The following is a 487,587-nucleotide window of genomic DNA, read 5'->3' as shown; positions in this document are numbered from 1 at the left end:
CCGCTGCCAATTTAGTTTTCAATGTTATTTTTTATATTGAAGAATATATCATTTCGCCTGGAGGCCTGATTGAATGTGTGCAGAATTTATCTGTCTATTTTTTCGTTATAAAAGTTTTAATAAAAATTAAATATTAATGTAAATATATTGCAAAAACAAAAAACTGCATTCGGATGGACCAAGTGGCAGTTGCTGCCATATGCATTTTATATGAGGGTTTGACGTTCTGCAGATGTTATTTTCTTGATTATTAATGTTTAAAAGCCCTAAAAGAACAGTTTGAAAGTGTTTTTGCTAATTATTGAGATGAAATATAGGGAAAAGTGACATACCTTTAAATGCGTCAAAATCAGAATGCTTCAATTTTTCTCTTATTTCCCGAAGCTAAAATTCCATTTTGTTAAGTGAAGTTAATAGAAAATAGTTAATAGTATTAACTATTGTTCATAAAGTAGAATTTTTGCTTTTAAAAATAAGAGAAAAATCAAAAGTTCAAAGGCTGCCGTATTAAAAGGCAGACCACGTTCCCCTACTCCATGATTCTGATAAAGATGAAAACATCGAATGGTTAGAAATCTTTAGATACAGTACCCAAGGAGATAAAATTTCTGATTCAGACACCAGAAAAGAACTGACTGAGGCTCCGAATGTTAAAATATATGTAAAAATATTAAAACATTGTGTAAAATCCGATAAGTGGCAGCGGCTGCCACTTGGTCCATCCGTGACACTTTTAGTTAGGGCTCTACGAAGTGTTAATACAAATTATGCAAGTGTCTGGAAGTGGTGTACACATTTTTATTCAATATCTCCCCCTTGTCTTTTGGAAAATGGTTCTGAAAGCGCGTATTTTCTATTGTGTCAAAGGTAAATAATTTCGGCTAAGTTGTAAAGTAGTAAATTTCCTATCAGAATATGCTCAGAAATCATTCAGATTCTCTGTTTACTAGTGAAAAAGTAAAATATCCGTTTTGGCAAATTTTGCCCCAGTCTCTCCTACTGAATAAAGGGATTTTAAAATTAGGAAATAAAATTAGAAATCTGTAATTTTCCTATAGAGTATTTAATTTTTTTTTATGAGAGGCTTGAGCGTTTAATCTTTAATTTGATACGGTTTTTCTCATTGAATTGGATTGCTTCGTGATTGTGAATTGAATCCGAGATTTGTTTAGCGTATAAACGGGTCCATTGTTGGTCTCCTTCTGTCGTTCGGAGTTGCATGAGAGTGATTGAGAAAGGTAATGTGTTGCTGGGATTTATCGTACAGTGGCGCTGCTGTCCATCGGAGGGGAAGTATTCAGTGCTAACTTCATGCAGTTGAAATGAGGACATTTCCATGTGTTTTGGTGGAATTTTCTGTGAAGTGTCTGTGGTGTTTGTGTGTTCAGCTGTTGGCGCTGGCGTCGGCAAACAGCTGTCAGCGCCCCCATGGGCAGCGGCCAATGCCGAAGCCAGACGTCTTGGCAGATTCGGAGTTTAGTTTTGAGTTTGCCTTTGTGACAAGAAGTTGTGGAAGAGAGAAAAATCCGAGAAACGAGTCGCCTCGCTCAGTCATCGAAACATTCAAAAAAAGCCAAATATCACATCGTGATCACGCACGCTTTGACCCCCAAACAATTGCAAATCGCGCGACACTTTTGTTCCAACCCGCCCCCACGAATTTCTCCACCGATAGCGCCCCCGTGTGAGCGAGAAAGCGTTTTTTTGCGGTCCACTTTAGAGGGAGAAAGAGAGAGTTTGTGTGTTTTTGTTCTCGGTTTCGAGAGAAGAAGAATTTTAAAGGAAAAAAAAGTGACGCGTCGTCCATTGAAGGGCAAGGAAAAATCACCGGAAAAGAGCTCCAAACACCAGGCCAATTGCATTTTAGCCTGAAGCCCGTGCTAGCTCAAGAGTTTACACACAATTTTTGTCCAAAGAAAGTTGCCTTGAAAGTCCTGGGAAAAGGTCATAGGAGTCCCCCGGAAAAAAAAGTAAAAGTGTTTTTGTGGTGTCCGCGCGCGTTTTTTCTCAATAAAAACAAAGTTTGTGCTGAAAATTGAGGGACTTTTCCGCTGGAAAATCACATTTTTGCCTTTTGTGTATCACCTCCGTGGCCACCAGGAACATCAACAGCTCCAAAATCATAAAAAAAAAGTTGCCTAAAGTTCAGTGTGTTTACAAAAATAAAAAAAAAAGTGTTACAGAAAGGAAAACAAAAGCTTTCCCGGAATCCTCTTGGAAGAAAAGCATCACAAAGGAGCCCCCACAAGTGAAATTTCCAGCAGAAAATCCACGTAAAAATGAGCATCGATGCATTACTAAAGGCTGCTGAGTACTTGGATAGACGCGAAAGAGGTAAATAGGCATTGTTCCCTCCTTTCTCTCCTCTGCCCACTCCGGAGCCCTTTCCCGGTTTGTCCGGGAACGTGTTTCTTTGTTCTCTCTGCCCTCAATGCCACTTTTCCCCGTGACTTCTTGCCCTTTGCATTGTCAGAGGACCAGGGACCGGTAAGTTTTCCGGTTCCTTGCTGACAATCCTCCACAGAATCCTCTCCAAATGCTTTTCTGATAAGATTCCCAGAAGGACAAGAGCCGGTCAATTAGGGAAAAATGTGCTAATCAAGTGCCAAAGAAAAAGTGCTAAAAAGTGTTTCAGTGAATTTTCCCCAAAGAAAAAGTGCTACGTGACTTCTTGCAGCTGGACTGAGAGGTTCAGGTCCAGCTATTCAGTGATTCCCTGGGAAAGTTAGAGAAAAGCATGGGAAAGGATTCATGGGGAAACGTTCAGAATTGACTGATTTAATGCAATTTGAGAAAATTAAAAGTATCCTAAAGAAAATTTGAGAAATCTTTGAAGAAAATCAACCGGGCAGGAAGTTGGGGAATCTGGGATTTGAGGAAGTGGAATCGTATTGGCAAATTTATTTCTGATCAGTAGAAATGGGAAGAAGTGAAAGGGTATTGAAGATTCTGGATAGGAGCTTTAATTCTGAGACAAATACTGTCTTTAAGCTTGATGATAAACCCTTGGAAATTAGTGAGTTTTAAAGGAAAAGAGCTTTAGGCCAGTTATACGGGCTTCAGACCTAGGGCCTAAGCCACCTGCTTCAAACCTACGGCCTAAGCCACCTGCTTCAGACCTAGGGCCTAAGCCAACTGGCTTATTTTTTCTAATAATTTGTTATCGGTCAAGATTTTTTTTGCGGAAAATTCAATAAAATCGGTCGGTGTTGAGAGCCTCGGGAACTAGGCTAAACCTCTGTTTCGAAGACGGTTTTATACGGGTTTCAGATCTAATAGTGTTTACACACTAGAAGCAATTTTCGTCAAAAATTGCCTTTTTTAAAAAAAAAATTGACGTTCCTGTTTACAAGCATAGGGTAAATGTCCTAATTCAAAACCATTTCCAGACGCTTTAACTTTGACAGAAGATTCAACACATTAAGATTATATTTTTTCTGAAGAGAGTTACATAAATTTTCTCCTTGACTCTTCTAGAATGTTACTGTTTCGTGAAAATTCTTTAGATATAATTTGAAAACTTTTTAAATACAACTAAAATAAACGAGTGTAAAATGCTCCTATTGGAAACAAATTAATCCAAATGGAGACAAGGGAAAGTTTCTAATTGGAGACAAACAGTGTAAGTGAAACCGGGACGAAAGGCATTCAAAACCTTGTTGATTTGCTCTTGAGTGTAGGATTTGTTCTTATTCCTAGTCTTTTCTCCTTTTCCATTGGATACAATAAGAAAATCTCTTTAAAAAATCATATGTCCGGTGTTTCCAATTGGAACATTTGCAGACACTTCAGAAAAACCCTTTTTGTTCACGAAATATGTAATTATTTCATTTGCAAACTTCACCTACTGTTAACAATAAAGATTAACACATAGGTTCACATAATTTTTCCAGAAATATTACATAAATGTAAAAAAAAAACGAATAAAGAACAATCACCTTTTTTGTTTTTCATTAGAAAATATGGTTGATTGATGAAAAATTCGATGGTGAAAAAGTCTACTTTTAATTTTTCTAAAAAAAATTATAAATTAAAATTTGTGAATATAAATGGATTTTCGCTTTATTTGGAGCAAGATTAACTAAATAATGAAAATGAGGCATAGAAAATATATAAATCAAAATTTAATATTGTATTTATCATGGAAAAAAATTATGTTTCCATTTGGAGTAGCGAAAAGTCTCCATTTGGAACAGGTTTTGAATTAGCTTAATTTACCCTAAACCCTTGATGAGTTTTAAAGGAAAATAGTTTTAGGCCAGTTATACGGGCTTCAGACCTAGGAATTAAGCTATCTGGCTTAATTTCTCTAATTTCTTATCGGTCAAGTGTTTTTTTCGGAAAATTCAATAAAATCGGTTGCTGTTGAAGGTTTTGAGGGTTTTGAGAGCCTCGGGAACTAGGCTAAACCTTTGTTTCAAAGACTTTTTTATACGGGTTTCAGACACAAAGCTTTGCCATCTGGCTTAACTCAGATAATTCATTATCAGGCATGATTTTTTTTTTAAAGAAAATTGTTGTTTTGGATTCGATATTAAGGGCAAATGATCCATTTAGGTTTTCCAAAATCAATAAATTTTGAGCGATCGGGAATCTTCGTTTATTCCATTTTGTTTTTTACACTTTTGTTTTTCCCAATTTGTCTTTGGAATCCTTGTCTTCGGTAATTTTTGTTTTTTTGGAAACTTCGTCTTTGGAAATCTTGTCTTTCCAAGACGGTCTTAATTCTGTTAAATTTGGGATTGATTAAGAACAATTACTTTTATTCTGCAATTGAATTTCAAAATTCATGATAACCTGGGTCAAAAAGTGACAAAACGAATAGTTCAGCTTATCCAAGAATGTCTTAGAAGTCTCTAATTAGCAAGTTCTTATAAGAATTTTTGGTATTGGTTTTCGAATTGGATAAAAACCATTTTTTCTACAGACACTTGGACGGTTTCATTTAAAATGTTTAACATAATTTTGTTTACGTTTTACACATTTTATCTATTAAGTCTTTTTTTAAGAAATTGATTATAAAAAACTAAGATTTCTCTAATAATCAGTTTTTTTTTAATTTCATTCTAATCTTTCAATCTTATATTATTTTCGAAACGTTGTTGTACAAATTCAAAAAAATCTATCTGAATAGCGAAGTGGACATCTGTCATTTTGTCTCTCAATTTATTCGAATAAGAAATCCGGCATTGTATCTTCTTACGAACGAATTTCGAACAAATTGACAGAAGAAAGAGAGTTAAAGTTCTTTAATCAAATTAAAAAAAAAAAACTAGGAAAAATCTTTCAGGAATTAAACGGATAACAGATTCAAATTATAGTGGAAACACTCATTAATGCTGTAATTTTCGAAAACCAATTTGTCAAAATTTTCTTATAAGGAAAACCCAGGAGAAAAAATTGTGAACTTATTTCTTTCATTCATTCCTTACTCGAATCTCTTGAAGCTCTTGAGCTACTTGAAGCCAGCTCCTTTACTCACTCACAGAGCTGATCGGGAAAAGTGATTCAGACAGAAATTTAGTATATTTAACCCTCCACAGGGCTCAGTAATTTCCGGAAAGGGAACAGTCTATGGTTAATATTTGAAATCCTAAGTCTCATTAGTCTTTAAAAAAAAATCTCATTTCGAAGTTTTCGATTTGTTACATTTTGCCCCATGTGCCCCCTACTGAAGATTTTTTATAACAGATTCGAGCTTCAGTTTTAGAAAGGTTTATAAAGGATTGAAGGTTTAGCCCTGTTCCTAAAAAAAATACAGGTAAAAAATATTTCGTTGTTTTGATCAGCATATGTCGTAATTTAGAATGCGTGTGATTTTGCTTATTGATAAAGGGAAAATTTTATTGAAACGATGAAGAATAACTTTAAATAGGAAGTCTTTCATTAGTAAAGTATTTGTCGTAAGTTCCATTTTTTTTTTGTAAAGTTTTCGACAAATTTCCGTACAAAATTAATGTTTTCCATTCATGTTTAAATTTACAATTAATAAAACTGAATTAAAAGTCTCCTCCGATAAATTGATAGAAGTGAAGATTTTTTCAGCGGAAAATTAAATTTGGATAATAGGCCTTAATGCAAGAAAGACTCTTGCAGACATTGTAGTCTTATTTCAGTTTTTTAATAAAACTTGTAATGCATTTCCAACGTACGATAGTTTTACTAAAAAAAATAGTTTTAGGTGATTTATAATATATACATTTTAAGGACAAATAAAATAAATTGATTTGCATTTGTAAATACATTCCGTATCAGGTCTAAAGCTTTCACTGCTTGAAGTCCACAGAGAGCAGTGTATATAAAGTCCCTCAATTTTTTCAACCCCCAAAATTTGGATCAGTTCGTAACTCATAACAGATATTGGTAATCGTGGGCTGGGAAATGGTTTTAGTGATTTGAACCGATTATAAACCGATAAATAATTTTTATCTGAAAATTAATTTTATTACCCCTTTATATTTTAGATAGATATTTTAGGATATCTTGCGTGATAATCGGTTGATTTACCGATTGGGAACCGGTAAACTGTAAACCGTAACGTATAGCATCTATTACACGAGTTCGATAACTTTGCAAAGCCTGGGACATTTTGTCACATTGCCACCCCTTCTTGAAGAATAAAGCACTTTTTTTCGATGTTTTTTTCTAAGATTCATTTTTAAAGACAAATTCCTTTGGTTTATTCTTTTGGTGACAAATTCCTTTAGTTCAACTAGAAGACAATTTTATACTGAAGAGAATGAGCCTTTTTTCGTTGAATACGATCAATAAGTTTTTTCTTAATTTTTCCCACCAATTTGAAGTAATTGTCAAAATGAGAAGTGGAGAAATGCACTTCAAAGGTTTGAATGTTCGCCTGACTGCTTCTGCTTGGCGGTCTTGCTTTTCGACTCTATATCTTCGAAAATACTTTGAATAGGGTTCTAAGATTCTTATAGCATATTCTTAGATAGTCTATGTACCTTTTTAAACAATAAAAAGTATAGATCTCTTTTGACCTTATACCTAATGAGTATCCCCTTAATAAATAAAGCTTTCTTAAGACCGTCTTCAGAGTAGAGGTTTAGCCTAGTTTAAAAAGGTCTCAAAATCCTAATTTGTTCTTCAGATTTAAATAGATTAATTTCCCTTAATAATGCATTTCTAAGTCAAAATTTTCAAAAAACTTTCGACTGATATGAAATTTGAGAAGTTAAGCCTTATGGCCAAGTCTTATGCTAGCTTCAGACCTAAGGCTCAGCCCAGTTCCCGGTGATCGCAAAATTCAAAATAGCAACATATTTCAGCGGTTTTTCAAAATGTAATGGATCACTTGCCTATATTGTCCAATCTTAAGTGATAATTTTCCAAAAAATCTTGATTGATAAAAAATTAGGAAAGTTAAGCCATATGACTAAGCCTAAGCCTTACATCTGAAGCTGGTATTAGGTTTGAAGCCCGTATAATCGTATGATAACGTAGAACAAATTGGAAAATTCAGTATCAGTATTTTTAGGAATCAAAAAATAATAATGATGCTGTGATTTTTAAGATTAGAATTGTTTTAATTTAAAATTTTAAAGCTTTAGACCATGTTATTCTTTTTCTGCTAAATTACTGACCAAACATTCCTTTGAAACGTAATTTAAAAGATTCTTTTAATTTTAATGTGAAGCCAAACATAATGAAAATCCATTTAAATCAATTAATTGGTTCAGGTAGAGAATTAAGCCCAATAAGAAATTAAATCTAGTCTCTAGTCAGTAATTTCATTGGAAAATTCTTTATATTGAAAAACTTTAATAATTCAAAATTTCATACGATAAACATATTCAAAGCTTTTGAGAACGAAAGAGGTTAATTAAAATTTTAATTTCATAAAATTTTATCGATTCACAAAACGTACCGGAGACATCGGAAATATGTTTCTGAAAATTAATTTTGTTTTATACATTAAATGCTCTTTATTTTTATTTTGTCAAGGTTTTCAAAAAGAGTTTATCACTTTTAAAGTTCTAATTAAGAAAATTCCACTAAACTGATTTTTGAAGGTATATTATTTTTTTTTTATTCAAAATGTCCTTAAAAACTGCCTTTCATGAAATTATAGATGTTAAAGTGTATGGCTAATCTTGGTCTTCAGACTTGACAATTAAAAGTAATTATTCCTTCAGAATCTTTAATCTCTGTCCTGATTGTTGTTTAAAACTCAGGGACCTTCGTGTACAAGGTTAATCCTTCTGAGAATTCTGTTAAAGTTCTAAACCGATAAGATACTTTCTGATGAATATGTAAAAAAAAATTAAGTAAAAAAAGAGATAATTTCCAAAATTGAAATTGTGTATCGTAGCAAATTTTCGTTTAATATTTATTTTATGCTATTGTATAAATGAGAAGTAAAAATTAAATTACATTTTCAAAAAATTGAATTTAAATAGTTTTGATTCCGGCACACCTTTTATTTTATTTTATTTTTATTAAACAAAAAAAAAAACATAATAAATAGGGTGCAACCCTCTTACAAATGTGTGGCAGTGAAAGAAGAAAAAAAGTAAAAGGAAACATGGAAAATGAAGAAAAAAAGCAAAGAAAATTTTATCTAGATTTCTAGATCTAGAATTTTATTTAGATCATTAAAATTTTATAAAATAAAATTTCACTTAACTTTTTTTTCTCAAAAAATTTGCATTAGTTTATCCCACTCTTTCGGTCTCAAAATTGGTCTGAACTAAATCTAATTTGCAAAAGAAGAAGAAGAGTACAAAAGAGTAGGATAGACATATACATGTCTGAGAAAGATAGAGATGTGAATTTTGATTTCATGAAACTTTCCTGATCGCAAAGGTGTGCCAGAGGTATTAGTACACAATTTAGAACATTAGAAGCAGTGACGTTTTCATGCAAGTCTTGGGAAAACAAAAATATTGAAAGTTTTGTTTAATCTGCAGCAATCTTAAATCTTGATTATTTAAATTAGACCCATTAAAGATTAAGGTTTCTACTGACAAAACTGTATTTAAAGCTTGTGTATGCAATTTTTCCTGAAAGAAGAACATGTAGAGTAATATGGCTTTTTCATATGTGTTTCACTTGCAATTTTATTCAAACTAGATCAATCTGAAGTGCAAGAAAGTGTTTTAGATTGTGGAAGACATTCCCAAGAGTCATTCTAATCTTATTTGGTTTACGTATAAAATCAAAACCAAATGATAGTAGATAGAAAATTTGATTAGAATTCTACAATTCTTCCCTCTTTATTCTTTGCCAAAATTAGTCAGAATACTAACAAAATTGTTTGTTGGATTTTCGTATAATTGCTCTTCTTGGAAGAGGAACGCTTTAAATTGAGTGTTAAAATATTCTTTAGCCCCCTGATATGAAATATTGATTTAGAAAACGGAGCAATTTGGTCTATGAAAAGAATGGCTTTTAAGTTATTTTACGATTGAACATGTCAATGGAATCTACGTTGAAAATTGATCTATAAATATCACAGTACTGGTCAAATGAATAATATTGGGGTAATTAAATTGGTTATGATACTGCAGAATAACAATAAAAGCTGAAATATATAGGCAAAAAGTGCCATAAAATTTCAATTAAATTCATTATTTTTCGAAGCGATGAGGTATACTGTTTTGTTGAATAAAAGTTCATTAACACACACACACACACGCCCCAGAACATTTATTTAATTCATTTTCTAGAAACTCTTTAAGAATTCAGTAGGTGCTTCTATTGGAAAAATATTATTTTTCTAATAAAAGTTATCTGAAAAATAAATCAAAACTTTTGGGTCTTACAGAAATTGTGATACATTTTCAATGAGATTTCTATTTATGGAAAAAGCATTGTTTCTCAATAATTAAGTTTAAAAAATTATAAGTAAGGTTGCACGTAGAATTAATTGTGTTTTGTCAACAAAAAGTTTGAAGTGAGGTCGATATAATTGCGATTTTTTGTTAATAAAACAAGTGCAATTGAATTTTATGTGAAACTGTGCAAAATTGGATAATGGGGAACGCACAATTATTTCTGTTTTTGTAAACATTTTCTTTAAAAATATGACATGAGGCTGTTTTAGACGACTGGAATTAGATGTCGCCACTATTCGCTGAATTGTCAAAATTTTAGTAAGAACGAATGACAGTTAAATCTAGTCATCTCGCTCACTCTCGTAGGCAGTAGGCAGTTTCGAAGACATGTTTACAAAACAAAAGTTCTTGTCTGTCAAATATAATGCTCAACGTATAATAAATTTCGTCCTGTCAAGATGTTTTCGAAACTGCTTATAGGAGTGTGCAAGATAGCTAGATTTGTTTGTCATTCATTCTCACTGAAATGTCAAAAACATGCTTACAAAACAAAAGTTTTTGAGTGCTTAGGATAATGCCTAATGCCCAACGCACAATAACATTTGTTTTGTAAACATGTTTTTGACATTTCAATGAGAGTGAATGAAATGTAGATCTAGTCATCTCGCTCACTCATATAGGCCATCTGAAAAACATGTTTACAAAACAAGAGTAACTGATCATCTAATGACCAGGGCACAATTTTTTTTGTTTTGTAAACATATTTTTGACATTTCAATAAGAGTTAATGAAATCTACATCTAGTCATCTCGCTCTCTCTCATAGGAAATTTCAAAAACATGTTTACAAACAGAAGTTATTGTGCGCTGAGCATAACATAATACCCAGCAAACTTTTGTATGTAAAGATGTTTTCAGAAAGTGTGAGCGAGATGACTAGATCTAGATCTCACTCACTCTCATTGAAATGTCAAAAACATGTTTACAAAGCAAAAGTTATTGTGCGCTGGGTATAAAGCTCAACGCTCAATAAGTTTTGTCCTGTAAACATATTTTCGAAACTGTATATGAGAGTGAATGAGATTACTATATTAGGCTGTAATTCACTCTTACTGAAACGTCAAAAACATGTTTACAAACAACATGTTTACATTGTGCGTTGCGAGTAATGACCAGCGCACAATAATTTTTGTTTTAAATATGTTTTCAAAATTGTCTATGAGAGTGAAAGAGATGACTAGATCTAGATCTCAATCGCTCTCATTGAAATGTCAAAAACATGTTTACAAAACAAAACATATTGTGCGTTGCGCATAATGCCCAGCGCATAATAACTTTTATTTCGTAAACATGTTTTTGACATTTCAATGAGAGTGAATGAAACCGACAGCTAGTTATCTTTCTCTCTCTCATAGGAAATTTTAAAAACATGTTTACAAAACAAAACATTGTGCATTGCGCATAATACCGAACGTACATTAACGTGTCTTGTAAATATCTTTTTGATGTTTCAGTGCGTGTGATTGACAGCTAAATATAGTCATCTCGCTCACTTTCGCAGAAAGTCACAAATACATGTTCCCAAAACAAAGACAATTCTTCAATGTCCTTTACTTTTGATGATTCTCAACCATTTGAAAATAATTCCTAAATAAAAAAAGCTTTAAGTTTTCTATAGACTAAAGTAAAGCTACAGGAGATTTAGCAATATTTTTGTAAATGACTAAGAATAGCGAAATATTCTTAACACAGGAAAAATAATGATAAATAATATTCCGTTTGATATAAAGGAATTTGCAGGGACTTACAGTTAGAGTGACAACGAACTGCTGAAAGGCTTTCATATAAATTATCTTCTTACAAACTGTTGGCGTCAAAACGTTTTGCATACATTATGGCGTTTCTGTTACTTGTTCCAGGAATATCTCCTGTAGCTATGCAATTTTTCTGTGTCGTAGGAGTGAATTCACGGGCTTTTTTCGGTCCTGAAAATGTCTTTGGGAACAAAATTCATGTTATTATCACTTTTTACCTCGTTTGCATTCGGAAATAGGATTGTTATCGCTCAGGCATACCTTTTAGATCAAGAAAATTTCATAAAGTCAAAATTCACATCCTTTTCTTTCCTAAAAGCTTTGTATATGTCTATCCCACTATTTCGTACCCTTCTTCTTCTTCTGAACGTCTGACCAAATTAAATTTAGTTCAGTCAAGTTTTGAGACGACCGAAAGAATGGGATAGACTTAGGCAAATCTTTTGAGAAAGAAAGGGACGTGAATTTTGACTTCATGAAATTTTCTTGATCTAGGTGTGCCGGAGCCATTACTGACCATTTTGATTTATTTATGCCTCCGGCACACCTTTTAGATCGGTAAAATTTCATGAAAACAAAATTCGCGTCCATTTCTTTTTCAAAAGATTTGCATAGGTTTATCCCATTCTTTCAGTCTGAAAATTGGACTTAACTAAATCTAATTTGGTGTGATTTGCAAGAAAAGAATAAGAGTACAAAAGAGTAGGATAGACATATGCAAAGCGTGTGAAAAAGGGATTCGAATTTCGACTGCATGAAATTTTCTTGATCTAAAGCGTGTGCCGAAGCCATTAGGATATGCCAATTTACGTGAAATCAAAATTCACATTCCTTTCTTTCTCAAATGTATTGCATTTGCTTGTTCAACTATTTTTCATACTGAAAATTAGATTAAACTAAATTGAATTTGTATGACGATCAAAAGAAGAAGAAGAAGACGAAAGAGCAGAATAGACATATGCAAAACTCTTGAGAAAGAAATTGATGTGAATTTTGATTTCATGAAAATTTTCCTTATCTAAAAGGGATCTAGGGTTTGCGAAATTGTCAAACTGCTGACAGATGCTATACCTCAAAAGTACTTTCGCATCACTCATTTTATCCCGTTTACCGGTTCACAACAGATTTAAACCGATTTATAAATCACTCAAAAGATCCCCCAAAATGGCTTTAGGGGTATTATGCCTTCGGCACACCTTTTAGATCGGTAGAATTTCATGAAAGCTAAATTCGCGTCCCTTTCTTTACCAAAAGATTTGCATAAGTATGTCCCACTCTTTCGGGTTCGAATTTAGACTGAACTAAATTTAATTTGGTATGATGTTCAAAAGAAAAAGAAGAGTACAAAAGAGCAGGATAGACATATGCTAAACTTTTATGAATGAATGGGATGTGAATTTCGATTTTATGAAATTTTCCTGATCTAAAAGGTGTGCTGGAGCCATTATAATTGAATTTCAGATAAAAAAATAGTTTTCGGTTCATAATCGGTTCATTACCGGTTCAGAAGCGATTAGAACCGGTTCGGAATTGTCGGAAATTCCAGGATCTTTTCCATCTTTTCTGTGGAGTTCTGATAGTAAAATCACAAAGCACAATTTTATTCGGTTGAATTCCACTGAACCGTAAAGATGTGCGAGCAGGACAAATAGAGTTATCCCACTCACTCTCACAACAAATGCCTGAAATTTGTTTACCAAACAAAATTACCTCTGCTTACCCCATCATTCTTGAACTTTTAAAATAAAATAACTTATGAAAAAGTCAATAAAGTTGAATCATCATAAAATGAAATTAGAAAATATTATCACATTAATATTTTTTTTTCAAGAAAAGAAAGAAATTCACGTCAAATGACTTGCTTAAGGAATTTGTTTCTCTCTTTCTCTCTGACTGTGTTTTTTTATGTAATAATTTTCACTATCTTATCAGCTTCTTTTTGTGAGTGAAGGGGAAAAGTGCAAGAGAAAGAGAGAGAGAAGAGACACAAAAACATTGAGTAACAGACGAATTTTGTGAAGAGAGAAAAATAAGTAAAAGAAAAAAAGATTCAATGCGTGGGCTTTAAAATAATCATAATCACTTAAAGAATATTTACAGAGTGATTTGTTTTTTTTTTTGGAGTTTTTTCCTCTCGTTCCATCTTTTATTTTATTTATTTGTTATTTTCTTGTATATTTCTGTTTAACGATCAATTGTCTAATTTGTTCTTTTCTCTTTCTCTCCCTATTTTTTTTGTGTCGACTTGTTCCTGGGATGCGGTTCACAGAGCAAGAGCATGGCTATGCATCGAGCCTCCCGATGCCAGACAAAACCAATAGAAATTCCAGCAACAGGAAGGCCAAGTCGAAGAAGTCATCAGGGAACCGGTAAGCATATTTTTTTTCTTCTTATTCCACCTACCTCGTAGACTCTTCTTTTGTTCTGCCGTGGAGAGAATGGCATAAATTAGGGAATTTTACAGTCACTTACGTGTTCTTTTTTTTTGCTGTTTTTGTTGTTTTTTTCTGTTCATCAAACTTGTTGTGGGTGAAAAAAATTCACATGACACTCCTTAGTCAAAAAAAAAGAAGAAAGAAAGATATGTTCACAAGACCTTCACAATTTCCACCGGAGTTTCTCACAAGTGAAATATTATCGGGGAGAAATTTATCTGGGGAATTGTGTGAAATTGAAAAGAAAGCACTTAATGGGGCACTTTCTGGGCTGATAAGAAAATTGCTTCTATGATGTAATTTTAGAGTGTATTTGAGTGTTCTTGAAATCAAAAACATTTCACTGTTTTCTATTTATTGTTGTTGGGGAAGAGCAAAAGTGTCCGGAAATAGTCATTTAGGTAGGTTTTTACCTGTTGAAAAGTGTTAGAAAATTTTGAAAGTTACCAGGATGATTTTTTTTAAAAATAATTTTGACAGATTGACAGATGTCAAATTGACATATCGTCGGTTAGATCATAAACTGCGCTAAATGCATTTCCTCTGTGTCTACATTCGTTGCATTCAAAACAAAACGAGAATTCGTTCCCAACGAATGCAGAAAGAACGCAAATGCAGTTAGAACACTTGCTGATTCAACCGACGATTTGTCAGTATTTTATTTATTCATTTAAAACTTAAAAAAACACGAAAGAAATTATTCATTATGAAATTGCTTGCAAACTTGTCAAATAGACTTTAATTTATCGTTACGTAGGTTTTTAAAAATTTTTCTATTTGATAGATTGACAGATGCCAGAAACGTCAATGTGACGTTTTACAGTTTTTTCGAGTTCAGAAATTTGAAAAAAACTACTCGAAAAACTTTGTAATATTTGTTGGAAGCTTTTTATTCGATTTTTATGACTATTACGCGGATGACGTTTCACGTTTCTGTGTGATAGGGTTACACATGTCAGAAACGTCAATGTGACGTTTAGTAGTTTTTTCGAATTCAGAAATGAAAAAACTACTCGAAAAGCTTTATAATGATATTTGTTGGAAGCTTTTTATTAGATTTTTATTACTATCACGCGGATAACGTTTCACGTTTCTTTGCTTGATAGAGTGACAGATGTCAGAAACGTCAATGTGACGTTTTGCAGTTTTTTCGAATTGAGAAATGAAAAAAAAACTACTCGAAAAGCTTTATAATGATATTTATTGGAAGCTTTTTATTAGATTTTTATGATTATTGCGCGGATAACGTTTCACGTTTCTGTGTGACAGGGTGACAGATGTTAGAAACGTCAATGTGACGTTTAGTAGTTTTTTCGAATTCAGAAATGAAAAAACTACTCGAAAATCTTTATAATGATATTTGTTGGAAGCTTTTTATTAGATTTTTATGACTATCACGCGGATGATGTTTCACGTTTCTGTGTGATAGGGTGACAGATGTCAAAAACGTCAATGTGACGTTTTTTTTCAGTTTTTCAAATAAGCAATTAAAACAATATACTATAAAAGAATGTCTTTGTAATGATCTTTGTCATAAGTTTCTTCATTAGAGTTTTATGACTATATGGACGACTTTTCACGTTTCTGCTTGATAGATTGACAGATGTAAAAAATGTCAATCTGACGTTTTACATTTTTTCGAATTCTGAGTTTAAAGAAAAATACTTGAAAAGCTTTGTAATGATGTTTCGTGGAAGTTTTTATTAGATTTTTATAACTATTACGCTGATAACTTTTCACGTTTATGTTTGAAAGGTTGATAGATGTCAAAAACGTCAATGTGACGTATTACATTTTTTTTCGAATTCAGATTTCAAAAAAAAACTCGGAAAGTAAAGCTGTGTAATGATATTTGTTGGAAGTTTGTTGTAACGTTCTTGTTGGATAGATTGTATACACGTCAAAAACGTCAAAAAATGTTTTACAGTTTTTACGAATTCAGGATTACAAAAAAGCATGCTCTAAAATAAAAGCTTTGTAATGTTCTTTGTTGGAAACTTGTCCAAGTTTTATTACTACTACGCGGAGGACTTTCTTTTCTAAAAATATTTTTGCTTGAGATTGACAAATGTCACAATGTGATGTGATACAGTCCTTTACTGATACGTTTCGTATTTAAAATGAAACACTCTGACAAACTTTGTATTGATGTTTGTTAGAAGCTTGCCAATTAAGAGTTCTATGATCGTTATGCAAATGACATTTATGTTATTTTGACAGATGTCAAAGTGACGTTTTCCACTATTTTCAAATTCAAAATAAACAAAACAAATTGTGGAAGAAAAGTTTTGTAATGGTATTTGTTAGACGATTGTCCATTGGAGTTCTGGTACATTTCTATTGGCTTTTTGACGTTTAAGTTTGACAGATTGACGATTGTCAAAGTGACGTCAGTCATGTTTTTCAAAATCAAACCGTAAAGCACTGTAATGTATTTATTAAAAGTTTTCTAACTAAAGTTCAATGGATGTTAGATGGATGATTTTTATGACATTACCTTTTGACAGATTGACAGAAGTCAAAGTGACATCTAATTTTTTCTCCATTTTGCTGGCTCAATAAAAAATATCTGAACACCTATTGTATAAGCTTGTCAATTCCAATTGTTTTTAACATAAAATTCTTGTTTAGTTGCGCAAAATATCGTGTCATCTATCGATTTGCCATTTTAAATTAAATTTGAAAAAAAAACTTTAATTGCCAAACTTCAGGGTAGGGGTATGTCCAAAAATAACCATTTTCGTATATGAATCTACTTTGCATTTAAATTGAATATTTCTAATTTGAAAGTTGTTATCATTTGTTTATTTTTTTGTGCAATGTATTGGAATTAAATACATAAGAAGAGTTTATTATTGGAATCGTGTTTGTTATTTTTAGTCGAAGTATTTAGAGATTGTATATATAACCATATTATATATTTTGGTATTTGCGAAAAACAAACGTGACTCAAATTGAGAATTTTATTATCTCTATTTTTAATCAATGTAATTCTTCTGGGAAAGTCGTTTTTTTTTGTCAGGGGAGTTCGATTTTGCTTAAAAACTCTTCTTAATTTTTGATAAATATGAAAAAAGGGAGTTTTGAATAATTTGTGTTTGATTTTTGAAAAATTCAAAGTTTGGAGAACATTTGAACTTTGTCAAAATGGCACTCGTGGCGCTGCTGTCTTTCGCTTATTTTAAAATAACTAAGTTGATATTCTGTCATACGACGTGCACAACTTGCTAATTGCGCCATCTAGTGTAGAACATTTTTTTCTGTAATTGAAAATTTATTAGGTTAGAAGCAGATAACCTTAAAATGATCAATAATCTTTAAGCTTTTAAAGGAAGAAAGCTATTACAATATTGCTCTAAGATTATGTTGTTTTTCTAAATAGCAATTATTTGTGAAAAAAAAACTGTGAAAATTCTTTACTTTTCACATCGAACATTGCGGTGAATGTACGATTAATTGCATCTCTCAAGGCAAATGCAATTCACCTTTTTCACATATCTTTTTTTATCTCTTTTCACCTGTCTCACCTACCTCTCTTTCAACATTTATATCCTCCTCACAATTCTTTACTATCTATTGGTCAACTGATAAGAGACTTGTTCAATATTAAATTTTTTTAATATATTTCTTCAATGAGAAAATCCCATGTATTTAAGTGGATGTGTCTTGTAAATCCGATGGATAAAAATAACTTGTGCAATAAGAAAGATGTTTTCTGTTGTATTGCTTTATACTTTTTTTCACCATATTGGAGCAATATGTTTACCTGTATAAATGCAAAACACGCGCAAGGAAGCAATTTTTGGTGTTGAACATGAGGCAGTTGGTGGTATGTTGAAGACGTTGAAAGAAAAAAAGGCAGCATAAGAAAATTAAGTGATAAATTGTGGTAATTTATGAGAGTTGTTGAGGAGGGAGGGGAGAACATTGCCCAAAAAAGTAGTATTTTAACCTATAAGGTGAGATAAAAGATACAATGTGAAGGTGTGTAATTGCAAAAATGTTGAAGATACCTCAAGGAAAAAAAATATATTAATGGCCAATAAAAATGTGCATCGCGGAGGGAAGAAAAAAATTCACGACATACATTTTTCAATATTTGACCGATGTGGCAGAAAGAGAAGGAAAAGACCTTGTGAAGGTTGTTGTTGGGCCTTCTGATAACGATGTCATACACAACATTGTCCGTTTAACTTAACATGTCGCTATTTTTGTTTTGGTACTTAGGTGCTGCGCATAGATAACTAATGTGTATATAATGTTTTACTAATTTCTTTGGAAAATGTCGAATATTCTTTACAAAATTCCGTTTAAAAGTGACTTTAGACCACGCCCCCTTCGGGAATAATTCTCAAGAGAAAATTTCTTGAAATAAAAGTGATGTAAATGGTTAGAAATCTGATGAAAAAACTCGTTTGGTAAGCTACAAATTTCTTTGGGAAAGAGCAGGGTGTGCTTTACAAAATTCAACTTAAAAAGTAACTTTAGGCCACGCCCTCTTTAGGAGTGATTCCTAAGTGAAACCTTGCGGTAAAAGTAATATAAATACTGGGAAAACTGTTGAAAAAAGTCATTTGGAAAGCTTTAAATTTCTTTGAAAACTAGAAGGTTGTTCTTTATAAAATTCCACTTAAAAGCATCTTTAGGCCACTCCCTATTAGGCAGTAACTTCCATCTGAAAACTTGTTCTGATAAAAGTGAAGTAAATGGATAGAGAACTGTTGTAAAAATAGCAGGAAAATTGTAAAAGAAATAGTGGGATGTTCTTTACAAAATTCGACTTGCAAGTATTTTTAGGTCACGCCCTTTTCAGGAGCAATTCCGAATTTAAAGCATCTTTCGGTACAAATTATGTAAATCGTCACCAAAACTGTTGGAAAAGCTTGTTTAGTAAGCTAATAATCTCTTTAAGTAGCAGGATATTCTTTATAAAATTCCTTCCAAAATTAATTTTAGACCACGCCCTCTTAGAGATTAATTATCATGTGAAGAGTTTTGGTTATGAAAGATATGTAATTTACAACAAAACGTAAAAAAAAACATTAAGCTAATTATTTCTTTGGATTGAAAGCAGGCTATCTTTTACAAAATTTGTCTTCAAATAATTTTATACCACAAGGAATAATCCCAACTGAAAAGTTCTTGCGATAAAAGTGATGTAAGTGGTCAGCAAACTGTTGGAAAATCTCGTTTAGCGAGCTGTAAATGTATTTGAAAAATAGTAAAATATTCTTCAGAAAATTCTATCGAAAAGTATTTTTAAGTCACGCCATCTTTAACAATATTTCCCATATAAAGCAACTGTTGCAATGTACGCGGTGTAAATGTCATAAAACTGTTAATAAAGCTCGCCTATAATAAGCAATATATTTTTGTATGGAAAAGAGTTAGATATTCTTTGTAAAATTACTTACAGAAATATTTTTTAGCCCCGCCCTCTTCGGGAATATTTCCAAGTAAGATACTGTAACGATGAAAGAGATGCCAATGTTTGTAACTATTGAAAAGGCTCAAAATGAGCTATGCATTTCTTTGGAAATATGCAGGTTATTCTACGCAAAAAGTAATTTCAGGCCACGCTTTCTTAGGAAATGTTTCCGAACTATAGAACTATTGAAAGAGATGAAAATGTCATAGAATTCTTAAATGCAATTTTTTAATGAATTAACCATTCTTTGGAAAAATTGGGGCATTCTCCACAAAATTTTGTCTAAATTTATTTTTTGACCACGCCTACTCTTACGGAAACACAAAATAATGTGATGAAAATGATGTAAATATCAGCAAACTGATAGAAGACGTTGCTTAATTAATTGCATATTTCGCAAATTCAACTAAATTTTAGTTTTCAACAGAATTTCATGAAATGACTTTTAGGCCACGCCTTCTTTGATAGTAATTCATAACCAAATTTTAATGTAGAATTACATATTATCAGTATAAGTATTACTAGAAATTTTCAGGCTAATCCAAAAATAAACCACGCCCCCATAGTTCCCATATCTTTTGCATTACCCAGAAGTTCTTGTCCTCCTGAAAATAGCAAATAATACAAACTAATGGTCGTGGTTTTCTTTTGCGTATATATAACTTGACAGTCAATTTTTAATTTTGCTATCTACTTTTAACAATCCTATATTGTTCTTTTTAGCTCTTTGAGGCTCCATAATTAACAAATAAGTCAAAAACAATTGTTTTATTGAGTTATAAATTTTATAAAGAGACATTAATTGCACAAAATATATATCTGTCTCCTGGCTAAAAACATTTTTTACGAGCAGATTATTCATGAGAGTGATTGATGATCCTTTCATTGTGGCACTTTCTCACAAATATTAAATTTTTCAATTCCTCTGAAACTTTCTATTGCAAAATTATAGCTTCCGGTGCAAAAATATAATAGGAATCACTGATTTTAAATTACAGAGATTCAAAATTAAAAGAAATGGTTTTTTTTGCTATCCCTGGCTTATTTAATATTTCTATAAATTAAACTGTATTCTAAAACAAATTTCGATTATTAAGAAAAATCAAATTTGGTTTGGAAAAAATCAATTTTAGATTGTAGATCAAATTTCGGTCAGTATAGAAAATCAAATTTGGTTAGCTAAATAGCGATTTCGTTTTATAAATTAATTTCACTTAGATAAAAAATCAATTTTGACCTATAAAAATTAGGATGATAAAAAACAATTTTGGTTTCTTAAAGGCCGACTTTGTTGAGTTAATTAATTTATTTCAGTAAATAAATAGAATTTGGTTAGTTGAAAGTAAATTTTGTTTAATGTATTAATTTCATTGAGTAAAAAGCAAATATGGTTAGTTTAAAATTGATATTCAAAGAGTAAATTTCGGTTAGTAAACAAATTAATTTTGACCTATGAAAAAATTAGGATGGTAAAAAAACAATTTTAGTTTTTTAAATGTCGACTTTGTTCAGTAAATTAATTTAATTCACTATATAAATCGAATTTGGTTAGTTGAAAGTAAATTTTGTTAATTGAATTAATTTCATTGAGTAAAAAGCAAATATGGTTAGTTTAAAATCGATATTGATCAAAGAAAAAAATTCGGTTAGTAAACAAATTAATTTTGACCCATGAAAAAATTAGGATAGTAAAAATCAATTTTGGTTGGTTAATTTTGATCAATGAAATGGTTTCTTTGAGTAAATAAATCAAATTTGGTTGGTTAAAAAATCGATTTCAGTCAGTAAATTAAATTCGGTGACCAAAAATCAATTTTGGTTAGTTCAATGTTAACTTTGGTCTGTAAATTAATTGAATTCAGTAAAGTGTAGTTGAATTGTAGTTTGATTCAGTGTAGTTAATGCCTCCGGCACACCTTTTAGATCAGGAAAATTTCATTCAGTCGAAATTCGCATCCTTCAATTTCCCAAATCTATTGCATATGTCTATCCCACTCTTTCGCATTCTTTTTTTTTAATCTTAATGGCTCCGGCACACCTTTTAGATCGAGAAAATTTCATGTAATCGAAATTCACATCATTTTCTTTCTTAAACATTTTGTATATATCTATTCCAGTCTTTCGGACTCTTCTTCTTCTTCTTTTGAACTTCACGCCAAATTAAATTTAGTTCAATCGAATTTTGAGTGCGAAAGAATAAAACATCTATTTCAATCACATGAAATTTTACCGATCTAAAAGGTGTGCCCGAGCCATAACAAATTAAATTTAGCTCGACCGAATTTGGAGTGCGTGAGAATGAGATTGACATATGCAAAACTTTTGAGAAGGCAAGGGATGTGAATTTTGATTTCATGAAATCTTCCTGATCTAAAAGGTGTGCCGTATTAATAAAAGTAAATCTTGTTTAATGAATTAATTTTAGTTAGTTGAAAGTAAATTGAACTCAATGAATTAATTTCATTCGGTAAAAAGCAAATTTCGTTAGTTAAAAAATCTATTTTGTTCAATAAATTAATTCAGTTAGCAAAGAAAACAATTTTAACATAGCAGGATGGTAAAAATCAATTTTGGTATGTTCAAAGTCAATTTTGTTCGATGAATTTGTTTCATTTAGTATAAAATCAAATATGGGCTCTAAAACAAATTTAGGTTAGTAAAGGAAATTTAAATTTGGTTAGTTACAAAATCAATTTGGTTCAATGAATCAATTTCGGTTAGTAAACAAGTCAATTTTAACCTATTAAAGGTTAGGATGGTACAAATCATTTTTTGAAGCGCATAACCGTTTGATAAGTCCAACATAAGCTAGATATTTATTATTTTACTACAGGCAATCGATATTTTTTTACTTCTAAGTAAATTCGTCGATGTAAAGAATAGCATCAATTCAAATTATTCAAGACACACTTTTCTATTACAAAAATGCAATTTAAGAGCGGAAGAAGTTAATAATTCATTCAAATTAGGTGAACATTAGTGTTTTTGTCCATAACCTGCAGAATTTTATCTTCTCCAGAGCTAAAAGAGAGAGAGAGAGAGAAAAATGAAAAGGCAGTAAATACGATCATACAGCATTATTCTAATAAATATTATTACTTGCTGCGGAGTAATGAACGTCAAACACTTGTACTCTGGATGTTACAGAGATTTATATTGCCACAAATGCAGTTGGTAGAAAGATAAATTAAAATGCTGGAATCGTGATTAAAATTTAAGGAATATATCACAGACACTTTTAATGTATCTTGTTTTTCTTTTATACTTTTATCATTTGCAGAGCTCTTCTTGCATAAAATTTCCCCTTCTTTTGTAGATTGGAAAAAGAGGAAAAGAAGTATGACTTTTAAATGCAATTTTCAAAATTGCATTTTCTCTCGTATCTATTCTATTTTTGCCCTCGTCATATCGTATTTTCCTAACACAGACTAATGTCAATTGCGGTGACTTGAAGTCGACAGAGAGTCTAGTCGATTCATTATCAATTTCTCGGCAAAAATTGAGGCAAATTTTATCATTTTATATTTTCATTTTATTCTTCGGTGTTTATGTTGTATTTTTTTTCGAATTCTCCCTGAACAAACAAAAACACACACAGATAACAATAGTCACGCCATTTTTCAGCAAACATCGAGCACATAATGGAAAGAAAAATAATACCAATACAGATGAGAATATGTTTGTTATTTAATTTTTACTTCAGGTTGAATTGCAAGTTTTTTTTTAATCTGAAAAAAAAAACAATTGCTTTTCTTCAGAATAAAATATGAAATTGTATTTTAATTGATATTAAAAACAAATATTTGCAAATGAAATACAAAAATAACAATCTTCCACCGTATAAAAAAGTATATTAGAATTTACTTAAATTTTGAATAATTACTTAAATTATTTCTCTATTTGTTTTATTTGATTGTTAAATAGTTGATGAGCTACAAGAAAAAAATTGGAGAAGTATTAAATTTAATGTGCAAAAATTAATCAACTGAATGATAAGGAGTTATGAGCAGTGAAAATTATTTTTTATTGAAAAAAAAAAAAAAACAATTTTGGTCAGTAAAAATAATCAATTTTGGTTTGAAGAAGAAAACATTTTTTAAGGCTTTTTGTTCAGTGTAAAAATAAATATTAATATTGATTTATTTCTCTATTTCAATGCATTGCAAAACAAATCAGTCATCTTTTCATTGAGCAAATTTGATTTTTTTACCGACCTAAATTGATTTTTGTACTATCTGAAATTAACTTATTGGATAAAATTGACTTTACTAATCAAAATTTATTTGCCTAGTAACTGAATTAGTATATTGTCAAAAATGATTTTTTTTATTTTCCAAAGTTAATTTTTTGCCAACCTAAATTGATTTGTTTTACAGATGTAAATTGATATTTTTATTGACCAAATTTAATTTTTTCTTCATTTTAATGAATTTGTAGAAAAATATATATTTTTGCTGACAGCAATTTATATTTCTTCAAGAAAATGTTCTTTTTTGTCTAGGCTAAATTGATTTTTCACCAATTCAAATTGATCTTTTATCGACCCAAATTGGTTTTTGTTCTAACCAGACAAATTACTTTATTGAACGAAATCCATTTTTTAATTAATCAAATTTGATCTATATAGCTCCGGCACACCTTTTAGATCAGGAAAAATTCATAAAGTCAAAATTCATATCTATTTCTTTCTTAAAAATTTAGCATATGTCTATCTCCTTCTTTCGTACCCTTCTTCTTCTTTTGAACATCGTACCAAATTAAATTTAGTTTGGTACAATTTTGTATCCGAGGGATTGTATTGCAAATCACACCAAATTAAATTTAGTTCAGTCCAATTTTCAGACCGAAAGAATAGGATAAACCTATGCAAATCTTTTGAGAAAGAAAGGGACATGAATTTTGATTTTATGAAATTTCATCGATCGCAAAGATGTGCGGGAGGCGCAATCATCCTAATTTTTTTCTAAGAGCAAAATTAAATTGTTTACTAACTGAAATTAATTTGTCGAATGAAATCGATTTTTAATTAACCAAATGTTTGTACTACCTAAAATTTTTTCCAACCAAATTTGATTTTTTGACCGCATGGAATTAATTTATTAAACAAAATTGATTCTTATCGTCCTTTTTTTATAGACCAAAGATTTTTTTTTGAAAGTAAGTTTTTTAATTATTGGAATTTGTTTTTGTTTACTAATTTATATTCCTTTTACAGACGGAAATTAATATTTTCCTAATCAAATTAGATTTTTACCATCCTAGTTTTTTCGAATGTTAAATTCGATTTACTAACTAATTGAAATCTAACTGACATCGAAATTCACATTCTTTTCCTTCTCAAATTGCAAATTGAATAAGACCGTCTTACTCATTCGCACTTTTGAATATCACATCAAATTAAATTTAGTTCAAACTAATTTTGAGGGGGAAAAAGTGAGATAGAGATAAGGAAAACGTTTAAGAAAAAAAAGGAAAGTAAATTTTGATTTCATGAAATTTTCCTGGTCTAAAATGTAATCAAATTTGTTTTTTTTACTTACCTAAATTATAGGTCAAAATTGATTTTTTTACTGAATGAAATTAATTGATTGAACTAAATCGATTTTTAAGTAACCAAATTTGGTTTTTTGCCGAATGAATTTATTTTGTTCAAGAAAGTCGATTTTTAACTGACCAAAACTGAATTCTTTTATTCAGCAGGCCAATTTTTTTTTTTTAAATTTCCGAAATTAGTTATTTGCTGTTGAGTCTAACGTTTTATCAGACCAAATTTATTTTTCACTACCCAAGTACGATTTTTAGCGTACAAAATTTTATTAATTACTGATTAAGTAAATTTTCGTTGACCAATTTTTATCAAATTTCTAACCAATTTTTTTTTTATCGTAACAAAATAAATGAAAATCGATTTAATTTTCCAGGTATTTTTATTCTTTCGGAAACATTAAGACTCACAGTTTAAACCAATTTAAATCTGTATTTAAAAATATAATAAATCTTATTATAGAAAATATTAAATTATTATTTTAATAATTTAATAAAAAAATAACAAAAAATGTTGCTCGAGAAAAACATTTTATAAGTCGAATTTTCATTCCAATTTTTGATTAGAATTAAAATTTAGATTTTGTCATGGAAAAAAAGATCAGCGTGTCCTAACTAAATGACTACATGGTGTTTGTCATGGCTAATTGAAAATAACTTTTTTCTCATTTGAATAAATAGCTTCAGCAATTTATTAATCTAATTTTTGACTTTTTGAAAATCTCGTAATGATCCTATAAATTCCTTTAAAAAAAAACACGTGATTAAATTGTCTTTTTCTGTTGAAATTTGATAAGGAAAAATAGTAGTGTTAACATTGGGGTTTTGCTCAACGAAACGGCAAAATTAAAGTGACTCAATATGTTTCAATATACAGCAGTACATGTATGTGGTATTGTGTAAAAATAGATGGAGATATGGTATTTATGTGGAATAAATGAATTTAATCGTAGTGCTCAATATACAGTGAATTGTGTGTTGATGGAAAAAGAAGAGAGAAAGATAGAGAGAGATGGGGAGTGTGTGTGAAGGAGAAAGGAAAAATTTCAGAGTGGTTATAACTATGGAAAAAACATGAAATTCACAGTTTCTGCTGAAGACACTATTTTTTGTCTAGCATATTTCAGCATAGAGACTCTTAAATAATATTTTTTTGTCTAAAAAAATGAATTTCTATTTTTAAAATGATTTGTCTTGGTGTCAAAAACATTCCAAAAAGCACTAAAAAAATGTCTTATGTACCTCGTTAAAGGTAGATTGTTTGTAATCTTTCGCAAGGCACTGTTGTTATTCATTTCGATTCACTTATGGATGTGAAATAGAAAGACACACAAATACAGTGAAGCGTAAAGAACGATAAAAAAAGTCCACATTGTCACATATGATTAGTAATAACAAAATAGTGAAACGAGTATTTCTTGCCAAGTATGTAAAAGTCAAGTCACTTTTATGTACATGTGGACTTTTTCGCTAAGAAATGGCGAGTGTAAGCTTCGATGAGAGTTAAATTGCCCGTTTTGCTGCGACACCATGTCAATCGGACGATGAAGGTGAATTTCTGCAAAAGAGAGATACAGGCTCTTTCATCTGGAAGATATAGGGCTTTTGTGTAATGCCTTTGCAAGATACAGACTTTGCTTTTTGCTCTTTTAGATTATATTGAAGATACATCTGCAGTCTGTACAGTTGAGTTGAAGAGGACAAGTTTAAAGTGAAACAACATTTACCCTTGTTCAAATATCTCTGACTTGAAACATTATTTTTCAAAAATGAATCCCAAAATGACCATAATTTCTGTTCTAATAGTCAGAACTTTATCAACCGTGGCGTAAATGAAAGGTCTTGTGAAATAGAAGCCTTTGGAGCTCTTGAACTTTATGTGATCACCGCTAGGGGCATTAGAGTCGAAAAATTAACTTTTTAAATTTAAAAGCTAGATATTTTTAAAACCAGATACTTATAGAGTCAATACAACTTTTGTAGATGTAGTTTAATTCTTTTAAATAAACGCCAAGGAAGAAATGAATAACTTATGAGTTATCTTGGCATCTTAACCGTTGTTTTAGAGGTGATTTTTTTTAAAATTGTTTTTGAGTTCACCGAGAAAAAATTGGATGGTATTTTCTACAAATAGTGTCTTTAAATTCTACTGCCTCAAAGGATAGTAGAAAATACCATCCTCCATAGAAACTTTCCTTTAGAATCTACCATCTTGACATTTTAAAATTTACTATCCTATGGATAGTAAATTCTAATAGCCGGATAGTAAAATCTACTATCCTCCTTTAGATTTTACCTTGACCTCTCTTAGATTCTAATATCCGGGAAGTAAATTTTACTGGCCAATTTCAAAGTTCGACTAATTTCAAAGTTCTGAAATATCTAGGATTAAGATTAAGATTAAGTCCATGGATCGGCTTAACCCTTTAAGGACGAATGGGATACCGGTGTCCCAAAAATAAAAACTGAATTTCGAACTATTCAGAGGACAAAATAACTTCCAATGGTCCAAAAAATTGCTTTTGAATCTGGGACACCGGTGTTTCACTTTTCCTCAAATGCTTAAGGTCCGCTGCACCCATGCCGCCCAGGCCACTTGTTCAGGCCCACTACACATTCCCTATTTCCCTAGTCTATCTTAATCCCCAAGGCGGTTCCGTCTTGGTTGGATCAGTTGCAGTGAATGTGTATTTGTATCGACTGAACTCTTCATGCTGAAGTTGTTTCTATACCAGCCTATCTTGTTGTAGGCGGTTCTTTGCCAATGCATTGGCATTACTTTTCATTCTATTTTTTGGACTAATTCGATACGGCTGCTGAAAAATCTGCAGCTGCCGAATGTCGAACCCGAGATTTCACAATCATAGAGACAACCACTCTACAAGGGTGGATGTAGGGTCAGTTTCACGCACTTGGAGTTTTTTTTTAATACTACTGAAGAGGGCACTCAATCAAGTCAAGTGGTAGAGCACTTGCTCTGATACAAGTATCTCGAGTTCAAATCTCTCTTTAGGTCATTAGAAAATCAATTTCATTTCTCTTTAATCTAGTTTGTGGAGTCTTTTGAGTGATTTATGAATCGTTATAAATCGGTTGAGAACCGGTAAATATTAAATGATGCAAAAGGACTATTAGGGTATAGCATCTAAGTCAAGAGTTCGAGCACTTTGCAAATTTTCATAATTTTCGAATGTCATGGATGCGTGAAAGTGCCCCATCCTCCCCTATTGCTCTTTCAGTAGAGTTCGAGCAATAGTAGGTGATAGCAGTGGTTGGTGAAGGGGTCGGTCAGGTGATGAAGGAAGGCAGATGAGAAATATTGGAAGAATACTTGGCTATACATAGCCAATTACAGTGAGAAAACAGTTGAAGAAATGATGCGGTTTTTATTTATATTTCTCGTATTTTATTCTTTGCGATATTTTTAAATTCTTAAAGTTTTTTTTTCTTCTATCTCCACCTGTTTACTCACAGAAAATTCACACAGAGCGTTTGTGATTCATTTAAGGAAGTTGCTCGTCTTTTTTTCTTTCTTCACCTTTTGCTCTTAATTCAATTATATATGTCTTGAGACTCTTTTCTTTTCTTTTCTTTTTTTGCTGTTGCAACACTTATTCTGAGTGTCGTCTCTTCTTGTGTGATGTTGCAGGATTAGCTGGGCATAAGAGAAAGAAAACGGTTATAAGAAAGTTTGAGTAATAGATGAAAGTTTTCTTTCAAGGGTTGAAATGGTTCTAATTGAAAATATTAGAACTTTCACCTTCATTATTTTTTTTTATAGTGATTTTCATAAGTTGAAAGTTGTCTTGTGAGAGATTAAATGGTTTCAAGACAATTTCCTTTTGCAATGTCTCAACTGTCTTAAACAAGAACAATATTAAAAGAAAAAAAAAACTAGAAGGTGAATTTCCTTCCAAATGGAAATTTCCTTTAGTGTTTCGTGTTATAAATTTTCCACTTTGAATGGAAATTTTCCTTAGGAGTCCTTGTCTCTTGTGTGTGGTTCTATATTATTTCTTCTTCTTTTTTTTTCGTGAAGTTTCTGCCTCACGCCACATTTTCCACATATTTCTCAAGATGGTATTTCGATTGAGTGGTGAATCAATTTGCAATTTCAATTTTTGTGTCCATTGAAGATTTTATAAATATTTTATCTAAAGTCCCATATGTCAGATCTAATATATCTATATATGTATTATATATATATATATTTTTCGGGATGTATATCACAAACATTTGTATTCAATATTAAATGCAATTGAATATAGGACTGTGATTTATATTTATTCTTGTGGGGATTTTTCCGTGTGCCAGACCTGTGTTAGTGGGGGGAAAAAGAAAAGAAAATTGCATATGGATCAATTTTCTTTCAAAGATTGAAATGCTTTGTATATGTTCTGCCTTTAGAGATATTAGTTCTTTTTTTTCATTCTCTCTCTCTCTTCTTCCATTCTATTCAATTTCAAAAAGTCTTGCTCTTGTAGTGCCTTTTCAATATTGCAACTCCAATGCAATTCTGTGATTGCCAATTTTTCGATTGAGGGAAAATTGCACAGGAGATACTGTACTGAGAAATACATTGTGATTTTCTTGGAAAAAAAGTGTTCTTTTGAGGCTTTCTGTGAATTTTTATTCTCTTCAGAATTGAGGTGAATATTTTAGTAATTCTTGATTTGCATTTTTGCTTATTTGTTTAACTTAGGATAAGCTCTGATTACGGAACAATATAGGTTTATTAGGCTGTGGCCTAGATGTTCTTATTATCCCAACAGATTTGAACCGATTTATAAACCACTCAAAAGATTACCCCAAACTGCTTAGGAGTACGATAATCAGTTCGTTACCGGTTCAAAACCGATTGGAACCGGTTTAGAATTGTCAGAAATTCCAAGACCTACAACAAGCTCAAACATTACCCATTCGGTTGAGAAATAGGCTCTGTAGAGCCATTTAAAATTTGACCTTGAAAAATCATTATTAGGAATGATTGAACTGTATTTTCGCATATGGACGAAATGCCTGTCTACTTAATTTCTAAAAAAAATGCCAAAAATATCGTTTGTTGAGAAATTACAGCAGTTAAGTCATAAGACAAAGCCTTATAAGTGTGAAGCCCGTTTAATGTGAGTTTCAGACGGAGGTTGTTAACCGCAGGGGCCTCTTGACATTTCATTTTTCCATACGTTTTTGCACATAGGCACTGAAGACTATTGGCAAGTTTTTACCTAAAGAGAATTGACTTATTAGTCTGATATATTTCGAAATCGTGCATTAAAAGCTATCTAAAAATACATATTTCATTATGCTCGCCAAAATAATACAAGAACTACAAGCAAATTTGTTTAAGTCGCTGTGCAATATCTACAAAATTTTTACAAGGAAAAGTGAAAAATAGCTTCACTTTTTATTAGGCTTTATGTGCCACTGTTAACCGTATAAATTCGTGTTTAAAATGTTACTTGGATATGCAAATTGCCTTGACTTACTCGTCAACCAAATCAGTAGTTCGTTTTAAATCTAATTCTCTTATACGGGCTTCAGACCTAAAGTGCAAAATAGACACAGGCATCGATTTAGGGATCAGCCCAAAATTCAAAGGATCAGTCTGATCTTCTAAATTCACGTGGTTTAGTGAAATTATGAGGATTAGGCAATATCAGCGCCAGTGCCGAAAATAAAAAGCTTCACTTTAGGTATTTTTGAGTGCTTTTCGAAATGCTATCTGGATTAAAAAAAAAAATGTAGAGTAATGCTACGCAATGTTGCGAAACTTTAAACCGTATTAATATTGGAGTAATGGGAATGTCAGAGTGCTTCTATCGGTATAAAAGATACATTGATATTGCGCTTAAGAAGTCTTTTAGCAATCAATTTATTTCAAAAACGGCTCCTACGAAATATTTCATTTTAGCCTTGTAGTCAAGGCGAATACTGCGTCCTTGGACACCTATGTTCGAAAACCATTTCAATATTGAATTTTCGAAAATTAAAGTTTAACCAAGGGCCTATTTTTCAACCGATTTGCTTGATCTTGAAATTTCCAACCCGACTGCATCGAACTTAATCGGTCATGAGTCGGTATAGTACCCGTAAATGATTTACCTTTCTCGGATTTACTTTTTTATTTGATCGAAAGCTTGCTTCTCATGATAAAATACTCTAAAAGGTAATTTTCTTAAACAATTTCTTACTTAGGAATGATTTATTATTTATTTTTTTTTAATTAATTTAATCAGTAGTAAAGCGGTATGTACCCAAAGACCTTGTGAGTTCAAGCACTACGCAAAGCTACGGTTGTCATCTCTTTTTTTGTTGGAAATTTTTGACAGGATTGGATAATTAAGGGCAAATGACCTATTAGATATTGAAAAAACCAATAAAATTAGCTGCTATTTAGGATTTTGAGACTTTTGGAAACTCGTCTAATTTAAAGACCGCTTCACGAAAATTGATGATTTGCGGACAAAGTATGCTACGTCAAATTCTGATCCAGGCACTGGAAAGTCTTAATTCCCCTAAAGTAAAATGCAATAAGTTCAAAATTTAACTAAAAGACTTAACTGGGTCTCTGGACAACCTAGTATCCAATTCGCAAGACCCAGGACACGGAGCTCAAACACCAATTCCCTTTTCCATGGCTTTTCCAATACTGTCCTCCTCTTCACACGAACGCTCTTTTCGGTCTCGTTCTATTGACCGGAATTGGTTGAAACAAATAGTACTGTTGAACATCGAACTATTTAACATTGGGTACTTAATTAAGGACCTTCAACTAAGCACTTTTTAAGTAATTACCTTAAATTATTTTGTAGCCTTTTAAAGAGGTGTCTCCGGTGATTGCCAGTGAAAAGTTAGATGAAAACACTTTTTTGGTTTTTCCACTTCTTTTTTTGGTTTTATGGAAAAACCAAAAAAGTGTTTTCATCTTAGGGTGACTAACTTTTCACTGGCAATCACCGGAGACACCTCTTTAAAATCATTTGCACCAGTTCATTATTGATAAAACTATTTTGTAGCCCTTCTGGAGCTACTGACGCTTACTATCGACATGTGGTGACCCTTTTTTTGGCTATCGCCGGCTCAGCTATGGAACTCTGTGCCCTCCCATGACACTGTGACTCTACCATACATGGCGCCAGGGTATCATACCTCTCACTCTGAAGTAGGTCAGGAAGGCAACCTTAAAATTCCAAACGACACGATCGCTACTTCTATAATTGAGCAGAACATTTAGTTTTTAATTCTTCTTATTTTCGGGTCCAGAATCTGGAATTTGTCTTTAATGAGTCACTAATGGTCTCATTATCTGAGGTCTGCCGTAAGGCCTAATTTACGTTGTACACTACGACGCTTACTGACTTTCACTATCAGGCAGATCAGACTCCTCTTTGTTAGAACCTTGATAATCTGGGATTTGGAAACTTCGTATTTTACATATTCGTATTGCACATTTGGTATTGTGGAAACTTCGTATTCTAGGATATTTCATATTTTACATTTCGTCTTTCATACATTTGTACAAAAATTGACCAGGCGATACTGATAGCTTCTCAAATCACAGAAAATTTTCCTTTATCCCAACAGACGCTACTAATAGCTTCGTTTGCGAACTCCGCAAATATTATCGTGTTTCTGCTTTCGTTGATTCCATTCTCGGTCTACCATTATTATCCTGTCTTGAGGATCATTTAGTGGACTTTATTTCCCGGCTTCTTTTTACAACGGGAGACCCTGGTACCTTGTTGAATTCTAAATAATAAAATTATTGATACGTTTTAAGCTTTACAACTTTATGTAAAACCTTATGAGATCTTATTTAAGCTTGGCCGTTACTAGAGTTAGAGGCCAAACAGTTAGAGATAGCATCATAAGGCCTTCCGAGGACCTTTGACAATAAATGGACTCAAAGTTTTAGCCTAGTTTTAATGATAAGAAATTTTTGGCTAGCTAAAGGGGATTCGACACTTGAACGTATGTAATAGAGCCAGCGGTCTTCTATACGGGCTTCAGACCTAAGGCTTAGCCATCTGGCTTTACTCCTCTAATTCCTTATCAGGCACGATGTTTTAGGAAATCGTTGTTTAGAATTGGATATTAAGAACAAATGATCCATTAGATTTTGAACGGGGCTAAACCTTCAGTCTGAAGCCGGCACTCTTTAACCTATTGCTCTTCTGGCCCTTCGTCTTCAAACTTTATTATTCCTACAGAAATAATAGCATAGGACTTACAATAGCTTACTTTATATCGAAACCTACCTCCAAGATTAAAATCATGCATTGGGTGTTATGAGTTGAGAGTAGTGTAAAAGATCATGAGAGGTATGGACAGATTGCATCTTATCCTTTTCCACAATCAAACAACATTGAAATATGATTTTGGTTTTCTAATGTTTGAGTGGGTGGTGGGGGAGGGAGAGGTGTATCATGTGTTTTGTTGAAAAGTTTCATGTTTTGTTGGAGAGAGAAAAGAAGTTGACCCAAAATGTTTGATTACTAATTGATAAACATCATTTACATTTATGTGCACTTTTTCTTATATACAAAAAAGAGTATCTCTCTCTCTCTTTCTTTCTTATGCCTCCCAGTGTTTATGTGTTGTATATATTTTCCGTGGAGCTTTGCACATATAATAAAAAGCAGGCAAATGTTGTATGTTTTGAGAGAGTATGTGCTCGAATGTAACATTGGACGACGGCGACGATGTGCTGCTGCTGTTGTTGTTGGTTAAGAGAGCTATATGGGGAGGTTATTCACCTCCCAAGCTTTACAACACTAAATCTACACTGTTGTACAATATTCTCATATATTATTATGTATATATATAAATATATATAATGTGGAAAAAGTAGAGAGGGAGATTGAGGGGGGCAAAGGAGGAGAAGTTGAAGAAGAAGAAAAAAAAGAGGCACACATCGTGCAATGGATAGAGAAAATGAATGAGTGAGAAAATGGCATAACATAGAAGTTTGTTTACTTCAAAATTGTGCAAAAGGATGGATGGTGTTGGAGTGTAATTTCATAGAATACTGATTGTCCATTTGTCCTGAGATGTATGAGATTTAAGACTTCCTAGGAAGCTCTAGAAAGAACAATTCTAGTGTTGAATGAAATATATGCAAAAAAACAGAAAATTAGTTTGAGACTGAGACAAAATAATAAAAGGTCAGAACTAAGCAGATTAAACATTAAAAGTTAAATACTTTAAGCCGAGACACATACCAGATAGTCCTTGCGTCTTTTGGGTCTTCGTGTCTTATCGTTCTGAGATCGTTTTTTCGTTTCTTTTAAGTGACAGCTTTTTGATTTTCTACCAACAACAAGAATTATAAAACGAAATTATGTCTTTTACTTCAGTTTGTACATACACCTATGTTTTTTTGGCTTGAGTCTTGACTTAATATTGCATAACACGTGATGCAAAAATACTACATAATCTTTCCGTACAGAAGTAGATCTTGAAAAATTCGAAAATCTATTTGAAGATTCAAAAAAGAGACTTTCTTACTTCTTGATAATTCCGCAAGGTGACTGAGGTACATCCTGTTCAGATTTCGAAGTGCTCAAGTGTCAAATTGTGACGGTCTTCACATTGTTGTGAAGAAAAAAACAGAACAACGACATTTACCGTTCTTGCCCAAGTATTTAATCACTCCATAATTACTGAGTAACTCTTTTGCCAGTTTTCTAGTGTGATTTTTCATAAAATTTCCCCACCTTGTTCGAAAATTTAGTATGAAAATTCAAAATTGAATTTGAATTCTTCGAACTTCAACGACTTTTTGTACAAATAGAGTTCTATTTACCTTTTATCCAAGACACTATTGGAGAATCAAAATCTACTTCTGTTTGGGCTCAATATGTATAACTATAAAACTTTGAAATTGATTTTACCGTCGTATTTTAATTATTATGTCGTACGCACAATATTGAAATGCTTTTCAACCAAACAGTGATATCTTAGGGCCTTGACAGACCTCAGGATTAGCCGAGAGACGGCTTAGCGTGATTATACTCGACATAATGGTAAAACATAATTTCCATCATTTTCCACTAAGTTGTCTCTCGGCTTAAGTCGTAAATGTGTCTAGGGCATTAGTCACTCACCCTAATATTAATTATTATGGTTTAGATTTAGACGAGTTGTTCACCTCTTACACAATAATTAGCTGGTTTTTTTCCAACAAAACTACTCTGAAATATGAAAATGTTTTGATACTTTAACGAGGCAAGTTTATCAAAAGGATGTTTTTTTTGCAATGTTATTAAAAGTTTGCAATTTTGTAAGAACCCGTATAATCGTGGTTCGTATCTCTGATATTTTTTATACGCGTATATAAAGTTTTATCATTTTAACGAGTCAAGTATATCACAAGAGTGTTTATAATCTTAATAGAAGAACATTATTTCGATAAACGTCTTGCTAAAATGACAAAACTTTTTTTAAGTATAAAAGATATCAGAGATACCCACCACGATTATGGTTTTTATGGTTTGGACCGTTTGAACCGTTTAGACCAGTTCTTTGTAATGTTCGAGAATAACATTAAGGAATTGATAGCAAATTAATTCAAGCATCTGAATGCTTTTTATAGAAACCATTGTTGTGTAATTGGCATCAAGGTACAAAACTATCGATATTCTAATTGCCAAAATTGCGAACACGTTAACATTTTTTCGATTATAGCACCTAATAATTGAACCAAAGAAATTTACATCAAGTTTTAGCAACAAGGGGAGCCCGTGGTGCAATTGGTAAGAGCGTTCGACTCTTGAACGGTGTGATCCCCGGCTCGACTGTCACAGTTGTGTTTCACGAAACATTGCAAACCGAATAATAAATTTGTAAACTGAACAATGTACAAAATGACAGTGTTATTTCTAAGGAAAACTGTAACAGCTTACTTACTGTCTAATTCAACCCCTAACTAATTCTGCTCCGGTCTCCTCTACTCATGCTTTTGATGTTACATTGTATAATAATATGCTGGGATTATCTAGGTTTTTTTTAATGTAAGAATATTCAGCATTCGGATAGATCACACTGGCAGTTGCTGTCAAAACGCATTTTTTAACGTTGTCTTGCTCCCGAATTTACCACGAAAACCTGTCATGTGACATTGTGATATTGTTACACAATTCCCCTCTTACAGGTACTTCTTTTAATGAAAAACTGTTCGTCCTAATACGAATAATTACGTTAACAAATATATCCTATCGGACTTTCTCTATAAAAAAAAAGACTCAAAGACCAATCTCATGGTAATATGTTGCAAGAAATAAAACAAAAAAAAATTAACTAAAAGAGAGAAGTAATGCTAACGACACAACATGAAACCGAATTAAATGAACCATTCACTATAATTAATAGACATCAATTAATGTCACTATTGTACCTTCTCGTGACCCAGAAATGTTAATCCAAACGACCACAAAACTGCATTCGATGTTTACGATGGTGTTTGTGTTTTTTGCTAATACGGACAGGCCAATGCTCTCTATCTCAATTTCTTTGTCTTCTCAGCGGCGGACACAATATTCAGGGGGGATTGGGCAACGAGAGAAATTTTAATATGACCGTTTTTTCGTATAGTTCGTATTTCCAACATTACGCGACAAATGGTTGGGTCAGGGAAGGTGGAAGGTGGAGTGGGATTTGGATGGGTGGTGAGGTGAATATATATGCAAAGAATATATTGTTGGGAGAAAAGTCACAGTATTTGCCATCCAGTGAGTCACGCGCGCGAGCGCGAAAAGTGGCCCATTTGACATGACAATTTTAACAATAAAGCAAATATTGTGGAAATCATCCATAGCGTGAAGGAGGTTAATCATTCTACCAGAAACTGTGAATTCTACAATCATGAGCATACAGTATACTGCTCTTCTCTTTTGTTGTTTTCGACAGACTGAATAATTATCTCGTCATGGAAAAGAATATCGTGTTTTTTCATCTAGATTTTCTGTTAAATTCTAGTTGGAGTTTTTTTTTCATGCAAAAAAATAGATTTTGCAGAGTTTATGTAGGAAAAATTTGAATTTCAAACATTGACAACTGTCAAGCTTATTGACAGATGTTATTTTACCTGTCAGATGTCACTGTCAAATAAATGTCAACCGAGTTTTTCGGCATTTTCAATGGTACAAACATTTGTTTTCTGTGAAATATTTCATCAAGGTGCTTAATAATTTAATTATCCCTTTGTCAATATTTTACTATTATGATGGAGTGAAGATTTTTTATTGAACAATTAAGAACTGGTACATATTTTCTGACAATTTTCACAATTTTGCTGCCCAATCTGCCATGTAGCCATATTTAATTTAAAAAAAAAACTATTTAAGTCTATTTAAAAATTGAGCTAGTTTCTGTGCCGAAAGTCGGACTTTGGAAGATAGCTATAGCACACAAATATACATATGAACTTGAGCTCTTTCTTAAGTGTCGGCCTTTCCGAATGCTACCCTTGTTGTTCATTTTTGTATTATAAAGTAATATTTTCAATTTAAAGACTTTTAGAATGTTTTGTTTTTGGATTTCATCAAATAAATTTAAATTACAATAGATATAAATCTATTTTGCAGTAATCACTTTCAAAAGTGGTCAGCTTTTGCTTATATTCTACGCAATTTAATCTCTTTTCTGAATTAATTATTAGCGTTTATCAAGAAAATAATATAAAAGATGACAGCTGTTAATTTATCTGTCAGCTGTCAATGTCTAATGGAGGAGTTTCATCAAAATAAATCCTGAGAAATAGACTAGCTACTAGTCTTGCTTATCGTTTGGATTACAATATGATTTTGTGACAGTTAACTGAAAAAAAATTCAAATATTGAATTTGCCATTTGTCATCGAAGTTGTCATCTGTCAATGTCTAATATCTACTAATAGAGTTTTCGTGACTTAAACGGATATTTTTAACTCAGGGCTCAGGGGTAACCGAAATTATTGAATTATGCAAAACTGACAGCTTGTCATATTGACTGTCAATTTGTTTACCATCTACGAGGTAACCATGTAGTCATTATTAGCTAGAATAACCGGTTACTGCTTAATCCCTAAAGCTGTCTACACAGGAGCAATTAAAAAAAAAAAGCTTTTTTAAAGAAAATTTCCCCTATCATTGTAGGCAGAAACGTAACATTTTTTTTAAATGGCAATTTTTGACGAAAATTGCTTCTAGAGTGTAGACGCCATAAGTTTTTTTTCAATGAAAGGGATCACAAAATAAATGAATATAAACATGACTAAAGAGATTAAATATGTCAAATTGTCGTTCATCTGTCAATAATTTTGTAAATCATAACATCTCCTTCAATCTGAATATTATGAAATTAACTTTTCGTCAAATTAATATAACAACTTGACAAATTTTATCACTAAGAATTGTTACTAATTAAAACAATTATGATCTTGACATCTGTCATCTATCAACTTCGAAGATCTATCAAAAAGTTTCCGTAACCCAAAAAGTAATTTCTCAAGAAGATCTCAGGAACAGCGGATAATATTGGACTATGCAAAAGTGACAGCTTGTCATATTGACTGTCAGTTTGTATATGCCTAACTTTTATAACGTATTAGTCCTTTTTACTAGCATACATGATTACTGCTTAATTCTTAAGTTTTCTTCAGTAAATAAAATCTCAATCTGATATGAACATAAATTGAGCGATCCAATTCAAATACGTCAAATATTACCGATTAGCTGTCATTATATGATTAGTCTTCATCTCAACCTCTAAACCGTGTAATTATTTTTTCGTCAATTTATGAATTTTCGTTACATTGGCAAAGCTTGACGAATTTTAATGCATTAAATATTCGTCAAGTACACAGTAATTTTGAATCTGACAGCTGTCAACTTATCTGTAGTGACTGTTTGTCTTTATTATTTTAAAATACAGTAGAGTTCCTCAAATTTGAACATTTGGGGGGTATAGATGACATTTCTCACTCCTCAAATTTGAACAATATTTTCAAAAACATAACGGAAATTATGTGAAATTCACTTTCCCTAAATTAAGATAAACAACTTTAGAAAATATATTAATGTAATTTATTGTGAAATAGATGGAATTAGTTGCGGAAGTTAATATAATACGATAACATTGAGGAAAAATCAAAGAAAAATGGAACTGCACGCAAAACTTTCTTCACATAACCTCAAATTTTACATTTTGAACTCAACCGTCGTTCAAATTTGAGGAGTTCAAATTTGAGGAACTCGACTGTATTAGACATTTTTCAGTAACAAAAAGAGATTATCGTTGAAAAATTTAAATTTTGCTTAAGCACAAGTACGTTAACTAAAAAAATTCTCACTTTAAAAAAAAGAAAGAATATCAGCTTGGCTATTGTCACTGTCTCACAATATATCTTTCTTCGTGTTGTTTACTACCCTTTATCCCTTTTTCCTTTCAATTTTAATTAAATGCACGAAATCGTCCGTAAATGTTTACAAAAGAGTGATTTGACTTTTCCCCAGCAGCATGACTTTCCAAGAAATTCCATCGAAATTCCCTTTCCCTCCTCTTGTTTTTCACAATCGAACTTGGCGAAAAGATCCAATTGATGGATTTGGTATTCGAATGTGTTGTATGAAAAGCCCCTGTGAATTACAATCAATTTTATTCACTTAGATGTGTTTGTGTGTTGAATTACAATGGATAAAACCCAAAAGCAAAATGTTTATATGGAGGAATGAGAGATGCCTTGGTGAAGAAGAGATGGGTGAAGAAGTGAGCTAAGAAAGAAGAAAAATAAAAAAAAAAAAACTATTTTTCTTTGTCTCACCAAGAATACAATTCAATAGATGGATAAATTGTAGGGTAATTTTATTGTATATTGAATATTTTTATAGTTCTCATTCTTATTTCTCTGGCACTTTTTGATTCTCTTGCCCTCTGTGATGTTGTCTTTCAATTGAACAAGAAATAGGAAAAGACATTTTGTGTGCACAAATGTTTGAGGAGATTTCTTGGATTCATTTTGATCCCTTTTCCTCTTCCTTCTTGTTCTTTTTTTTTTTTGTTCTTTTTGTTTTGATATTCGGTGGATTTTTTGGGGAGTAATATGGGTGGTGATTGGTGCTTCGTGTTTTCTACTCTAAATCCACATTATAAAGTGCTTTTCTCTGACGAGGGTGTGGACAAAAGTTTTAATTACAAAATAGAGACTCGGTCACACACAGGGTGGTTTTAAATATAAATCAAAAGGACATAGAACCAATAGGTTTTTTTACAGTAGTTTTCTGTGATTTTCTATGTTATTCTATATTTTCTATGTTTTGTTTTCTTTGAAAAGCATTTGTCAAAATATCAATCACTTTTTTGTTGAAACTTTGTAATGGCATAGCCGTAATGCCCGGTTCTCATTAGGGACGCCTTATTCGGGCTTCAGTCAGGAGGTTTAACCCAGTTACCAAAGGTCCTGAAAAATCTTGCCTGTTGAGAAATTAGTTAAGTGTTATGGATAAACCTTTGGTCTGATGACCGTTTTAGTTACCAAAATGAGGTTTGAGAAGTTTCTACTTTTTCTTTAGAGGATCAGAAAGGCCTATTCACTTAGGAGAGGTTCTCTGACAAGATCTTTTCTCTCAACCTTAAACTCAGAATTGAAAATGCAGAATTATTTGTATACTGTCGGGAGAAATGACAAAATTTCGTGAAAAAGTCATTTTTTACGAGGATTTCTCCAAATGTGCCAAGGCCGTACAATTCCATATGTGTTGCTCACAAGAATTATAGCATTAATATGAAAAGTCGTTTTTCATAGAAAGAACACTGCACATGTTTCAACACAGTTTCAACACAAGAAAACTGCATCAGTACTTGACAGAATAAGGAAATATAAGTATTTATCATTATTGAGTGATCTTAGAAGTGGAAATCCAAAATTTTTGGCAAAATTATTAGAGCAATTCTCAAAAAACTGAAGCAACTGTAGGGCTGTTTCTGATGAGCAACGCATAATTGATTGATTTGTGCTACTGTGTAATGTTAACCTAATAACTTCTAAAAATGCTAGAATTTTCTTTATGCCTTACCTATCAAAACTAATATTCAATTAAAGAGCTTGATGTTCGATTTTAAATTCAGACCTGAAATGCATAACGCCCTATGGCGTTTATATAGTTGAAATTCTTTTATTTTATTGGTTGATATTCTTATGTGAAATGTAGTTCTTTGGAATTTTATCTATCCTAGATTTCGACTAATTCGGAATTTTAGTCCATTCAGTATTTGGGCTTTTCGGGAATTTGACCCATTAAGGACTATGGCCTTTTCGGAGTTTTCACTTTTGGGATTTTGGCTTTTTAAGACTTCGGTCCGTGCAGGATTTTGATCCATTCGGAATTTAGTCTTTTCGGAAATTTGACCCATTCCGGATTTTGTCTTTCGGGATTATAGTTATTTCGGAATTTTGGCGTCTAGGATTTTGGTTTCTTTGGAGTTTGATCCATTCGGGATTTTGGTCCATTCGCAATTTGGGCTTTTCGAGAATTTGCCCCAATTTGAAATTTGGCTTTCGGAATTATGGCCTTTTCAGAATGTTGGCGTTCAGGTTTTGGCTTTTCGGGATTTTGACCCATTAGGAATTTTGGTCTATTGGGAATTTGGTCGTTTTTGGAATTTGACTTATTCAGGATTTTAGCTTACATTGTTAAGACCTTTTCGGAATTTTGGCGTTCAGGATTTTGGTTTTTCGCTGTTTTGACCTATTAGGAATTTTGGTCTATTCGGAATTTAGTCGTTTTGGGAATTTGACTTATTCAGGATTTTGGCTTTCGTAGTTAAGACCTTTTCGGAATTTTGGCGTTCAGGATTTTGGCTTTTTTCTGGAATTTGGGCTTTTCAGGAATTTCACCCATTCAGGATTTTGGCTTTTCGAGATTTCGACCCATTTGGAATTTCGGTTTCATTCGGAATTTGGGCTTTTCGGGTATTTGTCTTATTTAGGATTTTGGCTTACGTGGTTAAGACCTTTTCTGAATTTTTGCGATCATGATTTTGGCTTTTCGAGATTTCAAGCCATTCGGAATTTAGAGTTATCGGGTATTTGATCCATTCGGGATTTCAGCTTTCGAGATTCTGGCCTTTTCAGAAATTTGGCTTTCGGAATTTTGGTTTTTTCAGGAGTTTGACTCATTCGGAATTTTGTCTTTCAGAACTATGGCCTTTTCGGAATTTCGATATTCAGGATATTAACTTTTCGGAATTTTGGTCATTCCGTAACAAAATAATATGTTTTTAGCAACGAGAATGTACTATTTATAATTGGAGCCTTCCATTAAATTAAGTACTTATTAAGTGCTTAATAAGTACTTAATGAGTTTTCTGGGAAATTAAATCAATTGAAAGTCGGTCAAATAACAAATTTTGTAATTCCATGGCTATGTTACATTTCTTGATACACCCTGTAGTGTAAAGTTATTCTCTCAAGTGCATTATTAGTTGTACGCTTTTTCAACTTGTTGTCGAGTTTATTAGTAATACTTGTAAAAGGATTCTACTAAAAGTGCACTATTAGATTTTCCTGCTAAAGGACTAATTTCGCTTTTTCACACAGTTTCTGCAGAGTTATTGTGCCAAAAACAAAAGTGGATAAGTGAAAATTTAAAGCATTTCTAATGTGAATTTGTAAGTTTTCATCTCGGATTTTGAGATGAGTGCAAGCTGTGTGAAATTACCATTAAATTATAGTTGAGAATTTCTCATTGTATTTTATTTTAGAAAATTTATATGGAAAATGGTGAAATAATCCAATACTTTTGCGTATAAACTTTTCTTCAGAAATGTAGAACATAATTAATAAACACAAGTGAGATAAATTCTAGAACTATTTTAGATGGGGTTAGAGGGGAAAAAGGAGAATATATGGAATTTTGATGAAATGTATGCAACTGTTGAAATATTTTATATACACCTTCTCTACACATGAAGAAAAAGTTTTTGGGTGTTGTGTATTTATGGTTCTTAATTGACTCAACAAATAAATATCTTTTCCAACATTGGTTTTCCTCTCCATTAAATATTGATGATGCTTTATCAACTATTTTTCACCTGATTTATTTGTTTGTAATTACAGAACGACGCACAACGAGTTGGAGAAAAACAGGTATGTTCACTTGGCTTTTATTATTAATAAGTTTTTTTTATTGAGTTATTTTTTCCCTTGTCATATGTATTTTTTTTCATTTTTTTTTTATATTGGGGTGAAGTTATTTTTCACAAAAAAAATACTATAACCAATGAATAAACATTAATGTCTTATACGATAATAATCTCTTCTGAGAGAGACTTATAGATTAGATTTTGGAATTGCTTTTGATGGGGGTGTTTGTGTGTGGTTTTGCCGATGAAAGACTTTGAACATTATAAGTGATTTTCCATGTGTCCGTATTCCCACAAAACCAGAGAGTTTCCTTGATAAATATTTGATAAATACGAGTATAAGAGTTTATAATCGATAAAATGCATATTTCAGTATTAAGCTTCAACACATAATTTAGGGTAATTAGTTGGCGGAAAAATGCCAAATGAATCTGCTGCATTATTTATAGATTTATTTCAACTTCTTTCACTCCTCGTCACTCTGGAATTTTCCAGTGTTATTTCTCTCTCTCCAACTGATTTTCTTGTGGTGACAATTTTCATTGATTTTGCATTCTAAATAGCAAAGAGAGAGGTATTTGATAGAATTATACGTCCTTGTTGGATAAAAGTTGTAGTTTTTTTTCAAATGGTGTTTTGTTGTTTGGGGTTGGAATTGTTGGTTTTATTTATTTATAGATTGCATTGATTTTCTGAAAGAATACCTGTATGTTTCACTAAATTATCTAACAAATTCGCAAGAATATCTCAGCTAACACCTGTTGATTGGAATGCTAAATTTTCAGCTAAGCAGCTGTCAATTTTTCTCCACGTGAGGGCGCTGTGTTTTTTCACGATAGGCTCTGACGACAGTTGTCAAAATGTCAAAATAAATTGAATACAGAATTGTGGCACTTTTTTAAGGAATCTCGGTAATTCAAAGTGCTGGCTTTGTGTTGGAGAGGCCCTCGGTTCGATTCTTGTTCGAAAACACTTACGACTTAAGCCGAGAGACAGCTTAACGTATTTATAATCAAAGAAATGAGTAGATTACATTTCCATCAGTTTCTGACTAAGCCATGTTTTGGCTTAAGCTGAGAAACGGCTTAGTTAGGCCGTTATGTCCTTGACGCACTTAAGACTAAAGCCGAGATATGGCTTAAAGTAATTATAATAGAAATAATGAATATTTTATATTTCTATCACTTTCTGACTAATCGGTCTCTCGGTTTAAGCTGAGCAACAGACTAGTTAGTACGAAACTGATGGGAATTCAGTTAAATCATTATTTTGATTATAATTACGCTAAGTCGTCTCTCGGCTTAAGTCGTAAGTGAGTACAGCACATTGAGGCTAGAAATTTAACACAAAACTAGGGTAGAGTCAGCCCTTTTGACCATGTAAGCCAGAGGAGTGCAAGAACCGAATAAACGTCAAATGAAACATGCACGTCAATGGTAAAAACGCTACCAGAACAAACTTATTTTGACGTTTATTCGGTTTCAACCGTTTTTACACACCTCTGATGTAAGCACTTTTGGCCACCTAAAGTGAAATCACGTTGTAATGCAATTATGAGTTCATTTAGAACAGGAAAATGGGTCTTATTTCGTGATCTCTAATCTAACGAATCAGAAAACCTTATTTGATTTTGTATCGACTTGATTAATTCTAAGTTATTGAAAGAAATTCTCGACAAGGTAAACAATCACTAAAAAAAAACATGGGATTCTTAGGAAACTTGTTAATGTTAAGAGAAATTGTGTTGCATTATTTCATATTTTTGATGAAAATATTTGATGTTATTCAATGAAAGTCCATTTGTTAACCCTCTTACGGTGTTTTCTTTAATATCCAAAAAAAAGTAGTTAAATAATTTTGTCAAGGGTAACTAATAGTCCAATGAACTCAAAAATACCACCCATTCTTCATTATCTCTTTCCGTTTGGGCGCCAGGTGAGAAAAGGTAAAGACCGTCTGGAGGCGGTCATATCGGTTTAAGGCATAAAAAGACTGAATTTTTTTTTAGTAAAAAATAGTGAACAAATAGTAAAATAAATGAATTTTAAACGTTTTTTATGGATGAATGTTGTATGATTATCTAAAAAATAATAATTTTTAGGAAAAAAACGTTTATAATTTTTATAATTAGACGTTAACGAAGCTCAAGGTTTTTCAATAAGACTGATTTTTAACGAATAAGTCATAGATCAGCTATGAAAACGTCACTAGATCAGCTATGAAAACGTCACCAGATCAGCTATGAAAACGTCACCAGATCAGCTATGAAAACGTTGTATAATTTGAAGGTCCTTTGAATGACATTGCGCATCTTCTGGTTTTATTTCACCATCTGGGGCATTTAAGGACGAATTAGGAAATTCATCCTCACTGTTGAAGTCTGCTTCTTTATCAGTTTCGCTTAATTCGCAGAAATCGACCATTTTACTAATTTTGGACAGTCTTCGTGTAATCTCAATTGTTTTCCATGATTAATATATTGCAAAATAATAATATATTTTAAAAGAACAACCAAATCAATTAAATAAAAAAAATGGTAATTTTTGAAAATTTACCCTTGAACGGATAAGACCGCCCACAGGCGGTTTTCCTTTTTTTCTTCTAAAACTCTTACTACTAGTTTTTTCACACTATCAATTAAAATATACAAACTAGAAGAACATATCTTTCAGAAAATAAGATTCTTACTACAGTTAGATTACTTTAAAACAATCTTTTTTGCATTTGAAAACGCAAAATATCGCGAGCGACATTTTGTTGTTTTTTCTCTGACCTGTTACACAAAACTGAAGATTGTAAGCAAACGTAAGGTCAAAATGAGTTCAGCTTCAGAAAATAAGTTAGTAAGACTATAACTGAGGGCACTGTAGATATTTCAACTTCAAATAAGTAATGTTATCGCAGTAAATGCGATTTATAGAATGACCGCCTGGAGGCGGTCTTACCCGTTAGAGGGTTAACATATGTAAAATTCAAAAACATCTAAGACCATGAAGGGTACCCCTATGGTTGTCTTGAGATGGATCGGCCCATATACAAATGAAATCTGCTCCTCTATCTGCGTTGAATTCTGCCAGTTTACTGTGACAGGATCTGTTATTTGCCAGAAGCGCCAAAAGTTGTCACTTTGACAGGATCTGTCACATGTATTTTTGACAGTGTTTCACTGTTTTTGAAAGGAATTCACCACAAAACTTTTGAACAGTTCAAATGATCTACAAAAATATTGCTCAACAATTACTTGCAAGAAAATAAAAATGACTGTAATTGCTGTGAAAATGTTTTGAGTATATGAATGATTAAAGAGAGAAGTAACAAAAAAAAAATAGCGAGTCGTGCAGAAAAGTTCAAATGTGGTTTTACTTTCAATTTTGACGATCACGATTTTTTTTTTCATAGCTCAATCTCAATTATCTGATCATACAAAACAGAAAATTCTAACAATTTTTTTTCTTCATGGTTCACAGTTGTACTTAAGAGAGAAGTCATCGTTATTTCGAACTAGTTAGAGAGAATCATGAATTGAGAATTTTTTTTTGGGTGTAATGTTCGTGTGCCTCTTGTTGATGACTTTCAAGGCGATCGAGTTCTGGTATATTTTTCTAGGTTAACATTCAAGTTTTTCTTTTTTTTTCTTCTTAAATGTAATTTCTTTAGACAAGCATACAATGCAGAAAAAAAGTGTAAATTTTGTATTATTTTGTGCTATTCTGCATTTATATCAATTATTATGGATATTTTTTTTTTGGCATTTATTTAACTCTATTCATAAAATTTTCTGTGGAAAAATATTTCGTGCAGAGAAAATGGCTTTTTTTTAGTATTTGTCAGCAATTGCTCCCTTGATGGTGATTTTAGTTGCGAATATGATGTTTTGTGTGAATGTCGAGGAAGGAAAAATCTATGTGATATATGCTACTATATATAATGAAAGATATCATGTGATTGAAGTGAGTACGACACACAAATTGTATACATGCCATTATGCTTTTGTGGCTTTTCTATCCATGGAAAATTGCCTCCCACACTAGATGTTAGATGATCATTTGTAATTTTGCGAGAATTCTACCATATATATATATGTATGCTCTTTCTCTCCCTCCCCCTCGCCCCCCTCCCCCTTTTTATTCATATCTAATAAAATGATGGGAGAGATGGGAGGCAAATTGAAAATAGTGCTCGCAGGTATTTAATTAAAGCCTTTTGCTAGATTCCCGATGCCAATGTAGAGAATATGTTAGCCTGTAATTTACAATTATGTCTATATTCTATTCTGCATATAATTGCATTTGAAATGAATGAATTAACCATCCCCCAGTCTCTCATCTATTTTATATATTGTTTTGTTGCCTCCTAACAACACTTTGGTACATCATCAATTTGCTACGCGAATTTCTATATAAACAATATTGTGCCCATAGAACTCACTTGAATGTGTACAACTCATTGTGTTAAACAAAAGCATAAAGTTGATTTAAAATGACATTGGGGGGTGGTGTTTAAAAATAAAATCCATTTTGGGAAATTGTTTCTTTTTTTTCCTACTTTATTGCTTTATAATCTATTATTAGTTTCTTTTTTTTTTACAAAATTGCTGCACATCTACAAAATAAAAAAAAATAAAAAACAAGAAATAAAATAAAATCATTTGTTGTCTCGTGCCGTTCTTCTCTCAATACAATGAACGATATTTTTAATTTGTGTTTTAGCTATTCTCAGCGTGAATATTCAAAAGATTAGTAGATGATTGTTGATGGTTTTTGATGCCAAAAAATTTGTTCACCTCTGTTCCCAATTTTTTTCTCATTTCTTAGAAAAAAAACTGTATAGCATAAATGACAGAACAGAACCTTATGCTATGTCTATGCTAAAAATAGTACACAAAAGATATTCTACCTATTTACAACTCGAATATGCACAAAAGAAAGCATATTCGAAGGTCAGTTTCGAAAACCGGAAAATAAATTTTCGAATTTAGAAGTTTCTTGATTGTCAGTTTTCGAAAATCGAAGCAATGACACCCATATGTTCCATTTGTTAAACCTCTTCTTTCGGCCCACCTTGGACTCAAATATAATTTAAGATTTCGAAAATTATTTTGAATTCTCCGAAATTCAACGATATTTGCCCAACGCACAATCACTTTTGTTTACTAAACATGTTTTTGACATTTCAATGAGAGTGAGTGAGATCTAGATCTAGTCATCTCGCTCTCTCTTTTAGAAAATATTGGAAACATGTTTACAAATAAAAGTTATTGTGCGCTGCTCAATTTTCTGCAAATGGAGTTCCATTTAGGGTGAAAGGAACGCCTATTGACACTTTAAGAAGTCGAGTCAGGACTTATTGACACCCTACTTTGTACCATTTGGAATACACAATTTGAACACCTATCCTTATCAAAAAACGTAGATTAAGAAAAAAACGTCATATTATTTACATTTTATTAGAAACTTTAAATAAATTTCAAGATTTTGGTAAAAGTGTCAATAGGGGTTCTCCGTCAAAGATATGTTCCTTCGACCCTACCTTTTAAGCAGAAACATCTACTGGAGAATCATGATTTAGAAAATTATTTGGAAAGTATTATTAAAATTGATCAAAGGAACACTTACCCAAGTAGCAAAACATGACCAGGAGGGAATTCTGTAACGCTCTGGCAATGCCATATGACAAATTGGGTTCGAATCTTAGGAGAGCTTTTTCGAAAATGCGATTCTGTAGTCGTTACATTGCCATTTCAGCTCACGTGGCATTGTCAGAAGTCACATATTTGAGATTTCTGGCAAGTCAAATGACTATGAATTTTGTTAACCAAATCAACCAAGTCGTACTGTATTTTCACAAAATCATCAAGTAAAGGGATTTCATTAAAAATTCAATGAAGTGCATTTTCGAACTCATATGATATGACAAAAAAAAGCTCGAATGGCATTGTCAGGTTTCGAACTCACGCGTGGCAATGTCACGAAAATTACAGAATTCCCCTACAGGGGAAGACTTTTCGGTTTTGCACATACTCTGGTTTCAAACACTTAATTTTTTCCCGTAGACTGCCAAAATCCCTAAAGCCAAAATCTTGAATGTTCTAAATCCTGAAAGGAGTGAAATTATATGAAGGATAATGTGTAGAATAATTTTCCAAGACACAGAAAATTTCCCTTTGCATCCAGCAAGCGCGGATGCAATCGTGAGTAGCTGACATTTTTAAGAATTTAGTATTTTGGCTTTCGAGATTTTGGCCCATTCGGGATTTTGGCGTTCAGGCTTTTGGCTTTCAGGATTTCGGCTTTAGGAATTTTGGCTGTCGGGATTTCGGCTTTCTGGATTTTGACGGGGACCCATTTTTTTCCATATTCGCGATAGGCCTTACTAAATGATTGAAACTTCCAAAGGTTCTATCCACTAGTTTTATTCCAATTGTTTTTAAACTTGATTTAGAAAACAGTTTTTGACAAGTTGCACATAGAAATTTCAAAAGCCTTCTAGCACTTTAAAGCAGCATCTACGAAATGACCAAAATTTTGCTAATTTGACAGCATTCGAAATTGACTATATAGTGTTCTTATTCCTTTTTTCACACTCTAATATTTCCATCAGAATATGTTGCGAACGACGAAGGCTCGTAACAAATTTGAGGAGGAACTCTAAACCTTGTAATCAATTATTTTAGGTCAAAATTTTGCTGTTGCACATTCATTGTCCACGTCACCAAAATGACTAATATATTACTACTTCTATAGCAATGAAAATTAATTGTTTGTAACGAAACGCCGAAGCGAAGTCATGGTGACTATGAATTATAAAACCTTATTTAATGGTCATTTAAGGGTCACAGACTGACCATTTAAAATTCTGATGAGAACTTACATAGAGAATTGACATTTCTTTGAGTATGATAAATCCTTGTTTTAATTTTTGTACATTTTAACATGTCCACCAGCAAACATTTAGAGTAGAAAATGCTCATTATCAATGTTGACAGGAATTTAAAAGAAAAATTTGAAATCCCGGACAAATCAATTTTGAAGTTCGGTCTTTGATAATCTGGTAAAATTCTACTCTGAAAAAAAAATGTTTTGTTAAACGAACAAATGGATTTTGTTGAAATTTTGTCAAAAGGATGTTATTTACCAATTTTACAAAACTTTTTCTTGCATTTTATATCGAAAAACACCCTTTTGACAAACTTTTAACAAGATCCAGTTGGCCGCCGATTTGATAAAACTTTTCCATATTCTGTATGGAAGAACATCCTTTTTACAAACTTGTCTTGTTAATTTGACAAAAAAATTTTTCAGAGTAGTAATCATGCAATTTTAGAGTACTTTTAGATTATTTATTGTTAGCCTAGAGTTCCGCGGTAGAAAATGTATTTGGAACGTTAAGCATAACATCGACAGCATTGTCAACATTCGGTGAAAGTCGGTAGTCATCAAGGGTGTCTTCAGTTAGAAAATTTGACATGGTTATTCTTCTTAAAGGCTTCTCTTCTTCAGTTATTTCTCGTTCATGGGTTGTAGATATGACAAGGTTAATGTTTCATATAGTCAGACTTACTAAAAATTTACATCTTGAGGTGTAGGTTTTGCTACTTGGGTAAGGTCTTTCAATTTAATGTTCTCATATCCATCCAGTCAATGACAAGTGCCAAAATATTCAAAATATTGCCAAAATATTCTCACTTGAACCAGCAATATCCCAAAATTTTCCCAACGTATACCAATGAAAATTTTCTTTAAAAAAAAATGAAAATTAAATAGAAAAATTCTTTGATGGGGAAAATATCTATTGTGTTCACAAATGGATTAATCTGTCCACTCTGTGAATTGAAAATCAACCCCAAAATTTCCCATTTTCATTTTTACATCTCTTTCTCTCCCTCCTATATCTTTCATTCTTTCTCACTCAAATCAAAATGAAATGAATTTCAAAACCACCCACCACGAAAGACATTATGAATGTCATACACAAAAAGGGAAGAAAATATATTTTCATCTCCATAATGAAACATTCATTGTGATGGTAATAAAAACTTTTAATTCTTCGCCTAGTATAGTAGCTCTCTCACTCTCTTCCGTGTTCATTTCAACCCCCATTACCATAATTAGAAAATTAACAAATTAAGAATGAAAAGGAGACAACCAAAATTGGTGTTTGAAAAAGGACGACACCTTTCACATGTACAAACCTTTTATGACAAATGCACGCGAGAACTTTATCTCCGAAATGGAGGATTGTAATTGAACGTGCAATAAGAATAATGCTGAATTAAACAAGGAAAAAAAACAGAGCTTTCAGTTTGCAGAGGTAGAGCTTTTTCAGTGGAATCAACACAAAAAGCACCCTTCCCCAACCGCCAAAAAAAAAACCTTAAAGCAATGTAGGTATGGGAAAATCAATAGAACAAAATATTCAATGCAGAATTATTTTCAAGCGTCACAATTGGCTCAATGATTACCCGCTAGGAGGGTATTTTCCGGCACACACAAACCCAGCCCAATTTGCAAAAAAGCCACACATATAGACCAACCCCCAACAAACCAACCCCTACCCCCTAACCCCCCAAAATCCCAACCCCCAAAGGCTGGAAATGAAAACAGTAAATTCCCCGGTGAAAACTATAATAATTGCCCAACTTTGTGCGTATTGCAACAATTTGCTCCATAGAAATTAAACAATATTTTCAATTAATTACATAACACACTACACATACATGTAGTCAAAACCACCATTATGAGGTTATGCAAGTCAGGTTATTATTATTCCGTTCACAAGTGCAAAGAATTTTGCTATGTTAATGACTTGTGGTAAGAGGGAGAAACCAAATAGGGGTTAAACGAACTAGTTCGAATGGTGTAAGGGGGTAATTTTAGACACTGCAATTTTCACATAAGCCATAGAGAACTTGTTAAAATCAAATTAACGTACAATAACGTTAAATATTAATTCAAAACTCCGACATTATTATATACAAAAAATAAGCGCATACTCCTAACGAGAAAATTGTGGGGCAGTTTCACGCAGTACGTTTTTTAAGGGCACTTAAAGATGTTCTAAAGATTATTCTTAAGTGCTGGACTTAAAGAAAAGTTTACGAATGGTAAGCGTCCAACCCGTAGGGGAAAATGGGGTACTTTTAAATTGAGGCAGATTTGAAATTTGGCTTTCATTTCCTATTTTTAATTGAAAATTACCCTTATAGGGGAAGGTTTTGCACCTTCGTAATGTTGCAGCTTCGTAAAAGCTGATTTTTTTTTTAAATAATTAAATGAATTTCATTCATGGACATATAATCTAAAAGCTAGTCATACATCTCACATTTCCTGACAAACTTGGGAGCCTAGGCCTTTTTTCCTGGGTCCAAAAGGCAAAAATAAAAAGAAATGTGCCTAAAATCGTAATTCTAATGAGTAATATTTTATGCATTTTTGCACACTGCAAGTGTCTTTTCGAAAAAGCAACTATTCGAAGTTATGGAGGATTTATTGGAGTTAATATTTACCGTGAAAATCTTTTGCTTGAAGGGGGTCGTTTTTGTGGGTGGAGGAAAATTCATATAAATTACCACCCTTGCAGCTCAGTAAAATTTAATTTTGCAGCTTCGTAAAAATATCTGTCAAAATTATTGACCACCGAGTTTGAGAATTCCTCACTGTTTTGGGTCACACTATGCACGCCGCTCGGGATATTTGACTCATCAGAGATTCCACTGAATAAATTCACAAGAAAATTGGGATATTAAACAATTTTCACTAAAATCTCGAAGGAAAACACGCACTTCCCCATCAAAATGAAACTTTATCAGATGTTTTTATTTCACTTCTGTTAAATTAAACATTAAGCCTGAATCTGCTTATGGTATATGTGATTCTTTCATCCAATTTGCTTTGTTTTCAAGCGGAATTTTTCACATTTTGCTTTAAATTAATCACTGGTAATTTTAAGAAACACTGATGTTCAAAAAATGTTCTGTAAGACAGATTAGAGAAGTTAGAGAAAAAACAAGGATTACAATGGGTGTGATTATTACTTTATGAATTGTGCAGTGATGACACTAGACTGCTTATGGTAGATGTGATTCTTTAATTGCCACTTCGATGTATTTTGAGTATTTCTCATTCAATTTTCCTTGTTTTAAAGTGGAACTTCCCACATTTATGAGTGTGATTATGAGAGAATCATACCTAACCAAGCTCTTAACTGACTGTCAGAATGCAGGGAAATAATGGTTTTCCTAGTGTCAAAAAACATGTGTCAGAAAAATAGCTTAAAATTGATATTTAATGCGTGATACCTCCTACAAATTGTGAAAACAAGTAGATGAAAGTTCCATCTAAGTAGTGGTGCCCAAATTTTTGTGTCCGGTGTAATATTTTCGGGGAAAATGAGGCCTACAGAGGTGAGAAAAAATGGTACGAAGCTGAGTTAACCAGCGCACATTCGTAAAAAATGCAGCTACATTTTCATTTTCCTGTAGAGGGAAATCCAAGGACTTGCAGGAATTTTGTGAGGCAGAATTATGAACCCAATAAGTAAGAGATTTTACTTCATATAGTGATATAATTGATTCGGTGTGTGTGTCATTCAGTAAAAAATCTTAAATCTTGGACTCCTTTTTTAATACGAACCTTCAAAACCTTCCCCTATACTGCATATTTTAGCTTCACAATTTATTGATCTGTAGAGCTAAATTATTATGTTGGTAAGGTCCAGCTTTATTTTAAAATAGGAGAAAAAGCTCTATTTTAAAGCTGCTATAATTTATTGCCCGATTTCCCCCTATCTACGATAGCCAAAAATAAATTTGCAAAAATATCGGATAAATTATTAACCCATTCCTTACCATGCAATTACATATCATACGCAAATTGAGTGATTTTAGATGATTTATTTCTTGGAGTTGGAGAAATAAAACGAAAATTCGATAAACGGTGAGCCAAAAAAAATGTAAGAGAAGTAATTCGTACAGTTTTTTTACTCATCGTTTATCGAATTTTCGTTTTATTTCTTCAATTTTATTATATTATTTCCACCTAGGGCCACCGAGTATGACATAAGGTAATACGGTAATGGAAAATTTGCGTAAGAATTGCAATGAAAATGAGTAAATTAACAAAATACGGTGAGGCTACGGCGAGCATTTTATTGTCAATGTGATTCTGCCCTAATCCATTTTTTCGACTCTTATGAATTTTATCTAATTGTCCATCAATTCATCTGGGCATGAGCAGTTCTAGAGGCGAAACGGTAAAAGAGAGCAACTTGTGGTTTTTGTTGCAACGGACCTCCATATCGTTAGCATTTCAAAGATTTTTTGCAAGTTTTTTCCTATGTTCTGAATAAATATGACTCTGTAATATATTTTTAAAAACTGTGCAACTTCCCCTAGTTTTTAAAATATGGGTGCGATGATTCATATTTATTGAGAAACATACCAAAAATTTATTCATTACAAAGCTTGGGATAGTACGAAGTATGGGCACTTTCCTGCTTTTCTCCAATAATTTGTTACATCTTCCCTTATAAATTTTATTTCAAACTTAAATGCTTCTCTCCACCCCATTCCCAATCAATAATTTTGTAGATAAATTACGTTGACTCTATAATTGAGACATTTTAGACATATACAACAAAATCATTTCCCTGCTGTCGTCATCAATGCTAATGACGGAAACATGATGGGGTTGACCCATTCTCCCCTGTTTCTTCTTCTTCTTGGGGAAAAGTAATACTCCGAGTTTTGAGGAAAGAACACGAACAACATCGGCAAATGAAGTAAATTATATTACTCAACAACTTGATATCTTCTCAAATTTCTCCATCTTCTCCATCCATCGTCATATTAAACACCCCTTCCCCGCCTTCCATTTCCATATAGCAGAAAAGCATCAAGAGAGAAAATTCATCATCATACAAACCCAATTCAATATAAACCCAGTGGCACAACACTCGAGAAAAGGGTTTGAATTGAGGTGACGTCAATTTCAAAATTAATTGTTACAGAATGTGGCAGACACACAAAATCCCCAACTTCACGTATTTTCACCCGAAAAACACAAAACCCATTCACATGGGAATTTCATCCGCAACTCTCGAGGAAATTGCCATTATTGTGAACTCAAGGAGTCATCGCAATGTATGTGGTTTTATGCTCTACCCCCTTATCAACCCCAACCCCGATACCCCCCTCTTAGTTCACCGAAAATGGGAAGTATTGTGCGAAAACTCATTTCGCGGATTGATTGTAATCATTTGAAGCGATACATTAAGAGCACATTTTACAAACTTCAAGATTTTAACATCAAGAAATAAAAGTATTCCCGGGGAAAATTACTGTAAGAGCTTTATGGGATAAAGCTCCTCTGGGACTTAAAAGCTTGATATTTTGTTTGAAATGAGAAAACTTCTTCACAATTGAGAAATGTCTGTATGAGACATAGGAAATTAAATACATGATTATAAGAACTTTCGAAACGATCGTAATAACATAACCTCAAGAGTGCATATTTTCATTCGGAAAATAAATCTCACATTAATTGTCGCTGTTGAGAGACCAAATGTGTAATTTGTGTGTTTAAATCATTTTATATTCAAAATTTGATCTATTTGTTGATAAAAAGGTAGACTTGGCCCGCAAAATTTGATATAAATTGATTTATAGCATTAATGCGAAAAATTAATGCGATTTTCTCTTTAATTTTTTAATGTGAAAAATATTTATGCTTATTTTTGCAGGCCAAGTCCACTTCTTTATCAATAAATAGAAAAACCCCAAATATTAAGTGGCTCAAAGACACAAATAACATATTTGGACGCTCATACGCGATAATTAATGTGAATCACATTAAAATTTTAATGTGATTTAACTTTTTTAGTAAGGTGTTTAAGGCTTTCAAGAGCCTTCTTAAAATGTTAAAAAATATTTAAATCGATTAGGAATCGAACGATTGGTAATTGTTTTAGTTTTAGGACTTCTTGAATGATACGAGACCGTTTTCATTACATTCTCTTGCTAAAAAAAACTTTTTTAATGCATTGTAAAAATATGTTGCAAAGTAAAATGTTTTTTTTTGGTAGGTTGCGATCAGAAAAATTACTGTCAAGAGTATCTCAGACTCTGCTTGACCACTAGAAGATTTATTGACAATTTCTTTTGACAATGTTTGTCAGATTAGAATTTGAATTAATTCGGTTATAAACGTTCTACCGAGCTTGGGCTGTTCAATAATTTGTTAATATAATAACAGAATTGTGCGTTGCCCATTACCATGAAGATGTGAATATTCGTTCTTCTTTACTTGTATAAATATAATTTGTGAGGTACATAAAGTTTGAAGTTAATGCCACATAACATATAACATTATGCGATTTCTTAGTTTAGGTGAAATGTGGTGAAAATTATATTGCTATTTCTTTGCTGAATTGTTTTAGAACATTAACTTGTTTGTATTTGTTCTTTAATTTACGACTCTATGAATATTCAAATTTTCATAGAAGATACTGGGTGTTAATATTGGAGTTGTTTTATTTCAAATGTCACTTTGGAGATGGAAAAATATCCGTGTTTCATACAATTTACTGTACCGTCGTTGCGGGTGACTTTGCACGTTTTTTCGCTGTTTTTCAACTTTGCCCTCTAAAAGTGGATAGTTAAAGTGAAGGGAGGGGGGTTTTTGAGTAAAATTATTTGTATTCAGTTGTTAATGAATACATTTTGTGCCAATAGCATTAATTTTATAAAATTTTACTATGTTTAAAAAAATCAAGAAAAAAGGCTTGCACTGGGGATAAGGTGCGGGTGACTTTGCACTTTTTAATAAATACTAAAAAATCAACAATTTCTGATAATAAACGGCAATGAAGATCTTCACATCTAAGGGTAAGATGCACGAGATCTACAAGATGACATGCTCGCCATCTTGATTTGACGTTTCTGTCCGCCATTTTGAATAACTGTCAAAATCTAAAACTGGTTCGATTGGGTTGAAATTTTAGTATGTTGTAGCTGATATCAAGACCTTTTCAGAACGTATCTATGTTCCGGTCTACGTCAAGTATTTACCTTGATACAGAGGCTCAAAGTTTAAAAATTTGAAATATTCATATTTTGGCGATCTTTATTTTCTAATCCGGAATTTTAAAATATAAACGAAATGCCTCTGTAACCATTAGAAATGGTTGAGGTTTTTATTTTATATATTTATTTACTCTTACATAATTAAAAAAATGAAAAGTGCATTTATTTATTTTTTTATTTTTTCATATTTGCAAAAGTTTTTCAGATCTTCAAATAATATGCTGTTATAAAGAAAAACATTACTTTTCTTTTTGTTTGTTATTTAGATCTCATCACCTAACGATAATACTGCCTTTTTTGTGATGGTTTCGATAAAAGAAGCTCTCCGTAGTTCTGTATTAATGAAAATGTCAAAATTTTGAACTTGGAGCCCCAGTATCCAGACAATCGCTTGACCTAGGTCGGATTTTATATATGTTCTGAAAAGGTCTTGACATCAGCCAGAACATACTAAAATTTCAGCTCAATCGGATGAGATTTTTGTTTTGACAGTTATTCAAAATGGCGGACAGAATCGTCAAATCAAGATGGCGACCACACCATCTTGTAGATCTCGATCATTTTATCTTAAGTTATAAAATAATTTGATAATTTTTGGCCAAATACTTCTATAATAAAGCTTAAGAAAGTCCATTATATGCAATTTTTTAATATAAATCATGCGTTCTTAGGAAGACTATAGTGAAAAAAAGGAATTTACTAAAAATAATGATCAAAATCGAAGTGAATTATTCTAGCCAGATAAATTTAGAATAGATTTGGGCAATTTACTTCTCTGAAATCGATTTTGAAATTGCATCTTCAGATAACTTTTTCGCGGAGTCGTTTTTTGGCAAAATACCTATACTAGGATTTCATTGACTATTACTGAAACTACAAGAATCCTTTTGAGGATCATTGTACCTTACTTGGTACTTAACATATCCCTTTATACTTTGACATGGTAGACCGGATCGGCGAAGACTATCAATAAGTGCTAGAATTGTTCAAAGTCTCACAAACAGCAGAGTGCAAAGTCACCCCCCGAGTGCAAAGTCACCCGCAACGACGGTACCATGCATTTTTTTTTATTGTTAAATTTGCTTTTTGCAAAAAGAAAGACATAGAGAGGGATTTGAACTAAAATGATACACTAATTATTTGTTTGAATGTCATGGGATGGTTGTGTGTTTTTTTTTTCTATAATGATATTCGAGTCAAAAGCGAGCAATTGATGTTAATGAGACACTTTTCGCCGATTTTTTTCCCTGCACTATACTTTGTGTATATTTTGTGTTGTATAATTTTAATTACAAGGTTGATGAGTTGTTTATATGCACAAGTCTTTTCTTTTTTTTCCTTTTTTTTGCTCTCGGAGCTGTAATTGCCTTATGGATGGTCTAAAAGAAAATATAAAATGAGAGAGAAAAACAGCGTAGTATGTTTTTTTATTGCTCGAATTTAGTGGGGGAATAATGATGTATAATTCATCGATTTTTAGTTATGGATATTGAGATTGTGATTATTTGTCATATTTTTCTGTTTGTTCGTTTGGGAGCTACTTGCGTAGAGACCAAACGATAAGAGTTATCGTGCTGTGTATTTCGATGGTCCTCTACAAGTGAAGGTTTCCCAGAGGCGTTCTTCTCGCTTTCTGCACCTCGTTCTACTCGGTACAGAATATTTCATACTTTATCCTTAAGTACCGCTAACTAGAAAATTCGGTATATTGAATTTTTAAAGATTTAATGTTAAATGACTCAATAGACGGTTCATTTAATAACCGATTTGGTTAAATTTGGATTCATTGTAAAGGTCTTCGATTCACGAGATAATTAATATCGGTTAAAATTGATTCATACCGGAAATAAATCTATATCTCACGAAATCGAGCACTCTGCGAATTTTCTTTCGCTACTATTGTTTTTTTTTGTAGATTGTGCGTTAGATTGGGACTGTTTGGAATACTATATTGGGGAAGAGATGGTTTGATATGAGATTCTCAACTGTCCTCCTTCCTCATCTTGCGGCGGTCTTTTTTTAATTCTTGTTCTTCTCAATACATAAATATGGTGAAAAATATTCTCTGGGTGATTCTGTGCCCATTTTCATCCAAGATGTTGTGTATATAAATTCATATGTTGATATAGATTAACGGCATATACAGCAGAGTGTCTCAGGAAGAATAAGTATAAGAAGAAGTAAAAAAAAAGAGTTGAAGTGCGGGGGGAAAACATGAAAAGAAGTTAAAACCTACGACAGCCACATCATCAAGACACAAAGAACAACAAGAATCAAGTCAACGTGCGACGAGGAAGAAGAGACTCTTTTTCTCTTCATAGAACTCTTGGGGTCTTCAACGTATAATATTACTATATGTGCTACAAACAGTGAGAAATTGGTATAAGAAGAGAGGGAAAAGAGGAAAGAAGAGAAGACAAGACTTTTAAACTATATAAAAGATATATATGCTTTGATTACCTATGGAGCTTGAACAATTTTCTTCATCTCTGACTTACACATTTTGTGTATTTTAATAAACTATACGTTACATCTTACATGCAATTTAACATTGGATTGGAAAAACCTTCCAAACAATATTTTCAATATTATTGCAGAAGTTGGAGAAAAAAAAGAAGAAGAAGAAGAGGATGAGGGTCACTTATTCTTCTTTTTATCGTAAAACTGTGGTTGAGATTTAAGAAGTTATCAGCTTTAATAAACAATAGCTATAATTACATTCCGAAAGCTTTACTGTTAGGTAATTTCTCTATTGAAATTTGTGCCTGTGATGTGATATTTTGGGATACAAATTGTCGTTTGTAATAGCAATATTGTTGCAACTGCTGTTTCTGCAATCATTCTGTCGTCTGCGTCGACTGTTGTCGTATCCACATTTTCTCTATTTTCTCTTTTTAAATGTTCTTGATTTTTTTTTTTTCAATATAGTCTTTAGTTTCGAGATCAAAATCAAAATTCGAAGCTATCAAATATTTCCAAGATGAAAATTTCATATTCTGACGTGATGTATTTGTGGAACTTAAATGTCTTAGGTTCAAACCAAAATTTCAAGGATTTCCAGACTTAATGAAACGTCACATTAGTAAAAACATCTCAATTTCCCTGCAGAATATTTTAAATTTTCGCTATAGAAATTATAAAAAATAATATTGGACCTTATTAAACATGTACAAGAGGTAGTAAGGTAAGATGGGGTAATTTGAAATCAAGTACATTTTGGAATTTTGAGATTTTCTCGCTGTTTCAGATTCAATTCAAATAATTTTTTTTAAAGAATAAATAGGACAGTAATTCCTCTATACAAAAGTTAGCCCTAAACATTATGATTGTGATGTTGAACTTGAGGAATGAGTCAAGAAGATGGTCAAAGATGGTCAAAGAGAAAAACTAGACCACGAATAAGTTCAAGACTTTACATTCGAGAGTACTTCTTCGTTGCTTTTTTTCCTTTTGCCATGTGAAATTGTTAGGAAATCTCACTGTTCCAAATTAGACATGATTCCAAATTACCCCATTTTACCCTACTGGCAGTATTCTATGACTAAGATAAATATCAAAGCAAAGATAATTTCAAAATCTTAGTATTCTTAAAGCAAAAAATCAAGATTAAGATGTGAGACGTTTTGGGACTTAGGTCCTTGACAGACTTACGACTTAAGCCGAGACACGGCTTAGTAGAAAATGAAGGAAAAGTGGTTTAACCATTATTTCCAATATAATTACACTAACCCGTCTCTCGACTTATCATCGGGTCTGTCAAGACCCTTAAAATCTGAGACACAAACCTCGAAAATTTCAAGATTCGTCAATTATTTTTTTTTATATTTTGAAAGTTTTTTTTTAAATGATTTCTTAGGTTTTGAACAGTTTTACATAGAATTACCATGAAATTACTGGAATTCGGAAAAGGAAATTTTTATAAGTGATATTTCGTTTGGTGCGGATATTCATAAAACCGTAATTCTTAGCTAAGACACTTAAGTTCCACAAATAGGGAAAAGTACTCTCCCTTCGAAAGTTCATACCTGCGAATAATGTGAATTTCCTTTACTTTTCTTAAAAGATTTCTACATGATTGTCACATAATTATCAATAATTGATTATAAGCTAACTAATATTTAATTGAAATGTTTAAGTCTTTTAGGAAAAATAAAAGAAAACTCATATTATTCGAAGGTATGAACGTTCGAAGGGAGAGTACTTTCCCCTACATCTCATTAGAAAAGTAGATTTTGACCTTGGAATTTTTTGACTAATTTTGATCTTGTTCGAAGTATTCAATTTAGATAAGCAATTTAGAATAAAAAATTTTTAATGTCATTGTGATATATTTTTTATTCAGCAATTAAAACTCCCAATGAAAAAGAGTATAGGAGGAGGTGGGGCTACATTGAAAATGCTATTTTTTCGCATATTTTTAAAGGAGAACGGACTTTAATGTAATAATAATTTAGATAGGCAAAACAATTGTTGATCTAAATTAATTTATGACTTGGTCAAGCTGCATTTAGAAATATGCAAAAATATTGTTTTTAATGTAGCCGCACCAGCCCCCATTACGTTAAAGAAAGAAAATGTGCCTAATTACAAAATTATAGATTATCTTGGCATTACTTTGTCCATTCTATTAGTTCATTATAAAGGAAAATTTTTAAGTTTACCATATTCCATGAACTTCCCATATTTTCAAGACTGTACTTCTGCTTAGTATGGAGATGTAGGGCTTCTTTTAATGCTGGGCAACTTTGAGATTGGGATTTTTCTACTATGTTTACGTGGAACTGACCCCTATCATGATGTAATTTAGCTTCTCAATCTGTGCAGCTAAATTGTATCATGATAAGGCTCAATTTTATTTTAAAATTGATGAAAAATTCTAATATTAAATCTGCCCCTCATTCAAAGGTGCTCCACTACCCCCTACTCCATCAGGTGGGTAATTTTAGGTTATGCCCCTTATTTACGGCCAACTATAGTTTACGTTTATTGGGTTTAAAACTTATAATGAAGAAATGGAAGGAGACTGTTAAAAAACAACCACGGTCCTCATTATAATTTGGTCAAACTTACGAAAATAGTTATCAAAAAATTACATTTTAGGGTTGAAGGAACACCTCTTCGACAGGGAACACCTATTGACACTTTTGTCAAAATGTTGAAATTTATTTAATCATTTAATGCATCCAATAAAATCTGAGTAGGGGAGACTGGGGCAAAACGCATATTTAATTCTTTCATGAGCTCTGAGAAAACTTAAACGTTTTATAATGAGCATATTCTTATAGGAAATTTACTGCTCTACAACATTGCAGAAGACTATTTTCCTCTATCTCGAAAGAAATGTGATTTTCGAATCATTTTCTAAAAGTCGATTTTGTGGAGATTCTCAAAATTTCTGGGGAAAATTTTGTCAGTCCTCAGATAATTTGTGACGTTTTATTCTCGCAAACGTTAAAAATATCAATTAGACATATTTTTATAGGAAATTTATTCCTCTACACCTTTGTCGAAGTTAATTTTTCTCTATATTAAGGAGAATTGTGCTTAAATTGGACTAATCAGTATTGATATTTTCTGTAAGCCAAATATTCCAAAAATAGGGCTCAAAATTTCATTATTTTTTTATTTTACATAATCCTTAATTGAATCCCGTGAAATTTTGTAAGTTTAAGAAGGTTCATGAAGGCTATATATAATAAAAATTTCAAGCCTCAGTCTCTTTTATTTTAGAAAATAGTGAATATTGAAATTTTCGTTTTGACAAATTTTGCCCCAGTCTCCCCTAGTGTAACGTTTTTTCAATAATCTAAGGTTTTCGATTAGGATAAGTGTTCGAATTTCGTATTCCAAGTGGTACAGAATAGGATGTCAGTAAGTCCTGACACGAGTTCTTAAAGTGTCAATAGGTGTCCTTTTCACTCTACATTTGTGCCTTTTTTTAATCTAAATAAATGAGCATGGCTTCCTAGGGGGCGTGGCTTACCTACGACTTCTAAGTTTACCTCTACCTAGTAGTATTTCTTAAAATTTTCAATAATTTGTTCACTGCATGGCATATTTAATACTAGATGGATTCTTTAGGTCTCTCCCATTTTACTGTTTGAAATTTAATTTAGTTGTTTCTTCGTAAGGCGTGGCCTAAATATTTTTTGCATCAAACTTGTTTGGAGAATTCAAACTAATTTTTTCAAGTGTAAAATAATTTAAAAAAAACTTACTGTTTTTTTTAATGGTTTCAAAGTCATTCAAAAAAATAGATATTAAAATACAGTTTTGGGTTACAACAATTGCAGCTGCAAGTGACAATAGACTATTGTTCAATAGTATTCTCGTTTTGAGCTTCTTCATATAATTTTCTTTCTAACAAACAGTATTTTTACAATTCTTTCTCATACTAAACACCAATGTAAAATTTAAACATGTAAATTTTGTAAATGAAGTGAGGGAGGAATATTTATAAGAAAAAGAACCAAAAAAACTGTCTTTCTTACATTTTTTTTCCTTTCCAAAAAGAAAGAAAGAACCAATATGGCTCAAGTTGGATATGAAAAAGACTACATAAAATACAAGAGACTTAAAGAGTAAGAGAGGGAATATTCACGGCAAAACACATCAACAAAACACAACAAGAGAAGATCTTGATAAAAATAAAATTACAATTCAGTAAAGCGAGGAATTTATAAGAAATTGCGTTCGTTTTTCTGTATATTTTATAATTTTTCTCCACTTTTGTGGTCTCATATACAATCCATCTCACTTCACCTCCCCCTGAACACTTCTTTACTTCCAACGTGGTATACTTATTCTTTTTTCTCTTTTCCTTATGGCGAAAGATGAAAATCAAGAGAGGCTCTATTGTTGATTCTTATTTTTCCTCTTTCCCAAAAAAAAAACGTCTCTATCTTCTATTCAATTCACTCGAGAATATTTCTTAATGTATTCCGAAAAAATGTTTCCATCTGAGTGGGAATTGGATTTATTGATTGTGGATTTTCTTGCAAAAAAAAACATTTTGCAAAAGATCAGTCATATATTGGTATTTTGCGGGAAATTTTCAAAAGTATGTTGTGGAAGGAAATTCCTGGAAATGGGGAAGAACATGGGGACTTTTCGTTGTAACGTTGCGTTCTTACGCGGAAATGGTAAAACGCAACTTGTGCCCCTATGAATTGGATTTTTCTTACTTTATAACAGTTGTATAACACTTTATAACAATCGTATAACACTTTGTACATGGATTCGAACTGTGGATACTTGTGTGACAGGTTCTAATGGATAGTTCAAGATCTCTATTTTTTAATCATTGTTTAATCCGCAAAAAAATTTCCCATTAACTATATACTTCGGCCGAGATGGTTTTATTTGCAAAAAAAAGACATTGTAATGAAGTTGAGTTTTGTTCGTTTTAGAATTTTTTTTGCATTATTTGATATATTAATAGGTAGTTTTACAACAGTATGGCAAAATTAATTGAAGATTTTTATCTTTAATTATTTATAGTGATTACTGTACAATTAGTTTGATATTACATATTTTGTTATCTAATAATTTGATAATTTAATGTTTTGTTTTTTAATTTAAGCTTGTTCAGTCCAAGCATTCCTATCTTTTATCTATTAATAAATTTATTTTAATCATAAATAACTATCACTGATGTTTATTCGGCAATCAAATTGACTTTTTTTTCGACAATTTTTCATTGAAAACTTAATATTATTAAATGTCAATGTATCGGAGAATTTTTCAATGTACAATAAAACATCAAATTTATATGTTGATGGGGGGCTTTTGTATAGTAAAAGAGAAAACCAATCAATGTAATATTCCGTGTTCCACTAATTAGCTTTCAATTGAAGAGTGCTTTTACACACGAATCTATTTTTTTCCCTCCCATAGTAGTACTGCATCACCCTCAGTACTATACACTGCAACATTATTGAAATCAATTGAATAGAAATAACACTGAATACATGTAGCAATTATTGATGTGAACTATATTACCATTGCAATTCAATGAGAGAACAAGAATATTCCCTTTTAATTACTCTACCACATATATATATATATATAAATATATATATAGATAAAACCAGGGGCGTCGCAATGAAGAGAATAAGAATGGTTGCACCAAAGGCACAAATGATCTTTCTTGCTAATCTCTATTAAATCCACTTGAATAACTCACTGTCTCAGTGCCTTTAGCCATCGGCATCAATTCACCCAAGCACATACCACATTTTATGCACAAAGTCTAAAGGTAACAACCAAAGACTTTCCAAAGAGAATGAGACAAGAGGAGAAGAAAGAGTGATAGGGGTTTGGGGGGGAGAGGAAGAACCTTCAATACCGGGGAGGACAAATAGGTGTGGAAATGTGATTATTATAGAAGCAGGAGCTCTGACCCGTCAATAATTTCACTTCGAAAACCACCCACAATCCACCATTTGCCCAGGCAGAGAATCATCGAGCGTGTGGAACGATAAATGCAAACCCCTTTACGTGGAAATGGGGTTGGTATTGTGGTGACAACACTATTCTCACTGTTTCTCATCCAACATTCAAATTGCACCATCCCCAAATCTAACCTCATTCATATTCTGAGCTATACTAACAAAGACCCCTACATGTCTAGGCCTACATGTCCAATTAACAAGAAAAAAAAAACCGTTTTAGTAGATTTTGGGATTGAAAATGTGACCAATTGGGATTGAATTTTAATGCTACTCTAGCAGTGGGATTGAGTTTTTTGTAAAATTTGGGATTGAATGAATACCAAAAAATTGTATTGAATCAATCCCAAAGTTGAATTGGTACATTTCCCAAATAAAATAAAATTATTTCTAAGATGAGATTGTACGTATTTTGAAATGGGATTGAGGTTTTAGACAACTTTGAGATTGAATGAATACCAAAAATAATATTGATTTAATCATAAAGTGGAATTGGCTAATTTATAAAATAAAATAAAATTATTTCAAGGATGGGATTGCACTAATTTTTAAATGGGATTGAGTTTTTAGGCAATTTGGGATTGAATTGGTACAAAAGAAATTTATAAGCAATCCCAAAGTAAAAATAAATTAGTCTTAAAACAAGGTTGAGGCAACATTCAATTTTAGTATTACTCTATCTGTGGGATTGAGTTTTTAGCCACCTTTCGGATTGAATTGATACCATAAAATAAAATTGAATCAATCTCAAAACGGAATAGGCTAAGCCCTAAAATAAAATTATTTCTAGGATGGGATTGCAAAAATTTTGAAATGCGATTCAGATTTTAAACAATTTGGGTTTTAAATCGATACTAAAAATAGTTTATAGTCAATGCCAAAGTAAATTCTTTGTAGAATGGGATTACACTAATTGGCTGACTGTCAAATGGGATTGAGTATTTAGACAGCTTTGGGTTTGAATTGATACTAAAAAATAGTTTGCAAAAGAGAAAAGAATGTGTCCTTAAACAGAATTATATTGTTTCTAGAATGGGGTTGCATTAATCTCGAAATGGGACTGAAGCAACATTCAATTTTAATATTACTTTAGGATTGAATTGATACCAAAAATATTATGGAATCAATCCCAAAGTGGCATAACCTTTGCCCTAAATAAAGTTAAAAAAAACTTGGATGGGATTGCACTTTTTTTTTTAAATGGGATTGAGACTACGTTTATAGTTTTAATTTATATATGGGATTGAGTATTCAAAGTATTTGAGACTCAATAAACGTCCATAATAAAATTTGATAACTCCTAAAATACAATCGATAAACTCCTTAAATAAAATTGATCTCAAGTGTAGAATGGAATTGCATTAATATCAAAATGGGATTGAGAATCTCTATCTGTGGGATTGAGTTTTCAAACAATTTGGAATTGTTTTGATACTAAAAATACTACGTAATCAATCCCAAATTAGAATAGGCTAAATTAGATGGATAAACTTATGAAATAAAATTGAATTCTTTGTAGAATGGGAGTGCAGTAATCTCGAAATGGGATTGAGACTACATTTAATTGAAATTTAACTCCATCTGTGGGATTGTGTCATTAAACAATTTTGAATTGAATGAACAAGGAAAATATCATTTAATCAATCCCAAAGTGAAATTGAATAAATCCTAAAACAAGATTGAACTCTTTGTAGAAAGGGATTGCAATAATCTCGAAGTGGGATTGAGACTATCTGTTGGATTGAGTTTTTAAACAATTTGGGATTGAATTAATATCAAAAATAAAAAGTAATCAATTCCAAAAATGAAACATAATGCATTTAGAATAACTATAGGTGTGAAATTATTTTGGATATGGCCTTGAATCATTTCATGCCCATGCTTACTTTTATTCTGCTTTAAAGCTGATTTTATTCTTAACTGGGATATAATTCCTGGAACAGAATAGAAATTATTCTAGTGCATAATTTTAGCTGAGATTTTTTACAATGTCTTTTTCATCTTTTTAAAATTGTAGAATTGTCTTCTATTATTACTAATTAGGATTGAAGCTTTTATTTTTAAATAATGTAGAATTATTTCTAGTGCCGAAGTATTTCTATTCCACTTTCGGAATAGATCTAATCGACCTTGAAATAACTATGTCCGATGTCATTTTGAAACCACTTAAACACCTATTTGGGATTCGGTAAATGGCGCTAAGATAAATTTAAAAACGATATACATTGAATCACAAAAGGTAAAAGCTCAATCCCACATGATGAGACAGAATGACTCTCAAAATATTTCAAATTATTCTAAGATGAAATAAGAACAATCCCAACGACGAAAAAACACTTTCGTAAAAATATTGTTGTTTAGTCTCTTAAGAGATAAACATCCCTGACGCATCCGGAATGAAGCTATTGCCCTATTGCATTATAAGTATTCCTCGTTAGTTCCCCTTGTCTTGAATGATATGGTATTGCACTGCTCCTATATTGGGGTAGAATCAAGCCCAGAATTGGGATTGATTTTACTCCTGTCTAAATTAATGTGATAGAATTAATCCCAAAATGGGATAAAGTCAATCCCAAGATATTCTAGAATTAGTCAAATTATTTTTTTTTTTTTAGAAATTAGCGAAATTGTCAGGCAAATTGAGTAAACATAACCTTAAAAGGGAGTGTATTGTATTCCTTTTTTATCGAATTTTGTGTTGCAACGTCTCAGTTTTATAAATAATATTTCCTTTTTTTTATGAATGAAGTGCACTTTGGCTTTTCATTAACCTACTGTAACCTCAATATTTTCCTCCAAATTGAGTTTTCCCAGAGAAATTTTTGCATTAAGCTTCACTATACATTAGGTTTACGCAAAATTCTATATATTACAATTAGATTCACCCTCAATAGAATATAATAAATTCATGGAATTCTCATCCTCTGTCATTTTTGATATTATTCTGTAAATGAGGATCACTGCATGAAATGAGGAAGAAGTAAAAGGAATCTCGGGAATTTTCCATTAATTCTTTGTCTTTTGGTACCATATCCCACATTTTGATTTTCTTTTTTTTTCCTCCAAGGGGAAGGAGGTAGGGATTCACGGAAAGGGATAAAATGTAAGGGAAAATTTGGGGGTGGTACGGGGAGGAGAAAAAGGCACAAGATGAATTCCCAAGTAGGGATAATAAATCGAGAACAACCCAATTTTCTTTTCTCATCTACCATGTGATTTTAAAATTACCCTTTGCAAGTTTTATTTTTTTTTGCTATGTACATCTTTTTCTTTGTTCTTGGAATAACAAATTTATCTAAATTTTGTTGGGAAATAATTATCAAACTGTTAAGGACATGAATACATTAAAAATAAGACAAATTGAATAATTCAGAATGAAGATGTTATCAGTTTGGATTTCTTTTGCTAAAAAAATAATGTTCTATGAAGAAACCAAATGTTTTGATGTAAGGGGTGGTTTTTTCTTTGGTTTAAAAAATCTCTGAAGAGTTAACTCATCCAAGAATATTTTTTCTTGGATTTTTGTATACTCTTTTCGACGGTGCTGTAATATTTTAATATTTATATATTATAAATTTTCTTTGAACTCACTAACAATTTTTTCCCTTATTACTACATACTGTATCTTTTTTTCTATATTTTCTTAACAACAATTCACCATACCAACCATCATCTTGGGTATTCATTTCATTAATAAAAAAAGCAAAGTATAATATAGTTTTTTTCTGGTGATTTTAAGAGAAATGTTGTATCATTTTCTGCAAACAGTCGTTTAGCAAAATTTAATAAAAGAAAAGAAAGATCAAAATGAGAAAGATGAAAAGTGTATAGAGGGATATATATAAAAAATGCACTATGAGATGGAGAAAAGTTATTATAAATGTACCTAAAAGATGAGGAAAAATTTTAAGCTGATTACTTTGTCTCTTTAGCTTGGACAAATGCAAATAGATGAAGAATTCAGAGATGAGAAGGATGAAAAAGTAAGAGTGGTTTACAGAGTATCTTTTTTCTTAAAAAAAATTTGTGTGATTTTTGTTTGTTTGTGTAGAATAGGGGCGAACGGGGTAATATTGGAAATGAAGAAATGTCGAATAAAATCATATTCTTAAAATAAAAGATTTGAGAAAAAAAACGTTTAAGCAAGGTAAAATTTGAAATTCGACTAAACGGTTGAGAATTTGAAATTGAGAACATTTTCCAGCGCCCCTCGCGGAGGCATATAGCGCCCTCATGTGGAGAAAAGGGTTGCTAATAAAATGATAACCGAGAGGAAAAATGAACCAATGATTAGCGTTAAATTAGATAGAGCATAAAAAAACAAATAAATTAATAAACTTATAAATTAAAAAAGATAAATATGCGGCAAAAAATAGAAATGCTATTCTCAACAAAGAATTCAAAATTCTAGTTAAGAATCATTAAGAGGATTTTCACAATTGAAAAATTGAAATTTTATATAGTTTCTGTTTTAAGAAAAGATTTGTAGATTTAGAAAGCAGAAAATTAAGTGAAATCCATGTTTAATTTAATATAGATAATTGAGAATTAAAAATTGAGAACAGTTCCGAGCGCCACTCGTGGGAGAAAACAGTGCCCTCAAGCAGAAGATCAAGTTTCTAATGTCTGTGAATTTTTGGCATTTCTTCACGTTAATTTATAGTGAAAATTTTTTTTATACTTTCAAAAATTGTAAAAAAAATGAAAATATTGATGATAGTGGGTTATTTCCAGCAGAAAAATTTCAAATTTTTGTTCTTCTCATTTCACATGAGAATTCACTAGAAGCCAATTTTTGAATCCGAATATATCTTTGACAATTGGTTGTTTTGATTTAGTTTCATAGTAAAAAAGGATAGAAACAATCGAAACCTTTGTGAAATCACAGCCAAAGGATATCTTTAGTCTTTTTGTATGCAAATTGAAGGATTGAAAGAGATAATTAGGGAAAATTGTAACTATTATCATTTTCAAACAGCAACGATATTTTTTTTGACACACTTCTCACACTCTGCCCGTTTTTACCGTAAATCAAAGTACAGGGAATGCTGTATCCTACGCACAGTGACATTTTCTCACTGAAAGTACTATTTTCACTTCCAAGGAACCCACAATTACTAGAATTTCATTTAAAAACGTCTTCACTGTGAAATGAAAACAAGTTTTTTTTATGGGCATTCGCTCAACTGACAACTCACTGGTATGCAAGTGCCAGAAAAAAAACTCGTTAGGTGGCGCTGTACACGGTGGGAACAGTGTGGAAACTGTTTCCAATTTTTATTTTTAAACTTTTATGCGCAAAAGTTTAACCAATTGAAATTTTCTTATAAAAGCACCCTTACAGAGTTGAATTTCAACAAATTTGTTGAAAAATTTCATAATGGAAATGGCCCATAACTCGTAAACTGTTCTTATTTGACAATAATATTGTGATATGTATAAAATTGAAATATAAGTTGCTGAGATGCTAAGACTACAACTGCCAAAAATTCCGAATTTATTTTCAATAAGAATATTATGAGGATTACTAGTAAAAAAAAAAAGAATATTGGAAATGTGGAGAGCTTTCTGATAAACTTATGAAATATAAATTGACACATTTAATTACATTTCGATTTTATGTTTTCCTGGCATGTCATATTCTATCAATTGGTTAATATGTGTCCATCGTATTCTCTATTCCAGTTTTTTCACTTTTTCCCACCAAATGTCACTACTAACTGTCACCCAAAAATAACCTTAATTAAGTACTTAATAAGTACTTATTAAGGACTTATTTTATGCAATTGGACAAAGCTCCTAGTGAAAAGCATTGACAATGCGTTTTAGCTAATGGGAGTGTTTAAGACATTTATAAAATGTTCAACTGGTGAATCTTATGATATGCACTTTTAGTTATGGATTAGTTCTCAAAATTAAGTACCTTGTTGATAAATTGGAAATGACCCAAAACTGCCCTGTTCTCATCTATTCAAATCCCCAGGAGATTTTTTTTGTTGTAACATATACCAATTTGGAGAAAAGTGTCTCTCTTTCAGTCCCATAAAATATATCTCTTTTATATGTGTATTATTTCAATTTTCCTGGGTGCTTTTCCATTATACCTTCGTCATTTCAATATTATTTCTCCTATTTATACATTACTTTTTTGTAAGAATGTTGATCCTGCCTTAAGGTTTTCATGGATAAGTAGATGAACCATGTATAAAGTCCATAATCCATAATATTTTGTTTGCTGTACTGTGATGTGTGTGCTTTTAAGGGTTGGATGGTACTTTGGAATTTCCTATATGGATTCAATCTGTGTGTATTAAAGGGATTTTATCGAGCAAGTACACTTGAACATATTCTGCTTTTTATGTAACTATTTTTTGAAGTTTTCAAGGGATATGTACAAAAAAAAAGAAATCGTTGAATGTGTCAAATTTAAATTTGACCGATCGAAAAATTTCACATTTTTGACATTTATTTTGACACTTGTTGTTGTCGTACAGAGAATTGTCAGTTAGTAGAGAGAGACTTCTATATGTGACTCAATATTCATCAGATTAGAGACAGGATAAATTTTAGTGTAACACTGGCAGTGAGAAAGTTTTCCTCCGTATGAGGGCTCTGCGTTCTCCCGCATGTGGCGCTGGCAACTGTTCTCAATTTTAAATTCTCAACCCTAGTCGAAAACTTCTTTTAGGTTATTTTTTTGTATGTGGAACTTCTTTTATTTCTATATTTTTAAACTTTTCTACAATTTTTTATACAAATCTCGTTTATCCAAGGATAGTTTCCACAAAGTAATTATGTAATAATAGTAGTTTTTTTTTCATTTAAACATTTAGTTTATCTTTTTAAAATTAAAAAATGCGAGTTAGCAGTAAAGGTTCGTTCAATTCAAGCCTGTGACATTGACAAGCATTTTCGCCGCATGAGGGCGCTGTCTTCTCCCGCGAGAGGTGCTATAGCAGCTGTTTCTAATTTTCGAGTTTTAAGTCAAAAACTTCGGTGTGTATTAAGCAATTTTTTTTCTAAAAGAGTTCATTATTTTTCTCTATTTCTGTATTTTGACATTTTTCTACAATATTCTTAAAAATGTTCAAATAAATATCTTCATTTAAAAACAGTTTCTACAAAATAAATATAGAAAAACTGTTCCTGTTTTTTTCTTGTTAAATTTGTATTATTTTTCTAATGTTGAAAAACGCAACTTAGAAGGATACGTGTGTTCATTTTAATTCTATGACACTAGCTTTCTTTTTCGCCACAGGAGGGCTCTGTTTTTTTCCACGAGAGGCGCTGATAGTTCTCCTCGATTTCAAATACACAAGTCTTTAGTCCAAAAATTGCTGGAATTGAGTATTTTTTTCTCTAAACAAACTTAATAAACACACATATCTTAGGAGTGTGCATAAAAAAGATAATTTACTTATCAAAATTACCAAAGTGCTGTGAGCCACAAATGATGGGGACTTTATCATCTTTCTCAAACGTCTCTTGTCTCTCCCACCCCAAACATATACACCGCACTTGATGATTTCTGCACAATGACGATTATTGAAGTGAAAGCTAGAGACAACACCACAAGATTGAAGATATGAAAATGGCAAATACAAACGAATGACACACTAAAAGACACGATAAGAGCGCAAAAAAAAGAGAAATAAAGCTTCCTGCTTTTCTAGAATCTCAATGATTGTCAAGTTCTTCAATCCTGAAGCAAAAGCTGCAGCAGTAAGCAAAAACAATAAAGGTCCCCTCCCCTGCCCCTATGTTCTTCATAGGAATAATGCTATTCTTAGAGAGGATTCACCCACTTGAGCAAGTACCACGAAAAAAAAAGAACGCAGAAATCGTCCAAGCAAGCAATCTCAAAAATTGCATACTATCCTCACAATCTTGAGAGAAAAATACCGCCACGAATATTCTCAGAATTGCAAACACTCGGAAATTGTACACATTTTGCACACACCCAAAACGTAAGAGAGAAAATGAAGATGAAAATAATGAGTTTACATTTGAAATTTATATTTTTTGTACATTTCTTTTTTCTCGCTGTTTTTCTTACCTCACACCAAAGAATATTTCTCTTCCCAGTAGCCCTTTAATAATTGGGGTGGTTTGTATAATTTATTCTCCTTTAACTTTTTCTCTCAGTGCTTGAGAACATATCAAAAGTTCAAAGTTAGAGGAACTTTTGCACTTTGTCCTAGAAAACAACTCGAAACAAGAAGATTCTAAATTGAAACAACTTTAACATTTGATAATTATGCTCTGCATCTTATGATAATTACTTTATGAGGAGTACGTACAATTTTACAATTTTGATGTTTTAACAGCTTGTATATATTTGACAATGTTAATCTAAAAAGATTTTACTTAAATGTTCAACATTTACATCATATTTCACACAAGAACATTTGCCAAGGATCAAATATCAAACACTGTCACTTATAATATGAAAACTCCAATAAACAAGAATTTCAAAGTTCTTTGTGAATCTGTACTTAATTAGACGAAATTTTAAGGTTAAAAATTTAGGAACTGAAAACTGAAATCAGTTGCCAGCGCCCTCAGGCGGAAAAAGTTGCCATTATCACTGAACCGAATTGTTTAAACGAAAAAAAACGCTTATCTTTATATATTTTGTAAACAGTATAGGATATTTGTTAAAAAGACTTGAGACCTGAGAATTTGAAATTGAGAACAGATGCCAGCACCAGCTGTTCTCACGCCTATTTTCTACACCTTCAGCCGGAGATAAAGGTAGATAGTCTGACAAAATTTAAATGAACACACGTATTCTGCTAAATTTCATTTTGTAACATAAAGGAGATATTTTAAATAGAGTAAATGAACTAATTCAAAACCATTTCCAGACGCTTTAACCCTTTAAGGGCGATTGGGTCACCGGTGACCCAAAAATGAAATTTTTCCTACGATCTTCTAAAGTTATGTTTTGCTCTAAAAAGTCAGAAAAATTGTTTTTTTCTGACCTTCGATTTTTGACCTTCTCGTCCTTAAAGGGTTAACTTTGACAGAAGATTCACCACATTAAGTTCGTATTTTTTCCGAAGAAAATTACATAAATATGCTCCATGACTCTTATAAAATGTTACTGTTTAATGAAAATTCTTCAGATATAATTTGAAAACTTCTTAAATACAAGTAAAATACGCAAGCGTAAAATGATTCTATTGGAAGCATATTGATTCAAATGGAGACAAGGGAAAGTTTCTAATTGGAGACAAACACTGTAAGTGGTGAAACCGCGACGAAAGGCTTCCAAAATCTTGTTGAGTTGCTCCTGAGTGCAGGATTTCTTATTATTCCTGGTCTTTTCTCCTTTCCCTTCTAAAACAATAAGAAAATGTCTCAAAAAAATCATATTTCCGGGGTTTCCTATTGAAGCATTTGCAGACACTTCAGAAAAACTCATTTTGTTCACGAAATAGGTAATTATTTCATTTGAAAACTTTACGTACCGGTAACAATAAAGATTAGCACTTTTAACTAAACTTAGCCGGAAATATGACATAAATGTTAAACAAAACGAATAAACAACAGTCACCTCATTGTGTTTTTCATTGGGAAACATGGTCGACCGATGAAAAATTCGATGGTGAAAAGGTACACTTTTAATTTTTCTGAGAAATTAACAAATAAAATTTTGTGAATATGAATGAATTTGTGGTTATGAATAATTTAGTACTGTATTTATCATGAAAACAATGACGTTTCCATTTGGAATAGCGAAAAATTTCCATTTGGAGCAGGTTTTGAATTAGCTTAATTTACCCTACATTGGAAAAAAGCAAGGATTTTTCCATATTTACTTTGTGGAAACTGTTCTTAGATGAAGATATTTGTTTGAAAATTTAAGAAAAGGCTTGGCAAAGTGTCTTTGGCTTTCCGAAGTGTTCGAACTCGCGACTTTTGGATTATATTCCTCAAAAGTACTTTCGCACCATTTACCGGTTCCCGGTTCTGAACCTATTCATAAATCAGTCAAAAAATTCCACAAAATAATTTTAAAAAAAAATGATTTTCGGACAAGAATTATTTATTGGTTTATAACCGGTTTATTACTAGTTCACAACCGATTTGTACCGATTTATAAATCACTCAGAATATTTCCCAAAATACACCTCAGGAGTAATTTAATTGAATTTTGTATAAGAATTGGTCATCAGTTATGAACCTGTTCAAAACCGATTGGAACCGGTTTAGTTTTTTTTTTTTTTTTTAGAAATTCCAAGACCTTTCCAACGAGCCCAAACTTTGCCCGGCTGGGTAATCTCTAAGTCATATTCAAAGTGAAAAATTCGCGACTGAACTCTGTCTCGGCATTATTCACTTCGTGTGTTGTTAATTTATGAAATCATTCTTGAAATATGCCTGAATGTATACTATTTTGTGACGCGAGAAATTTGAGAACACTATGCTTATTTTTCATAATAAAACTTTAATTTCTTTTATTAAGGTAACATTTTTAAATATTCTAACCATTTATTGAAGAACTCTGGCCAAAATGTATTGTTTTTTAATGCATTTCTTTTAAACAGTTGAAACTTTTTGTTTTGACTACTTTTACTCCGCGCGAAATTTGTTCTACGGCCGATTTATTCAAAAGAAAGCCCCTGTGGGTATATGCAAATTTTCTCGATGCATATTTTTATTTCGCGTGTTTGTTTTGGGTCCCGAAAATGTGCATAATCCCGGGAATGAGTGTACGCTGGAAGATGATTGGCCCGATTACACGTTTTAGAGCAATCCCAAAAAATATGGTTTTGTTGGGGAAGGGGAGGGGTAGGGGGAAAATAAGGGGCATGTTAACGATCCTTGGGTTGATTTATGGGGGGTGTCCTCCTTATGTCCCAAGTCTCTATCTCTAACCGTTTGGCCTCTAGAGCTGGCGACAGACGGACAAACAGCATATGACGACATTTCTCAGAAATCGTCTGAAACGCGAAGATTTGCAGAGAAAAGTGGTGTCCGGGGGGTGAAAGGCGAAAATTTGGGAAATTGAAGAAAGAGTTTTCCACAGTTTCACAATAGAAGTTGGTTACCAACGCTAAGACGGCGGTGGCTGCTATCACACAAACATTGAATTACTTGTACCCATATATCTGTCCAAATTATGCTTTCAAGAGCTCTAGGTCAAATGCAGTATTCGAAATAAATAAACAAAAAAAAATTATATGCTGCACTCTTCGTGGAGTTCGAGTAGTAAAATAATTTCCAATCAATCCAATTGACTTTTAGTTGTTGACAGTTTAGAAATAAAAGTCAAAATTCAAATTTAAAATTGATTTAACGGCATAACGACAAGTCGTTAGAGGTTCTAATGAAAGATAAACAATTCTCAAGGGAAGGGATAGGGAGGGTGTGGAAAATTAATAAGAAAAGCTGTGAGGTTGTCTTTCTCTGGGAGAAACACCGGCACTTGGTAACCTTGGGCGTTGGAATGGCACAAGCTAATGCCTCAGTGTGGTGTAAATTTGATTATATCGGGCCAGCAGCAGTGTCGCATACATATATTTATTCCTTCCACTGATACACCCCCGTAAAAGCACTGAGGAAAATTGTCTATATATAAATAAATGAATGATATATAATGTTTTGTATATAAGTTAGAAATATGGCCTTATTTTGTGTTTTCCAAATGATGCTAATAATAAGTATAAGAATCCAGAGGAAATTACATTTGTGTGTATGTGTGTACGTATTTATGCGCTTTAACATTGGCACGCGCATCCAAAGGGGGTGATTCAATGGATAAATGCGAGGAATGTGAGTCAGGAGCTGAAATTTGTTTCGAAAACTAAGGCCCAAAAACCAAATGAAGGTCGAGGGGGAAGTTTTGTAACACAAAAGCCCAGAGTTTTTGGGTTGTGTCGTACGTTTTCGGGGGTTGTTGTTGTCGTATTTTATTTGGGGTGAGAGGAAGAAAAGGGGAATGGAAATATTGGTGCAGAAATGTGTGAGCTCTCTGAGGCATAGAGAAAATTCCTGGGCAATTTTGCTTTTTCTCCGGAATATTTTCTGTGATGTGTGTGTGCTGTACATATATAATTTTCTAAGGGTAAATGACTACAAGCATGATATAATTTACGATGATTTCCCCCTTCTTGTTCCTTCATAATTTTTTTCGACTTTATTTATTTTCCAATCCTTACATTTTTTTTAGTTTGGTTTGGTTTTATTTCCTCATCCCCTTGAAATTATTCAGTTGTGTCACCCTCTCCTGGTGTATTAATATTTTCAGGATGAAAAAAACATAATCAGACTGGATGTGAATGGGAAAGCAATAGGGTGGTGTCACCACTTCTCGCCAGTGACCCACTTCTCGCCACCTATAGTTAAATCGAAGAAAAATCATATAATACAAGTAATAAAAAGGATATCAGGAAGAAAAAGCAACGCTGAATATATTTTTTAATAATTTTGTCCAAAATAATTGAGTTTGGGCCTTTTCAAGTAGGTGGCGAAAAGTGGTTATTTTTGAATTTTTAATAAAAATAAATATTTTTAGATGATCCACCGTTAAATTGAGGGACTATTAGTCTGATATATCTATAGACAACATATCTAAGAAACTTTGTGTCAAATTTGAGTTACTTTATAATAAGGGTTTAAAAATTACAATAAAATTAAGTTCAGTTTTTCCTAAAAGTGGCGATAAGTGGTTACTCCACCCTAAGATGGAAGTTTAAGGGATAGTTTGAAATTAAAATAGATCTAAATTTTATCGAATCTTATTATGGGTTTTGAGCTTTGGCATTAATGTCCTAATTGCATTATTTATTGCCTTTAATCACCAGATATTAGCTGGGCTCAATAATTATCATGTAGGGGAAGTGCTTATAATTTTGGACAGTCTGCTTATAAGCATCGGAGTTCCAAGTTTGAAGTGCGATATTTTCTATACTAATTGACATTTCTTGTTACTCTCTTTTCAGAAGGATTGTTTAGAAACTTGGCAAGCTATTTATCATCTCATTTTTACTAAAATTAGTTTTAATACGTTTAAAAATGAATTGATATGTAGAGGTGAATTTGACTCTTATTTTGGACAACTTGGTTATTAATTTTTACAACTTGTCTGTAAATTTGGACAGTTAATCCGCCTCAACAGGATGCCCATTGTTCTTCATTTCATGAACCAATCTTACCAAGTCCTCTTCCTGTTCATGTAAGGGAAACGTAGAATGTCACAGAAGCCCGGAAACTTTCCATATCATTCATTAAAGTGAGTTGACTTCGATACTCCCAGTACGTGCAGATTCGCTCATTCCCTGACCTTTCCGGGAGCCTTTCAAGGCATTTCTCGCTACATCTCTTTCGTAAAGATGATGCTCCTTTGTTTCTCCAGGCATTTGTCCAACCTAGTCATCACAAAAGCTAAAACTTCACGAAATTTCGTGAGAAAAACACCTGTCCAAAATAAGAACCATCACCTCACTGGTAAATGTCTTAAAACATTTCCCATTTTTCACACGAAAAATCTAATTCACAAGGCAAATCTCACTTCAGGTCAAATGTACAAATCATCAGTAACGTGAATCAACACAATATTCAATGAATATTCAATAATATAACTCAAAAACAGCGAAAAAACTTTGTTAGTACTTCACCAAAACTAAATAAGACTGAAGTAAGCCACGAAGTTCTGTCATATTTCTCGTAAGCAATTGCTCACACTGAATTTTCAACAAAGCAATTTCAACTCAAATCATATTCAAAATTTAACGTATTTAGTGTCAAAATCTTCCAAAAAGAACAAATATTTAGATAGAATTCATTTTTCATCAAATATTGGAATAAAAATCCATCATTTTAATCAATTTATTTTTAGTGTCCAATTTTACCCTCAAAGTGTCCAAATTTAGAAACTGTCCAAAATTATGAACACTTACCCTATGTATTTTAATTCTGAGAATTTCTTCCATATTTGAAGAATTTAAACATCCTTTTACCGCATTACACAGAGAAATCCGAAAAAGTTAAAATAACATTCCGGAAATGTTTATTTTACCCTGCATTTTTGAACCGAAATCGGTGTAAATATTATGCTTTACAGGTGTATTAGGGGTTAAAGTTACCCTTTTTAATGTTAATTTTACCCTTAAAAAGGTGTAAAATTAACATTAAAAAATGTTGATATATAATATTTTTACACATAAAAAGTGTTAAAATTATAAGGAAAAAAAGTTAATCGCACCCCAGTTTTTTCTCAGTGTACCTAGATATTTAGCGAAGGGAAATATCTATAATACTTACATTTATTTAGTTTTTAGTACAAGTAGAAGCCAAACGCTTAGTGATAACGACTTGGGATTTTTGAGGGGCCTCAAAATAAAATAAAATTAAAATGATAGTTTTTAAATTTTATATATAAATCCTATAAATCTATTTATTCAATATTCTGATATATTTAAAAAAATCTGACTGATTTACTAATTCTTTTAATATTTTTCTTCTCATTTCAGGTATGTTGAAGAGTTTTTACAAAATGATGAAGATGCTAATTCATAAGGGTATAAGGGGACTACGTTGTAAGTTAATTCAAAAAATACTCTGCTCTTTTAAAATTATTCAATAGATTTTTTTTGGATGGCGTATCCCTTAAGAAAAAACAAAATATACGACGGTTTTGTAGATTTATTTTTTCATTTAACAATTTTTTTTTTAATTATTGTGCAAACGATTCAGTTTTCGTTTTAATAGTATATTACAATTTTAAAGGCATTGATAAGCTATTATTTTAGGTTTTTGCAAGTAATACATGTTACTTTTATTATTTTACCTTACATGTAGGGTATCAAATTCCCATTTGATGTATACAAGGGCTTTAAACGAACCTTATGATACGGCTTTGGCTAATGAAAGCTACGGTATATCGATTGAAGTGAATGATAGAGTAATGATATAAAAGCACCTGACCAATAAGTATTTAGTTATTCTCGTGACATTAATATTTAAAGAGAAGTGTTTTAGAAAATATTGCCTAATATACCTAATTTCCTTACGATGGGTGACACAGGTTCGGGATTGGTCGAAGCTCAAACATCACTTAATAGACCCTCTCAAAAATTGTGGCCAGGAAAAAAGGTTTCTGTCTCAAACACATTTTGTGTGTAATTATATAAAATTTGACTGAATTATTTAATAAAGACAAAAGTTTTTGACCACTATTTTGTGTGTGGATTGTGTGTAAGTGTTGGTTTTTTCGGTATTTTTAGGTATACTACATTTATAGAAATTTATTTGTGAGGGGGTGGTATTTTTGCCTCTTTAGCATTGGAGGTTTTTGTGTTAGATGGTAGAGTTATTTTGCTTCTAGGTGGGAAGTAGAAGTGAATTAAAACATTTCAGGGTGGAGAAAATTTAGTAGAATAGTGGTGATAGTGGTTGTGGGTGAAAATAGGCAATAAAGTAAGAATATTTTGATCCACGCAACACAACGAATTAAATCCAATTTAAATGCACATAAACTTAGTGACCAAAAGTTTATTAAGCTTCCATATAATATGCTTAATATCTCAACTCTCTCCAAGTCCCCAGCCTCCCCCCGCCCCACCAGAAGTGTCTCTCTGTGCCATATTATTACATATATTTTCCAGGTATAAAACAAAGCACATAACTATGGCACAATTCCATTCTCTATTGTCTCCTGTTGCGGTTGGGATTAGGGGTTGCTTGTTATTACTGGACGGATTAATATTAATGCAGGCATTGTGAACTATACCATTTCATATAATTGAAAGGGGTTTTTATTCATATAACCAAATATATATATGTACATAATGTACATATGAATGAAAGAGACAGAGAGAGAAAGAAATGAAACATATTTCATCGTTTTGCAAAGTTATTTTTATTCAATGTGAATGATACGTTAGATTGAAAATATGCGTTTCATTCATAATGTTATAAGCAGATTTTTTTTTCTTTCTTTCTGTTTTGCCATCTCGGCTACGTGCGTGCGAAAATTGGATGAATGCATGAGAAGAAGGGGTGAAGAATTTTTTTTTTCGATAGAGAGAGAGAGAAAGAGAGAAAATGAAAAATCATTGAGTCGTGAAAATTGTTCGAAAATCACGTTTGTGGCTTTTCTTTTCGTTTGTTAACTCCATACAATTGATATATGTACTTTACTTCTACATATAATAATCATGTATATAAGTCTTATATTTTCTCAATTTTTCTTCAATTCCATTTTTCATTAATTTAAAAAAAAAAAAAAATGTGTGTACCTTTGGAATTTTGTTCATTCTTGACTGAATTTCTTTTATTGCTCTTACTCCTGAGAGAGAGGAATATGTACAATTGATTAATTTGGGTTTAGGGGAAGATAGGGCTACTTTGAGCTGCGGGCCTATATTGTAATATGATTTTTTCAATTAAGCTTTCACTTAATGTAATTCAATTTTAAAAATATATTATGGAATTAAGTAAAGTGATTTATTGCCCAGCTTTCTTTAAAAATATGCAAATAAACCGTATTACAACAATGTAGCCCCACAGCTCAAACTAGTCCTACTCTACTCTGAAAAGAAAAATCTCGTCAAATTAACAAAAAAGTTTGTCAAAAGGATGTATTCCATACAGAATATAAAAAAAGCTTTGTTAAATTGGCTGTCAACAGGACTTTTTTTTGAATATTTGTCAAAAGAATATTCTTCCACACAAAATATGGTAAAAAGTTTTGTAAAATAACAGCCTTTGTCAAAATTTTATCAATATTCTTTTGTCCGTTTAACAAAACTTCTTTTCTTCAGAATACCATCACGTAATTCTTTGCCAAATGTTCATCATGTTTTGTCAGACAAACAAACATTAACGAACAAATAACAAAATTTCATAATGAATTTTGCTATTTGTATACAAATATTTGCGAACTCATTTTTGACAAAGAAAAATATGTTCGTTAATTAATATTATATGTTAATAAAAATTTGTGGAAAAAAAATGCAAAAACGCTTGTTAATTTGTTCTCAGAACTTGACAGATATTTACAAACATTTTACAAAAATATTTGCAAAAAATGTTTGTAAATAGTCAGAGCGTGTCCCCCATAGCTCTGTGACTGTGGTTAGAGTATTCGCATAGACAGTACAGGGTCCTTCGGTTCAACCCTGGGTGGAGCCAGGAATTTTTCTTATCACTATTCTTGAATAAATTCGAGATTGAATGTATCACATGCTCTGACTGACGCTCAAATAAAATTCTGCACAAAATGTATACAAACATTTACGAACTGACAAAATTCGTAAAAAAAAGGAACACAAAAGCTTATTAAACTTGTTTTTCACGGAACTTTACAAACATTTACAAACATTTTGCAAAAATATGTATACGTAATATTTGATCTTAAATTGATCTGTGTTTTTCTTTTCAATTAATTTTATTATTTATTACTTTAAAAAAATATTTTAAAAAAATATAAAAATGTCAAAATCATACTCTAAATTCGTTTTGTGATATTTATTAATCAGAAATAAATAGTTTGTGAAATATTTCGGAAATGTTTTTGAATTCCCAAGGGGAACTTACAAAATGTTCATGAATTTTATATCCCAATTAAAAATTCGTATAAAAGTTTGTACCTTTCCACAAGCATAGCTCGTACTATCATTTCGTGATGACCATTTTCGTTCTTTTAAAAACATTTGTTTGTAAATATTTATATGCTCACCGTAAAAAAAAATGGTAATATTTTGGCATTTGTTCGTAAAGTTTTGCCTGAGTAACTAAATAACAAAAAAATGGTAAACTTCTACAATTTTTTTTGATTTATCTCTGAACGTTTATTAAAAAGTACATTACTTTTACAAATCTGTGAGTGAGTTATTATTAATGTGGTTTTTTTTTTGTAAATTTTCATGGGACTTTAATTTTTCAAAAAAAATTATGCAAAATGTGATAAACTATTTATTTAACTTTTGACGAATTATTTTGTAATTTGCAATTTTTTTGCTTTGAAGATTAGGCATTAAAATAAAAAAAATGACAAAAGAGTTTGTCATTTATAGCTTTAGCAAATTGTTTTTATTTCGAGTATTTGTAAATTTTTCTGCTAGATGCTACAGTAGACCCCCGGTTTTTGTTTTCAGAGGATACTCGTAAATTGTATAACCTGCAAACAAGTTCGTAAAAGTCTGTATGTTTTTTACAAACACTATTTGTAATATGATCTCTTGACGAATATTTTTCGTTCTTTTACAAATAGTTGTTCATAAATGTTTGTAAACACACAGTGAAGTGTTCGTAAATTTCTGCCAGACAAACAATAAAGAACGAAGAAATGTTTGTAAGAGAACCAAATATTCACGTCAAGTAATGATGTTACGAACAAAGTTTGTGGAATACTACAAACTTTTACGAACTCTTTAGTAAGTTATACACTTCGTCAATTGGATCAGCAATAGTTGTAACTTCCTCATAGCCTCATCATCATTTCTTCTAACTACATGGAAATACACACAGAAAAATGGAAAATTCTTAAACACAAACACCCAGGAATTTAATTTCAAATCCCACCCAATGAATGCCAATGCCCTAATTCTAAATCCTTGATCATTTAGTTTTAGTTGCAATTTGCAAATCTGTGGTCATTTTTCATATTCCAGCTAATGCTGAACTTAAGTTCCCGATCTCTTAACTTGAAAAAGCTAGGGATTCTAGCCAATTTCTTTTGCTCGAAGCTTCTAAACTTAAACGCCTCGGGGATTCACGTCCAATTTAAGTTCCCAGGATCTTATATATTCTTAAATTTAGAGTCAAAATTTTTCTGTGTGTACACACACTATACAAGAACTGCTGATGAGGTGATGAGGAAGTTACGACAATTGCTGATCGAACTGATGACTTTATGAGCATTTCGTAAGTTTCCAATGAAAACTCACAACCATTTGCGAACAATTTTACGAAATATTTTTTTCTTTGTTTGTAAAATGTGAGAAAAAGTTTTGTCAAATTGGCAAGCAACATCCTTTTGACAAACTTTTAACAATATTCATTTTTCCGCTTAACAAAAAATTGCTTCTCAGCATATTTGATGATAAATAGTTTTTCTTGAGCCTCCTCGCTTCCTCATTTCCAAAGAAACATCTTCAGTGACTTTTTCATCATTCATTGACTATTTTCACTGATGAAAGATTCTCACAAAAAAAAAAAGAAAATTAGGTAGCGAGTTTATGAAGAATTTTCCAAGGAGAAATATGACAAAAACACAATGTTGCAGATTGAACAAAAACTATAATAAAATCGATGGAAAGCCAAGAGAGAAAATGGGTTTGGGGAAGAGGTGGGGAGGCATCGATGAAAAAGATAAAATATGTTGAAAATTTTCTTTATAGAGATTGCCAAGGGTGACATTCACGATATTGGCCCTTGGTCCGGGGGGATGTATATAGTGAGTGGGTGAAGTAGAAAAAAAAATAATGGAAAATTTGCTATATTGTTACAATTCACAGATCATTACACAAATTCAATTTATGTGTACACTTGCCATCGTAAATTTATGTATATAAATGATTTTTCTATACACCACTTATTCTGCCATGATATTTTTTTTGCCATATACTCTTTGCTCCCTAAGTCATTATATCCAGCGAAAAGATGCAAAAAACAAGAATCTCTTTCATAAATAAAGCTATGATCGTGCTGAGAAAATGTGAAAATAATAGAATATTCGAGGAAATATGATGGAAAAAAAAGAATATAGCTTCATCAGCGTATACGACACTCTGTGATGAGAAAAATTGCTAAAAGAAAATTGTCAAGATTTGCGTATGATCCAAGCGGTAGAGGAAGACTTTGAGGCTTCGCACACACTCTGATTTCGAACATTTTATGACCTATCTGTGGCAAGATTTAATAGTCAGCCTTTAGTTACACATTTCCTAAAAAAAATAGGTAAGATTTATTAAAGGAATATAAGAAAAATATGAAGTGTTCGAAGGTACAGTGTGTGCGAAGCTTCAACACTTTCCCTTATAGGACTGTTTTATTCCAAAAGTAGGATACAGCGATTCAGATTGAATATGAATGGCAAGCACGTGAGTTTTGAGCTGCAAAATAAATTTGTTTGTGGAATTGTTGCGAAGTGCACTGCAAAGACTGCCAAAGAAAAAGAAATATAAAAATTAAATAAAAAAAGAAATAAAAAAAATAAAACAGAAAACATAATTCCAATGAATCAATTACACGGACATGAACGTCATGTAATTTTAAAGTCTAGACTTTTGATGTACAATTAATTGATGTTTGCTTCATATATATGAGAAATTGGTTGGTAATAATGTGTGTAGAAGGTGGAAAAATCAGCTGAGATTTTTCATCAACGCCCCCATACAATGTATTTTTGCGCTCTGGAAGCCACCCGAAACTACAAATTAAGCTATAAAACAACTCTGATGAGTTGGATATCATTTTTGATAAGATTTTTTCCTAAGAAATAATATTGTGTGTGGAGAATATCTATACCATTCTTACTCTATTATAAATTAATGTCTAGAGAGAGTGTAATGCACCTATAAAAGAAAGAAAAAAAATCGAAGGTCAATGGTAGATTGTGTAAATAATTAATAATTTATTTCCTTCATGTTATTATTTTGTTTTGGTAGAAAAGTTAACTTTAGAATAATGAGCTACGCACAATTTAATTACAAATTAGAGTGTTGTTTTTCACTCACTCATCTCATTATTGCTATAGAAATGAATTATTGAAAAGATCTTTAGGGCCGCGATTGATAACGGGAAAATATTTGCTCAGCATTTATGTAAAAATGGATTGGATAAATTTGGTTTGGCACCTTTTAGATCAGAAAAATTTCATGTAATCGAAATTCACATCCTTTTCTTTCTTAAAAGATATGCATATATCCATCCCACTCTTTCGCACTCTTCTTCTTCTTTTGAACATCACACCAAATCAAATTGAGTTCAATCGAATTTTAAGTTCGAATGAATGAAATAGACATATGTAAAACGTTTAAGAAAAGAATGTTAATTTTTATTACACGATTTTTTTTTCGAACTAAAAGGTGTACCGGAGAATTAAAACAATGCGCTGACTCTCTCCCTTCCTAACTTTCAATAACTGCAACACAGCCTTTATGGCTCTGTATGTTCCAATAATTCTTTCAGAATTGTGTTCTTAATAGCTTCGGCACACCTTTTAGATCACGAAAATTTCAAGAAGTAGAAATTCACATCCCTTTCTTTCTAGCACGGTTTGCGTATGTCTCTCAGTCTTTTGCGCTCAAAATTAGATTGAACTAAATTTAAATTGATCTGATGTTTAAATGAAGAAGAAGAGTCCGACAGAGTGGGATAGACTTATGCAAAACGTTTGATAAAAAAGATGTATGAATTTCGATTACATGCAATTTTCCTGATCCAAAATATATGCCAATTCCATAAAGATTGAATAAATTGAATTGAAATCGATTTTGGTCAGTAAAGGTAACCAATTTATTTAGTAGAAAAGGAAATTTGGTCAGTAAAAATTCGATTAACTTTGTGCAAAATCGAGTTTAGGGAATAAAGAAATTTTGGTCGATAACAAAATATTAATTTTGATTACTGAAAAATTCGATTTGGATTACTAATAGCTCCTGCCGTTCCGGCACACCTCTGCCGACAGGAAAATTTAATAAAATCGAAATTCACTTGTATTTCTTTCCCAAGAGTTTTTCATATGTTTATCCTATTGTGCGTTCTTCTTTTTTGAACGTCATAGTAAATTCAATTTAGTTCAAATGAATTTAGAGTGCCAAAGAATGGGATAGACATATAATACAAAACGTTTGAGGATAAAAGGAATGCGAATTTTGATTTCATGAAGTATTCCTAATCTAAAAGATATGTCTGAGTCATATAAAAATAAGTGCTAGCCTGTAAGCAAATGAATTTTGGTCAGTAAATGAATTTTTTGACAGAAAAATTGTAAAAAATAAAGAAATAATGATCAAGTCGAAATTGATTTAGAAAAAATGTTGTCAAAAAGCAAATGTGATTCGGTCAGAAAAATAAACAGATCTTTATCACACTGAAAATCTGTGAAAAATTAAATTATTATCGAGTCAAAATTGTTTTGATTCGATAAAAAATTAATTTAAAAAAGGTACATTATGCTTAAGTCAGAATTGGCTATTTTTTTCCAGTCAAAAAAATAAATTAATAAACTTCTGGCAGTAGAACGAAATAAATTTGATCAGTAATCAAATGATTTTTGTTTAGTAAAATAAATTAATTTTGATCACTAGGAAAATCAATAAATTATTAAATTAAGTCCTCTCAAATTTGGTATTGCTCATTAAGAAAAATAAATTTCAGGCAGTAAAAAAAATAAATTTGGTCAAAAAGCAAATGAATTTTGTTCAGTAGAAGAAATTAATTTAGATCAGTAGAAAAATAAGTAAAACAAAGTCAATTATTTTTAAGTCAAAATTGATTTTGGTTAGTATAAAAAAATCAAATTCGATCAGAAAGCAAATTAACTTTGCTTAGTAAGACAAAAATTATTTCATTCAGCCGATGAATAAATTTTGCTCAATTAAACAAAATTAAATTTGATCAGTAATGAGTTCGGCACACCTTTTGGATCAGGAAAATTTTATAAATTCATTTCTGTTTCTTCTTCATAAGATTTGCAAAAGTCTATCCCACTCTTTTGGTCTCAAAATTGGGCTGAACTAAATTTAATTTAATGTGATGTTCAATAGAAGAAGAAGAGTACGAAGGAGTAGAATAGGCTTAAGCAAACAATTTGAGGACAAGGATGTGAATGTCGATTTCATAAAATTTTCCTGATCTAAAAGGTGTGCCAGCGTTATAAACATATCATTTGTGGTCAGTAAATAGAGATAATTTTGATCAGTTCACAAATCGATTTTAGTCAATGAAAACATGTTTTGATCAGTTGAACCAGCAACTAGACCACACAAAATTTTATTTATTTTTCTTTGGACAAGCATTAGATTTTAATTTCACTAATTTAGAAGTTTTATATTGATGCAAAATTTAGTTTTGTACTGACCAAAATCTATTTTTTTTTAAATGCTCAAAATCGAATTTTTAGTGCTGTTTTTTTTTTGCAGATGAAACTTGGTTTCTTTTGATTGACCAAATTGAGCGACCGATAGATGTTTTTATTTCTTGTCATCGATTCTTTTTTTTCCTTGCTTATATCTTTGGGTACGTTTTTTGGATTAGTAAAATTTCAATTCAATTCAATTTTGATTTGAATGTGAATTTTGACTTCATGAAACTAAACTCATCTAAAACTTGTTCCAGAGTAATAATTTTTTAATTTCAATTTGGCTTCGAACGGAATGATAGAAAGTCTAAATGTGAAAATAATTAAAATATCATAGATTATATCGCTCTTTTTGAGTTCTGAAAAAAAAACGGATACTATAATAACTGATACTGAAAAAAAACTGATTAAATGTTAAATAAAAAGCGCCAAACAACAATAAACATTAATTAAAAGTTAATTATTAATATTTTATTTTATAAAAGTGATACTGAACAATATAAAATCGAATATGTAATAATTGTTCAATTCATAGTTTTTTTTCAATTTTTTATTAGCATTTTAAATTATAACGATGAGACGGGCAATTCAATTGTATTGCAATTGTTCGAATACAATTTTCAGAATTGAATTCCGTACTCAGTATTTTTCCCGAAGTGAGAATGATTTGGCTGGCATATGGGTGGAATTTTCCAACATAAACCTTAAAACCAAATCGTTTACCACTTCTTCCAAAAATACATTAAATGTTTAGTTCTATGGAACAAAGAGATTTGGGTAAAGGGGGATGAAGGGGCGAGGTGTAGGCAGGTATGTATAAAATTTGCGATATTTCCTCAAAATTCCCTTTAGCTACAGCCATCATCTGATTCTGTCCTTTGGAATAGAAACACGACAGTGCTAAACTACCTTGTCTTCTCCATAAACCATTAATTACTTTGAATCATCTTCGTGTAGCCAAAGTTACAAAACTTAATCATCGTCAGTAGAGAAATATATTAAGTACCCCCTCAGTCATCCAGAAAATATATAATAGTGAGAGGGAGAGAGAGTTGATGCTGGAGGAAAGAAGCTTTCTCTTTGGATCTTTGGGGAGAGGTTTGCAAAAGCAACTTCAACAAGAGATTCTTGTACATACATTTATATATGTATGCCTCAATTTTGGGGATGAAATTGTTGTTTTAAGATATTCAAGACAGAAACCACTTCACCATTTTCCTCTTTCCCCAATCAAAACCACCATCAACAAAAAAGCATTCACAATGTGATAACAATGTCATTCTCTCAACATTGGCGAATATATAGAAATTTCAACCCCGTTCTCTCATCCAAACTTCTACCTTATTAAAGCTGAGGAAAATTTTCAGAGTTTGTTCCTTTTCTCTTAACCTCAGAGTTTATGGAGGTAAATGTTGCTTTTGGAAATTTTACTTAAAAGTGTATTATGGGGTAAATTATATTACAATTATTGTTAAAACTATTCAACTAATTTAAATTTCTCTAATTTATTTGACAAAAAAGTCATTAGTAAAATATAAAAATTAAATTGGGTAGGATTATCGCTAGTATGACGTTAGTATCAATATAAATTGTAAAGGTGATGACCTAATATCGGGGAATTCTGCTAAATATTTTCAAATAACAAAAATAAAAATTAAATAAACGAAATAACCCAGTGGTCAACTGTCTTTGTCATGCCTGAAAAATTGTAAGGCATAGTCTACACTAGTTTGTAATGCATTTGTAAGGTATGCAAGTAATGGATGACATTTCGACTGACTAGTCGGCGCTCTAGTCGAGAGCTTCATTACTGCAGATGCAGTTGACTTTGTACCCCGTCCCCACCGCAATTCTGATATTCTTAAGATTTTCTTTGATTGACGTATTTAGGGACGCTCTTCACCGATTTTATCTACCGTGCCCGATCGGTGAAGACCATCCTTAAGTGCTGGAATTAAAGAAAAGCTTACGACTAGCACGGGTAAAGTCGCCCGTGGTAACAATTAAACATCGTAATTACAAATTCAGATATTTCAAATTAAATATTGGATCACAAAGCTGGATTTGACATATCTGTCAACCGTTTTGAGTAACTGTCAAAAACTCAATCTCATCAGATTAGATAGAAATGTTAGTATGTTGGAGCTGATGTCGTAAACACTTAAGAACACTTACTTTGAACTCAGGTCATATATCCGGTGTTTTCTGATCCGTTTTAATAATTTTAGGCTTAAGCGAAAGATCTCAACAAACATCGGACATTTATTTTTAAAATATGACCATTATGTCTAACGCAAAATAACTTTTGTTTTATAAACATGTTTTCGGAACTGCTTATTAGAGTGAGTGACCTGACTAGATTCAGATCTCTTTCGCTCCCACATAAAAGTCAAGAAAATATTTACAAAACAAAAGTTATTGTGCTCTGGACATCATAACCAACTACTTCAAATCCAGGTCGAATTTTAAAGCACCCGTAATTAAACCTTATCGAAGAACTCATGTAGACGATACTTTTAGCTAGACGTATCGCTGATTTTTCGTGCCGTTGTAACGCGAAACTCTTAGAAAATAGAAGGAAAAAGCAGTCAAATAGAGTATTTATGTACATTGATGGATAAAATTCATGCGAGCTACTCATATTGGTTCGGACATTGGTTCCGATCAGTAACAACCTTTCCCAGCAACGAAAGTTCCCTGTTTGAACACCGTTCAACAAACGCGTTCGGTACAATGTAAATCCTTACGGGCTGGCAAAAACGAACACGATTGAAGCAATAGTTCTCTTTGATGGCCACCACTTTCTGAAAACTTGGGAGGCTGCCACGGCCACCGTCGCGGTATCTCGAACAGGGAACTTTATCGTTGCTGGCTTCGAGGCGGCAAAGCCACGCACGTTAAAATCGCTCACATTATGGGCCAATGGCCGCACTGGTAGATGTGTCTTAGGAAGTCGTTAAGGCATTCCTTACGAATGCCTGACGAATTCAAGCTTAAGTGTAAAATTGGCCCCTGCTTAGTGCTGCTGGCCCCAGCCCAGTGTCTCAGAAGGTCGCAGAAGTCATATCCCCAACAGTAGAGTTTGTGGTGACGACAATTCTTCGGACCATGATGGTCATTATGAAGATCTATAACTTCCACTACGTTCTTTTTCGACTTTTTTTTGGCAATCGTGTCGTATTCTTGCATGAAATCGGTTGGCATTTCGTTATCCAAAATTCAAAGCCTACTTTAAAGAATGTCGTTCCACAGTCCAAAAGTATTGTTCTATAAGCGTTATGACCAGCGCACAATAACTTTTCTTTGTAAACATGTTTTCAAAATTTCCCATGAGAATGAGCGAGATGACTAGATCTAGATCTCACTCACTCTCATTGAAATGTCAAAAAACATGTTTACTAAACAAAAGTTATTGTGCGTTGAGCATTACCCAATAAAACCGTTTTGCATATCGTTGCTTGTTGATTAACAAATAGAAGGAGTGCTTACATTTGTGTGGCTATTAGCTAACGACTAATCCGGCGACATTCTTAAAGAAAGTCGATCGACTCTCTTACACATTTACTTGTATCGTTTTGAACCAGGACGTTGTATGGTGTAATGTCGCATCTTTCTGAGAAATCTAACGACATTCTAGAAACAAGGGTATATTCTGGTGTAATGTAACACTTTTTTACGACAATCGATCGAAAAATCCCTGTTCACAATTCAAAGTTTTTTTTTCCTTCAAAAATGTCGTCCGACAATCAAAAGGAATTATTGTTGATAAATCGGACGACATTCTAATAGACAGCCAGTGTACAGCCTGATTTATTTAGGCGTTTCTGTCTGAACCAGGGCCTAACCAGGACGTTATGTCACAGCTTTATGACAAATCTGACAATTGATCGACAAATCGACGACTTCGAGATAATTATAGTGGACAAATCGGACGACATTCCCATAGACAGTCGACAACCATATTTATAGGATTCAATTTTATTCTACGGTTTGCTTATAAATTCCATTTTTTGGCTGAAATCCTCAATTTCAATGGGATTTTTCGCCATTTTCCACTGATCCCCAGGAAGAGTCTTCAGGAAGAGCAATAATATGAGAAAATGCAGTGGTATGAGAAAGGGGATGGGAATGAATGAGAAAGTGTTTTGATGTTTGTGTGGTGTGAGAATTTATTAACTTTCCTCTCTTCCACTTGGTGGAATTTATGTACTCAATGCTGTATGCTGAATTATCTCAGCTCACTGCTCTTTATCACCATTGTGATTCTTATGGTTCTTGTATTTTCATCGTACTCTATGGATACTTCATATACGTTTATTTTCATCCTATTTGCATACTTTTAGTTGGGATTAAATGTTTTTCTCCATCTGCATCATATACACAAACTTTTCTGAACATATTTCTGGTCAATTTGGTGTTGAAAATGAAGCATGTGCTGGATTATATTTAGAAAAATTTGACAAAAAAAGCTGAAAATAAAGATGTATAAAAGATTTTACCAATATTTTATAGTCAGATTGATAATGTGAAGGAGAGAAACAGGAAAAAAAAGATCATCGTAATTAACTGTTGATCCGCGGGTTTCTTCATCAAAATGTCAGATAATCACAAGGGTTCCGCGAATATTTAATATTTTAATGCACTGTTGAAGGATTTTTTCTTCTTAAATTCAATCAATATTTCATTTTTGATGATTTTCCTCTCTTTCACCTTTATTAAAATTCGTGTCCTAGATAAATTACAAATTATGCTCTTATATACTCTTTAATGTCTCTTCCTCAATTCATTGCACACATGAATAAACTTTTGTAATACATTGTATGACATTTTCTGCAAAAATTCAATGATTCGTGAATTTCATGGGAAAAATGTTATGCATTTTCTGTGTGTTCTGAGATGGCAAATGACAGGAGAAGGAAAAATTGGCAGGCATGAAGTAGACATGGAGAGTCAATTAAAATATGATTTATATTGTTAAAAAACAGAGTTTAAAAAAAATCCAACAATAGTTGTTTCACGTGTGCAACTAACTAAAAAAAAGCGAATATTCTGAGAAATGACGTGATTTTTAGTCATTTAGAATACAGAATGTCATACGATATTGAACGGATTGAACGTATATATAACGCTTAATATATTTTCCAACAAAACTCTCACCAAAGTGCTTATAGTTTATTGTATATATCTCTTCCATTTTCTCTCTCTCTCAAATGGTAAAGCAAAATGTATTTTTAGGGAAGTGCTTTTCACACGTAAAATAAACTGAAGAGGAAAATAATTGGCAATTTGTCGATACTATATGTAATATGTGCGTATTTTTAGAAAAAAAAAGCACAGCATACAAATAATAATTCAATGAATATTGAGATTGGATTTTGATTCAATAGGAAATTGGAAAAATATAAATTTTTGTCACTGCCTGTTATTTTTTTTTGTATTAAAACTGTGAGCAAAATATTATATAATTATTTTACATAATTTAATTGATTTTTAAATAAAATATTTATTATGGGAGATGGTAGGATAGTTTCAGGCTACTAAAGTTTTTTTTTTTTTTTAAATTAAGAGGAAAGCGCGCTACCTTCGGACGACTCTAGCTTCGAACAACTATTTTTTTAAACAATTTAACCCATTATAATATTATTTTTTAATATCCGCAGTCCAATGCCGAAAATTTTCTGAAAAATCCATGTGTGAAACTCATTAGGAACATAGAAAAAAAATTGAGTTGTCCGATGCTTCAGTCGTCCGAAGGTACCGCACTTTCACCTATTTGCCAAACATTTATGAACTAAATTTATGCTAATTAAGTTCCGCTGGTTTCTCTTAAGTATTAGACCTATTCAAAATATATACAGCATATTTACCTTGTAGGGGAAGGCTTTTAGACATCGCACATACTCTGGTTTCGCACATTTTCATATTTTTCCCATATTCTTCAGACTGGCAATAAAAATATACTACCATAGATAAGTCATATTCATCAAAGGATCATGGGAAAATTATAAAATGTGCGAAGCCAAAGTGTGTTCGAAGCCTAAAAGCCTTTCCCTACATAATTTTTTATTACCATAAACCTATACGTTCGTAAAACGTCCATATCTAAAACTGCCCCACACTCCTTCATTCAATTTTCCGTAAAATAAATGAAGAACATGAAAGGAGTTAATTTGATACGTATAGAAATTATTTGTTATTCAAATTAATCTATCGTCATTAAAAGAAAATTTTTATATAAGCCATATATTTCAGGCGAGATGGTTTTACCTCTTCTGAATTTGACTTTGTGTCATTTGAGAAGTTAAAGTAATTAAAAAAGAATTGGTAGTAAAATGTAAAATTCGTCTCAATGTAAATATTATATCCCAAGAAAATTTGTTATAATTTGTAAAATTTGCATTTAAAATGCTTATTCAAAATACGGCCACTTAAAAGAGGTCAATTAATTTATTGTCTTAATAAGAAGATTGTAAGGAACAATAAATATTCACCGTAGAAATGTTGCAAATATTAATCTTCCTTATGTAATTTGCAATTCTCAAAGAAATTGAAATTGTTCACCAAAGATGCAATTTATTTATTTATTTATTTTAAACTTGTGTATTGCTAATTCAAAAGGCTCTAAATGCATTAACGTTTGATGTTCAGATACATTGTACATATGTTTAGTCGGAAAGTGCATATAATTTATTTGATTTAAAATCTTGTACATATTACCTAATTATTGAATTGGAATTCTTCGTTCAATTTCACGAGGAAAGTGTGTCAAATTTCGGACATGTTGCATATTTATCATCAGTTTGATTCCTTTTTTACTAAATGAGGAGTGTTCTTTGGAATGTTAAAAAGTGGTTTATCATATATTGGTTTTCTCTAAATTACATAGATTTGTCTGCAATATGGGACACCAAGTTTCTCGAAGTTCCTTGCCTTTTTGGAAAACTTTCAAGGCTTTTTATGGAAAAAATCGTTAGTAAAAGAGAATGATTTTGTGCTTCTTTGGCATTATAATAACTTTAAAAAAATGTGAAAATTACAAAATTGTAAAATTTTAAAAACAAAACAAGTGTACGATATTAGAAACATATTTTAACCAAGTGAACTACTAAATTTTCATGTTGTTTTTACACAAAAAACGTAATGCACATGGTAAATTTTATTCTGGATCTGAATAACCAATTAGTGATGAACTTGTAAAATCCGAAAATTACATTTTTTCATTATATATTGAGGGTCATTGACCTTTAACTAAACAGAGAATAAGTTATACAAATGAACATTAAATATTTGACTTTGACCCTTATAAGAATAGAGCGGATATTTCCAAATTTTAAATTAATTTAGTTGCGGTGTTCGATGTTCTACTCGATGTGTGCGATAATACAAGATGTCCGAAATAATGCCCCTTTTCCTTAAGGTAAACTAGTACAAGTTAGACAGGGCTTTTTTTCTTGATAAATTTGGTACTTCATTTTTATTTGTATATTTTTAATACTTTAGTTTTATAATTTGGTTCCTTGTGCTTAAAAACAAATTTTGTACTGTATTTATCAAGAAAAAAGCCATGTCAGACTTGTACCGGCGAATTGTCCAACTTGTAACACTATGTCCAACTTGTATCACTTTACCCTACCGTTCTAAAAGTAAGAATATTGTGCTAATGACGCTTTTCAGATAATATTTTGAAACAATTTAATTTCAATGAATAGTAGTTTCTTTAATGTCCTCCTCCGTCTTAGCATTGGTAGTTAGCGTCTAGAAATTGTCTATTTTTTTTTAAATAAAATCTTGCAAAAAGAACGTTCATGGTAACACTTGTTTCCTTGTTTCCCAAAATGATACTTTGCAGGCGTGTAAACTAAGCTCTATTAAGTTACATAACCGATACAAGTTGTTTCAGCCAATTCAAGACGATTAATTAAGCTTTCTCTGTAAAGGAGATTATTCTCTTGACTCAGTCACAGTATTAGCATCCATGCAAATTCCGATATCATATATTGACTACGGAAAGTTTTGTTTACACAGAATTTCTATTTAAATATTTGTACCACGTGAATTAGACAATATTGATGGAAATATTTCCATTGTGTTACATAGAAACAAAATCTTGTGTGAGAGGGTGAAGGAAAAGTTTGTGCAATATTTCAAAGTTTATCGTTTTGTTGCTTATATACATATATTCTTCTTTAGATTGTGCGATATGTGATTGTGAATAAATTACAAATTCATGAAAATTTGCGCTTCGTAACACTCTGTGCAGGGGAGGCGGGATTGCAAGATCAAAGGTAAAATTGTTCTAGTACGTGTGATTAAATGTTCTTTCGAGATGGTAAACAATTTTTGTGTGCTTTCAAAATGATGGAAGAGATCATTTTATCAATTGACTCTCAAGAGACATACTTTCTTTGACGTATTCGCTAAAAAAAGAGCAATATGTGGGAGCTTTCTTTCTCGGTGTGAGGGAAGTGGATGTGTTGTAAGCTTTTCTTTCTTTCACGAAAATTGATTGTATTTCATTTGTTTTTGCGCGAAGTCTCAAATTGAGCAATATTTTCTTGTGCACCATTCTTTTTCACTTCGGCGTATTTGAAATCAAATTGAAAGTCTCAAAGTGTACTTAATGTATTTTTGTTGTTATTAAATGAAATCACATATTTACTGACATTTCTGAGTAATCTAACACAGTGAGAAATCACACTTGGTTCAGAAGACTAAAAATGTGTATGTAATGCAATATATACAGCTAGAAAATTAAATTATTTTCTCTGATGAATTCTACATGAAAGCAGTGATTATTTTAGTACAATTTTCTGTTAGATTTTGATATCAATTGACATGAAATAAAATCAGGGAAGCAATATGTCTTATTCGAAATAGGCAAGCATAAGAAATTTTTAGGCCACGCCTCTTTTGAGTTTATATGGTTAACTAAACATTGCTTACTTATGTAAGTGGTCACTTACGTCACTTTTAGGTATAAGACATCATCAAATATTCGTTTTAGAACGCTAAAAAATTTTAAATAAAGTACTATTTTCATTTAATTTTTTTATAGTAAAGGATTGATAAATATCAGTGTTTTAGCGAGTAAAGAAAGTGATATGGCACGACTCAGCCTTAATGCTAAATACTTAATTAAGGCATTTCCTAAAATCCTTAATTAAGTGGTTTGTATTTAAGACATGAAAAGTCTTTTCACTAAGTACTTAATTAAAGACTTGTCTAAATGGATGGGATGCACACGGGACGGATTTGGGTTCTCGTTTAGGTCCTCATTTTTTTCTTGAACACGTTACTTCCAGCTCTGGTAACCGTTTTCAACTAATATCTTGAAGGAGGCGTGGCTTATTATTTGCTAGCTAGAGCCTTTCATAGTACAGGATGTTCTTGGTGAATTATTATTTCATTTACAAAGCTTCAAACAGCGTTTACTATGGCTTTTGAATACAATGTTACCTAAAATTGTAATAGGCAGATCCTAGTTGAGCAAACAAATATTACCTAAGTCTTATAGAACTAATAGTCCTCTACCACGTAAAAAAAATAACGGCTTTTATGGAATCAGAACAGAACTATCCTTCTTAACAACTTCTTAATCATGCTAACTATAGAATATAATTATTTTCACTATTTTTTCTTTATCTCAATGTACTATTGCTATTAACTGGATACTCGTAAGGGGCGTGGCTTATTTATTTTGTAAACAATTTTTATTTTTTGTTGTCAAATCTCGTTCAGTATTACTGAATGTTCAATACTTCAATGTACTGAATGTTCAAAACTTCAAACTACGACAGATGACAAGAATGACAAGATTGACAACCTTTGAGGAGGGCGTGTCCTTAAAATACTATGGGCGGAGCTTACTCAACAAAGCAAATAGTATATGTTTGCAAAAAAAAATCACAATCCAACAAGATGTAAAAGAAAAATCGTACAAAAATGCATAAAATGTTTATCGTTGAACATTTCTCTGACTGTGTAGTAGTGGATGAGGCAAAATAAAGAACTAAATTGTGAAAATGGATTGATGAAGAGTGCAAGAGGGGTTGGAAAAGCATAATTGAGATTGTATGATGCTTTTCTCTCTGTGTATGTGTGTGTGTTGAATTGAAAAATATCGTGAAGAGGAAAAAAACAGCTGTCGGTTTTATTATAGTGACTCCTAACAATGTGTTTATTAGTAATAGATAGAGGGAGAGAGACTGAGAGGGGAGAATGAGAGGGTAATATTGAGAATTATGAAGTGAAGCATTGTGTTGAGTTAGAAGTATTGAGAGAGTCTGATGGAGTAACATAAATAAAAAAAAAGTATACAAGATACAAGAAGCTATTTTATATTATGTTGCATATCATGATATCATAAAAGTTCTATCTTTTCTCTTCCAAACGCCTGTTTAACTCGATGTTTGTTTTTTTTTGTGTGGAGAGCTTTAGAGCTTCTCCAGCGATGTATCAAATTAAAAATCTTATATAATATAGGTAGCAAGGAAAGCTTACAACGGCGAAGGAGTTTCTTTTAGATACATTTTCTCAATTTGTTATTAAATATGGAAGAGGTCTATGTGGAAAGTATTTTGAAGCAATTCTCTGGGTAAATTTCACGTAGATGATATTTTCTCGTTTCTCTACACACAATATATCGCTCATTTTGAATTACAGGGGCACAATTCATTTTGTGAACTATTATGGAAGATACCATGAAAGATTTCTGTTCTGTATGCTTGAGTGCTAGGAGAAAGTGGTCTAGATTTCCACAGGAATAGTTATGTCCACTGATTTTTGTAATGAAACATTAGATTAGAAATTAAGGTAAAATCTAATTTAATCTGACGCGCTATGTAAAGCGCTTTTCAAACTAGAAGTTTAGCTTAATTTTCGAAAGTCTCAAAATCCTAAATACTTACTAATTTATTTATAATCAAAAATGTTTTATAATCAAAACGATCAAACTATATTAGCATCAGTTTCCCACTAAGCCATCTCTGGGCTTAAACCATCAGTTCGTCTAATGCCAGCTTTAGACTGGAGGTTTAGCCCAGTTCCCGAAGGTCTCAAAGATCTAAATAACAAGAAATTTTATTGATTTTTCAAAATCTATTGGATCATTTGCCCTTAATATCCAATTCTAAGCAACAATTTCCTAAAAATCGTGCCTGATAAGGAATTAGAGGAGTTAAGCCAGATAGCAAAGCCTTAGGTCTGAAGTCCGTATAAGGCATAATGGATCATTTATCCATAATATCTAACTCTAAGTCAAGAAATTAAGAAATTACTGCATATCGCCGGCTCCAAAGAAGACTATTATAAGTCTACTTACAGTAGTATAAAAACATGGTATAATTGGATGCAGAAACCTTAGATCTACATCCTAACAAAATTTTAGGTTGATTCAGATATTTCTGGAAAATCTACTAGAAAAAAAAACTGAAAATTAGCGTGCTCAATCATCGAGTTTTTTGCCCACAATTTTACTGTAAGTAACTTAAAAGTAGCGTTAACCAAAAGATATTCTATGCGTAAATATGATACAATAGTTTCAAAAGTTGAAAATATATTAATTGCAGTAAAATTAATAAAAATATATTTTAGGTGTCAAACTTTAAAGCTCTTTCCTGTAAAGTTTACATTTTAGACTTACAATAGTCTTCTTTGGAACCGACGTTATGGCTAAGCCTTATGCCCTAGACACCCTTACGACTTAAATCGAGAGACTGCTTACTTGGGTGTCCCATTCGTCCTTAAAGGGTAAGCCGTTTCTCACTCAGCTAAAGTCGTAAGTGTGTCTAGAGCACTAGGTCTCAAATAAACACAGGCTGATCGTCTAGAGCATCTAGCCTGTTAAATTTGGCAGTAAAGAATTAGGTAAAGGAAATTTATGCAAAGGACCTCTAATCGATGATCATAAGCCCCAAAGTGTATGACAGTTTGGAATAAATCTATACAGCCAAATATTACAGGTTAAATATTCTTGAGGTTAAGCCCGAGTTTGTTTTGTCTTGTAGGTCGTGTATCCGTATAGCACAAATTTTGATTTTTTGAGGTTATTTCGTGGAATTAGACACCAGCGCTATCTAACAGAATTTTAATAAAGATAGACTGTTACTAATCAAATAAGACTGACAATCAAACAAGAGAGTTGTCATTTGAAAATAAAGGAAGATTTTTTTAAATAAAATACTTTTTGTAGATATAGTATGTAAGTTTTTAAACTTGCTAATGTAGCATTATTGTACCTTAACGATAATCCTTATGAAATCGCATCGTCTAAAACATTTATTCAGTCAGGTAGTTTAATTGTCAACAAACTTACTAATTCTTGTATTTCCCTTCTTTTCTTTTCAGGTACGTTTATACTAAATGGGATTTAGATAACTATTCAAACGTTGTAAGTAATATTTAGTATTTAAATATGCAATGTTTTCCTAAATCCCTTATTTCAAAATCTCATAATCGCATGAAAAAAATCGAGTTGTGCCCCTTTGACTTCGAATGAGCGATATATTTCTCGGGTATACAATATTCCAAAGACCCAAAAGAGCATTGCTACACAATCTTCTGGGGAAGAAAAGATGATGATGGCAAAGGTACGGAAGATATATAAGAAACAAACTCAGATGATGATGAAGTTTGAGGGAGAGAAAGAAGCAAAATGAGATAATTTAGCGTGTACATGTGTTTCTTCCATCACTTGTGTCTTCAATCATATTTAAAAAGCAGACAAAAATAACGAAGAGCAAGAGAGAGAGAAAGAAGATTATTAATAAAAAAAAACAGAGCTACATATAAAAAATGTACATTTTAATGTGAGATACATTAATGCTCCTCTTATGTATTGATAGTGAATGTGAAGTTATATATATTTTTTTCATACACTCGCGACCTTGACAGACCTTGAGTTTAGACACTTTTTTGTTGTTGTTGTGTTTGAATGTGTGAGTTGCGGGATTTTTTATTACATCTCATTCATTTCTGCTAAGTATATCGCTTTAGATTATGTAGACAAACAAAATGCGTGGAAAAGTGGAGTTTTCCACAATTTGCAGTTTGTTGTGAAGAAAAATTGCTTTTCTTCGTTTTCTCTTGCGGTGGTTTCTGGATTGTGTTACGAAACTCTTTGGAATGTACACTGTGGGGAAAAGAAAAAGGATTTACTGTGACCTTTTTTGATGATAATGTTGCCTGAGAAGCACAGAAAATACCGAGAAGATACTCTTTCTTTTGTGTTTTTAGTACTTTACAATTTATTTGATATAACATCTACAATTCAAACGAAATAATGGTGATTACCAATTTTAAGTTGAAAAATTTACCATATGACCGAGGTACAAGTGTTAAAGCACTTCCTCTATACAAAGCGAGAGTCCAGAGTTCGAGTATGCTTTAGGTCATCAGGAATTTTTCGTTAATAAATTGGCAATGGTGCTTTCGGACAGGCCTTGTTCCTCTATTGTACATAATGCCCGTATTAAGGTTGAGATAAAAAAATTGCCATGTTATTAAACATTTTTATGAAATATCTGTTCGAACGATCACAGGAAAAGCATAAGCTTGACGACGCAGAGACCCTTTGTTCGATCCTCAATTTTCTAAGCAATTTTTACTGTCATGATAGCTACACAACTTAAATAAATTTACAAAACAATTCTAGAAGAAGAAACACTTTTACTTACGTAAGAAAATGATAACCGAAAACAAATTTAACATAGAAAAGGCTGGGGCAAAAAGTCACAAAACGGTTATTATATTTTTTTACGAGCTACCCGAACGCTCCAGAAATTTCTAATTAGCGTAGTTTTATAGGAAATTTACCGCTCTACAATTTTGTGACCTTGAGTCATTCCTAAAAACGCTCTTTTCAATGTCAAAAGAGAACGTACTGTTTAACCGTTTGGGTCGATCTTGAATTCGCTATTGACCGGCTGTATTTGTAAAATTCGTTGTCCATTAATTTTACTGCTCGAACTCTACAGAGAGAGCAGTATATCGTCGGTTGCATCTACCTCTGTCGTATCTGCATTTTTTTTTGTATCAGCATTTAACGCAAGAGGGGACGTATGTATTGTAGCTCGCACCGAATGCAGATACAAAACAAATGCAGATACGACAGAGGTAGACGCAACCGACGATATATAATAACTCGATTTTTTCACCTCCCCCCCCCCAAATTTCCGCCTTCCACCCCCCGGAGACCACTTTTCTCAACAACTCTTCGTTTTATACGATTTCTGAGAAATGTCGTCACGCTGTTTGTCCGTCTGTCCGTCTGTCCGTCCGGCTGTCGCCAGCTCTAGAGGCCAAACGGTAAGAGATAGCGACTTGGGACCTTCGGGGACCCCCACAAAAGTCGACCCAAGGATCGTTAACATGCCCCTCTTTTTCCCCCACCCCTCCTCTTCCCCTGCAAAACTATGTTTTTTGGGATTGCTCGAAAAAGCGTCGTGCGATTTTTTTTCATTTTTGGATATGTTTTAGAGATTATATCCAGGCAAATATTTCGTCCAAATACGAAAATACCGTTGAATCATTCCTAATAACGGTTTTTCAATGTCAAAGGTTAAAAAGACACTAGAGAGCGCATTTATCAAGCAAATGGGGTCATGTTTGGGGACGTTGGAAAAGTCTTGGAATTTCCGACAAAACTAAATCGGCTCCAATCGGTTTTGAACCGGTAATGGACCAGTTCACAACCGATAACTAATTTTTATGTGAAAATTAATTTTATTATTTTTAAAACTGTTTTGGGGTATCTTTTGAATGATTTATAAATCGGTTCAAATCAGTTAGGAATCGGTAAACGATAAATGATGCGAAAGTACTTTTGCGGTATAGCATCTAAGTCACGAGTTCGAGCATTTCGCAAAGCTTGGGACGCTTTGCCACCTCTTTTATATCTAGATATGTTATAGCGATTAACCTTGAATCATTCCTAAAACTGGTCTTTTCAAGGTCAAATAGTTAATAATGTAACTCTAGAGACCATATTGTTTGACTGTTTGGGCTGACATTGAATATGTTAGAAAGGTCTTAGATTCTTGAACAAGTTTGTACAAGTTTTAACCAATTGTGAATCGGTAATGAACCGGTTGAGTACGTAACTGTATTTTATTCGAAATTACATAGTATTCTATGGTATTTTTAACTATTAGCTGTGAGTCTTCCACAATACCATGTAAATCGATTCAAATCTGCTATCAATCGGTAAATACAAAAAAGTAGCTATTATCGATTTTAGGCGGATTTATTCGATCAAAATCCTTCTAATCACAACTTTTACTTTAAATTTCAATATAATTTTGAAGTCCTGAGTTTTCGTCCTCTATGCCCAATAAAATGGTTCAAAATGAGAGCGAAAAGTAATTTTAAAAGAATGGTTTTTACGTAATATTCAAAGATCGTGCAATGTTCTTAGGAGTGTTTTCTTTCTGGAATGGGTGTCATAAATAAAATGTTAGAAAATTCTGAAGGGCAGACAGCAAGAAAAGTCGGTGGTGTACAATGCTTTTATTCAGTTAAATTAAATAAACTGATGTGTTTGTGCGTTTTTAGAGGGTATATCCCGAAAATCTCTGGGATTTTCTTCGCACAATAAGATTTACTCTGTTTTTCAATTTTCCATTGAATTTCCTTGGCTAAAGGGATATATGTATGTGCCTTGTGTATTTTTCATCATTTATCCATTGTCTCTATCTCAAAAGTTTTTCCTGTTTTTCCGCAATTTCTTTTCTGCCCTAGATCTTCTTTTTTTTAAGAAAGGGTGAAGCTTTTATCTTTCAAAAGTGGTGATTGATTTTCTTTTTGCTTCAAACCACTCAATTTTCTTATCCATTTTTATCTCTAGCATCTGTGTGGGTGAATGGATTTTTCTTTCTAAGCAATATATACAACATCCCAAATTCCCAAAGAACTTGAATTTTATTTTCCATGTCCTTCCTCTTTTGTGTTTAACTTCAAGTAAAAAGAAAGAAAATGATGATTCTATTGAAATAGAACCAAATAGAACTTTATTTATTTATTTTTTATTATTTATGTCTCAAAAAATATATATATTTTGAAAGTGTTGGAAAGATATATATTCCATATAATATTTGTAATGGTGTTTGCATTGTCTATCTTCTATAATACTCAGTTTCTCAGATATGCCGGCATAAGAATGAGATTTTCACACTCGACGAGCAACACAAATATTTTCATGTTAAATACATTTTTCTCTCGTTTCTGGTTTTTCTCGCATTATGTTTTCGAGAAAGATATATAGAAAGAATATGAAAAAAATACATATATTACTTCAAGCTTCAGGATTGTAAATGCGTTGATAGTGGGTGTGAAAGAGTTGGATGAAAAGAGAAGAAAAAAACGGCAAAAATGATAAAATTCTAATCTATTTTTCATTTTGTTCTATATTCTTTTTCCATTTCTCTCTATAATTTTTCCCGAGATTTTTTTTTAATTCTTTTTCTACCATTGTTTTTTTTTTTCTGTTTTGTACATGAGATTACGCAGAATTTGTGTTGTTCATTTTATCTTGAAGCGGTTCGCTTTTGCGTTATTTTACTGGCGCCATCGACCTTTCAGAGGGAAGTTCTTTCTGTGAAATTTGTGATTTTTATTAAAGAGTTCTTTATCTAAATTTTTTATAGCTTTGTATTCATACTAAAGCCGATGCATTGCAATGACACAAAGGCTGTATTTTGACATAGAATGCTAAACTGAAAAAAAAGGGGGTGCGATTAACTATTTTTCTTTGTAACTTTAACACTTTTTAGGTGTAAAAATATATCAGCATTTTTTAATGTTAATTTTACACCTTTTTAAGTGTAACATGAAAAAGGGTAACTTTAACCCATAATACACCTAAAAGGCATAATATTTACACCGATTTCGGATCGATAATGCAGGGTAAAATTAACATTTCGGGAATGTTATTTTAACTTTTTCGGATTTCTCTCAGTGTAAGAACATCAATATTAGGAGTATAAATAAGTTCCCAACATTTGCTGGCAGATGGCGTTAAGTTAGCTTATTGGCAACGGGCAACATTGCTCCAAACTTCATCGTACAGATCCATCAGATGGCTTAGAAGAACACCAATTTTCCGACGACGACTCTCTATCAGAAATATATAGAAATAACTACACTGAGAAAAAACCTAAAAAGTTAAAGAAACTCTATGACGGAGTTGAATCAACTCTACACTAAGAAAAAAACGGGGGTGCGATTAACTTTTCTTCCTCATAACTTTGACACTTTTTAGGTGTAAAAATATATCAACATTTTTTAATGTTAATTTGACACCTTTTTAAGGGTAAAAATAACATGAAAAAGGGTAATTTTAACCCAACCCTTAATACACCTAAAAAGCATAATATTTACACCGATTTCGGATCAATACTGCAGGGTAAAATTAACATTTCCGGAATGTTATTTTAAGTTTTTCCGATTTCTCTCAGTGTACGAATATCAATGTAATTGTCACTCTTTTTCGTTGTAAATTTTAGTAAGTAGAGTTGAAACAACTCTTCGTGCGGGTTGAATTAATTCGTCCGATATTTATTAATTTATAACTTTTTTCGATGTAAAATTTCACTTTGACTGAAGTATATGCTTAAGTGTTTTCGATTTAAGAATACACTTCAGTCAAGAAGATTTTCGTGTGACAAAGTTCATATGGAACATCAATTAGAAATATGCCTAACAGTGCTTCATAAAGACATGTGCTTGAATTATTCGTGATATTTCGCTCGGAACATAGGGAATTTGAAGTCAAGAAAATATTAATAAAGAAAATGATAAAATAAAAAAAAACAAAAAATTGCAAAACATATTCATTTTGGGGTTTGAAAGAGTTATTTTAACTACAAAAAAGAGTTTTTTTTAAACTCTTGAAACGAGTTATTTTAACTCTTATAAGGAGTTATTTTCAGTCTTAAAACGAGTTATTTACACTATTTTGTCATGTAAATTTTAGGAAAAAAAAGTTAAAACAACTCTTCCGAATATTACACCTAAATAGAAGTAAAATCAAATCTAAAATATAGTTAACCGAAAATCACAACGAAAAAGAGTTAATTCAACGTCGAATCGAATAAATGTTTCAATCCAAAGATTCCACTGGAATCCTTGCATTGGATTCTAACTCAAGATTAAAAATAGATAACCTTCTTTATTCCGAAATGTTAGAAACTTGGAGTACGTCCGACATCAAACATCTCGCAAGTTTAGCCTCAAATCATCTAGTTTTTGTGGAATATTGCTAATTTTTTTTTAAACGCCTTCGAAACTAATTTATGCTTATAAAAATATTTAGGAACTAGGTGATTTGTAGCTGAAATTGGGAGATGTTTGAGTCGTTCGTGACTTTAGTTTTTGGATTTTTGGCCCGTTCGCGATTTTGGCTTTCAGAATTTCAACCCGGGATTTTGATTCATTCGTGATTTTGGCTCATACAGGATTTTGCATTCTGGATTTCACCCCTTAAGATTTTCGACACATTCGGAATTTAGACTTATATGGGATTTTGCCATTTGGAATTTTGACCTTTCGGGATTTTTGGTTTTCGAGATTTAGGCTTTCGGAATTTTGATTCATTCGGAATTTTGGTTTTCTGGATTGTGACCTCTTCAGGTTTTCGACGCATTCGGGATTTCGGCTTGCGGCTTTCGGAATTTTGATTCATTCGGTATTTTGGCACATACAGGATTTTACTTTCGGGATTTCACTCCTTCAGGTTTTCGACCCATTCGGAATTTAGACTTAAAGGGACTTTGCCATTTGGAATTTTGACGGTTCGGGATTTCGGCTTTGGGAATCTTGATTCATTCGGGATTTTGGCCCATACAGAATTTTGGCTTTCTGGATTTTGAGCTCTTCAGTTTTCGACGCATTCGGGATTTCGGCTTGCGGTTTTCGGAATTTTGATTCATTCCTGATTTTGGCCCATAGAGGATTTTTGCCTTTAGGATTATTCACCGGATATTTCTCCCTCAGTGTCCTGTGAACGCTTCTTCTATTTCGACCGCTAACTCATTACCTAAAGATCACCACTTCCATTAAGGATCTCACTGATGCAATGAGCAAGATCGTTGGCTCTTAAGCAGATAGATAAGCCGGATTGTTCCACCCTAGGAAATGAAACATGAAGTACACCCTTTGAACACTACGGATTTTAAAGCCGGATTCCCTTTGAAATACTTATATCCTAATTGCCTTCCACATAGACACTTTCCAACACCTCTCTTAACCATTTTCAAGTTGTTCACTGAAATCTCTCGAACAAATTAAATGTGACATTTCTATATGGTTCTTGTCAGTTTTTCTTTTCAGGCTTGTACCCCTAAATTTATATTCACGATCCTCCCTAGTCCTTCTGGGAATAAGGCATTTTCTATATATTAATAATATTTTTATTGCAACACGAAATTCTTTATTCCTCTCTCAACATCCTCTTTGCACAATTTCATGGTACAGTCAACACAGTGTCCACATGAAAGAGTCCTTCGACATTTTTCCCGAATAGAAAAGTCCTTGAAGAGATGTTGCCTTTTTTCATTCTCCGGGAAAAACCTCCATGGGAATTACGCCTGTGACAAATGTGTGAGTGGCATAAGTCATAAAAAAATATATATAAATACAAATTTTGACTTCCTTTTTGTACACATCCTTTCTATCCTCAAGCAATGTTTCTATATTTCATTTTATTTTTCCTCTCTCTGCATAAACTGTCAGTCTGTCGTCTTCTTATGCAGTAGCCGTCTTTTGCCTTGAGGTGGAATTTTCGTGGAAAATTTTCATCCCATGGCTCATCAACATCCTTTTCAAAAGAAAACTGGTAGCCTTGTTCCTCTCACCCAACATTTCCGGTGATTCGTCCTTTTCGTACATCATTCTTTTTCTAACTTTTTTCTTCTCATCCTTGTTCTGTCTCCTTCATTCCATAAATATCACCATTTTACATATACCCCAAGTCAACCACTTATATTCACATTGACAGGATTGGCAAAGAGAAAAGGATGAAATAGCTAAGGAAACCGTGAAAGTCGAGAAAAAATCTATATATTCAAACCATTCAATTTATGTTCAACGATAACAACCTTTAGGGATTTATTTTTGCATTTTATTGACAAGGAGCTTCCTTTCTCACTTAAAATCCTATCCTTCACCTTTTTTTTCTTCCTTGTCATGCTCCCTCGAGCACTGACACATTGTCTTTCTTCTCGAGAAGAATATTCAATACCACATCTTCAACATTTCACCTTTTCCTCCCTGCCCCTTGCCCTGCCCCCCTGGGGGATCAGGAAGGAATCATGAGCGCGTGTTCTAAGATTTTCATCAAAAAGAGTGGAAATATTTCTTGGAAGAAATATTGTTGAAATCGCGAAACATATATTTTAAAACAATTCCATAGAGACGGAAAGCGGATTATGTTCTTTTTTTTTTTTTTTTTAGAAATATTCACTTAAAATAATTGCTATTTTAAAGTCTTTTTTTCTCACTATAGAAAAAATCAATACTTAAAACAATTAATTTTTTTTTTACAATCAAAGTTATGCGACATAATTCGAATTTAATCATTTGATGAAATATCGGAACGTACACTGATAATGCTGTGTATAAAAATATACAAAATTTGTTGAAATCACTTATTACTTAGTTGATTCTATACTGAGAAAAAAAGAGGGTGCGATTAACTTTTTTTCCTTATAACTTTAACACTTTTTGGGTGTAAAAATATATCAACATTTTTAAATGTTAATTTTACACCTTTTTGATGGTAAAATTAACATAACAAAGAGTAACTTTAACCCCCAATACACCTAAAGAGGGTAATATTTACACCGATTTTGGATCAATACTGCAGGGTAAAATTAACATTTCAGGAATGTTATTTTAACTTTTTCGGATTTCTCTCAGTGTACTAAGTACATTACATAGTTTAATATCAAGAAATAATTGTACATGTTCTGTACATTTGTAGTAAAAGTTTTCCGGAGTAGCGTAGTATTATTATCTTTTTTGCAATTTCTAATCTTCGGTGATCCCCACTCCCTTCTAAAAAAGCATCCTCTAACGGTTTATTTTACCGAAACTAATCCTACCTCATTCAACTCCTCCGAAATCATATTTTTTTTTAGTATATTTAGAAATTGGCCCTACCGATTCTGTTTTGCATAACAAAATATGAACATTTCATTCACAGACACATACGAACGAAAAAGTTCGCTATTTTGAATTTTCACGATCACAAATCAACTGCTCCACGCGGCTAAAATTCAAGTGAAATTGTTTAAAATTGTAATTTTCAGAAAGGTCTTGAAATTTCAAATCCAACTGCATCGGTCTTAATCGGTAATGCATTGTCAAAGTAGTGGTAATTGAATTAATTTATTTGAATAGGAGAAAGGCTCATAATATTGGACAGGATGCTTATAAGCATCAAAGTTCTAAGTTTGAAATGCCATATTTTCAATATTAATTGATTTTTTTGTTACTGTCTTTTTAAAAGGGTTTTTTTTTTAGTAACTTGGCAAGCTGTTTATCGTCTTTGTTTTCACTGAAATTACTTTTAATACGTTAAAAAAAATTAATTGATATATCGACCGCTCAGAATAAGAAGCGAATAAGTCGCAGTATGCAAATTTTACAGGAGAGCGATTTAAAACTGAGATTTTACATGCAGAGTATAAGATTTTTCAGATTTAAAATCTGTATAACTTTGAAAATAATTATCTTTTAAGTATAATATTCACATGGAAGGTAGAGGGTATAAAGAAGTATCCGAAAAGCTAGTAAAACGTTTTTTTTTTTTGTAAAAAATAGAGATGTTCGACTTAGGGTAGAATCAGTACTTTTTCGCCAGTAAGCCCTTTTTCGCCACCTAAATTAAAATCACATTTTAAGAAAATTATGAGTTCGTGGAACTACGAAATGAGTGTTATTTCGTGACCTCTTGCCAAATGAATCAGAAAACCATATCAGATGCTCCACCGACTAGATTATTTGCAAGTTAATTAAAGAAATTGCCGACAAGGTGAACAGTCACCAAAAAAATATGGAGTTCTTAATAAACTTGTCAACGCTCAGACAAATTGTCTTGCATTATTTTATGTTTTTTCAGTACAGTATTCGATGTTTTTTCACTGAAAGTCAATCCGTTATTAACTAAGCTTTGTTCAAATATCATTTTTTAATGTTTTCCAAAAAATAAAGAAATACGGATGTGGTGAAAAAGGGCTTACTTTTTCCGGTTGTGTAAGTACTTTTCGCCACTCATTTTTCCAAGCATTTTTCAAGTGGCGCTCCTCGCGGAATTTACTTGAAACATGCGTAATTTTCAATTGATGTTTGTCGCAAATAAAATATGTGCAAAAAAATCATTCGAAATACTCTAATAATTGTCTAATATCAGTGTTAAATAAGAAAAGTACTGTTCCGTGTACTTTTGTGGGTTTTGGAAAGCTACTGTTTCTTAAAAATCAATTGAAAACAAGTGGCGAAAAAATGCTTACACAGTGGCGAAAAACTGTTTACAAGGTGGCGAAAAGTACTGAAACATGCATTGTTGCAGGAAATGTACTTTTTCGTCCAGATACTGAAAAGTTCCCGGAAAGTCTCCTGGTTCAATAGATAGACAATGCTTCAAAGCACTTTAACACAAAATTTCATTTTATTTCTACAAAAAGTGTAAGAATTATAAGGGTGTCAAACCTTAAGGTGGCGAAAAGTACTTATACCCTATACTCTGACTAGTCGATATAGAGCTGAATTTGACTGAAATTTTGCATACCTTGATTGTAAGTTTGGACACTTTGGTTGTAATTGTAGACAATTAATCCGCCTCAATAGGATTTCCATTGTTCTCCATTTCAAGAATCAATCTTAGCTAGTCCTCTTTCTGTTTAAGTAAGGGCATACTGTAGAATGTCACAAGAAGTCCGGAAACTTTCCACATCATTCATTAAATTGAGTTGACTTCGGTAATCCAAGTACTCGCGGATTCGCTCATTCCCTGGCCTTTCCGGGAGCCTTTCAATGAATATTTAATATCATCACTTTAAAACAGCGAAGAAACATTGTTAGTACTTCACCACAGCTGAATAAGACTGAAGTAAACACAAAGTTCTGTAATATTTCTCGTAAGCATTTTCTGACACTGAAGTTTCAACAGAGTATTTTTAACTCAAACCATATTCAAAATTTCATGAGTGTTATGAGTGCAGATCCCCTAAGACCCCAAGTCGATATTTCTATCCGTTTGGCTTGTAATGCAGGTAACGGTCAGACGGACAGATTGTTATCTTCTAAATCAATCTAAATCTTCGAAATAATGAAAAAGTTTAAAGTACGTAAAGGAAACGCACTCTCAAACTTGATCTGAGTTAAATACCAAAGAACTTCTGTCACAGAAATAAACAATGTTTTACGAATTGAATGAGAAATTACTTATTGACAAGAGTGTTCCTGGGGAAGACCAAAGAATGGGATTTGTCCTTTTAAAATTTATTGATGATTCTGGCTTTTAAAATGATTGTGCAGGGTTTTCTTGGTAGACTGGTCGACGTCTGGGGGGACCAACCAAAGCTAACAATATTGCAAAATACATTGGAGAATTGTCTGGGTATGGTGCAGGAGAGGAGAGACCTTTAGGAATTCAGGGGGGTTTTGAGAGGAGAGATGAAAGTCAGGAGAAGCGAAGCTGCAAGGGTCATAATTCAAGAAAACGGATGGTTATTGCAGGATGGTTTGGTTTGGTTTTACCTGGGCTCTTACTTCCATATAGTACCAAGGTGTTCTTCCCCAAAGCTTATTTTCTTCCTCTTTTTGTGAACACTCTTGCCCAAATGCAATGATGACGGGGGGATTTTTTTGTAGGGGGGTGCAGGGCAGACGACGGGAACCTAGATGTATTATGTACATAGGAAAAGGTAAAGTGAATGGTTCATGTAGCGCATTTCGCGTCTCTTTAGTCGTTCTAATAAATTTACACTCAAGTCGAAATCGTGCTCTTGGCCTTTTTCACCTGGGTTTTGCCCCCCTCGTGTACCTCAACCTCCGAGGCTGGGTATCCTCGGTTTTGTCGAAATGAACAGTGACTGCGGAGAAATGGAGAAGAAGCATCTTTTAATCCTATATTGAGTAATTTTCCTTCCACACGGTGGCTTTTATGTTGTGTAAAGCATCGTTGGAAAAGTCTTGGAGGTTACCATCTGAAAAACAACTCATACCCTTTTCGGGGTTTTTGGGTGAAGGAGGGAGGGATGGGGGAGTATATAAATATTGTTTTATACTTATTATTTAATTAATACACCTTCTATACTTTACACTTTCTCGGTTCGTAAGCAACTTTGAGCAATTTGGTGCTGTGGCTTGTTTCTCCAGGTCTTTCTCTCTGATCTTGAAGCCCTTTTTTCCTCCCAACTTCTCTCTCTCTCTCTCTCTCTAGAACCATTAACATAAATCTCACTCCCACTAAACGTGTAATTAGTCCGTGAGTTGCAATTCTCGAATAAATATCTTCCATCAGGCACATATAACATTGGGTCGATGGTGTACAAAAAAAGGGCAAAGAAGCAACGAGAAGTTGATACAAGTGGAAAAGAAAAAGAAGTTTTAGATTGAGACGGAGATGATAACGGACTTTTATGCTCTCTAAAATAATAAACATAATATCACATATGTCAGTGTCTGTGACGGTAAATCAGCATTAAAGAACATCAAGTTAAGTTCTTTTCAGCTTCTTCACTCAACCTTCTCCCTATTATTTTGCTAATGTATAAAAATGGAGATAGAGAGAAAATGCTGAGTGAGAGATAATCACAATTATAGTAGTTTAAATAATTCCTCGATACACTTGAATTTTCGTTTCACATGGCTTCTTCCTGGGTGTTTTGCATTTTAACCATCCAAAATCACTCAGTAGATGAATGGTTGGGTCAAAGATGAGGTTAGTTCGTGGTTAAAATCTCTTTGTTCATCAAGGGGTATTCATTTAGAAGGTGAAATTCAGAAAATAAAGACAGGGAGTGCTTATCAAACAACAGCTAAGGGGTCTACGAACTGCGCCCAGCAAAGGGATTCTGTAAGAATATGACAATGTCATATGACAAATTTTCGTAGTCGTTTCCGCATTTTGGACTTCAATCAAGGCCAGATAATCGATTAGCTATTCACAGAATAATGAGATCACTGTAATCAGCGATATACAGAATAATGAGATTGAAATTTGTCATATGACTTTGTCATACGGTTAAGGAATTCGACCCCAGTAGTGCTTGGTAAACAGATTCTTCAATAATATCCAGGCTCATCTGATCAAGTACTGCTACTGGTCCTTATTAAGAATGATCCTTATTAAGGGGTAGCATTCATGGGAATTCTGTAACAGTATGACTATGTCATATGACAAATTCTGGTGATAAATTAGAGAGCAGGGATGTATTTATGAAACCCTCAGTAATTGATATGAGTCGCATTTTAGATTGCTTTCTCGAATTTACCACATAAAAATTGTAAATTTGTCATATGACAATGTCATACGATTTCAGAATCCCTTCTCTGGGCAGTCCACTGATACACTAGCTAGTTATTCCAAATGGACTTTATTCGAAACGAACGAATGCCCACTTGCTATTCATAAGCTTTTCTTTAATTGTAGCAGTTCAGGATCGTACTCAACAATCAGAAGTGGTAGATGAAATAGGTGAAAACTATCTTGTAGTCCTAGAATTTAAGAATAGCTTTGGGACAGCAAGGACAAAGTCATCCGCATCTACGGTATAGTAGAACAAAAAAAGAACATTTACCGATTTGTGATTGATTAGAATGTGTACAACGTTCTTTTTAGGAAATTAAACTTCGTGTTGCAATTTGGATGTCTGACCTTGAAACATAGTTTCAGACTTCAAGGTCATTGACATATCGTCCATTCTATAAATTAACTCGCTATATAGAAAATTTTGGATAATATGGCTATCCGATTTTGACACGAGGAGGCGCGAAGATGTAGCGGACGACCCCTACCATTCTTCGTACCTCGTGTTATGTCACGGTACTGATAGCGCAGTAGACTTGAAGTTGACATCTCTTACTGTTTGGCCTCTAAATCCGTAGTAGATAATTAAAAAAAGAGGCAAACATTTGATCAGTATTTTGCAATAAAGATAAATATAGATTATTTAAGGTAGCCTTAAGTGGTGCCACTACCATATACATATATTGCCTTATATATTGCTTTTGAAGGAAAAACAAATTGCTTCTTGTACTTAACTCAAGCACAATACTAATGACGTAATGACCATCCCAGATGAATACCCCAAAGACCGTAGATTCTGCCCATGGATTGCTCAATGGGAAGCGGAACCGGAGAATCTTTCTTCTCATTGGGCGGTTTTGGATGGGCCCAGTCTGTTTTTTTCTTTTCTTTTTTTGCTCTTGGCCATCTCAAGTGCGAAGAAGATTCACACATTTTATAGAAGTAGGAGAGAAAGCAAAAAAAAAAAGAGTATTTGAGTGTCTGTTTTGGTAAAAGGGGGGAACCATAGCAAGAAAAAGAATTATTTTATTCGAGGCATTTCTATTTTAGCCATCCAGTCGTAAATTACTTGGGGGTTGGGGTGATGGAGAATAAAACAAGGGGTGCAGAAACCACTAGTGAGAAAAAGATGTTCCATTTTAGTGGTTTTTTTCTCGCTGAGATGCTGTATTTTCAAACCTCCTGTGGTGGATATCAATTCCTATTTGGTGGAATCGTTTCTGCTTTGAATAACCAGAAATGAAACTCGAAGAACTCTTATCCGTTTTTCGTTATGTTAGTAATGTGGGCTCAGAAAGAGAATTTCTAGATTGGATTCTGTATGTTTCGATATTTTTTTATGTTTTTTTTAATGGGAAAATTTTGAATAATTTGACATTGATTAGCATTGATTCTCGGGATATGTTTATTCGATTATAGTAGCTTAACATTGCATTGGTACAGGGTATAATTTACATTCACTAGTAATATTTTTCTATGTTTTATCGCGTTTATCACCGGAATCTCTTTTAACTTCTTATTATTTTCAATGTTTCTCAAAGTTTTTCTTTTGCTTTTTAATGCAATTTGTTTTAAAATCACATGGAACTGAAATTAAACTTTACTGCATATGGTCTTATTACATTCTCTACTAAAATTATGTATAAGAAACATAGAACTTCGAACGTTTAAATCTAAAGCTGTACTGTACAGCCTTAGATTTTTCTTTCATACGTAAAGTTACAGTATAATATACGGTGAAAGGAACACCTATTGACACTTTAAGACAGAGACGAGCAAGAACCGTTGAAACCGAATAAACGTCAAACGAAACATGTACGTCAGTGGTCAAAACGCTACCAGAACAAACTTTTTTTGACGTTTATTCGGTTTCAACGGTTCTTGCACACCTCCGCTTTAAGAACTCGTGTTAGGACTTATTGATATCTTACTCTGTACGATTCGAAATACGAAATTCGAACACTTATCCTTATCGAAAAGCACAGATTAATGAAAAAACGTTATACTACTTTCATTTTATTTGATGCATTAAATAAATTTCAACATTTTGACAAAAGTGTTAATAGGGGTTCCCTATCGAAGAGGTGTACCTTCGACCCTAATAATATCAGCAAAGCCATTATTGAATAAACAATAAACTTTTTCTGAAGATTTTCTTTATTTTTCTATGTTTATCCTATTCAACAATTGAGAAACAGTATAGAAACAAGTTAACGAAACAAAACAGATTACATCTTATTTTAAGAAGACAGCACAATATTTACATGCTAGATTAAAATAATCACAGGATATGCAATAAACTTTTCCTGAAGATTTTCAATGTTGTGCTATGTTTGTTTCATGCAGTGGCATGAAATTAGATAGAATAATAAAGAAATAAACCAGGGTAGTTTGATCATTATTATACGAAGCTGAAATAATATGATAAAATTATGGCAAAATAGTAACCGAATACGCATTAGACCTTAGACTTTCCATACCAAATTTTCGATGTTGTACTATGTTTGTTTCGTACAGTACCATGAAGTTATTTTGAAAATCCAATGAATGTAGCAAGATAAGAAGAATCATTGAAAGGTGAAGCTGGCATAATGTGATAATATAGTATGGCAATCGAATGGATATCGAATACATATGCAACTTTTTTTAAATGAAGAATTTCTATGTTTTTTTCTATTTTTATTTAGTAACAAAAAAGGTAGATTACTACTTGCGCTATGAGAACGGAAGAATATTTGGATATTAAAGACAAATTATAAGAACTTAAGTAGTACAGTAAAGCATTTCCATAATATTTTCGATGTTTTTCTATGTTTGTTTTGTACAACAACTTCAAGTTAGGTTGAAAAATAAAGGTGAAGCTAATATAGTGGTGATAATAGCAGGGTTAAATAATAACCAAATACGTATTAGACGTTTTGTCTCAGATTTTCGATGTTTTGCTATGTTTTTTTTATATTCAGCAATGTGGAGTTACCTTTACAAAAAAAGGGACTAGAAAGAAATCAAGGAAAGACATAACGGAAATTTTAAATGAACTATCTATATTTTATTATCTAAATTCGTAGAAAGACATAGAAAAGCATAGAAAATTAAGAAAATGGTCCATTGTAGTTACAAGATGTAATGAATCGCCTCACAGGCTTCACAGGAATATTCTTTGAAGTAGATATGGGAAAAGGAGATTGTTAACAGACTTTTCGGCCAAGGGAAGAAAATTCTTGGGTTTTCCATCTCTATCTCTTTCTCAATTTATCTGTTTGAACATGTGAGTTGGTGCATGAGAGTTCCCAAAAGTAGCCAACTCTTGTATTTATCACACCATCTGAATTATAATCTGATTTTATGGGATTCAATTTTAATGCTTTTCCACCATTTCAACTCTATGTGCTTCCACGATAAGATAGCCCAGAACTTTCTGGTTGGATAAGGCATTTTCTCAATTCTCCATCCCCATCTTTCCAGGACTTGATGCCGAAAGTCAAGTGTGAGATGAAAATTTTTGGGTGTATGAAAATATTTCTTGAGGCTTTTCTAAAATTTAGCCAACACTCCCTTATCGTTTGGTGAGAAAAGTGTGCATGAGTTGTGTGTGTGTACTTCCTGGTGGATGAATTTCACTGATAGTGAATTTTCCGTAAGGATTTGACTATGCCAGGGGGAGGTTGAGGAGGGTTGGAAAAAGTTTCCCATTTCTCTTGCTTTAGCCTCAAACTCTTGGGCAAAATTTATAAAATTTAATCCATTAACTGTTCCAAAATTCCAGTGAGAGAGAGAGAGAGAGAGAGAGAGAGAGAGAGAGAGAGGGCAGGGGAGTTTTGATGGGGAATCAACCCTAGAGATGAGTACAAGATGGAAGTATATATGGTAAGAGAATTAATGTGGAGCTTTTTCAGCCCTTTCCTCCTTTTTATCCATGCATATACACATTGTTCTGCAAGTTTTCCACTTGAAGGGGTTAACGGTGGAAAATGATATCTCAATTTTTCACCACTTTTCTCTCTCTCTATCCCTTCATTTACTTGCTCTCAAACACGTAATTTGCGGTTTTGGACTTTCCACGCAAATTCCTATGTATCTCTCTGTGAAGCTTTTGTTGTGTGAGTATGTGGGTTGAAATTTTCCAAGAGATAAAATTTAAGCTTTAAATTTTGAGGAATTTTACTGTTTTTTGATCTCACACTTGTGACAACCCAAGTGGTTATTCCACTTCTGAATTTTGTTGGTTGTCGTTCATTAGTATAACCTCAAAATTTAAGTTTGTTTTAATCATTTATACCTATAGTTTTTAAAAGTTCTATAGTAAAGAGAAGTAATTCTGATGCTTTTCATAGAGTGCGACTTTAACGCTTGTTTTTGGACTGATGAAATATTTTTCCCCCATTCCAAATCAATAAAATTATTATTTGTTTCATTTAGAATCATGATGGAAAAGGAATTTTAGCAATAATATTGAAGAAAATTAATAAAATTACGATAATATTAATATATACGCAAGAAACTTACAGCAGTGCTTTTTTCTAACTCCGTTGAATTCGATCAAACTCGGATGCTCATTTTAAGAAAAAGTTTAATGCAGTTGTGTTCTGTGAAATATCCAAGACAATTCTGAAACCATTCCGTGAGGTCTTCAGCAGTAACAGTAGCTTTTTCCAATGAAAATGATTTTGGTTTGCACTTGCTGAGCTCTGGATGACGCTGAAGAAAATTCTAGAACCAAACGTCTCTGGGTCTTCCATCTGTAAAATGGTTTGGATTTTGTAGATCTCACAGATGATTTTGACGCTGTCCAGAACTTGTTGCTTTTGATAGCGTTGTTGGTCTGCCATTGGGGCACTCCTCTGGGTATTTGCCGGTCTGTTGTGCAGTGTTGTTCTTGGGACATTAAATGTTTTGGATGCATATGCTATGGTAGAACCATCTCGTACACACTGCAAGACATTCCTAAGACCTTCCTTAGAATAGGGCTTGTCCTTACGGATCTTTTCTTTTGTTCCCTTCGGCATCTGAAACAGAAAAAGAGTCCTGAACAATGCAATTTCTGAATCAAAACATTAATATTCACAGCATCCGACTACTTATACTCTTACTCACCTTGTAGATCAATAATTCTTTTATTAATAATTTTGATTGAAAATAATATTTCATAATAAAGAAAAACCACTGAACGTTTTCCAGCGAAGAGCTGTCAACAACAAAATTTTCTCGGAAATGAAATTTTTAGTACACAACCCAGCTGACCCGAGTTTGAAAAATATTTGTTTCACGTACTTATTAGGGAGAGGCTTTGAACTTTCGCACACAAAAATGATGTTCAACTTTAGTGATTTTTTCTGACTACCATGGAAAACGTTACGATTCTCCAACTATACCAAAAAAATTTCTTACTTATAGGGTTCATAATCCCACTTCAGATAATCCAGGGAAATCTTCAGATTTTCCTCTAAAGGGAAATGAAAATTTAATGGCGATTTGTGCGAAAGTTCAATAAAATTTCTATCTTCGCACACGATTCACGTCATCATTGAACACCCTATTTTTACCTTAAATTTTGCACCGGACACTAAAAGTTGCACATCATTGTTTGAAGGGGACTCTAAGCTACTTGATTAAACCGTTTTTGTAAGGAACAAAATGCTTTAATATCACTTTTTTGGAACTTTTCTAAGAGATGTTTTCATGACATTAAAACAATTTTTTGTTAGATTCCATGGGAATTTCATCCTGGAAACGCTAAATCTGGTGAATGCTTTCTTGAAAAGACCAAATATCACGAAATTTACATGCACGAATCAATAGTTTTTTATGCTAAAAATTGTCTAAAACTCTGCAAGCGAGAAGACCACAGAAGATTCCACCATTCATCTTCGGAGCCGGATATGCACAGAAACGTTTGAATGCGCATCATTGAAGATTTCTCTGTTCCTGCAGCTACAGGAATCGGGATTTAGCACAGAGATTGAGCTTCAACGGGTGAGCAGGCCAAAATTTTCACAAAATAGTCTCTCATGGACAATTTTTTTTCTTTGACGAGAAAAACAACACAAAAGTGAGGTTATGTCAAAGATTGTCAAAAACCAGTTGTAAACTGTGTGAGCTTATTGTAGATGTGATTCTTTTATTGTACATTCAGTTTGTGCAAGCTTGAAAAATATTTTTATATCAAAGAAATGCAAAATTGCTTAAAAAATTACTCAACTTCAGCCTATTGTGTCAAATTACATCTTGTTTATCAACTTTAAGATTTTTAAACTTTACTTTTTAGTGATGGATCAAATCGGTAGATTACAATAGATGTGAATATGAGGAATCGCATCTAAAGTGAAGTTTCCTGGAAAATGTGCGAAGAAGCAATGTCTTCTATGTGCGATCGATGAATATAAGTCAAATTTGTGCAATTTCTTCCACCCACAAAAACGGTTTTCTTCAGCCCAAAAGGTTTTTACATAAATTTAAACCCTAATAACTCCTCTACCTCCTATGATAGTCGTTTTTCAGAAAAGTGATATTAATTGTGCGAAATCGTATGAAGTATTACACATCAAAATTACAATTTTGGACCTGTTTTTAATTTTTGCTTCCTGAAACTAGGAAAAAAGTATTAGACTCCCAATTTTTTCAGGAAAGGTGGGATTTAAGACTAGCTATTGAAATATATATCCATAGGTAAAATTCATAAATGAATACTGAAGAAATATGAAGTGTTCGAAGGTAACGTATATGCGAACGATCAAAGCTTTCCCCTATACCGATAAAAATATAATTTTTGGTTTTTCTAAAAGTAGAAAAGTTATGTTATGTTATTGCAGTGATTAATTATAGAAACAAAAATATAAATTATATTTTAAGTGGATTTATCGGAGTTGAATCGCTCGCGGCATCCGAGTTTTGCAATCGTCGGAGTTACATGGCCTTACTATATAAATTTCTGGATTTTAAAAGACTTTGTTTTTGGTAAAATGTACTGTATTGTATTATGGGTTGGATACTCCGCACAACCACCAGCTCCCCCTCCCCCCAAAACTCATTTCCTGCGCGCTATCACTATTTGCTGTGAAGCTTTTCAAAAAGCTCAACCATATGATTTGGCTCGAAATTGAAACTAAAATCCAATGTCTCTTCCATTGAGTGCCTTCAAGTATGTTTTTCTTTCACATGCGTTTTCCCTGGCACTGTGTTATTTATTTAGGGGAGGAAAAGATAGTATACAGAATGGGCGGGGAGGGGGGGGGGCAGGGTGCAATGATTTGAAACCCCAAATGTGGTTTTAATAGAAAGGGATTCTGTAATGTGAACTATAGCCACTTCAGCAATGGTGACTTTTGGCTCTCAAGTGAAGAGATGAATTGCAATCGAAAATTCAATGGTTTATGGAGCTTTATACGGACTTGGTGTGAGCTTTTTGGCTTTCCATCACACTAGTTGCAATTTATGATGATGGTGCCCGTTTTCACTGAATTTTGGAGTGGTTAGTGCACAAGGGGTCAATTTAAGAAAAATATTTATTGTTTGCTTCTTGCTCTTCTTCACAAAATGATGCCACTCAAAGAAAAAAAATTATCTATAGTCTAGTATTATTTATTCATGAAACCAAAATAATGCAAAAAAATTGCTTGGCATTAGAAAATAGAACATGGAAAATTTTAATTCTGATATATTTTGACACATTTGGACGATATCAACAATTTTTTTTTTAGAAGAGAAAAGAAAGAAAAGATAAAGAAACCACATCAGATAAATTTATTCATATTTCATCACAATTCTTTTGCAACATAATTCGAACGGATAGAACTAAAGTGTTTTCCATATTTTTCCAAAGATATGGCCAAGGATATGATTTTGGGGAAGTGTGAGGGATTGTAGTAAAATGGAAAAATTTAATACTCTATCTTTTTATTATTTTTCATGAATAACATAACATATATATTTATTCAATGTGGGGGAGGGAACAAGTGAAATGATGATAGATGAGGTCGATATATCTTTCAAATGAATTATATTGTGAATATTCAGCACTTGTTCATTCCCTTACACGATATTTCACCATAAATATTATCTCTATATATTTATTGTACCTTTTTTTTTATCACAAATGATTTGTGCGGCTGAACTTAAGATAATGATTTTTCTTTGGTTCGCAATTTTTTTTCCCAACAATTTATTTTGTTTGAAATTTATGTTGGGCTTCGTACAAAGCTTTCTTTGTCGTAAATGGCAAATTTTTATTGCATTTTCTTATATGCACTTTGGGATTTTGAATGAAAGGGATTGGATAAGCTTTTGGATATAATGGGTCTTTATGGGGACCGATCTTTCGGAATTAAAGAGCTTTTTGGAATAATTTTCAAAGATCTATTCGAAAATCATTAGAAAAAAATCTATTCTATTATTAGGTTCTCATATTTGCTCTGTTCTACTAAGGGGGTACCTCTAATTAGAAAGCCAAAAATCATATGTTTTCAGTCTCTTTAGGGCCTATTTTTTACCGATTTTTTTAAATTTGCATTTTTTAGAAAGATCTTGAAATTTTCAATCTGACAGCATCGGTCACAGTCGATGATGAATCGGTAAAGTCCCCATAAATGACCTATCTCAAATTACCCATGTACTAGAGAAGGTTTTTCAAGATTAACCGGTGCAAAGCATACCGATGACATACCGAAATTTCCAAATATCTCCATTGAAAGAAGTGAAATAGGGAGAAAGGAGCACCTATTGACACTTTAGGAACTCGTGTCAGGATTTATTGACACCCAACTCTGTACCAATTGGAATACGAAATTCGAACACTTATCCTTATCGAAAAACGCAGATTAATGAAAAAAAACGTTATAAGGGAAGTGTACCACGGATCGGAATGCCAAGAGACGTGCTCCATATTTAGTTGAATATATGAGTTCCAAAACACTATTTGGTATTTTTTACATGCCAATTGATATATGTGGAGCTCAGAGGCAAAATGGCACATATCCTATGGTTAAAGCATAGGATATGTGTCATTTTGCCTCTGAGCTCCACATATTAGTGATCCATTTAAGCATTTTCGTGTATTGAGACTTTTGCTAATTACGGAAATTAATAATATATAGGTGTAATTGTAAGGATGCAATGTGTTCCGCGGATCGGAAGGGAGTGAGCCACGGATCGGCAGTCGTTTTTGATGAGGATTCTCCTGCTTTCTTGGCATCTAAAGCACTCTACAAGGCTTTATTGAAGCTTCTTTGTCATCCTTACACTGTGAAGTGTGTATTCACATGAACACAACTTCTAAAATTGTTAAATTTAATGAAACTTTCACTGGTAAATTGTTCTATCACAACAAAAACATCTAATAGTAGCTGTGAAGATGACATCTGAGAGCGCTGAGTGCAATTTTCGACGAAAATAATGTGTCGATCCTAGGAACAGATGAAAAAAACGTACTTGTTTGCAAAAAAATAATTTATTTTCAATATTCCTTGCCGAAACAATTAAAAAAGTGTATTGATAATGAAATTAGAGTCACTGAATATTCATTTTTTAATTAACACAGATTTGTAAATCATTTTAATCAAACACAATTCCTCATATTCTTGCAGACAAATTCTCGCGTGAAATATTAAGAAAGTGATAAATGGCGGATTTTTTGCTAAGACTCTGATACAGTGATTCAATAAATTAGGTAAATAATAGCAATTTTGTTTGAAACTCGACGAGAAGATTGGTTCTGTAGATTAAATATGAACTAACGTGATGCATCTTGCTAAAGAAAATTACTAAAATACAGTGAATAATTTTCAAAAATACAATTTATTTTGGGGTTCCGGAACGCGGGACAACCTTCCGATCCGAGGAACACTGACGATCGCTGGTACATTTGCCTTATTACTTATATTTTATTGGATGCATTAAATAAATTTCAACATTTTGACAAAAGTGTCCATGAGTCCTCTGTCGCAGAGGTGTTCCTTAGACCCTATAAAGAAAAATTCCAATTCAGATTGATGTTTCTTTTTAATTTTATTTTCTCTTATTTAATGTTTTGTTGAAAACAAGTTTTGTTAAGACGGCAATGACCAAATTAAGGGTAGGGGGATATCGGAAAAAAAAGAGAAGATAATTAAATTATTTCCGAATTGAACAGTCTGAAAGCCATAACTACATTTTTCGATTTGTTATAATTTTCGTTGACAATAACTTTAACTCTTTAAGGACTATTGGAATACCGGTATCACAAGAAGAAAATAATTTTTCCTAACTGCCTCGAGTCACTTTTTTATCGTACGTTTTTACATAATTGCAAAGTAGAAGGTTGAAGGAATCTGGGATATTTTTTGCAAATCTCCAGCTATTTGCTATATAGTTAATATTTAAGTTTAAAAATGACGAATTTTTAAATTCTGATATTGAAAAATGTTTTTAATTGTTTTTTATACTTCCATTCTTTTTTAAGCAAAACTGTTTTGAAAAAAGAAACTACAATACTCATACATATTAAATTCATTGGATTTAATTTTTTGGGCTATTTTTGCCGCTATCGCCTTGCCTATCTTTCCTAGAGGTAAAAAATGCACCAAATCAGACACTGATGGATTTTCCAAAGTCAGATGTAACACGTTTAATTGATTTTGTTTATCGGTTAAATTTTTATAGTTGATTTTCGGTCCGTAAAATGTGTCTCATCGTTAAAGGGTTAAACCAAAAAAGAAACAAGTTATACATATAATAGTTCCGCGAGTTTTTCAATTAAACCGTTTCTCCATTCTTTCCTGTAACAAAATTTGTACAGATTTTTTTTATCCACATAAGGTAAAGTGGCCTCGAGTCGACCGATTCTTCGACTCGACCGGTGGTCAATATTTTTAATGGTGAATTTCTATAAAATTGTCACTGATTCGTATTTATTTATGGAATAATTGACCTATTAATGTTAGATCATACGCCAAATATTAGTGCAAATATAAATAAATTGAATAAATAACTCTACCGGTCGACTTGAGGGCACTTTACTTTATATTTTCATACATGCAAAAGTGAGCTTTGGTACAATTTTTGTGATGATTTTTTTTTCACATTAAAAAAATGCGTATTCCATAAAATTATTTGATGTGAAAAAATAAGGTATATATTGATGGAGTTTTTTTATTCATCAATTGTTGGACAGACATAGCAAAAATAGAAAAGCATCAATGTATGCAATATTGGCATGACTTTCCATAAATTAAAATGTTGTGTGGGTGAAATTCGGACATCTCTTTTTTTATCCCACTTCAGCTGAAATGGGAAATTCAATCGTGCACGTAAATTGCAATCGATATGATGAAAAGTCTATATCAACATGATATATAACATTTTTTTCATATTAGTTTCTATGATGTATTTGTTCACTACCACAGTGATTTTCACGACTTCTTACTTTCAGCTCAATTTTCAAGGGAAAAAAATTGCGTCTATCGTATTGAAAATCATCCCCTGAAATTTCTTTAGAAACGTATGTATAAGGGGTAGTAGATGAATGCGGATGAAGCTCAGATTACGTGCCTCGTAAATTGTTCCACTTTGGATAAATTTCCCTTCAAAACTGAGCTTTCTTCCTTTGCTTTTTGCACACAAATTTGGATGAGGGAGAAGGTTGTGGGGTAAAAGAGGTTTTCGTGCTTGAAAAAAATATTCTAAAAAAACTTTTAGTTTAAAGGCCTCTATATACTAGGAGAAATTTCTTTAAAAAATACTTTTTTAAAGAAAATTTCCCCTATCCATGTAGGCAGAAACGTCAGAACTTTTAAAAAAAGACAATTTTTGACGAAAATTGCTTCTAATGTGTAGACTAGACACCATAAGGCAAGGATAGATAGATTGGATACTGTGGCCGTTATTATTTTCGAATTTCAATATCGAGCTTTTGTCTTTGTCGTCTTTCTCGCTTTTGTCACAAATTTCGAAATTGTCATTTGTAATTCCGTTCTTTCCTGTCAAACATGGATTTCGAACTGTCAAAATTCTAATTGATTTCGCACCTGTTTCACATGCACGGCTATTAGGAGTGAGATTACAGTAAAGTTTCGCTATAGGCCATATTTGGTTCCCGATTTGACACTTTGGTCGCACTATAGTCCATGTCATTTTTTAAAATTATCAACGAATTTTAGTATTGAAATTGCTCGACGGCTTCCGCTTTCTTTGCGATTGTGGTACTTGTCCTCGCTTTCTTCATTATGTATCACAATTATCACAACTACTCAATAAAGTTTGTCAAATATATTAAAATAATTATGACAACATTGCATGTCGCGTACTAGAAAAACAAAACCTAACTGAAAATCAGTGTTTTGAAATCAACGGTCGATAAATTGTGGACTATAGAGCGATGGCCTATAGCGGGGTTCTACTGTAACATATTTTCAACAGTTAAATACGCCATCTATTGACTTTTCTTCTGATAGTGGCATGCCAATAAGCTTGTACTGTCAAAATTCCATCAAATTCCGAATTGAATTCCCATCTAAATGTTAGTTTTGATTTTACGCATTCTTTTTTAGGCTGGAAAGAGATATTTTGATGCATCTCTATATGTAAATATAGTGCTTAGTGAGACAAGGTTTTAGTATAATATAATAAATATAATAATAAATATAATAAAAATACATACATACATACATACATACATACAAAATCTAGGATACAGCCTAGCTAGAACATTGGCTTAGGCTCAAGACTGATACAGTTCTAAAAATGATTCGGAAAAAATCTGCAAGGTTTTTTTTTAAAGATTAATAGTAATAACTTCTGTGATTTCCTTTTATTGCTTTAGTTTGTAAATTCAAAAAGACAATGGTTTTCCACAAATTTCATTATTTTTCTTAGAAATTTCCTTTCATTTTGCAAAAGAACTGTTAATGACGGTAAGGAAACACTCAAATTCAAAAGTAGGATTTTTGCAAGTTTTGAGAATTGCTAAAGTTTTTTTTTTAATTGTGAATCCTGCATGAGGTTTGAAGTGCGGTACTTTCTATAAAAAATGAAGATTGTGAAAGTATGCAAGTATATTGAGTATTGAATATTTATTTTCGAAATAAGAAAACAAGAAGTTTAACAGTGCATTTAGTGTAGTGGCAGTCAAAATTCTGAAAGTTGAAATGCCGAAAGCCAAAATTCCGAACCAAACGACAAAATCCTAAAAGGACAAAATTCTGAAGAGATAAACTACCGAATAGGTTAGGATTTTGACCCATCCGCGACTTGGCCTATTCGGGATTTTAGCTTTTAGAGATTTTAGCTTTTCGGAGTTTCGATCCATTTGGGATTTCGACCCATTCTTTCCGTATAGAAGTAGATCTTGAAAAATTCGAAAATCTATTTGAAGATCCAAAAAAGAGACTTACTTACTTCTTAATACTTTTGCAAGGTGGCGGAAGTTACCTCCAGTTCGAATTTCGAAGTGCTCAAGTGTAATAAATGTGTCGGTCTTCACATTGTTGTGAGGAAAAAAAAAACAGAACAACGACGTTTACTGTTCTTTCCCCAGTATTTAATCACTCCATAATCACTGAGTAACTCTTTCGCCAGCTTTTTAGAGTGATATTAGATCAATTTTCCCCACCTTGTTCGAAAATTTAGTATGAAAATTCGAAATTTAATTTGAATTCTTCGAACTTCAACGACTTTTTGTGCAAATAGAGTTCCATTTACATTTTATTCAAGACACTATTGGAGAATAAAAATCTACTTCTATTTGGGCTCATTGAGCCAAGAAAGTCTCTTTTTTGGATCTTGAAATAGATTTTCGAATTTTTCAAGATCTACTTTTGTACGGAAAGATTTGAGACTTTTGATTTCCGGGATTTCGATCAATTTGGTATTTTGGCGCTTTCCGAATTTTGGTTTTTCGGGATTCTGGCTTTTCAGAACTTTAGTATATTTGAAATTTTAGTAAATCGGGATTTTAGCTTTCGAAATATCAATCAATTCAAAATTTTGTCTCCCATGATTTTGGGCTGTTTCGAGATTTTCCCTTTCCGTAATTTTGACTAATTTTGGGATTTTGTCTTTCAGGATTTTGACTGGGACCCATTTATTGTTGTAACTCAATAAAATGTGAAATATCAAGCGTCTTAAACAGAACCAACTCATGTTCGACATCTAATAGATTTTCGAAAACATCTTCGACATTTTAAGCATAAACTTTAAACTTTATCCTTATTCATTTAATTTTAAATACCGAAATGAGTTTTAAATTTTTCGAAAATTAACGATAGTTTTTGTGTGCTATCAGCCGGAACCTAAAATATTCCAAAATTGGTATCAAAAACTCTCTCGCCATTTCATTTTTCCATACGTTTTTGCATAGAGGCACTGAAGACTTTTGGCAAGTTTTTTCCTAAAGAGAATTGACTTATCAATCTGATATATTTCGAAATCGTGAATTAAAAGCTATCTAAAAATACATATTTCATAATGCTCGCCGAAATAATACAAGAACTACGAGTAAATTTGTTTAAGTCGCGGTGCAATATCTGCAAAATTTTTACAAGGAAAAGTGAAAAATAGCTTCACTTTTTATTACGCTTGATGGGCTCCTGATATTATCAATAAATACTTAGTCTATTTGGTTTTTCGAATAGGGTAAGTGCTCATAATTTTGGACAGTTTCTAAATTTGGACACTTTGAGGGTAAAATTGGACACTAAAAATAAATTGATTAAAATGATGGATTTTTATTCCAATATTTGATGAAAAATGAATTCTATCTAAATATTTCTTCTTTTTGGAAGATTTTGACACTAAATACGTTAAATTTTGAATATGATTTGAGTTGAAATTGCTTTGTTGAAAATTCAGTGTGAGCAATTGCTTACGAGAAATATGACAGAACCTCGTGGCTTACTTCAGTCTTATTTAGTTTTGGTGAAGTACTAACAATGTTTGTTCGCTGTTTTTGAGTGATATTATTGAATATTCATTGAATATTGTGTTGATTCACGTTACTGATGATTTGTACATTTGACCTGAAGTGAGATTTGCCTTGTGAATTATATTTTTCGTGTGAAAAATGGGAAATTTTTTAAAACATTCACCAGTGAGGTGATGATTCTTATTTTGGACAGGTGTTTTTCTCATGAAATTTCGTGAAGTTTTAGCTTTTGGGATGACTAGGTTGGACAAATGCCTGGAGAAACAAAGGAGCATCATCTCTACGAAAGAGATGTAGCGAGAAATGCCTTGAAAGGCTCCCGGAAAGGTCAGGGAATGAGCGAATCTGCACGTACTTGGAGTATCGAAGTCAACTCACTTTAATGAATGATATGGAAAGTTTCCAGGCTTCTTGTGACATTCTACGTTTCCCTTACATGAACAAGAACAGGACTTGGTAAGATTGGTTCATCAAATGAAGAACAATGGGCATCCTATTGAGGCGGATTAGCTGTCCAAATTTACAGACAAGTTGTAAAAATTAATAACCAAGTTGTCCAAAATAAGAGTCAAATTCACCTCTACATATCAATTCATTTTTAAACGTATTAAAACTAATTTTAATAAAAATAAGACGATAAATAGCTTCCTAAGTTTCTAAACAACCCTTCTGAAAAGAGAGCAACAAAAAATGTCAATTAGTATAGAAAATATCGCACTTCAAACTTGGAACTTCGATGCTTATAAGCAGACTGTCCAAAATTATAAGCACTTCCCCTACACATTCGGATATCTTTTCGATTTCGAATGCTTTTTCTTAAATTAGAACTTTACTAAGATTTTGTGTGAATTGTGAATCATCTAATTTCCGTAAACTCCTTGTAAATGCCTTAAAGGACCTCCTCCCATCTCTTTAATGTAAGGGATGGTGGATGGGATGGATGAAGAGCACAAGAGGTTTGTAATGAATATTATGTAATACGAATTGGTTATACACAGGCAAATGTGTACACATGTTCTAATACTGGCTTTAGGCAATTTTCTTGGGATGTACATTTCTGTATTTGTGTGTGTATCAGTTTCCAAAAAGAGACGACAAGAAAGGAAAGTTGGAAAATTGGAAATCAATATTTTCTGGGTGGGTGGGTTGGAGAATTTTCGGTAGTAGGTCTATGTCCATTCCTGTGAGAAAGTTTTCTCTTTTTTTTTCTCTCTCTTTAAATTCATGCTATTAAGATTGATTGGCACATTCTCAATACATTCTGTTTTTCCATGTCGTTCTTTTTTTTTTTGCTTTCCTGATTTTCCTTCACAACTTGATCCACGGAGAAGAGATAGAGGGGAGGGTGGCTCGAAAGGAAAAACCTATCTTGCAATTATGAGAATTTTCCTCAATTTCCCTCTTTTACAACCCCATGGAACTACAAGTGATGGTGGAAAAAGTCTCAAGTTGCTTTTTTTTTCTTCATGGCTTCTGTCTTTGATCGAAGGAAAAATTATGATTATTTCTTTCTTAGCTTCTTGGAGGGGGGTGTTAATTAATTTTTCAGGGAAAGACAGGAATCGAGTGCTGGGAGAAAAAAAAACTTCGCAATTGCTGCACTGCTCAATTCTCATACAATGTTGTGTTTTTCTTTATTTCTTTCAATCGACATAAAATGTTTCTCTATGGAAATTGCTTGGAGGGAAAGTCTTGGGGAAAAATGAGATGGGTGAAGTTTCTTTATTTTTTTTATTTTTATTTTGTATCTTATTCTACGGCTCTACTCCACGAAACAATTTTACCAAAGTTTGCTTTCAATTATAATTTGACGAACTTCCGCCTTGTGAATGTTACAGAGAAGCTTCTTTACAGTTACATTTTCACCACCTACACCCTCTCCCTTGAGTGTTTTAGACTTTTTTTTTTCTCTGTAAAGCTTACGATAGCATAAGGTGGAGAAGGCACAAAAAAATGAATGTTCTTCGATAAGATATAATATATTATTTCTATAGAGACAAGAAATATATAATGCGATTATTTTGAATTGGGAATGGGGGAGGTTGATGGTAAGCAAAGGAGCAAAAAAAAGGAAGCTTTAAAATGTGAGCTTTCAGGATGGGAGAGAAAATGGAAACAAGAGTCACCTCTATATCACACGATTTTTAAAGTAAAAAAAAGAAACGTTGAGTGACTTTTTTCTCTCTGTTTCTCATTCTATTATAGGCTTCCTCGGTACACAAAAACCTCCCACATTCGTTCCATCGTCAATTCCTTCGACGGGGAATGAGAATGAGCTTTTTGAAGCTTTCCAAAGTATGTTGTACTCTTGATATGTAGTCTCTTTTGGATTCTTACGTCACGTCGTCGAAGAGAAGTCATTCGCATTGTTGGCAGCAATTTTCATTTTTCTTCATCGTTTCGGGCTGCAGGATAGGGAATGAGGAACGGGGGGGGGGGGAGAAGGAAAGTCTCCAGGAAAGTGAGAGCAAGGAGACTTTTCTTTGATTGAAGTCGAGCATAAATGGGAGCAATGGGAATTTCTGTATATGTGTGAAAAATCGAGAAATGTGACTCAATGTACTTTGAGGGTACGTTTATTGTTTACGAGGATATCGAGAAAACATTTTATCGAAAGAATATTAAATTTAGGAAGGATCGTTCGTGTATTAGATGCAAGTAAAAGGTGGGGCAGTACGAGACATGTTGATTTTGGATATTGACTATCCCAAAATCATAATGCAATTCCTTGATTTTTATTATTATGTATTCTTTCGGTGGCAGCCAAAATTCCGAAAGCCAAAATCCTGAAAGCCGAAATCCCGAAAGCGAAAATTCCGAATGTTCAAAATCCTGAAAGGGATGAAATTGTATGGAGGAAAATGTTTAGAATAATTTCCCAAGACTCAGAGTAGCTGTGACACTTTTAAGAAATCGGGATTTTGGCTTTCGGGATTTTGGCCCTTTCGGAATTTTGGCTTTCGGGATTTTGACTGGGACCCGTATACTTTAAGTCATGCATAGTAGAACATTGACGGAAACACTAGGGGAAACTGGGGCACAACCAAACACTGCCATTTTTTAATCAGATATTCCACTTCAGAAGACAAGACTTATAGAAATTTATAGGTGTTATAGGGATACTTGTCCACTGTAGAAATTGTCGAGATAGTCCAGGTCGTTTAGAAATAAAAATTAGTGTTTGGTGCTACCCCGTTTTTCGTGATACCCCAGTTTCCCCTAGCCCTCTCTTGATTTTCGTAATTTTATTCTTTACAGCATTTATGTATGTCCTCTTTATCAGGTATCGAATTTGGTTGGGAATATTACGTACAGGTGGGAAATTGTTACACTGCACTTGGACTTTCGAAGTTCGACACAATCGAACATCATATTCGACTGATCGACACAGTCTGTTTTGATCAGTTAAACAGGGAACTTCGACACAGACTGTATCGATCAGTCCAATATGGTGAACTTCGAAATACGAGCTGTAATCCAAGTCCAAGTCCAATGTAACCATTTCCTGCTTCCACGTGATTTCCCCAACAAAATTTGATACCTGATGGAAAGGACATTCGTCCTGATGAGAGAAAAATAGAGAACCATTAAATTTTTTTTTCGTCATAAAGGTAACACTTTCTAGTGTAAAATTAGATTGACATTTCTTCGAGTTATTTTTTCATCTTTCTTTATTTTCTGAAGACAAAGTCCATAAAGAAGATCTTTGATCGTCGACAGGCCTTCAATATTCATTGAAGTGATATTGAGGGCCGGTCCTGGAAAGGACCTTTGTGTACTAAGTATAGTCATGGCATCAAAATAAGATTTTGCGAGTTTTCACTTGTGTTGCGTTTGATATTTTCCTGTGTTCTTTTCTACACTCAATTTTAGTCTCGTACTGGAAGGATAGGATCTGTCCCCGGGGACTGTCCAGAAGCACCGTTTTAGTTCCGATAAAAACCTTAAATACAAACGGAAATTCCCTCCTAACTCCCAGCACAATTCTTTTAACAAAATTTTAACAAGATTTATAAGATATTACTGCTTTATAAATCTTTAAAAATTTATATTAAGAATTTTCTATGTTTAACTCAATGTGTTCGTTTCTGAAATTCCGGATAACCTTCCGGACTTAAAACCTGATAAAAGAATAGCATAATTACTAAATTATACCTAGATTATAATGGTTAGAATTTTCAAAATGATTTGTCCGAATTATATCATTGACTGTAATTACAAATGATGCCCTAATTTATGCTAAGAATGCCAAGTAAACATGCTAAGGATATAGGAGTTACCAGGGCAGGTAGAGTAGACTGAGACGGTGAATATTTTAGTATCTCTTGTTTTGGCATCGAACCTAAGACCGTTTTTATAGCAGAGATTTAGCCCAGTTCGAAAGAGTCTCCAAATCTTCAACACCAAGAGATTTTATTGATTTTTGTTTAGAATCTATTGCTCTTAATAATCAAATCAGAAGTCAAAATTTTTCACAAAAAAAATATTGACTGATAAGTATTAGAGAATTTAAGCCATATAGCTTAAGCCTACGTCAAAAGCCCGTATAAAGCATAGCCATGTGGTTTAAATTCCCATGAGTCACGACTTCTAGGAAAACTTTGATTTAGAATTGTATATTAATGGTTAGCGCTCCACTAGATCCTAAAAAAATAATAAAAACTTAGGATTTAAGGCCCTTCGGGAATTGTGTTAAATCTCTAACCTGAAGACCGCTTTACGTTTACAGTGCCCGCTCTTTAATCCGGATCGGCGTAATCCGGACGAGTTATCGACGCTTACATTTAAAATAATTTTGAGTTCATGTATACATGTGACTTCACCAATGAAAGTGAATTATCCTGTGAAGTTTTTGTTTAATAAATGAAGTATAAGAGCATAGAATTCTCTAATTATGTCTTTTTAATCTTCTTTAAAACTTTTTTTTCTGATTTTACAAAAAAAAAACTTGTAATATATTTTCGAGACGTTGAACAAATTCAAAAAATCCATCCGGATAATGAAGCGGACATCTGTTATATTGTCTCCCAATCATCCGGATTGCAAAGCGGGCACTGTATTTAGTGAACCACCACTATCCCCCTTATGCGGGTATTCTCAACAGGTGTGTTTTGTTTTCTTTTTTTTTTGGGAAAAGTCTTGAAATTTCTAACCCGGCTGTATCGGTAATTAATCGGTTAATCGGTTAGTCTTGTTTTCGAGCTAAAGGCCAAACCAAAAGCGATATGGACTTCTAGTCTTTTTTTTCTTTTCCCCTTACACCCATCCACCCCTTTGAATCCATGTTTCTTCCAAACTTTTTTAATGATATCCAGATATGTTTTTCAGGTACCCTAGGCGAACATTTCGCCAGTTTTAACCACTCTGGAATGCTTATTTTTCAGCCGATGTTTTTAAATTTAGATTTTTCGGAAAGTTCTAGAAATTTTAAACCTGGATTGCATTGGTCTAAATCGGTAATAAATCTAGTCAAGTAACCGTAATTGATGTACTCAAATCAGTTGTAAAGTATAACAGAGTATAACAGTTTAATTTTGTTCTAGAACAATCTTAGCTTTTTTATGGCTTAGAATTATTAAAAGGAAACTTACTTAAATCCAAGTTTAAACCTGAAAAGCTTATACAAAATTATAATCTATTTGATGGCCATACTCTTGAGAATTATCAAGAATTGTTTAGGATTTGGGATATTTCCAAGGCCCTTGACAGACCTGAGGATTAGCCAAGAGACGGCTTAGCGTAATTATATTAGAAGTAATGGTTAAACTGCATTTCCACCATTTTCCACTAAGTCGTCTCTCGGCTTAAGTCGTAAGTGTATTCAGGGCATAAATTGTCAAAACATACAAACATTATTAACTATCTTCGTAAATGAGAAATACTACTACTTCGCTACTCGATTGCTACAAATATAGCATTTAATATTTACTATCTGAGATAATTTTAGATTATCGCTTCTTAATCTATCTTGCAAAGAAATAAAATAGTTTTGTGTGAGGGCCTGGTTCTCTTTTTTTGTTCTGTTGGGGTCAAATCCATCGAAGAAATTCCTTCACCTTCCCAACACAAAATTGCTATGAATGACGACGTTGAGCAATAATTAATATTATGGCGTGTGTGTAGGAGTCTTCTAGTTTTTTTTTCCTTTTTTTTGGGGTGGATGAATCTCTTTTGGGCTCCCCCGGGGTTTGGGTATGGGCCGCTTTTCCACCCCCGCAAACACACTAATTCATCCATGTGACTACGTGTGAAAATGCAATTAACCACTTTTCTTCGTATTCTCTCAGGGGTTTTACATTACATATACTTATATTTTTTTCTTTTCTTTTTCTTTGCAGGTAAGCTGGAATTATTTTACGTGCGAGTTTTCTTTCTGCCCCAGCGCAAAATGATGTGTGAGCTTTTTTTGTGGGTTATAAACAAGGGGAGGGTAAGTTTTCTGTTCTCAATTTTCATAAATTCACCAATTTTCCTCCATCATCTTGGGTTTTTTTTCTGTGGAAAGTCTCATGGGAAGGGAAACTTCCAGAGGAAAATTCAAAGAGGAAGGATGGAATAAAGAAAGAATAATGAAACATTCAAAAGACTTAAAGTTATAGAAAATTTTTCATCTGAAAAGTCTGATAAAGTATATTGTTGAAAAAGCTCGAAATGCTTTAATTTTAAAATGAAACTTTGTTGCTCATTTTACTCAACTGAGGATAAAAAAAGAAATTAATTAAAAAAATATATTAAGATTTTTTTTACCTAGAACGTATACCTCATTAAAGTCTTTTTAGAGCAACCCCATGGCCGCTTTTTGAGTATAATTTTCTGCTACAGTGTCTGATAGTTCATGCTTCCTCCTTTGGTCATTCATGAAATATTCCAGACGGTTCTTTTTCTCTTATTTTTCTTTTGTTTCATGGGAAAATTTGCATTTTTGAGAATTTTTCCTTCAGTTTATGTCAAACAGAGTTGGGAGGAGGTGGAGGGATGCAGTAAGTGGGAGTGAATTGAAATGATTAAATCATACAGAAGGATAATTTTTTCCTTTCATTCCCAATTGAGTGAAAGTTTTCTTTTTTTTTCGTGCTGTGGCTGCAAAAATGGCATTTTCTCAGCTAAATTGTCACGTACAGAATGCAAAGTTTCACAGAAATAGAGTCAAGTGATTTTTTTTCACTATTTTCTTATGCACTTTTCCTTCTGTAGGGGATTGGTAGTGGGAAAGCCACAATTTATTCAATGAATGAGGTATTTTTGCATTTTATATTTTTTTCTTTTTCTTTTCGTTATGGCAACTTTTTGCAATTTTCACCCTTGGTTGTACTTCAGTTTTGTATCAAGGGAAATATAGTGAAAATAAAGTCTTACACTTTGTAGAATTCTTCAAAGTAATTTCTTAAAATACTTGATTCGAATTAATTTACGGCTCTCATGAACCAGGGGTTTCTTCGTTTTTTTGCGGAGGCCAGTATTTGTAAGTCGGCGACAGTCGGAACAAGTTTGAGGATTAGTAATAAACGCTAATTGTTTTTTAATGAATAAAGGTATTCAGGGGTTCAAAAATTCCGAGCTGGAAGTTTAGCCTAGTTCCTGAAGATCTTGTATTCGCGTATAGAACCAGCAATTTTATCAGTAATTTAATCCTAAGACAAAAAATTTCCTTGAAATAATGTCTTATAAGAATTTAGAGAAGTTAAGCCATATGGTTAGTCCTTTGATTTGAAGCCCGTATAGGGGCTTAAACAAGCTTATTGTCCAAATACGATCAGTGATTCAGTGGTTTCTGCCGTTTACCTGATGAGATCGGTAGTGAAGTCGGTCGGCAGCTGCAATCAAGCATTGTGAGAGAATAAATTGAATTGAAAAGACTCAGGCTGTTCCTCAAGAATATTTATCCTGTAAGATCTAGCAGTAGTAACTTATTCCAAATAATCATACACTGAATCCAAAGACTTGAAGAGTCATCGATTAGAGGTCTTAAATTTGCTTTACCTGTAAAATTTTACAGGCTAAATATTCTCAAGAATCTACCTAATCCCCTAGGTCCACTTACGATTTAAGCCGAGAGAGGGCTTTATGTAATTATAGTCAAAATAATAATAAAATTATATTTCCATCACTTTCTGGCTAATCTGTCTCTCAGTTTCATCCGAGAAACGACTTACTTAGGGGGAAACTGATGGAAATTAAATCGTCTCTCAGCTTAAAGCATAAGTATGTCTTGGGCATAAGTCTATGTGGGTCCTAACACTCGTAAAGTTTGTTCTTCTTATTCAGAAGTCTTTCTAAAGCGAAATCGTCGAAGTTTTTTAGACTTGCAAACTATTTCCAGTGCCTTATCCATGCACAATGCACACCTTTCCAGGGTTCAAGGACCTTTCCAATCAATCCAAACTTGACCAAATCGGTTAAGAAACAAGCCCTACATAGTCCTTTAGCCCTTTAAGGACGATTGGGTCACCAGTGACCCAAAAATGAAATTTTTCCTACGGTCATCTAAAGTTGTGTTTTGCTCTAAAAAGTCAGAAAAAGTGATTTTTTCTAACCCCCGATTTTTGACCTTCTCGTCCTTTAAAGGGTGAAACTGCTAACCTTGAAAAAATCGTTAAATTGAGAATATAGCCTCCATCAGAGTTTCTGGATAATTTCTAAAACTTATCCCGATAGGAATATAAAATTTATTGAAGTTCTTGAAATTAAAGGCATATAGTACCAAGGAAAACCAAGGTGATATCTTCTTCAATGCGATTCTTTCAGAGAAATTAACACTTAAGCTTATAGTTCGGGAGGGAAAACCAAGAGAACTTAATTAAATAGAGCACTTTGTTAGGAGTTGAGATCAGTTGCGTTTCAAACATCTATAAGAACAGGAATGCAACTAAAGCAATGGGAGTATCCTCTGGGGAGCTCGTTTTGAGGTACAGTGCTATTCAGCCTGAGGAAAACTTGTATGAATATGACAATTTGTGTAGGGGAAAGTGGTCTGCATTTGAATGCTGCAGCCTTTGCATGTTTTAATTTTCCTCTTATTTCTCAAAAAATTCTATTTTGTGAATTATAGTTAGTACTATTACCTACTTTCTATTAACTTCGATTAACGAAATAGAATTTTAGCTTTGAAAAATAAGAGAAAAATTGAAGTATTCAAAGGCTGCCGCATTCAAAGGCAGGCCACTTTCCCCTATGCAGATCTTCTATAAAGAGTTCTATATAGTGACACTTTCATGGCTATGTTACATAAAACATGGCTATGTGCAAAAAAAAACAGAAAGCATTTGTTTTATCTTGCCTCTCTCTCTCTCTCTCTCTCTCTCTCTCTCTCTCTCTCTTCTCTCTCTCTCTCTCTCGCATTTACGCACTGTGTACAAAGTTGGTAGCAATAAAATCGCTCGAAAATGACCGAATCACAGTTGGCACGCATGGAAAATTGCTCGAATTGACTGTAATATGATTCAGAAAGCAATTAATACGAACAGTAATATCGTACTCATCGTATTACTCCACTAGAGTGCACTCTTTCAAAAACATGTATTTTTCCATTTGGAATTTTGCATACTATATATCTCTCTTTCCATCTTTTCGTACTCTTAATCTTAGTATTAATCTTATACAGTAGACTCTCCCTCAATCGATTTTTTTTTCAATCGGGCGAAAAATTTTGTTGAGAGTTTTCACATTTAATTATGAAGCTAATTCGCTCAAATTCGCTGTAGTTCTTCCTATTTTATAGTGATTCTTCAAAATTGAGCGCTTTTTGTGGAATTTACAATGGATTTAACGTGTAAGTTTATCGATAATTTGGATAACATTTTGCTCCATATGCCCGATTGAGAGAGAGGCTACTGTATGTGACACCACGATCAAAGTTTCATTAATTCAATATTTTCAAAGGGATCAACACCTAAGCGTGTAGTTCGAGAGTGGAAACCATAGGAAATTAATTAAATGAAGCATTTTATCAAGAATTAAGATCAGTCAGATCAGTTGAGTTTCAGACGCCATAGTGACAAGAATGCAGTATTGAAACCATAGGGGTAACACTCACTTTCAAGGACAATACTCCGAAATATTCTTTCAAATAATTCTCTATTCGATTTTTTCAAGCAGAATACCACTTAAGCGTATACTTCGAGAGACAAAGCATAAGAATTTGTCTATAAGTAGAAGTTTTTTGTGCTAGGTGGGTTTACTTGCATTTCAGGTGTCAAAAAGCTTAGAGTGCAACTAAGGTTTTGCGAGTGACAATCAGGGAACCTCATTTTGAGTGAGGAATTAATACCGGCTTCCGCAGCGTGAAATTACAAACACGATCTATTTAACCTTGGAAAGTATCAGAACGATCAACCGGTATAGGGCTTTATATACTTTCTGAAAGAAGTATTATTTTGATCTTTTTAAAGAATTAACATAAATATTTTAGTTTTCTTGCAAAGCGACCTGCTAAAGCCTACAAGTTCCTATCCCTAATCGTTTGTCCTCCTAAGCTCATACCGGATAGACGTACGAAATCGTTACGTTATAGTTACACATAGTGACGTAATTGTTCTAAAATCTTACGATTTCTGAAGGAATTAAATAGAAATTTTAAACTTCCAAAATATAAGTGCATTATGCATCATGAATATTCCTACCCTGTCAATGATTGAACAATAAAAATGACGATTTAATTATCGTTTGTTGGTTAGCTGTAACCAGAAAAAGAACATTTCTTTTAAAATGCAAAAAATGCAATTATAGTAGATAAGATATGCAGGATACGAAAGATGAGGATGGAAAAAAAAGAAATCTCTGTAACTCAATTTTCAAGTCATAAAACACTCTCATCCGATATAATATGTCGGTGTGGTGGATTTATCTGGAGCATGAAATTATATGCACATACAAGAACTTTGAGGGAATACAATGTATGCGTTAATAATGTAATAATATGTTAATTATACAATGGTCCGCAATTTTGCCATGGAGAAAAAAATCTTGTTGGATCTCAATTGAACAACTCAATATACATGATAATTAGATAAACTTTCCGGAATTTATGCGTGCATTTGTATATTGTTTTATATAGTAATTAATACTACTTCTTGCTATAGTCTCTTTTTTTTGGTGCACATGTGCAAAATGGAATATTTTTGTCCAATAATCCGGGTTATCTCTCCAATAAATATATTTTCAATTAAATTCAACCCACTTCCGAATAATTGGCTTACCATATTTTCTATGTTGTCTAACACTGTTTGTGGCTCAGAAACAACCACCACCCTCACTTTAAACTTTCAAAAGCCAGTGCAATTTAATGAGAGTTTATTGAATCATATACATTAACAGCATGTGGTGCTGGATTTTTTTTTTAAATGAATATTAGCTGGTGCACAAAAATTGAAGAAAAAAACAAAGAATACTGAAATAATTTCAAGTGCAAATTGTAATTGCGCCCCGTAATATAGGCAAAAGAGAATCCGACACTTTTCGAGACTAAAGCGGTCTTAGCTCTCGATCTGTCGAATCGATTTGGTTCCTCATTAAGTTACAATCAAAGGTATAGAAATGTCTGATAATTCTATGAAGAATCTGTTTTTCTTTCCATTTGACGGTTATAGCCGTTTAATTTTAAAATTCTGTCAAAAGTATGACATCTGTCAAAATCTAGCAACTGTTAGAACCGATCCAACTTTATTATTCCAAATACAACGCTTCAGATTTCTTTTTTTCATTCTTTTCTTATTTATTTTACCTTACACGGATTCACTTGACAATACCCAAAACCAGCTTTCACTTTTCCCAATTTCTTAAATGCTTATATTAAAAAAAACTTGATTTTTTATTCATTTAAATATTTCCACTTTAATTATTTTCCTTGAAATATTCATTTAGCACTGGAAAACCCCATTTATAGTAGACTCTCTCTCAATTGGGAATTTGGGGCAAAATGTCATCCGGTTTATCGATAGATTTGGGCGTCAAAACCTTTGTAAATTTCACAAAAAGCGCTCAATTATAAAGAATCACGATAAAATAGGAAGAACTACAGCGAATTTGAGCGAATTTGAGCGAATTAGCTTCATAATTAAACGTGAAAATTGTCAACAAAATTTTTCGCCCGATTGAAAAAGAGCCGATTGAGCGAGAGTCTACTGTAGATGAAAACTCAATAGATAGCGCTGTAGATTGTTCTCAATTTGTAAACTTTAGACTTTTCAATCGAAAGCACTCAATTTAAAAATGAATAAAAATGAAAAAAAATCAAATCTGTCAAAAACATTTGACAAGTGACAATCTGTCAAAAACATTTGACAGATAACAGATGACAGATGTCAGATTGCTGAATATTTGAACTCTTGTCAGTTACTTTTTAAACATGATTCATTTACAAAATCGCTGTAATTCCATCTAGAAGCTTATTTTTTTTATATCACATAAACCAGACATGAAATATCCAAGGCGTATAAGATGAATTCATAAGGGATGAATTTATCCAACTTACACCACTATTCGATTAGCAGGAATCTTCCTTGTGGGATTTGTCTATTCTCACGTGTAATTTGTTAAAAATATGCTTTTCCCTCTCCATCTTCTTGGGCATTTTCATTCTGTTTTTCATCTCGTCCATATATACAAGAGAGCGAATAGCGAGAAAAAAATGGAAATTTATATGCACCCTCTGTGTTACCACAGAACTCGTAAAAATGTGCTTCACGAAAATGTTCTCCCTTGTGGTAACAATTTCATATTTTATCGCAGAAATTTTAATTGAAAGATATGCATGAAATGTGTTACTGTAAGGGGTGTGAGATGAGTAATAACATTCGATATTTTTCTTGTAGATTTAATTTGTCAATAAAATCACACTTGATGAAATTCAACATGATGACAAATTTGGCAGAAAAAAGAACAATTTTCTCATATTTTATTTCCTGGGTTTTCTCCTTTTCATTTTTCTTTTTATTGCACTTTAGGGGTGGTTGTGAATGGTAACAATCCGGGGAAAATAGAAAGAAAGGCAATTCAGTGTATAATTGGCGTATATGGGAATTTTTCTGTTTTACTTTTTTTATTTGGGTCTCTTTTTCAACTAAATTGGTGCAATATCAATAAAATATTGCGTGTCGAAAACTTTAGATTGTTAACATAATTTACCTCATGTCTCTGGCAGGTGGGGGTGGATTTAGTACCATGAGGAAGTTAGTGATACGATTGGGTGGATGTAGGAAGAACTTCCTGTCCATAATATTGAAATAGAAATTATGTATTCAGCGTGCACAATACATTTATGGGTGCAATAATTGAGAATGTTGGACTATGTTTTAGGGGTGAGGGTGGAACCGGTATGTGCACATATTAAAAGCTCATATACCAATGATGTGTACCTAGAGGGTTGAAATTTTGCATAAGAAATCCAATCTCTTCCGCATTACCATTCAAATCACCCACTGTACTATCGTAATGTTAGTTAGATGTATGTATGCATGTGTGTGTGTGTGTTCATGTCAACATCTTCATCCTGATTTAGGTTTAACAATAAATGTCCATCACAATTGGGTTTCTCTCACTCTATTTCATCTTTTTTCCTACCCTGCATAACTTGTATGCGGGCGTTTCAAGGCGTTTCACCTTTGGATTGAGAATGATAGGGAGACCTACTTACATGATCACCCTAGAAATTTAGATATGAAATTCACGGAGAAATGCGCCTGATGCACTTACAACAATACTGCATTTTTTGGGTCAAAAATCAAAAAATTCTATGTTTTTCTATGTTTATAGATAAATCATCGAAATGATAGAATTATGTCTCTAGAAAATTTTGTGTCAAACAATCTTTAGTAATATTTACAAAAAAATGTCAGGCATGATAGAAATTGAAAAGATTGTACAAGAAACATAGAAAATTAATCTTGAAGAATACTACGTAATATTTCAATGTTTTCTATAATTTCTTATTCATTTTAATAGGCTATATTTCTTTTTAAAATAATCCTTTGAATTTTTTTGTACACGACTTCTGTGTATATAAAAATTCTATGTACTAAATTTAAAAGCAGGAGTATATTGAACGATAAATTCGCAATTATAAAGCTAGGATATTATGAAAATACAATCATAGAATTATAATAGGATTTTGGAATTATGCCCTATGTATAATAAATACTTACAGAAAATGATAGGCATAATTAACATTGAATGGAGTCTACTAAAAAAAAACATAGAAAATAATTTTCAAAGACTGACTTGATATTTCCATATTTTCAGGAATTCTAATATATTTTCTTAAGTTTATATTGCTTTACATTATTCATTGGATTTTTCTGTTTACATAAAAATTCTATGGTGTGAATTTGAAAGCAGAACCATATTGATTGCTAAATTTTTATCATCATTCTCATCAAAATCTTTATCGTTCTTCTATTTTTTTTCGTTTTTTCTTGGTATTATGAGGTAAATTCGCTTGAAAATCAAGAAAATATAATCATAGAATTTTCATAAACTTATAATAATGAAAATAGTTTGGTCTAGACGATTTTAGTGTTTCCACTAATTGTATGGCGTAGTTGAAATTAGTATTTTTAGACTATGTTTTTCACACTGGGTCTCTTACTACAATGATGCATATTATTACTTAACAAACTTACTGAAATAGCAAACTCCCTTAATAGCTAGGGGGAGGTAGGGCTCCTTTGAACTGTGGGGCTACATTGACATAGGATTTTTTCGCATATTTCTACAGGAAATTGGACTTTATTGTGATTTAATGTGCGAAAAAATAGTATATCAATGTAGCTCTTCAGCCCAAAATAGCCCCACATTCCCCTACAGTTAGGACTGTTCAATTAAAAAAGTACCCACTTTATACATTAAAAATAACATGCAGTAGAAAAAACATAGAAAATGTATTTCTGTGCGCAAATTTAATGAAATATTTTAAAATTTATTGATTATGTGTAAAAAGTCTATGTTTATCAATTTTCTATGAATTCCTTTTGAGATTTTGAGATTTTGCTATTTTGGGGCTATTCTTTAAATTTAGTATAGTATTGCCCACTACAAGGCAATCGGAAGCCTGTGCACTGTGAAAACTACACAGAGAAAAATTTTGAGTTAGAAAAAATTAAGAAACGTGGTTTTGAATCAAGAGTACAAGAATTTCAAACTATTTTCCCCTATAATTGAGATATTTTGCGCTTGAATTTCTCTAAAAGAGTATGATAGTTTAAAAAATAGAATAAATTGTGCTTAATAATAGGAGAACAGTGGGTTTGAATTTAGCGAATCGCAGTTTCGAACACTGATAGAGCATACAGAAGTTTTAAAGTTAGAAGGTCATTGTTTTGATTTTAGAGTATAGAGGATTCGAGTTAAGACTATTGTGGTTTTGATTTTAGCGAAATCATGGTTTCAAAATAAGAGTATAGTAGTTTTGAATTCTATTAAACTATTATGGTCTTGATTCTAGAGTATCATGGCTTTGATTTTAGAGTATCATGGCTTTGATTTTAGAGTATTGTGGTTTTGATTTTAGAGTATTGTGGTCTTAATTGTAGAGTATTGTTGTTTTGATTTTAGGAACTTATGGTTTTGATTTTAGAAACTTATGGGTTTGATTTTAGAAACTTATGGGTTTGATTTTAGAAACTTATGGGTTTGATTTTAGAAACCCATGGTTTTGATTTTAGAGTATTGTGGTTTTAATTTTAGAGTATTGTGGTTTTGATTTCAGAGTATTGTGGTTTTGATTTTAGAAACTTATGGGTTTGATTTTACAAACTTATGGTTTTGATTTTACAAACTTATGGTTTTGATTTTAGAAACTTATGGGTTTGATTTTAGAAACTTATGGGTTTGATTTTAGAAACTTATGGGTTTGATTTTAGAAACTCATGGTTTTGATTTTAGAGTATTGTGGTTTTAATTTTAGAGTATTGTGGTTTTGATTTTAGAGTATTGTGGTTTTGATTTTAGAGTATTGTGGTAATGATTTTAGAAACTTATGGGTTTGATTTTAGAAACTTATGGTTTTGATTTTAGAAACTTATGGTTTTGATTTTAGAAACTTATGGGTTTGATTTTAGAAACTTATGGTTTTGATTTTAGAGTATCATGGTTTTGATTTTAGAGACTTATGGGTTTGATTTTAGAGTATTGTGGTTTTGATTTTAGAAACTTATGGGTTTGATTTTAGAGTATTGTGGTTTTAATTTTAGAGTATTGTGGTTTTGATTTTAGAGTATCATGGTTTTGATTTTAGAAACTTATGGGTTTGATTTTAGAAACCCATGGTTTTGATTTTAGAGTATCATGGTTTTGATTTTAGAGTATTGTGGTTTTAATTTTAGAGTATTGTGGTTTTGATTTTAGAAACTTATGGTTTTGATTTTAGAGTATTGTGGTTTTAATTTTAGAGTATTGTGGTTTTGATTTCAGAGTATTGTGGTTTTGATTTTAGAAACTTATGGTTTTGATTTTAGAAACTTATGGGTTTGATTTTAGAAACTTATGGTTTTGATTTTAGAGTATCATGGTTTTGATTTTAGAAACTTATGGGTTTGATTTTAGAGTATTGTGGTTTTGATTTTAGAAACTTATGGGTTTGATTTTAGAGTATTGTGGTTTTAATTTTAGAGTATTGTGGTTTTGATTTTAGGAACTTATGGGTTTGATTTTAGAAACTTATGGTTTTGATTTTAGAGTATCATGGTTTTGATTTTAGAGTATTGTGGTTTTAATTTTAGAGTATTGTGGTTTTGATTTTAGAAACTTATGGGTTTGATTTTAGAGTATTGTGGTTTTGATTTTAGAGTATTGTGGTTTTGATTTTAGAAACTCATGGGTTTGATTTTAGAGTATTGTGGTTTTAATTTTAGAGTATTGTGGTTTTGATTTTAGAAACTTATGGGTTTGATTTTAGAAACTTATGGTTTTGATTTTAGAGTATCATGGTTTTGACTTTAAACTCTAAAATCAAAATCATGATACTCTAAAATCAAAACCATGGTACTCTAAAATCAAAACCACAATACTCTAAAATCAAAACCATAAGTTTCTAAAATCAAAACCATGACACTCTAAAATCAAAACCATGGTACTCTAAAATCAAAACCACAATACTCTAAAATCAAAACCATAAGTTTCTAAAATCAAAACCATGACACTCTAAAATCAAAACCGCGATACTCTAAAATCAAAACCATAAGTTTCTAAAATCAAAACCATAAGTTCCTAAAATCAAAACCATAAGTTTCTAAAATCAAACCCATAAGTTTCTAAAATCAAAACCACAATACTCTAAAATCAAACCCATAAGTTTCTAAAATCAAAACCACAATATTCTAAAATCAAAACCACGATACTCTAAAATCAAAACCACAATACTCTAAAATCAAAACCATAAGTTTCTAAAATCAAACCCATAAGTTTCTAAAATCAAAACCACAATACTCTAAAATCAAAACCACAATACTCTAAAATCAAAACCATAAGTTTCTAAAATCAAAACCACAATACTCTAAAATCAAAACCACGATACTCTAAAATCAAAACCATAAGTTTCTAAAATCAAAACCGCAATACTCTAAAATCAAACCCATAAGTTTCTAAAATCAAAACCACGATACTCTAAAATCAAACCCATAAATTTCTAAAATCAAAACCATAAGTTTCTAAAATCAAAACCACAATACTCTAAAATCAAAACCACGATACTCTAAAATCAAAACCACAATACTCTAAAATCAAAACCATAAGTTTCTAAAATCAAACCCATAAGTTTCTAAAATCAAAACCACAATACTCTAAAATCAAAACCACAATACTCTAAAATCAAAACCATAAGTTTCTAAAATCAAACCCATAAGTTTCTAAAATCAAACCCATAAGTTTCTAAAATCAAAACCACAATACTCTAAAATCAAAACCATAAGTTTCTAAAATCAAACCCATAAGTTTCTAAAATCAAAACCACGATACTCTAAAATCAAAACCACAATACTCTAAAATCAAAACCATAAGTTTCTAAAATCAAACCCATAAGTTTCTAAAATCAAACCCATAAGTTTCTAAAATCAAAACCACAATACTCTAAAATCAAAACCATAAGTTTCTAAAATCAAACCCATAAGTTTCTAAAATCAAAACCACGATACTCTAAAATCAAAACCACAATACTCTAAAATCAAAACCATAAGTTTCTAAAATCAAACCCATAAGTTTCTAAAATCAAACCCATAAGTTTCTAAAATCAAAACCACAATACTCTAAAATCAAAACCATAAGTTTCTAAAATCAAACCCATAAATTTCTAAAATCAAAACCATAAGTTTCTAAAATCAAAACCACAATATTCTAAAATCAAAACCACGATACTCTAAAATCAAAACCACAATACTCTAAAATCAAATCCATAAGTTTCTAAAATCAAAACCACGATACTCTAAAATCAAAACCACAATACTCTAGAATCAAAACCATAAGTTTCTAAAATCAAAACCACAATACTCTAAAATCAAAACCGCAATACTCTAAAATCAAAACCATAAGTTTCTAAAATCAAACCCATAAGTCTCTAAAATCAAAACCATGATACTCTAAAATCAAAACCATGGTACTCTAAAATTAAAACCATGTTACTCTAAAATCAAACCCATAAGTTTCTAAAATCAAAACCATAAGTTTCTAAAATCAAAACCATAAGTTTCTAAAATCAAACCCATAAGTTTCTAAAATTAAAACCATAAGTTTCTAAAAGCAAAACCATGATACTCTAAAATCAAAACCATGGTACTCTAAAATCAAAACCATGGTACTCTAAAATCAAAACCACGATACTCTAAAATCAAAACCACGATACTCTGAAATCAAAACCATGATACTCTAAAATCAAAACCACAATGCTCTAAAATCAAAACCACGATACTCTAAAATCAAAACCGCAATACTCTAAAATCAAAACCATAAGTTTCTAAAATCAAACCCATAAGTTTCTAAAATCAAAACCATGATACTCTAAAATCAAAACCATGGTACTCTAAAATCAAAACCATGTTACTCTAAAATCAAAACCACGATACTCTAAAATCAAAACCACAATACTCTAAAATCAAAACCATAAGTTTCTAAAATCAAACCCATAAGTTTCTAAAATTAAAACCATAAGTTTCTAAAAGCAAAACCATGATACTCTAAAATCAAAACCATGATACTCTAAAATCAAAACCATGGTACTCTAAAATCAAAACCATGGTACTCTAAAATCAAAACCACAATGCTCTAAAATCAAAACCACGATACTCTAAAATCAAAACCACAATGCTGTAGAATCATCACCACAATAGTCTAAAATCAAATCCCCAATACTCTAAAAGAATTCAAAACCACAATAGACCAACATCAAAACCAAAGTACTCTAAAAGCAAGACAATAATACTCTAAAATCAAAACCATATTAGTCTTAAATATTTCAGATTAAGCAACATACTTCAGTGGAGATGAATTCCGATTGGAAAAGTTTATATAAAATATCGAAATAAGACAGACTATGAGAGGTTCTAAGCCTTGATACTCTAAAATCAAAACCATTATACTCTTAAATATTTCAGATTAAGCAACATACTTCAGTGGAGGTAAATTCCGATTGGCAAAGTTCATATAGAAAATTGAAATGAAAGATGCATATGAGAGTTTCATGGAAGTGAATACGCGCGCATCATATGCATCACGTGGAAAAAGGTAAAGAATGAAATATATAACATTCACAAAAAAAACCTCAAATTGCCTTGATTCAAAACCTCAGAATACTCTACTTTCAGAACCAGCAAAACTCGACAATCAACACAGCAAACACTCCAAAATCAAAACCATGGTACTCTAAAATCAAAACCATGGTACTCTAAAATCAAAACCATAAGTTTCTAAAATCAAACCCATAAGTTTCTAAAATCAAAACCATAAGTTTCTAAAATCAAACCCATAAGTTTCTAAAATCAAAACCACAATACTCTAAAATCAAAACCATAAGTTTCTAAAATCAAACCCATAAGTTTCTAAAATTAAAACCACAATACTCTAAAATCAAAACCATAAGTTTCTAAAATCAAAACCACAATACTCTAAAATCAAAACCACAATACTCTAAAATTAAAACCACAATACTCTAAAATCAAAACCATAAGTTTCTAAAATCAAACCCATAAGTTTCTAAAATCAAACCCATAAGTTTCTAAAATCAAACCCATAAGTTTCTAAAATCAAAACCATGATACTCTAAAATCAAACCCATAAGTTTCTAAAATCAAAACTACAATACTCTAAAATCAAACCCATAAGTTTCTAAAATCAAACCCATAAGTTTCTAAAATCAAAACCACAATACTCTAAAGTCAAAACCACAATACTCTAAAATCAAAACCATGATACTCTAAAATCAAAACCATTTTTGCTACAAATTCAAAACTATTTGTCTCTAAATTTAAGTGTAAAAGAGTCTAGATTCAAAGATACTGAATTTCAAAACCATCGTACTCTAAAATTTAAGAAAATGCTCTTATAGAAATTTTTTCTTAATTTAAGCAAAATTTAAGCAAAAAATTGCTTGGAGCAAAATCGAAGCCTTATTTAGAGTATTTTTTTCTTGAATCTAGAGGGTAATTTTTCTCTGTGTATAAAAACATAGAATACATTCAACAAAAATTAGAAGAGAATAATTATTAGTGTGTGAAAAATAATTTAAAGTATTCTTCAGAAATAGTTAAATTCATCTGGCTTTACATATTTAAATTACTGTTCATGAATGTTTTTAAAATTCTATGTGTTTCTTTGTTATCTCTTTGTTGTAATTTATCATATTTGTTATAATTCCAATTTATATTTTAATACAATACACCTTAAATTTATTTTTAAAACGTAGAAAACATAGGAATTTAAGATGTAGAAAAAAACATAGAATCCGACAACCGAGCTGCACTTTTCGAAGGTTTTCATAAGTCCTACATTGTATAATAGACTTGAGTTGTATATTACTTTACTGGTCATCTATGTTATTTTTTAATCAGTCAAAAAAAAAAACATAGAATACTAAATTTTGTTCGCCGTGTAATTTTGTCTGAGTGTATGTACGGGTATTTTGCTTTCACGGCACATTTTTCTTCCCCAATGCACGTGTATTTGAAGGGGCAGTATCAGGATTGAGATGTTCTTCGACTTTTCTTCCAACGAACGATATATACAAGGCAGCTTCCTCTAAAGCTTGATAGCCAATAACAAGCTCATTTACATTCCTTCTACTAAACCCATGTCTTCTCTATAAACTGTCAATCAAACAGCTATTTCAGGTTCTTTATTGCACTGGGTGTCTTGAGTCATTCACGTTTCAATGTTTTTCTGGGGAGTATATACGGAGAAGGGGTGGATGGATAAGATGGTGTAGATAGCTAAGAAAACAGCAATAAACCACAATTCAGTGATGATCTCCTTTTCCATCTCAAAACATTTTATCATTTTCATTTAAATACAATCTTCCTTCAGAGGTCTGCCCAATGTCTTTGATCTCTAAACCTAAAGTAATCTCTATAAAATTAAAGAGAAGGAAAAAGGCACGATTATTCAGATCAATCACCCTAGAGTATTATTTTTTGAAGTAGAAATAGGGGATGAATTATATTTCAATACACGTCACACAATTCCTATTAAATTTTTTCTTATGTTGGGCAAATTTTAAAATTTCATTGAAATTTCCCTTTTGATTTTTGGGGTGAAATTTTTTTTCCTCTGAAATATCATCGAATTTTCATTTTTTATTCATTGTAACTTTAGGTGAAAGCAAAAACAGAAGAAGAGGAATGGGTGAAAATTGGAGAAAATTTACTATCTCTCCCAAACTCCCCCAAGCACATTTGGGAATAGATATGTATAGTGGAAATTGATGAAAAACACATCTTACTGCCATCTCCGTGTTGGAAAACTTATAGAGTTAGCTTCTTGCAAAATGAGGAAAACAAAAGAGGATGTATAGTGCGAGTTTTTCCTCTGTAACAAGAGAAAAGGGATGGCAAAAGGGAATATCAAATGGGACACGTTTTCAAAGACATGTTCTCTCTCTCTTAAGGGGAGACAATGGGGTATTTTTCGGGTGGATGGGCTATGAGGGGGTGCTTGAAGGGAAATATATATCCCATTGAGAATAAAATATGCAAAAGGACTTACACACATACACACACACGCGAATTGATGACAAGAGAGTTTGAAAATCTTTTAGGAAGAAAATTTTGTCTATTTTGTTGCCTATGTGTCAAGAGTTGAATACAGAAGAGGATGGTGTAAGACAAAAGGGTATACATTGTTGGGAAACAATGTGGAGTGAATGAGAATTTTCCATGTTTCTTGATTACTTTCAAAACCACCCTCCCACCTACTATTTTGGTGTGGTATGCTCTCAAACCCCAAAAAATTTTCCATGGGTAGTCACGTATGAGGAGAAAATTAAAAGTATGCAGGATTCGAAGGACCAAAAAAATACAATCATTTGTGTGAAAATTGCAAGGAACTATGCTTAGGGTTGTAGAAGGTGCATCAAAATTTTCTGGGTAGAATCTAGTGAAATGGTAGACTGATCAGGGTAGAAAAAGATTGGGCCAACCAATTGCTTATCTTACCTTGGTTGAGGACTAAACCAAGTTTACAATGCCGGTTCCTCAGAAGTTGGATCGGCCTAGTCTTGTTGAAGCATAGTTGTTTATTAATCGTATCGGGATATATTTTGTTACAATGTAATCATAGTATATTGTTGTTGATCCTGTGTTAAGAGAATCTGCTACGTCCGTTTTTAGATCATCCAGGAGCGCCTTCCCTGCACTGTTGAAGCTTCTTTCATGCTCCCGGAGTTGTTAGTCAGAGGTAGTGCATTGTTATTACGTTTTATTCCGTTTGAAAATGTCTTTTTCTGAACTTTTAGTTGTATTGCACCGGGCGGAACTCGAACTCACAACTGTGAGAGTCGAGTCAGAGATCTCATCTGGTCAAGACGAACAGTCTTGCCTATTGCGCCACTGAGATCCCCATGTGTACCTCTAAAGGTATTCCAGGCTAGGCCGTTCACACTTCATATTTAGTTACTAACTTAAGTAAGTGACTGTAACTACTCTCTTAGGGATCGGGCTAGCTCCCTGCGTAAGTTGTTGCGGTAAAGTTACTTACTCAGTTACTTCAGTTACTTACTCACTTAGGTGGCTGCAACGTCCCTTTAAGGGACCGGACCTCTTACACTAACCGCCTCTAGTCCTGGCGACTCCCCGTCAGCTCACTCCAGAAACGTAGTATAGTTTGCTGTTGAAAAGATCGTCCTATCGGAGGCTCCTTGTAAAGTAGGGAAGGGGTTGTTAGCGCCCTCGCCCTCACGCTTCACCAGTGAAAGGTTCATGAGCTTCCCTTCACGACTGCTAGAAAAGTTATTCTGTAACTTTGCGTGAAGCAGACCGGGGAAGTGTGTTGAAATTTTCCGTAAATTTAAGATCTTCATCAATATTTGAACTAAATAACTATGGAAAACACTAGAATTGAGTATTAGAAATGATGTGGTGTTGTTTTTCAAGTTGAACATGGAAAAAATTTTCACTGATTTCAATGAGTGATAACACCATTTTCATCTAAAAATTGACAAGTGAAACACATAACGTCAAAGTGATCCTTTCACGTGAAGCTATCGCGAACTACAGAATCTCTTTTGCTTTGTTCACTAATTTTGACAGGTGATCACTTCAAAGGAGTTACAGTATTCCCCCCCCCCCCCAGATCCCTTGTTCGTTAGCCTCAATTTCGTGACTTCACTTAGGACAAACTTAGGAACTTAAACTTAAACTTAAACTTAAACTTTCCTTGACAAATTTAGGAATTGAAGGAAGGTTTTGTATCGCCATACCCCTGCTTTTTATTGCTAAAGACAGCTTGAAAGATCCTTAAGGTTTAAAGATGCTTCTGTTACAGGCGGCATTTTTTTTACAATCTCAGTTCATACTTGCTAAGGACAGTGTCCAATTTGATCTTGTTTTAGCCAACTTTTCCAATTTTGTAAATTTAATTTTCTCAAAACACCCTCCATCTGGTGTAATTAACTATCTCATTCTGGATCCACCTTTATCACGTTTTCCTGTCTGCGTCTAGGTCTTGGGTCAGGGCAAGGTCCAACAGCGTAGGCTTTGCCAGGCTCTGCTCAGCATTGTTGCAACAGTTTGTGATAACGTGACAAATGCTCATAGTGGCTCCTCGCTACAGCCCCTGGGTGTTTCATGAACGCATAGTAGAGTTTGAAACATTTACAAAAGCTTCGCTATTAGTATTCGTTTTGTATTTGTACTTCTTGCAAATAACGCATCGATAAAAAGACTGACTTGAGCTATTAGTTTTCTCTCTATGCCCAAATTTCTTGATTGGAATATTTTTAAGGATCCACGTAGAGCTTTACTGGTTTTCAGCAACGGTTCGTAAACTTATTTCAAGAGTTTTTGGTAGATTACTGACGATAATTAGCATAAGAAGGTCAAGGAGATGAACTCAGTCCGGATGCATCAGGGGATGCAATCCTTTCAGGACAAGAAAACACACAATTCTTTGCCAAATCTTTCGACGGGTCAACGCGACTGAGGAACCCTGACCATTGACAGGAATTGACAGGGAGACGCGTTGAAGCGTCGAAAGCTTTGGCAAAGAATTGTGTGTTTTCCTGTCCTGAAAGGATTGCACCCCCTGACGCATCCGGAGGGAGTTCATCTCCTTGACTTTCTTATTTCAAGAGGTTATTCTCGATTACGACGCGACGACGGACGGTTTACCAGTAGCAAGCTAAGGCTATCAGATGAAAGTTATGCGATCTCATCAAGATTCCACCTGAATCGTTTCACCGAGTTGTTGTAATACCGAATTAACCTACGATAGATTTGAGACAACTACTAAGTTGCTTTCCGGTTGTCTAGAAATTCGTCATTTCGATTATAACGATCTATTGAGTGCTCTACTATGAAGCTAAGTACCTATACATATTGTAGGTTTTCAAGGCATTTTTAAAAGGAAACTATTCAGTTTCTTAAGCTTTGATCAAAGTCCAAATTAACGAGCGTAACCAGATATGTTTTCGACTGGTTATTCGTTAATTTATAAAGTTAATTTTGTCTCACTGCATAAAGGAAGAGAAAAAGTGTCTCGGATTAATACAAAATGGAGTGTTGTACGAGATAAATTGGTTTTCACCATGGCTTATTTTTCGATTACCCAGGCAACGACAAACATAATAGACAGGAACTAGCTGTGACTGGTTACGTTCGAGAATTTGGTTCGAATATCGAAGATCAAAAGTTTTCAAAGAATTTTCGATAATTTTTCTGATCGGTATTAAAGTAACAGTTGGTGACATTAACCAACATCGTTTGGAGAAACAAGAGGTCGCTATCGTTTCGACATTTCCTTTCGAAGTTCTTTTTTCGAGTTTGGAAATTTTTCGTTTCTGGTTTTTTGAGTTGGAAAAATAGAAAAGAGAACTTTTAACACATCCTGTATAATCATCTGAAAGGTATACTATATAAAGAGATTGGAGGAGGAAGAAGTTGTTGTTTCTCGTTTTTTTTTGGTTATTTGGCTTAAATATTTCGTGATGTTTGTTTGCCAATTCCATTGAAAAAGGGCGACAGCAGTTTGAAGGGAAGTTTCCCACAAGAACTGTCATTCTCTTTTCTGTATGGGTTAAAAATTCTCAACTTCCAAATGTGCCGGGAGGAGGAAGAAGAGTGAGATCTCAGCAAATTTTCCAAATGCACTGTGTGGAGTTTTGTGAGTTTGAAAAGGGCAAAATGTTTATGTGCAAAAGGGGTTGGTTTTTCATCACATGACCCCATTGGGCAGAGGTTGGGGGAGGATGGATGTGGGGAGGTGAGACTTATACAACTCCTTGTACAAGATTCAAACATACGAGCTTTTTTCATCTTTCTCCAGAGTCATTCTATACAAGATAATAAGAGGGTTTATCAAGATATATATATATATATAGCTTGACATAGAGTGTCCTGGATTTGATGGTGGTTGGGAAGTTGTTGGAAAATCTCAGTCATAGAAAGACATCCTGATATAAGAGCTTTTTCGTAAAAGGGAAGAATAAGAGAAACTCGCCTCAATAGCCGGAAGGTGCTTTTGAATTTTCTCGTCTACAATCGACTTTTTTTTTGAGTATACCCTTTTGCATTTTATATCTATTTCTATTTTATTATTTTTCTTGCATTCCCAGTCAAAATGTGTCCGTTTCTCTCAGTCATTCATATTTTTGTCCATGGGAGATGCATTGAATTTTTCTGTTGTATTCCCCATGACAGTCCTCTGGAGCTTTTTTGCTATATGTAACTCATCATCTGTACCAAAAACTATTGAATTTATTGCATGGATGAGATGCACTAGGAGAAAATGTATTGTAATTGGTGAAGGGGGTGGTGAAATCTGCCCAAAAAGGGGAAAAGAGGGATGTAGTATCCCATCAGGATAAGCACAAAAAAAAACCTCTCCAAATTGAGAGACAACAGAAAATTGTTCCAATTGTGCAAAAATGTTTCAATGCAAAAATTTTTCTGTTCATACTCGAGGGAGGGAATTGTGAATAACAATGAATTTTTAAGGGTGGAGATATGGAAAATTGGTGCGGTGAACGATGTTACTATATAACAGGCAAGAGGGATAAAAAAAAGAGATCCCTATCTGTCGATGATTACAGAACGTTTTGCAATGGTATTCATCCTTATCCGTTGCCTAGAGCTTTTGTACTTCAACCAGACATGAGCTTTCGATGGCTGTTTGTAGCTTTTCCAATACATTTCTATACCATGATCATGTACAATTAATGCAGAAAAAGAGGAATGTTTCTTTTTTTTTTTCCTCCTTTTAGTTGTTGCTGGAGAAGATAGAGTTTATGCATCCAATTTTTCTCTGTGAATCTCTTTTCCATTCAGTGAAAAATTACATTGAATGTTTGGGTATTAAATTGAATTTTTATGGCTATATGGAATAAAAAGTAGAGAGGAGAGAGACAGAGGCAGACAAAAAAAGGCTGAATATACGCGAGATTTTTATGTAATTTGTCGATTGAGCATAAATTGTGAGACCGCAACAGCATCATTAAGACTAACGATTCAACCAGAAAATAAAATAATTCATGCGTTAAGTGGTCATATAAATATATAAATGTTAAAATGGCACAAAATTTTCCTATGAAAATATATAAAACATTGTATATTTTATGTAAAATTATCTTCAAAAATTCTCTATTATTCTCTTTTATGTATATTACTGTGTTCTTGCTAAGCATAATCCACTAAGGGGTAACTCATTTCGGGAGAATTGAGCCAATCTGGCCAGGGAATCCACGGGGAACCTGGGAAAATCACAAATTTGTCGGGGAACCCTTACATTATTCAGGGAACCTGGAGAGCCTATAAATTTGTAGAGAAACTCTCGGGAAACCCTGGGAACTTATACTTTTTTCAGGGAACCCGAGGAGCCCACATAGTTTTCAGGAAACCCGGGGAATCCATACATTTTTCAGGAAACCCGGGGAATCCATACATTTTTCAGGAAACCTGGGGAATCCATACATTTTTCAGTAAACCTGATGAACCAATAAATCTGTCAGGAAACTCTCGGGAAACCCGGGGAACCCATATATTTTTCAGAGAACCCGACGAGCCTATATGTTTTTCAGGAAACCTGGGGAATCCTTACATTTACCAGGGAGCTCTCGGGAAACCTGGGGAATCCAAAGATTTTTAGGGAAACCAGGGGAACCCAAAGATTTTTAGGAAAGCCGGGTAACCCATACATTTTTCAGGGAACCCGGGGGACCCATGTATTTTTCAGGATACCCTGAGAACCCATACATTTTTCAGGGAACCTGATGGGAACCCATAAATTTGTCAGAGAATTCTCGGGAAACCCATACATTTTTCAAGAAACCAGGGAAACCCGAAAGATTTTTAGGGAAGCCGGGCAACCCATACATTTTTCAGGGAACCCAGGGGACCCATGCATTTTTTAGGATACCCTGAGAACCCATACATTTTTCAGGGAACTTGGGAACCCGTAAATTTGTCAGAGAACTCTCGGGAAACCCGAGGAACCCATACATTTTTCAGGAAACCAGGGGAACCCAAAGATTTTTAGGGAAGCCGGGGAACCCAGACATTTTCCAGGGTACCCGGGGGACCCATGCATTTTTTAGGATACCCTGAGAACCCATACATTTTTCAGGGAACTTGGGAACCCGTAAATTTGTCAGAGAACTCTCGGGAAACCCGAGGAACCCATACATTTTTCAGGAAACCAGGGGAACCCAAAGATTTTTAGGGAAGCCGGGGAACCCAGACATTTTCCAGGGTACCCGGGGGACCCATGCATTTTTCAGGATACCCTGAGAACCCATACATTTTTCAGGGAACCTGATGGGAACCCATAAATTTGTCAGAGAATTCTCGGGAAACCCATACATTTTTCAAGAAACCAGGGAAACCCGAAAGATTTTTAGGGAAGCCGGGCAACCCATACATTTTTCAGGGAACCCAGGGGACCCATGCATTTTTTAGGATACCCTGAGAACCCATACATTTTTCAGGGAACCTGGGAACCCGTAAATTTGTCAGAGAACTCTCGGGAAACCCGAGGAACCCATACATTTTTCAGGAAACCAGGGGAACCCAAAGATTTTTAGGGAAGCCGGGGAACCCAGACATTTTCCAGGGTACCCGGGGGACCCATGCATTTTTCAGGATACCCTGAGAACCCATACATTTTTCAAGGAACCTGGGAACCCATAAATTTGTCAGAGAACTCTCGGCAAACCCGGGGAATCCATACATTTTTTCTGGGGACCCGAGGAACCAATATATTTTTTCAGGGAACCCGGGGAACCCATATATTTTTTAGGGTATCCCGAGAACCCATGTATTTTTCCAGGAAACCCAGGGAACCCACATGTAAATTTTTAGAGAACCTGTGATACCCATACATTTTTAGAGAACCTGGGGAACCCATGCATATTTCAGGGAATCCAGGGGATCCATACATTTTGCAGGAAACCCAGAGAACCCATACATTTTTCAGGGAACTTGGGAACCCATAAATTTGTCAGAGAACTCTCGGGAAACCCGGGGAATCCATACTTTTTTCAAGGAACCCGCGGGAGTCCACACATTTTTCAGAGAACCCGGAGAGCCCATACATTTTTTAGGGAACCAGGGGAACCCAGGTATTTTTCCAGGGAGGGGAGAACTCTGGGAACCCATATATTTTTTGTGTAATTAGGAATTCTAACTACTCTAATTGCTTATGAATCACCCCTTGTAATCCCCATGTGCTTAAATATTTAATTTCGTAAAATATTTTAGTCTCATCGCGTTTTCTGATTTCGTTGAGCTTAAAAAGTTTTTAAAGCTTGAAAGCCAATAATGAGGAAACGCGACGAGACTAAATTATTGGGTAAAGCTCTGAATGCATCAAATGCTTTTAAGCTCTAACAATTTAGTGAAAGCGTTAGAACCTAAATATTTTATTAGATTAAATATTTAACTTCAATCGGATGTAGGGTAGAGTCAGTACTTTTTCGCCAGTAAGCACTTTTTCACCACCTACAAATAAAATCACTTTTTCAGGGAATTATGAGCTCATGGAACTGCGAAATGACTATTAATTCGTAACCTCTAGTCCAACGGATCAGAAAACCATAACTGGTGCTCCAACGACTAGATTATTTACAAGTTAATTGAAGAAATTGTCGACAAGGTGAAGAGTCACCAAAAAAATATGGAGTTCTTAATAAACTTGTCAACGCTCAGACAAATTGTCTTGCAATATTTTATGTTTTTGCAGTACAGTATTTGATATTTTTTCACTGAAAGTCACTTTGTTATTAACTAAGCTTCGCTCTAATATCATTATTTAATAATGTTTTCCAAAAAAATAAAGAAATACGGATGTGGTGAAATAGGGCTTACTTTTTTCGGTTGTGTAAGTACTTTTCGCCACTCATTTTTCCAAGCATTTTACAAGTGGCGCACATCGCGGAATTTAGTTGAAACAGACGTAATTGTCAATTAATTTTTGTCGCAAACAAAAAATGTGGAAAAAATCATTCGAAATACTCTAATAATTGTCTAATATAGGTGTGAAATAAGAAAAGTACTGTGCAATGTACTTTTGAGGGTTTTCGAAAGCAGCTGTTTCTTAAAAATCAATTGAAAACAAGTGGCGAAAAAGTGCTTACACAGTGGCGAAAAAGTGTTTACAAAGTGGCGAAAAGTACTGAAACATGCATTGTTGCAGGAAATGTATTTTTTCAACTAGATGCCCAAAAATTCCCGGAAAGTCTCCTGGTTCATTAGAGAGACAATGCTTCAATGCACTTGTACAGAAAATTTCTTTTTATTTCGACAAAAATTGTAAGAATTACAAGGGTCAAAAACCTTAAGGTGGCGAAAAGGGCTTACTCTACCCTACTTTAAGTTTGAGCTTCCTATTTTACGGCTACTCTAGACCGAATTTCTATTACCCGTCTATTCAATTCTCCTAAATCGTTCTCATTTTCGTAGAATAGGTGACGGTTAATGAGAAGTCAATTATTCAAACAATAATAAACAAATGTTGTATGAAAAAGCATCCGGCGGATGTTTACAAATTGGCACATATGGAATGGAATTAATTTATCGAATGATGTGAAATGCTCTTAAATATTTTCCCGATTTATTTATATCTCTTAATCATGGATCCAAAAATCATAAAATCCAAAAATATCGAGAATTTACTGTCCTGAATGCCAAGGATATTCTTCTCCCTATTTGTCCAAATTTCGTTATTTGTATTTCCCTACAATTGTTAATTTTTGATGGAATTCACATAAAATATAACTTGATAGGTTATTTGAACAGGTATATACCAAATGTTTGAGAATTTTAAATAATTTAGTACATTCACGTCCTAAGACAAAATGTATTTGTTCAAAGTAAATAAAAACGTTGCAAACTTTCGTGATTTTGGATCAGGATGCGAACGTGGCCAAAATTTTGGAATTTGGAAATATTATCAATGTGACATTTCTGTATTGAAACTATAATTTAGCACATCCATGTGCTAAACTGAAATATGACAGAAATTTTAAACTTTCGACATATTTAGTAGAAAATAGAAGAAGCAAATTAATAGAAAGCAGAAGTATGGGCTCTTAAACACATTGAATGGTATCGTATTTTAGTACAAGTCGAATAAAATCCAGAATATGTTTAGTAATACAAATTTCACAACATTTTCAATGTATTTTTTTTTAAATTAATGTTAAGGGCCTAATACGTTCAAATTATTTGTCTATCAGAAAAAAAACTTTTAATCTCTATGATATGTTTTGGCACATGCATGTACTAAAACAAATTGTGACAGAAATACTAAGATAATAAAAATGAGGACTATCAAATTTCATTGTTTGGTTGGTTTATTCAGGAAAATGTTTTAAGTTTTCGTACTAAAACCACGTTAAAATTAGGAAAAATGTCAATGGAGTGTAATCCTTTAGTACACCAATGCACTAATTAAAAGTGAGAGAGGAGTAGGTTAATATAAAGCTTGTGAATAATAATACGACCTCCACTACAGGATGGTTTCAGTGTCAAATGCAAATAATGTTCTAATTTATGTTATAAATCTGTATAATATTCAGATTCTATTTTAATTAGTATTTTAGTACAAATCGAAAAAGATTCAAAAAACTAAGAATTGCCAATTTCGAATTGTTTTCAATAGAACATGCTCAATAAGAAGAACATGTTGTATCAAGTAGAAATAATCTCAATGGAGAATAACTTTTTAGTACATAAATGTACTAAATGATTTGTGAGTTAAGCGGGTTACCTGGAAGTTAGAAAATAATTTTATGGTTTCTTTACAGAAGAGGATGGATACCAAATGTAATTAATATTCTAATTTTTGTACTAAATCTGTAAAATATATTCCATATCACCATAGTATTTTAGTACAAATGAGAAGTAAATAAAAACGGATTTATAGTCGATTCACTTATAATTCTCACGATGTTTTTTTTAACAAAATTTTTAAGAATTCCTCAGTTACGCGATCCTAGATGCTTTCTGCATTCCTTCAGATTTTCTTAGAACTTGTACTATTTTTTTCTGTTTGACTTAGTGTTTTAAGTATAGTACGGAATGAGTAAAGTATTTCACCTATCTCATTGCAAAATATCATCAGCTATAGTATAAGAAACCTTCCTTTCTTCCCACCAACCCTTCATAATCTTATGTTCATTGTGTACATAATGCCCTGACTTACACAGTACATACGATTTATGACTTGTGGGTGAGAGAGAGAGAGAGAGGGAAAGGGATAAAAAGCGAATGAATGAGAGAAGAGGGATTTTACTTCGGGGGCTAAAGAAATGTGCGAAATGGGAGTTGAAGAAAATATATATAATATGTGTAAGAAAGTAGGATAGGAGATGGGAAAAGGCAAGTCTGCTCTCAAGGAAAATTCTCATACAGAATGCAATTATTCATGTGAATCAAGAAAATACACGAAAAGGAGGAACAACAATGCTATAAATTTTAACAATAATTTTTGCCATCTTTACCATTCATGCAGAAATAATTTTGTCGACGATGGTTTGTTTACACATTGCGCACATTGCCGCTGGGTTATATGTTTTTAAAGTATAAATGGTATTGGGATCGAGGGATGGGGTAGAGAGTTGAAAAGATCAGAAAATTTTAGCACATAGACATTTTAATATAAAGAGGATACATCCCTGCAATTTTACTCCCGACTGCGACTCATTAAAAGTGTCACAATGCATTTTATTAGCAATTTCTCAACCGTGAAAGATCTATTAGAATGTTTGTAAATTGCAAAATAATATCAAAGGTGGATGATGAACTTTGTGAAATTTATCCTCACATGAAAAGTTCAAGTGTCATTGTTCTTCTGATATTTCCAAATTAGTTTTTGCCTGAAAGCATAAATATTTGAGGCACTTTCGAAAATTTTAAAAAGAGTTTAAAAACCTTTAGATATTTATCACACAAAAATCTCCATTTAAAACCTTTGCTGGTCGTCTTTTAACTTCGAAAATACTTTGACCAATTCGAAAACGATTTTGTTCAATTCAGTGACTTGAAGAAAGTTTGTACCGTTTTTCAATTTCGAAAAATTGTTTTTCGAAACTTTGTCTTTAAATCATTTTACTGATTCTCTTTAGAATTTGAAAATACCTAGACATAGTCGAAAACGCTTTTTTTTCAAATTGTCCAAGTGAATCCTTCACTTGAAAAAAAATTGCTCCGTTATTTTCTTTCGATAAGGAGCCTCAGTGGATCAGTTAGCAGAGTAGTGTCTCTTTGACTGTGAGGTCTCGGGTTCGAAACTCGGCAGCTGCAGATTTTTCAGCAGCCGAATTGAATTAGTCTAATGAATGGATGAAAAAGTAATGCTTAATGCATTGACAATGAACCGCCTAAACTAGTGAGGCTGGTACAGAAACGAGTTCGGCATAAAGAGATCTGTCGATACAAATACACATTCACTGCAACTGATCCTAACTAAGGCTGGTCTGCAGCAATATAGAAACGGCACTGTGTGTGTACTTCAGGCATATAGAAGCCAATATCTGGAGCTGGAGGACAGCCTTTGGGGTTAAGATAGAATGGAGTAATGGGCCCAAATAAGTGGCCTGGATGATGCGGAACCGATAAAGGTTTAAACCGACCCATAGATAAATCAAATCAAATCTAAATCCCTTCGAAAACTGATTTTTCGAAACTGTCCTTAAACTGTCTTTATTGATTTTCTTTAGGATTCGAAAATACCAGATTTATTCGAAAACGATTTCATTTAAAACAATTTTGAAAATGATTCTCGATTTGAAAATAAATCGATACGCTATTTGCTTTCGAAAACTGAGTTTACAAAACTAAGTCTTTGAATCTTTTGCTAGTTTTCTTACAAATTCGAAAATACCTGAACTTATTAGACTAAATTTTATAGTTAAAACATTTTACTGATTTTTTCGATTTCGAAAATTCCAGGACTTTATAGAAAATGATTTTGTTTTAAAGATTTTTCTTAACTGATTGACTGATTTGAATAAAAACGTCTGTTACGGACTTTCGAAAACCGTTGTTCGAATGTCGTAAAGACCAATTGTTTGCTTCGTTGGCTTACATTATAAAGTTTTTTTTTTGTGATTTAGTATTTATACGATTCTATAGTAATTTGTAAATTATAAAACTGAGTTTTTATTCAAGGAAGTGTTGTGCGAATTTTAAATTTCTTTATCCGAATCTTTGCCTTACACAACAATTCTATTATTACCCTAGTTGGCTAGTTGAATAATATTGAAAGCGATAATTCTTCGACAATCGAAAAGATGTCCTAATTTAAGTATTTCTCGTTCTTCAAACTTATTTAAAAGCGATTTTTAACCAGTATTACCTTTTTAATATTTAGAATTTTTCAATTTTTTATTTTCTTAAGAGCCGTAGGACAATCATTTCGAAATTTGCAAATTTTTCGATATTCGAAAATAGGACTACGTTTCATTATTCTCGTTGGCATAATAAAAAGTTTTCAAGTCCTCTGTTGAACTTTGTATTACTTTGGTGGATTTTATGCATTTTTGAGAGGTGTTTCAGAATAATTTGTCTTTATTACGATCACGTTGATTGCATTGTTTTATAGCTTTTCTTAACATTAATTCCTCGTTGAAGAACTCATCATCAATAAATTTAGTGTATTTATACAAAATAATGTCGCTGTCATTGAGAAAATTTTCTTACAATGTCTCTTTAATGTGTTTTTGTCTAATTTGTTGATAATTTAGGCCAACTAAAAACATCATTGGTCTTATTATTGACTTTCTTATGAGCCTTTGTAGCCAAAATACAATGTTTGGGAGGAATTTTGGCGACAAATCCTTTCCAGAAAATTAGGTTATGTCGCGTGCAAAAAGTCAATATATTTGAGTGATGTTTTTTTCATTGTGGATGTTTGTCCTACAGGAAAAAGTTCTTCGATAATCTCACAAACAAGTTGGATGGTTAGGGTTAGGAATATCGTGCCTTCTTTATTACACTGACACTGGCTTATGTGGATTTATGTAGATTTTGAGATATTGCTATTATCTGATGGGTTATTTTATTAGGTATTCAGTACGACTAAATAGTAAAACTCAATTTCTTAAACTGTCTAGTGATATTTTAACGTATAGATTCGAATTTCGAATGCCATTGATGTTCGAAAACTTAAAATTGAGTTTCGCAATTTTAAACAGAATTATCTCACAAGGTTGGACATTGTCAACATGCAATGTCTTATCAAAAATTTGTTATTCAGTGACTATAGCGGAAAATATAAAGACTGATTCAACTTGATATCCGAAATTCTTCGAAATTCGAACACAAAATTATATGAACCACCTAGTCAAAATATCTTTCAGATCTTTTCAGATTTCGAACTTACCTGTGATATTGGCATAAATGTTAATGAATCCTTACGCTCAGTAATAACCTTCCAGATTTAAGAGCTCTCATCGATTGAGGTTGATGCTGTACCGATTCAAATGGTACACACTATCGTTGACATTGTTGACGTTTGAAGTGTCAAGAATATAGACAATTCAAAATGGAGGAACAGCCAGCGCTAAAGCGGCGAATACGTGAACTTGCACTTTAGGTTTTTGATTTTCGAATAGGTTTGGCTTGGTTTTGGAATGACTTTGTCACTACAAAATGTTATTACAGTAAAAACGGACATAGGCCTGCATAATACTAAAGGTGCGGTATATATGTTTATGTATGGATGAAAAAAAGACTTGTCTCATGGAATCTTGTTACTTTCCACGCCAATATTTTACATTAACTTGTGGTATAGAGAAAACCAACAAGGATAGAGAGAAAGAGGAGTCAGGGGGATAGAGAAAGAAGAGAATTGTATAGGCAAGTGAGAAATGGATGGCGAAGGAAGACATTTATCACCATTTACTATTATTATTTGAAAAGTACGGTGTGAAGAATGGCAAAAGTACCTCATGGTGATACTCTTATGCAAGACATTTTGAACCTCCCTATCCATGCAATTCAGCATCTTGTGTGCGCGACAATATCTTGCAAAATAAGCAAGAGACGTAATACGCAAATAAATAAATAATTTCTAATTAAATGAGCAAGAATGAATGTCGTCGACAATTAATTTTGATGATGGTGAGTTTGGGTGTTGTTGGATGGTGAATTTTGCAGCAATAATTTTTCATGTCTCCTATATATTAGAAAATTTATATGGATATCACACCATGAGACCATGTAATCGTGCATAGATTGAAGAAAATTGTTTTGGGTTGGCAGATAGAAATGTGATGAAGAGGAGAATGTGGGGGATGGGGGTTGGAAAAAACGAGTGGAAAGGAGAACTGAATACGATGTATGGAAGTTTACAAAGTTGCTCTCATACTCTCTAAAGTAATTTAAATGATTCTCGAGCTCTTGGGCTTCTGCTTCAAAACTCCCGGATAAATTTGCTAAATTGGATAATTAACAAAAAGTTTTTACTACTCATACACTTAATTACGAACCGTGTCTTTTGCTGAATAATTTTCAGCTGTGTGGAATATATGTTATGGGATTTTGCTATCTATATTATGTACATACATATATAGCAAATACGAGAAAATCTGTTAAGAGAGAAAGAGACAGAAGTGCTATTTTGCAAAATATTTATTTGTTTATTCCAATTCCATTTATTTGATTAAAAGACTTAATCTTCTGCCTTCTGAGTCCTTCCAATTAGTTCTGTCGTCTTGGGGAGGGAACTACATCCAATGTATGTATGTAGCAGTAGATTCTTGGGTGAGCATAAACTTGGGAGAAATGTAATGGGATTGTGCAACTATGTTGCATGATATTCAAATATGTCAACATAATCATCTCTCCTTGGGTTGATTGATATGGCAGATGAAAAGATCCAATTGAAGATGTGGTATTTGATATTAATTGTGCTTTTTGGGGCATGATTCACACAAATATCTCCACAGTGAATTCCTATCAAATTATTCGAGAATGTCTGGATGTGGAATTAAAGGGGAGGGTGGGATAAGTTCACGCATGCATGACTTTGCAAAATCTGTCTGTTTATAATCTGCAACTTCTCTAGTGCAAATATATTGAAAATTCATATTCTATAAAGAACATGACGGAACATTAGTTCAGAACTGATTCACTATCGGTTCTTAACCAATTGAAAGACCTTTTCAACGAAGCAAAATTTACTGCGATCGGTTTAAAACTAAGCTTTCTATAGCAGTTTAAAGTTTGACCCTGAAAAACCATTAATAGGTATGAATCATGGGCATTTTCTTATTATAAATACGGGTGCTCCAGTAGCTCACTAGGAGAGCACTCGTTTAGATTACGAGTGGTTTCCAGTTGAATTAAGCTCGAAAATCACGCATAATACCCAAGTAGCAAAAAAAAAAGATTATTATAATTTCTCATAATAGTTTACCTGGCGAGCAAAAGAGGATGCTTGCACACACTGCACTTGGACTTTGATAACAACTTGATCCGTGATGGTCACCATTCGACTGACTGACACAGAATGAACTCCCCTTTGAGATCAATTTTCATCATGTGTCAGTCAGTCCAATTGGTGAACATCACGGATCAAGTTGTGATCAAAGTCCAAGTGCAGTGTAACAACTCCCACCTGTACATGATTTTCCCTGTCATATTCGATGTATGAAAATTCATAAGAAATATTTTTGAAAGGAATGTTTTTCTGAAAAATTGTTCAATTGAATTGTAGACCTGATGAAGAGGACATCCATCCTCGAAACGTCGTAGAGAATAAAATTGTGAAGATCAAGAAAGGTTCAGTGTCTCCGTCTATTTCCTGTTATATTCTGTCGAACCGTAATTCTTCTGGATTGAAACAGATGTTAACGAGAGACTCTCGTAGATATTTCGTTCAAGGAGCGTCTCGCGGTCAGTAAAGATCAAGATAAACAGAAACGTACTGAAGCGTTTTTATTAGACAACTAAGGGGAATTCCGAACTAGGATACACCATGAATTGGATTTACGTAGATCTGACCTCGGAAAAAGTACCTAAGTCTTCTAAGTTGAATTTTCTAAAGGGGGTCCGTGGTGCAATTGGTAAGAGCGTTTGGCTCTTGGGCGGTATGACCCCCGGCTCAACTGGCACAGTTGTGAGTTCGAGCTCCGCCAGATGCAAATGATTGAAGTATCTGAAGAGACATAAGGGAAGAGTACCCCGGGATGGAGTGTTGAGAGACATGCTCAATATTTAGTTGAAAATATACAAGCCTCAAAATACTATTTGGAATTTTTGTTTATACTAATTGGTATATTGATCCATTTAACTATATATTCGCATATGAATATAATTTTTTTACAATAAATTAATAAAAAATAAATAAATTAATTAAATCTGAACTAATGCATTGCATTCTTGTAAGAGTTAAATGGTAAAAAGTAGCTAATTTGAATTGGTGCAAATTAGCACCAATGGTGCTAATACACATATACATGTGAATACCATACATACCACGGTGAAATGGTAAAAAGTTCATTTGAATTGGTGCAACAATATATAATGATAACCTGACAATCCGAGGAACACTGCCGATCGCTGGTGCTTTTCTCTTATATCTCATATACATTGTATAGCGAATAAAGTCTATTTATTTTATTAGATCGGTTCTATTGTAATTACTTCAGGTAAAAATAACGTAATACTGCGGTAAGAGAGTAAATTGAAGTCAGTACCACTCAAAGTAATGTCAATGATGTGCGAATAACGTTTTCATAACCTAATTTGTGTGTTACAGTAAAATTTTGCTACTTGGGTATATTTTTTAAAATAAATTCAAAATTACCAGTATTATAAAATAAAGCTTTTTAGTTTCACAGCCTCTGTCATTCCTAAGATATCTCGGTTTGATTGGCAAAATGTGATGATGAGGTACCTTTTGAAATTAGTGGTGGTAACTTGGAGGGGGAGAAATCAATTGTTGTATGAGATGCAGATTGAATTAATGATTATCCAGCAAAGTTTCTCATCCTATTTGATCCTGCGATTTGCTATCATAATACATTCTCGTCTCAATGCGTGCTCCAAGGATGTTTTGATGTCGTGTGAGTCAGATTAATTAGATCGTTAATATTGAAAATTCCCTTTGCCAAAGCTCAATTTATGGTTTGAATTTCATGCGGGAGATGTTAGGGAAGTTCGACAGAAGTGAAAAACCTTTGTAGAAAAGCTCTCTTCTGACATTTTATTCCTTGTGGTTGATTGAGCGTGAAGAAGTTTGTATGGGTTCATATTGTGACGTATAGAAGCGCGGTATATGAGGTGAATTTTTAGCCCGGGAAAGTCTATGTATTTTATGTGGCAAATGGGAATTTTTCTCTTCCCGAGCTTGTGCAAATTTTAATTGTTTTCAGCTCATATCGCTCGCGCTCGCTTTTCGGGGTTGAAATTGTCAGTAACGTGAAACTTTAATTAGCTACACATAAAGTTTGCATTTTGTAATTTTAACTTTCAACTTTTATTACTTTCTTATGATCCGTAGTGGAAGAAAACTTTTTTTTCACTGCACAAGCCCATACATTTCCTCCTGCCAAAGTGTAAATTAATGGGACATATGGGTGGGTTTTGGGGTATAAAGTATAGAGGGGTTAGAGGTTAAAATGCAGAAGGTGAAACTTAAAAAAAAAATGCAGGTTTACGTAGTTAACTAAAAATAAAAATTGCTTTTTCATAGCCTAAGCAAATAATATTAACACCCTTTCTAAAGTAAAATTTGAGCTTAACGATGCTTTTCTATTATGCTGAATTCCAATCAGAAAATCTCCAGTTCTTCCTTTGTCGTGCATAACCCTCAACCACAAGATTAAAAATCTATTTGAAATAATTACAAAATGTGTATGTAAATGAAGATGAATAATAAGGAATGAAATGGAGGGAAAATTTTTCTGATTCCATGCCAAATTGCACTTTAACATTTTATGTGGCATTTTTTTTGTGCCCCACACCCCCTCATCCCTTTTTAAATACCCTCACAGGGTTGATTTTTCCCAACAAATGTCTCTCCTACTGTTTCACAATCCCTTAGTGAATTCAAGAATTTAAAAAAAAGGATTAAACAAAGTTCTTGTCCAGACTGCAGGAGTTGGCAAAAATGTTACACTAACCAGAGACTTTTCCCAAACTTTTCTTCCTTTTTTTTAACCGTGTAGAGAAGATCTCATTTTGAGTATTTGTGCAGAAAATCACATGAAAACTAATACTCAATGATGCTGAAATGGCAAAAATTGAGAGCATCAGCTTAAATTTCTTCTACATTTAATGAAATAAAATTTAATAGAATGGCATCATGTGACACACTCGAAGGGTGTATTATGGGATATAAATGAAAATGGCATAGTAGATTTTTCTCTCATGCTTTTTCCCTTTTGTATTTTCTACTTTTCGGGAGGGTTCTCTGTGCTCTTGGGGTGTATGTGTCATCATCATATTGAAATGTCGTGATTATTCTGATTTTCACTTGCTCCAAGGGGAGCAGAGAACACACAATTTTATACTGGATTTAAAATAATCTAAGTCGAATCTTGACTTTATGGTAAATTTTTTGTTGAAACACTTTAAACTACGCCCACAAAAAGTTCTGTCTTTGGAAGAACACACTATTTCCAAGTGTCAATTAAAATACACAACCTTACAGCACGTTAGTCAATCACTGAAAATTCGTAAAATCAATTTTAAATGAATTGTATGTCTTGAATGGGCGTGGCCTAAAATTGTCTCCACATGAGGGTACTGTTTCTTCCCCAAGAGGCACTGGTTTATTCAGGGGCCTCTCGACATTTCATTTTTCCATACGTTTTTGCATAGAGGCACTGATTAAGACTATTGGCAAGTTTTTTCCTAAAGAAAATTGACTTATCAGTCTGATATATTTCGAAATCGTGCATTAAAAACAATCTAAAAATACATATTTCATAATGTTCGCCAAAATTATACAAGAACTACGAGCAAATTTGTTTAAGTCGCGGTGCAATAGCTTTACATGTTTACAAGGAAAAGTGAAGAATAGCTTCACTTTTTATTAAGCTTGATGGGCCCCTGGGTTTATTATTAATCGTATCGAAATATTGCATTACAAGATAATCATTTTTACAATGTCAATGAGGCCATTTACACCGTGGCATTGGATTGAGATTAAATTGCCCCAAAATCGGTTTTAATTGGCTAAATTCAGTTATAATTGTCCGAAATCGGTGTTAATGGCTCTAATGCGGCTATTCACACCAAATATTGTGATTAAATTGTCCCAAAACACGAGTTTTGGACAATTCTGTCTCAATCCAATGCTGTGGTGTAAATGGCCTCAATTCTTGTATTGGAAGAATCTGCTAAGTCCATTGTAGGCCGCCCAGGAGCGCTTTCCATGCTCCCGGAGTCTAAATCAGACATTCAGATCTTAGCACCGGGCGGGACTCGAACTCACAACAACTGTAAGTCAAGCCAGGGATCGATCCGCCCAAGAGCCAACGGTCTTGCTTATTGCGCCATTGACAGCTCTGGCAGTTCTGTCTGAGATGGCGCTGGTAGTTGTCCATAAATTATAAATTGTTACGACTTATGGTTATGAGTGACTACAGTTGATTTTTTAATTTTTTTTATGTTAAAAATATGTATATTACAGATTCGTTGAAGACCCTCGTTTAGTAAAATCTAGACCACTCCCTCAGACAGACAAGTATGAAATACGTCAATATTGTAACCTTGTAACTTTTACATAATTATTTCCAATACAGATACAGTTCCGATCCAGCTGACAAAACAGATAAAAGTTAAATGATATTTCTAAAAGAAAAATACAGACAAGTGGGCGTGGCTTATTGACATACTTGGAATTACACGTTTGGCCAGTCAACTGCTTCCAACTATCTAAAGGGATTGCAAATTTCGAAAGATCTGTCAGCAGAATTTGCTCATAATCTCTAATATTAATAGACAGTTTTTTAATATTTTATTTTCAATTCAAGTATGTAAGAGGCGTGGCTTATTTTTTGAAGAAGAGAATCCATTGTTATTTGCTTAAAAGTTAACTTGTAATAATGACCTGTCAATAAAGTGCCGCAACACATCGATATTCAATACTAAAAATATGAAATATCTATATCATAAATAATATGATTTTTTTTGGTCTGAATTCCTCTAGGGGCATCTCTAAAAATTATTTCTCTTGCTTCAAAATTTTTAAACTAATGCAAAATATTCTATTTTTAATTTGTTTACCAGAAGGCACCAAATAATAAAACTATAGCAAAGATTATATACAAAAATATACAATTAAACATTTAGTATAATGTATTTATCAAGAAAAATTTCCTGTCCAACTAGTATCATTGTCCATCTTGTACCATTGTCCAACTTGTATCACTTTACCCTTTCAGAATAGGTAAATTTCTGTATATTATTAACATATTACCAGTTGAGACTGATTGAATCTTTTTGGAAATTTCAAGGCTATTCATATTTAACGAAGGGTGGTAAAATCACTTGGAAAATAAGCTCTCTGGAGTAACATTTGAATTCGAATTTTGAAAATTACAAATCGAATCTATATAAACAAATTGCTTATTTGAATCTTGACATTACCCAGCTGAAATGTATGATTTCCTTACTGATTTCCTTACTTTGAAATGTATATTCCGAAGGAACAATCACAAATACGATTACATTAGAGTCTTTCTAATTCGAACGCCTTTGGGATGTCAATTTAACTAGCATTAAGCGCATATTTAGCTTATTTAAGCGATTGCAGTGCATAATGCAATTGGCTAAAGGTCGTGTAGCAAGTCAAGCAGAGGATATAGTCTTTAATAGCTCAGTTGGTAGAGCACTCGTCTAGTTAACAAGAGGTCTCCAGTTCGATTCTGGGTGGAGGCAGGAATTTTTCCTATCTTCACTGAGAAAAAACTGGATGATTTGAGTGGCATTTGCTCCGATTGACGATTTCTCTGTACGGAAATTAAACACTACCTCAAATGATCAACCAAGTGGGTAAGGTGTCTGACTAAATGGAACAAAGTCCGGAACTCTGTTATCAATTGACGCTCAATTGTTAGCAGCCCAGCGAGCACACTTAGCTGAAAAAAGTAGCGTTTTCAGCATATTTTTGCTGAATCGAATAGCAAAAATTTGCTGACTGATCAGCAGTTGTCGAACAAAAAGTGCTAACCAAATATATGGAAATGGCACTGAATCGCCAATTTTGTTTTAAGGTTAGCAGAATTCAGCTGAAAATGCATATGTTTTCAGCTGAATTGCAATCGGTTAGCATTTGGTGCTCGCTGGGAGACCACTCAAGTCAAATACAAATTCGAACGATATCTTAAAAAAGTAAGGGAGAAAAGTAAAAATAACTTAGATAATAACATAGAAAAATAACTTCCTTTACGGCTTCGAAGGTTTATCAGGGAGAACTTACCTAAAAACCCGTTGTAATTTCGAACGTTTAAACCGACGAGTTACACAAATGTGAGAAAGTTCAAGAAATTGGCATTTATTTCAACAAAATAGAAAATGGAAATGTGTAAGTTTCTTACTGTGTTATCACACTTGCACATTAAAGTTTTAATATGATTCACATTAATTGTCGCTGGTGAGAGTCCAAATGTGTAATTTGTGTGTTTGAATAATTTTATATTCAAAATTTGATCTATTTGTTGATAAAAAGGTAGACTTGGCCCGCAAACATTGATATAAATTGATTTATAGCATTAATGCGAAAAATTAATGCGATTTTCTCTTTAATTTTTTAATGTGAAAAATATTTGTGCTTTAGCTAAATTTAAACTTATTTTTGCAAGCCAAGTCCACTTCTTTATCAATAAATAGAAAAACCCCAAATATTAAGTGACTCAAAGACACAAATAACATATTTGGCGCCCACAAGCGACAATTAATGTGAATCACATTAAAATTTTAATGTGCAAGTGTGATAACGCTGTTAGGAAAACTAAAAGAAAATTCACATTATTCGGAGGCATGAACGTTCGAAGGGATAGTATTTTTCCCTACCCCATGTTTACTACTGCTTCAGTTGCCCGTACCGTAACTTCTCTGAAATCTTTATCTAAATACTTTTCGAAGTTTAGATTGTCAGATATAGAAATAAACTTTCCAACGCTGTTCTCAAACGGAGTTGTAGGACATTCCAATGTAATTTTTCCTTAATCTTGATAACACCATTATGGTGAATTGTTTCAGAAAAGGTGATTTCAGGATTGGGGCGCAGAGAAAACTTTGATAATGATAGGTTAAATGAAATGAAGGGGTTCATAGCACTTGTCTGATGACTTTTTTATTTTGGTTTTTGAAGTACTTCATCCGAGGATCAACCGAAAAACACTGTTAGTATACATTTTTGAGCATATCGAAGGGAGGTTTTTGGGAATTACGACAAGAGAAAAAAATAAAGAGCTTTTACGTTTGTGTGGGCAAAAGTGTAAAACTCACAACAAGAATGAAGAGGGTGGTTTGGGAGGTATGATGTGTGTTTGTTGAGGGGTATGGGGGGGGGGGGGGGGTAGGGTGGTATGAAATAAGGGCGAGATGTGATATTGCGATAAATTTAATAGGCATGCGCGCACAGGTCATGCATTTCATGGCTGGGCCATTTGCATTTCACACGACAATGTTGTAAAAGCTACACCATATCCATAATACGTGTAATTCCTCCATATATATGTACATATATATTCTATATACACAATGGTTAGTGCCCAAGTCCAAGTATAAAATCATCTTTTCCCATATGAAACTCTCATTGGTATATATGTATATATACATATATTGTATTTTCCGGGCAACTTTTAAAGCAAATGAGAGGGGGGATACTCTCGGAAAATGTACGAGTGAGAAAGAGCCCATAATGGGAGACAAAGAACCGTATAATATGGAAATGTGCAAATTAACAATGGAAATTGTGTGCAATTTTATTTAATTTTCTTCAATCATTTTGAGAGAAAATGACCCTTAAAGCATTGGATGGTATATGTAATGCTGGAAGAGGTTTCTCCAGCCATGAAAAGAATATTGGTTGTAATTTAGAATGAGAGAGGGGACATTTTGAAGGAATATAAGAATAAAAGGGACATTTTTCACATGGACATTGTGCCCCATACCGATTGAATTTGAAGGACGATGGAATGTTATTCAGATTTTTTTTTGCCCCGAAGAATGTTCAATCCCACAAATGCTTTTCATCAAAATGACCAAAGAAATTTATACGGTTCTTTATTCTCTATTGAATTCAATAATCGTACGCGGAAAATCCGGCCTTTTCTCTTGCTTCTGTAATCTCAATTGATTTTGAAAATCGTTCCTTTTCTACCCTTCTATCCAGTATACCCCATTTAAATTTATTCACTTAATAATTTTCCAATAGATTCCGGAACAATGAATTATTAAACTGGAATGGTATTGAGACTAGGGTTCAGCACAACAAATTGCGAGGAAATCAAAAAGCTTTCAAAATTTCAGAACCCATCACTATAGCCTCTTTGGAGGATAAAATATCCCAATTTGGTGGGAAAATAAATCGACAATCATTTCTTTATGGTCTAATCAATATATTTATTTATTTCACGAGAAGGGTAACCCATAAAAGGGCATCGTGAAAATATTTTTGTCAAAATATGCCTCTCTTCTTTTATGGATTATTGCTTCAAATACCACTGTCTCAATTGACTGTCTCCAGTACCCAGTGGACCAACCCTTATACCATGTTTGAATGTCGAGGTTGTCCCCTTAAATACATATTTTGAATGACTGTTAAATCTCTGTGAATTTAGAGGACAAGGAAGGGAGTACAGGAAAATTAAAGTTATGGCCCGTTCGGTTTACACAGGGAGGGTCTTTTGAAAATCCAATATCGCTATCTCGCGATATTTAACCTATAAAAATGACAAGAATAGACAGACAATAATCTTAAAAAATTGTACGTATTGCTCATTCCTTGAATTTTAGTAAATTTTAGGTTTCGCACACTCTGGCTTCGAACACATCATATAGGGTGGAGCAGTGGGGTGACATTATCTCTGAAAAATGCGACCAGTTTTAGTGGAAAGTTTTTCCTGTTTTCGTACACATTTCACGAGATATCTTCAAAACTACGTAGGTTGCCAATTTCGGGTTTTCGGTTGCCTCTTCGTTATTAAATTGGCTTTTATTTTGTTATAGTATTTCTTGCTAATTTATTCTACAATGACAGAAAACAGCTAATAAACTCAAAAGTTTTTTCGGCGCGCTAGAAACATTTGGGACATGCCCCTGGGGTGGAGTTTACAATTATGGATGTTATACACTTAAAACAGTTTTCAAAATATCACAAAATTTGTTAATTACATCATAAACTAACTGACCTTTCGAAATCTGTTTTAGGTAAGAACTTAAGATTTTTGCACGCTGTTCATAAGTGTATAACATCCACAAGTGTAGACTCCACCCTACTCTTCCCATATTTCTTTAATGAATTCAATGAATATGACCTATTATTTTTTCAGATAATGTGCGACTTAAGTCTAGCTATTAAAATCACCACATACATATAGGTCAGAATCATTAAAGAAATATGGAACAAATATGAAGTATTCGAAGCGAAACTATGTTCGAAGCCTAAAAGCCTTCAGCTATATCTTTAAAAATAATTTTTCAGGTTCCGTGCAGACGCTTAGCTTGTGTATCGCCTACTTCTTTTCAATTTCAATTTTTTAAGTTTAGTCAATGTACTAGAAATACTTGACATAGAATATTCATAATTTGGGATTAGTTTCCTACAAATTAGTAGATGATTTTTTTGAAAACAAAAAATATCTATTATGGGAGCGCGGGGAGCCCCTGTCAAACACACATCTTAATGGTCACTGAATTTAAATTGTGTGCATTAATTCATTACAAACTCTATTGCTTTAGATAGAGTAATTTTCCAAGGAAACAAATTGGTAACTAGAATTTAAATCAGGAAAGGAGAAAGAGGCCAATTTTAACAAACTCAATCGGATGTCGGATTTTCCGTCCGCCATTTTGAACAAAAATTTTGCATTACCTTCCTTGAATCTATAAAACAACAAGAGAATGCATTTTCATCTTTGTCGGACCATTTTTCCCAAGTAATTGAAGAACTAAAGTTACTAAAAATCCATTCCCGACAGCAATTCGGATGAAAATTGTCCAGGAATAAATCCTCTAAAATCACTCAATTTGCGTATGATATATAATACCATGGTAAGGGATGGGTTAAGAGTAGAACGGTAGACCTATCCATTCGTCAGAGATGAGTTCGCCATTTATAGATCGATAAATGATATTGCAACAAGAAAGGGAAATGGATGGGATAACTTATGACTTAAGACTCGGAAAACTTTTTGTAAAGCGTGGAGAAACGCTTAACGAATAGGGATCAGCATGAGTAGATAAAGGAGGCATCGAAGACATACACAGGGCTTGGCACTGCACTACTGATCATCATTTTGATTAAAATGACGTTCAAACGTCACTCGACTTAAGCCTCAGGTATATCCAGCACATAAATTGTCAGACTAATTAGGACGAAGGCTACAAACTCCTACAAATAGGACGAAGGCTACATACTCTGTCAAATGCTAAATCAAGTATCTAGAAAGCAAAAGTGTACTAACTCGGCTGCAATGTACTCTAAGAACTTTGCTGATTGCTTGACTAACTATAATGATTTTCGCTCAATTAGCAGACTATTCAAGACAAACCTAATAATTGTGAGTCTCCCTACTCAGTTCCAAGCTTGTAAGCACCACTCCTTAACCCGAAGTAGTGGTTCTTTACCAAAAGTGTTTTTCACATGAATTTTACCATTGTGTGAAAATGTCTTATTTTGCTGGTTTTCTATGCATTTTCAAAAAGGTATCCTAGATATATCGTTTTTGGAAACGATAATCGGAAACTTCTCATCAGTTCTAGCTGTATATCTGTAAACAAAAATTAGAATTTGCAAGTATTGATCTTACAGGTCAAACGGTTTGAGATAACAACGTGAAGACCTTGATAAATGACTTCTTGTTCAATAAGTCAGCGCTCCCTGAGGGAATATGACCTTCATGCATTTTCAAGTATATTCTTTCTCCAACAAAAACAAGTGCCTTTTTTTTAAATAATATCTCTCTTATTAACCATTTAAATTTTTAACACCTTTTAATAATACCTTGTGTTTTGTTTGAGTTTTAATAGTTTGGTGTGAGATAGATATTTCGTCCTTTTAATGGGCTAATCGGAAAATGTCATTAAAATTAATTACAGTGTAGATTGATTATATCTTGTCCCTGGTGGTGGAATATTTATTTTCATACTGCTCTTTGTATATAACTCTTCGATCGAATAGGAGAACTTTTGGTTTTGCTGGTGGTAGCTCATGCGGGACAGATGGGTGGAGGTGTTAGAAATGAAAAGGTATGGGCATGAGCCTAGGGCGGGGGGAGGGGTGGGGTTTGGGTTATATGGGAAAAGCTCAGTGAAAAGTTGGGTTAGGGGGCGAGCGGTGGGTGGTATTGTGAAATGGTGATGGAAACGAGCGTCGTTTTCATGACGCGGCAACGTCATTATGTGCATATGGCAGTCTAATTAATTCCCTTATCATATCGATTTATCCGTTCAATGACATTTAATGAAGCACCAACACACCAATATATACTTATATGCCACAATATTGTGTACTTTGGTCTCATGCTCTCTATACCATTCACTTTTGTATATGTGTGCAAATGAGAATATTATAAATTTATCCTGGAGTGATATTAATAAAAATTCTCATTATACTGTGAACCCAGTATGAGCCTCTTCTCCTGGGTTCAGGTAGGAAAGAACCATAAAGGTTGAAGGCAAAAGAGATGGAGGAATTTTGTATGAGAAGCATTATGTTTTTTGATGAGCAGTTATTAATAACACATGCAATTAGAAAGTGTCTCCTCACATTTAGTCAAGAGTAACGACATGAGGTGCTTGAAATACAACCGAAAGATTGGTAAATTCAGAGAAAGAATTTTATTCAAATATTATTATATTTTTCTTATTATCGCATGTATTAAAATTGAATGGGATGTGGGTATTGACCAAATGCATTGTCATGGCTATTTCTGTATTTTCAATTGGAGAGCTCTCTATGGTAGGTCACTCTAAGTCTTGGAAGTCGCTTTTCAATGGTTACTAAAATTTTCTTACTTTTAAATTCGTTCTTTCAACTTCTGTAGTGATACATTTCCTTATCGTAAACTGTGTACCCCCACTGAGAAAAAAAGGGTGCGATTAACTTTTTTTCCTCATAATTTTAACACTTTATAGCTGTAAAATTTATATCAACATTTTTTAATGTTAATTTTACACCTTTTTAAGGGTAAAATTAACATGAAAAAAGGGTAACTTTAACCCCTAATTCACCTAAAAAGCATAATATTTACACCGATTTCGGATCAATACTGCAGGGTAAAATTAACTTTTCCGGAATGTTATTTTACCTTTTTCGGATTTCTCTCAGTGCTTGTTGTTACATTGTTTAACATCGTTCGTTCTGAGGGAAGAGACGATCGAACTCTCGTACATGAAATGTCTTGATGCATCTTTCCGGTATGAGTATGACTGAGTGCCCAGCCTCAAGTAAAAGTTTAGGCAACAGTTCTAGTCTTAGTTTTAGTTAACTACTATTCAAAGGTTCATTAATGTTATATTGTTCGGAAAACCTTAATTGTGTGGCACAAACTTTTGGGTACCAAGTATCCTTATCCATCTTTACTTTATGGTTAATTGCCCAGCCTACAATAAATGTTGATAGCGTTGACGGTAACAACATCTTTAACTAGAATTCGAAATGATAGGGTAAGATACTGGAATACGTATAACCTTTAAATTTTCGGAAAATCTTAATTCTATATTTGTCTTCGACAGTTATAAGAGCTTCAGACTTACGGTCTTGGCATAATCTAACTATTGTAACTTCTCAATAGTCAATATTTTGGAGAATACAATTGAATTTTTATAGTAATTACTTTAATTTACCTTGATAAATCCCTGCAATTGGTTGGTTAGAAAATCCTGGCCGATCCTGGCCTTCAGGAAGTGGGCCTGGTTTGGAAACCGCTTCAGGTTGTTAAGCTTGACAACACGAAAAGTTACGGATTTTTGCATAGAAGTACGTTTGATTCGGAAACACGTTAGTCTATTCCGCTTATTAAAAATATTATCCGACGGGTTATATCCTAGTAATGGGAACCGGCGGAATCGGTGAATGTCAGGGACAGGTCAGGGAAAGGTCAGCTTAGAAAATTTAGATTTTTCCCAAAGCTTTCGGCTCAGACTCCAAGTCCTCCTCAATGGACAAATCATGTCTTTTCTCGCTTTGTCATAAATTCAGGTCAGGGATATCACAGGGCATGGAATTTTAGGCCCTGCACTTGATTTTGTAATTTTAGAAAAAATAAATATTGACTAATTTAAATTTCTGAGTGTTCTCTTAGATATTTCTTTGCGAGACTCTTCAATTTATTTAGTAGGGAAAAGTGCTCTCCCTTCGAACGTTCATGCCTTCGAATAATGTGAATTTCTTTTGTTTTTCGTAAAAGATTTACAATAAGTTATCACGGAATTATCAACAATTGATGATAAGCCAACTAATATTTAATAGAAATGTGTAAGTCTCTTAGGAAAACTAAAAGAAAATTCACGTTATTCGAAAGCATGAACGTTCGAAGGGAGAGTACTTCCCCTAAACCTGTCACGTATTTAGCATTCCATTCTTTGGTTGCACACGTATTACGTTTGATCAACCGGGTAGTATATTGTGTTCGTGTGGAAACTCGATGTATGCCGGGTGTGACATGGAAAATGTGAGGCATGTGAGGGTGTACTTTGTATTCTTTATTTCTTCTTTAAAAAAAAAAAGAGTCCTCTCATTCATTTTAGTCCCCATTCATTGGACCTTTTCAGAATGGACTCCAATCACAAGAGGTGACAAATTAAACTGTTGATTGATGTCGACACCTTTTTGGTGTGCGTCACACTGGAAAATCAATTATTTCCATCACCGAGATGAAAATTATGATGAAAATTTTTCACAAGCACTTTGTTTTTTTTTTTTTGCATAGTATATGTATATATAATGTCTCATGTGATGCTTTTTTTTTACTGAACCTCTGAGCTTTTTTTTCTCGTTGTATCTCAAAAACTCGGAGCATCAAAATAACTCATATATACTCTAAACATTGAGTATATTTGTGGTGTGTTATATAGAGTGTATGTTGTTTGGATTTGGGGATCGGTTGAATTTTCCAATATGGAGAGGTTTTGGTGATGTGAGCCAAAGGTGTTGGGATTCTATAATTAGATTAGATTTTATTGGTACGGAAATTTAAGGCAATTTCTTGGTGTTCACGTTCTATAAACAACAAACACATGAATATTTCTCATCACACCTTTTTCCCTCGATTTTGACGAAATAGACATTCAACGATTGATTGTGGGGAGGTAGATTGAATCCTTTATACATTATTTGCTCGATTTTGTAGATGGAGCGGTATACGTAATTGCTGGATTTTTTGAATCCTTGAAATGTCACAATTGCCTCTACTATGGGATCGTATTTTGACATTTGTTTTGCTAGGTGACATTTGCTGTCAAAGTTCTGTCAGAATGCTTATCCGTTTATAGATCGCTTATGTTATTTTGAAGTTACAAATCATTTATTGCTTGTGATTTAAAATATTTAGGAGACTTTTGAAAAGTTGATCCAGGGGGTGAATTTTTTTTGGTTTTTGAAAATTATTGATCGTGTTGCAACAGGCTGTCACTTGTTTGTATCCTCTTCGACCGAGTGATATAAAATAATCCAAAAATCAGTTGCATTTAAAAAAGTGTGTCAATTTCATAATCCATGCAGGGGCCTCTCGACATTTAATTTTTCCTTAGGTTTTTGCATAGAGGCACTGAAGACTATTGGCAAGTTTTTTCCTGAAGAGAATTGACTTATCAGTCTGATATATTTCGAAATTGTGCATTGAAAGCTATCTAAAAATATATATTGTATAATGTTCGCCGAAATAATACAAGAACTACGAGGAAATTTGTATTGATCCATTTGTATTGTACCCTGCAATATTGATCCAAAATCGGTGTAAATATTACCCTTTTCAGGTGTATTAGGGGTTAAAATTACCCCTTTTCATGTTAATTTTACCCTTAAAAAGGTGTAAAATTAACATTAAAAAATGTTGATATATTTTTACACCTAAAAGTGTTAAAGTTCTGAGGAAAAAAGTTAATCGCACCCTCTTTTTTCTCAGTGAAGGAAAAGTGAAAAATATCTTCACTTTTTATTAGGCTTGATGGGCCCCTGATCCAGGTGTCGTTTTGGTCCAAACCGCGCAGTTAAATGAGAGTCTATTGTATTTCCAATGCCCTTCTATCAGTCCTCTTAATGGATTTTTCAAGGTCAAAGTTTAAAAAGGCTCTGGAAAGCGTATTTCTTAATCGATTCGACTAAATATGAATTCGTTGGGAAGGTATTGGACTTCCGAACATGTCTGTACTGATTCCAAACAGTTTTCAAGCTTTAATGAACCAGTAAATCATTTCAATTAAATTTAGTGTGTATGAATACCATAATTTGCGTGACATTTTGGTTCCAAATACAATGATAAGCGAGAGTCTATTATACTGTCAATACCCGTCTATCAGTCCTTTTAAGGACTTTTCAAGGTCGAAGTTTAAATTGGCTCTGAGGAGCGTATTTCCCAAATGACTCGCCTAAATTTGAATTTATTTGAAAGGTCTTGGAATTCTGTAGAAGCTTGAACTGATTTCAAGCAGTTTTGAAGCTGTAATGAATGACATTACAGATATATTATTTAGAAGTCCGCAAACTGTAAAGCAGGAGCCTCTTCCTTATGAGTTAAACAGCTCAATCTGAAATTCGAGCGTTCCACAAAGCAGGGAATACCTTGTCAATCCACATAAAACCCTGGGATTTCAAACGATTTGACATGTATCAATTTCATAATTCGGGTGACATTGTGGTCCTAAATGCACAAATAAGCTAGATCCCAATATACTGTCAATGCCCGTCTATTAGTCCTGTTAACGAATTTTCAAGATCAACTTGTAAAAAAGTTCTGAGGAGTATATTTCCCAAACGATTCGCCTAAATTTGTATTCATTTGGAAAAGGTCTTGGAATTCTGGACAAGTCTGAACCAATTCCAGGCACTTTTGAAGCGGTAATGAAACAGTAATTTACAGATTTTATTTTTTAAATTTTATTTATTTATTTGAGCTCTTGAACACAAGGCTTTTCCTTCTGAGTTAGACAGATCAGTTTAGATTTCGAGCATTCAACAAAGCTGAGAATGCTTTGTCACCCCTTTTTTCAATAGCTGTTATTTAGCATTGAGAGTGAGAAGAGTTAATTCACTGCACGTGTACTGAAGAAAATCTTTTGGTTCTAATGACAATTTTACCCTTTTGAATTTGGTAAATAGATTTCTGGTGAGATGCTTTTGTATTTAGATGTTGTCTCTCTAAAAGGGAATTATTTGATAGGGAAATTATTGACTTTGGGAGTATTGGTTTCTAGGGTGATTTTCGAGTAAAGTAAAATGAATATAACTAATCTGAAGTGTATATGGGGGGTGAATGGGAGCACAATAATGGGGGGATTTGTGGGAGTTTTGAGGTGAGTTTGGAGTTTGTGTGTCTATAATGCATTTGCATGGTAGGTTGGAGAATGATTGATTTTTGTGGTGTTGTGCCATGAGTTTGAAGTGTTTTGTCAGGCAATTGGGTTTTAGGGAGGAAAATTGTGAAAATCATCTCTCTCCTTCATGTCAAGCTAAAGAAGCCCAGGTTGTGTACTGACTGAGAGCCTATATATTTATATGTATATGGTGAAAATGAGAAAATGAGCTTGAGATTTCCTATACCTTAAAACGGGTGGAAAACTGCTGTTGGCATGTGTAATTAATCTATACGATATTTACATACAATATAAGTTTCTCATTGGTTTTCAACTAGTATACATTACAATGTAATAATGCTTTTTGGAAAATATATGGAAGAGAGAGAGAGAGGAGACTGGGGTATAAAGAGCCTTAATGACGCACAGAGGGGTCGGAAAATGATGAGTGTCATGCGGGTGGAAAATTCATAAACTTCACCTGCAAGGCAATACACCAAAAGTTCACCTTTACCCAGTCTCAATGGGTGATGTTTTGAACTTAATAGCAAATTCATATATACAACGGCGTATTATGCTTGAAATTTATGAGTTGAAACCTACGGAGATGGTTCTATTTTATTATATAAAATTTACAATTATATTAACATGAAATGCTGTTACCATCCATGTTTCATGATTCTTCATTTTCTGGATTATTTGAATTTTATTTACAATATTTACGATTGAAAAAGCTTAAGGCAGTATAAGAACCGTGCTTGATTCCGAACAATGCTTAAGTATGGCTCCGGCACACCTTTTGCATCAGGAAAATTTCATTAAACCAAAATTCACATCCCTTTCTCACGGCTATCTCATTCTTTCGCACTCTAAATTCAATTGAGCTAAATTAAATTTATCGTGATATTTAAAAGAAGAAGAAGAGTGCAAAAGAGTCAGAGAAATATGCAATAGGTTTGTGAGAAAGGGATGCGAATTTCGACTTCATGACACTTTCCTGATCTAAAAAGTGTGCCGGAGCCAGTAAAACCAAAAACTAAGTACCAAAATTAATTTTTGTGGTGAATATTCTTACAAATTTACTAATTTTTGTATTTTCTTTTTCAAATTGCAGGTACGTTGAATTTCTCTGCATCCTAATTGACATATTAGTGGAAAATTAATTGTAAGTTGAATACATAATAGAATATTTTATTACTTGACTGATCAAAGAATATATACTACGTCCAAACAGAAATAATACTTATAATAATAGTGCGACATACAAGGGTAAATTTTGATCTCTTTCTTAAGTGTCCGATTTTCCAAATACGAACTCGATCACCTGCATAATAGGGCTAGCGTTTTATCAATGAAGCCATTGATTTCTAAAAAACAGAAATAAAAGGTTCTGAGGCTTTGGACGACGAAAGTTTCATACCACTCGATATTTTCCTATCTCTCAGGAATCATTTCCATATCATTATGTATTGACATAGGTCGGATTCATCAAAGAACATCGGACAAAGTGTAGGTCCCAATCCCAAAGCCTTCCCCTAGGCTAATATCGAGTCGAAAACATACAAAGACACATCAAAATGCCATAGATGACGTAGGCAGTGTGACTATACGAAGGTCAAAAAATAAAAATGGCGATTTTGTCAAAAAAAAAAATAAATAAATAAATAAATAAAAAGAAATCAGTTGCAAGTCTCAAGCACTGCTTTACCTATCGTACAAAAGTTAATCCCACTGGACAGGCCTTGAAATTCTCTGCAGCTTATTCACATTTTTATTTTGCATAACCATACTCTAAAAAGACAGTCAAAATAGGTTCAATTGGTTCAAGTCTTATACGGGCTTCAGACCTAAGACTTAGCCATATGACTTAACTTCTCTAATTCCTTATCAATCACATTTTTTTTTTTGGAAAAACTCAACTTAGGATTGGATTATCAAAGATAAGTGACATATAGATTCTCTAAAGACAATAAAATTGCTCGCTATTCAGGATTTTTATAGCTTTGGAAACTGGGCTAAACCTCTAGTCTAAAGACCGCCTTACATGGTCTTCTGACCTAACGTGTAGCCTTATGACTTAATTCCTCTAACTTTTAGTCATGCAAGATTTTCAAGGAAATTATGGCTTAGGATTGGACATTAGAAACAAATGATCTGTTAAGTTTTGAAAAATCAGTAAAATTACTTGTTATTTAGAAATTCAAGACCATAAGGGACTGGGCTAAGCCAGCCTATAGTCCTAAATCCTTGTTAGTAGGGCCCCAGACTGAAGGTTGAACGTTGTTCACAATTGTTATCAATTCTGCACCACTCTAAGGAATTAATTGCTTTTATCTAACCATCCTAAATATTTTTTTTACAAACACTTCGCCTATTAGAAAATTATAATAGTCAAAATTTAAAGCCAAAGCTTAAAGGATTAAGCAAGAGGCAGCTTTGCGTAACTGGAAACTAAGGGTCTCGATAGACTTGAGGATTAGCCGAGAGACGGCTTAGCGTAATTATATGCGAAATAAGGATTAAACAACATTTCAATAATTTTCCACTAAGTCGTCTCTCGGCTTAAGTCGTAAGTGTGTAAATTGCGATTTAATTACGGTCTTATACGGGCTTCAAACTTTAGGCCTGGGGCTTAGCTGGGATTGCGGCATTACTTATGGCATATCCTTATTTACGGTCTTTTCTCAAAAATCTTGAACTTTTGTCACAAAATGCATCATTTCTTCTTTGATTTCCGGAAACATTTTATCACAAAAATTACGACGAGGCCATAAGTAATGCTGCCATCCTATATCTGACCTGCTCTAATTCCTGACCAATCAAGACATTATTCGGAAAAAAATAACTCAAGATTGGATTATTAAGGGCCATTCTTTTGGTTTCTATTGCATACTGAAAAACCAAAAAAAATTAATTGTTCCTACAGGTTTTAAAACCTTCAAGAACTAGGTTAAACCTAGTATGAATAGCGCTTTAGAGCCCAAATAGACTCAGGCTGATCCTCGAAAATATTAAGTCTGTAAAATTTGTCAATAAAGAATTATGCCCTAGACACACTTACGACTTAAGCCGAGAGACGACTTAGTGGAAAATGATAGAAATGTAGTTTAACCACTATTTCTAATATAATTACGCTAAGCTTTCTTTTGGCTAATCCTCAGGTCTGTCAAGGCCCTTGTCCTAAACTGTCGTGCACTAAGGGCTTAGGATCATATATTTAAAGGCCCTTTGCATAAAGTCTATTTGAGCGTTAAAGCTGTCCTTTTTGATGAATAATGTCTGAAAGACGTGTCTCTTGACCTAATCCTTTGCTGACAAACATTACAGACTAAATATTCTCTAGGATAAGCCTTGATCTACATATTTTGACCGTTATTCTCAACCCAGAGGCTTTCTGTAATTTTTTTTTCTTTCAATAATTTCTTTAAGCAAAACAAAGTTTATCAAATAGGAAATAGTGTCTGTATTACCTTAATTCATAATTCTATATCGCCTTTTTTACTTTTAAAAAAATAAACATTCAGCTTGAACTAACTTAAAATCATCTGTAAGTTATTTTGATTTTCACAAATTACTACAAAAATTCTCCGAGACCAATTTTGCACTTCCGACAGTTATTCTTAAAAGAGCTCATATTCCTCTCATCTCATATCTCACACCCCATAAAGGCACGATGTTGTAAACTGTATGGGATGCTTCACCCATCAATGGATAACGTCCAATTTCCGGCATTTCAAACTCTAAAATACCAGCCATACAAATATTTAAATGTTTGGGTGAAAAATGTTTTAATGTTGAATAGGAGGAAAAAATATAGTTTTATACAATACAAATCAATAATCAGGAAATTGTATTTTTGTGATCATCTCTCTATCTCCTATTCCTCTGTCTCACCATGAAATCAGTCTGGGTCATTTTACGGAAATTTTAGAGATTATAATGAGATTGTTGACATGAAGACAGTTAATGGTGTAAGTAAATTAAAATGTTATTGTAATGTAGTGCAAGAAATTTTCCAAGTTATAATAGATGGTGGAAACAAAACACAACAATCTCATATGATAACCACAATTTAATTACTGGAAAACTAAACAATCAATTATGTAACATGATTAATGAAACCTAACATGAAAATTTTGAGTCAAACAAACTCCAGGCTTCCATCAAATATGTACCATTTATTTCAAAAACTTCCCACGGAGAGAGGGAGGGTGATATTTGAAAATCGCGTGGGGTTTGAGGATGGAAAATGAGACGTATATGAATGTTTTTCAAGTGGGAAAGAGAGAGAGAGAAAGGAAGGGATGTAGAATAGTGACAAAATTTAAATGAGGCTTTTCCTCAAACACTGATGAACTTTTAAGCTCACCACCATCCCTTTCTTCATCAACATCATTTTCTACCCATTGCCTATCCCTCTGCTACAGACAAAATTGCATATAATAGTATCACTTTTGGGTTGAACAAGAAGATGAAGAAGGGATTTTGAACTTTTAGAGAAAATATAATTGTGAAGGGTTCTCAGGCATTTTATTAAATTTGTTCCCTGCAACATCTCAACCCTTATAATTTAACTGTCTCTTTCGCACCCGGCCACAATCAGCAAAAACACGATCCAGAGACCACCCTCGACCTCCATCAACCCCTTTAAATTTATATCACTCACTCCCCATTTATACAGCAACATAACATATATAACAGTATTAATTTATTCAACACTCGCTTCGAGGAATTTTCCATCAGTTTATCGAGTTTTCCTAATGAGCCCTTCATATGGCAGTATGTTATATGCTGAAGATGAGCACTTTAAGAGATTAAGAACCTTTAAGTCTTAATTTTTGGATTAAAAAAGCTTGAAGATTATAGTAATATCTTTAGTAATATTTATTTAAAGTAATATCTTTAGTTTGGGGATGGATTCTGCATACTCGTGACAATTGTCACAGAGAAATGCAGTGGGAATATTCATCAGGTGAATTAATACCTTTAAAATCTATCTGACTCTACTAAAATCAGTAATTTGAACTAAGTCGTTTATTCGAAAGTTTTCGGTTTTATTCACAACAATGAGCCCAAACAGAAGTAGATTTTGATTCTCCAATAGTGTCTTGGATAAAAGGTAAATGGAACTGTATTTGCCCCAAAAGTTGTTGAAGTTAGAAGAATTCAAATTCAATTTCAAATTTTCATACTAAATTTTCGAACTTTTCGAAAAGAGAGAGTAATTTTAGAGTAATTCTGTCAAAAATTGCATTTTTGACAGAATTTTAACGTTTCCACCTATTTCCATCAAAAAAGCAATTTTTGATTAAACATGCTCCCAATGTGTAGGGGTCTTTACACTCACAGCCAAATTTTATCAGGGCAGTCGAACGTTAAAATTGAATATCTGATTTAATTTTCTTAGTCCTTGTCCTATTTTGATCGTTTTTCCAGAAATTGATTTTGCAAATAGATTAATTGTTGTCAAGAGTGAAGTTTAATGACGGTTATGCCCTATACAAACTTATACGGGCTTCAAACCTAAGGTTTAGCCATATGGTTTAACCGCTCTAATTTTTTATCAATGGCGATTTTTTTGGAAAAATTTAACTAAGGATAGAATTATTAAGGGTTAATGATCTATTCAATACTGAAAAACCAGTAAAATTGGTTGTTATTTAGGATTTTGAGATCTTCGTGAACTGGGCTAAACCTATAGTTTGAAGACCGCTTTGCGATTTAAGTCAAGAGGAAGCTTAACGTTAAACTGTCTCGGCTAAATCAGAAGATCTGTCCTGCACATTATGCCGATATCATTTGTGTATGCAGATCGACGTCGGTAATCGTTTTTTTTTAGCTAGGTATTTTTAGAACAATCTGTCCTTCCGGTTAGCGTCAGAATCTCTTGATCAAATCCTGTGAATCAAACGCACAATTTCACCAGAGCTTTCGACACTTCTCGTTTCTTCTTCAGTGGTTCCTAAATCCTAAAGAAAAGACCAACCAGGAAGCACTGAGGAAGACATGATAAGTGTTGAAAGCTCTGGTGTAATTGTTTGATTGATTCATTGAATTTTTGATCAATAGATTCCGACACTCACAGGAAGGACAGATTGTCCTAAAAAAAACCTAGCTCAGTTCCACCACCGTCGGCTATACCTTTATACAACAATTATTTTTTTGGTCCTTCAGTCCTCATTGTCAAAATCGTTGTTTCTAAACTTTTCAAATCAATTTTTCACTCATCTATGGTTAATGTTAAGTTTTTGTTCTTTAAGACAAAGCTATAAATAGTATTGCCCGATGCAAATTAAGATAACGGCACCTGATGGGTTGTGCTTAATTCAGACACCTAATACATTTTTTTCAATTGTTCTGCTTTTGGTTGATGGTAGGGAAAAGTTGATGATTTTCCCTCCTATTTTTTTTCTTGGGATGTAAATCTTTCACATGGCACAAGATGATTTTCTTCCTTGGATAACAATTTCTCTCTATAATTTATGTTAATTTTAAATTAAAATGGAAATTGTGGGATTTAATGTTGATGGTGTGGTGGGGATTTTTTCTTCAGTCTCTTATTCTCAGGACTGAATATTTTTTCGCCTGTACAATTTTCCGGTGGAAGAAAATTATAGAATTTTCTTTTTTTTTTTGGAGAAAATGAATCTCAAGTGAATGGGAAAATTTCAGCAATTGCGTATGTCATAAGATAGTCATGTGGAAATGATTGATGAGCATTATACCCTTTGCTATGTACATTTTAAGGGAGGTGTCTGCTGATATATACTACATCCCTTGTACTGGATTTTCCTCTGTATATATTGGATTATAGTTGCTGGAGGAATTTGCATTTAATCGAATTAAATGGTGGGAATATCCCTTTTTTTCGGGGGGAGCCTATGGAGGAAGGGCTGTGAATGAGCTTTCCAGGCTTTTCAAATGGGAAAGGGCGGAGGGTGGGTTGCAAAACAGTGAAAAATTCACTATCTCTTTCGTACAGTCGACAATGGTTGGTGTGCCTGGTGAATATTGAATTTATTAAGGGATTTCGTGTTGTACTAAATTTAATCTTGCCGCAATGTGCACATTATAAATATCTTGGTGGTGCTTTTACCTGTCAAAATTAATCTATTTGAGCAATTTCCTTTGGCAATATTTTAAGTCTTGCTTTTCTATCCCCCTCATCCCAAAAAACCATTTTCATACAAAATGGTTGGAATTGTATGGAAATTCTGTACGAGTGTGAAAAATGTACCAGGATATCCAATAGATTTTTCATACTAGTGTTTTAGTGCGATATGACGGTGATAGTTGAATGAAAAATTTCTCCTCTAACACTAACTTCAAAAATCGTGATTTATTTCAGTGAAAATATTGATTTGAAAACAGCTATTTCATTGTTTAAAATCCATGATAAAAGGTATTGTCGTCGGTTGCATCATTCATTGTCGTACATACAAATATATCGATTTTCAAATTTTTGCATATTTTCATTGGCACAGCATCAGCAATAAAAAATAACATCTGATTTATATTCAAATTTTAATGTCCAACCACTTCATATCAAAACAAATGTTAAATATTTTGACAAGTAGAAAATAAAGAGTATTTTAAACGGTCTTGACTAGAGATTTAGCCCAGTTCCCGAAGGTTTCGAAATCTTAATAGCATCCAATTTTATTGGTTTTACAGAATCTAATAGATAATTTGTTCTCAGTAATCCAGAAATATTTAATATTTAAAAAAAATTAGAAGAGTTAAGCTTTATGGCTAAGCGTTAAATCTGAAGAACGTATTACGAATACATCTGACTAATGTGGGTCCCAGCAAAAATCCCGAAAGCCATTTTGGCCCTCGGTATTTTGGCTGACTCCGGACTAATATACATAGAGATTAAATTTTTTTGAACACAATGTAATATTCTATTATTTATAAATAAACTTATTACTTGAATTATGAGAAGGATGGGAAAAATATGTTGCTCAAGTTGCGATTGACCCCTATGTCTAATAATATTACAAAGTTCTGAAAATATTGCTTTAAATTCTAAAAGGACAAGAAAACGATTTCGGATAAACTAATATAGTAATTTACGCTATTCATTGAGATAATTATTCCTATTAAAAAAATGAGTATACTCATTAAAAAAACGCTCTGCAAATTGTTTTAAAATTAAAAAAGAAAAACGAAAGTTAAAATATTTTAGAAAAAATCGAAAAAACTAATTTTTAAAAGTTTTAATCAACAAATATAATATTTTGAAACTGAAAATCAGTATTTTTTTTGTGTATTTAAAGCATTTTGATTTTCAAAACATTATGGGAAAAAACATCAAGTTGTAAATGACATTCTAGTTTTTTTTAATGCTTTTTTTGTCCTAATTAATTTTGCAATAACAGTACAATTTTCCTATAAAAATGAAGTTTCAAAAGACAATTCAACCTTCATTAAATATACTTTTTACTTAAATGAAAAAAAATCTTGTCTTAACTCTACAAAAAACTAATAAAGAGTTAAAAAATTGGAAAAACTTTATATTAAATATTCAAATTCAAACGAAAATGGGATTTATGCTGTTTTAATTTAAATCTGAAGCTGTCTTGAGGGACCTTATTTTCAAGCTAAAAACGTAATTTGCTCGAAGAAATGCTTCTCAGATCGATAAAATGGATAAAACATTTTGTGTACAGTTGTACAAATCTGACAAAATCATCAAAATCGGATTAAAATTGATCAAATATCAGAATTTCCTTAAAAGAAACAGTTCCTATAAATTGGTCATGTAAAGATTTATTTAAGGTCTTTGTAAGGGATTTTATTGCGAGTTTTTATAATAAGCTCCAGTTCATTTAGATTAAATTAAAATTATTTTGTGTGTGATCTTTTTCAAGAAAACTCTTGTACTTTGGTATTCAAAAACGTTGTTTTCGGAGAATATTGCTCCAAAAATATTCTTTTCAAATATCAATTAGCAGAATTTCAAATTTGGCTCCTATTTTACTATAAGATTCTGTCTAGGGGAAACTGGGGCACCACCAAACACGGGGTAGCATCAAACACTGCGATCTATTAATCAGATATTCGACTTCAGAGGATAAGAATTATAGAAATTTATAAGCATTATAGGGATGTTTGTGCACTGAAAAAATTGTTGAGATAGTCCAAGTAGTTTACAAACAAAAATTAGTGTTTGGTGCTACCCCGTGTTTGGTGGTGCCCCAGTTTCCCTTACGCCCTTGCTTTTGGCTCTTGAAACCGATCTTCGAATGTCTTATCTATTAAGTAAATTCCGACTGTAAACGCTAGGAAAAGATTAAAGTTCTAACGTAATTTGGATAAGACATTATAATCGATACACAAAAGCTTCAGAAAAAAGGGTAGATTTAACTTATCTTCATCATAGCGGTTACATTTTTTATGTGTAAAAATATGTTGTATAAATAAATTTTACAACTTTTCCGTGGTAGTTTTTTTTTACATAAGGTTAACTGTAAGCCCTATATCTAAAAATATAAGTTTGACATCGCTTTTAGATCATTATGCTCAGGGTAAAATTAAGCTTAGGGGAAGGTTTTAGAACTTCGCACACACACTGGCTTCGAACGCTTTATACCTTTCTTATATTCTTTTAATGAATTTGCCCTATCACTGAGAAAAATGCAGGTGCGTTTAACTTATTTTCCTCGTAACTTTAACACTTTTTAGGTGTAAAAATATTTCAACATTTTTTAATGTTAATTTTACACCTTTTTAAGGGTAAAATTAACATGAAAAGGGTAACTTTAACCCCTAATACACCTAAAAAGCATAATATTTACACCGATTTCGGATCAATAATGCAGGGTAAAATTAACATTTCCGGAATGTTATTTAAACTTTTTCGGATTTATAGCACTGTAAAAACTCACACAGTCCTGAAAAAAATTAGATCAGATTAAAGGAATAAGCAAAATATATGAAGTGTGCGAAGTCTGAAAGCCTTCTTATTTGTTAATTTTCTTTAAGTTCCTATTTTAACTGTACAAACTTTTCTCATATTTCTTGATGATATAACCCCAACCGATTTAAGTCGATTATAACCCTGCGTGTTAGTCCGAGTGGTTTGCGAAATTTCCTTTACCATTATTTTCAAATTTATTTTGCACTCCTTTCGTGTAATGAGAGGGCTTTGCCCACCTCCCTCTTGTCCAAATCACCCTTGGTTTCTTGTTTCTCAAAATGAACCTATTTCCGTGCTGACTAATTTTAATTATGTATTTATGCTTTACCTTTTTATCTCAGTGCCCAAAAGGAGAATTTTGCGTGTCTATTTCTGCTTTACGTTTTTTTTTATTTATTTTTTTACTTCTTCTCTCGACACCAAACATTTACAAATTCATTAGTCAGGTGAAATTTATTCAAAGTCTCAAATGAAATATTTTGGATGATGGAATTTTCGTTGTCGTGGGTGGAATTGGTGGTTCCATAAGTAAATCTTTTTTTTCTGTTGACTTTTTTTTGTGAGGGGTATAATTGGGTAGATCGGTCAGTGGGTTGAAGTTAATATGTTGAGAGAGAGAAAGAGAGTGAGGGAATTGGTAGTAATGTAAATTAATTGGTAGAAAATTACATTTTCCTCGTTTAGGTTCCCCAAACAAAAAAATAAAAAAAGAGACATGAAAGAAAAAAAAGAAAAACTAAAGAAAAAAGGTGTGGTATGTTGGGAAATATATATCATATAAAATTATTTGAGATAGGGGGGTTGGTGTGTTAGGAAAATAAAACTTTCTAATCTATATATCTCCATATGGAGATAGAAGGAAAATAATAAAGCTCTCTTGAATGGGAAAGAAAGAGAGGAAAATCAAGAAAAATTATTGATGTTGGAGAGAAAGTTTGCCACATTTTTTATTTAATATCCATTCACTTTTTTTCTGTTTCTCACCCATTTCTCATCCCTTCAGGGAAAAGCTCAGGGGATGTGAGGCAGTTTTTTCCTTACCTCTCTGGGGTTTTTCTCTCAGAAGGTATAGTATAGTGGGGTGTCTTGTGGATGAGAAAACAAGAAGTCTCAACAGAAAACTGCTCTTTCATGGTCGTGAAGAGATTATTTTGTTGATGAGGGAATTGGGAGGGTTGAAGAGAGGGCAGGGTTACGGAAAAAAAAAAGAAGTTTACACACGATTTCCACGTGCCCTGAACACTGAATCATGTTTGAATGGTGGAAGAACCGTAGAGAGAGAGAAAGAGCATAAGAGACAAGCACATCCAAGAGAAATACAAGCCAGAGCTTTTCCGAAAGCTACAATATATACTTTTGCCTCCTAATAATAAATTACCGGCAATTTTCCAAATGTGAAATAGCAATTTTGTGGTTTTTCGAGTATTGATTTTTATTCGCATTTCTCACAGTTGTGTCGTCGTTTGTAACAATGACGTCTTTTTCTGCTTCAATTTTCTCTTCGCCACTGTGTTTTTTTTCTTCTGTCCAACCCTGCCCCACCCCCCATGCAATCACACCATTCCGCCATTGAGCTTTTGTACGATGTATGAGGCCAAGACAGAAAAAAATGATGATGATGGGATGTGGAAACGGAAAGAGCCAAGAGAAAGCGAGTCCTTCCTGAAGGATACCTCCTTTTGCCACCCCCATTACCATTTTCCTCATGCCATGACTGCGGGTTGTGTGCCAAAAGACATGGGAGAGCTTTTCTTGTGCTGTAAGTTATATTTTTTTATTAGTGACATGATTTGTCGGTGAATGTGAGAAAAGAGAGAGCATTTAGTGGGTAAACTTGCTGTCACTCTGTGCAGATATTACCCTCATTATGGTTGTTGGCAGCTACCCACTAAAATGATGGGGGATGGTATTGTTATGTACACCAGGGTAAACCATAATATTCTCAATTAAAATATTTTTTAAAATTATTCAATTTGTTTGGGGGAATATTCTTACAAATGCGTCAATAATTCGTGCAATAGAATGCATATGTGTTGAAATAAGTGTTGAAACAACACTTGGATTGAACCTTAGATTTTGCTGAATCGATCAGCAAAAATATGCTGACTGGTCAGCAGTTCTCGAACAAAAAGTGCTAACCAATTGTGTGGAAATGACACTGTCTCCCGAGTGAGCCCAAACAGAAGTAGATTTTGATTCTCCAATAGTGTCTTGGATAAAAGGTAAATGAAACTCTATTTGCACAAAAAGTCGTTGAAGTTCGAAGAATTCAAATTCAATTTCGAGTTTTCATACTAAATTTTCGAACAAGATGGGAAAATTACTCAGTGATTATGGAGTAATTAAATAATGGGACAAGAACAGTAAGCGTCGTTGTTTTGTTTTTTTTTTTCCTCATAACAATGTGAAGACCGACACATTTTGAGCATTTCGCAATTCGAATACGATGTAACTTCCGCCATCTTGCGAAAATGTTAAGAAGTAAGAAAGTCTCTTTTTTGGATCTTCAAATAGATTTTCGAATTGTTCAAGATTTACTTCTGCACGGAAATAGTGTCGTTTTAAGGTTCGCGTAATTCAGCTGAATATGTATTCAGCTGAATTATGTATTCACTGTCGAGTATTGTGGAGAAATTTTCTTTTGTGCTTTTCTGTTATCTTATTTTTTGGTTCAAAACATCATAAAACACTTCATGAATACGTTTATAATTCTTTTTTTCATCTGTCTAATGACTGATTCCTCTCGCTCAGTAATAACCTTCCCGATTTGAGAGCTCTCTCCGGTAGAGGTTTTTCCTTTACCGATTCGAAGGTATATCAGAGAGAACTTACCTAAAAACCCGTTGGAAGTTCGAACGTTTAAACCGACGAGTTACACAAAAATCAGCAAATTCATCAAAAGGACATTTCTCTGAATGAAATAGCATTTAAGACATTCTTCCATCCTGAAGTTCCACAAAACTACACAAAAATTCACTTTTCGCAGCAATTTTTGCACACTGTTGTTAACATTGTTGAAGATTGAAGTTTCAAGAATATCGAAATTCGAAATGGCAGAACAATCAGCGCTAAAGGGGCGAGTACGTGAACTTGCACTTTAGGCTTCCGGTAGATTTTCGAATGGGTTTGGCTTGGCTTTGGAGTGGCGTTGTATCTTCGAAAGGTTATTACTGAACGGAGCCATTTCATGTTTCACTGTGTCACGGAAAGGGTGCGTCATAATCGCTAAGCCATTAACATAACATTAAACCTTCGTTTCAACGAGGACTTTGCTAAGTCTCCAAACTTTTGGGCTTAGCCACAAGCCGAGCCTTTCAGACTACGACTTAAGCACTAGTCTCAGCCATAAGTCTCTAAACTGAAGCCCGTATAACTCAGTAAAAGGTGCACCACTTCCCCCAAGAAACTGTTTCTGTTCCTATATTTCAGGTCTGCTCTCTATCTTTGAAGGACAGTGAGGAAATCTCGATAGTTCCAAATTGGAAATGGTTCCATATTACTTATTTAACCCTTTGAAAATACATTTTTTTAGTGTTTAAACAAAACATAAGTGTTGAGACAAGCCTTATGAGTGTTTCATGTCACACTTTTGTTTTACCTTAAGTGTTAAGCCAAATCACGATAGTTGTTGTAATGAAGCTTATGAAGGCTTAATCTAGCATTTTACTTAATAAATTTCTAAAGTTTTAAACATCATTTAGGATAATGGAATGCGCAAATTATTTGTGAACTTAAATTATTTTTAAATTAAAAAAAAAAATAATTTTGAAAATTTTAGAATCATTTATTTTTTTAACAGTGTATTTTGATAATGACTTTTAAATAGTTTAAACTCGATGTGTAAATGCAAAAAAAAAAACATTGTGAGATGATGAAGATCATGGTTATAGGCTATAAATGTCGGCGGAAGAAGGAAAGAAAAAAAAAGAAAAGGCCACAAGAGGAAAAGAATGAGTTCAAGAAAATAACCTCGTAGACGATGATGCTGATGGGAAATGATTTTTATTTAATTTGGACTTGAACGTGCGACACAACAAATTAATTGCTTTCATTTTCTTCTGTGCAAGTCTGTGGGCATTTAATGTTGAAAACAGGAATAATTCTATAAGTGTTAAATTGCGAAAAGACCAAGAAGCTCCAGTGAGAATGATGGGTAAAATCCTATGGGAGTTGCAATGTTTTTCCTTCTAGCAACTAATGAATTTTGATCCCTATGAACCAAGACTTGACGACAGAGTTAGGTTTGTGGTGAATACAATGGAAAAAAACAGAAAATTGTTGACAGGAAAAGTCTTTTTTTTCGTCTTTTTCTCACACAAATATACAACCAAAATGACACGAAAGTCTTGTAGAAGTGGTTTGGATACCAAGAAAGCTCAAAGCTTTTATATTGTAGTGTTTTAGTAGATTGACTCTGGGGGTACTACAATATTTTTCCCATTTTCCTCATAGACTACATAGACCCATTCCCACAAATTTTTCCACCCTTAATGTTGTTGGGGCAAAAAGAACAGGTTGTTGGCTATTTTGTGAAATTGGAGAAAATACCACAAGAAAGTCAGAAAATATATCTTGCAGAGGGTTTATGGGTAAAAGAGAATTTTCATTTTCACTAAATGAGCACCATTTCTTCCTATTTTTTTCTTCTTTCCGCAACATTCTTTCACTATTTTCTATCCAATTTAGGTGAAACTTGCACATGTACTATATACATTTTGGAAGTACCTTACGACCTCGGAAAATTGACAATTAGTTGAAATTAATAAGCTGCAGAACGTCTTAGATATTATACAAAACGGAATTTCACGAGTAGGGGAGAGTTGGGCAATTCAATTATGCAAAACTTTTGAAAATATTTTTAGAGTTATCCATTCGTTCTAAGAATTTATATTAAACATTTGAAGACACCCTGTTACTAAGTAAAACACACATTATTATAAAAATCATTCAAATTTTCTAAAAAAGTCATGGTAAATTGTCAGATAGACTGCCCCATCCACCTCTATCTCATGTGCTCTATTAAATATTCAGGAAAGTTTTGAACTCTATATTCTCTATAAAATACGGATTATCAATATAAAAACAAATTTAAAAAGCTTTTATTTGGCAAAAAAAGAGATAAAGACATAAGACTTTACGGAATGCTTGAATTGCATAGTTTCATTCCAAAATTTTATTCACTATGAAACCGATTAAAAAATTGTTTGATTTTGGTTACAAAACAGAATTAACAATGCTGTACAACTTTGTTTTTATATTTGAAAATAATCACTTTTTAGTAAAGTTATAAGACTTGACATCACGCTCACAAAGTTGCATGGGAAGTCTCTCAGGTGAAGAGTCTAATGACGAGATCTGTAAAATTGCATAGCACTGCAATTTTCAGTTAAACAAACAACAAATTATTTGCTGATTTATGAGTTTAAAACCTATCTGAAACCATTTTCGGCCATTTCGAAATTATCCGGGTTTAGTAGACCTTTCAAATGAATCATAATCACTCTGTAGGGGAAAGTACTCTCCCTTCGAACATTCATGCCTTCAAATAATGTGGATTTTCTTTCAGTTTTCCTAAGAGACTTACATATTTCTATTAAATATTAGTTGGCTTATCATCAATTGTTGATAATTCCGTGATAATTTAGTGTAAATCTCTTACAAAATACAAAAGAAATACACATAATTCGCAGGCATGTACGTTCGAAGGAAGATCACTTTCCCCTAACTCTTTTGCGAGTTAAAAATTTAGTATGAAATTTCGAAAATGGGTTTAAATTCTTCGAGTATCAACGATTTTTTTGTACAAATAGAGTTCCATTTACCTTTTATCCAAGACACTATTGGAGAATAAAACTCTACTTGTGTTTGCACCCAATAGACCTACCTATATTACAGCTCATTTTTAATGTTTATTGATGTTTAATGTTTAAGTACGATTGGGTCACCAAGAAAGAAATCAAAAAAAATCCTACGGCCATCCTAATTACGTTTCTCTCTAAAAACAAATAGAAATTTTTTTTGGCCTTTAAGTTTTGATCCTCTCGTTCTTAAAGGGTTAAGCAATTAAAGATACTTTCAGTAGAATTGTCCTGTTGTCTATCTCTTATTTCCATAAACTAAAACAATAAAAGGAATTTTATTTTATAGTGAGTTACGATTAAAAGTGAACGATCACATCATAATAAAAAAAATAAAAAAATAAATGAATACCGGAAATAAAAATTAAGGAAAATTTTTAAATATTCGTTCTGCAACATAATATCTAGATTTATCTAAATCTTATTGCAAAATATGAAGGCTAATTTATGCAAAAGATATTGAAAGTCATTGTAAAGCTTGGGACAGTGTAAATCATGGGCACTATAATTAAATTAATTAATAATAAAAAGTCATTATAATTTTTTTATAGAGGAAGGTGGGATACTTTGAACTGTGGGGCTACATTTTTATACGATTTTTTCGCTTGTTTCTAAATAAAACTGGACTTGACAAACTTTTTATTTAGATTTACAATTGTTTTGTCTATCCAAATTACATCAAGTTAAAACACAGTTTTCTTCGGAAATACGCGAGATAATCATGTTACACTGTAGTCCCACAGATCAAAGTAGCCCCACCTCCCCCTACATGATAAAGGCCCCTTTTATGGGACGTTTCATCCATTAAATAAGTAAGTGTAATCGACTCATTTCAATCTTGTGCCAGCTGGGTTCTTCACTAAAAATTTTCTAGCAGTGATATTTTCGCTAATGACAGCAGCTGGTTGATTGAAAACATTTATTGTTTTTTCCTTGTGAAAAAAGTACTTTAAATCCAAAGGTTTAATTAAAAGTGAATTAGCGAAAAGGCGACCCATTTAGTGCATGCTGACTTATTTTAGTATTATCATTATTTTATAAATTTTCTTTAATATTTTTGATAATTTTGTTTATATTATGTTTTTGAATGAAACAGTGAATAATTCTATGGATTTAGAAGAAGTAAAAAAGAATTTCATCAGTCCAAAAACAAGCGTTTAAGTAGCACTCTTCGGAAAATGATCCAGTTACCCTACCTTACTATAGTACTTAATATTTGAGACAGAAAATGAATAAATATGGTCAGTGAATGAACTATGAGTGACAGATCGGCAGATCGGCGCCAATCTATCACAAATTGCTCAATTATTTAAGAATTTGAGAGCTTTATCGATTGAGAGTTACTTTTATTTTGGTTTTATAAGTCTATTTATAAAATTTGGCTAATTTTCTCATAATTTTTTTTTAATATCTTTATTAGTTAAATACAATCAAAGAGTTTTTGATTGCATGAAATTTGATTATCATGGTCTTGTTGAGGAAAATGAAGGCATATTACTGGCTATTAAAACATACATATATCCGATTGTAGCGTTCTTTCCCTTAATTTCATTTTTTTCCTGACCAAAAAATATTTTCTCATTTTTGTCTGTGTCATTTTATTATCAATAGGAATAAAAACGAATTTTAATTAGAAATATAATTCATTACGATTTACGACCAAAAACACTCCCCAATGTTGAGTGTACCTTATCGGGTGAATATTGTAATTTTCTGTATGACAAGGGTGAAAAGAAAAAGGAAAAATAATCTTATTTATCTGTGGTGTGGTCAAAATATGGATAAACAAATTTATTTAGGAGGGTTGAATACGTTAGGCATCGAATTTCTTTCTTGTAGTTTCTATGTGTTGTTTTTTTTCTTTGTGTTTCGTTTTTTTTGTGTCCTTCCCTCACAACATCAGATAAATTGTTTTCATTTACCACTGACCAATTGTCACATGTCAAGTACCTTATCCCAGCAATTTGTCAATCTTACACATATACAAGAGACAATGTGTAATCCCTACTTTCACATGGTACTTGCTGTTAGGAAAAATTCTTTGCATGATGATCGAGAGGGATATAGGCAAAGAGGGAAAAAAGAAACTAAGTCGAAAAAGGTGAAAAAGAAGAAAAGCTCTTGAGAGTGTTGTATGTTTGGATTTTTGGGTGATACATTTCCTTCTTTTTTTTTCTCTCACTCTATTTCCCATACAATTGCTACAGTATGATATTTTCCACGACGGTGGCCGGGAGGATGGGAGAGGATAGTCGATGGATGAATAGAATGATGGGGTGGTCTCAGATGGTCGAGATGGAGGCGCCTGGTGGTGGAGACGCCTGGTCATGACAGAAAAATTTCGTGAAAAATTCTACAAGAGAGAAAGATTTTCTATTGTTAGTGTGTCCAGAACATTTTTCCTGTTCTGGGATATTTTTCTATTTTTTTTTGTTTGTGTTCACCTTGTCCTAGCACAAATTGTCCAATTCTCCTTCTCACCTTGGAGAATTCACTCTCAGAAGTGTTTTGTATGTTCGAAGGAGGAAGAATGAATCTGAAGATTGGTGAAAAAGTGTGGGAATTTGTGCAGGAGAAAAGAGTTGAATAGCATTGGAAATAGTTTCGTTATTTATTTATTTTCACAATTGACAAAAAACTAATTTAGTATCCAATTTATATTGGCATTCTTCTGATTTTTCCACTCTACTCTCTCTCTTTCTCTCTGTCTCTGTACAAAATAATGCAATGTTTGCTCCTATCGTTATATTTTTACTTATTTTTTTTTATTATTATTGTTTTTCTAAACACATTTCTCACCAGATTTTTTTTTTAGCTAAAAATACTTAAAAACCGTTTGATGTGAAAACTATAAATAAATATTTAGTTTGTGGTGTTTGTGCCAATTTTGTCAGAGAGAGATGACTTTCTGAAAACAAATACAAAACTTTACTGTTTTTAAGTGGTTTTCTATGCTATAAGATTTTATTGAGGAAAATCATATCTTGAGACATTTGGAGAAAGTCTCACATATGAGAATATTTTTTTTGGCTTGTACAACTAATAAAATTTCACCTTGACCATCAATTTACGCCATTTGGCAAAATAAATTGGAGTTATTTTGATAGAATTTGCAAAGCGCAATTTGCTAAGGAAAATTGAGTGTTTGACTTGATAAAATATAAGCTCAATTTGCAATGCGCACGGAAATGAGAATAATTTCTCGAATATAGTAAGGTGGGGTAACTGAATCATTTTCCGAAGAGTGCTACTTAAACGGTTATTTTTGGACTGATGAAATTCTTTTTTACTTCTTCTAAATCCATAGAATTATTCACTGTTTCATTCAGAAACATTATATAAAAAAATATTATCAAAAATATTAAAGAAAATTTATAAAATAATGAATAATACTGAAATAAATCAGCATGCACTAACTGGGTCGCCTTTTCGCTAATTCACTTTTAATTAAACCTTTGGATTTAAAGTACTTTTTTCACAAGGAAAAAACAATAAATGTTTTCAATCAACCAGCTGTCATTAGCGAAAATATCACTGCTAGAAAATTATTAGTGAAGAATCCAGCTGGCACAAGATTGAAATGAGACGATTACACTCACTTATTTAATGGATAAAAATATTATTTTTGCTTTTTCTCAAAGTTGAATGGTTATATTATGTTACTGTAGTGACTATATTACGGAAATAAAAATAAAAATATTATTTTAAGTGGATTAGTCATAAACGATCCAGATAGCGAAGCGCCCGGATTAGCACACTTGACTAAATGTATTATTCTAAACAATTAGTTGTATGCATAGGGAACTCCCGTCAGAGTCGAGTCAGAAATGTTTTCCGCCCAAGTCCCATTGGGCTTGGCTATTGCGCCATGTTGAGATACCCAACCCAAGAAGTAATTTTTTCTTTATAGTCTTATGGAATTCCCTAAGTAAGGCATTATAGAATCAAAATACTTGAATTGCTTATAATGCTCTTGATTCCATCACTGACTGAGAGTACTATAAGTAAAGTGGCGCACTCTTAAGAATCTTAAGAGCTTCTGTACACTGAGAAAAAAAAGAGGGTACGATTAACATTTTTTCCTCATAATTTTAACTCTTTTTAGGTGTAAAAATATATCAACATTTTTTAATGTTAATTTTACACCTTATTAAAAAAAAGAAAAAGTTAAAATAATATTCCGGATATGTTAATTTTACTCTATGCAGTATTGATCCGAAATCGGTGTAAATATTATGCTTAAAGCTACCCTTTTTCATGTTAATTTTACTCTTAAAAAGGTGTAAAATTAACATTAAAAAATTTTGATATATTTTTAGACTTTTATTAGATTTTTATAAAAAGTGTTAAAGTTACGAGGAAAAAAAGTTAATCGCATCCTCTTTTTTGCAAAGTGAATGGTTCAATTAATGTTTCATTAACTTCAAATCAAATCTATTAAATTTAATTAACAAAAACATTGGTATTGCTTAAAATTTCCCTTTACACTACAATGTAACTCTTTCTATACGGCGTTGGTGTGTAAATTCAGAAGTTACAGTAGATTTTACTTGTTGATTTTCTCTTTTTTCTACTCTTCTGTAATTAATAAATTAAATGCAAGTGAGATGAGCATTAAAATATACTACCAAAGTTCTATTTGATGAAATTTGCAAACAGTGAAAATTATTTGCACAAGAGAGGTATCACTTAGTTGGGTAAACGAACCGTGATGGAGTGAGAGAATATAAGGAGGTGATTATATAAAAGACTCTTCTGTATGATGTTGAAATGTGTAAAAATTCACCCCATATTTAAATAATATTCATAATAGTCTTCTTACTATTCTCACTTGGTGCAAATTACAATAAAAATATTTTATATTTTATGTTTATATGTGTTTTATGTTGAAACACATATGGTGTTTGTTCCTTTTTTCCTATAAACATCAGCGCAACATTTATTAATGCTATATAAAATGCCATTAGTGCGGTTAAAGGGAATATTATCTCATTGTGCGTTCTTTTGGTCGTAAGCTCTGAGGGTATGGGGAGGAATTTGCTTATGGTTGTGTGAACAAAAGAATGATTCAATGTAACTTAATGAGTTCACCATGTAAATGGATTTTTAATGTATATTTAGATGTGTTAATATTGCCAAAAAGTATGAGCCAAGAAACATTAGACATGGTTGTATCTCAGGTGTCTTATGATTTTATTATATTGTTCTGAGACATAAGCCAAGCATTTGCTTTTCTTTTTTTTTCTTTTTTTTTTTTTAATAAAATGAATATAAAAAGAAAGATATACTATCATGCATGACTTACACGTGTATCAACGATGCGGGACAGTTTTTCTACCTTCTCTCCAAAGTTTTTCCATCATATTTTCATCCGGTGAGAAATCTGGAAGATTTGAAAGAGAAAAAAAAGAGACAAGTGCGTATAAAAGAAGCTATATGAACCTAAGAAAAGTCGTAAAATCTCAAAGTGAATGACTCAACTTAAATCATTTTGAATATCAAATTGGTGGAAGATCTTAATTTTTCGGTTGAAATTCAGGCATTCATTTCTCAAAATTCCATTGTATTTCATCCTCATGTCAAATGTGACTTTAATTCTCTTCTTTTGAAGAAAAACCTTTCAGCCTTCCTACTTAGTAATTAAAGTGAGAGGGTGAGAATGATTTATGATGACTAGAAAATTCACACCTCTTTTATCTTCTTATTCCTTGTGTCTGTACTGAGACAACCAATTAGATTTGAAGAGGTTGGATGGTTGGGTCTATTTCGTTTGGAAGTTCTGTCTTGTACAAGGGGTAATTTGTTGCGGGAAATTCGACCTAGATGTGGTTGAGATATACGGATTTCAGATCTAAGGCTTACCCATAGGGCTTAACTACTCTAATTTCTTATCAGTTAAGATTTTTTGAAAAAATCGAACTTAAGATTCGATTATTAAGGGCAAATGATCTATCCGATTCGGAAAATCCTATAAAATTGGTTGTTAATTAGGTTTTTCAGACCTTCGAAAACTGGGCTAAACCTTTAGTCTGAAGACCACTATACCTGAGGAACCCGGTATGAATAAGATCCCCGAGGTACTCTCGAAGAATTCGAAGAAATCTCAAAATATCCTTGCAAATTTACACATACACTAGTACCTGGTAAACGTAGAGAACCCGTGGGAAACCGAAGGAACCTTAGGTGTCTTCAAAGAACCCGAGAAACCCATGTTCATGTACACTATCTATCTGTATATGAACGCAGGAAACCCATGGGAAACGGAATGAACCATCAGGAACCCGAAGAACTCGAGAAGCCTATGGTACCTTCGGAGAAACCGAAAAGCCCGTGTTCATTTACACAAGCTGTACATGAACGCAGGGAGACCATGACAAACCGAATGAACCATCAGGAACCCGAGAAACTCGAGGAACCTCTGGTACCTTCTAAGAACCCAAGAAACCCATGAGTAATTTTAAAGTCATTAGGAACCTGAGTTACTCTTGAGAAACCTAAGGGACTCTTGGGAACCTTAAGGAACCTAGAAAACTTACGAAAAACTTAAGGAGCCCGGTAATTTTGAACCAGATACCGATTTCATATAACCATTATACCAATCTTTTCAATGCTAATGCCGTTTATTTTTCCCTAGTCGGGTTACAATAGGTTCACAATATAAGGGGTAAGGGGATGGGACTCTCACAATTGTAACAATATTAAGATAAAACTGGGACACTACTTTCAGGTGCTGTGTGTAACGTGTGTGTGTGTAGATCCTTAGACGATTGATTACTGCATAAGATGCTTAAAGTGGCGAAGAAGGCTATTTGGTGGCCAATCGCAAACTTGGCGATCTTCGAAGAACCATGTTCCAGGAGCGCAAGGCATTAGAAGGGCGTCACCCAAAGAGCGGCACTGCCAGAAGTAGTAAGGGCTTTCTGAAGCCCAGAGCCATGGCAGCTGTTCTTGAGTGCAAGCAGGTTGAGGTCCTCCCTCTGGTGGTGGTGGTGGTGGATTTTCACCAGGAGGTCCTTGGGTTGGTGGGCATGGTGGGCATGGGGTGGTGGTAGGACATGGTGGGCAAGGGGTTGTTGTTGGTGGGGGCACTGTAGTTGTCGTTGTGGTTGTAGTCGTAGTTGTTGTCGTAGTGGTTGTGGTAGTTGTTGTCGTAGTGGTCGTAGTTGTAGTTGGATCGTCTCCTGGAGGAGGGCAGGGTGGGCAGGGAGTGGTTTCAGGACAAGGTGGGCAAGGGGTATTGCAGGGTGGACAATCCTCAATGGGATCAGGGCGGGGAATTCCGTCAAATTCACCCTGAGTTGGTGGTTCTCTAGGTATAGTCCATCTCCAATCTTCGACGTAGATGCAGGCCCTAGCTTGCTCTGAGAACAGACTGTTGTAGTCACATCGACGTCTTACGGCATCTTGATTCAGATTAACGCACTCCCAGTAGTGAACGGGATCCCAGTTGTTTCTCCAGAATCGTACGTTCATTTCTTCCTGGGTTCGACAACCCGGACGTCCATTTGTGTGATCGGTTTCATCGTAGCGAGCCGATGGGGCGGCATAAACGGCGGTGAAGCACAAGATCGCAAGCAAAAAGGCTATAGATTGAAAAATAGAATCACTTGTTAGTATTCACTTTTGCACTTTTTATTTTAGTTCTTTCTTAAATTCTTAACGCAAAATCAAAACACTTACACTTCATGTTGAATGAAGACTTGTTCGTTTCTGATGGTCTTTTCTGAATTTTCACTTGTTTTTATACTTCCCAAAAACCATTTTTTGGATTATCATATCAAGGCAATATCAGGAAAAGTCACATCCATTTTAAGTGACAGAAATTGATGAACTTCCTATCGTGAAGCATTCCACAGTAGTTCAAAAAAAAAAACTTCTGTTCAACTGTCTTCTACAATGGGTTACGAATAGAAGTAGCTCTTTATAGAGAGATATCCAGAACAAATTAATTATCGTACATTGTTTGATAACCATCTCTGAGATAAAAGCTGGTTCAACTTGCAGTAGTACGTTATGTATTTGATTGGTTGACGTACGTAATCACTGTACCTATGAGACAGGGGATAAGACACAAGGTCATTATTGAGAGACTGTCAATGAGGAATTTTTTTTCGTAGAATTCGCCAATTTGTCTTGGTTGGTGGATAGTATTAGCGATGGTGTCATCGACCATTGCGGAAATTTTGATTGCTCATTTTGATAACTTTGTGAATTGTTGCTGGGAGAAAGTTCAGTGATTGATAGGAGAATGGGGGAAGGGGTTTGTTGTTGTAGTTGCAAACCCTCAGGCGCTAACTAAGCTAAATTCTCAAATTGTACTTTGGGGAAGTAAATCTTAATCAAAATTTTAACAAAGGTATTTTGAGATCCCTATTGCGCTGACGTGTAAATATATTACATCTGTATCTATACAGGTTTACTTCCCCGTAATTTAATTTTGACTTATGTCCGAAATCATTCAAATGATCAAATGAAATTGAAATTTTGGTGGTCCTTGAACTACTGGATATTCCTTAGACTGAAAGTTGATAGGATTCCAAATAGAAAACACACAATTTTCTGTTTAGCGATTTCAGGGCACAGTGTATTGGATTAATGTTGTACATTAGTGAGGTTTACACATAACCGTATACTTCATGTGTGCAACACGTATGTAGCACAGCTCAAAGTAGGTTCACCTCCTTCTACTTTTAACCATCTGGAACAAAGCTGAAACAAAATTACCGGTCTGTTCTTACGCCCCGTTCTTACTTCCCATTTCTCGCGTTCTAATGCTTACGTAACAAATGTGTTAGGGTATAGAATTTTGTAATTGAACATTATAACCCTTAACGATAACCTCTAAGTATGAAACCGCTAAGTATCTAAAACAATATTTAGTAGGGTAGTTTAAATGCCAACAAACTTACTAATTCCTGAATTTTTCTTTCATCTCATTTCAGGTACGTTGAAACTGAAGGGTTTTACATAACTAGGCAAAGATGCAAATGAAAGGGAGGAGGATTTTCTCTCGGAAAATCCCTTCAAAGTCTCAATTGATACAGTCGTTGAGGATACATTGTAAGTGAAATATATGTATTTATATGCGAAGGAGGAAACGTGGGAAATTGGTTGAGGGTTATGTTTTGGGGGTGAGTTTGTAGGGGAGACTTTCGATGTTGACTGTTATGTATACGGGCATGAGAGAGAGAGAGAGAAAGAGATGCTCAAAAGCAGAGAACTCTGAAATATATCCTCGGATTTATTCAGCATCAAATATGTATATGTGTGACTTGTAATGACTTCAGCATATAGTGTAGTTCTCTTCCTGTTCCAAGGATCTCACTTTCCTGTCGTTCACATTTTCGGTGTGATATATGTTGGGGATGGTGTTTCTATATTTGTCGTTCCCTCTCGAAATCTCTCCCCCTACTGCCCCTGGTATATTGATTCGTGTGGGAGCTTTTGTACATTTCACTTGAATAGCGAGTAATGTGTACACAAAGAGCACTTCAGAAAATCCACACACACAGCACCCCATTTACCCACCCACTCCAAAAGCTCCCCCTACAGGTCCCCCTTTAGCCCCCCTCTCCCACAACCAACAACGGGAGCCATCATCATTTATCATCGTAGTTAATGTCTTTATGGGCGCAGATTTAATCTGATACACACGTTTCCAACATGGAGCTTTTGTACTCTCCAATAAATGTGTATATTTATATGTATATATCGCTCATTTGGTTTTGCAGGGGCATAGTTCGATTTGTTACGACTTTGGAAATTTGATGCACTTTTGAAAGAAACTATCAGCAACGACTTATTAACGTGATACACACGTGTGATATATACGTGTGACTTCCTGACTAACACATTAAGTACGTATTAAGGACTTAATAAGTTCATAACTTAATGACTTCATTTTAAGTTGTAGTACGTTCCATTATTTAAAAATTAGGGTAAATTAAGCTAATTCAAAACCTGCTCCAAATGGAAATTTTTCGCTACTCCAAATGGAAACGTCATTGTTTTCATGATAAATACAGTACTAAATTATCATATTTATATATTTTCTATACCACAGTTTCATTATTTAGTTAATTTTGCTCCAAATAAAGGGAAAATCCATTCATATTTACAAATTTTAATTTGTTAATTTTTCAGAAAAATTAAAAGTGTACCTTTTCACCATCGAATTTTTCATCGATCGACCATATTTTCCAATGAAAAACACAATGAGGTGATTGTTGTTTATTCGTTTTGTTTAACGTTTATGTCATATTTCTGGCTAACTTTAGTTAAATTAAGTGATAATCTTTATTGTTAACGGTATGTGAAGTTTTCAAATGAAATAATTACCTATTTCGTGAACAAAAAGGGTATTTCTGAAGTGTCTGCAAATGATTCAATAGGAAACCCCGGAAATATGATATTTTTGGAGAGATTTTCTTATTGTTTTAGATGGGAAAGGAAAAAAGACCAAAAATATGAACAAATTCCTTCACTCAGGAGCAACTCAATAAGCCTTTCGTCGCGGTTTCACTCACACTGTTTGTCTCCAATTAGAAACTTTCCCATGTCTCCATTTGGATTAATATGTTTCCAATAGAAGTATTTTACGCTCGAGTATTTTTCTTGTATTTAAGAAGTTTTCAAATTATAACTAAAGAATTTTCGCTAAATAGTAATATTCTAAAAGAGTCAAGGAGCAAATTTATGTAATTCTCTTCAGGAAAAATATGAACTTAATGTATTGAATCTTCTGTCAAAGTTAAAGCGTCTGGAAATGGTTTTGAATTAGGACATTTACCCTACATATATTTTTCTATCCAATAGTTGACATGCGTGCATTTCATTCTCTATTCAAATTTTCTCTTTTTTACCAGTTATCAGTGTCTTCGCATAATAAATTCCTTAATTAAGGACTTAATAATTTCTTACCAAGTGCTTCTAGTATGAATTCAACCAAAGCTGCCATTTAAGAGCATTGGCAATGCTTCAAATTATAGCTTTGATCTAGTATCACCTTATCTTGTCTTAGCCAAGTTAGGAGAGATATCTGTGATTTTACGTTTATCGCCGTCTTAGTGTTGTTGTCCAACTTCCAGTGGAAAACGGTTAAACGGCCCTTTCAGAAAAGAATTTCAAATTATTTTGAAAGAAATAAGCTCAAAATTGATTAAATATTTCCGGTGTTTTTAAAAGCAGGTGTACAGTTCATAAGAGTTCTTCTCGTGTCATCCTCATTCCAGAAACGTTATGTTATCTCCTGTAAAAATTTCTAATGACGAATTGTGCCTCTATAATTTCCAATGAGCGATAAGTATATGGCATGGAGGATATCGCTATACAATTTTCATCATGATTTTCTTTTTGTTTTCACTCATCTCGGGCAGTGTTTCTCTTCTTTCTGTTCTTTTTTTTTTGTTTGGAATGATGGGCGGAAAAAGGGGCAGAAAAAGAACTCAAGCATATATAGGCTTAAGATTGAGAACCTAGGGAATAAATTAGGAATGAAAGGACGTTTACAATAAATAAGAAATAAAATAAAAGAGATAGAGAGGATGAATGGAGAAAAAAAGACGAAGAAAAAAGCTCTAAGGCGAGTTTTGTTGTAATCCAAGGGATGGAAAATGTGCGTGCGTTGGGAGGGTTGGATTTGTGAAAATCGATTAAAATTGAATGTGTAACCAAATGGTTGGTGCTAGGCTGTAGCAGGTGTAGACAATTTTCCAGACATTGTTATGAGATGAGAGGAAGACACATGACATTTCTCTGTCTTTTCAATCGTCTCTTTTTCTCCCAATTCTACTTTTTTCTGCTATTTTGTATATATCAATATACACTAAGCCAAGGGATGATTTTTCCGCGTTATTGAATTTTTAATAAAAGGTTTCTTGAGTTTTTTTTATTGCAAAACGTGGATTCATTCACAAGGGCGGGGGTTAGATACATTTTGAGATAAGGGAAAATATATTTTGGGACTGTTTTATAACCCATTAACACCTAAATTTTCAACATGCAAAAACATTAAGTGGAAATAATAAAACAAAATATAATAAATAAATCAACATACATGACTTTTATAGATCAACATTTCCTGGATAAATTTGTACTTGGTGACACATGTAAAGAGCAATATGGACTCTATGAATGGCTTGAGTTTAAAATTATAAAAAAGTCACAAAAGAAAATCTAATTAAAAAAATAAAATTTTGATGTTATAAGGGACGTTTTACAACTTAGAGCTCGTTTTTAGTTCAGCATATTCAAAATTACAGGCAACCTAAATACCTAAAAGATCAAAAACGGTTTGTCTAGGTGCATTGGACTTAAATTATTTGACTTAAGCTATACAAAAATAGCATAAGAACCGAGGGACACAATGCAGTTCAAAATCGTTGCACAGTGTAATAGATTTTGGGAATATTTTGTAGTCAAAGAGAGAGCACTTTATAAATACAATCCATTCTTTTGTTACTTGTAACCGTACTGGAGCTTAAACGGCAAAAGATAACAACCTTTAGTCATCACTGACCCCCCCACCGCTCTTCTTCTCCTGTTTTTGGTTTTCCTCAAAATTGGATTGAGAGTTTTCAAGATTTTCGGATATGTTGCGGAGATAGTCTAGGCGAACATTTCGTCCATGCGTTCCTATGACCGAAAAATCCGCCATTTTTAACTTTTGAAGATCCGAGTTCAATCGCTTTCAAGGACTCAATTTTTAAAGCAATTTGTTTAAATTTGGATTTTTTGGAAAGGTTTTGAAATTTTCAATCTGGGTGCATCGGTATTAATCGGTAATGAATCGGTTAAATACCTGTATACCACCCCTCACTTGTGTGTTTGTCCGTTGTCCCCTGCCTCATGAGGAACAGGGGATTTTATGTCGGCAAGTCCGCTTGCCATTGACGTGGCCCGTTTTTGGGCAAGACCAACTTAATTTTAGGCCTCGACACGATTAATAATAAGTACCGTTATAAGACCGGTTAAGACCTTATGTTTGTTTCCGAGGTAAAGGTCAAACGTTAGGAGATATTGACTTTCGGTCAAGGGGTAGATAACTGTGCTACTCACGTATCATTCGCATGCCGATCTGCTGTTCTTTTGTAAAGAATGTGCCGATTTGCTGATTTTACACGGATTTGTCGATATCGTGCCGGTCTGCCGATTTAGAAGAATTTCCGTAGAATTTCTACAGAATTTCCACAAAATTTCGAGAATTCCTTCTTCTTAACAGCGAAGTGACGTTTAAATCCGCCTATTCTTCGATAAAATCGTGTCGCTTTCATTGCTAATGAACATACCGATCTGTCGATCTTTAGTACCAGATCGGCACAATGGTGCTGATCGTCGCTCAAGGTTCGTTTTGAGAGCCACTAATTCACCCCTTGCTTTGGGTCTTCGATGACCCTCCTCTAAGTGGATATGGACATAATCTCTGACGGTCGTTTTCCCAAAAACCATGCAGAAAGTTTATTCACAGAGAGCCCTTTCTCGTAAGTTCATGAATTCCGCAAAGTTGGGACGCTTTGCCAATTCTGTTTTAAGAAAAAATCAAATAAAATCGGTTACACTGAAAGAAATCCGAAAAAGTTAAAATAACATTCCGGAAATGTTAATTTTACCCTGCATTATTGATCCGAAATCAGTGTTAATATGCTTTTTAGGTGCACTCACTGGTAAAAAGAGGATCAAATTGATCCAAATTTGATCCTTTTGCAAGAGATGGATCAAATTTCGAACTTTGAATGCACATTTATCATAAGAGAACATATTAATTTGATCCATCCTTTGCAAAAGGATCAAATCTGGAGAAATTTGATCTTTTTATTTTTACCAGTGTGTATTATGTTAAAGTTTCTCTTTTTCATGTTAATTTTACACTTAAAATGGTGTAAAATTAACATTAAAAAATGTTAACATATTTTAACACGTAAAATGTGTTAAAATTACGTGGAAAAAAGTTAATAGCACCTTCTTTTTTCCCCATTGTATGATGTGGATAATAGAAATAATTTTTTATATAATTTGGACATGAATAACTAGGTTCTTTATTCAAAGTTATTCATGTCCAACTAAAGGTTTAAGTTCGAATATTCCGGAAAGCCATTGTGTTCTATTATACGGGCTTCAGATCTAAGGACCTTGACAGACATGAAGATTAGCCGAAAGACGGCTTAGCGTAATTATATTAGAAATAATGGTTAAACTACATTTCCATCATTTTCCACTAAGTCGTCTCTCGGCTTAAGTCGTAGGTGTGTCTAGGGCATAAGGCTTAGCCATGTGGCCTAACTGTTCTCATTTCTTATCAAACATCAAAAAGCAATAAAATTGCTCGCTATTTAAGATTTTGAGATCTTTGGAAACTGGACTAAACTTCTAATCTGAAGACCGCTTTACTCTTCAAAAGAGGAAGATTCAACGGAAGAAATTATTCGATTAAAGGGTGTGCGTATTCGGCGTATTCCATGGGAAAATGTTGATGAATTTGTAAATAAATTATCTTCTTATCAAGCAAACAGTGATAAGAATGGGAAAAAGTACTCTATTTTGATCGTTTGTGACACTTGCAGAACATTGACTTATGTGTGGAATTTACGGTATTCACAGCCTATTTTTGTAGCAACGTACCGCTTCTAAATTAATTTACGCCTTTCAAAGTCTTCTGAATGATTATTGATGGAGAGGTTCTTTGATGAATAGTCTTAAGGATTATCCACCCAAATCGAGCTTTTATTTTGTTTTCGTATACGAGGAAGCTTCTTCCGTGTTGACTCATGGGTATAATACCGAATTTGATGAATGGAAGTGATTTCCTCCAAAATGCTCTAAACAAAGCCGGCAAAAAAAGGGAACCAAGATTTTATGATTGATCCTCCGTATTGGGTTAGAGAGTTTGTAAATAAATCCATTCATTAAGAAATCGGTCTTATCGTATTTAGTTGTGAGCTCAAAGTTTAGCTGGCTTGAATTTTTGCACAGTAACGATGGAAAATTGATTATAGCTGATTGTCAATTAATCGATGAGTAAGAATTTGCTACTTTTGGACATTGCCTGTCAATTGGGAAATGCTATATTTATGTTTTGAGTTGGTATATTTCCTTCTCCTTCTTTTATTTTTTTTGGCCAAGGGGAGAAATGTGAAAGTATTTGAGAATTTGTGCTTGAGATGATTTGTTTGTGTGTGTGTGTTAGGGAACAAATACATTTGCAGTGAGCAAAGAAACACAAAATGTCCTTGGCCGTGACAGTGGAAAACGCGCTGAGCGTCACGTTTTATGGGTAGAATCTCGTGAGGGAGGAGGTCAGGGGGCATGAACGTGGCATAAGAGTTGTAGAATCTATCCATGTGTGTGTGTAATTCTGACGCTTGCGCATAACATTACATCAATATTGGGTCGCGGTGGCAAACAAAGAATACGTGTAACTAACACACATATTTCACCCATCAATCTATTACTAAACCATACATGGATTTTCACTATAGTCAAATTGTTTTTTTTCTCTGTTTTTCCATCTCTGTCTCTCAAGTCAGGGGTTCATCACCCATTTTCACAATACGCATGATAGATACTGTCAAATTTATTTTTCATCCAGGAGAAAGAACAAAAAAAAATTCAAGAGAGAATGGAAATTACATTTCCAAGAATTTTTCTACTTAAATATTAATCAACGGTCGTGTATCCTAAAGTAGATTAGGGGCATTTTAGGCTTAAACATGATTATCTTTTCTATATTATATATTTTTTCTCAATTATGCTTTAACAATCGTGAGATCACTCCTCATTGGATTTTCTTGAAAAAAAGATGCGATTTTCAGTGTAATCTGATTAAAGAGAGTCAACATACCTAATTATTATATAATGCTTTATCTGCGTGGATTTTCCTTAGTGCAAAAACAGGTGTAGGTAGAAAATATCAAATTATAGGGACACCTGAGGCAAAATGTAAGAGAATTGGTTTGTTCTGTTAAAGCGTCCCAGGCTTTACGAAGTGCTCGAACTTGGGGGATTAGATGCTATACCTCAAATGTACTTTCGCATTATTTACCGTTTACCGATTCTCAACCGATTTCAACGGATTTATAAATCACTCAAAATGTTGTCCAAAATACGCCTTAGGAGTAATCTAATTGAACTTTGGATAAAAAATAGTTATCAGTTATGAACCGGTTCATTACCGATCATCATTCGCATTTAATTTTTTGTCTAAAGTTTTCGTAATCCATACAACAATTAGGACAAAACGGTTTTCTTTAATTGATATCATTCCTAATTGAAATCATGCTTGAATTTATTTTTTTTATTCGTTTTTCTCGAAATCGTTTTCTTTTCGAACTGGTCTTATTCCTAGCTCTTAGAATTTTAAACCGATATGCACCAAATTTTGACTGCAGCTTGTCACTCATAACGGACGTAATGCCGAATTTTGAGTGATACTCATGAAGACATCTCTCTCTCTAATCGTCGTATTTTGCAAGAAATTTTATTCAATTGCTAAGATTCGGAGATAGATGTAGTAACGCTTTTTTCCGCTTTCTCATCTAGTTTTGGTAAAAAACTACAGATCAAACGGTTAGAGATAGCGACTTTCAGTCTTTGGGAGGTACCTTAGAAAGTTGATTTTCATACAATTACAATCAGACCATCTGCATCTCCCAATCAAAAATATGTTTTTGGTAAGGGAGACTGGGGCAAAATTTGTCAAAACGAAAATTTCAATATTCACTATTTTCCAAAATAAAAGAGACTGAGGCTTAAAATTTTTATTATAGCTATCCTTCATGAACCTTCTTAAACTTACAAAGTTTCAAGGGATTCGAAGAAGGATTATGTAAAATTAAAAAAAAAATGAAATTTTGAGCCCTATTTTTGGAATATTTGGCTTACAGAAAATATCAATAGCTCAATTTAAGCACATTTCTCCTTAAGATAGAGAAAAATTATCTTCGACAAAGTTGTAGGGAAATAAATTTCCTATAAAAACTCCTATAGGAATTCAATTGGTGATGCAGTTTAATCAATTCGAAACAGAGTTAAATGTCAATATCAAAAACATGTAGATACGACAAAAGAAAACAGATAAGTAAGATACTTCTAAGTTGCGTAGAACGATTATTTTCCGTATTTTTTTTTTGGTATGTTTTGGGGGTTATCTAGACCGAATTTCCGTTCATGCATGACAATTTCCTTAAATTGTTTTTCAAAGTTTAATTTTAAACAGTCTTAGAGAGTGTATTTCTAAACCGCTTCAAGGCAAGATTGGATTCATTGGCAAGATCTTGGAATTGTTAATAAATCTAGATGACAGGATATATCATATTAATCACGAGTTTAAGCACATTGTAAAAGTTGAGACGCTTTGCCTCCAACTTACATTTCATTTCTTTTCAAGTAAGATTATCATGTAACATGATTTTGACTTATAGTTCTTTTAATACTAAAACTATATAGACGGCTCAATTTGTTACTAGTATTATTAGTCGACTTAGAACAGTTTTACTGCAAGACATAATGTTACAGTACGACTCCAATAGAGTCAACACATTTGATTCATATATACGAGCAATATTTTAAGTTATTAATTGTTGTAGTTACTATTTCACTCGTTAAAAATTGTCTCTGATTCTTACTTAACAAAAGTTTTTTATAAGTTTAACAATTAAACCTGGAATTTAATATAAATTTTCACTGTGTTTAAAATTTTTAGGGGTTGACTTTATCGGAGTCGTACTGTATATCTTAAATTCAACTCCAAAACTGGTAAAAAAAATTACAATTATCAGGTTTTGGGCTATTTATTTTTCAGGTGCGTCAGGGACATTATGATTATTAGTGGAACTAAATGTATTCGTCTAATTCTAGAGACTACTAATTTTCCTATATAGCCCCGCCTGCCCCTAAAAGCCAAAAGAAAAATCTAAACAGTTAAGTAAATATTTTTGCAGTGAATGTGGTCAAGAATATTTTGCCCATGTGTTTGTAATTTTGCCAAAAGACACACGCGTCTTGTGTAAAAATTATCCAAGATATTATGCAACAAAATAACCCACAATTTTCCCATTAGACTATCTGACGATTGAAAATAGAAGATGACATTATAATGGAACTTTTCTCTCATTCTCATCAATTCACTGTTTTGTTTTTCGTAATTTTCTTCTTTTATATTTTTGCTTAGAGATTTTTTTTGTTATTTAGAAGGAGAAAAAAAGTGCTCTGAAGAGAAGAAAAATATGGATGAGAAGATATTTGATGTTGAAAGTCACATCAACTTTTTTGACGAATAGCACTCTGTATGAATTGGCTTTAGTTTGTTTGTTTGTGATTAAATTCATGGCTATTTTTATCAACGACTCTCTCTCTATTTGATGTGATGAAAAATGTAAGAGACTTTTAGACTGTGCAGAAGTATTTCAGAAGATCATTTCTAGCATTTCTTTCCCTCATTGATTTTATTTAGAAAATCTTGTAATATTTACATTATTTCCGTTCTTATTGGCAGTGGGATTGTTTGATGTGCGATTGATGTTTATTTATTTATAACAATATTAATTTTTTATACCACTATGTGTCAAGCGATTGCACTTTTTTTCCTGCTGTCTTTCCTTTGAGAATATTAAATTTCTAATTGAAGTCTATATCATAAATGATACTTTCTTGTGAAAGTGTATAATAAAAACTTGTTTTTCATTAATATGTCATGAATAAAATTGACGTTTCTTTGAAGTCTGTAGTGAAACTATCATGTGCCATTTTCTTTCAGGACGCGCCTGGGGAACGAAAATTCAATATTTCTTTTAATTGAATTTATATGCACTGAGAAAAAAAAACAAACGAATAGATGTTTTCTAATGTGGAATGTAATTAACACTTCCACGTTTAATTTTTAATTCTACATTCGGATATTTCTTTTGCATGTGTTGTTTTTACACATGCACGTATAGAACTAAGCTTAATATTTACTCTTGGAAAAAATTTGCAATAGTGCCTATTATAGTCGAAATTAGTCTTCTGAAAGCTAATTATGCCTTTTTTAATATATTTTCTTCTAAACGTTTTTAGTAATCATTTTATTTTTAAATAAGAGCATAACATCTGCCAAAAATTGACATATAATAAATACTTCTTTAGTATTGAATTAAATTTGATACACTTGTCTACTGTGAAAGTTACTCATAACTCAATACATCCCGAGGGTAAATTCAATGCAAATTTCGCATTGAATTTAGCCTCGAATTGTATTAGGTGATATATTGAAAGAAAAAAAATATCAACCGCTTTGTAAAGCTTGATTTCTGAAGAATACAAAATCAAAAACTTAGTGTTGAATCCGGTTATATTATTTTGACAAATGCATTATAGTTTTATATGTGTTTTTTCATAAATTCAGTAATTTCGTACATTAAAAATGCAGTAAAATTTACTCTAATCGATGTAAAATCAAGTCTGTTAGGAGAAACCGGGGCAGAATAGCCAGTAAATGTATTTTTTTGCGCAAAAAAATGTTTAAAGCTGATAGGTATTACAATGAATAGGGAAGGAGATGTTCATTTCGAATAAGTAATGGTTCATTCTAATTCATTTAATATTTATTCCAAAGGCAAGCTCTGTCCAATCTTTCCTGGTATCCCATATATTGTTAAATTTGATTAATTTTTCTTAGAGTTAATTTTACTCATATTTTTTATGTAATATTCAGAAGAGTTATTCTATTAGTTTTTTTCAGACTGAGTCTCATTCTTTTTTTCTAAAATATACATTCAAAAATGAGTTTAAATTATTATTAAGATCATACTTAAATTAAATTTTATCGGAGAAATTGAGAAAAGGCTATATTTTATCATTTTTCGGTTATTTTTTAATTTAATTTTTTATTTATTCCTTATTCTTTTCTTGACGTCATGTCCTCCTAATATTACAGGTTACTTATAAATCATGCATCTAATTTGCGAGTCTCTACGAAACACACTTTAGAATATTACTATCTGATATTGTCAAACGAGAATCATCTCGACTGAAGTATATTCTTAAATCAAAAATATTTAAGCATAGGAGAAGGCCTATTGGCTTCGAACACTTCATATTTTTCCCATATTTCTTTAGTGAATCTGCACTGAGAAAAAAAGAAGCTACGATTAACTTTTTTTCGTCATAACTTTTACACTTTTCGGGTGTAAAAATATATCAACATTTTTTAATGTTAATTTTACACCTTTTGAGGGTAAAATCAACGTGAAAAAATTGTAACTTTAACCCATAATACACCTAAAAAGGGTAATATATACACCGATTTCGGATCAATACTGCAGGGTAAAATTAACATTTCCGGAATGTTATTTTGACTTTTTCGGATTTCTCTCAAGGCGACCTATTTTTTCAAGAAATGTTTGACTTAGGACTAGCTATTTAAATATAGTGCCATAAGTCAGATCAATTTCCTGCGTGCGTAAAGCCAGTGTGAAGATTGAGGTTGTCAAGGAGTATCCAAAAATCAAAAGAAAGAAAACAAATTTTGTACAAATTTGAGTTGTTCTATTCGTATTCTGAGCCGTCGGTATGTACTTCTTGTATGGTAAACTGAATAAGTTAGAAGATATTTTTCTAAATATTTTTATGTAGTCAATAAATATTTCAAAGTGACTGAACATGATTTGCTTGTATTAAAGAAAGGGTCCTTAAGTGGTTACATGGGTCTCTCAGGTCAAAAAATAGGCCTGATAATAATTTATTGTGTCGAAAATAAAATATTTTAGAAATTCCAAGAAAAAAAAATTAAAAATTTGGAAAATTCGACCGTTGGTAGCTGATTTTTGGAACCATTCCTCAAAAAAAAAAAAAAAAAAAACTGACCTTGCGTTAGGCAGGATTTCTCCCAGTAGATTCATCTAAAATAAAAAAAAAACAAATATACTATGTTAGAGGATTAGTTGGATCCTTGGATAAACGAAGGATTTTTGAAAAAAAAAAATTTGGATTTTTGGCAAAAGTTTTTGTGAAATGTTTCAATTTTACCCAATTTTTAACATATTTTGTATTGTAAAAATGGTTCTGATTAAAGGAAGTGCAAATCCTTCTTTCCATCAGTAGATAATACTTCTCAAAACAAGTGTGCAAAATTTCAGAAAGATCGGTCCAGTAGAGTCTGAGTAATCTTGACTACCGCATTGTAAAACGCGTTTAAAGTTTTACAACAATATGTGCGCGCGGGTGGAATGCATAACTAAAACTGCTCTACCTCCGAGAGTTTTACTCCGATTGACTTGAAATTTTCAGAAAATATTTTTCACATGTTATACTATAAAATTAAAAAAAAAAATTTTTTTTGACCTGAGGGACCCATGTAACCCTTTAAGGTACGTTTTGTATGAAACTGCCCCATCTTGTCTTATATCATTCCTTTGAGGGCTTGTATTTTTGTTGCATCTTCTGGATGTAAAGTGTGAATGAAGATAGTGTAACCCTAACCCGTTTGTCTTTCTGAATGGTACCAGCTTATAGGCTAAACGATTAGAGATAGCTACTTAGGCTTTTCAAGCGGCCTGTTCAGAATACAGTCTCGTGATTAGTATTAAGACTTTTTCTTCTCTAAATTTAATTTTTAGTGTTAAAATGGATTACCTTAATTTTGTGTTACTGACATTACTCACATTTCTCTGTGAGTGTATACTTCGTGTGAAACTTTATATTTTTTTCCTTAGCATATAGCCCCTATACAAAGCGTCTAGGGTATGGGACCTTTTGTATGTGAATCTGAAGGACTTTTTTTTCTGTTGGTGAAATGCACATTTTGTGCGCGAAAGTACTTGATTGTAATTTTTGAAATAGTTGCGCGAAAATGCTGGCTAAAAAATATTGCAAGAGGATACAATAGTGGGGATGAAATGCAAAAGCTCATGCAGAGCAACATCTTTTTTTTTATTTGGCAAAATTTTTCATTACGAAATTGCAAAAATAATCGTGATATGCTTTTGCCTCCCTTGCATCTTGTGCTTTACTGTTGGTGGAATTTTTAATTTTCGGAATTTTATATTCTTTCATCTTTCAAATGATAATGTTTATTTTGCTCTTACACTTTCGGGGAAGAGATGCAAGAGCTGTTTTATTTCCCTTGTTTTATTTTTATTTGCTCTTGTTGAGGAAGTGTAAGGTGCAATTTCTGGGTAGTTGGATGAATTGAAATGTTGCGTCTTTCGGGGTTGCTTTATTTTTTTTTTTGTTTGAATTTTTCTTTGTCCAACCCTTGGTAAAAGGGAAATGAATTTGTGGGGTTGGGTGGGTGCAAAAGGGCTTCGGGGGGTTAAGGAAAGCAAGAGGACAAAAAAAAAGTGTGGAAATAATGTGATGCGATGGTGGAAAGTGTACGGATGTGTAAAAGTAATATTAAAATGAGAGTGAGTCTGAGGTTCATTTAAATGTAAAATTCTGGCGAATTTCCAAGGAAAATTCTAATTTCATTTTGTGTCATCTTGATGCTAATGCTAGGCGCGCAATGGCTCTTTTCTCATTCTTCAGTTGCGAGAGGTTTCATCTCTTCGACTTGAGAGTGAGAATATTATATCTATGTTGGGGATGTGAGACTAAGTGAGTTGTATTACATGTATATTTCTCTGTTTTTCCCATAATCCACTCACAGTTTTCCACAGATTTTTTGGAGGAAAAGTTGGGGTATGGAAAAAGTGGTTCTTCTAGTCTAGCTCAATGAAAAATTTCACAACTCTGCAAGAGATAAGGAGAGGCACAAAGTAGTTATGTTTTAGCTTTCCATGATGACTTGGAGTATCATCGAGGGTGGTTAAGATAGGGGAGAGTGTGGATATTTAAGACACTTATTAATAGTTTGACTCTAGGTTGCCGTTCCAAAAATTCAGGAGAGCTCTGGTTGTCACGAAAATTCAAGTATCACATAGAAAATTTAAATAGTATGACGATTTACATAAAATTCAGGCAATACGTGTACAAAAAAGTGATTTTTTTAAGTCAGATTTATCACGCAAAAATCCGTTTAAATTTCAGCTATTTAAAATAAAATAAACACATATTGGAAGGCATATTAGAGACAATTAATTTGAATCATCTTAAACTTTTAATGACTTAATTTTAAGGAATTGTGAAATATCAAACGAATAGCGAAAGTAATACGGCATGGTTCATCCTTTGACTACTACTGTGGGACGAGCTAGCAAATCCATTTTAAGAAGTATCCCAGATGCATCTGGGGCAAAAGAAATCATCTTCTAAGTCATAACCAGTAAATCTAGTCTGACTACTAGCTATTACATTTTTAAGGGAAATAGAAATATTTCAGTAATTTCAATGCGTTAATCTCAATTTTTCTCAGTTAATACCTTCATTAAAATCGTATTTGAAGTACTGAAATTTTTAAAATATTAATATATTTCTTAAAGGTGAATTGCATCCCAGGATTATACGTTGGTAGAATTAGAAAGAAGATTTATCAAAATTTTGGGTATTTGGTGGGTACCTTGCGTTCTCGGATAACAACCTAAAGAGAAGATTTAATAGAAAATGGGATACTTATTGGCAATTTTTGTTGTAGGATCGCAAGTTAAGAGCATAAAAAGAAAGGTTTAACCAGGGGCCTCTCGACATTTCATTTTTTCTTACGTTTTTGCATAGAGGCACTGAAGCCTATTGGCAAGTTTTTTCCTAAAGAGAATTGACTTTTCAGTCTGATATATTTCGAAATTGTGCATTAAAAGTTATCTAAAAATATATATTACGTAATGTTCGCCGAAATAATACAAGAACTACGAGCAAATTTGTTTAAGTCGCGGTGCAATATCTGCTAAATTTTTACAAGGAAAAGTGAACAATGGCTTTACTTTTATTAGGCTTGATGGGCTCCTGGTCTAACAGAATTTTAGGACACTTGTGGGCAAAATAACATTATAAGACAACAAGTAGTCTGATAACCAAGGATAAGGCTTTCGGTAAAACCTACCAAATCAAAATGTGCTGATCACACTGATCATCACCTTTTATAAATTTACCACTAAATGATTGAAATATTTTGCAAACGACTACACACATTCAATAATATTTTGAGGTTATGTTTGTGACATGTCAGACTGTTGCATCTCTTTCTATATCTAATAGTTAAAAGGCGTCTATCTCGTTCTCTATTCAAATTTCTATTCAAATTTAGGACTTATTAAGTACTTATTAAGTCTTACTTAGTAACTTAATTAATTACCGGTTCGTCAGGAAGCCGCACTTTTATTCTTGGATGCATTAAATACTTTAAGGAGTATTCTTTTTAATGTATATCCCTCTCATATCTTCGCCCATACCAGTCCGTTTTCTCTTTGACATTCATAATATATCTGCAACAAATAAAGCCAAGAATTATTAAAATTATTATTATTATTGAAAATTCTTTATTTAAGGACTTAATAAGTACTTATTAAGGACATATTTTGTGTATTTGGCGCGAACATTTATTTTTAAAAGTATGGGTAATTTATTAGACAGAGGGGTGCAAGAACCGTCGAAACCAAATAAATGTCAAAATAAGTTTGTTTAGGTAGCGTTTTGACCATTGACGTTCAATTTTCATTTGACGTTTGTTCGGTTTCAAACGATTCTTGCACACCTCTGTTATAAGAAATTATTTAACAACGTCAAGAATAATTTCACCAATTTAGGAGTAAATTTGCTCCCAATGACAAAAATTTTTAATTTTTTTTTACATAAAACCAGTCAAGTGCATAATATGTTTCTCTTCCGAAATCCCCGCTCTCCCCTATGCCATCCACTTTTAAGATAAAATTCTATATTCATCCAAGAAATTGTCTCTTCCTCACTGTGCTTTTTCTTCACTACATATTTCCATCCACTCGAGCGAATTAAGAGAGTCAGGTAGATGATAATGGTGATTAGTATAGTTTGTTGTTGTACAAGTTTTGTAAAAATGAAACAATGCACAGTATTATTATTTAATTAGAATTTACAGAAGAGTGCACTTTAGCCAATTAGACGGAAAACTGAAGAAAGAAAAGAAAAAAACAATATTATGGAAAAGTTTTCAGAAATATGTCTCAAAATTCTCTGGAAATTTTCCTATAAAATTCTTCAACTGAAAGTAATTTTATAAAGGTTTTTTTTGTTCCACAAGCATCAACGTACACCTATTTAATATCGCAAAGGTGTACTTTTTTGTTTCATGTCAAAGAGTGGGATAGAGCCACATTTTTGAGCTCTTAAGCTTCTTAAAACCCTTCATCATCCTGCATCCCTCTGAAATAGTGCCGGGAGCTGAAAGAAAATTGTACAAACCCTTGACTCTGCAAAATCGTATGTACTCACATGTGTGGTGTTTCATATATCATATATATGTTATATTAAAAACCAATGTTCATTGTGGATTAAGTCACTGAATGTTATGGATTAGTTGGTTAAGTTAATAGAAAATCCTCTTTGGATTTGCACAAAGTAAAAGAGATGGGAAGAAAAATGAAGAACCCTTCATTCATTTTGAGAGACTAGTTCAGCTTTTGTTGAAAATTTCAAAAGCAAAGGTATTAAATGATGTAAAAACGATAGACTAATTTTTGACAATAGAAATCCGATGGTTTGATAGCTAAATTTAACAGATTCAGTGAGAAACTGAAAGAAGAATAATTATGTATTAATTTATTTTTAGTTGAATAGCCATAATGGTTAATTATTGTTAATTTAAAAATTTACATTAAATTTATTTCTTCTATATGAGGGAGAATGAAACAGTTTCTAAAAGAAAAACAACATTGATTATGTATTGTAATATCGTCCACCTTATGTGAAATATCGTACAGAAAATATCTTCCCTTCCGGAACTTTTCCTAGGATTTTTCAACAGCACCTTGTTTACAAAGATGATACAATTTCTTTATTGTCGACTCTTATTAACCTAGAAAAAGAAATGGACGATATTAGAAACAACCTCACTAGTGAACTATTACCAAAACGTTTATAATTTTACAAGCGTAATTCAACCGAAAAATTTCATTCGGAATCCAAATAATCAATCGCTCAATTTTTCAAAAGCATCGAAGCAAATTTTTTGTACTTTTCACAGCGAAACAAGATTGCAAACAACCCAAAGGGATCTTTTAATAGTCAATAGTATCTATTTAGATATATCGTCAGTTGCGTCTACCTCTGTCGTATCTGCATTTCTTTTATGTCAGCTTTTCACGTAGGAGACGTCTGTATTGTAACTTGCACCGAATGCAGATTCGACAGAGGTAGACGCAATCGACGATATTTTAAAAATAGTTGACAGATAAGCTCATATTCAAAAAGGATTTCATATGCCTGAATCTACCCTACGTTCACCTATTTGTTAGATCTCAAGGTCTTTGATTAGAGCTTTTAAAAATTTAGGATTCTGATAGTCTGACATTAATTGTCAAACACTGTGTTTCTAATTTTTGACACTTTGACATTATATACCTTTAAATTTGACAGTTATGCCCGTCCTTTATACAAAACGACACTTTTACTTCCAATATTTTATATTACTTGCAATGTCTTTAGTCAAAACATTGCTCTTCATAAAATATAAAGGGATTTTTTTATAAAAAAAGTATGTCAATGTTATTTTGACATCTGTCATTTATTTTTGTGGGATCCCCGGATATCTCAATGCTTACGCAAAAATGAAACAGCAAGTTTTTAGTAAATTTTCGTAAGGTGATCAATATATAGTAGAGCAAAGAGAAAATTAAGAAATTAACATATGCTTTCTTATTACATTGACAGCCCTCACAATTGGTTTAGATGTGTCAATTTGACAAATACATCAATATTATCTTAAAAAGTTACATATTTTGACAAAAAATAGAAAGCTTAATGCGCATTTACGAACATTTGAAAATTTGAATGAATATTTAAATGTATGCTGAATAGAAGACAAATGCTGTCAAATTTTGACAAGTAAATTCTACCTATCAACTGTCATATTGCTCAAAATCATTCCACAATTACAATTCAGCTAGTTTGTTGCTGAAAAAGCAAAAATGTAGTCGTGAATTTTAACTCAAAACTTTGAATTTCTTATTAAAAATCATGTTTTTGTCATTAACATTTGATGAATTGTTTTGTATTTTGACAGCTGTCATTTCTAAATTTTATTTTGTTTTCTAATTTCGTCACTTTTTTAATTTGAAATTTTTACGCTATTCTTTTCTTCTTCTTCTTCTTACACTTGGTGTCTTCTGTTAACTATCGCCATCTGCCATAGCATTTCACAAATTGTTGACCGCAGTATCAACTATCGATAAAAATAATGGTTTGAACCAGAAATCGAACAGTTAAGAGAAAAATGTACATACCATTTACAGATATCTTTTACATTCTATTTGACTTGGATCATCAGTTGTTCTCCTTGGAGACAATAATCCCAGATGTCCCTTTTCTTGATAAATATGAAGAAGATGGTCCACTGAGAAAGAGAGGGAGATAGTCTGTTAATTAAAATACAACCCCAAAATCCAATATCTCAAGTAAAAGTCATTCATTCAACTCATATCCACAACTTTTATCTTAATTTACTTTATCGAGTATGGCTTTTTCTTGAGGATATTTCCCTTCCTTCTTCCACAATTATGGGAAATAATACTAAGGGTGAATATTTCCTCACAATGGCACATTAATTTAGACTTAGAAAATGTCTTACCCATGAAAATGGCATTTTCTCCAATTCCAGTCAATTTAGCCCAAATGATGTGATTAGTCCATTTTATTGCTTTGAAAAACTTCCATCACCATTTTCTTACTCAACAACACGGAGCTTTTGCCAGTCAAAATGAAGGAGCTTTTCCTCCTTGTTGCCGAATAACACTCAACGACTGGATCATTTTCCCCAATAGATATGTACATTAGGATATGTTTTTCGGGATTCAATAAAAGGTACAATGATATAATTACAATTGAGATAAAGACTTTGATATGGATGCGTTATGGTTATGAGCAATTCTGCTTCAATAGTGCTCAGATTAACTTTTTGTAGGAATAGTTAGGATATTAATGGGGCCAAAGCTTTTTACCTAATTTCACCTAAATTTTCGATAAATTGTTTTGGCAGAGAAAGGACTGACTGAAGAAGCTCTGCGAAGTGAGTCCCAAATAATTTTATTCTGGCATTTTTGATTGTGAAGAAATCCCTTGGTTAAACCCTTTTCGTGCAGAGTCTTCATCCCCGTGGCTTCAAAGTAAAAAAAAAATATACAAACACTTTCTAGAGGGTGGTGGGGCAAAGTGGAGCGAAAGTATAGTTACAAATAGAAGTCAATTTATCAGATTGAGGAAAATTTATACGTGACTTGCTGTTTAAAGTTTATTGCGGCTGCCATTTAACATGAGGAAGAGTTAAAGGAAGGAAGAATACAAAAAAAAAAGAAAGAAGAAGCCAGCACATAGTTTGGAACCTACCCCTATGTACAGTTAAAAACTTTAATTTTTGGACACGTACACAATTTTACAAGTGACTTCCACTTTTGCCATATCTCACTGGAATTTTCTGTGGGTACCATCTGTAGGGGTTGGTTATTGTGTTTTCAGAAGTTTGACATGAATTTAAAACATTTGGATTACTGAATTTATTTTAAATAAATTGCAATATGTCCTTGCTTCGAGGGTTCGTCATCAACGGTAAGCTGGCGATAGACGTGGGGTAAGGGTGAGGGACGGGGAGAAGTACAACTGAGAGTTTTTGAAATAGTGACTATTCGGCGGGTGTGATAGAATCTCCCATTCAAGTTCTTGGAGCTTCTGGTATGTTGCTAAAGATTTGTGAGACCTGTAGGGGAATTCTGAAATTTTCATGGCATTGCCACGCGTGAGTTCGAAACGTGATAATGCCAATCGAGCTTTTGTTCTCATATCATATGAGTTCGAAAATGCAATTCATTGATTTTTTAATGAAATCCCTTTTAACTTGATGATTTTGTGAAAATACAGTTCGTCTTGGTTGATTTGTTTAACAAAATTCATTGTCATTTGAATTGCCAGAAATCTCAAATATGTGACTTCTGACAATGCCACGCGAGCTGAAATGGTAATGTCACGGCTACAGAATTGCATTTTCGAAAAAGCTCATCTAAGATTTGAACCTAATTTGTCACATGGCATTGCCAGAGCGTTACAGTATTCCCCTCCTGGCGTTGTCTTGTTGGCCCTTCCGGTTGGCCTATTCTAGGCGTTTGTGGTCGATCACGTACTTCAATCCGGTCAGGTATTAAAAATAGAGATCCGAATTAAGCTTTAGCCAATAGGCAACAGCTTCTAATAGATGATTCCCTTCCAATTTAACTAAATACACAGAAACACCTCTTTGGCCGTTAATCCGGGTTTGGCGATCGCTTGGTTCCGTCCAAACCTCGCCAGTGAGCATCCGTTTCAAAAATATGTGGGTTTCATTACGTTTCAGAAAAGATCATAGATATCAATTTGGTCCAAAATGTTCTTTTTCAACAATTCGTGTGGCAGCTATAGGTTGAATCAATTGACATCTTATGTACTTGTGTCAACACCCTTTCAGTAAGTATAGGGAACATTTACCTATTTGTGAAATAATGAATTTGGTTAGAATGCGCTCTTCCGGGACTCCAGCAATAAGACTCTATGTTACCTATTTCAAAGAATGAATATCTAGAGTAAGGAACTCTGCCGAAGCACTGCGAAGAGGACTCTTGTATTACCTGTTGAAGGTGAATACGGTTATCGGGTTTGAAGGACAAAAATTTTTGATTCACAAGATTTCGTCGGTTGCGTCTACCTCTGTCGTATCTGCAAATCTGCATTTCTTTTGTGTCAGCATTTCACGCAAGAGGGGACTTCTGTATAGTATCCGATGGATTTTGGATCCACCGGTCTCAATACTGAAGAACATGTCTAATTTTGTCTTGCTTTACCTTCATTTTGGAAAATTGTAGCAAACAAAAGGCTGGGAGATATCTTGCGAAAGGACCTCCGAATTTTTTACTTGACATAATATAAGGGACATGTTCTGCATAAAATCTCGAATAGCCCGAATAGCCAATATCAAAGAGGAGCCATCAGGACTTTGTGTGTTTTAGTGGTTTTAGTGTAGTCTGTAAACGTTTGAGACTGCCCCTGTCTTCCCTATACTTAGGTGAATGCAACGTCCCTTTAAGGGACCGGGCCTCTCGCAGTAACCTTCTCTAGTTCTGATGACTCTTCGTCAGCTCACTCCAGAAACGTAGCATAGATCGCTGTCGATAAGTCCGTCTTATCAGAGGCTCCTGGAGAATTTTCGTAACAATCTTGCTTTTACGGGGAGGGGCAGTTATCCCTTCGCCCAACCCTCTCTAGAAGGACCAGATCCCTTGGTCGTTAACCTCAGGTTCGTGACTTCCCATTGGGATTGATTACCCAATCTTCTATCACTCATCTGAATGTACCAGGGCCTACCAGGCATCTAACCCTCTTGCAGGTAAACATAAGAATTGAGGCGAATAGACTATGTATTTAGGCCCTTTTAAGCTCCCCTATGGCCCGTAGTTTATTGCCCTTTTGAATTTTTACACCTAGCTAGCAGGTCCGTCTTGTTTTTACACATCTTTAGTGAATACGACGATTTTATAAAACCGATTTTGCAGTGTTTGTTCGTTATGCAAACCTCCATTCGTCTAGTTATCAGGAGAGCTAGAGGCGAGACTATTAAAGATATAGATGCCTTAAAGTCTTCGGCGATTATGAACAGACTTGGCCCGATTGTGGACCGATTATCAACTTATATTTGAAATTGACTACTGTTTTAATCCGTGCATAATCCAGCCATATCAGATCGTCGTCTCTGAAAACTTTAAGTGACTTGAAAGGACTATCTCTAACCCTTTCGTTTCTAGATCTTGTGACTGCTAGGCTAATGATAGTTGGACTGATGGACAACCACTGAGACATTTGACGTTCCTTTAAGCATTCTTATGGGTGACATATAATTGATTTAAATCGAATGTAAACTAGTATAAATTAAAAATGATGAAATGATAGAAAAATTTTCCGAAAACTCGAACTTATGTACGGTATTCTTGTCCACATAAGTCAGACCCCTATATATTGAATAATTTAGGGGATCCGTGGTTCAGTTAGTTCCACTCTACGGTGGTGTGACTCCTGATTCGACTGTCATAGTTATGAGTTCGAGTCACGACCTATGATTGAACTGTTTGAATGAATATTTTTCACGAATTTGTAAACTGAACAATGTAAATGGCAGAAATAACCCAGTACATCAAAATAAATATAAATTAATATTCAATAAATTGATCAAATTATGAAAAATTGCTTCCAAATTATAACATTTATGGGCTATTTCCATTGAGAAATTTTTCAACAAATTTCTCAAAAAATTTTCAATTCCATTTGAAAAAAAGGGTGCTTTTATGAGAAAAGTTCAATTTGGTTAAACTTTTTCACATAAAAGCTTAAAAATAAAAATTGGGAACAGTTTTCCAGACTGTTCCTATGGGGAACAGCGCCATCCATTGAGTTTTCTTCTGATACTTGCATGCCAATAAGTTGTCAGCTGAGCGAATTCCCACAAAAAAACTTGTTTTCATTTCACAGTGAAGGTGTTTTTAGAGGGAATTCAAGTAAATTTAGGTTCTCTGAAGGTGAAAATGGTGCATGCAGTGAGAAAATGTCCCTGTATTGGGGATACAGTATGCCCAGAACTGTGATTTACGATAAAGGCGGGCAAAGTGTTAAAAGTTCGTTGGAAAACGGTAACGTTGCTGTTTTAAAGTGGTAATGGTTTCAATTATCCCTCATTATCACTTTCCCTGCTCCAATTTGCGCACCAAACGATTAAAGATATCCTTTAGCAGTGATTTCATGAAGTTTTCGGTTGTTTTCATGCATTTTTACCCTGAAGCTAAATCCAAAACAAACAAATGTCAACGAGATGTTCGTCTTCAAAACTGAGCTTTTTTGACAGTTTTCATGCGAATTGGGAATTACAAAAATATGAAAATTTTCTCAATGGTAATGGCCCATTAATCATGATTATTTTGAAACACCAGGAATGCTCCGTCACTGTTTGTAGCACTTCAATTATGCAAAATCCAAATTGCACGAGCTTACCTTTAAACTGGGTCCACAATTGTCAAACAGGTCGCACTGCTTACAAAATTATTTTAATTTCTTCTTTAATTTAATTTCTTAAACTTTAATTTCTTCTAAATAAAATTAATTAAAATGGATAAATTTTTTCTTAATGAATACCCTCAACGAGGTAAAAAGTAAAAAGCTATCGCAGAAGAATTCTGCAATGCATTTTCAGTTAGTGTTTTTGTGGTTCAAAAACTATGTTTTTATCTATTAATATTTCGTCTGCTTCGATTAAAATATTATTATTCAAGCATTGGCTTTTTTATCTATTTAAAATTCTTAATTAAGCTTTTGAGGTACAATCTTACTCAAATTAAGACGCATTAGGCTTTTTAAGTAATTAGTGAATTTCGGTCTAAAGTTAATAAGGAAATTAAATTGTGCTATTGAGAGCTTTTCAGTGAAAAGCTTCATCCATCTCCTAATAAAAATCTATTACAATATATCTTCTATTTTTGTATTCATGGTTTTGGGTGAGTTTTTGGGCTGGAAATGGGATAAAGTTTCATTGATGAAGGAAAATGTTGAAACTTGCTAAAATATTCTTCATTTTTCAAGCCAAAAAAAAGGGACAGAATGGCGGGAAGGGGGGATGTTGAGGGAAGAAAGCTTCGTGAAAATGAAGGCAACGTGGAAGATGAGGAAAATTGATGGAAGAGAAAAATCTCTTCCATGTAAGGAAAAAGCTAAAGGGAAAAGTATTTATATAATTTATCATGCGTTGAAGGGGTTACAAAAGTTAATGGGTTTTTCACACCCTTCAAAATATTTTCCCGTTGCGTAATTTCTCCCTTTCGTTTTAAGTTATATCACCATTCAAGAGAATATCTTGTACGCTTTTGGGCCTGTTTTTTTTTTCGCCTTTAGCACACCAACCACTTTGTGCCTTTTCTGCCTGTTGAGAAAATATCAAATACATTTTCTTTTATAATATATTTTACTATAATAAATTTTCCTGGTTGCAGATAGATTGGGTGCAAAGAGTATAGACCTTCCCTTTTTCCTCTGGATTTTACGTGTTCTTTCTCTCTAAATTTCTGCCTGGAAAAATGATGAATAACCTCTTCTTGTTTTTCCTACCATTTCCACCTACAACATTTTCTCATCCAACCAACAATCCCGAAAAACGAGGAAAGTCTAAGAATATTTTTATTATTAACCTTCTAAAACAAAAAAAAAAAAATGTATATGAGAAAAATTTTCTGTATAAAGTTATCAGAAGAAGTATAAGGAAGAAGAAGAAAAAAATTCTTGTTTGCCAGAATTGAATCATTTAACACAATTTTCTTCCTAATTTTCTCTCGTGGCAGAGTTATTAAAATTTTCCTTATGCCGGGGGTATGTTGTTTGTATGGGAAAATGAAACAACCCCACTCACACTTAGCTTGTCGCACCGTTAATATAAATTCACTCGTTAAATAAATAATTGAACGCTCTTAATTTTAATCTTCTTTCACATAAAATTCATAATTCGTTGGTTCGACGCACAATCGCGTTGGAAATGTTGCGTGAATTATTAACAAGATAAGAGTGAATTTTCCACCCCAAACATTGCTTTTCTATAAAACAACCCATTTCCCTCCCAAAAAAAAATGTATATATAACCCATACCACCCCTTCGTGTCAATGTCAGAATGAAGCTTTTCTATGTCAGAGATGACTTTAGAGACATTTGGTAGATCTATCTACATTTCATGAAGCAAAAGGCAATTTTTCTCAAAGAGGAAAAAAAAGAGTGTCAAATGGTTTCGTGGGAATGATATTTTAAAAATTTAATAATTCATTCTTCTGTGGATGACAATTTGTTTAGTAATTTTCATTTTAAGTCGTCACTCTCTCTGTCTCCAAATACTCACAATGGAATAGGCTGTCACTGGATGATTGCGTGGAAATCAATCAAGAAAGGAAAATTAAACTTTTAAACAATAAAGGCATAAAATTAGTAGAGGAATTTTTAAATTGACTCATAATTGCCGTTTAACTTGAATGAATTTTTTATATAAAATGGATTTGTCTTTTTCAATTGAATGACGTCACTTTAATTGGTTTATAGATATAAACTCTACTTTTTCAATTTAATCGGATCTCGTAAGAGAGATAAACCGTAAATATATCCTCGTTTTACATTAATATGAATGTAAAAGTATCAAAATGGCTATTTTCTATAATAAAGAATTTAGAAAATAGCATTTTGATATACCTTTAAAAGGTATACAATGAAAAATTTTCTATTAAAATACTCATAGAAAGTCTGCTCAAGGAAGAGCCAGGATGATTGAAACACCCTCAATCCTTTCTTCTCGATTTTCTTTTTTGACAGGAGTAAAAACTAATATTTAACCTAAATTTTCTCCTATTCCTGTCTCTTTACTAACTACTTAAAAATATTTATCATGTCTATAAAATGGTAATATCTTTAAAACTTCAACACCATTAATGTTTCAAACATTCCCTGTTGCTCTATAATACCTTGAACTTAAAGAATTTTATGCCAAGATTTCCAATTCTTTATTTAAATTACCAGTTATAATCGGTTTAGGCTGGTACTGGTCAAAATCCAGAAAGCCGAAATTCCTAATAAAACTTCGAAAAGCCAATATCCTGTAGAGCCACAATGCCAAGAGGGCCAAGATCCCGGAAGCCAAAATCTTGAATCTCCAAAATGGCAAAAGGATCAATATCGCGGAAGCCAAAATCAAAATCCTGTGCAACCAAAATCCTGATAAGCTAAAATCCTAAAAGGGTCAAAATCCGGAAAGGTTCAAAATCCCAGAAACCAAAATTCCGAAAAGCCAGAAAATTTCCCATTGCATCTAGCACCATCTTTGAATAAACGCGAGTACAATCGTGGAACAGATATGACGTCTTGAAGAATCCGAGGTTTCGGCTTTCATAATTATAGTCTTTTCGGAATTATAAGCTTTCGAGATATTTACCAGGACCCCCAGGACCCCCAGGACCCCTTTCAATCACATTCAAATTCTACTGATAATAATAAGAGGATCAAATTGATATAAATTTGATCCTCTTGCAAAGGATGGATCAAATTTCAAACTCTGAATGCACATTTATCATAATAGAACATGTTAATTTGTTCCATTCTTTGCAAAAGGATGTGATTTGGATCAATTTGATCCTTTTATTTTTACCAGTATCGCTCTAAGCTTATGATAACAAATAAAATTAATTTATTGAAGTGATTTTCGAGTTAGTCCAAAATAATTTTATTTCTCTGATGAAAGATGTAGTTCCTACATTCACAGCTGGAGTTTAAAAAATTCGAAGATTGGTTTTGAAAGCTAAATAAAAGACATTTTTATTTCTCGAATAACAATATTATGCTGCTCATTATATTATTGCTTTATTATAATTCTTCTTATAATCATTGTGTAATTTTCTTAATAGTCTCTTAATATGGTGTTTCATCAGCAACATTTTGTGCTAATAGTGTTCACGGTGGCAGCCAAAATCCCGAAAGCCATAATCCCGAATGGTCAAATTATTGAAGGAGATGTAATTATACGAAGGAGAATGTTCGAAATTTTGACCAGGTTCTAGTGTTCCATTTAGCTTTTGTCCAAAACACTATTGGAGAATCAATAAACTCTAGCTCTAAATGTGAAGAGCGTGTAGCTTTCTAAAACCCTAAATCTATCTCTTACCGTTTGGATATAATTCACGAATTCCTAGATAGGCTCACTGAAGAGACAGCTCAAACCTACTTTTTTTTCGTGCTGCATAAGTGAGCTTAATTCTCATCTGACGTATAGTTAGCCTAAGATAATAACAAAGAAAAAACTTTTAAAAATCTATTGTCTCAATATTTTTTATAAGTCTTAAAAAATCTTTTGTCCTGATTTCAGTTCATTTACTAATAATATTTCTCTCTTCTCATTTCAGGTGAGTCTGGGTTTTCTGCTTATTCTTGAACCAGTTTTCTCAATATACTGCTCTGTGCAGTTTCTGGAGAAGTGTTCCACCATTATGAATATCTGGTAATGTGACCAATTTCTATTATTCTTAAATTGATTTTTGCAAAATACGCTACCCTTTAAAGAATTAGAAAAAAAACATGGTTTGTTACCTAAAGAAAATTAGAAAAATATTAGTGATATTCCAATTAGAAGAAGCTGAGTCTTGCAATTGTTGCAATTATAATTTTAGTTCTGCAAATATTTTGTCTATCTAAATTTCATTTTAATTGGATATTAAGGGCAAATGATCCAATAGATTTTGATAAATCAGTAAAATCGCTTGTTATTTAGATTTTTGAGACCTTCGGAAACCGGGCTAAGCCTCTAGTCTGAAGCTGGTATTAATCTGCCTCTGTCTCTCTTAGTAAAGAAAAGGCTATCAGGGCAATGCAATGGTTCACTACTACTTTTTCACAAATGGTCGAAAATCATAAAATACATCTTAATACTCTTAAATTTTAGTGTCCTGCTCTATTTGGAAATTGGAGACTTTTAGAAACTGGACTCAGCCTTTAGTCTGAATACCGTATTGGTGTTTTCAACCAGAACTTCTCAATGTCCATCTTAGTTCTTCTCGTTTTTCTCTAAATTTACCTCATTATCCCCTGCAAAATAAAAGCACTAATATTGCATAAGACTCGAAAGATAAAGGTTTAACAGTCTGGGAAAATTTCCTACGTCAACTGTTCAAGTTTCCACCGATAATTCACATGCACGATATGACTAAATGTAGAGACATCTATAATTTATCTGTTCCATTTTGATGTGAAACTTGTGATTTATGAGCATAAATGAAACATTGGCAAGAGGATATAATACTCCAAATGCTAAGGCAGGAAAATTGATATGAAAAGGACTTGTGACCAAAGAGAAGTTTCAATCTGAAGGAAAATTATATGGTTTTATATGGCAATTGACATTTACTTGTTCCATCATTTTATCACTGAATATATGAGTTTAAGCTTCTTGGGGCGGAGGGGCTTTTCACTTCTTCTTTCCCTTTCTCTCTTCCGGCTTTATCTGTATGGCAAAAACCAATTTTCCGAGTATCATGACTGATTATCTTGAGGGATGATTTGAGGGACGAAATATGGCGTTGAATTTTCCACTTCAATCCTTTTTGCGAAAATTTTATTGACGAGAAAATCGATAAAGTATCCATAGTATGTTCGGGTGATAAATTCGAAATCCCTCGAGAGAGTGAATATATGGCAATTTTCTTAGCAGATTTTTTTTTTCGGGGGAAGGTTTATGCGAAGATTTAATTTAATGATGGATACTTTTACTGTTCAAGAAAAATCTTTAATAGTCTAAAATGCCAATTTTTGAATTTATGCTGATATAAAAGACAATTAACAGCTGTTTTCTCCCAGCAATTTTTACAAAAAATTTATAATTTTGCATGAGCGATGGGAAATAGTGCTAAATTGCAATTTATATTCGTGATAATATATTAATATACATTGCATATATATATAAGGTACAAAATTGTGACATTTGGTATAGTAGTAAAATCTCTTTAAATTAATTTCCACCATATAGCACAACCATAATAAACAAAGCAAAATCACATCAGAGAGTAAAGTTGTCCAATGTAGAGTGCGTTAGACATAATTCATGGGGGCACCAAACTGAAAATTATTTGCATATTATCTCGTTGACAACGAGAACAATAAATCTCTTAAATCGAACACCACCCGACCTATGAATTATTATTTGTATCCCCCTTCATTTTGGATATTCTCTCTCTATGGTGCTTTGGAGTTCCATGAGACTGTTGTATTATTTAAATGTTCTCTCACTCAGATTGAATATAAGGTAAATACTGGCAATCACATAAATTTTCTAACTAATTCCTCCTTCTAAGTTTTCCCTTTCCGCCGACCCCCCCAATACTTTAAAAAAGATAGACAACAATTTCCACATTGTGGTACATTGTTAGTGTCTAATGTTCACGATTGTTCAATCTATTTCGTCATTTGATTAATTTGTTGTCACGGACTTTTATCTATTTACTATTTTTGTTGTTGTTGTTGTTGTCTTCTCTTACAATGTAGTAAAAGAAAGAATAAAGGTGCCATTAAATGACACTAAACATTATTTATTGACTCCTCAATTTGTGTCTCTCTTTAAGTGGCTGTTTTTGATGTTGAAATAATTTTTGGGCTCTTGACTCCTTTTTCACGACCTTTTCGAAATGAGTTATTTCTGTGAAATATTCCTGATGTTTCTTCATGTTGCAATTTAAACAGTGAATTTATCAAATTAAATTGCTTTCTAATGGGTATTATCATCTTCTCAGACCTTAGGTTTAACTAATTGGTTTACGTTAGCTGAATTCTAGGTTCTAAATTTGCTAAATTCTGTTAATGCTTTGTACTTTATTAAAAAAAAATAATTAAAAGCACAGGATTAGCCAAAACACTGCCCAAGATCTTTTCTACAAATTCTTTTTTTTTTTTAAACATGTTCAGAAGTATGTAATACAGGCTTTAGACTGAAGGTTTAACCTTACCAGAGTTCAAATTCTTGAATCAGTAACTAGTCACAACTCGTTACTGATTACTGTCTATTTCGTTTGTCGATTGCCTGGTTAATCGGAAAGTTAGCCAAGACCAAAACTAATTATATCGTGCAACACTCCATTTTATATTAATCCGAAATACTTTCCCTTCTTTTAAACAATGAGACAATATTATTTTTATAAAATATATTGACCAATAAACTGTCAAAAACTTATTTGGTTACGCTCGTGAATTACCTCTTTCGGTACAGTAGAGTTTCTCAAATTTGAACATTTGAAGGTATAGATGACATTTCCCACTCTTCAGATTTGAACAATATTTTCAAAAACGTAACGAAATTCATGTGAAATTCACTTTCCCAAGTTTAAGAAAGATAATTTTAGAGAATATATCAATGTAATTTACTGTAAAAGAAATGAAATTTGTTGTGGAAGTTAATATAATACGATAATATTGAGGAAACACTAGAGAAAAATAGTTCTAATTAAGACTCCACGCGAAACTTTCTTCACATAACCTCAAATTTTACCTTTTGAACTCAACCGTCGCGACGTTTAAATTTGAGGAGTTCAAATTTGAGGAACTCGACTGTACTTTGTTTAGTACCAATGCACAGTAATTCTCAAGAGTCTATGTATAGCGGTTGTCAAAGAAATATAGTACAATGGGGTAATTTCACAGAGTCTAATACCGGCTTCAGACTGGAGGTTTAGCCCAGATTCCGTAGATCTCAAATATCTAAATAACAAACAATTTTCTCTGAATATTCTCGAAAAATCATTCATTAGTGAGTTTCTATTTCCTAAAGATCCTAAGAAGCATTTCATTGAAATTTAAAAAACCTCATTTTAATAAAAATTGGCTTTTTTTCTATATTTGCCAGAAAAATCTTGTTCTTTGCGTTCGAAGAACGGTTTTTTTTTTGGGAGATAATCCTACAATTTGGCCCCATTCTAAATTGGCTACACCCTAGACTTTGCTTAGAAATATTTTTTACAAAACAATTCAATTTTATGTTCAATTTTGTTTTAATTTAGACGCTTTTAAATCTAAGATTTAATTGCTCTTTCTTGTTAATTATTTTAACTGCGAATTATAAAGGATCTCTTTTGCCGGTACAATTTAATTTTTTTCTAGTCATTTGATAGATATCTTCACTTTTCGCCTCTTGATTGTTTTTCCTAACCACCCGTCCTTACCACTTACATCCACCCGACTTCATTGCAGAATATCGGCCTAAATTGTAATAGATCTCCCTCAAATTCCTTATGGAGAACCCTAAAGATCACCCGCAATACCCAAATAAGAGAAAACTCCCTTTTTTATGGCCCATATAAACATTAATTTAATTACCAAACCTCTTTAAGGGACCGTAGTAGTCTTTAAAATTTAAAAATGAGAAATAACCGTAACTGTGTTATCACACTTGCACATTAAAATTTTAATATGATTCACATTAATTGTCGCTGGTGAGAGTCCAAATGTGTAATTTGTGTGTTTGAATCATTTTATATTCAAAATTTGATCTATTTGTTGATAAAAAAGTAGACTTAGTCCGCAAAATTTGATATAAATTGATTTATAGCATTAATGCGAAAAATTAATGCAATTTCCTCTTTAATTTTTTAATATGAAAAATATTTATGCTTTAGGTAAATTTAAACTTATTTTTGCAGGCCAAGTACACTTCTTTATCAATAAATAGAAAAACTCCAAATATTAAGTGACTCAAAGACACAAATAACATATTTGGACGCTCACAAGCGACAATTAATGTAAATCACATTAAAATTTTAATGTGCAAGTGTGATAACGCCGTAATAATGAGTGAAATTTAAATATATTTAAATTGTCAGCCAAGACACAAACCAGCAAATACCTTACAAAAAGCTTACCTAACAGTTTTTTTCTGAATATCTTTTACATTCACAGAAAACCTAATTTTTCTTGGGCCTCCACTTTGTTGTTTCTCTTCCATTGTCGAAATTTCCGCTCCCTAAATAGTTAACTAAATAATTCATATAAGAACATTTGACTGGTTTCCATGATCTGTGTCTTGGATATCGATTTTTCTGACTTTAATACTAAGACAGATGGTATTTTCGAAATTATTATCGAACTACTTCAATTACGAGATTTTTATATTGATTCCAAGTAATTGATTTTAATAAGCCCAAATATTAAAATCAATGTCCAAGGAAGAACATGGTAATTTCGTAATATTGAAACCATTTAAATGTCCATTTAAAATATCATGTAAATCTTGATTGAAATATTTTTATAAAATTCAGTAGGGTAAAGTGATATAATTTGGAATTAGTGTTACAAGTTGGACAATTCGCCGGTACAAGTTGGACATGGCTTTTTTCTTGATAAATACAGTACAAAATTTGTTTTTAAGCACAAGGAACCAAATTATAAAACTAAAGCATTAATAATATACAAATAAAAATGAAGTACTAAATTTATCAAGACAAAAAGCCCTGTCCAAATTGTACCATTCTGTACAACTTGTATCACTTTACCCTATGTAAGAGCATGATAGTAATGCTTAAGTAACAGGAAGGTTATAGGCGTTAAAGGATTAAACCTTAAGTCTGATACCCACATTAGTCTCACTGTTTTGAATTCATCACAGTGAATAGCAGCAGCACAGAATGATGCTTGCAAATTGTTTAGTTGCATTAGGTGGAAAATTGAGCCACTCCCTTGCCACATCTGCGTAACTAAATTGAGGTTGATTGAGTCAAAGAGAACATTTGCAATGTTACAAAGTAGAATTGCAATTTTTGCTTAGGAAGAGAGGAGTTGACTTGCATTTTTACGGTGCAAAATTTAGTATGATTATTTTGATAAGTGGCACATATTATTATTGCTGTCTTGCACAATTTTGTCCTACTTTTTAGCTAAATTGATACAAGTTGAATGTATTGATTGTTTGTCTGTGGTTTTTATTCTCAATTTTATTTTTTATGGAAATTGTATGCATTATCCTTTATTCCTAATATTGCAAAGTTTCATGACTGTAAAAGATTTTCTTGTAATATTTTATAGTGGGATGACAGGAAGAGAAAGATTGCATAGAGTATGTCTTATTTGTTATTCAAAGTTCTCACACAGAGCATTTTCTAATTATGATAAATTGCATTTCAGAAATTCTCATCCTTTTTTGAGGGGAGAGGGGATGGGGAATTTATAGAGAGATTGTCTACTTTTGTCCCTTCTTGGAAAATTTTATGTAAAATATATTTCATATTCACCGGGGTAGAAATGGAAATCCTTGACGCGTTTTTCTCAGAAGGATGGTTAAAAGTTTTCTCCTAGGGGGTGGTAAATGACTGAAAAATGATAGATTTGTTGGTGTGAAAATGAAATTTTGCCATCCCCTGCCACTCTCTCAATATTTGCTAAAGGGTTGGATGTGCGAATTTTCTGTCTGTTAGATGCTTTATAATAGTGATTTAGGTGATTTATGTCCTGGAAAAAAGAAAAGTCACTAATGACTTGTATGACTTGTATGTGAATTTGTTTTCCATGATTTTTTTTCCTTGGGTCTTGTTGTATTTTTTATTTTCCTGAAAACAGAAAATTTCTCAGCTGTATTTATTTCGAAAAGAAATAAGTTCTAAGAATGCGGAGACAATGATGATAAAGTTGCCTTTTTAATGACTATGTTTTTTCTACCATAAAATCACTTTGGAATTTATTGTGTTGTTTCTAGAAGGAGACATTTCTTCCTTTGTACAGGATGGGGGGCGACAAAAATATCCGCATATATAATACTCTTTCTTTAGCTTTTTCTTGAGAAATACCATCCACACATGCCGTATGTGAAACACTGTGGAAAAAAGTGCAATAAAAGTGAGAGAAGAAAAATTGTATATCTCCATCGTGGGTGGTATGTATTAATGGGACTTTGCTGGAGATGATGGAGAAAAAGTTTATCTGAAAAAGGCACATGAATAAAACTTAAATACGCAAGGAGAGTACTTATAAACAAAACGGAATAAGAAGACATTTTTTTGGGTGAATGGGTGGTGTTGGTGGTGAAAAAAAATAAGGATCCAAAATAGGGGGTGGCCAGGACGTAGTAGAGAGGCGTGAAGGCAAGTAGGAAGTAGGAAACAACAAATAAAGGAAGGATTTTATGTATGCAGAGGAGCATAAAAGGAAGTATTTCAAATGATTTGTAAACGTAGCATCGCATAAAATCCATATAACTCACAAATTTCCACGTACATGGCTCTTCATGGTTATCTCTTTCACATTCGCACATTCTCCCTACTCTCGAAGAACCACCGCTGGGAAAGTATGTACCATTCCTTCATGTGAAGAATATTTTCTTGGTGGATAAGAAAAAGCCAGGGACAGAACACGCGAAAAAGGGTATAACACTTTCTACTAAACTCGAAAAAAAAAACACCATATAGGGTTGCATTACTACCATACGCCAATGCCCTACTTTCAAATTCAAATATAAAAATAATTGTGTAACGACTGCTTTGCATTAGGTCATATGAGAAAGAATTGCAAGAATAGACTTCATTGCCACAAATGTGGTGATAGCCATATTCAGAATGCTTTTTGTCGGAATCATGACGAAATTGTATAAAAGGACATAATTATTATGTTTATTGATTTAAAATCATTATCATTTTCATTTTCTACCGCTTAGCCCTATTGGGGTCGCGGACCCATGATATCTAGTTTATCAGCCCACGCCTGTCGATCCTCCGCCACTTCTGGCAGATGCTCCTGTTGATCTCAAAGCGCTCTAAGGCAAGATTCTGAATTCACTGAGAAAAAAAAGAGGCTACGATTAACTTTTTTTCGTCATAATTTTAACACTTTTTAGGTGTAAAAATATATCAACATTTTTTAATATTAATTTTACACCTTTTGAGGGTAAAATCAACATGAAAAAGGGTAACTTTAATCTATAATACACCTAAAATGGGTAATATTAACACCGATTTGGGATCAATACTGCAGGGTAAAATTAACTTTCCCGGAATGTTATTTTAACTTTTTCGAATTTCTCTCAGTGCAGTGCATTGGCATTACTTTTCAATTCATTCACTGGACGAATTCGAGACTACTACGACAGCTAAAAAGTTTTCTGCTGAATAGTTCGAACCCGAGACCTCATGGTCATGGAGACACTAGCCTATCCACTGAGGCTTTTAAATTTTTATTCTCTCTATTTTTGAAATAAATTGACGAAAATCATTTTTTGTAGCAACTGCCTTGCTTACGGTTATATAAAAACTTAATGGAAAAGCAATCACTGTTGTCTGAAATGTACTGAGGGTCATAATGAGCTAAATTCCCAAGATTATGGCAATTTATTCATTTAACAAATTTTATCTAAAATAGCCTAATTCAGAACAAACTCAAAATGCAAACCTTTTACTATAAGTAGAAAAAAATTGTTTATATATTATCAGTGTGAATATAATCTATATAAATCGAAAATCCATTAATACAATATTTTATAAGTTTTGATAAAGATTTTCCATTTAAAGTTGGTTGAAATCAGCCTATTCTACCCTAATCTCTCAACTATCAATTCAATCGGTATCAATAGAAATATCGGAAAATGCTCATGCTTTACACGGTTCCAAGCTTCATAATCGCTAAATTTTTTCTATGTTTCTGAATAAATATGACTCTGCAATATATTTTAAGAACAGGACACTACTCCCTAGTTTTTAAAATATGGGTACCATAAGTCACATTTATTGAAAAACATAGAAAAAATTCAGTCATTATGAAGCTTGAGACCGTGTAAAGCATGGGCATTTTCCCCTATTCACTATATTGAATTTTTATAGAGGATCTTCAATTTGATTCCGCATTTTCTGTAAAATAACGTCATTTCAATGTATCCAAAATCAATGGCTAAGGTAGTAAACCTACCCTAAAGTATACCATACATACAACTTCAAATCGTGAAAAGTGTGAAGAAGCTTTTGCTGATCTTTCTGAATGTTGAGAGTCAGTAGGGAGAAAAGGTGAAAGGTGAATTTGGAGATGGTGCTTACGCCAGCAGGAAAAATACAAGAAGTACCAAGCCCCCATACCATCCAGGAGAAAATGGTGATGAGGAAAAGGCGAGAGGGTGTGATGAAAAAAAAGAGGCAATTAAGCAGTGTCAAGGATTTTATTCCAAATGCTGCCTCTTTGTGGAAAAGTTTTCCTTTTGACTCTCTCCCTCGGAAAAACAACTCTCCAAATAAAAGAATCCTCAGAGAGAAAGAGAGGGAGAGAAAGAGAGAAAATGAATGGAAATGCTATGAAAAGGATTTTTAAAGGGTTTGAGGCACCAAAATAGTTCCACACCAAACTCTGAATGAACGTGAATTTAAGAAATGAAAATTCAAAGAAATGAACTGAAAGCTTTTAATATTTCAGGGAGAATTTTCATTCTATTTTCTGTAATTTTCTTAAGATCTAAAGGGGTTTTTTTTTAGACAAGACGGTGAGAGATAGCGACATAATTGACTAGGATTTTTCTACTATGTCCTAGAATGTGAATCTTGAATCTGTAGAATTTGAAGCATTCGTTAAGATCCATACTTTAGAAAATTCGGGAACGAGGTTTAATATAAGTCAGGAACCCGCTAAAGTCAAGCGATGATTGGTAGCTATTGTCCTGGGTCTTGGGATAATCAATAATCTACTCCTAAAGACCTAGGAAATGAAGTTCTATATTCACGTTCCCTCGGTCAAACTAGGATTAATTCTCCTGCCCCCGAACATAGGGGAAAGGATACACTGAGGGAAATACGAAAAAATTAAAATAACATTTCGGAAATGTTAATTTTACCCTGCAGTATTGATCCGAAATCGGTGTAAATATTACCCTTTTTATGTGTATTGAGGGTTAAAGTTACCCTTTTTCATGTTAATTTTACCCTTAAAAAGGTGTAAAATTAACATTAAAAAATGTTGATATATTTTTACACATAAAAAGTGTTGAAGTTATGAGGAAAAAAAGTTAATCGCACCCTTTTTTTCTCAGTGTACAGACCAATCTTAAAGCCTTAAAAATTAGGAAAGATTCATCGAAAAAAGACGGGAATAGAATGAAGTGTTCGGAGCCAGAATAGGGGAAAGTCGTCTGCCTTTAAATGCAGCAGCCTTTAAATGTTGCGATTTTTTCGTTGTTCTCAAAAGCATAAATTATATTCTATTAACTATTAGGTAGCTATCCATCATCCTCACAAATCAACAAAAAATGGAGAGCCTAGCTCCTATTTCCTAGATGGTAGATAAAAAAAAATGAAAATGAGCTCTAAACTGTAATTTTGATGCTCCACAAATCATGTGATTTTTCATAGTAAAAATCATTTTACAAATAAATCTTCCATTGTGACACATAGAAGGTTAATCAGGCTTAATATTTCTGTTAATACATTTTGGTTCAGATGACACAATTTTTGTGGGTGGCAAAAATTTGCAAATATCACCCTGCAGCAGACTTTAAATGCTAATGTCGTGTGCCTTTAAATCCTATCTTTCCATACATCAAAACATGTGAAATCGAACTCCTACTTTTCTCTGACGAACGTCATACAAATACTTATAACCTGCTATCTTGCTCCGGCCGGGATGTTTCAAGTTGACAATTGTCAACTTCAATGGCTTTTTCTTCCAAATTTTCAAGTGCAAAACAGTTCTTCAGAAAAATGTGAAGAAAAGTTATTGTTTAATGTCTTTTGACTGCAGTGATGATTTTAGTGAGTGCGTTAGGCTTCAACCTAATCATTTATAGCCCATTTAGTTTTATTGATTCAATATTCTCAGTGAAAAAAAAAAACATTTAAAGGCAGCTGCCTCGCGTTTAAAGGCAGACTATGCCAGCTGCCTTCATACAAATCGACATCACTTTTTTAATTTCCTCAGAAGGAAAAGCTGAGAACTTGTAAGTGCTAAATGAGGTAAGCATATACGCTGAATGAACAAGAGTATTTTTTGGTATAGTAGAAAATAAAATCCATTTTGTGGATTCTTCAGAAAAAAATCTTAAATTTGGAACTCCATTTTTCGTTTGAAGGCAGACGACCTTCCCCTATATGCTCTGTCTGAAAGCCTTCACCTACTTAGGGAAAAGTGCTCTCCCTTCGAACGCTCGTGCCTTAGAATAATGTGAATTTTCTTTTATTTTTCTTTAGAGACTTACCCATATTTACACATAATTATCAATAATTGATAATAAGCGTACTAATATTTAATAGAAATGTGTGAAGGAAAAATAAAAGAAAATTCACATTATTCGAAGGCATAAACGATCGAAGGAAGAGTACTTTCTCCTATTTTAAATTGATAGGGGAAAGTACTCTCTCTTCGAACGTTCATGCATTCGGATAATGTGAAATTCTTTAATTTTTCCTAAGAATCTTACACATTATTATCACAGAATTAACAATAATTGATAATAAGCTGAAAAATATTTATTAGTAATGTGTAAGTCTCTTAAGAAAAATAAAAGAAAATTCACATTATTCGAAGGCATGAACGTTCGAAAGGAAGAGTACTCTCCCCTACTTTCTGAAGTTTCCCAAAATACTTGAAATTTCAGGGTTTCTTGGTCAAAAGCTTTAGAAACTTTTGAATATTTCATGGAATTTGTTCAAGTCTAAAGCCGAAGGAGTGAAAATCAAATGTAGAAACTATGTAAGAGATAAAAGGGATAGAAATCAAATAGATTCTGATTACATTCATCTTCCAGTTTCTTTTGTATTAAAGCCATTTCCACATGTTCTATGGAGAACAAGAGAAAGCTCGTATATATAAGTAGTAAAAGAAGAAGGAAAAAAAGGGGATACGTATAGAATGTAATAGAGGAAGAAAGTATATATAATAAGAAAATGTGTAAGAGAGGAGTTGAAAAGTTTGCATTGAAATCTTCCTCCACTCAATTTTACTCTGGCAACCCCTTCTTCCCAAACCTTCACAGAGAACATTCCACCATGAGAGATAAAGTTTTTGGGAGGGTGTTTGTGGAGAGCCTGGGAGTTTGGGAAAAGATTGAGATCCCATCCAAGATGTGTACAACATTTCCGCACATCATAGAAAAGTTATTTTTGAAAACTATCCCACACTGAAAACATCTTTAAATCACGATTAAAGACTTCTCTCCCTTTGACTTCTCCATCTTTAAGATAGGATGGTGAATCGTTTGGACCTCAGTGTGTACACCATATTCGTGTCTTTGATGGTTCAGGGAAGGAGGAGGAAAAGGCTCCAAGGACGCCCATGGGAAGCTTGATGGAAGAAGAGAAGATTGTGGGTGGTTTCTGGCCCTGAGAAGAAGGATGGATGTTTCAGATGGGGGAAAAGCGAGTATGGTGGCTGAACGAAAAACTCGAACGGAATAATAATGGTGAAAATGGGATTGTAACGACCGCCGGGTATTGATTAAGTGAAGACCACTTGATGCGAAGCTTGTGTGAAAAGATATAAAAAGAGTAATTTTATTATATCAACTCTCTGGTTTAAGGAATTGTGTGGAATGGTGAAGAGAGGGCAATGGAATTTTTTCCATCATTTTCCACCTGTGTTTTTCACTTAAGAAATGACAATTTTCACCCAAATTCACTACGTCAAAATAGCAAATGTATGTTGTGGAATTTATCAACGAAAAAATTGTAGAAATCTCTATCAAGGATCATTTGTTCCCACAAATACTCCTTTCCCGGTTTTTTTCCCTTGTACTGTCGTTGCTGAGTCCTACCACCTGATTTTCAGGGTGGATTATATGGAATTTTTCACGCCCTTACTGTGTTGCCCCACAATTGGTTTTTATTCCTCACCATCTCTTCTATATATATCTATACATACTAACCCTCATGGAAAATCGATTGCCTTCAATACTTTGCCTAGTTGCTTTTCGTCTATTTTTTGCATTCACTCCATGTGAAGACGAAAATTTTTCACGTGGTAAGGAAATTCTACGACCAGATAGGGCATTTTCGAACTTAATTTTCTGAACATTTTAACAACTGATTCTAAACTTTCTGATTATTTTGACAGATGATTCTGAACTTTTTGAGGATTTTTAAAGATGATACAGAATTATTCAAAAATTGTTACACCTGTCTGTTCAAAAAACTCACGAAACTGAATTCTTCGAGATATTTTATTTCTAATTCTGAAATTGAATGGTTTTTTAAGGTGATTCTGAACTTCGAAGGTTATGGGACAGCAGATTCTAAACTCATGGCATATTTCTGATAGTTTGTTCCAAATTTTATAAAGATTTTGCAAAGCATATTCTAAAGTTTTCGAAGATATTGGAAACTGATTCTGAACTTTTTGGAGATTTTCACAGCCAAGACTTTGTATTTTCGAAGATTTTTGCACTGCATTCTGAGCTTTGATTATTTTGAAAGGTTAAAAGTTCCAATTTTTTTGACAGTTGATTCTGAACTTACAGAAGACTTTCAAAGCAGAATCCAAACTTCCAAATATTTTTGACAGGTGATTCTAAACTAAATAAAGTTTTTGAACCTATTGCCAAAACATAAAAAGGAACAGGAAGAGGAAGAATGGTTTTAAGGGCAGATTCTAAAGTTTTTGATGATTTTCCCAACTAATTCTAAGCTTGTCGAAGATTTTTTATTGATGATTAGGAACTCTGAAGATTTTTAGAGCTTACAGCTGATTCTATACTTTGAGATATTTGACAGCTGTTTCTAAACTACAACGATTTAGTAAAGTGATTCTAATCATAGAAGATTTAGAACATCAATTTCTGAACAAAAGATTTTGAAAGCAGATTCCAATGTGTTCAAAATTATAACAACTGATTCTAAACTCTTCCAGGATTTTTGACAGCTTAGTTCTAAACTTTCTGAAAAAGCAAGAAACTATTTCTAAACTTCAAAAATGTTGACAAATGATTTTCCCTTTACTATTGTGAAGAGATTCTTGCGAGGACCTACAAGAATTGTGTTTTTGTAATTGAGCTTGAAAGAGAATCTTTTATTATCTTTTTTATTATGATTACTGATGACGTCGTCAGTGGTAAACGAAACGGAATTATTAAAGAAGAGTGTTCTAAAATATTTTACTCCTCGTTAGACTCAAAAACGTACTGTTCTAAATAGGTTCTGAAAATTGCAATTCTGATTAAAAAGTATCCATATGACGAAAATGATATAAATAGTTTGTACTAACAATACTTAATTTTTTTAGTACTCATCTAGTACTAAACATTTTTTGAGGCATTTGGGAAGCAAGTTACGAAAATCAGATTAATAAAATCTATAGTAAATAGTAGTACTAATGTAGATAAGAACATTTCTTGACTAGTTCATTTTTAGTGCAGACTTATCAAGTTCTAAAAAACCGCATCAGAAATTCAAAATGTTGAAAACAGCCCTACTTGTCTCTATAATACCTTCCACTGACACCCCTTTCCAACAATAATAAAATAAGGAGTACGAGATTTCTCTGGGATAATGTTGAGTGAATTTCTTTTTAATTCCAAATAATCCCTCCACAGTAATTTGTAATATCCAAACCACATAGAGATTTTTATCCATATCATACCCATTTCTCTTAAGCTCATTTTTTGGAGGGGTCGGAGGGAAATGAAGCAGGAAGGAAAAAAAAAAGATTTGGAGTGAATGAGAGAAAATGGAAATGAAATTGAAGTTAAATAAGTAATTTAATGAAATTCATGCCAAATGTTGAGGTGTGGAGCATGTTAAAATAAAAGCTCCTTTATCTCAAACTCACACCGTTCTAATCCCTCCCAAGAACCAGTAACAGCAACAGCAAAAAACAACATTTTGATTGATATTAATGATGAAAAACTATTTTCACGTATTTTATCCGCGTATCTGACTAGCATATTTTGTGCCTCTGCATGCCTCCCACAAAACTATTTTGTGCCACCGTTTCTGTTTTTTTTTGCCACTGTTTTCTCCCAATGTTCTGGCCATTTCTTTGACTTGGGGGGCTTTTGAATTAATATTAATGAATTTTTATGGGTTTGATTCCTGAGTCACTCACAGTGGGTTTTTCTTTTTTCTATTCTGGAGAGGGGGGTTGGCTGAGAAGATGATTTTTCCGGGAGGGTGTGTGATGGCGTGCAGAAAAATATACGCATATTGAGCAGACAGTTACACAGTGTGAAAAAAAATTGAATAAAAAAGAACAAGAATTCCGCAATAAATCAATCATTGGGCTAGTGAATTGCAGGGAAATTGTGTGAAAATACTTTTATTTTTCTCTGATTTATTAGCTTTTGGGAGATGAAAGAAGTAGACTGATAGGGGAAAGGAGAAATAATTCGAACAAGTTGCACAAAATCACTAATGTCATTACCTTTGAAGGATAATATTATATTATTGATACAAATCAAAATTTTTGGGATTTTTTCTTCGGGAATATAAAAATAATATTATAAAAGTTAGATTCTTGAAATGGACGACAATGGGCATCGTTTGATATGGACTACCTGACCAAAATTACAAGCAAAATGTCCAAAATTGCACTCAAATTCATTTCTACATTTTTATTTATTTTTTTAACGTATTAAAATTCTTCTTTAAAAGAAGCAAAGACGTCAGTGCTTGCTTATATGCCTTCTGTCCCAAATTACAAGCAATTCCCCTATGCGATTTCGTATTCGAATTTCGAAGTGTTGCGTATGTCACTGCTGCCAGTTTTCAATTTGTAGTGACAAGGATTAAGCAATAAAATTGGTTAAACAAAAAAAATGATTTTAACAATTAAAAAACATATTTTTTAACCTTTTGATTCAAATTTTGTCCTTAAGTTATGTATCGAACACATTGTTATAGATAGAATGTAATATCGTCCACTTTGTGTGAAATATCGTACAGCACGTTTTGACTCTTCTGGAATACTCCCAAGAAGAACTTTTTTTCACAGAATATCTGAAAATGATATAGACAACAAACCGATAGAGAAAAACGGAATTGTACGCACAATTGCAAAAGATGCGTTACTGACGTTGATCTTACCACGAGCGAATTACATAAGTCCCATAAGCGAAACATTCAAGAGCCTGACGTTATCTTTTTGGTCAGTTCTGACGCAATTATTTCAGATGTAACCCACTCTGAGAAAAGTAGTTTGCAAAAGGATGTCAAAAGTTGGTCGTCACTGCATGTAATTGACCAAAAAATTTAGTAACCCATTTTTCAACTAACTTTTTAGCAAAAGGAAATCAATTTTTTGCAAAAGGAGGTCAATTTTGTGGAAAGATTAGCATTTTTCAGTGGCTTCCAGTGTCAGTGTCACTCTGAATTGTCAAATGGCAGACAAAATATTAATTCACTATAGAATTATTTTGCAAAGTGGTGATAGTTTTCGCGTGTTTCTCCATAGTTATAATAGTGGAAATTGGAAGGAAAATCTCTTCCGGAAGAGATTTGTGTTGTGATTCGAAAAAACATAGTGCCGACAGAAATTAAATGAAATTTAAGCAGTGTTTTTTCGCAGGAAAATTGCTCAAATTATTTATTTTGAAAATTAAATTTTGTGGTTCAGAGGGCTTACTCCAGTCTCTGGAGTGTTGTATGATAAATATGTTTTATCGAAAAGACTTCAATAGTGAAATGTTTAAATTTAAAGATTTGTTCGCGAGGTTGCATCTTCAGTGCAAAAGTTTTCGACATGTCGGATGGTTTATTTATCAATAGTCCGACGGCTAAAATTACTGCAAATATCAGTTTTGGATTAGGTTAAAACTGGCAAGATTTTCCAAGAAATTAGATAATAATAGCAAGTATGAAAGATTTATTGAGAAAAAAATGTGTATAAGTCGTAGTGGAATTAAAACTGTTAAGTGCAATTGGCTTCTTCATTAATTTTTCGGGTACATCGATTTTATGTCTATACGGCAGACAAGAACACTAACTTTGCTTTATGATGTCTCAGTGTAGATGGCGCAGCTATAGTGTTCAGTTGTAGTCAAAAATTTGCAAAAAATTGCATAAGGAGGGCAATAATTTGCAAAAATACACACAAATGAAAATATTCACACCCAATTGCAAAAAAAAAACATAAAACGAATAAGAAATTTAGGAAAACAAAAAATGTTGCCGGAATAGGCAACACTACCTCACCGGAGAGACGCTCACAAAGTATATACTTTTTTACGCGAAATACAGGATTCACCTATGAAATTTAATGTTTGATTCAGTATTAACATAAACAGAAACAATCTTTAATGAAAACTAATCAATTTTCATGAAAAACATAGAAGGAAAACCTTTTGCACTTCACCAGAAATCAGAAGACTGCTAGAAATTTTTGTAAGACTCTTTCCACACTGAGTTTTTACAACGCAATTTAAATTCAAATTATACCTAAAATTTAACGGTCTTTGTGTTAATACATCCTAAAATGAATTAATATTTAAAACCAAAATGTATTCATTGACTATTCGAAGATTACATACATAATTTTAATTAATTTATTTCCACGGCCGAAATTACACTCAAAGTGGCCGAAATTAGAAGCTGGCCGAAATTTGGCACACTTCCCCTAACTATTTATCATTTATTTAACTCACATCCTTCAACCCACTTAAATTGTCGTTCTGGAATACAAAATCCAAATGGATATGTCTAAATGCTTTTTCATATTGTCAACATTTCCAATTTCTTTTTCATTGGTGAGTCATTAAAGTAACAGATAAATTCAGGTGGTTAAATAGAGTGAGTCAATATAGAGATAGTGGACATTTGAAAAGGGTTGTCAGCAATTGTGGAAAATTTCCTTTTCGTTTGTCCAACCGATTATTTACTTTCCTCCACCCCAAATAGCCATTGTTAGGGGGTGATGGTAGGGTTAGGGGGGTGGAAAAAAGCTCTTTCACAACCTTACGGCACATGTTTGATTAGCGATTTGTGGAACAAGTGATGGATTAAGAAATGATATAATGTTGAGGGTTGTGTTCACAAAACATCTAACCGTTTTTATTTTACATTTTCCTCAATATTATATATATTTTCATTTTCTGCTGGAGACGTAGAGCACTGGGGGGTAGAAGAAGCAAAGGAAAAACCGAAAAATGTATTAGTAGAAAAAAAGTTAGGAAGAAAAATCCAGTGATTGCACATAATTTTGTGGTTGAACACGCGATTCAGTCATCAGGTTTTGGGGTAGGTGATATTGAGGGTGGTGACATACACATACCTACAATTTTCTCTAAATAAATGAAAAATTCTAACACAAGTCGTCATCTGACTAAATAAAATCCCTTTTGGGAGATTGAGGAAAATATTCCAACCCCTAAAATTAAAATTGATTTAGAGACTTTCCGACTTTCAATAGAAAAAAAAGTTCTTTTTTTTCCTTTATAGCGTTGTATTATAGGGAAAAGTTTTTTTTTCCTGTATGTGTTAGAAAGTAAGAAAAGAAAACTTTTTAATTCGACACTTCCGTGTATGATTTTATATTTTACGCAAAATCACCTTAGTAATTGAATTTTCCACGACCATCCCCCCCTAAAGTATTTTCTTTCTTTACCTTACATCCTCATACAATTTTTTTTTTTTGACTGCAACCAAGAGTTTTTCCACGATATGTGCCTTAGCTAGCCTACAACGTCTTGTATGAGGATGGTTTCTTTCACCTTTCCCTTTCCCGGAGAAACTTATTCATCCATTTCCACTCAAGTGCAAAAGATGAAAAAGGTGAATGAGAAACTTTCCACCCAAAGTAATTTTCTTGGGTTATATATTGGGAAAAGCACGAAGGAAGAAAATCCGTCGTCCTTCTTAAGGGACAACGGGGACGACGGTCTTTTTTTTGTACTTCTCCTTTACCTTCATTTAACGTCCCCCGACATTTTGTGCCCTAAGACACAGTGTTGTGGAAAATTCTATAACACGTTGTACCTTTGGTGAGCGTGTACCCGACAGGAAATTATTATTAAAAGTGAGTGTAAAGTTTAAAATTTTCGACTTGACTACAACTTTTTCTTACATTTTGCCATCACCTTCTCTTTTTCACTTTTCAAAAAAATAATAATAAAAAAAACAGAACGAATTCCAATCCCCTTCCATTCCCCAGAGGACTCTATCGTTAAGCATAATTACAGACGAGTATTAAAATGTATTTCCTTTTGTTTTTTTTTTAAATACTCAACGGTGTACCGGTTTAATTGATTAACCTTGGTAGAATCATTTCAAAACTCGATAAACAGAGCTTGCTCAATATTATATTGAGCTTGTAATACTGGTCCACAACCGATTCGTTACCAATTGCTATACGTTGCTCCATTTATGTAGGTGAATAAATCATTTCAATTGCTACCGAACACTAAATACTCAAAATAATTTCAAAAGACATCACCGGTTCTTTACCGATTCTCTAGCGGCTGCAACTGATGTTTCTCTACACTCACTGAGTGAGAGAAATCCGAAAAAGTTGAAATAACATTCCGGAAATGTTAATTTTACCCTTCAGCATTGATCCAAAATCGGTGGAAATATTACCCTTTTTAGGTTATTGGGGGTTAAAGTTACCCTTTTTCATGTTAATTTAACCCTTAAAAATGTGTAAAATTAAAATAAAAAAATGTTGATATATTTTTACCCCTAAAAAGTGTTAAGATTACGAGGAAAAAATGTTAATCGCACCTTCTTTTTTTCTCAGTGTATTTACTTGATACAAGTGAAAATTTTAAGGATGCACCGATTAATAACCGATTTACGAAAGATACAGAAACTATTTCATAACTCTGAATACTCAAAATATTTTAAAGGTACCGGTACTTTACCGATTGTTCACCAGCTGGGACTTGATACAAAGTGACATTTGAATATACAGGTTTTTAAGCGTATATTCACGATCTACTAAAAGAACAGTATTCACAAATATATTGCACTTACGACACAAGTTCTTTTTCGACTGTTCCGGTTTATTGTTGATTTATATCGTTTTACAAACCTACTAAAACCGGTAAAAATAGTGGTTTCAATATATTTTAACGTTTTATTATCAGTATTACTTGATTCAGATTTTATAATAATTTTGAAACCGTTTACATATAGAGTTAGGTCGGATCATATCAGCAGTATTACAACTTCCAAAGCAAGGGGAGCAAGAACCGTTTGAAACTCAATACACGTAAAAATGAGTTTGTCCAGGTACCGTTTTTGACCATAAACGTACAATTGTCATTGCACATGTACTCGGTTTCAAAAGGTCCTTGCTCACTTCTGTTCTAAAACAAAGACTGATATCACTGACATTTTATACACTTCAAAATTTGAATAGAATTTCATGGAAAATCACTTTTCTCATATTGTGAAATTCTTAGGAAATCTAAATAAAAATACTAAGACAGCGATGGACACATATAAGATGAAACTCTATCTATTTAGAGAGATTGAAATTAATATCTGTCCAATTTATATTGATCTGTGTGTTATAATTCTTAATGTAAAGTAGTTTAATTACTACGAATACCTTTATGCTTGTAAATGTACTTTTAAAATATTTCTGTTAAAGTAGCATAGCGTTAAAATCCGGTGGCAGCCAAAATCCTGAAAGCCAAAATCCAGAAAGGGATAAAATTATATGGAGGAAAATGTTTAGTATAATTTCCCAAGACACAGAAGATTTCCCTTTGCCTCCAGCAAGCGCGAGTACATTCGTAGGAGTAGCTATGACACTTTTAAGAATTCAGAATTTTGGCTTTCGGGATTTTGGCCCATTTGGGATTTTGACTTTCGGAATTTTGGCTCTCGGGATTTCCAATTCAATTCAATTCAATTTATTCAACTTCAATTTATTTTGACCGGAACCCTTAAAAACATATATCTAAATTCAAATTTAGATTTTAATTCTTCATGGCGTTGGTACGCCTTTTAGATTAAGAAAATTTCGTTAAATCGAAATTCACATTATTTTTCGAATTGTTTGCGTAAGTCTACCCTACTCTTTCGCACTCTTCTTCTTCTTCTTTTGAACATCACACCCTATTTAATTTAATTCGATCTAATTCTGGGTGGGAATTAATGAAATGGGCATAAGGAAAATATTTGAGAGTGAGAAAGATGTGAGTTTTGATTTCATGAAATTTTCTTGATCGAAAAGGTGTGCCGGTGCCATCAGTCACAATTTTTGGATTAGGGCAAATTCATGAAATCAAAATATTCGTCTCTCTTTCTCAAACGTACTGTGTATGTCGATTCCACTCTTATATACTCTTCTTCTTCGCTTGAACTTCACATCAAATTCATTTTAGGTTTGAAATAGTAAAAAATGGATATTTTGATTGTATGAAATTATCCTAATCTAAAAGGTCTGCCGCAAGCATGATTTTCTAAACTTATTTTAAATATTATTTAGTAAATTCTAAAATTTGTTTTCGTGATTTATGGTACAGTCCTTGTTATTCCTTTTATTCTCTCTTTCACTTTCTCTCTCTCTCTCTTTCTCTCATTTTCTAAGGCGCTCTAACCATATTCAATTTTCTCAGAAGAAATGTTTTCCTCTCTTGTACTAACTTGATGCTTGAGTTTTTTTTTCTTCTTCCTCCACTCCCACGTCACTCTCCTTTTCAAGTACCAAGTTCAACGAACACGGAATGCCAACGATCGCAAATTGCCACAAGGCAGATCACTGACTTAAACCCTTTTTCTCAAGGAAAACTTTCACTCATTTTCCCAAGTGCCACGTGAAAATATTTCACCCTGGCGCCTTTCAAAGTCCTTTGGATGCATTGTTGTATTAGAACTTTTAGGCACTGGAAGAGATACGCATTTTGTCTAATTAGAAAACACCCATCCCACCATCAATAAAAATACCCTAAAGCACTTTTAAACAATTTATATTGCATTATTTTCTCGACAATTGTGTAACTCACTAATTAATTATCCATTGAAAGGAAAAGAGTTCCGAACAGAGAGAAATATATTTCTGCATTTTGCTTGTGGGAAAAGTGAACTTGTCATATCAAAATTCAATGGGAAATGTAATGTGTCAAAGACACAATCAGGATGAAAATGGAACAATCATTAAAATCACATAATTTATTTATTCAACATGCAGTAAATTACAATTTTCACACAACAATACCATTTAGAAGTTTTTGATTCACAACATATTGTACCCAGTTCAATGTATCATTAATGACGCAATGTAAAATGTATTAACTGTTGGGAAGTTTTCATGTAAGCACTAATGTATCTCTGTATAATTTTCCAACCATCCTGTACTAATCATTCTTCGGCCGACTGCTGTATATTTGCATTGGAATCAGGAACTGACCAGAAAAATAGAATAATTTATACCCATTATGGAATATAAATAGTTGCCCTAAAGGGAATTTAAATATTAAAATGAAATAAACTTTTAAAGTATTTACCACCTAGCCTTAAAACTAAGTGCTTACTTAACTCTTTCGCGTCATTAGGGTCATATATGACCCGGGGAAAAAACAATTTTTTTTGACTATTTAAATTAATTGAAATCTATCGGTTTGTGCACGACATCATAATAGAAGGATGTAAGATTCTTGGCTAATTTTCTCAAGACTCCAGATATTCAGGAAAAGAAAATATTTGAGATAAAAAATCACGAATTTCGAACTTTGTGAAATGACTTTTCTTTTTCAAAATTTTTTTATATTAATTTATTTTTTTCAGCAAAAAGTTCTTTAGAAACACAAAATAGATTATCCAAAGATTGTATATTGCATATTTTGATATAATAAACTACTCTCAATTTTCCAGAAAAGCGTGTAGAATTTTCCGGGTCATATATGACCCTATAGTCCCCAAGGGTAACAGTGTTTTCGTCCCAAACCTATTACGAAATGTAATTGGGACATTGTTTTTCTTTGTGAAATGCAGGTGGGACATCTTGCTCCTGGACATTTCATCTTATATCTGATGAATTATAACATATTTTGCAATATTTTAGAGTATTCTGCAAGCGTCTCATATTGTGCAATTGTATTGTGTGTGAATAAATATGTGGATAAGTTTATTTTTGCCAAATACCACTCAAAACATTGTGACAGTGACAGTTCAAGGGATTACCAGGAAGATTCCTTGAACACCAGGAGTACAGTGTTCATCAAGACAATCCAGTTTGCCATGATTTTGGCCAAATTAGTAACTTCAAGCAAAAAAAAACTCTAAAAAAGCCCGTGATATAGATTTTGAAAATAGTAAATACACTTCCCTTGAGGACAACAGGGTCATATATGACCCGGGGTTTTTCCGAGTTTTCACGCAATGGAAATTTTTTTTCCTCTCTGAACTATTATATTTGATCATAAAGCATTAGGAAAAACTCAATTTTGCATGAATTCATCTGCTGAATAAAAGTGGGACGCGAAAGAGTTAAGGCCTTTGTAAAAGTCCTTAATTAAGTAGTTTGTATTAATGACATGAAAAGTGCTCAGTGCTTAATATCAAAGACTAAAGCGAAGTTTTAACAGAATATCAGACATTGCTTTGAAATTTACTTTTCGGGATAACAAATTTATGGCATCACCTAAAAGATTTAACAAAATTTAAGACACTGAGCAAATCACAGATTTAAAGCTGCTGAGACTAAATTAGGCTTTCAGATGAATTTGACTTCGTGGATTCCACGAGCGGATTCATCATTCATCACTAATTCACTAAAAAAAATCTCAGTTTAAAACACACATTTGATTACACAATGAGGTTAGGTTTTTCTGACATGTAACATTGATCAATCTAACCAGTACCCAGTAAAACTTCGTTCTGCAAGTCCGCAATTTTTCTTCTTCTTCTAAGAATAAAAATATTCCAAGTTCATTTTGACAGAACGACATCTTGAGGAAAGTGCTGAAAATTCATAAAATTTTCTGTAGAAATTCTGCAGAATTTTCATACAACGATCGGATCCACCTTTAGAACAAAATTCTGCGGAATTTGCCGGGTGGGTATAGTTGACATGTGTCCATCGCATTCTTTAGTCTAGTTTTCACTTTGTGCTACCAGATGTCACTACCATACCCAAAAGGTTCCTTAATTAAGAACTTAAAAAGTACTTATTAAGGACTTATTTTATGGGCTTGGACCAATACCTTATTTAAGAACATGGACAGTGCCTAGCATTGCGGTAGTTACAGCTTACCTTGTGTTAGTCGGTTTTGAATTTCTTTATCGAAAGCCAGCGTTCTAGCAAGTTCGAGTTTCAGATACAGGAACTTATCTCAGATGGGTTAATTACTATATTTCCACTTTAAAAGGTTTTCACTAATAATCAAAAGAAAAAATTTTGAGGAATATTCTTTCCTTGAATTTGCTCAAATATCAAGTCTCACTGGCATGTCACTATCAAAAGTTAGCTCAATAGATGGCGTTGTAACTGTTGACATTCGCGATATTTTATTCTCAGCCTTTCAATCGGAAAAGTTCAAGGAAAATATTTTAAGGGAATGGACAATTTTAGTACAAATTTCTTAGAAGTGTTTTAGTGAGAAATTTGTAATTCCGGACAACGCGAAATTCCGGACAACTCTCCGAAAATTAAAAAACGAAAATCAATTAAATAATCCGCAAAGTAATCAATCTTGCAAATCAGTTTCTAAGTCTGTCCGGAATTCCGTATTATTCTTAATTTCAGACTATTCAATTTCCAAAGGGGTAACCAATATCATGAATTTCTGCAGGTATTCCGTTATTCTAATCTATTCCAAATTTGGGATTTTGTTGACTGTATATGACTGATCAATGATAGGCGAATCTAGCGCTATCTAAAGGCCCAAATAGACTCAGCCTGATTCTCGAGAATATTTAGATTGTAAGATTTGACCTAAAGTAACCTGTAATCCTTAAACTCTTAATCCCTTAACCTGTAAACTCCTAATGTATGACTGATTGTTTTCCGTTAAGTTCTACGTTAATTACGATTAAGTTTATTCTACTCTCGAATTTACCATGAAAATTTGTCATATAACATTATTATACTGTTACAGGATTCCCCTCCTGGAAGATAAGTTTGAATTTATTTGGCACATTTATTTGACGGAAATTGGATTTTGTGATTCCATTTCTGACAGACATGTCAGTATTCCTAACTTACGCCCTTGAGACACTTACGACTTAAGCCGAGAGACGACTTAGTGGAAAATGTCGGAAATGTAGTTTGACCATTATTTGTCATATAATTATGCTAAGCCGTCTCTTGGCTAATCCTTAAGTCTGTCAAGGCCATTAGATAACCCCTTACCTGATACCTAGTCAGAGTATTTGTTTACGCAAAAATTGCGAACTTTCAACAACAAAAAAATTAAGACAAGACAGGAATGATCCCTGATTCAATGCTTCATGTGGCCTTACCTGATTTTTGAAATTGAGAACAGTTGCCAGCGCCACTCGCGGAGAAAAACAGTACCCCCATGCGTAAGGAAGCACTATCCAGAATCACCCCTTAAAAGTTTTTCTTTCAACACCACGCAAAATATTTCCAGAAAGCAAATAAGTCAATGGGAAATGCCGTCACATAAAAAAAATTGTATAGTCCTATTCTCTCCCTTATTTTTGTTGTTACGTTTTGTGAATTCTCAAGTGTTCAATTTTCATGATTAGAAGACATAAGTCACCGAAAAGGCACTAGAAAACTCACAGTGTGTGCGTGACAATTTTCTTTAAACACTATCAAGATGTTTAAAACATTTATTAACACATAAATGCATGACTTTTATCGCATTTAATTTATAGTTGAACTTTCTTCCTATATTTTTTGACTTTTATTACCACCCGGGGTTAGATTGGTATGAGATACATATTTCAGGTTATTATAACAACACGATTTCTTTTTCCTCTGTCCACCAAGAAAAAAGAAACACTTTAATTAAATGTTTGGATTTTTGGGGCATGTTCTTCCAACCAATTTTGTTTTATTTTTCGACCTTTTCATAATTACAGGGTTGCAGTGGTATAGTTATTTAGTAGAGGGATTAATAGGGTTGCATAATGGTGTTTCCTCTTTTTCTGAAATTATTTCTGAATTTTTCATTCCGAATAACTTACACATTGTACGTTATTTTGGGGAGTTACTTTGGAAATCTATGGAATATTTACCATGGGATGTTTTGGTCAAATGTGGTATATCGTTGAAAATGCTCAACATTTATAGTGGGAAAAGCTCATCTCACAGAGAGTCTCATCCTCACGTTTTGGCCCTTTTTTTTGGGGGGTGGATTTCCTAAAAGTGAACAAGTTAAAAATTTACTAGATCAACTTCCGTTTTTAAGTGCAATTTCATATACACAAACACTCGTGCATTTAATACATTGAACTTTTACGATGGGGCTTGGGAAAAACACTAGATGATGGGGCGGGGTAGGATGGGGGTGGTAGAGGGCTTTATACCAAAAGCATTTGGATTAAAACTCGTAAATTTGGTATGTGTGTGTGTGCTCTCTCCCAAGGTATTTCACATTCGCCTCTCAACCTCGTCACATTTTCACAATCCCTTAACTTTTCCAGGGTAGGAGGGAAGCTTCACCAGAGCTAGTTTGGAAACATATGGTGGTTTTTGGGGAAAACTTTGTAACTACAAATATAAAATTACCAAGTTTATAGATTTCCTTTTTTTTGCGACACCAAACACTTCCGCCAAAACGACTCAGGCACGTTCAAGTACCAGCAATGACAGACTTATGCTCTCTCTGTTTCTCTCTCTCTAACAATTGTAATTTTGAAAAGGAAATTTGATTCCTTGTGCTAGGACGAAGTGGAGGTACGTGATTGTGAATTGATGACTAAAGTGAGTTACCTCCTACCGGGCAGTTCTCTGAAAAGAAAGTGCTTCGAAAAGTATGTTAAAATGGTCGAGATTCAGAGGATTTGTTTTAAGATTTCATTGTAGTGCCTTCGTTTTTAATCTTCTCTCCACGTGGGTCTATCGCCGTCGTAGCGTTGATATACTCCATGGTAAAATCGTAAATCGTAAAGTCGTAATCTCACTGATATTATTAACCAGTCCCCCTTGGTCGCTTTAGTAGAGTGAAGTCATGCTTATTCATTGGCCTTAGTACTGAGAATCCAACTTAATTATAGGATATTTCAGTCGTTTTTTCCTAGAGGTTGGAATTGACAATAAGGCAGCGATGGCCATAATATTGAGTGGCTCTATAACGGATCTCTATTTTCCAACTTTCTAAAACTGGAATGATTTCCGCCAGCACAGCGTATACGTTTGGTAGGTTTCGATAGTAGAATTCTTTGTTACATAACTGGTTTCCCTACTTATTGAACTTGAGATACTTTTATATTTAAGTAACAGAATGATTGAGTATAGGGCTTTTGGTAGTTAGGAAGGCGCTATCCCTCTAGGGTTCTGACCTTCCATTCAGCTTTAAGGCTTTTTAACATTACGAGCCTATAGCCTTCAATTTAGAGTTACTCTTTAACAGTTAATCTCTGAGAAGGTACGAAGGCCTAGTAGTTTTAGATAATATACTTACAGACAATAGGTAATAGATAATTAAAGATTTTCCAGGATTGATCGTCATTATCCATCCAAACCTTCGTACCAGAGTTAGATGGGTTTAGATGGTTTGGTACTTCAACGTTGAAACGGAACCCAAATAGTCCGAAATACTTCTGGTTCATTCAGAATCAAGGGAAACGGAGGCATTAGAAAACACAGAGTAGTTGTTATCACTGTGATTTTTTAAATATTAAATATTAGACTTTGGAGGACGAGCCCTATTAGAATTCATAGATATTATAGAGATCTTTATCCACTTAAGAAATGGTCGGCACAAGCCCAAGTATTATAGACGTAAAAATCAGTGTTTACAACTGCCCTAGCTTCCCTTTATTGCAGTGTTGGTTAAAAAATTCAAACTTAATGCCACCGCTAATATGAGCCGTATAAAAGGTTTAGAAACCAGGTTAAAATTGTGCTTCTTGTGTTAAAACCAGGGGCCCATCAATACTAATAAAAAGTGAAGCTTTTTTTCACTTTTCCTTGTAAAAATTTTGCAGCTATTGCACCGCGACTTAAACAAATTTGCTCGTAGTTCTTGTATAATTTTGGCGAACATTATGAAATATGTATTTTTAGATAGCTTTTAATGCACTATTTCGAAATATATCAGACTGATAAGTCAATTCTCTTTAGGAAAAAATTGCCAGTAGTCTTCAGTGCCTCTATGAAAAAACGTATGGAAAAATGAAATGTCGAGAGGCCCCTGGTTAAAACTTCAAAATGTAGTAGGCCTGTTGACCTAGAGGAGTTGGTGACTCTGACGGGTTCTATAGTAACTAACTTCAGAGGGTACTATATCATCGATAAATGGAATTGTGAGCGTCCTTATGGATTATCCCGAAGGTGCATACGAATCCGTTCCTCAGTCGGCCTTCAACCGTGGAGCTGAGAGGTAGCTCTAATCGTGGCTCCCCGGGAATTAGCAATATGGCGTCTACTTCGGAAGGCTGGCAATAAAGGGCACTCCAGCTTGTTCCGGTGTGCGTCAGTAGCATATATTGCTACAAAATATGATTTCAAAATAAGAGTTTCCTCCTTATTCTTTAAGGTCCCTATTTTCGAATACCAAGACAGACGATCGAATTTGAAGAGTCTGAATTCTATTATCCAAATGTTCAAATATCTCCAAGAAACTCGAATTGTATGGAGTATGGAATTATTTAAGGTCAATCGCATGGATAAACTTTAGGTCAGAGAACGGTTTTACCCTTATGAAGTAGTTAAGTTTATTCAAACTTCATAATTATTCATTTATTCATATTTTTTTAGGAAACTACCTTACAAAGATTTGAGATACAAGCTAATACAAAACATAATTCTACTCATTCTAGTTCTGAGTATCATTTAAAGTTTATAATAACGGTTTAAGAAAAAATCTTTATCACAGACTTGGATAGCGCTTTCTACTACTCCTGCATCATATTCTTTGAACATGGGATGAACCTATAATTTTTTAAATGAAGTATTAAAGCATATTACTCCCTAATATAGATCTTACACTAAATTAATCCTTTGGCATCTGCAGTCTTCTTCACAGAACCTAAAAGATCTGATTGTTGTCATCATCTATTTCTACTTCAAAATATATTGGGATTCCTTTGTAAAGTTTAGAACTTTGGATCAAATTAAAGAAAAGACACTTATTGGTTCTCATATAGGGTCGAAGGAACACTTATTGGTACTTTAAGAAATCGTGTGATGACTTATTAGCACCCTATTCTCTATGATTTAGAACACAAACTTTGAGGAACTATCCTAGATAGAACAACCTACTTCTAGAATGTTTTCAAAGTGCTGGAACACTTCGCCACCTCTTTTAAGTCTTTTTATTTAGACTAATTTTCATCTGTCTAATAAAATCTTTTCTTTTTCTCTTTTCAGGTGAGTCTGAATTTTTGATCGATACCGATCGATTATCGTCTCGATACCGGTAGAGAGGTTTTGCACAAACTTGGTAACGTATCTTATTTATAGTTTTAAATACTTTACTAAAGGGGGAAACTTCCAAATTGTATTAAAGCCAATATTTTGCAGATTATACTTAGAATTTTATGTCTTTACTAAGAGCCTAAGCTTGGTATGAAGCGACCAACTTTTAGAGCAACCCTTTCATCACCAAAACTTATTATGTCTGTTTGTCCACTCATGGTGTCATTCGCCCCTTTCATTTGGGGGTTCTTATATTACCCAATAAGATACCACTTTTACGACAATCTCATGTCCTCTCCATGCACTTCCCCATCAACTTTAAATCCATATGGGTGAGTGTAAAAATCAATGATGAGGCTTTGACAGCTTCTTTTGTCCTCCCCTCAATCGCTTGAGATTGAATTTTGATTTCTTCATAAATTTTGAGTGCATCCTCGAGGAAAAGCGGATAAGATAAAGAACGACCGGATGGAAACGTGAATTGAAGGGAGAAACGTGCTAATTTGACGATGAAATTTATTGGATAAATCCCATGGTACACAAAGGACCATACCTCTACCCAAGTGCAGCACTTTGCTCGGGTTGTGCAAGAATGCCCTCTAACACACAAAAAAAGTAGAGAAAGAATGGAAAGAAAAGTGAAGAAAAATGTGAAAATATGTTTGTAGATATTTTTAGTCAGTCCTTTCGAGCTTTCTTTCGTTCTTATCGCAAACCCCCAACCAACCCACTCCTCTCGTATTCACACCATTTTTGTAGCATGTTTGGGGAGAAAGGGGTGAGCTAAATTCCGAGATTGTGCCGTCGAATAAATCGAATTATACAATCTCTCTTTGGTCGCTTCGGGAAAAGGCAGAAGTTGAGTGCGAGAGATGGATATAATAAATTGGGATAACAATAGCTAATACAAGAATAAAATTGGGAAGTTCAAGGGGGGTGAGAAAGTGGAAAAAATATGTGTACGAAGGCATTAACTAAGAATTTTCTATGTGAATCGATAAGGGTGATGCAAGAGCTTGTAAAATATGCTTAGACTAGTGGTATACGGCAATTTCTTCCAAGTATCTCTCAAGAGGGTTAGTTGAACGTGTGTGTGCCTTTATTATCCTGTTTTTTTTCTGAATGAAAAGGGTTGGTTGCATTGGATTAATTGGACAGACAAACTCAATATCTTTTCTGTTAAATCATCACGCTTTTAATTGCTTGAAATACATAAAGTTTCATCAAATGCTCCTTTACTGTTGGAAGGGTTTGGATGGGGTTCCTCCTGTTCGATCAACCGTTTGATCCATGAAACGAATCTTTACATCTTGAGTGCACATATTCTCAAAGAGGAAATCTTTGAGATAGAGCACATGGGAGGATGCTTTACGATCGAAGGGGAAGCCTAGATTTAATCCTACGCTATTTGGTTGGAAGTCCTCTTTGCTAACCATCACAAAGAGATCGCATTCAAATCCGGCGGTATTACCCTTTGGCACGAGAAGATTCTGTGGCCAGCCACGTCCTGTGCAGTTGGCATTCATGCTACCTGAACTGGTCTTGAAGGTATTGTTAATGATAAACTTCATGTAGTCTGCGATAACAGCCTCATTAGATCTGCGAATAATTGTATTCTTTCCGGGACGTACTGAAAAGAAATCCTTATTGAATATGGGTTGAATCATTTGGTTAGTTGATCGGTTAACATTGGATCGTAGAATCGAGTTCAAGGAGCTGAGTGATATCAGACTTTATGAACAAACTAAGATGACTTCAAGCACGGATTAGTTTTGATGATCAGTTTGAATAACATTGGTTATCCATACAGCCCGGGTATCGTAGGCTAATCTAGTAAACTTGGACGACTTGAAGTAATCCGGTCAGTTAGGATCATATTACGGTACCTGATCAGTTGCAGTGTCTTCACATCATCTGATCATCCAGGGTAGCTTCAGGTCATTTGATCAGTTCGGGTGACTTTAAGTTAACCGAACAGCCCGAGTTAGGCGAGTTAGTAAACCCAGACAATATGCCGCAATGCAGTCAGCTAGGTTTATATTACGGTATCTGATCAGTTCAGATGACCTCGACTTATCCAAACAGCCCGAATGGCGTTAGGTAGACTAGCAAACGCAGATGACACTAGATAATCCGGTCAGCTATTACTATTACGGTATCTAATCGGTTGCGGTGATTTCACATTACTCAATCAGCTACGGTAGCTTTAGGTCATCTGATCAGTTCCAAACAGCTCGAATGAAGTTAGGTCAACATATTAACCGACTAACCCGGACGATAATAAACTTAATTAGCAAGTTCTTAACAAGTCACCCGATCAACTTAGTTGATGTTAGACTTCCGCAAACTACAGAAGCTTATACTTAATAACCTCCCTGAACCCTACTCTACCTCATAAATAAGTAACACTTACGAGCAACCTTGAAGTAGTCCATTGAGACAAAGAAATCCCTCTGATCATTGAAGAAGAAACGGTTATTGTGCTCATCATACTTTGGTGCTAAGTATATAACGACGTATCCAACACAATCAGCTCCAGAATTTTCCACATCGATCTTGTAGCTGAATACTTTGTGTTGGAGATTTGTTGTTCTCACGTAAACTGGATTTTGTGGTGAAAAGTCCAATCCTCCACAGATATCATAATCACTCTTTTCCCAGAAAGTATGTAGCTCATTCTTAACAGGGGCTTCCTTCTCAGACAGAATGAAGGTCTCAACATGGTTAATTTTGACTCCAGGATAGCAAAGTTGAGCATGAGTGTAGGGTTTCAAGTATGATTTGTGGTGGTTGCAAATGTCAATGATTAGGGCGTACCACCGGTAGAATGCGGGATCTCTGCAAGCTGTGGCGGGATCAGCAATTACGCCAAATCCTTCCAGATTCCTACCATCGGGATCGTGGCAAAATCCAAGGAACAAATGACCCATGTTGGCTAGGTCTCCGTAGTAGTCTTGATTCGGAGATAGTAGGGATGACTGGATCATATTTCCGAGGCAGTCAATGCCGAGTTCGTTATTTAAATCAACTTTGGTGTTGTCGTGCTGATTTGAGAAATAAAAGTTATTTAATTAGGGTTAAAGGGATGGATTTGATTACTTACCGTAATAGCATATCCACGATCGCAAGCTTCTAGAATTCGATCCCTCCATCTGCTCAGTGCAGAAAGATCTACAACGAGGTAATCCTCTTCTCTGTCCAAATCACACAGGACGGTATCTTCAAATCTAGCTGGGTAGTTGCGACTGGCAATTGTGGTGTTTAGTTTTGGGAAGTATCCTTCCTTGACCGGTACATTGAAGTTATTGAGCCTCTTAACGCGATGCAGTCCATTGCAGAGTCTTTCAAAGTTGTACCTAGCTAGGATTTGCTGATGGATGTAGTAGAATACCTCACCACGACGCTTCTTGGCTACGACCCCAAAGGGTCCGGCAAATGGAAGGGTCAAATTGTAGGTGTGGTAGAAGAAATTGAGACCGATATCTTCACGGAAGTAGGCACAGCGTTGTTCAAAGTCAAATAGAGTTGCTGTGAAATTGGGTGGGATTTCTACAGGGACCCGATCTTCCTGGGGAACTAGTGTTAGGGCTTCCCGAGCGTTCATATGTAGTTTGCCATCGAAGAATTTTTCAGGAAAGATTGCTGGAGTTACGGGAAAGACGTAGTCTGAGGTTTCTTTACGATTGATCACGGTGGTGGTCAGTGCCCAATTGAAGAGGTAGGGGTTGACCCTTTCGTGGCAGTAGACAATAGTTGAGATTAGTTCATCAACTGTTGGACATGCCATGAACATTTCAGTGAGTTTGACCGCAATTTCTCGATGTACAGGGATGTAGATTGAGAAGATTTCATCATAAAGAATGGGTTTGGTGAATTCGAGATTAGGGACTTTGTTTAAGTCCTTAACCTCAATTACAATTGCATTCGGTTGAACTTTATGGTAGTGATTGAGCAATTCTTTTCCGTATTTGTAGTATTTTTCAGGGAGAAATTGTTCAGACACTTTGAATTGACACAATCGATCTCCAGAGATTTTCTTAGGAGTCAAGACAGTCTCCTTGGGTCGAGTATAGAGGGCATCGAGACACTGGAATAGGACACTCGATGACATGATTAGGGGAACTTTTATTCACTGTCACGAATCACTTTGCAAAACTGACTGATGAGAGATCCCAATTACCATGATACTTTTATACATCCCAACTTAATGGTAAATGAAGGGAAAAATAGAAACCACATGAGGAAAATCAAATGCAAAGCCACAAATCAAATTATCTCGGTTTCCCATTCATTTCTCAATATTACATTGTACAACAATTGTTGCAAATTGCATAAGTTCATTCATCTTATGCCTTATCTCCGAGTACATATGTCAACATGCATAGAAATTTTCTTATATGCTGACAAAAAAAAATAATAATAATTCTCGATAGAGCAAACACCCACGATGCGATTGAGAAGTATTTTCCTCTGTCGCTCTTGGAATTTTTATGATATGCTCTCAAATAGATAATAATATATATGAGGAAAAATTCAATAAGACTTGTCTTTTTTTTCAACCCTTCTCCTTTGCTTTTTCAACAACATCTTCTCTATCGTCCTCGCGTAAACCATAAATTGTGATAAAGTCACAAGAGCCACAATAGGAATTTTTATTGATACATTTCCATTCACTGGGAAAAATGTTTATCACTCCAAACAGTGTATTTATAGATTGTGTGCAATTACTCAATGAGGGAGTTTTTCATTGATGACACAGAGAGAGAGATCCACAATTTGAGACTTTTCCATCTTATTTCTCTATGGGAATATAAAAATCTTTTACAACAGAGTATTTCAGAGTATATACTCTTAATTTTTTTCTGGTTTCTTTGCCTTCTTCACCAATATTAGAGGAAGAATAAACCACTCAATTTTATTTCTCTGTTTTCCCAAGATTTATTCCTGTGATGGGATAATGAAATTTTTCTAGATATTTTTCTCAGCAATTTCCTGCTTACATTGATCACCACGTTTTATGGGTTGGATTATTAATTAAGATAAAATTGAGGGCACTCTTGTTGTATGGAAGTAAAATGGGTATTTTTGCACACGTGGACAGATACTAAAGAGATTGGATAGCCAACAAATTATCCAGTATCTGCACCATCGTGACATAAATAGGTAAAATAGGGGAAGTTGGGGAAGGTCATCTACTGCAAAAAAATGTCCAATCGTAATTACTGGTTCACAATAACTTGCACTTTGAACTATCTCCTTCTCTGTTTTCTACCGTTTTAAGAGAATATCAAGATGGGAAAATTACAAAAGTACTTTTTAAGTGTAGTTCCTTTTCATACCATGTTTTTTTTCTCATTTGTATTTACCGTTTGTACAGTAAAAATTTAATTTTGTGTGTCAGATCTGTGGTAGAGAAACACACTCTAGACACCTTAATCCTATACACACTTACGACTTATGCCGAGAGACGGCTTAACGTAATTACACTAAGTCCCGGCATTAAATCCTTCGGGATTATGCACCTGACGGAATTATGCACATACAATTATGCAAGTTTTACCTACCATTGGGAGTCAATTTATGAAATCATTTTTTAAATACGCCTGAATGTATACTATTCTATGACGCGAGAAATTTGAAGACACTATGTTTATTTTTCAGTATAAAACTTAATTTCTTTTATTAAGGTAAATTTTTTAATAGGTAATGGAACTGGTGTGATGAGTTGATTATAAAAATTCCGGTGATCACCAGTGAGAGTTTTCTTCACCGCAAGACTAAAACACATTTTTAATCTTGCCCAGAGCTTTTGGTCCGGATTTGGACCTTCTTCAGTGCCTATAAAGGATATTTTATTTCATTAACAATTATATTATATTTTAGTCGAGTGAGTGATTTTGAAATTGTCCAAAAAACGACCTTGTATATAATATAATTGTTAATGAAATAAAATATCCTTTATAGCCACTGAAGAAGGTCCATATCCGGACCAAAAGCTCTGGGCAAGATTAAAAAGGTGTTTTAGTCTTGCGGTGAAAAAAAAACTATCACTGGTGATCATCGGAATTTTTATAATCAAGTAATTTTTTTAAATATTCTAACCATTTATTGAAGAACTTAAAGTTTGTTAATGCATTTCTATGAAACAGTTGAATCTTTTTGTTTGAACTACTTTTACTCCGCGCGAAATTCGTTCACGTAGATGTTATTATCCTTCTCACACTGACAAAGTATTTCGTAAAATTTTGTTCGTAAATCTTTATGAATCCCTATTTGGTACTTATGAACTGTTCGTAAGTCGTATAAAACCCACAAAAAGTTCGTAAATATTTATAACTTCTTCACAAACTCTTCTTCTTCTTCTATAACTTCTTCACAAACTCAAAACCGACGTGAAAGTAATTTTATTAATGGGGGTCCGGAAATCGTCCGAAGTGGAAAATCAATCAGGGAAAATGAATCAAGTTTTTCTAGAGCTTTCGGCTCAGTCTCCAAGCCTTCATTAGTAGTCAAGTCTTAAATTTCTTATCTGAGTTTCGTTAAAAATGGTCAGACTTATTTGGACCGGGCATATGTAGAGAATGGTGATACGTCCTAACATCTGGACTGTTGAAAAAGATCAGTGCGAACAAAAAGACTGGCCCCCTGACATCACGAAAATCCCGAGAAGAAACAAAGGAAAATATAAAATTTGTTATTGCCTAGATTACTGAAAATTGTTAAATTAGAAAGGAAGTGCCTCCATTCTCTACATATGCAAGGTTCAAATAAGTCTGACCAAATTGAACGAAACTCAGAGAAGAACATGAAGACTTGACCGCTGATGAAGGCTCAGAGACTGAGCCGAAAGCTCTGGAAAAGTTGACGCATTTTCCCTCAGTGATTTTCCACTTCTGACGTTTTCCGGAACCCCATTGATAAAACTTTTTACAAAAATTGTTCGCAACACAGTCACTTGACGAGCATTTTGTGCTTGTTTTTAAAAACATTTGTTCTTAAATGTTTCTAAACCGTTGTCATTTGTTTATAGAGTTTTGCCGGACAAACAAAAATTTGCAAAGAAATGTACAATAAGATGTAAAAGAAAGCAATAAAATGAGAAAATGAGCAATAAAAAGAAATAAAATGTAAAAGAAATGTACTCCATTCTATCTTAACTCCCAAGTCCAAGTGGCCTTCGAAGTTGAAGCCACTTTCTCACATTCGCATACAGATTCGTATGCGAATTTTTTTACACTCGTGACCGTTACACGATATATGTCACGATTGAGGTGTGGCTTGCACACGAGACTTTGTGCCTTGTAAAGAAGGATAAATATTCTAGATTTTCATCTAAAAAGTTTTTCACAACTTGAAGTGTAAGCTGAGTTTGGAAGCAATTTATGAGTTGGCTTCAAACAGCCCCATATAAAAAAGACATTTAGTAAGGGGTTAGGTTGGACCAGTTGCAGTGAATGTGTATTTGTAGCGACAGATCTCTTCATGCCGAACTCGTTTCTGTACCAGCCTCACTTGTTTAGGCGGTTCATTGTCAATTCATTAGGCATCACTTTTTCATCCATTCACAGTCATAGAGACACTACTCTACTAACTGATCCATTGAGGCTCGTTTTTAATATACAAACTTTTGCACCCACATCAACACTATAAAATAAATGTTGATTTAATGTGCAATCATCCCTAAATTTATTCAACTCTTGATTGGTGGTATATTTTGTATTCTCATTTATCAACCACAAGCCCCAATCCAAAGGCATGAAAAAAACAAGAACTACCCCCCTGAAAGTACAAACATCGAACAACCCCAGCCAGAAAGATTATAATTATTGTTTCGTGTTGCTATTATCTGACATTAGGATGATTTATTTTTTAATTCACAGTACGATATCTCTACTATCCTTTTAGTTCCGTTTTTCGGGCTTTGTCTCTCACCCAGAAAAACCCACCCATCCCATTTTGATGTTCGAGGCCATACCAGAGTGAACACTTCACACACAAATATCCCGCACATGGCGATTTTTTGGGTGCTCACACGGGGTGTGAGGTGAATATGGTGGGTCATAAAAATGAGAAACGACTATCCAGCCACCCCGAAAAAAAGCTCCCACCGATGGTTAGTACTTTGTTGGGGGAATGGGGAGGACAGAGAAGCTCATGCTCAATATATATTCACATCCATATCAATGTAATGTCGGTTAAATAAACTCCCTAAAGTTAGCTCTTGTGTGTAACACACTCACACAATGTTTTATATATATATATGTATTTAGTTTTGCACCACCAAAAGAGATATATTCAGAAGCTCAACATTTTCCCGGGGTATCATCCGGTGCGAGAAAGATTTCCTGCCTTCTCCCCCTATTTTTTTTTCCTGGAAAAACCTCCAACTGACCCCATCATGCTGGGTGGTTATAATTCATTGCAAAAACACACATATCATCATTTTATGCACTTGAAGCAATAAATATGAGGAATTATCAGAAAGTTGGAAAGGGAGTGAAAACATAAAGAGAGAGAGAGAGGGTTAGATAATGTTTTCTTCACCGCCAATCCCCAATTTTTCCAACCACACATTTTCACCATGTTAACTCCTAAATCTGCAAAGTTTATCTCTGTGCTTTTCCTTGAGGAAATTTCCCTCAATTTATTTTCCTATTGAGAAATTCTATAGACAATTAAAATTAAATTATTCTACTGATTTTATTTCTATTTTCGAGCAGAGTAAAGTAGGACTGGATAATTTGGAATCATGTCTAATTTGGATCTTTGAGATTTCCTTTAGGCGGCAAAAGGAAGTAAAACAACAAAGACGTATCTTCGAATGTAAATTTTTGTACTTCTTTGTGGTTTTCTTCTTATCTTTGACCATCTGAAACAATGAGAAAATCTCAAAATTCCAAATTGGACATGATTCCGAATTATTCCATCTTACCCTATAGTAGACTAATTCGGAACATGCTCCAAATAAGTACGAATTTAATTAAAACTGACTAGTAGGAGGAAGTGGGGCACCTTTGAAATTAGGATTTTTCGTCTATGTTTAAGTGAAACTGAGCCATATCATAATGTAATTTAACATCTCAATCTGTGTTTGTGCAGCTAAATTATATCACGATAAGGCTCAATTTTATTCAAAAATATGCTAAAAATACCAATTTCAAAGCTGCTCCACTTTCAATGCCCCACTTCCCTTTATGAATGGTTCTTTGATTTATCTGAATCGGATAATAAAATTTTAAGATTTTATAAAACTGTCAGTAAAAATGACATTTTAACCGAATGTCTAAAAATCCCGATCCAGTAAGCCAAAATCCCGAAAAATCAAAATCCCGAAAACCAAAATCCCGAACGCCAAAATACCAAAACTGCCAAAATCCCGAGAGTCAAAATCCTAAATTCTTAAGTGTAGTACCTACTCCCAGGATTGCATCTGCGCTTGTTCAAAGCAAAAGGATATTTTCTTTTCGTACAGAAGTAGATCTTGAAAAATTCGAAAATCTATTTGAAGATCCAAAAAAGAGGCTTTCTGACTTCTTAATACTTTCGCAAGGTGGCGGAAGTTACATCATGCTCAAATTTCGAAGTGCTCAAGTGTCAAAATGTAACGGTCTTCACATTGTTGTGAGGAAAAAAACTGAACAACGACGCTTATTGTTCTCGTCCCATTATTTAATCACTCCATAATCACTAAGTAACTCCTTTGCCAGCTTTTTAGTGTGATATTTGATAAATTTTCCCAATTTTGTTCGAAAATTTAGTATGAAAATTCGAAATTGAATTTGAATTCTTCGAACTTCAACGACATTTTGTGCAAATAGAGTTCCATTTACCTTTTATCCAAGACACTATTGGAGAATCAAAATCTACTTCTGTTTGGGCTCTTTGTGTATTTTAAGAAATTATTCTACAAATTTTTCTCCGTATAAGTACGTCCTTTTCAGGATTTTGATTGTCGTGGTTTTAGCTTTTTGGAATTTTGGGTTTTCGGTGTTTATCCTGTTCCGAAACAAAATGAAAATGAGGAATTCTAAACGTTCCAAAATTGCAAAATATTTTTAGTAAAGGGAAAATTAAGAAGTTATTAAAAGAGAGTAGTACATCCATAAAAACCATCAAATGATGTTACATTGAACGTCGTCGAATGCTACTCCGACTTCCTCTTCGTGCGCTCAGAATTTGTTTTGGGACATGTGGGACAGTTTGAATCCAATTCAGTTCGATAGGGGGAAGTGGGATACCTTTTAAATCGGGAATTTCATCTAGTTTTAAATTAAATTCAGCCTTATCGTGATATAATTTAGCTGCACAAACAGATTGAGAAGCTAAATTACATTATGATATGGGTCAGTTCCACTTAAACGTAGGAGAAAAATCCAAATTTCAAAAGTGCCCCACTTCCCCCTACATTGCACCGATGGCAATGTGGCCTCAAAGTTTTGAACTATTTAAAATGATTTTTTTATTTTTGGGACACTGGTGTGCCAATGCTCTTCAAAGAGTTAACACATTTTTACAATAGTAATATAAAGAATAAAATATTTCTTGAGAGTAACACCTCACTATTTTTTCAGAATTTTTATAATGCTTTATAAGTCAAGTGATAATTTTAATCCTTCAAAATATTCTCTAAAAATCCAAATATGTGCTTATAAAACACTCAGAAAAGATATTCAGCTGGAATTGGATGTGATCCAAAAATAGCAAAACCACAGAAAAGCTCTCAAAACTGTAGATTTTTGTTTTTTTTTTTGTAATCCAATGTGTTCAAGCGATACAGTCAAGAGGAACTTTACCCATTTTTCTCGCTAAAATATGAAATAGAGACAAGTATCATAAAATTTAATTAATATTTGTCGAGAGAAAGCGGGAAAGGGTTTGGAAATGCAGAAAAAAAAAGAATAAGCAATGGATGTAATTTGCGATAATGCTGTAAATGGGAAAAATGCCTCTATCATCCACATATTAGACAAATGTTAATTTTGTGCTAAAAGTCACATGCAAATATATGAATATTGTGTATTGTTATGTCTAAATACTATAAAGGCCCATGTCTACCATGCCGAAGTGGGAGAAGGGGGGCGGGGGTTGAAAAGCACCAGACAAAATGAAAATGTTATTATCCTTCGTCGTCTGGAATGCCAAAGAAACAAAAAGCTTCTCTATATGGGAAATGTGTGTGAAAGAACTTTTGTTGGCTTGTATATGCCAGGGCTGGTGGCACAAAACATTATACAAAAGGTCATCATTTCAGCAGGAAAACTCTATCATATTGTTCAAGTTCTCCTGAGTACAATAAAGGGTCGTTAATAGTGTGTGAGCTTAGGTGCTGTTACGGAGCTACAGACCATTTTCCTTTTTTTCTTTTTTTAAGGCTCTTATCAATTATTTAAAAGCTACTGAAATTTCTATTTTTTTTTCGTTTCGTCTTTTGTCAAAATCTCTGGAAGATATTAAACAGGGTAGTTGTATGGCTTATGGGTATATTAAGTGTGTAATTGCCAATTGACTTTTTGTAAAACTTCCGTGAAAATTGTCTATTCAATGTAAAAAATGCAATTGGCTAAGAACACTTTCATGAATGTTCAATCTTGCCGAGTTTCCTCATTGAAAGTCTCAGAAATAAAAATTAAGAACAGCTGACAGCGCTCCTTACGAGAATTTTTTGCCGTTCGTGGCGCTGGTGGCTCCGAAGAGAAGCTTTTCAATGTCAGTAATAAAAATAATAACGACAATGCTAATTATTCTGGCATAACTTTTCATAGATGAACTATACGCCTTCTTAAAGAGAGATCGTGAAATGAAATAAATTATGAACTGTTATCAGCGCCACTCGTGGGAGTTTCCTACTGCCGGAGGTTTTAGTGATTTAGAGGAAAGGCTTTTCAATGGCAGTAATTAAAATAATAACTACAATAGTAATTATTCTGGCGTAACATTTCAAAGCTGAACTACATCTTCTCAAGGAGAAATTGTAGAATAAAGTAAATTGTGAACAGTTATCAGCGCCCCTTGCGGGAGTTTTCTGCCGCCGGTGGCGCTGTTAGTTCAGAGGGAAAGAATCTCCCTTCAATATCAAAGAACTCCCATGAATTTTATTCTTTTCATTTCTCTGTGAAAATATTTAAGTGTTATTCTTTGAAGAAATTTTCTCGTTAAAAATTAATGATTTCTTCAAAATTACCATAAATATACGGGGCTATAAGTAATTCCACCACTTCCACCACCCTATTTATATATATATTTTTATGAATAAAAATGCAGACACAAAAGCTTCATTTTACTATTACTTCCCAAGAGCAATTACACAGTGCATTTGCTCATATTGGAGAAATGATTTGGAAAAATGACGATTTTGTGCTTTTCTTCTTTACATCTTAGGGAGAAAATTCTTCCTCTTTTGTTATATGCAGAATCATAGATTATTCCTATTTACAGAAGGGACTTTCTTTCTTTCTCTCCTCCTCTGGGTAAATTGTAATGGGCACAAAGGGAAGACAAAATGTAAAATCTTATGTATTACTTTCTCACCAAAAATTTACTATATAGAGGAATTGTCTGTTGTTTCCATGGCTTTTTGCAGAGCTCACAAAAGAAATGTCACAAGACAAAAGATGATGAAAAGCTTTGATCACTTTGAGGGCTTTTTTCTTCTTATGCTCTCTGTGGGTATATTCCTTTTTCTTGTTTTGCCTTTATCACTCCTGCTGATTTTTCTCAATAATTTATGCTGATGATGAGTAAGATTTTTTGTTTTGCTTTTCTTTTCAACCGCATCACAAATCTCAGGAATTTTCCCTAGAGAATTTTGATTTTTCTACAGGGAGTATTCAATTAGTGAAGAATTTTGCTATTCCGTGAAAATGTGGTGTAATGGTGCTATTCCAATGAAAAATGATCATGTATTTTTTAGGACTTTACTGTTGTCAAGTGTTTCTGCATTATCGACTGTTCTTTGTGTTGGTACCTGTTACGACTGTTTGGTGGGTTTATGGCGAGGACTGGAAAAAGCAGTCGTGACAGAAACTAACATAAAAGAAAAGTCGATAATGCAGAAGCACTTGAGAACAGCAAAGTGCTAAAAAAAAGCATGTTCATATGTCATTGGACTAGCACAATAATTCAAGAAAATTTGGTATAAAATTAGTTTAGTACGTGTATGTACTAAATTGTAATCTTCATTTCCATTAGAATTTTCATCACATTAATGTAATTGCTGTCTAATTCATTACACTTGATATTCTATATTTTCTTGCCAAATGAATAAATTGCAAGTGACAGAGTATAAAAGGAAAATCTCAATCCCCAAAGATTATTCTACGTGTTCAAGAGTTTCAATTTCATACCATGTACCTCTCCTTTTTTTCCTCGTGAAGAAGAGAATGTTCTCATGAAAAAAATTGATAAAGTAAAACATAGTTTTATTTTTCATCCATTCCACAGATTTTCCTGAAGGCTTGTTTTATTTTCTAAATTGTGAAGAAATATGTTCAATAAAATTATTATTTGGTTTATGGGAGGAAAATTGCAATGGGAGATAGAGAAGAAAAAAGATTCTTCATCGAAGATATAGCTTTCATTCTCATTTCGCAATTGTGTTCAATAGTTCGAGAAAAAGTATTCATTTCATCAGTCATTGTCATATCTTTTCAATATAACTCTGTGCTTCTTATTCGTTTCGGATATGTAATATGTATCTTTTTCCTTTTTTTTGGATCGCTTTTCTGCGGGATAAGAAAATGAAGGAAAATTTTGCTTGACTGAATCATTTTCCTTTGAATTGCTCAACTTTTATTTATTTTTTCGGCCTGAGAAATTACAAAAAAAACTGAATCTGAGGATAAGGCAATCGATAAGGTTTTGCGTGTGACACGTGGATTTTTTTTTTCATGGGGATACAGAGAAAATGACACTGCGGTGTAATACCTGGCTGAAAATTGAATTTTTATAGAAACGACGTGGTTTTTTTTAAGAGGTGGTGGATGTGAAATTGAAAATCTACGCCAATGTTGAGAAAATGAAATTTTTCATATAAGTTATACGCTCTTGTGAAATGATGTCAGTATTTTCAGCAAAAAGTAAAGCATCATAAAGTTAAAGGAGAACGGTCATGCTGTTTAAAGGTGCTGATGGTGTTTGAAGAATTGAGAATTCCCTGCAGTGCTTTTTTTCAAATTGTTTTTATTAAACTCATAATTTTCTTTTATATTTCTAAGTTATGGAAGTAACCACATTATTCATCTCTCGTAGAATACCCACTTAGATGAGTAAAATTAAAATAAAACAATCCATAAATGAAACGAGGAGAGGAGCTATTCAACATGGGAGTCACTGAATTTAAATTCTTTACATTAAATCGTTATAAATACCTTTTATTTGCAAAGTGTAACTATCCAAGAAGATAATTTACCACTTATAATTAAAATCAAGAAAGAGAGTGAAGGAAAATATTATCAAAATTGATGCTATGTCAAACTTTCCATACGTCACTTCAAGCAAAAACTATGTATGACCTTTTGCGAAGCGAGGAAAGGTCAACAAAATGAATCTATCTCTGTGAAGTTGTATTTCCCAAGTAATCCAAACCAAAAATCTGTTTGCTCGATCGTACCAAGACTGATTCCCCTGTCCGCCAATATACTCTGCAGTCCTGTTCTAGTAAGGGGAAATAATGAGTAACTTTTAAAAAGAGATTTTTGCAAAGTTAATAGAAGAATCGACTTCTACAATTGTAGGACTAATGGCGTCTACACTGAGAAAAATCCGAAAAAGTTAAAATAACATTCCGGAAATGTTTATCTTACCCTGCAATATTGATCCGAAATCGGTGTAAATATTATGCTTTTTAGGCGTATTAAGGGTTAAAGTTACCCTTTTTCATGTTAATTTTACCCTTAAAAAATGTATAAAATTAACATTAAAAATGTTGATATTTTTTTACACATAAAAAGTGTTAAAGTTATGAGAAAAAAAGTTAATCGCATCACCATGTTTTTCTCAGTGTACACACTAGAAGAAATTTTCGTCAAAAAAATGGCCTTTAAAAAAATTTGATGTTTCTGCCAACAATAATAAGGGAAATTTTAAATAAATAGCTCGTTCAAGCCAAATACAGAGCCATTTGCCTCTTCAAACCAACTCTGTTTCTTTTGTTTTCGCCTTCCTGAGTGAGGCCTGTATTGGTAAGTCGGCGACAGACGCTACCAACTAACAGATTAAAAATAATATGTCTATCAATGATTCATAAATCGCTCAAAATTGACTTGATTTTCGGACAAAAATTGCTTATCAGTTGAGGAGCTCAGAGCAATAAAACGCTATTTTAATAGGGAAATGCATACGACTTATAGTCTTTTTTGCTCCGAACGCCTCAGTTCATAATCAGTTCATTACCGGTTCAGAACCGATTGGAACAATTTGAAACATATCTGAAATTCGAAGGCCTTTCCAACGAGCCCAAATATGATAGCATTCAATAGAGAATTTCGCTCTCTAGAGCCTTCTAAACCTGTGACCTTGAAAACCGTTATTGAGACTGATTCAACGAGAATTTCGTATATTGACGAAATTTCCGCCTAGTTAACCTCTAAAACATATCCGAAAATTCAAAAAAAAATCGCTAGACGCGTTTTCGAGCAATCCCAATGGTCTGAAATGGAATGACAAATTATCCGAATCATTAGAAGTACATTCATCAATAACGCAAGTTGAAACCAGTGATTTGATTTATGGTTCCAGAAATTATTAAGACAACTAAAGTATAAAGTATACGTTGACGTTTAACAATTGTTTTAGACTTCAAATTCGTGTTCCACTTGCTCAAAAATGAGATTTTCTGTACCGAATTCTCAAAAGAATGTTGGGATAGGTTCCAATAATTGGGATAGTGTAATTAGATATGGGTATTATCCTTCCCATTCAGGTATTCATGGCAATATCAGTGCCGTCTTTTTGGCTAGTGCGGTTTGTTTGAAGGATTTTATAAATCCCCTCTATCTGTTCTGGGAATTTCAAGTCAGTTTTTTAAGGATGAGGTAGCCTATCGATTGCATGTTGACTAACAAAAGTTTTGGACAGACTGCCAAGGCTGTAGGCAAACTAAGTCTCTGGTTGGGGAAAGGGTCTTTTTCTGGAAACCAGCAAGTTTGCTAGTACTAGACGGAATTGATTAGAGGAATATGGTGGATATTCTTTCGGATTACTTTCTAAACTTCCTTCAGCAAGAATAGGGACTTTGTAGAGGCTGCGGTGTTGTTCTAGATCAGAGGCGTGCAAGAACCGTGGAAACCGAATAAACGTCAAATGAAACATGTACGTCAATGGTCAAAACGCTACTAGGACAAATTTATTTTGCCGTTTATTCGGTTTCAACGGTTTTTGCACACCTCTGTTCTAAATAATGTAGAACACTTCATTAGGAAGTCCCCAGCACTGCAAATGTGTAGGAACTAGCTTCTTAAGAAATGATTTGTGGTCAAGGTAGTGTAGTAGAACTGTAGAGTCTAGAGGAGTTGGAAGGAGAAAACCCGTCCTGGCGAAGACTCTTCTAAGCCAAAGGTACCAATCACTGTTCAGCTGGAATGGTAACTCTGAGGGGTGCTATAACGTAGGCTAACTTCAAGTTACAAAATTTCTATAGTTCCGCTAGATGGGGTTGTGAGTGCTAGACGAGTTATTCTGAAGACACAATCGAATCGGCTCCTTAGTCGGTCCTCACCAGTGAAGCAAGGAGGACGCTGGATTCGTGGCTTTCTTGGAGTGGGCAATGGGGCTCAATCTCCGGGAGACTAGCGATAAAAGGTGCTTCAGCATGTTCTGGTGTAGGGCCTGTAGCATTCGCGCTACAGTGGATTCTTGGGTTTATTCAAGAGAATGACTGGCTTTAAAGCCAAAAACTGCGTATATAAAAGCCTGCTGTTATTCAATCTAATCTAATCCTTGAATACCAAACTTGACAGGCTCAGTATTTTCGAGGATCAGTCTCAGTATTTTAAGTCTCTAAATCAGTTTTTACCAGTTCTAAAGCGGTACAAAATCATCGATTTCGTACCTGTAAGCATATATGCTATAAGTATAGAATCAAATACTTTAGGGGCATAGAATCTAATTCACAAGTTCAATTATTCTTCTATTATTTTGTGCAATTTTCAAAGCTGTAATATAACATTTTCTCGTTAATATTGGTCGATTACCCTATTTGCAATATATTTTCCATTCGCCAAGAAATTTAACGATAACTTTCCCTCGAATCAAGCCCAGCAAATTCAACACAGAAATTAATCCAAAAGTTATATACATAATTTTGGGTGAATTTTCGAGAGAAGGATTAATAGTCTGTCAACTTTATATCGAGGAGTTAGATTCACCCTCTCATATACTCAAGCAATAATAACTATTTTGGTGTAACAATGTTTCGTACAATATTCCCTGGTTAGTTCGTCTTGATTAATTTCCTCGGGAAATTTCAAATGGTGCTCCCATTTCCGCCCAATATACCTATATATAGAAGCATTTTGATGGTTGTATGTGAAAAGGGAAAAAGGACCACAATACACACGTCCCCGGAAACAGAAAATTCTCATCCCATTTTCACCATCACCTCACTTTATAATGTAATATTGTTGAGCGTTTATTGCATTTTATATTGAATTTTATTCTAAAGCCAAGGGTGAGGTCGGTTTAGGAGTAAATTGAGATCTATGGGAGAAATTGTTGAGTTGTATCAAGGTGACTCGTTTTGTTCAGAACAGCAAATTTCCACACTTTTGGAAAATATGGGAAAATTTATGGGATTTCTTAATGGATTATCGTGATTTTTTTCTAGACACCAAGACAATATTATTAAATCACATATCTATTTTTTTTATTTTTTCATTTATATTGCCAAAAAATCTTTGCGTGCCTTAGTTTCCCAAAATATAAATCAATGAAAATGTTCTGTGTATTTATTTACCGTAAATTTCATGTTGATTTTCCACTATGAGAAAATAATTCAATTTTTCGATAGCTTAAGAAAATAAATCACTCTCAATTTTGGCTGGGGAATTAATTGAAATAAATTACGGGTTAGCAAAGTGGTGGAAGTTTTCCAATAATCCTAAGACAAACAATCAGCATGAGTTGGAGTATTAAACTAACATACTGCAGACACTATACCAATACAACATAATTTTCCTGAATTTGATGCAAATTAATTAGAAAGTTCTATTTTCAGCTCAAATTTATGAGAGAGAGAGTGAGAAAAAGTAGAATTTCGTAAAAGTCCTTTAACTAGCAAACCTTCGTAAAATTGGGGTAGGGAAAATTCAGAAGGGAAAGCCATGTTGCACAGTTAGTAGAGAGAGAGAGGAAATGGAAAATCCCAAGGAAGGAAATACGATAAAGAAAAAGATGACGAATTGTACCGAAGCAGAAATATTTCATATCAACTCATGGAATTTTTCATGAATTTTCCTTTTTCACATGCCCAAAATGAGGAAAGATTTAGTGGAGTGAAAAAGGGTTGAGTTTCGTCCTAACGAAATAATATTATCTACAGCTTTTCTGACGCATTCCCCAAAGAATTTTGATAGGTTATCTTGACGTTTATTATTATGTCATCATTTTTAGGTTTATCCTTTTTGTACAGTGGCTTACAGAAATACTCTATTTTTAGCGATATTTTAGGGAAAGAAGTGACATTGAGGCTTTAACCTTAATCTCTATGACAGTTGTATGTCAAAATGTGACAGATGAACTGTCAAAATTAATCAAGTTTTGACTACTGCAATACTAAATAAATGTTGCTTACAGGTGATTATCAATTTAGTGAAGTAAGGGAAGCTTATTGGTATGACTCAGCTTTTAAAATATTTGCTATAGTTAGATATAAAATTTTGGCAAGGTTAAATTCATGGAAATTTAAGGTTTAAATACTTTGTTGAAGTTTGATTTCCATTATCGGTTTGAAATATTTCTCAAAAAATTAGAACAAATTAAATTAAATTCTGCTAAATTGGAAGGAGATACTATATAATAGCAAAAATACCATTTAATTTAAGGTGACATTGAAATAGGCGTGACATTAAGTGTTACCACTACCTTAACGTTTAAACTCTTTAATTTGACAGAAGAAAATCATTTATCGAGAGAGGAGTTGTAGAAAAATTAATACACCATTGCATTGGTATTCCTTTTAATTCACTTTGTTAAATTCATTGACATTTGAGGAAGCTTACATTTACACTGAAGTGTAAACTTCAATACCTGACAACTGAACTGTCAATTAATTGTTTGCTCTTCAGTATAAAACACATTTGTCGTTGGCAATAAACGAAACATAATCTACGTTATTACTTCTCAGTTATTTAGCATTAACAGATAAATGTCAAAAATTGAAAAATGAAATACTACACAGTAAAAAAAATTACAAGGATAAATCGTTGGTTTGCTTTTTTACTACGCGTAAATTTTCAGTGTGCAATTTAAATTTCATGTAATGGTAAACTGTGTAATCAACTGCGAATGATTACACAGATATGTACATTTTGTAACATATAATATTTCGTGTAAAATTACACAGCTTCCAGACAAAATGTGTACAAATTACACAAATGTGTATCAGTATACACGCAATTACATGTTTATGTAAAATTTACAATAAAAATCATGGTAAAATAGCCACAACTTTTTTACTGTGTAGAATTGGTAAGATAACAATAAAAGAATAGAAAATGTTCCGTTTGCCTCATACAATTGTAGCACTAATGGTACAGGCCCCACACCAGAACATGTTGAAGCACTCCTCATCGCTAGTCTCCCGGGATTTAGCCCAATTGCCCATTCCAAGAAGGCCACGAATCCAGCGTCCTCCTTGCTTCACTGGTGAAGACCGACTGCGGGAGGAGCCTATTCGATTGTGCCTTCGGAATAACTCGTCGAACATTCAGAATCCCATCTAGCGGAACTATAGCGATATCGTAACTTAAGGTTAGCCGCCGTTATAGCACCCCTCAGAGTTGCCATTCCAGCTGAACAGTGATTGATACCGTTGATTTAGAACAGTCTTCGTCAGAACGGTATTTCTCCCTCCAACTCCTCTAGACTCAACAGTCCTACTACACAATGGAATTCTTAGACAATAATCCACATTCGAGTGAAAGCTTGCCCAGGCGCGAATATTTCTAATTTGAATTTCGATTTAAAAAAGTTAACTAGGGGAGACTTGGGCAAAAAGTCACAAATCGAAAAATTCAAAATTCAACATCTTCCAAGGTAAATAAGATAGCGGCTCAATTTTTTTTTCTGTAGATAGCCTCCATAGACCTTCTTCAATGCCGTGAGTTTTTTTAAAATTCGAACAAGGAATTTAAAAAATAAAAAATATCGAAATTTTTAGTCCTATTTTTGAAATATTTTCCTTGCAGAGGATAACAATTATTACCTACTTATTTTCCAAAATTGATGCACTGGTGAATATTTTCTAAATATTTTGGATTCTTCGAATACGAATCCGCTATTTATTTTAGAATTTCACAAAAGTTCTTTTCTCCAGAAATCTTTTTATTAAAAATGGCCACTTGGGGTAAAAAGTAACAAAAGGTATGGAGCAAAAAGTAACAAAGACCGAATCAATTTCTGATGTCTCACGGCAAGAAGAAACATCATTTCCGCATCTCGCCGCTTTTTGTTTTCATTGGTCAAACAAATTGTAGTCTCTTTGTGTGCTTTTCTAAAATAGCTTGAAAAGCGTTTTTCCCGTTCAGATAGAGAAAACTGTGTTTTAAAAACGTGTAGAGGAATAAATTTCCTATGAAAATATGTCACCTAGCTATTTTTTATAAATTTACGAAAGCTCGTAATAAAGCAAATCAAAATATGATAATACCCCATGTCTGGTACTATTAAAATTGCAAAATTACCTTTTAGAAAACAGTTCGATAAATGTATTTCCTTACAAAATACAGGAAAATGACTTTCACAGAGTTGTAGAGCAGTAAATTTCCTATAAAACTGCACTACTTAGAATTTTCTGGGGCGCTAGGGTAGCTTGTAAAAAAATAAATTATCCATTTTGTTACTTTTTGCCCCAGTCTCCTCTACACATTACTGTTTTGACAATTAAACTTAGGATGGGTAAAGGTCAAAATCTGACAGAGTAACTCTCTCAATTAATTACATTTCAAACTTGCAAATCTGAATGTATTCAAGAATGTTTTTCGAATATTATGCCCAACGCACAATAACTTTTGTTTAGTAAACATGTTTTTGACATTTCAATGAGAGTGAGTGAGATCTAGATCTAGTCATCTCGCTCATTCTCATGGGAAATTTTAAAAACATGTTTACAAACAAAAGTTATTGTGCGCTGAGCATTAATATTAATATTCAATATTAATATTTTCAATATTAATATATTATAAAAGGAATTATTATCTGTGTTAGATGAAATACAATTCTTGTGACAGATCATAAATAGAACTGTCAAAATTATAGATATATGTATTTTGATTTATATTATAGCAGTGATCCTGGTGATGGTGACATTTGAATAAACTGATAATACAGCTGCAAATTTGACATTTACTCAAGTTGAGAATGTTAAAGTTTGACAGATGTGCTGTCAAAATTAGTCTCATTAGAATATTTCAACACCAACTGTCACTCCCTTGGGGCTGACTTTTCATCTACCCAAGAGCAGAGTATGGAACAATATCCATTTCCGTGTGTGTGAATCCCTGGGAAATGATTAGAACAATGTTTGTTTACTAAAGGGTGGGGGTATAGGGTAGGGGAGTTTGGGGATCTCTGACATTATACAGAAGTGGCGGGATGATGCGAGTTGTTGTCTATTTGTATCAAGTATCAGTCATTATGACGCGTCATTGTGATTGATGATGTCCCTTATTTTAACTCTATCATCGTCACATTTGAACCCACCATCATAAACATTTTCTACCATTCTCACACCCATCCCCCCCTCTGGTGTCGTGTTGTGAAACTAATACTTGCATTGGGTGTTGCTTGATGGGGGTTGAAGTTACACTTGCTTTTTTTTCTTCTCACCCCTTTTCTGGATAACCACACTTCTTCTATATATTCCTTAATATTGACTGAAGTAATGTGCGTCAAGGGGTTGCCTTCAATATGATCCACAAATATACACGATGACGATGATAATGGTTTTTCTATCGAGAGCTTAAGGGGTGTTGGACGGGGATGGGTGTGAGGGTTTGGTTGGTGTAGTGCTGAGGCAAGAAAAAAAACTTTATGGTGCAAAAGTGCTTATGTTTTTCTCCCCAATTTTTTTTTTCTTGCTCTCGTTCTTCAGCCCACTTCTTGTAATCTTTCCTCATTGATTCTTCACCTTTAAGACAATGTCAATGAATGTGTGTGTGTGTGTGTGTTGCTGAAAAATCAATTTCCTATCAATTTCACTGGGGAGAAGGGATGTTTTTCCAACACAATCATATATATAGTACACTTTCATATCTATCCAAAGTGATGATGTGAAACATAATATTGATTTATTAGGGGCCACATAAGCCATTTGTTAGATTATACTCCAGAATGCTGTGTGAGAGGGCATGGGCGAGAAAAGTGGGCGAATTTTCTTTTTGTGGGGTGGCCAAAGGGCAAGAGAGGTAGGGGGTATATGGAGGCAGAAATAGGGCGAAGTGTATTAGACAAGTCCAGGGAAGTTTTCTGGCAGGAAATATCTTCAATTGGAAAATTCGTATTGCTTGTGATTGCATAAGTTTCTCTTTTTTTTTTCTTCCACATACATATCGAACATCCTGCTTCACAAATGAATATCCCTAATATCAAGAGGATGTGGGTGATGAGGGGTGGAAGTGTCACAGGCAATGGAGAGAAAGATATATATCCCTAGACCTAATTTTCTGTACTTTATTGTTGATTTTTCTACCATCCATATGCGGTGGATGGAGTGGAAATATTGGGGAGTTTTGGTATCTGTGACAACTCTATCTTATATGGTTGAAAGTGATAAAAGACACTCATTCTTCTATCCATATAAAAATTATTATCTCATCGATTTTGCACAGACACCAGGCGCCTCCATTGTCAAAAGCTCTCTCTTTTTCTTGTGAGTTAAATTTCGTCAAACATTTGAATTTTTGGGGATTGAAAAACGTTTTGCAAGCTTTTAGGGCAGAATCACATTGACAGTAAAATGCTCACCTTATTTCGTTAATTTACGCATTTTCATTGCAATTCTTACGCAAATTTTCCATTACCGTATTACCTTATCTCATACTCGTTGGCACTAGGTGATAATAATATAAGAAAATTGAAAAAATAAAACGAAAATGCGATAAACGATAGCAAAAAAACTGGAAGATTAATTTCTCGTACAGTTTTCTTTGCTCACAGTTTATCGAATTTTCGTTTTATTTCTTCAATTTTCTTATATTATTGGCACCTAGAGCCACCGAGTATGAGATAAGGTAATACGGTAATTAAAAATTTGCGTCAAAATTGGAATGAAAATGCGTAAATTAACGAAATACGGTGAGGCTACGGCGAGCATTTTATTGTCAATGTGATTCTGCCCTTAGTTTGACCTGATATAGTTAGCAAACAAGTTTTCTTATTAATTGACCAGAAATCAGTAGCACTTACTGTTTTACTTCTAGCTTTGGAACAGATAACCTACAAAACAGATAAACCGGAAAAACGAATCATTGGAACGTAATGCAGAAACACTGAGAAAAAAGAGGGTGCGATTAACTTTTTCTCCTCAGAACTTTAACACTTTTTAGGTGTAAAAATATATCAACATTTTTTATGTTAATTTTACACCTTTTTAATGGTAAAAATAACATGAAAAGGTAACTTTAACCCCTAATACACTTAAAAACCATAATATTTACACCGATTTCGGATCAATATTGCAGGATAAAATGAATATTTCCGGAATGTTATTTTAACTTTTTCGGATTTCTCTCAGTGAAGGACTAGGGTAAAATGATACAAGTTGGACATAGTGTTACAAGTTGGACAATTTGCCGGTGCAAGTTGGACATGGCTTTTTTCTTGATAAATACAGTACAAGATTTGTTTTTAAGCACAAGGAACCAAATTATAAAACTAAAGCATTAAAAATATACAAATAAAAATGAAGTACTAATTTTATCAAGAAAAAAAGCCCTGTCCAAATTGTACCATTGTCCAACTTCACTGAGAGAAATCCGAAAAAGTTAAAATAACATTCCGGAAATGTTAATTTTACTCTGCAGTATTTATCCTAAATCGGTGTAAATATTACCCTTTTTAGGTGTATTGGGGGTTAAAGTTACCCTTTTTTATGTTAATTTTACCCTTAAAAAGGTATAAAATTAACATAAAAATGTTGATATAATTTTACACCTAAAAAGTGTTAAAATTATGAGGAAAAAAAGTTAATCGCACCACTTTTTTTCCCGTACCATTGCATTGTCCAACTTGTACCACTTTACCCTAATCGAAAAATTGTCCTTCCGAGAGTCAATATACAATTTCCCTGAGCTTTTGAGATCCATGTTCATTCCTCAATGGTTTTTGGTTTGTCTGTGGGATTTTCGTCAATAAACTACCACTAAACTGATCACCTTGGTATATACAATTTATTGACGGAATTCGAAAAGAAAAAAAATCAGCCAAGAACCACTGAGAAAGACATGTTTAATCTCAATTCGCAAGTAAACTTTTTCAAGCTTTTGGACATTAAAAATAAGTGTTTTATGTAAAATTAGACGATAAATTCCACAATCAGAATCTAAAATGCTTGAGAAAAAGTACTACGAACAGTTTTTATCAGGGGGGTGACATTAGCTCTAAAAACTGCGACCAGTTTTAGTGTAAATTTTTTCCTGTTTTCGTACACATTTCACGAAATATCTCCGAAATTACGTAGGTTGCCATTTTCTACGTAGGTTGCCATTTGGGGTTCTCGGTTGCCCATTCCATATTAAATTGACTTTTATTTTGTATTTGTATTTTTTGCTAATTTATTCCACAATGACAAAAAACACAAAATAAACTCCAAAGTTTTTTCGGCATGCTAGAAACATAAGAAACGTCGGTTTTTATCACCACTTTTCGACAAAATTCTGAAGATTAAAAACTGAGAACAGTTACCAACGCTACTCATGAGAGGAAGAATTTCCTCATGTGGAAAAAAATCTTGCTATTTAAACTTAATTCAAAAGTGAGTCTTTCTGCAAGATTTTCGAAATTGAGAAATAAAAGTGTGTCCTTATAAAATTAGGTTATAATTTCTACAATTTGAAACAAAAATAATTGAGAATAAAAAAAATTTAGAACAGTTTTTAATTCCATTTTTTAAAGGATTATTGTAATTTAGTAAATAAAGTGATCTATCAAGGTTTGCTTTGAAGGATGTCCTGTGAATTTCTGCGTGTTCCACATGAGTTCTCTATAGTTCTCAATATGGGTTCTTAATTGTTCTTAATTCTTTCTTCAAACTGTTATGCTTCCTTTTGGGTCTTCGTAGGTTTCTAAGTATTCTTGAGTGTTACTCTTGAATATCTCTATTTCTCAATTATTCCCAATGTGTCTTACTATTGACTGTTTATAATTTATTAACTGTTCCTTTTAGGTTTCGTTGATCATCCGTGTATTCTATCAGATTTTCCTTTGCGGGTACTGAAGTTTCCAAATATTCCTAAAAGAGTTCAAGCATTTCTCTTAGGTTTATCGAGTTGTCCGTTAGTTGCTCCTCATTTTTCGTATGGTTATTGAACTCCCAAGGATGCCCAAATGGATTTTTAAGAGTTCCCAATTGTTCCTTTTAGGTTTCTGAGATCCTCCGTGGGTTCCTCCTGCTTTTTGGTGATTTATCGAGTTTTCAAGTATTCCTAATAGATACCCAAGTGTTTTACAGTGATCATAATGGATTTTTTTTTACTTTTAAGGATTCACATTAGTAATATTCCAAAGTAATTCTCGAATGATTAACCTAGGGTAAAGTGATACAAGTTGGACAATTCGCCGGTACAAGTTGGACATGGCTTTTCTCTTTATAAATACTGTACAAAATTTGTTTTTAATCACAAGGAACCAAATTATAAAACTGAAGCATTAAAAATATATAAATAAAAATAATGTACTAAATTTAGTAAGAAAAAAAGCTCTGTTCAAATTGTACCATTGGTCCAACTTATACCATTATCCAACTTATATCACTTTACCCTACTTCCAAAAGGTTTGTCGAGTTCTTTATTGGTTTTGATTGGTTCTGTGTATGTTTCTCTGGTTCCTTAATGTTCTCCAGGACTTAGCTGAGATTTTCAAGTGCACTCAGTTCTAAGTTATTCTCATGTGTGTCTCTACCAGACTATTTCAAGTTCCTACAGCAATTTACCCCTTGGAAGTGTCTAAAACCGAAAGATATTCCATTCTCTTTGTCTTCGACCAATAGAAGGGTAGAGATTTGAAGGAAGGGGATAAGGAGATTTTGATTGACTGAGGAATTTTCCCTTTAGATAAAATATATCTTCATATTTTAGTAGTTATGTAGGTGATGGGAAAACCCTCACGTCAAGATATTATCTGTATGAAAAAGCGTTTGTACACGTAGAATGACAATCGAAAAATATGAAATGTGTTCGATTATCGTCAGAAAGTCATTCATTCAGAGAGGATATACCACCCTCAAAAATTTATTCTTCAGGACTAGGCCTTGACAAAGATGCCAAGAAGTGTGTAGGTTCTTGGAGCTACCTCCCTATCCCGTCTTCCTCCCTCAAGAAAAAAAACCCATAGTCAATATTTGCGGAACTGAAAATCTATTGGAGCGGAAAAACTAACAATAAAACTCAGTGGATGGTTTGTGAGTGGATTTTTTCCCCGCCATTTGGGGAGGTTTTTATTTATATGCCCAATATTATTTATGAATCAGTTCTATCTGAGGCATAAGAAAGAAAAAAAAATCACAAACTAATCCATGAAGCACTCAATAGCAGAGCCCATATCTTTCATCTCTCGCGAGAATTTTTCCTTCCACCAGTAAATGGGCTTTTCTTTCGCGCTTGAAAATATATTTTATTTTCTGTATATTAGATATTAAATGCATTAAGAGTTGGGGGTGTGTTATATTGTCAAAAACACTGCGATAAGGGTGGAGTTTCTCAGATGAGAAGAAAAAAAAGCATTAATGCTGACTCAGTGAAATTTCTTGGAAAGTTTTGTATAAAGAGAGAAATTTCAAGCACAGGCAATTTATTTGAGTATTAAATTATTTTTAAATTAAATTAAAACAGTATTTATTGAATTTTCTGTGTGAACAGATGTACAATTTATTGAATAGTAATTAGAAGTTCGCGTTATATATTTAGGGTACTAGATAGAGCTGCAGCAGAATATTTAAATTCTTTCCGTTGGATTTTTTTTATTTACCTCCTTAGTTTTGAGGTATATCAAATTCTAAGATTCAATTCATTATCATAGGATTTAATCTTCATATTTTACGAAACCGCTACAACATTTTTAATTTATACAAATTTTTCAAACCGAAATCTTTCTATTTATGAAATAATAAAAAATATAATCTAATCGATCAATTTTATAATATAATAAATTATTTTCTTATAGTTAACTAAATTATTAAATCTGTATTAGATCCTGTGTTAGGTACTCTTTATTTTTTTCTTTTTAAAATATTTTGTACTATATTATTCATTATTCTCATTAAAACCGATGATATTCATAAATTTAATAGACTAACCTACCATGTCATATTTTATCATAGTTTTTTTTTAATTAAAAATAATCAATGTGATTTTTATGATTGTAAAAAACGTAAAATTGTGCATAAATAACATAGGGTATCACATTTAATCTTTCAAAATAATTCAGATTTTCTCAATTTTCTGAATGTCATAAATATATAAAATTTTTAAATAATTAATATATGAATCGACAGAAAATAAAATAATTTAATTTTTTTCTAGCAATTAAATTTCATAAAGTACTCACCAAAAGGTTGCAGCCATGAAATTGACTTTGAAAATTAGTTAAGGTGTTGTCGTAAGTGTGTCCAGCACATTACGTAACTTCTTTATGAGAGCTATTACCCTAAATCAAACTATTTAAAATAATGTAGAAAATGTCACAGTTAAACTGCTTTTAGTACATGCTTGTACTAAATTAATTAAGAAGTTAAACTAAGTTTCGTAAAATATTGAAGAAAAAAATATTAGCAAATGCTATATTTTATCATTATCACAAAGGCTACTCGAAAGCATATTGTTATAATTTGTACTAAATTTCAAGTCAAATGAATTTAACTTCAAAGCTTAGTTAAGGTGTTACATATCCTTTTTATGAGAACAATATTACTGTATATCAAACTATTTAAAAGAAATAAAAATAATGTAACATCCGTATTAAATTTAGCACATGCGTGTACTAAATCAATTGAGAAGCAGAACTAGCAAGCTTTTCGAGAGCAGGCTTTTAGAGGAAAACAAATATAGATCAGTAAAATGATACATCTTGTCATTATTGCAAAGTTTGCTTAAAATCATATTCTGATATGTGTACTAATTTGTACTTATATTTGTACGTTTTTCATACTGGTCATCAATTAAAGTTTTACGTAACGCCTTTGAGAGAATTATTGTCTTTGACAGAACTTATTTAAGAAAAATGTAACAGATGAATTAAATTTAGCACATGCATGTACTAAATTACATAAGAAGAAAAATTCACAGATTTGTTTTTGAAAAGTGCAGCGTGTTCTTGTACTAAATTCCAAACACATTTTCACAAACACGTCGGAATTTTATTTTTTAGTACAAATTAAGAGCTTAATTATTTTTCATGTTGAATAGAATTTCATTTATATGTTTAGGTACGTAAGTGGCGATACATAATAAATGCTCGTATAAGCAAATAAATAAGAGATCTGTTATTATGTTTATTTCAAAGTTTATGAAATGTTGTTCTAAGTGCAAAATATTTATTGGAATAGCTCTGAATAAATTTGTAATTTAATTAAAATTTTATTATTAGTTCAGGAACTAAACAAACTTATTTAAATTTAGTAGATTTATTTTTAGGCATTTTAATGTATTTGTCTAATAAAATTTTCCTCTCTTTTCTCATTTCAGGTGAGTCTGGTTTTTGATGTTTATTTCTTGGCCAAGAATTCTAAATCATGCTGCTTTGTGCAGTTTCTGAGGATACTTTGCACCATTCTATCTGGTAATGTGACAAATTTCGTCTGTTAAGTACCTTTCTGCATGTACTAAGATTTAGGACAGGGGGTTCCTTTTGTGGGGGGAGAAATGGAAAGAAAATAAGAAAACATGTTTTGTTGGACGAAGAAAAATGATAGAATTTCCATGATATTTCCTTTTCATGGTATTTTTAGTAGGGATTGAATTGGTGGTTAAATTCTAATTTTATTTCCAGACCAATAATTTATTGGTAATAAAAGTAAATAATATCGTGGAAATAAATCACTTTTATGACAAAATTATATTTACTAAACACGCGTAGATGACGACGCGATGGTTTTAGTTGAGGGAATTTCTTCTTTTTTTCTTGCTTCTCTTCCTGCTTTATTCTTTTCTTTATTGTTTTTATGATATGAGTAAGGTTTTTTTTTTCTCAACTTTGCCATATTATATGTATATTTTTTTGGTTGGCGTCCTGTTCTCAGGATTGTATCAATGTCGTCAGAAAGTCTTTTTCGTCTTGACTTTTTTTGTATTATTATTTGGTGCCGGGAATGGATGGATTTTTCAGAAGGGGATGAACTTTTATTTGATATGACTGATAGGGGGTGTCGGGAGTGAAAGTGGGAGAGAAATGTATGAAAGAAAAAAAATAGAAGAGGAGCCGATGAATTGGAAATGTCTGTCTGGTCACGAAGAAAGTTGTAGGAGGGTGATATAAGTCTGCAAAAAAAAATAAGCACATTGTGATAAAAAAGTAGAAATATCGTGCCAATGAGTCTTTTATCAAAAAATGTTCAAAAAGCAAAAAAATAAATAGAAATATTTCCTGTTTTGGGTGTGTATCGATATGAAAAAAAAATCGCAGACACGGCTCTAGAACTTTCAATGTCTCAGCACAGCAGGGGTTGAAATACATTAGCTTTTTATTCAGTATACAAGCAACATAATATTCTATGTTCAAAATTCGATATTCCAAGATGCTTCCAGCTTGGAAAATATTTGATTTTCTGCTAAGCAACTTTTAAATTAATTTCACTCTTGATATTTTCATTTGAAAGACAAACAATCCTGAAGCTTTCCTCGTTTGAATTTAGTGTTGGAAAATTCACACATTGTATATACCCTTTTGATAGGGGGGATGCGAAGGGATGGTTGTACTCTATCAGGGTAATCAAAATGCAAAGTGGACGAAGACATGCAACAATTTTCCAATATCGTCAGCACATTTTACCATTTAGAAAATTATTTCGTTATTTTCTAAAATACTTACTAAATAAAGGAAAAGTCTATTGGTTATTTGGATGGTAGGAAAATTCTAAGGAGGATTTTATTTAGAATTCCTTGAAGAATGTGTTAAGGGAAGGACTTTTAAATAAAACTTTAAGATTTGTTAGGGTTTATATTTGAGCTTTTTTGAGCCGAAATGGGTAAGTCCTCTGCACACTGCATTGGGAGCAATTTTTTGTAAAAAAAAAATGTTTTTTTAAAGGAAATTTTCCTTATTGTAAGCAGTAACGTCAATTGTCTTTCTATAAAAAAATTGCTCAAATCGAAAATTACTTAAAATGTGTATATAGACGTCATTAATGGTTATTGATTTTGTTGGTACATGTTACAATTTTAATTACTTTAGATCGGTTATAAAAAATTATTACTTAAATTTTTGCGAGAAAATAATTTTACTACACTGTGAGAGAAATCCGAAAAAGTTAAAATAACATTCCGGAAATGTTAATTTTACCCTGCAGTATTGATCCGAAAACGGTGTAAATATTACCCTTTTTAGGTGTTATATGGGTTAAAGTTGCCCTTTTTTCATGTTGATTTTACCCGTAAAGGGTGTAAAAGTAACATTAAAAAATGTTGATATATTTTTACACCCAAAAAGTGTTAAAGTTATGACGAAAAAAAGTTAATCGCAGCCTCTTTTTTTCTCAGTGTACTTAAATGGATCTAATTTGATAAGAATTCTCTTAGAATTGTAGATATTAAGCTTATTTATCTAATTTTTAAAAAATATATTCAGGGGAAATCCTTGCAGCTTCGTACAAAAAATGAAGTCCAAGTTTCAAGATATTTTATCGAATGCCACACAAGCTAAATCAATTATGCCACTATGTCAAAAAATCTCTTACTTATTAGGTACGTAATTCCACCTCACAAAATCCCTGGAAATCCTTGGAATTTTCTCTAGAGGAAAATTAAAATTAAGTGGAAATTTTTACAAAGCTGCCCCGATTTGCTTAGCTACGTACAAAATTGGTTCAGATTCGTACGCCTTATTTTCACCGTAAACACTCCACCCTATTACAAAAGTTTTTCACATTAGTATTTAGATAGAACCATCATCTTTTTGTTTTAATTTGTGTAGGAGGTTTCATGCGTTTTAATTCAATTTTATGCAATTTTTCTGAGGGATGTTTTTGTAGCACTTGGAAAATCATTTTTTCATTGCGTTCTGACAGTCTATTTGGTTTGATTCTCTTATAATTCAACCTATTGTTATCTTAGGATTTTCTCTAACACCTTCAATCTGTCTTAGGAGCATGTTTGGAATAGCACTTATTCTGTAAATGGCCAATGTCCAATTTAAAATGTGAAGTGCTCAAAATGCACCGAATTAGCAATGAATCACACCTACCATAAGCAGATTTAGGTTTGATGTTTGAATTGATAGAAGTAAATCAAAAACTTATGATGAAGTCTCATTTTTTGTGAAATATTGTAAGGAATCCATCGATGATTTGAATATTGGAAAGCGGCTTCCACAGTATAACCAAAAATTGTGTGATATTCGCAAAGCGAGTGATCAATAGTTTTGACTGATAGTTTTACAAAGCTGCAGAAGTTCGATTTTCCCGAGCTGCCAAGGCAGTAGGGGAAAGTGGGGCACCTTTGAAATTCGAATTTTTCTCCTATGTTCAAATGGAACTGAGCCATATCATAATGTAATTTAGCTTTTTAATCTGTTTGTGCTACTGAATTATATTACGATAAGGCTCAATTTTATTTAAAAATAGGTGAAAAATACTAATGTCAAAAGTGCCCCATTTCCCCCTAATGTTCGTAAATTTTCCACAAAAACAAAATCAGATCCTCTGGAACAAAAGATTGTTATGTTAACATTAACCGTAATAACCCTTCACTTTAGGCCCTTTTTATTTCAACCTCTTGACCCTAGGGACGGTAGGACCCTATGGAAGTAGGCCTAGGCTCTCAATTTTTTTCAGGATTATATCAAATGTTGAGCACCGGAGACCACTTTTCACAACAAATCTTGGCGTTTCAGATGATTTCTTAGAAATGTCGTCGCGCTATTTGTCTGTCTGTCCATGTCATCAGTTCTAGTGGCTAAACGGTCAGAGATAGCGCCTTGGAACCTTCAGGATCCCCCTCCCCCTCCGTAAGTCAACCCAAGGATCGATAGCATGCCCATAATTTTCTCCTCTTCCACTCAAAAACCATGTTTTTTCTGGGATTGCTCGAAAACGCGGCGTAGGATTTTATTTTTCATTTTTGGATATGTTTTGGAGTTTATCCAGGTGGACATTTTGTCCTTATACGAAAATACCATTTAATCATTCATGATAACGGTTTTTCAAGGTCAAAGGTTTAAAAGGCTCTATGAGCGTGAGGTGGAGTCTATATTTATGAATGTTAAACACACAAATTGAGAAAAATCAAAACAAAAATTTTTAATTACTTCATAAATTAATAATTTTATAAATTTTCGAAATCTCTTTTAAGTAAGAACTTAAGATTTATGCATGCTGTCCATAAGTATATAATATCCATAAGTGTAGACTCCACTCTATTTCTTATCTGAATGGTATTACATTTAATATCGTTAGAAAGATCTTGGAATTTCCTATAAAACTGAACTGGTTCATAATCGATAACTAATTTTTATTCGAAATTCAATAATATTGCTCTTGAGGTTTACTTTGGGCAATGTTTTAAGTGATTTGTAAATCGGTTCAAATCGGTTGAGAACCAGTAAACAGTAAATCTGTAAACAGTTAATGTTGCGAAAGTACTTTTGAGAGCATTCAAATCACGAGTTCGTGCACTTTGCGAAGCCTAGGACGCTTTGCCTCACATTTCAAGTTCTATTTTACATTTTTTTCTTTGTAAATATTTGCCAAAGAACTTTCAAAATGACTCCAACTAAACGACTGAATGAAATGTTAAAAGTGGACAAAGTACCCCATCCCCCCAATACGGGTCATTTTCCCTGTGAAAGGCTTATGGACGACATTGTGCATGAATTGTTAAAAAGCTGAAGAAGATGGGTGGTGAAGAAATTGAAAGAATAATGCAAAGTGCATTTTTGCTCTAAGTATGGAGTTTGAAGAGTAAAACGATAAATTCTACAAACAAAACGGAGAAAAAGAGAAATTGTGTATTTTGCAAGTTTTCCACTTTTGAAACTATTCAATTTTTTTTCATTACTCTAAACTTGACTCTGGTGAAAACCATTGAGATGTTTGCGAAAAATACTTCCTTATCGATTACAATAAAATCTCCTTGATGCAATTTTTTCCTGTTAAGTTAGGGTAGTGATTGAAGAGAAGAAAATTGTGAATATTTGCATTTTTTACGGGGGATGTGTGGATAGATGGGGTGAAGTTATATAGGTAAGGGATGACTAAACGGAATGAATAGAAAATTGATGTTATAGTCTATAACTTTGAATAATGATCGATCCAATTTTCTATTATATTTACTCTTTTTGTATAACATTCAATTATATTTTTTTTATTCATAAATTCTCCATGAAATTGTATGTTAATGTGATATTTTATATGATTTGTGTAGACAAAGCAAATATCTCACTGCAAATATCATTAAAATGATTCCCCTTTAAACCTTTCAACTCAGTTCTATATGGACTAGATATATGCATATTCACATTCTGGGGCTTTTTACAGACACATTTTCCAAAAATAAAATAACATGAAATGAAGTTTCCTGTATCTCTTTGTTAACATTTCCAAAGAGGTAGTGAAATTTCTACGGTTCGCTTTTTTTTCTCTTTTGGCAACAACTAAAATGTGTCTGACCAAAAGAATAGCAATATCATTATTTTTTTCTCAAAATTACATGTTTTCATTGCACATAGCAATAAACTGGGCAGAAATGTTATGAAAATTTACCTTACGATGAACTACGAGATAATCCGTGGTGAAAGAATTACTGGAATATCTTCCAAAAAGCGAGATGGGTAAGGAGAATTCGCTGAAAGCTCGTTCTCTAACGCTTGAGCAAATTTTACATATAACTTATAATATCTTTAGTAAAAATACCGTGATCGCTTTATAGTTATTTTAAGGATAAAAAGAGGAAAAAAGAGGAAAAAACTAATAGAGAATTCCAAGACCTTTCCATTAAGTCCAGTGTTGTCTGGGAAATAAGCTGTGCAAAGAGATTTCTTCGTCAAAATTGAGAAAACAGTCTTTGATCTAGTTCGATTTTGATACTCTTAATGAGTCCTTCCTTGTTCATTGAAACTTCTTGCAGCTTCTTTTCTTCTTCAAGCGTAGGATTTACCCTGGGTAAATTCTAGGCCTCCTAGCTCTTTTCATCTATGCAAAATGGGTTTAGGCATTATCTCTCAGTTCCGGTACTCCGGATAAGGAGTCCTATTCCGTCGAAAACTTTGAGCTTCGTTTTTTTTTAAGGTACAAGGCTTATACGGTTTTTAGACTAAAGTTTTATCCCAGTTCCCGAAGGTCTTATGATAATAAATGAAAATGAATTTACTTGGTTTTTTCAGAGTGCAATAGGTCATTTGCCCTTAAATTTAGATTTTAGATTTTTAGATTTATTTGGAAATTAATGCTCCAGTTGAATGCAACAAATCCAATCCTTAGTTAAGCTTTTCCAAAAAAATTGATTTATAAAAAGTTAAAGGAGTTAAGCCATATGGCTGAAACTTTGACTTGAAACCCGTATTGTACTTGAATACTTTTTAAATTGAATTGTCTTCATCAATGCAAAACAAGTGTAATCAAATAAGCATATATTCCTCAGTTTATGAACTCCGCCGGAAGAGTACTAATTAATCGGAAACTCTTCATTTTAAACATTTGAGACTTTCATGTTCAATGCATGAATAAAGAAAGATTCCCCAGAAAAGTTATGCAAGACGTTATGGAGGGCCCTCGACCTCGAGGCAGACCTAGGACAAGGTGGCTGAATATGAGTCATGATCTTACCCTGGACGCCTTCAGATTGGTCGCGGATATCTTCTTGAAGTGGTAGAGGATCGACAGACGTGGGCTGTTAGCTTGGGGTTGAAAATGAATGAATTAATAGATGGCTTAGTTTTAGAGACTTCCCAGATCGGGGCGTTTTATCATCATTTAAGGGCCTCCGATGGATAGGTCCATTTGCCTCGGGGCGTTCTAATCCATGTGCAATAAATTTAGATACTGTCTTAAGTTCTGCAATTTGCATGAGGAGTTTTAGTTTATCGGAAACTCTTCCGAAGTCATTTCTTCTTTAAACGTAGGATTTACTCCTAAATGCTTTCCAAATTCATTTCCTTCGTATCTGCACTTATTGCAAAATTTATGCAGCTGTGCGTCATTTACAACAAATACAGATACGAAGCATATGCTGTTAGCCCAGTTGCTGATCTTACCGACAATATGTAGTACCTACCTTATAGATAATATTGTAGATATCTTCTTTTCTTTAGGCCTGGAGCTTATTCTTACATATTGTCTAGACTGACCTATCCTTATGCGAAACAGATTTAGGTATTGTCTTCCAATTGAATACCCAAGATGGGGAGTTCTAGATCACCGAAAACTTTTTCGGCTTCGTTTCTTCAGTTGGCTTAAAGTTTACCCCATTTACCTATAAAAATTTACAGGTTGTCCTCATCTACGCGAAATACGCCTAATGTTCAATTTTCAGTACCTGCCTTATACGATTTTAAAGGATTATTTCTCCGTCGTCCTATTGATCCATTGTGGTAGCCTGATTTCAAGCTCAGTGAACCTTTCGTAGTTGTGCTTGTTACGGATTTACAAAGCCGATTACGAAGCAGGTTTTGTTGTTGGTTCTCATTTTCCGTCTACATGGTTTTGTGTTAAGGTGTAATTATCGATTGTAAAGAGGAACCTAAGTTTGGCTAAGGAATCTATGATCACAATTCAGTTGTTCTTCTTCTATTACTCTTTGAAATGAGCGAAAACCATTTGCTAGTTTGAAGGTACAAGGTGTTCTTGTTTACTTTCAGCTTGGTTCTCAAATATATAATTGTGCCTTATACGGGCTTCAGACCTAAGGCTTAGCCATATGGCTTAACTTCTCTAATATCTTATCAGTCAAGATTTCTTTGAAAAATTCGACTGAGAATTGGATTATTAAGGTCAAATTACCTATTGGATTTTGAAAAAATAATAAAATCGTTCGCTGTTTAAGGTTTTCAGACCCTCGGGAACTGGGCTAAACCTCTAGTCTAAAGACAGTCTTAGAGTTCTGTGAACAATAACTCCAGCTATTTGTCTCATAAGTCCTTAAAGACAGATAAGCAAATTTAGGAATATAACTAGGTTTGCGTTTTCCAAAAGTTTAGAGGTTATATTCAAGAGAGACTTAGATGAAACTCGGTACTGTCTTTACAAATCAAATACTGAATCATAACCCCCCCCCCACTAAAGTAGCTTCATAATATGCATATAGCAACGAATTACGCTGCTCTCTCATTTTAGACTTTGAGCAACGACAAAGACTCCAAAGTGTTTTTTCCATAAAAAAAGAAAAAAAAGATTAACTCGAGGGTAGTTTCACGTCAACACCACAATAGAGTAAGAATAAAAACTAAATTATGTTCACTGCATTTTTTCCCTATGTGCACTTTTACGGTTCATTTTCTTTCATATTTTTTATTTTTGAAAATATCCTGTTTTAATTTTAAATTATATTTTCGCACTTGAGGAAAATTTGAAGTTCTCTAACCTCTTTTCTCAATTTCATTGTTCACAAGAAAATATATTTTTCATGAATATATTCGAGTTACATTTTGTGAAAATCTGCTTCGTGTTATATGTACATACAATATATAAAATGATTTATCGATTAAACTGTTTCAAAGTGTACTTTCCCAAGAGAGTATCTTACCCCCATGTACAGATACCATTAAGAAAGTTTTCTACACTCTTATCGACTTGATGTGCACGTGACTGAAATTTTCTCTGTTGGAAAATCATGAAAATCTTTCAAAAGACTTCCTTTTATACAGCACCATCCCAAAAATACTTGTTTCTATCTCAGATAATTAATTTGTTTGTTAGATTGTAGTTATTCACAAAAAATAAATCTTCCGTATATTATCTCTTAAATAATCTGGATAAATTAGATAGTTCAGTTGTATACCAAAAATTAGCTAACATAACGAGGCTAAACAAACCTCTGTGGTCAGGATTTGCCAGGAGGGAATTCACTGATGTGAAGGACAGAGTGAGGTTGAATAGTGGATTTACCATATTGAACGAGAATGATTCAGCCCAGCGGGAAGTTTATCATTATATTGATTAAACTAGGCAGAATATTGGAGTAAAGGATGATTTGTGTGGTCAAGCCATATGCCAATATTTGGCCAAGGGACACTGGAAGAAATTGAAATTAATCAATTCGGCTCAGGTGTTCATGGCCCCCAAGAATCATAGCTTGGGGGCCTGAATTTGTGGCCTAGAAGCATTAATTTCGGATAAACTATTTATTTTGTGGGGTGAACAATATAGAAATGACATATGAACATTATAACGTTTGAATTGGAACATTGTAACGACTTCAACGGCTTGTTTAATCTTTAGGGAGTTGTCCACCATTGAAAAATTATTACGAATATTTGAACAAATTTTTCGTAACACTTGTATTGATCGACAGTCTGCAATGACATACCATATCAGCAATTGAGCGATTATTTGCTACGCAAATTTCTTTAGTCACTTATTGAAAAAAGATAAAATTACTAAGTCATGCGCTGAATTGTTGCAAGTTTTTTGGATCTGCTGATCGACAATTCGTTCAACTGTCAGCCAGGGGGGAACGTTCGATAACGTTGTGCGAATATGTTGGACTACGAAAAAACAATATTCTTTGTTAATCTTCACCATTTTTATTTACTAAATGTTTTTAGTTATATTTGTGTCTCTAAATGTCAGATTGATCGACATTCTGACAGTAAATTGTTGAATTGTTTATGAAAAAGGAAGATAAACTCATTAAGTTTAAGAGCACTGATTATCTGCCAATTCGGTGAGCTTTTGCATCAACTTATCGACATTTCGTTCATCTGTCATCCTAGATGGCGTAACGTTCGATGTATATTTATAGTATTGCGATATTTTTTTTAATTTATAGTACAATAAATGTAATCGTTACTATTTTCTCATGTTGGAGGAATATGCTGATCGTCGATCAGCCAGAAGCGCCTTCTCGATAGTGAATACGTCTTCTGGTTACATTCTTTAACCTTGTGGAATTACATCGAAATGCAGAAAGCAAAATTTTTTGTTACCCTTCACCACGATAAGTGTTAAAAAAATGTATTGCTAAATGTCAAATTGATCGACATTCTGACAGTAAGACAATCGACAGCTGTCATAGCGCAGTGAGGCGAAACTTTTGAACCCTTTTATGTATGACAAAAAACGACGACAAATTTAAGTGACATTTTAAATTTAATGATCGACATTTCGCTCATCTGTCATTCAGTATATAATCGTGAGAATTTTCGTAAACATTACTCATCAAAATTCTTTTCATATATCGCTTTCTATTATTCGCCGTGATCTGTGTAGTATTTGTATTTTAGCCGCAGATGGTAAATGTCATATTTAACGATATTTTGACAGATGTTATAATGGTACACCTACAGCGCAATACAGTTTTTTTTTATCGTAAATAAAATAGTATTGCATTATTTAAATCTCTGTACCAACAAATATGAATTTTCTTTGTGGAAAAAACTATTCATTGATCGACATTTCGTTCAACTGTCCTACAGTGTGTCGCCATTTGATTTGCTTGAACATAATTGAGGAAAATTATTTTCGATATTCCGTCATTTGTCAAGTATGTGAACCACTCGTCAAACAGAACGACTTTTGCACGACAGATTGACCTGTTTCACCTTTAAACGATTATGCAAGTATGTCGGGTACAAAACCCCTTTAATTCAGTAAAAATTTATAATATTAATATCTAATAAGAAATAAATAATAATGCGTAATCTTTAATATTGATTGTGTTTGAGGAGGCCTAGTACTTCCATGGGTAGTTGTACTAATTAGTTCGTCTATCAAAGAATTTAATTGATCGTTTTAATGATCAACGAATCGTAAGGACAATTTTAGGATGATTCCTGCCTTAATAAGTCTGGCAATTTTATTGATACAGTGGACTTTATTTGCTTGTGCCCTGACAGAAAATCGTAAGAGCCAACACAACAAACAGGTGCGAAAGGTGAGAGAAAAAAGAGACGAGGGCGAAAGCTCATGTTTTGGTAGGCTTTTGAATATTCCCAGGACAATTGAACCCAATTTTGTATGGAAATTTACCGCGCATATATGGAATTGTCAGCTGGGGAACGATACATGTTTTTTTTCTGTGCTTATCAACTGAAGAAGGGAAAGAAGAAAAAGAGATTGTGAGGGTAGCAAGTGGCTAAAGCACAGGGTGAATCACAATTTAGGTGTCATAAGGGGTGGATTGTAATTTGAGGAATTAAAATGAGCCTTTGGTACAAGATACAAAATTATACACAATATCAGTAACATGTTCACGACAATGATTTCCCCTCGTACTTGTATCTTTATTACAATATTTTTTTGGGGTATGTCAACATTTTAAGAGAAATCTCCAAATTTGCCCTGGGTACAACTTTGAAGCTTTTACGTTCATAGTCTTGTGTTTTTTTTATTTTCTGTTGGGAGCTTTCCGCTCGTGAGCAGTTCTTGCAAATGGAGTATGAATGTATTTTGCCTTAAGAGACACTTTTTTACCATGAAAAATGTGCCAGGATTTTCAATTTAATAAGAATGAACGCATTTTATTAGAGGAAAAGCTAGCACAAGAAGTTTTTGTATACATATATATATATTTGGCGTGAAGAAGGAGAAAAAAAATGGATGGATATTAGGAAGTTGGAAGACTCAGGGTAGATAAATGTTGAAGGAGAAAATACTCAGACACTAAATAGATTTAAGCATCAATCAGGGGTGTCTTTCACCCCGGAGACGATACAACAACAACAAAAACGAAATAAGAAGAATTTCGACCTCTTCCTATTGATTGCTCTCTCAATCTCATTTTACTTGAGTGTTGTATATATCTTTTTTTTTTCGTCGATCATCACACAAACAGGAAATTGCTGTTGTGAGAAATGGAATTAAGGTCACAAGGATGGCCGGAAGAGATGGTACATTGAAGATGGCAAGGGTGTCATGTGTAGAGTCAGACAATCAACATTTATTTTGGTCACAAATTCTGCTCTAACTTTTCTGTCAGCCCATAAATAAATTGTATTACTTTTAGCCGTATGATTGCATTCAATACAATATTTTATCCATTTTTTATGACTATTGGGACTTGGGGGACGCAATAAGATAAAGATAATTGGGTTACACTTAGAAAGGTTTCTATTCAGCTGTATTGGACTCGTAGGCAATGTTTAAATGATTGAGGTTACAGACAGGTTCATATAATAATAAATTCACCTTAAAGGCCTCTGCATATTATGAGTAATTTTCTTAAAAACGCAGTAGGGTGGATTTTGGAAAGGGAGCTACTTAAGAAAAAGTTCAATTTCAAATGCATTTTTAAGCCGAATAAATATTTATTATTTCCATTTAATTTATATCATGAGATTCCTTGTGAAATATTCTAACAGAATCTTAACAGTTTTTATTAGAATTTTCAATCAATTAATTAGAATATTCAATCAATTTTAAAAACAACACATTTTGAAAAGATGGACAAAATTTTGGAAAGTTGGACAAAAATTTTTGGAAAGTTGGGCATAGTGATATTAATGACGAAATATCATACGAAATATGTAAAAAATCAAATGTTGACGGTTTTCTCTGTATACTTGCAAATTTGATGGTTATGCTAATCCCTCCTTTACGTCCGGGTAACAGTTACGGAACGCTAATTACCAAGAACTTCGTGGACGTCCAACCAAAAAAAGTTCTGTTCACATAAGCGCCCCGCGCTGTCCAGCAGTTACAGCTTTAAAGCTTTTGCAACTTTTTAGCACACTTCAATACCCAATCCGCCCAGGTCCTTTTCCACTTGCTTTGGGAGTTCTGTAGAGGCTCCTATTTGTCTTTCTCCAGGTGTTTTTGCGATATTTACTATCCATTCTGTCAAAAAATGTGGTCTTCGGAATCTGGAAATCTTGGCAGCCTTTCTCCATGAGATTTTCTCCTTATCACCTACTAAATGCTGTTGCAACTATTTCTCCAGATGCTTAAGGATCTTTGTCTTCCTTGTGAACATGATTTCACTCCACAAAACCACCAAATTCATTCACAAAACCAACTTGTCCAAGATTTCAAAAAACTTGCTTTGAAAGCAACACGAAATTAAATCACTTTTCTCTCTTTTTTAAATGTAATATTTCACAAATATTTTTTATTCGCCTTTTAAATGGATGTATGTCCTTCGATTTTCACTACGGACTTAATAATATTTCATAAATTATGCCGAAAAATCAAACAAAACACTTTGATATTTTCCTAGCAACTTTCATAAGAAACAGAGAAAATGATAACTACCGTGTGAAGGTTATGAATATCACGCATGCAATACATTTTTTTAAATTCTTCTTATAAGTCACTCTTTGCTTGTTTAATAACGACTTTAGCATTTTTAACTTTTCAAGTAATCATAAAATTTAGTTTAATAATCTTTTTATCGAAAATTGAAATATTTAATTGATTTATTATCAAGTTTTTAAGGAGGTGTCTCACATTCCAAACTGCTTGGTCCCACTTTCCAAACTGTCTCGCTTTAGAAAAATTACCCTACTAATATTTCTTGGCTTTTAATTTTAAATATTTATTTCCGGGTCTTTAAGACCTTTAAAATTTCAAGAAAATAAATTAACTTCTCCCCAAATTCCAATGCTCCTTACAACTATGTAAATTAGCTCTTTAAGTTGTGGATGATACAATTGTATTGCTACAGGTCAATTCATTTGTAAAATGAAGTCAAATAATTGCAATGTGGATAGTCTATTAAAACGTCCACAGACAAATTCGTCATTTCAGTAGACAAGTCCATCTACTCTGGATAAATATATAGATTATTTCTTTAGAATAAAATGCTAAAAAACCTGAAATTTATCACAAACTATAAAGTATTCTAAAGATCCACATATAAATCTATTAGACATTTCTGCAGAATTGTCCCAATCACGCAAATAGGAACTGAAATTCTTTAAAATCTATTTTCAACCGCAAAAACTGTTTTAATGCACTAAAAATCCAACGCAATCATAAAATCCAATTGATTATCCAAAATATATGAAATCGGCCAATAAATTTATGGTAAAGCATGTTTTATGGGGATTGAGTGTGAGAAGAAAAAAAAAAACAACAACAAACCGTAAAGTATTTATGCAGCATTTAAGTGAATTCGATATTTATCCATTAGCGTAAAAGCTCTCCCCAACACAAAACCAATCTCAATCCACACAATTATGTACCACAACACTACACACACACATACAAAACAAGAGAAAGCTTTTTAGCACCAAACAATCCCCCTACTTGTTTATGTTTCTTATTTTGTCACTGAAACATTTTTGTTGTTATTCTTGCTTTTCTGCATAGATTTTCCTTTTTTGTTGAGGACTTAATTGATTTTCTAGGATAACTTGTGAAGAAATAAAAAAAGAATTAAATTTATTTTAAATTAAACTTTTGCAATGCTAATTTTCATGAGCTTTTCTTGAAGGAGATTAAAGTTTGCTGCTTTTGTATTAATATCTTTGTGCTTAAGAAAATTTATGTGCTTGAGAAGCAAAAAATTATATTTCGATTTTGTGAATTTCAACACAAAAGCACAATAATTTATTTATACTTTAATATTTATTCAATATTTGATTATCTTTTCCTCTTTCCAAGTAGAATACCCCATTAGGTTTTCAGTATGAGCTCAAATTCACTGAAGAATATTTTATAAGGTGCCTTTGGGCAAAGAATTATGACAATATGCATGAAACAACTTCAATGATAATCCTCATGTTTTATCCTTCTGACCTTTTTCTCGTTACTCTCTTTCTGGGAATATTGGATAAAATGAGAGAAAAAAAAGAAAGGATCCCATAAAAAAGTATCATGCACAAGTACTTCACAGTAGAGTGACAGACATCCTTGTGCATTTGGCTACAAGTTGGAGAATTTGTAGCAAAAAGTTCTCAACTGTCATTTGGAATTATTAAAAGCTCTCTATGTCTGACCATGGAGGCTTTTTTTTCAGCAGCCAGATAACATCACTTGCTCCTCTGCAATGTATATATCATCATCAGTCATACCAGACACCATGAAATTGTTGGCAGTTGTGGTTGTTATGAACTAAAATTCCAAATCGTGCTCATCTACCAAACTAACATTCATATTTAAATGCACCACATTTGTACAATTTTACCTCCATGCCATATATTTCACTTTTAAAAACCAAATGTCACAATTTTTAAAAATTATTAAATATCCAAGGACAAGTCCTGTGGAATTTTCCACTTGTAGATGCTCATTTTAATGGGGAACTGAATAAAATCCTATTAGCAAGGATTATGAGTAATACAATAATTTTTCATTTTGTGAATATTACATTTAAAATTTCTAAGAAAATATGCGATGGGACTTTTATGAAAATAAAGAATTACCTAGATTTTTAGTACAAGGATATAAAAGCTCCCTTACTAAATTGAAAACAAGCAAAAAACTTTATGAATAAAATGCATACGATTCTTTATATTTTTACTACCGAAAGGATTTGAAATACTCAAATATATTAATATTGCAGTTTTAGCACATGCTTACTAAATCAACATTTAAAAGAAATTTGAAATTATATGAAGAAAAATTGAATTTGATTAGAGGGAATAATTTTTATTTATTTAATAAATTTGTTTCTTATAAAAATAACGAAAAAAGCGTGAGGACTATTACCAAAAAAACTACGTCGAATTTTAGTACAAAAGATATAAAAGCTCCCTTGTATGTAAAATAAAATATTTTATGAATAGAATGCATAAGGTTCTTGAACTCACTCTTGACGAAAAAATCTGAAATACTCAAACATTTCTGCAGCGATTTACATTTACATTTAAAATTTTTAGCACATGCCTGTACTAAATTGACTTTTAAAAATATTTTGAAATTACCTAGAAAGCAACAGATTTTGATTACAAAAAAATATTTTTATGATGTATTAAAATTTCAATGCGAATATGCGTTAGAACTGTTACCAAAAGCACTACGTAGATTTTTAGTACAAAGATATAAAAGCTCATTTATATACAAAATAAAAATATTTTATGAATAAAATGCATAAGATTCCTCGACATTTCACTTGACGAAAAATACTAAAATACTCAAAATTTATTATTTAAATTGTCTATCAATATTCAAAAGTTTTAGCACACGCCTGTACTAAATCAACATTTAAAGGAGTGTAAAATTAGGTGAAGAGTATTACAATTAGATCACACGAAACTTATTATTTAATAATTAATTTTTTTATATAAGTTAATATTATATTATAATATTTTTAGTCTCTGGCACGATTAGAGAATGTTGATTTAGTATTTAGTACAAGTTTTTTTAGATGTTACATAATAACAGAGATGTCTTAGTAATCTCAGCGACTTGTTTGAGTTACTCAAAATGAGTGATGTGGAAATAAAGATGATGTTATTTATGTATAGGCTAATTAATGGTAGGGTCTCCTAAATCCCCAATTCTTTATCTATAACCGTTGAGCCTATAGGTCTGTTAACGGTAGAATGAACATGTACTTTTCTTCAGGTTAAAGGTAAATGTCATTCAATTTAATCAAATCCATGGTAAATTTTTTGCTGATATGTAGAAAAACTTATGTTAAAAAAAATTGGAAAGGGAGGAGATAAACGAAGAACTTATAAACTCATTTTCTGTTTCCTGAAGCAGAGTATATTACACTTGGCACTTTGCAATTTTCCTAAAGGGGTGAGGTAGAGCAGATAAAACAGCCTTGGGATGAGTACAAAAAAAAGTATCAATACATTTAACTTTAAAAAGCTTGACAACGAAACACGATATTCCTCTTTTTTCCCCTTCGCTCTAATAATATTCCTTAACACCCCTTTTGGTATATATAAGAACAATCTCTAAACCTCTTTTTTAGGAAGTACAGGGGCTGGTGGTCGGACATGAAAATGAAACATTTTGCTGAAGAAAGCTTTCTATCTTATTGGACGAGTTTTTATTCATTTCAATTTGTATAGAGTTCTTACGCTCAACATTAATATTTCCCACCCCATATTCACACTACTGGAAAGCTTTTCTTCATTCCTGATTTTCTTAATTTTCCATTTCAAAGATTACTTGCACATAGTCATACACTTTTCACACACTCAACATTTTCATCGTACTTTTTCCGAAATGTTAATAGTAGAAGAAACTTCTTGGCCTTTTTAATTAAATTCTCTAATTTTAACTTGTCTTTCTGAATCTCGAGCTGAATTTCTTTCCATACACTGACTGCAGTAAAGAACATGATTATTCTGCCATTTACTTAAGAAATTATAAAGTCTTCTAATTGAGAAAATGTTCATCCCTTTTGACTTTCATGGTGAAATCTTTGCTATTCATCAAAAGGGCAGACAAATCTGAAAAACTTTTGCTATCGTTGGATCTTAGGATTAAATTTTACACACAGAAAAAAGAGAAAATTTTTAATTGTAATTTGCAAATCTCAAGACAGTATTCATTTTTCATCTAATGCTAAACTTAAACTCCCGATCTCTTAACGTGAAAGAGGTAGGGATTCTAGCCCATTTCATTCACTCAGAGCTTCTAAACTTAAACGCCTCAGGGATTTACGTCCAATTTAAGTTCCCGGAGTCTTATATATTCTTAAATTTAGAGTCAAAATTTTTCTGTGTGTAGAATATTGTGCTTGGACACACTTTTATGATTTAAAGTGCGAAAAGGGCGAAATTTAAAATTTCGAACAGGGCGGTATTCAGGAAAAACCCATTTAGGGTTCGAGCTACTCTCGTAAAGCTAAAAATGAAACACTTATTTAGGTTATTTTTCAAAGAACTCTAGAAATGCATAATTACTAAATTGATACTCAGAATGAAGGAAACGACGATGTTGATATTAATTCAAAGAAAAAATCCAGAGATCGTTAGATGGTAGGAGGTTCAGCCTATAGAATGAAAATTATTTTCTTCTCAAGGAAAAACAAAGATGAAAAGAACATTTATTCTTGGCTGAAGCTCCTCCCATCTGACGATCACCGGATTTTTTCCTTGGAATAAATTATTACTAGATCATTAATGTCCGAATTTACAAGTAAGTTTGTCCGAACTTCCAACTTGTCCGGAATTTCAAGCCTTACCCTCTAAAAAACTATTTTTAATAAACTTCAGAAATGTATTCAGATGCCCCAAAGCTCTGATAGGCTTTTCCCCTCTCACTATACGGTTGAGGTGCTCTGGTCCTGTTAATTCCTTGGACACCACCGTTTTCTTCTGCCACTCACTCCAGGAGGAGAGGTAATAATTACACTGCCTCCCAACTGATCTTCGGGTTCTGATTCCTTTTCACTTGCCTCTGGTAAATTAGAGGAGTTCATTTCCGGCGACTTTCATGAAGTTTTCAGATGAAAAGACAGAATATTCAATGGGGAACTATTCGTAACCACACGCAGAGAAATTTTCAAGTATCCAGATTCAATCCCCATGGGATTGTTTCAATCCCACGATTTTTATCTCAAAAATATCCTAAAATTTCTTGAATCCAGGAGAAATGGGATTGAATTTTAGAAACAATGTGATTGATTTTATCCCCTAATGTGATTGATTTTTAGAAATCCACATTTTAGGAACAAATGGGATTGTTTTCATCGCATTTTGAGATGGAATTTTAGAAACCAGTGCGATTGAATTTATCCCATAATGTGATTGATTTTTGGAAATCCACAATTTAGGAACAAATGGGATTGTTTTCATCCCATCTTGAGATTGACTTCATCGCACTATGCGATTGAACTTATCCCACAATGTGATTGAAACTATCCCACAATGCGATTGTTTTTATCGCATTTTGGAATTGTTTTTGTCGCATTTTGGGTTACTTTTTATCGCATTATGGGATTGTTTTTATCCCACAATGTGATTGAATCTATCCCACAATATGATTAAATCTATCCCACAATGCGATTGTTTTTATCGCATTTTGGGATCGTTTTTATCGCATCTTGGGATTGTTTTTTATCACATTATGGGATTGAATCTATCCCACAATACGATTGTTTTTATCGCATTTTGGAATTGTTTTTATCACATTATGGGATTGATTCTATCTCACAATGTGATTGATTCTATCCCACAATGCGATTGTTTTTATCGCATTTTGGGATTGTTTTCATCGCATTATGGAATTCTTTTTATCACATTATGTGATTGAATCTATCCCACAATGTGATTATTTTTATCGCATTTTGGAATTGTTTCTATCGCATTATGGGATTGTTTTCATCACATTATGGGATTGATTCTATCCCACAATGCGATTGTTTTTATCGCATTTTGGGCTACTTTTTATCGCATTTTGGGATTGTTTTTATCACATTATGGGATTGAATCCATCCCACAATGCGATTATTTTTATCGCATTTTGAGATTGTTTTTATCGCATTTTGGGATTGTTTTTATCGCATTTTGGGATTGTTTTTATCACACTATGGGATTGAATCTATCCCATAATGCGATTATTTTTATCGTATTTTGGAATTGTTTTTATCACATTATGGGATTGATTCTATCTCACAATGTGATTGAATCTATCCCACAATGCGATTGTTTTTATCGCATTTTGGGATGGTTTTCATCGCATTATGGGATTGTTTTTATCACATTATGGGATTGAATCTAACCAACAATGCGATTATTTTTATCGCATTTTGGAATTGTTTCTATCGCATTTTGGGATTGTTTTTATCACATTATGGGATTGATTCTATCCCACAATGCGATTGTTTTTATCGCATTTTGGGATTGTTTTTATCACATTATGGGATTGAATCTATCTCACAGTGCGATTGTTTTTTTTCGCATTTTAGGATTGTTTTATCGCACTTTGGGTTTGTTTTTATCGCATTATAAGATTGTTTTTATCGCATTATGGGATTGTTTTAATCCCACAATGTGATTGAGTCTATCCCACAATGTGATTAAATCTATCCCACAATGCGATTGGTGTTAACGCATTTTAGGATTGTTTTACCGCATTTTGGGTTAGTTTTTATCGCATTATGGGATTGTTGCACAATGCAGGATAGATTCAATCACATTGTGGGAAGAAAGCAATCTGATAATGCGATAGAATCAATCCCATAATGCGATGAAAACAATCACAAAATGCGATAAAAATAATCGCATTGTGGGATAGATTCAATCATATTGTGGTATAGATTCAATCCCATAATGTGATAAAAACAATCCCAAAATGCGATAAAAACAATCGCATTATGGGATAGATTCAATCATATAATGTGATAAAAACAATCCCAAAATGCGATAAAAACAATTCCAAAATGCGATAAAAATAATCGCATTGTGGGATAGATTCAATCCCATAATGTGATAAAAACAATCCCAAAATGCGATAAAAACAATCCCAAAATGCGATAAAAATAATCGCATTGTGGGATGGATTCAATCCCATAATGTGATAAAAACAATCCCAAAATGCGATAAAAACAATCCCAAAATGCGATAAAAACAACCCCAAAATGCGATAAAAATAATCGCATTGTGGGATAGATTCAATCCCATAATGTGATAAAAACAATCCCAAAATGCGATAAAAACAATCCCAAAATGCGATAAAAATAATCGCATTGTGGGATGGATTCAATCCCATAATGTGATAAAAACAATCCCAAAATGCGATAAAAACAATCCCAAAATGCGATAAAAACAACCCCAAAATGCGATAAAAATAATCGCATTGTGGGATAGATTCAATCCCATAATGTGATAAAAACAATCCCAAAATGCGATAAAAACAATCCCAAAATGCGATAAAAATAATCGCATTATGGGATAGATTCAATCCCATAATGTGATGAAAACAATCCCAAAATGTGATAAAAACAATCCCAAAATGCGATAAAAACAATCCCAAAATGCGATAAAAATAATCGCATTGTGGGATGGATTCAATCCCATAATGTGATAAAAACAATCCCAAAATGCGATAAAAACAATCCCAAAATGCGATAAAAATAATCGCATTGTGGGATGGATTCAATCCCATAATGTGATAAAAACAATCCCAAAATGCGATAAAAACAATCCCAAAATGCGATAAAAACAACCCCAAAATGCGATAAAAATAATCGCATTGTGGGATAGATTCAATCCCATAATGTGATAAAAACAATCCCAAAATGCGATAAAAACAATCCCAAAATGCGATAAAAATAATCGCATTATGGGATAGATTCAATCCCATAATGTGATGAAAACAATCCCAAAATGTGATAAAAACAATCCCAAAATGCGATAAAAACAATCCCAAAATGCGATAAAAATAATCGCATTGTGGGATGGATTCAATCCCATAATGTGATAAAAACAATCCCAAAATGCGATAAAAACAATCGCATTGTAGGATAGATTCAATCACATTGTGGAATAAAAACAATCCTATAATGCGATAAAAAGTAACCCTAAAATGCAATACAAACAATCGCATTGTGGGATAGATTCAATCGCATAGTGCGATAAAGTCAATCTCAAGATGGGGTGAAAACAATCCCATTTGTTCCTAAATTGTGGATTTCCAAAAATCAATCACATTATGGGATAAATTCAATCGCATTGGTTTCTAAAATTCCATCTCAAAATGCGATGAAAACAATCCCATTTGTTCCTAAAATGTGGATTTCTAAAAATCAATTAAATAAAATAAAATTAGAAACTATTAGCCCTGGGAGTCAATGAAATTCAAGTCGTCTGGTGGCGCAATTGGTAAGATCGTCGACCCAAAAGTGGAGATATGCCAAGAAGTTGTGAGATCGAATCCTGGCCGGAGCGAAAAAATGTGAATGCCTGACTGGATGAACATAGCAGAAATCAATAGCAAAATGGGATGAAATCAATACCAAAATGGGATAAAATATATATCGGAATACCTTAAAAACAATCCCAGAATACGATAAAAACAATCTTAAAATGGGATAAAAACAATCCCATAATGTGATAAAAAACAATCCCATAATGGGATAAAAACAATACCATAATGCGATAAAAACAATCCCAAGATGCGATAAAAACAATCCCATAATGCGATAGAATCAATCTCACGATGTGATAAAATCAATCACATTTTGGGATAGATTCAATAGCATTTTGGAATAAAAACAATCCCAAAATGGGATAAAAACAATTCCATTATGCGATAAAAACAATCCCAAAATGGGAAAAAAACAATCCCATAATGCGATAAAAACAATCCCATAATGGGATAAAAACAATACCATAATGTGATAAAAAACAATCCCATAATGCGATAAAAACAATCCCATAATGCGATAGAATCAATCTCACGATGTGATAAAATCAATCACATTTTGGGATAGATTCAATAGCATTTTGGAATAAAAACAATCCCAAAATGGGATAAAAACAATCCCAAAATGCGATAGAATCAATCTGAAAATGCGATAAAATCAATCCCATGATGCGATATATTTGATCGCATTATGGTATAAAATTGATCGCATTGTGGGATAAATCTATTCGAAATATTTTCGAAAATTCAATCGCATAATGGGATGGATTCAATCACCAAATGTGATTGGAGCCATTTCAATCTCACAATGGGATAGAATCAATCCCAAAATGCGATCAAATCTATCACAATATTTTCGAAAAATCTATCGCAAAAATGGGATAAAATCAATCACAATATGCTCTAAAATTCAATCACAAAATGGGATTGAATTCAATCGCAAAATGGTATTGGAGCCTTTTCAATCCCAAAATTATCCCATTTTGCGATTGAATCTAGAGCATAATTTCTCTGCGTGCAGTAGATTTAAACCTCTGGGTGATTCCTGTTCTACTCTATCTTTCTCTCTATCACATGAATGTTGAATCCCTATCACTGAGAGAAATCCGAAAAATTTAAAATAACATTCCGGAAATGTTAATTTTACCCTGCAATATTGATCAGAAATTGTTGTAAATATTATGCTTTTTTGGTGTAATAGGGGTTAAAGTTACCCTTTTTCATGTTAATTTTACCTTTAAAATGTGTAAAATTAACATCGAAAAATGTTAATATAATTTTGCACCTAAAAAGTGTTAAAGTTATGAGGAAAAAAAGTTAATCGCAACCCCGTTTTTTTCTCAGTGTATGAAGAGTTTCTGGCGTGATCTCGTTGCCTGAAACGGTGGGAGGTACCTAATCTCTGAGTTTGGTCCCTTCAGGGATCCGGTCCTTTCCTCCGACTTTCCAAATACTTTTCTCTCACGGAGAAGGGACTGGGGGATTTCTGTCGTCGTACACGGTGCCTCATGTGTCTCCTGAGTTCTCTGTAACCCTCTTCTGTTGCGCGAATATCAAGTGTTTCAAGTAGAGTTATGCACTCCGTCTCCGGGAGCACCTCTGGCTTCCCTCACAGATTGTCTCGCTCTGTGGTAGTTTTCTGATCAGGCAGATTCGTTCTGACAATGTATCTGGTACCACCTAGGGTTTCCAGCGATCTTGCACCTGGTCTGGAGATAGCTGACAGACAGACTTGTTCTGTCTTTTCGATTCCGTACACATTACAGGGCTTCACTCATCGCCGGCTGCGAGCTCCGCGTCTTCTGCGGGTTTTGAGGCGTGTAGTACTTCTGCTCAAGCTTCAGATTTACTTCGATTCTCATCCTTCCAGCTTCAGAAGTTATATTCCAAATTTCGTGTATTCTCGCCTGAATTATAGAGTTATAGGGGGAGGCTATAGCTCTACAGGGGAAAGTGAGTCACTTTTGAAATACGGTCTGTTATCCTATTTTAAAATACATAGAATTGGACCTTACTATGATAGCTACGCAAACCAATTGAAAAAGTAAATTACATTACGATAAGGCTTGTATAGGAGAAAAAAATCCTATTTTAAAGGTACCCCCATTCAAAGATGGAATTTTTTGAGTGAAAGAAGACTTGCTGAATCTATCTTACTGGCGCAACTTGTCACTCCTCTCTGTAGTACGATTCCATAATCTGCACAACAGTGTTTTCTGATTTGAAGTTAAACTTTTTCGTTTAGTTTCCCCTGCAATCGTAACCTGTGACCAAATCCGAAACAATGTATACAGTAGACTCTCTCTCAATCGGGCATATGGGGCAAAATATCATGCAAATTATCGAGAGATTTTGGCATCAAAATTATTGTAAATTCCATAAAAAGCGCTCAAATTCTCTCTCTGCTGTGTTTCTTTTTTTTTTTTTTTGGTTTTTTCCCTTCGTGGTTCGTTCTTCATTAATTTGTTATTATCATTAATATTTTTATTATAATTTTTTTTACCCTCCATGCCAAACGGCTGCCACAGCCTGGCCTTGTCTCTGGATTGAGTGGACATTTCCTGACATTCCCTGACATTCTTATTCAATGGTTCTTATTTAATGAAAGATCTGTAAACAAATAATGTTACTTTGGCTTATACAACCCGTGATAGAGTTTTTCCATCGTTTTGGCTCTTGAGGTTGGTCACCAAAGCTAAGACGGCGATGGCCGCAGGGAAGGTTGGAAATGTCACAATCATGATGAAGAATAAATACAATACAATACAAATATAAAGAATCACGATAAAATAAGAGGAACTAGAGTGAATTCGAACAAATTTGCTTTAAAAACAAACGTAAAAATTGTCTACGAAATTTTGCGCCCGATTGAAAAAGAGACGATTGAGCGAGAGTCCACTGTACATTATACACATGTTTGTTGTTTCGCCGTCAGAGGGCGGTGGACCCTAGGAAGGAGATGTGCAATATCATTAGTATCATATCTGAGTTGAATTTCATAACTGCTATGACATAACCTGAAAATTGGTATTCGTTTCAGCATGAATTTCCAAATTTTGTCTCCATGACGTGATTGTCAATGCTGAATCTACCATTCCTTAAGGGAAGGAGCCTCAATGAAATTGTTCTTTTTGATTTGTTTGATTTACTGAAACTTCAGTCAATGTGTATGATTTGTGGAGGAATTTGTGGTGAATTTTCCACCCCCTTTCTTGTATGATGTATGAATTTTCGCTCAAGAAAATATTACAGTCTATATCTGGTTTTTTGGTTGCGCGATTTTCTATGCCATCAATGCTGAACAAACAAAAATTTTTATAGGGTTCAGTGCATTCAGTGACAAGAGAATGGGAAGATGGTTAGAGGTCTTTCCATTTTCCGCATTTTCACATATATATGTAGTCTCCTTTATTCTCCCATGTCTCTATGTCACAAAATGTGAGTATTTAAATAGAAAAGGAGACACGTAGCATAGAGTTGAAATTGAAGCCTTGAGACTGAGAAGCTTCAATCAAGTGTCGTCTAAAAGAAAATTCACTTCGTGAATCCATCTTTTCCCCTTCTAAAAGGCAAGGGCTATATGAATGGGGTGGAAAATCATTCTCTCGTGGAATTTTTCATTCAACTCTGCCCTTTGCCCGTTTTTTTTCCCAAAAGGAAAGCAAGGACTCTCTGTCTGTTGGCTTGGAACGTGGCCAAAGGGAATGAAAAGGAAAAGAATTTCCTTCGGATTTTCCTCTTTTTTTCTCATTCGGTGTGTGTGAAATCACGATGTGTGGTTAACTTTGCGTGCTCTGCACAATACCAGAAAACGATGTTGTTGCATAGGGAGGGTTGAGACGAAGGGCTAATTTTTATTTATCTCTTGCTAAGGAGCCAAAACTGTCTTAAATTGTTGGGTGGTGGGGTAGTTTTTCCTTTTTTTCTTATTTCCTTCCCTCCTATCTAAGGAGCTTTTCTTTTTAGATATACATGCAATTCAGTTTATTTCATAGAATGGAGTATTATGTCTTATAAAATCCAAAGAAACGTCAGGATATACTTTTGGATTTGAAAAATGAAATAGAGTGTGAGAGTGAAAACTTGGCACGTACCATTGAAGAATATTGCTTAATTTTCCAACGTTAGCACTCAACAAATCAAGATTTCGGCTATTTGGGCAGTATTCGTGATTAATTGTCTTCCGCATTTTGCTGGAAGGGATTTTTTTTTCATCAGCCAAAAACTACATATTTCTCACTTTGGCTTCAACCGTTCCTCCCTTCAGCTTTTGAAATATGAAGTTGGAATTTTAATTTGATGGGAAGTGTTTTGAGTGTTTTGAGCCAAGTGAATTTTAAAGAGAACAAAACCTTGTCAATTAAATATGTTTTATTACTTGAACTCTGAAAGGAAATAGTGCATAATATCTCAATTTTGGGATAGGGAAGGGTTAGGCAGTTTATGATAACTGCTAACCACGTGAAGTTGAAATTGTTTTTTCTCGTAAACACTCATGTGCTTAACCTTTATTATTATTATATATATGACTGCTTTTGAGCTAGTGCTCTTGAAAGCATATTTCAGAAATACAGAGTTTAAAGAATTTCATATTTGAGTAGTAGCGGCCACCGCCGTCTTAGTGTTGGTGACCAACCTCCAGAGTAAAAACGGTGGAAAACTCCTTCTCAGGTTGTATGAGCCATCTGCGTCATCAAAAAGGAATTTACAAAAGAAAAAGCAAAATTAACAAATAAAAGGAAAATCAAAAACAGTCTAAGACGCTAAAAAGCTTTGGATAAGCCGCCTATAAACTATATAACCGCCTATAAACTATATAAACTTATAAACTATATTCAAAAAATTTCCCAGAAAAGCTATGCAAGGTATTATGAGAAGACGTCGACCTCGAGGCAGACCTAGAACAAGATAACTGAATTAAATTCAGGATCTTGCCCGCGACTTCAAGAGGGATAAGCGGTTGAAAATGGTGATGAAACCATATTCAAGCTGACTAGGTCTAGCTAGGTTTCTCTTGGTACTACTTTTCTTATCAACAAAAGGTCAGTCAGATACAGGGGATAAGGAATTCGGAATACGGATACAGGGCTACTTCAATCATGTAAATGTCTTGAAATAATCAACCAAGCTTACGTTTTAGTAACAACACTGAGAAAAGCTTAAGAATTGCAATAAATCTTTTGCCGAATTAAGTTAACTCGACGGATATCGATGTACCTATTATTACTATTTCTCGATGCTGCTTTTCATCTCGATTGAAGTATATGCTTAGATGTTTTTTTTTATTTTAAAATATACTTCAGTGGAGATGACTTTCGTTTGACAAAATTTATTTGGAACATCAAATAGAAATAGGCTAGAAATCTCTGTATCTCTACTTCAATTTTAAGAACAAGAATATAAAAAATTAAAAATAAGTAATAAAAAATTAAGAAAATAGTGGGATGTCTCTATTTCTTATTTATTCACAAAACAAATTAAAGAATATAGTGAAATTAATAAATGTAAAATAAATAAAAATATGAACACTGCTTTGTGTGAAACATAGGACACAGTTCTCTCGTTGAGTAATAACCTTCCCGATTTGAGAATCTTCACCGGTTGAAGTTTATTCTGTACCAATTAGAAGGTATATCAGAGAAAAATTACCTAAAAAAAACCGTTGGAAGTTCGAACGTTTAAACCAACGAGTTACACACCCGTGAGCAAGTTCATCAAAAAGATATTTATTTTCATTGAAATTGCAATTTAGAACGTTCTACCATTCTGAATTTTCACAAAACTGCACAAAAATTCACTTTTTGTAGCAAATGTCTAGAGACTGTCGTTGACATTGTTGACGATTTAAGTGTCAAGAATACCGTAATTCGAAATGGCAGAACAATTAGCGCTAAATCGTCGAGTACGTGAACTTGCACTTTAGTCTTCCGGTAGATTTTCGAATCAGTTTGACATGCCTTTGGAGTGGCTTTGTTTCTTCTACAGATTATTACAGAACGAAGCCAATATGAGAACATGTTAATTAGATGTCAGTAAATCTTCTTTGGGAATATCAGTGTGATTTTCTAAGGGTTGCATTGTATTATTTCGACTTTATTCAAGATCAATCATGTGATTTGATTGTCCTTGGGCAGAGCCATGTTCAAAATTCTGGTCACTTTAAATTTTTCCAATGCTTTTAACAGTCTGACTCTGTCCGAAATTTTGTGACTTGTTTGGTTTTCAGAGGTTTCTGTTTGCTTGGTCTCTTCTTGTAGTAGAATTCTGCAACAGTATGACAATGTCACATGACAAATTTAAGTGGTAAATTCGGAAATATTAATGAAAAATCAGATTTATATCAGTTATTAAGAGCTTTATAAAGTCCCTTGCAATGTCCATTCGATGCTCACTGACATTTAGTGTTATCCTGTTCTCGAATTTACCACGAAAATTTGTCATATTGTTAAAGAATTCTCCTACTCGTCACTCGATCTCAAGTTCTCAGATCTGGAGGGGAATTCCGTAAAGCTCTGGCAATGCCATATGACAAATTGGGTTCGAGCCTTAGGAGAGCTTTTTCGAAAACGCGATTCTGTAGCCGCGACATTGCCATTTGAGCTCACGTGGCATTGTCAGAAGTCACATATTTGAGATTTCTTGCAATTCAAATGACAATGAATTTTGTTAAACAAATCAACCAAGACGTACTGTATTTTCATAAAATCATCAAGTAAAGGGATTTCATTAAAAATCAATGAATTGCATTTTCGAACTCATATGATATGACAAAAAAACTCGAATGGCATTATCAGGTTTCAAACTGACGCATGACAATGCCACGAAAATTACAGAATTCCCCTACTTCGCTTGATCTTACTAACGGGGATCCTCAAGGCTTTATTCTGAGTTTAATCTTCTGCTCTTTCTTCATCAATAACTTAGCACAGGTGTTCAAATTTGCTAGTGATCCATCTCACTTCTCTATTCATATTCGAAGCTGTAAATGATGATCCTGAGAAGAGTTCTATTTGAGCCTTGAACAATGGTTTGGTTCTCAATCTCTGGAGGAGCCAAGCTTAAGTCATTCATAAGAGAGATAGGCACCCTACTACTGAGACACTAATGATCAGATCATCTGAGGTCTGTCGTAAGGTTTTATTTACGTGTTCAGGTCCTTACTCTCAGGGAAACCAGACTTCTCCACAAATAATGATCATGTTTCTGCTCTTGCTGATTCCGTTCTCGGTCTAAGGTACGAAAGGGTAATTCGGAATAATATCTATTTTGGAATTTTGAGACTGTCTCAGTGATTCATATAGTTAAAGAGAAGAGGAAAGCCACAAAGAAGTACAAAACGTTACATTCGAGAGTTCTTATTCGTTGGCTTTTTCTTTTGTCATCTAAACTGTTAGGAAATCCGTAAGTTCCGAATTAGACATGATTCCACATTATCCCATCTTACCCTACCACCATTCTCCCATCCTCAAGTTCGTTTGGTGGATTTTATTTCTCAGCTTCTTTGCACCGGTAGGCCCCGATACATTGTGGAGCATGTAGTTCATGGATTGGACCCAGTTCAGCCAGTAACAATTTTCGCAATTCTTTCTCTGTTCAGGGTATCATTCTTTGGAATTCCTTTCCTAGGGACTAGGAAGCAATAGAGGGGGCTTAGCTTGTGTTCATCAATTCCAACATCACTATCATAAATGCTTACGGCAAATTGTCATACACTGCTCCTACGCAATGTCCTGCGATCTGTCCACTGAAAATGCAGATTTTTCCGTGGATGTATGTATGGATTATCCATAAAAACTTTGTCATTTTTTTACAACCAAAATTTCCCATTAAAACTAATGTATTAAGACTGAGATCTGCAAGGGGCATTACAATCAGAAACGCCTCTTTCCCATTTATCCATCCATTTTAATCCACGTGTACTTTTTTTTGACAATTCTCTTTACCATTATCGTTCCTACTTTTCACAGGAATATATTTCCCGAACACTTTCCGCAGTATTTGGTGTAGGGGTGTTAAAATAATGGCCAGGAAATTTTATGACATGGTCACGAAGGGAATGTCGGAGTTTGAGTGAGATCGTACAGCAGAAAAAAAAATTAATTGGAGCTTTTGGAGCTCAACTTAAATAGTTATTTTATGGGAAGTGATGTTATTAGTGTGCTTCAATAGCACTTTCACTGCGGTGCTCGGACTTTTACGGGTTCAGCACAAAATTCCGTGGGGTTGGGGGGGTAACTTGGGTGGTGAAAGAGTGGAAAATGATTAGATGGAGTTGATGGTTTTCTGGTAAAAAAAAGAAGGGAAAATCAACCTGAAAAGAGGGTGTTGTAAGTGTTTGGTAGGGAAAATATTCAGTAAATCTGAATGTTTTCACATGTAGCACTTTCTGTGTGTGATTGGGGGCTCTTGGAAATAGGGGGTGCTAAGTGGATGGGGGTAGAGGGTGAAAGTGAAGCATTTATTATTATTGAAAAGGGCAAAACGAGTGAAGGAAAATGTATATTGTGATGGTGAAAAGGGGGATTGTTGCAGTGAGAATAAATCAATCATGAAATATGCACAAGTCGGTGTTAGTTTTAACACCTATTTCTAACCCTGGATTTACACTGTCAGAGTTGTTGTATGAAAATTCAGGTTTATATCCTGAAAATGAATTAAGTACCATCTTGATAATTCCGAGTTCTGAGAGAGATTGTCATCAGAGCTTAATTTAATGCTTTAAAGTGTTACTTGAACACCAACTCCTAGCCCTAGCGAGTGTTGATATTACATTCATACAATATTTTATTGCCAAAAACTTATATTTTGTCAATTTGAAAAATTATTCGTGCGAAAATTCACTCCTCAGTTTCACCTCTCACACTCTCAGATCTTTTATCTGAGTGTAGTGAATATGGGGATTTAGTGGGGAAAATTGAGGAATGGTATCAATTGAAGCTGGCACCGTCAAACAAGGTATTTCCACCCACTCCATCAGCCATCATCATCAAGTCTAAAATACAAATAGAATTTAATGGAAGTTAAATTGAATAGCGAGATCCTCAATGTAATACCTTGTGCAATATTTTCCATTCTACTCACTCTCTTTCGCTCCTGCAAAACCATTATTCTAAGGGTTTAGAACACATAACCAGCTGGCTTGAGTTGGAAAATGGGGGGGGGGGTGGATGGGTGAGGTGGTGAAAAAGCTCTCTAATGTATCCTCCATGTCACATAATAAAGCAGTGAAGGGTGTGTGTGTTAGTAAAATTACTATTGATTTTAAATGTCAATGATTAATGTTATATTTATATTGTTTGTTATTTGCAGGAGGGCGCATCTAAGAAATTGTTTGGAGAGATTAAAAGACATGGTACCTTTGGGGGCAGACGCCTCACGACACACAACACTAGGTCTTCTCACTAAAGCGAAGCGATTTATTAAGGTAAATATCAATTAAGTGTCTTTTCCTTTCCCAAATTATCTTCCCAAATATAGGAGTTAGTGAAGAATGCATAAACCCTTTTAGAGAAAGGTATTTAGGCGACATACAGTGTAGTACAAAAACTTTCCAATTAATTACTAAAGAGGAGTAAAGTTTTCATGGGAAAACTTTATCGCATTCTCTCAATGGATTTTACCTCCAACTAATTAAATAGAAATTATACATTATTTCTACTTTAGGATGGCACTACGTTATTTCTCAATATTCCAGTTTCTTGTACAAATTCAATTGTTTAACTTTGGACTAATTGGTGTTTTTGTCTTGAAAATATTATAAAAGATAAAATTATGATTTATTCATGTGATATTGCCTGAAACCCTCACTGAATCAGGATTGGAAAGGGTTTGAATTAACATGTTTATCAATCACTAATCTAATTTGTTTTTTTAAAGGCTCCGATACACGGAAAATTTCATGAAACCGAAATTCACATCCTTTTCTTTCTCAAATTGCTTGCATAAATCTATCCTACTTTTTCGCAGTCTTCTTCTTATTTTAAACATCACAACAAATTAAAATTAGTTCAGTCCAATTTTGCGATCGAGAGAGTTAGACAGACTTATGGAAATCTTTTTAGGTAGAAAGAGAAGTGAATTTTTACTTTATCAAATTTTCCTGGTATAAAAGATGTTCCGGACCAATAAACCTCAAGATTCAATTTTAAATATTCGAATTTCAACGATTTTTCGTCAAACTCAATTTTCAATTTGAATTTATTTGATAAAACCAACAACAAAATAGGCTTCAACCCTCTTACAAGTGTGTGGCTAAGAGAAAAATATGTGGCTAAGAAAAAAGAGAAAAGGCAAAAGCATAACGCATCAAGCAAGCCTGGACTTGAAATAATCTTAAATAAATTCATTGCGATTTAGATTTTAGCCGAGACACTTTTAGGTAAACAAACTGCGACTATCAACAGAAAATCGTACTATGTACAAGTAGAGTCTAAAAAAATTCGAAGATCGATTTGAAAAGCCAGAAAAAATACATTTTTATTTCTTATACTTCCGCAAGTTAGCTGAAATCGCTGAAGTGCTTCCTGTTCGAATTTCGAAGTTCTCCACTACTAAAATGTGTCAGTCTTCACTTTGTTGTGAAAAAAAAACAAGATGGCAAAGCGTCCCAGCTTTGTCTAGTGCTCAGACTCACGAGAACAAGCTATATGTGTATTATCTTTTCGCATGCGTTTTAGGAACATACCACTTTACTGGGTGTAAACACAAGTAGATTTTGGTTCTCAAATAGTGTCTTGGATAAAAGGTAAATGGAACTCTATTTGCACAAAAAGTCGTTGAAGTTCGAAGAATTCAAATTCAATTTCGAATTTTTATACTAAATTTTCGAACAAGGTGGGGAAAATTTATCAAACATCACACTAAAAAGCTGGCAAAAGAGTTACTCAGTGATTATGGAGTGATTTAATAATGGGACAAGAACAGTAAGCGTCGTCGTTCTGTTTTTTTCCTCACAACAATCTGAAGACCGTCACATTTTGACACTTGAGCACTTCGAAATTCGAACAGGATTTAACATCAAATAAATTTTCGAATTTTTCAAGATCTACTTCTGTACGGAAAGGCTACCGATTAAAGCCTACGAACAAATAAAAAATTAGTCCGAGAAAGGTAAATCATTTCCGGGCATATTATCGATTCACGACACGACCGATTAAGTTCAATGCAGTCACGTTCTAAATTTCAATATCTTCCAAAAAAATCCAAATTTAAGGAAATCGATTGAAGAATATAGTATCCAAAGTGGTTAAACTTTGATCTTTAATTTTATTTTTCTTTTATTTTTTAATTATATTGTACTGTCTCCTCCCGAAGCTTATGCAACCTGAGAACGAGCATGTCCACCGTTTGGCTCCGAAGTAGGTTGGGCACAAATGCTAAGATGGCGGTGAACGCATAAATTTTATTATGCCTCTGTTATTGTTATTATGCCTCTAAGAGACGCACGGTTTCAAAGATAGTTCGATTTTTTAAATAAAATAAAATAAAAATCTTCGAAAATTCGACATCGAAATGGTTTTCGAACTTACACTGGTAAAAATAAAAGGGTCAAATTGATCCGTTTCAAAAAAAATGGATCATATTTGATCCTTTTAAAGGTTCACTTGTTTCTCTTGAAATTTTGTGTGCAGAATAATCACGAATATATTCGCAAATATATTCGAAAATGAAAGAAATCGTACGAAACGTTTTTGACAAAAAAAACAGGTCATTGGAGAGGCAGGAGGGGAGTGAGGGAAAAAGATAAAGACTGTCTTTGTTGATAATATTGACTTATCGGGGGGGGGGGGTTCGTGGAAGACCGGAAATCGATATCTCTAACCGTGTCAAAAGTTGAAAAAAAGTCGTTCGAGCAGGGAAAATAATGAGTGACGCTTAATATTTCTCCTCCATTGCTAAACCCCTTCAAACTCACTGATTAACTCTTTGCCTTCTCGTCAGTGTAATGTTCCATAAATTTTCCCTACCTTTTTCGAAAATTTTAGTTTGAAAATTCGAAATTGCGTTTGAATTTTCGAGCATCAACGGCATTTTGTGCAAATAGAATTCTATTTATCTTTAAGTTGGAGAATCAAAATCTACTTGTGACTATCAAATGAAACTTTTGCCAAAGGAGAGTATAACAAAATAAGAACAAATTTTATGATTCATTACTTTTTCTTATGTGACACAAGTTTAATAGCCGTTAAAAAAAATTATAATATACCGATTTTCATTTTATAAACATTAGAAAATTTAAGTCAATGAACCATGGTCATTTCTCCCAACCAGTTTACTCACTCTGCACACTAAATTATACAGTTCAAAGTCACATAATTTTGTAATTATTAATTGACGGCATGAATGCTTGATAGTGCTGAAGCTTATGAAAAAAATATGCAAGAGGGTGGTAAAGGAAGGATGGGGAATTAGACGTATTCGTGACTTTTATTGCAATATAATTTACCCTTTCTCTCTGTAGAATCAGGCACTTTAGTTCCAAGCGATACGCTAAAAGTGCACGGTGTATATATAAAAAAAACTAGTAAAAAAAAAACAAGTGGAAAAAAATAACCAAGCAATAAAGTGAATTGGAGGTGGAGGATAGGGTGGAGAGAGAGTTGAAAATTGGAAAATTTAATAAGACATGCAACACTTTTAGAGTCTCACAGTGTACAGTATGTATAATTAAATAAATATTTTTCCACCCCACCCATAACACATTAAAACTATCAATATTTTATACACTGGAAGCATTCTCTGGGTTGGTTTATTTTTTATTTTATTTTTTTTTTAATTCATTTCAAGCCTGCAACCCCCTTTAGATAAATTGCAACATGTTTGAAAAGTTTACCTGAACACGAATGTTAAATTAATTTTTGGTGTACAAAGGGGTTTGGATGTGCGTTTGATACCTTTGTGAATTTTTCTGATTTGAGCTGTGCACCTATAAAGCTAGATTGACTTTGCTATATGATACATCAATCAAATTGAAATGTGCATTTCCTTTGTGTAACATGTAAAAATATACTAATTATTTACCCGTAAATTTATTGGATTTGTTAGAAAATTTAAAAAAAAGGAAGAGATACTAATTGGGACTTTTTTTGAATAATTCTGTGTGGGAGCATAATTTAATTTCCAGGATGTCATTATCCAATATAAATGTAAAAGTCCATTATCTCTCAAGTGAGATTTTCGAACACTACTGACGAAGCTTTAGATTTAGAGGTACTTTTGAAGATTTTACTTAAATATTTAATCAGCTTTTGTGCAAAATTAGCACTATGTGCTATGGATTAATAAAAACCATTATTGCAAAAAGCATCCCTTAATCCTGATGCTTTCAATCTTGAATGGATGTTTTATCAGATGAAAAAATCAACTTTAATTCTTTCTAACTACTCTCCATTCTCAAGTGTCTCAAAAACCTTCGCTTCGTTCCAATTTCAGAGTTGCACTTTTTAAACACTCAGAGAAAATTGAGTGTTACCAGAAATGTTAAACGAGGGTTGCTTTAATACCAAAATTTATACCCAAATTACAATCTATATTAAGTATTGAATTGTATTCTCGGTCTTTTGTGGATAATTTTGAGTCAAGAAACACGATATAGACCTTTTTGAAAACTTCTCTATTTCCTCCTGCTACGACGTTTCGGAGATTGGTTGTCTCCTTCGTCAGGTCTACAATGTTTATGGACAATATTAGGACATATAGGATTTTTTTTCCTCCTTCTTTTCCTTTAAAAATTTAAAATGAGAAATAACCATCTTTTGAAATACAACAAAATATCTGATTTAAAATGATTTGAATATTAAAATATTCGAACATAAATAAACGCAGCTTTCGGAAAGGGAAATTGTATGCGGCGAGATACAAAGGGAAAGGGAAAGGGAAATTGTCACGGAAGGGAAGGAGGGCCCATACCAGGGAGTTATTCGCGCACTGGAGTATTCTTCCGCTTATTAGTCTCTATGTTTATAGGGTTACTGATCTCTACTTCAAATATTGTGGACGGGCTATATTTTTTCCAAGAGCTAGAGAACAAAGAGGTCAAAATATGTTGACTGTTCCCATGCCACGACGAGAGATCTTCAAAAGGTCTCTTAATTATCGTGGACCTTTAATCATCAATAATCTTTCGTTTGTTGTTAGGCCCTTAACTAGAGGTGATCTGAGGCTGTGGCTCGGGCTGAACGGTGTAGAGGCTGCATCCCGCATGATGATGTCGCGATATGCGTAGTAAATATATAATAGTAAATTTATACTGCTTGGTTGGGCGGTGGCGCGTGTGTGTTCCATCACTGTGATCCGATACTGATTTGATCTGATTTGATTTTCTGACCTTCGTTTGTTGTTCTCTTTTTGGGTTTGTTTTATCTTATTTTGTTTTATTTTGTCGGACACGTTAGAGTACTTCATTCACGGTCTTGGTTTCTATGTATGTTGTGATATCTTGCTGTATTCTTATGGCCAACAGCTAGTATAGCTAGGCCTCTATTCTTATCATAGACTTAGGCACTCATGGACAAACTCAGGATTCAATACAAAAATGTAAAAGTGTAAACCTGACAATATACAACCTGTGAAGGGGTTTTCCATCGTTTTCACCCTGGAGGTTGGTAACCAACACTAAGACGGCGATGGCCGCAAGGTATGAAAGGTTGAACAAGGCCAAATATTGTCAATGATAATGGAAAAATAAATACAATACAATACAATACAATACAATAAGATAAAGACAAAGTTTGCATAGGGCTAAAGTTTAGTAGGAAGCTTTTAAGGACAGAATCACATTGAGAGTAAAATGCTCACCGTATTTCGTTAATTTACGAATTTTCATTGCAATTCTTACGCAAATTCTCGATTACCGTATTACCTCATCTCATACTCGGTGGCACTAGGTGGAAATAATATAAGAAAATTGAAGAAATAAAACGAAAATGTGATAAACGGTGAGCAAAAAACACCGTTTATGGAATTTTCGTTTTATTTCTTCAATTTTCTTATATTATTTTCACCTAGTGCCACCGAGTATGAGATAAGGTAATACGGTAATGCAAAATTTGCGTAAGAATTTCAATGAAAACGCGCAAATTAACGAAATACTTTGAGGCTACGGTGAGTATTTTATTGTCAATGTGATTCTGCCGTAATTCGAAATGGTGTGTTTGCAAGGATAATTTCAATACCACGATTTTTTCAAACCAATTGCAAAGCTTGCAACTTCGGAGCTTTTTCCTGAGTGTAAGAACATTCTTTTCGTCTTAACCCATTCAACCCTTTTCTTATGCTGTGCATCCCTGTCGCCTCCTTAATTTGCCTCGTTGGCTGTATAAGAAAACGACGAAGGGTGATGCAAGATTGCGGAGAAGGGTAAGGAAAGTTGGGAGTGCAAAAAAGTTGCTGACATTCAAATTTTCTCGAACATCCAGTGCATTTTCAAACGGCCATTGCTCCACGTACTTCTTGTATGCAAATGTATTCTTCACCCTTCATAGTGCTCTCCTTTACTTTTAAACTCAGTGGGAGTGCATATGTAGTATATTGCTTAAGATTCATGTGCATTGGGCTTCACTCTCTTTCTATTCCAAACCACCCCCAAACTCATTCCTTCTTCTTTTTTTTCCTTTTGGAGAAAGGGGGGCTTGTAATAGAAAAAGCACGCGGTACCTCAGCATATTCCATTGCTCCCAACATTCATCCACTTCAAGACCACCCACACTTTAGGCAGCATACATTTATACATTAGTTTTGCAACTCCATGTGCTCTGGGGATGTTACTGTGGGTAAAAATTGAAATAAGACCATTGTGAGTAATATGGGGATGAAAAGCTCTTGTGCTTTTGTGTGTACCATAAACGAGGGAAAAGATATATTCAAAAATGCGAGAGAGGGAATTACAGATTTTTTTTTACTAAAAACACAAAAAGCAGCACAAATGTGTCACATGAACTCATTTGGACATACATAGCTTTCTGATGAGGCTTTGATGAAAGAAAGCTCTCCACTAGACTTTACATGTTTTTTTTTTGCAAAATAAAATGACTGAACTCAAGAGTGAAATATTCCATACTTCTCAAATGATCCTCTTGGCTAAATTTTCCCGTCTAAATATATATTCCTTTTCATGGAATTCGTTTGGATTTTGAGAATTTTTAAAATTGCAGAACTTTCTATTGAAAGCTCGATGTTGAGTGGATGAAAGCTCTCGGTAATTTCTTTCCAGAATATTTTCAATGCTTTTAGTCGTTGGGATATTATAAAGAACGAGTTCTATATAATACTAGTTCGGTTTTCCAATAATCAAAAACGAAAAACAAATTAAATTTTTGATTAAAAAAAATTAATTAGGAGAAAGTTGTCTGCCTTTGAATGCGGCAGCCTTTATTTCTCAAAACAAAAATTCTATTTTATGAACTATACACAGAATAAAAATATTTTGTAAAATTGTTCGTAAATGTTTGTGAAATCCTATGGAAGACTTACGAAATGCTCGTGTATCATAAGGTAAGGGAAGTATGTATCGGCCAGTTAAGAAAAATACTCCATAATTCGCTTAAAATAAATGATCTAAACCAGTTTTTGACATTCTAAAATATGCCAATTGGAACTCCAGTATTACATTTATCTATATATCAACATTTGATTTCTTACTATTTAGAGAAATTAGTTAAAAAAAATGGTAAAATTGCAATCATGCACTGCGCATATTGCATCGGCCATATAAAAGCAGATGAGGAAGATATCGGCCAGGAGTGTAGCAGGCATCATCGTCCGGAAAATAAACCCAAAAAAATATCATAAATTTGAATATTTTTCTAATTGATTACGTTGTACTCGAAGAAACACTCTCTGACATCCACCCCTTACCAGAACCCAACCATCAGGACCACTTTTTAGCACTTTCCAGGGAGATTTTTGGTGAAGGTTGTCTGCATCTTCTCATTTTCACCATATTTTTGATCCAATCCTGGAGCTCGGACTTAAGGATAAGAAATCCAGTTTCGGCTTGATTCACGATCCTCCGGTTCACAAGTTTACGTAGTACAAGCTTACCAGTGATTTCCCTTTTGAATGCCTTCCGGAAAGTTTATCATTCAGGATCATTCTGGGCACTCCATACTTTGCAGTCATTTTCAAGAAGATTCTCGTGCCGTCATGACATCCAGCACATTTTTCAATCTTTTCTCTGATATTGCAGTTTCTAAAAGACCTCCTTCAAGATGTTTAACATTGATAAAATGCGAAATTCACACTGAGGAAATCCTTTTTCACAACAAAAACATTACCGACATAACCTCAACTGCTCGCGAAAATGACATCGAAATGCGATGAAAAATGGCTGGTGAGCTCTGTACTTGGAACAAAACGTACTTCCTCTCAATTAACAAATTAATTCTAATTATGCGTAGCGAGACAATTAAAAAGTGTTCTGATACTAAAAGTAGAATAATTGAGTAGTATTTTTTTTATTCAGACATTTTCGTAAATAATTTAAATAAGGTATAATTCCTTATTTTGTGTCACTGAAATTCTAGTATAAAATCATAAGAATTTGAGAAATGGCTACTTTTTGATTAAGACTCTGACACAGTGATTCAATTAATTAGATGAATAATTATATTTTGTTAAAAAGTCGACGAAAAACTTAATTCAGAAGATGATATATGAACAAACGTAATATATTTTATATTAGATAATTGGTAAAATGTAGTTAGTAATTTTTAAATATTCATTTTTATCTTGGTGGCCGATATCTTCTGCAAGCTGGCCGATACAAGGTACATGGCCGATATATACTTCTCTTACCTTATAACCCACAAACAAGTTCGTAAGAGTTTGTACTTTTTACACATACATTGTTCGTAACATGATCACTTGACGAGCATTTTTTGTACTTTTACAAACATTTGTTCGTGAATGTGCGTAAACACACAAAAAATGTTCGTAAAATTTTGTCATTTGTTCGTAAATTTTTGTTTGTCTGGCAAAAATTTACGAACAAATACGAACAAATGACAAAATTTTACGAATATGTTTTTGTGTATACGAACATTTACGAACAAATATTTGTAAAAGTACAAAAAATGTTCGTCAAATGATCATTTTACTAACAATATTTGTGAAAAAAGTACAAAATTTTACGAACTTGTTTGTGGGTTATACGATTCACGAGCATTTCGTAAATCTGCCATAGGACTTCACAAACATTTACGAACAATTTTACAACATATTTTTTTCTGTGTAGTTAATACTATTAACTATGGCTGGTATGCACAGTAACAGCTGATTTATTAGGCTTATTTATTAATTAATCAGAAAACCTATGCGCAAACACAGAAAATGACGTCCCGAAATTATGTTCTATTATGTTCTATTAACTTCGATTAACAAAATGGAATTTAACTTTGGGAAATAAGAGAAAAATTGAAACATTCATAGTCTGCCGCATTCAAAGCCAGACCACTTTACCCTATAATGCGATTTTGCTCAAATAAACTCGATACACTTATTAATATTTATTTTGAGAATTTATTAATAATAACAAGGACTTTTTTTGTGACTTTTAGTTTATTGTCATTTGAATTGCCAGAGATCTCAAATAAGTGATTTCTGGCAATTTGACGTGAGCTGAAATGACAATGTCACGACTACAGAATCGCATTTTCGAAAAATCTCTACTGAGATTCGAATGCAATTTGTCATATGGCATTGCCAAAGTGTTGCAGAATTCCCCTACAGATCCATTTTATAATTTTATTCTACATACAACTTTTCAATGAAAATTCCGCAAAATTTCCCTTTATATTTCCGTACATCCAAGAATTTTCCGTACAACGAGGAGTTCAATAAGAGTATTTTGTATACGATAGAATTATGCATTCAATTTTGTAGCATAGGACTTCATATGGGCAAAGAAAGCTTTGTTAAACTTTCAATTTTTCACCGTCATCTTTCACATGGAAAATCTACGAGTGGTACTTTTCGGGAATAAAAAGCTTCTATTGCATTTGAAAATCTGAAAAATTTTCTATTCTTTTATCTCACAAAAAAAAGAGTTTTTCTTCATTTTGTAGAGTTTCTTGAAGAATTATCTTGACTGTTCTGAATTTCTAAAAGAAGCTTTTCTTATAAAAATGAAATTGCAATTCCTTTACGAGGAAATTTGGCTTCATTACTGCCTGACCCATTTTCCCCTCCTAAAAGAGGTTTTCCTACCTTCACAAAACACCATTGAAAAATCCTTGATAGTGCATTTTTATGCGATTTCCTTGCTGTTTTCTCACCAACAAAACAAACATTTCCAACTCGAAATTGCACCATAAATCTTGTTCTTGTGTTTGACTTTAAGACAACCCAAAGTCAAAAATATCGTAGAGTTTTGTGTGAAATAAATTCATATCTATAGTATTAGGTGAACAATGTGGATGGAAAGCAATGGGAGGGATATTTCCCAAAAAGTCCCTTAGACAAACTTCAAGTTCATCACTGGGAAAGTCACAAAGTAAATGGCATATTCTTTCTCTTTTCCCATTTTTATCTAAAGTTCTTTTTTATCACCCAGGGAGTGTCTCAACAAAATTTCCTTCTCTCAATCACACATGAAGGTTCTTCTTTTCCAGGGGGTTGGGTTTAGGACTGGGATGGTAAAGGGAGAGGATCCTTTTGTTCTATTTCTGATGTCTGTCATTTAAATTGACGCCAAGGGAGAGAAATTTTCTCCATGAAAAATATAACTTAAAATGTATAAGGGTATAAAATTGTAACAATTTTAAGTGTGACGGCGACAGTTTCAATTTTTCAACCATACAATACATAATAGTCCCATGGTGGTGGAAGAGCATTTTCCTTTTTATATTATTTACAGAAAATTCGTAAGAATTTCTTCTCTTATTCAGTTTTCTTTCCAACAATTCTCTATGGATAAGGAACACAAAACCATTTTATGTTCTTGGAACATTTAATCTACGTCAAATGCACGATCTTCTGAAGTTGGGATGAATTGAAAGAAATTCATATAGGGGAGGATGGGGTAGATTAAAAAAGTAGCCGTTTGAATTTCTACGATTTTTATTTCAAATTTTGAAATGGATGATTTTAACCTTCGTGTAGCCATAATCTATGAAACTTTTAATCATATTGATCTCTATAGAGGGAAGCTTTCAGGCTTCGCACATATTCTAGCTTCGAACATATTTTAAAAGCCGGTCTTAAGTCACATATTTTCTGAAAAAAATAGGTCGGATTCATCAAAGGAACATGGGAAAAAATATGAAATGTTTGTAGTCAGAATATGTACGGAATTGAAAATCCTTTCCCTACTGCTCAGTTTACTGTAGCATTAACCCTTTAAGGACAAGTGGGACAAAGGTGTCCCACAAACAATTTTTTTGACATAGAAAGTTATTTCGGCGTCCAAATAGTCTGAAAAATTAGGTTTTATTTTTAGGATACCGGTGTCCCATTCGTCCTTACAGGGGTAATGTTAAAATAAATCAGAATATTCTTCGAAGGCTTCTACATACTAGAGAAATTATGTCCGTGTTGAAGCAAATTGCCTACAAGTAGAACAAAACGGTGAAATATAGACATAAATTTCCCTAGTATGTTAGAGGTCATTAGAGTACTTGCCAGGCTGTTCTGATAAAGGAGCAAAACAAGGTCTCCTCTCCTGTCAGTCTCTAACTGAAAATTTCGACTGGACTCTAGGGATCACCGCGTTTCGGTGGAAGTAAAGCCCCTTTTAATAAAGTTATTGATTTTTGAAAATCTTAGAACGCTTATCAATTGAGAAATATATTGTAATTTTTTTTTGAATTGTTTAAACTTAAAAAAAATCATTGTTTGTTAAGTAGCAACATGGGATCTCCATTCTTGTTCATTTGAAGAACCCAACTTACCAACAAGAAATTCTTTCTTCTGTTAATGGTAAGGTACCGTGGGACGTCCCAAGGGAGTCCTGAAAGTTCCCTTATGATTTATTGAATACAGTTAGTGTTATTATTCATTAAATACTCAGAAAAAACAAATTTAAATTAATTTATGTCTAATGTTGAACTTTACTCTTAAAGTAATCTGAAATTACAAGCTGTCCCAAATTACAAGCACTTACACCACGTCTTTGCAGTTTGTTTCATATATGAGATGCTCAGAGCAAGAATAGGCTATTTAAGGAGGAAAAGCATATAAGATAGGTCATTTTGGTCGAAGCGTTTCATTTGATATACGAGAAAGGGCCTTTTTAAACGACTGAAGTCTTCATAAAGATTTTTTTTACAAACATTTACGAACTGTGCTCTTTTCATTCACAAGTAGATCTTGAAAAATTTAAAGATCTATTTGAAAAGCCGAAAATTAGACATTCTTACTTCTTGACACTTTTGCAAGGTGGCTTAAGTACTTAATCACTCCATAATCACCGAGTAACTCTTTTGCAGACTTTTTAGTGCAATATTTAATAAATTTTCCCTTTTTTTCGTTAATTTAGTACGAAAATTCGAAATTGAATTTGAATTCTTAGCACATCAACGACTTTTTGTGCAAATAGAGTTCCATTTACCTTTTATCCAAGACACTATTTGAGAACCAAAATCTACTTCTGTTTGGGCTCATTCCAATGAAAAATGAAAATTTTTTTTAGCACTTTACTTTTCCATTTTACCCAGTGGTCACCGTATTCTAAAACCACACAAATTTTTAAATCTCTATATTATTTTTAACACAAGTTCTAAAAAAATCATTCGTTTCATTACTCTAAGGCCTTTAAGGTGTGTGGAATTAAAATTTTATAGAAAAATAAGGACTTTACCTGCACAGAAAAAAAAATATTTCGTAAAATTTTTCGTAAATGTTTGTGAATTCCTATTGGGAACTTATGAGTTCGTAAAGATTTGTACTTTTTCTACAAACATTATTCGTAACATAATCATTTTGAGGAACATTTTCTTGTACTCCAACAATTTTTTTTTTGTAAAATGTTCGTAAACATAGTGAAAAATATTCCTAAAATTTTGTCTTTCCTCCTTAATTTTTGCCAGATGAACAAAAATCTACGAACAATTGTTTGTAAAAGAATAAATGTGCCCGTCAAGTGATCATGTTACGAAAAATGATTGTGGGAAAAACACAAACTTTTACGAAACTTCTTGTGGATTATACGATTTACGAGAATTTCGTGAGTCCCCAGTGGGAATTTACAAACATTTGCGAACAATTGTACGAAATATTCTTTTCTGTGTTCTCGATGTATACTATTAATTATTTAATCTACGGTTTTATCTCTTTCAGTGTATGAAGCTAAAGCTCAGATATTATTCTTCATTCTTCCACCAAAAAAAATACAATCTTTTCCCTTCATGAAAGAGGTTTCTCATATTTCACCCTTCTTTTTTTTTCGTCTTCTTCTGACATCATAATTTCCGAATGGGCGGAAAAGTACAGGGAGAATGGAATAATTTTAATGAATCTCCAAGTGGAATTTTCCATCTGAATCAATGATACTATGTATATAATACTCCCTTCCAAAATGAATGTGAGATTGTTGGATCCTAACAAGAATTCTATGTAGAAGTAGGAAGAGGAAAATGAGATGGGAAAATTCCTGTATTGTGAAAAATTGCGCTAATTATTTTTTTTGTTGCTTTCTTCCTTTTTTCTCCTAAACTTATAGCACATTTCTATGGTTTCATCTATATACATTAACAACTTGAATTGAATTGCAAGAGAATAATGAATCTAATCCGTATCTCAATACATTCAATTCACCATCGAAACCTTGTGATATCAACCCCCCTTATATAGTTCAGTGCAATAATAAGGAATAGAGAGAAACCCTACCCCCCCCCCCCCCCGAAAAAAGGGATGAATTCTATTCCCATTCACATGTAATAATAATGTATGAATTGGAATTGTGTGAGAAAAGAATGATTCCCTGGTCACAAAGGATAGGACACCCACAATTTCTTCATTCGCATCCAAGCCATCAGACCAGAAGCCAACCCATATTCTTCGATATATAGCATTTATTTCTATCTATCGGACACCAATGTATTTCTCCTCCCCAAAATATCTGATCATTTCCTTCTTGTGGTCTCTTGAAACTGGCTCTCTTGGTGCTTCCTTCCCGAAAGCTTCAAGACCCGTCATTCAAGAAGCACTACATACTATTCCCATTGAGTTTATGACTTCATAGTTGGATCGTAAAAAGTACCAATTCTATTTTTCTTATCCCCCCCCCCTCAATACATGTCCATCTCCCCTTTTTCCTTAAAGCTCAAACCGTACTGGACTTCTTATTCCTTCACCACCAATGTCTTCTGTTGCACCCTCTCCTCACTAAAAGTGACAAAAATTTCACCCACATAGCGTTCTTCTACTATATCAATGTCCAAAAGTGGGAGATGATACGGAAAAATGATGTACAAAAAGGAACAGACATCACATACCGCAATAAATAAATTCGTGGCCTCATATACAATACTCTCCCTAACACAGGAGGGGATGGATGTGACCAAGAAAAAGCTCTAAGCTCCCCCAGTACGAGTGTGGGAGTATGGGAGGAAAAACCCCAAAAGGAAACTTTCTCTTATACAGAATGAATTTTTGTTGTGATCATCCCATCCTCTTCCCTATGCCCATGAAACGTGCCTCATGGCAATTTTGCCACCAGACACACACAATCGCGTACAACTTGTAAAAATCATTCATCAAATCTTTCAGCAGCAAGGAGCAACATACCAGCCAACATGAAAAAAAACTGTGGGAATATTCTATTTATAGCCAGAAAAGAAGCTGAATGAACCACAAGCTTTACCAAAAATTATCGTGCTTTCAAATCTTTGGACGAAGAGCTTTCTCATTAGCATGAGAATGTCATCAAATTTCGGTCACAAGAAAACCAAGAGAAAGTAATAAGGTATATATAGAAGCTTAAGGGGAGGATGACTGTATGAAATATTGAGAAAAGTGACACGTGACTTTGAAAAGGATATTTTCCCTCAGTCCTGTGTAAAGTTATTATCTCAGAAATTTATTTTCTGATTTTCAGATAGAACAAGCTTAATTTAGTGTATAAATTAAAGATTTCTAAGTCAAAATAATAAATTTATAGCCCTACGGAATTTTACAAAATTAAAAATCGAAAAAAATTTGTCCTTTTTCACAAACCTTGCTCGTAAACAACAATAGGGAAAACCAGAAGTCGTCGGGAAGGGATAATCACTCAGGGAAACACATCAACTATCTTCAGAGCTTTCGACTTGATCTCCAAGCCTTCATCAGTGGCTGGAGCAAAAAGCTTTTTGCTTTTTGCTGAAAAAAAGTGGAAAAAAAACTTTTACTCCAGCCAGTGATGATGACTTAGAGACCCAACCGAAAGCTCTGAAAATAGTTGAAGTGTTTCCCCGAGTAATTATCTCTTCCCTATTGTTGATTGCAATTAACGTCGGCTTATTCCCTCAATTGTCCGTAAAATGATCACAGGACGAGTACTTTTTAGTATTTTACAAACATACATGTCTTTGCAAACACATGGATAAATGTTCGTAAAATTTTGTCATTTGTTCGCAAAGTTTTGCCAGACAAAAAAATGTACGAAAAATTGTCTGCAAAGAGCAATAACTCTTTATTCGTAATCATCTTACGAATAAAGTTTGTGAAAAAAGTATACAATCTTTCAGGAACTTGTTTGTGAGTTATACGCTTTACGAGGATTCTCTAAGTCCACAGTAGGAATTCACAAACATTTACGAACAATTTTGCTAAATGTATTTATCTGTGTAGTTATCATTTGCTTTCAAAGAAGAATATTAACACTTATATTTTCTAAATTTATCAAAGCTTTCAAAAACCTTACTTTCGAATTAACTTTAAAAAAAAGGAAAAATTTTCTGGAAGAAATTATTGACACTGATAAATGGGGTGACATGAAAACTTATTTTTGATACTATCGACTATCGATTTTGAAAAACTGTAACGATATCTCCACTTCCAGTAACTAATGTAAATATTTATTAACAGTCACATTCTTTTCAGAATGTCACACTGAATAGCCCAACAATGGAGAAAAGTTGGCATTCACTTAATCTAAGAGATATAGATTTATCGATAATATCGATTCGATAGTATCGATAAATTATTATTCCACCCCTGCTTTTCCGCCAGATGGCACTGCATTATCCCGAGAGTAGCGCTAGAAACTGTTCTCGATTTTAAATTTACAAAGTTTAATTAGGAAAGAAAAAAATCTTGTAAACCTTGTTTGACAATTCACAAAAACTATTCCAAACTCATGTCTAAAAAAAAACTAATAATTTTCGCCCAATAATTCTCTAAATGGAAAAGTCGCCTAGAGATTTGACGGATATATTCAATTTGGTTTCTTAACGGTTCTAGCCTAATGCCGGCTTCAGACTGGAGGTTTAGGCCAGTTTAAGAAGGTATCAAAAATCTTCATAACAAGCAATTTTGTTGATTTTTCGAAATCTTATGAATAAGTTGCCCTTATAATCCAATTCTAAACAACAATTTCCTCAAATATCTTGCCGGAAAAGGAATTAGAGGAACTAAGCCATATGGCTAACCTCAGGTCTGAAGCCCGTATAACGGATGATTAATATTATTTTTAGTTATTATCTGTGAATGAAACGCTTTACATATTATTTTTTTTTATTTTCACTATTTTTTGAGTTGAATCTCCCTATACTTATGTTGAGCTGTACTACAAAAAAATAGTTGAAATTTAATATAAATAAGGCGATACGCAATACGTAACACAATGATATAAATTTAATAGTAACCCACAAAAAGTGATTTAAATAAAAAAAAACACAAAGACAGTCAGAATTCTTTTTAGCACAGTCCTATTCTATATACTAAACTACTTGTGCACTGTATTTTGTTATTCTCAAATGAATTTCAATGCGACAAATTACAAGCACATTGTAATATTTTATATAACTCTTCTATATGCAGGATATATATTATTAAATTAAATTATTAATTTAGTACAGCCATGTACTAAAATAACAGCACCAGTCGCTGCATAATATTTTCAAATTCATGTATTATCGTAAGCTTCAATATTCAGTTGAAAATGTACTAAATTAATTCAATTCAATATATTTTAGGAGAAAGTATTAAATAAATTAGGTTATTTTTAGTACATGTTTGAGCTTAAAATTTCATCATGAGATAATAGACAAAACTTAAAAAGGGTTTAATGCAAATATTGGGCTTAAAGGGTTATAAATATTGAAGTATATGTATTTGAAAATATAGATTTTACACTGCTGGTATTTTAGTACGTGACTGTTCTAAAAATTAAATATTAGATACTGAAAGCAATTGAAATACAATCACATTTTGATTGAATGAATAACAAGGGTATATAATAGATTTTACTCTACATATTATATAAAGTTTTATTCGATTTTTACGAAACTTTTTTTTAGTACATGTGCATTGTATATGTTGAACTGTATTATGGTTTTTTTTTCAAACCTTTAAACTTAATTATTATTACGTATTAATCTATTATTCTTCTTTCAAAGTTTTTGAATCATTTGATTAAATATGAATTTAGACCTTAAAGTTTGAATATTTATATTTTCTTCTGAATAAATGGACATTAAAATTTTATATAATGTAGAAAAACAAGGCAACAGCATCAATCTTCCATGAAAATAGGGCAAACTTATTAAAAGTAGAGCATATAAAGTTCAACAGTGAAAACCTTTATTTCCCCAAGAGTACCCAGAAATAAAGAAAATCCATCTTCTTTTGCACAATTAAATATATATATTATCGTAGCAAAAGGATCCATTGTTGTATTTCATTTGAAACAATAGTATATTTCATCCCCAAACCATTTTCTTTTCCCATTTTCCCTCCATTCAATGTGCCCCTCAACACACAATTCAAATGCGAAACTTCAGGAAAATTAATTGTTGAGAATTTAACCAGGAATTTACTTATTAGATTTCCACCACTTCAATTTCCATTTCTCGTATCCTTTTTCACTTTTCCTCCAATACATACAACAACACACAGCATAAATGTTTTACAACAAGTCATTTAGGTGAATTCAATTGACAATAATGTTCTCTTTCGTGGAATTTTCTTTTGGGTGATGACAAAAAATATTTGTTTTAATTAAATTGAAATTTTGACCCAGCCCCCCTACCCTTCAGCCGCCCAAATGGTTTTAAGTATCAATGGGTACAAATCTTAATTAGATAAATTTGTATGAAAGTCATGGCTGGTTTTGTAGAGCCTTTCCAAGGCAATTTTCCTTTTCTCTCTCTCTCTCTCTTTCAATGTAATTTCCACACCAAAAAAGTAGAAAAGGGTAAATTTATAGTCATGGAAGAAAATTAGAATTTTGAATTTATCTTTTTCACGTTTGAAAGTCTTTTATCTTCAAGTACGGAATAAGATAAAAAAATGATCTTGGTATGAGAAAAGTTTATTATAAATGATTGACCATTTCTTTCTTGCACCATCAACATTAAGGATATGTAGAAATATTCCATTTAGAAAACTAGATATATTAACAACTTAGAATTTTCATAAAAAAATACTTAAAATGGATCACCTTTGTATTTAATTCTTAGAAAATATCATTTGAACTTGAGAATCAGCAAGAATATGAGTATGATTATCTTTTTTGGATTATGTCTCAAAAATTAATAATACATGGGAAGTGCTCATAATTTGGGACAGCTTGTAATTTTGGACACTTTGAGGGTAATTTTGGACATCACAAATAAATCAATTAAAATTATGGAATTTTCTTTCAGTATTTATAGAGTAATGTATTCTATCTAAATATCTATTCTTTTTAGAAGATAATTTCATCAAATACGTTGAATTTTGAATATAGTTCCAAATAAAATTCCTTTGTTGAAACTTCAGTGTGAGCAGAACTTTTTGTTTAATTCAGTTTTATTTAGCTGTGGTGAAGTGTTAATAAGTTTTCTTTAATATTTTTAAGTGATATTATTAAAAATTCATTGAATGTTGTGTTCATTCGCGTTAAAAGTAATTTGGTCATTTGACTCGAAGTGGGATTTGCCTTGTGAATGACGATTTTCGTGTGAAAAATGGACAATTTTCTCAGAGATTCATCAATAAGGTGATCCTTGTTATTTTGGACAGGTGTCTTTTTCTTTAAAACTTTGCGAATTTTTAATTATTGTGATGAATAGGTCGAAAAATGCTAGAAGAAATAAGGGATTATAATTTATACGAACGATATGCAATGCAAAAGCGTTAACAGAGTCCAGGAAAGTCAAGGAAATTGCGTGAATCCGCGCGTACTTGGAGTGCAGAAGTCAACTCTTTTTTTGTGGATTAGTGGAATATTTTCGGGCTCCTTGGAACAGTCTACAGTTCCTTCTCATTAATAGGAAGAAGACTTGCTATAAGATATGCTCTTAAAATGGGCATCCTATTGAGACCGATTAGCTGTCCAAAATTACAAGCAAAGTGTTCAAAATTACAATCATACATCATATTTTAAACGCATTAAGATTAATTTTGAAAAAAACAAAAGACAAGAAACTGCTTTTAAGGTTTCAAATAACACTTCTGAAAAGAAAGTAAAAAGAAAACTTAAATTTATTAATTAGTTAATACATTAATTAATGTTATGTTGATGAAAATATTGCACTTCAAACTTAGAAAATTGGTGGTTATATACACCCTGTCCCAAATTAGAAGAACTTTCCCTAGGGAAAGGTAGGGACAACTCCATGCATGAACTTTAAATCCAAGACCAAAGCTTTGTGTAAGTGAAGAAAATGTTGACCATTAATATTGGATCGATTTTCCAAAATTATAAGATTAATTGAAAATAATTCGTTAATTTTAACGAATTAACTTTTGCAACATCTATTACATTAGTAACTAGTGCAAGATATTTTGCAAAATTCACTTAGTAGAAAATAAGGAATAAGGTAAACAGTACCAAATTTTGGTATAGTTGCACGCAAGTTCCAAAGTCTTAAATTTAAAATGTAATATTTTTAATACAAATTTAATTTTTTTGGTTATCCTTTTTAAGGAGAGGTATATTGCTTGGAACGTTGTAGATAGTTTTCGTCTGTGTTTTTTCCAAAATCATTCGTAATATATTTTTAAATGAATAAATATATAAACATAGCTTTGGGTAATATTTCGGCCACCTTGATTCTCATAGGTCCTTACCGTCCTTACTCTTCCGGAAGTCTTGCAAAGTCTTTTTCACATCATCTTGCTCGCGGAGGTGACATTTTTTTTTGTTTTTTGCTCTGTAAAATCTCTAGAGTATGCAAAAACTAAAAATTCATGGAAATTCATTCAAAATTCATGGAAGAAAAGAAGTGGTCGAAATTGTGAGCTGGCCGAAATTTGGTACAGTTACGATATAACCTTCATGATCGGTACTTGCTTCACTTACCCCATCGAGAATAATGCAAGATGTAAATTATAGTTTTGCAATTAAAATAATGCAGTTGAGCGCCATCTTTCGGGACAGACAAAGGTTCAAATGCACTTTACTAACCCCTGTCATTTATTTAGATAAAGTTTGTTTTATGTCTCAAATAAATTCCAAAAGTATAAAGTGTATAAAATTTTATGTTGATTTTGTATAACAACTAAGTCATTTCGCATCAGTGTTCACTGTTCCAAAAAAAGCAAATCGCAATTTCCCATAAAAATAGCACAAGAAAAAGAGCTAATCAAAAAATCAATCAAAGCATGATCAACATATTGAAATGAATCTACGTCAGCAAATGGACATTTTAACTGGAAAAACAACACATAAAAGTGAATGAAAGAGTAAGAAGAAAAACATCAAATGGTAGAAATTTACGATTGAGAAAAATATTCGTTATTATTGCAGAGAGTTTGTAAGGAAGAGTAATTTTCAGGGTGGTAAAATGAGAAGATAAAATTTCCATTTAATGATTATTCGGAAAATGATGATGATGTTCATTATGAGCAAATTGATAGGATAAATAGAGTCAAGAGATAATAACTTGTTCCATCATTTTCTTCCTTTCCGTGTATCTTTTCTGCACGTATTTCTTCTTTCATACCCCAATGTCCTTTGCCTCTCTCTCTCTCATTTCCTCAAACGAAATTTTTATTGCTGAGGGGTACATTTGAAGGAAAAAAAAATAGGAGGAAGTATATATACGAAAGATGGGTGAGAAGGAAAGTTGGTAATAATGCAAGAAACTGACGAGAAGCGGGAAGTTATAATGTAAAACAAGAGGAAAGTTTCATTCAATCTTCCATGGTTCTTTTCAAAGAAAATTATTACTTTTACTATATAACATTTTATTTCTTTCTCTTCCACACCCCAAACATTTTCCATTGTTGCCCTTTTTTCCCTCCTTTAGCTCTTCTTTTATCAACTTTACCCTATCCCTCTCCTAACATACACCCCATCTTATATGCTTTTTGCACAAAACAACCCCCAAATGGAGAGAAACATTTGAAACATACCCACAAAACATATTAAATTCGAGATAACAGAGAATTAATGTGAATAAGAAGGTTTTCTCCGAGAATTTTACCAAGATGGGAATGAGAAGGGTGAATTTTCATTTGATGATCACACAAAAGAAATTTCTAACCATCATTAAAAATAAACCCTGAATATCTTAATACTCTCCCATTTAAGATCATCGAGGTACACTTTCTTGTAAACTCTGTTATATGCATTATTTTTCTTACTAGAAAAATCAACAAAATACTTTTATCCTTAGACACTTTTCCTCCACAAACTGGTCAGAAGAAGAAAAAAAAACAGGAAAACTCCTGCAGAACTCTAAAGATTCCAACTTCATAAGAGACATTTGTAACTCGAAAAAGTGTCTCTCCCTCACGGTTCTTATCTTTGAATATACTTTTGTTACAACGTCCCCTTCCAATGGCAAACAATAATAGCAAAACTACAGTGTCAGCAAAAATTTTCTCGTCTTTCCAACACTTTTCTACATTGAATGCCAAAATAGACATACACCAAGAAAAAAAACCAGGACTGAGAGAGGAAGAAAAGAGCTTCATGCTAAACCATTTTCTCAGAGTGACGATAGAGGAAATGGAATGTGAAAATTAAAGATAGTAGAAAATGAAAATGTAGCTTATTTTTTTTAGTACCCAGGGACATCATCTCATTTCCCTTTGCCCTTTATATAGATGATAAAAAGCACCCGAAATAGAAGAGGGAAAAATATTGGGGAAAATTCAAAGGTTGCAAAGCTCATTCATCACCAGAACATGATGATAGGATTAAGATTCCTTCATTCAAGATTAATCTGACTTGAAGGGATTTTGAGAAAGCGAAGAGAGAGAAAGACATTTATGTATTTTGAACAAAGCTAGGATATTTTTCTCAATACTAAATGGAGTTATGATATAGCCTCTGAAAGCAATTGAATTTTTAAACTTAAATATAACCATATAGGGGAAAGCTTTCATGCTTCGAACACACAGGCTTCGAGCGCTTCATACTTTTCCTATATTCCTTTAATGAATCTGACATTTCCTGAAAAAATAGGTCAAAGTTATTAAAAGAATACGGGAAATGTGTTCGAAGCCAGAGTGTGTGAAGCCTAAAAGCCTAATACTAATTGCTTCAATTTCATTTTCAATTTCAACATTCATTTGACAGAAAACACAATTCAATTTAAAGGAGTAACAGCTAAAATTTCAATCGATTCCATTTCACTAAATCGAAAAGTGTAGGAGCATCATCAAATTATGTTTTGAGCTTTTAATCAATTTAATCGAAATTTGGGACAAACAGCTTAAGAATTCAAAATTGAGAACAGTTGCCAGCGCCGCTTGTAGGAGAAAATAGTGCCCTCAAGCCGAAAAAAAGATTGCCATATTGTGTCATAATTATTAAAAAACGAGATTATTAAAAAGCTAGCAAATGCCTCATAAACATGCGTTTATGAGCCTAAGAGGAGGTCCATTAGAGTTCGATACTTCTTAGGCACCCCTCTGGTATGTGGCCTGTTTTATTGATGCCAAATCTCACATTTACATACAGATTCATATTGGAATTTTTCTGTATTCTCAAAATTAATTAAGGTGATGAAATCCCTCTGGATGAATCAAGAGGTGTAATTCTTCCAGGGCAGGAAATAAAGAATTCTTTGCCAAAGCTTTCGGCGCTTTAACGCGTTTTCCTCAGTGGCCAAAATTGTGAATTGACTCTTGAATTTTCACGTATAAAACTATCCACTAGGGGAAGGTTTTGCAGCTTCGTATAATATCGCAACTACGTAAAAGTTGATTTTTTTCCAAGTTACTAAATGAATTTCATCCAATGTCATATATTCTAATAACTAGTCCAACATCTCATAATTCTTGATAAACTTGGAAGCCTAGGCCTTTTTTCCAGGTTTAAGAAGCAAAAATAAAAAATGGGCCTAAAATCGTAATTGTATTGTGGCTTATTTTATGCATTTTTCCACACTTCAAGTGTCTTTTCGAAGGAAAACAACATTCCAATTTATAGAGGGTTTATCAGGGTTAATATATTTACCGTAAAAATCTTGTACTCGAAGGGAGTCTTTGTGGGTGTAGAAACATTACAATAGATTACAATAGGTATGATTATTACATTCTGATTTCGACTATTCAGAATAAGAAACGAATAACTCGCAGTAGGCAAATTTTACAGGAGAGCAATTTGAAGCTGATATTTTACATGCAGAGTATAGGATTTCCGAGATTTAAAATCTCTATACTTTTGAAAATAATTATCTTTCAAGTATTATATTCACAGGGAGGATAGAGGGTACAAAGAAGTATTCAAAAGGCGAATAAAACGATTTTTGTAAAAAATCGAGTTGTTCGACTTATATTCTGATAAGTCGATTTGTGCAGTGATGAAATTAGACTGCTTTTGGGAGATGTTATTCTACTTCGGTACATTTTGAGTATTTTTCATTCAAATGTCCTTGTTTCAAAGTGGAACTTCCCACATTTCACAATAAATTGGTGGCTGCAGTTACGCCCGAAATATATTCTATATTCTGTATTACCAATTGGAAGTTTTAGAGAAAATGCGAGGATTGCACTAGGTGTGATTGTGAGAGAATCACACCTAACCAAGTGCTTAACTAACTGTCAGAATACAGTACAAAAATGGTTTTTCGAGTGTCACAAAAACATGTCTTAAGAAAATAGCATAAAAGTGATTTTAAAACGTATAATACTTCCTACAAACTGTGAAAACAAGTAGTTGAAAGTTCCATCTAGATAGTGATGCGCAAATTTGTGTGTCCGGTGTAGGGGAGACCGGGTTAAAATTAGCCACCAAATGAAATTTTTCCTTGCGTATAATTTGTATAAAACATGTTTGTATAAGTCTGAGAAGTATTTCAATGAATAGTAAGAGAAGTATATATTTAGAAAAATGAGTGGTTTCCTCAATATTTTTCTCATGCAAAATATAAGATACCACTATCTAATACTATATATACGTGGCTAATTCTGCCCCGGTTTCCCATAATATTCCCGGGGAAAATGAGGCCTACGTAGGTGGGCAAAATGTTGTACGAAGCTAAGTAAACCAGCACAGTTTCGTAAAAAGTACCACTGTATTTTCATTTTCCTGTAGAGGAAAATCCAAGGATTTCCAGGAATTTTATGAGGTGGAATTATGAACCTAATAAGAGATTTTTTTGACACAGTGAGTGGTATAATTGATTTGGTTTGTGTGGAATTCAGTGAAAAATCTTAAGTCTTGGACATCTTCTGCAGTACGAACCTGCAAAACCTCCCCCTATTCCCGTGAATTCTCAATTGAAGGAACATTTATTTATCATCAGTTAATTTTAAATTTGATGCTTCAAAGAATATGGTCAAAACTGTATAGGCGTTGATCCCAGAATAGCCTCAAACGTCAGTAGGTGCATTTTGTTGGTGCTGATATGAGATTAAAAAATTTCCGGTACCCAGGACGGTAAATACTGGGAGCAAGACTGGGGTGTCCCTGCAAAAAAAGTCTGTATCCTTTACAAAAATTGCTGTTTTCACAACGAATTACGAAAGAATGGCTATAACGATCTTCATGAAACTCAGTAGAGAGGCAATATATGACTTAAACTTTTTATCTGGTAGCTCCTATACATTATTATATTCTGGAACTTGTCCCCAATAATGGATTAGAACATTACGGTCCCGGAAAAAAAGTTGTCATCCACAGGAATTGGTCTCGTTTGTGGCGATTCCAGGACTGGTTTTGACCATCTTCCTTCTTAATGCGTTTATTATTGATTCTTTAGTGTATAACATCCTTCACATAATCTAATCTTTCAATTTTAATCTACAGAGGATGTGACTTAGAATGAAAAGATCACGCCCTTCATAAATCTTTCATAATATACCTAGGTTTTCATTTCATCTTGTGGAACAACGAATAAAAATTGTGATAGTTGATTATGACAGTATTCACAAGAAAGAGGCGTGGTCTATATATGGACGTGCTACTAAAAATTTTATTTTCTTTTTTATGAGCATTTCCGATAATCATACTTTACTCATTATTGTTTTTAGTGTTGTGCAAGTCATAATGAGGGGCGTGGCCTATTTTCACACTGATTGAAATGGTGTAATAAATCTTACGTATAGTGAGAAAGATAAAGTATTTGCACGTGCAATATTCAAGCATATTCATTCCTAGTCAATAGAACTGATTTTTCTTGTGAAGAAAGAAGGATTTTTCCATGGGTATCTAATGCATCTATCGCCCTATTCTCTCTGAGTTGTGCCAGGATATGAAGATGAAGGAACTAAATAGTGTGAGTGTGTGTGATGGGGGGTTGAATGGAGAAAAGGGAGGAAAATATTTGGGTGGAAAGTAAAATAGTTCCTTATGTAGTTTTCTCTGTACAATTTATCCCAACATCAGGCAAGTCGGCGCTCAATCAAAACTTTGTTCACCAAAAAAGAAAGGAGGAGAGAGAGACTCTTTCATATTATACATTGCTCATGGTGCTATTGCAACATTTTTCCCTCTATTCTGTTTATATATGGGATTATGAATTGGAGAAAAGTAGAATGATGAAATTGCATTTTGCTACAATATTTACCATCTTGTATCTCATAACTTTTACTCATATGTGTATTAGGGAATTTTTCTCCAGTGCAATTGCATTAAATTAAGAGCTTTTTTGCACAGTCACGTGGAAAAAAGGCTTTAGTGAGCTTTTATTACAAGAGTACATTGCCAGAAAGGGAATTGTCTTAAGGGATGAATTAATGCAAATCTGGGGAAAATTGATGAGCAAAAGACTTTCTTTCGTTGTAATTTCACTAATTTGAATTTCTTCCTCGATTTTTTGGGTGTCACAAGGACTGTGGGTGAAATTTATTGTGCCCAGGGATGGAAAAACCCATAAAATTCAAATTGGGACAATTTTAGGGTCATATATTTAATTTTTTTTCATGTAAAAAAGAAAATCTTAGGAAATTCTTACAGATTTGTGCCTAAAAGCTCTCCAATTTCCTTCCATCGAATTGATTGCAATTATTGGGAGGCGGAGGGGGAAGGAAAAGGATTGGGATTCAGGGAAGAAAAAAGCTAATAATTCACAAGATTTTTTTTTCTCTATATACTTAAATTTTACGATATATCTTCTCAATTTTCAACTTTTGGCTCCCATTTCTTGCCATCTGCAAATTGGAAAGTGGCGTGAAAAGAAGTGATTTTCTTCATACAAATTTCTTTTATACCTTCCTTTTAGCCCCTTCATCATTCTTATATGGAATGGATGTGCTGGAAAATACTACAAATGTGGCAATATATTATTTTCTCAATTTTCCGGTTGAACATTCAACATTTATTGACACACCACCACCATATAATACACCTTCAAACTACCTATTTTCCTTTCCTTTCGCAGGAGTTTTAATAATAAAAAAAAATAAGTAAGAAAAATTGGAAAGGGATAATGTTTAGTGCGAGAAGTGTAAGAAATCGAAAAATCCCATTTTCTTTTTGTGCCCAGCTTAAAAAAAAAATAGTAAAAAGAAGATTGAACTTGTGTACGAAGCAACTTTCTCATCAAATTCCTGCTTCTGAAATGTTCAGAGTCAGAATCCGATTTAGTTTTGTGAGAATTGCACAAAGTTGCACTTAGATATATAGACATATATGTATGTAATATAACAAAGTGTTAGACTTTGATGAGACACACTCACTTGGTAAATTGTGAAGTTAACGAGGGGGAAGCAAGTGGGAGCTTTAACTAGGAAAAGGAGAGCTTTGAAAATGGGTAGAATGGGTGTCGGTATAAAACTAATTGCACTGCTATTATAAGTCTAAAAGAGAAGTCATTTTCACCGACAAATTTTCACAGTCATCAGCAAAAAGTGTTGAAGACAGACTGTAGAGGGGGCTGAGAGAAACACAGAGGGAAGGACTTTTTTTTTATCATTTTGCCTTAGGGCTTCAGGAAATCCCATTTTCTCCATACACTTTTTCTTTTACCAATAAACGACAAAGTGGTAAAAGTTTAGTTCATTGGATCGTAATTATTTCACTATAGAGTACATTATGTTTGGGGGTGGATTTTGGTCTTTCAAATAGATGACAAGTAAGGATTTTGTACAGGTTCTCTTTGAAATGCAGGATAAGCTGGAGCTGAGTCTGAGGGTCATATTGTTCCACTTTATTTCTTTAGCCCTTTTTGCTTAAAAAAAATTTTAAGGATAAAAAAATCTGGTAACCTAAAGAAGATTCGAACCCTATCTTCTTGTTCTCTTCAATTCTTCCGGTGTTCGTCAGAATCTACTTTCCTTTTTTCTTTTCAAAATAAAAAGATTCAGTTTTTGTCCAGAGCTTTCGACCCTTGATGTTTGTCTTCTTCAGTGGGTCAATTTTGAAACTTTTTAAATTTTTGAAAAACGTCTAACATCTGATTACTTTCTACGCATCGCCACATTCGTTTTTAATTTCGCGGGGATATTCACTACTTTAGTAAGTTTTAATATTTTTCTTTCCTCTCAACGAGTTGGATCTATCACTGTCCCTTTGTAAATAGAAAAAATGTGTAAATAAATAAAAAAAAAGAAGAAAAAACAACCACTTTATCAATTATGCCGCAACCGAGATTTGATACCGCGTTCTTGAAGTGCCAACCTATTACAGTACTACTAAGCTCTAACTGGAAAAGTTCGAAATGTTTCATATAAATTGTTTAATTTAAGAACATTTTTGTGTAACTGGTAAGAGGATCAGGGGTAACATGATAACTTATTTTCGTTACTATCGACTCTGCAAACTCTAAATCATAGCTGCACTTACTGTAACTAATATAGGGGAATGTTGGCATGCTTCGCACAGAGTGAACCTTCAAGCAACGCAAATTTTCTCTTTGTTTGCAAAGAACTAGTTCGTCATTTCTTAGCCATAAGATAGATCATTATTAGGCTCATGAAACGAGATGTGAAATGGTAGGTTAGCTCTTTGCAAACAAAGAGAAAATTTGCATCGTTTGATCGTCCATTCTGTGCGAACCATGCCTACATTCCCCTAGATGTTTATCAGCAGTCTCATTTTTTTTAAAGTCGAAAGAAGGTCGCAATGAATGGCCCAACAATCCGTAAAAAGTCGACATTCACTTAATCTAACAGATATAGATTTATCGATACTATCGATTCGATAGTGTCGAAAAGCTATCATCCTACCCTAGTTTTTAGATGGAAGGCTTCAACACCTCGACTTTTGCAGTTGTGAGATCGAATACCGTCTGATGCAAGAAATTAGACATCCAACTCATGTGACACCAATAAATAATGTTCATTATAGCCTACAATGGCCAAGTATGGGGAACCCAGATACCTTTGAATTGGGACACATTCAAAATAGTGGTTTCTCTTCTATTAAAAAAAAACTGAGCCTTATAATGTAATTAAGGGCTGTTGTACGGGCTCTTACAGTTCCTATTCCCAAAGTTACTAATCCCAAATCCCCTTCTGACTTCAGGCCCATCAGTCTTCTTCCTGTTCTGTCAAAGTAATTTGAATTTCTTCTTCAGACTTAGACTTAGGTGGCGCTACGTCCCATTGAGGGAGAAAGGCCTAATTTCTTCTTCAGGGACGATAATAAACTCTTTTGTGACTTTCAGTCGGGCTTTCGTAGGGTCATAGTACTACTATAGCCCTTCTGAGAGTTCTGGGTTGTTCTTCTAGATTTTACTAAGGCTTTTGAGAGTCGTCCTCATAATCTCCTTTGCTATAAATTGTGTTCTCTTTTTAATTTTTCATCTTCTGCGGTTGCCCTTATTCAATCAATCTTATTTCACTGGAAGATCACTGGTTGGTAGTGAAGTACTGCGAGAATTTCTCTCCATATTCTCTTTTAAATAGAGGCATTGGTCAAGGCTCTAAACTTGGTCCACTGATTTTCTCCCTCTTCATCAATGATTTACCCTCAGTAGGGTAAAGTGGTACAAGTTGGACAGAGCTTTTTTCTTGATAAATTTAGTACTTTATTTTTATTTGTATATTTTTAATACTTTAGTTTTATAATTTGGTTCCTTGTGCTTAAAAATAAATTTTGTACTGCATTTATCAAGAAAAAAAGCCATGTCCAACTTGTACCGGCGAATTGTCCAACTTGTAACACTATGTCTAACTTGTATCACTTTACTCTATTGCAGAATTGCTCTTTTCCTCTTTATGCAGATGACCTCCAGATCTACCTTGAGGGTAACCCTTGCAATCCTCAAGAAGCCTTTCACTACATGAATGCTAATCTTTCCAGAATAGAGCACTGGGTACTATCAAACGGTTTGATTTTAAATCCCAAAAAATCCCAAATTATTGTAATTTCGAAAAAAGGAGTTTCTTCTAATTCTCGTTCATTACACCTTTACGGTGACACTATTCCTTTTTCTGATCAGGTCAATAATCTGGGTGTAATCTTCAATACAAGTCTCTCTTGGTCTGATCAGGCCACTTCTATTTGCCGTAGGTCAACTATTGTCTTTACACCCTTCGGCGCTTCCGGGACATCAAGCCCTATGACATTCGTTTGATCCTCGCGCGAGGACCTTTCCTTTTTTTCAATTACGGAGCGCAGCTCTTTTTTGGGGCAGATAGTGATATAATTCGTCGCCTGACCGTATCCTTCAATGATTGTATCAGGTATATGTATCTGCGGCTTGAGTCGCCGAGATTATATAACGCCTCACAGAAACGTTTACATTGGTTGTGATCTGGTGTCCCTTCTGAGAATGAAAGCTGTTCTGTTCTTGTCTCATCTATTGATCTCTATATGTCATGAGTACCTGTCGGGTCTTCTGGTTAGGGGGGCTGGGGAGGGAGCTTTAGTCAGGGTTCGGAAACTCTTGGTGCCTGAGTAAACGGTGATTGCCTTTACAGAACTCTTTTTATTAAGGGCGTTACTACCTGTAATGATATCCCGAGTGACAGACGCTCTTAGCTGCCAATTGGCATTTTTTCAAATTGTAGCCTAAGACGCTTAGGATTCTTACTTTTTTGTCTTTTGGTTGACTTTGCTATTTACTAATAACTTCTTAAATTTCTTTGTTTTGTATTTTTTTCTCCTTTATTATTAATCTTTTTTCGCTTTTTTTCTTTCACAATTGTAAAAGGGATAACCCTATTATTGTGAATAAATATATTAATAATAATTTAACTTTACATTTGGTTTTTGGAGCTTAATTACACTTTACACTATGGAAAGGTCCCAGTTACTTTCAAGTTTGACAGCAACACATGAAAATCGAAATTAAGCGTTTCGGTTATTCATTTTAATACAAGCAAAGCATCTTTCTCTATGCTATTTTCTAAGTATGAAGTGCTTTCTCCCTACTTGAGATAGTGACCCGGAAGTAGAAATAACTTTGTGTATATTTTAATCCACAATCTCTGAAGCCATTAAATAGGATATATTATGGACCAAAAATGGTTAGGGGAATACCCCGTCATACATAGTGTGTTATAGGGAAGATTTTCCCATGGAAGGTGAGTAGCTTATAGTGGACGAGGAAGTAACTTTTATCATCATTGAAAGTATCTCTTATGCAATCTTAAAAGCAATGCAACTTATTTCCCATCTGATGGCATATACACCATCATCCTCGTAAATTCACAATTTTATGGGTCTTTGACAAACTTATCTCACTCACACTTTTCCCCACCAAAAACCATTTTCCTCATCTTCCAATATATGTCCCCATTTCATCCCATGATTCACCATCCCCATTGCAATTTAATGCGTTTATCCATTGAATGCAGTCATCGTTACTTTCATCATTATTTCCCTTTTGCTTTTTCATCCCTCACTGAGCTTTTACAGCACATTGTTCAATCAACAATGTCTGTGTACGAGTATTTTTAACCCCTGTGTACTTCATGTTTTCCCATCACCCTTCAACCACAAGATTTTTCCTCTCAACTTGTCAAATGTACAAGAAAAGGATGTACTACTAGCAAACAATACTCCTTACCAGAGATTTAATATGAGAAAGCTTTCTTTTCATATCGTCCGAAAAGCTCCAACCCATTGGAATAATATTTGTGCAGAAATAACAGATTACTGCACAATGCGAAATGGTATAAAAATTTACTGTTCTACCCCATAAGTTGTCTGTGAAATCTTACTTCGTGAAATAAACGTAATAATTATGTACTTCATGAGCAGAGACAAATAGTAAGATTGGAGGTGATTTTATCAATAGAATTTAGAGCTTTTTAAAAGACTTTGTAGTTAATTTAAAATGCATTGTTTCATTTTAGTCAATTTATTCACTAGGAGTAGGGTAGATGAGTTGAAATTCTCAAGTTCTCAAGAAAATATATTTTCATCTTAGATTAAGCTTTTAGGAAATATTTCAAGCTTTCCAAAACCTGCAAAAGATAATTAAAATCGCTTTAGCACGGAGGTTTTTTTTTTTTTAAATTATTTCAAAGGAAATTTTGTAGAACAGTTTTCAAGGCCCTAAAAAACATTTTCCTTAGAGAGTGTGGTGCCTTCAGACAACTGAAGCTTCTAATAGCTTAATCTTTTCGTATATCCTTTAACGAATCTGACTTATATCAATATATATTTTAATAATTATTCCTAATACTTCATTTCCTAAATTGATCAATTGATCATTGATCAAATTAACTAAACATATAAAATAATTGAGTTTTCCAAATTAGAAATCGTCCAGAAGTATCAAACTTCCTCTACATTGTAAACAGAATAGTGCACTAAAGAGCCATAATAGCCTAATTACATGACAATAAATGAATAACAATGACTTTTAAAAAATTAATAAAGTAAAATTTTGCCAATTTTCTGTATAATAAGTCAATTAGGCCCATTAAAAAGTATGATTTGATCTTCTGAATTTTAGAATTTTCTGGAAATTTTGTAGTTTGTTCTGTTTTTAAATAATAACTGGCGTTTTCTAATTGACCCGAATTTTTTCAGTGAGCTAAACGTTTATAGGAGCGATTTTACAACTCTTTTTCCTTTTAGCAAAATGACATTGGTTAAGGAAACATCTTCTCGACTGAAGTATAAAAGATAACTTGAAAATTTTCATTTATTCCTCAAATTATCCAATATAGCTAAAGAATATTTATTTCTGCATCAATGCTGGTACTGATTGTCCATAGATATAATATTACTAAGTTAAATGACAGGATACTGTTCTAATTGACAAATTAATTATTGATTCTAAAATAATTTTGATGTTATTAATTACAGTATTTGGTTTCTAGTCAATGAATTTACTAAATTTGCAAATTTATTCTTTGGCTCCATTGCGCAGGGATAACGCTTTGCAATCCAATGCCAAAATCGTAACCCACCTTGTATAGATAGGATTTCATATGATTTTTGCACCCCCAGGATTAGTCCATTTTCGAGGGGTGAAAGACCCGCCCAAAATGATTCGAATATTCAAATTCATGGAAAATTGCTCCAAAACTATATATTATTTAATTAAATCAATCAATTAAGCATAAATGAGATAATTAAAGAATCAATAGCCCTCCGATTCGCTGCCAGTGCTTTCATTATCTCCCATTTTTTCGTTCACACTGAAGCCCTATAACCTCGAACCCTCCCAAAGTCCCCAAAATGAAACCCCTCCGTGGAAAAGCCAGGGGCAGAATGAAGAGTAAAAACAACTGTCGAAATTTTCTTTTCCATCACGAATCAGGGCAATATTCAATTCGATGAGCCAGACGAGGGTAATAGCAAAAAAAAAAAAAGAAACGCTGTATATTTGACAGCGAGGGTGGTATTAGACTTTTTCAAATACTCCATTCCATTACTATTTTCATCGAAGTACTGCTATCCCATTCCGCCAAAACTAATTTCATTATCCAATGTGTGTTTTTTTTCTGGGGGTGAACAGTGAAAAATTCTAGAACCTAATACACCATACACTGTAACGACAATCAGGAAGCTTTTGCCGTCGAAAGCTTATACCTTCCAAAAAACGAAAGGGGGTGTGATGTGAAAGCTCTGAGGGGATGAGAAACAAATAAAGCCTGTCCATTATTCGCCTCGATTGGATCTGACTCAAGTTGGCCACTCACTATCTCTCTTAGTGCTTTTTTTCTCGTCTTCTGCAGACCCCAATCCAACCCCCTTTGGCCTCTACCGGAAGAGAGATAGCGGCTAAAGGGTGGATTTTCTCTTGAGGGTGTTTTTTCACGGATTTGCCGCCTGAATTGCCAAAGAGAGAAATTATGTTTGGAGAAAGTAGAAAAAAGGAGCTTTCCTGAAATGAAACATTGCTCCCATTTCTCTATACTTTTTTTCTTTAATTTCACTACTGGCTCTGTGTTGTAGGTCAACTAAAGGTCAAATGAGAACATATTAGAATGGAAATAAATAGAAAGAATAAATTGAATGATTCAATTAACCACTTCAATTTATGCAAAATAGTAAAATTATGAATAAATTCTATGAAGTAAGCATCAGATGGCGTTAAGTCATCCTATTCGCATCGGGCAAGACTAGGGGAAAACGCGCTACCTTCGAACGACTCAAGTTTCGAATAATTCATTTTTTAATGTGTTTCAAAATAATTTAGCCCATTATAATAATATATTTTAAAACATAATTCAATGCCTCAAATTTCTAAAAAGAAGCTAAGGGGAATATCCAATAATAACATAGAAAAAATGAGTTGTCCGAAGCTTGAGTCGTCCGAAGGTAGCACGATTTCCGCTACTGCCAGTAATGGACACTGGGGAAAAATTAGACTTCAACCGTTTTTTATGGCAGTAAAATCAGAAGCGGATTTATTGTCTAATTTATGCTCTACAGTTTTACTTTATTTTGCCATAAAGCAAAATATTGCCATATAAAAATATTGCTTTAAAAAGTGATAAGGTAAAATAATGCAAAAATGTAATAGTTTGCCAACTATACTCTTTATTCGGAAAACAAAATTATACAGGCCTCGGATCTAAATCGTTCTTAAGACTAGAGATGTAGCCCTGTTTATGGAGGTCACAAAATCTTAAATAACCATCGCTTATACTGTTTTTTTTTAGGAAAGAATAAGCCTTTTGTCTTTAATAAATCCAATCCTTAGTTAAATATTTCCAAAAAATATTGATTGATAATTAAACATAAATTGATAGAAAATTAAAGAAGTTAATCCATATTGTAAAGCCGATCTGAAGTTCATATAAGGTTTAGCCATATAGCTTAACTTCTCTAATGTGTCATCAGGCAAGATCTTTAGAAAAATTTTGAAGCAGGTTTGATTTTGAAGGGCAAATGATTCGATAAACCTTCATGACCTGGGCTAAATTGGGCTAAATTTCTACTCTAGCACCCGTAGAACTCTCAAATACTGTTTGTTTTTTTTTGTTTTTGGGTCACTGGTAATTCACTGGTCCTTAAAGTAATCATCCTAAACCGGCAGCTCCAATATGCACTGTTAAAAATAAAAGGGTCAAATTGACCCTTTTCAAAAGGATGGATCGTATTTGACCCTTTGAAAGGTTCACTTTTGTATCTCTTGAAATTTAGTATGCACATTTATCACGAATAATCATGTTTTATTGTAAACTTATTACTGATATCATATTTCTCTCATCTGAGCGAACACCAAAGATCACTTTTTCATTGTTTTTTATTCGTTTATTCCGGAATTAAATAAATGTCAAAACCGCGACCCTTTCGAAGGGTACCTGGTGACCCTTTCAAAGAGTCAAATATGATCCATCCTTTGGAAAAGGGTCAATTTGACCCTTTTATTTTTACCAGTGTGGATAATTCTTTGATATTCAATTTTCCAAGAATAAACTACTTTTACGTATTTAGAATTTACGATTTTACTAGTTTCAAAAGCAATTTGATAAGTTTAGTGTCATATGACTTTATTGGCTTCTACACACTAGAGACAAATATGTCCATATTTTAGAGTTTTTGCAATGCAAGCGTAGGGAATTTGCTTCAATATGGACATAAATTTATCTAGTGTATAGAGGCCATATAAGAACCTATACTCTAATACAGGGGTGAGCAAGAGCCGTTTGAAACCGAATAAAAGTCAAAAAAAGTTTGTTCAAGTAGCGTTTTGACCATTGACGTACAATTTTCATTTTAAGTTTGTTCCGTTTCAAACGGTTCTTGTTCACCTCTGTTCTAATAGCTTTAGTGCCTTATACACACTTAGACTGGTTTCAGACCTAAGGTTTAGCCCAGTTGCCAATGATCTTAAAGTTCAAAATAGCAAACAATTTTATTGGTTTTTCAAAATTTAATGGATCGCTTGCCCATGTTATGTTTTCCAATCTTAAGTGATAATTCTCCAAAAAATCTTGATTGATGAGAAATTAGAGAAGTTGGGCTATATGGCGAAGCCTTAGGTCTGAAGCCCATATTACGGTTACGACTTAAGCCGAGAGATGACTTAACGTAATTTTGTTCAAAATAATGATCTGACTAAATTCCCATCAGTTTTCCACTAACTAAGCCGAAAGACATATCAGTCATAAACGGTTGGAAATGTAATCTGATCATTATTATTATTATTATAATTACGTTAAGTCGCCTCTCGGATTAATTTGTAAGTGTGTCTATAGGGCTCAATAGTTTCTTCTCTAACAAAAAAGCATTTTATAAACAAATATTTTGTATCCCCAATTAGGAACAATCGGCTGAATTGCTCTTCGTTGCCCAGCATAATGAATTATTAGAAAAATTCTTAAAAGTTTTAGAGTTCTCGTATAAGATCTTATAAGAGCTTAATCCCGAGAGCAGTGCACACTAAGTCCAAACAGAACCCCTTGTTCTTTGTTTTAGAGACTCTTTTGGTAATCCTCGACAGAGGTACAAAAAGCCCTGGTTGAAGTTAAATAGACTTTCCCATGGATACTGGTGGTGATTTTAATCAATATTTCCGTCCATATCAAATGATTTTCCAACTATATACCAATGGGTTAATGATTGGGAAACGAGGAGTGTTGTACATGGGTGAAAAGTGGGCGAGAATGTGGCAGAGTCGTAGGATTATGGCTGGACACATATCGAAATCAAAAAGGATCCATGGGTATGGGGCATCAGAACTGTCTGAGGGTATTTGTTGATGACCAAGTGGTGAGTGGGGATCCATAGGGGGGCGGCAGGATGGGATGAGAGGGGGGGGCAAATGAATGTAAATCCAATTGAACATCAGAAAACGGAACATTCGAAAACCAATCATGGAAGATTAAATGGATAGAATACATTAACTTTAATTAGTTGTTGTCGGTATGTGCTGGGGAAATGTGTTTGCAGCATTTTCTCTACCATATCAAGCATCCCCGATCCCAAATGCCCTCCAAACTCCGCATGGGCTATTCTCGATGCCCATTGGTGGTCGAATGTGTCAGTGAATATCCTAAATTTATCTATGTGCATTAAAATACAAATCATGCGTTATATGTTATGCGGTTTTCAGCTTTTCAGCTTTTTAGATGACAGTAGGAAAAATTTCATTTTTGGGTCACCGGTGACCCAATCGTCCTTAAAGGGTTAAACAGTTTGAGATAGTGATTAGAATCAGCTTGAGGATCCCCCTCCTCACTAAAACTATTCTAGAATGAAGAAACATTATTCTGAAATTTGATATACAAAACTCTATTTTCCGGATAATCACTAATTAATTACTGGTCAATAACAGGTTTGAATCGGTTTTAATTTGACCATGGTTCAAAGGCCTTTTGATAAAGTCCATATCGGTCTCAATTTGATAGAAAATCAGCTCTTCGGAGACTTGTCAATCTTCAATAATGAACAGTTATTAAAACGAATAAATAGTAGTTCGCTTGCACCGTTTGCAGAATTTAGAGAATATACCTGGTAAATCTGATCTTTTCACCTTCAGCTTATCATACAGAATTTCAAACTAAATCTGGCAAAGGATATGGAAACTTCGTATTTTACATTTCGTATTTTACATGTTTGTTTCGTATTTTACATGTATTGGACATTTCGTATTGCGGAAACTTCGAATTTTAGTATATTTCGTATTTTACCATTTCGTATTTCACATTTCGTCTTTCATACATTTTGTACAAAAATTGAACAGGCGCTACTGATAACTTTCCAAAGCACAGAAAATGTCCCTTTTCCCCAACAAGCGATACTGATAACTTCGCAAAGCACAGAAAATTTCGACTTTAAACTCAGACCCCATAAAACTGCAATTCTTTGATTCATTGCAATTCATTGATTGATATGCTTGTGTGAAATGTATGGCAGACGAAATGAGAAATACGAAATGGTAAAATGCGAAAAGTGCGATACGAACATGGAAAATACGAAATGGAAAATACGAAGTTTCCGCAAACCGTCTGGCATTTTTGGTATTACAATAGAGGGGAAAGTGCGCTACCTTCGGACGTTTCAAGCTTTGAACAATTCATTTTTTTAATATATTTTTAACAATTTGATCCATGGCAATATTATATTTTAATGGCTACTTAATTGTACTTAATTATTATACTTAATGGCTAGTACCTCAAATATCCTGAAAAGAGCCATTTGTAAAACCCATTGAAAAGATAGATAAGAGAAATGAGTTATCCGAAACTTGAGTCGTCTGAGGTTAGCAAGCTTTCCCCTTGATCTTATTTTTTTTTCTTTAATAGTTAAAATTTATTCTATTAACTCTAAACTTGGTTGATGAGGGTATTAAAATTAAGTACCGTAGATTCGGTTGACTTTAAACTCAGGGGGTGAGTTTGCAATCCTGCTTCTCGTAAGCTTTTCTTTAACACTAGCACTTACTTACTTTACGCCATCCTTAAGTGCTAGAATTAAGGAAGAGCTTACGAAAAGCAGGAATCCAACGTTACTCACATCCACAGTACCGTACTGTACATTTACTTTTTTTTTAATTTTGCGCCCTTTCTATTTAAAAAAGAATTGTTTAGGAAATATTTCGGGTTCCGGTCAAAATCCCGAATGAGTCAAAATACCGAAATCCAAAATACCGAATTCTCAAAAATTTTCTGTGGCTTGGAAAATTATACTACACATTATCCTCCATATAATTTCATCCCTTTCAGGATTTTGGTTTTCGCGATTTTCGTTTTCGGAATTTCGATCCTTTCGGGATTTTGATATTCGGGATTTTGGCATTCGGGATTTTCGTTTTTGCGCTTTTGGCTTTCGGGATTTTGGTTTTCGGGATTTTGACGTTCGGGATTTTGGCATTCGGGATTTTGGTTTTCACGATTTTGGCTTTTGGGATGTTGGTTCATTCAGAATTTTGGATTTCGGGATTTTGGCATTCGGGATTTTGGCATCCGGGATTTTGACTTTCCGGACTTTGGCTTTCGGCATTTTGGCTGCTTCCGAAGTAATTCATACTGAAATTCCATTTCAATTGAAAAGAATTGAGAATCTAATGATTGAGCTTGCAAAGAAGTATTTATAGACTTCCCTACCCCTTCAGTGAAATTTAAGAATTATATATTTGGAAGAATACAGAATAATTACGTTGACTTTTTTTTCCTCACTCTTAAATAGACCCTCATTTCGTCATAATATTTTTTGTATGTGGCTTATCAAAGCGAACAGCATATTTTGAGCTCAGAAATATTTCCCCAGAGTGTATTTCACAAATAGCTACGGGATATATTCTTGTACAGAAGAGAGCCTTCTATATTATTCTTCCATTTTCAGTCCGCGATTTTCGCATTATGTATTCTTTCGTGTAGGCATTTGGCAGTTTTCGAAGAAAGAAAAACCCTTTCTCCCCATGTTCCACAATCGCAGAAGATGATTATTGTGACGATGAAGGGGCGAAGGATGCTAAAAAAGGGTTGAAATACCACGTGCAGAGCTTTAACAATTGGAGAAAGTCAAGAACGCACGCGAAAAGGGAGAAAATTTTGAAATCTGAATGCGGGGAAAATTTTGTGGGTGTGGGCGAGCAGAAGAAAAGCTCACTGATGATAATGACTTTCAAATGGCCAGAGGGTGAGGTTCGTCAGCTCATTGAGTCATGGTTGCTTCTCTGGGTGTTGCGATTTTCAAACCATCATCCCTCCTGGATTCTCAGTCTCAGCATGAACATGGGATTGGGAATGAATGGAGAAGAGACCATGAGTAAAATTACTCTGGTGGGGAATTAGAAGAGAAGCTTTTCTGAGTTTTGTGACAAAAATATTCCTTCAGCACTGTATCTAACATTTTTGTGTGAAAATGGACCAACTTGGATATTTAAATTCATCTCCAGTTCTCATTTTAACCACTCGTTCTGTTCCCCCAGTCCCTTCAAGCCTCCCCAAAGGGAGAACCTTAAGGGGGAAAATGTTGGAATTAGATGAATATTTGCCCAAGGGATTGTGCACTAAATACCCAAAGAACAAGACAGACAGAGAGAGAGAAAGTAAAATGTCGATTTTCTTAAGTAATTAAGGCATAATTAAATTGATTATATATATTTTTTGTACTACTCTTGCCTCTGTTGCCAATAGCCAAAGCAATTGAGAAAGTCATTTTTCTTTGCAGAATCTTGAGGATAAGGATAGACGGCAAATTTTTCATCGGGAACAATTAAGTAGAGAACAGAGATTTCTGAGGCGACGCCTTGAACAATTAACATATAATGCGGCGCTGTGTAAAAGAAGATCCGTTTCTGAATGTTCAACCTCAACCATTTCTAGTACAAATTCAACAACATCAACGGGATCACCATCATCTATAAGTGAATCTGGTGAGTTTATTTTACTGAATATTTCTTATAAAAATGGTATTGAGAGAGAGGGAGAGATAAGGAGAGAATGGGGTAGTTTGATACAGGGAACTCTTTTCCTTCTCCAACCTTTGATGGACCTAACCAATCAAGATTTATGAAGACAATTTTCCAAATTAATTCTTGGAAAACTTTCTAAACTAAATAAAATTAATTATATGATAAAGACAAAGAGAGAAGAGTAAGGACAGGGAAAGAAAGATAGGGACAGAGAGAGTGGGGAAATTTGGTACATAGAACTCTTTTCTTCCACCAACCATTAAAACGATACTCGCGAGGCAGTGCCATTTCCATATATTTGGTTTGTCCTTTTCATTCAAGAACTGCTGACTGGTTAGCATATTTTTGATAATCGACTCAGCAAAAATATGCTGAAAACGATACTTTTTTTCAACTAATTTTGCTTGCTTTGGAAGTTAAAAATCAATTTTGATTAGCAAAAAAAATAAGAAGTGATGAAAAGGGAATTTTGTGACTATATGACATTGTCATATGAAAATTTTCAATTTTTTTTCTGTAAATTGGGAAGAACTATTCGAAAATAAGTGCTTCAAAGAACTCCTTTCAATATCGGTTTTGAATATTGGGTTTGAATCTCAAAAGAGCTTTTTCGAAAATGCGATTCTGTAGCCGTGGCATTGCCATTTCAGTTCACGTGACATTGTCAGAAGTCACATATTTGAGATTTCTGGCAATTAAAAGTAAGTAAAAGTAACTAAGTAAAGACATTTCATTAAAAAATCAATGAATTGCATTTTCGAACTCTTATGATATGACAAAAAAAAGCTCGATTGGCATTTTCAGATTTCGAACTCACGCGTGACAACGCCACGAAAATTACAGAATTCCCCTACAGGACAGCTGTTTGATTTTCTTAATTTTAATCTCATTAATAATTCAATAACCAAGGAAACATGATAAACATGATGGAAATTTAAGAGACTTACAGGATTTTGCTACGGACTTAACGAAAATATAGTACTTTTAAAGGAATATTGTAAATTGCGTCAGTTGCTTAATAACTGGCATACTGAGAAGTTATTACTGTATCTTATTGGCTTTGATAATTTAAAGGTATAGATAATTTGTTTTAAGTTTGTGACATTTTAACTTCAAAGCTGATCTTCAAGACATTTTTTTGGTTATCCGTATGAAATTTGTCTAAATATTTCGGAATACCCGTATAATCGAAAATAAATCACTATTAACTTATTGGACTGATTCTAGGTGAGTTTTTACACTTGAGAGATATACTTCTGTCGAATTAAAATTCACTGTACATTGACCCAAATTTATAGGAAACTTTGAATTGAAATGACTTTGCCAGGAAGTGATATGGACAATGTAGCCTAATAAAACAACTAGACATGCAATTAGAAAATCCTAATCATAATTTTAGGACCTAAACTGTATACTAAACATATCAAATTACTAATTAGGATTACACGTATTCATTCTTAGCTAGAATTTCCCAGTAAAAATCACAGTGTTTTAGCAATTAATCCTGTTAAAGTAACCACGATGTAACCAAAGTTATTATGATCATTTTAAAATAATAACTCGTAAAATGACAAAAATGTGTCATAAACTTTCCTCTCTTTTTCTCTCTCACTCTCTCTTTTACTAAGGGTTGATGCCATTGATGCCAAAAAAAAAACCATCAGAGAATAATTCTGATTTTACAGTCTGCAAAAGCCTTGCAGCAATTTCCCAAAACTCACACGCATCATACAATCTGAAACATTTTATTTTCACGAAATTTGGATATATGATGGTTTGAGGGCGAAAATAAAACTTTTCTTTTGCGTATAAAAAAAAAAAGGTGGATAAAGAAGAGACATCATATAAATGGGGTATTCGCTTGATAAAATGTTAAATGACTTGGTGCCAGAAAATGTTTTAAACTTGAAGTGACGAGACAAAGTTAGAGTGAAAATATATACCAAATAAAATTTTCGTAAAATATCAATTTCCTCGCATCCAAACATATATTATATATGTGTATGTACATAAGTGAGAGGAATTTTCACGAAAAGCACGTCAAACTTTCACCTCAGGGGTAGATATGTGTGTGAGAGTCGTTATGAAATTTCCCTGAGGGTGTGGAAAAATTCGATTTGGAGAGTCTTCTTGGAGGGTGTGTATAAATAGGTCCACAAGAAAGTGGTTAGGAAATATAGGAAGTGCAGAGTGGAAAAAAAAGTTGGTGATCCTATTCGCTTATTTTCAATGTACCGTACAAAGACCCAAATTATCCAGCATGCTTTCAAATTCTATATTTATGTAGGTACATATTGAGTCTTTTGGCCTTCATTCTTCTTCTCTGGGGAAAAACTTTTCTATTTATACGTATAACACATGCCATAATGTTGAATCAAGCTACCATATCTCACCCATCCAGAAACTTCAATCTTCAATGCATCCATCCAAATCAGCCTCGTCCATCGAAAATGTCAACCCATACCCTACCCATACCCATAGCCCTTTAAACCCCCCGAATCCACCATGGAAAACCCAGGAAAAAATACACTCACGCGCACTCTAAATATTACCCTGGGTGAGAGTTGTTGTGTATTTGAAAAACAGGAAGCTTTAACTTGAACTTTAGAATACAATATTGAGCTTTTTGCTGCTATATACACTGAGGAAAATACGATTGCTAACATTATCAACTGTGTAAAAAAATCCAATTAAAAGTCGTAGATGTATGGGACATTATTTCGGACACCATTATAAAACATATTTTATCATCTTTGTTTCCGCTAAAATAATTCTGAATATTCTTAAAAATTAATAAAAATATATCGAAAATTGGTTTAGGTCGTTTAGGTAATATATCGGACACATTATTCTACAGAGAATGTAATATCGTCCACTCTGTATCAAATATCGTACAGCAAGTGTTTGCCCTTCCCATTCTTCAATATGTCCGAAATATTACTCCATCTCCCTATTCGGATTATAAACTTAAATAAATTGATGATTTAGACTCTCTTCTGATCGATTTTAACCTCTAGATAAATTATAAATAAAACTTAGATGAGTTGTAGAAAATACTACTCAATTTTTTCCTCAGTGTACTTTGTGTCGCCTGTTCTTCTACATATATAAACAGAATTTTTCCACACAATCAATCAATATCAGTTCCTTTTTTTGGCATAGCTCGACCCCACCCTCCTGTACTATGTGCGAAAAAAAAGCTTCTCCATCTTCATTGATACGATGGAAAAATGTTTGGTCCCCAACCCCATAAACACCACTCATATCCAGCAGAAATGCAAACAAGATTTTTTTTTCACTCTGTACCATCACCCATCGAGGGTGAATTTACCCTCATTGAGTGAGTTTTTGAATACAAAATTAGCCAAAGATTGTCCTCACACACATACACATCATAACCAACGAGATATTTTCATTTTTGCAACCATCCTCATCATCTCTGCCACCCATCAGTTTTCCATTTTTTTTTGAGTCTCCTGAATGGATTCAAACTCCGAGACAATCTTGGTAAATCCCATGCAAAATTATTTTTCTTCCTCAACAGCCATTGAGTATCTCTGAACAAATAGGGGAATATCAATGAAAGGCCTTCAAAATGTGTAGGGAGGGAGAAATTTTTGATTAAAAAATCGATCAGAGGATAAGACAAATTCATGACCAAGATGAATTTGATGGAATCTTTGAAGAGGGACAAGTACGTGGAATATTGAAAGCTCACGGATTATCGAAAACTCTTCTTGATTATAGATGGGACTGCTGGGAAGATTTTGTATGATTTGTACTTGTGTACTGCAAACTTATGGAAATGAAAGGTTTAAGGGATGTGAAGATTCCACTGATAATATGTTAGTCGAAATGTTTTGGATCACTGAATGTTTCCAGTCGTCACTTTTAACCGTTTAACCTTAAAGTTATAGCTTTAAACATTATAGCTTTATTTCAAAGACAATAATTTATGGAAATCATAAGTAAATATTATTGCTAAACGACCTAAGAACAACGACTATTTCAGAGAAAAAAAAAACAATTGTCGCTTGTTATTATTATCACTAATAAGAGAAATCCGAAAAAGGTAAAATAACATTACGGAAATGTTTATTTTACCCTGCAGTATTGATCCGAAATCGGTGTAAATATTATGCTTTTTAGTTGTATTAGGGGTTAAAGTTACCCTTTTCATGTTAATTTTACCCTTAAAAAGGTGTAAAATTAACATTAAAAAATGTTGATATATTTTTACACCTAAAAAATGTTAAAGTTATGGGGAAAAAAGTGAATCGCCCGCCGTTTTTTTCTCAGTGATTAATCGTGTCGAGACACTTTCTTTTGTATCATAATGTGCTCGTATTGGAAGAATCTGCTGTTTGTAGATGGCCCAAGAGGGTCTTCCCCATACTGAATGCTTCTTCCGTGCTCCTGAAGTTTTTTGGGCGGAGACAGTGCATTCTATTACGTATTATCACAGTAAAAATGTATTTTTCTGACTTTCTGTTTGGTTTGCACCGGGCGGGACTCGAACTCACAACTGTGAGAGCCGAGCCAGAGATCTCACCGCCCAAGACCCAACGGTCTTAACTATTGCGCCACTGAGATCACCTTGTAAAAATATGTTAAAAATAACAAATTCTATAAATATCAAGATATTGACACAAGGTACCGTCGTGATCGAGTGAATACTTGCTCGGGCTGAAATATTTCGAATTTAAAATTATTTCTTTATGCCTCCAGCATACCTTTTCAATCGGTAAAATTTCGGAAAGAAAATTCCAAGTTTCGTTTTTTGATTAAGCAATATTATTTATATAAGAAAACGATAACCTAGTGGAATAAAAAAGTTAGATAATTGAATTTTATAAAAAAAAACATATTTTTAACTGAGGTTACGGACTTATTGAATGACTGTAACATATTTATTTCGGAGGACCGATTGCTCTAAAGGGGATGAAGAAACCGGTTCGTAATGTCTATAATTCAGTCACCCTAGAATTTAGTACTTCCACTCTTCTTGATAATTCGTTCCTATGATAAGTACTCTCATATTCTGACAACTGTCACTGCGTCATCTCAAACTCTCACGCCTAGTTCTGTGCTGAAAGTTGTTAGAGCTTTCTTTCCAGTCAATCGTCTACGTACTTCAGCAAGTGTACATCAGTTGCCGCGGACTATCTACTCCACTACTCTCTATGTATAGGAACCGTTTGAAACCGAAAAAAACGTCGAATGAAACTTGTACGTCAATGATCAAAACGCTACCTGAACAAACTTATTTTGACGTTTATTCGGTTTCGAACTGTTCTTAAACACCCCTGATCTACTCCGATCCCCATTTTCCTATCAGAACTTGTGATATAATATATCTTCAAGTTCATCTCCTCTCTTTCTCTCCCTGTGCATGATACACAGGATGCTCTATACAAAGTTATATATGTGTTACACTCCCGAAATATTAGCGTAAGTGAAAAGCTTTACATTAAAGCCAATATAGGGTAAGTGTGCCAAATTTCGGCATAGTTGCATGTAAGCACCGAAGTCCTAAGTTTGAAATGCAATATTTTTAATTCATATTGATATTTTTTGTTACTTCCTTTTCGGGAGGGTTATGTTGAACCTTCAAGACTAGTTTATCATTTTTGTTTTCTTTAAATCACTTCCTAAAATATTGAAAAATTAATAAAAATATGGACATTGCTTTGGGTAGTATTTCGGCCACTTTGTGTGAAATTTCGGCCACCTTTTATCTGACCACCTTTTGTGACGGAACGGATAGAAAATTTCAAAACGTCAAACGGAACGAGTTTAATATTTAATTTAATACATTTATATGACTCACAAGCCCTGAGATCTTCCGTGTAATTTGTCCTAAACACCTGAAGAGTAGCATCTCAAATTTATGCGCAGATTCCCGTAGCAATTTGCACTTCCTGAACTCTTCCAATGACTTTTTCACATCATCTTTTTCATAGAAGCGATGGTTTTTTTCTCTGGACATTGTAGAATTCAGAAATTGAAAAAGAAAACATAAAATGAATAAGAGATTTAGGAAAGCAAAAGATGTTGCCGGAATAGGCAACACTACCTCACCGGAGAGACGCTCACAAAGTATATACTTTTTTACGCGAAATACAGGATCCAGCTGGGAAATTTTACCCGAAATTTTAAGATTGATTCACTATTAACATAAACAGAAACAATCTTTAATGAAAACTAATCAATTTTCATGAAAAACACCGAAGGAAAACCTTCTGCACTTCACCACAAATCACAAGACTGCTAAAGACACAATCGATCTGTCACATTTTTTGTAAGACTCTTTCCAAACTGAGTTTTCACAACGCAATTTAAATTCAAATTGTACCTAAAATTTAACTGTCTTTGTGTTAATACATCCTAAAATGAATAAATATTTGAAAGCAAAATGAATTCATTGACTATTCGAAGATTACATACATAATTTTAATTAATTTATTTGCATGGCCGAAATTACACTCAAAGTGGCCGAAATTTGGCACACTTCCCCTAGTTATCGATGTTATGCTCCAAACAGGATAAAAAAGCTCCAAGGATGCATTGCGGAGTTTGATAGGGTTGCTTTCGTAAATTATTCACTATTCTTTAGCAGTCAGGAGGCGCAATAAGGTAAAGTGCCCTCACTCGACCGGTTCCCCGACTCAACCAGTAAAGTTATTTATTCAATTTGTTTATATTTTCTATATTTAGAGTATGATCTAGCATTAATAAGTCAATTCTTATTCCATAAATAAATACGAATCAGTGACAAATTCATATAGAAATTGGCATTCTAGAATTCAAAATATTCAAAAATTGCCCCACCAGTCGAGTCGAGGAACCCGATAGAGGGAGGGCACTTTACCTTACCTCAGGGAAACCAATAGGACACAAGAAAGTAGATAAGGTAAAGTGTCCTCATACGAACAGGGTCCTCGACTCGACCGGTGAGTAAATTTTTGAATGTTTGATGGTCAATTTCTAAGAAGTTGTCACTAATTCGTATTGTTTATGGAAAAATTGACCGATTAATGTTAAATCATACGTTAATATATCAAGTAATAGCAAATATAAATAAATTGAATAAATAATTCTACCGGTCGTGTCGAGGAACCGGTCGAGCGAGAGCACTTAACCTTAGAATACGGTGGGTTAAGAAAAGTTTAGCTTCGAAAAATTGCCCTATCATTCATCCATTCATTAAATTTCTATCGCTTATTCTTATGAGGTTCGCACACACAGAAAAATTTTGACTCTAAATTTAAGAATATATAAGATCCTGGGAACTTAAATTGGACGTGAATCCCTGTGGCGCGTAAGTTTTGAAGCTCTGAGCGAAAGAAATGGGCTAGAATCCTTAGCTCTTTCAATTTAAGAGATCGGGAACTTAAGTTCAGCATTAGCTGGAAAATGAAAAATGTCTACAAATTTGCAAATTGCAACTTCAACTAAATGATCAAGGATTTGGAATTAGGACATTGGCATTCATTGGATGGGATTTGAAATTAAATTCTTGGGTGTTTCTGTTTAAGAATTTTCCATTTTTCTGTGTGCAGGCATAGGGCACCTTAGTTAGCAGCCCATGTCTGTCGATCCTCCGCCACTTCAAGCAGATGTTCGCGGTTGATTTATAAGTCGGTCCTAGGCAAGATCCTGAATTTGATTCAGCCATCTTGTCCATCATCTGCCCCGAGGTCGGTACCTCCTCACAACAGCCTCATGGCTTCCCTGTGAAATCTTTGTATGGCCCTATCGTTCGTAATTTTTAAAGTGTACAATATTTGCATTCTATCGATTGTTCCATCATGAACAATTCCCTGAAACTCTTGTCAGTGAAAGCTTTAAAATTTCTAATTCATGCCAAAAAGGGGTTACCTAGTAGCATCTTCCATGCCACAAAGATCTGTCAGAGATTGAGAATGTTACCACAAGGTTTCATCCAAAAAGGAAAATAACACGAGGTAGATGAAGTTTTTTTTTCTTACTTTAACCTTTTCATTTCCCAAGAACACTATTTCATCCTTCATCTTATGCTACGGTTAGTGGTGAGGTAAACCAAAAGAACCAAAGAAAGGATGATGGTTTGTTAGAAAGTTGAAGAAGCCTTGTGTGAGAAAAAGTTTAGTTTATTTTACTCTCTTGGATACTTTTTCTATATCATCCCAGCCTTCCCCTTTCTCCTAAATGTAACATGTCTTATTTGTTTTATTTTTCCTGTTTTGTTGATATATTAACATGAACTTTGTTAATATTTTCTCGTTGGTACATAAGAGAAGAACTTTAATATTGATGTACAATGTTGCGATGATGTTGTACCATATAAAAGAAAATACTTAGAAATATTTTCTCTAACATTGAGTTTCATTGCCTTGACATGTTTTCCCTCTACACCAACAGCTATATAGTGGCAGGTTCTATATATTATTTTCTCTCTTTTTTTTTGTCTGTCCCTAAACGAGATGCGTACTAAGAAAAAAGTCACATTAATATTATGAAGAGAATCTCTCTACAAGTTTTGCAACATTTGTCACCAAAAATTCATGAAATTGCACATTTTATTTGTTCAATTCTCATACATTGTGAAAAATTGTTATATACGGTTTTTTTTCTCTTACAGAGAAAAATATTTGAGGGTGGTACTTCAGAGAATCATATTTTATTTTACAACAATTTATCATTTTAATGTTTCTGTGTTAATTTACAGTAAATCATTGAGCTCTAGTTTTTTTTCCACAAATATATCCTTATTTTCTCGTGACAAACGTGAAAATTTACCCTTTTTAAAAAAGAAAACTGCTAACATAGAAGAAAATGGCTAAAAAACAAAAAGGGGGTAAATTGTACACGCACATCTGCTATGATCTCTATTTCTTTTACTTCCCTCACCTGCCCTTCTGTTCTTTTTAAAATTGATTAATGTTAAAATTACATTAAAACTTGCGTGCGTTTTTCTATATTGGAACGAATTTGTAAGACCTAAAAGGGGTGCAAAAGGTGGGAAAAATAAATTAAAGTCACAGAGGAAAAGGAAAAGGTATTAAAATCCATACGTGTGATTTATTTTTAGACACATGAAGTCACATGGTGGCATGACAAAATACAAAGTCATGTGGTAAAGAAAAGGTTTGAAAAACTCATTTTTTCTATATGTGGTTCTGAGTAGGATTTTCCGAGTGATATTTTGCAAATAAACATCAAGAGAAAATGAAAATCACGCAAAGAGGATAAAAAAGCTACGACCCAGTGGTTAATGCACACATGACATTTTGCAAACATTACGTTTCGTATATTAGTATGCAAAGTAAAATGACATTTAGGTAACCCCTTAAGAGAACTATTAAATAATATGTCAAACTTCTAATTGAGGAGATATTTTTTTTCCAAATTGAAGGTTTCTTCGACTTATACACTTAGTCCCGGCATTAAGTTCTTCGGGATTATGCACCTGACGGAATTATGCACATACAATTATGCAAGTTTGCCTACCATTGGGAGTCAATTTGTGAAATCATTTTTGAAATACGCCTGAATGTATACTATTTTGCGACGCGGGAAATTTGAAAATACTTTCCTTCTTTTTGGGATTAAAACTTTAATTTTTTTTTATTAAGGCAAAATTTTTAAATATTATAGCCATTTCTTGAAGAACTCTGACAAAAAATACTGTTTGTTAATGCATTTATTTTAAATAGTTAATTTTTTTTGTCTTGACTAGTTTTACTCCACGTGAAATTCGTTCTACGGCCAAATTATTCAAAAGAAAATTAAATTAAATTATTCAAAAGCCCCTGTAGGTATGCGAATTTTCTCGATGCGTAATGTCATTTCGCGCGTTTTTTTCGGTCCTGAAAATGAGCATAATCCCGGGACTGAGTGTACCTAGTTTTAAAATATCTAGACAGAAATTCAAATTCTCCTCAAAATAATTACGCTCGCTATATTTCAAGTTTAGTCACAACTCTGCATAAATCGAATTGTCGTTGTAACGTTCTCAAATAGGGGAAGATATTGGCATGGTTCGCTCGCGCGACCCTAGAACAGTCCGAATTTTCTCTTTGTTAAGAAAGAGATTAATCTTAATTTCTTATTAAGATTAATCTAGCCCTTCTTTCCTAAGTTCTAGGATCACAAATGGAAAATTGTCCCAAAATAAGTAATTTTGATTGCACACATTTCGTCCGATTTCTCACAACTAAATTCATTTTCATTAAAATATCACTTACACCTAGTGAAGGGTTAATGCGGGTTGATATTTACGTAATATTTTTTTTTGTCGGAGGAAAATAATTTTATGAGTGGTAAAAAATCACAAATACAAGAAGTTCCGCCTTAAGTGAAAACGGATTGAAAGAATTTGATATGAATTGCCTACTATTGGGAGCTCATTTATAAAATAATTTCGGAATTTCCCCTATATCTATGCAAATATTTTTCACGCGGTAAATTTAAAATGCATTTCTTATGAACCGTTATCGTTGAAACTCAGTAACTTATTCCAAAGGCCATGTGTGGGTATCCAAATTTTCTGTGTCACTGAAGTGAATTCGCGGACATTTTTTTTGCTTTCGAGAATTTCTTTCAAAGCGGAACACTCCCAGTACTTCATTACGTATTGGTTCAACCACTTAAAGAGTGTTATGGTTCGCCAACTCACCAAGTGACTCCAGCAGTTTAAAAATAGGTGTGATTAGAAGGAATCACGCCTAATCAGTTCTTGATATTTAATTGTAATAAAAATAGTCCTTCAAATAAATGACAAAAAATGTGTTTAGAGAGATTTTTTTAATGAAATCAATCTAACAATCTGTAAATAATTTTGAAATGTTAGGAAGAGCTATTACAGGAAAAAATTGGAATGATGATCCAATGCCTCCCATAGGTTGAACCGGTTGAACATTGCTTCCACGGTTCGCACAAATCGTATTCTTTTTTTCCTGTCCAGGGGAGGAATTCTGTAACGCTCTGGCAACGCCATACATATGACAAATTGGGTTCGAGTCTTACGGTGTTATCACACTTGCACATTAAAATTTTAATGTGATGCACATTAATTGTCGCTTGTGAGCGTCTAAATATGTTATTTGTGTCTTTGAGCCACTTAATATTTGGGGTTTTTCTATTTATTGATAATGAAGTGGACTTGGCCTGCAAAAATAAGTTTAAATTTACCTAAAGCATAAATATTTCTCACATTAAAAAATTAAAGAGAAATCGCATTAATTTTCCGCATTAATGCTATAAATCAATTTATATCAAATTTTGCGGGCCAAGTCTACCTTTTTATCAACAAATAGACCAAATTTTCGATATAAAATGATTCAAACACACAAATTACACTTTTGGACTCTCACCAGCGACAATTAATGTGAATCATATTAAAATTTTAATGTGCAAGTGTGATAACACAGTTAGGATAGCTTTTTCGAAAATGCGATTCTGTAGCCGTGACATTGCCATTTCAGCTCACGTGGCATTGTCAGAAGTCACGTATTTGAGATTTCTGGATAATTCAAATGACAATGAATTTTGTTAAACAAATCAACCACGATGTACTGTATTTTCACAAAATCATCAAGTTAAAGGGATTTCATTAAAAATTCAATAAATTGCATTTTCGAACTCATGATATGACAAAAAAAGCTCTAATGGCATGGTTTTGGTTTTTTGATCTTTTGGGTTGAAGATTCCACAGTTTGTGTTGCCACGTCCGGACGGAGCTTCCCTCCGAAAATTTCCACTATACTGTAATACCTTACGTATACCTATCTTTGTAATTGCAATGGGTAGACATGTTTAGAACGTCAACTGGGGAGTATCTAATTTGACAGAAGAAATTGAAAAGAAAATTTCCTTGCAAATTTTATAGCTTACCTTCATATCTAATTCTATAAGTATAACCTTTATTGTAGATAAACTTTTTTTCCAGAGAAATTGTATTGATTTAATATGGCAATAATTTTATTACCTAACCAGCCGCATTCATACAGTTTATGGTGTATAAAGTAATGAATGCTTTTTAGAAGATTACGTGTTGAGAATGTGCTGATGGGAAGGCTCTAGTACACCTCCTCCCACAACTCCCTAGAGCTTTTTACGCCAAACTTTCTGGGTGACGATTGAAGTTATATATGCTATGAGAGGAAAGACAAAAAAACACCCTCTTTCAATGTCGGGAGTATTTATATATCTAAAATTAGAAGGAAGTGAGAGAGAGGGAAAAGCTCTTGGTCTAATCAAAGAAAATTGCCCTCACTTATATAGAGAAGAAAAATATCCACACATACGTACATATACAGTAAGATTAATTGATGGCAATTCCACCCTTATCATGTCGTATTTAATGCCAGAAGAACCGATATAAATTCACAGATTTTCTCATACACTTTTTTCGCCCTTCAACAACTCCTTGTTACATTCCGATGCCAGATTTCTTTCAATGGAGGCGCCTGGTTTTCTTTTCAAACAGTTTTCCACCATCTCCTCCCCCTGCCATAGCTCCTCTTTTCACGAAAGGAAAAGTCCATTTAAGCCGAAAAATGCCCCTCATTCCAATTATCCTTCATGAAGAATGAAGAAATGAGTGGCCACAAGGGAGGAAAAGGATAAAGAATGATGTGATGGTTTATTCAATTTTTGAAAAATTTAATTTATAAACCACACAAGAAAATGCTATTAATCTTGTGAATGTGTGCAACTCACTGAAAATAGTTGCTTCTCATTCACCATCTATTTTTCCCGCACATCTATTTTTCTTTCATTCTTGTTTCTGGCTCATGTATAAAGATGACCAACCACCAATTTTTCAAGTGCTTCTTCTTCACAATTCATCTGGGAAAGTACAAGCAAAAAGCTCCTCGAAGGAGGGTACTTGGAGAGTTTGGCTAAAATGCATGGAAATGGCTAAAGGGGATAAAAATCTCAATAACATTTTCTTTTTCTTTTTTGTAGAATGAAAGAAAATACTAATTTTGATATTGGTGAGATTATTCGTTATTTTTCATAACCATAGAGAGATAAAGTGTCTGTTTTTGACAGTTTTATTGTCTGGATTTTCTGGGTCAAAGATTGAAAAATATATTCTGAGAAAAATCAATACATATTTTTCAACATTGTTGGATGTTGAATTAAAATTAATTAAATTGACAATTCGTATTTTCTCTTAATGTTTTCTTGCTTGTTTGTCAGACAATTTCAACAATTTGGAATACATCAGAATTAAGAAACAAAAGAAATGGTATAATATTATTCTTACAATTACGAATGTTTTAAACTCGCAAACTTCAATTTCTGTAAATAAAAAAATGGTTAGTTAAAAATTAAATTTGGTTATACAGTCTGCAAGCAAACAGATTCGGTCGGTATAATTTAGTATGCTCAAAATTCATCTTCGCTTTCTGTCTTTTATGCTTTGGAAATGGTCATTTTATTCTCTCTATAAATCCAAATCTCAATTCAGAATCGAAATTTTTGTGTAAAATTAAATCAAAACCATTTCGATTTAGTTAACAAAAATGTCTAAGCTTATGAATATCATATGGCAACCCGGATGCTAACTTGACGCTTGACAGAACAAGAAATAAAAATCTTAAAGAGGCAAGTTTTAGAACAAATTGTTGTATTCGAAAGCTTTTGAAGAACTGCCAAAATTCTGCAAAGATCTTAAGTAGCAAATAAAATCTCTGAAATTCGAAAGACGATTGTATTCAAAATGTCAATTGTGAGATTAGGTTAAATAACTCGTGTTGCAGATGATTTAAACTCATATTTCTGTGCTGCTTCATGAATATTTACACATATTATAATCGTATAAAATGAAAAAAAAGTACGTCACAACGATGAGCTGTGAGAAAGTACGGACATTTTATTCAAAGTACAATTGAATCTAACATAAATTTCGTTAGTTTTGAAAATGTCGTTCAAAGGACAATGGGAAAAAATGTATGGGAGCTGGTCTAACAATTCCCGAGTCAAAAAGAACTGTCAGTCCTTGGGAAATTAACGATATACTTCTAAAAATTCACACTTTTGACAATTATCGAAAATGGCTTAACCGATCTTAATGAGATTCGGCTCACAGACGATGCATTACTTAAGCTTTAAATAAATATTTTTAGATTTGTTCCCTGACTGCTCTTTGGTGTCAAAGAACGATTTCCAAAAGAGAGCTCAAGGAACATTTTCCTAGAAAAAACCATATCTCTCAATTTTCTTTGCAATTATCCAGATTTTCCTCAAATATCCTGGAATGTCTTTTAACTCCATTAAAAGTATTGAGTTCCTTTTTTCTTCTTTTCAGAATATACTCCTTAACAAAGGTGCTAGGTTTGCTGAAGATCATAGGGTTGACAATGTACCGCTACCAGAAGTATTTAACAAATGCTTCAAAGTTATTAGGGATTTATTATAAAACATTTTTACTCTGAACTTATTATTCAAAGTTTTGTATAACGGTAACTTTTAGAGCCTTGCGATCTTCAGAAGCTTCAACCCTTTTTCAAGAAGAATATTACTTCACAAGAGGAATTTCCCAATATACATTCCTTTTCATGAGTTTAAAGAATATTAAAGGATTTGTTAGGTAAATCTGGAAAATTGCATTGAAAATGAGGAGATAAAGATATGGCTTGTTTTAGAAAATTCTTCCTTGAGCTCTCCTTTAAAAATTGTTCTCTAAAACTACGAATATAAGATCAACCGTTTTTTGTGTAAAAGCAATTTTGTAAAAAATTCGTCACATTTCTTACCAATTTATAAATCACCTTAAATCTAATAGAAATTGCTAAAATGGTTCATAATGGCTTCGGCATACCTTTTAGATCGGGAAAATTTCATGAAACCGAAATTTATATCGTTTTCTTTCTCAAATATTTTCCATAAGTCCGTACTACTCTTTTGCACTCTTCTTCTTCTTTCAAACATCACACAAAATTTAATTTAATTCAATCTAAATTTGATTATATGATTATGCTTGCATTATAGAGGAGTATTCTACCATTTGACCCACTGAGTGTCCTCTTTTTGGTATTGGCTATGTGAAAATATACAGCAAAATTTCTAGATAAATATTTACTGTGACAAAAATATTAATTTTCGAAAATGATGCTTGTGTGAAACTACCCCATCATTCTCTATATTGAGATTTTTACTGATCACTTTTACAAGGATTCTGCCTGGTCGGCTGAAACAAAAGAAATAGCACAGTTAATAGATAGATTATAGAGAGTATGTTGCAGTTTGTGAACTAACACTTAGGTTCTATTATATTTTAATTCCTTATGCCCTAGATACACTTACGACTTAAGCCAAGAGACGGCCTAACGTAATTATAATCAAGATAATAATAATATTACATTATAACTAATTTTTGACTAATCCGTCTCTCGGATTAACCCATGAACGGCTTATTTAGTGGGAAACTTCCGGGAATTCGGAAACTTCCGGGAATATCTCGGCACTCGGCTTAAGTCCTGAGTCTAGAATCTAGAGCATAAGTGTGTTCAGCGCATAACTTTAAAAGCATAGGCTTTCAAATTAGCGGTTTTGAAAAATGAAATGTAGTTTGAATATTCGATTATCTGAAATCAAGATCCTAAATAAACATGTTACTAAGTTTTGAAGGACCCTTGACAACCTTAAGCATCATCCACGTAGTCACACAATATTTCGGTACTATTCCATTTTCTGATTGCCTAAAGCTTTGCATGCTTTTAATTTCCAGTCAATGCGATACAAGTAAAATATTTTATAAGATAAATTATTTATTTACAAGTCGAGTGAGAAATTGACTGAGTAACAAATCAAGTAATTTAACATTACTGAAAGCTTGTGCTGAAATAGCCAGAAAGTTTACTAAAAGCGCAGTTGAAGATATATAATAAAATTTGATGTATATATCACAATTGTCGAGTTATACTTAATTAAAAAGCAATTTATGAGTAATTTAAAGTCCTTGTCTTTCTGCTATAAAAGTCTTATGTTTTACTACCAACACCAATATACTGATGGAGATTGAGGAAAATTGCTACTTTGCAGAAGCATGTTTCATTGTTGAGCTTTTTCTGCTCCTTGCATTATTTCGGCGGATAAGGGAAAATGGAAAATTTTGTGCGATAAAACTAAATAGAGAACATTCAAGACACTGCAGTAGGAAATCCATAAGAAAATAGAGGAGACCTGGGGCAGGAGGAGAGAGGGGGTTGAATGAGGTGGGAAAAAGACGGTGGAAAAAGAAATGAAATCAATGTGACAATGATTTACACGTTACCGCAATAGCAAGAATTTTCTTTCAACGAAGAAAATTCATACTATAATGTATCATATCGCATTTGTGTATATATCGACGGTTCCATTCCATACTATTCTATCTCAGAATGACAACTTTTCAGGAGAGCCATTTGAAGTTGGCGATTTCCTATGCTGCCTGTGTAATTTTTTTTTCGAAAAAATTGAATATCTCGTTACCCGAACGCCGGATCACCACCAAATTTTTACCAATTGTAGATCTCGGTCCCAGAAACAGCATATCTCTCAGAGTAATATAATACTAAGTCAACTTAGAATAGTATGGAATGGAGCCGTCGATATATGTATTAGTAGTACTATTTTTCCTTCATTCTATCAAGAAAAGTCTATCTTGTTCTGTTCCATATCAATTGTTCTCACACTCTTGGGGAAGCTTTCACGTGTGCTTTCACCGAGGAAATATATGAGATATCCGTCAACTCGTTACCCTCCAGAGACTTATTGATGTGCCTTCTTCTTTCAACCCATTTTCCTCATCATCCACTTTTATCTCTGGCATAGTGAAAGATACACACTTGAGCATATTTTCCTGACGTTCCCTCTTCAAGCCAATCCAATGAGATACTTTTCCAGAACACGATACTCCAGTGGGGACAGAAAATAAATTAATGAGAAGTGAAACTTGAAGGGAAAACATACTCCATGGTATTATAGCGAGAAGCTCACGTTGATGCCAATGAACCTTCCATGTACTGGAAATTTTCTCACACAAATTTATATATATGATACATTATTCAAGAATTTGCCCTCATTTGAGTTGTAATGGTACATCCACCAAAACAAATTCAAAATTCTAATGCCTTGTTATGGGCTTCGCACAGAGATATTAGCTGAGGGTTTTGTTGGATACGGGCTATTTTGCATTGGTGGAAAATTTCCAGGATTTTTGGGGACAACTCCCCGAATGATTGAACAGTGTTTAATGCATCCGTTGAAATTTTGTGTAAAAATCCTGGAAATTTCCCACTAATGTAAAACACCCCTATCCAACGAAACCCATAAATCTCTGACAACACTCGACCACTAAGGAAGACACGGAGCGTGTCGAAAGCTCTGGAGAAGAGGTAGCTTTTGATCTTGGGTTGAAAACTCCACAAATAGTGTTGCCGCATCCTGACGGAGTTTCCCTTCCGAAAACAGCCCCATTTTAGCTAAGATTCTTTGCAATATCATTTTACTTAAAGCTTTTGTAGAAAGTTTAGGGGAGAGCGCGATACCTTCGAACGACTCAAGCTTCGAACAATTCAATGTTTTCTCTGTTGCTCATGGATTTCACACGTAACTCTTTTCTGAAAATTTGAGGCATTGGATTAGCTATTAAAATATAATATTATAATGGATCAAATTCATTTATAATACGTTGAAAAAAATAATTTGTGCAAAGCATAAATTGTCCGAAGGTAGCGCGCTTTCCCTACTGCAGTTGCCCGAAGAGATGGAGACAGGGTTGGGCGAATTTTTTACATTTTACATATTTTTTTACATAGTAAAAAAAAAAGCCTTTAACATGTGCAACATTTTTAACATGTAAAGTTAAAATGTAAAAATGTAAAATTGATTGACACTCATCAAATAACAAGTTCAAATTTTTTTTTACTCAATCAAAGATTTCTCTGTAATCAAATCAGTAAAATATTTAGCGGCTTTTTGCTGTAAAGCTTGTCGTCTAAAATGCATTATGAAATTGACTGGCAATCCCAATTCAAATTTTCTACCACCCGGTTGAACCGATTGAACCAATATAATAGTAACCATCTAAACGATTAATAATTTTTGAACTTCTATATGTACGTGCTCAGGGAATTTTCCAATTTTTCTGTGGTTTCTGCTAATCAACAATATTGTAAAAATCATTGAAATTAAGATTTATTTCCTACTCTCTTCATAACGATAATTTTTTTGGAGGATTTTGCTATATACCTTGTCCAAGACATCACATTCAAGAAAACAATGTTCATGAAGAGAATCAGTGTCTCCTTGCTAACAGTGATTCTGTGGTAATGAATGTTTCTGTGATAATATTCTAAAAAACCATCGCGTTTTATTACTAAAATTAGACTAACGTATTAAACAAAAATTCACACATAAATTATGATATTATATCGATTTTTAATAAAATCTGAATAGAATCCGAGTAAAAACTATCTAAATTGCTAAACGTTGCGTTCGAAAGCTGTGAGGATTTTATATTCAATTTTAACCGTTTTGAGCTGCAACTGTGCGCTCTTTATTTGCAATTTTAACATTTTCGTGTTGAAGCTATGAGTGTATTACATACAAGTGAAATCATTCTAAGCTTGAGTTGTGCTAAATTTTGTTCATGGCTTTCCCTAGAATGTTTTATTGATATTCCTCGAAAGCAATATCAATATTGATATTGCCTACAGGAATTGTTTAAAGGATTTAAAAATGCTTAATTTTCCTTTTTTACATTATACGTATTTTTTTTTACATTTTTACATATTTTTTACATATCTTTCATATGCAAAATGTAAAAAATATTTTTTCTGAAGCTTTTCTGAATTTCTGGAAGTTCGCTTAAATTTGACTTTATTTGACTCCACATGCACCATCTAATGACACACAATTGCTTTTGTTTTACAAAATGTTTTACACAAAAAATTGTGCGTGCACTATTATAAATTCTAATGGACTATCAACAAGAAACATAGCAAAAGTTTTTGCTATTTGTGTGAGAGAGAGCTTTTAACGTAAATATTTAACTGAAAAAAATCACAATCTCCATGCTATTTGTCTAGGGAATAATCCCAAGTGTCTATATTTACTTGTGTAAAATATTTTCGCAATTACATTTTCATTAGTCCCTTTTGCAATATTGAGATTTTTTGTCATGCCATTTTCATTTTGTAAAAGCAGAGAAAATAAAATGGGGAAAGTACTATGAATATATAATGCAAAAAAAAATACATACAACATCTATAAAGATTTGATGTAAATTACATTTTTATAGAAGAGTGTTCAAACTAAAAACCATGCTCTTTGCACATTCTTTGACTGTACTTTTTATATAAACCAACACAAAAAATGCAAACAAAATAAAATCCAACCATTCGTGAAAAATAGAATTTTCTTTTTCTATCGTTAGAAAATTTTTGTCGGATGATTGCAATACACGAACGTGGGACTAATATCTATGAAAATATTGCTGCATAAAAAGCCTAAATTTTAGGTGATGCACCTAGAGAGAGAGAGAGAGAGAGAGCAAAAAGGATTTTTTTTTCTGTGTGTTACGTGTTTAGGAAAAGCAGAAAATATAATCCGAAGCTTTTAACTCGATAAACTTGATCGGATAAAATTTGATATTCAATCCCCGTTCGTTTTTCCTTCCCCCAGGGTTTTTTACACCCCTTTCCATTGCCACTCCTTGCAATCTATTTCCCTTTGACCATTTTTTTCCTGTGCCTTTAACCACCACAAAAAACTGCTTTTGCCAGCAAATACTACACTGTTAACCATAATTTCCATAATTAATATTCAATGATTTCTTAAATTGCAAAATACTGCATAAGAGACTAAAAGAAAAACACTATTAGAAAACTGTTTAAAATTTTAAAGGTAATTTAAAAATTCTTAATTGCTGTTTAATCTTTCAAAATTATGCTAACGTCATGACTTCTCATTTATTTTAGGATTATTATTCTACATGTACCAAAATTATAGTGCTTAATTTTTAATTAGTATGGTGCTATTCCAATGAAAAATGAAAAGGAGAAGTTTTTCTACTGAAAATTTTTTTTTAGTACATGACTGTTCTCATGTGCTTCTGTATTATCGATTTTTTTATGTGTTGGTTGCTGTAAAGACCGTTTTTATCAGTCTTCGTCGTGTTCCCAAACTACCAAACAGTTGTGACGGGAACCAAAATGGAAAGTAGATTACGCAGTTGCACATGAGAACAGAAATGTACTAAAGGCAATGCTCAAAGGAGAGATTACGGTAACACTATTATAGTGTTATTCCAGAGAAAAATGAAAAGGAGAAGTCTTTCTATACTGAACATTTTTTTTAGTACATGACTGTTCTCATGTGCTTCTGTATTATTGTTTTCATCAGTCCTTGTCGTGTTTCCAAACTGCCAAACACTCGTGACAGGAACCAAAAAGGAAAGTGAATTACGCAGAAGCACATGAGGACAAACATGTACTAAAAGCAATGCTTAAGAGAAGGATTATGGTAAGACCATTATGGTACTATTTCAAAGAAAAATGAAAAGTGAACTGAATATTTTTTAGTACATGACTGTTATCAAGTGTTTTAGCGTTATCGACTTTTTTTGTGTTGATACCTATCACGACTGTTTGGTGCTTTTGGATCACGGCGAGGACTGGGGAAACAGTGGAGACAAGAACTGAGGCAAAGAAAAGTCAATAATGCAGAAGCACTTGAGAACAGCAAAGTACTAAAAAAAAATGTGTTCATTTCTCATTGGAAGCGCACCATTAGAGCAGAATCACATTGACAGCAAAATGCTCACAGTATTTCGTTAATTTACGCATTTTCATTGCAATTTTTATGCAAATTCTCGATTATCGTATTACCTTATCTCATAATCCGTGGCACTAGGTGAAAATAATACAAGAAAATTAAAAAAATATATAAAATGAAAATACGATAAACGGTGAGCAAAAAAAACTGTACGATTAATTTCTCTTACAGTTTTTTTGTTCAGAGTTTATCGAATTTTCGTTTTATTTCTCAATTTTCTTATATTATTTTCACCTAGTACCACCGAGTATGAGATAAGGTAATACGGTAATCGAGAATTTCCGAAAAAATTGAAGAGAAAATGCGTAAATTAATTAAATACGGTGAAGCTACGGCGAGCATTTTATTGTCAATGTGATTCTGGCCTTACTCCTATGTAACCATTTGACTCAAATTTAAAATTTAAGTTTTTAAATTTACAAACTCAACTGTTAACATTTACATCAATAGCATTAAAGGGGATTGGGTCATTGATGACCAACAAAAATCCTACTGCCATCTGAAGTTCTGTTTTCCTCTAAAAAAGAAAAACAAGATTTTTTTCTAAATCTGGTTTTTTACTTTCTCGTCCGTGAAGAGTTAAGTAAGGTACTAAAAAGTACGGTTTTAAATAATAATTTAATGGTCAAGATATCTACATTTAATTATATACAATGCTCTTTTTTTCTTGAGCTTGATAGCCGTGAAAACTCTCAAAGCTTTAACCAATTGGAGTATTTATGTAATCGGTATAAAATCTTTTTTAAAAAAATCCTAAATACAAATGGATAATTCTTAGAGAATTATTTAGATGTATTAAGCACCATTATTTCAGTACCATCGTGCTATCTGATTGTCTAAAGATTGGAATCATTAAAACTTTTATTAAAAGCTTTAACCAATCAGAGAGCGAGGTTGCACTTTATTATATATCTTTATTTTATATCTTATCTTATAGTAGTACTAAAAGTTTAGTACATGAATTTCTAAACTAATTTATTAAATAAAATTATACAATGTTTACATGCTATAAGCAGAGAACTTAGAAAATTATGTTTTTTAATGATTTTAATTACAAAAGTCGTATGATAAACCGCTTCCTTAACTTGTTTAGACGTATGAAATACGTGAAACACTGTAGTATTATGTTATTAGGTTTGAGCAGTATGAAGTGTTAAATTATTTTAAAAGAAATCCTTTCAGAAGTTACATTGACTTACATCAGGTACTTCATTTGGTTAATATACTTTATATCTGGAATTATAATTCATTACTGAAATGGCTTGACTAATATTTATATTCATTCCTATGTCTTGTACTAAAATCCAGCCAGATAAACTTCTTTTTAAAAAAACTGTTTAAAATTCTTGATTTTATACAGTCTAAAATGATGAAAAGCTTTAAAATAAATATGATCATTAGATCTTTATTAAAATATTCTAAAATCTACCAATAGTTCATATAATAATTTAGTACATGCTTGTACTAAACACCCCTTGTTCCAATATTAACATTTTCCAGGGGACCATCAAGCCTAATAAAAAGTGAAGTTATTTTTCAGTTTTTCTTGTAAAAATGTTGCAGATATTGCACCGCGATTTAAACAAATTTGCTCCTAGTTCTTGTATTATTTCGGCGAACATTATGAAATATGTATTTTTAGATAGGTTTTTATGCGAGATTTCGAAATATATCAGACTGATAAGTCAATTCTCTTTAGGAAAAAACTTGCCAATAGTCTTCAGTGCCTCTATGCAAAAACGTATGGAAAAATGAAATGTCGATAGTCTCCTGCATTTTCGTTATTACTAAAAGTACTTTCACAATGGTATAAATTTCATAAGCTCAAAATAAAATCTAAATACTATTTTGTCTGCATTTGCCAACCGTCCGTCGACTGTTTTATCTCAGTGTTTGTGGTTTACCTAAGAGAGACAATAAAATATCACAGAATGTTTGTGAGAAAATGTGACTAGAAAAAAAAATCGGCAAATACTGAGGGTGAATGGGGAAAAACTAAAGAAGTGCTTGGACCCAAAAATATCCACATTTAAAAATGGAATAGGGGAATGAGACAAAACATTCAAGTTCCTGTCTTTTACTATCCATTAGGACGAACAAATAACCATATCGAGTTACTCGTCAGGGAGACTTTTCACTCAAATGTCTCTGACCGTTTTGTGGAACTAGATGGTTTTTTTTCAACTCCCGTGAGGGTGGTGGTCTCGAGAGAGGGTTTGGGGATGTTATTTTGCATGACCTCTACGCTTTTCCTTTTTTTCCAAACACTCGAATATATCTTTGCAATATCCGTTCAATACCCTAACTTTTCGTGTGTTGCTTTTTTCTATCTGCTTTTCTCGTGATTCCCTGAATATTTCACCCAATCTACCGGATATGAGAATTTTACAAATTTTCAAGATTCCTCTTTCATGCCGTCCAACTTTGTGTGCCACTTTTTAATAAGGGCACACACAAAGGAGAACTTTTACGAGTGACGGATTATTTCTGTTAACACACTCCATACGCTTTTCGTCTCGCTTTTGAGCTTTTTTTTTCTACGATATAGTAGAAACCGCTCCCGCATGTACTTCCTGGCGCTAAAATTATGAATTGAGGCCATAAAACAGAACTTTTTTGGCTATTCCTTAATTTTTCTTTATGCTTTTATACACTGCAAAAAGAGACTTCCAGTATTATACAAAGTACTCACAGGATTAGAGTTGTAAATAATAAAAATAATTAATATAATAATAAAATATTTCACTTACTAAATTTGCTGAATTACTGAACAAAAAAAATTATTTCCCTAAAATAATTCAAGATTCCCAATTTGAAAGGTACCCCGCTTCCTCCTACTTGCTGAATATATAAACTTATTTGTAACAGCCTTTCGTGTATCAATTTAAAGAATTCGTACTCGGAAATTCTGGTAACAACATCTCGGTTTTTGCTTAGTAAAATTAACAAAATTGACAAAAATTTTGAAGGTTCAAATATTTATTTTTTCTTGGAAATTTGTTTAATTAACAAATATGTTTTGTTATTTAATTGTTTTCTTCAATTTATAAGAAAATGTCTATCTCTAATTGTGATAGTAATAGATACAATTGTTTTGTTAATTAAAAAGGTTTTTTTTGTAATTTGCACTAAGTTCTTTAAAAAAAAGATATAAGGGAAGAGTACTCCGGATCGGAATGTTAAGAGACATGCTCGATCTTTAGTTGAAAATATAAGCCTCAAAATACTATTTGGTATTTTCGTGTCTGCTAATCGGTATAGGGGAAACTGGGGCACCACCAAACAGGGGTACCACCAAACACTGCGATTTTTTCAATAGGTATAAGACTTCAGAGAATGAGACTTACATGAAATCATAGATACTATAGGGATGCTTGTCCAGAGAAAGAATGATCCACATAATTCAAGTAGTTCAGAAATAAGAATCTTTTTTCGCAAAATTGTGAGATTTTGATAATTTTAGTCATTTATATATCTACCTGGAAAATAAAACTGAAATAAGTTACATCAAATTTCACTACACCAGTACTTTCCCACATGTTTTGGGATAATATTTATGTATTTACTAAAGAAATTAATGTTCACATTTTTTTAAAAGAATATAAAATCCATCACAAAACAGAGTTTGGGGCACCAACAAACAGGCAAATTTCTCACAATTACAGATGTCGCGAGCGTAGCTTGAATGGCAAAGTTTTTCCTCTTATCTTTCTTACTCTTCATCTCCCTCTTTGTTCGATTTCAGAAATTTATATCCATTCATAGGATTTTCATTCAAGACTCAAGAGAAATATAGTTTCAAGAACCCAATTTTGCATTAAATGATTCTTAATGATTCTTAAGTGATTTTAATCAAGGATTGACGAATGATTTCTCGATTTTATTACAAATAATAAGAAGAGCGCGTAAAATTTGAACTTTAGGTATAGTGTTTGCCACGATTTTAGTGGCGCTGCTTTCCAGTCAGAAGTCGAATGATGTCAAAATGATGAAAAATCTATTGACAAATATGTTCGGTGTGCTGTGCTTTAGTTTTTTGCTATTTTGGTCACTAATTCTAAATTTTGCAGTGCTTTTTTGAGAATTATTTACATTTTCAATACATTCTTTATAATTAGGAATTGGGGTGAATGCCCAAAATAACTTCAATGGGTGAGAAAATGAGATGTTTTTTGGTGCCCCAGAAAGTGTTTATTGGTACCCCGGGTGGTTGGAAAAAATCGAAAAATGCATGGTAACACAATTTTCCTTTTTACGGAAAATTGAAGTGCTTCACATCATCCTTGTATACATTAATATGCAGCCTATACCCAAGAGTATAACATGGGGTAAGCAACATTTTTCTAAAATTCACAGTTTTCTTAGGAAATTCAGTCAAAATCGCATCTTTCAAAAGTGTTTGGTGGTACCCCAGTTTCCCCTACTAGTGATTCATTTAACTATATCTGTGCATTTGAATTTTAAATTTTAAGAATAAATTAGTAAGAAATGGATGTAATTGCAACGATGTACTCTGTACTTCGGATCATCACAAATTTAATCAGGTGTATTACGGAAAATTGGTTTTAAAAATTAAATCTAAACTAATGCACTGCATTCTTATGAGAGTTAAATGGTAAAAAGTAGCTAATAATAATTTTTAAAAATTCATTTGAATTGGTGCGAGAATCTGATAGTAACCTGACGATCCGAGGAACATTGCCGATCGCTGGTGCTCTTCCCTTATAAAAATATATAAATTTATTAAGGACGACATCAAACGCGGCATGGAATTAAATGGGTCATTTACCCTAGTCTCAATTGAGATAATAATTTATAGCAATATTTATTAAAATAATATTTATTTCCTTAAGATATTTATAACTTCATTTATTAGTTAATTTTACATTATTTACTAGTATTAGTAGTAGTACTGAGTAAAATCCAACCAGATTTTTTCTGTGTGAAATAAAGTTGTCTATACAATAAATTATTTGGCCATCTCCCTTTTTGCAGAACCCATCAAATCATAGCAAATTTTATGTCTCCTTTGCACCCATTTTCCAAGCTTTTGCCCTCCATGTCCCATTCTTTCGTCCAATTTTCCTCAAATGTACACAAGTTGACATGAATATTTTTACGATCCTGTATATAATTTTATACATACTAACTTCCCAGTGAACTTCAACTGACTTGAACTCCCTCCACTCCTACTACCCTCACTTTATATAACCTAGCACCCTAACCAAAAGTAAAAAAAAAATCTCAAATGATTTGCCTTTAAAACAAAATAGAAATAAAAACGGCAAAGTGGATATATTCCCCATTCATCTTTTAATAACGTAAATTGCAGAGGACGCTCTTGAAGCCAACCAAATGGATGGGATGGGTTGGAAAGTGGGGAGTGGAGAAAGGATTCCGTATTTGAGTTATTTTGTAAATTTTTATATGTTCCGCCTTTTTTTTACGACCTCGTCACTCGCTAAGATATAATTTTCATTACTCTCTCTCAGTTTTCACAGTGAAAAACTTTTTCCATTAAACAATCTCCATTTTTTTTTGTGTTCTCCCTTATCACCCAACCACTTATATTTTTACCCAACTACCCTCCCGACCCTTTTGGATGCTGTCACTTAAAGTTCAAACTTGGTGAGCTTTTTTCTGGTCTTTTGCGTCGCGACTTTTTTCTTGGCACGGCAAGAGCATACGCAGTTGCGGAAGATGGAATTCAATTATAGACTTCAATTGATTTATATTGGAACAAGAAATTTAGGTATGGATTCTTGGCAATATTGTATATATTTAATCTTATGATTAAATACTCTTTGGAGGTTTTTGGAAGTAATGGTTGACTTTGAGCTCTTTATAGAAGCTCTTTTGAACGGTAATACTAAGCCTTCTATTAAAACTGAATTTATAAAATCAAATATTGAACTTGTATTATGGATTGAAAAGTAGTTTCACATTGTTTGCCTATTAGGAATAATAGGAGAGAATTTTCTATCATACAAAAATATCAATTCATATCCTATTCAGACTTAACTAGAATTCAAATACTTTTAAAATGAATCCGAACTTTCTTTGATTTGATGAAGAATACGCTCATTAGAGGCTTGTAGATCTTTGACCTTGAAAAATCATTTTTAAAGGTCATCGTCTTAACAGTTGTTTAATAATTGTAAACAGAAAACCTTATTCAAATCTAAATGTGAACCAGTCGGTCAGTTTCACGACTAGAATAAATGTTTTTATAACGCTCACTAAATATCATTTAAAGAATAATCAATTTGACAGATTATATTTTTGAGTGTGTTACTCTAATGTGAACTATTTAGGCGAAAGATTACTACCGTCGGACCACTCGAGCTTTCGATGAGTCAATTTTTTCTCTGTTTTTTTTAAAGAAATGTGGCCCATAATTCTTTTTGAGAAATTTAATTCATTGGACTAGTCATTAATATATAATATTATAATTGGTCAAGTTCATAGAAAACATATTAAAAAATGTTATTAATTAAAATATTTAATAATTATTTTGTACATATTACTTGATGTACGTACATTTTAAATAAATAAATTCAATCACGTACGTAAACTATAAGCTTCAATTTTGTATCGCACAAGTTTTAATTAGTCATATGCCAAACTTTTAATTGACTTTAATTTCTGAGTTTACCTCATGAACATTTTAACCTCTATGTGATGAAAATACTAAATACTTTGGAAATCAAAGTGAAATTTTATTTCACAAACCATTTGAAACTCTAAGAATTTGGTACAAAAACCTTTCAAATTAAAAGGGCAAATCATTCTACATATTACTGAACATGGATTTTTGTTCTCCGTTTTAAAAAGCTTTTCTCTTTTTGAATTAGATATTACGGATATCTTGAAATCTTCAAAGGGTTTCGGATTAATTGAAACTTTCTAAAACTTCTCAAGTGTTGAGAATCTTTGAAAGCTTTTCCGGATTGCGTGAATACGGACACGCTTTTCCGCTTTGTAACCTTCTGTTGAGTTTTTGAATTTAGTGAGATTTTTTAAAGCTTTCTTTGTTCTACAAGAATCATGAAAATTTTTAAGTTACTTAAAATCGTTTGAAGCTTTTCCGGGTTTTATGAGATCTTTAGAAGCTTTTTTCCGACTTTGCGAAAACTTTTGGAGCTTTCAGTGATTTAGCGAATCTTTCTAAAGCTTTTCCTGTCTAAGCCCTTTAAAGGCTATATCCGGGTTTGTAAAACCTTTTAAAGCTTTCTATGGCTTTTCAAAAGCCTATGAAAGTGTTATAATTTTGTAATCAGTTGTAAACATCCTCGGAGCTTTCTTTCACGGAACTAACCTAAAATTTCTCTGATTTCGCAAAACCTTCAAGATTTCTTTGGCTTCAAGAATCATCCTGAAGCTTTTTTTGGCTTTACGAATTCTTCTGAAGATTTGCTATTTTGTCTTTTTACAGAAGCCAATATGTACGCTAAAAGTTTTAATGTTTTATACAACTTTGTGAAGCTTTCATTATTTTCAGGAAACTGAAGATTTCTAGGAATTCTTCGTTTCATAAACTTCCTGAAGCTTTAGCTTTAGCAGCTTTAGTTTTACAAAATCCTCTGATGAGGTTTAAGTTTCTTGAAACTAATTCAAGCTTTCTCGGATTTCAGGAAATCTTCTGAAAGTATTCAAGTTTCTTGTAACCTTCTGAAACTTTCTCGGGTTTGAGCAAGTCTTCTGAAAGTGTTTGGGTTCCTTAAAACTTATTGATGCTTTCCTGGGTTTTATGAAATCTTCTGAAGCTTTCTCTGATTTCAGGATATCTTTTAAAGACTTCGGGTTTCTTGAAAGCTCTTGAAGCTTTCTCGGGATTTAGGAAATATGCTGAAGATGTTGAGGTTTCTTAAAACCTTCTGGAGCTTTCTCAAGTTTTAGGAAATTCTCTGAAAATATTCGGGTTTCTTGAAACTTATTGAAGCTTTTTCGGATTTCAGGAAATCTTCTGAAGATGTCAGGGTTTTTTGGAACCTTCTGACTCTTTTTCGAGTTTTAGAAAATCTTCTGAAAGTATTCTGATTTCCTGAAACGGTCTAAAGCTTTCTCGGTTTTCAGGAAATCTTCTGAAAGTGTTCTGGTTTCTTAAAGTTCTTGAAGCTCTCTCAGATTTTGCAAAATCTTCTGAAGGTGTTCGGGTTTCGTGGAACTGTCTATAGCTTTCTCGGGTTTAAGGAAATCTTTTGAGATCTATTAGGTTTCGTGACACTTTCTTGTAATGATCCTGATTTCATGAAATTTCTCTTTAACTTTTCGATCATTTTCCGAGGTTTTTTCAAAATTTTACTAGTCTTGAATATCCTTAAAAGCCGCGAAGGAGCTTTCATACCGTTTTGCTCTGGAGGTTATGGTTATGAGATATGGAAACGGTAGACGAACTAAAAATCTATCACTGTAACAAGCTCCTAAGTCAGTCTTGATCTGTCTACCTATTCTATTTCGTAAATAACTTTTTGGTTCCCAGAGTTTTCTGAAAATTGAGATGGTTTCTTGGGATTTGCAAAAGCTTCCTCGAGCAATTACCATTGATCTGTCTATATAAGTCAACCCATTTAAATTTTTACCGTAATGTATTGTAAGGGCTTGCAATAGTTAAAAATTTCAAGGAAGTAATTACGGGTACTTCCACACTGAGAGAAATCCGAAAAAGTTAAAATAACATTCCGGAAATGTTAATTTTACCCTGCCGTATTGATCCGAAATCGGTGTAAATATTATGCTTTTAGGTGTATTAGGGGTTAAAGGTACCCTTTTTCATGTTAATTTTACACCCTTAATAGGGTGTAAAATTAACATTAAAAAATGTTGATATATTTTTACACCTAAAAAGTGTTAAATTTATGAGGAAAAAATGTTAATCACATCCTCTTTTTTTTCAGTGCACCCTGCGTAGGGCAAAGTACTCTCTCTTCGAACGTTCAAGCCTTCGAATAATGTGAATATTCTTTAAGTTTTCCTAAAAGACTTAAACATTTCTATTAAATATTAGCTAGGCTATTATCAATTTTATTGATAATTATGTGACAATCATATGGAAATCTCTTAGGAGAGGTAAAAGAAATTCACATTATTCGAAGGCATGAACGTTCGAAAGGAGAGTACTTTCCCCTATTGATTTCTTCTAGAGGAAAATTCTGTTTTTCTGAGAAATGTCTACAAGTTTGTGCTTTTTGCTCAAAGAGGAAATATATGTCTCCCAATTTTCGCGATATAAATCAAACCCTCGTCACTCATATAAGAAAATTATTTTATAGTCTCAGGGAGAACAACTGGCAAGAACATCCCAGCAAGTCTGTGGATGGATGGGAAAAGAGTTTGTGAAACAAGAAAACGTACAACTTTTATAATTGAGTTTTATTTTTGAAGCATATAACGGAGGAGCATGTTCTCAGGTATTCTCAGATGATTGCAATGAGAATATTTATCTGTTGATGCCCTCTCTTTTTTTCCATCTCATGAGAGGCTTCTCCTTGGCATCTTGTCGAGCTTTTGGGGTATCCCTCCGGGGCGTGGAGGCGTGGCAGGATGTATGTGTTAGAAAGCTCTTCTTGGCTGGTCGGCATGCTATTTTTTTGTACTTCGGACGCAGAGGGAAATGAATAAGAAGTATAGCAGAAGTTTTCTTCAAAAGTGAGCTTCTCATGATTGTCCCCAGGAAGAAAACTTTCTTTCGTATCCATTTTCGCACTTTGATGTATTTTTTTTCTCTCTCTTTGGACTTTTATTTTTTTCACGTTCACCAATTTGTATGAGTGTGTGGGTGTATGAACAAACAAATAATGTTGAGAAAACGAAAAAGGATGTGAAGTTTTCCTTCGTTTGGGGATTTATAGTGACGTCATCAGGGAATTTTTTGATATATTGCTATTCGAGAGAAAAAATAACTTGTAAACCTTTTGTCCATTGCATTCATTTTATAATTGTTTTTTTTTTTTTCGAGGAAAATGGAGCTTACTGTTTAATTTCTCTCTCAATTCTCTTCCCTTGTGTCAATTTTATTGGATTTATCGACAATATTGCTTTTATTATTTCAACTCAGCCCCCTTTTATCAACACCCACTCTTAAGGAAATGAAGCTTGTAAGGAAAGAAATACTATGAAGAAAACTACAGCAATTATTCCTCTCCAAACGACTACTTAGAATTAATAGACGCTGCAGAAATATAACAAGAAATTATCTGAAAATCACGATTTAATAACTTTTTATTTTATTTTGCTTCTTTTCAGATGAAGTGGACGTGATCGGATACACAAGCAATCAATCGGACACGGATGATCACTCATCAGTCCAATCGCTTCAATCCGGATCGACAGACAGTGGCGTCGTGATGTCTGCATCACGACTCACCCTCTCCGAGATGGATATTATCTAGGTGAGTGTCCCTAACCTCAAAATTTAACCTCTATTTTCTCTTAAAATCGATCGTATCATACATTTTGTATAAAAATAATATGAAACTTAGTGTTTGAATCAGTTTTTATCCTAAACGGTGTGAGATATCGTCATGAAATTTTGCAAAAACTTTGCTGAGACAATTATCACAATTATCAATTATCTTTGCTTCAAGTGCAACCTCGGGAAAGAATAAACCAACTATGAATTATTGTGTAGGTAGTGGAGTAAGCGAAGGTGCCAAGGGTAAAATTTACAGCGAAACCTAACAGAACTGTTTACTGGTTACTGTATATTCAGCCTGAAGACACCCTGGTTAGAACTAGAATTTTCGCAATGACCAATACCAATTATCGAATACAGCAAACCATTTTTATCCGGAACACCATCCACACTTCTAAGTAGAGAAGCATAATTGTCTTTTCCAAAATCTTTCCTAAATCTGACCGTAATTTCGAGTTGAGTAAATTTCTAAATATTACATACCTCTTTCTGAACTCTATGCTTTGATCCTTAAGAATTGTCTTATCAAGCTAGATTTTCTTCACAAATTTGACTAGATAATCAGCCCATCAGAAAACTTTTCTCTTTATCTATATGGATTAGGGTAAAGTGGTACAAATTGGATAGTGGTACAAGTTGGACAATGGTACAATTTGGACAAGGCTTTTTGTCTTGATAAATTTATTACTTCATTTTTTTTGTATATCTTTAATGCTTTAGTTTTATAATTTGGTTTCTTGTACTTAAAAACAAATTTTGTACTGTATTTATCAAGAAAAAAGCCATGTCCAACTTGTACCGGCGAATTGTCCAACTTGTAACACTAATTCCAAATTATATCACTTTACCTTAACTGTTTTAACTTATTAAAATGAAATTTTGAAAAGAAAAATCACATGAAGTTGGTATATTAAACGCAATTGTTCAATTAAATTTTCAAAATTATTGCAATTGCTTCTTATTTAGAAATTTGATATTACTAGGCACTGATAGGCTAAACCTCCGATCTAGAGCCATCTCTAGACTAGAGGTTTAGCCCAGTTCCCAAATATCTCAAAATTGTAAATAGCAACCAATTAAATCGGTTAATGAGTAATCGATGAGTAATATCTTACTCATCGTATTACTCCACTAGAATGTATTCTTTCTGACATACGTGATTTTCCATTTGAAATTTTGCATACTATATACTTCCTTTTCCGGCTTTTCTTAATATTAATATTAATCTTATGTGACACCACGGTGAGGATTTAGGATCAAAGATCAGCGTTTTTTGCGTAAAGTGTGCCCACTTTTATTGCTGAAATACTTCTTAAGTGAAATATCAATGCATTTTTCATCCAGACAGGAGTACTTTGACCTTCCCATTATTTCTATCTTAATGAATTTTAAGATTTTGCGACATTGCGTATCATTACTTTCCATGTTTTTCCACCCTATTGACATTTCGAGAAATACCCAAAAACACCCAAAGTTAAGCTTCAAATTTTCAGCACTGGCGCTGATGTCGCCTAATCCCCGTAATTTCACTAGACCTCACGAATTTAGAAGATCAGCCTGATCCTCCAAATTTTGGGCTTTGTAGACGTAGGGGAGACTAGGGCAAAAAGTCACAAATCGAAAATTCAAAATTCAATATCTTCCAAGGTAAAAACGATAGCGACTCAAATTGTTTGCTATAGATAGCCTCCATAGACCTTCTTCAAGGTCGTAAGTTTCTTAGAATTCGAACAAGGAATTTAGAAAATAAAAAATATCGAAATTTTTAGTCCTATTTTTGAAATATTTTCCTTGCAGAAGATAACAATTATTACCTACTTATTTTCCAAATTTGATTTACTGGTGAATATTTTCTAAATAATTTGGATTCTTTGAATACGAATCCGCTATCTATTTTAGAATTTCACAAAAGTTCTTTTCTCCAGAAATCCTTTTATTAAAAATGGCCACTTGGGGTAAAAAGTAACAAAAGGTATAGAGCAAAAAGTAACAAAAAGCGAAGCAATTTCTGATGCCTCCCGGCGAAAAGAAACGTCATTACCATGTCTCGCCGCTTGTTGTATGCTTTGGTCAAACGATTTGCAGTCTTTTGTGTGTGTTTTTTTTTCTAAAATAGCTTGAAAAGCGCTTTTCTCGTTTTCTCACTTTTCTCGCAGAGAAACCGGGTTTTCATAAAGCGTTTTCATAAATAAATTTTCTATGAAAATATGTCCTCTAATTTTTTTCAAATTTACGAAAGCCCGTAATAAAGCGAATAAAAATATGATAATATCCCATGTCTGGTACTATTTGCCCCAGCATTTTTGATAATGGTCACAAAATTACCTTTTAGAAATCGGCTCGATAAACGTATTTCCTTACAAAATAGAGGAATATTTCTTTCACAAAGTTTTAGAGCGGTAAATTTCCTATAAAACTGCGCTAATTAGAATTTTTTGAAGCGATCGAGTGGCTTGTAAAAAAGTAAAATATCAGTTTTGTGACTTTTTGCCCCAGTCTCCCCTACTGTATCCAGTAAGGGTATTCTGTAACACTATTACAATGTCATATGAGAAATTTTCGTGGTAAATTCTGGCGTAGAATAACATTAAAGCCTAGTCTACATCGATTGATCATTAGAAGCGGTTCTATGAGGGTCTCAGTGACTGATATGAATCGGATATCCGAATAGTTCCTCCGAATATACTATTTGAAAAGTTTCAAATTTGTCATGTGGCATTGTCATTCGGTTACAGAATTCCTCAGGATGATCACCATTACCGAAGTAAGGCAAGATCCCATGGCCCCTGTTGTAGTAAGGCAGGCGAGCCTTAGTACCTTCTGGAGTTGGTTTATTGCTTTGGTTTGGTTTAAAACATTAAGACCGCTTTGTTTCCTTCGAACAGTTTAAAAACATTTATCTAGCCATCCATCTATTATTATTGATACATCACACCATTTGGGAAATACTCTGATTCAAATATAACGAATTTTTCAATACATCATGAATCAATTACGATCGATGAGAAAATAAAGTTCCAAAACGTTTTTTGTTTAAATCCAAATCAAGTTATTGACCTAGTTCCAATTTTTGTTGTAGATATAGACATAAAAGGAAAAAAAGAAAAACATTTAAGAAACAAACGGTGCAGGCTCGTGACTCAGCAAGACGGTGAAATTGAATGAATTGACGAGAAGATATCTGATGATTGAGGGGGAAAAATCTAGAAAAGCAGATCCAGTGAAAAAAAAGAACCTTATCCAGTAACAATATAATTTCCGGTCCAGAATTTCTGTTGTCCAGGTAAAAACAAATACGTCTTCATTCTTTTCCACACTAACAAAAAAAAAAAAATAAGAGAACGATAAACTTACCATCTGTGTGGAATTTCCATCGAGAGATCACACATTAGCAGTATATATAGCAGTGAATCAAAATGAAAATTGATAGCCTGTTTTTCCGTAATCAACCATCGAACAGCGTTACAATCCCGTTTGTCCATCTTTGACCAAGAGAAAGTTTCTTTTTTTTTTGCAAGGAAGAACATTTTTAATAAATTACCGGGATATTATTTGACTTTTTAAGTTAGTGCTGAAAGATTTTCTGTATCTAGCAGAGAGCCTAAATGATTTTATTTTCTTTTGTGTCTATATTTTTTTTGTTCATCAGCTTTTGTTGTAAAAAGATCGCAAAACTCTTGATTTAAGAAATCAAATCCTAAAATATAAGTAGAGGTTAGAGAAAACAAAAAAAAAGATAAAAATAAAATTAATCGTGAAGAAGTTTCTGTACAGAGAGGAATGCATTGTGCGAAGATATAACTCTATATTAAGGACAAAGAAGAGAATCTACTTAAAAAGAAAAGTTTGATTAGAAAAAGAAAAACAAGAAAATGTGCAAGAGAAAAATAGAAAACATGGTTTCTATCTTATTCTAAAAATACCATTTGATTTTCATGAAGCATGAAATTAAAAAAAAAGAAAGATATTCTAGTGAAACAAAAATTATTTAAAAAACAAATATCATTGTGTAATAGTCCTCAGTTTACAAAGCAGCATATTTTTGTGTTTTTGAAGGAGTAGGACGTACCTAAAGTACTCTTCTCCTCTCCATTTGACTATCTTGTTCTTTTATTTCTTGTATTTTTTTTAAATATAGAGCAAAATAACGAAAAAATAACTTCAGGATGAAGGAAAAATAAACACATATCGACCACCGATCGCTAAATGTATGAACGCCTCTAGTCATGATTTAAAAACAAATACAAATTGAATAGAGATCGTTGCGCAAAAAATCCCTATCAATTTTAAAATTGTCCTTTTTGTTATATAATATTTTTTCGTGACATTTTTGCCCATAAAAAAATAATACTAAATGAGACCTTTTGACGCAAGATGTGAAAACGGAAGACAAGGATATCGAATTTGCCATCTTTAGAACAGTCCAAAATAAATTATTTTTTACAATTTTCTGTTTTTCATGACGTAAATTATTTTTCAAAAAAAAATGCAATTTTTCTAAAATTGCTCCTTATTCTTCAAAAAAAGAAAAATGTATCGGAAAATGAGCGTGAAAGTGAAAAAGAAATTTCCAATTTTTTCATGAGAGATGATCACAGAGCAGAGCACCGGAATTTTCCTTTTTCTTTTTGTTTTGTAAAGAAAAAGATCTTATAAATTATTTGTAATATGTAAATTGTAAATAGAAAAACATGGGATGACGTTAAACTGAAGAGACAAACAAGGGAGAGGCAGTCGGTTTATTAAGATAATGAAAAAAAAACCTACAAATTAATATTAGAAACTTATTGATAATGATAACAAATAATACGGAGAAAGCAAAAGGTAAGACAGGATGGTTTAAACTTAATTGTATAATTCGGAAAGTTTAAAATAAATCCCTATAAATCATGTCGATCGACATTCTATCAGAATGTCGTTCGATTTGTCGTACATCAGAAACCGAAAACAAGACGAAATATTAATCGAAAAAATCCTAAATTCACCAAAATGTCTGAGCTTTTTACCAAATGAATTCAAATCTTGGGTTTGATACTTTACTTGACGAAGAATCGTTCGGTTTGTCGTACAATATCAACGGCAAAAGTATATAAGTTTTTTTTATGACTTATGTCGCTAAGCAAGAAAACTTGAACTGGATGAATTTTCTTCAGTGAAAGTTATCTATTGACAGACGATCTGAAACACGACTGACCGAAAAATCGATCGGTAAACCATAAAATCATCAAAATATTCGAGATTTTTACCAAATGAATTCGAACATTGAGTTGAAAATGTTGCTTGACGAAGAATCGTTCGATATATCGTTCAAAATTATTGACAGAATGTATCTGTTCTTTCTAAGATCTGTCGGATTGGGAAAAAAGTCGAAACTGAACGAATTTCGTTCACTGAATGTTATCTCTTGACAGACGATTTGAAAAAAAAGTGAACAATATATCGATCAGTAAATCCTAAATTCACCAAAATATCCAACCTTTTGAACAAAGGAAATAATGGGTTCATACTTGACAAAGAATCGTTCGACTTGTCGTTCAAAATCAACGACAAAAGTGTAACAGTTTTCTTTCTGACTTCTATAAATCTCTAGGAAAAGTCGACACTTAACGAATTTCATTCGATGCGCGTTGTCTATTGACAGACGATTAATCCTAATTTTATGAAAATCCCAGAGCTTTTTACTTGAAAGATTCGAATAAGAGTAGCACAATGTGCTATTTTTAATTTTAAAATTAAAAATGATCATCTGCAAATGTAGAATTAAAGTCAAAACAACAATTGAAATCACGCTTTTAATAATGCTTTTATCAAAATTGTCAAGCAAACACTTCACTTTATTTATTAATTTTTGGAATTAAATAATCTTGACAAACATCCTTACAAACATTTTTTTCAAAGACACAAAAGTTGTTTTAAGATTGGCGAGTTAATTTCGATTTTGCCTTTTTCTGTCAAAAGCTCGAAACATCAAAATTTGACAGAATTTTTGGACTCAAATATGTCCCGAAACTTTTCAAAGAAATTTGAAATTTCATTCGAAGATCATTCGAAAATCTACAGTGATTCACATATCTGCTGCGTGAATGCTGATAATGCTCATTCGAATATTCGATATTTTTTACAAGTCGCCATGTTAGATTTTCTACTATTCACAATATTTTCTAAAATATTTTTGCAAGCTTTTGGTAATTTGCTATTCTTTTCATGCGACTTAGATTCAAGTTTGCGAACTTCAAACGGTTCTGAATAGAAATCCTTTTGAAATTTATTCGAACCAAAAGGCGAAGGCTTTCAAATCAGTCTAAGCTGTCAAATCAAATTAGTTATGAATTTCGAACATCTTTTCCAATTAAACTATTTATATTCGTAAGTGGATAAAATAATTACATACCCTTTGGTAATTGAAAGATCGAAAATTTAAACAGACGAAATACAAGATAAACGACATCTTCTTTTTTTTGCAGGAATTAATGGAAATTCAGATAAAGCTTAGAATAATTCTTATTCCTATCTTCGAATATTCGAAGTTGTTTGATTAGCCGATTGAACTGTCAAAGTTTCATTCAACTATCAAATACTTTGAATATTCGAAGATTCAATAATAGAAGTTGGAAAATTACGAAAATTCAAGAATATTAGAAAATCTACGAGCTGACTAAGTTGTTGACTATCAAAAATTTCAAATATTCGAGGATTCAGGTATTACCTGGGGCGAAATGATAACTTTTCGACACTATCGAATCGATAAATCTATATCTCTTAGATTAAGTGAATGTCAACTTTTTACGCATTGTTGGGCCATTCATTGTGACATTCTTAAAAGAATGTGACTGTAAATAAATATCTATATTAGTTACGGGAAGTCCTGCTATCGTTCAATTTTTTCACAATCGATAGTCGATAGTATTGAAAATAAGTTATCATGTCACCTCTGATTTTAATTCGAATCGAACATGACTTAGCTAATTGTACTGTCAGCTGTCAAAAAATTCAAATATCCGACGATAGCCAGATGTGAAATTACGAAAATATACAATTGATATAAAATCCATCGACGTATTCAATTCCAACATTTTCGAATATCCGAAAGTTCAGTATTGCCAGATGTAAATTTACGAAAATACGCTAATAACTGAACACCCCTTAAGCACCTGTGAATTGTCAAAGTTATCTAATCCTTAAAGACTTATTCCCAAAGATTTTCGAATAAGCTTTCGAATGACCTTGTAATTCCGAAAATCTACTCATGATCGCAAAGACACAGCAATTGTAATTTTGACTGAAACCCATTTCAAATTTTTCTCAGTGCATTTGAGGAAAAAAATCACCACAATTTAATGAAAAATATTTTCATTGAATGTCCCTGAGAAAAAGTTTGGCCCAAGAATGAGAGAAGAAACCTTACTCGAAGAAGGAAGCAAAAAAAAAGGAATTCAAAAGATAATGAATGCTGATTTATGTTTAGATTTTTTTTCGGGGTTTCTCGCAATTTTATTTTTCTCCTCCTGGTGTCCACCAACTTTTCCGATAAATCTCTCTGGCAAATGCCGTAAGATCTCCCCTTTAATCCATTTCCTTGGGAATTCATTTTCAAAACTTTTAGATTGTTTTTATTATTTTTCAACTCAGAGATTTCTGGACGGGCTTTTGAGTCGGTAAGGGGGCTAGGAGGGTGCAAGGGGAAGTGCCTCCATAAACAAACAAAATCCTCTTAAAACAGGAAGTTGGTGCAAAAAAAAATATAACGACATAAAATTTTGCTTATATCGCTGATGGTGCAGCAAAACACGTAAAATCAATTTAATCTTTAATTAAGGGAAGAAATAAAAACAAATTTTGTGTCTATAGCCGAAGGTAAGGGAGGAAAAACAAGCTTAGGATTTTTTTTGGGGAGGATGGGATGTTTCTGAGGGAAAAGAACGAGGAATGGAAAATGGTCTGAGTGACATAAAAAAATTGCAAGAAGCTCAAGTGAAAAAGTCAAATAAAAACAGCCCTGAGGTATTCCAATAGAATCATTTGGGAAGATAAAATGCTCACTAATTCGGTGAATTATTTATTTCACGTGCATTTTTAATCATCAGGTAATCCATCCAGTGAATTTTGTGTCTAAAGTACAGGAAAACTCAAATTCATTGATAAAAGATCCAGAAGGTAGAGAAAGGAAAAAAAACAAGACTTAGAGCTTTGATCCACGAAAGCACAAAATTCGTGGATGAAGCATTGTGTTTGTAAATAATAATATTTAATGGAGAAGAAGATGATTGCAGGAATAATTGTAATTTATATTTAACAAAATAAAAACTTTTTTAGAGATTGTAGAGAAAGCTTGTTGAAATTAAATAAATTTATGAATGATGGTATGGTTAATTTTTCAGTTCTCTTCTGTGCTAAAGCTATTCTCACTTTATTTTACAATGTTTGAGAGAAATTATGTTATGTTTTTTTCTCTCGCAGTGATAAACACTGTAAAATGTATCTTCTCTTGTTTAAAGCTCTATATACCCAAAACAAAAAATTCAGTATTTAATTCGGCTGTAAAATGAGTTGATAAGCACTGTGAGAATTTTATCAGCTCGTTTGTAATTTAATTTTTTCATTCCACAAGTAATTTTTAAATTTTATATATTTTTTTCCTTTTACCCCTTCTAAAAACGCACGATAAATGGATTATCTGATAAATTGAGATTGAATAATTTGGGACTCATTGAATTTATGCGATGTATTATTGTATTTTGCACTTCTATAGGATTGATCTCTTACATAAGCCCCGCCCTGGAGATACTAAGCCACGCCCACTTTGAGAAATTTGATATTTATTACTGAATGATAAAACTGAGATGTTTTATCATGCCAGCGCACAATAACTTTTGTTTAGTAAACATGTTTTTGACACTTTAATGAGAGTGAATGAGATCTACATCTAGTCATCTCGCTCATTCTCATGGAAAATTTTGAAAACATGTTTACAAACAAAAGTTATTGTGCTGACTTAATAAAATTTCGAAAATAAAATAAAATAATATCTGAACACTTTTCCTGTCTAATAAAATATTTTAGTAACATCACTGACATCACTGTGTGAGATTGGCTAAAGCTTAAAGTGTACTGTGAATGCTTTCAAGCTTTAGCCAATCAGAAAACATGATGAGACTAAAATATTTGTTCTCATAAAATGTGGTAGTCCTGTTGCGTCCTTTGGTGAGCTAAAGCTTTAAAGTAACTAACAAGGGTGAACTAGTATGGTTAGCAAGCACATGAGTGCCAAATCTTCTCATCGGCGCCGATCAGTCTCTATGATCGGTTGTTGGCATTGATCATTCAGTATGACTAGCTAATCGCATCGGTTAGTCTCCGCGATCAGTTGATCGCGTCGATAAGTGTGCATGATCAGCTGATCACGTTGAGCAGTTTTCATGATCGATTGGTCGTGTTGATCAGTTGCCATGATCAGGCGATCATGTTGAGCAGTCTCCATGATCGTTTGATCACGTTGATCAGTTGCCATGATCAGGCGATCATGTTGAGCAGTCTTTATGATCAATTGGTCGCGTTGATCAGTTGCCATGATCAGAAGATCATGTTGAGCTGTTTCCATGACCGTTTGATCGCGTTTATCAGTCTCAATGATCGGTTGATAGCATCGATCAATCTCCATGATCAGCTGCTCGCATTGAATAGTCTTTATGAGCAGTTAATGGCATCGATCAGTCTCTATTATCCACTGATTCCAGCGATCAGTCAATATGATCAGCTTATCACGTTGAGCAGTCTGCATGATTATTTGCTCACGTTGAACAGTCTTCGTGATCAGGTGATCTCATTGATCAGAATCCATGATCAGCCGATCACGTTGAGCAGTCTCCATGATTGTTTGATCGCGTTGATCAGTCTCAATGATCGGTTGATAGCATCAATCAGTCTCCATGATCAGCTGCTCACATTGAGTAGTCTTTATGATCGATTGGTCGCGTTGATCAGTTGCCATGATCAGACGATCATGTTGAGCAGTCTCCGTGATCGTTTGATCACGTTGATCAGTCTCAATGATCGGTTGATAGCATCGATCAGTCTCTGTGATCGGCTGCTCGCATTGAGTAGTCTTTATGAGCAGTTAATGGCATTGATCAGTCTCTATGATCCACTGATTCCATCGATCAGTCAATATGATCACCTGATAATGTTGAGCAGTCTGCATGATCAGGTGTTCGCGTTGATCAGTCGCCATGATCAGGAGATCACGTTGAGCAGTCTCCACGATCGTTTGATCGCGTTGATCAGTCTTCCATGATCAACTGGTCGCGCTGATGAGTATCTATGATCAGCTGATCGCATTGAGCAGTCTTTATGAGCGGTTGATGGCATCGATGAGTTATCAGATCAGTTTTGATGATCCACTGATTCCGTCGATCAGTCAATATGATCGGCTGATCACTTTGAGTAGTCTCCATGATTATTTAAACGCGTTGATCAGTCTTCATGATCGAGTTATCGCGTTGATAAGAATCTATGATGAGCTGATCATGTTGAGCAGTCTCCATGATCGTTTGATCGCGTTGATCAGTCTGAATTTAAGATTTAGTAGGGAAAAGTGCCCAGTGCCCATTCTTCCTACGATCCCAAGCTTCGTAATGACTAAGTTTCTTGTGTATTTCTCAATAAATGCGACTCATCGCACCCATATTTTAAAAACAAGAGGAAAGTGTCCAATTCTTTAAATATATTGAGGAGTCAACTTTATTCAGGAACACAAGAAAAATTAGTCATTATGAAGCTTGGGATCATATGAAGCATAAGGATTTTCCCTTACTTTGAAAATGACGTATGAAGCATAAGGATGAACTGAAATGACGTAAATGAGGATGAAGTTCATCATTCATCATATGAAGCATAAGGATGCAGGTGACTATGTCCCTACTCTTCGTACACTTCTCTTTAATTTTAATGTTTAAGAACGGTCCTTACCGATCAGACATGGTAGATCGGATTGATAAAGACCATCCTTAAGGACTAATTAAAAAAAAAAAGCTTACGAACAGGGTGAGAGCAGTCACCCGCATCTACGGTAACTCATTTTTGAAGGAAGGGACTTTAGGCTCCTCCCTTAATTTTTAACCCTTTAAGGACGATTGGGTCACCGGTGACCCAAAAATGAAATTTTTCCTACGGCCCTTTAAAGCAAAGTTTTGCTATAAAAAGTCAGAAAAAATGATTTTTTCTGACCCCCGATTTTAAACCTTCTCGTCCTTAAAGGGTTAAATGAACTCAAAGGGCGTGGCTTTAGCAGTCTGAAGGCTGTGCTAATTTATAGGGCTCCTTTAAGAGATACATCCATAAATCTGTGCAAAATACTAAAAATAATTAAAAATGAATCGCATTAAGCAAAGACCGACAATCCAACCTAAAAAGCTAGGTTGAAACAAAAAAAAATCCTTCCGCAAATTCAGACTATAATAAACCATCCCAAATAGAAACTGCTAAAGAAAACGTCTCTTACTGATTTTAATTTTGCTTTCACGTTGATTAATCAATACGGAATCACTGAAGAAGATACCCCTGGAATCCATTGCAAAAATAAGCCACTAAATAAATAAATTTAATAAAAAAAATTGAAACAATAAACGAAGCAATGTTGTAACATTGCCACTAAATGTTGTTGACAAGAGGAGCATGGAGAAAAAGCACTTGATTAAAATGAAATTTTAAAAAAAAAAGATTAAGAGTATAATAATAAATATATCGTGAATGGATGGGAAGATGTTGATTTAAGTGAAAAGAAATGATGAAAATTGAAAAGAAACAATCTAGAAAATATAAATTTTAAATATAGAATTGCATTAAAAAAAAGAAAGAAACACAAAACACGAAAACATTTTCACACATACACACAAGGTAAAAAATCAGTGAATAATTGGGGAAAATTTTGAAAACATCATTCAGTTTTTCATCCTGAGAAAGAAAAATCAATATAGAAAAAATGGAAACGTAAATGAAATGAAAAAAAAATAAAATCAACACAGCAGACACTTGCATTACAGTAGAAAGTATAAAGAGATCATTAAAGAAACACAAAAATAAAGTAAAAAAAAGATATATTTGTTATTAATTAATTGTGTAAAATTATCCAAAAATTAATCAAACTCTAACAGTAACTAGAGGTGAAAAAAAATGTCCGAAAAAATCAGTGAGGAAAAGTTGAAGACAAGGAAAAAGGAAGTAAGAGAAGACGGCGAAGATTAATATTTACAGTGTAAGTAAAGAAGATGAAGAAAAAAAAGAAGTAAATAAAACAGATGAGAAAAAATTACTATTAATAGTAATAATTATTATTAAAAAAAAGGACAAAAATAAATAAAAAATACTATATACATATATAATAAAAAAATAATAATTATTGATTATGAAAGATGAAAAAATGAATAAGCGTGTAGAAAGTTTGTGTAACATTTGAATAGTACAAAAAAAATACACTCATCCCATAATTTTCAATGGTGTGTGTTTAAATAATGATGAAAAAAATATGAAATAAAAATAATTTCTATATACTGAGAATATTAAATTCTTCTCAGTGTAGATTTAAAGAAAAAATAAAAAGAATTAAACTGAAGAAGATGGAAAAAACAAACAATAATTGATAATAAAAAAAGAATTATAAACGAGAGCACGAGTTTTGAGAGAGAGAGAGAGAGAATGACGAGAAACGGAAGCAACTTTTGGGATCAGAGTTTTTCATCAAATTTAATCACTGAAAAAAAAATTTTTGAAAAAATACATCCTACATTTTTCAGAAGTGGGGACTTTTGTAAATTCCCCGTACTGAAGATGTCCGCGAAAAAAACCTAAGAAGATAATCAAAAACAAAGCACGAGATCTTTTTATCTTGATGAAATAACCTTAAAAAAAAAAAAAAAACAAACAAATAAAGAGAATAGAACGTATTGCTAAATAGTAAATCAATTTTTGAGCAACTGAAAAAAATCCAGTCGAGAAATTAAAAAACTAAAATTTGTAAATAAATAATCTTGGGGAAAAGCACATTTTTTCCACAAGAAACACTAAATTGAATTGTGGATCTCCACAAAAATGAGAAAATTGAAAAACTTTGTAAAAAAATCATACAATCATGCGCCTTGATTTTCTCCAAGTGAAGCGGTTTTTTTTAGGAAGATTGTGTAGCAGACAAGAAAATCTCTCTTGAACTTCTTTCATACTGTTTCTTTATTTTTGTCGTCAATCTCAGAAGTAAATTCTTAGAGAATTTCTAACAAAACAGATTAAATTGTGACGCCTGCAAAACAACATTTTATGAGAAAAAAAAACTGTACTAGATGTTCAACATAACCACACTTTTTCCACAAATCTCCCCTCAACATAACCTCAGTTTCCCTCCAAAAATGTTACCCTGCAAAAAAAACCAATTACATAGAAATGAGCTATAAATTGCAATATCCCACCCATAATCCACCCAAATCTATCGAAAAACGAGAAAAATACAAGTAAACTTCCTGTCTAACCCCACTTAAGTTACCCCTATAGCCAAATGATGCAGAAAGTCCGTTGGATTTCCAATGGAATTCTCCGAACTAATTCATTCGTACAGATTTCTTTGAATAGTTTAACCATTAATTCCACGGAAGTCTCTATGGAATATTTCAGAATGTCTCCAATTCTCTATGGAGTTTTCCATGGAATTGTCTTTCAACACTCAATGGGGCATTCAATGGGTCAAGTGGTAGAGCACTCGCTCTATGATGCAAGTGCCCCGGGTTCGAATCCCCTTTAGGTCACTAGGATTTTTTCTGGGGTTAAAGGTGTTCGGATTCCATCCAGTGAGCTTCACTGCACTTGATTCCACGGGAATGGGACTGACAACCCCATCCCGTACAAGAAAAATAATAATGATTGTCTAGAAATCCCCTTGCGGGAAGGCCTTGTTCCTTCATGGAATGTTGTGCCAGCATTATTATTATTATTATTATTATTATAATTGTCTTGCAACAAAATATGGTAAGGCTGCAAGAATTGATAAAATCCAACTAGAAATGGTGAAACTCAAAATGGCTCCGGTCGGTAACAACCTTTCGAAAATACAAAGCAACTTTAAAACCAAGTCAAACCTATTTGAAAATCTAAACGGAAACCTAAAGTGCAAGTTCACGTATTCGCCGCTTTAGCGCTGATTGTCCGGCGTTTTCTGCATCAATCAATCAAAGTTTAAAACAGGGGATGGAAAATGGAATATTCACAGGTTATTTAATTTATTTCTATTTAAAAATTAAAATTACAGTCTTTAATCATTTGTTTCGATGGGTTTCACTAACTTTGAGAGTATCAATTTTTTAATTGTAGATTGCAAATAGGCAAAGTCTTACCCTTTAATAATTTATATCAGATTCTTGCTTTTTAGAGTCAAATCTTTAAGAAATATTCCACATTGTTGCCAGATAGTGCTCCATAAAATAAAATGAAACATAGATTCCATAAACATGAGATAAAGTGAGACATAGATTCCCGAAACATCGTGTAGAATAAAAATTGCAAGAGACAAAACAGGTCTTTTCCATTCACCACTTGTTATACCCCATTGGACCGTAACTCAACAAATAGAGCAACTTCTTCCGTTTCTGGTGTATATCTGGCTCAAACACGTTGCTCACATGAATTATAGCCTTAAGATGAAATTTTTGGTAAGTACAACCCCTGACTTCACTAAGCCTGTTCCTCGAGAATATTTAGACTGTAAAGTCTGTCAATAAAGATTTATTCCAATCTGAGGACTTAGGATTATCGATAACATAGCTCTCTCCGATATCCGGTACTTCGATATCCTGCTGACAGCTGTCAAACACTGACGGTTCCGCCATAGCAAAAGAAAGCGGAATTGGAATAACAAGCGAAAAATTCCTATGAAATTTTACAGTATTTTTCCTTGAAAAATTCCATAGAAATTTTTCATAATAGGTTCCAAGGAAAATTTTATGGATTTAGGCTGGATTTTTTCTGTGGAATATATCCATGGAATGTTCGTGGAATTTATGTGGATTTTTCCACCTAAATAAAATGGAGAAAAAAATGAAGCTGTCACATGCACCTCGCGATTTTACTTCCGAATATTAAAGAAATATCAAAGATCACGGGGATTTTAATAAGTTTTACTGAACCAGCGATAACGAATAACCAATTTGGATTATAAAAAACTATTTTATAAAAAAAAAATACTTTTTCATAAAATAGATATTGTATGATATAAAAACAGTTTTATTTTAGGTTGGTGACCTATTTAATGTAATCACTTCACTATTATTTACACGAAACGCAGTGTCGCATAATTAATGATATTATAATTCGTCGCAGGAGTCACTAAAAATGTTCGCGGAAGGCTTGGAAATAAATTATCCATGTTGTCACAACACCATTTTATTTGTTTGACATTCGAGAAAAAAGTGGAAAAACTATATAAAACCCTATGGAAAGATAGTGGAAATTTCCATGTGATTTTTCCAGCTTATCCCGCAAACGTTTCACGTGTGAGTTTCCATATAAATGTTCCACAGAACTCCGCGGAATTTAGCGCTGGAATTTCAGTGGTTCGTACTTCAAATTCCATGGAGGGCTATGATTCCAATAGAATTACCGGCTCCAAATTACATGGAAAACTTAATGGAATTTTTGCGTCAAATTCCGCGGATTTTTGCAATTTGGACGCTAGTTTTCCTCTGGAATTTCCGCGGAATTTTGCTATGGGGTCATGAATTAAAACACTTTTTTTAATAAGTATGTAGCTTGTTTAGCGCGAATTGAAATATTATTTTCACTTCATCAAAGCCTTTGATACTTAATTGTGGTACAAAATAAAACATAATGTGCACCATAAAGAAAATTCTGTTGTTTTTCGACAGAAAATAAATTCTCACAGCGCAAAATAGAAAAACCGTGGACCAGATTCAAAAGAGAGAGCAGAGAGCTATGTAGAGGCCTTTTACGTAAATTTCCTTTACTGCAAAATGTAATAGGATAAATATTCTAGAGGATCAGCCTAAGTCTATTTGTGTTCTTAAATTTTTTAGCAGGAAAATTTCGAACATTTACTCATTTTAAAAGAATATACCCATGGAGAACTCCATAGAAAATTTGACAATTTCCAAGAAATATTCCTAAGAAAAAAAAATCAAAAATTCCTGCAAACATCGGATAGATTCCATGGAATTGTCCATAGCTGTGCAATTTTGCAGAAACTTTGGCTATAGGGTACCTCCTCTATTGACGTCAAATAATTCATCCATAAAATTTAACCATAATATTCAAATTCAAAAAAAAAAACAAACCAACCCTAATAAAGAAAAAATACAAAAAATCAACCCTCTAAAAATATGGTCAATCAAATAATTAAAAATAGGATGCAAAAAATGCAAAAAAAACTACAGAATAATGAAATATATTAATGTAATTTTAATGAAATGGAAAGATAAAAAAAAAACAAGCAAGAAAACACATAAAACACACAGTTGTAGAAAAATATTGATTTATCACAATTATTTACTGCAAGTCATTATAAAAATTCAAAAGAAAAAAAAACAATATTAAAAAAAGAAAATCAATATTTTCCCACAAACAAAAAAACTTCTCTAACATTACTAAAAAAAGTAAAAAAAAAAAACAAACCATAAAATAATCCATAATTTAAAAGAAAAAAATAATACAAAAAAAATAGTTGATAAAAAGATCCCTCAGATATGAAAAAAAAAATATTTTTTAACAATTCAGAATGATTTTTTTTGTGAGCCAGCCGGAAAGATTAAGGAGCAAGAGGATGGAGTAGACAAAAATAAAACTGTGTGAATGATGGTGTATAAATAAAACTACTATTATTAATTATTAGTTATGAGACAAGAGAAAAAATGAGAAAATAATTAAAAAAAAAGAAAACAAAACAAGAGGAATACGACATGGAGATATGAAATCATTGTAATTAATTCATGAACCCGAGGGATAAAGTGAAAGAATCACAGAGAGACACAAAGTAAACAAAAATATCCTCTTGGTTAAAAAAAGGCGTTGAGGACGAGAGGAAGAAAATAAAAGAAAAATTATGAAAAAAAATTCGTTGCCAGAGACTATATGTTCTTATTAAGCTTCTTCACAAAACAAAGCAAATATAAATGTATAATTAAATGGACTAACAAGTGTTTTCCTTTCTGTCGCTGATGGTCCAAATGGATTTCCACTTTTTCTCATTGCATTGCGAAATGCTTCTGGTTTTTCTTTGAGCGTGAAAATCTTCGGGATCTGCATTCATCATTGGTGACCATTGTAATCATGCAGGATTACGGATCAACCTTTGGCCTTTTTTCGGAATAGTAGGAAAGGATAGAATTTCAAGGTAGGACAATAACCAAGAATTTTCTTTGCTGATATTTGTTGCACATAGAAAGCAGGTTTGTCAGAAGAAGATTAATTTTCACTGAAAATAACAAAAACATTTTTGACCTAAAAAAAAAACATTTTTTTTTTCAAAAAAATCGAAAATCTGCTCTAGAAACCGGAATTCTCAATATTTCTGGATGAAATTCACAAAGAATACTTGAAATGGTCCTACTAATTGATTTCCATTACAGTTTTTTTTTTGGAAAAATTTTTGGACCAAAAAAAATCGATGGACTAACCCCTTACAGTTTTTTTTCGAAAATCGAAAATCCGCTCTAAAAACCGGAATTCTCAATATTTCTGGATGAAAATCACTAAGAATACTTGAAATGGTTCTACTAATTGATTTTCATTGCTGAATTTGCAAAATCTCGAAAAAAAAATTTAGAGCGGATTTTCGATTTTTCGAAAAAACTGTAAGGGGTTAGCCTATCGATTTTTTTGGTCAAAAAATTTTTTTTCGAGATTTTGCAAATTCCGCAATGAAAATCAATTAGTAGAACCATTTCAAGTATTCTTAGTGATTTTCACCCAGAAATATTGAGAATTCCGGTTTTTAGAGCGGATTTTCGATTTTTCGAAAAAACTGTAAGGGGTTAGCCTATCGATTTTTTTGGTCAAAAATTTTTTCTTCGAGATTTTGCAAATTCCGCAATGAAAATCAATTAGTAGAACCATTTCAAGTATTCTTAGTGATTTTCACCCAGAAATATTGAGAATTCCGGTTTTTAGAGCGGATTTTCGATTTTTCGAAAAAACTGTAAGGGGTTAGCCTATCGATTTTTTTGGTCAAAAAATTTTTTCTTCGAGATTTTGCAAATTCCGCAATGAAAATCAATTAGTAGAACCATTTCAAGTATTCTTAGTGATTTTCACCCAGAAATATTGAGAATTCCGGTTTTTAGAGCGGATTTTCGATTTTTCGAAAAAACTGTAAGGGGTTAGCCTATCGATTTTTTTGGTCAAAAATTTTTTTTCGAGATTTTGCAAATTCCGCAATGAAAATCAATTAGTAGAACCATTTCAAGTATTCTTAGTGATTTTCACCCAGAAATATTGAGAATTCCGGTTTTTAGAGCGGATTTTCGATTTTTCGAAAAAACTGTAAGGGGTTAGCCTATCGATTTTTTTGGTCAAAAAATTTTTTTTCGAGATTTTGCAAATTCCGCAATGAAAATCAATTAGTAGAACCATTTCAAGTATTCTTAGTGATTTTCACCCAGAAATATTGAGAATTCCGGTTTTTAGAGCGGATTTTCGATTTTTCGAAAAAACTGTAAGGGGTTAGCCTATCGATTTTTTTGGTCAAAATTTTTTTTTCGAGATTTTGCAAATTCCGCAATGAAAATCAATTAGTAGAACCATTTCAAGTATTCTTAGTGATTTTCACCCAGAAATATTGAGAATTCCGGTTTTTAGAGCGGATTTTCGATTTTTCGAAAAAACTGTAAGGGGTTAGCCTATCGATTTTTTTGGTCAAAAATTTTTTCTTCGAGATTTTGCAAATTCCGCAATGAAAATCAATTAGTAGAACCATTTCAAGTATTCTTAGTGATTTTCACCCAGAAATATTGAGAATTCCGGTTTTTAGAGCGGATTTTCGATTTTTCGAAAAAACTGTAAGGGGTTAGCCTATCGATTTTTTTGGTCAAAAATTTTTTTTTCGAGATTTTGCAAATTCCGCAATGAAAATCAATTAGTAGAACCATTTCAAGTATTCTTAGTGATTTTCACCCAGAAATATTGAGAATTCCGGTTTTTAGAGCGGATTTTCGATTTTTCGAAAAAACTGTAAGGGGTTAGCCTATCGATTTTTTTGGTCAAAAATTTTTTTTCGAGATTTTGCAAATTCCGCAATGAAAATCAATTAGTAGAACCATTTCAAGTATTCTTAGTGATTTTCACCCAGAAATATTGAGAATTCCGGTTTTTAGAGCGGATTTTCGATTTTTCGAAAAAACTGTAAGGGGTTAGCCTATCGATTTTTTTGGTCAAAAAAATTTTTTTTCGAGATTTTGCAAATTCCGCAATGAAAATCAATTAGTAGAACCATTTCAAGTATTCTTAGTGATTTTCACCCAGAAATATTGAGAATTCCGGTTTTTAGAGCGGATTTTCGATTTTTCGAAAAAACTGTAAGGGGTTAGCCTATCGATTTTTTTGGTCAAAAAATTTTTTTTCGAGATTTTGCAAATTCCGCAATGAAAATCAATTAGTAGAACCATTTCAAGTATTCTTAGTGATTTTCACCCAGAAATATTGAGAATTCCGGTTTTTAGAGCGGATTTTCGATTTTTCGAAAAAACTGTAAGGGGTTAGCCTATCGATTTTTTTGGTCAAAAAATTTTTTTCGAGATTTTGCAAATTCCGCAATGAAAATCAATTAGTAGAACCATTTCAAGTATTCTTAGTGATTTTCACCCAGAAATATTGAGAATTCCGGTTTTTAGAGCGGATTTTCGATTTTTCGAAAAAACTGTAAGGGGTTAGCCTATCGATTTTTTTGGTCAAAAATTTTTTTTCGAGATTTTGCAAATTCCGCAATGAAAATCAATTAGTAGAACCATTTCAAGTATTCTTAGTGATTTTCACCCAGAAATATTGAGAATTCCGGTTTTTAGAGCGGATTTTCGATTTTTCGAAAAAACTGTAAGGGGTTAGCCTATCGATTTTTTTGGTCAAAAAAATTTTTTTCGAGATTTTGCAAATTCCGCAATGAAAATCAATTAGTAGAACCATTTCAAGTATTCTTAGTGATTTTCACCCAGAAATATTGAGAATTCCGGTTTTTAGAGCGGATTTTCGATTTTTCGAAAAAACTGTAAGGGGTTAGCCTATCGATTTTTTTGGTCAAAAATTTTTTCTTCGAGATTTTGCAAATTCCGCAATGAAAATCAATTAGTAGAACCATTTCAAGTATTCTTAGTGATTTTCACCCAGAAATATTGAGAATTCCGGTTTTTAGAGCGGATTTTCGATTTTTCGAAAAAACTGTAAGGGGTTAGCCTATCGATTTTTTTGGTCAAAAACTTTTTTTTTCGAGATTTTGCAAATTCCGCAATGAAAATCAATTAGTAGAACCATTTCAAGTATTCTTAGTGATTTTCACCCAGAAATATTGAGAATTCCGGTTTTTAGAGCGGATTTTCGATTTTTCGAAAAAACTGTAAGGGGTTAGCCTATCGATTTTTTTGGTCAAAAAATTTTTTTTCGAGATTTTGCAAATTCCGCAATGAAAATCAATTAGTAGAACCATTTCAAGTATTCTTAGTGATTTTCACCCAGAAATATTGAGAATTCCGGTTTTTAGAGCGGATTTTCGATTTTTCGAAAAAACTGTAAGGGGTTAGCCTATCGATTTTTTTGGTCAAAAAATTTTTTTCGAGATTTTGCAAATTCCGCAATGAAAATCAATTAGTAGAACCATTTCAAGTATTCTTAGTGATTTTCACCCAGAAATATTGAGAATTCCGGTTTTTAGAGCGGATTTTCGATTTTTCGAAAAAACTGTAAGGGGTTAGCCTATCGATTTTTTTGGTCAAAAAATTTTTTTTCGAGATTTTGCAAATTCCGCAATGAAAATCAATTAGTAGAACCATTTCAAGTATTCTTAGTGATTTTCACCCAGAAATATTGAGAATTCCGGTTTTTAGAGCGGATTTTCGATTTTTCGAAAAAACTGTAAGGGGTTAGCCTATCGATTTTTTTGGTCAAAATTTTTTTTTTCTTCGAGATTTTGCAAATTCCGCAATGAAAATCAATTAGTAGAACCATTTCAAGTATTCTTAGTGATTTTCACCCAGAAATATTGAGAATTCCGGTTTTTAGAGCGGATTTTCGATTTTTCGAAAAAACTGTAAGGGGTTAGCCTATCGATTTTTTTGGTCAAAAAATTTTTTTTCGAGATTTTGCAAATTCCGCAATGAAAATCAATTAGTAGAACCATTTCAAGTATTCTTAGTGATTTTCACCCAGAAATATTGAGAATTCCGGTTTTTAGAGCGGATTTTCGATTTTTCAAAAAAAAACTGTAAGGGGTTAGCCTATCGATTTTTTTGGTCGAAAAAAAAAAATTTTTTTTCGAGATTTTGCAAATTCCGCAATGAAAATCAATTAGTAGAACCATTTCAAGTATTCTTAGTGATTTTCACCCAGAAATATTGAGAATTCCGGTTTTTAGAGCGGATTTTCGATTTTTCGAAAAAACTGTAAGGGGTTAGCCTATCGATTTTTTTGGTCAAAAAATTTTTTTCGAGATTTTGCAAATTCCGCAATGAAAATCAATTAGTAGAACCATTTCAAGTATTCTTAGTGATTTTCACCCAGAAATATTGAGAATTCCGGTTTTTAGAGCGGATTTTCGATTTTTCGAAAAAACTGTAAGGGGTTAGCCTATCGATTTTTTTGGTCAAAAAATTTTTTTTCGAGATTTTGCAAATTCCGCAATGAAAATCAATTAGTAGAACCATTTCAAGTATTCTTAGTGATTTTCACCCAGAAATATTGAGAATTCCGGTTTTTAGAGCGGATTTTCGATTTTTCGAAAAAACTGTAAGGGGTTAGCCTATCGATTTTTTTGGTCAAAAAATTTTTTTTCGAGATTTTGCAAATTCCGCAATGAAAATCAATTAGTAGAACCATTTCAAGTATTCTTAGTGATTTTCACCCAGAAATATTGAGAATTCCGGTTTTTAGAGCGGATTTTCGATTTTTCAAAAAAAAACTGTAAGGGGTTAGCCTATCGATTTTTTTGGTCAAAAATTTTTTTTCGAGATTTTGCAAATTCCGCAATGAAAATCAATTAGTAGAACCATTTCAAGTATTCTTAGTGATTTTCACCCAGAAATATTGAGAATTCCGGTTTTTAGAGCGGATTTTCGATTTTTCGAAAAAACTGTAAGGGGTTAGCCTATCGATTTTTTTGGTCAAAAAATTTTTTTCGAGATTTTGCAAATTCCGCAATGAAAATCAATTAGTAGAACCATTTCAAGTATTCTTAGTGATTTTCACCCAGAAATATTGAGAATTCCGGTTTTTAGAGCGGATTTTCGATTTTTCGAAAAAACTGTAAGGGGTTAGCCTATCGATTTTTTTGGTCAAAAAATTTTTTTTCGAGATTTTGCAAATTCCGCAATGAAAATCAATTAGTAGAACCATTTCAAGTATTCTTAGTGATTTTCACCCAGAAATATTGAGAATTCCGGTTTTTAGAGCGGATTTTCGATTTTTCGAAAAAACTGTAAGGGGTTAGCCTATCGATTTTTTTGGTCAAAAAAATTTTTTTCGAGATTTTGCAAATTCCGCAATGAAAATCAATTAGTAGAACCATTTCAAGTATTCTTAGTGATTTTCACCCAGAAATATTGAGAATTCCGGTTTTTAGAGCGGATTTTCGATTTTTCGAAAAAACTGTAAGGGGTTAGCCTATCGATTTTTTTGGTCAAAAATTTTTTTTCGAGATTTTGCAAATTCCGCAATGAAAATCAATTAGTAGAACCATTTCAAGTATTCTTAGTGATTTTCACCCAGAAATATTGAGAATTCCGGTTTTTAGAGCGGATTTTCGATTTTTCGAAAAAACTGTTAGGGGTTAGCCTATCGATTTTTTTGGTCAAAAATTTTTTCTTCGAGATTTTGCAAATTCCGCAATGAAAATCAATTAGTAGAACCATTTCAAGTATTCTTAGTGATTTTCACCCAGAAATATTGAGAATTCCGGTTTTTAGAGCGGATTTTCGATTTTTCGAAAAAACTGTAAGGGGTTAGCCTATCGATTTTTTTGGTCAAAAAATTTTTTTCGAGATTTTGCAAATTCCGCAATGAAAATCAATTAGTAGAACCATTTCAAGTATTCTTAGTGATTTTCACCCAGAAATATTGAGAATTCCGGTTTTTAGAGCGGATTTTCGATTTTTCGAAAAAACTGTAAGGGGTTAGCCTATCGATTTTTTTGGTCAAAAAAATTTTTTTCGAGATTTTGCAAATTCCGCAATGAAAATCAATTAGTAGAACCATTTCAAGTATTCTTAGTGATTTTCACCCAGAAATATTGAGAATTCCGGTTTTTAGAGCGGATTTTCGATTTTTCGAAAAAACTGTAAGGGGTTAGCCTATCGATTTTTTTGGTCAAAAATTTTTTTTCGAGATTTTGCAAATTCCGCAATGAAAATCAATTAGTAGAACCATTTCAAGTATTCTTAGTGATTTTCACCCAGAAATATTGAGAATTCCGGTTTTTAGAGCGGATTTTCGATTTTTCGAAAAAACTGTAAGGGGTTAGCCTATCGATTTTTTTGGTCAAAAATTTTTTTTCGAGATTTTGCAAATTCCGCAATGAAAATCAATTAGTAGAACCATTTCAAGTATTCTTAGTGATTTTCACCCAGAAATATTGAGAATTCCGGTTTTTAGAGCGGATTTTCGATTTTTCGAAAAAACTGTAAGGGGTTAGCCTATCGATTTTTTTGGTCAAAAATTTTTTTTCGAGATTTTGCAAATTCCGCAATGAAAATCAATTAGTAGAACCATTTCAAGTATTCTTAGTGATTTTCACCCAGAAATATTGAGAATTCCGGTTTTTAGAGCGGATTTTCGATTTTTCGAAAAAACTGTAAGGGGTTAGCCTATCGATTTTTTTGGTCAAAAAATTTTTTTTCGAGATTTTGCAAATTCCGCAATGAAAATCAATTAGTAGAACCATTTCAAGTATTCTTAGTGATTTTCACCCAGAAATATTGAGAATTCCGGTTTTTAGAGCGGATTTTCGATTTTTCGAAAAAACTGTAAGGGGTTAGCCTATCGATTTTTTTGGTCAAAAAATTTTTTTTCGAGATTTTGCAAATTCCGCAATGAAAATCAATTAGTAGAACCATTTCAAGTATTCTTAGTGATTTTCACCCAGAAATATTGAGAATTCCGGTTTTTAGAGCGGATTTTCGATTTTTCAAAAAAAACTGTAAGGGGTTAGCCTATCGATTTTTTTGGTCAAAAATTTTTTTTCGAGATTTTGCAAATTCCGCAATGAAAATCAATTAGTAGAACCATTTCAAGTATTCTTAGTGATTTTCACCCAGAAATATTGAGAATTCCGGTTTTTAGAGCGGATTTTCGATTTTTCGAAAAAACTGTAAGGGGTTAGCCTATCGATTTTTTTGGTCAAAAAATTTTTTTTCGAGATTTTGCAAATTCCGCAATGAAAATCAATTAGTAGAACCATTTCAAGTATTCTTAGTGATTTTCACCCAGAAATATTGAGAATTCCGGTTTTTAGAGCGGATTTTCGATTTTTCGAAAAAACTGTAAGGGGTTAGCCTATCGATTTTTTTGGTCAAAAAATTTTTTTTCGAGATTTTGCAAATTCCGCAATGAAAATCAATTAGTAGAACCATTTCAAGTATTCTTAGTGATTTTCACCCAGAAATATTGAGAATTCCGGTTTTTAGAGCGGATTTTCGATTTTTCAATTAGTAAAAAAACTGTAAGGGGTTAGCCTATCGATTTTTTTGGTCAAAAAATTTTTTTTCGAGATTTTGCAAATTCCGCAATGAAAATCAATTAGTAGAACCATTTCAAGTATTCTTAGTGATTTTCACCCAGAAATATTGAGAATTCCGGTTTTTAGAGCGGATTTTCGATTTTTCAAAAAAACTGTAAGGGGTTAGCCTATCGATTTTTTTGGTCAAAAAATTTTTTTTCGAGATTTTGCAAATTCCGCAATGAAAATCAATTAGTAGAACCATTTCAAGTATTCTTAGTGATTTTCACCCAGAAATATTGAGAATTCCGGTTTTTAGAGCGGATTTTCGATTTTTCGAAAAAACTGTAAGGGGTTAGCCTATCGATTTTTTTGGTCAAAAAATTTTTTTTCGAGATTTTGCAAATTCCGCAATGAAAATCAATTAGTAGAACCATTTCAAGTATTCTTAGTGATTTTCACCCAGAAATATTGAGAATTCCGGTTTTTAGAGCGGATTTTCGATTTTTCGAAAAAACTGTAAGGGGTTAGCCTATCGATTTTTTTGGTCAAAAATTTTTTTTCGAGATTTTGCAAATTCCGCAATGAAAATCAATTAGTAGAACCATTTCAAGTATTCTTAGTGATTTTCACCCAGAAATATTGAGAATTCCGGTTTTTAGAGCGGATTTTCGATTTTTCGAAAAAACTGTAAGGGGTTAGCCTATCGATTTTTTTGGTCAAAATTTTTTTTTCGAGATTTTGCAAATTCCGCAATGAAAATCAATTAGTAGAACCATTTCAAGTATTCTTAGTGATTTTCACCCAGAAATATTGAGAATTCCGGTTTTTAGAGCGGATTTTCGATTTTTCGAAAAAACTGTAAGGGGTTAGCCTATCGATTTTTTTGGTCAAAAATTTTTTTTCGAGATTTTGCAAATTCCGCAATGAAAATCAATTAGTAGAACCATTTCAAGTATTCTTAGTGATTTTCACCCAGAAATATTGAGAATTCCGGTTTTTAGAGCGGATTTTCGATTTTTCGAAAAAACTGTAAGGGGTTAGAACCATTTCCTTAGTATCAGAAATATTGAGATTTTTTTGGTCTGTAAGGGGTTAAATTTTTTTGGTCAAAATTTTTTTCTTCGAGATTTTGCAAATTCCGCAATGAAAATCAATTAGTAGAACCATTTCAAGTATTCTTAGTGATTTTCACCCAGAAATATTGAGAATTCCGGTTTTTAGAGCGGATTTTCGATTTTTCGAAAAAACTGTAAGGGGTTAGCCTATCGATTTTTTTGGTCAAAAATTTTTTTTCGAGATTTTGCGAATTCCGCAATGAAAATCAATTAGTAGAACCATTTCAAGTATTCTTAGTGATTTTCACCCAGAAATATTGAGAATTCCGGTTTTTAGAGCGGATTTTCGATTTTTCGAAAAAACTGTAAGGGGTTAGCCTATCGATTTTTTTGGTCAAAAATTTTTTTTCGAGATTTTGCAAATTCCGCAATGAAAATCAATTAGTAGAACCATTTCAAGTATTCTTAGTGATTTTCACCCAGAAATATTGAGAATTCCGGTTTTTAGAGCGGATTTTCGATTTTTCGAAAAAACTGTAAGGGGTTAGCCTATCGATTTTTTTGGTCAAAAAATTTTTTTTCAAGATTTTGCAAATTCCGCAATGAAATCAATTAGTAGAACCATTTCAAGTATTCTTAGTGATTTTCACCCAGAAATATTGAGAATTCCGGTTTTTAGAGCGGATTTTCGATTTTTCGAAAAAACTGTAAGGGGTTAGCCTATCGATTTTTTTGGTCAAAAAATTTTTTTCGAGATTTTGCAAATTCCGCAATGAAAATCAATTAGTAGAACCATTTCAAGTATTCTTAGTGATTTTCACCCAGAAATATTGAGAATTCCGGTTTTTAGAGCGGATTTTCGATTTTTCGAAAAAACTGTAAGGGGTTAGCCTATCGATTTTTTTGGTCAAAATTTTTTTCTTCGAGATTTTGCAAATTCCGCAATGAAAATCAATTAGTAGAACCATTTCAAGTATTCTTAGTGATTTTCACCCAGAAATATTGAGAATTCCGGTTTTTAGAGCGGATTTTCGATTTTTCGAAAAAACTGTAAGGGGTTAGCCTATCGATTTTTTTGGTCAAAAATTTTTTTTCGAGATTTTGCAAATTCCGCAATGAAAATCAATTAGTAGAACCATTTCAAGTATTTTTAGTGATTTTCACCCAGAAATATTGAGAATTCCGGTTTTTAGAGCGGATTTTCGATTTTTCGAAAAAACTGTAAGGGGTTAGCCTATCGATTTTTTTGGTCAAAAAATTTTTTTCGAGATTTTGCAAATTCCGCAATGAAAATCAATTAGTAGAACCATTTCAAGTATTCTTAGTGATTTTCACCCAGAAATATTGAGAATTCCGGTTTTTAGAGCGGATTTTCGATTTTTCGAAAAAACTGTAAGGGGTTAGCCTATCGATTTTTTTGGTCAAAAATTTTTTTTTCGAGATTTTGCAAATTCCGCAATGAAATCAATTAGTAGAACCATTTCAAGTATTCTTAGTGATTTTCACCCAGAAATATTGAGAATTCCGGTTTTTAGAGCGGATTTTCGATTTTTCGAAAAAACTGTAAGGGGTTAGCCTATCGATTTTTTTGGTCACTGTAAAAATTTTTTTGGTTTTTTTCGAGATTTTGCGAATTCCGCAATGAAAATCAATTAGTAGAACCATTTCAAGTATTCTTAGTGATTTTCACCCAGAAATATTGAGAATTCCGGTTTTTAGAGCGGATTTTCGATTTTTCAAAAAAACTGTAAGGGGTTAGCCTATCGATTTTTTTGGTCAAAAATTTTTTTTCGAGATTTTGCAAATTCCGCAATGAAAATCAATTAGTAGAACCATTTCAAGTATTCTTAGTGATTTTCACCCAGAAATATTGAGAATTCCGGTTTTTAGAGCGGATTTTCGATTTTTCGAAAAAACTGTAAGGGGTTAGCCTATCGATTTTTTTGGTCAAAAAATTTTTTTTCGAGATTTTGCAAATTCCGCAATGAAAATCAATTAGTAGAACCATTTCAAGTATTCTTAGTGATTTTCACCCAGAAATATTGAGAATTCCGGTTTTTAGAGCGGATTTTCGATTTTTCAATTAGTAGAACCATTTCAAAAAACTGTAAGGGGTTAGCCTATCGATTTTTTTGGTCAAAAATTTTTTTTCGAGATTTTGCAAATTCCGCAATGAAAATCAATTAGTAGAACCATTTCAAGTATTTTTAGTGATTTTCACCCAGAAATATTGAGAATTCCGGTTTTTAGAGCGGATTTTCGATTTTTCGAAAAAACTGTAAGGGGTTAGCCTATCGATTTTTTTGGTCAAAAAATTTTTTTTCGAGATTTTGCAAATTCCGCAATGAAAATCAATTAGTAGAACCATTTCAAGTATTCTTAGTGATTTTCACCCAGAAATATTGAGAATTCCGGTTTTTAGAGCGGATTTTCGATTTTTCGAAAAAACTGTAAGGGGTTAGCCTATCGATTTTTTTGGTCAAAATTTTTTTCTTCGAGATTTTGCAAATTCCGCAATGAAAATCAATTAGTAGAACCATTTCAAGTATTCTTAGTGATTTTCACCCAGAAATATTGAGAATTCCGGTTTTTAGAGCGGATTTTCGATTTTTCGAAAAAACTGTAAGGGGTTAGCCTATCGATTTTTTTGGTCAAAAATTTTTTTTCGAGATTTTGCAAATTCCGCAATGAAAATCAATTAGTAGAACCATTTCAAGTATTCTTAGTGATTTTCACCCAGAAATATTGAGAATTCCGGTTTTTAGAGCGGATTTTCGATTTTTCGAAAAAACTGTAAGGGGTTAGCCTATCGATTTTTTTGGTCAAAAAATTTTTTTTCGAGATTTTGCAAATTCCGCAATGAAATCAATTAGTAGAACCATTTCAAGTATTCTTAGTGATTTTCACCCAGAAATATTGAGAATTCCGGTTTTTAGAGCGGATTTTCGATTTTTCGAAAAAAACTGTAAGGGGTTAGCCTATCGATTTTTTTGGTCAAAAATTTTTTTTCGAGATTTTGCGAATTCCGCAATGAAAATCAATTAGTAGAACCATTTCAAGTATTCTTAGTGATTTTCACCCAGAAATATTGAGAATTCCGGTTTTTAGAGCGGATTTTCGATTTTTCGAAAAAACTGTAAGGGGTTAGCCTATCGATTTTTTTGGTCAAAAAATGTTTTTTCGAGATTTTGCAAATTCCGCAATGAAAATCAATTAGTAGAACCATTTCAAGTATTCTTAGTGATTTTCACCCAGAAATATTGAGAATTCCGGTTTTTAGAGCGGATTTTCGATTTTTCGAAAAAACTGTAAGGGGTTAGCCTATCGATTTTTTTGGTCAAAAAATTTTTTTTCGAGATTTTGCAAATTCCGCAATGAAAATCAATTAGTAGAACCATTTCAAGTATTCTTAGTGATTTTCACCCAGAAATATTGAGAATTCCGGTTTTTAGAGCGAATTTCGATTTTTCGAAAAAACTGTAAGCGGTTAGCCTATCGATTTTTTTGGTCAAAAAATTTTTTTTCGAGATTTTGCAAAGCCTATCGATTTTTTTGGTCAAAAAATTTTTTGTCGAGATTTTGCAAATTCCGCAATGAAAATCAATTAGTAGGACCATTTCAAGTATTCTTAGTGATTTTCACTCAGAAATATTGAGAATTCCGGTTTTTAGAGCGGATTTTCGATTTTTCGAAAAAACTGTAAGGGGTTAGCCTATCGATTTTTTTGGTCAAAAAAATTTTTTTCGAGATTTTGCAAATTCCGCAATGAAAATCAATTAGTAGAACCATTTCAAGTATTCTTTGTGATTTTCACCCAGAAATATTGAGAATTCCGGTTTTTAGAGCGGATTTTCGATTTTTCGAAAAAACTGTAAGGGGTTAGCCTATCGATTTTTTTGGTCAAAAAAATTTTTTCGAGATTTTGCAAATTCCGCAATGAAAATCAATTAGTAGAACCATTTCAAGTATTCTTAGTGATTTTCACCCAGAAATATTGAGAATTCCGGTTTTTAGAGCGGATTTTCGATTTTTCGAAAAAACTGTAAGGGGTTAGCCTATCGATTTTTTTGGTCAAAAAATTTTTTTTCGAGATTTTGCAAATTCCGCAATGAAAATCAATTAGTAGAACCATTTCAAGTATTCTTAGTGATTTTCACCCAGAAATATTGAGAATTCCGGTTTTTAGAGCGGATTTTCGATTTTTCGAGAAAACTGTAAGGGGTTAGCCTATCGATTTTAATAAAATAAAGATAAAGATAAAGTGGTTCTACTAATTGATTTTCGTTGCGGGATTTCCATAATCTCGACAAAAAATTTTTTGACCAAAAAAATCGATGGACTAACCCCTTGCCGTTTTTTCAAAAAATCGAAAATCTGCTCTAAAAACCGGAATTCTCAATATTTCTGGGTGAAATCAACCGAGAATGCTAGAAATTTATCTATAATCTATTCCAATCGCTAAATCTATTAAAATAACTTTTTATTATCAGTTAAAATTTAAACCAGAAAAATATTATCCACTTGCCAACATTTTAGCAGCGACTTCCTTTGCTGAAATTCGATATTTCCAAAAATAAATTGCCAGCAAAAATCTCTGTTGCCCAAAAATTTGTTCCGCCCAGGAAATTTTTGGGGTGGATGACTTGGCCAAGAAAGATACCCTAAAGCGGAAGAGGAAGTTTTTGTCGCATCCCCGTAAATTTGTGGATGGGGTCTGGCGAAGAAAAGAGGGTATCGCAGCAATTTTGGCCGGACACGCGCAATAATTAGGGTGGTTTAAACATGAGATAAACGTGTGCTAAAAGTGCCAAAACGATTCGGCTGAGGGATTTCCTGGACGTGCTCCAAAAAAAAGTCCTACCGTGACCACTCCCTGGGACAATGTGATGGACGAGGTGGCTTGCCGAGAACACATCAGATAATTGCAATTGTCGGTCTCACAGCGATTAATTTTATTGGTTGCCTCTTGGTCACTAAAATGCAGCCAAAATGCTCTTAATGAGCATTTCAAATTCCACAAATTTCTTCCTTCCGCATCCTTCCTTGCCACCAGACTGCAATTTTCCAATGGGAAAGCTGTTGAGAATTACAGGGAAGATTTTCCTAATGAATATATATTCTCCTTAGACTTTCTTTCATCTCTCTGTCTTCGGAGAAATCACCACCCAATAAGAGTTACCATTCGCTAATTATTTCTCTGAAAAATTACTTCCAAAGGCTTCCTCTTGGAAAATCTACAAGGTAAGGATGGATGCTTTGTGGAAAAAGCAATTCGACTTGATTGAGAGAATTCTGTTGAAAGATTTGATTTCAGTCTCTTGGTTCGTGCTTCCAATTGCAAAAGACGAAAACGGAAAATGAAAGAAGCAGTAAGAAAAAATAAATTCTTTTTTAATGACTTATGATGCTACAATCGATGTTAAAAATTAAGTTGCAATACATTTGAGTGGTTTATTAATTTATCATGGGGGAAAGTGAATAGGGCAATTACGATTTTCGCGTTTTTCTAATCTCTTCACATAAGGAGTGAGTTAATATCTTCTGCTGAGTAAAGCAGAAACTGATAACCTTTAAAATCTCCAAATTCGTGTCGATTTAACTTTAATTCCGAATTTTGTGATTTCCTTACTGTTTCAGATAGGTAAAAAGAATTATAAGACCACGAATAAGTGCAAGCCTAAGGTCCTTGACACACTTTAGGACTTAAACCGAGTAACGGCTTAGTGAAAAATTATAGAAATGTGATTTAACCAGTATTTTGAATATAATTACGCTAAGCCCTCTCTCGGCTAATTCCCAAGTCTGTCAAGGCCCTAATATGGCCTTCAGACTAGAGTTTTAGTCTAATTCCTGAAGGTTTCAAAATCCTAAATAACAAGCAATTTTATTTTACTTCTCGAACTCTACGGAGAGAGCAGTATATATATAATCCGTCGATTTATTCTTTTGTCAACAAATCTTCACGTTTCAGACGATTTCTGAGAAATGTCACGCTGTTTGTCCGTCTGTACGTCTGTCCGTCCGGCTGTCGCCAGCTCTAGAGGCCAAACGGTTAGAGATAACGACTTGGGACCTTCGGAGGACTCCCCCATAAGTCGACCCAAGGATCATTAACATGCCCCTCATTTTTCCCTCACCCTTCCCCTTCATTTTTGGATATATTTTAGAGATTACCCAGGCGGACATTTCGTCCTTTAGACGAAAATACCGTTGAATCATTCCTAATAACGGTTTTTCAAGATCAAATGTTAAAAAGACACTAGAGAGCGCATTTATCAGGCGAATATGGTCATGTTTAGGATCGTTGGAAAGGTTTTGGAATTTCTGACAAAACTGAACTAGTTCTCATCGGTTTTGAATCGGTAATGAACCGGTTCATAACCGATAAATAATTTTCATACGAAATTCAATTAAATTACTCCTGAGGTGTATTTTGGAAAATATTTTGAGTGATTTATAAATCGGTTCAAAGTTCAAATCGGTTGTGAAACGGTAATGAACCGTTTATTTACCGACAAGTAATTTTTGTTCGAATGTAATTTTTAGTACTCTTCAAACTATTTTGTGGAATCTATTGAGTAATTTATGAATCGATTTAAATCGGTTGTGTACCGATACACGGTAAATGATGTGAAAGTACTTTTGAGGTATCGTATAGCATATAAGTCATGAGTTCGAGCATTTCGCAAAGCTTGGCACCTCTTTTTCTAAAAACTCACTGTAAATGGTTTTATTGTTTTTTTTTTTAATAAAATTAAATTCATAAAAACTGATAATAAATTGTTTTTTTTTTGTAATCTTTGAAAAAACCCTTATTCTTTACGTTTGCAAAACTTTTTTGAGAGAATATGTTCTCAATTTATCACATTCATATTAAAATCCGTGCTACACTCTTGTTCTTAATATCTTTTTTTTTCAAAGTTACAACTTTAAAGAGACTCTATAAAGCTTACTTTTCAATCGATTTGGATAAATTTAGATTTGATGGAAAGGTCGTGAAATCTCTGATAAGCCCGAACTAGTTCCATTTGGTTATTAGGGGAGATTAGGGCAGTAGTAAACATGGGGTAGCACGGAGCACTGATATTTGTGACTACACTAAGACTTATGTCGGCCATTTCTTCAGTGGACAAAGAACCCTATTTTATCTATCAATTCATATGGGTCTCGTCTTCTAAAACCTAATATCTGATTAAAAAAAATGCAGTGTTTACTGCTGCCCTATGTTTACTTCTGCTCCATTATTCAATTCAATTTAATTCAATTCAATTTATTTAATTTAAAAATAGAAAAAACTGTCCTCTGTACAAAAATGGCCTTACACAATAAAGTAAGTCAAATTAGGAGCCTGCAGAGGCCACATAACTCAAAATAAGTCCCCTCTTTCGCTCTCTGGGCAGTTTTCCCTGGGCAGTTTTACCTAATAGAAATTAAATTTCAATTCTAAATTCAAACACTGAGAGAAATGCGAAAAAGTTAAAATAACATTCCGGAAATGTTAATTTTAGCCTGCAGTATTAATCCAAAATCGGTGTAAATATTACCCTTTTTAGGTGTATTGAGGGTTAAAGTTACCCTTTTTCATGTTAATTTTACCATTATAAAGGTTTAAAATTAACATTAAAAATGTTGATATATTTTTACACCTAAAAAGTGTTAAAGTGATGAGGAAAAAAGTTAATCCACTGAGAAAAAAGAGGGTGCGACTAACATTTCTTCCTCAGAAATTTAACACTTTTTACGTGTAAAAATATATCAACATATTTTAATGTTAATTTTACACCTTTTTAAGGGTAAAATTAACATGAAAAAGGGTACCTTTAACTCCTAATACACCTAAAAAGGGTAATATTTACACCGATTTTGGATCAATACTGCAGGATAAAATTAACATTTCCGGAATGTTATTTTAACTTTTTCGGATTTATCTCAGTGTCGCACCTTTTCTTTTTTTTTCTCAGTGAAGATATACCTGGAGGTAGTAGATAGGGATATTCTATAGAGGTATGACAATGTCATATGAGAAATTTTAAAATTTTTATGTGGTAAATTCGAATAATTTAATTGAAATCAGATTCATGGCAGTTTCTGAGAGCTTTATAATGCTCCTTGTAATGGCCATTTGATACTCATTGAGTTATTACATTATCCTGCTACCGAATTTACCAGAAAAATTTGTCATATGACTTTGTCATATTGTTATAGAATTTCCCTACTAGACTTTTGTTTGACTGATTTATAAATCGTTGCCAATTGGCTGTGAAACGTAAACAATAAATAAATTACTAACTTGTGAAATAATTTGCTAAAAGCTGCGATAGTAATTAAATTTATAAGTGAGGAGTTCGAGCATTCCGCAAAACTGCAGCGACACTTTGTCAATCCTTTACATAACTTCATCTTGGAGGGCCATCATTACAAGCGCTAATGTTTTTTTTTTTGTAGAGGAACCTGGGGTACCTTTGATTTAGAACACCTTTGAATAGGACTTTTTTTTAATATTTTTAAATTAAACTAAGCCTTATCATATCACGATACAGTTGAACTCCATTTAAAAATATGAGAAAACAGCCCTGTTTCAATGGTACCTTATTCCTTTTCCTAGGGCGAAGTGGGGCACCTTTGAAATGGGGTACCTTTGAAATTGGGCATTTCTGCAATTTTCAAAAGGAATTGAGTACAATTTAGCTCCACAATCAATTTTTCAAGCTGAATTATGTCATCGTAAAGTCCAGTTCCACTTGAAAATAGAAGAAAAAGCCCAATTTCAAAGATACTCCATTTCAAAGATCCCCAACTTACCCCTACCTGCTAAATAATTATGTGAAGTCGTAGATGGTTTTTAGGTAATTCATGTGATAATTTTGTTATCTTCAGTCCACAGGAACAATGATAAAAAAAAACCTTTAAGACAAAAGTTCTATTTTCAAAGATTACGTTGAAATTAATCCTCTGTCGTTCTCAGAATGTCAGTAGAAGATAACTATACGGTTTTGCTGAAGGAGATATCAGCAGAAATGTCAAATAAATTTGTATAAAATGTTCCATTTCTCTCTACCTTTTGCACCCCAAAGTTTGCATTTATCCCCCCCAAAAACTTGCACATCTCCTAATCCACTTTCTTGCACTTTCCATACACAAAGTTGCCAGCTCATTTTGTCATCTTCCACCCCAAACCCTTCCCATCCGTTCATTTCTCCTGGCACAGAAAGTTCCATTCTGTGTTCTTGTCCATGTTTGGATGCACAAAACAAGCACGGAGGCAGCCAAAGAGACTTTAAGCCCCAAGTTGGAGAATGGGATTAAGAAACAATTTGAAGGGTGAAGGCAGGTGCATCCGAAAGGGGGGTATATGTCCTCATCATCCATATGGAAATCACGTGAAGAGGACAAAAGTGACACAATGTTGGGTTGGAAATTGAACAAGAGTTTCTCATCCAAGAAAAGGAAAGGGATGATTGCACTACAATGTCTCTTTACATTGGCCGACTCCATCCCCAATTCTGAAATCCTGACACAAGTGATTCAGGGGGCTTTTCTCTCCTTTTCACCCAAATTTCCATTATTTGGGATTATCCCTCAAATGCATCTCTGTCACTAAAAGGACAAGAAAGAAATTCACCGCTTCGCGATTCTCACAAATTTTCCACCCATTTTACTACTTTGTCCCACCTTGCAGGCCCAGACCTGAAAGACACAAGTTTCTGGGCATCGTTTTGCATCCATGGGAAAATAGCGGTATCCTGGGGGGGATGGATGAACCACCCAGAGCCTGATAGAACTTCACATTCATCGTACAGATGCATCAGGTGCTTCAAGTTAAATTTATAATTTACCGATTTTCACCGGGAACACTGATGGAAAATTATTCAAATTTGTCATTCGAAAATTGGTTTAAATCTTCATTTTAATCAACTTTCCTGCATACGTCATCACTGTGGCAACTTACAAATCCAACTTTATTGTGCCTGAAAGCTTTCAAAGTATTAGGAGACAGAACAAGATATTTTCTGTTAAACTTTGCTAAAGGTCCTGCAGAACAATGATAACAAGGAATGCCAGATGAAGAAAATGCAATAAACTTTCCACTCGAAACATTTCACTCCATTCTTGCTGTTTTTTACATCAATATTTGGTTTAAATAGATTAATTGTTGTCGAGAGTGACGCTGATTGACAATCTCGTCAGATTTTAGCCATTACACTAGCAGATCGGCGTTCATAATTCTTTTTTGGTCTTTCAGTCCACAGAGCAGAAATTGTTGTTTCTGTAGTATGATGCTATGCCAATGCAAAATGAAAAGGGAAAATCTTTGTCATGATAATTTTTTGTAGTACTTTACTGTTCTCAAGTGATTCTGCATTATCGACTTTTCTTTCTTATCACATTTTTATTATTAATTGACTAACTAATATTTAATAGAAATGTGTAAGTCTCTGAGGAAAAATAAAAGAAAATTCAATAATTTTCGAAAGCATGAACGTTCGAAGGGAGAGTACTTTCCCCTAATTGCTTTTTATGGTAGGGCTTCCTCAAACAACCGATATGCTTCAAGTTAAAAGAATGACGCAGGTTGGACAGTATTTTCCTAAAAATGGTCGTGTAAAAAGAACAATTAGTAAGACATTAAATATTATTGGTAAATGAAAAATCAAGAAAACACATATATGTTGATAGATAGATTTTATTCATCATAAAGAAGTTATTTACTATTTTAATTTTTAATTGAAAAAATAATATTCCTAGTCTACCAAATTTGTTTTTTTTTACTTACCAAATATGTTAATTTACTGAAAACTATAATGATAGTACTGCAATATGAAGCTAAGAGTGTGCAAGAACCGTTTGAAACCGAATAAACGTCAAAATAAGTTTGTTTAGGTAGCGTTTTGACGATTGACGTACAAGTTTTATTTGACATTTGTTCTGTCTCTGTAATTAGTGTTGCCTGATGAAAATGTACTGAGGTAACTCAATAACGGTTAGCGCTGAATATTAATTCAAATATATAATAGGGGAATGTGGGCATGGTTCGCACACAGTGAACGTACAAACGATGCGAATTTTCTTTTTTCGCTACTTCGTTATTTCTTATTCGTAAAATAGATAATTATCAACCTAATGAGACAAGATCAGAAATGGAATGGTAAACCTCTTTTTGCAAACGAAGAGAAAATTTAAATCGATTAAAGATGCACTGTGTGCGAAGCCTACGTTCCCCTAATGAGGGAGAGTGGGATAATTTTACACTGTTCAACATTTTCAGCACGGTGATGTTTATTTTACTCGAATATTGACTTATTAAAAATGTAATAAACAAATTTTACACAGTTTATCCAAAAGTTATATTTTTCAAAAGTCACACAAATATGAAATTTATCCAAACTCCCTTGCCAAATAACTACAAAGACTACAAATTTGTATGAATCGATACGAAAAACAAATAAGCATAAAATTTTAATGTTTGCTTATTTTCAGTTCATTGAATTTATAATACACAGAGGAATTACATACAAGAGTATATCATATAAAATAATTATCAACACAAAATAAAACAAAACTGTGTTAGCAGAATATTAGCAAAACAAATACCGTTTGCCTATTACTTGTACCATTAAATTTTGTTCATTAAATTAGTATCCTTTGCTTAACTGTATGTAATTAAAATTGAAAAAAGACCCAAACACGGGTAAGCCCCGCCCATATGCGATTTTAGGTTCGTCCCTTGCAGAAGCTATGACAATCTGAAACCTGAAGTTAGAATATCAGTAATTGCCATAGTTAATATAAAACCTGTACAAGTACAAGTATTATCTCCTCCAAACCCAACAATTTTCATCCATATAACACATACAACCATGAAAAACAGGCCACGCCTACTAGAAAAGCATTACATGATACTTCCAATATTATTTTAATGACATAAACCTAAACTAATAGGCCTTTTCTATCTTATTGGATTGCTTAAATAATTTTAGGTCATACATACCACACATTAGGAGAAATTTTCGTCAAAATGGACATTTTTATAGCGTTGCATTTAATTTCCTTCAAAAAATCATTGTGAATTGAACGTGAAATGCAATTTTCCTCTTATCATAATTTATAATATAAAACCTATCACTTAGCCGAATAGTTAATCAATGGCAGACTGTCCTATTATTCGACAGGCTTTTTAGTGGGCGTGGCCTAAAGTTACATATAAACAGTGCCTAAAATCGAAATCATATAGCCTATCTAAACGAAAAACAAATGAACTTTGGAAAGATTTGGTTTGTTTTTTAAAGAAAATTACAGTATATTACATTTTACATAAACATCAAATTTGTGTAAATCAGACCACGAATACGATACCCTTATGTTATATTTTGTTCACTTAGAAGTTACAGATTTATTTTTTCCTTTATTTTTTCTCCTCCATTATAATCTAGCAAAAAGTAAGATGGTTGTAGATCCGATCAGCCTCGTCTTTTTTTCTGAAATCCTACCACTCTAACCATACCATAAAAATTGTTCTTATATAGACCATCCACTATAATCAAGTTTCTTAATTAAATTTTGTTGAATTTATAGGGGGTTACCGAAAAGCGATAGTCGATATCTCCCGCCATTTGGCATCTAGGTCCTTACGTTATTTCTCTCAAAACTTCAGTATATCAAAATTATTTCTCTCTCTTTTAACTCGTTTAATAAAATAAGATAAATCTTGGAGTATTGGTAAACATGTGGCAAGAATTGTGCACTTATACTTCATGAAACCGGTAGAGTAAGGGCTCATAATTTTGGACAGTTTCTAAATTTGGGCACTTTCAGGGTAAAATTGGACACTATAAATAAATTGATTAAAATTATGGATTTTTATTCCAATATTTGATGAATAATAAATTCCATCTAAATATTTGTCCTTTTTGGAAGATTACACTAAATACTTTTAATTTTGAATATGATTTGAGTTGAAATTGCTTTGTTGAAAATTCAATGTGAAGAATTTCTTATGAGAAATATGACAGAACTTCGTGTTTACTTCAGTCTTATTTAGCTGTGGTGAAATACTAACAATGTAGTGCTATATTTTGACCGTATACGTATACAAGCTGAAGTCAAAGTGAGAAATTCGGTATAATTTTTTATTCATCAATTTGACTTTATTTAGCCAACATTTCGATCTTGGATGGGATCTTCTTCAGGGCCTATTACATACAAATTCAATCCTTTACTAAATAATTGGACAATTTTTAAACAATTTCTTTGGGACTTTAACTCACATCAAAGTGCTTAGGAGAACCACCGTCAGGGACAATACGTCAGGGAAAATACACAAAAATGACGGTGGTTCTCCTAAGCACTTTGATATGAGTTAAAGTCCCAAAGAAATTGTTTGAAAATTGTCCAAAGAATTATTTAGTAAAGGATTGAATTTGTATGTAATAGGCCCTAAAGAAGATCCCATCCAGGATCGAAACGTTGGCAAAATAAAGTCAAATTGAAGAACAAAAAATTAGACCGAATTTTCCATTTTGACTTCAACTTGTACTAACAATGTTTCTTCGCTTTTTTGTGTGATATTATTGAATATTCATTGAAAATTGTGTTGATTCACGTCAATGGTGATTTGTACATTGAATCTGAAGTGAGATTTACCATGTGAATTAGATTTTTCGTGTGAAAAATGGGAAATTTTCTAAGATATTCACCAGTGAGATGATAGTCCTTATTTTGGACAGGTATTTTTTTCTCGAAATTTCGTGAAGTTTTAGCTTTTGTGATGACTGGGTTGGACAAATGCCTGCAGAAACAAAGGAGCATTATCTCTACGAACAAGATGTAGTGAGAAAAGCCATAAAAGGCTCCCGGAAAGGCCAAGGAATGCGCCAATCCGCACGTACTTAGACTACCCAAGTCAACTCACTTTAATGAATATGTGAAAAGTTTCCGGGCTTCTTGTGGCATTCTACGGTTCCCTTACATAAACAGGAAGAGGACTTGGTAATATAACTTCTTGAAATGGAGAACAATGGGCATCCTTTTAAGACGAATTAGCTGTCCAAATATACAACCAAGTTGTCCAAAATAAGAGTCAAATTCACCTCTACATATCAATTCATTTTTAAACGTATTAAAACTAATTTTATTAAAAAAAAGACGATAAGTAGTTTGCCAAGTTTCTAAACAACCCTTCTGAAAAGAGAGTAACAAAAAAATCAATTGTAATACTGAAAAAATCGCACTTCAAACTTGGAACATCGATGCTTATCAGCAGACTGTCCAGAATTATGAGCCCTTACCCTATGCAGAATATTATAATTAATTTTGCAGCTAGAAACATCAGTCCTTCACGACTTCTCACGGTGTATTATATGCCAAAAAGACCAAAAGCTAAATGAGAAGCGTTATTAATATAGAGAGCAATTATAGTCAACGGAAGTGGATGCAGGAGAGGAAATTAAAATCTCACCAGCAAGTGAGGGTATTTAATTAAATTTCCTCGTGCGAAAAAAAGGAGCAGGAGCAGACATTTTCGTGTCCATCGAGTGAGTAATTGATTATCCTTGTGCCGGAGGTGCCCAATCCTCAATCAGAGGAATGAGAGACTATGTATGGACAAAATTCAAAAGCTTTTGCGAAAATCTTGCTTGTGCAGAAAATGAAATCAATTGGGTGGGCGGTGGTGTGATGGCACGAGAGGAGAAACTATTTGAAACTTCAATTAATTATGGTTTTGGCAATTTCAAATGTTGATGCTTGTGGTTGAAAGAGGTCAAAATCCCATCGCCATATGAAAGCAACATTCTTCGCTGTCTTCTACCATTTATATTGAATTAGAAATCCACAAAATTGCCACGCATTCGAGGAATATATGTTACAAATGCTGGCTCTTGGAGAATGAGTACTTCTCCCCATAGAAACTTCCATTAATATTTAACTCAATATTTAAGTGTGGCAGAGGATGGGAGGATGGGTCTGTTGGGGCTTGTGGAATTGTAGAGAGAAGAAACTTCATGAAAGATAATCAAGAATTTCTCAATTTAATCTCATCTCCGGCAAGTCGGTGAATTACAAATTCAATTGTATCAAAATGTCTATGCGAGATTTACAGCATCTGGACATTCTATCCCTCCCCCCCCCTGCCTGGCTCCAAGTGCTGTCTTGCAAAAGTGCCTGGAAAGTCCCCGCACAGAAAAGCCTTTTCCCAGAATGAAATGTATGCAAATCCACCCATGCACAGGACATTTTCAACCCTTTTATCGTTCACCCAGTGCGACACCCAGATAAATTTCATGATAACGTCCCACCGACCTTGCACCCCCAGCTCTACACATCCCGCCCTTATCTTCTTCACATTCTCAACCATTGTCGGACAGGAAATCACGGCACAAGAAGCCCCTTTTATGACTCACTTTTGGACACCCCAAAACTCCTCGTCCAAAAATGATGAAAGATCCAGCGATAGTGATCGGACAATTTTGAGAATTGCACCTCATTTGAATAATTGGATGGATAGAGGAATTGAAGGGCGATAAGAAGAGTGAAGGAGAATTAATTCAATTGCACCCTCATAAATTTCCGGAGAAAATAGCACGATTCTGCTCCAGCGCTCCCCAGGAAGAAATTGCAAAAGAAAAGGAAATTGTTGCAGTACTTTCAATTGAATATTTTCCCAGCAAAGATTGATGGGAAGGCATTCAAAATGATGGAAAAATATCAGGGAAAAAACGTGTCTATTGGAAAATTTAGGAAATAGAAAAGGAGAGCCGGGTAGAAGATTAAGTAAATAACATGCTATGTCAAGGGCTTTCGAAGAAACAGTTTCCACCCTTTAAGCATCATTTATATGTGGGTATTTTATTTCGGAAATTCCTTTTCGAAATAAAATTATAACATAATCTTTGTCATTCACAAGTAGAGCTTGGAAAATTCAAAGATCCATATTTGAAAAGCAAGAAAAAAGGACATTTCTAATTCTTGAAACTTTAGCAAGATAGAAGAAGTACATTCTGTTCGAATTTCGAAATGCTCAAGTGTTAAAATGCGTAGCTCTTCCCTTTGTTGTGAGGGAAAATACCGAAAATACAAAGCAACGACATTTATTGCTTGTTTTACATTATTTAATCGCTCAATAATCACTGAGTAACGCTTTTGCAAGCTTTTTAGTGTGATATTTTATAAATTTTTCCAACTTTGTGCAAAAATTTAGTACGAAAATTCGAAATTTAATTTGGATTCTTCGAAAATCAACGACTATTTGTGTAAATAGAGTTCCATTTACCTTTTATCCAAGACACTATTGGAGAATCAAACTCCACTTGTGTTTGCACCCTATGAGCTTTACCACTATGTTAATTTGCCTACTTTCAGGCGCACATAAATATACCCCTCGAAAGCTCAGTGAACAATTATTGAATTTTTCGAACATATAAGCTTTATTCAATTTCCCTCCTAAAATTTTTTTAAAAATAATTTGCTATTTCTTGAATTATATTTTCGTTCTACTTACTCACATTGTGTTTCTATTCATTAGCAAGATGAAAAACCACGAAATTCTTGTTGTCCTTCCTTAATGTAACTTTAGATTACCAAAAACGCTATAGCATAAAATTGTGAGGTGAGTAGAGTTTAGCACACAAGATGAGCAGAAGAATTTACATCCCGCTCCTCTTCCTTTTACTTCACCTTTGTACTCCGTTATTACTTACTTAATATTTAGGTGAGATTCTTAACAATCTCACCTACTATAATCCTAACAAAATCTCATGTCCTCCGATTGGCCCCAAACTTTGCCAGAATGTGTTTTGACACTTCCTGATCACGAATATATGGATGGCTAAAAACCGTTCCCGTCCGTCCGTCCGTCCGACCGTCCGTCCGGCCGCTCTTTGGAGCTTAATAGCTCCTAAACTAAAAGAGATATCGACTTGCGGTTTTCAGCAAAGGTTATATATCGGGTGAAAATTGCAACTTGGTGCATTGACCCCCCACCCCCCACCCCTCCTTCCGCCATTTTGAATACCCCCCTTTTTTGTTTTCTTAATGGCTCCGCCCCTATGGCATCGATCGGGCTCAAATTTTAGAATGTTATAGCTGGGCCTTAGGGCTTTCCATCAATACCAAACTTAAGGTCCCCCGACCCCCCTGACCCGAGCTATAAGGGTCCAAAAAAAAATCTTAAAATGGCCATAACTCCGGTTCTAATTGTCAGAATTTAAAAAATGGGGGCTTTTTGGAAAGCTCTCGTGAAATTTCACTTCCCCTTCTAACATCACAAGTTCATAAAACCACCGCTAGGGGCGCTATTATTAAAAAGAAAATTTTTAAATCTTATAAGTTAAATAACTCAAAAATTCCTTATGCAATCGGGCTGAAATTTTAGTATGTTGTAGCCGTTGATTATACCTATCAAACAAAAAAAACCTTAAGTCGATCCATAACCCCTGACCCGAGCTATAAGGGGTCAAAGTTCGAACATTGACCGGCCTCTATCTCCGATTCTAATTAACATAGCGACCTAAATTTTACCTGTTTCGTTTCGTCTCAATGAGCACTTCCAGATGGAATTTCAAAAAGTCCCCATAGGTGGCGCTGCGATAGCGTCAAAATTCATCGAAATTCAAAATCATTTTTCTCAAAAATTCCTTTGTGCAAGTTAATGAAATTTTAGTATGTTGTAGCCCAGTCTAGGACGTTTCCAAAATGGTGCGTAAGTGCGCTGTTTTTTCAATAGAACCGGAGATATGAGGGGTCAAATTTCACAAAATTCAAAAAATCATATCTCCGGTTCTATGTGATCGATTTTGATGAATGAGGGCTTAAACGAAAGATCTCACCAAATGCTACAACTTTCTAGAATATTTGAACTTCGTGGGACCAACACCAGGGGCGCCAAAGTCGAAAAACCAATTTAAATATCACATAACCTCAATTATCTCGACTGTCGCTTAACCGATTTTGATGATTACTTCGACATAATTGTAGAGGATATTTGTCTTTACATTTCGTCCATACATCATTTTCCGCTCAGACTACGCTATCACTCCGATTTTGCCGTTTAAGTGTGAAAAATTGATTTTTCCCATAATAACGCTTTGAAGTCACTCAGATGCCAATTTGACTGCCTCTACTCCACAAAGACACTTAAAATATGGTTTTAAATGGAAAGTCCCAAAAAATACAACAATTCTTTGATATAGTTGAAGTTCAACAAATGAACACTTGGGGCACTCTGGATGAAAAAAAAAGTTAAGAAACAAAAAACCTCGCTTATCTTGGCTTCTGAGTAATCGATGAGATCATGTTTTATAGGAAAATTATAGAGAACATTCTGGTCTACATTTCACCCATATATCACTTTTCTGTCAGTTCATCCCAATCCTTGATATTTTGGTTTAAATACAAAATTTGTATAATTTCACGAATTTGATTCAAGATAACTGAATGGCGACTCACAATTTCAGCTCTAAATCGAATTTGCATGCACTCCAAGTTAGCTAACGTTAAGAATCTCACCTACATAAGCCGGTTAGGATTATCTGTCCCTTTTCTTCACTTCTGCCAACACTACTTTTCTAAAAACACGACTTCGAAATGTTTCGAAATAAAGTAGAAAGTCTACCTGACTTTCTGTTCTAGCCAAGACACACTTGGGGGTATTATAACAGACAACTGAGCAATCTCATTCCAGAAACAAATCACAGGGAGAGATTCTCCAAGACTGATCGGTGCATTGAACTGAGGTAACCAAAATCCCGAAAGTTAAAATCTAGAAAGCCAAAATTCCAAAATCCAAAATCCCGAGTACTAAAAATCTTGGGATGAAATTATGGAGGGTAATTTCCCAAGACACGGAAAAATTTGTTTTGCCCCCAGCAAGCGCGGGTTTAAGAATTTTTAAGAAGGACACTTTTAAGAATTCGGAATTTTGGCTTTCTTGAATTTGGCTTTCGGAATTTTGGCTTTCGGGATTTTGATTGGGACCCACATTGAACAGTTGGTTGCATTTTTATAATACTGTTACGATGGGAACAACTGGATCAACTCAACAAGGTTTTGGAAGCCTTTCGTCGCGGTTTTACTTACACTGTTTGTCTCCAATTAGAAACTTTCCCTTGTCTCCATTTGGATTAATATGTGTCCAATAGAAACATTTTACGCTCGCGTATTTTTCTTGTATTTAAGAAGTTTTCAAATTTTATCTAAAGAGTTTTTACTTAACAGTAACATTTTAGAAGAGTCAAGGAGCAAATTTATGTAATTCTCTTCAGAAAAAATGAACTTAATGTGTTGAATCTTCTGTCAAAGCTAAACCGTCTGTAAATTGTTTTGAATTAAGGCATTTACCTTAATTTTATATTGCTTGGAAATAAAATGAAAAGCTTATCATGTTTTCCTTTTTAGCCGTGACACACTCCGGAGGATTATAACAATTGCACGACAAACTTATCTCATAAACGAATCTCTAAGGAGTATTTTTCAAGATGGTTTGTGCACAGGACAGGTGAGTGGTCAGTCCTTAGTAAAGAACATAAAACTTCGAATCCAAAATGAAGACTAAACATTTTTTAATACAACATAATTTAAAGTTAGTAGAATTTTTTTAAAAGTTTGCTTCCGGTATCAATAAAAGCTTTTTTATGCTTGTGTAGGACTAACATAGTGTGAACAGTATTGGAGAGTTATCGAAGAGTTCTCAATCAAAGCAATGGACATCTTTTGAAGGATGTCTATTGAAGTTCCTGCAACTGGGATGAAAACTTTCAGCAATTTGTGGAGCTTTAGTAGGGTGAATTTCAGAGCATCAAAGGACTGAAGATGGGGATGTGGGTGGGATGGTGTCACAATTAGCTGGTGAGAGATATAAATTGTAGTTGAGGGAAGAACACAAGACGAGCGGCGCTTTTGTATGTCGTCATCGTCGCCGCATTGTGCTCGGGACAACCACTTTGTTTCACCCTCCAGTGGTCAGTATCTGTTAGATTTGTGGCTTTCTGTCTTCCCTGGAACAGAGTTTCTGGGGCGAGGAGGGATGGTGTCTGTGGGGGAAGATCGGATGGGTCAGTGTTGGTTGGCGGAAGTTGGGAGAAGTCCCTCATCCTCTGGATCGTGGTCACCAAGAGCCTGGGTGAATATAGAGAGAACATATGTGTGAAAACGAGGGTGGTATGGCCACTTTAATTGACTGACTTTGAGTCTCCTCCACACAATCACTTCTCTCCCTCTCATCCCCATTTATCCCCCAGTTCCAGCTTTCGATCCCAACTGTTAATTATGAAACTCTTGCCAGCATCCTCATCCTCCATATCGGCTGCTTTTTCCGCCTTTCATCTCTCCCCCTCTTGCAATTGTCTCAGTCGATTCCCATTCAACTGACATGCCGGCAAGCAATCATTCACAGTCAGAGATTTTCCACCAGCTCATCCACCTTGAAGGATTTCCACTAGAACACCCTCCTTACTTCCACCTTCATCCCTCTGGGGAATGCAATTCCCGCCTTGTCAATGCACCCAATCTCACGAAAATCCCTCAACACTGGATTTCAAACCATCCAACCACTTTTCTTTCACACCACGTAGACATATTCACCATACCCATGCCACATCCCTCTTCTTCAGCCACAGACAACTCTCCAAAGTCTCCCACATATGGAAATTTTCCATTAGGGTGGATTTTCCACCGGTAAAACCACCAACGTTCAATTGAAATCTAATGAGTTTAGATTGGATGGCAGGTGAATTGTGGGCGATGTTTTTTCTTGGTCGTCCTTTTTTTTGCTACCCATTTGCTCTTCAAACTATTTCAATTTGTCTCGTTCTATATAAATTTAATTTACTTTCCAATAAAAAATTCAAAATGTTATCTTAAACCTTTGACCATTGTTTGATAAAATTGTAGTTCAATCAGGATTGAGCTTATTAACTTCACCGTTGACTTATTTATTAATTGGCGCTGATGTTTATAAACGCAGTACTGGAAGCTTCTAGCTAGAGCTTTCAATACCAATAAGCTTTTGCCCTATTCAGGCTTTGTATATACTCTGGCTTGGAATACTTCATATTTTTCAAATATTTCTTTAATGAATTTAACATATTTTTTAAGGAAATGCGTTACTTAAGACAAACTAGGTTTTATACAGAGGCATGACATTTCCTATGTTTCCCATATGTTTCTATCGTACCGAAAAAACTTTTGAGTTTATTAGCTATTTTCTGTCATTGTAGAATGATTTAACAAAGAATACTAATACAAAATAAAAGCCATTTTAATATTGAAAAGACAACCGAAAACCCCAAATTGGTAACCTACGTAGTTTTGGAGATTCTTGTGAAATGTATACGAAAACAGGAAAAGTTTGCACTAAAACTGGTCACATTTTTCAGAGCTAATGGCACTCCCCTGGTGTTATAGGTTATATAAGTCATATTCATGAAAGGAATATGGGAAAAATATTAAGTTTTCGAAGCCAAAATGTGTGTGAAACCTGAAAGCCTACGCCTACCTCTGCCTTCTTAAACCAAGATTCCTGGGCTAGGATACCTAAATCTATCAGTACAATAGACTGACGTAACAGGTCAAGCCGCTTTGATCAGATAGAATACTAGATGGCTCTGTAATCGTGTAAAAGCTGCTAGTTCAGAACAAAATGATTTTGAATTTCGGTTAAGAAATTCAACAGGAATTCGCGAAAAATTAATAACTTAAAAGGGTTATGAATCTTTCCAATCCACATTACCAATTTTTAAACACATTAACATGTATCCTTTCACTTGACAAAGTTACAAAGGACTAAATTCAAGCACATAGTCTCGAATTCAATTAACAAGTGTTTCAGTTTAAAATAATTCCAAATAGTGATCTTAATTAATAAACCCCAATGACATTTTCCTGCACGTTCTTGTGTATGTGCATCCCAATCATGACTGGCACCTCCCTCGGTAACTCCCCAGTGGATTTCCCAGTTCCCTGCAGCACTTTGTCATCATCATTTGGTGCATTCGTTGTCATTTGAGCTGACACCGCCGATTTCTCGCCCCAAATTTCCCAGCCACTAGCCCCTCTCTCCCGCTTCCTACACAGGGGTGGGTCTGGAAACTTGTGACGAAGATTTGCAACGATAGTATGACAGAAAATGTGATTAGATTTGTGGTTGTCTTCGTCACATTTCCAGAAAGTAGATCAATTTTCTTGGAACAGCATTTTGGGATTACCGCCTCCAATTCATATCGTATTATCTTTATAATGAATTTTAGATAATCAGTAAAAACTATAGAAAAAAAAATTAAAATTTTGTAAGAGCATCTGGATCAAAATATTGAAGTCATATTTAGGAGTATTAAAGCGTGTCCACTACAAGATTGTTCCAAATGATTTGATATTTTTATGACAGATGTCACTAGTTTACTTTGGTGAAACCTTGGGTGAAACTCTTATCAAATTCTGTTCATTTTTCACTGAGATACGAAATAATAATGGAAAAGAAAAGGGAACTGTTCGTGTAAAAGTATCTAAAAAATCCTGGAATCAATTATAATTACGCGGACCTTGGAAAACTCACAAATACCTCACGCCAGACCGTCCGGAGGGTGATTTTTCGATTCCTTGACAGTAAAACCACTTCCCAGAAACCTGGATTTGGAAAAAAATCGAGGTATTGGAGATCGAAATTTAGATAAAAAGGTGATCATGCGCTATAAGAACAATCCTTCGACATTTGTTAGGGATATGGCTAAAAAACTTAAATGTTCTCCCAGTCTTGTGCACAAAATCAAACAGAGGAATGGACTGAACATTTTTAAGGCCCAAGTAGCCCCTCATCGCACGGATGCACAAAGTCAGTCAGTTAAAACACGAGCTCGAAGGCTGCACGATAAGATGATGTCTGGCTTTAGTGGGTGCATCTTGATAAATGACGAAACATACGTAAAAGGAGACCTCAAACAATCACCAGGACAGCAATATTACACCGCAAAGTTTCGCACAGGATGTAAGAAAAGGTACAGGTACAGAAATTATTAATGGAGGTCAGAGCCAGGCGTTCTTCATGCAGGGCAACATGAACTCGTCAATTTACATCACGAAGTGCCTCTAAAAACGCCTGTTGCCTCTGCACAGATGCCATGACATACCCCCGATCTTCTGGCCAGATTACTCAAGAGCAACCAAAGAATGGTACGAGAAGAACGACGTTCGTTATGTATCCAAGGAGATGAGTCCGCCAAACATTCCAAATCTCCGTCCAGTTGAAACATATTGGGCTATTATCAAAAACGATCTGAAGAAGAAGGCTAAATGTGTCGAGAACATCGAGGACTTCAAGAAAAAATGAAATGAAACGACCAAGCACTGCGGTGATGATCTTGTATAGACCTTGATGGGAGGACTCAAGAAGAAGATTCGAGATTTCGCCAATCAAATATTTGAATAAAAAACTAATATATCTAATAAATCTACAATGAATTAAAATTTTAAAAACTATTTTTCTTTTTTTTAATATTAAATAGACTTCATTTTTAAAGCATTATTCTTGGGTGCAATCTTAACGTGCACATGCTTTAAATTATTCCTCACACTTACACAAGGAGCATTATTATATTGAAAAGTAAAAGTAAAAAAAAATTGTTTCTAGTTGCGCAATAATTCAAAATTCGTTCAACATTTGGATTTTCGAATATTTTAAAATTGCAAGAACGCAACACAGCATATTGATAATTTAATTATCAGATGTCATGTAGAGCATGAACCTATAATATTTAAAAAAAAAAGATTATTTATAATCAATCAATATCTCAGGGAGAAGAGGTTAAATGCGGTCAAGTCTGTTACTGAACTTTAGGATTTAATTCTTACACTTAAGGATGATCTTCACTGATCCGACCTACCTTGTCCGATCGGTGCAGTCCATCTTTAAGTGCTAGAAGTAAAGGAAAGTTAATGAACATCAAGGTAGCAAAATCACTTCCGAAACGCAGTCATTCGCATCTGCGGTGTATGATGTTTTTAAGGGGTAAATCATTCCGTAAAATTCGAGTTAATAGGTTTGAGGAACCCACATTATTATTAATCGTATCGGGATATATTTATTACAATTCAAACATGTCGTATATCCCGTGTTGGAGCTGATCGTAGATTGCCTATAAGCGCCTTCCCTACAAAGTCGATGCTTCTTCCATGCTCTCACAAGGAAAGTACCCCAACCGCACTTATTTCGATTTTATTGAAACTTTGCATCTTGCCTAATTTCGACATGACAAATCGATTGGTGATTCGCAAAAATCCCCTTACGCCCCTACAGAGGGTGGGGTTGGGGTTCAAAATTCATAATTTTGTCTTTACCAGCCAGAGGGTTGCCAATAACGACTTGGAGTATTCAGGTGACCCCCCATAAGTTGACCTTGGGAATCTAAATATGATCTTCATTTCCCCCCCCCCACCCACCCATCCCCTTCCGCTGAAAAATATGTTTTTTTTTGGAATATCTCGAAAACTACTCCTACGATACTTTTCAGTTTTAGATATGTTTTAGGAGTTGTCCAGACGGATATTTCGTTCAAACATACCAATGACCTTGAAACATTCCATCATTAATCGATTAGAAGATTAGTTCTACATGCATTTTACTTTTTCAGAAAACCGCAAGTTGATATCTCTTATTGTTTTCTTTGAGAAACAATTACCTATAAGGCATACGGTCAGACAAACGGCTCAACACAACACACCATGCTTCCATTAAGTTTGAGTCTGATCAGACGAGGTCGGTGCCTCCTGAGAACCACTGAAGCTGAGGTTATAAAGAATCTCAGCTAACTTGCTCAATACTTCATATCCACGTCAATTGATTGCCTCTCGTCGATATTGGCGCACTTTGTGCCTCAGCATAAGACACAATCTCCTCACTGGCATCATCAGCGTGGAGGCGGGCGTGCAGAAATTGTCGTGGGGTTGGATGGAAAAATGTATGAATTGCAAGATTTATATCAGTTCTCTCTCTGTGTTCTTTGGGGATGGGAAATTCATGAGATATTTAACTTTGGCCACTCTTGGTGTATTGGGGAGCATAGTTCTTTCTGCCTTGGAGCTTTGGTGGAAAATTTATGCTTCGATAGTGTGACCCACAGACACGCGCCTCAGTAATCATCTTCCTCACACCCTCCCTCCCTGGATTTCCATCATCGCGGAATTTTTTTCTGCATTTGCTGGGTTCATCCTTTTTAAAACAGAGGGATGGTTTTTTTTGGACAGGAAGTACAGAAGAAAAAAAGCTTTAGAAGCTGCCTAGACACACTGCCGGATATTTTCAACCCCATCACAGTGTCGTCTCTTTTAGCTGTCGCAACTCTGTGCAGCCCTTCCCCAGTACCCCAGCTATATAGGACATGGAAACATTTTTATTTATGGGCTGGAACTTTTGGATAAAAGCGCTGAAAGTTAATTTGCATTTCGCATATAATAGCTCAGATATTTTGCTCATGGTCGATGGAGTTGTAGTGAAAATGGGATGAAAGCTCAACCAATTTTTTTGCAGAGGTTGAAGGGCGGTCTGGGGATTGGGTGAGTAGGAAAACGTGGAGGCTGACTCAGCCCTCTTAACCAAAATGTACAGTTGCAGGCAACAGTTTTTGGACCTCTGAAAGTTAAAATTCTCTTCGTTACCAATTCAGAATATTTATTAAATTACTTTTAAATTTTTCCAATAAAAGGTCTAAAGGACAAACAGAATTTTCAGAAAGATTGCATTTTAGCTGATACACACTTGGAAGATTATAACAGAAAGCGGGGACATTTTGTCTCATGAACGAACCATTATTCTAAGATTCACTGACGCATTACATACTGACACGCCTTTCACCAATAAGGCTCACATAAAGAAGAGTAAATACTTTCACGCGAAACCTCCCTTTTGACATTAAAATCTCCTTCGTTAAAGTTAAGCTTTACCCAGGTTCATTTTGGCCTATCCTTCGGCATATAATTCTTCTCTTCTTAATTACAACAAGTTCAAAATATTTTCAAGAAAGTCAGCTGTTTAGTAATTCTAATGTGCAAAATTCATATTTAATAAAATAGTTGAAAAACGTTATCGCATTAAATTATTGCCTGAATTATTTAATACAAAAAGTCTTTTATATTTATTTAAGTAATTCTTTCCCATTTATTCTGCGGTAGCTTCTGGTTTTATTTACGGAATTTCCAATAACCCTTTCCTTAGTGTTATAATTTTAATTACATTTAAACAATAAATAATTGTCAATTACCGTTGGTCATAGCTAACAAAAAAAGTAAAAGTTAAGAATACAACGTTAGTCATTTTCTCAAGTTAATAACAAAATTTTCAAATAAATACGGTAAAATTAGTTTCGTGGAATGTATAGGTAGCCCATTTTCAGTTATATTTCAAATGTTTATCACCTTTCACAATAATTTTAATAAAACAAAGGATTGACCTTCCGATATGATATATTTTTCAATTACGTTTTCTTTTTAATACACTGAGAAAAATCCGAAAAAGTTAAAATAACATTCCGGAAATGTTAAATTTACCCTGTATTATCCGAAATCGGTGTAAATATTACCCTTTTTAGGTGTATTAGGGGTTAAAGTTACCCTTTTTCATATTAATTTTACACTTAAAAAGATGTAAAATTAACATTAAAAAATGTTGATATATTTTTACACCTAAAAATGTTAAAGTTACAAGGAAATAAAGTTAATCGCACCCCCTTTTTTCTCAGTGTAGGTATATGTCAACTTGACAACCTTTTGAAATATGTATACTAAAGAGTCCGGCAGTCTATCTATTTTAGTAGAGACACATTATGGGGGATTATAACAGACAACAGGGAGACAACGATTAGAAAATTTCTTAAACCGACCGTTGGAATTTTAATTAAAGAACTTGTACAAATATACATTTTCTGTAAAAAGCTTTTTTATTAAACCACACCCCTCTCCTAAATTTTGCTTGTTTTTATTTATTGAAAAAAAGAACGCGTCCAAGAGCGTCCTTCATTTTCGTAAATCATTAAACTACTTCTAAAACCCATTTAAACGTGGATATTTCGAAATACATCAAACCACGAGAATCGATGAATTTTCAAATATTACTGGTTAGTTTCTGAAATAAATGTTCATGTCTGCCTTGGCTAAAATAGAGAATGTAATGGACTTTCTATTTCACTTCGAAAGGGATTTTTCAAACTAAAATATCCTGAAGCTCAATAAAATATCAATGTCAAGCTCAATAAAAAGTAAAGCTATGTATTTTACACTTTTCTTTGTAAAAATTTTGCAGATATTGCACCACGACTTAAACAAATTTGCAAGTAGTTCTTGTATTATTTCGGCGAACATTATGAAATATGTATTTTTAGATAGCTTTTAATGCACTATTTCGAAATATATCAGACTGATAAGTCAATTCTCTTCAGGAAAAAAAACTTGCCAATAATCTTCATTGCCTCTATGCAAAAACGTATGGAAAATAAAATGTCGAGAGGCCCTTGTTCATATGAATGTACCTTATGGTAGCTTCTATGCAAGAAGATTTTTATTCGAAACCTCTATTTTGAAGTAAGCGTTTCCTAATGAGCTTTAATCCAATGCAATTGTGCCTATCTTTCGGCGCACAAAATCTCCCTTTTCGGAAGCTCAATTTATTTATGTTCGAATATTTTAACGTTCAAACGATTTAAACTCACTTGTTTTTTTTTTCAGGAGATATTTTATAAAATTTGTAAATGGTTCTTGATAATACTTAGAAAATTTCTAGTCTCACAGTGAGTTATTATTTAGTGAATAATGTAATTATTTATTTACACGATTTCATATCGATTTACGATCAGGCAATCACAGATTTCTAATATGGAGGAGAACACGAACCTTCTTGCTAGACAGGATATGAAGAAAGCGCAATATTGCTCTGAGAAAAGAATTCAAACAATAATAAAAAAATCAAGTACTAAATGACTGAAGTTCAAAACCTTCCGAACACTTTTACGAATTACCACACTTTTTATTTTAGTCAGGGCACACTTGGGGAGATTTTATATAGACCACAGAAAATTTACCTGGGTAACGAACCAATAGAATAGATTTCCCAAGACTCGCAGATACATAGCACAGTGAGGCACATCTTGGAATTCAGCCTTATAGAAGATGCCTAAAGATATATTTCTTACAGTGGATTCTTTTTGGTAATAGGGTAAGTGTGCCAAATTTCGACATAGTTGCATGCAAACACCGAAGTTTCAAGTTTGAAATGTAATATTTTTAATACAAATTGATTTGTTTTTGTTACTTTTTTATAAGGAGTATTGCTTGGAACCTTTTAGACAGTTTATCGCCTTTATTTTCTCTAAAATCATTTTTAGTACATTTTAAAATGTAGACATAGCATTGTTGCCTATTCCAGACACCTTCATTGTCATAGTTCCTTGCCCTTCCGGCATTCTTTTAATAACTTTCTCAGATCATCTTGTTCGTTGAAGCGACATTTTTTATTTTTTTTTTTTTTGCATTGTATAATCTCTCAGAGTAAGCAAAAACTAAAAATTCATGAAAATTCGAGGAACAAAAAATGTGGCCGAAATTGCAAGCTAGCCGGAATTTGGGACACTTATCCTAAATCAGTAAAGTGTACCGCTTATTGATTAATGTTTCTCGGATGTTGATCTTTTAATATTCCGTATGATACTTACAAGTCCTAAGACAAGCGATAAGAGATATAGTCTCTCTGTTTTTCGTGACCCCAATAACATGTAGTTGGTAATTTTTAAATTTAATTTTTAGAATTCATAAGAATGTTTCCGAACCCTATTGTATTCCAAATCGTCTCTTTATCTTTGATCTACCGTTGTCCGTCGTTAGTTAGAAGAATCAAGGTGCCAAGGCGAAGGTAGTAATCATGCAGAAATGTGAAATTATGATGGGAAGGACTAAGAAGAACCATATTCCCATGATAGTCACAGAAGTGAATAATAGTGTAACATTGTATTGCGCACAGGAATAATGGTGTCTGTGGATATCTTTCCACCCTATTGCGGACACCACGATGGAGAAAAGATGCTGTGCGGCGAACACTGTAATCGAACAAATTTATCTATCACCCCCAAAATGATTTACTCCTGCCCGATGGATTTATTACTCCTGAGTCGATTTACCATCCTTTTCTCTCTCTCTTCACATTTTACCATGTCTTCTTCCCCGATACCACAAAATCAAAATGTCAGTCTCACACGGGACCATCGTACTGATCCAACCATATAACTTCCAGAACCCGATCTCATCCCCAGCAATTGCAGCACAACTGAATATGTGAATTCCTAATCAAATGACATCTCAGTTTTCATTCCCGGACTTGAATTCCTTGTATCAACTGTAAAATTCACACAAATTTATCGGAATTAATGTGAAAATTTTGCATTTGGAAATTATTGCTTTTTTCAAAATACCTTGAACGCAACGCGAAATGACAGAATGCAAATGGAGTTTCAGGTATGAAAAAGCTTCTGCAAAAAGATTCTGGTATGTGTCAGAAGAGCATTGACTTTTCTCAGTCACAGCACTTAGCGATTAAAGTTTAAAATTATGCTTGGATCGTTACCAATTAAATTCAAAAATTGACAATGACAGTTACCTCCTGTCAGTGTCAAATTTAAGACATTCCATTCTAGCAATAACCCACACAATTTATATTATTACAATACTGAGAAAAAAAAATTTCTTAGTCTGGTATTTCATGCAATTGTTAATGAATAAACTTGAATTTTGATACTGACAGCTAATAGTTATTTTCTGTCAATGTCAAATGAAAGTGTCATGGAGTTCAGATATTGAGAAAATAATATAGAGAAAGTAAAAAAAAATTATGCTAAAGTTTTTTGACAGCATAAATTTTAATAATGACATTTAACTGACAGTTGGTTACTGTCAATGTCAAATGAAAGTCTCAAGAAGCTAAGATATTAAATAATTCTCAATATCTGTGTTATGTATTTCACCTGTTCGATATAGTAAATTCAATCCTTGGCGCCGATAAAACAAGATCTTTGGAGTGTATTCTTAGCGTCTTTATTTCTGTCTTGATTGACAATACTGAACAAAGTGAAGTTTGTGATGAACCGACTAAGAGTCTAAACTTGCAAGTAATCTAAGATTTCAAAGTTTAAATTTAACAATCTGTAACCAACTGTTAACTGCCCAAAAACTGTTTTTGAACTGTTAACAATACAGTTTAAATTTTAACACTGACAGCTAAAAGTCAGTTGCGTTCTATCAACATCAAATGAAAGTCTTGATATGTGTAGATGGGGAATAGTCTTAATATCTTAAAACGTTGTAAAATAAACATTTTATGTTGGACTTTTTGACCGTTTAGGATGGAGTATTAATTTTGACACTGACATTCAGATGATAAATTACTTTCTGACAAATGAATAATGAATTGACAAATGAATAATGTAATATAAATGTATTAAATGTAATATAAATTCTTTTCTGAGGTTTCTCGACTGTTAATGACACAGCATAAATTTTGACACTGACATTCAGCTTATTGTTGCTTCTGTCAAATTAAACTATTAATACAGATATTGAAAAGTCATTAATATCTGTACACATCTTAAAACATTACAAAATAAAAATTCTTTATTGAATTTTTCGACTGTTTACAATACAGTACAAATTTTGACACTGACATTTACTTTCTGTCAGTGTCAAATTAAGGTTAAACCTCGGGTTAACCATTCCATTATTCACTTCTTCTATGACAATTTTCACAAAAATATTCTGAACTAGCCCCCTTGTTGAAGCTATACTATCGTTCCCTTAAATTCATGACTTTATCACTTAATCACTCATTCTCAAAAGACTTTCTAGCAATAAAAAGCAAATGAATTGAATCGATCCACCTTGCCGTTATAAGTCTTTTTTTTTCTCAACAAAAAAGGAAAGCTTTTGATATCGAGGAAGTCAATTAAACTTTCTGAAGAGTGTAAAGTTGCTGAAAATTGCAAGTTATTGCAGCAACATGAAAAGGACTTGAAAAGTATGTGTAAATTGTAATTGATTAGTGCGAGGAGTATTGCAAAATTGTTCAGTTTCAATTAAATTCCATCAAGATCCCCAATAGCTATGCTCAACCTCTCTTTTAAGTCTCTTTTACGTCACCATTTCAACTTCCATTCTGCACTGGAGGGAAAAAAAGGATCAAAGTGAAAATCCAATTTCTCAGGATTTTTCCACCAACCCCTTTTGGCCTTTCTCTGTCACTCTCAACATTTTGTATCATTTCATGACGCAAGAGAGGAAAACATTCGTAAAAAATAAAAAAAAAACCGGTCACTTGGGAGGATGAAAGACGAAACTATTCAAAAACTATTATTGCCGGGAAAAGAGATAAAATACCGTCCATTGAGATTGTGATTCTTTTCTCTTCTCGTCTGGTGCCACCTTAATCCCAAGCAAAAAAAATCCTTACAACCCAAAAGAAGAAAAAAAAGACATTTTCTCAAGTGAAAGATGAAACATTTTATATCCTTTCAAATGTTGAGAATTTCATGATTGTGCCTTTCCTTGTACAACTCTTTTTTTTAGCTTCTGTAGTGAACAAATTCCCGTTAGGACTACCGTAGGATAAGATTTCCAAAAGAATTCTTTGAAGGAAATAGTGTTTAAAATTCTATGCAAACAGGAGTCGAAAGTATAATTCATAATATGTGACTATTGTCTATTTTCTATATACTAGACAATTTTATTTCAATTTTTGCTGTCAATATGTAATATTGATAAAAAATTTTCAACGCACTGCAACGAAACGTTGACATAAAATTACAATATTGAGGAAAATTTGGCCAATGTGTACACAATTATTTAAATATTTTTTTCACTATGGAATATTTGTGTCATAATAATAAAATTTGATCGGCTACATCCTAATGGCCTCTACGCACTAGATAAATGTTATGTCCATATTTGACAGTTTTCCCTACACAAGTGAAAGCTATTTGTTTCAATATGGACATAAATATCTCTAGTGTAGAGATCATAAATGCCACTATCCATTGGAAGCAATTTTCGTAAAACATTTTTTTGAAAGGTTTTGAAAGAAACCGTCTGCACTGCTGTAGGTGGAAACGTCAAAAATTTGTTACAAATGCAATTTTGACAGAAATCACTCTCAATATATGGAGGCCTAAATGTTTTAGTTTTGAACAGTCTACATACTGAAAAAAGTTTATGTCCATATTACAACAAATTGCCCACGCTTGTGCAGGAAAAATGTGAAATATGGATATAAATTTCTCTGGTGTGTAGAGACCATAAGTCAAATAATGTCTATATCATGCTATAAGATAATTCCAAATTACATTGAAGTAGAATTTCAGTGAAATTCTAAATATAAAACTGATCAATATTAAAAAGTGTAACCGTTACCACAAGAAAACATTAATTTACCCTTGTTTTTCTCAGTGTGCAATACTCTTTCTTTCAAAATTCTTTGGTGTGTAGAGACAATAAGTCAAATAATGTCCATAAGATTATTCCAAATTAGATAGAATTAGAATTTAAAAGCAATTATAAATATCAAATTGATCAATATTAAAAAGTGTACCCGTTACCAAAAGAAAACATTAATTCTACACTTGTTTTTCTCAGTGTGCAATACTCCTCAATTTAAAATTAAGCTTTTAAATAATAATTTAATTTAAGTAATAATTCAGGTGATATTTTTGCATATAGTAAAATGCGGTAACCGGATCCTTTTTTGTAGAGTGCTACTTAAACGCTTGTTTTTGGACTGATGAAATTCTTTTTTACTTCTTCTAAATCCATAGAATTATTCACTGTTTCATTCAGAAACATAATATAAAAAAATATTAAAAATATTAAAGAAAATTTATAAAATAATGATAATACTGAAATAAGCCTTCACAAAGTGGATCGCGTCTTCGCTAATTGGGTCAAATTGTCTTTTAATTGGATCAGTCAATTCACAACCATATTAAAACAAGAAAATAATTTTTTATTACATTTTTGAAATTTTTATTGGATTATTTTATTTAATATTTAATGTGAACGGCAATCTTTGGTGTAATATCAGTTTTATAAACAAAAATTGGAGGAACAAGTTGGCCAGTAGCAGACACCTTGAAGAGTGTGGCACATTCCTTCGGTCCAGACGATGGACCAGACGATGGAGTCGATGACACTCACTTATTTAATGGATAAAAGTATTATTTTTGCTTTTTCTTAAAGTTGAATAGTTTTATTATGTTACTGTAGTGACTATACTACGGAAATAAAAATAAAAATATTATGTTAAGTGGATTTTATCTAGATAGCGTAGTCATAACGATCCACATAGCGAAACGCCCAGATTAGCGTACTTGAGAGTACTAAGAATTTTACGAAATAGTTTTTTCTGTGCAGAAGGACAAAAAAATATTCGTTAAGTGTAATGAAAATGTTTGTTAAAAAAATTATTAGTGAGTAATACAATTAACGAGCTTTTCGTAAGTTCTCAGTAGCAATCTACAAACATTTATAAACTATTTTACAATATTTTCTCTGTGTATTTTTTTATTTCTTGAAAGCTCATAAAAATTTTTTTCCTCTGGTACTAAACAATAATAACCAAGAATTCATATTTTTAACTATCTTATAAAACTCTTGTTTCAAAATTAAGGAAGTTCATTTTGTAAAAACCATGCACTCCAGCGCCATCTTTTATCACATCCATAAAACTTTAATAATCTATAAAGTTAAATCATTAAATAAAGCATAATATTTTCAAAACAATAAGTCATTAGATCTTCTATTAAAGAATAATACACGGAATTCTACAAAATTTACACGAAAATTTACTCATTAGCGTAATAAATGTAGTAAAATAGAATATGTGTAAGAAATCATCATATTAAAAATTTCATTATTCCGTCTTTCTTATTGCATAGAAAATTAATCTGTCTGTATAGAAATCTGTGATGCTACATCAAAGGGAACATATCATCTTTCCAATAAGATTGGTAGCTCAACAATGTAGTCTGTTACTCAAAGGCTTAATCCCAGAGATTCCTCAACACACTTGTTCTTTTTGCTACAAGCAAAATCAATTGGTAAATTTGTGCATATCTCTGGATACCTCGAGCGCATAAATACACAATTTTGGCATATTCTCTCCCTTACTTGTGCGGGTGGCTCAAAGTGCAACAATGTTGTGATGAAAATTCACAGAAAATTTAATGAAAATTCCTGAAGAGAAAGGGTACAACTTTTACATTGAATTGAAGTGAATTTAATTAATTTTCTCACCCATGAACTACAAGAAAGAAACTATATTGCACTTTGTCTGTCATTCTTTTTCTATTTGATATTTTCTGCTCCCCAAAAACCTTTTCATCCTGAGAATGTTTCATTTTATTCCCATAGTTTTTATTTCTTTTTTTTTTTGCAAGAACCTTAAATGTACAGTTCTTTCTTCTTTTTGCCAAAGAGAAATATTTGTCGAATGTGGTAAAAATGCAATGCCTTTTCAACTCTCTTGTGACAATCCAATGGGACTGAAGATGAGTTTGAAATCTCTATATCCAAATTCTCAGGATGGGAGGTAAAGTTCACCATATCATCTCCCATTTACCAGAGTATTCCTCCTGGTACAGCACTACGATGTCAGCGAGTTACAATTTGATTAAAAAATGCTCAATGAGATGGAAGGAATGTCATATTCATGAGAAGAGTTCTTTTGCTCTCTACCAGACTTACTACTTTCCTGACTTTTCACCGGAAATCAACCCCTTTCGCATATTCATTCCAGAACGAGAGACGACACAAAAGGAGCTTCCAAAAAGCATATCTTTTGAGCATGACTTCTCCTGTTTTTCCAAAAAGAAATTGGAATGGGTTTGAGCACCTTTGAACTCGAGGGGATACGCTCAAGTAAATGATTTAACATTCAATCGTTGTCTTTATACGTTATATATTATATTTGAAAAACTTCTGAGAAGTACAATGATGCGCGAAAATTTGATCTCTAGTTAGGCTGAAACTTTACTAAAATAACAGAGGAGGAATTTATCAATAATATCTATTTTAGCCCCATTTAGACCCCCTGTAAAATTATAGTAGATGTTAAATTCTTTACTTGTAGTTACAGGGGTATGAATCTATCTAAATGAGTACTTCTGGTAAAGTTGTTTAGAAGTTGTCCTTTAGCATTGTCTTTGGATCAAAATAGTCCAGTAAAGACTCAGTTTTCTGTATTGTATCATCTATGGCGCTGCGATCGCTTTTTTTATAAGCCACATTTTTTTACCACTTCACACTGGTAAAAATAAAAGGATAAAATTGAATCAAATTAACATGTTCTATTACGATAAATGTGCATTAAAAATGTGAAATTTGATCTATCCTTTGCGAAAGGATCAAATTTGGATCAATTTGATCCCTTTATTTTTACCAGTATTCCCTTAAACGATATTTCCGAATGCAAATTGAAGTGAGTTATTTTGACTAACGAACTGTCACTGTGAGCTGGGGTCCGCTGAAAGAGAAGGTAGTTCCAAAGACAATGCCTTTACTTTCATTGTCACAAAGGAAAAGTAAGAGAAAAAATCGGAAAATAAATTGTTGAGAATCTATCAGTGAAAACGGTTTGTTTTTAGATAATTATACCTAGTTTATATGGATTCTTGGATGGATTTTGCAAAAATCAATACTACATTGGAATGACATTAATACTAAAATGGGATAAAATCAATACGAAAAATGGTATGAAAATACCCTAAAATCAATACGAAAACTGGAATAAAAATATCCTGAAATCAATACGGACAATAGGATAAAAACACCCTAAAATTAATACCAAAAGAGGATAAAATTAATATCACAATACACTTAAATCAATACTGTAATGAAATAATATCAATACTGACGAGGTATTGATTCTAAAAAATATATTTTGATCAATACGTAAATGGGACAAAATCAATACCGAAATACCCTAAAATTAATACCAGAGTGAGATAGAATCAATACCAAAATGGGATAGAATCAATACAAAATAGAGTAGAATCAATACCAAAATGGGATAGAATCAATACCGAAATACCCTAAAATCAAGACTGATTGCAATTGAAAATTAATGAATTTATGGTATTAGGGTGGAGTAACCACTTACCGCCATGTTTAGGAAAAATAGGAATTAATTTTATTATAACTTTTGAACTCTTATTACAAGATAACTCAAACTTTACACAAAACTACTTAGATGTATTGGCTCTTGATTCGTGACAACAATAGTCCTAGAATTTAACGCTGGACTACTTATAAAACTAATTTTTATTAAGAATGCAAAAATAACCACTTTGTCGCCACTTTTAACCACTTATCGCCACCCACTTGAAACGGTCCAAACTCGATTATTTTAGGCAATATTATAAAAAGAATACATTCAGCATTTCTTTTTTCTCATGATCACCTTATTATTACTAACTTTAAACGAATTTTCTTCACTTTTATTTGAGAAATCAAATTATAGGTCTATTGTAAAAATATAAACAATGCAGATTTGGCAACTGAGAATCTGCGAAGTGAAGTTAGCGTCGCCTATTGAAAAGAGATAGCGACATGTGGTAAAATCATTCAAAAATATTTATTACCGCTATTCGCTATGCCTCATTTTTATATAAAAATAATATAAAATGAAATATTAAATTAACTAAATACAAATTTTATGTATTCCCCAAGTATAATTAAATATTCAATAGACAAATTATTTATCCAAAAAGATACATTTTACTTAATGAAAATTTGATGACACTGAGTTGGATAAGAAATATTAGAATCGATGCACTTGCTAAAAGTATTCCTCTAAAAAATGTTCAAAATCGTAAAGCCAAAATGAATAATAATTATTTTTCGACTCTATACGTAGCAGCAGTAAAAATACAAAGAACTTTGCGGATCATTTATTTCACAAATCGCAAAAAATAGCGCTTAAAATGGCGAAAAGTGGCGTACTGGCGAGAATTGGTGATTCCACCCTAAATCAATGACAGAGATTTTCTTGAATTTAATCTCAAAATACCCTAGAACTTAATACACACGAGGTATTGGGTAATTCAAGAAATATGTTTCACTGCCAAAAAATTATCTTAAATAGGATCCAATCAAAGTATTTTGTGGGAAAAAAAATTAAATAAAAAAAAATATATAGAAGAAAATGTGATTATTGACAAGTGACCTTATTGTTTTAATACACTACTGGAAAACCATAAAAATCAGCATTTTTTCAATGGAAATATGGGAGAGCCGTTGCAGTGTCAAAAAATTACAATAATCTATTGTCAATTAATTCAATTCAAAGTATTTTGCAGAAAAAATTTAAATAAAACGAATACAGAAAAAAATTTGAGTTCTGTAAAGTGACCTTATGGTAATGGTACGCACTTTAGATACTTTAGAGATCTTTGTCCACTGATAAAAACCTTACAACAACCCCATGTTCACTACTGACCCAATTTCTTCTACTATCCCAAAGGCATTCTCTTCTCTATATTGTATTCAACAATTCGCCAAGTGGATCGTTATGAAACCAAAACTCTTATAATATCTTTATAGTGCTTTGTTTCCGTATCTGGGATTACTAAAAGTAATGCTTAAGAAACTTAACAGATTCTACAGGAATTTAAACACAAGGCTCCCATTATAAGCCTTTTAAAGGTGCATTAAAAAGCTTGTCACTTTTGTCAGTCTAGTTCTATAGGGCAGCTATTTTTTCTTCTTGAGCGTTTCTCAAAAAAAATCTGTATTCCCTTTTAGAGCAAGTTCTAAATTAGGCTACTCTGCGTTACATTATTTTACAATCAGGGATTTCTGCTTTTTTCAGTCATCTCCACAATCGTTTTCTCATTTGTGCACTTAAAATTCAACACTTTTGAGCGGAAATTAATTCTGAGGCAGGAAGAACAGGAAGTCTCCTCTGACGAGACAAACACGAAGGAAGTCAATAGAGAAAGAACTGAAAATAAATTGAAGTCTACAATTGAAGATACAAATTACTTGAAAGGGAGAAAAAATCATCTCGAAAAGTTGTATTTCTTTTGCCAGCACTTTTGGTCCTTCGACCCCCGTCTCTTCTTTTTTTTTATTATTTCTCCAGCAAACATCATTAGGAGTCAGCAAAAATTTCTCACCCATTGTGTTGGGGAAGTGTAATAATTAATCGTTGGCCCAAAAATCACATAACACATTTTGTAGAAAAGTGCTGATTCCTCGACATCGTCAACGATATCCTTCCTCCTCTGTCGCCTCTCTTTTTCCAAACTTCCTTTCCATTCGGAAGATCTCAGCATGAGCAGGAGGGGATGAGGAAGAAATATATGGATAGTTTTGGAATCGGAAGGAAGGAAATTAGATGACTAAGAATAATAAAAATCTTTAATTAATAATAAATCGTAAGAAATGGTGAACTGTATTAAAATATGAATTGCTCTGGCGTCCGGAAGTAGACGTTAGCCATGTGAAATCAATATCCCGAGAATGGCTCCATTTATAGGATTGTGGGGGAGGGAGGATAGTTTCAGGGACTTGTGTCCTCATCCGTTGGTAGCCGAGAAACTCTTGATGTCTCTTAATCAAGTGATTTCTATTCAGCACCAACGACACACAGAGTGCATCCCTCCATAGAACACCCACAGAAAACCCAAATGCAATCCCACTCCTAACCCTCCCAACCCCCCTCAATATGGGAATCTCATGACACTGGGAAGTAAAGGGATGGGCTTATGGAAAGAAAAGCGGAAGCAAAAGGCAAAATTTTGCACACTGAGCACTACTGAGAGAAAGTTTTAACTTGAAATTTGTGTGAAAGATTTTACCCCAAAATACCATCCTCCACATCTTCATTTCTGCCAATATTCCCAACACTCCTTACATCCTCATCCTCCTCCCGAAAGCACAAACTCCCTTCGTTTCCTAAAATTGAGAAAAAGCTCCAGCGATAAGATACTGGAAGATGGCAGAAGTTGTAAGCAAAAGAAGCCACTAAAACCACTAAACATACACATATATTCCCCAAACGAAAGCACCTAATGTTTACTGTCTAGTGTACATAGAGCGAGGGAAGTGAATACAAAACATCTAATTTAGTAAATCGGACCCAAGATAGTTGAAACTTTCTCTATCCCCCAAAATGTATGTTTCTCAATGTGTAAAATTCACAAAATCGAAATAAATTACTTCCGCATCGAAAATCTCATTCCATCCTCGTTTTTGCATGAGCCCCTTTTCTTTTCCACCTCACCCATCCCGCCTTCCATCATACCCCATCTCAAATCCTTTCTCTGCACTTCCCATGTAAACTTTACAGCACTTTATCCTGGAAGCAAAGGGCTCTTTCCGCATTTCACACTCAAGAAAATAATTATGCGACCACTTGAGTGCCAAAAAAAGAAAGTTCCACTGCGAGCTTCTTCTTCATTTTCCCTACATCCCTTTCTCAATTTACAAGGGTAGATAGTTAAAAAAGGAAGACATTATATGATAGATTTAAAATATAGAGGGTTTCTCAACTTGAAATTGACACTCTTTATGGACCTTAAAGTAAAATTCATACATAAATTATTTTAGGCCACGCCCCTTCAAGAATTTGCGTCATCTAAATTCAAAATAAAGCAGCACTTTCAGAACAATGTACGGTTACAAAATTTCAGTTATAATATTTCTTTTGAAGAAAAATGGGAAAAGAGTTTGTTAGAAATGCAGGGCCTCAGTGGATCAGTAGATAGAGCAGTGGCTCTATGACTGTGAGGTGTTGGGTTCGAGACTGGGCAGCTGCAGATTTTTCAGCTGCTATAATAGTCTCGAATTCGTCCAGCGAATGAATAGAATAGTAATGCCAATACATTGAATTGATTGTATTCTACTCTAGAATTTATCTACGAAAATTTGTCATATGACAAAGGCATTTTGTATAGAATACCCCTCCTGAACTGAGCACCACCACCACCACGTGGCGATGCGTCGTCGTTTAGTCGATGCGAAGCTCTACTATCCATCTCAATATCTCACAGGAGCTTGAGTACTGGAAAATGATAAAAATGGTCCCGCACGAGGGGTCGTTCTCCATTGGGTACCAGGACCAAGGGAGTATCTCCTTTGGTCCTTTGGAATATCTACTTGCCTTTGTATCTCCTCAGATGATAAGAACCATCATTAAGGAAGATTTATTCTTACAACCTCAGGGGGTCTGAGAGACTACAGGAAACTGTCGTGTGCCCAGATTTTTCATGCCAAATGTAAATAAGCAAAGGACATAATGAGCCCGATCACAAGTAGATTTTGATTCTCCAATAGTGTCTTGGATGAAAGGTAAATGGAACTCTATTTGCACAAATAGTCGTTGAAATTCAAAGAATTCAAATTCAATTTCGAATTTTCATACTAAATTTTCGAACAAGTTGGGGAAAATTTATCAAATATCACACTAAAAAGCTGGCAAAACAGTTACTCAGTGATTATTGAGTGATTGCATAATGGGACAAGAACAGTAATCGTTGTTGTTCAGTTTTTTTCCTCACAAAAATGTGAAGACCGTCACATTTTGACACTTGAGTACTTCGAAATTCGAACAGGATGTTACTTCCGCCACCTTGCGAAAGTGTTAAGAAGTAAGAAAGTCTCTTTTTTGGATCTTCAAATAGATTTTCGAATTTTTCAAGATCTACTTCTGTACGGAAAGAATACCTGTTACGCAACAACCGCTGCAAAAAAACAGCACCTCAGCAGATTGGGTTTACAGTGATAGGATCCTGCAGGTGATATAACAACATTGAGAAAACGGACCTATATTACACAACCGAGCACTGTTGAGAAAATTGTACATCGTTTCCCGAAAAGCAATTTTTACTTAATACAGTCTTGTAGAATACCCTATGTAAAGCATTATAGAACCAAAAATCTTTTTATGTGCTTATAACGTTCTTGGTTCCATAACTGAGATTAGTATAAGTAAAGTGACGCACTCTTAAGAATCTTAAATCTATAGGAATTTCAACAGAAAATTCTTACTTTAAGTCTTTTAAAAGTGCACCAAAAGACTTTTTTAATACTTGGTTCTATAAGGCAGCTGTTTTGCTTCTTGGGTTGAGAAAAACTTTTAAAGAAGACGATCTGTTTAATGGAATTCATTAGGAAGGTTAGCTGGCTAGGTACACACAGTCCTTGCATCTAAGGGGTTTAACTATTAATCGTATCGAGATATATTCATTACAAAGGTAATCATTTTTACAATGTCCATATCCCGTGTTAGAAGAACCTGCTAGTCCGTTTGTAGACTCGCCCAGGAGCGCCTTCCCCGTATTGTGGATGCTTCTTCTATGCTCCCGGAATTGTTGGGCGTAGGCGGTGCATTATATTACGTTATTAACATATGAAAATTGTCTAAATTAGACATTCAGATCTTTGCACCGGGCGGGACTCGAACCTACAACAGTAAGTCGAGCCAGGGAATCGATCCGCCCAAGAGCCAACGGTCTTGCCTATTGCGCCACTGATTCCCCAGGGGTTTAACTGAAAGGGGATGTATTCATGGAAATGCGAGCTAACAAGGACAAGAAATATGAGGACAGTGGAGAGAATATTGCTGGAGTCGGACCTGGAGCCGAGAATGGTGCTGAAAAGCTTTTAGATTGATCCACTCTAAACATCTGATATAATCTAATCTAATTGTTAGTTATAACCCAAAAACGGTCTAATTTTTTATGGTTCTAATCTAAAATTGTTATATAGAGCAAAGGGGAAATTTTAAGATTCATTGCCTCGTCGCAAGTCACGCTCAATTGTATATTATCCATATCGAACATTCCTCTGAACAATTTTCTCTCGGTGTAAAATATATTGCTCACGCCCCTCACGCCGTTTTAAAAACCATGCCCAGTGGTGTATATTGATCCTCCCTTATACCCTTAATTTGTTATTCCGTAGGAGACCAGAAAAGAAATGAATCCGCTTACGCATCTTAGAAAGCCACACCCAGTTGTGTATATTGGCCCTGCCCAACACCCGTAATCTGCTACTCATAAAGGCACACCCACTTGCAAAAATTTTCTCCGCCTGGGGCGTGTTCTATTTTTCAACCCATGTAAATGATAATAATTCATTTATAGGTCATCTGTCTTTCACTCAAAATCAAGATCTACCAACATAGCTATTATAAAAATGATATATCAAATGTGTCAAAAATCTTGAAATATTATTTGAAACATAAACAAAATTTGCTCATATATTGCTGTTATTTTCAGCTCTTGTAGAGGGGGCTGGGGCTATATTAAAAACGTTATTTTTTCGCATACTTCCAATAGAATTTGGACATTAAAATAATGTAATTTAGATTGACAAAACAGTAGGTCAAACTTCCTCCAGAAATATGCGAAAAAATAGTATTTTCAATGTAGACCCTACTCAATGTAGCCCCACCTTTCCCTACACTGCTTTCAAAAACTAATAATATTAAGATTTTGGAACATGAAGTATTCTAATTTCCTAACGATGCATCTCGAAATTTCTCCAATGACCTCTTGCGTGAGTGACTTTTACTCCGTCTACGTTGTATTCTAGTTCGTCTTATCCACCTTTTCTAAACCACTGAAACCAGGGGTGACATGATAACTTCTTTTCGATAGTATCGACTGCCGATTCTGAAAAATTTGAACGATAGCTGTTACAGCTGACACTGCTAATACAAGTATTTATTAGCAGTCATATTTTATCAAGAATGTCACAATAAATGGCCTACCAATGGGTAAAAAATCATTATTCACTTAATATACGAGATACAGATTTATCGATGCTATCGATTCGGTAGTATCGAAAAGTTATCATTCCACCCCAGGTTTAGGAAATGACTTGAAATGCACATTTCTCATTGATCTCTGACAAAGTCTTAGAGTAATAAATTTAATAAATTTTAATATATATTGCTTTTTGCCCTATAGGGGAGACCGGGGCAGATTTAGCTACGTATAGTATTAGATAGTGGTATCTTATAGTTTGCCTTCGAAGAAATATTGAGGAAACCAATCCTTATTCGAAGTATATACTACCCTTTCTATTCATTGAAATATTTATCAGCCTCATAGAAATATTTTTTGTACAATGGAATATTTCATTTGGTGGCTAATTCTACTCCGATCTCCCCTACCCGAGCGTTTTTGATAACTTTCAGAAAATTTACTTTAATAAAATGGTTAGTAAAGTAGATTTTCTTTCAAGATAGAGGACAATAGTTTTCAGCGAAGTTAGAAGGCAGTAAATTTTCTTTAAGTAAATATGTCCTAAATATCCGTTTTTGCCACTTTTTCCTGCAGATTTTTCAACTTTCAGTGTATTTTAAACACCAATTGTCTTAATTTTTCAATTCTTTTTTAACGCGAGATTGATTTCTTTAGCTTGAAGTTTCTCTTATCTTAGAACAATTTTCTACAGTTCAATCAATTTCATTCTGCAATTTAATTCGAATTCGATTTTTTCTGCCAAGTAATTCAATTGAAATACATCACACCTTTGAAACATTTAAATGATTCACCCCTTGCAGTTGACTCTCCCTTTTTGAGCAGAATGTGAAGAAGATTTAAAGCCAAATCCTGAGGGGATTGCCAAGCCCTTCATCTTTATCCACTCTCTCTGTCGCTCATTTAATCAGCCATCAGTATGAAATCCCTATATTTCAGTCAGCAATTGACAGTGAAGTTTTTCTTGCAGCACAATGGGTCCCTTGGTGAAAAATCGGTGAAAAACCTCTTGCAAGAGATAAAACATTCATTGAAATTAAATCCCAAACAATTTCGTATGTCACAGGAAAGTTAAAATAAATCTCTGTCTTGTGCTGACACAGATATCTCTCAACTTGGACCACTTCATCCTGATGAGGAGCACACAGAAAAAAAATGACACAGCCATCCACATTTTTCTTATTTCAAGGAAGCAATAATATCGGGAGGAGTGATAGCCAAAAAAAAAAGAGAAATAGAATAAAATAAATAAAAACAGAAGAACTTTTGAGTGACAATTTCAAAATTGTTTCCATTCCACATTTAAGAAATGAGGGCGTTTCTTCTGGGGGGTGGTAATTTTTGGCAAAAAGCTCGCTGCCAGGAACTTTAATATACATATCTACATCGTCTTGAAAATTTTATACCCTGAGGGAGATAAATTCACGATTATACATCAAAATCTTACAATGTAAAGCTTTATACAAATATTACTAGTATATTTTTCTATGCTATTCTATCCCAAGATGTAACGTATGAAAGTAATTTCACAGTCTCAAGTGTACACATTGCAAAAAAGGGATAAAGGGAGATAATATATATAGCATAGACAAGAAAGTGCATATGAATTTTGCTTATTTGCACTCAAACACGATTTCTCTCAATCCCAGTATTTGCAATCTCACAAGAAATTTACATTTTTACATGGTAAACTCCAATGGTGTTTGTTACAAAATCTCAATATTGGAAGTGATATAGAACTTACAGAAATTTCAAGTATTTGGAATATTTGAAAATGTTCACAGAAAGATTGCAATTTTTCCCTGAATTATGCATAAAAATATCAACCAGATATTTTAATAATGTCACATCGAAAATATTGCAGTAGTTCTTTTCAGAACATGTTACAACATTGTTGCAAAAATTGTCAAAGAGGTCGAAGATGTTGCATGTAACAAATGTGTACACTGCTGATAAAAGTAAAATGAGAAGTAATATGTTACAATTTGTAAATGAGGTTTGATTAAACAAATAATCAGCTCAAAATATTTAAATTAAATGAAAAATTAACCAAAGCTCTTTACATAAAAGAATAATATCAAAGTGCGTTGAATGAGATGAATTTTATGTATTCTCTGAGTTCATTTTTTTGTAACAAAGAATGGTATTACTAAAAAAAATCATACAGTGAAAAAAGTTCCAGAGCTTTTGGGGCAAAAACTTTAGCAATTTTTAGTGTGTGTATTTTTTTTATTTATTTATTAATGTATTCATATCCCAGTACAATTTGCAAGTACATTTATTGGGGCTGTAGATTACTCCACTATCGTCATTCTTGTAGTGTCTGGTTTGCAGAGAAAATTTTCTCTTTTCCAACCAAAGCGAGGAGTGATGAATCCAAAACAAAAGTCCTAATATTATTTCCTTTTTCTGCTTTTGAATTTTGCTTTTCGGTTTATCTTTTAAATTGAATCAACCATCAACAGAGCTTTTGTGCAGATTTGGTAAATCAGATTCAAAGATCTCTTTAAAAGAGTTTTTGTGAAGATGGCATTGAGGCAGAATGAAAACTCTCTTGATCAGGCAGAAATGGACAGAAGCATTTTGAATTGAATTTCGGTCGGGAAATTCGATAACGATGCAGATTTCGAACACCTATACAGTTAGGAAAAGACATTCGAAGATCATTTTCTAAAGCTAAAGAACGGACACTTTTGCTTCTCGTTTCATCCGCATGGTAGAGGAAATACTTTCTGTTCGAATTTCGAAGTGCTTTGAGTGTCAATATGTGTTTTATCATTGAATTTCGATTTAAAAATTCTATAGCAATACAAATTTCCAACGCTTACAGCCGAAGTTTCTCCAAGAGAAAAGACATTCGAAGATCATTTTTGAAAGCTAAAGAAAAGTTCATGCATACCATCCCTGTCCTCATAAAGAAAATAAATTAATTACCAGTACTTTACCGATGTATTACCGTTTGGAGGTGATACAGTCGAATTGAAAAAAATACAAAGCCTTTCCAAAAAATTCAAATTTAATCAAATCAAGTTGGAAAATGGGCTGAAAGTGAAACTTTGTCTTTTGAAAATTCGATGTCGAATTTTTTCCGACATAGGTGCATATCCGAAAATAAAAGAACTCGTAGAAGCTGTTTTGGAAATAAATCAAAAACTGGGTTTGGGGGAGCAAGTCGAGGCTGGAGGCAAAAAGAACAAATACGTCTGGAGATGCTATTTTTTATTGGGGGTAACCAAAAGCCGAAAGTTGATATCTCTTACCGTTTAAGCTTCAAATCAGTGAAAATCTAAAAAAAAAAATTAAAGGGTTTTTTGTACATACTTAGGGGAATGTAGACATGATTCGCACAGAGTAAACCTTCAAACGATGCGAATTTTCTCTTGATTTGCAAAGAGCTGACCTACCATTTCTCATCTCGTTTCATGAGCTTAATAATGATTTATCTTATGGCTAAGAAATGATTAACTAGCTCTTTGCAAACAAAAAGTAAAATTACATTGTTTGAAGGTTCACTCTGTGCGAACCATGCCAACATTCCCCTACATTCGCTTTAAGTTCAACCAATAAAATGTGAGAAAAAGAAAAATTGAATAGACTACGGGAAATAGGGCACCTTTGAATAGAGGTACCTTTAAGATCGGACTTTTTTCGGGCGATAATTAAGCTTTTATCGCCATTCGCAAATTCGATTAAATATTGTTTAATGTTTCTAACATTAAATTATCTTTGCAAACTTTAGTCATTAAGTTTAGAAGAGTTTCAAGTAAATATGTGAAATTAGAACAATAAATGTTTTATCAGGCCTATTAAATTCCTTAATCTTTACGTTCAGTAAAAATCTTCTAAATTTGAGATGGGTTTCCAGTTGAGGTTTTTATACTGTACTGATTCCAGGTTATATCACAGATAACTTACCTAAAAATCGGTTATAAGTTCGAAAATTTAAACCGATGTGTTGCACAAAAATGAATGAGCTCATGAAAAGGACATTTATTTTAATGAAATTGAAAGCACACAAAAATTCTCTTTTTGCACCAAACGGTTACTGACGTTGTTGACGAATGAAGTGTCAAGAATACCGAAAATTCGAAATGACAGAACAATCAGCGCAAAAGCGGCGGGTATGAGAACTTTCACATTAGACTTTCGGTCGATTTTCAAATAGGTTTGGCTTGGCTTTGTCTTGTCGAAAGGTTTACAGTAGAGCCTTGCTATAGTCCATATTTGGTTCCAGATTTGACACTTGGGTCGCACTATAGTCTATGTCATTTTTTAAAATTATCAACAACTTTTAGTATTGAAATTGCTCGACGTCTTCCACTTTCTTTGCAATTGTGGTACTTGTCCTCGCTCTCGTCATTATGGATAAGTTTGCCAAAAATATTAAAATTATTATGACAACATTGCATGTCGCGTACTAAAAAAAAAAACATTACCTATAACTTAAAATCAGTGTTTTGAAATCAACGGTCGATAAATTGTGGACTATAGAGCGATGGCCTATAGCGGGGTTCTACTGTATTACTAAACAGAGCCAATGATTCATTTTAAAAAATAATTTAGTATTTGCAATATCAATATAACAACCAAACTACTGCTTTAATTTCCTTTAAAGAGTGTTCTGCGAATTTTGTTGCTCTTCTAGTTCACTATTTTGTCGTTTACATCAACTGTGGTCGTACTTACATTTTATAATTTTATAATTTCCCTTTTTTTCTGAAGATCATATTGATTAATTTTAAAACAAGTTCGCACGATTTAGAAAAAAAATTAACCATATTGGGAAATGGAAAAATAAATTGGGTTGAATTGTATCAATTTTCTTGTTTCTGCTTTCAATTCAAACAATTTAGGGGTAACTTGAGAAAAAATCAATATAAGTAAAGTCAATTAAAAGCAAGATAGAATATTAAAAAAAAATTAAATATGTAAAATTTGCTTATTCTCACCAGAAGTCCTCCTAAAAGACTTTCCTGTGGATTTTACATTGTGGAAATTGTTGGAAAATACCAAATGCATGATGGTTTATAATTTGAGCAGATTCCAAAATCGAATCACTGACTGTGCTGGGTGTTATGTAGAATGGTGAGGGTGGCCAAAAGGGTTAAAATTTCCAATTCTCCAGTCAAATACTAGCCCCATGCAAGTGCATATAATGAAAATTAAGCTACCCAAAAGTTGGGGTGTGGCTGGTAGAGGTTTTCCCCTAGAATAGAGAATAGATTTGGTGGAGGAACACTATTATTTAGTGAAAATCGTTTTGGTGGTTTGCCGGCGGCCTCAGTGGCAACAAAATGAATGGGAATTAGTTACAAAAGAGCTCTATATTCCCAAGCACCATGGGCAAATGTGTTCTACCGATAACTTTCATTTTAGCTCAATTTGCTGTAAATTGAAAGAGCATTTGAAAGTGCGACAGAAGGGAAATTGAAGGCGAAATTTCAAGAATGGCCCCTCCTTTTTGCTCAATATCCATCCTCCGTAGTACCCTCAGCAAAATCCCATCTCGCTGAAACAATATAATTATTGTGTATGCCGGAAATGGGGTTCAGTGTAGATGTGGGGGGAGAGGGAGGTTAGTTGGAAAACTTGGAAAATGCATCTATGATGGAACACCCACCAGATGAATTATTCATTGAGTCACAGTGCAATAGAAAGGACTTAATGATGTAATAATCAATTGCCATGGTGAACAAATTAATGATCTTTCATGCCATCACCGGGGGGAGGATGGGAGCTAAAAGTTGATGATGAATGCGAAAATCTTCTGTACCCATGCTCAAATCTTCCGGCTTTCAGGGATGAATGGGGGAGGAAGGGCTTTTGTGCAAAATCGCTGCTGGTGCACCAAGACAAATGATTCTCCTTCGACGAGTTGTGTCACACAAAATATTCTCACACTATAGCTCCAGCATTCTCATTCTACCCAAGTTCTTATGACACGCTCACGGGAATTCGTTGTTCCCTGCCAAGGAACGTGGTCAGACAAAAACAAATTCACTCAATCACTGACTTTAGACCAAGAGAAAATCAACTTCTGAAAAAAAACGATCGACAATCTAACAGACTGGTGCTTACAGAATAAGGGAAGGCTTTCAGACTTCGCACATACTCTGGCTTCGAACATTTTATACTTTTTCCAGGGTTCTTTTAATAAATCTGACCTATTTTTATACATAAGGGCGGGGTCTATTTTACTGCTCGAACTCAAAGAGAGAGCAGTTATATAATCGTCTGTTTTTTCAACTTTTCATTGTTCTGGAGTTTAAACGGTAAGAGATATCGACTTCCAGTCTTAGATGACCCCCAATAAAAAAAACAATATCTCTCGACGTTTTTTTCTCCCTCCTCCTTCCTTCTAACCCCACCAAAACCATGTTTTCTCGGTTTTTCTCAAAATTTGCCCAAGCTTTTTCAATGATTTTTTGATATGCTTTAGAGCTAGTCCAGGCGAACATTTCGCCCAAACATACCTATGACCGGAAAATTCGCCATTTTGAATTATTGAAGGGAATTCCCGTCAAATCATTGCTCTACCTGCCGATTTTACTCGGAGGTTTTTTGAATTGTAACGGTACATTCTAGTACATTTAGAGAAATTCTGTAGATTTTCGGCAGAATTTCTGCCTAGAACATCTGTAGATTTTCGGCAGAAATTCTTCTGAAAATCTGCAGATTTTCGGCAGAATTTCTGAACAGGAAATCTGCATAGTCTCCATTGTCTCAACAAAAATATTGTTGATTTATCAAGAAACTGTAGAAGTTACAAAGAAGGTATGCTCTGCTTAACAAGCATTTCCGATTAAACATTTTAGATGAGTAAAAAGATTCAAGCAAAAGAGTGTTGCTTGGAACCTTGTAAAGAGTTTACGATCTTTATTTACTCTAAAATCATTCTTAATACATTTTAAAATGAATAAAAATATAGGCATAGCTTTGGTGCCCTATTTCGGCCACCTTCATTCTCGTAGTTCCTTGCCCTTCGGCAATTCTTCCAATATCTTTTTACGTCATCTCGTTTGTCGAAGCTACATTTTTTGTTATTCTTTTGCAGAGAATATAATCCCTAGAGTACGTAAAATCTAAAAGTTCATGGAAATTCGAGGAACAAAACAGGTGCCCGAAATTGCAAGCTGGCCGGAATTAGACACACTTACCCTACCTCTATTAAATTTTGCAAACTTCAGTGAAAAATATTCCATCTTTTCAGACACAGCTGTCTGGAAAGTCAGGAATGTAGAAAAAAAATCTACAGAAATAAATCGGCAAAATATCTACAGAAATTCGTCAGAGTATGCACCAGGATTCATCAGAAAATCTGCAAAAATTTCTGACGAATTTTGTCCTAAGCTCAAATAAAATTCGTAGGAATATCTACAGATTTCTCGGAAGATTTTCGGCAGAGGTGTAGATATTTTCTGCAGAAATCTTAAAGATATCTGACGAAATTATTTGACGGGTTCTTTAAAAATTTGAATTTTTTGCAAAGGTATTGCAATATCTAATGCGGCTGCATCGGTCTCCATTGGTAATGAACCGGTTAAGTTCCGATTTTTGAATAGTTTTTCATCCCCTATGTATAAAATCCCCTAAAAAAAATGTTTTTTTTTCGGCTTTTCTCAAAATTGGCCCAAGCCTTTTCGATGATTTTTGAATATGTTTTTGAGCTAGTCCAGGCGAATGTTTCTCCCAAACAGACGCTTTGTCATCTCTTTTTTTACCAATGAACATACTTTGGACAGCATCATGCAGATGGCTTAATCATAATTTGCTTCAGCAGTACTGAAGCATTCATATAAAGATAACTTTAAAATAAGTTGAATTGATCATATGGGGAGCTAGGGCTACTTTGAGCTATAGGGCTACATTGATACACAATTTTCTCGTATATTTCTGAAGAAAGATGGTCCTTACCATAACTTAATTTAGATCCACAATTGTTTTGTTTATCCTAAATACCTAACGTTATTGCACATTTTATTTTGGAAATACGAGGACAGTCCCAGAAGTCCCTGGCCTCGGAGGAAAAACAAAAAATATTTTGAACTTTACTTTTTTATTTCTCAACATAGTCTCCTTGTAAGCATTTGTAAAACATTTCGTCCATGTTCAAAATTTATTTCTGAGGATCCCTTTCAACAGTTGGTGATAAAAACTAAGCAGCGCATTGCCGCAAAACTTGAAACTTAATCTTTTTAATGTTGATACTTTGGAAAATAGTCAGTGGTCCCAACCTACAAGCGCCATCTATATCCAAGGCCAGGGACTTCTGGGACTGCCCTCGTCTTATGCGAAAAACTGAATATCAAGGTAACCTCACAGATCAAAGTAGTCCCACCTTCCACTACAAGTTTATAACTGGGGAAGGGACTTAAAATAATTTCTTAAGAATGCTAACTCAAGGGATCAAATAACCAGTCTTATTTATTATTTAAAATTCATCACAAGATTATTAGTTAGAATTTAGGAGAATGTATCCATGCTTTGGTTGGGCTCAAGCTGTATAGGGGAAACTGGGGCACCACCAAACACGGGGTACCACCAAACACTGCGATTTTTTAATCGGATATTGGATATCAGAGGATAAGACCGATAGGAATTTATAGGCACTATAGATAGGGATGCTTGTCCGCTGAAGGAATGGTCGAGGTAGTCGAAATAGTTTAGAAATAAAAATTAGTGTTTGGTGGTGTCCCAATTTCCCCTAATGACTATTTTTTCTTATGTTTCTGAATAAATATGACTCCGCAATATTTTAAAAACTGGGCACTTTCCCCTAGAGTTTTTAAAATATGAGTGCGATGAGTCGTATTTATTAAAAAACATAGGAAACATTTAGTCGTTATGAAGCTTGGGGCCGTACAAAGCATGAGGACTTTCCCTCATTCCGGAAATTCCTGAAAGTTCGGTTTAAAGTTACTGGGGCTTTTTCTCAAAATTTATATGAACCTGAATATTATGCATCGCAAACCCAAAAATTATGTAAAACGATATATAGAAAATGATAACAAAGAATGTTGCATGTATGGAATTAAAATTAAACTAAAACATCAAAATGAAGAGAGGAAAATTTGTTTTTTTCGTTTCCCTTTTTTAGCTGAAATTTAATAATGAATTAATGTGGAGAGTAGGAAACCTAATAGAGTTCTCCAATGGAAAATGTTATTGAAATTGGACAAAATTTTGAAAGGGATTGGAGATTGCAAATGAAAAAAAAATGCAGAACATGCAAAATCAATGGTATATTGCATTTAATGATGAGTGGGAGTGAAAATGTGACATTGTATGTGTTAAAATATAGCAATTTATGCCATAGCAAAATTAATTGTACGATATCGTAATAATATTCAATGCTTTTTCTCCAAACTCAATCAAAATTGTGCGATATAATGAATTAAATTGGAATATTCAATCAGAAACTTTTGACTGTAGTTCACATTTTTAATAGACTGTATTGAATGACACATTTCCTGAAGAACTTGGATCAGATTCATTAAAGGAATATGGGAACATATGAAGTGTCCGAAGCTAGAGTATATGCGAAGCCTGAGAGCTTTCTACTATAGTGTTTAGGGTATCTACTTAAAAAGTGCTTAGTAGAAAGTCCTTAATTATGTGCTTAATAAAATTATTTTCCATAACCATAATACAAACTACTTAATTAGGGACTTACAAAGATCTTAATTAAGTACAGTGGGACCTCGATAGAGTCAACTCCCGATAGAGTCAATCTCCATTAGAGTCAACAGTTATTTTTTTTTACTCTACGGACTCTGATAGAGTCAACGTGAACCCAAATTGACTACGATAGAGTCAATTTTTCTTTCAATATTGAACTAGTAATATTATATGATTTAATATGATCTTTTCGAAATAAAAACCAGTCTTATTGTGTATTAAAGTGATACACGATTTAATATCAACAGATGGAATACACATGATTTCATATTGCACTTTGAACTTGAACACAAGAAAAAATATTTATGTAAGAACATGGTAATAGACCTTACTTCTCCAAACAAAATGTACATGATAAACAATCTTAAAAATTACGCTTCTAAAGAAAACGTGTAAATTTATTATAACTGATAATTTTAATTTAAAATATCAGTATCTCAGAAGAAAATTTGGACCAAAAACAAAATAACCAACAGAAAATTAAAATTTTTAAGCAAATTCATTAAAAACAAATCGCCTGCGAGTATACAAATTTTCTTGATGAGTAATGCCATTTCGCGCAATTTTTTGGTCCCGAAAATGTGCATAATTCCAGGACTGAGTGTAGTTACTAATAGTAAAATTATTCTTAAAAATCATTCCTTAATCTCCAACTTTTGCCTAAAGACACGACTTTTTTGGGCCAGAGGGTATAAAATATATGGATTAATTTAATAAAATATTCTACTATCGTGTTGAATTTATCAATGATCTAGTACAAACATAAAATAATACTCCTTTATATCAAAATTTCACATTTTAATTGATTTTTTCGGACTCCTATAGGGTCAACGAATCCAATAGAGTCAGCATGCCTAAAAATAATTATTTGACTCTATCGAGGTCCCACTGTACTTAGTGTTAAAGCTGATTCATGCCAACTTATTTTCTTTATTCGTCACAAAACAATGACGTTTGTCTCGTATTTGTACATTTCTTTAACTTGCTAGATGTTCTACAATTCTTTTAAACTGAGTGATTAAGCTAAGGACTTAATGAGCCTAAACACAAGTAGATTTTGATTCTCCAATAGTGTCTTGGATACAAGGTAAATGGAACTCTATTTGCACAAAAAGTCATTGACGTTCGAAGAATTCAAATTCAATTTCGAATTTTCATACTAAATTTTCGAACAAGATGGGGAAAATTTATCAAACATCACACTAAAAAGCTCGCAAAAGAGATACTAAGTGATTATGGAGTGATTGAGTAATGGGACAAGAACAGTAAGCGTCGTTGTTCTGTTTTATTCCTCACAACAATATGAAGACCGTCACATTTTGACACTTGAGCACTTCGAAATTCGAACAGAATGTATCTTGGCCACCTTGCGGAATTATCTAAAATAAGAAAGTCTCGTTTTTGGATCTTCAAATAGATTTTCGAATTTTTCATGATCTACTTCTGTACGGAAAGATTAAGCAGTTAATAAGTACAGAATGTGTTAGCTGGGTTACAAAATTAATAATTTTTGTGATGATTGGATTTATGCACCGCTTAAGTGACAAAAATTTGAAATGCTCCTTTATTAAACTGCCCCATCCTCCTCTATAAAATTTTACGTTATACCTAAGATGTTTGCAAACTTTTTCTGTCTATATATTCTCTATATATTTTATATATATTTTAATTAAAATAAACTTTTTTCACATAGCATTTTTTCAACGGAAAATTGCACTTTTATTCAAATTTATTTGGCATGTCACGTAATATGTTTTCAGTAATTGAATCCATCTCCGGAGCAAAAAATGTGAATTTTAATTTTTTCCCAATTTGTCCAATTATATTCTCCAAGGTCCATTTCCATTCTGCGACATTTTTCCCAATTTGTCATCTCTGGAGATGACATGTAGTACCATTCAACATGTTTAAAATTAAAGGCAAATGGTATCCATTTGATAGAGCAGGAAAAAGAAGAAAAACTTTCTGCCAGGTGGTATGGAAGTTGGAATTAGAATTTATACGAGTGATTTTGGGCATTTGTGCGTCTAAAGTGAAAGTGAGGGTGTTTCAATGACTTTCTTAATTAAAGGAAATTATTTCAAGCGCGAGGGTTACAGATTATGCTGAAGGGAATGATTGTGTTTTATGTGCGATTTTCTTGTGAATGTCCCCATCTCTCTCCCCTTTCTCACATTTATCATTTTGCTACAAAAGTTCTGAAGGGAAAATGTGCGGATGTGAGAGCAAAAAGGTGCCTTCAGCACACCTTCGTCATTGGAATTTGTGATAAGTTAAATGAAGGAAGAAGAAGCTCCTTGACGATCATTCGCTGGTGCGCTCCTTGAGGGTGCTTCATGCGTACAATTGTGAACATGGCTGAGAAAAGTTTTTAAGGGAAAATGTAAAGAGAAAAGACGAAGGTGAAAAAGTGTCTGATAAGTATCTCACGGTGGTTTCAGCTGCCTGAAGATTATGTTCTTCCACCTCCTAGAAATGGTGAGAGATGGGATTTTTTTTTTGAAAAGTGTGCAGAAAAAAGACGTCAATTTGGCACAAAGAATTGCCTTGTGAGATAAAATTATGACGAAGATGACAAAAGAGAATTTTCAATTGACGCTTGTAAAGGAAATGTTCACTGATAATGCAGTCTATCTAATGGATTTTCATTGAATTATGTTAGTGTGAGGCTGATTCTAGACGGATTTGTTGCGAAATGAACCTCACTGTGTTATGCACCGATGGGTCTCGGGAAATTGCCCTTAGTGGTTTGTTTCTGAGATAAGTTTCTCTGCTTTCCCGAAGAGATAAAATTCCGAACATGTCAAAATCCCGAAAAAACAAAATATAGAAGAGTAAGAAAGCTAATATCCTGTACTGCATCCTAAAAGAGGCGAAATTATATTTAAGATAATGTGTAGAATAATTTCCCAAAACGCAGAACATTTTCCATTACTGGTCTTGGCATTTTCGGGATTTTGGCGTTCGGAATTTCGGCTTTCGGGATTTTGGATTTCCAGATTTCGGCTTTAGGGATTTTGGCGTTCGGAATTTTTGGCTTTCGAAATTTTTATGCTCTCGGGATTTTGGTTTTCGGGAATCTAGTTTTCGGAATTTCAGCTTTCGGGATTTCGGCTTTATGGATTTTGGCCATTTTGGCTTTAGGGATTTTGGCGTTCGGAATTTTTGGCTTTCGGAATTTTTGTGCTTTCGGAATTTTGGATCTCGAGATTTCGGCTTTAGGGATTTTGGCTTTCGGGATTTTGGCGTTCGGAATTTTTGACTTTCGAAATTTTTGTGCTTTCGGGATTTTGGTTTTCGGGAATCTGGTTTTCGGAATTTCAGCTTTCGGGATTTCGGCTTTAAGGATTTTGGCCATTTTGGCTTTCGGGATTTTGGCGTTCGGAATTTTTGGCTTTCGGAATTTTGGATCTCGAGATTTCGGCTTTAGAGATTTTGGCTTTTGGGATTTTGACGTTCTGAATTTTTGGCTTTCGAAATTTTTGTGCTTTCAGGATTTTGGTTTTCGGGAATCTGGTTTTCAGAATTTCGGCTTTCGGGATTTCGGCTTTAGGGATTTTGGCCATTTTGGCTTTCGTAATTTTGGCGTTCGGAATTTTTGGCTTTCGGAATTTTTGTGCTTACGGGACTTTGGTTGTTCGGGATTTTGGCTGTCGGGCTTTCGGAGTTCGGAGGACATTTTGCGATATTGGAATCCTGATTTTGGCTATCGGGATTTTGACCGGCCCCTATGTTTTATATATTTATTTCTACTTACTAAAATGTCTTTAAAATTTCCGCTGGACTAGGGTATTTTGAAATGCACCTCATTATGTTATGCACCTGATTCTTGGAAAAATTCTTATAATGGTTCGTGCTCAAGATAAAATATCCCTGTCATCTGTTATAATCTCTGCAAGTGCTTATCGACTTAATAAGAGAGTCTAACAGACCTTTTGTTTTATTTAAAAATATTGTAAAGATTTAAGAACAATTTTATGAAAATTTAAATTTCAAACTTTTAATTTTTGAGACAACCTCTGCTCCACATGGACAAGTTCAATACACCTTGTAACAAAAAGATCATTATAGTTATAAAAGGGCAATTCGTCGAACTCTTAATCCAGTTCTTCTGATGGATTACCCGGATTCTATGAGAAAGAAACTCCATTCGCGTATCGTGCAAAGTTTCTTCCGTAATGTCATCCATTGTCATCTTTCTGCATGAAATTTCAATTGAAATTCCAGTGTTAAAATAAATTTTATTTATTGTAATGGAAATAATTCAAAATAATGAATTTATTGTGCTTAAAAACAATAAAGTAAATATATTAATTAAGCAATTGAAAAGTTAATTCCAATGTCCCAAATAAATTGGATATTTTATTGCAATTTACTGAAAATTACCAAATATTACGTTTACAATGTATCATTTTGGATATTATGAATTGCTTTTGATTTCCGCTGAAAAAAATCTATTGGTTAAATTAAAACCCAGTTACTAAAATTATTATTTCAATTTCCTAGTTAAAATTTTGCTGCTGCTTTCCTAAATAAGGGGCACACGATAGGGTGTTGTATTTAGTTCCAGATCAATTGACTATTAATCATATGATTAGGAGACAATTATGATAAAATCATGCAAATTATCTCATCAAATCTCCCCTTAATATGATTGAATTATCCTTCATGAAATTGTATTCGTGTGATCTTTGAGCATTAAAGGCTTAAGGTACAAATTAAATATTGAATGACTACCATCCAAACCCATTTGTCCCACATGGATACACCATTCACCGCCCTCATCCTCCAGGGAACTGCAACATATGAGATATATTCGAACTGTTAGGGAAAAGGCAAAGAGGAAATGAGGCTTTCAAAATTTCCATTATGCAACAAAGTATTACAAAGTCTATCGCCCAGATATTTTGCTGTTTTCCATGTTGCGTGGAAGTATTTCCCCATGATGTAATGGGTGGGAAAAAAGGGTTCAGTATGGGATGAAGTGGTATATACCCGGCTGTCCATTATCAATGTAATATAAAACACGATTTTGGGTAGATTTTTTAACCTATTTTGTATTGGTATTTTTTCTTAATAATAGGGGAATGAAGGGTTACATCGAGCTGAGATTACGCATTCTTTTAGATCTACATTCATCTACAGATTGCTTTGTATATCTAAATGACAATAGAGAGAAGTGGGGCACCTTTGAAATTGGGATTTTTCACCTATTTTTAAATAAAATAGGTTTAAATGTCCCCCAACGATCTTCTGATCTTTTCTAGCTTTTCTAGCTTAAACTAGCTAGCTTTTCTAGCCTTTCTAGCTGGTTTTTAAAAAACCATTTTAAACAAAAAATAAATTACTAATTTATGTATATATAATGTAGGCCCTGAAGAAGGTCCCAACCAAAGGACCGAAACGTCGGCAAAATAAAATAAAGAGAAGAACAAGAACAAGAAGACTGAAATTCCATTCCTGACATCATATACAAGTTTCTTGACTGATCTTTGCACAAAAACGCCTGTGGTTGGTAGCCCCATCACTGAGGCGACCGAATGTCAATTTTGACAATTTCTAAATCGAATCATACAGTAAAAAAAGTCTCCGAAGTCGATAATATTTTATTTTTGAGAATTAATACGGAGAATAACCTAAAGGTTCGATGTACACTGGCGATCATTGATACCGTTGGTACCCGAGCTTTTCTTGATTACAAAAGCAGTTTTTGGTGGGATGGATACCATTGGGCGGTTAGAGAATTACTAGTCCAGGAGAGGAATTCTGTAACAGTATGACAATGTCATATAACAAATTTTAAATGTTTTATGTGATAAATAAACATCATAGGGTCACTATCAGAGATACTTATAATGCTGTTATCGACCCTCTGAGTCGAAACCCTAGGTCTACCAGTAGCGTTTTTTAGATGTCGTCGTGCCTTATCACCATATATTTTGACGATTTTATGGATTTTATCTATATCCTGTAGAGATTTTCCATAAAATTAAACACTTGACGACGAATATTCATTCCGGCAGTATATGTGGACAATTTCCCTTCTTTTAACTATTTGTAATTTGCAATTTTTAACCTAAATTATAAATTATCAAAAGTTATAAATTATTTATAACTTAAATTATTAATTTATGAATTATAAATTATCAAATTATCATATTTATCCATTGACAACTTTAGAAACATACAAACCCACCATTTGCCTCTCAAATGACGTAAACTCAAAATGTAACTGGTTTACATAAAGTTGGTTGCATGTTTTGACCATTTTGAATTAGTTTTGTAAATGAGGCAACAAACTTTTGACGAATCAAAAATGATCAACTTTTGGAAAACAATAATTTTTTACTATGAAATAAAATTAATTATTTTTTTAAATATATAAATAAGGTCTACAGATTACAGGCAACTAATTTGCAAAAAGAAAAATTCGAAAAAGTAACTTTTTCTATCATATTTTGCATCTGGTTTCCCGATCACACATGAGGCAACAAACTTTTGACACCTACTGTGCATCGAGTTTTCTATGGGTACCTTGAGTAACCTGTGAGTTTCTCAAAATTTCTGTACGATAACCAGGTTCTTCGTATAATCCTACAGTTTCCTTGGAAACTTTTTCATTGGTTTATGAGAAGGGGACAAAGACCTCAAGTTGCTATCTCTAACCGTATGTTTCTAAGGATAAGCAGCCTGAATCCGTTAAGTAGAAGGAAGTGAAGCACCTTTGAATATGGGGCAGCTTTGAAATTGGGATTTTTCTTCTATGTGGAACTGAGACATAATCATAATATAATTTAGCTCCTCAATCTGTTTGTAAAGCTAAATTATATCATAATAAGGCACAGTTTTTTTTTGAAAATAGGTGAAAAATCTTAATTTCAAAGCTGCCCCACATTCAAAGGTGCTCCACTTTGAAAGGTGCCCCACTTCGCCCTAGTAATAAAATTGTCTAATTTACGAAAACGACATAAAAAATTGGCCTCTGGGGGTGGTAGGTGAAAGTCTCGATTCACGAAAAAAAATCAGTGAACTGTACATCAAATACCATTTGCTTACTTCATAGAATTCAAGCAATAAAACAGCACCTTTTTAAAAGAAAAGTGATGACTAATAGTGATTTTGATTAAATTGAGATGAGTTAGGGGTCAGCTGGGAATGTAAAGTGAGAGAAGGATGAGCTACCACACAGAGAGTTATCCCACCATCTAGCCATTGTGGATGGAAAATGCAGAGTTGCAGTTATATTCATATATTATTTCAATTTCCTACCATCATTTCCGGCGGCGGTCTCTGTACCCATTGCATCTCCCTATCCCCCTCCATGGCATTTGCAAAGCTCCACCTGCCCGTGATCATTTGATTGCCCTAATGGTCGCGTGAGAGAGGCATAAATGAAAATTCACGTGGTGCTCCAGCACGAAAAAGAGATTTTTCAGCTTCCAAATTGGATCTCTGGACGAGTTGTGTGCATTGCTAGACAAAAAAAAGCCAGTCAGACAGAGGGGCGAAATTGAACTTTTTCGAATAAATTTTCATCACCCCCTACACTTGGGGGATGAATTTAGAGGCGGTTAAAAAAAGCCATTGCAGGCACTGGAAATATTTCCAACCCCCCCACCTTCCCTGGTTCAAATGCACCGGGAGAAACAGAGAGGAACCACATCTGGATGACCGTTACAATGTTGCAACTATGTATTTTCCATGCCAGTAACATATTTTCCATCAATGGAATCCTTTCAGTTGCTCTCGCTCTTGTGGCTTTACGTTTGCCCACATACACAGTCGATGGTTAGTTGGAAAATCTTGTGTAATGTGTAACCAACTCCCTCCTACCTTGCTCACTTTCGCAACTATGGAAAACCCGCCTTATCCCCCCAAAACCACCCCTTTTACCACCTCAGACGAGAAGGTGGAAATATATCTGCTATTTCCGAATATAATCCCTCCACTTCAAGATTAGGAGCACCAGGAGAGAAAGAGAAGAAAGGATGCAATACGAGAGAAAGTCCATGGGAAAGGATGAGATTTCCAGGTGAAATTTTCCCTCGTGAAATTTTACACTCAGCAATTTTCAGTAATCCTCTCGTAGGGCTTAAGTGAGATTGCCAATACGAAATTTTTAAAGGAGACAAAATGCGAAAAAAATCCCAAATGATTTTATTGTTATATAAGACAGCTTTTGCATTTATCTAATATTAAAAAACTTAAAGACACTGAGATTTTACGCCCCCAGAGAAATTCAATGAAGATTATTTCTTAAATTTACAATCATAAAATTGTGTAATGTTTTGAAAAAAAAAATCAAATAATCAAATTTTGGTTAGTATTCAATTTAGAATTTAAGGAGCAGTGAAATGTTTATGTAAGTTTTAGCAAAAGAGAAGTTTAAGAACTTTTATTTTACCTGCAACTATTTTAGGTGTTAATTATACAAATTAGATTAGAACTATTTCATAGAGGGGCATGACATTTCCTATGTTTCCCATATTAGGTGTGATTCCTTCATAATCCCACCTATTTTTCTAGCGTGCCGAAAAAACTTTTGGGTTTATTAGCTGTTTTCTGTCAGTGTAGAATGAATTATCAAAAAATATAATTACAAATTAAAAGCTAACCTAATATTGAACGCGCAACTGAAAACTACAAATTGGTAACCTACGTAGTTTTGGATATATCTTGTGAAATGTGTACGAAAACAGGGAAAAATTTACACTAAAAGCGGTCGCATTTTTTTCAGAGCTACTGTCACCCCCTTGATTTCATAAAACATTCGGTTTTTTTTACTGATCTAAATTTAATATTTTACTCATCAAGTTTAATTTTTGACTGTCCGAGCATAAGTTTTGACTGACCGAACATATTTTTAGTGACTGAATTTAAATTTGAGTTTAATTTTTACTGATCAAATTTAATTTTTTACTAAACAAACTTAATTTTTTATGGGCTGAATTTAAATTTTCACTGACGAAGCTAAATTTTTTGCAAATAAAATCTATTTTACACTAAACGAATGTAATTTATTGCTGACCGTATTTTATTTCATACTGACCGAATTTGATTTTTACTTATCGAAATTAATTTTTCGTGGTCCAAATTTTTTACTAACCAAGTAAAATTTTTCACTGACCAATATTGTATTTAAAAGACCGAACTTATTTTTTTTTTGGTGATCAAGTTACATTTTTACTAATCCAATTTCATTTTATACTGCCGAGATAATTTTTTACAGGCCGAATGCCGAATTTAACTTTTTATGGCCATGACACACCTTTTAGATCAGGAAAATTTCATAAAATCAAAATTCACATCCCTGCCTTTCTTAAAAGTTTAGCATATATATATCCTACTCTTTTACACACTTCTTCTTCTTTTGAACATCACACCAAATTAAATTTAGTTCAGTCTGATTTGGAGTCGAAAGAGTAGGACACACTTATGGAAACCTTTTGATAAAGAAAGGAACGCGAATTTTGATTTCATGAAATTTTACCGATCTAAAAGGTATGTCGGAGGCATTACTGACCAAAATATTTTTTTCACTGACCAAATTTAATATTTTGTGGTACCGGCACACCTTTTAGATCATGACATTTTGATGAAACTGAAATTTGCGTCTCTTTTTCTCTCTCAAACGTATTACATACGTCTATCTTACTCTTTCAAATTTTTCTTCCGATTTTAAACATCACAGCTAATTCAATTTAGCTTAATCGAATTTTGTGTGCGAAAGAATGAGATAGATATTGTCAAAACATTTATGAAAGAAAGGAATGTAAAATTTGATTTCATGAAATTTTTCTGATATAAAAGGTTTGTCGGAACAATTACTGAGCAAATTTAATTTTGAGTGTGATTATTTACTAATAGAGTTTAAATTTTTAATGAGTCAATTTATTATTTCTAATGATCGAATTATATTTTTACCGACCGCATTTAATTTTTTACCGATCGAATTTATTTTTGTTTCTGACTAAATTGAATTTTCCATTATACAAATTCAGAGCTTTCCGAATCTAATATTTTTTGACCGATTAATTTACGTTTTTTGACTGAGCCTAAATTTTTACTGACCGACCTTAATTTATTTTATCGATCGATTTTTTACAGATAAAATCCAATTTTTCATGCACCCAGCACACATTTAGGGTAAGTGTGCCAAATTCCGGCCAGCTTGCAATTTCGGCCACCTTTTTTGTTCCTCGAATTTCCAGGAACTTTTAGATTTTACATACTCTAGAGATTATACGATGCAAAAAAATAACAAAAAATGTTGCTTCGACAAACGAGATGACGTGAAAGAGATATTTGAAGAATTCCCGAAGGGCAAGGAACTATGAGAATGAAGGTGGCCGAAATAGGGCACCAAAGCTATGTCTATATTTTTATTCATTTTAAAATGTATTAAGAATGATTTTAGAGTAAATAAAGATGGTAAACTCTTTACAAGGTTCCAAGCAACACTCTTTCAGAAGAAAGAATAAAAAAACACCAATTTGTATTTACAATATTACATTTCAAACTTGAGGCTTTGACGCTTGCATGCAACTATGCCGAAATTTGGCACACTTACCCTATATAAGAAAAATTTCATGAAATCAAAATTCACATCTTTTTCTTACTCAAACGTTTTGCATATCTGTAATCCATTTTTTCGCACTCTTCATTTTTAAACATCACAACAAATTCAAATAAATTCAATTCTATTTTACTGCCGAAAATATGACAACCATGTGTAAATAGTTTCAAATTGAAAAGGATATGAATGTTGATTTTATGAATTCTTAATCCAAAGGCTATTAGTGACCAAATTAACATTCTCCATGATATAATTTCATTTTTTATGCCTCCGGTATACCTTTTAGATCGGTAAAATTTCACGAAATCAAAATTTGCGTCCCTTCCTTTTTCAAAAAAATATGCATTATTAGTCTATCGCGATCTTTCGGACACTAAATTGAACATAACTATATTTAATTTAGTGTGATGTTCAAAAGAAGAAGAAGAAGAATACGTAGGATAGACATATGAAAGCTTTTAAGAAAAAGAAAGAAATGTGAATTTTGACTTTATGAAATTTTCCCGATCTAAAAGTTGTTCCGAAGCCGTTACTGAAACAAATTATTTTTTACTTCTCGCTTTGTGCTTTATTCGAATAATTAACCCATTCAGTCAATGTACCAGAAATACTTGAGATATAATGTTCATACTTTGGGATTAGTTTCCTGCAGATTAATAGATGAATTTTTTAAAAAGAAAAATTTTACCTATTATGGGGGCACGAGGAGCCCCTGTCAAACACACGTCTAAACGGTTACTGAATTTAAATTCTGTACATTAATTAATTAAAATCTCTATTGATTTAGATAGAGTAACTATCCAAGAAAATAAATTAGCAACTAGAATTCAAATCAGGAAAGAGTTCAATTTTAACAAATTCGACGGGATATTATATTTTCCGTTCGCCATTTTGAGCTAAAGAACAACAAAATGTATTTTCATCTCTATCTGACTATTTTTCCCAAGTAATTGAAGAACTAAAGTTACTAAAAATCCATTCCCGACACCAATTCGGATAAAAATTGGCCAGGAATAAATCATCTAAAATCACTCAATTTGCGTATGATGTATAATACCGTGGTAAGGAATGGGTTAAGTCGGAAACATAGAAAAACATAGAAAAACGCAAAAAACATCGAACATCAGTATGAAACATAAATTTTGAAACTTAAGAGAGTATAGTGTCAAATTAGCAAGATCTAAATATCAAATTTTCCAGGACAATGGGGAAACTTTTCGAATATTTCCATGAGGAACACTTGCAGTATGATGCAAATTTCGTGGTTGAGATAATGGAGATAGGAAGCATAATTTATAGAGTCACACATATAGGCAAAAGAGAGAGTTGAAAGAAGGCACTCCCAAACCCTTTTGGGAAATTGTGCAAAATATCAGCTTGAGCAACCTTTTGACCATTTTGCATTGTTTGTATCTCATCTCATTCCACCATTACATCCAATGTACAGTCCAAAATAGATGGTGGTGAGATGTAAATATTTTCCACTATTCCACCCTGTAATATCCTCCTAGCACCCCCCCCCCTCTTCAGACAGCCCTTACACATTCCTCTTCCGCCCACAAACATTCATCCCCGGACCTGGCGCTGTGAATGAAAATTTTCCAAGGGCCAGACTCACCGCCCCATCCGGGAAAGCTCCAACGTTTCCAAATTCATTTCTGACTGTGGCTGGGGATTTACATCACTAAAATGTAACACATATATAACATTCTATGTGGAACATTTTACATGGCTCTTCAGCCATGCACATGCATTTTCCAAAATACACACCCTGACAGCCCAACAGAGCTACATCTCTATGCTGATGCTCTCTGCATCGCTCTAGCATTGTTGGGGAGCTTTTTTTTCTACCCTGGGAGGGCTGAACTGGAAAGGGTGCTGTATGTTAAGTGGAAAATCTTGGGGATTGCTTGGGTAAAACCATGTAGCAAAAATATTTCTCCTGCAAATGCTGAAGGGTGCGCAAAATTGATTGTAGCCCAACCAACCCAAGTCCAAGGACTTTGCAAAATAGCCTAGGAAATTTACCTTTCACCTCAGTCCTCCTTGAGAGATTGATGCAATTCTTGCCATCTTCCACTCTTGCTCTCAAGATGTACTACCTATCTCTTTTTTTTCAGTGATCCTCATTGCCATATTGTTGAGACAGAAACCCTTGAGCTGTGCACAATTTTCAATTTGCCACCCGTAAGCCCACCCAAAATCGATTGCATGTTCATGCACTTATCGCTGGGAAGCCCACAAAATTCATGTTATGCAATTCAATCACACAAATACACACACTTTCATACACACACACCATACTTTGCCCCTCTTTTGCGCACATCTCCCATTTGCCACCCCCTTCAACCCTCGGGAATCCCACATGGAAAGCCCTTATGCCCGGAAAGGGCCCTTACAACGTGGAATATATGTGCAATATTATCCACAAGGGGAGATTAACTTGCGATTTACAATGGCTTTTGCAGTGATTCGCTTTAGAAAGTTGGACAAAAATATGAAATCCCACTTCTGAATTGGACAGAAAACTATTTAGTTAGCTCCTTTAAGACTAATCAATTCACGCAGCGAGCACAGTTAGCTGAAAATCTCGGCTAAAAACAGCATTTTCAGAATAGTTTTGCTGAGTCTATCAGCAAAAATATGCTGACCGGTCAGCAGTTCTCTAACAAAAAATGCTAACCAAAATAATTTCTATACAGTTGAAAAGAGTTGCAAAAATCTATCCACCCTGTTTCCTCCCATTTTTATTAAGAGATGTATTTACCATAACCCTTAATTAATACAGTAACGTGATAATGTTGGACAGGAAGAATATTATAAATAAGCTTCATGTGAAGAGAAGATTTTCAATAATCCATAGAGTACAAAAAAAAGAAAAGACTAGTAATTAATCATTTAATTAATGGTCCACTTACATGAAAAAATTCTGAAAGCTTTCAAAAGGCTCTCTCTCTCTCTCTCGAATTAAGTTTTCATATATTTCAATAAGAACAATTTGAAATTTTATTCAGGATGTCAACCTTTCCTCCGCATGAGGGCATTGTTTTCTTCCGCGAACGGCGCTACCATTTGCTCTTAAGAATCCTCAAATTTTTCGTTGAAAAGTTCGACAAAGTTTAAAATTAAAAAGAATTCACAAAGATTTTCCAAAAATCGTGAAACTTCAGTGGATCAATAGACACATTCCTCTCATGTGATATTCAAAAGAAGAAGTAGAGTCCAAAAGACTGGAATAGACATGTGCAAAATATTTGAGAAAGACAGGGATGTTAATTTCGATTACATAAAAATTTACCGATCTAAAAGTTGTGCCAGAGCCATAAAGAAATAAAATTAGTAAGTGAAAATTCAAAATTGGTTAATAGAAAATTAAGATTAGTAAATTAAAAGGAAAATTGGTATGTAAAAAATCAAAATTGGTAAGCAAAAATTAAATTGATATGTAATGACTCTGGCACACCTTTTAGATCAGGAAAATTTCATGGAACGAAAATTCACATCCCTCTCTTTCTCAAATGTTTGTAACGTCTATCTCTCCCTTTGACATTTAAAATTAGATTGAGCTAAATTGAATTGGTGTGACGTTTCATAGATAGACACGTTCAAAACTTTTGTGAAAGAGACATTTAAATTTCGATTTCATTTTCATGAAATTTTCTTGATCTAAAATCTGTACCAGGGGCATAAAAAATTGATTAAAAAAAAGTTAAAATCAGTAAGAAAAAAATCAAAACTAGGAAGTGAAAAATCAAAATTAAGAAACAAAAAACCAAAACTGATCATAATGGTTCTGTGACACTTTTCAGATTAGCCATGAAATTTGGCATCAAAATCAAAATTAACTATTCCTTCCTTTCTCAAATATTTTGACGTATATTTTACTTTCTGGAACTG

General features: G+C 33.3%; 3 protein-coding genes and 1 long non-coding RNA gene across 4 annotated transcripts; 2 read left to right on the top strand and 2 right to left on the bottom strand.

Moving 5' to 3' along the window:
• The first annotated feature begins 1,236 nt into the window (after nucleotides 1-1,236).
• On the top strand, nucleotides 1,237-411,883 carry LOC129807892 (max dimerization protein 1-like). Its single transcript, XM_055857491.1, has 7 exons — nucleotides 1,237-2,334; nucleotides 13,877-13,976; nucleotides 43,108-43,137; nucleotides 323,557-323,671; nucleotides 363,236-363,440; nucleotides 394,539-394,684; nucleotides 397,787-411,883. The coding sequence occupies exons 1-6, from the start codon at nucleotides 2,280-2,282 to the stop codon at nucleotides 394,682-394,684; spliced, it is 651 nt and encodes a 216-aa protein (XP_055713466.1). The 5' UTR covers nucleotides 1,237-2,279; the 3' UTR covers nucleotides 397,787-411,883.
• Nucleotides 148,393-148,973, top strand: LOC129807898 (uncharacterized). Its single transcript, XR_008752336.1, has 2 exons — nucleotides 148,393-148,823; nucleotides 148,904-148,973. It is a non-coding gene; the product is annotated as an uncharacterized LOC129807898 (long non-coding RNA).
• Nucleotides 205,317-206,425, bottom strand: LOC129807884 (endochitinase-like). Its single transcript, XM_055857482.1, has 2 exons — nucleotides 206,396-206,425; nucleotides 205,317-206,298 (listed from the first exon to the last, which is right to left on the bottom strand). The coding sequence occupies exons 1-2, from the start codon at nucleotides 206,400-206,402 to the stop codon at nucleotides 205,487-205,489; spliced, it is 819 nt and encodes a 272-aa protein (XP_055713457.1). The 5' UTR covers nucleotides 206,403-206,425; the 3' UTR covers nucleotides 205,317-205,486.
• On the bottom strand, nucleotides 264,920-267,948 carry LOC129807870 (phenoloxidase subunit 1-like). Its single transcript, XM_055857464.1, has 3 exons — nucleotides 266,851-267,948; nucleotides 266,161-266,791; nucleotides 264,920-265,377 (listed from the first exon to the last, which is right to left on the bottom strand). The coding sequence occupies exons 1-3, from the start codon at nucleotides 267,856-267,858 to the stop codon at nucleotides 264,983-264,985; spliced, it is 2,034 nt and encodes a 677-aa protein (XP_055713439.1). The 5' UTR covers nucleotides 267,859-267,948; the 3' UTR covers nucleotides 264,920-264,982.
• Nucleotides 411,884-487,587: the final 75,704 nt, after the last annotated feature.

The sequence above is a fragment of the Phlebotomus papatasi genome, chromosome 3 (genome assembly GCF_024763615.1).
Source record: "Phlebotomus papatasi isolate M1 chromosome 3, Ppap_2.1, whole genome shotgun sequence".
NCBI classification, from domain to species: Eukaryota; Metazoa; Arthropoda; class Insecta; order Diptera; family Psychodidae; genus Phlebotomus; species Phlebotomus papatasi.
Note: the sequence above shows the minus strand (reverse complement) of the source record. Positions and strands in the feature narration are given on the sequence as shown.

What these genes read in the sequence shown, in the direction of transcription:
- LOC129807892 (XM_055857491.1), top strand. Translation starts at nt 2,280, where the DNA reads ATGAGCATCGATGCATTACTAAAGGCTGCTGAGTACTTGGATAGACGC. An exon ending in AACGAGTTGGAGAAAAACAG is followed by an intron (nt 43,138 to 323,556) that starts GTATGTTCACTT and finishes TGTTATTTGCAG; the next exon opens with GAGGGCGCATCTAAGAAATT. An exon ending in ATCATCTATAAGTGAATCTG is followed by an intron (nt 363,441 to 394,538) that starts GTGAGTTTATTT and finishes GCTTCTTTTCAG; the next exon opens with ATGAAGTGGACGTGATCGGA.
- LOC129807870 (XM_055857464.1), bottom strand. Translation starts at nt 267,858, where the DNA reads ATGTCATCGAGTGTCCTATTCCAGTGTCTCGATGCCCTCTATACTCGA. An exon ending in ATCGTGGATATGCTATTACG is followed by an intron (nt 266,792 to 266,850) that starts GTAAGTAATCAA and finishes TTCTCAAATCAG; the next exon opens with CACGACAACACCAAAGTTGA. An exon ending in GGACTACTTCAAGGTTGCTC is followed by an intron (nt 265,378 to 266,160) that starts GTAAGTGTTACT and finishes ATTTCTTTTCAG; the next exon opens with TACGTCCCGGAAAGAATACA.